The sequence below is a fragment of the Nyctereutes procyonoides genome, unplaced genomic scaffold (genome assembly GCF_905146905.1).
Source record: "Nyctereutes procyonoides isolate TBG_1078 unplaced genomic scaffold, NYPRO_anot_genome, whole genome shotgun sequence".
NCBI lineage: Eukaryota > Metazoa > Chordata > Mammalia > Carnivora > Canidae > Nyctereutes > Nyctereutes procyonoides.
Window position 1 is genome coordinate 34,289,742 of NW_026575052.1, and position 412,036 is coordinate 34,701,777.

Below are 412,036 nucleotides of genomic sequence, written 5' to 3' on the forward strand. Positions count from 1 at the left end.
TTAACTATAGTCACCATGCTGTACATTATATCCCCATGAATTCTTTATTTTATGACTGTAAGTTTGTACCTTTTGACCCTCTTTACTCATTTTGCCCACTCCACCCCCTCCCTGCCTCTGGTAACCAATCTGTTGCTTTGTATCTATGAGCTTGTTTTCTTGTTGCTTTTGGGTTACACATGTAGGTCACATCATATGACCTATGACTTTTTCTCTGACTTTTTCACTTAACATAATGCCCTCAAGGTCCATCCTTGTTGTCACAAAGGGCAAATTCCATTAATTTTTATAGATGAATAATATTCCATTGTATTTATATACCACCTTTATCCATTCATCCATTGATGGACACTTACATTGATTCCATATCTGGGCTATTGTCAATAATGCTGCAGTGAACATGAGGTTGCATATATCTTTGAGTTAGTGATTTCATTAGTTTGCTCCTTGTTGCTTTTACCAAGAATTCTATTTTTCAATTCTGTAAAACATCTTTTATTTGAAAGTGAGGTTGAGGGCACCCTGGGTGGCTCAGGGGTTTAGCACCGCCTTCAGCCCAGGGGATGATCCTGGAGTGCTGGGATCAAATCCCACATCAGGCTCCCTGCATGGAGACTGATTATCCCTCTGCCTCTCTCTGTGTGTCTCTCATGAATAAATAAATAAATCTTTAAAAAAAAAAAAAAACTAGAGAAGACAAAAATGGAAGACAGAACAAAGGCAATGAATAGAATATAGTAACAAATATGGTAGATATTAATCCAGATAATAATCATTTAATAATTATTTTAAATGTGAATAGATTAATACACCAATCCAGGCAAGACTGTCAAAGTGGTTAAAAAAAAAAAAGACTCAGACTATGTGTTTTCTGCAAGAAACCTATCTGAAATATAAAGACTCAGATCAAAAGTAAAGGGACAGAGAAAGATATATCATGTTAACATTAATCAAAAGATACCTGGAGTTAGCTATCTTAATTTTACACAAAGCAGACTTCAGAGCAAGGAAAATTCCCAGGGATTACAAGGAATATCACGTATTGATAAAGCTGCCAAGTCTCCAAAAAGACGCAATAATCTTTAATATGTATGCACTTAACTTTGTCACAGTACATAAGGCAAAAACTGATAGAAATGCAAGAAGAAATAGATGAATTCACAGTTACTGTTGGAGACTTCAACATTTTTTTATCAATAATTGAGAGATCCAGCAGGTAGAAAACCAGCAAGGATAGAGTTTAACTGAACAGCATCATCAATCAACTGGATCTATGACATTTATAGAATTCTAATCCTGCAAGAGCAAAACACATTCTTTTCATGTTCAGGTGGAACATTTACTAAGACCATGTTCTGGGTTACCAATAAAATTTTAAAATTATACTACAAATTATGCTTTCAAACTACAATGAAATTAAACTAAGTCAAAAATAGGAAAATACATGGAAAAATCCCAAAATATTTAGAGATTAAACAACATGTAAACACATGCATTGAAGATATCTCAAGAGAAACACTTAAATATTTTGTACTAATTGAAAATATAACTCCTCAAAATTTGTGAGATGCAACAAAAGCAGAGTTTAAAGAAATTTGTAGCATTAAATATATTAGAAAAGATGAAAGATCTAAAATCAATAATCTGAAGAGTTCACCTTAGGAAACTAGAAAAGGAACAGCAAATTAAGTCCAAATTAGGTGTGCCTGGCTGGCTCACTTGTGTAAAGAATGGGATTCTTGATCTCGAGGTTGTGAGTTGGAGCTCCATGTTGGGTATACAGATAACTTAATAAGTAAAATCCAAAGAAGAAGAAAAATGATAAAAATCAGAATAGAAGTAAAGGGAAATGAGAACAAAAAATCAATACAGAAAATCAATGAAACCAAAAGCTGGCTATTTGAAAATATCAATAAAACTGATAAATCTCTAGCCAAGCTAACCAAGAAAGAGGAGAGATGAGTATCAGAAATGAAAAGAGGGACACCTGGGTGGCTTAGAGTTTGAGTGACTGCCTTTGGCTCAGCTCGTGACCCTGGGGTCCTGGGATGGAGTCCCACATCAGGCTCCCCAAAGGGAGTTTGCTTCTCCTTCTGCCTATGTGTGCTTCTCTCTGTGTCTCTCATGAATAAGTAAAATCTTAAAAAAAAAAAAAAAGCCATCGGTACCCATCCCAGGAATATTAATAAGATAAATAGGGCAGCCCGGCTGGCTCAGTGGTTTAGTACCGCCTTTGGCCCAGGGTGTGATCCTGGAGACCCGGGATTGATTCCCACATTGGGTTCCCTTCATGGAGCCTGCTTCTGCCTGTGTCTGTGCCTCTCTCTCTCTCTCTGTCTTTCATGAGTAAATAAATAAAATCTTAAAAAAAAAAAAGATAAGTAAAGGTATATTATGAACAACCTCTTACCCACAAATTTTATGACTTAGATGAAATGGACCAATTCTGTGAAAATGTAATCTACCAAAATTCACACAAGGAGAACTAGCTAAACTGCATAAGGTTATATTTGTTAAGGAAATGGAATCAATAATAAACTTTCAAAATAGAAAGTATAAGACCTGGATGGTTTCATTGGTGAATTCTACCAAACATACAAAAAGGAAATGACGTCAGTTCTGTATAATCCATCCCAGAAAATTGAAGTGGAGAGAATAGTTCCTAACTCATTCTGTGAGGCCAGCATTGCTGTAACACCAAAACCAGACAGAGACATTACAAGAAAGGAAAGCTACAGACAGATACGTGTCATGAACATAGGTGAAAAATGAAACAATCAAATTCAACATTGTAGAACAAAGATCTATCCACCACTGCCAAGTAGCATTTTTTTCTAGGTATGGAAGACTGCTTCAACATTCAGATGTCATGAATTAATGTAATTCATTCATCAATTACATTAATTACATTACATAATTACATCACATAATTTGTGATTACATTCATTCATTAGTTACATTACATAATCACATTACATTAAATAATTAATTACATTAATTCATGACATCATTAGACTAAAGTGAAAAACCATATGATCATACCAATAGATTACAAAAAAGCCATTTTCCAACTCCCATTCATGATAAAAACTAAGCAAGCTAGGAGTAGAAACTGATTCTAAAGTTTATACAAAAAGGCAAATGATCAGCTTAGCTACCAAAATATTGAAGAACAAAGTTGGGATGACTGATACCAACTTTAAAATTTATTGTAAAGCTCCAGTAACCAAGACACTATGATGTTGGTGAAAGAGCAGACAAGTCAATGTAACAGAATGAAGAGCTCAGGAATAAGACCGGCATGGATAGGGTCAGCTGGTCTTTGTGTGACAAAGGAATAAAGATAATCTGGTAAAGCTGAGTCTTTTTCAACAAATCGTGCGGGAACATGGACATGCCAAAAATAAAAAAATAATTTAAAAAAACATAGACCCTGACATACCTTTAACAAAAATTAAATGTAAAATGCACAGCTATAAAACTTCTAGAACATAAAAGATAATCTAGTCTGAACTTGGGTTTTGTGATGCCTTTTTTATTTTTAGAGAGAGTGTGTGGCTGTGGGGAGGGGCAGAGAGAGAAGGAGAGGGAAACATAAGCAGACTCTGCTGAGTGAGGAGCCTAACACATGGCTGTATCTCACCACCCTGAGATTTGGACCCAAGCTGAAACCAAGAGTGAAACTCTTACCCAACTGTACCACCCAGGTGCCCCTTGTGATGACTTTTAAGATACAATACCAAAATTGTAATCCATGAAAGAAAAAACTAATAAATTTATTTTTATTAAAACTCAAAATTTCTGCTTTGTTGAAGACACTGTTAGAATGAAAAGATAAGCCAGAGACTGAGAGAAAATATTTGGAACATACATAATCTGTTAAAGATAACAGAAAATATACAAACAACTCTTAAAACTCAACAATAGACAACGGATACCTCAATTAAAAAGAGGACAAAAGGTCAAAACAGTTACCTCACAATAGAAAATCTAGAGATAGCAAATCAGATGAAAATATCTCCACATATGTCATGAGGAAAACGTAAATTAGACAGCAATAAGATACCACTACAAATTTACTAGAATGGCCCAAATCTGAAACACTGACAACCCCAAATGCTGGTGAAGATGTGGAACAAGAGGAACTCTTCCTTCAGTGCTGGTGGAAATGCAAAATTATACAGCCACTTTGGAAAACAGTTTGGCATTCCTTACGAATTTACTATACTACCAACCAATTATGCAATATTTACCCCAATGAATTGTCTACACAAAACTTGCACAGAAATGTTATAGCAAAGCACTTTTTCATAATGCCAAAAATTGGAAGCAATCCAGATGTTCTTCAAAAAGCAAATGTATAAACAAAATGCAGTACATTCATATGACAGAATATTACTCAGCCACGTTGTGAGTTGCCCCAACATACTTAGTTTCCGTGTGACCAGTTCCAGAAAGTGTTCAATATCAAACGATGAGTAATCCTGTAGTTTTGCAGTCAGCAAGAGCGTGCAGGGAACCGATCATGTCCTAAGGACTGCCCCTTCTAATACAGATAAGAGACCAAACATATTTATCATGACAATCAGAATCTCCTTAAAAAGCAAAATTTAACTGTAGTATATAGGAGACATACATAAAATAATTCAGAAAGGCTAAGCACTGGGGCATTTGGGTGGCTCTGTCAATTAAGTGTCTGCCTTTGGCTCAGGTTATGATCTCACAATCCTAAGATTGAGCATTGGGCTCCTTGCTTCTCTCCCTCTGCCCCTCCCCCTGCTTGTGCTCTCTCTGTCTTAAATAAATAGATAAATAAAATCTTTAAAAAAAAAAAAGGCTAAGCATAAAGGGATCAAAAATGTCTATATAGCATATAGGAGTTTTTGGTCCATTTTGAAATTGAGTTGTCTGTCATCTTACTGCATTTTGAGAGTTTTTGTGTATTCTGGAAATAAATCCTTTATCAGATCTATGATTTACAAGTCCTAGGCAGGCTCTTGGATAGGGAAAGCAGCAATGGTAGGCTGGTGAAATTTGAGTAGGGTCTACAATTTAGTTAATAGTATTGTACCATTGATAGTTTACTGGGCTCAATAATTTTAATATAGTTATATAAGTTGTTAACATTAGGGAACCCAGGTGAGAGATATATGGGAACTCTGTACTACTCCTGCAAATTTAACATTAAAAAGCTAAAAAAAAGAATAAAACTTAAAAGTGATAAGAGTTCCTACATTAGCATACTCTTTCATTTAACATGTGGCATTTGATAACATTTAAAAGAGAAAACAAGGAAAAATATGTAGAAAGACTTAACAATAAACATTAGTGGATCAGAAATTAGAAGAAAAGGAGTTGTGAGTGGAAATGATGCCATAGTCATATTTTCCTCTGGGTTTAGAAGCACTTAGTATGAGAATTTGGTTCTTTCCTTGGAAATGAATATTAAAATTTCTCTATATGAGAAGGAGGACTAGAATCAAGGTCTCTGAAGCTGAGGGCTTGTGAGTCTCTTCACAGCCAAAATTTTGTGAAAAGTGATCTAAAACAAAATCACTGAGGCTTATAACAAGCTATGAACCCAGCAAAGTGAAAGAGGCAAAGATAGAGCTTTTAGACCAGGAAGTAAATGGGGATATGTTAAATACCCATTGTTGCTTGGATGACTGTAATAGCTAGTCTCCAAGATCAGTGATCCTCCTCTGCTTGTATTCACCTCCACATGTATCTGTTAGTGACCAATAGAATATGACAAAGAGACAGTATACCTCTTTTATTTTAAAGATTTATTTATAACTTGTGAGAGAGAGAGTATGCGAGCAGGAGGGGCAAAGGGAGAAAGACTCCCAAGCAGATTTCATGCTGAGCACAGAGCCCGATTCTGGCTCAATCTCATGAGATCTCTGAGATTATGACCTGAAACCAAGAGTCAGACACTTACCGACTGTGCCATCCAGGCATTCCTGCATCTTCTATCTTGAATTCATTTGGATTGCTAAACTCTGGAAGAAGCTTGACTCCATGATAAGAGAATGCTCAGTTTGTGTTGAGACTCACAGGAGCAGAAACGAAGGTCTCCTGCCAACAAAGCACCACTCTGTTAGCTGTGTAAGTGAACCACTTTCAGCCTTCAGTTATCTGAACTAACCCTTGGCCATAACCTTGACTGCCACTTCATGAGAGATCCTGAGGGAGAATTATTCAGCTAAATTGTTTCTGAATTTCTGAAACACTGAAATGGTGAGAAAATAAATGTTTATTGTTTTAAGCCATTAACTTTTGGATTATTTTATTATATAGTAATAATTTTATCACGGAATGTTTAAACACCATAATAACTGGTTGTGGACTTGGGGCTGGAAGAGGCTAAGGCAATTTTGAAACACCAGGTAAAAAGGGTCAAATGGAAGGGGAGGAAATGAATAAAAATGGCAAACCATAAACATACGAGAATTCCTGGTAAAATGACCATGAAAAGCAAATGTTAAACTAGTGAAGGAATTTAACACAAAGATAGCCAAGGCAGCATATTTTGTTTTTTGCCCCTGTTCTTCCTACTTTCTAAGGGAACTAAATATTTGAGTAATCCACTCTTGTCTACACAGCCATGTATTTAGCTAAACCAAACATGGTTGTCTTAATCCCCTTCTTAGTGATTTATTTGGGAATACATTTGGTGCAATATTGACTTAATATATATGTCTTCTGAGAAACTTTTGGGATAGATTTCTTTTTTCTGATTAAAAAAATATACAGGAGGAGATGACTTCTTCTCTTCTGGTAGATGTTACTGGGTCTGCATGGAACATCTGGAACTGTTTAGCCATTTTGTAACCATAAGGAGAGCTGCCATGGACAAATCTGGCATATTTAGTATGGCAGAGTCACAAAAGAGAAAGAACAAATTCTGATAATGTTATTGAGCCAGTGAATTAGTTGACCCTAGAGGTGCTTTGCTAGGGAACATGATATATAAGATAATAAATTCTCCTCCTAGTTTAAGTAAATTGAGACAGATTTTTTTATGTTACTTGAAACTGAAGGTTCCCTAGCTGGTAGCAACATCCAACAAATGGAACATTCACTGTCAATGAAATTAATTTTATGGATTACCTGATGAAGACTTTTAAATGTATATTTTGAGGTTATTTGAAGAAATTATTTCATCTAAAAAGGGCTAGAAATTGTAACACAAAAATAGGAACAAATGAAAACATTTGCTTATGAGAAGGAATTAATTACAAGTCCCATATCTGATTAAATATGATAATTTAAGTACATTTCTACAAAGGAGATAAACTGAATCAAGTCAGAGATTGATTTAATAAATCAATAAAGAGAATTTGAACAATTCATCCAGAAAGATAAAAAAGATCAAGATTATGAAAAGAAATAAGAGGTATAGAAGACAAATTGAGGAATTCTACCAACATAGAAATTCTTAAAGAATTTGTGGAGAATGTTAAGTAATATTTGAATTGATAATGGGTGATAATTTTTCAGTATGTAGAACAATATAAATGCTCAGAAAAACATGTTCATGGAATACTGTGCAAGATAAATACACACACCATGAAATCGTTTAGTGAAACAGCAAGATACCAAGGAGAAATAGTTTTCAAAGATAGTAAAAGGAAAAGACAGGTTATGAAGATAGGAATAACAATCTTTATTTTATTTATTTATTTATTTATTTATTTATTTATTTATTTATTTAATTTTTTAAAACAATCTTATTTTTTTAAACAGATTTATTTTTTTAATTTTTATTTATTTATGATAGTCACAGAGAGAGAGAGAGAGAGAGGCAGAGACACAGGCAGAGGGAGAAGCAGGCTCCATGCACCGGGAGCCCGATATGGGAATCGATCCCGGGTCTCCAGGATCGCGCCCTGGGCCAAAGGCAGGCGCCAAACCGCTGCGCCACCCAGGGATCCCAACAATCTTATTTTTGATTAACAATAGATATTGTTGCTGAGGGGGAAAAAAGCCATCAGCCTAGACTTCCATAACCAGCTAAACTTATTCAAGAATGAAGACAAAACAAATTTTCTGACATAAAAACTAAAAGCCTTTTTTACTGTATACTGTCCCTAAAAGAACTGTTAGTGGACATACTTCAACAAGAAGAGAAGCTACCTTTGGAGAAGGATGGAAGATAAAAGAAGCACACAGATTTTAACATTAATTATGAAAGGAAGACATATAGGAAGAAAATGTTTCTAGAGAAGATGTTACAAGGATATCTACTTTGGAACATCTGGCTATTCAAATAAAAATATATAACCTGTATTTAAAAGAAAAATCCCTACAAGGTTTCCAAGTTTGTATGTTCTTGGTAGGAAAAAATAACAATTTTCCCACACCATTACTGTATACTATATGCACATAAGTTGTGATGTACCTTTAGGCATCAGAAGTTTGGAATAATCTTCTGGTAGGAAATTAATTTATGGGAAATACTCAAGGGTTTTTTGAAGACAGAGTTGGATTTCCCTCTTAACTTTTGTAAGTAAGCTCAGTTGGCTTATTAGGGTATAAAGTTCGTTTTGACTGGAGCATGATATGTATTCTTATTATCTAATGGCAACAAGGCAAAGGATTGTTTTTGCTTCAGGACAGTTGTATGTAATAAAGAAAATTTACAAAGAGCCCTAAACATAAAAGAGAAAAAAAGTTAAAATGGGCTATATTAGAATTAGGAATTTCTGTCTACAAAAAGCATACGTTCCTTTAAAGAGTTAGAAGGCATAGAATGTGGTAAGAACTCAAATCTGAAATATATAGAGTAATCCCCAAATCAATAGATGACATTTATCCCAGTTAAAAATTATATTGGTAAAAAGACTTAAGAGTCACTTCACAATAGAGAGTAAATATTTTTAGACTATTTTAACAATAAAGGAGAGAGAATCTTGGTCCATTTGGGCTGTTCTAACAAAAATACCACAAACTGGGTACTTATAAACAACAGAATTTTTTTAGTCACAGTTCTGGAGGCTGGAAATTTGATATCTGGGTACCAGCATGATCAGGTGAGGGTATTTTTTGTGGTTCATAGCCAGTGTCTTTTCACTATGTCCTGACAAGGTGAAAAGGCTGAGCGATCTCTATAAGGTCTCTTTTATAAGAACACTAATTCCATATATGAGGGTTCTATCCTCCTGACCTAACCATCTCCCAAATGTTCTACCTCCTAATACCATGATATTGGGCATTAGGATTTCAACATATGAATTTTGAGAGGGACACAAACATTCAGATCAGAGCAGAGAGTAATTCTGATTTCTAAGATGAAATAGACACACTTCTCAATATTTCTCCCACCAAAACTGCACATTATATGTAGAACTTTGCACATTAAATGTAGAGCACATGTTAAGAAAACTGAAAAGTGGACTGAAAAAGCCATACTGGCCAGAGACTTGGTGAATTGAAGTTCATTTACTACACAGAAAAGACAGACAAACGTTGAATTCTGTTTATGTTACATGAAGTTCATACTGCCTGTTAGACTCACCCAAGTAGACATTTAGATATGAGTCATTGGCATATAGGGGCGCCTGGGTGGCTCAGTTGGCATCTGATTGTTGATTTTGGCTCAGGTCATGACCTCAGAGTCCTGAGATTAAGCCCTGAGTTGGGCTCTGCACTCAGCAGGGAGTCTGCTTCTCTTCCTCTAACCATCCTTCCGTCATGCTCTCTCTGTCTAAAATAAATAAATAGATCTTTAAAAAAAAGTTATTGGCAAATAATTGGTCTTTAAAGTAAATTAATTATACATTAATCAAAGGAAAAATCAGTTGATAAAGAATAGAATGGGCATCAGGGCTGACTGAATCCTGGGCATTTTAACATTTGTAACAGCAGAGAAGGAGGAAGGACCATTGGGGTAGTAGGAAAACTAGAAGAGTACAGTGTCACAGAAATTGTGGGAAGAAAAGACATTTCCAAAAGTGAGTGGTGAATTAGATTGAATGTTGCCGGGAGTTCAAGGAAGAATCACAAAATTGACCACCAGACTGGCAACATGGATGTCAGAAAAATCCTTATTTAAACTTCACTAGGGGTTCTCTCTCAGTTGGAACACACAGTGCTGACAATATAGATCGATAAATTATGTAACTTACTGCATTTTCCCTTATCACACTTTAATCTTGTTTTCCAATTTGTGAATTTATTGAGAAAGGGAACCCCCTATTTTTATACTTCTTAGCTCTTTGCTTAATGCTAAAGAGTAGACAATTGTTATTAGCATATTGGGATTTTTGCTTTATCTTAGCGATATGCTTTGACTTCATCTTTTCCACCTTTTTGACTGTTAGATATTCTTTGTATAGAATGGTTTTAACCCTTGATTATACTCATCCTTTTCAATATATTTTTTTCTTTCTGCTATTAATCTCATACCCTAATAAAAAATTAAAGAAGAAAAGTAAAGAAGTAAAGGAATAAGTAGTTAAAACTGTTTTGCCACTGTGAAGTTTCTGAAATTGCCAGATTCATTGTAATAACAAATAACCGTAATCTTTCTTGCAGTACATGGGTGGCTTAGTCAGTTAAGCATCTCCTTCTCCTCAGATCATGATCTCAGAGTCCTGGGATCAAGCTCCATGTCAGGATCAGAGTCTGCTTCTCCCTCTCCCTCTGCCCACCCCCCTCCACTGTTTGTGTTCTCTCTCTCTCAAATAAATAAATAAAATCTTTTAAAAAAGAAGTAATCTTTCTTTCTTTTTATAAAACTGTAACTTATTCCCATAATACAGATTAAAATAATAGATATTCATGTACAGTCTATACCTTGAATTAGCAGATAGTAAGATTTTATAATTACAGTTGTTTTGTTTTTCAAAAATTTATGGATTTAGTTGATACTACTTTGTACTCCTCCTTAATCCTGTTCTTTTCTTTCACCCCAGGTAACCAGGATCTTCAAGAAACTGTAGGTTCTTCCTGTGAACGCTCTTGTAAGTTTGAGATAATATTATTTGCTGTGTTATTAAGTTTATATAAATTGTAGCATATTATGTACATCCTATTTCAGTTTGAACAACATACTCTATTGCAGTATTTCAACTTAATGTTACATAATTTATTCACGTTGACATTTGTACATTTGTAGACTTAGTCCAATTTAGTAATTACAAGCAAGCATGAAATCAGAATTCATCTCATTTTTTTCTGAAAATACAAGCAGTCTAATTTTAAGAACTGTTTTTTTTAATCTCTTGATTTTTAACTAAAAAAATTAAATTTATATCCACGTATGGATGAATGGATAAAGAAGTGGCATATATATATATATATATATATATGAATATATATGAATATTAGTCATAAAGAAGAATGAAATCTTGCCACTTGCAATGACATGGACAGAGCTATAATATATTATGCTAAATGAAATAAATCAGTCATTGAAAGACAAATACCATATGATCTCACTCATGTGCAATTTAAAAAAGAAAACAGATGAACATGGAGGAAAGGGGAAAAGAAAAACGAGAGGGAAACAAGCTATAAGAGGCTCTTAACTATAGAGAACAAATTGAGGGTTGATGGAGGGCAGTGGATGTGGGATGGGCTAGATGGGTGAATGGTATAAAGTAGGGCTCTTATTATGAACATTGGGTGTTGTATATAAGTGATGAATCACTGAATTCTACTCCAGAAACCAATATTGCACTGTATGTTAACTGCCTAAAATTTAATTTAAAAATAAAAATAAAATAATTAAATCTAATTTACATGCTAACACATTAAAAATGACAAATTAGAAGTCAATTCTTACCTCTAGAAGTTCCTCAGTTCTTATTCTTGGACTTTCAAACTCTTATGCCTTTGCCTCTTTTTTTTTTTTTCAGTCTCTGAAATACATACATACATGTGTGCATACATACGTCCAAATTCCTTCCTCTCCCAATTTTCCGTTTATTCCATCTTTGATTTCCTGAAAGGGCTCTGTGTACTTTGATTTACTAAGGCTTCTAAAAACTGCTAGCAATGCTTTTTCTTAGGTACAAGTAGGGGATTTGCTATCAACTCTACTCTGCCTATGATCTTCACTTCTTAGAGAAAGAAATGGAACGCTGGAGAGGAAAGTTTTTAAATAGTAAAGATTGGTCATTATAAAACTTTTAAAGAATTCTACTGCAACTTAAATTCAGTCAGGGATTAATTTAAATTTGTTTCAAGGGCAGCCCAGGTGACTCAGCGGGTTAGCGCTGCCTTCAGCCCAGGGCCTGATCCTGGAGGCCTGGGATCTAGTCCCACGTCGGGCTCCCTGCATGGAGCTTGCTTCTCCCTCCGCCTGTGTCTCTGCCTCTCTCTTTTTCTCTCTCTCATGAATAAATAAATAAAATCTTTTAAAAAATAATAAAATAAAAAAAATTGTTTCAAATAATTCAATTAGGAATTATGCATGGGTATTCACTAAAACATTTCCATACTAACGGAAGTGCTATCTATAGTAATATTACAAGATATTAATATGGCATTTATGTTGCAAGATAAAGGAGAAATAAGGGAGAAATGATAGGTTAGTTACATAGACAAGTTCACTTTATGAAAATTTGTTAGAATGAATATTTTTCATCAATTTATATATGTATGTATTTTTCTATATGAATATTCTACTGCAATAAGAATTGTCAAAAAGAGAGACATATATATGGACCCTGAATCCAATAAAAAGAGTTTTTCAGGCCTTTATTTGCATTTGAGGACATCTGCTATTTGCCGAAATTAAGGAATTATTAATGTTTTAAGAGTAATAGCAGTATAGTAGTGGTTATTTTTTTTCCTTATAGTTTACAAATACAGGCAAATATTTAATGGATGCAATGAAATGTTATCTGGGGTTAGTTTCAAGATAATCCAGTGAGGTGGAGCAAATAATGGGAAAAAATTGGTCACATACTGACACTTGTTAAAACTGGATTATATATAATTTGGGGGTTCATTATAACTATTTCTCTACTTATGTATCTGTTTGAATTTTCTGTAATGCAGTTAAATGTGCACACACATGCATACACATAAAAAGCTACATTCACACTTCATTTCTCATGCTAATAATGTTTCTCCCTTACTCATACCATTTTTTTCTACCACTCAGTCATTTGGAGGAGAAAAGGACATCTGTTGGAAATTTTCATTACTCTTTTTAGACACAGGATGGCACTGTTTGAATAAGTAATTAGCCACAGTCCACTTCTCATTGAATAAACTCTACAATGTGGATACTTCTTAGGGCAATTTGTCTTAGTTGAGAGTAAAAACTTTTGAGATAACTTGTAGAGATGATACTACTCACACCTTAACTTTAGTTTCCTGTGCTGGCTGTATCTATCTTATACCAGTTTTTTTTTTTTTTTAATTAATGCACAACTATTTAAAGGGTGGTTTCACACAAAAACAGCTTTGCTCTGTGCCCACTCTTTTTACTAATTTTTTTGTTTGCAATTATTGCTAGGATATTGGTCATCCATGTATTTTAATGCAAATCTATCTATCATCTATCTATCTATCTATAATCTATCTCTCAGTCATCTAATCATCTATCTCTCTCCATATGAATCCTTCTTCCTTAAAACTGTCAATGCCCACCCCAGGACGTATTTCTAACATTTTAAATGGCGTTGAGCCAAATACTACTGATTAAGGTCAAGATGAGGACTATGGACAAAAGCTTTCCCCTTCAACCGTCAGAAAAAGAATGGAAATAACTGTATTTTTGGACGTTCTCAGTCTGATTCATGCCTTCTTTTAGCCAACTATTCATGTATTCACCAGAAGAATTACACCTACTACCTCCGGTGTAGGAAGGGGGAAAAAAAAAGTCAAATGAGCAATAATGTTAGCAGAAGCTTGAAACTTAAGAGCCGGTATTCAAGAAAGGTCCTCCTCCCCACCCCCTTCCCTCCGGTCCAATTCCCCTTTCTGGTTCTGGCCATCGGAAATTGACTTGGCGTTAACTACCGACTGGAATTTCTAGGCGTCAATACCACCGCCCCCTGCACCCCCAGCCCAGCCTCGGAAACTCTTAAACCTCTCCCTTCCCTACACTCAACCATAGAGACAGATAAATGATGCAGCAGATTACACCGTTGAAAGGCAACATTTGTCCTGGGCTATTTTCACTTTTTTTTTTCCTGTTTCCGAATTGTGTGCCAGACTTTGTTTGCTTGCTTAGGACATGGAAAACATATTTGGGCATTTCCCCCACACTTTAAATGCCAGTGACTTTCTGCAAATGAAAGCGAAAGTGCTACGTTGTAGTGGTGTTTTATCCTTCAAAGTATGGACTGGCAGCTGGAGTGTCCGGAGGTGGGGGGGGGGTGGGGGGGTGGGATGGGGAAGCCTGAAGAACCAGTTTTGAGGTTTTTGTTTATCTTGAGATCACAGCAGGGTTCCTGTTGTGTTTTTTTCCCTCCTTTTTTTTGGGGGGGGGGGATGTCTGACTTTGGATTTATTTTCATTTGGACAGTCATTGAGGTTTCATTCAATGTACTGACTTAAAAAAAAAATACACTCCACTTGCAGCTTTCCCCGGTTGCACTTTAACACACCATCCAGTCTCACCCTCATCTGGAAATAATGCAAGCTTCTCTCTTCCCCGCTCCCGCCTCCCCCACCTTTTTTTTTTTTTCCCTCCTTTTAAAGCCCCACATAACCTGAAGTCGGTAATCAGATGGAAAATGTGCTGGTCTTAGTTTACTTTTAGTCTACTCTCCCTGTTGGTGGCAATTTTCGTTGTTGAGGTACAGTGAAAAAAACAGGCTGTTTTATGCACATGTAGCTACTGAGTCTTGCAACCCGCCACCGACCTCAGTTTGCTCTGAGTTTCCCCAAAGACACTTCATGTGCCACTTTTAATATTTCTGTTGTGTGGACTTCAAAAACAAAAACCCTTAGGACACTGGGGCATCTTAACAGTGACACGAATTCATCTCAAGTCATTCATCCTCTCCCTCCCCCTTCCTTTTTTTTTCCTTTTTCTTTTTTCCCCCCAAGAAACAACTAATCACAAACCAAGGCTAGAATTTCTAAAAAGAAGAGGAGGAGGAGGAGGAGGAGGAGGAGGAGGAGGAGGAGGAGGAGGAGGAAGAAGAGGAGGAAGAAGAAAAAAGAGGCGGAGTGGGGTAGGGGATGGAGTTGAGAAGGGCCAGAGTTTCTCTCATTCACAGGGTGGAAAAGTTGACATTGTCTAAGCCCTTCTGAATGGCTGGGAGTCGGTTACCCTGATTGTACCTCTCCCTCCCCTCCCCCTCCACGTGACGACCCAGGACACATGCGCACCCGACGCAGCCCGGCACATCTGCACACTGACGTCAGTGTGCTCTGCCTCCGAGGAAAAGCTGCCAAAATTTTCTCCTGCTGCAATTCAAGTTGGCTGGGGGCCGGTAGTGAGATCTAGGGCTACTTCAACAAAACTTTGCTGCCCTTCCTGCTCCTCTTGTCTTCTTTTCTCTTGATACCTTTTGATGCTCTTCACATGTTATTTGCATAGCAAAGGCACTAAGCTGTCCAGGAAGAGAGGGCACCACTTCCACCCCCAATAAGCCTTCTTTCCCCCCCCCCCTCACCTTCCCTTCCTTCCTTTCTTTTTTTCCTTTCCTTTTTTTTTTTTTTTTTTTTTTGGAGGGGGGGTGTTGAGAGAAAGAGAGAGAGAAAGGGTGTTTGCAAAGGCAGCATCTCAGGATGATAGCCTGGATGTGTTGATGGCATCTCTTTTATTGCCAAATCGGAAAGTCCGTTCTCTAAAGCCCGGTTTAGCCAGACTATAGGGTTTTATTCTGGCTGCAGAATAAGTAACTGACTGCTGTGGCTTTGCAAAGGGGGGCAGAAAAAAAGAGAGAGAGAGAGAGAGAGGAGAGAGAGTACGTGAGTCGTCCAGTGCAATCTCTATTGTTTGAAACTTACTTTTTATCAGAATTTGAAGATGAAAACGGTAAGGAAGACTTAACAATATTCAATGAAACCGTTTTTTTTTTTAAATTAAAACTTGTGCTTTGCTTGTCTTCCGAATAACGCGTAGAAAATTTTTTCTCTCTCTGTATGTGTGTGTATGTGTGTGCGTGTGCGTGTGTGTGTGTTTTTAATGGCAATGAGTGAGCTTGACTGAACTCATTTTACAGATAGAAATCTTTTTAACTCCAGACTAGTCGGGGGTTGGAGAAATCTGGGTCTTGCAAGTATTTTATGATGCAAAAAATACATGTTTATATGATACGAATAGACATGTTTTGTGAAATATGACTTGATTATGATTATTGTGGTCTTTTAACTAATCACCAAATAGTAATTGAGAAAGCAATAACGATGTGTATTTTAAACTGATTTCTAGTTTTCTTAAAGAAAAACCTGCATTTTATAGTTTCATGTCAGTGTCTTAAGTAGTCAGACAAGTGCATATTTTATGCCTGGGCTCAGAGGGCAGAATTAATGTGCTAGCTATAGCCCCGATGCTCTAGGATATGTTAAGCTTTTAATAGGCTAATCAAAGAGATGGAAGCGTGTGTTTTTGATTTACTTTTGGCCACTTGGGACGACGTGCTAGACTCATAACCCTCCGGAGCCTTGAATATCTGGGTATGTCTGTATATATGGTATATGGGATCAAAGTTCAGGGACCGGGGGGGGGGGGCAGTTGGAGTGCTAGAGGGGGTTTTGGAAAGCTGCCTTCTGATAATGTGTACTACAATTCCTGTCTTTGGTAATTTCTTTCCTTGTTGTACTAGAGGCAAAGAGAGTGAAAAAGCGCACTGAGAGGGAACAAGAGAGTGAGTTTCTTACTCTTGTTTTTATTTGAGCTGCCGGTGCAACGCGTTTGGGCCAAATGCCAACTGTCTGGGTCACACGCGTTTTATCCAAATAGATTTAGCGCTGCTGTCTGGAAATGGGCTGCTGAATGTTAACTTTAGGATCAACTCAACCAGGGCAGCTCAGACTGTTACCCTCTGTCTGGGTGAAGTAGGATTGGTGGGGGGGTCGGGGGGGGGTGCAGAATGGAGGAGGAAAGGGGAAACTGAACCATTGCTTGGAACTTTTAAAAAAGACACTGAAGTGTGATTTTTAACATATTCTTTTATATTCAAATTTCTTAGACTAATTTTATTTTCTTTCTTTCCTTTTTTAACTTCTGTTGATTAGCCCAAAATATAGGAATGACAGTTTTTTAAATTAACGACAGGGAAAGAAATGTAACATAAATTGGTGTAGTAGAAAAGAAATTGGGAAAATTAATTTTGGAAATAATTGTTTTCCTGTGTTTCACCAAAGTAGTAACTACAGTTCTGGTTTATATTAATTTCGTGCTTAAATGTGATCATTGGTGTTTTTGATTTTTGTAGAATAGCATATAGAGGCAAATAACTTGATTTCAAATAAGTCAAATTCATTCATCTGCCACAAATGGCAGCAAATGAAATCTATCTTGTGTTACTAATATTTTTGTGATGCTCAAGGGGAAAAACCTCTAACCTCAAGACCTGAAATATTTTAATACTTTTCATGTCTAGGCCAATATGTGTTAAGATTAATTTCTACTCTTGTCTACTCTTACCACTTCCTCTTCATTTCCTTAGCAACCACTAGTAGCTACTAGTGGTTTAGGATGGACCTCTATGCCAAATCCTACCCTGTGTGTGACTTTTATGAGAAAATAAAGAGAGTTAACATATTTAAGAAAGTAGCACCTTCTTGAGGGAAGAAGAAATGGCAGAAGAGGTGGAAAATTCTCTTGGTTCTACCCAAAGACAGTTAAGATTATCAACATTTTGTAATGGCTTCAGAAGAAAAAAGGTGCTTCTGCTTCTCAGGAAGTTATAATACCAAAAAAAAAAAAGAAGTTATATATTATATTATAGTTGCCATCTGGAAAAAATGGTTTGGGACTATATGCAATTTGGGGTTTGATTTTTGTAGAATGGTGTTTTTTACATTTTTTGCTTTTGGCTTATTTGCTCTTCTTGATAGGTAAGTTTTGAGTGTGTTTACACCTTTGGAAACTGATCTCACAAAGTTTATAAATGATCTGGAAACCTTTGTACTTATAGCTTAATAGTGTGTCCTTGGCACATAGTAGGTGATGCTAAATGTTAGTCGAGAGAGTAAATGGCAAATGAAATTTGAAGTTAATTTTCACATATAAAAGTTGAATATGTGAAGAGAGCATAGTATTGTTGCTTCCTCTGTGAAGACCACATCAGCCTTAAAATAACCAACCTGAGTTAAGATGAATGAAAGAAGTTGAGTAGGATATTATACATGTTCTTTAGCTCTCTAATAAGAGTTCATGAGAGGAAATTATTACTTTGGCTACAACCAGATCACTTGAGTAGGAAGTAAAGATGATAAAGGAAAAAGAAAAGTAAGTACCCTTCAACTAGGGAGACTACTGAGGCAGTAACTGTGGAGCAAGTTGTCTGATCTCATTTCCACTTGACTAGGGTAGCTTTGATCCAAGGAAGCAGGTAAATGATCCCTTAACTTTACTGGCCGGTACATGTGTATTAGGAAAAAAAGCATATGTGAAATCAAAGTAAAATGGAAGTTTTCAAATTTAAAATATTTGTTAGCCCAGTTATCATGACCTAAATTCTTTATTATTTGCTCTAAAAGACAATACAGTGTTACTGATTGATTCCTATCATTGTATTTAACTATTACACATTTGCGGGGGAAGGAGGAACACGGAACTATTTTTGAAGGAGGGCCTTTGAAAAGTGATGAGTAAGATAAGGAGGAGAAGGGGCCAATATTTCTTTAGTTATTAAAGTGAAGTGTGCTGACACTTTACATCATCTGTAATCTAATTTAATCTCTCGACAAGTCTTTGTAAGGTAGATAGTATTATTCTGATTTTATTGATGAGAAAACACCTCCAGAGAGGTTAAGTAACTTGGAGTCAAGCCAGAACTCAAAGCCTTTGTCCTTTCCACAACATAATAATACTTCGCCTATGCAATGTTAAGAGTTAATACATTATGATTTATGGACAATTATGTAATATTTTAATGTTAGTTTGAATTATGGAAACTACATTTGAAAAAGTCAGTGTTCATGCACATTTGTTTATAGTATCCAGATTAACCTCTCCAGCAGGTGTCCGAAAGTAGATTAACCATTGTAAATAGCAAAAAAACTACTTTTATTGTATAGGTTAACTAAGAGAGGTTGATATATTAGTTGTTGGTTTTAGTTGAGCTGAGCCAACTCATTTGCTTACTATTTAAGTTCCTTCTCTGGCACGAGAGGATTGAGAAAAAAGTAGGGAGTGAGGAAGGGTGTGAGAAAAGAGAAACTCAAATTTATTGAGTGCCCATGTGCCAGATACTGTAGCGAGTGGTGGAAACAAGACTGTAGCTTTGGTTTAACTTTAAAGCTCCTGCTCTTTCTATTATGCACCAATGCACTTTTTACTACAAGTCCTTAAATCAAATGTTAGTCTACTTCTAGCCAAGTAGTTACATATTACTTTTTCTCTCAATGCTACTGGCTTACTTAACTTGGGCGTTTACTGGACAGTGGTAATAATTGTAAGAATGGAGGTTACAAAACTGAAGAGCAGGACATTTCTTAAGGGGAAAATACTTGTTCCTTAAACCCAGACACCTTTAAGTTTGTCATTAGTTTCAGAGCCCAGGAAAATAGGAAAAAAGGATGAAAGTTTCATGCAAATCTATCAACACTAATAGAAAATGAACTCAAATGTGTTCATTATCTGTTCTTCTTTAGAGGAGGATTAAGGTATATGAAGGACCATTTAATGTCAGACATTATATTGCAAAACAGTCAAGTGTCTGAAGAGTGAATCTTGTTTATGAAGTGACAGTTTCACCTTAATATCTCATGGGAGGATGGGGAAGACTGTGTAAGTGTGGAGACTAAGTAGGCTAGGAATCAAGATAACTGGATTCTTTTCACTGTTATTGACTAATGGTGTGACTTCATCTCTTTATAGATTTTTGCCTGAGTAAGCAACTTCTTCCTAAATCATTGCAGAAATAGTTTTGAGATGAAACAATTGCTCCATATAAAGTTGCTTAAACTATGCACGTTAATTATTTTTTTAATTTTATTTTTAAAAAATATTTTACTTATTTATTCCTGAGAAACACAGAGAGAGGCAAAGACAAAGGCAGAGGGAGAAGCAGGCTCCCTAAAGGGAGCCCTATGTGGGACTCGATTCCGGACCCGGGGATCACGACTTGAGTCAAAGGCAGATGCTCAACCACTGAGCCACCCAGGCACCCCACATTAATTATTTTATACCCTTTATTATGGATGTATTATTTGACAGTGGTTATAGGGGACTGCTATTAAATATTTAAGTTAGAGTGCCTTAAATTGGAAGTATGATATGGTAGAAAGAATTTAGACGTTAGACCCAGATAGCCCTCTGGACTCTTGGCTCGGCTATTTTCCAGCTGTCTGGCCACGAGACTCAACTTCCTTATCTATAAATTGGGAGCTGTATTGTTATCAGTTCTTGAAAAAAAAAATCATCATGGACGTGGTGGCTTAAAACAACTCACATTCATTACATCAAAGTTGCGTGATTCAGGAAGCTGGGCATGGCTTGGCTTTGTCCTGTGCTTCAGTATCTTTCATGAGGCTGCAACCAAGATGCTGGCAAGGACTCAGGTCACCAAAGAATGCTCAACTGGAGAGTGATTTGCTTCCTTCATGTAGTAGTGGGCAGGGTCCGGTTTCTCACAGGCCATTAAGGGCCTTAGTTCCTTGCTAGTGGTTGTCTGGAGGCTGCTCTCAGTTGCTTGCCACGTGAGCCCTTCCGTATGACAGCTTGCTTCATCAAAGCTAACAAGGGAGAGAGTCTACTAGTAAGATAAAAGCCAGAATCTTTTATAATCAAATCATCCAGGTAACATTTTTCTCAACATTTTTTTTTTTTTTTGGTAACATTTCTCCAGTTACTCAAGGGAAGGGGATTACACAAAGGTGTGGCTATTAGGAGCAGGCTCATTGGGGCCATGTTAGAGGCAGTCCTGTAGAGGGGCAATGATATCTACTTTGTTATGAATACTAAAAGAAGTAACATATATTTAAAGTTCTCTTCATTTTTGGTCTCACCATAAACTACCTTTCTAGATATGACCCGTGAGTCTTCTCCATAGGACTCAAACTTACTATTATTACTAAAATGATTTTTTAAGAAAAGATTTTATTTATTCACGAGATACACAGAGAGAGAGAGAGAGATTGAGAGAGAGAGAGAGAGAGAGGCACAGACATAGGCAGAGGGAGAAGCAGGCTCCATGCAGGGAGCCTGACGTGGGACTGGATCCCTGGTCTTCAGGACCACACCCTGGGCTGAAGGTGGTGCTAAACCACTGACCGCTGAGCCACCCAGGGTGCCCAAAGATTTTATTTCTTTCTTTCTTTCTTTCTTTCTTTCTTTCTTTCTTTCTTTCTTTCTTTCTTTCTTTATTGAGAGCTCAGGAGTGAGAGGGAGAAGCAAACTCCCCACTGAACAAAGAGTCTGATGCAGGGCTTGCACCAGGGACCCTGGGATCACAATCTGAGCCAAAGGCAGACAATTAACCAGTTAATTAGCACCCCTTAAAATGACTTTCCTTTTTTTTTTTTCTTGCCATTTAGACTTTGTAGTATCTATTTATTTAATTTGCTAAGATTACCCCCATCAATTTGACTTGTGAAATTGTATTCATCTTCCAGGGCCTATCTCAACTGCCACTTTTTAAATTAGCTTTTCCTGACTTATTCTTCTCTGACTCAGAAGTCCTTTCCCTTATCTGATCTCCTCAATGCCTTTTTGTAATGTTATTATGTCAAATGTCAGTCTGCCTTGAATTTTTTTCTTTGTTGCTTAGATCGTGAACTCCCAAAGGGAAAGGATTGTGTTAATATTTTCTGTATCCTCATATTGTTATAACACCATTTTAAGAACATAGTAAGGCATATTTGTTGATTAATGAATTGGTTTTTGGAAGGAAGGAGGGTTTTTTTTTTTTTTAAGATTTTATTAATCTATGAAAGACACGGAGAAGCAGACACATAGGCAGAGGGAGAAGCAGACTCCCTGTGGGGAGCCCAGTGTGGGACTTGATCCCAGGACCCCAGAATCATAATCTGAGCCAAAGGCAGACGCTCAACCACTAAGCCACCCAGGTGCCCTGGATGGAAGGAGTTTTAAATGATGGTGGTTGTTTTATATGTTGCACTAACCAATATTTCTAGCATCATAGGAATGAAGTATTCCACATAAATTAATTTTCCAATTAACTATAAATATCCTTTTATATGCCTAAAATGATTTTCTTTAGTCGCTATTTATTTACTCATTTACTCATTTTTTTGACCAACAAATATGTAAATGTTTATCATATAATCCCATACATTAGGAATGTGGAATGAAAATCTTTCTAGTGCTTATTGTGTATTTCTCTGTATTAGTAGTAAGTTATCTTATTAAAAGTGACTTAATCTTTTATTCCTGACTCAGGCAGTATTTTGAATATCACATATTGAGCTGTAACACAGTCACATACACAGTAGACATTGTTTGAAACTACTTAAGGACCATTTGCCTCTACCCCAAACTGTGTTACTTTGGGGTTCTACAACTAATTTTTAGTTTTTCTTTCCTTTTTTTCACTTTTGTCCTGTTAGTGATGTAGTTTCTTGGTACCTTTGCTATTTTCTTCTTCTAAAGTGTACCGTGTGCTGGGAAACCGGGTAGTCACATATGCTAGCATTCTGTATGAAATGTAAATTCATGAACTATGTGTGAGGTTGTGACTCGAGAGGAAATCACATGAGATAGGACAGGAAATCTGTCGTGATACCTGAAATGAATTTTAAAAATGCTTTTCTTTTCAGAAAAATGAATTTCTTTTCTATTCAGTTACATTCTAGATAGTTGAAGTTGTCTCATATGTGTTGCTTTTTAAGTCATGTAAGACTCAGAGATAAAATCAAGGGGTTACAGTAAATATGGTTCAAATTTTTACAAGTTTTGTTTGTGCTGGTGTCTGAGTGTTCACAGACAGCTGCTAAATGTCACTGTATATTTGTAGATCTACTCTAAGAAAAAATGATAAGTGCCTCATAAAGAAACAAATTAATCTTGAATATGACTGTTCTAAAAAGCATGTTAAGGAATGGGATCATATGGTGTTTATCCCTTACATAAAATGAATTTTGATTGTGAAGTCCCTCTAACTTTTATTTTATTGAAAGGAGGTTAGTCACCATACCCATACATTGTTTTCTTCAAAGTTAAAAAAAAAATTTTTTTTTGTGATTCCACTTCATATTGCTACTTTGATTATTAAATAGCACTGGCATTATCCTACTTACCATTTAGGTTTCTAATTGTTTAGTCTTGTGAATATTTATTTAGATTATAAAGAAAAACAACAGTCTAATTTATATTAAATCACTTTGTAGTCTTTGTCTTTTGGCAAACATTCAGCAATACAATTCTGTACCTACAAGATATTTTCATTTAACATAAATTTTTTTGTTTTGTTTCTCTAGGTTAAAAAATGGCCATACTTTAGTAACTAACCAGCCAAATGTTTTGCTAATGAAAATTTTACCATCATTCTTTATTTCCTTTTGGATTGAGAAAATGAATCCAGATATAGAAGAAAGTACGAGATGTTGGACAAAAGTACCTGTTAAACAGTGGAACATCTAATAATTAATTTGCAAGAAATTTTAAAGACATAAAATTGTTATGCTTCGATTTTGGTATGGTATTGACTCTCTAGCACATAGGTAGCCCTCCAAAAAAATCATCCAGTTTTCTAAATTATGGAAATTTTGTGGAAGACGTTGACCTGGATTTTGAGCCTCATCATGGCTTCATCGGAATTTCATAGTGACCACAGGCTTTCATACAGTTCTCAAGGTAGGAGTCCTGCTTTTGAAAGTGACAAAAAATATTGCTATTAATTTGACAGGAAAAGATTCTGACTATTTAAGTCGGGTGAACATTTTCTATGGGATATGTAGTGATAGGAATGGAGACCTGCTACATCATTCAGTGTTAGTTTCATAAATCTTAAGTGCTCTAAGAAGTCTATCTTGTTATACTATTATTTAACATATAGTATATTTTAAAGGTGACTGGTCTTTCTTAGAAGTTGATATACCCAGGCCTCGTCTTTTGAATCTTAAACTTTAATAAGCTCATCTGTTGCTAAGGGTTACAGGCAAGGTCATGTTCAAAAGGAACCCAAAGGTTTATGCTATAAAAGAGCAAGAAGAAGCTAGACATATTCTGGTACAAGATCCTTCTAATATGGATCCTTAGTGAAAAAATGCTTTCTAAACTTAAGAATTCTGATATAAAAACTAGAATCTGAGTAAAAGAGTAAGAGTGGTAGAAAATTGGACTTTTTAAACTCTCATCCATGGGTTCCCTAATCTGAATCCATAAAATTGAACATTATATCATAAAAAGGTCTTAACAGAGGGCCCTGGAGTAAATGACATTTTGTTTTCCATGGGCATGTCTAACCCTTATAGATTTATTAAAATAACTTTTTGACTCCCCTCCCATGAATGTATAGTAACCAGTAATTTTTTGGTGTGGATGAACCAGATTTTTAGGGTTTTTATACATTGATATATATGTCTAGAAGTCCATATGTATATAGTGTGGCTCTCAAAGTATATTAATAAAGCCATAGCATTTAGTATGTACTCTTATTTAGTATTTATTTCACTGTCTTTTAATTTATTTCTATTTGGTTGTGCTCTCATGGGAGTTTATATTTGTGGGTGAATTCCATGTATAGACAGTGAGGCAATAGACAGACATTTGGTTTCCCTTAGTGGTAAACCTCGCTAAAGGAAGATGCGGTTAAGAAGGTAGATTGGAAATATTAAGTATACCTAAATGAAGAAAATATGTGTAATGATCGTCTAAATGTTTTGTCAGTCTAATGTTTTTCTTTTTTTTTAGTCTAATGTTTTTCTAACAGCTTTATTGAGATACAATAAACATACAATATAATTTACCTAAAGTGCACAATTCAGTGGTTTATAGTATATTCACAGAATTATGCAACCATCGCCACAATTTTAGAACATTTCAACACCCCAAAAGAAATCCCATGACCATTAAAAGTCACTCCCAAATTCTCTTCAAACCACTCTCCACCCCAGCCCTAAGCAACTAATTTACTTCTGTCTCTAGAGATTTTCCTATTCTGGATTATTTCCTACAAAAGGAATCATATAATATGTGGTCTTTGGGGACTGATTCCTTTCACTTAGTATAATGCTTTTAGAATGTTAGATAGTGAACTTTAATAATGAAGGCAGTTATTATGAAGTTTCATTCATGTCATACCAGTGTCAGTATTGTATGGAATAAAACTCCATTGTGTGAATATGCCACATTATGTTTATTCATTCATCAGCTGATGAACATTCAGGTTATTTCTCCATTTTGGCTACTATGAATAATGCTGCTATGAACGGTCATGTGCAAGTTTTTGTGTGGATATGTGTTTTCATTTCTGTCAGGTAAATACCTAGGAGTGGAATTGCTGGGTCAGATGGTAGTTCTTTGTTCAACCTTCTGAGCAACTGCCAGACTGTTTTCCAAACTGGCTCCTGCATTTTCCATTCCAACTGATGATTTAAAAAAATTTCTACAAGGCTGTAGAAATTTGACATTAACTCTTTTGGCTAACTTTCTCAAAATATTTTATCTGAGGTAAATTCTACTATTTTAAATATGTGTAATTTTCACTGCTTTTTATTTCAATATAAAATATTCATAATTCCTATAAGAACTTAGCTTTTAGACTCAATTAAGAAATAAATATAAAAAAAGAAAAATTATTTTCAAACTAATTTTAAATTTAAATGCAATTTTGAGGAATAATTGGAATTTAATTAATTAGATTTTATTTTATTTTTTTAATTAATTAGATTTTAAACTTCTTTTGTTTCGTACTTCACATATAATGATGCTGATATAGTTATTATTGTTTATGCTACTACTTCTTTGTTCTGTTAAATTTTCTTTTCTTCCATGTGTTTTTTCTGGATTCTCTGCCTTGTGATTACAAAGAGGAATTCCTGACTTATCTAGAACACTACCAGCTAACTATTCCAATAAGGGTTGATCAAAATGGAGCTTTTCTCAGCTTTACTGTGAAAAATGATAAACACTCCAGGAGAAGACGGAGTATGGACCCTATCGATCCACAGCAGGCAGTATCTAAGTTATTTTTTAAACTTTCAGCCTATGGCAAGCACTTTCACCTAAACTTGACTCTCAACACAGATTTTGTGTCCAAACATTTTACAGTAGAATACTGGGGGAAAGATGGACCCCAGTGGAAACATGATTTTTTAGACAACTGTCATTACACAGGATACTTGCAAGATCAACGTAGTACAACTAAAGTGGCTTTAAGCAACTGTATTGGGTTGGTAAGTAGATGTTATAATTTTTAGTTTCTGATGGGGAATTAAGTTCATAATGTAAATGTCTTTCCTAACATTAGTAATAGAGAGGTGGGTTAAGGAAGCTAACAGTCTAAATTTTTTTGTTATTCTTGCAGCCTTTGTTGTTGATAGTCCTTTGGTAATGTTTGCATTGACTTTGTAAAGAACAATTTTCATAACCCTATATTATTTGTAGAATAAATTGAATATATTTATTGCTAGTTTCTTTGTTAGGCTTTATATATAAAACAGATTTTGTTTGAATAAGAATTAATTATACAAGATAAATCTGTTTTGAATCTTCTCATATGTTAAAATGACACTTGCTATTAAATATGATAGAAAAATACTATTCCTAGTCATCAGCACTGCTGTCTACATTTGGCATTAATACTAATTATACCATTGATAGTTTTAACAGCATGGTGAAATGAACCATGAGATGAGGGGGAAAAAAGGAAAAAAAAACAACCCGAATTAATTCTGTTGTGAGACATGAGGGCAGAGAGTGATGGGGATTTGAAGGTGAGTTAGGACATGTAAGAGATAATGAAGGCCTGTGCAAGTTCTGTGGCACTGGCAATGTGCGGCAAAGAATGAATTTAAACCACATTTTGCTGAGAAAATTTAGAGGGTTTGTGTCTTACTAATTTTTTCTTACCCGGTATCTAAAAAGACACATAGTACATAATAGGTGTTTAATAGTATGTTTAAAAATTGAGATAGGATTGAACTGGGTGTGGGTACATGGAGAGGAAGTAATTGAAGATGGCTGAGGTTTCTCTTTTGAATGACAGGTATATGGATTTGACTAGGTAAGAAAGGGGATGCCACTGGAATGCTGGTTTGAAGACAAATATGATATAGTAAATGTGAGGAAACTAAAGAAATAAGGTTACATATGTTTATTTATTTATTTTTTTAAAGATTTTATTTATTTATTCATAGACACAGAGAGAAAGAGGCAGAGACACAGGCAGAGGGAGAAGCAGGCTCCATGCAGGGAGCCCAATGTGGGACTCGATTCGGGTCCCCAGGATCACACCCCAGGCTGCAAGCGGCACCAAACCGCTGCACCACCGGGGCTGCCCAGTTACATATATTTAGGTGACATTTGGGAAATATAGCTCTGAAATTTAGAAAAGAATTTAGTTCTGGAAGCAGGTAATTTGAGAGTCATCAAGTGACCATGAAATTGTGAAAGATGTTTGATGAGTCTAAAGAGAGGATAAGGTTGAAAATGGAGACTCTTGTAAGGGGATAGCAGAGTGTCACCCATCTATTCTTCATCCTTTATTAAGACTCTGTTTCTTGCTCTCTTTCCCTCTATTTGTTAATACCTTTCTGTTTTACTTTGCTTCCTATTGAAACTGCATGGTCCATGTTGACTAACTTTGATTACTTAAGATGTGGTCCATCAGATTTGTCCACCAAAGTTACTGTTTTCTCCTTGGCAACTAATAAGGAATTTGTGAGCAGATACTAGGAGACTGTGTTCCTGACATTACACTTCTGCCCACCAGACTTAGTAACTCCTGCCTTCATTCTTATTTTGTTATATGTTTCATTTTAATCAAATGTAATATGTAAACATGTTTTTTTGAAAAAAAAAAAAAAAAACCTCACTTTTCACCTCCCCACTCCCCAGATAGTTTTTAAGTAGGCTTCACACCCAATGTGGGGCTTGAACTCTCGACCTGAGATCGAGTCATATGCTCTACCAATTGGGCCAGCCAGGTGCCCCTCAAAGGCCCTTTTAACCAATTCTCTTTTTAATTGTTTTATATAAAAATAATTTCAATGTAAAGATAATTAGTGTTTTCTAATCATATTTTCTCACCTATTTCAATACTACAATCCTTGCCCCATTCAAAGGAAAAGACTTCCTAACATTAGTGTCGAAGTTAGTTGTTGAAAATAATGTCACATTTTAGTTTGCTTTCTATTTGGACCATGGCTTTCTTATCCAGGTTTTGTATTTTTGGAGTTTCTAATTATTGTTATTTTGTCTTATTGTGAGAAAAAATGAATTTTTTAAAAAAACAAATGATCAGTGTTAACCATTTCTTTTGTTTTATATCTATTGCTTGGAATATATTCCATTCCTCTTTGGAAGCGTTTTTTTTTTCTTGGAATCTACTGGTTAATTTCTTGAGCAATTGTAAATCTCTTATCTAAGGATTCTTTTTTCCAAACTAGTTCTATATCTTCTTTCTGAGTTTACATCCTATTTTTATTGGAGAACATCTTCAAGTAATTACCTCAGAAAATATGTCTGAGAAGTAAAATTTCTGAGTCCTTACCTATTTGAAGTACTTTATGTTGCCCTCATGTTTGGTTAATAATTTAGCTGGATGTGGCATTTGGTTTCAAAAATCATTTTTCGGGGATCCCTGGGTGGCGCAGCGGTTTGGCGCCTGCCTTTGGCCCAGGGCGCGATCCTGGAGACCCGGGATCGAGTCCCACGTCGGGCTCCCGGTGCATGGAGCCTGCTTCTCCCTCTGCCTGTGTCTCTGCCTCTCTCTCTCTGTGTGACTATCGTAAATAAATAAAAATCAAAAAAAATTAAAAAAAAAACAAAAACAAAAATCATTTTTCTTCAGAACCGTGGTTGGTGGAATTGGGAAAGGGAGATACAGGGTATCAAATTCATGAGTATGATTTTATATCTTAGGGAAAGATTTAAAGATCTTTAAAAAAATTAGCATTGATTCATTTTGGGTAGCAGATAGAAGTGTGCTTCTTGTTCTTTTTCTTTCCTAAGATTTTTTCTCAGTGAAAATGATATGATCTTCTCTTTATCCTTCCTATTTTAAGAATTTTATAATAATATGATAAGCTGTGGATCTTCTTTCCTTATCCTTACTTGGTTTTAAATGGATGCTTTCAATTTAAAGACACTCCTTCAGCTTAGAGAAATTAAAAAAAATTCCTTAATAATTTTCTCTTCCTGTTCCCCACTCTCTGCCTTTTTGTAATTGATTCTTCTCTTTTCTTTCTTTTTTCCTTTTTTTCTTTTTTTGTTCTAAGTTCTATGAGATTTCTCCAATTTTGCTTTATTTTCCTTCTTGGTTTAAAAATTAGTCATACTTCTAATTTTCAAGAGATTTTCCTTTTTGATTGTTCCTTTCTTTACATTTTGTTCTTATTTCTTATGTCCACAGTTATTTCCACAGTTGCCTTTTACATTTTCCCTTATTCATTCATCCAGTCACCAAATACTTATAAGTACCTATTATATATAGAATAGGCACCGATATAGGTGCTAGGAGTACAATAGTCAACAAAAGTGAAATCCCTGTCATCATAAAGCTTGCATTCTCACGAAGGGGGTACACAAATAAATAAAAATCACTGGCTTGGTTTCCTGGGGTGTGGGCTCAGCGTGTCCCACCTCCCCTCAGCCCAGCCTAGAGCATAGAGGTCTGCTTCCCCCTGCCATGGGAGAGGTTCTTGAGATGGGAGCCTTGCCCCCAGGACTGTCTTGGCCTCACATTAAAAAAAAAAAGAAAAATAAATATCACAGTATCTTGGATAATTATAAGTTCTAAGGTGGAAAAAATATTGAGTAAAGACATAAGGAAAATGAGGAAGGGAAGCTTGCATCTGAAGGATAGGATTTCCATGTGGAAATCTTCAAGTACAAAGATGTGATCTTTTTTTTAAAAGATTTTATTTATTTATTCATGACAGACACACAGAGAGAGGCAGAGACACAGGCAGAGGAGAAGCAGGATCCATGCAGGGAGCCCGATGTGGGACTTGATGTGTGGGACTCCATCCTAGGACCACAGGATCAAAGGCAGATGCTCAACCGCTGAGCCACCCACCCAGGCATCCCATAAAGATGTGATCTAAGAGTGTTTGGGGGATAGCAAAAAGACTGCCCTGGCTGGAACTCAGTGAAAGAGAGGAAGTGTGATGGAAGATGAGATTAGAGAACTGGGGGCCGGATGGTAGATTTTAGAGGATGCAGGATTAAATAAATGATGACTCCAAGCTTGAGGCCTGAGCAACTAGAAGAAGAAAGCAGCCATGAGTTGAGATGAAAAAGATTTAGGTATTAACTGCGATGGAAAGCTGGAGGAGGACCATTTGTGGGGAGGTATGTATCTTAGGTTCAGTTGGGCATATTAAATTTGACTGTTGTATAAGATACTGGGTATGCAAGCCTGAAATTCAGGAGAGAGAGATGAATTAAGGAATTATAAATTTGGAAGTCATCAATATATAGATGACATTTAAAGCCAGGAGATTATATGGAATTGCTCAGTGTGGGGGAATAGAGATAGGATAAAGAAGAGGTTTAAAAAAAGAGAGAGAGAGATTTAAGGAACTGAGCCTTTGGGCACTCCAGGAGGTTAGGGAAGTCAAAAAGATGTGGAGGAGACAGCAAAGAATAGTAGGGAAAGAAAGTTGAAGGAAAACCAGGTGAAGATCCTAGAAGCTAAGAGGAAGAAGTATTTATTTCAAGAGAAAAATGCTGCTGAATAAAAAAAAAAAAGAGCACTGAGAACTGACCATTGGATTTATCAATGAGGAGGTTGTTTGGTGACCTTGACAAAAACAGTGCTGAAGTCATGGTGGCATATAGAAAATAGGCAAAAACCTGATTGAAGTGGGTTTGAAAAGGAATGGGAGAAAAGAGTACGTAGTTAATTATTTTAAAGACTTTTGAAAAAGTAAATGGTCAGTTGCTACAGGCAGAGTGGGGTCAGAGGAGGTTTTGTTTTGTTTGCTAAAGATGGGAATGATCATATATAGAGAAGGAAAACTTCTCCAGTTCATCCATAAGAAGAAGGAGGTAAAATAGATTATATGGACATGAGATGCAGGTAGGCAGATATTTGTGTTGTAGGAGTTTGCAGGAGGTTGTACGATGTTTATTGGAATGGAAGATGGCAAGATGAGTTATTAGGGGATTAAGAGGAGACAAGAAAGAATGGAATATTTATGCAAAAGAGCAGGATACTGAATGTATTAGAGAAACATAGTATAATTGCTGTGAAACATTCAGGGCACTGTTGAGATCATGGTCATACGTTTAAAGTGAGACTAGTCAGCATCGCAATGTATTTTTCTCTGGCTAAATGAAGCTGCAAGGTTGCAAGTTCAGAGGAGCAAAACTGACTTGATCAGAGTTTTGGTTTAGACCAATAAATTCTGTGAAGGGAGAAAAGGGCAAGGGAATTGAAGGTGGAACTGAAGATGCATTAGGAGGGAAGTAAGAGTAAAGCCGTGAAGTGAGTAGAGGATAATGAAGAGGTAGTAGAATCACTGGGTCTTGGTGGGTATAAAAGAACTATTTCTGGAGCTGGGATACTAGAGGAACGGTCATGGAAGGATAAAAGGTTGGGATACTTGAAACTGAGATTTTGGCAGGGTTGTAAGTATTGAAAATACTGAACTCTAGGGTTTGACCATGGGTATGAATGCCTAAGATAAAGTGAACGATGAGATACTTGATGGAGAGCAGGTCCAAGGATTGAGAGGGCAGGGGCTGAAGAACCCATGTATGTCAGTAGTCCTTAGCCTTAACTAGTCCTACATCAACAGTCCATGAATGGAATTCAGAGGGTTTGTCAACTGGAAGGGGGGAAAATGACATCTTTATCTTTACTAATTACTTTTTTTTTTTAAGATTTCATTTATTTATTTATTTATTTTTTTTATATAGACATAGCTTTTTTATTCTTTTAATTTTTTATTATTATTTATTTATGATAGAGAGAGAGAGAGAGAGAGGCAGAGAGAGAAGCAGGCTCCATGCACCGGGAGCCTGACGTGGGACTCGATCCCGGGTCTCCAGGATCGCGCCCTGGGCCAAAGGCAGGCGCCAAACCGCTGCGCCACCCAGGGATCCCTAAGATTTCATTTATTTGAGACAGAGAGAAAGGGAGAAAAAGAGTGAGAGCACCAGAGCAGGGGGAGGGGCTAAAGGAGAAGGAGCGGGCCTGATCCTAGGATCCTGTGATCATGACCTGAGCTGAAGGAGATGTCCAGCCTGCTGAGCCACCCAGGCTTCCCAATATTTACTAATTCTTAACCGAAATTTAATATTTCCTTCAATTATGAATATAGACAAACCAATACAGTAATAACTGACCCCAATAGAAATTATAGATATTTTTGTATTATGTTACAGTCCTGCAGGTTCTTCAAAATATTATTTATGTTAATCACTATTATGAAATTGTGATAATTATTAGATCCACAGCCAATCTTCTTATTTAAAATATTAGAAAAAGCCATCTATCTGCATTCCTTATATTACCTTTAAAAAATACTTCGATAATGGCATTTCACTACAACTGGTTTTCTTTATAATCCTATATATTTTTCTGTACTTAAAATAATTATTCTGAGAAGTAATCCCCTGGCTTCATCCCCACTAGATTTCTTTTTTAAAATCTATATATTTTTAAAGATTTATTTATTTATTTATTCATGAGAGAGAGAGAGAGAGATTGAGGCAGAGACATAGGCAGAGGGAGAAGCAGGCTCCATGCAGGGAGCCTGACATGGGACTCGATCCTGGACTCCGGGATCACGCCCTGTGTCAAAGGCAGATGCTCAACCACTGAGCAACCCAAGTGTCCCCATCCCCACTAGATTTCTAAAGGGATCCAAGGCACACACAGATTTTAAGAACCGGTGACTTAAGATATTGAAATCAACAATTATTTCAGAAATAGTATTGCAGAGGGTGACAGTGATCCAGAAGCTAAAGTCTTCAAAGAATAAGGAAAGTGCCTGTGGATCAGTAGGTAACTGCAATAGCAAAGGGAGCCAGTGATGGCATAATGGCAGAGCTTTTGTGTTTTGTTTTGTTTTGTTTTGTTTTAGAGGAGGGAGTGAGTGAGAGTTGTTCAGAAATGGTAGTGAATCACAAGGACATTTACCCTACCTCCTGGTCCAATAGGAGGCATATCAGAGAGAAAGCAGAGGATCTACGATTCCAGAGGGTTGCATGGAAGAAAGAGTGTCATTTAGAGAGACTCAGGTATTTGAGTAAGAGGAAGTGAACATTCGCAAATGAGGCTGAGCATGAGTTTGAGAAGGGACAATGGAAGTGTTTTAAATGGCAAGAGGGGAGAAGTAGGAGATGGGATAAGAAAACATGATATGTACAACCATATGGGGAATAGAATCTGGGGAATGGGATCTTAGGCTTCTTGTAGGGAATGGCATGTCAGGGAGAAGGAGTGTGATGATGTTCATTCTGATGGCCTGAGGCAGACCATGTAGAGATGTGTGGGGATGCTGAAGGAAGTGAAATCAGAGCTCTTGCTAGCATGTGCACATTTCTAGGACATCCACTTAACTGGCCTCTAGCATCTTTCTAACAATTTCGTAGTCATTTCCCCCTTTCTTCCCTCTAGCTCCAGAAGCTCCCTGCTGTTTCTCAAATACTGTGTGTGTGCTCATACCCCATTGCCTTTGTTGCCATTCCCACTATCTAATCTGCTCTTTTCCAAGATAATCTGTTTGACTTACTCCTTCACTTTGTTCAGGTTTCTGTACAAATACCACTTTGCTAGAGAGGATGTCCCTGACCATCCTTAGCAGTTTATATAATTCTCTCACTTCTGATTGTTCTCTGTCCTCTTGCACTGCCTTTTTTTTTCCCTTAACATTGGACACTACCTGGTTATCATTTATCTAAAGAATGAGTCTCTTTTATCTAGCTCCTTCCACTAGAATATAAGCTCCATCCTAGAGCTAGAAGTTTGGTTTTCTCACTACTGTATCTCTATCACCTAGAACAGTACTTGCTGTGTGATAGGCACTCAGAACATTCTTGGTGAAAGAATAAGTAAAGTCAGAAACAATCCTCAAAAGGTAAGGGGCTTAAAATATAGTGCTAATAACCCAAGCTCCAAAGTCGATGGAACAACGAGTTGGTTACTTGGCTCAGTCTGTGTTTCTCATCTGCAAAGTGGAGCTGATAGTAGTAGTTACTTCAGAGAGCTATTAAGATTAAATGAGATACTGTGTATAAACATCTTACAGAGTACTGAACACATAAAGTCTCTGGATTTTTTTCCCCCCGAGTCCTTCCATACTTGGAATTAGAGATTTTTGTTTATTTACCAGGCTACTGACTCTGTTTTTCTCAGCAACCTGAACTTCTTGTCTGGGACCTTTCAACATCCTTCTGCCCACAGTTCAGCTTCATATGACTTTAGTCCTCTACCCTTTCTGGGCAGTACTCCTGACCCCACTTCTTCCAGTTCCCTCTTATCAAAACTTCTTATGCATGCCCTCTTTTCTGCTGGACCACGCTCAGTTTGCTATCATATTGTTAATCTTCCTGATAGGGTAATTCATGCTCAGGTATTAGGTTTTGATAATGGTATATTATGTTATTCCTGTGAGTATTTGCCTTTAGTTTAGGGACTAATATCCTTAAAATAAAGCAGATAATGGTGAAAATAATGCAAAGTGACTAAATCATGCTTTTTGTTTGTTTGTTTGTTTGTTTGTTTTTTGCATTCTTTAGCTGCTCATTTCACATAAGTGCCTGCCAACTTCATCTATCTTTCTTTCCAAGCATGTGGTACTTAACATGAATTTCCCCAAACAGAATCATAGAGATTTAGATTCAAACGGACCTTAGAGGTTATCCGGGCCAGAGATTTTCAGCTTTTTTCTTTTTAAATCAGGAAAACCCTTTTCTCAAATGAAATGTTATGTGGAAATATACTATACAGATTAATAAAAGCACAGCTGATTGTTGAGTCCAGGAATCTAAGCCTTATAGGTCTCCCTTTGTTGTCTGGGGCAATCCCCTAAGGGCACCTCCTTGGAACCCTTAGGGCTCCCCAGAGTGCTGTTTTAAAACCACTAATTTACACCAACCCTTTCATTTTTCCAGCTGAGGAAATACACTCAGAGAGTTTGTGTTTTATCCAGTGTTACGGGATAAATTAGTTGGATTAAGAGCAGTCCTCACATGTGTGTTACTTAAGAAAACACTAATAGACCAGTATGGAAGTTCTTATTTCTAAGGCAGATAACTTTTACTGTCTTATTTCTTTTAATCAACCAACTTTTATTTGGTATTCATACTACATATGAGACACTTTCTATGGTTATAACTGATACAAAGATTTATGAGACATAACCTTTTGCCTTAAAAAAGCTAATAGTATATAGTTGGGAAGATAAAACATGCAGTTGAAAAGTTAAACCAAATGAAAATATAGCTTCCAGGCTTGAGGTGTAGCAAAGAAGTGTGAAATTAATTAAAAATAAATGGTACCAGTAATAAGCTCTTTTGGATATCAGAGGAGGGCGAAGCTACTCCATTTGGGCTAAAGAAAACTTTAAAAAGGAACTGTGTTTGAGCTGAGTAACACTTGGCTAGGTAAATAAGTGTAAAGAATATATCATATGAATAAGAGCAGAGCTTTGTGTGAATTGCAGCTCTTTCATTTATCTCTACATAATGTTGGGGAAGTTTTTAACCTCTGGGCCTGTTACTTCAACTGCAGAATAGAGGTACATAGGATGTCTATCAATTAAGGTAATAGTAATAAACCTTATGTCAATTGTTTATCACAGTAGAAATTTATTTCTCCTTTTTGTTGGTGTCTATGCTGGACAGCAATATAAAGTCACTCAGGGTTCCAGATTACTTCTTTTTCAGCTTCTGCCTCCCCTCGGTAGTTTTTCTGAGAGAGTAGAGAATTTTCCTGGAGAAGGTTTTCAAGGGGTTGAGCTTAAAAGTGGTATATAGTATTCTGCTCATTTCCTATTGGCCAAAACTTAATTACAGAGCTATGCCTAAACACAGAGGATGAAGTTAAGCTGTGTGCACAATTTGGAAAGGAAAAAAGTCTTAGTGAACACATGGAGGTCTCTGCTACCTCAGAGAGTTTGGGGGAAGATCGGGGGAAATAATGTATGTGTCATGCTTAGTATAAGGCATGTATGGCATGTAGAAGGATTTAAACATCCTTTTTAAAAGTAGAGGTAAATTTATATAATGTTTTGTTGAGTACAGATAATCCACTAAATTTCTATTAACATATGTTTTAAGCTCTTTTTGGTGAGGTATCAACTTGGTCTTGATTCTCAGTAATGATAATTGATATTTAAAATTATTCTTCTTGGTAAATTCTTTGTTTCTTCTTCTTTTAGCATGGTGTTATTGCTACAGAAGATGAAGAATATTTTATTGAACCATTAAAGAATACCACAGAGGATTCCAAACATTTTAGTTATGAAAATGGCCATCCTCATGTTATTTACAAAAAGTCTACCCTCCAGCAACGGCATCTGTACGATCACTCTTATTGTGGGGTTTCAGGTGAGTGAGTGTGTGGCTTTTACAAAGTTTATATTATGTTGCCATTCTCTTTCTTCTGACACCTATGGAAAGGTTAATAATAAACATCATTAGGAATTTGAGTAATTAGAATGATAATACCCAGAGTGTCTCTTATCCAGTGCCTTATGATTTCACTCATATTTGGAATTTAAAAACCATATAGGGAAAAAAAGACATGAACAAAAGACCAGGCTTTTAAATACAGGGAACAAACTGGTAGTTGCCAGAGGGGAGGTAGGTGTGGGGCTGGGTAAAATAGGTAAAGGGGATTAAGAGCACACTTGTCTTGATGAACACTGGATAATGTATAGAATTTTTGAATCATTATGTTGTACATATGAAAATGATATATGTTAATTATACTTCAATTTAAAAAAAAAACTACCTACCTTTTCAGTAGAAAAAAAAAGATATCACTTATCAATAGTTTTAAGTCAATTTTGGAAGTTCTTTGAGAAGTCCTTAAAATATAAGTCTATGTAAAATTATTTTTTCTTTGAAAAGGGGGAAAACCCACCCTATTTTATCCAGGTAATAGTTATAATTTTCAAACACAAGTGTTCCATATTATAATTTTCATGCACAAGTGTTGCGTAGTACTTTATGCTGTTTGGTTAGCCTGATATTTTTATGCTAATGGAAAAACTTCAGACACTTAAATAAGATTTCAGTAATCTTAAGGTAGTATTCAAAGACAGTGATAGTCGGGCACTATAGAAATACATAACAGGGACAGGAAACCTAGACATTAGCAGTCAAAGAAGGCTTCATGGAAGAGTGACTTCTAAGTTGAGGCCTGAGGGAGAAAGAGAAGGGAGCTGTGCAGAAGTAGAGGGAACAGTTGGTAGAGTGTTCTATATAGAGGAAACAGCATTTATAAAAATTCTGAACCAAAAGAGAGATTGTCACATTGCAGTCATTGCCAGTTCCTATAACGAGATGTTAGAATGTGGGCTGGAGGGATGGGGTGGATTTCATGGTAGGTGAGGAGTGACAGAGATGAAAATGAAGTGACAAGGAAGGCCAAGACACAAAGGATTTGTAAATCACGTTAAGGAGTTTGATTATCCTAAGTGTGCTGGGAACCCATTGAAAGGCTTTAAGCAGGAATCACCTGATCAGATCTGGGTGTTAGAAGTATTACTCTGGCAGCCCTATGGAGACTGAGAGGAGAGCAAGACTAGAGGGAAGGGGTTAGGAGATTATTTATTGTAAAGATGAGAAAACTTACCGAATAGAGGATATAGCTTGGCATAGTAGAAAGAATATGGCCTTTTCTGTATCTTTGGACAAATGAACCGACCTCTTTGAGTACTTTTCTCAACACACATTAGTTGCTTAGTCAAACTGTAGCTATCATTATTATTGAGATGTCTGTTTCTGGTATTTAAAGAGCTATTTTAAAAACAAACAAAAAGATTAGGGGCACCTGGCTGGCTCAATCAGCAGAGCGTGCAACTCTTGATCTTGGGATTGTGGATTTGAGCCCCACATTTGATGTAGAGATTACTCAAAAATAAAATCTTTAAAGGGACACCTGAGTGGTTCAGTTGGTTAAGCATCTGCTTCTTGATTTTGACTCAGGTTGTGGTCTCAGGGTTGTGATATAGAGTCCCCCATTTGGACTAGGCACTCAGTGGGGAGTCTGCTTAAGTTCTCTCTCTCCTTCTCCCTTTGCCCCTCCCCTGCTTTCTCTCCAAAAAAAAAAAAAAAAAAAAAAACATAATAAATAAAATAAAATCTTAAAAAAATTTTAAATATTAGATTTGTTCTGTATAATTCTCATAGTTGGAGCCAGGGGAACTTTATTTCAGTATTTCAGCACATTTCAGCTTAATAGAAAAAAAAAGTTCACCAACAAGTAGTTTTATTTTTTATTTTTATTTTATTTTATTTTTTTAAAGGTTTTATTTATTTATTCATGACAGACGCAGAGAGACAGGCAGAGAGAGACATAGGCAGAGGGAGAAGTAGGCTCCATGCAGGGAGCCCGATGTGGGACTCGATCCCAGGTCGCCTGGACCACGTCCTGGGCCGAAGGCAGACACTAAACCGCTGAGCCATCCAGGGATCCCCCCCTACAAGTAATTTTAGGAAAAAAAATGGGATGGGTTCAAAGTAGATGTGTAAAAAATAGGACGGGTTATTTTATAAATTATGAATGCAACACTGTTTTGATTATATCCTTTTCTTCTGCTTCAAGTATAAGTGTTCTTTGGAGTTCTTTCTTCAACTGACTTCTTATTCTACATACTCCCTTGAGTAATCTCTGGGATGTCCTTGTTGATGAAGAGTAATTGGTACTAGAAAAAAAAACACTTAAAGTGAATTGGCTTAAGACATGAAATAAAATTTCATAGGAAACAATGAAAAATTTTGATGGGTTTTTGCATTGAGTAATGAAACTAAACATTATGGGAAATAGTTTAGTTTATCTTATGTTTAGCAAACTTTGTAAGTACAACTTATATATATATATATATTCTTGAAAAAGTAGGTTTTAAATATTTAGTTGTTTAAAAATAAATAAATAAATATTTAGTTGTTTATTGCAATATCAATTTTGCTAATATAAAATCATTTTTATCATATGATAAACATGACATTTTTATCATAACATGACATCCTTCACTCTTTGCTTGTAAAGCTCACTTTTTCCAAAAATACTTAAAGATTGCACTGTATTCTGAAAGATATCTCTTAACCCTTAGATATTCAAATTATCCTCTTTTGAAGTACCTATCTCATTATTCACTGGTCTTACTGAGGCAGATTGTTCTTTTGCAAAGGCTGAGGCATGAATCAAATAGTTCAGCAAATCTACTCTTACTGCCAATATAAAATTCTGTTCTTGTTGGGGAAGATGTTCTTCTACAAAGTCTGTTGGATTACTGTGCCATTAGCAAAAAATAAGGCAGATCAGTGAGACATTTTTGAATGGCTGAAAAATCTTGAGTGGATTCCTGTGATTATTTCCTCACCTTTAATCCATTCACTAGCCATTTCTGTTACTTTTAACACCAGTCCATTTAGTTCAGACCTTGTTATCTCTTGCCTGCACCACTGTAATGACTTTCTAACTGGAGTCTTCCTGTCTTCAGGTTTATTTTTCTGTCTTAAGTGGGCTGTCTCCTACATTTGGCTGTATTATACACCTTCAAATGCTTCACTGGCTGCCCAACAGTGGAAAATCAACAGTAGTTCCCTAGGTTCCATAGGAATATCACTAGAAAAGTATTTTGTGTTTAATAAGTTTGGGAAATGTCTGGTTAAGAACTTCTGATCTTAATTATGATACTATTTTGACAGCAAATTCAAGTGACACATGCATTTATAGGTATTAATTGCCGCTTAATCTGTTATTGAGAACTCAACTTTACATAAAAATATAAGAAAAACCCTTTTGAGAGTGAGCATATTTATCTCCTATTCAGACATAAATTTTTGCATCTTAATTAGATTGTTATCAATTTCAAAAAAGTTTTGTAAAAAAATTTAGATAACATGGGATAAAAAGAAAAAAAAGGAAGTGAAAGTTGCTCTTTTTACGACTACCCAGGGATAATTGAATGTTCTCATTGTCCATTGATGTAGATATCATTTTGTCTCTATACCTGAATTGCTTATTTATGTATTTATTAAATAAATATTCATTTAGCATGTATGTGTCAGGCTTATTCTAAGCATTGGGAATAGAGCAATAAATAAAACAAGAAAAGTATCTGCTCCCATGAAGCTTATATTTTAGTGAAGAGAGCTAATTAAAAAATCCAATCAAGCAAACAAATCAATACATGGCCAACTACCAAGAAGTAATAAGTGCTATTAGTGAAAAATAAAGCACATCAGTGAGGTAATTTTGAATGACTGTATATATTAAAAAATATTTTGAGATTGGTAAAAAATTTAGGATCTTATTTCACATGGCAAAGAGATCTGTGTATTTATTTGGTTTTGGGGAAAAGTTCTTTATTGTTTGTTTTTGGAGGAATGTTTTCTTTAACATTCTACACTCTATCCAAAATTAAATTGAGCATATGTAATGATTATCATTTGAATAACTACTAATCTTTGTTTTGAAACAAAACAAATCAATTGTGTATTCTATTTTAGACTAAAAAAAGATATTAGTTACAGATCATTAGGCATAACATTAAGCAGTCAATTGACAATTCTAGAACATAGATACTGTTTTGTAATGATCTAATCATGCTGGATTTATTTAATTTTTATTTTTTTTTTATTTTTTTTTGATTTATTTAATTTTTAAAATGAAATCAGATATCTTGATTACGTTTATTGTGTATTTTTTACATATATATCTATGTATATATGTATAAATATGTATATATCTCAGAACAAATTCTTTGCGTATAAGCCTCTTGCCATTTATGAATGTCCATCAAAGACATTATATATATTTATCTGATGGAGTAATAACCAAGCAAACTAACAATTTAAAAAGCTAAGAGTCTGAAATTTATGAAAATGATGAGAACAGCAGCTACCTTATATAGCGTGCTATCTATTGAGAAACACCATTGCTGTGTTTATTTTGTCCAGTCATGTCTTTTTACAGATACTTTAAATAAATATAAGAGGAAACTGATGAATGGATCAGAGAAGTGAAAATGATAAAAATAATGGAAATTATTTTTTTAAACCTTTTTTTTTTTAAAGATTTTATTTATTTATTCATGAGAGACACACAGAGAGAGGCAGAGACACAGGTAGAGAGAGAAGCAGGCTCCTCACAGGGAGCCCAACATGGGACCCAATTCCGGATCGGGAATCACACCCTGAGCCAAAAGCAGATGCTCAACCATTGAGCTACCCAGGCGTCCCAAAATAATGGAAATTAAATCCTATATTTAGACTTTTAGGCTGTCCATCCAGATGAAGGGAAAAACTAGGCATGATTTGAATACATGAATGATTTTATGATTTTGGAAGACTGAGCAAAAAAAAAATGGCATTATGTTAATGCAGAAAGGATTTTGACTGTTTCATAACAATATTACCACAAACTCAGTGGCTTAAGCAATATACTTTTATTACCTCACAGTTTCTGTGGACCAGAAATTATACATGAATGAGTTAATTGACTTAGCCTCAGCCAGGACTGAGTTCTCATCTGGAGCCTTGACTGGGGAAGAATCTCCCTTCCTATTCCTGTGGTTGTTGGCCGCATTTAGTTCCTTGGTATTTTAAGACTAAAGCTTTAGTTTGGAGTTAGTTGTCTGCCAGAGGCCATCTGCAGTTCCTTTCCATGTACAGTTCATCAACTTGGTTGCTTGCTTTCTTAAAGCTAGCAAAGGGAAAACTCTAGTAAGAAAAGCTACTATAATATTATGTAACATAATTATGTACTATATGTATATAATCATGTACATCCCTTTATCTTAGCTATATTCTCTTGATTAGAAGCAAGATACAGATCCCACCCACACTAAAGGGGAGGCAGTCACACAAAGTGTAAACATTAGGAGGTCATGGGGGCCACTTTAAGAGTCTGTCTGGAATAGGGGAATACTTACTGGCTGTCTAAAAAGTTATACTATTGAAATAAGAAGTAATGGGTCTCTGCCCCTCTCAACCTTTAGTAATAAAAATACTCATTTAATGTATATAAATTTCAAAAATAAGGGATGCCTGGATGGCTTAGTGGTTGAGCATCTGCCTTTGGCTCAGGGTTTGATCTTGGAGTACTGGATTGAGTCTCACATTGGGCTCCCTGCATGGAGTCTGCTTCTGCCTCTGCCTGTGTCTCTGCCTCTCTCCCTCTCTATGTCTCTCATGAATAAATAAATAAAATCTTTAAAAAACAAAAAAACAAAAAATATTTTATTGGTATTTGTTGTAGTCATTTCTATCTCTTCTTTCTTAAAATTTATAACTTTTACCAAAGTAATTTTCAAAAGGTAGAGACTAAAGTAATTAGAAAAATAATGGAAAATACTGCCAGTTTCTGTTAATTATATTATATAAATTAATCTGATTCTTCCTTAATAAATTTTTTAGTAAGTAGATGTTAGATTTCTTGTTCAACATACAGGACAGCCCGGGTGGCTCAGTGGTTTAGTGCCATCTTCAACCCAGGGCGTGATCCTGGAGTCCCGGGATTGAGTCCCACATCAGGTTCCTTGTGTGGAGCCTGCTTCTCCCTTTGCCTCTGTCTCTGCCTCTCTCTCTCTCTCTGTGTCTCTGATGAATAAATAAATAAAATCTTAAAAAAAAAAAGATTTCTTGTTCCAACATACAGATATGAAAGTGAGGTGTGAAAGGACCTATATCTGTTCAAGTTTATTAAAGATGAATATAAATGAGACAAGTGTTTACAAATGCCATAGTATTAAAAGATTTACTTAGAACTGAAAGACCAATTGGCTAGAAAACAAAAGATTAAGCTGCAATCCACAGTAAAATGTGGTTTAAAGGAAGTCATGCTCTATCATAAATTTTCAACTCTCGTAATGCCATTTACCTCTAGATTTTAGAAGAATACTTTGGGTACTCTTAGTATAAATAGTTATGTACTGCAAAACTAAATGAAAAACTTAATTCACAGCCTTTTAGAATTGAAATTTCTAGACTAGTAGAATTGCTTTAATTAAGATAGTTTAATAAAGGATCTTACTTTAAAATAATGCTCAGAGGAGTCTTAGGAATAGAATTTGTGGATGGTGAGTTCAAGCCCCATATTGGGCAATATAGCTTAATTTAAAAAGGAATAGATTTTTGCAGTACTGATATTCTTCATCAGAACTGTCTAGGGTGTTTAGAAAGTTAATGCTCTAGTTGTTTTTTAAAAAACTTTGCACATATTCTATATTTTAAAATATTATGACAATTTCTCACTGGAATAATATGAAATGATTACTTAAAAATATTTTCATTACATAATTCATTAGACTTATTTTTGGTTTTTATTAACAGCTGTATGCTATTAATGTTTAATTTGTTTCAGATAAAATGACTTTTTTGAAAACTTTAAATAATTTAATTTTCTCACTACTGCATTTCCTCATCCTCTCTCCTCATTTTGAAAATCTTAGTATCTTAGACAACTTACGAGAAGCATGTCTATATGAAAGATCTAAAAATAAGTAAGTTTAATTGGTGAACCTACCTGAACCTAGTTAATTATTTTTATTGTAGACCTCATAAGAAGTGGGAAACCTTCGTGGCTGAATGAAACATCTGCTTTTCCTTCTTCACTACCAATTAATGGCTCGCATATCCGCCACAGACAGAAGAGATCAGTAAGCATTGAGCGGTTTGTGGAGACACTGGTAGTGGCAGACAAAATGATGGTGGGCTACCATGGCCGCAAAGACATTGAACATTACATTTTGAGTGTGATGAATATTGTAAGTTTGATGCCTCTATATAATATTTTAATTTAATAATTTGTGGTTTTGACTAAGGTCATGGATTTTTAATGTGAATTATGGTTTTAGGAATTTGCTCATCTAAAATGAGAAATAATTGATATATTAATGCTTCAGTTCCATAGAAAATTAATTTAAAGGTGATTTTACTGTTCATTTTCAGATAATGGGTCGTATTAAATCTTGTTTAAAAGGTTTTCTTTAACTTGAAATATCAGCTCACCCTCTTAATTACTATGTTGTAGTTCAGTTTTAGGAGAAAATACTTCTTGAGGGAAATTTGTATAAAAATCTTTTATGGAGGCATCTTGAGGGTAGAATTCTAAGTGGCATGAGATAAAATAATAACTTTTTATATACAAAGCAGTTTGATTTATGAAAAATTGTTTTATCATTCTTTAAAAAAATATTGAACAATCACCCTATGATTTTTGTCTGACTTTGTGTCTTTTCTTATTTTCTGGAGGTCAGGTTGCCAAACTTTACCGTGATTCCAGCCTAGGAAACGTTGTGAATATTATAGTGGCCCGCTTAATTGTTCTTACAGAAGATCAGGTAAGAATGAGTTAGTTTAGAAATCTAAAACCCTTAGCAGACAGACTATAGAATTATGTATTATAAAATAAAATATTTTATTATTGCTCCTCTTAGGAAGTTCTGGTTGAATAGGATTTTCACTCCTAAGCATTTAATATTTTAAGCAAATTTTAAATAGTATATAAGAATATACCACATACGTCATGTTAAAGCTATATATGTATATTAGCTATATGTTTCAGAGTAAAGATGAGCATTTGCATGGCAGATCTATTAATAGTGGTTTTGGTTACTGAGAATCACATATATTCACATTATCATTAAAGCTGGAACTGGAAAGAATGTTCAATAGTACACTAAATTAACTCTAGGTCAGATATTACAGAGATAAAAATTGGCAAGAGATTATTCCTAGAAACCACTGTTTCTAATTATAGTCCCACTTTAGTCTTCAAAAGTTTTAACAACTGACCTTAGTAATTTGTTTGGAACATTTCTGGTATGCATGTTGTATTGCAGCCAAACTTGGAGATAAACCACCATGCAGACAAGTCCCTCGATAGCTTCTGTAAATGGCAGAAATCCATTCTCTCTCACCAAAGTGATGGAAACACCATTCCAGAAAATGGGATTGCCCACCACGATAATGCTGTTCTTATTACTAGGTATGGTTTGTTGCAAATATTTTACCTTTGATTGTTGTGTTTGATATTTTAACTATATTTGGTTCTAAGGCCTCATTCAGGTAATGAGTATATTGAAAGCAAAATGGTAATTTGTTAATCACCACTGAGAAAGAATATATTACACTATTATTGTGTTTGCATCAAATGAACCAAATAAGGAAAAAGAACAGATATGGAGTTGACTTAGAAATTTAATGAACATCTTTCCTTCTACTGATATCTATTCATAAGGTTTAATTGGAAGCACATATATGTTTTGTTAATTGAAAAAATATATAATAAAACAAAGATTAAAAAGTATGAGAAGATTATATTTTAAAAACAAAAGTGAGTCATCCCTCTCGGTTATAAAATATATTAATTATTCTTACCTCCAAATTGTTAAAAGTAAGGATATCAATAGTTACACAGTTTACTTAGACGAATGTTTATTTAATTAAAAATATTTTGATTAAGGTATAAATAAAAAGAAGCATATTTATTACATTATATATTGAATAGCTTGCTTCTCAGAGCAAAATTATTACTTGATGATACTGCAATGAATTTATATAATTCTTTCCAGTTTTGCATAACTATATTCAGATCCTTTTCATCCTTACTCTCCAACAAGAACTCTCTGAAACTGATACGATTATTATTTTTCCCATGTAAAGAATGAGGAAACTAGTTTAAAATACTTAAAAATCTCAAGCAAGTGAAAGTGCAAGGCTCAAACCCTGGTGATCCTGTATTCTATGACTGTACTCTGCTTGCTGTCTTGGTTTTTTTATACCGTAATTATGACTGGTTAGAAGCATGCTTACTTAAATCATTTTAAGATGAACTTGTCTAGTGACCTCTTATCAGTATTTAAAAATGAAAAAAAAAAACCCAATAATGAAAATGGAAGCATTATTCTATCTTGGTGAAATGGAATAGGCTTTGGTTTCTTGGTTATTTCTTTTAATTTGCAAGATAGTGTTTAACATGTATTTCACCTATGGTGTGCCCATCTACTCTACATTAAACTGTATGAAGGGAGTATAAAGTTATATGGCATCAGAATCTTGAGATCCTGGAAGATAATGTGAATTTAGCTTTTTAAAAAACATCGCTGTTAACTAAGTTGTAGGGTTAAAGTTTTTGAGTTTTTTTTTTTACAGTTATAATTACTTTAATTGACTTCATCTACCTGGCATTGTAAACTAGAAAATTTTGTTTATGACATGCTTGCTGAATAAAAACAACATTGTATGGGTTCTGTATTGTGTATGTGTTGACATGTCAGTCTGATAAATTCTGCAATTCCTCAGAGTCTTGTGGTCTGGAATGATTCCCAAATATATTTGAGGAGTTAAAAATATACTAAGGATTGTGCAAATATAGAAACCTTTGTATAAAAATATATATGGATATGATTAGTGTCAATGAAATTACTACAGGAAAATATCTGTTATATATGGTTAGCAAAATGATCACAGATAATTTACATTGGCTTCTGTGTTTGTATTTATAAAGTCCAACTCTCCCCAAAAAGGCAATGCCCAGTGGGCTCCTGGTGCTTTATATTTTTGTTATTGTATGTGCATTCAGTTTTTAGCTTTTGCATCAAATGACAGTAGCTATACCAAGAGTGCACATTTATAAGTATTTGCATAGTGAAATATATCTGGGCAGTTAGCCATCTTTTCTCAGCACTGGCTACGATATTCAACTGTCTTACGTGTTCCTCTGAACTGGCCTACATATTTTTCTGATCTTCTGCACAGTTCTCCCTTGTTTCTATAAGCTACTTTGTGTGCCTTTTTGATGCCTGAGGTTTGAACGTAAAATTTTATTTTTAGATGTATCTCCTAACAGTTAGACTAGCACTATAAATGATCTCAGAATTTAATAGGAGAGTACTTTGAAGAGTTCACATCTCATACCATTTTAGATTGGTTATGTAGTGGAGGTTAGAAAAGTATCTCTTTGTGGCAGCATATAGAGTGCTGTTCTGAATTCTTATAGTCTCAAAGTAACTTTTAGTTTATTTAAAAGTCTACTTATCTTTGAATTATTAAGGCCATGGAGTGAACATACTTATTATAAAAATAAAGGTATACAAAAATTAAAATATGCGTATATATAAACAGTTTTTAATATACTCTTTGGTCTTAAAACAGTATTTTTGATACCAGATAAAACAATAGACTTTTTTAAACCTTTTAAATTATTATTATTCATCTAAATGTAATGAATATCATCTCTAATATTGAAGGGTTTTTGTTGGATGGTTTACCATGTTTGATTCTTCCTTATATATTTTTGATTTGTGAAATTGAATATATCTTTAAGTAAAACTGCTATTTTTTGTAAAAATTCTAAGAATTTTATAGATGCTTTTATATTAGCATTTTTCATTACTTCATGTAACTTACTTAATATATCCAGGGTTATGATTTCACCATTTATAGGTAAGACCATGATTTATGTTTGCTTGAAATGTCAGCTCACTAGGGAGAATGTATAATGTGTTTACTGAGAATTCCAGAGAAAAATTGATGGATATGTTTATCTCTGCTAGGCCAAATTTTATCTCAGGGATTTAAATGTTTTAAGCAGAAAACCATTTGGATCTGTACTTAGGTAGTAATAGTTACTTTTCAAAAAAATAAGTATAAAAGCTCAAAATACTATCTTTTCTTAGTAAATAATATATATATTTTTTATATTGGCATAAATTTAAAGCAAATGATGCTCTACAAAACTATCAGATCACTGAGACTAGTCAGAAATAAATAAGCAAAATAAAAAATTTAAAATTTTAGGGGTGCCTCGCTGGCTCAGTTGGTTTGGTACCTGACTCTTGATTTCAGCTCAGGTCATGATCTCAGAGTTGTGAGACTGTGGGGCTCCCTGCTGAACAAGGAGCCTGCTTAAGATTCTCTGTCTTCCCTCTGCCCTGCCCGAATCACACTCTCCCTCTTTCCAAAAATAATAATAATAATAATAATTTAAAAAGTTTTAAAAATTCTGTTGTTTTATCTGGTATCAAAAATACTGTATTAAGACCAAAGAGTATATTAAAAACTATTTATATATACACATATTTTAATTTTTCTATACCTTTATTTTTATATGTATACATACATACACACACACACACACACACACACACACACACATATATATAATGAACATCTGTTATATACCAGTTAACTTTATCTAATCTTTTTGAAAAAAATGAAGTATACCTGACAAAGTTGTATATACTTTAAGCGTACAATGTGATAACTTAGTGTGCCTGGATGTTCATACATCTCTCCAGATAGAAATCTCAGCTATTATTTCCTTAAATAAGCTTTTTGCCCTATCTCTCTTCTCCTTCTTGGATTCCCATGATGCTAATATCATTTCATTTGATGATGTCCCATAATTCAGGTAGTCTTTCTTCACTGTTTTTTATTTTGTTTTGTTTTGTCTTTTTTCTTTTAGTAGGTAATATCAAATGACTTGTTTCCAAGTTCATGGTTTCTTTCTTGTGCTTGATATATCTGCTGTTGTTGCTCTCTATTGCATTTTTAAATTTCTTTCATTTCATTCTTTAGCTTCATAATTTGTTAGGTTCTTTTATGTAATTTTGATATATCTTTTGAATTTATTATTTTATTCATATATTCTTTTACTTATATCATTGAGTTGTGGATGTGTGTTCTTTGTAGCTTTCTGAACTTTTTAAGAACAAGTATTTTGAATTATTTGTCTGTTAATTTGTAGATTTCCATTCCTTTGCAGTCGTTTACTGGAAAAACATTGTATTCTTTTGATGGTGTCATGTTTCTTTGATTTTTTATCTTTCTATAGCTTTGTGTTGATGTCTGTGAATTTGATGGAACAGTCACCCCTTCCAGATTTTATGGAATGGTTTTGGTAGAGAAAAATCTTCTGTGGGTGGGCATAATGAAGCTGGCTGGGTTGAGTCTGATTTTTCTAGCTCTGGATAAGTTCCAGCAATGTAGTCTCTATTCACCTTTGTCAGCTGAGGTTAGCCTTAGTGAAGATTTCTGAGTTCTTTAATGTTTGAGACTGCATTTGTCTGCAGCAGCAATAAAGTCTGCTGGGAACTATCTGATCTCTTTTTCTTTCATGGAGGATGTCATAATGGAGGGGGTTTCTCTTGGAGCTTGTCCAGCTTGCAAGTACCCACATTAGTGTTGGTAGCACTGATGTCTGATGTGTAGGGACATTTGGTAACTTTTAAAAAATAATGGAATATGGCACTATATAACTAGGTCAAGAAATGATTACTGTTTTGAATTTGAAACTCAACAAACAATTTTAGAAGTTAAATTTGGACTGTATGTATACACTTAAAAAGTTACATATGTTACAAAACTGTCATATTATTCTTATTAAACTTAGTATCAAGAAATGAACTAATGGGTACTTAGGAATACATATCTACAATTTGGCAGATTTAAAAATTATTTATATTCCCATATGAAGTCAGAAAATATCCACCAAATTTAAAATCAAGACAATTTCTAAATTTATTTTTTGGCAAAAGCATTCAAGAAATCTTTTTAAAGTCTATAGGAATTCAGTAACATGGAATATACTTGCATAAGTTTTGAGCATTAACATGAACAGACTAATGTATAAATTTCCTGAGCTTCTCTCCTATCAACATCATGTTTAAAAATATGTATTTCAGATAGGAATTATAACCTAAAATCTTTTTGGTAACAGATTTATTGAGATATAATTCATAGACCATACTGTTTGCCCATTTAAATGTACAACTCGGGATCCCTGGGTGGCGCAGCGGTTTGGTGCCTGCCTTTGGCCCAGGGTGCGATCCTGGAGACCCGGGATCGAATCCAACATCGGGCTCCCGGTGCATGGAGCCTGCTTCTCCCCTCTGCCTGTGTCTCTGCGCCTCTCTCTCTCTCTTTCTGTGACTATCATAAATGAATAAAAAAAAATAAATGTACAACTCAGTGACTTTTAGTATATTTGCTGGGTTGTGCAACCATCATCATAATTAATTTTAGGACATTTTCATCATTCCTATAAGAAGTTATCCTTTATTCCCTTATCCTTCTTCCCATCTCAGCCCTAGACTGAAACAACTACTAATCTACTTTTAGTCTCTATAGCTTAGCCTATTCAAGACCTTTTGTACGAATGGATTCATAAAGTATGTAGTCTTTTGTGACTGGCTTTTACTTTGCATAATGTTTTCAAGGTTCAGCTACATTGTGGAACATACCAGGACTTTGTTCTCTTATTTGACTAAATTCTTGAAAATTCAAGATCCAGATCTTTTAAGAATGTCTCTATTAACAGGCTATTCTTTAATAATCATACTTCCTTTTCAGTTTGTCAGTAATTAAATGCATAGGACATATAAATACATCTCATAATACAGATGCAAAAATTGCACACCAAGACACATATTTTAGTCTTTAATTAAAATGAACATATTTATCCTCTTAAGGGATCATGACTATTTGCTTTGTTGCTGCTGGATTTTAAAGGGATTAGAATTTCCAAAGTCAACTAATATTTTCAGTTGGGAGATTGAAAATAGCTATAAAAAGTAGTCTCTTGCTAAAACTTGGCCTATAGTATGTGGATTGAAAGAAGTTTTCTTAATTTTTATAGGATGTATCTGTTGGAATTCTATATTACCTTCATGATTATATATTAAACAGATAGAAAAAGGAAATTAAATGTGGTACATTAACATTTATTTGATATTTATTTATGGGTTTCTTTTAATCCTCAAGGAAAGGCCAGATAAAGTTTTTATGAACTATCACTAAGCTTTTAAGAATATGCAAGTTTATCGGCAGCAGAGGAATCTTCAATTCAGTTTGCAGATAAATTGATTTTGGTATATGAACATTTTGAAACATTTAATATTCTCTTACTACTCTGGCTCTTTCATTCTTAGTTAACCAAACCACGTATACCCTTTTTTCTTTTCCAGTTTCTGTTCACTTCATCCCTAATTTGTTGATTCCTTACTCAAGTGTGTTTATCTAGATTCAGTTTCCATTCCAATCAAGGCTTATGACAGACTTATGCAACCTTTATACTCTGTGCAATCTGGGACATATTTAATATTGAGAGAGGGTACCATTGGCAGGTATGCCTAGACAATAGGCACAAAATAGAATCAGGTAAATCAGATCATGGTCATCCCAGGCATTACCTATTTTTGCTTCTTAAATTTTAACTAAAAATGGGAATAAGAAGATACTCTTCTCTCACTGCCTAAGGTTGACTAAATACATGCATTTTAATAAACTATCTTTGTACACACCTTGACTAAAAGTGAGGTTTATTTGTAATAGACATCATTAAATAAAGAAGGATCTATTCTAATAAACACTTACTTTAGGGAATAGTAAGTTTAGTATTTATATTGGTTTTATGGATGTATTTTTGCAATTGTTTATTAAATACCAAATTCTTAAGTGCTTTGCAGATGTTTAATCTTTTTTTTTCTTTAAGACTTTATTTATTCATGAGAGACACACAGAGAGAGGCAGAGACATAGGCAGAGGGAGAAGCAGGCTCTCTGTAGGGAGCCCGATGTGGGACTTGATCCCTGCCTGGCCCTGGGATCATGCTCTGAGCCAAAGGCAGATGCCCAACCGCTGAGCCACCCAGGTGCCCCGATGTTCAATCTTTTAAACATCATAATAACAGCGTGAGAGAAGTTCTGTTATTATCTCTATTTTATAGATGAGGGAAGTGAAATAACTGGTAAGATCACACATTAATTAAAAGACCCAAGATTTATACCAGATAATCCAACTGCAGGGTCCTTTTAGAGGAATTATAAGGGTGTTCGATAAAAAATAATGTGGAGATACTTTAATAATGTTGGTGTGTGTGACAGGCAGACTTCTTTAATGGCCCCCCATGATCTTTGCCTGCTGCTGTTTATGATTTTTTGTGTAATCTGTTCCTATTGAATTTGTGCTAGACCCAGTGAATTGATATATTCACGACTTGGATTCTGCCTACCTACAAAACGGTGTATTTCTTTAATTTTCCTCAGCAATGTTTTGTGATATTCACACTTTACTTTTTTGTTGTTATTGTAAATGGTATTTTTTAAATTTTATTTTATAGTCATTCATCACTAGTATATAAAAAGAGTTGATTTTTATCCTGCACTTTTGCTAAGTTTTTATCCTGCACTTTTGCTAAGTTCATTTATTAGTCTTAGTAGATTTTTAAAAGATTACAGTGGGTTTGTACAATGGATTGCAAAGTTAATCATGTTTTTGAGATCTTTTTTAAAAGATTTTATTTATTTATTCATGAGAGACGGGGGGGGGGGGGGCAGAGACACAGGCAGAGGGAGAAGCCGGCTCCATGCAAGGAGCCTGATGTAGGATTCGATCCTGGGTCTCCAGGATCACACCCCAGGCTGAAGGCAGGCACTCAACGGCTGAGCCACCCAGGGATCCCCGATGTTTTTGAGATTAAAGAGAGTTTTACTTCTTGTTTCATCCTGAATGACTTGTAATTCTTTTTCTTGCCATATTTTACTGGCTAGAACCCCTAACACAATGTAGAATGAAAGTGGGGATAGCAGACATCCTTGTCTTGTTCCTGATCTTGGTGGGAAAGAATACCATCTTTCCCATTAAGCGTGATGCTAGCTGTAGGTTTTTCATAGATGCCCTTTATCAGGCTGACACAGTTTTACTCTATTCCTAGTTTGCTCAGAGTTTTTATCAGAAATGGATATTGCATTTGTCACATGCTTTTTCTGAATTTATTGAGATGATCACATGGTTTATCTTTTTTTTTAGTGTATTAATACAGTGAATTGCATTGATTGGTTTACTTATTTTTTTAATATTTTATTTGTTTATTAGAGAGAGAGTGCATAAGCAGTGGGGAGGGACAGAGGGAGAAGCAGACTCCCAGCTGAGCAGGGATCTCCCTACCCCCCACACAACATGGGCCTCGACCCCAGTTTAAGGCAGATGCTCAACTGACTGAGCAGGCCAGGTACCCCTGCACTGATTGGTTTAGAATGTCATACCAATCTTGCATTCCTGAGATTGGCCATGATGTATTATCCTTTTGATGTATATTAAATATGATTTGCCAAAATTTTATTTTTTTGTATCCTTTTATTTTTTTTAATTTTATTTATTTCTTTAGAGAGAGTCAGAGATAGCATGAGTGGGGAGAGGGCAGTGGAGAGGACCAAGCAGACTGCTCACTGGAAGCCTGATGTGGGGCTTGATCCCAGGGCCCTGATATCATGACTTGAGCTAAAGTCGGATGCTTAACTGACCGAGCCACCCAGGATGCCCCTTTTTGCATCTATTTCTTATGAGAGTTATTATTCTGTATGTTTTTTTTTTTTTTAAGTTTTTAGTTTTTTATTCATGAGAGGCACAAAGAGGCAGAGACTTAGGCAGAGGGAGAAACAGGCTCCCTGCCTGATGCAGGACTCGATTCCAGGACCCCGGGATCAAGACTTGAGACAAAGGCAGATGCTCAACCACTGAGCCACCCAGGGGCCCCTGTTGTGTAGTTTTCTTATAATGTCTTGATCTGGTTTTGATATTAGAGTAATGCTGATCTCCAGAATGAATTAGAAAATATTTCTTCCTTTTCAATATCCTGGAAAAGTTCATATAGAATTAGTTTTATTTCTTTGCAAATGTTTTAGGTGGTGAACCAAGTGAAGCCATCTGGACCTGGTGTTTTCTTTGTTGGACAATTTTTAACTACCAATTCAAATAGATTAAGAGATAAAGGGCTATAAAGTTATTTTATTTATAGTTATGCTTTGATAGTTTGACTCTTACAAGAAATTTATTTCATCTAAGTTGTTCTCAAATTTGGATTTAGTGGTTTTCTCTATTGTTTTTCTCTTTTCTCTTTCTTTAATTTCTTTTTTTTTAAGATTTTATTTATTTATTCATGAGAGACACACACACAGAGAGAGAGAGAGAGAGAGAGAGAGAGAGAGGCAGAGACACAGGCAGAGGGAGAAGCAGGTTCCATGAAGGGAGCCTGACATGGGACTCGATCCCGAGTCCATGATTTTGACTGTCTCCAGTCCTTTGAGTTTAATTTTGCCCTTCTTTTTGTTGTTTCTTAAAGTGGAAACTGTGGTCATTGATTCATGACCTTTCTGCTTTTTCTGATATAATCATTTGGTATTATAAAATTTCCTTCTAAATGCAGTTTTATCACATCCCACAGATTTGTTTATTTTGTATTTTCAGTTCTATTCAGCTCAAAATACTTTATAGTTCCCCTTCATTTCTTTTTTCCCCATGTACTATTTAGAATTGTGTTATTTAGTTCCAAATATTTGCCCCCCTCCCCGAGATCATTCTTTTTTAAAAGATTTTATTTATTTATTCATGGGAGACACAGAGAGAGAGGCAGAGACATAGGCAGAGGGAGAAGCAGGCTCCCTGAGGGGAGCCCCATGTGGGACTATCCCAGGACCCCGGATCACAACCTGAGCTGAAGGCAGACGCTCAACCACTGAGCCACTCAGGCGTCCCCTGAGATCATTCTTTTATTTCTAAATTGCAGTTAGAAAATATATTTTGTATTACTCAAATGCTTTTCAACTTACTGAGAATTGTTTTGTGGCCCAGAATATGGTCTTTCTTGGTATATGTTTCAAGTGCACTTCAGGTGAAAAGAATATGTATTCACTATTATTGGGTGGAATATCCTAAAAATATCACATAGATTAATTTGGGGGTTCATAGTTTACAACTCTTTTATATCCTTAGTGATATAAACAATTTGGTTATGTGTTTTGAAATAGTTTTCTTCATGTTTAGATTACTGAGCTAATTATTTCTGATTTTATCAGTTTTGACATTTTTAGCCATTATTTCCTCAAATATATTTTTGGTTTTACTCACTTCCTTTCTTGGTGACTTTATTTGCCCTTCTATTTGCCTGCTTGAAATTGTTCCACAGCTTATTGATGTTGTGTTTATTATTTTAAACTCTCTCTTCTCTGTGTTTTTCATTTGGGTTAGTTTCTATTGCCATGTCTTCAAGCTTGTTAATCTTTTTTCCTCAATGTCTAATATTTTATATGTTTATATTTTCATTTCACACAGTATAAATTTTTTCATCTCTAGTAGTTTAATTTTTTTTGATCTTCCATATCTCTTTGGAGATATAAAAACTTGGGAAAATACAAAGCTTTGGAAAGTATAAAATCTATTTTAAAGATCTCATCTGCTAATTTTAGTATCTATGTCAGTTCTGAATCAGTTTCAGTTAACTAATATATTTCTTTATTATGTTTTATTTTCCTGGTTCTTTGCATACCTGGTAATTTTTGATTAGACATCAGACATTATGTTATTTTACCTTTTGGGTACTGGATTTATTTGTAATAAATATCCTGATTTCTGGAATGCCCTTTAGGTTCCTTGGAACCTGATTCTTTTGTGTCTTGCTTTTAAGATTTGTTATGCAGAACAGGAGCAATGCTTAGTGTTGGGCTAATTATTCCCCAATATTGTGGTAAGTCCCTTATGAACACTGCTTACAAGGCCTTGTGAATCTTAGGGTTTTCTAGTTGGCTGGATAGGAATAGTTTCTTTATCCCATGTTAAATGAGTGATGGGTTATGTCATCTCTAATCCTTCAGGGTAATTTTTTCTAGGGCTTTGGGTCTTTCCCTCACACCTATGTGCTGATTAGAATTGTCAAGAATTTCCTTCTGCAAATTTCTAAAATCTGGTCTTTGTATAACTTTATTTTCTCCTGTAGTTGGTCCTATAAATACTTGCTAGTATGGTCTCCCATATTTTCTGTTCTGTCTCTTCAACATTGAGTCCATTGGGCTCTCCTGGACTAGGGCCTAGAAATTTTCAAGGTGGTAAGGAGGGGTAATGTTAGGGCTTACTTTGATTGCTGTTTTTCGGGGATCACTGTCCTTCATTTCTGATGTCTAATATATTGCAAAAAGACTTATTTATTTATTTATTTATTTAGTTCATTTTTAAAATGGTTTCAGGCAAGAGGGTAAATTTGATCCCTATTATTCCATCTTGACTGGAAGTGGAAGTCCCAGGCAAACATTTTAAAACTGTGTACCCTCTGAAAGTATCTGGAGATATTCCTTTCCATTCCCCTTAAATACTTCAGTTTATATATTCTAAGAACCAAGGTATTCTCTTACATAACCATAGTACAGTTGTCAAAATCAAGGCATTTAACATTGATACAGTACTGTTATTTAACAATCTGCATTTCATATTCAAATATTTTCAATTGTCCTCATATTCTTTGTAAGTGTTTTCCCCCTCAGGCCAGTATCTAGTCTAGAATCATACATTGTACTTATTTCTCTTGTCTTTTTCAAGAGTCTCTTTTAATATGAAATAGTTCTCAATTTCTTTTATCTTGACTTTGGCATCTTTAAAGAGTACATGAGTTTTTCATGAAATGTATCTTAATTTGGATTTTTCTGATATTTCCTCAGAATTAAATTCAATTTGTACATAGTTTTCAGGAATGACACTGAAGTTTTGATTTTTTTTTTTAAGGTATAGCATATCAGGAAACACATGAAACTGATTTTTTCAAGTATTGGAGATGTTAATTTTGATCGTTTGGTTAAGTTGATGTCTGTTATGTTTCTTCTTTGTATTTTTCTTTTTAAAATTTATTTACTTAATAAATAAATCTCTTCACCAACCTGGAGTTCAGAGTCACAACCCTGAGGCCAGGGGTTGGATGCTCTACTGACTGAATCAGCCAGGTGCCCCTCCTTTGTATTTTTCTCTTTTTATCATTTTTAAGTAAGCTCTTCACCCTATGTGAGGTTCAACTCATGACCCCAAAACCAAGAGTCACATGCTCTACAGCTGAGCCAGCCAGGCACATCTATATTTTTCCCTTTTATAATTAATATGCAAGTTTTGAAGACTTACTTTGAGGCCTTCTAAATATCCTGTCTCTTATGAAACATTTACCCTCTAGTTTTGTCATCCATTGATGATGTTCTAACTCTCATTGCTTCTAAATTTGTTAATAGGCCTTCCATTTAAGGAGGAAATTTTTTCTTTCATTCTCTCTGCCTTTTTTTCCCTGCAAATAGAGACTCATATATCTCTGTATCTATCTATCTATCTATCTATCTATCTATCTATCTATCTATCTATCTATCATTTCCTTTCTGTGGCTTTCCGTTTTTGAGGATTTCACTCTGTTTTTTAAGCAACACTTCCATCTGTCTACAGCATTCTGTTCTTTCCTCCAGCCAGTAAGAATGCAACTTTCTATTTTCGTCACCCTGTCCATAATTTATTGATATATTCCCACATCCAAATGTACTTGTAAATTTTTAAAATTACTGATGAAGTGACTATAAGAATTTTAATAATGCATGTACTCCCATAAGGTCTAATCTGTTAAAACAAGAGCAACAAACTCACAGAATAAACTCAAAGTTTTTTCAGTTTTATTAATTCTGTAAAAATCTATTAAACTTAAATTAGTGTTAATTAAATGTTTAGTGATTTCATGTATCTTACCTCTCTTACTTCTATAATGTTTTCTTAATTGGCCAGGCTTATTTTCAGAAATGTTTGCATTAGAATCAAGCAATAATGAATTTTTTTGTAGTTAGAAGACATCAGGTAGAGTCTAGGAATTGAAAGAGTTCACATAAACCAATACATAAGTAAAAATATGAGACTCAAAGGCTGTGTTTTACATGGTAAATGTCATCTAGCAGGTGACTGCAGCTAATTAACTAGAGTAGTATATTAAGTAGAATGTTTTATGCCAACTATAAAAGGCCTTGATAACTAGATTTGCAATGAAGCCTTATTTTAATAACAGATGTATTTTTGAGTTTAGTATTAAAGCACATGTTTTAACTATAAGAGAAAGAGACTAAACGAATTATTTAAGATAAGCTGTTAGTAAAAATTGACAAGTAAAACCTCCAAGAGTACTTACTTAACATAAAAATAAGGAGTAACGGCATAATGAATTATATTAAGCAACAAGAAAAATAAGATCTTATATGTAATAATCATATATTGCCCCTCCCCTGTAACATGTTTACTGACATATAAGTTACATACCATAGGGTTCACCCACTTAATATGAAGAATTCATTTTTTTCTGAAGAATTCATTGTTGTTAGTATATTTACACAGTTATACAACTATCACCACTATCTTAGCATACTTCTGTATCCCAAAATGAAATCTGTTGTGATTAGAAGTCACCTTCCACTTCCCCTAGTCCTAGGAAACCTCTAACCTACTTGCTGTATAGATTTGCCTGTTTGGCATATTTCATATAAAATGGAATCAAAGCGGGTGCCTGAGTGGCTCAGTCAGGTAAGCGTCTGCCTTTGGCTCAGGTCATGACCCCAGGGTTCTGGGATTGAGTCTCACATCAGGCTCCTTGCTCAAGAAGGAGTCTGCTTCTCCCTCTGCCCTTCCTACCCTCCTGCCCCCACTGATGATCTCTCTCTCATTCTTTCTCTCAAATAAATAAATAAATAAATAAATAAATAAAATCTTTTTTAAAAAAAATAAATGGAGTCATACTGTAAGTGGCTTCTTTGACTCAGAATGTCCTCAAGGTTCATCAATGTTGTAACATGTATCAGTACTTTGTTCCCCTTTATTGCCAAATAGTATTTTATTTTATGGATATACCACATTTTATTTATCATTTCATCCTGATGGGCATTTGGGTTGTTTCCTCTTTTTTGGCTGTTACGAATAATGCTGGTGAACATTTGTGTACCAGTTTATACATGGATGTGTGTTTTAGTTTTCTCGAGTATATACCTCAGGTGGAATTGCTGAATCATATGGTAAGTCTGTATTAATCTTGAGGAACTGTCAGACTATTTTCCAAAGTGGCTGCACTATTTATATTCCCCCCAGCACTATATAAGTGTTCAAATTTCTCCATACCCTAGCCAACATTTTTTATTGTCTTTTTGATCACAGTATTTCTAGTGAGTGCGGTGACAGTATTTTTGTGATTTTGACCTGGATTTTCTTGAAGGCTATGTTGAGCACCATTTCATGTGCTTATTAGCTGTGTCTATCTCTTTTGAATAAATATATAATGTACTTTTTTTGGGCTTGATTGCATTTCTTGATTGCATTTATATAGAAAGTAAAGATGAACATTTAACTTTATGCAAAATCAGGTAGTCATTCTGAGGAGCGTTTATTCAAGTACTTCTTGAATAGATATTGTTGCATAATGGAAAGTGGGCTTTGGAGTCACACAGACCTTGAATCCACCCCTGACATTGCATCTGTTCGTTGGTGAGCTAGGGCTGAATACCAAAGCTCTTTGAACTTGTGGAATGGTGTGCTGTTAATGACATAATGTGTGTGGGTACTGGGTACAGTGCTAGGCACCTGGTAGGGAAGCATAATAATTATTTGGAACGGTTATTAACCAAATGTTAAGCACGTATCAGGTTTTGAGAAGGCAAAGTATGGTGGAATCATAGAAGCAGCACTGATTTTACATGGAGGAGAGTCTAAGTATAACTTTATTTAGGGACTTGAAGTTCTGTAGGAATTTGGATGAATGTTGGGTGCTTGTTCAAGAAAGAGACACTGCATGTGCAGTGATATGGAAAATATGAATGAGAAAATTGCTTCATTCATTCAACCTCTGTTTTTGAATTTATAAAAATATATCACTGTAAAGAAAAAAATGTTTTTGTGCTGTTAGCTGCTAGTTATTCAGTGGTGAATAAGTTAAAGAATGAGTTGGTCAGGTTTGAGGAAAAGAAGGGAAATATAATGATCAAAGTAATATTAGAGAAGTTGCAGGGGCCAGACCATTCTGTGTGCATGCTTATTGTGTACCATGGTACCACTTATTTAGTAACATGGTATAGAAATAACCATTTCCCCTATTCATGAGTATTTAAATAGATTTCTTTTGTTTGTTTTTTAGTTAGTAAAAACAATGGAATCCTCCTTGTACAAAGGTAAAGTATGTCCATATCATGTAATGCTAATCAAGAATATATGGACATGGGAAGTTCATCGAGAAATAAAGTAAATTGGGCAAAAAAAATTACAGAATAATGCATAAACTGTTACTTCTTTTGTGTTTAAAAAATCAACAAGATTAGTAAAAAAAAAAAAGGAAAATTAACTTTTGTTTTCTTTACATAAAGGATGACATTGGAAAAATTCAAGTGGAAAAGTGACATGATCAGATTTGAAAAATGTCCCTGGCAGAGGTGTAGAGGATGGATTGTGTGTGTGTGTGTGTGTGTGTGTGTGTGTGTAAGTGCTAATATATGCAAAGCAGTGGAAAATGGGTGGAAAAATTCAATGCCTCTTTTCTCTCCAGTTCAGAAAGGCTTCTTAGAACTATTTGAATTAGCATTTCACTTTCCTTTTTAACTTATCCCAAAGAACTGGATGCCAGACAAAAATCCGAGCCCCGAAGTTGGAAGATGAGGTGTCCTTGATGAGTGAAGTAAAAGGATAAAGGAGAAGAAAAGAGGTTTGAGAAATAAAGAAGGGACAGACTCATTGAGAGACACTTATTAGAAGTTATTCCTCTTTTTTGGTTAAATTTTCACACTGGATTATTTTGGGAGAATATTTACAAAATTGGCTATATCCTTCCTATCCCTGCTCCCTCCAAATTCATCAAAGACTTGCATCCGTACAAATGATAGCTTTCTCATTTCATGAATTCTGAGAACCTTAATAAATGGCCAATATTAAGGAAATGTTGACTGAAATAATTCTGAAAAAGCATTATAGAATAAGAAAAGGTGACATTTGAGTATTTTGCCCACTTTCCTCACAATCTTTTCTCAACTTACATTTATTTTTAGTAATCTCATTCATTTTCATGATTTTAAGTGCCATCTATGCAGTTAAGTACATCTATTTAGCTTTAAGTACCATTTATATGCAAAAAAGCATTTCCAGCCCTGACCCCTCCCCTAAACTCTGTATTTGTGCCTAATTGACATGTGCATGCACCTCAAACTTAAAATATCTAAAACTAAATTCCCAATCTTTCATTTAAACCTATTCTTTCTTTAGCTTTTTTTATTTCAAGTTTTCCCTACATGGCAAATATTAAAATATTAAAATGTTTTCCCCTTATACAAAGAGCAAAAAAGGTACTAGTTAGGAAGCTAATATCAAAAAATTAGTAACTTGACAGTGGGAAATTAATATATACTAGGTTCAGCTCTCCCCAAATTTTCAAGCATCTCCCCTGTCTCCTCATTTTTACATTGTTATTTTTTTATTTGCTGATCTCCCACACCTTCGGCCCTATCTCTTGTTAGTTTATATATGCCATGAGCTAAATTAGCAAAACATATATACTTAAAAACATTATTAAAAGAGAAGAAGTTAAAAAAAAAGAGAAGAAGTTGAATTATAGTTCTTGCAAAGGTAGGCGAAGTATTTATGGGATCGTTCATATCATTCCATTTCTCTGGAGTTCTGGGTTTAACTTTCAAAATGGGTTTTGGGGCCTGAAAGATATAATTAAAATGGTACAGTAACTTATCAAATGTTCTTTCAAAAAATAAATTGTTTCTCCATTTTACTGATGCTAAATGATATTGAGAAAGCATAGACTAAGATATTCACGTAGGGCTTAATAGGACTGCAGTGGAAAGGCTGGGAAATGGAATAGGAAAACTATTAAACATAGTTTTGAGGGGTATAAAAATTATTGTCTTCTTCAAAAAATACCATAAAGGTTGCATTTATACATTCACTGAGACATTCAAAAAGCATTTATTGAGCATTTACTCTGTATAAGTTATTGAGATCATGTAACAGTCAGTAAGATAGATAAATGTCTAAGATTTAGGCTTTCACTGTAGAGTAAAATAGATTATGAATAAGTAGACAAAGAAATACATAATTTTAATGTGTAGTATGTATTAGGATAGAGACAAAGAGACAAACAACATAAGGTGGGAGAAAAATCTTTATGATAAAATAACTTAAGACTTTAGAACTTTCAGGGCATCTGCCTGGCTCATTGGGTAGAGTATGCTTCTCTTGATCTTGGGATTATGAGTTCAAGCCTCACATTGGTCATAGAGATTACCTACGGAAAAAGACAACAGCAACGACATTAGAACTTTCAAAAGTTCTGAAGAATGAGGTGTCAGTCATAATAGAGAGAGAGAATGACAATGGCATGAGTTTATGCCAATAACAAATAAACCCTAGTAAGTAAGTAAGATGGGAAAGAATTTGGATTGTATGAGAATAATTGCTGCAAGTGCATACACATGTAATCTTTTTTCTCTTGTTTATTTTTGCCTTGTCTTTTGTTTTTAACCCCCCTGGGGATGGTTATTAAAAAATACTAATTGAGATCCTTATTTACATTGGATTTGACTTGTTGATGGAGAATTTCCCTTAAGGAGATTGAGTTTTGGCTGACTTTTTCCTGAGAAATCAAAATTGTCAGCATCTACAGGTCTTTTCTATGAGACCATTCAGTTTTTCCAGAAAATAACCCAGTAGTTAGTTTCTTGCCTAATTTCAAGTGTTCTGAAAGCAAGATAGGGAAGGAGGTGAACAGATTCCAAGGAAACATACTGTCATTGTTTAAACTATTAGGCTTTACTTTTGCCTTCCACTGGGTTTCATACTCTCAAAACTGAGCCTCTCTAGTTTCATTTCTTCAGATGTGTGGGGGAGGGCCTTTTCCAGGTTCACAGGAGCACCCAATTTTTCGTTTACGCACTTTGAACCAAACTGTTTTCAGCCTCATGTCTCACTTCTTTCAAAGATGGTTAGTTCTTAATTTTCCATTTTCTTTGAGCTAAGATAATTTTAATTTATTTAAATTAACTTTGTCTTCATTCAGAAATGTAGAAATAATGTTGATAACCATTACTGAAGTTAGCTTTTGTAGTGATAGTTGAAATTATCAACTGATTTTGATAATTTTGTGGACTAGACAAAACCTTGTTAAGTTTAAGACAAACTAGTAAGTGTAATTCTGTGACTTCATGGGAAGTCCCATGGTAATCCCTTAAATATTGAGTGACTGTTGTTAGAATACCTACTTGTTTAAAATACTACCTATAAAATCAGACATGATTGGAGTACATAGAGTGTAATAGTTTCTTATTTTGTTTATAAGCTCTTGATATTTCAAATAGAATTATTGTCTTTTTTTCCTGTCAAGTGTTTATACTAGTTTTCCATATTATTGACTTTTAAAAATGTTTCCAGTTTAATGATTTAATTTTAATGTTGTCCTATTACTTAGGGTTGGTTCATTCTTATTAATCATTCAGTATTATGATGGTAAATAATATTATGTATATAGTAAATTCATTTTTTTTAAAGATTATATTTGTTCATGAGAGCCACACACAGAGAGAGAGAGAGAGAGGCAGAGACACAGGCAGAGGGAGAAACAGGCTCCAAGCAGGAAGCCTGACGCAGGCTCAATCCCCGGTCTCCAGGATCACACCCTGGGCTGAAGGTGGTGGTAAACTGCTGAGCCACCCGGGCTCCCCAATTCATTTTTAATCTTATGTTCACTTTCTTTTTCTTTTTTCCCCATTGCCCTTATTTCTTCCAATGGCAGTTCCTCACATCCTATTGTTGTTTTTTTTTCTTTATTACCCTAGCTATGATCCTTAGGCTAGCTAGGAAAGCTTTGATTTCCTACTTTCTATAGATGCACAGTTCAGTAGAGATTGAGCATGCCCTTTGAACTTCTCACAGGTAAACTCCCTAGGAAGACATCAGGATTACAAAATACTTTATTGCATATCAGGGTCCTCAGGAAAATTAAAATAAGTTGTTTAATAGTTTTCAGAAAAAAAATAAGCATATTACCTACCCAACTTGACTGCAGCATATAAATTAAGGAATTATTTTTGGTGCTTAGCAGGCAAGTACTCCTTAAAGCCCTTTTAATGTACTCTGGCTTTCCTCCTTTGGTATGTAAGTAATTCTGCTTTCCAGAGAGTTATAGAAGAATAATGATTATATTTATGGGTCTAAATGTTCATAAGTGAAAGGTGACTAAAAATAATATTTTCTCAGTGTGTACTTAGTGAACCTTACTAGTAGAGAGGAAGCAAAACTAATTTCAAATCATGTTTTTGTTTTTCTTTTAGTTTTATTTATTTAGGTAATCTCTACACCAAATCTGGGGCTCGAACTCATGAGCCTGAGATCAAGAGTCCCATGTTCTTCTGACTGAGCCACCCAGGTGCCCCTCAAATTATGGTTTTGAAGTAAACCTATTATATTACTTCTCATTTTTCATAAATAATTTCTTTATTATTTTAATTGTGATTAGAATTTTGATTAGTTATGTTTTATTTTCAAAACATATCCCTTTTTCTGAAAGTATCATTCTATTTATTTATTTATTTATTTATTTATTTATTTGAAGATTTTATTTATTTATTTATGAGAGAGAGAGAGAGAGAGAGAGAGAGAGAGAGAGAAGCAGAGACACAGGCAGAAGAAGAAGCAGCCTCCCTGCCCAGAGCCCAGTGTGGAATCCGGGATCACACCCTGAGTCAAAGGCAGACACACTCAACTGCTGAGCCACCCAGGCAACCCTGGAAGTATAGTTTTAAATTAAAGAACAATTTTTTTCAAATATTTTTCTGAGTCATACTGATTTTGAGTTTTATCTGCATTCAACTGAATTTGGTTGTCTATCTACTCTTATTCTAAACTTTGAGTTTGTTCGCATACCAAATATATATTTGCACATCTGCCAACTTCTGCCTGCCACTGTTATTTTTATGCTTTTTGTATGCCTGTTATGTTTGCCACTTATTATAATCTGTCCCAGTTTGAGGTATCAGTGCATTTATAGAGGAAACCAAAACACTCTTGTCTTCTTTCCTTTGTATTGGGTTTTTTTGGTGACAATTTTACTTAGATACAATCCACAGACTATCCCATTCATCCATTTAAAGTAGACAATTTAGTGTTTTTTAGTATATTCAGGGAGTTCTGCAACCAGTGCCACAATGTATCAATTAAATTGTTTGCTCTTTTTTTTTTTTTTGCTATCTTTCTCCTGATGATGTGCACATTTATACTTTCTGAATGCTAAACCTGCATTTCCTTTCACCTAATGGATCTTTCAACCTTAATGTCCTGCCATCATTCTCACATTCTAAAGCTAAGAACTTTCTCATTTTTCCCATACCTTTTCCCATACCTGCAAATGCAAAAATCCTGCTCATTCTGAAAGGTGAAACTTGATATTGATGTCTCTGTTTCCCACTATCTAATTCTGCAGTATATTTATGCCATGTAGATGCATCCTAATTGGTCTCTCTGTATCTAGTCCAATTTAGCCATTATCATTTATATCTTCCTAAAATATCATTATCTTATTCTAAAGTAAAAAATAAATATATGAAAAAGTAAAGGCAAATTTACAATTGAGTTCAATTAGAGATTTAACATTAATCCACTTTTAGTTTTATTTTTTATTATTTTTTTGTTAAAGATTTTATTTATTTATTCATGAGAGAGACACACACACACACACAGAGAGAGAGAGAGAGGCAGAGACACAGGCAGAGGGAGAAGCAGGCTCCATGCAGGGAGCCTGACATGGGACTCGATCCCTGGTGTCCAGGATCACACTCTGGGCTGAAGGCAGCACTAAACCACTGAGCCACCTGGGCTGCCCTACTTTTAGTTTTAATAGGGCAATTGAACAGATTAAAAAAATGAATCTTAAATGTTAAAAACCAAAAATGGATTAAAATATTTTAAAAGTAAGAAAAAAGAGAATGTCAAAAATGGTCATGCAGACTTGAGAAAAAAATTTTTCTTTTCTGAAAAAAGAAAAACTATGATTTTTAAACAGTGAATGAGTTACTCAGTGAATGAGTTAAACTCAGTGAATGAGTTAAATGGCAGATTAATCAAAGATGAAGAGAGAATCAGAAACTTCTAGATATGAAAAAATTACCCAGACTATAGCACAGAACGACAATTAGTTTCCCTCAAGTAAAATTCTTAGAAGTCTCTTTGGAGAATGGCTACTGATAGTAAGTTATATTGTTGATCTAGAAATATTTTTATTTTGCCCTAGTTTTTCAAAGATAGTTTTACTGGATTCATAATAGTATATTGATAGTTACTTTCTCTTAACATTTTGAAAATAATATTTTATTCCCTTTTGGTTTCTATTGTTGCTGTTAATGTGTGAGGTCAGTGTGATTATCATTGTATGTGTGATCTATCTCTATAGCTGCTTTCCCATTCTTCTCTGTATCTTTTCTGTTATTTAACCTTCTTAGTATAGAATGTGCCTTTTGTATCTTGTGGATTCATATCTTTCATCAGTGCCGAAAGTTTCTCAGAATTAGATTTGCAAATGTATGTTCTCTTCAACTCTTTCTGTTCTCTCCTGGGTCTCTTTAGATGTATATCATGCCTTCTCATTTAGGTATGATATACATCATACATAAACTGCCCAAATTTAAAAGGGATTGAGACTCAGTTATAATTCAAATTAGGTCCTAGAAATAGATGTAGAGCCCATTGAACAAGAAAATGGTTTAGTTAAGAAGTCAGGTTAAATCAAAACAATGAAACAATTAATAAATTCATCATAATATAAGTTTTACCTTCTTTTCCCATAGCATTGACTTGAGATTTTCAGGTCTACATGAACTTTTTGTTCCTAAATAGGCCGATTTCAAATAAACACAAAAAAGATGTTCAATGTAACTAAATTTAGGGAAATACAAATTAAGATCATGATGAGATACCTATACATATTCATTAGAATGGCTGAAATTAAAGACAAACAACTGACAACACCAAGTGCTTGGAAGTCACTGGAACTCTCATATGTTGATGGTAGTTGAAAATGATATGGCCACTCTATAAAATAGTTTGGCAGTTTCTTATAAAGTTAAAAGGAAACTTACCAGTGACTCAGTCATGCTCTTGGGTGTTTATCCTAGGGAAATGAAACTTGTGTTCATACAAAAACCTGTACATGAATGTTTATAGAAGTTATAATCACTCCGAAGTAGAAACAACCTGAATATTCTTCAACAGGTGAATGTTATTCAGCAGTCCAAAGGAAGAAGCTATTGACTCATGGAGCAATTTGGATGAGTCTAAAAGACATTATGCTAGTCTCAAAGATTAATGTAATGTATGATTACATTTATATGACATTTTTGAAAAGATTAAAATATAATATGTAGATCAGTAGTTGCCAGGGGTTATGGTTAGGGGCATAGTGTGAGTATAAAGGAATAGCAAGAGGGAGGTTTTGTTTTTGGAGTGATGGGACTATTTGATTGTAGTGGGGGTTACGCATTTATACACGTGTTAAAATTCATAGAACTGTACACCAAAAGTTAATTTTAGTATATGGTAATTATTAAAATAAAAATGTTTAAGTGTCTTTTTTTTCTTTTTTTCCAAAATGACAATTGGCAACAACCAAAGAAATTTAAGCACATGCCCTTCTAAGCAATTCCATTTCTAGGACTATATATACTTATGGTGTCAATATGGTAGCTAATGACCACATGTGGTTACTGAGCATTTGAAAATTGGCTCACCTAAATAGGGTTGTAATTTAAGTGTAAAAAGCAATCTGGATTTCAAATAATTACTACAAATAAATAAGGTAGGATATCTCATTACTAATTTTTTACATTGGTTTACATGTTGAAATGATAATAATTTGGACATAACAATTTAAATACAGTATATTTAAAATTTTAAAAATAGGCCATTTTGTGCCTCATGGGTGTAGTATTAATGTTTATTTGATCCATTACCATGTTTCAAAATATACTGTCATAGATCATTTGTGGAAAGGTATCCTGAGAGCTTTAATCTGAAATGCAACTGTAGTGGAAATGCCCCCTCTTCTAGCTATGCTCATTTAGCCCTGGTAAATGTATAATCATTTACACATTATTCTAAGAGTTTTGATACAGTGAGATCAAAGACTTGTTTACTTTATACGCCCATATTCCAAGCATCCATTGATAATATGATAAACTAGTTTATAAATTCTTAATTTAAAAACAGTAATTTACTTCTTAAGTGAATAACATTAAGCACACTTATTCTTTATATATAAATTTGTTTTTCCAACCAAACTTCCCATTTAATTGTCTACTTCATGAGTTCTGCAGTAGATCTTTTGGAGAAAAGAGGGTTTCAGAAAAGCTTTGATTTATTCTTTTTTCATGATCTCTACTTCAAAGTGGAATTTTCCTTGCTTGATTACACTTACGGGAAGGGGTGGACATGCAGGGGGAAAATCAAAGTAAGCTATGCTTTAGAAAGAAAAGAAAAGAAAAAGGAATCTCAGCCTGGAAAACAAATTTGCCTCTTTAGTTTTATATTGTTTCAGCTAAATCCTGTGATGAGGTAATTCCTGGTGAACTTCTTATTACAAATGCTGCTCTTGTGTTGCTATCTTGGTATTTAGGAAAGAACAAATTAAAATGCAGAGTCAATACATGTTTGAGGAGTTAGGTAGATTTGTTCATTGTTGGTATTGCTTTTTAGATGTAAAATGTGGAAGGGTTCTGAATAAGGCTTTTATTTTTTTTAAGTGACAACTATTGAAGTTTAAAATAAATACTAAGTAAAATGGTATTCATAGTTTCACATTCTGTATTTTGTAATTAAAATTGGGCAGGAATTCAAAAAGACATAATTTCAAATACATTGTGTCTTATTTTTTATTCTTTGATAATTTAGATCCTAGTAGGAATTCGAGATTAGTTTTGTTAGAACAACAACAACAAAAACTCAAGAAGAAAATATTTTATCTATTTACAATAGATTTTATATAGGCTTTTGTTTTTGCTTGCTGTTGATTATCTGCTGAACAGTATAACCTTAAATTTAGGAAAAGGGCCTTACCTTTTAACTTTTGTTTGATTTTAAACCAGCAATATTAAAGTCTTGCCCTAGAAATAAAAATGTTATGTTCTCAACTGCTGAAAATGAAAACTACAATGAGGTGTAACTTGTGAAATCCTCTCCCTTGGGGCACCCAGATGGCTCATTTGTTTGAGCTTTCGACTCTTGGTTTCTGCTCAGTTCATGATCTCAGCGTCCTGAGATTGAGTCCTGCCTTGGGCTCCATGCTCATTAGGGAGTCTGCTTGAGATTCTCTTCCTCTCTCTCTCTCTCTCTCTCTCTTTCTCTCTCTCTTCCCTTCCCTCTCTTGAGCTCTCTCCTTCTCATAAGTAAATGAATAAATCTTTAAAATTCTTTCCCTCTTTTTAAGTAAGAGACCCTGAAAGTTGGGTTTAGAATGCTTTCCCTTTACAGAAAACAGTTTGATTTGTCTTTACCTTGATCTGATTAGTAGATCATTTAATATGGGTGTGAAATATGCATATAGGGATCATATTTATATATTCTGCTAATACAGAATATTTTTTCAAATTTAGTTATTTTTCCTATAGAAATGCTTAGAATCTTTTGATTTTTTTGTGTGCACACACACAAGAAATTTCTTGAAATTTACAGTCTTTCAAACTAATCCAGAGGTGGTATTGGGGTAAAATTATAAGGAATTGCCATTTATCTTATATTTCTGTAATATTTTATTGTTTTGTGTGTGCCAGGAGGAAATTATTTTGGGAAGAAACAAAAACAATCTAAAAGCTTTTTAAAATGTAGTGATTTTTATGTATCTTACACTGATGCTGTTTATTTCATTTTTATAGTAGCTTTTTCTATTCATTGGAGAGAAGTATGATCTATAAATGAGGCTTATTATGTTTCCTGTGTTGGTGCTGTAGCAAATTTTGCAACCTACTGTGTATTTCTTGCAATTTGCTCTGATTTCTCAGAAATCATTATAAAATGGTTTCATTGTTATGTAGAATTGACTAACCTATAAAAAGCAACCTGTAATTATTATATGATCTTTTTCATAGCTTTTATTTTCTACTTCTTTTCATTTATACATGCTCACATAATTGTAAGCTGCCACTGATTATTTCTGGAAAGATAACATGAATAGCAAGTGATTCACAGCTCTCCTATGAAAATCATACTCAAGTGATATGAAGTTTTTTAAAAGTGAGTGATAGGGGGATCCCTGGGTGGCACAGCGGTTTGGCGCCTGCCTTTGGCCCAGGGCGCAATCCTGGAGACCCGGGATCGAATCCCACATCGGGCTCCTGGTGCATGGAGCCTGCTTCTCCCTCTTCCTGTGTCTCTGCCTGCCTCTCTCTCTCTCTCTCTCTCTCTCTCTCTGTGACTATCATAAATAAATTTAAAAAAAAAAGTGAGTGATAACTTTAGGCACTGCTGTCCAAGCCAATATTGAGGAGTGAAATATAAAAATTTATATGCTGGGACATTCATATTGACATCATAGAATGATAAGTTTAGAGTCATCATTGCATTCACAATTGTAATATCAATTATTACTAGTGCTCACAAGTGTGTAATATTGATAATAATTTGCATTTAACCAAAGGATTGCCTTTATAAATTTTTTTTAAAGATTTTATTTATTTATTCATGAGAACACAGAGAGAGAGGCAGAGACACAGGCAGAGGGAGAAGCAAGCTCCAGACAGGGAGCCTCATGTGGGACTCAGTCCCAGGATTCCAGGATCATGCCCTGATCCGAAGGCAGATGCTCAACCACTGAGCCCCCCAGATGTCCCCTCCCTTTACAAAATTATCTTTGAAATTTAGTGATGACAAATGAAGTAAATATTTTTCCTTTCCATTATGTCAGCATTACCTCCCCAAAATTTAGAGAGATGTTTAGGGAGTGAAAAGTGAAAGGTTACTGTTGGGATATTCATTACAATTACGATTAAAGATAATATGGTCTAATTATCTTGCTAAAATCTTCAATGTTTCCTACATGTAGCTAGCTCTTCTTTAACACATGACTCTGAATTGAGAACATAAATTTGTCTAAGAATTTTAATTTTGGTAGATTTTACATTTTTATTTTATGTTTTCATTTTTTTGCTTCAAGTTTTTATTTAAATTCTAGTTAGTTAACATATAGGGTAATAAATCTTGGCTTTAAGAGTAGAATTTAATGATTTGTCACTTACATCCAACACCCAATACTTATCATAACAATTACCCTCCTTAATACCCATCATCCATTTACCTTATCCCCCACCCATCTATGTCCATCAACCTTCAGTTTGTTCACTATGGTTAAAAGTCTTTTATGGTTTGCTCCCTCTCTTTTTTTTCCCCCTTTCCCTATGTTCATCTTTTTTGTTTCTGAAGTTCCACATATGAGGGAAATCATAAGGTATTTTTCTTTCTCTGAGGACTTACTTCTCTTAGCATAATGCACTCTGGCTCCTTCCACGTTATTGTAAATGGCAAGATTTCATTCTTTTTAATGAATAATTTTCCAGATATCTATATATCTATATATGTATCACATATCTGTCTATCTATATCTTCTTTTTCCATTCATCAGTCAATGGACATTTGTGCTCTTTCCATAATTTGCCTATTGTTGGTAATGCTGCTATAATCATCAAGGTGCATGTGTCCCTTCAAATCAGAATTTTTGTATCCTTTTAGTAAATACTTAGTGCAATTGCTGAGTTGTAGGGTAGTTCTCTTTTTAACTTCTTGAAGAACCTTCATACTGTTTTCCAGGACAGCCACACCAGTTTGTATTCCCACCAACAGTAGAAGGTTTCCCTTTCCCTGCATCCTCCCTAACATTTTTTGTTTCCTGAGTTGTTAATCTTAGCCATTCTGACCCATGTGAAGTGGTATCTTGTGGTTTTGATTTGTATTTCCCTGATGCCGAGTGATGTTGAACATTTTTCCATGTGTCTGTTAGCCAACAAATCCACATTTTTTAAAATTGATGATTTTCTAATAAGGAATCAATAAAATAAAATGTAATAAATAACTTTGACTTATGGTTTTGGTAAAGCTTCAAAAATTATTGACAAAAGGGGCTCAGAAAATAAGATATGTAGTGGGTATCAGATTTAGAGGCTAAGAAAGACAAAGGACATTTGAGATAGAAATGAGGAGAAGGGGGATCCTGGAACATTTTTATGCCAAGAGTTCCTGGAAGTATCACCTTATCAAAGTTTAAAGTTTTGGGGGAATAAGGAATTCATCGAGGGAGGCAAGAAAGAGACCCTGAGAAATGTATGTGTAAGAATTTTATAAGAGGAGTGGTAAGGCTGACTTAGATGAATGGGAGGGATCTAGGAGATGATATTATGGTAGGGGGACCAGAAAGGATGAGATTACTTTGGAAAAAAATTGGTAGTGAGAAGAAACTGGGAATGAATTTCTAAAATACATTCATTTTATGTAATATAAACTGCTGACCACTGTCCAATATCTGATATTAAAATACAAAAGAAATACTTTTCCCAGATTTAACACTAGAACTCTCTTTCTTTCTCTCCTTCCTTCCTTCATTCCTTCCTTCTTTTCTCTTCTTTCTTTACATAATCTCTACACCTAACGTGGGACTCAAACTCACAACCTCAAGATCAAGAGTTCGATGCTCTACTGACTGAGCCAGCCAGGCACCCCAACACTAGATATTTCTTAATCATTATAAGCAATAGTAACAGGTATCTTTTGAGTTGCTGATTTTAACTTTGGTTAAAACATTCTTTGTATATTGGCTGAAGAGAAAAGATAGGTCAAATGAGGTTAAATCTAAAATGCCAAATTTAGATTGGGTGGCTGGGTGGCTCAGTTGGTTAGGCTTCCAACTCTTGATCTCAAGGTCATGAGTTCAAGCCCCATATTGGGCTCCACACTGGGCTCTATGCTGGTCATAAAGCCTATTTAAATTTTTTTTTAAATATAAAATGCATGTATTAAGACAGAATAGGATCATTACTTTTACTAGAAAATAAAGCACATGTTACCAAGTACTATACTGTAGTTGGATTTTATGCAAGTTTTACTTTAATACTCTTAATGAAGATTGGAGAACCTAAAGATAATTTTATTTTTACCCATTAGGTCACCCAATGTATTTGATTCTTACTTAGAGGGAGGTATTTGTTTGTTTTTTTTTAATTATAATAACCCATTGCTTTTTTCTTTCTGTAATTATACTTATTATTACTATCTTTAGTAGCATTCTTTTTGCTGTTTAAACAATATTCAAACTTTAGACTCGAATTCATTTCAGGTAAAAGATTGAATAGCCATTTCTTCAGAGAAGTTATACAAGTAGCCAATAAACATATGAAAAGATGGTCAGCATTATTAGTCATTAGGGAGAAGGAAATCAAACAAAATGAGATACACTCTACACCTACCCAAATGGCTATAATCAAAATGACAGAAAATTACAAGTGTTGCTAAAAATGGAGAGAGATTGGAACTCTCATACATTGCTGATATGAGTGTAAAATAGCACAACCATTTTGGAAAACCATTTGGCATTTTGTAAGAGTTAGGTGCAAAATTACCTTATGATTGAGCAATTCCTTTTATTGGTATATACCCAAAAGAAGTGAAAACATATGTCCACATGAAAACTTGTACAGTAATATTAATAACAGTATCACTTATAATAATAGCCAGAAAGGAGAAACAACCCAAAGTCCATTGTGATGAAACTAAAATGTGATATATCCATTCAGTGTAATACTATTCAATTCAGAAAAGAATGAAATGCTGATTCATGCAATAGTGTGGATGAATATGGAAACTTTATGCTGTGTGAAAAAGCCAAACACAGAAGGCTATACACTATCTGGTTCCATTTGTGTGAAATATTTAGAATAAGCAAAACCATAGAAACAATGTGGATTAGTGGTTGCCTATGACTGGGGACACCTAGGGAGTGACTCCTGATGTTTACAAGGTTTTTGTTTGAGATGATGAAAGTATTCTGTAATTAGATAGTGGTGATTGTGGCAACACTTTGTAAATATACTAAAACAACTAAATTGTACACTTCCAAAAGGTGAACTTTATTGTATATCAGTATTTTCAATGTTTTTATTTTATTTTTTTTTAAAGAAGTTACCTTTGAAGGCAACATGGGGGTTAAAGTTAGAAGGTAAACTAGAATCAGATGGTAAAGTTTTTACTGTTGGTTTATGTTAGTTCTTTATATATTCCGCATATAAGACTTTTAACAAATATATGAATTGCATGTATTTTTTCACCATTCTTTGGATTTTCACATTCTTGGTAAATGTTTTTTGAACCCCAAAGTTTAAAAATTTAATGAATTCTGATTTTTGTTTTTGGTTGCTTGTGTTTTTGGTTTCATATCTAAGAAACCATTTTTTAATACAAGATCACAGAAATCTGATCCCATGTTTCCTTCAAAAATTTTTATAGCTTTAGTTCTTACATTTAGGTTTTTAATCTATTTTGGGTTAATTTTTGTATATGATGTAAGAACAAAGGATACTTCTTTTTTTTTTTAAGATTTTATTTTTAAGTAATCTCTATACCAATGTGGAGCCCCAGTCCACATCCCTGAGCTTAAGTGTCACATGTTCCACCAACTGAGCCAGCCAGGCACCCCACAAAGGATACCTCTTGTCATTCCTGTCTAGAAAATGCATTTTTACAGTTTATGCTTTTAATTGAAAGTGTTCCTCAGGCACCTGGGTGGCTCAGTTGGTTAAGCATCTGACTCTTGATTTCTGCTCAGGTCCTGATCTTGGGGTTGTGGGATTGAGCCCTGCCTCAAGCTCCATGTTCATTGGGGAGTTTGCTTGGCATTCTCTTCCTCCCTCTGCCCCTACCCACCCGCCTCTCAAATAAATAATTAAATAATAAAAAAAAAGTGGAAGTCTTCCTGTACTTGTGCTAGTCTTTCCCTATTCTGAATTATCCCCAAATTCTGTCCTTTATTTTCTAGATGAATTGCCCAGAAATCCTTTTAAAACTTCTGTCTTTTATCCCACCCCAATTCCCCCCCTCAAACCGGCAATGATCTTATCTTCCATATGGCTTTATCTATATCCTTCTCATAGCACCTTTGTCACTTTCCCTCTAGTATTATAGTTATACATGTAAATGTATTGGCACTTCCTCCCTAAGGGCAAGTTCATAGTTTAATGAATTCCATAGTATAGCATTTAGTATTTATCTCTTGAATTCTGATAATAGACTCCTAGTATAGTGGAGGCAAAATGAAATTACAATTGTTTAGAGAAGGAATAAGATTAACCTAAAATACCAGTAGGATAGCCATCTTCAATGACTACTGAACTTGTAGAATGTGTATTTTTGTTGGTCATTTATTAATTTTATTATTGAAATGTTTAAGGAAAGTATATTTTTTATTGTAAAATGACTTTTACCTTATGGCATCAAGTTACAAATGTGGGTTTAGAACTGGAAGACATTAGATGAAAACATTCTTTGAGGATAAAGAATACTGCATTATAAAACTTAACTAGCCAATTAAGAATGATTAATAAAATTGCTTATATTTTAAGTCTTATTTTAAATAGCAATCTTTCTTTTACAAATGGATGTTTATAGATGATAGTGAAAAAAAAAAGGTTTACTTAAAAAATCCCTGCAGTGCTTGTTATTGGAAATGTTTCTGGAAAACCTGAGTAATACATTGCCCTACTGAAGAAAATTGCCTGGGAAAACTGTGACTGACAGTTTATGTTAAGGTTTGCAATCTTGCACAGGTATCATGCCAAGTTTTCATTTATTCACTTTTCTTGAAAGTGGAAAGAGACTTAGAAAAATATAGGCTTACCACAGAGTTCCTTTAGAGAAAGCATTGTTGTGTGAGAGGATGTCACACTGAGCCTGCCTATAGTTGTAGCCAGTGATTCTTTTAAGAAGATATGGAGGCCTGTTGCTAGGTCTTACAAGGTCAGTTTGAGAGGCTACAAATTGAGCAAAAAGTCAAGTTCTTTCTTTGTTGTTACAGAAAAGTAAAGACAGTTTCATGAACTTTGGTATTTGAGGTGTGAGTTAGGGTCATTTATTAGCAAACTGCTAAGCAATTTATAAAGATTTGTTAACACTAGATGCTCATAAAATTAAGCAGTGCAATAGAGATTATGGAGATACACATGATTTGGGACTTATAAATTAATATTAAATATTTTCAGGTGCAAACACTTTCAGAAAAACACTTTACCAGTATTAGTTTGAACTAAAATATGGTCTTCAGTGACTTGGTAGACCAAAGATTGAATGTGGATTAATTTATTGTTTAGAGGTCAAGAAACAGAGGAAAAATCAAGAAAGGAGACTGAGAAAAAGCAACCAGTAAGATAGAAGAACCAAGAGAGTATGGTATTCAGGAAGATAAGTGAAGAAAATGTTTCAAGGAGGAGAGCAATCGTCACCTGTATCAGATGCTCCTGATAGATTAGAATGAGCCTATTGGTAATCTTGAAAAAAGTGGCTTCAAGGAAGGGTGTGATGAAAGTCTAACTGGAATGAGTTTATGAAAAAAGGAAAGAAAGGAAAAGAAGTGGAGACGGTGGTTATACAAAAGTTCTTTTTTTTAAGTGAGTTTTGCTATAATCAAATGAGAGAAGTCAGGTATTAGCTAGAAGGGTCATGGAGACCATGGAGGTTTTGTTTTTGTTTTTGCTTTCTAGAATATAGAAATGTTCTAATATGTATACATTGCATGATAGGATAATCAAAGGTAAAAATTGATAGTATGGAAAAGAGTGTGGAAATCTACAGTATAATGTCCTTGAGAAGACTTCAAAAGATGGAATCCAAAACTAAATACGAAACAGTGTCCTTGGATAGGAAGGATCATGGAGAATTTACTCATCATAATAGGGAAAGGAGAGTATGTATATACATCAAAATATAGTTTGGCATATTTAGTGTGGGTGCATCTAGAAGTTTTCTTCTGGTGGCTTTTATTTCCTCTGTGAAATAGGAAACAATCAAATGAAAGTAAACAAGAAGGAGGAGATGTTGAAGATTTGAGAAGAGAGAACTGTGAACTAATCATTGAAAGTAAGACAGTGACTAGTGAAAGGTAATGGCATTGTTGGGAATTGCTAAGAGCTTACTTGAGGTTACTTTTTGTATTTAAAGTGAAAATCAGTGAACATACTAAGGTTTTTTTCTTCAGTCACATTCACCTGGTTGGGTACAGGTGTGGGATAGGTGGAGATTTCCTTAAAATTTGAGTTACTGCAAGTGAGTGCCCTGGAGGGAGAAAAGGGAAAAGGACATAAAGGGTATATACATGGAAAGGTTGATAATGCTTGACCATGGTATTTAATTACTCCCCTGGTAAAAGGGGAGTAATTATATGAAGATGATTAGGAACAGTGAAAAGTGGTAAGAAACTGAGAAGATGAAATATGGTCAGAGAGTAGAATGCTTGAAAATAGAAATAACAAGGTCTTGGTTATCACTCTGGCAGAGGCAGAATGAGGGCAAGACTACTGAAAATAAAGATGCTGTATAATGAGAGGCCAGGGCTAGGGCTTATGGTGGAAAGAAATTAAAAATTTGATGTGTTGGAAACATCTTCAAAATGAATTTGGTATTTTTTTAATGAGTGGAGATCACTTTTAGGAAGATCACGTGGGGAGCAAAAAGAGTTCTTATAAATTATGGGATTATATTAGGTGAGTGGTCCTAGGTTCATAGTATTGCAGTTCAATATTTTTAGCAGCCCCTCTTCAACTTGCAATTAACCCAAAGGGCAAAGCTTGTAGAAACTTGATCCATGATGAAGCTTGGACTTTGAAAGAATAAGACATTCATCTGCCTCGGTCTTTCTTTCTTTGGAAGTACTACATTCATTATTTAAGGCATCTCTTTATAAGTTTAATATTAGAAAGGCTGTTAGAAATTATGGGGCACCAGGATGGCTCAGTAGGTTGAGTGTCCAACTATTGGTTTTGACTCAGGTTATATCATGGATTGTGGGATGGAGCCCTGCATGGGCCTCTGTGCTTGTCATAGAGTCTGCTTGAGGATTCTCTCCCTTTGCGCATTCCCACTGCTGTAAAATAGATAAATACATCTTAAAAAACAAAAAAAAAAAAAGAAAGAAAAGGAAATTGCTTTGCCCAGTTTGTCATTTTATTGCCGAGGAACTAGAAACTATTTTATTCAGGTGTTAATTCAAGGGAGTCCAATCTTTTTTTTTTTTTAAGATTTTATTTATTTATTCATGGGTGGGGGGGAGGACAGAGACACTGGCAGAGGGAGAAGCAGGCTCCATGCAGGAAGCCTAATGTGGGACTCTATCCTGGGACTCCAGGATCACGCCCTGGGGCGAAGGTAGGCACCAAACGGCTGAGCCACCTAAGTATCCCCCAAGGTAGTCAAATCTAATGGAAATATTTAGATATCATGAAATTAAAAAGTATGTATGACGTTGCAGAACCAAAGTAGTCTTTTGAACTCTTACAAGGAGCTTCTGAAAAAGAAATCATCCTAATAATATCCCAGAGACAAATTATGTAATTACTGGGTAGTATACTCATCAAGTATATAAGAAAATACTGAACCCTCTCTTGAAAAGTGTGGCAGCATGGATAGCATAACCTATGCATATATATTTAATATATAATTCATATGTGAATGTGAATTTAATATTCAAGAAGAAAATGGTATAAATCTTGAGTGGACCTAGAGAGAAGAAAAATAAGTAGAAGAAAGCTGTCAGGGATTAAACAATAAAATGAAAGCAAAAAGAAAAGAAAACTGAAGTTAAATGTTAAGAATGATTATGGAGCATTACAAACAAATTCACACCAGTGTGGATTGAAGGTAGGCTGATACTTATTTAAAAATTTTACAATTTATAAATAAACATAATAACAATATAAATTACACAATGTTTCGCTATGAAATCTCTATTTTAGAGGAGATTGGAGAGTTAGAAAGGGCAGGAGAGGAAGAGGTTGGTAGCACAGATGAGACAGGTGAGGAGAGGAGGGACCAGGACATAAACTGGGTGGCTGTAGATAGGAAATGTCTGTTCCAATGAGACAGTATAGCTTTCTTTTTTATTTCATGATCAACCAAGACATTTTAAGCCCTGTAAGTTTTATCATAATGTTTCTTTTCCTGAACTTAGATGTATTACATAGATAAAGACTGTTACCTCATTCCAATTCTTGGTAAGAATTTTTATTTAAAAATTTGTATATATACATAAAAACAGGGTAATAGAAACTAGAGATGACACCATCTGGACTGTTTAATCATTTTTGAAAAAGAGAAGGGGGGAAGGGCAAAATGTTTTTAAAGTTCTAGTTTGGTTTCTTGAGATGACTAGTTTACTTTTATTATTTTTTGTCTCTATTCATTTTCCAAAGGGAAATAAATAATTGGCTTAAACTCTCTTGGCATATTACCTTAATTGTATTTATTTATTTTATAAGCAGTAAAGTGCCATTCTAGTGATTAAGCAAGTGCATTGAGCTGTATGGTAGGCTAATGTGACAAGTATGTGGCTCGAAGCCAGTAAAATACCTCTCTGTTCCCAACATACTTAGTTGTTTTCAGCTATACAGTTGTTATAATTATTGTGCCTGGTATACTGTTATGATTGTATCTATCGTAATAGTACAAGTAATTGCTTAACTATTAAAAACTAAGTTGTGTGGGGTTTTTTGGTATCATCAGTTTGGAAGAATTTTTGGTATATCTTTTCAATGTTGCAAAAGGATCAGGGATTTACAGTAGAACTACAGAAGCTTTAAAATATTAACAGCCCATTAAGTACAGGATATGGTTCATGAGGTTTAATGGGAAGTTGTTAAAAGGAGATGGAACTATTCCAATGATTGGGGAGGGGTGGCTAGTGGCAAAAAAAAACAGGGCAAAGAATTTAAAAAACTTGTTTTCCTATAAATATTCAGTGTTTGGGTACAATGCACAACAACAGTAACAAATCTCGTCTGTCCTGATCAGTATTTGGAGCTCAGTGAGAATTCTGTTTGGTCCATATGTTAACTTTCCTCTTTAGAGAATATCCAGCAATGTTGCGTTAAAAAAATTTCCTGTGGATTTGAGATGCTTGGCATTCATTAAATCAAACCTTTGGACTTTGAAATAGCACCTACTTTGTTTAACATTTAAAAAAATTACAGGGCTCCTGAGACTAGTCCAGGGAATAGCCTTTAGTGATTATCCAGAGAATAATAAAAAATGCAAGTTTTTCAGAGAAAGGTATTTTAAAAGCAAAAGAGTATAATGCTTTAAGAGTTAGTATTTAATATATACCTGAGTCTTCATTCCTTGAAGCGTGGCACACTTCATAGCGCACAGCATATGGTCAGTGACAATTGGAATCTAATATATCATGTGTATTTCATGCACATCTTGGGTCTTGGCTCCCAGGCTGGGGTGGTAAGCCTAGTCTTCTGCTGCTTGGATTAAGTGCCCCCTTCCCCGCCCCACAAACTCTTCAATCCCAGGCAATTCGTGTAATATTTTGAGTTTCCGTTTTCTCGTCTATGTCCTATTATTTATAAGATCAGATGATATCATGTACATGAAAGCACTTTGTAAATTGTGATCTACTTAGTAGATATAATCTTATTAGAAAGGTAAATCAGAAGCTAGGACTCTGGAACTTTGTAGACAAGCTCAGTTATCAGAATCCTAACTCTATCAATACTGCTGCTGTCTTGTTTCAGCAGACCAAAGTTAGCTTTGCCACAGGTGCTTCATGATACTTTTTGCTTTGGATTTCATGTTAAATCGATGTTACTGAATGAAACTTGGAGAAAATGGCGAGCGCCCTGTGGAAACTTGAGTGAGAATACAGTAAGTGCTCAGCATGACTTTCACACTTTTTAGTTCCTTACCTGACTTTCCTTTTCAGCCCAGTTGATATTATTCAGTACTCACTGTCTGAAATGCTGGTATGTTTCAGGTATCAGTTGCTGCATAACAACTCACCCCAAAATTTAGTGACTTAAAACAACAATCATTTGTATTGTCACAGACTCTCTGGGTCAAGAATTTGGGAGAGGCTCAGCTGAATAGTGCTGGCTTGGTCTCTATTGTGGTTGCAGCTAGACTGTGGCCAGAGCTGATAAAGGGGGCTGATTGGGCATCTTTCGCTCTTTATGTGGTTTCTGCATGTGGTTTAGTCTTTGGGCTTTCTTACAGCATGCTGGCCTTAGGGCAGCCAGCCTGCTCACATGGAAGTTCCAAAGCCAGCATCTTGAGAGAAAGAAAGAGAAGGTGTAATGCCTTTTATGACCTTGCCTCTCGGATCATAAGCTTGCTAAGATTCAAGAGGGAAAAACTTAGATCACACATCTTGATGAGAAGAATGTCAAAATCACAGGTGGATGGGAGATGATATTAGGATCCTCTTTGGGGAAAAAAATATAGTCTGCCATGTAAATGATGATTAATCCTGTCATTTAATACATAGCTCGCCCTGCCTGTTGACCTTACTTCTCTAGTGCCACAGTAAGGCTTGATTTATTCTCCGTTTTTCTTTTGTAACTACATAAGAACTATATATAACTGCTACATATGAACAAGGAAGAAATACAGCTAACTGAAATTAATTAGGACTACTCTTTTTATGCCTTCTTAAATATAAAGTCAGCCTCATTTTGGAAAGATTATTCAACACACATAAGGAAAAAAAAACACAAAACCTGTTTTCCTTGGAATCATACTTACTAAAAGATGTGTTATTAACTATTGGTTTGGAAAGCACATATTAAAAGAATGCATTGCCACTGACTTGCGTTAAACTCCAGAAACTCTTGTTTGGAAAACAATTTCTGTTCTGACATATGGTGAGCATGTTTAGTCTTACTTCTTATGGCACTTTTTTGTACACTTCCCTTATCAAATTTATCACATTTACTCTATATTATGGTTATATGCATGTAATCTTCCTAAAACATTGTCCTCCTTTTTTTTGGGTAGATTTACTGCTGATTCATCACTACCATGGGTGCTTGGTAAATATTTGTTTAGTGATTATACAGAGCACTTGATGTCCATTATTCTTTGAGAAAATACTCTATATGTTTGGGCAATTGACAGAATTGGCTTCTGGAATGGAGATGGGCATCCAGATATGTCACTCTTACTTTATGGCCAGTGACTAGTACCTATATGTAGTGATAGTTATTCAGTATTAAAGAGCATTAGTTATTGGTACATTTTTGGTTTCGAAACCCCTCCCAATAATTTACAGGTTAATTAATTAACTTACCACTCCTAAATGGGGCTCATTCCTTTATTTCTTTTTTTCTTTTTTACTCCCAGATTAAATGAGATGTAATTGACATGTAACATTGTGTAAGTTTAGGGTGTACCGTGTGGCAGTTTGATATATAAAATGTTATCAAGTAAGGCTAGTTAACACATCCATCATCTCGCTTTGTTACTTTTTTTGGTGGTGGTGGGTTAGAGAGAATTTTTAAGATCTATTTTCTTAGCAACTTTTGAGTTTACAATACAGTGTTGTTAACTATAGTTATCATGCTCTACATTAGATCCCAGAACTTTTTTGTCTTATACCTGGAAATTTGTACTCTTTGACAACTTTCATTTCCCTCCCTGAATTTTCCACCCTCGCTGCTCCTCCCCTGGCAACCACCAATCTACTCTCTGTTTCTATGTGTTTGGATTTTTTTTTAGGCTTCACATGTAAGTGAAATCATATAATATTTTATCTTTCTCTGTGTGACTTATTTCACTTACATAATGTCTTCAAATTTCATCCATGCTGTTGAAAATGGCAAGATTGCCTTCTTCTTAAATAATATTCCATTGTGCATATGGACATATATGATATTTTCTTTATCTATTCATTAGTCATTGGACACTTAGGTTGTTTCCATGTCTTAGCTATTGTAAGTAATGCTTTAATAAGCATAGAGTGCAGATAACTCTTTGATATAACGATTTCATTTCCTTCAGTTACATACTTTAGAAGTAGGATTACTGAATCATATAGTAGTTCTTTTTTTTTTTTAAGATTTTATTTATTTATTCATGAGAGACACAGAGAGAGAGAGAGGAGTGAGAGAGAGAGAGAGAGAGGCAGAGACACAAGCAGAGGGAGAAGCTGGCTCCATGCAAGGAGCCTGATGTGGGAATCGATCCTGGGTCTCCAGGATCACACCCTGGGCTGCAGGCAGCACTAAACCGCTGCGCCACGGGGGCTGCCCTCATATGGTAGTCCTATTTTTGCTTTTTTGAAGAACCTCCATACTATTTTCCACAATGGCTGCACCAATTTGAATTTCAACCAGCAGTGCATAAGAATTCCCTTTACTTGGGCAGCCGGGGTGGCTCAGCACCGCCTTCAACCCAGTGTGTGATACTGGAGAGGGGGGATCAAGTCCCACTTCGGGCTCCCTGCATGGAGCCTGCTTCTCTCTCTGCCTGTGTCTCTGCCTCTCTCTCTCTGTGTGTGTGTGTCTCTCATGAATAAATAAGTAAAATCTTAAAAAAGAGAGAGAATTCCCTTTTCTCTACATCTTTGCCAGCATTAGTTATCTCTTGTCTTTTTGATAATAGTCATTCTGATAGGTGTGAAGTGATATCTCATTGTGGGTTTGATTTTCATTTCCCTGATGATTAGTGACGGACATATTTTTGTATGCCTGTTGGCCATTTGGATGCCCTCTTTGGAAAAATATCTATTTAATTCTTCTGCCCACTTAAACAATTATTTTTTTTTTTTGGCTTTTGGGTTGTGTGATTTCCTTATATATTTTAGATACTACCTCTTATTAGATAAATGGTTTGCAAATATTTTTCCCATTCTGTGTGCTTTTTCATTTTGTTGATTTTTCTTTTGCTTTGTGGAAAACTTTAAGTTTGATATACTCCCACTGTTTATTTGGCTTTTGCTGCTCATACTTTTGCTGCTCATGCTTTTGGTGTCATATACAAGAAAAAAATATTGTTAAGACCAATATCAAGGAACTTCTCCCTTTTGTTTTCTTCTAGAAGTTTTATGGTTTCAGGATTTATTTATATCTTTATTTCATTTAAAGTTAAGTGGTATAAGATGAGGGTTTAATTGCATTCTTTTGCAATTGATATGAGAATATCAAGGTTTCCCAAACCATTTATTGAAGAGACTCTACTTTCCACCTTGAGTTTCAAGGTTCCCTTGTCAAATGTTAGTTGATGGTATACATGTGGGTTATTTTAACAAATTTAACTGATTCAAGAACATGGGCTATCTTTCCATTTATTTCTGTCTTCCTGAATTTCTTTTATAAATGTCTTGGAATTTTCAGACTATTGATTTTTCACCTCATTGACTAAATTTATTTCTATGTATTTTATTATTTTTGATATTGTTACAAATGAGATTGCTTTTTAATTACCATTTCAAAAAGCTCATTGTCTATTGAAGTGAAACTAATTTTTAAGTTTTGACTTTGTATCCTGTACTTCGAGTTTGTTTATATTATTTCTAACCATTTTTTGGTGATGTCCTTTGGATTTTCTATATACAAGATTATGTCATCTGTAAACAGAGATAATTTTACTTTTTCCATTTTGGTTTGGATGCTTCTTATTTCTTTTTCTTGCCTGATTGGTCTGGCTAGAGCTTATAGTGCTAAGTTGAGTAGGAATGGTGAGAGTGTAGAGGGCACTCTTTTCTCTTTCCTGATCTTAGAGGAAAAGTTTCATCTTTTCACTGTTGAATATAATCATGGGCATATCATATTAGTCACACGGGCCTTAATCATGTTAGGTTTGTTTCTTTTATAACTAGTTTGTTGAGAGATTTTACAATAAAATTTTATCAATAGTTTTTTCTTCATCTACTGAGACGGTCATGTGATTTTTATCTTTTATTCTATTAATATGATTTATCACATTTAGTAATTTATGTATGTTGAACCATCCTTGCATCCCAGAGATAAATCCTACCTGATCTGTTACATGATCCTTTTTATTTGTTGGAGGGTTTTGCTGTTGTTTGCAAACATTTTGTTGAGAGTGTTTGCATCAATATTTATCAGGGATAGTAAGAGTTTGAAATTACATTTTTCCTATAAGCTTTTTTTTTTTAAGATTTTATTATTTATTCATGAGAGACATGGGAGACCATAGAGAGAGAGAGGCAGAGAAATAGGCAGAGGCAGGCTCCCCATGGGGAGCTCAATGTGGAACTCTATCCTGGGACTCTGCAATCATAACCTGAGCCCAAGGCAGACGCTCAACCACTGAGCCACCCAGGTACCCTCCTGTAAACTTCTTTAAGCAATCTTGCAAAGTATCTATTATCCATTTTGGTTAGTGAATGTAATATTTTCAGACAAGACAGTAATAAAGAAGACATTCTTTTTATCTCACTACCTATTTGTGCTCTGAGAAGGAATAATTTGTTAAATACTCTTTTGGCCTTAATGTTTGAATTAATTTTCAGGATTGGCTTTAAATGAATGACTATAGCAATACATTTTGAAAATCAGGAAAAAACTTTCTGTTTTAAGCAGAAAAAAGAAAAACATAGCCAGTTTGTAATGGTTGAAAAATTTGGTAGGGGATATTTAGAGTACACTACTCACATCTTGAGATTCTGGGTAAGTTATGAAGAAATATGTAATATTTTAAAATTTCATGATGGTCATATCTTGGATAGCTCAAAATTACCTGCTAATTAAGATATTTAAACTTCTCGGGCAGCCTCGGTGGCGCAGTGGTTTAGCACCGCCTGCAGCCTGGGGTGTGATCCTGGAGACCCGGGATCAAGTCCCACATCAGGCTCCCTGCGTGGAGCCTGCTTCTCCCTCTGCCTGTGACTCTGCCTCTCTCTCTCTCTATGAATAAATAAAAAGTAAAATCTTAAAAAAAAAAAAAAACAAACTTCTAAGGATTTGGAAAGTCTTTAAAAATTTTAAATAACCAAGCAGTTTTTAATGTTAGCTTCTCTGATATGTTAGAACCTGCTAAGAGGGATCTTTAAATTCTAAGAATTAAAGATACTCTGACTTTGCAAAGAAAAGGAGAACCTAGAGCCTTCTCAGTGAAATGGCTGATTTCAAGAGTAGGTTAGGGCCAGTGCTCAAAATATTGATGATATCAAGTAACAAGGACCCAAGAATCTGATTGAATGGGTTCACACTGGCCACCTGGGACCAACTGAGTACCAAAATAAGTACAGTAATAAATTTTAAATAATTGAAAAAAATAGTAATTGATGAGTCCATAAGTAGGAAGGAAAGAGGCCCTTGTTTATAGTGGAAAGCTCTAAGGGCTAATTGGTAAATATAGGGGAGATCTACAGTTGGAAAATCATCATGATGAAGATTAAATCAGGCAAAAATCATGTTGGCTACTAAATCTAGTGGGCAGTTTTGATGGGGGCAGGATATTTGATTGACTTCAAGTGTCAGGCTACTTACCAAGTTGCAAGAGAGGAAACAATCCCAAAATTATGCAGTGGAGAAACCAGGTAACAGCTTGATGAGGTAATAAAAGTTTTATAGAATGAAAGACAGACAGACCTAGCATGTCTCCAGATGTGATATTCTGGTCATGAATACCTGAGTGCATCCTAACCACATCAGGTAAGTGCTAAATGGGGAATTTTTTATTAAGAGAAAGGAGGGAGGACTGTGTCCTCTAAAAATGTCAATATCATAAAAGATGAAGAAAGGCTGGAAATATTCACATTGAAAAATACTGAAGCGGCATGACAACTAGATAGACCTGACACTAGACTCTTTCCTAGAGGAGAAAAATATATATCTTATAAATGACATTATTAGTTCAGTTGACAAAATTAGAATATGGAGAGAGTAGATTAGATAAAAATATTATTGTATCCATCTAATGATACTCTCTGTGGTTATGTAAGAGAATATCCCTGAGTGGATTTCTTAGAAACTGCACACTAGGGGATCCCTGGGTGGCTCAGCGGTTTGGCGCCTGCCTTTGGCCCCAGGGTGCAATCCTGGAGTCCCGGGATCGAGTCCCACATCAGGCTCCTGGCAGGGAGCCTGCTTCTCCCTCTGCCTGTATCTCTGCCCCTCTCTCTCTTTCTATGTCTATTGTGAATAAATAAATAAAATCTTTAAAAAATAAAAAGAAAGAAACTGCACACTGAAATTGTGTATAGTGTATGTAACTTACTGTCAAATGATTCATAAAAAAAATCTGTGTGTAGAGAGCACGGGTGCAAATAATAAGCAATTAGGGTAAAATGTTAATAATAGGTGAATTTAGATGAAAAGTATTAAAGAGGTCTTTGTGCTATTTTTGTTTTTTCAATTTAAGTTTGAACATTTCGAATAAGAATTTTTAAAATATTTATTGATTTTTAAAAAGGTTTTATTTTTTATTCATGAGAGACATAGAGAGAGGCAGAGACATAGGCAGAGGGAGAAGCAGGCTTCTTGTGGGAAGCCTGATGTGGGATTCAACTCCATAACCCCAGGATCATGCCCTGAGCCAAAGGCATACACACTCAACCATTGAGCCACCCAGGTGCCTCAGAATTTTTATTTATTTATTTAAAATATTTTATTTATTTATTCATGAAAGACACACACAGAGAGAGAGAGAGAGGCAGAGACACAGGCAGAGGTTAGAAGCAGGCTCCATAGAGGGAGCCTGATGTGGGACTCAATCCCTTGTCTCCAGGATCAGGCCCTGGGCTGAAGGCAGCGCAAAACCACTGAGCCACTTGGGCTGCCCCAGAATTTTTTTTTTTTTTATTTAAAGGGAACTGAAGACACCTTTAATTCTAACATTTAGTGTTATAATTGTAAAATACAGCAAAATCAAAACTTCCCAAGACATAATTTCAGTATTTAATAAACTAGTAGGAGATAGACTACTGTGAAAAACTAGTAATTGATGAGTCCATAAAATAATTGATGAGTCCTTTAAAGACATGAAGGAGATTATTTGAGGAAGGCATCAAAGCGAATAAATAACATGGTATAATTATCTCTCATGTCTGTGATTCTTTTGCTCTGTGATTTTTGGCAATTGGTCTAACCACAGCTATGAGGAAAAGTTGTTGCAGGAAAGACAGAACAAAAGTAGCAATGAGTTTATTGATAATGTTCTAACTTACTGTTTCTATTTTTTAGGGATATTCAGGTGTCTAAATAAAAAGGACTCAAACTATTATTCTTAGTTTCACAGTATTTAGAATCAGAGAAGAAACAGCATACATATCTTCAGTGACTTGTGTGATTATGAATTTGTACTGTAACTCATGAACACAGCTGCCTGACCTCTGGTAGTATATTAACCATTCCATTCCTTTGTTTATGTCTTGCTTTGAAAGCTCTCTTTGCTTCTGTCCTGCAGCCCTGTAATTAGATTCATTAATCCTTTAAATCTACCCTAGTTTTCGTCAGCTTACTGAAGTCTCTTGCAGCCTACTCTATCAATGCCTTCCTTATTTATTTTCTCCTCTTGTCTTTGACCCAGTGATTGCTCCTCTTATGAACTACTCAGGAGGAATCCTGACCAATTCAGACAGTTTAAAAATGTTTGTGGGAATAAAAGGTACAGCATAGAGAATATAGTCAATGATATTGTAATAGCGTTTTATGGTGACAGATGGTAGCTACACTTGTGGTGAGTATAGCATAATGTATAGAGATGTAGAATCACTATGTTGTATACCTGAAACTAGTGTAACGTTGTATGTCAACTATTCTCAAATTTTAAAATTCTAAAAAAAGAGAAAGAATTGTGAAAACGGAAAAAATAAATGAATACAAATAAAAATGCTTGACTAAGCAAGTCACAGCACCATGTGTTCTCTCTCTGGAGTAGACCTGCTTTATGATGAAACCTGTCGTCTTTCTGTGATTTTGTTTATATTAATATGCTTCTATCAGATTCTTTATGGAAAGAGACAGGTTATAAGTAAATGAATAAAACTATGTTCAATGAATTCCTATTTCTACTTTCACAATTCTTGGAGAGCTCTAGGCTAGAAATCCTTTGTAATCTATTAGGCTCTAATTACTTTTTCTTCTAAGAAACTTTAGGATTCCAAGCATTGAGAGTTCTCTTGAACACCTTAAATCCTATTTCTTCACTATCAAAGGAATATATTTCTAGTGATAAAATTCCAAAAATGACCATTAAAAGTGACTTTTTTTCACTCAAATGACAAAAAGTAATTGCCAAATCTGCCAGTCCATATCCATTTATTAATTTCTGCTGAATAAAGCATGTAAAGTGAAAGCAGTCATTACCATCAGACTATCACTGCCTCACCCCCAGACTATTACTATGGACTGGAATAAACAAACCAATCTAGTCAAATGCCAGATATCTATGGGATAATAAATGTTAAGTGATAGGTACTAAATTTTACTAAGAGCTTTCTTGGGCTAGGCTTTGGGTATACAGTATCTCAGTTTCAAAAAGAGAAATGTGCCATCTCCTTTTAAAGAAAACAATATTAGGGATGCCTGGATGGCTCTGTTGGTTAAGCTTCTGCCTTTGGCTCAGGTCATGATCTCAGGATCCTGGGATCGAGCCCCCCCATGTGGGGCTCTCAGCAGGGTGTGTCTGCTTTTCCTTCTCTTTCTGCCCCCCACCCCTCATGTTCTCTTTCTCTCCCAAACAAATAAAATATTTTTAAAAAATTTAAAAAATTAAGAAAAAAATTGTCTCAGACCATCCAATATTAAATTATTTTTATTATCATTGTTATTTAAACATGTACAAATATAAAGTATAAATTCCTTATGCTTATAGACCCAACAGCTTCATAAAGCCAAAATAAATTATAAATTTAATAACAAGAAAAGTACAAAACCATTGAAAGTTACACCACCAGTAGTATGAAGGCAAAAACCATTATTAAAACTAAGTTGCTTTTTCAAAGTGAATGATATAGTTTTCCCTGAGTTCAGCACATCTCTACTACCCAGTGGTGACTTCTATCATTTTTCTCTAGTCAGACTGCTAGAAACCTTTATTTATATAGCTCATTTGGCCTTGACTTGGCACAAAACCATATTTTATATAAGTATTATTCTGTTGTTTCTTATTAGGTTATGACAATTAAAGTGGTACTATTTGGGGACATTATAATCCAGAACACAAATGCCAAGGCAGGCACTGATATTATATAGCATTAGTTTAAGTTGTTTGTTTACTCACTTTAGATGTTTACTTTTCCATACTTATGTTCCTCATTTTAGTTATTTTTATTTATTTTAAAGATTTTATTTATTTATTCATGAGAAACACAAAGAGAGAGGCAGAGAGAGAAGCAAGCTCCATGTAGGGAGCCCTATGTGGGACTTGAGAATCATGTCCTGGGCTGAAGGCAGGCGCTCAGCCTCTGAGCCACCTGAGCATCACCTATGTTCCTTATTTAAAAAAAAAAGATTGTCATCAAAGTGAAGATCTGAAACTAAAAAAAATTATCTGTAAACCCTTGACCAGAAGGGAGTATATGGACTCCTAGGATGAGAGACCCTGCCTTATCAGATTTAATCCTTATAACAACCTTAGTAGATTGACATTATTTTCACCATCTTACAGATAAGGAGACTGAGATTCAGAGAAATCAAATAAATTGCCATAAATCACATGGTAAGACAGTAGACTGAGGTGAACTTTTAGATGTGGCAGGTAACAGAAAGGTGGTAGTTGGAGAAGTGATAAGAGTTGTGTTGCATGTTACATTTAGTGTTACAGTCTTAAACTTGTACAAATTCTGTCACTTATTTTTTTCTTTGTTCTCAGACTTTAGATAGGTTTCCTAAGGCGGGAGAATGTTATGTCATTTAAGTTCACTGTTCCAATTCACTGAAAAGTTTTCTGTATATGGCATCATATGGTAATATGTACTTGTTTTTTGCTTGTTTTTATTTGTTTGGTTGGTTTTTGGATAAAAGATTAACCAACAGACTTTACCGTGGTAGTCCTTGAGTATAATCTGTATGAGGTGTATATCCACTCAGTTGTCAATGCTTTCTTCCTTCATTACCTTCTGAGAACATAAATGTTGCTACTGTAAAACTGCTGATGATTATCTGTTTGAAGAGTAGGAAACTTGTTCATGCAGTACAGTGCCCTGTTCCATCATTTGAATATCAGGTTGTCTTGACCTAACCATAAATCTGAGGCTTACTCTGATCATTCTGTTAACCAGTTGGATGTTTTAAACCCTTGATTTAAAAAGCACAATGTAACCATTTAAAAAGTATGGACTTATGTTCCTTTGCTGGATGGAGAATAAGAAAATTTTTAAAATGTGTTATTGATCCCTTAGTTAAAGTAGTTAATGACTGAGGAGTCACAGAATTAGGTAATTTATGAGGCACATTTTATTTTATTTTTATTTATTTATTTTTAAAGTTTTATTTTTATTTATTCATGAGAGACACAGAGAGAGGCAGAGACATAGGCAGAAGGAGATGCAGGCTCCCTGTGGGGATCTTGATGCCGGACTTGATCCCAGAGCCTCGGGATCATGCCCTGAGCCAAAGGCAGAAGCTCAACCACGGAGCCACCCAGGCATCCCTTATGAGGTACATTTTAGCTCTTATTTTGAATATACTTTAAATGAAGTGATTATGAATATTTTGAATTATGAATAGTTTTCTAGCTTTCACACTAATGGTGTAGGTTTTGTTTTTTAGCACTATTTTTATTAAAATAAATAGAGCACCTATGCTGAGATCAAGAAATGTTGATTATCAAACATACTGCCTTGTGTTTAGAACCAAAGAATGACAATACTGATGGAATTTCAAGTATCATGGAAGGCCAACATGAGATAACTTTGAAATTGTACAATTTCCAAATAACTAAAATATAACCAGGCTTGCATATTGTCGTTCCTTCTACAACAAATCCAATAAAATAATTGTTTCCCAGTGACCATTTTGTACTCAGGAGAAAAAAATTAACAGTTCATGTTTGCTAAGATGTTGATTAAAGAAGCTAATAGTGATTATTTAGGTATTGTGTTACAGGTCCTCATATCCCTTGTGTTTGATAATATAAATTTATAATAACATTATTGAACAGCATTTAGTCAATTAAACATTTATATACATATACATTTTGATCCATCAACTGTATTTCAAGAATGCCTTTTAAGGACATAATAGGTATATCATTAAAGATTTGTATATGAGGGTATTTGTTGCTGTATTATCTATAATAGAGGGAAATTGGATTTAAAAATCCAGTAAAGGAAGATGTTTAATTTAAAATTTTGAAATACATATGGAATAGAGTAGATGTACTCATTACTCAACTTTAACAAGAAACCTTTTGAAAAAAAGTAGGACATTTTCAGTGTCTGGAACGATGTAATAATATGTGCATTGAAATTCAACTAGAAAAACAACATCTAAAGATGTAGCTGAAAAACCGTTGGTATAATTCCTTTCAGAGCACTCATTACACTGGTAGAATTATAGCTTAATTAGTAAATTACAGAACTTGTATCTTAAAAATGTTCAAATATTAGGCTGGAGAAGTTCTGATAAAATGAACTAAAATGGTTACCATAAACAGCATCTCTTTCCTCTGGCCATAGAGTTCATCACTGCCCTATAATTCTTTGCATTTCCTCCATGTTCGGCCCAAACAAGTAATGGTAAATCGTAATGGCCATATTGAACCTTACATTTGAGCAGTTTATGCACTGAGGTATTTCACATACTACATTATTCCATTTGGTAATCTTGAAGTTTCTACAATCACTTCTCAGGTGTTACAAAATTGGCTGTATTTGCCTCGTTCAGTGTAAAATGATCAGTGATCTGATACAGTATCATGACCTAGCAAATAGGAAGAAAAAGCATCTTTGTGTCCTGATGCTTTTAAAATTTTTAAGGAGGGCAGCCCGGGTGGCTCAGCGGTTTAACGCCACCTTCAGTCCAGGGTGTGATCCTGGAGACCCGGGATCGAGTCCCACATCGGGCTCCCTGCATGGAGCCTGCTTCTCCCTCTGCCTGTGTCTCTGCCTCTCTCTCTCTCTCTGTATCTCTCATTAATAAATAAATTTTAAAAAATTTACAAGGAATCAATTAGTTTTGAGAAACTGTCAATCTTAATAAAGGATGACTCATAAAGTATAAATAACAATATAAGATAGAATAAAAATGTAAATAACAGTAAATATAATAAGAAAATGATAATAATAGTTAATTTTTGACTTAGTAATTCTATGAACCTGTTCTCTGCTAGGAACTTTATACATATTGACTCATTTAAACCTTCTGGCATTTTTGTAGCATACTGTTATTATCCTCACATGACTGTTGAGGAAATCAAGACTTGGGGAGACTTACCCAAAGTTATCCAAGCAGAAGATGGCAGAGCTGAGATTCAAGTTTGGGTCTTCTGCCTTCAGCCTGAAGTCATTGCCACCCCCAGTACTTATTGGTAGGCACTGGGTCAAAATTTTAAAATAAATTTTAGAATCATTTACAAATAATGTATCTGTGCATTCTGTACTCCTCAGATCTTGAATTCTAAGAGGGCAAGAAAAGACAGGCAATAAGCAGGTAAACAAATGCAGATTAGCTAATTGTCATGCATTCCGTGGAAAGAACTAGATACAATGAAAGAGAACAGCAGGGGACATACTTAGGTCGTATAGAAAGGTTTCTGTAAGGAACGACATTGAAGCAGATACCTTGAAGGATGAGAAGTCACTTGTGCAGGGCAAAGGCGAGGAATTATTCAATCCTAGCAATAGCCATGCCCTGAGGCAGGAGGAACACTGGTAGGTCTGAAGTCAAATGACACCTGGTAGGGAGGAATTTTATATAAAGGTATGAAATGTGGTTGGAGGTGAAGCAAGCATCAGGGCCCCTCTCTTAGAAGAATGTGGTGCTTGAACAAGGAACCCAGTGTTTTCATTTCGCACTAGATCCTGCAAATTGTGTAGTGAGTCCCATTTGTGAATTACAGGAAGGAAACTTGGTATTGTGATGAATATAATGGGATGTCCTTAAAGTGTTTTATGCAAGGATGCAACCTGATGTCTAAAATCAATATATAGAAATTAAAATTCATTGTGATAGTTATGACCCAAAATATAAGTGTCTAGTTTCAAATGAGTACAATCAGGGTTCAACTTGGTTAGGAGAGTATGTGCCTCAAATCAATCCCATAGGAGTGATATTAAGACTTTTTTATATGGCCAAGGCAGGTAACAATTAACACTTTTCCATAAGCATTTCTGTAGAAGTCTTAAACAGTGGAGCCAAAGCTGCTTCTTGAGAAAAAAAACTTAAACTCTGCCTGCAGAACTCTGGCTTACCATGTAGGTGAAGTGTTGTTATGGCTCTTTATAGTATTAGAAAATCCAGAAGTATGGATTTTTCCTTCAGTTAGAAACATGGAATATCTGTGCTCCTGGATCTTTCCAAAGACTCCAACCTTAAACTGTGTATCAAAAGACAGAAAGTCAAGCTGACATAAGTGATTTGTAAGGGATGTATCTAAGGGAGCTGCTAGTTACCTACTCTTCTTGGTATATAAAAGTGTATTCTTAGGAATGTGATATATTACCATATCTGAGTCATGTTAGTCTGATTCATTGTAGACATTCAATAAATGTTAGTTAATTTGAAAATGACTGTAAGTCCTCCCAGAACAGCCTTCATTTAGTGAGCCTTTATTCTGCATCTATAAAATTATTAGCAAAGGTATCATCTGTTACCCAAGGAAGTTTCTTATAATTTTTTTTAAAAAACTTTTCAAAATGAGGAGTTTCTGTTAGAAAAATTTATATCTTTCAAAGGATTCAAATGCTATCTTTTATCAGCAACAAAAATGATAGAATCCTTTATAACCATTTTGCTTTGACTACTTGGAAGCTTACAGATTTAGTCTGGTATACATTAATATTTGCCTTTCTAAACCTCCAAATAGGGCTAGCTTATTTGCTTCTTTTTTTTGGAAATTTATGAAAAGTATTCCATCTCACTAGAAGTTTTTTTAAAAAGAATACAGAAATAAAGCAAATACTGGGACTCCTAGGTGGCTCAGGGTATGATCCTGGAGTCGTGGGATCGAGTCTCGCATCGGGCTCCCCTTGAGGAGCCTGCTTCTCCCTCTACCTATGTCTCTCTTTCCCTGTATCCCTCATGAATAAATAAAATCTTAAAAAAGATTTTATTTTATTCTTTTAAAAAATTTTATTTATTTATTCATGAGAGACACACAGAGAGAAAGAGGTAGAGACAGAGGCAAAGGGAAAAGCAGGCTCCATGCAGGGAGCCCCACATGGGACTCGATCCCAGGCTTCCAGGATCATGACCTGGACTGAAGGTGGCGCTAAACCGCTGAGGTACCCGGGCTGCCCTCTTTAAAAGATTTTAAAAAATGAAGCAAATACTATACATACTGTGTAGTAGGGTCAGTTGTATACTGGTGAGACAACTCTGTAGAAAAAAAAGGCTCTGATTCATAGCAGTTTTAGATTTCATGGTGTAAACACTCCTCCAGTGACTTATTTCAAGCTACCAGCATGAAGTCACTGAACCTGGCATTGGGAAGAAATATATATTATTGGTTCTCATGAACCACTCAGAACTGATTCCAGCACACTGCAGAATAGCATAGTGCATATATTAGGAATTCAAAAGAGTAAATGTGAAAAATCCTCATGATCTTAAGTGAAAAGACAAGTATTGTATGATTTATAGATTTATTGTACACATGTCATAATTATGTATAATTATGTGTATAAACAGGCTTATGGATAAATACACTTATGTGTGATCCCATTTTTATTTTAAAGATACACACGTAACTGTATGTGTATGGGGAGTTATTGTAGGGAAAGAGAAGGGGGAGGGGAAGGGCACTACGATTCATCAGGTGTCTGGAAAATGAAAGTTTTATTAACAAAAAGAGTCCTTTCCACAAGAATTTAGAGAAGAAATAAAACTAGTTTGTTATTAGGTAAACATAGTACAGTATACGCATATAGCTAACCTGCGAGAGGCTACATAGTAGGACAAAATTTCACACAATTAAAAAAAATAAAAAAAAATAAAAAAATAAAAAAAATTTCACACAATTTAGATAGCAAAGAGGAGGAAAGAACAGTAATGTCTCTAATCACCTAGAGATGGTCTCTGTACATCTCATACGAGCCATGAGCTGATTCTGGTAGTACATAGTTACATACCTAGAGGTTATTTGGCCTGCAACCATGCATATATTTCACTGCTGTAAAAATGAGGATAAAGACAATCCCTAGAGAGATTTATCTGTATCCTAAAGGTTAGAATAAGGTTTAGATTCACTGTGTTTTAAAGGAAATACTCTATCAAATAGGGAGGAGAATATAGTCACTTTGCCTTTGATAAGTGAGGAAGATAATTTTTATCTACCCTTATGCAGGTTGAAATGAGAACTAAAAGGGATATCTATAGTGATTATTTGGTGAATTGTTTTTTTTTTAAATTCTTACCTGTATTTTCTAAATATTCCTAATAAACACATATATCTTATAATCAGGGGAAAATGTTTGAAAAACAGATATTGGGGACTTGACTTACTGTAAACAGTAAGATCGTATTATTGTATTCCTTTGATTTTTTTTTTAGTTTAAATTCCAGTTAACATACAGTGCAATATTGGTTTCAGGTGTGGAATTTAGTGATTCATCACTTACATATAATACCTAGTGCTCATCACAAGTGCCTTCCTTAATGCCCATCACCCATTTTACCCATCACCCCATCTACCTCCCCTCCAGCAACCCTGTTTGTTCTTTGTAGTTAAGAGTCTTTTTTTGGTTTGCCTCTCCCCCTTCATTTGTTTTGTTTCTTAAATTCCACATTGAGTGAAATCATACAGTATTTGTCTTTCTCTGACTTACTTCGCTTGATAGTACCCTCTAGCTCCATGCATTTTATTGCAAATGGCAAGATTTCATTCCTTTTTATGGCTGAGTAATATATTCCAGCGTGTGTGTGTGTGTGTGTGTGTGTGTGTGTGTGTGTGTACCGCATCTTCTCTATCCATTCATCAGTCAATGGACATTTGAGCTCTCTCCATAATTTGGCTATTGTTGATGATGCCGCTATAAACTTCGGGGTGCATATGTCCCTTCGAATCAGTATTTTTGTATCCTTTGGGTAAATACCTAGTAGTGCAATTGCTGAGCCGTAGGGTAGCTCTATTTTTAACTATTTGAGGAGACTTCATACTGTTTTCCAAAGTGGCTGCCCCAGTTTGCATTCCCACCATCAGTGTAAGAGGGTTCCCCTTCCTCAACATCCTCACCAACATCTGTTGTTTCCTGAGTTGTTCATTTTAGCCATTCTGACTGGTGTGAGGTGATATCTCATTGTACTTTTAATTTGTATTTCCCTGACAATGAGCTATTGAACATCCTTTCATGTGTCTGTTAGCCATCTGGATGTCTTCTTTGGAAAAGTGTCTATTCGTGTCTTCTGCCCATTTCTTAACTGGATTATTTGATTTTTGGGTGTTGGGTTTGATAAGTTCTTTATATATTTTAGATACTAATCCTTTATCAGAATGTCATTTTCAAATATCTTCTCCTATTTTGAAGGTTGCCTTTCAGTTTTGTTATGGTTTTCTTTGCTGTGCAGAAGCTTTTTATTCTTTTGAGATCCCTTTTTAAAATCTCTAGTTGTTTTATTGTTAATCATTATATGCACAAATTCATTGCTATGTGCTTCCTTCTTGTTCTGGAGAATAAACAAAGAAGGTAAATAACCTTGTTTTCAAAGAGCTTGTAATATATTTAGAGAGATAAGCTGAATTTATATGGAATAGCATGAATGATAGAAGCAAATGGTACATAACTGAGGACTACAGTGTATAATATGATGCTGTGATAGGTTGTTTTTTTTTTTTTTTAAGACTTAACTTATTTGAGAGAGAGAGCACGCAAGAGTGAGTGAGCACAAGTGGAGTGAGGAGCAGAGGGAGAAGCAGGCTCCCCTGCCCAGTAGGGAGCCCCACATGGATCATGATCCCAGGACTCCAGGATTATGACCTGAGCCAAAGGCAGACACTTAACCATCTGAGCCACCCATGTGCCCCATGCTCTGATAGTTAAGAGGAAAAGTAAATCAGTTTAAGAAAAGTTATTTGGAAGAGGTCGCTTTGAGATAAGCGTTCAAGTTTGCTTTTTTAAGTAAATGAAAATCCCCTCAGATGAGTGTAGCCATAAGCCTGTGACATTGCAAATGTTAGAGGTGAGAATGAACTTGGAGTTGCTTAAGGGGATTCTCATACCAGGGAGAAGGCCAGAAAACTGTAAATACAGAATGGGCTGCTTAAGTGGAGAGACCTTGGAAGTAGGGAGGCCAATTCAGAGGCAGTTGGAACAAATCAGACTTGAGGCACTAAATTGAATAAGTGCTATCCTGAAAGAAAGATTGATAAAACTGATGATTCTGAATATCAGGAGAAAAAAATGGAAAAAAATGAATATCAGGAAAAGGTAGAGAAGAATGAGTTAAAGATTGTCCTAGAGGTCTGGGAGTATAATGATAGTGCAGAAAAATTTGTGAAAGAAATTAATGCATTTCATATTTGATATGATAGTTCCACATCTAATTTGAGATGTCCATTTGTCAGAAGCTGTATAGGTTGGATTGAATCCCCCAAAGAAGTCCTAATCCCCAGCACCTCAGAGTGTGACCTAATTTGGAAATGGGGCAGTGCAAATGTAGTTAAGATGAGGTCATTATGGAGTACTGTAGGCCCTTAATCCAATATGATGGTAATTTCAAAGTTCTACCCTCCAGAAATGTGAGGCAATAAATTTTTATTGCATTAAGCCACCAAGTTTGTGGTACTTTGTTATGACAGCCACAAGAACCTAATAGAAATGCTGATACCGTTCTTTGAATTTTTTTTTTTAACTATCCCCGTCCCTCAACTTTCTCCTTTGGAAATATTTATAAAAATGAGATGAAAATAGGTATAAGGAGTCAAAAGTGGAAAGAGTAGTTCATTACATTTTTTCATATCTGTGTATTTATTAGTGTTTTTTATTCTCTTATTATCATCATTCTGAAATGATATTTTCATACAGGCCAAATAATCTCTTTAGATTGTGCAGTGTTAGCTCACTGGAATGTGTGCTCTGCATACACTTTTAGGGAATTAAAGATATTCATATAACTTTTCAGTTTATCTGGCAATCTGAAATTCCATTGCCTGCCTTTTGAAGAATATCAGATGTCAGAATGAAGCGGCAACTCAGCCATATGAATTAGGGATAATACTGAGATCTTAAAGTAAGCAAAGCAAGCATGGGTAACAGAGCATATGCTCAAATGCCTTGAAGACCTGCTATAATAAAAGGAAATTAAAAAGAGGGAGAGTGGTAAATGTTTGTCTCTGTCACTTGCTCCATAGAGATGCTGTATAAGAACTTGTATTAATGCTTTCGTTTCAGATGACAAATTCAGTATTTTAATTATTGAAATGACATCAAGGTTATATCTCATTTTAGACGCTGTTCTCTTTCAACTTAATCTGCTTTTCTGGCTTGCTTTCTGGTGTATTTATATATGTAAGTTTTTTGTGGGGAAATATCTTTTCTTTTTTAATTTCTAATTTAATTTCTTTTTTTTTCCGCCTTATAAGTTTTGGGGATCAATTAGGCCACCAAATATTTGATACAATTTGGAAAGTAAAACTGACTTAAGTGCTTGTGAACATATGATTTTTGGCACTTGTACTCCCCAAGCCCAAATTCTTATTCTAAGTGAAATATAGACTTTGCGGTTCACTGACCTTTGAATAGAAGTTCTTTTTTGGGCAGCCCCAGTGGCTCAGCGGTTTGGCACCGCCTTCAGCCCAGGGCATGATCCTGGAGACACCGGATCAAGTCCCATGTTGGGCTCCCTGTATGGAGCCTCCCTCCCTCTGCCTGTGTCTATCTCTCTCTATCTTTCTGTCTCTAATAAATAAAATCTTAAAAAAAAAGTTCCTTTTCTCAGAAGTGTGTACACTGTCCATTTGGTTCCCATGCAGAACATGTTCTTCCTTGAACATGTTGGTAAAGATAAAGAGCAGTCCTTATTTCCCTAAAAATTTAGTTCTATTATTAGCTGTGAAATTTGAGTGACTCTATACTTCTGCTGGTTCAGAGGATTTCTAGAATTGCTATCTTGTGGCAGAATTAATCACAGCAAAATAAAATGTGCCAATGTGGACAGTTTCAGGCCAAAAAAGGAGCAAGAGAGCTCAAATTTATGTAGCTTGCTAATAATATACCTAATTTATAGTACTTAATATCCTTAATCAGTTACTAATTTGACCCAAATGCCCAAAGATTTTAATATTCACTGTTAATAAGATGTCATAAGGCTATTTAAGTGGATGCTTAAAATTCTGATGTATTAGTCGTTTTCTATAAAATCTCAGTTGGCTGTAATTCCAGTTCACATTTGCCTTATTTAGATTCTAGTGTTTATTTTATTTTTTAAAAAATGAAGCAAAAAAGTGATTAATGGTTTAGCTGGTTAAGAACTTAAGGAAGGTTTTGCTTAGTGAAAAACAGTTTTTCTTTCTGAATTTCTGTATTTCATAGATTGGACCATATGAAATTATCATTTGTGTAGGTTAAATAGACAATTTCCTATAGTTTTTAACCTATTACTCAGTTTAGCATAATAGAGTCTATGGTCTACCCTGCCCGAGCCACCTCTATGTAAGACTATAACATATGGGTTATAAAATAACAATTTATCCCATTTCTACATCTTTTGGTATAATTATAATGGATTTGCAGATTTGAAAGGTAGCTCTTTTTTCCCCAAATATTTTAATTTTAAGTAATCTCTACACCCATGTGGGGCTGAAACTCAGAAACACTAGATCAAGGGTCACAGGCTCCATCAACTGAGCCAACCAGATGTTGGCTGAAAGTTTTTTTTTTTTTAATTTTTAATTTAATTAATTTATTTTTAAATTTTATTTTTTTAAAAAGATTTTATTTATTTATTTGAGAGAGAGAGCACAAATAGGGGAGGAGCAGAGGGAAGAGAAGCAGACTCCCTATCCCCATCCCCAGCAGGGAACCCATGACTCAGGACTCCATCCCAGGACCACAGGATGATGACCTGATGTAAGGCAGGTGCTTAACTGAGCCAACCAGGCACCCCTAATTTTTTTTTATTTTTAACTAGGCTCGGCGTAGAGCCCAACACGGGGCTCAGTCTCATGACCATGAGAACACGACCTAAGCTGAAACCAAGAGTGGGACGCTTAACTGACTACGCCACCCAGGTGTCCCAAGGTAGCTTATTTTTAAATCCAGTGCTTTCATTATCTTATAGCTTAAGGTCAATTCAGATTATGAAATGACTATACCATAGCTGATGACAGTAGTATTCTGTATGTATAAAAGTCACCTGGCTAGCTCAGTCTGAGGAGCATACAATTCGATCTCAGGGTCATGAGATCAAGCCCCACACTGGATGTGGAGATTACATAAATATATAAACTTGCAACAAAAAAAAAGTCACCTCTTACTCCTTAAGAAGATATTTCTTTAGTTATTAGAAACAAAACAAGGATAGAAAATCAAAGTGTTATTAGCTTCATTATGGAATTAGACTACTAAAATAAAACAACATTCTGGAAATACGATTTTGAATTAACTTTATTTGAACAGATACAAAACTGCTTTTTAAGGGGGACCTCTGGCTTTTCCTCTAAGGACTTGTACAGTTTGGAGTGCCTGGGTGGCTCAGTCAGTTAAGCGTCTGCCTTTGGCTCAGGTAATGATCTGCAGGTCCTGGGAGTGAGCTGTTCCCTCTCCCTCTGCCCCTCCCCTTGCGTGCTCTCTCTCTCTCTCAAATAAATAAATAAAATGAAAAATTACACAATCTTGCTAAACTCTCTTATTAAAAAACAAGAACTTTTGCAGTTTATCATTGCATAAGTGGGGGTTTTTCAACTAGATAAGGCTACATCAGACTTGAATTTTCATAACAAAACATCAACTTTTCCTAAAATTTATAATAGAAATTTTTGTTTTGGCTGCAACACAGGTAACCTGCACAAATGGCATGTCTTAGCAATACTTCTCTTGGACTTTTAGAATGGGCTATCAGAAAAGATATGTTAACCATTCATTCTTTTAGGATAGTCTTTATTTTATTTTATATCTAATTAGATTAGGGTCCATGGAGACCAGCAAAACTTGGCTTTACCAACTTCACAGCAATGTGAGGGATTCGGCACATGGGAGAAAAAAGGGGGGTGCTTGGAAGCGGCACCTTGTTCCCTCCCCTGGAGGCACAGAGTGGCTGACAGGGTGGTGGAGACTTGGTAAATGACTTTCTTGCTGGCACTTGCAGAGTGAGTAGATTCCAAGGGTCTGGAAAAGGGTAAGCCCCCACTCGTGTGTCCTTGGAATCCTTGCTACCTTCCTTGGCTGGACTGGGGTATGGGCACGAATATTGCTCTCTCCTTGCCTCCTTTCTGCTGCCCTTGGGGTTTGGATTCAGAATTTGTTCCTAGCATCCAAGACTTTGATAAGAAACTTATAGGGACTTAGGCTTACCTACAAATCTTGATAGAACATTTTTTTTAAATATCTTATTTATTCATGAGAGACACACACACACAGAGAGAGAGAGAGAGAGAGAGAGAGAGAGAGAGGCAGAGACACAGGCAGAGGGAGAAGCAGGCTCCATGCAGGGAGCCCAACGCGGGACTTGATCCTGGGTCTCCAGGATCACGCCCTGGGCCAAAGGTGGTGCTAAACCACTGAGCCACCCAGGCTGCCCATTGATAGAACATTTAAAGCTTTTTGATGACAAACTTCAAAACTGCAAAGATGAACAGAGAAAAAAAATTTTAACTCAAAGACACAACCAAATATCATGGTAGAATGAGTTAAACAACGCATTATATTGCTGTAGATCGCTAAAAGTACTATTAAGTTTGTAGATACAATACATCAGTCTAGTCTCCAGGAACCTGTGATCAACATAATGCCTACCCAGACTGTCTGACCTTCAGAACCTGCTCAGTTCTGGAAGTCAGAGCCACACTCATCTTCCCTACCGGTTGGACCTGTATTAGCTAACTTGGGACATTATCAGACTCCAACATCAAATAGGACCAGTAGGGACCCCTGGGTGGCTCAGCAGTAGAGCTTCTGCCTTTGGGTCAGGTCATGGTCCTGAGGTCCTGGGATCAAGTCCTGCATTGGGCCCCCTGCATAGAGCCTGCTTCTCCCTCTGCCTATGTCTTGCCTCTCTCTCTGTGTGTCTCTCATGAATAAATAAATAAATCTTTGAAATAAAGTAAAAAGATCTTTATGACTTTAAGGAAAAAAAAAAAAACAAATAGTACCAGCAGTGGGCACTACCATCTAGTAGCAGTTTGACTTCTCCAAGCCATGTCAACTTGTCTCCAAAGTAATACTGCTTTCAAAGACCCAGTTTATAGCTGTGTGTTTCCTTTCATTCTATCCCCAGCTCAATTTTCTTTCCTTCCTCCAATGCTTTTCTTCCTTCCTTTCATTTATTATTTTACTAAGAGTTGGTGAAAATGATTTAGTCCCTGACCTCTCTTAACACAGTCTAGTACAGGGAGACATGCAAAGAAAATGTTACTCAGAGTCCCTATGTAAATACTTGATGATAAATTCTGTACATAATTTAACGTTAGAAGAAATTTGTTTCTCTTAGCACACAGACATGCTTACTGCAACCAAATAATAAGTAAAATGGAAAACTAAAAATAAATAATTTCTTTACTGGTTTAAGTCATTATTTTTCTTATTTAGCGGGAAGTTTGGAGGTAGACAGTCCAAGGACAGGTGTAATGGCTTCTATATTTCTACTGTACTATGCTTATCATAATGCTCTCCTTCTCTTTCTTGTTACTTCAGACCCAATATGGCTACTAGAATCCAGGCATTACGTTTACTCTCCAGGCAGGAAGAAGAATAAAAAAAACTCATTTTTTTTTTTTTTTGGTTTCCTCCTGCTCCCTATAAAAGGGAAGTTCACAAAGAACTTGCTATGTCTCATTGTCTAGAATTGTATTGCATGCCTCAATATTTTAGTTTTCTAGTTACTATAGTAGAGGAAGGCAAGTGTAAGAGGCATTAAAGTAGATATTGAGTAACATTGAAACAACAAATGATAAATCATTCAAGACTAATAAATTCTTGACCAATTGACTTGACCTTTACATTATGAAACCAGTTGTCCTTTGAATGACATCAGGATCCAAAAGAAATCCAGGAGAAGATATTTGCAAATAACATTTCTGATAAAGGATTAAGTATCCAAAATCTACAAAGACCTTATCAAACTCAACACCCAAAAAACCAAATAACCCAGTTAAGAAATGGACACTTTTCCAAAAAAAGACATTCAGGTGGCTAATAGACATGTGAAAAGATGCTCAACATCACTCATCATCAGGGAAATACAAATCAAAAGTACAATGAGATATCATCTCACACCTGTCAAAATGACTACAATTAAAAGCACAAGAAACAAAAGGTGTTGGCGAGGATGTGGAAAAAGAGGAGTCCTCTTGCACTGTTGGTGGGAATGCAAACTGGGGCAGCCACTTGAGAACAGTATGGAGGTTCCTCAAAATGTTAAGAATAGAACAGCAATTGTACTTCCTTTTGTATTCTTTACCTAAAGGATACAAAAATACTGATTCAAAGGGATACATGCACCCTGAGGTTTATAGCAGCAGTAACAATAACCAGACTTTGGAGAGAGCCCAAATGTCCATCAACTGATGAATGGATAAAGAAGATGTGGAATGTATACACAACGGAATATTACTCAGCCATCAAAAAGAATGAAATCCTGACATCTGCAATGACATGGATGGAGCTAGAGTGTATTATGCTAAGCAGAATAAGTCAGTCAGAGAAAGACAATTACCATATGATCTCACTTTTATGTGGAATATTAAAATGGAAGCAGATGAATATATGGAAAGGGAGAAAGGAAAAAAAGGAGAGAGGGAAACAAGCAATAAGAGACTCTTAATGTTAGAGAACAAACTGGAAGGTTGATGGAGGAAGGTGGGTAGACGATGAGCTTAGGTGGGTGATGAGTATTAAGGAGGGCACTTGTTATGATGATTTCTGGGTGTTGTATGGAAATGATGAATCACTGAGTTCTACTCCAGAAACAACCAATACAACACTGTATGTTAATTTCCTAAAATTTACATTAAAAAAAGAGGAAAAAATAAAAAGAAAGTACAGATCAAACAAAAAACAAAAGAAATCAAGTGACTGGTGAAATGATAAGGTAAATAAGAAAAAGGAGTTTCTCCTTTTAAGCATAGAGAAACAAATTGATAACCATATTTTCTGATAACCATATTTTCTATACAAATGTGAAATTAGAAGAAGGAGGCAAACAGGCATATTAGAACCAACTCTAAAAAGTTAATGACTTTAAGTCTTTATTAAATATTTCCTTTCTGGGCACCTGGATCGCTCAGTCAGTTGAACATCCAACTCTTGGTTTCCAGTGAGATTATGATCTTGTTGTCATGAGATTGAGCCTCATGTTGGCTCTGCCCTCAGAGAAGAGTCTGCTTGAGATTCTCTCTCCTTCCTCTGCCACTCCTGCTCACGTGCCCCCTCTCTCTCTCTCTGCCTCTGAGATAAATAAATAAATCTTTAAAAATGACTCCTTTCAAAATAGCCCTCTAGACATTCTGAATTTCATGACCTTAATGAAGATAGGTGTTCATCTTTTGATTATTATTTTTTCATTTTAATAAAATTATATTTAAGTTTTTAAGATTGATTGATTGATTGATAGAGAGCACTCATGCACATGTAGGGGAAAGGCAAAGGGAGAGAAAGATTCTCCAGCAGACTGAGCTAGGAGCCTGCCTCATCTCATGACCATGACCTGAGCCAAAACCAAGAGTTGGACACTCAATTAACTGAGCCACCCAGGTGCCCTGGTTGTTTTTTTAAATAGAAATCCTGAAATGAACTAGGGGTGGTGGAAGGGGAGGAGGGCAGGGGATGGGGGTGAATGGGTGACGGGCACTGAGGGGGACACTTGACGGGATGAGCACTGGGTGTTATTCTGTATGTTGGTAAATTGAACACCAATAAAAATTAATTTATTAAAAAAATAAATAAAAAAATAAATAAAGATAAGAAAATTCAGGGGCTAAATAAATAAATAAATAAATAGAAATCCTGAATTGAGAAAGAGAATTTTGTGCAGTAGCATATAATATAGTATCATCTTAAATAGAATTTTATGTGACAGGTTTTATATTGAGTTTTGTTTGATTAATATATGTAATCCTGTTTGATTTATTTACAACAGTTGCAGGTTGGTAGGTTGATGGGTTGGTGCTCCAGGAAGCAGAATTAATATGTAGGATATTTGCTAGTGAGAACTTGTGGAATTTATTATACCTGTGGTGGAACAGAAGGAATCAGGATTGGGGCAAAGGAGCAATAGGGCTTTGATGCAGTCAGAACAAAAGCCTCAGCCAATCCCATTGGGAGGCTATTTGAGCTGTTCCAGGTACAGTAAGGAGGTAGGTCTTTGTATTCTTTCTTCCACCAGTCATTTGATGCCAGCTATCCCCAGGAGGGGGTGTGATCTTGGGCAAATTGATCTATACAACAGAGTAATTGTTGGAGAGGACTGACAGCACTTGGGGAATTAATTCTTCAGACCTTCAATTCACTGTTGTGACTATGAGTAAATCAGATTTAACTTCTAAATTTTAGTTTTACCTTACAGTTTTTAGAAATATTAGCTACAGTAAGTGCAATACCTACTGATAAATTTTCTCATTTAAGGATCTGGAGTTGGACAATTAAAGGTGACTTAATTCCAATTCAAGATAAGTGTTGTTACTGTCTCCATACAACATTATTATGGTATTATTATTTTTATTCCCTATGCTGTACTTTTCATTCCTGTGATTTATTTATTTTATAGCTGGATATTTGCACCTGTTTATTTCCTTTACCAATTTCACACATACTCCCAATCCCTTCTCCTCTGGCAACCATCAGTTTGTTCTCTCTACATGTGACCCTGTCTGTCTTTGTTTTTGTTCTTTTTTTTTTTTAGATTCCACATATAAGTGAGTCATATGGTATTTATCTTTCTAACTTATTTCAGTTAACATTGTACCCTGTAGGTCCATCCATGTTCTTCAAAATGGCAAGGTCCTATTCTTTTTTTATTACTAATATTTCATTGCATATATATGCCATATCTTCTTTATCCATTCATCTGTTGGTGGCTCCCATATTGTGGCTATTATAAATAATGCTGCAAAAAACATAGGGGCGTATATACCTTTTTGAATTAGTATTTTGTTTTGAGTAAATGCCCAGTAGTGGAATTACTGGATCATATGGTATATTTATTTTTAATTTAAGGAAACTCAGTAGTGTTTTTCACAATCGTTGCACCAATTTACATTCCTATCAGATGTTCCTGACGGTTACCTTTTCTCTACATCCTTGCCAACCCTTGCTATTTATCTTTTTGCTACTAGCCATTTTGATTGGTGTGAAGTGGTAATTTATTGTGGTTTTGATTTGCATTTCCCTGTGATTAGCCGTGGAAGACATCTCTTACAGGTCTGTTGGCCATCTGTATGTCCTCTTTGGAAAAAGGTCTATTCAGGTCATCTTCCCATTTTTAAATCAGATTATTTGTTGTTTGGGTATTGAATTGTATAAGTTGTTTATATATTTTGGATATTAACCTCTTATTGCATATTTTGTTTGCAAATATCTTTTCCTATTCAGTAGGTTGCTATTTTGTTTTGTCATTGGTTTCTTTTGCTGTGTAAAAGCTTTTCAGTTGGATGTAGTCCTAATAGTTTATTTTTTGCTTTTGTTTCCCTTGCCTGAGAAGTCCTATCCATAAATATGTTGGTAAGGATGATGTCTGAGAGATTACTATGTTTTCTTTTAGGAGTTTTATGGTTTGAGGTCTCTCATTTGATTCTTGAATCTCTTTCGAGTTTATTTTTGTGTTTGGTGTAAGACAGTGGTCCACTTTCATTCTTTTGCATATAGCTGTCCAGTTTTTCCAATACCATTTATTGAAGAGATTGTTTTTTTCCCTATTGCATATTCTTGCCTCGTCTGTCATTGGTTAATTGATCCTATAAACGTGAGTTTTTTTTCAGGGTGCTCTCTCCTGTTTTCATTGATCCTTGTGTCTATTTTGGTGCCAGTTCCATAATGTTTTGATTACTGTAGCTTTGTCATATATCTTGAAATCTGAGACTGTGATACTTCCAGCTTTGTTCTTTTTACAAGATTACTTTGGCTATTCATGGTCTTTTGTGGTTCCATACAAACTAGTATTATTTATTCTGGTTCTGCGAAAAATACTATTGGTGTTTTGATAAGAATTGCATTGAATCTGTAGATGGCTTTGTGTAGTATGGACATTTTAACAATATTAATTACTCCTATCTAAGAGCATGGTAATATCTTTCCATTTGTTTCTGTTTCTTCAGTTTCTTTCATCATTGTCTTAGAGTTTTCAGAGTATAGGTCTTTCAACTCCTAGGTTAAATTTGTTCCTAGGTATTTTCTTTTTCTTTTTTCTTTTTTTGGTGTAGTTATAAATGGGATTATTTTCTTAATTTCTCTTTCTGCTACTTCATTATTACTATGTAGAAAAGCACCCAATTTCTGTATATTTTTTATCCTGCAACTTTACTGAATTCATTTATTAGAGATTTTATTTATTTGAGAGAGAAAGATGAGGAGGAGGCAGAAGGAGAAGCAGACTCCTCACTGAGCAGGGAGCTTAATATGGGGCTCGATCCCAGGACCCTGGGATCATGACCTGAGCCAAAGGCAAACACTTAACTGACTGAACCACCCAGGGACCCCTGAATTCATTTGTTAGAACTAATGTCTCACTTCCATGATTATCTTTATAATATTTTGAAGGACTCTGATGTCACACATCATAATCCACTCCCTTGTCCCAACTCATTTATTAATTGGCCTTTATTTATGTATTTATGTATGTAGATATGTATTATGTATTTAGAGTAATCTCTACACCCAACATGGGGCTTGAACTCAAAACCCTGAGATCAAGAGTCACACCTTCCTCTGACTGAGCCAGCCAGGTGCCCCGTTAATTGGCCTGTATTAAAAGAATCTCTTCTCACTACCACTTCTTTTTTTTGGAATGGAAACTTAGAAAGGAGAGAATCTGTTTTGATTGTTTTCCATGCTTTTTGAATAGACTTTTATAATTTATTTTCTTTCCCCTCAAAGTTATCAGAAACAACAGCATTTATAGAATAGAGCAGCTCTACTACTGGACATGGTAGGGGGTCAGGGAGTGATTTCCCGCTGAGCAGGGAGCCCAATGTGGGGCTCAATCCCAGGACTCTAAGATCATGATCTGAGCGGAAGCTAGACACTTAACCAACTGAGCCAGCCAGGCATCCCTGAGCTAATTTTATATTAAAAAAAGATCCATCTGAGAAAAGACACCCTAAATAAAAATGGTCCTTTAAACAAATGAACCCTTAGAAATTCTGTTCCAAATAATTTATTTTTTTTCCAAATAATTTATTTAACATTGTGTTTAGTTAATATTGAGAAGACTTTCCCATCAAAAATTTACCTATTTGCAAAATAATATTTACATACTGGGTTTCAGCTTATAGAGCAGTTTGGCATATTTTCTGGTAATGATCATAAAAATCCTATGAAATGGTTAAAACAGTTATATTATTGTCCCTAATCTACAGACAAGTGATCTGAGACATGTAAGTAGCAAATGGTAGATTTCCTCACTCCTGTGAGTGGTCTTTCTACTATAGTATAGCATTTAACATGGATGATCAGTTTTTTTGGTTTCAGTAGAAGTTTAGAATTTTTCTCTGTCTCTGCCTTAAGCAAGGAAAAATCCCTTGTCAATAGGCAGGAATTGGTGTTGTAGGTTAGATATAAGAGATATGAGATCTTTATCAGGCTGGCAAGAACAGTAAATTGGTCAGGTGATCTGATCTGAGCAGCATATCTACAATAGGTAGACTATATCAAAATTAGTCCAGATTTCATAAGCAGGAACCTAACAAGGAAGCAAGGAAGCTTTACTGATGATGGCAATACCAGGGCTAAACTTCAAAACTGCAGGGAGCATACCCTCATTATATTCTCTATGAATGTTACCCTCTGGAATTGTGCAGTATGGCAGTACTTTAAGATATATTAAGAATACTAAAAGAGAGCAGTTACTCAGTGAAGAATCTCTGAAGACTGAGGCCTTTTATTCTGGCTAACTGTGATAATCAATAACTCATTTTCCCAGACAGAATCTTTTGGTCTTAAAAGGCTGAGGTCAACTCTCACAGCTGCAGTTTCTCCAGGGAAAAATTGTCCTTATACTTAGCCAAAAGCCTTTCACATCAATATTTGAAGAGCAGGAACCGTATCCTACAGTCAAATGGAGGCTATCTGTACCCCTTAACAAAGACAGAGAGGTTGGCTTCTTAGGTGAACTGTGTTTGGCAAGGTGACAGGAGTTTGGAACACCAGACTGCTTATCATGTCTTTATGTGATTTTTACACTTCAGTTTTTCTAAATTCAAAATAGACTAAAGGTAGCTCACAGTTGGCTCTGAAAATTTCCAGTTATGGCTTAGATCAAGTTGAAATATCCTGGGATGATTTTTAAATGATTCATAGGTACGAGCTTTTCACAATGTTAACATTTCTATTTGACACAGAAAATCATTCTTTTTGAAGTTGATGATTTATTTTGATTTGAAATTACAAATCCCAAAGATAATTTTCTTACCATGAACATTGTATTGTTTGGCAAGTGACTTTCCCTAAAGATTACTTAAAAGTCTCTTATCCTTAATTGAATATGTTACAGCATAGAAGTCTACTAAGAAATGCTTCCAAAAATTATTTGCATTTTGTGGATTATGTTTAACCCCCTTTTAGATTTGATGAAAGCAGTCAATAATATTAAAATAAGCTCAAATGCATTTTCAAGATGTTGAAACATTCATTGCCAAAGAGAAGAGTAAGTGTTGGTCTGAAATGAAATAAGAATAAACCTTACATTTTATACAAGAAAGTATCATTTTAGGGGAGAAAGATGAGGATTTTAAATATTCATATTAGTGCTAAAATTTTCTTTTACTTTGCTAATGCTAGCTTTAAAATTTGCCAAATAGCATTATTTGCAGTCTAGGCATAGGGCTATGTAATTTTCTAAGCATGCTAGAATTTGTCATGATGAGCACTGAGGAGTATATAGAATTGTTGAATCACCATATTATACAACTGAAACTAATATAACATTGTATGCTAACTATACTGGAACTAAAATTAAAAACTTAAAGAGTTTGGAGCTCTTGTTACAAACTGTTGGCCATAAATTAAACCATTTTAGTATCTTATATTGACTTAAATGTAGAAAAATATGCATACCAGCATTTGAAGCAGCTTATGTTTATATTAGTAACACACTATAGTATTCTCTATTTTTTTCTCCAAAAAAGATAGAGAATTAGGTATTTCATTTACATGAGAATTATAATATTTTTATCTGCGGTTTCATATGCATTCATAGAACTAGACTACAATTAGTGCCTAATATGAAAATTACTTTGAATATAATTTAATATATGATGAATCAGAAATTCTGGCAGGCTCCTGCTTTGACTTGGGTACGTCTTTATGAAATCCAGATTATACAATACCATGGAAAGATGCTGGTTGTTTTAATTTTACCTTTTGAATTTTGGTCAAACTGGAGTTTATTATATATTCCTTCTACATTCTTTGATGCTAAATTTACAGAGAAAAATTATTTTTATTCAGTGATGTTTAAAAGCTTCCTTTTTAAAAAACTTCTCTACTGAAATAGGATAGCTTTATTTGGTTTTAAAATCACATTCATAAGTCACTTCTCTCCTGGAGTGAAAATTGTAGACTTTCTATTTGTCTCTCTCCCCACTGAAGGCAAAAATCTCTTCTGAAGTCAATAAAAGGTTACCAGGAGAGAAGAGAAATTGTGATTGGAAGCACTGAGCCTAGTAATTCCTGCTGTTATGGCAACTGTCATCTGAAACATAGGGAATACTCTTCAAGCTCTATTTTTCATCATTGAATTAATATAATAAGTATTTATAGAATATGATTTTGAGCTGCATTTACTTTTCTAGATTTAATTTGTTTTTTAAAGAAACGGTCTCAAAATAGTACTTAGCCTTGTATAATTCTTTTGGATGCCAAATAATATTTATTGATAGAATTCTCTCCGGGTTAAAAAAAAACAACAAAATTAACTTGTTTTATTAATTGTGATTGGTTAATTTTTATTAAGTTCATTAAGTACTTTTCTGTTCATTTGGAATATTTCATCTGACTCTCCTGGCAATGCTGTTAAGAGCCAGTGTGGGAAAATTATGGCACAGTGAGCTGATTTGCTAACAAGATTATAATTAGTTACTGATGGCAGCAGAACTAGATCTCAGACATCCTGAGAGGCTAAATTCATGTTCTTTTCAGCCAACCACTGTCCCCTGTTGATGACTATGCAGCCTAAGTTTTAACGTTGGAAAAATGAACTCTTCCAAAAACCCATGAGAATGGTTCCTTCAGGTACATGAGCATTCCTTCATACAAAGCAGTTTCTTGTTTGAATGATAAATACAAAATTACTGTGGTAAAATAATTTTTACTCAAAAAAGATAGAGAATGGAAATAAGGTGATGCATTGGGTTAAGGCACTGATTTCTGGCCCAACTGACTTAGCTCTTTATCCTGGCATGAATTTGGTGGCACCTCCTAGTCCCTCATGGACTTTTTTCCACATCAGACAAAACCACTGAATGGTTTTGTGCAGTCTGGCAGGATTGTTAGTTGCAGTGGTGTAGAAACGGAAACAATTTGGGAGTTGTAGGTTGAAACTGAGGTGCCTGGTTCTATGAAGTGGTATTGGTACTGAACTTTGAGTACCAAACTTATGTATATATTTAAAACAACTTTTTTAAGGTGGATGGTAGTAGCTATTTGAGTGTCTTTGGAATACTGAGGCATTCAGCATAATTGTACATCTTACAAAGAGGAATTTTGGAGTAGAATGGGTTCTAAATTCACTGCAAATTTAGAATCCAAACAAAACTCATTTCATGTTTGTATAAACTATTTTAAGCCATCTTGTTCTTACTAATTTTTTTTTTCTCTAGCCTGTAGTCTTTGTTTCCAATTGAATCACTTTGAGATGGTCCCAAAGAGGTTGATGCCTCTCTGCTTGGTTGAATACATTATAATCTTTATCTGCAAATTATCACTGAGGATCCACAGGATTCCCTAAGTTCTTAGAAGAAAGAATGGTAGAAGAATTTCATGGTAGAAAGATGACATGATGACACTATGAATTAAATATGAATTAAATGATGAATTAAATAGAATTAAATGATGTCATCATGATGACATGATGACACTATGAATTAAAATATATAACCCAAGTTTATGACAAAGCAAAACTTCACTTTAGAGGGGCATTAGATCAGCATAAGTAAACAATTAAAAATATGAAATGTCTTATAAAAGAGATACAGCATTAAGGGTATTTTTTTGCAATTTTTATATATGAAATAGGTAAATTTGGAATTGTTTCAAGGTCATATTCTCTTCCTGCTTTGAACTCTTTAATTACGTTCACTGTCTTTCTTAGGTCTCTGGATAAAGGACTAGATCACAGCGCTTTGAAATGGTAAACACTCTCAGTGTGTGAATAAGGAAACTGGTTCTGAATTACAAATATAATATTGCCTTAAAATCTGCAGTTTCATTACTTTTTTTACAAAGCCATCTTGCCTAATTTCTGCTCAAGTAATTGTGACACATGGAGTAGTTTTGTACATAGTTGTGAATGCAGTAAATTCAATTAATTATGCTTTCATTATTTATTTAACACTCTTCCTTTACCTTCACCCCTACCACACCCCATAGCTAACTCTATGCCAAATCTAGTTAGTGAATCCTAATCTGCAGTAGGGGCTCTTTCATTAATAATCTTTAGCACTCTTAAAAAGTATGTGATATCTTCATTTACAATATAAAGTGAAGGGCCCTTGGGTAGCTCAGTCTGTTAAGTGTCTGCCTTAAATATTTGCCTTCATTCAGCTCAAGTCATAATCTCAGGGTCCTGGGATTGAGCTCCAAGTTATTAGGTTCCCTGATCAGCAGGGCAGTCTGCTTCTCCTTCTCTGCCCCTCCCCTATCTCATGTTCTCTGTCTCAAATCAATCAATAAAAGCTTAAAAAAATAAAAATAACAAAATAAAATATAAAGTAAAATTGTGATGCGTGGTTGGCTCAGCCAGTAGAGCATATGACTCTTGATCTTGGATTTGTAAGTTCAAGCCTCATGTTGGGTGAAAAGCTTACTTAAGGGGATCCCTGAGTGGCACAGCGGTTTAGCGCCTGCCTTTGGCCCAGGGCGCGGTCCTGGAGACCCGGGATCGAATCCCACATCGGGCTCCCGGTGCATGGAGCCTGCTTCTCCCTCTTCCTGTGTCTCTGCCTCTCTCTCTCTCTCTCTCTCTGTGCGACTATCATAAAAAAAAAAAAAAAAAGCTTACTTAAAAAAGTATAAAGCTAAATGAAAGTGAGTTCAGACATGGAAGGAAAGCAGATATAGAAAGCTGAACACCTTCAATGTTCATTCTCCAAAGCACACAATTTTAACATACTCTAAAACTTCAGGGAGCAGCTGCATCAATATTTGGTTGGAACTTAGAATCCCTAATAAATTCCAACTTCCCAGCAAGATAGAGGTTGAGCAAGTGATAAATATTATTATGGTGTCATTGCCTTGAATTAATTTGAAGAGAGGATCCTTGGAAGTGATAAAAATGCATATAAACAAAATATTTTAAATGCTAAACATGAAAGGTGCAAAATATTGTCCCTAGGAGAGGAACTGAAAAGCATGGGTCTTTAGGGCTAAGCAGTTGCTGCTCTCTGGGTCTGGGAGGTGAGGTCCTATTGTTTGGTTGTTTTCATACTGCATGCCGACCATTCTTATGGAATATGCTTTCCAAACAAACAAGGGGGAAAGAATAGCAGTCCTCGTTTGACATAATTTGTAGAGAGAGGTTCAATGACACATCACAACCAAGAACAGAATGCAATTCTATTTGCTGAGATCAGTGCTCTTTTGAGGATAGCTAGTTAGCAAGAGGTCAGCAGAGATCTTTTATTTTCAGGATAGAATATTTGGAACAGAGAGGGGGGAAGGGAAAATATGTGCAACAGAGAATATTTCAGTGGATTATTATTAGAAATGTGTGTCTTGTTCTCCATTTGTATGTCGGTTTGTGTAATTCCTTATATTTTCCTGGCAGTGAAGCTTGCAAAAATAATTATCATTTTAATGAATTGGAGGTATGACATAAATTGACAAAACTTTGAAGTGTGATTTTTTACAGTATATGTGCTGCTGAAGTGGGCACAAAATTGGGCGAATTTTTACTCATTTAAAATTAAGCTAAAAATAGGTCTATTAAAAGTAGGAGCCATGGTAATAAAAAACTCCTCTTAACATGAATGATTTCCTAGCTTCACGTTATTATGTAGATATGTGTGTTTGTGTTTGAGCTACAAGCTAGGAATGGACACATGAAATTAGGAGATGAAGGAAGCACTTTCTAAAATAAACAGAATTAAAATATATAACCCAAGTTTATGACAGCAATTATAGGTTCTAGCCATATTTTCTGAAATAATTTCCTATCTGAGAGTGTGTATTATTAGTTTTATTATACACATTCCTAGTCCTGTTATAATACTGACAGAAGCTCCAAAAATTTAATTAAAAATTGATACATAGGGATCCCTGGGTGGCGCAGCGGTTTGGCGCCTGCCTTTGGCCCAGGGCACGATTCTGGAGACCCCGGATCGAATCCCGCGTCGGGCTCCCGGTGCATGGAGCCTGCTTCTCCCTCTGCCTATGTCTCTGCCTCTCTCTCTCTCTCTCTCTCTCTCTTTCTGTGTGTGTGTGTGTGACTGTCATAAAATAAATAAAAATTTAAAAAAAAAATTGATACATAATGAAAACAGTATGTTGTCCATGTTTAGAGAAGGCGTTTGAATTCCCTTGTTTACTCTTTCTTTGTTTTACTAGTTCCCATTAGCAGAGTAAATCTAATTCTATTTGTCCAAGGTGGCTTTGTGTCTTATCTCTTAAGTGGTCACGATTTTGAAATCTAAGTGGCTAAGTGCATGACAGGCTAAGGTGGATTTAGGGAAGGTATTTGATTTGAGTGGGAAAGGCTATTTTTACATGGTCAAGTTTTTTTTCTTGGTTCGATAATGCCAAATGTGGGTGTCACAGTTCAAATTCCTTTTGCTGTAATGATGCCCCCGGTCAGAGGAGAATCATATCCTATGTACCATAGGAACTGAATAAGTTGATAATGGAATTTGAAACTCTGGGTTAAGGCAAAATTTTAACTATTTTGTTATTTGGAGGGTCATTTTGAATCTGACATTCTTGCTCTTTGTGCCTAAAAAAAGCCTCTACCTTGGATTATTTCCTTGTCTTTGTACATTTTTAGCATCATGTCTTTTAACTATTCATGCAGTGATTCATTTCATAGTATATTCATATTGATATTCACATCATTATGATGATTTTTTTAACAAAACATCCCCACATCACATTGCTACAGACCTCTGTATTGCAATAAATCCACAAGAGGGGCCATCAGGACTTTTTTCAAAAAGTTTTTTAGTTTTGGAAGTAATGTCAGTGGCAAGGAACAAGATGAATAAGTTAGGAGATATACTAGATTTGGCTAACAAACAGCAAGAGCACTTTGGGGATTTCAAATATGATTTATAACTAGTGTTCAGGAAACAAAAAGAATGGTGTTTTTTTGGAAGAGAGGTTGAGGATTCCATAAATTGGCAGATGGAGAAAATTTACCAGCCAAATAGGCCTTCATGCTTGCCACAAAATCTTTCCTGACGCTTCATTTATCTTAACTACATTAGGGCTAGTGAGTTTTTAGGTTGGCAATCTCCAAGGAAACCTTGTTGAAGATTTAGAATAAATTGCAAGGTAGTTCCTAGTTTGCTGTTAGCTACATTATAGTACTACAAATATCTTTCAGCATCTTTTTTTGTGAATTATATTAATTGAGAATCTACTCAAAGTAGGGTATAATTAATTACTTTATAATCTTTAAAGAGTTACTGTCATTTCTAAATTATGTAGTTTATTGATGTAAAATTTGGAATTTGTGATTGTTATAATAAAAAGATGAAAGAAAAAGAAATTACTAGTGTTATCAAACATAATTGCAAAAGACCAGTTTCCATTAACTAGTGAAAGAGACTAACCTCATCAATTAGTTTATACCTACTTATTCCTATTAACAAAAGCAACAATAATTGAAATAGCAATAACATTTATTAAGCACTTATTGTGCTAATATACATAGTATATATGGAATACCAAAGTTTATCCACAAAGCAACTAGGAGCTATAGTTATTATTTTTCCCCATTTTATAGATAAGGAAACAAGTTATACAAGTAGATATACATGTAAAATATGAAGCAATATATAGTTAATAATTTATGTATAGGTTGAGCTCAAAAAGAGAAATCAACAGAAGAATCAGCAGAAAATGCTTCCTGGATAAGGTGAATCTCGGTTATATCTTATGTGTATAGAAAGATGGTAGAAGAGATAAGGGGAAAGTAAATTAGAATACGTATGGAAGAAGCCATAAACATTGCATTTGAGACCAGTCCAAAAAGAACATTGAGTTTGTATTCCTTAGTCATAAATGGCATACAGAGTTTGTATTCCTTAATCAGAAGTGGCATACAGTCTCACAAATAGGAGTAAAATATTTTCAACAAAGTTTAGAATCTTTAGTTTCTAGTATATTGCACATGCTATGAAGAATTTTGGTAGAATGTCTAACATACATAAGAAATCTTATAAGTGCATTAATTGAATAAATATTTAGTGGCTAAATTTTTTCTATTAGGTTTTTCACACAGGGAAGTAAATTAACATTATTTAGTTACTTATTACTTTTAGAGTTTAATAATCTATGGAAAGAAAAGGTTTGCATACTCTTCTATCAAGAGGTTTTGGTTTTTTGGCACACATTTGTGCTGTAGTATCACTATTCTCTAAAATTCACATTACCCAAATTTGTTGTAGGGACAGTAATTCTCTTCTATTTTCCAAAGAAATAGAAACCTTGTTTGGCTTATTCATTGTGATATTTACAGAACCTAGTTCAGTGCTTAGCACAGGGGAGGTTCTCATTAATTATCTGTTGAATAAATGAATACACAAATATGAAGAATTTGTAACATCACAGTTTTTAATTTGTGGATATTTAAGTATCTTCAATTGTGAATCTTTGGAAACCATTGGAATATCACAGTCATTTTTTATTTAGAAGTTAAAGAATAGTGAGAGTTCATGTTTACCCAATGCTCCATAGTGATTCAGTACTGGAGACAAGAATTTTCAGATTTTCTGCCTTTCAAAAGTAAAAGTTTTCAGTGTGTCACTTGTAACAAATGATATGGGCACTGGACTGTTTTTCAAAATTGGTGAGTTAAAATCTCACCATGTGTCACAGCTTACTAGCCATATGGTCTTTGGTAGATTATTTGACTTCTGTAAATCTGAGTTTGCTCAATCATTGAATGAAAATAATACCTTTTCACTTTCTACACTGTGAAGGTTGTTGTGAAGTGTAAAGAGAAAATTCCTATGAGAACTATTAACACTTTGCACAAATAACATGTATTTCGAGTCATTTCTTTACTACTAACAGTGTTTCAGGCTAACAACATACCTTGTAGGTCACAACATATTAAGCTATTATTATAAAACTGATTATGGAATACAGGGATATACTTAGAAGGTAAGTTTCATTCAGTCATATGAAGATATAGGAAAGAATCCTATCATAGAAATAAGACTTGCATGTTTGGGGAAGTATGTAGGTTGGTGTGTGCAATTCATAGTGAGTGAGAGGAATGTAGTACTGAGAGGCAAGGATCAATCATTTGGAGCCATGTAGGCTATGATGAGTATGGATTTTTGTGAGTACAATATCCTCATTATACTTATTTGAAATACAGTATTCTTCAGTTGAAGATGACAGTGTTACTCTACTTTTTTAACTAGGAGAAGAGTCAAGAGATCTTAAGTTTCATTTATGAGGGGACTGTAAGAGAATGGCAATTATATATATGCCTGGAGGCTTCTCATGTATTTTTTAGGCTAAAAAAACCCATTAATGGCTCCCTATGATTATTGAATACTCTGTCATGTTAAAATTTATTTGTATTTTTGTCATCTAATCTATTCTAAATTTCTGTTGTTCATGGATTGTGTTTTAATCAACCTTGAATAGAAAAGGACTTTTTAAAATTGTTTTTTAATTCCAGTATAGTTAACATACAGTGTTATATTAATTTTGGGTATATGATATAGTGATTCAACAATTCTATACATGGTGCTCATCATGATAAGTATATAGAACAGGATTTTTGGTTAATTTTTCTAACACTAAAATAACATATTAATTATGGTAATAAGCAACAGTCTCTCAACCCACCCCTTCCCAGCTATTACTTCTGGGAGTTAGTGCTGTGTCTCTAAATAATACGATTTTATTACAACTTTTGATTTGTCAATTTTAGACATTCTCTTTTATTTGTTTCTCTTATGGATAACTTTAGTGATTTAAAGCACTGACTGTACACCCATCTTCCTAATACATTTAATCATTTTTAACCCTCTATTATTTACCATTTTAATTTAATTTAAAAATTTTTAAGGATAGATTTATTTATTTATTTATTTATTTATTTATTTATTTATTTATTCATGAGAAACACACAGAGAGAGAGGCAGAGACACAGTCAGAGGGAGAACCAAAGGGAGAAGCAGGCTCCACGCAGGGAGCCTGATGTGGGACTTGATCCTGGGACTCCAGGATTACACCCCGGGCCAAAGGCATGCGTTAAACTGGTGAGCCAGGGATCCCACCATTTAATTTTAAACAATAAAACTTTGTTTCTTGTTTTATCACTTATAAATGCCTTTTACTTCCATACATTGTAGGGGAGAGTGTTAAAGCTCACCAGATATTTTTACAAGTTTGGAATAGCTTTGTTCAAGACGGAACGTAGAATACCATGGTTACTTTTCTTCTTCATGGCAATTAGGTAGTGATCCTTGTCTTCTATGTCTTAAGTGCATTTTCTCTTGCAGCTCTTGAATTTTCTCTAAATAATTCATGTAATTCATGTCTGTGTGATAGCAAAAGATGACATGATGGATTTTACCTATCTATACTTCCATGTTAGTAAGGTTTTAAGATTTCTAGCTCCTATGCAGTAGAAACCAGGTAAATTTAATTTATTTTATTTTGTTTTATTTGGTGTAGCTCCACATGCAATAAGATCATTACAAAAGTGCCTTTTAAAAAATATTTATCAATAAACGTATTCAAATAACTCTTGTTCAGTTAATGACTACATAGCAAGGTAACACAAGTAGTTCTATTATGTTTTGATCCTCCAAGCTTTTCACAGTTTTCTATCAAAGAAACTTATCAATATATTTAAAGTTTTAAATTTTAAAATCTCGGGGCGCCTGGTGGCTCAGTTGTTAAGCATCTTGCCTTCTCCTTCGAATGTGATCTCAGGGTCCTAGGACCAAGCCTGGCGTCAGGCTCCCTGCTTAGTAAGGAGTCTGCTGGTCCCTCTCCTGCTGCCCCTCCCTCTGCCCATGCTCTCTGTCTCTCTCTCTCTCTCTCAAAGAAATAAATAAAATCTTAAAAAAAATTTTTTTTGAATTATCTGAGATTTTATGAAGTTATGAAGGCATTTTTTTTTTAACACCTTATACCCTCTGGTCTCTAAGGCAGTTAGTGTTGGGCTGGAAGCTGAGGGTGAGGGGACAAATGTAACAAGGTCTACACAAGCACAGTTGTTTTAGAAGTTGATGAATTCTGGCACTCAAGTTTTTTGGACACTTAAACCCCTCTTGTAGACATGTAATGTTTAGATGTTATAATATTCTTAATAAATTATTGGCAGTTGCAATTAGAGAGAAATGGGGTAAAAGGCATCAATGCCTTATATCTTTGTAGATAGCAGTGTTAGACTAAACTTAGCAAATTGCAATATTGAATAGAAACTAGAATAATGAAATATAATGGGGGATAAATATAAAGCATTATAGTTGGAGAGGAAAAATAGCGTAAAATCCAGAAGGATGGATAGCTGTGTTTAAGTAAAGTTGGAAACCTGCTTAGTAGTAAAGGAATAATAGGATTTGTATGACTTAACAATATAGTGTTGTGGTGAAAACAAACACAATACAAGATCACATAAATAAGAATTAAGAATGCAGGAACTTGGAAGTTATTTTCCCGTAGTACTTGCCACTGGTCAGGCCCTTATGAGAGCATTGTTTCTAGTTCTGGGCTCTACCACTAAGGAAGGACGTGGAGAACTTGGAGAAAGTTCAGAGGAGGACCACAAAGATGATTAAAGGGTTGAAAGAGAAACCTAAAAGAAAAATTTTTAAGTAGCAGGGATTATTATTATTCCAGAGAAGAGAAGATTTAGAGGTATTTAACTTATGCATAAGGATGGAGACCAGATGTTCTCAATCTTCACTGAAGGTCAAACAAAAAGAAATCAATTTAACCTGCAGCATGAAGGATTTGGATTAAATATGAGCTGAATTTTACATTTAGAAAGTTAGAATAAGTGACTGTGGGACATGTGATATTTTTTTGTGGCACTATGGATCCTTACTAACAACATCAAACTGCCCACAGGGCATTTGAATATTTATTGATCTAAATAACTCATTAGGTAAACTTGCATTTTTTCTTCTTCTTCTTTTTTTTTTTTTTCCTGACTGAGGAAAATCAACAGTTGAAGGAAAAATTCTTACTTTATGATCAACACTTATGGCAAATGTGTCTAGTTGACTTGACAGACCTAATGTAATTTGAATCATATTCAGTTCTTTTAATAAGACAGTGTAGTCTGGGGTTTCATTAAATCAGAAAGATAATCAGTATGATCTCTTTCCCTACTGTCTTGTTACTACACCAGGCATTAGAAGATAGATGACAGTTGTTGCTTATTCACTGGTTGTAAATATCAATGAAAAGGAGGAATGAGCATATTGAAGTTTTAAGTATAATTTTTTTTTAAGATTTTATTTATTTCTGAGAGAGACAGAGAGAGAAAGAGGCAGAGATATTGGCATAGGGAGAAGCAGGCTCTATGCAGGGACCCCCGGATCACGACCTGAGCCAAGGCAGACACTCAACCCAAAGACCTACAAAGTCCCAAAGTTTTAAGTATAATTTTATTTTAGATTTTTACTTTTATCTACATATGTACAAATGATAAAGTACTATGATGATGTTTTTTTCTAGGAATAACCCTTTCATATGCATTTTTAAAATGCAGTCTATACTGTTAAATAGTTTGCCTGACCATAAATAAAAATTATTTATCTTTGCAAGTTGACTACCAAAGTACTGTCTAAGAGAACTAGACTATTGGTTGCTTGTGGCTAGATTAAAAGACACATATATTCACAATAGATACATTTTTCTTTCTATTGAGCAATGTTTTGCATGTGTATTATGCTTTTCCTTTTTTTGCTTTAAATAGCTTCTTTGGTTTTGAGGTTTCTGAGGAAGAAGACAAAATAAGCTGTGTACTTTATTTTGAGGCAAGTTGCTGTTGTGGTCTACCATGTTCTGTAAAACTAAAAAGACGATGTAGTAAAAAATTTAGAAAAAGCTTTTAGATGTAGTAAAGTGTGTAACGTTATATGTATACACTGGCCTTGCACTGTAAATAGTATACAATGGACTGGTCAGTTTTTCAGTGTCTATAAAGCATTTCCATTATATGTTGATGTCAAATATTTTTTTAAGATTTTATTTTATTATTAAAAAAAAAAGATTTTATTTTATTTATTTAAGAGTGGGAGCAAGAGAGATCACAGAGTGAGAACAGAGAAGCAGACTTGCCATTGAGTGGAGAGCCTGATGTGGGTCTTGATCCCAAGAACCCTGAGATCATTACCTGAGCTGAAGGCAGACACTTAACTGACTGAGCCATCCAGGCGCCCCTGGTTTTTTCTTAATACTAGAAGAAGTTGTATTTTTTTTATGTTCATGTCATATATAATTTTTTTTCTCAGTACTAGATGAAGTTATATTTTTTTAGGGAGATAGTTTATCTTCTAAACAAAGAACAACTTATTTTATTTTTTAGAGAACCAACTATTTTTACTCAAAAATTTTATCCATTTCGTCTAGATGCTGTAGTGGTTGTAGATATTTTAGTATTAAAAATATATGGTGTGTTTCTTCATGCAGCTACAAAGGAATGTTGGGATTCTTGTTATTTATTCTCTAAAGAAGACAGTTATCTTTCAGGGTAGTATATATTAATTAGGTAAATTTAGTTTACTCTGGAACTTATTGATTTATCTATCCATTCTATATTATTTACAATATAAGACCAGCTAAGGCAAGTAACTTTTTCATTCTTTACTATATCTAGAATGATGTTCATAGGCAGGATTCCAAAAACGTAATATACCACTTTTGTGAATGTGCAAAAATATATATGTGTAATAATTTATTCATTGTAAATAAATATATCATGATTTAGTGACAAGACTGTCAAAGGGAGAAAGTTAATTAATCAAAAATGGAATAGTATTGAGATAGTAACGAGAAAAGGACCAGAGGACAAATATGATAATCTGTTGAATGATGACAAAGGAGTAAAAATCCTGTCTTGATAGGTTTTTATAATTTAGATATGAAAATCTCAATCTTGTTAGCTAGCTCAATATTTTGCAATGGTTTGGGGACAATTTTGCAAGAGTAAAAGGCATTCGTAGCTAATTATCTCTGTGCTTCCCATTAGAAGCTCCCTACTAGAATGAATGGAAAATTCATATTATGCTGTAAATAGCCACAGTGGCAGCCTCTGACTTATGATAGGAAATAGTAGCTAAAATTATCTATTTATTAGGCAGATAACCCCAGCACATCTTTGAGAGCTATTGTATAAGATTTTCACATAATAATAACAATAAATATGTCACTTCATCAATTAGTATACATATTGTTGATTTTAGGTTTTAGGCATTCAGAAATATTAGCAAGTAACTTTCTTGAGATAATTCATGTCATTAAACAATTAAATTCATGTGTATATTATCAAAGATATAACCTGTGAAATGAGGTACATAAACCAATTATCTATCTATCTATCTAGTTAGTTAATAAAGATTTTATTTCTTTGTTAGAGAGAGAGAAAGAGAGAGAGCTCACAAGTAGGGGGAGTGGCAGACAGAGAGAGGGGGAAGTAGGCTCCCCTTGGAGCAGGGAGCCCAATGTGGAATCAAGACCCAAGCTGAAGATGCTTAACCGACTAAGCCACCCAGATACCCAAATTATGTATTTATTTAAAGTGATGTTATGGGGGTGCCTGGCTGACTTGGTCTGTAGAGAATGCAACTCTTTACCATGGTGTTGTAAGTTCAAGCCCCACTTTGGGTGTAGAGCCTACTTAAAAAAAAATTAAAGTGATATTATGGGCTGAATGTTTGTGTTCCCCTAAAACTCATGTGTTGAAACCTTTATCCTCAATGTGATGTTATTAGGAGGTGAGCCTTTAGGAGCTAATTAGATTTAGATGAGGTCATGAGAGTAAGAGTCCACATGGTGAGATTAGGGTGCTTATAAGAAGAGGACAAGACCAGAGACCTTTCTTTCTCCAGCAGGTGAGGATATAGCAAGAAGGTGGTTGTCTGCAAGTTAGGAAGAGGGTTCTCACCAGGTACGACATCTGTCAGCATCTTGATCTTGGACCTCCCCACATCTGGAACTATGAGAAGTAAATGTTTGTTGTTTAAGATACCCAGTCTATGGTGTTTTGTTATAGCAGCCCAAGGTCACTAATTCAGCAATTGGTACTGAGAAGTGGGATTGCTGTAACAAATACCTAAAAATGTGTAACCTTCAATTAGGTAATGAGTAGAGGCTGAAAGAATTTTAGGGCATGTGCTAAAAGGAGCCAAGATTGCCATGAAGGGACTTTTAAAGGCAATTCTGGTGAGTTGGAAGGAAGAGGTGAAGAGGGTTATAAAGGAAGTTTCCACCTTCTAGAATACACAAATAATAATGAGCAGACTATTGGTAGAAATGTGGATAACAAAGGCCTTATCAGTGATGTCTGGGTCAGAAATGAGGTATATATTATTGGATGATGGTAAAAAGGTGATCCTTAATATCTAGCAGCAAAGAACTTATTTGAATTATGCTTATGTTCTAGTGTTTTGTGGAAGGTGGAACTTGTGGACAATGAATTTGGCTATTTAGCTGAGGAGATTTTTAAGCAGAGTATTGAAGGAGTAGATTTGTTCCTCCTAAATGCTTATAGTAAAATGCTAAAAGAGAAGTGAATTGAAGAAGGAATTGCTAAGCAAAAAGAAACTGGAACCTAAAGATTTGGAAAATTCTCAGCTGGACTATAATGCAAAAATTGAGGAAGCATGTTCAGAAGAAAACATTAAGGTATGGGCTTACCATTTGATAAGGAGGTTAGTGTAGCTGTGAACTATAGAGTAATCATCCATCTCAACATAACTGGCAATAAAGATGAGATTATACCAGGAAAAACACTGGAAGGAACAAAGGAAGGCTGGGAACATGTATTATCCTTCAAAAAAAAAAAAAAAAAAAAAGAGAGAGAGAAAAAGGACCCCAAAGACCAGAGATCACCTGGGCTGATACTCATACCATAGGCCCAGAATGCATAGCCCAGGTGGCAAGACTGCCTCCATCATGGTTCAAAAGTCAGGAGCACTGCCCTGCAGAGATGCATAGGAAGGCCATTCTAGAGAGTAGAGTGTGTAGGACCCTTACAGAGAGCCTTGTGAGAGCACTCTACTAAGATGAAGGGGTGGAGCCGTGGATGTGAAACCAGGAAAGCTGGTGCCACCCCCGTGGGTCCATAGAGTAGAGCTCAAGCCTTAATTATTCTCAAGTCTTAGTTTCATGGTATTTGCCGAGGTAGGTTTTGGGACTTTACTTGGAATCTTACTTGGGACCAATCACCTCTTTGTTTCTTCTGATTTCTCCCTTTTGGAATGGAAGCATCTATCCTATGACTATCCTACCGTTATGTTTTGGCAACACATAGCTTTTCCAATTTCACAGGTTCATAGCTGAAAAGGAGTTTTGCCTCAAAATGAATTGTGTCTAGAATCTCACCCATATCTGATTTAGAGGATATTTAGATGAGACTTTGGACTTTAGAGTTAATGTTGGAATTAGTTAAGACTCTGGGCCTGTTGAGATGAAATGAATGTTTTTGTTTGTTTCTTTTTTGTTTGTTTTTGTTTTTGTTTTTTTAATGGAAGAAAGACATGAATTTGGAGGGTGTGGTAAGGATAAGGTGTTATGAACTGAATGTTTTCCCTCTCACCAAATTCCAGTGTTAATGTCTTAACTCCCAATATGTTGGTATGTGGAGATGGGACCTTTCAGAGGCAATTGGGTTGAGATGAGGTTATGAGGGTGGGCCCCTCATGATGGAATTAGTGCCCTTATAAGAAGAGGCACTGGAGCTTTTTCTCTCTTCATAAGTAAGCACCAATGAAAGGCCATGTGAGCACCAAGGAGAGAGTCACTTTTTACAAGCTAGGAAACCGGATATCACTGGACATCAAAAGGGCTGACACCTTGATTTTTCCCAGCCTTCAGAACTATGAGAAATAAATGTCTGTCATTTAAACCATCTAGTCTACAGTATTCTGTAATAGCAGCCCAAACTAAGACAAATGGTCTTACAATCTTTTTCATTTATCATGAAGAATGTTATACATTCTTGCATGTATTGGTTTAAAATCATATTTTCTCTCCACTATTTTATTACAGTTGTCTTTATAACTGCAGTCAATGTTATAATGTTATAACTGCAGTCATCCAAAAGTAGTCAGTGCATGTAAGAAAAGCAGAGAAGTGATGTGTCACTATCACTCGGGCTTTGTTACTATTTCTAAGAGAACTAAATGAAACAGCACAGGACATAGGACATTTTGTTTGGAAATTAGTCTGTGACTTAGTGTTAAATAAATGAGTCTCAGAGTTTAGGTTTTGATTCATTCCATTTTCAAACCTAAATCATTGAAATGAATGCTTCTTTGCAATGAGTGTTTCTCTTACATAAGAATGGAATGTAGTTTTTGGAAAAGGTTTTAAGAACCCATCCAGGTATTTCATCATTATAAGGTAGCGCTATATTTTGCAGACCTTAGAATGGAACTTAACCATATGTTTTGGTCAATTTCTTTTGATAGCCATGCTTGGCCAAAAGTTATTAGGAAGTCAAAGAACTGAAACCAACCACAGCAGAAAAGTGTACCAGTGTTACAGTAACAGATACTCAGCCAACCTCTCTAGTGTCAGTCTTGCTCAATCAGTCCTCCTTTAGGAACATAGGGTAGAGGAATGACAACGTATGCGTTCAACTACTAATCCAAAAGTAGAACCTTGCTTTCTTTTAGGTACCTGGCTTTATAAAGACCCCCTAAGATCATGTTTCTTAGTTCTTTTTCATCTGCTCTGAGGCCTTTATTATTCTTTCATGAAAAGGAAATAAAACAAGTACCCGATGATTAGATGGTTATCTCTCCAAATTGAGAATCCATAGAGTGTTCTCTAGTCATATTTTGGCTTATCTGTCCCTTTTTAGAACTTCACCATAATTCTTAGCCTTACCTGTAGTTTAGACCAAAGGCCTAAGTTAAGGGGCTCCTGCTGTATCGTTTGTTGGTCAAGATTTAGTAAAGATTGATTTGTTTAAAGGGTGCTGAGCATAGGCAATCAGGAACTCCTTTTCTTTTCCTCAGCCCCTCATTTCTTCACTTTGTACAGCCACAAAGTGTCTTAAAAAGCACACCAGTTACACCTTTGTGGTAAAGCAAACTTGTTTTTCTTCATAGTTTTTCCTGAAGTGACTGAAGTTTGGAGGAAAATAAGGCAAAACCATAGCATGTCAGAGAAGAGTTGATAGGATATAGGGTTAATGTGATGCAAGGTAAAAATGAAAAATTCAGGAGAGTCTGGTTGCCACCCATGTGCACCCAGAAACTTAGGTCCTTTAGATTTATCATCCCCAATTTTGATATATATCTTGATTCAAATATAACTTGATTCTATATTATATAATTCATGGCTGAAACTGTGTACTATTTTTAATCCATGGCTGAAGTCTTCCTTCTGTTCATCATTATAATAATAGCCTAAAGGAGAGAAATCTTCTAAAAGTATGTATCATGGTGGATGTAGCCACATATAGATTATTTTTCTTATTCCCATATCACCTCTTCCCTCCATCAATCATGGGTTTTTATCATTTCAAACTTGACCGGAGCTAATGTGGTCAGGCAAAACCTTAGGGTTTGGTGACTGAGTGTTGTAATCAGTTATAATGAAGGGAAGTTTTAGATCAAATGCCACATACAAATACTTATTAAACAAACAAGGGGTTACAAAATAGTTCATACTCCTATTTTATAAGCTTGGATTGCATTTCAGCTCTGTTATTTAGGATGCCTTGATAGCACTTTGCATGAAAAGTGCACTCATATATAAAATATAAACATATTTTAGGGACAGACTTCTACTACCATTATATTTGTCATCTGGCACTATAATCCTTCAAAACAATGAGTGGACATGCAGCACAAATCTCAGATGCTTTACTAAGTGTACAACCTACAAAGTTTGCTGCATTCTCTGTATGTGTTCATGCAGACTGGGGGACTGTTTCTGAACCATTTTGACCAATCTACAGATTTGAAACATCACTAATTTTTTCTTCATTGAAAAATATCTTTATCAACATTTATTTAATATTCATGAAGCTTATTTTCAGTTATCTTTTGCACTGATCATTAGAGACAGGCATAGCTGAAACACCTTCTGATTAAATGTTGTACAAAAATGTATATAATAGAATAAAAATCATTCTTTTTTTTTTTAAGATTTATTTGTTCATTTGAGAGAGAGAGAGAGTGATAGAAGGGGCAGAGGAAGAAGGAAAGAGGGAATCTCAAGCAGACTCCTCGCTGAGTGAGGAGGAGCCTGATGCAGGGCTCGATTCTAGTTCCCTGAAATCATGACCTGAGCTGAAATCAAGAGTTGTATGCTTAGCTGACTGAACCACCTGGGTGAAACTAGCAGAGTAAAAATCATTATAATCTCCCTATTCTCTCATCTTTTCTTTAGATACCCACTGTTATCCTCCCAGATTTTTATCTGTATGCAAAAATCAATCTGTATACACACTTATATAAACATTAAAAAAAAGACTTTTCCTACTATGCAAACTATGTTTTAAGTTGTTTTTTTTTTTTTTCCTACAGAGGAACAATCTGGTTTGGTATTCAATTATCCAAGGCACTTAATGAGCTGTCCCCCCAAAAGGAACTCTCTAAACTCATTTCTCAATGTTTTATCCTCTGTATTCAATGTTTCAGCCTCTCTGGACTTCTCCTAGTTCCCTGCATATGCCATACTCTTTCCAGATTCTGTTCCTTTGATTATTCTGTTCTCTGACTATAATGCCTTTACTTTTCTATTTTTTTCTGGCTAAATATTTAAAATCTGTTTCAGATGTTATGGCCTATTGTGAATCTGTTTTTTAGGTTTCTATTGTGTATTTCCTCCTTCTTCTGTATTTTCATAGTAATTTGTATATAACTTGATTATGGCAAAAGCCATCATTATAATAACTATCAAATATGTAAGTCTGACTTTCTTTTACACTTATTTTATTTCATCATCTTTCCACATCATATTGTAAGTTATCTGCTTATGTGTCTTTTCCCATATAGACCACAGTTAACTTACCCAACTTTAGATTCTAGTATATGGCACTTTACCTGGACACATAATAGGTGCTTAGCAAATCCATGTATGAAAGAATGAAAGTGAAAAACGTTGGTTTTCAATACTTGGCACTAAAGGAAATACATAAATCATAATTACTCTTGGTGAATATAGAATAGAAAAGGATACAGTGTGAATTGAATGCAAAAGCCACAGGAAGTAGCATGTCTTTTTCCTATATAATATCTTACAGAGAATTCTACAGGTATTTTAGTGGGTTGGGAAAAGCTAAAGAGAATGCAAATACATGATCTTAGTCTATGATGCTTTAGCTTGCATTATTTGTTGACGACTTCAGACTTTATGTAGGTATTTTGGGTAGTCATGACAGAATTAAATGATATTCATCATGAGTGTAGCATAAAAGGTTTATGCAAAATGAGAGCATTGGGAGGAGATTAGAAAGGATGGCTATGAGGTGGAAATATAAGTTGTATTTGTCTGTGACCTTCAAAACTTTTGCTTAATTTACCTCTGAAATAGTTTGGAAAATTAACACACCATTTTGCACATTTTAAAGTTGCTATCAAAAATAATTTTTATTATGAGTTGAAGTGGCTACAGACACTGTAGTTGAAAACATATAATACATTGTATGTATGTTTTAGATCCATTTCTCAAAACTTTAGAGTTATCTGTTTCACTGAATCATGAAAAATGTTCACCATGTAATCTAATGGGCTAAATCAGCTCTCATTGCCAAACTACTTAGCCATGTCAGACTTACCGATCAATAACAAAACTGACTTCATTTTTTAGATCAGATAAACATGTTAACGCACTCTATGAAAATCATCTCACTTCTGAATTCTAATTGTGAGATAGCTATATAGATTGATTTGTAAGCAGTCAGAAAGACAGAGTCTTACCAGGACAAAATAAGTCATCCTCTTTAATTTTTCCTGCTGTGTTCATAAAGGATTGACCCCAGGATCAACACATTCTTGAATTATTTCTTTGCTACATTCTGGAGACTTTTACACCCAGGGAGCAATGTACCCTAACAATGTTAGGGGTGGGTGAGAAGTTTGGTTTCTTTTTTTGTAAAGTAGAAACAGGTTGATTGTGAAGGGCAAGAGAGGAAAGGAAAATTGGTGTAGCTTCCAGGTGCTTGCATTCATAGGCAGATCAGTTTTAGGAAGGGGCATATATCAAAGTTGAAGATTTGAATATAGATTCTGTGTAGACATTTATTTCTGCAATTACCCATGAAAACTCTCTGTTTACATTTTCTTGAAGACTCCTGATATGGGTTGTGCCTACATAACATTATAGACATTATACAAGTATGGTCACAAGATAAATTGATTGTGACACTGAAAATATACTTTCTGGTGCTTTGGTAAATATACCAAGTACTGTCTCTATCTCTTACACTCAAAAATGTACCAGTTATTGCAACCCCGTGGTTTACCAATTACAAGACAAGAAGAAGATGAGTATATATGAATGATCAGAAGAGAAAGCTATGTAAGAGGAGAAATCCCTTTCCCCAAATATAAAGTGTACAAGATGAAAGGTTTGAAACTCTTAAAAATAAGCGAAGGGAATCTCCAGGGATTTTAATGAGTTCAACAGTACAGTGGTATGCTGGATGTGATATTTATTTTTTGAAAATACATTTTGATCTGGTGAACAAGAATGGGATTAATTATTAATCCCTTTCCCTAGTAATGTGGACTAACCATTATTTATATACAGTAAAAAGACTTTTGCAACTTGGATATTCCTGTAGTTTATAAAATTTTATATTTTACCTGAAAAGCTTTTCATTTCTAGCATAAAACAGAGGCAAATAAAAATGGTCAGTCTTTTTAAGTTTATTTTTTATTTTAACTTTAGAAATTGAATATGTTTGGTTTTAAAGATTCGTTTATAAGAATATTATTAAAAATGCTTAAAATAAGTGTTCACATCAATATAGATTTAGCATTCTAACTGTAATATATTTTAAAATATGCAATATTACTTATGAACTTCATCTTTTGTGTTGAGTTGTAATGCAATATAGCATTAGAGTAAGTGCAGCCCACATTAGGTAAGCTTCTCTTGAGCTATTTGTTTAGCTGTTTGCAAATTCACATAAAAATATTTGTATTTTAACTATGTTAAATTTCTTATATACAAGTAGGAAAACTATGTGATACCAATTTTATTCCCATTGCTGTATTGTGCTAATATTTTTTAAAAATAAGAACCTGTGTTAGAGTTGAAGGAACTCCAGATACTGCTTATAGCTCAGAAGTATAAAACACAATCTGTGGCTATAATAAAAAAATATTCCAGGAGGTTCAAAGTGATTGGGAATAAAAAGCCACGCATTTGCTTTTTTGTAGAAGCAGTAGCAATCTGCAGACAAGCTATTCTAGCTTCAAAACAGTATGGTAGATGGTTTTATGGAACTCACAATTACAGAAATTCACTTTAACCTTTCTTTCTTACTGGCAGGTGTCCCATTGGCTTGCAGCCAGGGGCTGTGAGTGTAGTGCAGCCGGTGTGTCCCCCAGAGTGCTGAAAATGCCCACACTCCAGCTGGCTGCTCATAATTGCACTGATTGTGGTCTGACAACCCAGAGCTCTAAGAAAGAAATGTGATGAATATACAAAAATATTTTACAAATTTGATCAGATTACAAATTTCATCTCTCTTTTTTCTCCTCTATAGATATGATATCTGCACTTATAAAAATAAGCCCTGTGGAACATTGGGTAAGTTTTTTTATAAAGGGAGGATAGTTCAGATTGTCTTTTTTGGTCCAGTGGCTTTATTCTTTATCATTTATTTGATCATTTTCCTTTCTGGCACATCTGAAATCACTCCTATAAATTGTTAAACCTGACCCATGTGGGTATGTCACTTACTAGGAAATAAGTAGAATGATGATTAAAAACACCTTAGAAGATGATTCTAAATCTTTAAACAATCATGATGAATCATAAGTTACCAGTCTGTAATGTATTTTCCAAAAATACCAAGGAATTTGAGAAGCAAATGAAAGCATGCAGCATCTTCATCAAGCTAGGAAAGGAAAGGGGGGAAAATTGGGGTAATACTTAAAGGGGAGACATTGTGCTCTTAATGTATTTTGTTTGGTGCAATTTTGTGGAGCAAATATATCCCTATAAATTAAGATATTGGAAATTTCCAGTACTTGAGCAACAATAAAATTTTTTAAAATATTTTATTTATTTATTCATGAGAGACACAGAGAAAGAGGCAGAGACATAGGCAGAGGGAGAAGCAGCTCCCTGTGGGGAGCCTGATATGGGACTCGATCCCAGGACCTGGGATCACGATCTGAGCTGAAGGTAGATGTTCAACCACAGAGCCACCCAGGTATCCCAATAAAATAAAAATTTTTGTAAAATATTACAGCCAGCAGTAGAGAGAGAGGACAGGATTATCTTTCTTGTCTTCCTGAATATTTGTTTTTTTTAAGGGCATTTCTGTAGTATTCTAGAATTTAAAAAAATTACATTTTATTGCAGAGCATAACTTCATTCTGGTTAACTGAAAATACAAATGGGGGGAAATGAGAGCTTTCAAGTAAACTAAATTTTTAAGCAACTAGAGTTATTTTTAAGGAGTTTTTTTCTTGATAATTTTTTTATGTCATAGAGACTTTTTTACAGATAGAAAAGTTTAAGCAGGTGAAGGTGAATATTCTAGTTTCTCTGTGACAAGTCTCAATTTTCTTGTCTGTAAAGCAACAATTATGAAATCTGTTCCTATGCCCTTCATAAGAATTTGGGGAAGATCAGATTTGAGAACAGGTGGGAGAAAGTTGTCACTCACTTTCCTGGAGAATTCAGAAAGTTTTCTCTTCAGAGATTAAAATTTATTTATTTTTTTCTCCTTTTCCAGTCTTCTCCTATCCCATTTTCCTTAAGGCTGAATAAGAAATCCCAATTAGCCAATCATGAGTATTTAGGGTAGCGAAGTTTGCTAGTTAAAAAGCATAAAAAGAGCTCTCTTTGCTGAGAGATCTCACATGGAAAGATTAAGGTTTTTACAAGAGCATCATAATCCATTGGAAAGGACCCTAAAGTGAAAACTGTAAACTAACAACTGGCTTTGACAGTTTCAGTGCATTACCTTTTCCTTTTTATTTAGGTCTTTGTTCCTCAATTCTTATCTATGTAGGTAGGAGCAATAGCTGCCCTTGTGTGATAGGGATATTGTAAAAAGCACTTAAAGAAAAAAAATACAATGATGCTTAATAAAGAAGTACTATAAAAGTGCACTGATATTATTATTTATTGTAGAGATTTTGCTGTTTAACTTAACTTCTCTGTTATTGTTCAAATTCTGTAAGCATTTACTAAATGCTTGATCAAGTTTAGATACAATAGACACTAAGATTCAAAGGAGGTATGAGCTAGAGATTGTATTTTTCTAGTGTATATGTATATATGGTGGAAATACATACATATATATCTATACACATGCTGTTGCATTTTGAAGGTAGATTGTTTACACTGTGATATGTTCTTCATAAGGACATTAGTAACAACATTGCCTGTACTTACATTGTTATTTTTGCCAAAGTAGATTCTTCTACCCAACATCTCTTTTTTCTATGTATTCCAATTTTTATAGCTTATTAATTTCCAAAATCAATACATTAATACATTAGTACATGTCAGTGCATTTTTAAGTTCAACATAAATTATTTTTCAAGTTATAAACCATTATAAATTATCTTTTATACTATCTCATGGTGAAAAATGAATGACTGCATACATATACATGTGTTGAGTTTCATATGTGAAAAATATATTATCAGTACAGAATCAGTCAGGTTTTTCCTTTTGGGTGGTCATTTCGGCAACTTTCATGTTGGTTTTTATGCTAACACTTGCATATTCTCTTGCTTAGTACCTTTGATGACCAACTGTAACAAGGCTAAGTAAATTTGAGGGTGCAAACTGTGGCAATCAAACTGAGGAAATCTATCTGACCCAAATAGTAATCAAACCCCTATTAACACAATCACACGTAAGAACTTTGACAGCCTAAATTTTATTGGTGTACACAAAGTTGTAGGGGTTGTGAAAATAGATTAGCATCTAAACTATTTTATTTCAGTTAAGATTTAGTTCTGTATTTTTAACTAATAGTTATTTCCCAAATATTTTCTTTCTGAAGTTGTCCTTTTAGTAGAACAACTAAGTTAATTTTATATCAGATATAAAGGTAAATCTATGTTTGCAAATATACCTTGGGGAGTCATTGAGAATTCTCAGTTAAAAATACTGCCACATGGTATGCAGCAAGCAGTCACAATAACAACACACAAAAATTAACCTATGTAATAATACATTTCAGGAAATATGAGAAATGTTAATTTAACAATAATTTTTCTCGGTAATTGTTTTTAAACCAAATTTCATAAAGCTCAAAACAGAAACAGTATTCAAACAGTGTGGCTTTGTTCTTCCCATATCATGGATGATACTGAACTCAATAGATTAGCTGGATAATCTACTGCAGACTTTTTTGGTATTCTTTCACTCCCTATCTCTCTTTCTCTCCCTATCTCTCTTTCTCTCAGTAGAATTTGGAACTAACATTTATTAAATACTTTTGATTAACCAAAAAAATTAAGTCACCGTGCCCCAACTAGTCCCTCTTTATACTTCCTCTTCTTCAAGTCCCAAGACTTCTAAGTAGATGGAAGGGAACTATAAGAATAACACTAGTATTTATAATAACTCAGAGAGACAGAAATCAACCCCTTCCCCAGCTTCTGCTCCTTCCACATAAAACAGTAGGAAAAGCAAACAACCTATTAGCAAATCTAGTATTGACCTCAACTCTGTTCCAGTGTGGCTATTATGTTAATATTTTATATTTGAAGGTACAGAAAAACAATTTCTAGAGCTTTTTTGTCAGTCAAAATATTAATTGAATAGCTTTTACTGTTTCAAATTAGTGTAACTGGGAAATTGTACCTAGCATGGAACATTGCTTATTGCAGTCAATAAATATTCATTGAATTGGCTTCAAATCACTTTTTGTGGTTAGATAATTATTACTAGGGTAATGATAGTAGACTACTAACATATAAAATGTTTTTCCTACTTTTCCTTCAATTTCTTTTAAATAACATTCGTTCCTATATGTGTTAAGTATGATTTGGCATCTGTTTCCTTATAAGTTATACATGACATTTTTCACACAAAAATTCATTTTTCTAAGTACTCTTTTAAAGTTATGTACTAATTCACAGGGCGTGATATTCATTTGGAAGTAAATATGAAAGCTTTTACAAGCTAACATTCCCAAGGGAGGAATACCTTGAGAACATAACATTTCACTAGAATCAGTGAATTAACACTGTAGCTTTTGCTTTATTAGTAAAACTAATGTATTGAAGAGGGATGGGGGTGGGGATAACCACTGAATCTGCAAATGTCTTTCTTTCTATTAAAATACCTAAAGAAATTGTTGTATTACTATTAGGACTAATTTCAGAAGATTAAAAAATGCAAAACCTATTTTTAACAGTTCTCCTTTTTCTCTTTTGAATCATTCATTTTTGCTCTTATAAAAAATGTCATTAAAAAAACCATTTGGGATTCCCTTTTTTTGGTAACTAAAAAGTTGCTTGTATATTTTTATGAACCCACTAAACTTAAACAGATCTCTTTAGAAAAATAATGTGGATATATTTTGCTTTCTACAGCCTGAAGAATGTTAAAATAGAAATGCTTTCTTGAATTCCCTCTTCTGGCTCAAGTTACTAGGTGGTCCCAAGTTACCAGAAGTAAAATTTATAAATCTAACCCCTAGTCTAGACATTTTCCAGCACTGACTGCAGTTCAAAAAATATTAATGTCTAGCCGGCAAAGTGAAACTCCCCCCAGTGATTTTGCAAATGACTAGAAAGTTAACCTTTTGCCAACTGCTCTTTCTGTGCATGGAGGTTATTAAAAAGAATCCAGGCATTTATAAGTATGGGCTTTTTAAGACTGAAACACCTTGGCTTGACCCTTTGTGTCTCCTTCTGTTTATTCAGGCTTGGCCTCTGTGGCTGGAATGTGTGAGCCTGAAAGGAGCTGCAGCATTAATGAAGACATTGGCCTGGGTTCAGCTTTTACCATTGCACATGAGATTGGTCACAAGTGAGTGAGTTTAAGAAAATCAAAATAAATTTTAGAACTCCACTCTTTTGAGCAACTTATAACTACTGTGTGGAACGCCTGTGCTCAAACATATTTTACTGCCTTTTTGTCTGATTTCAGTAGAGAATGTTATCATTTGGGGGTATTGGGATAAATCATCTTAAGAACTGGAGACTTGTTAAATAATCTTTCTGATTCAATGACCCATATTTTTAGAGTGGTGAATGCACCACACTGAAGTTTTGTTATACAAATTTGAAATAATTTACCTTTAGCATGGTCTGCTCATCACCCAGCTCCTCTAAGTTACATTCTTTAAATGATCTTTCTTTTCCTCGAGTGACATTACTTATAAATTTAAAAATCATCATTGACACTACTACCATAAAATTTTCTTTGAGTTTTCACTCTTCATATAGCTGTGAGCATACCTTTTCCAGACATAAAGTTTGTGCAATCAGTGCTATGTAACGTGTTTTCAGGTGTAATATGTCATTGAAATTTTTAAAAAATAAAAAATTATGTTACGAAGAATAGCAGATATCATTCTCATCACTTTTTAGAAGGATCTGAAGTTTTTACTATTTGCTTTAAATAAATCAGTGCCAAAAACTATCCTATGGCTATCCCTGCACATACACACACATAGCAGTAATATCCTTACTTTCTTACTTTCAAGCAACAGGCAGCAGTAAATTTAAAGGCCTGCTCATGTGGAAGGAGAGAAATTTGAAAACTTTCAAAGTGTAGTCAAACATTTTAAACTAAAACAAGCAGCCTATTTGCAGGAACTCCTGACATTTGTATGATTTAAGTTTTACAGTCTGCTTTTTGGTAGAGAAATAGATGGGGAAAAAAGAACAAATAAAAATGAATGTTTGTTATACACTTGCCTCACTGGTCATTCCTGAGATAAATCTGTAGGTCAGCTTGTTTTGTTTTGTTTTTTTCCAAAGTGGAGATTGAAATGGAGTCAGTCTGTTGCATTATTTTGAAGATTGCAACTTAAATTTTACCACATTAGTGTTGATTTATGTATAAAGGCAAGTAACCTACAAGTTTAAACCTAACTTGATTCATACATGAGGGAAAGTCAGTACTGCACTTTTCAAGAAGGCCTAAAAATTTTGGTATTCTAGTTTTCATTGCAGAAAACAGCAAGAGAACAAAAGAGTAGAGCCCTCTTAACCAGTCAGTTTATCTTCTATGCACTTAAAAACCTGGCTCATTAATGACTGTCATAATCTTATGCAACCACACTGAATTTAATAGGTTCTGTTACATTCAATTAAATTGAAAGGTTAGGACAAGTACCATACAGCAGATGAATAATGTGTATGTGAGAGCACCATTACCTCATGGACTCGCAATACCTGAGGGGAGGGTTTATCTCTCTGTATCTTTTATTGAGATGAAGATTCTAACTGATTTACTCTCAGGCTTCCCAGATTATTTTTTATTGTTGGTGGCCTCTTGGGTAATTCCTTTTAATTCCTCCTAAGATGAATGGCTTGTGCCTTATATAGGCGATTGTGAAAGAGAAGTAAAATATGTATATACCTTTAAAGATTTATGTGCTTTGGAGTAATTTTATTTCACAGCTAATTCTTGTTTGATAATGTAGCTACTAAAAATGAAGTGGGGGGGAGCTACAAAATGCTTTATAATGAGAGCCAGAAGAAGTGCTTCCATTCAGAAATGTTATTTGACAAACTAAAAATCAGCTATCTTTCCATGTCCAATATTAATATGTTAGTATCCTCCATTCCCTTTTCCCCAGACAACAAGTCAGGGTAGGTTTAACTTATATTTTTCAATATATTGAATTATTATTTGCTTAGTTAGGGAAAATCTATTTCATGGATGAAGATCCCTTGTTTTTAAGATCTTAGGGCTTAGCTTTAAGAAACTTAGCAAGTCAACTCTGGCACAACTCATGGCATCTCTAAAATACAGTGTTCCCTATTCTTCCTAGGACAAAGCAACAGCCCTGGTAAATATATCAAGTATAGTTTCAGTTAAAGTGTATTGCAGTTTTATAACTTGTATCATTTAGTAGGATGGATGTTAAGTGATATGATGATATCTGCAGATTTATCACAGTGAAGAATATTTGAGTTTCTGAGACGTGCCCCCATTAAATCACTAGACTGTTGGAAGATTTTCTAGTATTCTTTACAGTGTGTAGAATATGGTTTTGCCCCCTCGTTATACTTGTATACTATTTTGAACAGCTATTAGGATAACTTTTTCCTTTTTTCTTTTGCTAGGCTTTAGCGCCCTTTTTTTTTCTCCCGTAACCCCGATGGGGATCAAATTAGCGACCGCTTTTATTTCTCCCTGTGCCTTTGTGCAAACAAGAAATTAACTTTCATGTAAAATAAAAGATTGAGGATTTATGATGTATTTAAATAGCACGTCTGGCTTTAATATAGCTATAAGCCAAAGACAAGTAATGAAACATTATAGAAAAGAATGCTCATTGAAAGTATTTTAAATTACTTATGTAATTGCTATAGGTTTCAGCAGTGGAAAAGTATGATGTTGAGAAAGGGTGGCAAGAATTCAACCAGACTTCTTGTATTTTGAGAAAACTATCTAATGTTTCCATACTGTACAAAAATAAATAATCTTAAGAGTCGTAAAAATATTCATAATTTTTAAGGATGCATGTTGAAGTATGCAGGACTGAAATGACAGGATGTTTGAGATTTGCTTTGAAAAGAAAATGGAAAAAAAGGAGAAAGATAAGGGAAGAATAGCAACATTTTGAATTTTATAATCCTGATAAATGTATGGATAGGAGTTCATTATGCTGCTGTCTCTATGTCTGATATTTCTTCACAAAAAAGAATAGGTCCTAAATAAATCTTTTATTTGACTCAGCTCATTTAACAATTAATCATGATTTAGTAAACTATAACTCTGATTTTGACAAAATTTATGGAAATGTTAAATGTTTTAGTGAAAGCTGCTGGTGTATATTGGTCTTGCTTTTGGAAATCAGTATCTCTGTTTGGTCTTACCAATAGGGATACAGAAGGTTGATTAGGATATTTTTTTTTTTAAGGAGATAATATGTGGCAGGCTTGAGGATAAAATTGTAAATTGTTAGGAAGCTCTTATTATTATTTTCTTCAATCTGAACTTCCTTTCTCCTGCTGCAAATACCTAGGTGTCTCTAAATGCTTGATCAGGGCTGTTGTACTTTCATAATAGAAAACTAATAATGAATACATAAGAGAATTTTAGTATTTGGAACTAATATTTAAGACTGTATTTGGGACTTTAATGCCTTTGTCTAGTTTTGGTATCAAAATATTGTTAATCTTATAAAATGAGTTAAGTATTCTATGTTCTAGAAAAGTTTACTTTCCCATGAATATGTTTTAAAATATCATTTAAGGATAATTTACATACAATAAGGATGCATACATTTTGTGTGTAGTTCAATGAATTATGGCAAATGTATATAACCGTTTAACCACCATCACATTCAAGATACCAACATTTTCATTACCAGAAGAAATCCCCTTGTTCCCTTTCATAGTCGATCTCCACTCTGTTCACCATTTTCCCCTGGGCCCAGACAGCTGCTACAGATCTATTTTCTATCACTGTAGGTTAGACTTATCTTTTCTATAGTTCCCTTTAAGTGGACCTATAGAGAGGAGACTCTTTGTGTCTATAGATTCTTTCCCTTAACACAATACTTTTGAGATTCACCCATGTTGTTATGTGCGTCAGTAGTTTTTTTGTTGTTTTGTTTTTTCCTGAATAGTATTTCTTATTAATAGCAGTAGCACTAGTTTGGGGCTATTATGATGACTAGAACTGTTGTGAACATCCATCCATGTACAAGTATTTGTTTGGACATATATTTTCATTTCTCTTGGGTGGTACTGTTGGTGGTATGGTATGTGTTAAGTTCACTTTACCATGAACTATTTTTCTAAGTTGCTATATACCATTTTGCATTCCCCACTAGCAATCTATGAGAATTCTGATTACTTCAAGATCCTTGTGAACAATTGTTTGTGTCTTTCCTATTTTCGCCATTATTATACATTTTAGTGGCATCTCATTTTAATTTTAATTAGTTAATCATCTATGTTGTGATGAATAATGATGAGCATCTTTTCATATGCTTGTCATTCATTGTCTTCTTTGAATGTCTATTCAAAATCTTTTCTCATTAAAAAAAAACTGAGGTATTTTTTCTTATTGCAAAAGTTGCAAAAGTTCTCAGTATAATCTGGGTATAAAAAGTCTTTGTCATATATACATAATGTGAATATTTTCTCCAAGTCTGTTGTTTGCCATTCATTTTTAGCGGTGTTTTGTAAAAAAAAAAAAATTTTTTTAATTTTGATGAAATGTAATTGAAAAATTTTCTTGTATGGTTTGTGGGGTTGTTTGTGTGTGTGTGTGTGTGTGTGTGCTAAAATGTCTTTGCCAACTTCAAAATTGTGAAAATTTTCTTCTACATTTTTGTCTAGAATTTTTATATTTTTAGATTTTATATTAAGATCTATGATCCATTTTGAGTTAAATTTTTTTGTATAGTGTGGGGTAAATGTTGAGGTTTTTGCCACCGATATCTAGTTATTTTAGCACAGTCTGTTTTTAAAAAATGTTGTAGTTTTCTTTTAATGTCTCTCTTTTTTTTAATCTTTATTTTTTTGGAGAGTGAAAGAAAGCATGAGGGAGGGAGAGGGCAGAGAGAGAGAGAGAGAGAGAGAGAGAGTCTAAATCAGGCTCCATACCCAGTGCAGCCCTCATGCAGGGCTTGATCTCACAACCCTGAGATCATAACCTGAGCCAAAATCAAGAATCACATGCTCAACTGACTGAGCCACCCAACCACCCCTAATGTATTTATTGACTTTTGGTATCAGAATATTGTCATGTAAATTGAATTAGGAACTCTTCTGTTTTCTGGAAGAGTTGGTATACATAAGGTTGATGGTATTTCTTCTTTAAACGTTTGATAGAATTCACCAATGAAGCCATCTGAGCCTGGAACTTTCTTTATGGGAAAATCATTGATTAATAATTTAGTTTTTAAATTAAATATAGGATAGCATGTTGTCTAAATCTTTTGAGGTTTTTTTGTTAATTATGTCTTTCGGTGTATTCATACTATTTCAACTAAATTGTCAAATTTATGATCATGATATTCTCTTATTGTCTTTTTAATGTCTGTCATATAAATAATGATTTTCTACTATTCATTCTTGGTATTTGTAATTTGTGTTTTCTCCTTTTTTCTTTTTTTCCAGCTTTATTGAGATATAATTGACGTATAACATTGTATAAGTTTAAGGTGTACAACGTGATGATTTGATATACATATATATTTGTGAAATGATTACCATGATAAGGTTAGTTAACACATCCATCACATCATATAATTACCTTTTTTTTGTGTGTGTGGTGAGAACATTCAAGATTCACTCTCTTAGCAACTTTCAAGTATACAATACAATATTGTTAACTATAGTCACAATACTCTACATAAGACCTTCAGAACTTATTGTATAACTGGAAGTTTGTAACTTTGAATATCTCCCCATTTCCTTCACACACTGGTCCCTGATAACCAGTGGTCTGCTCACTTTTTCTAGGAGTTGAGCTTTTTTAGATTACACACATCAGCAAAATAACACAGTGTTTGTCTTTGACTTATTTCACTTGTAATGCCCATTTGTCTTTACTTATTTCACTTGTAATGCCCACAAAGTTCATCCTCGTTGAAACAAATGGCAGGATTTTCTTCCTTTTTTATGACCAAACAATATTCAAGTGTGTGTGTGTGTGTGTGTGTGTGTGTGTGTGTGTGTGTGTTCGCATATCACATTTTCTTTATCCCTTTATCTGTTGATGGACACTTATGTTATTTCTAAATTGTGGCTATTGTGAATAATTCTCCAGTGACCATGGGGTGTGCAGATATCTACTTGAGATAGACATTTCATTTGCTTTGGCTGAGTACCCAGAAGTGGGATTTCTGGATCATATGATAGTTCTACTGTTATTTTTTGAGGAAACTCCATACTGTTTTCCATAGTGACTGTACCAATATACATTCCCAATAAGGGTTCCCTTTTCCCCTCATTCTTGCTGGCATTTGTAATCTATTGTCTTTTTATATTAGCCATATTGACAAGTGTGACAAATATCTCATTGTGCTTTTGATTTGCATTTTCCAGATTATTGGTGATGCTGAGAACTATTTTCTTCCAGGAATTTTATGGTTTCTGATCTTATACTTAAATCTTTAATTCATTTTTAATTAGTTCTTATGAGTTGTATAAAATAGAGGTCCAATTTCAATTTATTTTTTTTTGCAGTCCAGTTTTCCCATCACCATTAATTGAAGAGACTATCTTTTCCCCTTTGAATATTCTTGGCACTCTTTTAAATGTTAGTTGACTCTGTGTGTGTGTGTGTGTGTGTGTGTGTGTGTGTGTGTGTGTTTCTGGGCTTCCTATTCTGTTCCCTTGCCACCAGTTTTGTGATGCCACCAGCTGCGTTCTTTTTCAAGATTGCTTTGATAATCTTTGGGTCTTGAAACATTTCATACAAATTTTAGGATTCCTGTGAAAAATTTTATTGGAATTTTGATAGGAATAGTATTAAACCTATAGGTGGTTTTGGGTAGTTTGAACATTTTAACAATATTAACTCTTCCTATCCATTAACAAGAGGTATCTTCAAATTTATTTTTGTCTTCTTCAATTTCTTTTATCAATTTCTTATTGTCTTCAGTATACAATAGGTCTTTTACCTCTTTTATTAAATGTATTTCTCTTAATTATAGGAAAGTTGCTGGAGGGGAAGTGGGTGGAAGGGCGGGATGATTGGGTGATGGGCGTTAAGGAGGGCATGTGATGGAATGAGCACTGGGTGTTATACGCAACTGAAGAATTATTGAATACTACATCTGAAATTAGTAATTAGCCTGCTATATGTAGGCTAATTTAAATTTAAAAAAGAAAAAATGAATTTATTTATTTAAAAAAATTTTTAATTGAATTAATCTTTTTTTAAGTTAGCTGTACAGCAAATGTAGGGCTCAAACTCATGACCCCAAGGCCAAGAGTTGCACACTCTACTGACTCAGCCAGCCAGGTGCCCCTGATTAAATTTATTTCTAATGATTTCATAGTTTTTTATGCTACTGTATATGGTAGAGTTTTCTTCATTGTTTCAGATTGTTCAATGTTCTAGTGTATAGAAACACAACTGATTTTTGCATGTTGACTTTTCTGGTCTGCACTTTACTGAATTTAGTTCTAACAATTTTTTGATGGAGTCTTTTGAATTTTCTATATACAAGATCATGTCATCTATGAGCAGTGATAATTTTACTTCTTCCTTTCTGATTGGATGGCTTTTATTTCTTTTTGCTGTCTGATTGGTATGCTTGAATAGGAGAGGTCGGAGTATAGAAGATACTCTTGTCTTGTTCCTGATCTTAGAGGGAAAGCTTAAAATTTCACCATTGATAATAATGTAGCTGTGGGGCAGTCCCACATAAAATGGCTTTTATGATGTCAGGGTTTGTTCCTTCTATACACCCACATTGTTGAGAGTTTTTATAATGAAAGAATGTTGAGTTTTGTTAAATGCTTTTTCTTTATCTACTGAGATTTTCATATGATTTTTATTTTTCATTCTATTAATTTGCACTGATTTGCATGTCTTGAGCTATCCTGGCATCTCAGGGCTTAATCCTTTGTGATCTTGGTATGCAATCATTTTAATGTATTGTTAAGCTTGATTTTCAATTATTTTGTTGAAAAATTTTACATCTATATTCATCAGAGACATTGCCCTATAGTTTTCTTCTCTTGAATGTACTCTTGCTTTGCTATCAGGGTAATGCTGGTTCCTTGTAAAAGACTTTTGGAGTATTTGTTCCTTTTCAGTTTTTTGGAAGCGTTTAAGAAGGATTGGCATTAATTCTTTAAATGTTTGGTAAAATTCACCAGTGAATTTATCTGTCCCTGGGTTTTTCTTTTTTGGGAGGCTTTTAATTATTGATCAATCTCCTTACAGGTCTGTTCAGAATTTTTCCTTTTCTTCTATCTTATTTAATTTGTTCATGTATAATTGTTTGTAATTGTCCCTTATGATTTTTGTATTTCTATGATATTAATTGTAATGTCTTTTCTTTCATTTCTGGCTACCTTTAAGTGTTTTTTGTTTTTTACTTTAGTCTAAATTTTGTCAGTTTAGCTACTTTTCAAATAAGCACCTCATGATTTCATTGATCTTTTGTATTGCTTTTCTAGTCTCTTACTCATTTAGTTCTTCTCCGATCTTTGTTATTTTTTAGTATAAAATTTGGCCATATTTTTTCTTTCTTTTTTTTCTAGTTCCTTTAAGGCACAGAATTAGGTTGTTGACTTGAGATCTTTATTTTTTTTGTGATAAAAGCATTTATCACTATACTCTTCCTGTGATAAAAGCATTTATCACTATACTCTTCCCTTTTAGAATTGCTTTTGCTACTATCATAAGTTTTGGTATGTTGTTTTTCCATTAACATTTGTCTCAAAGTAGTTTTTTATTAGGCTATTGATTTCTTCTTTGACCCATTGATTGTTCAGCAGTGTGTTATTTAATTTCCATGTTTTTGTGAATTTTTCTGTTGATTTTTAAAAAGATTTTATTTATTTATTTGAGACACAGAGAAAGAGTGAGAGTGGCAGAGGGAGAGGGAGAAGCAGGCTCCCCACTCTGCAGGGAGCCCAATGCAGGGCTTGATCCCAGGACTTCTGGATTATGACCTGAGCCCAAGGCAGATGCTTAACGAGCTGAGCCACCCAGGTGCCTTTTTCCTGTTGATTTGTTGATTCTTGGTATCATAGTACTGTGGTCATAAGAGTCTTGAAAGGATTTCAATATGTAAAAAAAATTTTTAGGGGATACAGTTATTATAAATATATATAATCCATACTCATTTTAGCACATGTTTATCATTGTGCCAACTATAGAAATAAAAAATATCAACACCCACCAATCCCATCATAACTGAAATTGAAATTGTTCTATTTCATCGTGTTTATTTTTGTTAATGGATGTATGCACATGTACTATATATGTTATTATTTTTTATTAAGTTTTTTATTTTAATTCCAGTATAGTTAACATACAGTGTTTTATTAGTTTCAGGTGTACAATATAGTGATTCAGCAATTCTATACATTACTCGGTGCTCATCATGATAGGTATGCTCTTTAATCCCCACCACCTATTTCACCCATTATCCCACCAGCCTCCCCTTTGATAACCATCAGTTGTTCTCTATAGTTAAGAGTCTGTTTCTTGGTTTGTCTCTCTCTCTTTTTTTTCCCTTTGCTTGTTCATTTTGTTTTTTAAATTTCACATGAGTGAAATCATGTGATATTTGTCTTTCTCTGACCTACTTAGCATTACACTGTAGCTTCATTCATGTTGTTGCAAATGGAAAGATTTCATTCTTTTTTATGGGTAAATAATGGAATATTATTTATATATCACATCTTCTTTATCCATTCATCTGTCAGTGGACACTTGGGCTGCTTCCATAATATAATATTCTATTATAAATTCAAGTTTGTTATGACCTATTTTGTGATTTTTCCTGGTTAATGTTATGTAGGTGCTTGAGAAGAATGTGTATCCTGTTAATGTTGGATGGAAAGATCTGTATACTGCCTAAAGTGTAGTTCGAGTCAGATATTTCTTCATTTTCTACCTGAGTGATGTATTGTTGAAAGTGGAATATTAGAATACAAAATTATTATATTGTTGTTTATTTCTTGTCTTAGTTCTGTTTGTATTTGTTTTACATATTTAGGGAATCCAATTTTGGGTGTGTACATATTTATAATTTTTATATCTTTTTTATAAATTGACCTCATTATTATATATAACCTGCTTTGTCTCCTGTTACAGCTTTTGAGTTAAATTCTGTTTTGTCTGGTATAAACTTAGCTCTGTTCTCTTTTGGTTTACATTTGTAGGAATATCTTTTCCATCTGTTCACTTTGCACCTATTTTGTTTACTTAAAGCTGAGATGAGTCTCCTATAGGCAGTGAATAGTTCAATCTAATTTCTTTTAAGGAATTTATTTATTTATTCATGAGAGACACAGAGGGTGAGAGGCAGAGACACAGGCAGAGGGAGAAGTAGGCTCCATGCAGGGAGCTCAATCCCAGGACCCCAGGAACATGCCCTAAGCCAAAGGCAGACACTCGACTGCTGAGTCACCCAGGCATCCCTTATTTTTTTTTTAATCTCTTTAGCCACTCCAGGTTTTTTTATTAGAAAAATTAATCCATTTCCATTTAAAGTAATTATTGTTATGTAAGGACTTAGTAATGCCATCTTCTTGTTTGCTGACTCTTAATATAATTTCTTTCTTTCTTGCTGTCTTTGTGAACTGATAGTTTTCTGTGGTGGTTTGTTTTGATTCCTGTTTATTTGTCTTTTGTGTATCTACAGTAGGTTGTTGCTTTGTGATTACCATTACCTGTGCATAAAACATAGATATAATAGTCTGTTGTAAGACAACAGCAACTTAACTTTCATTACATACAAAAACTGTCCTTTAATAATTTCCCACCATATTTTACATTTTATGTCCCAATTTATATATTTTATATGGTATATCAATTAAAATTACTGTAGCTATAGTTCTTTTTATACTTATATTTATTCTTTAACCTTTATAACAGAGTTAACATACCATCATATTATAATATTGTAATATTCTAAAGTTGTCTATATTCTTTACCAGTGTGTTTTATATTTTTATAGTGTTCTCATGTTACTTATCATCATTCTGTCATTTTCAGTTTGAAGAACTCCCTTAAGCATTTCTTGAAAGGCAGGTCTAGTGATGATGAACTACTTCATCTTTTTTTGGCCTGGAAAGTTTTTATTACTCCTTCATTTCTGAAGGACAGCTTTGCCAGCTTGAGTGTTCTTGGCTGGCAGTTTTTTTCTTTCAGCACTTTAAATATATCCAGTCTTTCTTGGTCCCAAGGTTTCTCCTGAGAAATCGGATAATCTGTGGGGGTTCCCTTGTATGTGAGACATTTTTTTCTTACCATTTTTTTTAAGATTTGATTGATTGATTGATTGATTGATTGATTTAAGGGAAGAGAGTGAGTGTGAGCTTGGGAAGGAGCAGAGGGAAAGTCAGAGAACCAGCAACAGACTCCATGCCAAGCAGAACTTTGATGCAGGCCTCAGTACCACAACCCATAAGATCATGACCAGAGCCAAAATCACTAGTCATTGGCTCTACTGGTTGAGCCACCCAGGCACCCCCCCTTACTGCTTTTCAAGTCCCCCTCTTTGTCTTTGATTTTAGACAGTTTTATTTTTATTTTTATTTTTGTAGGTGTAGATATTTTTCATTTGAAACTATTTGGGCACTTATGAGTGTCATGACCTTTGATGTCTAATCTCTCTCCAGATTGCTGCCCTTTTCTCCCACTTGTCTCTTTTCTTTTTGGGACTCCAATAATGCTTAGATAGATTCTTTTAGTAGTATTTTGTTATTCACATCAGCTTTCTTCACTCTTTTTCATTCTTTTTTCTTTTTGCTTCTCTAATGGGATTCCAGTATACCTTTCTTTGAATTCACTGGTCCTTTCTTCTGCTTTGTTGAGTCTGCTTTTGAAGTTCTCTATTCAATTCTTGAGTTATTGTGTTCTTTAGCTCTAGGATTTCTGTGGTTTTTGTTTGTTTACTTTTTAATGATCTCTATTTGTTGTTGAATTTCTTATTTTGTTCACAAATTATTTTTCTAGTTCTAATTTCATTTAGTTATCTATTTGTGTTTTTCTACAATTCACTAAATTTCTTTAAAAGAATTATTCTGAGTTTTTTGTCATACAGTTCATAAACATCTATTTCTTTAGGGTTAGTTATTAGTGCTTATTAGTGTGCTTTGATTGTAGAAATTTACTTGATTCCTTGTGATCTATGTATCTTTGCATTGGTATCTGTGAGTTTGAGGAAGCCATTTCCTCTTCCAGTCTTTCACAGACAGCTGTGTTGTGGGGCTACTGATGTGCTTTCTTGCCCATGCTGGCTGCATGGCTGCCTAGAACCACTGTTCAGGCTTCCTGGTTGGTCAGTGCTGGAGGCTGTGCTCAGCAGTAGCCAGATCTGGTGCCTTGCTTACTTGTGTGGGTGGATCTCTAGAATGGGTCCATTGGCTGGGACAGACCACCTGGTAGAGACCCAAACCTAATAGAACTATTGATCAAGTTGCCTGGCCAGAATAGGCCACTGGCTCAGCTGTGCACTTGTCTTGAGCCTGACTGGTTGGGATCTCTGCTGAAGGGTCACTTGTATCTAGCAGGAATGTGAAGTGCTAATTGCTAATAAGCTTGTGTCCTTTCTCTCTCTGTTTTTGGATGGTTCTCCTAGTGATCCCAATGGCACAATGTTTAAGTGGTTCTCCTAGTGAATGTCTTGGAATGCTGGGGGAACTGGATGGCCATGTTGGGCTCTCTTTTTTCCACTGGAGAATCTGTAGGCTCAGGGGGACTTGGTGTAGGGTTGCATAGGCTTGGAAGAAGGATGGTGTAGTCAAAGCAAAACTGTTCCTCTTACCACTCTAATGTGGCTTTTCTTTTGTTGTTGTTGTTCATTATGGAGGTGTTTCTGTCTCACACTGAGTTCTGAGATCTTCACATAGGTGTCTTACCTAGGATTATTTGCTAGTTGCTTTTTCTGTTAAGGGGGCTAAAATCAGGAATTACCTATTTTGTCATCTTGCCAATGTCTCTTTTATTCTTGATCAATATAGCTTTAGGTTTTTAAGTGCTATTATTTTCTTTAAAATTTTTTTTTGATTTTATTGATTTTCTCTATTGTATGTTCATTTAAAAATTGTTCTGGTCTTTATTTTTTTCCCTTTCTTATGCTTACTTTAGGTTTAATTTCCTCTTTTTTTAAATCCTTTTATTTATTTATTTTTTAAAGATTTTATTTATTCATTCATGAAAAACAGAGAAACAGAGGTAGAGACGCAGGCAGAGGGAAAAGCAGGCTCCATGCAGGGAGCCCAACGTGGGACTTGATCTCTGGTCTCTAGGATCATGCCCTGGGCAGAAGGCAGTGCTAAACTGCTAAGCCACCCGGGCTGCCCTTATCCATTTATTTATTTATTTATTTATTTATTTGTTTGTTTATTTATTTATTTATATTTTTTTGCCCTTATCCTTTTAAAGTAGAAGCTTAGTTCATTGATTTTGCATCTCCCATCTTTCATAAGACCTAAAGCTATACATTTCTTTTGGGGGGGGCATCTTTTTTAGCAGCATATGACATTTCGTTATTGTATAATTTTATTTTCATTTAGTTAACACTGTATTTTTTTCTGTGGTTTCTTCTTAGATTGTGGTCAATTAATATATTCCATTACTTATATCCTTCTATGCTTTATGGTCCACCATATTTTCTATCATGGTGAATGTGTCTTGTACCTTTGAAAAGAAAAGTGTTATATAATGTTGTTGGGTAGAGTGGTCTAACATTTACAATTAGATCCATTTGTCTGATACTGTTGTTCAAGTCTCCTCTATTCTTACAGCTTTTCTTTATAGTTGATCTATCCATTTTAATAGAGAAGTTTGAAATCTCAATGTGTAGATTTGTCTATTTCTCTTTTCATTACTGTTTTACTTCATATATTTTAAAATTTTATAATTACATTCATTCACATTTAGAACATCTCTTCTTAATTAATTGATTCTTTACCATTATGAAATATCTTTTTATCCTTGTTAACATTACTTTTCTTAAATCTACTTTGTATTAGTAATATAGTGATTCTAGCTTTCATCTTATTGTTTGCATGGTTTATCTTTTTTTTAATCTTTTTACTATGAATTTACCTATTTCTTTATATTTAAGAGAATTTCTTTTTGGCAACTTGTAGTTGGGTTTTGCTCTTAAATTTGCTTTTAATTGAAAAGTAGAAATGTCTTCTTGTATTTTATTGTTCATTTATATTTAATGTAATTCGTGGGTTTTGGTCATTAATCTAGCTGCTTGTTTGTCTAGTTTTTCCTACCTGTTGTTTCATTTTTCTCTTTCAGTTAATTAAATAGTTTAAAATTTGTCACTGTATCTTCACTATTGGCTTATTAACTATACCTCCTTTATCTATCTTTTTTATCTATTGTGACACTGCATGAGTTCAGACTTTCACAGAGGAAAAAAAAAAGACTTTCACAGAGAAAAAGCATGCTATTGCAGTTGTGTAGATTAATAGTACTAATATTACTTTACAGGGTCATTGTCATGTTCCAGAAGTATATTAACTGCAGTGAATGCACACAATAAGTATTTTCCCCATTAGACAGATAAATTAAATGAGACAGCGATTAAATGGTTAAGCTTGGGTTGAAGGCAAACCCTCTGGCTCTGGAATGGCTTCTAAACATTCCTGATGTGCAGGTTAGAGATAATGAAGGCTGAAAATAGAATGGTAGCATTTGGATAGTTTAAAGATATATTGAAGAGATAAAATTAGCAGAGTTTGATGCTTGATTGAATAGGAGCGATGAGAGAGGTTAAATTAAGGATTACTCTCATCTTTAAGCCTTAGTGAATGAGACACCTCAGTACCACCTTCTGAAATAAAAATTGAATCAGTTTAATTGAAGGAGCAATGAGTTGTTTTTATGTTAGGTTAAGCCTGTAGGATGTCCGGGTAGAAATATACAGAGGGCAATTGGATGTAAAGTCTGACATTAATGAGATAGGTATGGTCTAAATATATAAATTTGGATTTCATCCATAAAGGTAAAAGTCCTAGAAAACTGGCATAAAGTGCAAAGAACTGCATAAATAATACCTAGTAATCATTTAAATTTTAAGCTTCAGTAGTGCTATTTAAATTGCTTTATGTCCCAAGTATTGTTTTTTATAAACTGTAATTAAATAATAGCTATCACTAAGGAATCAGATGCATAATAAAGCTAATTGAATCTAGATGTACTTAGATATGATACTTAAACCTTTGTAGTCTAAATCTTGAAAGATACAATTTTAAGACAAATAAATTATATTTAGCTTTTTCCACAGTGGTTAAACTTATGAAATTATAATAGTAAGAAGTATTTCAGGATGAAAATGTAAATATATTTAAGACGGTTAGGAATTCTCTACTCTTTTAACACCTGTCTCCTTGAGAGTAAGGACCATATTACTTACTCGTTTTTGCATCCCCAGTGTCTACTATATACTCAGTCTTTACTGGTGGAAAAACAGCTCTTTAAATACTAAATCCAAAAGGAATGAAAACCTCATAATTTATCTCTGCATACCTCATCTTTTGAATTAATATAATACTTAAATTTTTGGTATTTGTGTATGTTTACCTTTCATTGGTATCTTTTTTTACTGAAATATAATTCATACAATGTTACTTTAGTTTTAGAGGCACAACATAGTGATTTGACAAGCCTGTACATTATGCTATGCTCACCATAAGGGTAGCTACCATCTGTCACCATACAATACTATTACTATACCACTGATTATATTTCCTATGCTGTACTTTTGATCCTTGTGACTTATCCATTCCATTACTGGAAACCTTTATCTCCCTCCTTCTTTCACTCATTTTGTCCTTCCACTCACCTGCAACTCCCTCCACTCTCACCACCATTAGTTTGTTTTCTGTATTTAACATCATACTTAACTTTTGATGCTACTGTGAATATTTAATTCTGAACTAATATAGAAAATATCTTAACATGTATTATATTAATGTAATAAAACATATAATCATTTTTAAATAGTTGAGAAATTGGGATCCCTGGGTGGCGCAGCGGTTTGGCGCCTGCCTTTGGCCCAGGGCGCGATCCTGGAGACCCGCGATCGAGACCCACGTCGGGCTCCCGGTGCATGGAGCCTGCTTCTCCCTCTGCCTTTCTCTCTCTCTCTCTCTCTCTCTCTCTCTCTCTCTTTCTCTCTCTCTCTGTGACTATCATAAATAAAAAAATAAAATAAAATAAATAGTTGAGAAATTGATAAAGTAATTATTGAATTCTCTAATTTTTATAGTAATACTCCTTTTTGTATTGAGCATGAGAAATGTATATTATTTAAATGTACAATAAATTTTTAGGTGCCTAATTTAATTTTAAAATCAAATTTTGAACATAATCTTTGAGTGTATGCCTAGGTATGTGTGGAGTAGCCTACTATGTTATGCAATGTCTGCAGTCAGGGAAACACTCCATAATATTACTTTTTAACTCAGTACTTTCTAATATTTGAGTAGATTGTTTCAATTTTTTGTTTGATATTTGTGTTAAGCATTAAAACATAATATAATAATTCTTGTACTTACTCTACAAGTATGTAATACATATTTATGTATTTAATTTTAAATATAATATACATTCTCTTTATTGTGGTGGTTTGGAATGAAACCTAAAATATATCTAGTATGTCTGTATATGAAGAACAGTGTGAGGTTTCATTGAATCTAGAAATTAAATTGGGAAGAATTGACATCTTCAATATTCAATATCAATATTCAGTATCAACAATATTGTCTTTCATTCCATGAACACAGAGTATCTCTCTGTGATATATTTGGATCTTTGCTTTCTCTCATCAGATTTTGTGGTTTTCTATGTATGGATCCCTGTACATATTTTGTTAGATATGTAGTAGCTAGGGATTTATTTTTTGGTAGGGGACCATTCTAAATAGTATTGTATTTCAAACTTCCAATTACATTTGTTCTTTGCTAGGGATACCTGGATGACTCAGTTGGTTTGGCGTCTGACTCTTGATTTCAACTCAGGCCATGATTTCAGCTCAGGCCATGGTCTCATGGTCCTGAGACTGAGACCCATGTCATGCTCTGCACTTAGCATGGAGTCTACCTGAGAGTCTTTCTTTCCCTCTCCCTCTGGCCCTTCTCTCCCACTTGCTCGCTCTGTCTCAAAATAAATAAGTAAAATCTTTTTTTTTAAAAAAAGAGTTTACAATTGTTCTGTGATAGTATATTGAGAAGCAATTGACTTTTTACTCTCAACCCCACATTTTGTGACTTTGCTATACTATCAGATTTATTTATTGGCTTTTGTCTTACTGCACTAGCTAAGATTTCTAATATGATGCTGAATAGATATGGTGAGAGGACAAAGTTTCCTTGAAAGTTCTTAGTCTTAGGAGTGAAATTGTCCAGTTTCTCATCATTAAATGTGGTAAATAGAGAGTTATTTTGTAGATATTATTTATCAAGTTGAGAAAGTTGTCTTTTATTTTTTACTTGTTTGCAGAGTCTTTATCATGAATGGGAGTTGGAGTTTGTCAAATGATTTTTCATCAATTGATAGGATTATATGATTTTTTCTTTGACCTGGGGATATTGATACATGAGAGCTAGGTTCTTGTCTCATGGAGTCAAAGAATGAATCTTGCGGATAACAGAGAGTGAACAAAGCCATATAAGTTTATTAAGCAGAGATACGGAGAAAGCTCTCAGAAGTGAGAGGAGTCCTGGCAGGGTTGCCACTGAGGGCTTTTAATGACAGTCTTTTATTGAGAACCTAGAAAAGGAGCCCACAGCCTTGAGATTTTTATGCAGTCTTGGTTTGAGCAGGGACTATTGATAATATCTTAATGACATATTTCTTAGTGGTCTGGTGAGTTTCTGTGATTACTTAGTAGCCTTTAAAGGGAGATACTCCCTGACATTTTGGAGCTTGGGAGCCAGGTTTTTTATTTTTCTCTTATCATAAGTTTTCTATCTGTCTTATCTGTTTTCTTGGGATGGGTAGGAGCTGGACTCTGGACCTTTCAGTGTCCTTGGAGGTATGGGAACCCCACAGATTTCTGGAAGCCTGACTCTGGGCCTTTCCCTGCTGAGCACCATCTGTCCCTAACTCATTCCTACATCAGTATGATGGAATACACTGGTTGTTTTTTGAATATTAAATCAGCTTTGAATAACCTGAAATAAATTCCATGTGGTCACACTAGATAGTTCTTTTTATACATTGTTGGATTTGATTTGCTAATCTTTTGTTGATGACTGTTGAATGAGAAGTATTAGTCTTTATTTTCCTTTCTTGTAATATCTTGATTTTATTGTGGTATTAGGGTAATGCTGGCCACCCAGAACAAGTTAGGACATGTTCCCGTTGCTTCTATTTTCTGGAAAATATTGTGGAAAATTGCTATAATTTCTTCCTTAAATGTTTGTTGGAATTCACCAGTGAAATTGTCTGGGCTTGGTGTTTTCTATTTCGGAAGGTTATTAATTTTTTACTTAATTTCTTTATACACAGGCCTATTCAGATTATAAATTTCTCTTTGTGTGAGTTTTTGAAATTTGTGTCTTTCAACAAATTGGTCCACTTTGGTTATCAAATCTGTCAACATGAAATTGTTCATAATATTCCTTTATTATTTTTTTTTTGTCCAAAGGATCAGTAATGATGAGCCATCTTTCTGATAATGATAATCTATATCTTCTTCCTGTTTTAGTTGGTCAGCTAAGTTAGAAATGTACCAATTTTACTGATCTTTTTTAAAGAGTCAACTTTGGTTTTTCTTTGTTTTCCTATTTTCAATTTCATATCTAAGTTTTATTTCTTTTCTTCTACAAGTTTTACACTTAATTCTAAATTTTAGAATTAAGAATTCTTTTTTTTTTTAATTTTTATTTATTTATGATAGTCACAGAGAGAGAGAGAGAGGCAGAGACACAGGCAGAGGGAGAAGCAGGCTCCATGCACTGGGAGTCCGACGTGGGATTTGATCCTGGGTCTCCAGGATCGCGCCCTGGGCCAAAGGCAGGCGCTAAACCGCTGCGCCACCCAGGGATCCCTAGAATTAAGAATTCTTAAGTATAAGTTTTAGATTTATTTCTTTAGTTTTTCTAGGATGGAAGCATAGATGACTGATTTTTAGATCATTCTCCTAATATTTGCATACAGTAGTATAAATTTCCCTGTAAGCGTTGCTTTACTGCATCCCACAAATTCTTTTTTTTAAGATTTATTTATTTATTTACGATAGACAGAGAGAGAGAGGCAGAGACACAGGAGGAGGGAGAAGCAGGCTCCATGCCGGGAGCCTGATGTGGGACTCGATCCGGTGACTCCAGGATCGCGCCCTGGGCCAAAGGCAGGCGCCAAACCACTGAGCCACACAGGGATCCCTTTTTTTTTTTTTTAAGATTATATATTTTAAAAAAGATTTTATTTTATTTTATTTTAATTTATGATAGTCAGAGAGAGAGAGAGAGAGAGAGAGAGAGAGAGAGAGGCAGAGACATAGGCAGAGGGAGAAGCAGGTTCCATGCACCGGGAGCCCGACGTGGGATTTGATCCCGGGTCTCCAGGATCGTGCCCTGGGCCAAAGTCAGGCGCCAAACCGCTGCGCCACCCAGGGATCCCCATCCCACAAATTCTGATAAGGTATATTTTCATTTGCATTTAGTTCAAAATGTTTTAAAATTTCTCTTGAAATTTCCTTGACACATATGTTATTAATAGTAAATTTTGTATTTCCCCATGCATTTCTATCTGTTATTAGCTAAAATATTTGAGCACTCTGTTGTTAAATGCATACAGTAAGGATATTTCTCTTGGAGAATTGACTGCTTTATTTTTTAAGAAATGTCATTCTTTATTGCTGATAATTTTTTTTCTGAATTGTCTGAAATTAATATAACTACCCCAACTTTCTTTTGATTCATGTTATCATGCATGTCTTTTTCCACTCATCCCTTATTTTTAACTCAATGAGATCTTTATACTTATAGTTGATGAACATATAGTTCAGTCTTGTATTTTTATTCACTCTGATAATTTCTGTCTTTTGATGTGTTTAGACTGTTCATATTTAAAATGATTATTGATATACTCAAATTAATTTCTACTATGTTTATAAGTTTTCTATTTTTTGCACTTTGTTTCTTTTCCCTTTTTGTACATGTGCTAGTTTTAATTAAACATTTTATATGATTTATCCTATCTCTTCTCATAGCTTATCAATTATAGTTATTTTATTATTTTAAAGATTTTATTTATTTATTCATGAGAGACACACAGAGAGAGGTAAAGAGAGAAGCAGGCTCCCATCAGGGACCCTGGGATCACATCCTGAGTCAAAGGCAGAGGCTCAGCCACTGAGCCACCCACTCATCCCTCAATGATAGTTATTTTAAAAGATGTTAGTATTTGCCTTTCAGTAATAGTATAATATTTTTATATAAAACCTATTTAATAACATATACATATATATGTATTCAGTATATTAATAAATTTTTATGTCTGTTATAACTAGTCTTAAGTCCACCTTTAAATAATAGTATCTTGCCTCATATGTAGTATAGGTGCCTATAAGAGTACACTTTTGAAGAAAGGAGAATCCTCTTACACAGTTAGTGGGAATGCAAACTGGTACAACCACTCTGGAAAACAGTGTGGAGGTTCCTCAGAAAGTTTAAAATAGAGCTACCCTATGACCCAGGAATTGCACTACTAGGTATTTACCCCAAAGAGATAGATGTAGTGAAATGACAGGATACCTATACCCCATTGTTCCACAATAGGCAAACTGTGGAAGTTGCTAAGATGTCCTTTGACAGATAAATGGGCAAAGAAGATGTGGTGTAAATATATTTTATATATATATATATATATATAAATTGGAATATTACTTAGCCACCAGAAAGGATGAATACCTACCATTTACATTAATGTGGATGGAACTGGAGGTTATTATGATGAGTGAAATAAGTCAGTTGAAGAAAGATAATTATTATATTGTTTCACTCATATGTGGAATATAAGAAATAGTGAAAGGGACCATAAGGGAAAGAGGGGAACCTGAGTGGGGAAAAATTAGAGAGGGAGACAAACCATGAGAGACACTTGACTCTGGGAAACAGAGGGTTTCTGAAGGAAAGGTGGGTGGGTGGGTTGGGGTAACTGGGTGAATGGCATTAAAGAGAACACATGACATGATGAGCACTGGATGTTATGTTATATGTTGGCTAATTGAATTTAAATTTAAAAAATTAAAACAAACTAAATAAAATTAAAAAAAGAAAGAAAGCAGACTTTTAGGGGTGCCTAGTTGGCTCAGTCAGTAGAGCATGGGACTCTTGATCCTTGGGGTCATGAATTCAAGCTCCATGTCACGGGTAGAGTTTACTTAAAAACAAAACAAAATGAAAATCAACAGCATCCTTTTAATTCCTTACTTCTGCCTATTATGATGTTGCTGTTCTTCATTTCATTTAGCCTTTTAATATAATCACCAATATGTTTTCCTATTATTAGTTTTAACAGTTATCCTTTGTATTATTAAAAAAGATAGATTTTTGTTTGTTTTGTTTATTCCTTTTCTGATGTCTTTTTTTTTTAACGGAGATCCAATTTTCTGACTAATACAATTTTCTTTTTTTCCTGAAGAAATTCTTTTCATTTCTTGTAGTACAGATCTGATGATAATAATATATTTCCTCAGCTTTGGTTTGTTTGAAAAAATATTTCTCTTTCACTTTTTTTTAATATGTCATTTATTTATTTGAGAGAGAGAGAGGGAGGGAGCAAGCATGAATGGGGGGAGGGACAGATGGAGAGAGAGAATCTCAAGCAACCCCCCTGAGCATGGAATCCAACATGGGGCTCGGTCCCTACCCTGAGCTCATGACCTGAGCCAAAACCAGGAGTCTGACGCTCAACCGACTGAGCCACCCAAAGATTCCTTTTTTATTTTTGAAGAATAACTTTACTTGGTATAAAATTTACATGGTTGCTGATTAGAAATTGTTGTTATTCCTACCTTTATTCCTCTAGAGGTAAAGCAGTTCCCCACCCCCACCCTCAGCTTATTTTAAAATTGTCTGGTATCTTTTATCAGCTGTAGTTTGAATAGGTTATGCATATGTATAGATTTTTTTGATACTATCCTATTTGGCATTGAAACCTCCTGGATCTGTGGTTTATTGATTGTCATTAATTTTGGAAAATCCTTGGCCATTATTCTAATCCTTAGTTTGCTCTATTCTTTTTTTTTCTTTTTTTTTTTAAAGATTTTACTTATTTAAAAGAAAGAGAGAACACCAGCAGGGTGGAGGGGCACAGGGAGAAAGAGAAGCAGACTTCCTGCTGAGCAGGGAACCCAATGTGGGACTTGATTCCATGCCACTTGAATCATGACCTGAGCCAAAGGCAGACTCTTATCCAACCGAGCCACCCAGGCACCCAGTTTACTCTGTTCCTTATTTTACTTTAGATATTAAAATTGTATATATGTGACACCTTCAAATATCGTCCCAAAGTTTCTGGATGTTATGCTCTGTTTTTTGTGGGATTTTTTTAAATTCTTTTTTCTCTCTGCATTTTAGTTTGGGAAGGTTATGTTGACCTATCACCAAGCTCATTAATTCTTTCCTTGGTGACCAGTCGAAGGATGAGACCATCAAAGGCATTTGACATTTCTGTTATGGTGTTTTTGATTTCTGGCATTTCCTTTTTTATTCTTTCACAGAATTTTCATCTTTCAGCCTACAAGACCTATCTGCCCTTCTATATTGTCTACGTTTTCCACTAGAACCCCTAACATAATTAATCGTAATTACTTTAAATGCCCTGTTTGTTAATTACAAAGTTTGTATCATATCTGAACCTAGTTTTGCACTTAATCTTAGCCAAAAGGCCAAGAAGCGATTGAACCTAGTTTTGATGCTTGTTTTGTGTCTTTTAATTATGTTTCAGCATGCCCTGCCATTTTTTATTTAAAGCCAGACATGATGTATTGTGTAATAGGGACTGAGGTAAATAATCCTTTAAGGTAAAGTAATAGGCATTCTTTCAGTAATTGTTAATGAATGAATTAATGCTGGATGGTTGTATTGTACGGTCTAACTCTAACATGAAAATTGTGGTTCTTTGGAGGCTTTATATCCCTTGGAGAAGCAAGTGAACTTATATCTTTCTGGTATAGAAACATATTTAGTCAATGAAACATGACTGAAACATTTTACTTTGTCAGTTGATGAAGCTTCAAAGTTGTATGGTGCCATTGTTATTTACCCAAACTAGTAATACTATTCATGATAATATTATTTTGTTTCTCACTTATATTAGGTTGTGTGAATCCATTATAATATTTTGTATTTTTCAAATTAGAACATATTGCTACTGTTATTTAAATGGTACTAAATTATTGTCTTTTCATAAAAATTACATTTGGTCAGGCCATTAAGTGTATGGACACACATGTATACCATATATATTTTCATATATAGGCAGTCACATATGTAGATGTGTTCCCATAGTAGCTAAAACAATGATAATATTATAAAGACTTTATAAAGTTTAGAAAAGCTACTATAATATAGTCAAACAAATTATTTCAATAATTAAGCCTTTGCCATGATATACATTAAGGCAAAAAGTAGGTAAGACCAGTCAGAGTGGAGGCCTGGGTGGCTCAGCAGTTGAGCATCTGCCTTTGGCTCAGGTCATGATCCCGGGGTCCTGGGATCAGGTCCCACATTGGGCTCCCCACAGGGAGCCTGCTTCTCCCTCTGCCTGTGTCTCTGTGTCTCTCTCTGTGTCTCTCATGAATAAATAAATAAAATCTTAAAAAAAAAAAAAAAGACCTGTCAGAGTTACTACCTTAAGTATCTAGAGTTGCAGAAGTATATTTATGTTTGCATGTGTCATAGAAATAATAAACCTACTAAACAAAGTAGAATTCAGTTACAATCAACTTTAGAAACTTTGAGAAGACATTACCTTCATTTTTCTAGAAAAACAAAGAAGTGGATTTGCAGGCAGATCATAGTAATTTGTTGGTATGAATTTCAACTGCCATAAACCAATTCAGTTACATTTTGCCCATTTATAAGGAGGATTATAATGGCAAATGTTTCTTTGTTCCAATTACCTTCCCTATTTTTGCCGTGATTATTATACATATGCACATAAACATACATATACACCACACCCAAAATTTTGGTATATATTTAATAGCTTGTTTCCTCTGCTCCCTGGCATCTTTGTGATTAAATGAAAGAAAAAAGCATAAAGTAGTAGTAGAAAAGATTGTAAATGTATTACAGTGATTTTATTGCCTTTGGAAGCCTAACTTCCAACTCAGAAGTGTTTATACTAAATTATTCACATTATACTAAATGTGAGCATGGCTATATACAGGCATATAAAGAATCTAGGTCTTAGATTCTGCTAGGCACTTCCCTCATTAAATATTGTTCTAAATAAGTTCAGAATCTTGAGTTCACTTAGTTTAATAAATTGTATATAAAGTCCAAAATAGAATTGAGTTTCAAACTGTTTTAGAAAATTCATGAGCAAATTGTAACAACTATCCTATTGAGTAACTATTAAATCTAAAAATATTTGCCAGATGTGGGTATAGAAGTCTCTGAGTATATCCCTTAAATTTCATCTTTGCTTTATTGTAACAAGTGATTCATAGTCAAGATCAGTTATGAATAAGAACAGATTAAAGAGACCTCAAATGGAAAATACTTAGGAAGAAAGATGTCCCCTTATTCCCTTGTATTTTTCTGCCACAATGGGAGGGCTTAGTTTGGAGATTCTTTTAGTTGTCACAAGTTAGGCTATAGTTACCTCATCACTTTTTAAAGAGAAATTTAATCATATTAAGAATCATTAGAAAACTGGTTTTTAAATCTGTAATTGTGTAATGTGTTATCTATTTATTTTTTCCTTTAATGGTAGATTTTAAAAGTACATGCTCTATGTACTGGTGATCATTTAAAAAAATGCAAGATGGAGTTTAAAGTGTCATGATTATTTAACAGAAACAATGGTGTTGATTTATTGGCAACATGGTAGAATTAAGGTTGCTTAGATACAAAAATTGAATTAAGCATTTTAAGATCTTCCTTAGCCATATACAGATCTTCTGTTTGGTTTGAAACGTGTTATGATTTTAAAAGGATGTACAGACTAAATGCATGTTAATTTATTCTTGTAGTCTATGCTTACTCTTTTCTATTCTTGCAAATCTTCCAAAAAAAAAAAAAATAAAAATTTTGGTATACAAAATCAAGAGAAAGCTACTATTTTGTGGTTCAAATTATATTACTGTCAAAATATTTAGTCATGTAATATACGGTGTAATGATGTACAATGTAATCACAAATAAGTTACCACTTATATATCCTAAAAAATAAAAAGACACAAATCCTCTTCTTATATTTCACCATGCAAGTATATAAATATTTGCCATATATAAAGACATTTTGTTTTGTTAAATATAGTTTCAAAGGAGAAACTCATTTGCATAGAAAACTGTAATTTAGTGTAGAAAAATATTTGAGAAAAGCATATGTGTTGGGAGAGTGATGCATATGATACACTCTGAGTTACAGATGCTTTATTTAATGAATAACCTTTATTGCACAATCTCTCAGTCTCTATATAGCAGCTGCCTTGTCTCTGACTAGTTATGTCACTTATTTTGACCCACTCTCACTTTTTTTTATTTTATTGCTTATTATATGGTATTACATATTTTTGTTACATTACTGACCATCAAGGGAAGAATATCCAAATGATACTTCCCAAATTCTGTCTTTCATTATATACATTTGATCAATGGGGAGTCTCTCACTCTTGCACAATTTGTTTCCAAATACTTACTGAGTACTTAATATATTTGCCAACATAGAGTGTATTGTGGATACACTGATGATGAAAGCAAAGTTCCTGCCCTAATGGAACATGTCCTTTTTTTTTTTTTTTTAACTTTTTCTTTTCCTACTCTTGAATAACTTTCCAACTCTTGGATTAGTTACTTCATGAACGTCTTCTTCTAATTCATTCTCCTTCAAGCCAAAACAAAAGCAAAACTGCTGGGCTGGGGTTATATAGGCTGGGATTCAGGGTATATCTTTATAAAAGGAGATAAGAAAAACACAATTTTTAAATTTAGACATAATAGATTCCTAACCAGGGATCCCTGGGTGGCGCAGGGGTTTGGCGCCTGCCTTTGGCCCAGGGCGCGATCCTGGAGACCCGGGATCAAATCCCACGTCGGGCTCCCGGTGCATGGAGCCTGCTTCTCCCTCTGCCTGTGTCTCTGCCTCTCTCTCTGTGTGTGTGACTATCATAAATAAATAAAAATTTTTTAAAAAAAAGAATTCTTTAAAAAAAAAAATAGATTCCTAACCATTTATCTGTAGAACTTTTTGGTCATACTTACAAGTCCCTTTTAGAACCTCTTCAGTAGCTTTCACTTGTCTTTTTCTTTAATAAATGTACTTTTCATCCAGTACTATCAATTGTGTAGAAAAATTCAAAATATATCCCATTTTGTTTAATTGCCAGTTCCAGTAGTATTGTTATATACCACTTTTCATTTCAGAGACACAGGTTTAGTCTGTAAAATAGATTAAATAAGCTTATGTGAGCTATCCTGGACAAATAATAATTTATACCATTATTTCTGTAGTAAAAATTTCAAGGTTCATAAAATCAGCTTTTAAACTTTAGAACTAAGTCAATTTACAAAGCCAGTTTGGGTATCTTGTGTGACTGGTTTGAGAGGTGAATTTAATTGCCAAGTTATAGAACAAACTATTCTTCATATATTCAGACTCCTGTAATTAACTAAAGAGATATTTTCTTTTAAAATGTTTTACTTTGAAATGTTTTGTGTGTGTGTGTTATACATGTATACATCATTCAGATTTAACAAATATTAATATTGTCCCACATTTGTTTTGGGGACTTGTATTGTTATTTTCAAATATTCTGTGTGCCAATATCATGTTGCTTTAATTATCATAGGTTTGGTTTTTTTTTTTTTTTCAGGTTTTATTTTTTTATTTGACAGAGAGATAGAGAGAGCTAGAGAGCTCAAGTTGGGGGAACGGCAGAGGGGAGAGGGAGAAGCAGGCTTCCCGTTGAGCAAGGAAACCAACTTGAGGCTCCATCCCAGGACCCTGAGTTATGACCTAAACTGAAGCAGATGCTTATTCAACTGAGCCACCCAGGCACTCCAAATTATCACAGTTTTCTACAGATACTGAAGTTCTTTCTTCCATCTTCCAAATCATCTTGGCAAAAAAAAAAATCATCTTGGCTCTTTCTGACCCTATACTTTGCAATATTAATTTTGGAATTTTAGTGTTAGTTCCTATGAAAAATACCTAATAGGATTTTCATTAACTTTTTTTAAATGGCATTGATATGTTAATAAGCATTTTGCATGATTCTTGAGTGTTTTTCCATATACTGAATCAATACTTGTTCTTATATAGGGTAAAGTCCAGAACCTAGGTTGAGCTTCAGTGAAAGGGCAATCCAGGGATTGTTATGCCCCAGAGAAGAGAAATCCTGCTGGATAGGGCAGGTGGTGAAATTAGGCCTTTGCCCTCTCTCTGATGGGTGAGTTGCAGTTTTTAAGACCCTGTGTTATTTTAAGTTGTGTTTAAAAATACTGTTTGTTTATGAAAAAAAGAAATGGTTAGCAATCAGAGTTTCAAACTCATAATTTCATTTATTTTTCCTACAGAATTTAAAAGTTTTGGTCAAACAGGACAGAACAAGCCTAATGGCATCATCTTTTTCCTTTTAAGCCGTATTCCACAGCTGCTGTCTTCTCCATTCCTTTGGCTTTAACATTGTATTTTTGCTTGGAGCACAAAGCATAAGTGTCAGCAATTCTTAACAAAAGCACACAAAAGTATGAATAAAATGACACTCTAGGGCAGCCCCCGTGGCCCAGTGGTTTAACACTGCCGCCTTCAGCCCGGGATACGATCCTGGACACACCCGGGATCGAGTCCCATGTTGGGCTCCCTGCACGGAGCCTGCTTCTCCCTCTGCCTGTCTCTCTTTCTCTCTCTCTCTCTCTCTCTCTCTCTCTCATGAATAAATAAATAAAATCTTTTAACAAAATAACACTATAGTATAAAAAGTAACTTGAATAATGTAACTGGTTGTTCCTGTGCTGTAGACATGTAGGGCTTGCTCCCTCTCCCATTTGATTAGTTAGGTCTATTTTATTTTTTAAGGTTTTATTTTTAAGTAATTTCTCCACCCATTGTGGGGCTCAAACACACAACCCCGAGATCAAGAGTCACATGCTCTACTGACTGAGCCAGCCAGGCACCCCAGTTGGGTCTATTTAAAGCGAATTATTCTAACTAATTAATTTAGCACATTATATTCAATTCACATCATTAGGACTTTAGTAGTTTAGTCTCGCAGCAGTCCTTGGATGAAAATCAGTCAGGAAATTGTCAATATCATGAAAGTCTGCAGATAGCTGTGTGTATCCCAGAGTGTGGAGCATAAGAGAACCTAGGGTACCTACTCAGGACTTTAACACCCCAAAGCCAAATGGATCTCTGCTCAAAAAGAAATGGAATACTGGTCAGGATCTCAGAGTCTGGGGAGCAGGTGAAAGAAACAAGGGATTCATTTACTAAAACTTGGGTATAAGGTAGTGTCTTCTTCACTAGAAATAGGACCAGAGGCTAATGATTACAATTACTTTAAAAACTAGAGAACCAGATCAACGGTATGCCATGTTTTAATACTGCTTCACAAAGCTATGGTCTTTAAAATCTCCCTAACAGTGAACAAAATTGGTCCCAGAACCAATGAGCAGAGTTGAGGCTTCCTGTGAATTATGTAACTCCAGTTAGGTAATTACAAGAAAGAGGGGCAGAGAAAAGTAAAGTTCATCATAGTTGAGTATGGAATTCATGTCAGATTCTTTGGAACCCATGCTTTACAAGAGAATGTTTATTAGATCTGCATTTTAACCTTGTGAAACTACCCAGTTTATCCAAAATAAATCTCTGCTGATAGATTTTTCATCCATTTCACTAAGCCTCTAAGCCTTCATCACCAATCCTTAAAGTCTGATTACATGCTAAATACTGTGAATAAAATTAAATATAAAAAATACTTTCTGGAGGAGGGGCAAGATGGCGGAAGAGCAGGGTCCCCAAATCACCTGTCCCCACCAAATTACCTAGATAACCTTCAAACCATCCTGAAAATTTACGAATTCGGCCTGAGATGTAAAGAGAGACCAGCTGGAATGCTACAGTGAGAAGAGTCCGCGCTTCTATCAAGGTAGGAAGACGGGGAAAAAGAAATAAAGGAACAAAAGGCCTCCGAGGGGGAGGGGCCCCGCGAGGAGCCGGGCTGAGGCCGGGGCGAGTGTCCCCAGGACAGGAGAGCCCCGTCCCGGAGGAGCAGGAGCTGCACCAACCTTCCCGGGGGGGGCGGAAAGGGGCTCGCAGGGAGTTGGAGCAGGACCCAGGAGGGCGGGGATGCCCTCGGGCTCCCGGGGACACTAACAGACACCTGCGCCCCGGGGGAGTGCTCCGAGCTCCCTAAGGGCTGCAGCGCGCACTGCGGGACCGACCGGAGCAGCTCGGAGGGGCTCGGGAGCGGCTCCAGGGAGGGAGCTGCAGGGCGGGAGCGTGAATCCACCAGCGCAGGCCCCGGAGCACAGGGCGCCGGGACACAGCCCAGGATCCGGCCTCCCCCGGGACAGGCAGAGGCCGGGAGGGCCCAGGACAGCGAGGACGCTCCTGCCCCGAGCTGAGCAGATCAGCGGCCCCGCCCCGGAGCCTCCAGGCCCTGCGGACAGAGAGCCCCGTAGTTCCTGCGGAGGCTGAATCCAGGCTTCCAGAGTTGCCATAGCAACTGCGACTGTTCCTCCTGGGGCCTGGCGGGGTAAACAACCCCCGCTGAGCCCGGCAGCAGGCAGGGGCAGAGCAGCTCCCCCAAGTGCTAACACCTGAAAATCAGCACAGCAGGCCCCTCCCCCAGAAGACCAGCTAGAGGGACCAGTGATACTCCCCCGTGTTCCAATACAACTTGTTTTTGGCCACTCTGCACTGAGCAAAATGACTAGAAGGAAAACCTCACTTCAAAAGAAAGAATCAGAAACAGCCCTCTCTCCCACAGAGTTACAAAATCTGGATTACACTTCAATGTCAGAAAGCCAATTCAGAAGCACTATTCTACAGCTACTGGTGGCTCTAGAAAAAAGCATTAAGGCCTCACGAGACTTCATGACTGCAGAATTTAGATCCAATCAGGCAGAAATTAAAAATCAATTGAATGAGATGCAATCCAAACTAGAAGTCCTAAGGACGAGGGTTAACGAGGTGGAAGAACGAGTGAGTGACATAGAAGACAAGTTAATGGCAAAGAGGGAAACTGAGGAAAAAAGAGACAATCAATTAAGGGACCATGAAGACAGATTAAGGCAAATAAATGACACTCTAAGGAAGAAAAACCTACGTTTAATTGGGGTTCCCGAGGGCGCCGAAAGGGACAGAGGGCCAGAATATGTATTTGAACAAATCCTAGCTGAAAACTTTCCCAATCTGGGAAGGGAAACAGGCATTCAGATCCAGGAAATAGAGAGATCCCCCCCTAAAATCAATAAAAACCGTTCAACACCTCGACATCTAATAGTGAAGCTTGCAAATTCCAAAGATAAAGAGAAGATCCTTAAAGCAGCAAGAGACAAGAAGTCCCTGACTTTCATGGGGAGGAATATTAGGGTAACAGCAGACCTCTCCACAGAGACGTGGCAGGCCAGAAAGGGCTGGCAGGATATATTCAGGGTCCTAAATGAGAAGAACATGCAACCAAGAATACTTTACCCAGCAAGGCTCTCATTCAAAATGGAAGGAGAGATAAAGAGCTTCCAAGACAGGCAGGAACTGAAAGAATATGTGACCTCCAAACCAGCTCTGCAAGAAATTTTAAGGGGGACTCTTAAAACTCCCCTTTAAGAAGAAGTTCAAGTAACTCTGAACGTGAATGGGCTTAATGACCCCATCAAAAGGCGCAGAGTTTCAGACTGGATAAAAAAACAGGACCCATCTATTTGCTGTCTGCAAGAGACTCATTTTAGACAGAAGGACACCTACAACCTGAAAATAAAAGGTTGGAGAACCATTTACCATTCAAATGGTTCTCAAAATATACCCTAAAAACTATAGAACACTTCTGAAAGAAATTGAGGAAGACACAAAGAGATGGAAAAATATTCCATGCTCATGGATTGGCAGAATTAATATTGTGAAAATGTCAATGTTACCCAGGGCAATTTACACGTATAATGCAATCCCTATCAAAATACCATGGACTTTCTTCAGAGACTTAGAACAAATTATTTTAAGATTTGTGTGGAATCAGAAAAGACCCCAAACAGCCAGGGGAATTTTAAAAAAAGAAAACCATATCTGGGGGCATCACAATGCCAGATTTCAGGTTGTACTACAAAGCTGTGTTCATCAAGACAGTGTGGTACTGGCACAAAAACAGACATATAGATCAATGGAACAGAACAGAGAACCCAGAAGTGGACCCTGAACTTTATGCTCAACTAATATACGATAAAGGAGGAAAGACGATCCACTGGAAGAAAGACAGTCTCTTCAATAAATGATGCTGGGAAAATTGGACATCCACATGCAGAAGAATGAAACTGGACCACTCTCTTGCACCATACACAAAGATAAACTCAAAATAGATGAAAGATCTAAATGTGAGACAAGATTCCATCAAAATCCCAGAGGAGAACTCAGGCAACACCCTTTTTGAACTTGGCCACAGTAACCGGAGAAGGACAAACAGTGTATGTTCTCATTCATTTGGGGAATATGAATAATAGCGAAAGGCAATATAAGGGAAGGGAGAAGAAATGTGTGAGAAATATCAGAAAGGGAGACAGAACATAAAGACTTCTAACTCTGGGAAATGAACTAGGGGTGGTGGAGGGGGAGGAGGGTGGGGGTGAATGGGTGACGGGCACTGAGGGGTACACTTGACGGGATGAGCACTGGGTGTTATTCTGTATGTTGGTAAATTGAACACCAATAAAAATTAATAAAAAAAAATACTTTCTGTTTGTTGAAGTAACTAGTAAAAATGGATCCTGGTGTCAAGCCATACTTAGGCTTAAAGATTCATTATTAACAGTCACTTTGGAAGATAGTTTGGCAGTTTCTAACAAAACTAAATGTACTCCTATCATAGGATCCAACAATACCTAAAAATGTGCAAATCAAACTATTACAGCTTTTAGAACATATTACAGAAGTATATCCCCATGAACTTAGGTTAAAGAAGGATTTTTTAAAAATAAGACATAAAAGGAACACCTGGCTAGTGTAATCAGTTAAGTGCCTGACTCTTGGTTTCTCTTCACATCATGATCATATAAGCATGTTCAAGTATTAAATATACAAGTATTTGAACATTTTACAAAAGAAGAAATCCAAATGGTCAATATTCATATAAAAATGTGTTTAACCTAATTTATAATAAAGGAAATACAAAGTATACCCACCATGATTACCACAAATTTAAAAGTCTGATAATATCAACTATGGGGGAGATGTGGTACAACCAGGATTCTTATGCACCGCAGGTAAGAATCTATTTTGGTGTAACCATTTTGAAAAGATGTTTGATATTATCTAATAAAATTGAAATTTAACCTAAGTCATGACCCAACAATTTACTTTCCACATATATCCTAAAGCAGTGATTCTCAAACTGCGGTCCATTGATCTCTGGGATTTATGAAGCACTTTTGAATCAAACTATTTTCATAACACTAAGGCCTAATGTGCCTTTTATTTTTTTTTTCATTGAAGCTGTGTTGATGTTTACACTGATTGTACAAAATCGATGGTGAGTATAAGTACTGGCACCCCAGCATAATCAAGGCAACCATACCATTAAGTCATTATATTTGTTATTGCCATGTCACTTTTACTTAAGATTGTTCTTGATGCAAAAGAAATAATTATTAATGTAATATTAATAATTATTAATTTTATTAAAGCATATATATATCTTTTATAAAGTAATCTGTGTCACAGAGTGGGAATTATGTAAAGCATAAAGCACTCTGCTCCGTATCTTTGTCTGATGGTTGTCACAAAGAAAAGAACTTGAGCCATTGTTTGAGATGAACTAGCTGCTTTTTTCCTGGAACACAATTTTTATTTGAAAGAAGAAATGAGAAACTATGGGTAGTTGGCAGAAATTCTCTTTAAAAATAAACAAATGAGCTTATTATTCAAGGAAAACAACTTATACTGTTTATTACCAATGATAAAATTTGAACTTTTTATCAAAAATCAGAATTTGGGAAAAGTTATATTTGTCATTATAAATTTGACAGCTTCCTAATATTTAAAGACTTTTCGGGATCCCTGGGTGGTGCAGCAGTTTAGCGCCTGCCTTTGGCCCAGGGCCCGATCCTGGAGACCCAGGATCGAATCCCACGTCGGGCTCCCGGTGCATGGAGCCTGCTTCTCCCTCTGCCTATGTCTCTGCCTCTCTCTCTATCTCTGTGTGACTATCATAAATAAATTAAAAAAAAAAAAGACTTTTCTTTTTTTCTCTTTTTAAGACTTTTCTGATGAGATTGGGTGATATTAGTAAAACCAGATTCAAAAAGACCATTGGTATGGTTTCAGAATAAGTATTTCAACTAACCTTTAAAAAATTATTTGCCAAGTTTAAAAACTCCTACAATTATCTGAAAGGGTTATAAAAATACTCTTCCCCTTTCCCCCTACATATTAGCGTGAAGTCAGATTTTCATCATATATTTCAACCAAAACAAAATACCACAGAAGGTTGAATGAAGCAGCTGATATGAGAACCCAGCTATTTGTGAGTAACCCAGACACTAAAGAGACTAGCAAAAGGGGACACCTGGGTGGCTCAGCGGTTTAGCGCCTGCCTTCCGCCCAGGACGTGATCCTGGAGTTCCCAGGATTGAGTCCCACATCAGACTCCCTGCATGGAGTCTGTTTTTCTCTCTGCCTATGTCTCTCTCTCTTTCTCTCTCTGTCTCATGAATAAATAAATAAAGTCTTTTATAGAAAAAAAAGACTAGCAAAAGTATAATTAAACAACATTGCTGTTTTCACTGAAATTCTTCCATTGTTTACAATAAAATATTTTCTCATTTTTAATTTTTAAGATGGCAAATATCACTCCAAATGACATCATAAACAAAAGATTTTTGGGGTCTCCACTATTTTTTAGAATGTAAAAGATCCTCAGACCAATAGTTTAAAAACTGTTGTGAAGATTCTCTTCTATCCATGACTGGGAGATGTGTTCAAGAATGCTCATAGCAGCATTGTCTATAATAGCCCCGTAAGAGGAACCATCCTAAATTCATTACCACAGAATGGATAATTAAATAGCGTATTTGCAATGGAAACCTGTAAATGAAGATGAGTGATATACATGACATTCTCTTTAAAAATTGTTGAATGAAAGAAGCAAGTTATAAAAGGACATCTACGTGTGATTTCAGTTCTATAGATTTCAAAACCAGGGAAAATTAACATACGTCATTTAGAGTTGTCATAGAGAATGATTATCACAAAAGTCAGGATAATGGTTCTCTCTCTTAGGGGAGGAAGAAGAATATGAAGGTGAGGCAAACTTTTATTCTGAAACATTCTATTTCTTAGATTTAGGAAAGATAATGAGGATGTTTCTTTATAATTATCCTTTAAAATGTAAATATGTTTGATTGTCTCTTAAGTTTGCTGGATATGTTTCATATAGTACGCATGTGAGACTAAAACTCACAAAACAAAACAACAAATGAAAAATATCATTGGAAAACATGAAAAGAGAGTTAATTGGACTGGTTACAAATTTGATTTGTGTTGGATGCATTGCCTGTTATGGAACTCAAATAGTGTCAATAAGCCATTAAATTTTTATGTTATTTTTAAACTAAGCTGAGGTTTATCTTGTAGCAGTTTTTGTAAGAATGATTCATGAGACCTCTATTCCTTGAGTTTTTGTTCAAAATGATTTTTATACTCACTTTGGCTGAGTCATTACTCTGCGGTAAGCTGGTATTAAATGTCACCATGGTGAAACCTGAGGGTAATCTGATTGTTTTACCATTTTGGTAATTTGTTATTTTGCCCCAGTTGCCTAAAATATATCTTAATTTTGAAGCCCAATAAGTTAACTAAAACTGTGGCTCTGTGTGAACTCATTCCATGTCAGTTTTTCCCAGGACATCAAATAGTTTACTTTTGATTAGTTTTTAGCCATTTTTATTTCTCGAAAGTTTTCTTGCATTTTTTTATAATCACTTTTATTTCTGTTTTATTATTTTGTCTCTTTTCTGGGGGGACAACAATGATATATGATATGTTGGATTTCTTTACTTTGACCCTTTTAAACTCTGTCAGTTTTCATTTTGCTTGCTTTTTCACTCCTGTGAGAAATGCTTTTAGCAGTTGCCTATTTTTTTTTCTTTTTTTTGCTACTTCAGCATGGCCTTTTTCCTGTGATAGTTTTATTTTCCTTTCACTTATTTCCTCTCATAGTTCATGTTTTCAACCCCTGTCTTGTCATATCTTCCCTGATTGCTTGTATCTCTGCATTAAATACTTGTTTTTATTTAAAAAATGATAGCTTAAGTTTGTTTGAAATAATATGTGTCCAGTTTTTATCTTTCCTAAACCAACATTTTTTTTTCCTGCTAAATGTCTATTTGTGTTTTTCTGTTCTGATTACTTATTTATTCAATATACTTGTAGATACACTTCTTGTCCTTTGGACTCATGTCTTTGAACAAGTTAGATTTTTCTGGATGAACTATTTGTAAGTTTATGATGGGCAGGGACCAGAGCTATTGTCTCATTAGGAATTTATTAGTGATGTAGAGTGGTGCATGTGATTCAAGTTCTTTAACACTGTATTCCTTTATAAAACTTTTAGCAAGATAGAATCTCTCTTTTGCCTTTCCTTACTGACCGATTCCTTCCTACAGATATGATTTGTGTGACTCCAATACAAATAAGCCCAGCCCCTTCTTCTTCTGATGACTAGAACAAGGGTGTATATTCCAATAGTTTACATCCTTACTCCAGTCGTTCACAAGAAGGTATTGCTGGTTTTACCCCCTGGATTATTGAACATAACTTTAGAGAAATATGCCTGGCTTTTGTGCTGAGATCTTCAGTTATTGTTGTTTTCTGTATGTGTCTTGCTGCATTCATCTCTGATTTTTCTGAATTCAGTCATCCTTTCCCATTCATTATAATGTTGTGGTTTATGGTTTTAGTGGTTTTCTACATTTCATTAAGTGCAGAATTTTTGTTTCTTTCTCTTATTTTTCCTTACTGCCTTTGGGTGATATCTTAGAGAAAAAAGGTAGGAAACTTTTTCCTTAACAATGTCGAAATAAGATGCCTCCTTTAAAATTTTGAGATAGGAACAGAAACAATAAGACATGAGAAAAGAAATTTTTGGTTTTTTCTTGAATCCACTAGATTTAGATGAGATCTTCAACATTCAATTTATCTCCTAGGAAGAAGACAAAATGAAAAGCCTACTTTATTTTTGTAGAAACTGAGAATTTGGGCTTTAGTTAGTTTGTTTTAAATTTATACTAATTTGAAGTAATTTGCTTTTAGAATTACTTAGGTTTTCATAATTGAGTAGGTTATCCTAATCAACTACAATCTTCTCTCTCTTATTGGATTTGAGATTTAACTTTACCCTACTTATAAGCTAATAAATTGGCCTATAACTGTCAAATGGATGCTAGCAAAAGACATGAAATTCCTCAGAGACAAAGGATTTTATTACAGCAGCAGTAAACAACATAAGCATCAGCATATTTATTTGGTTTCTCTTGGCCCCTAATCCCACAGGGGCAACACAATATGGCCTAGGTGAATGCTTCATACACAGTGGGTTTGCATCACAACTGAGAAACATTGAGCTTGGGGAAATCTACCACTTTTAGAGCAAGTAGTAAGTAAAACCTGCTTTTTGTCCAGGGGGGAATGTTTCCTCATTTCTCAAAAATTATCCTGTGAAATGGACTGGTTAAAGCATAAGGTTTGCAGACTTGGAATACCCAGCAAAATGTGGAGAATCACAAGAAGCCCAGGGAGACTGTCTCCCAATGTCTCAATCTCTCTATCTCTCTGTGTCTAGCCTCTCTCTCTCAATGTATGTTCATAAAACCCTCCTCAAATGAGAATCTTTACCTTTATATAATATGAACTGTTTTATTAAATACATAAAACCAACCATGGAAGTGTTGTCTTGCTACTGCTGTTCACTTGTGAGGGTGGGTCCCATGTTCACCAAAGTCTCTTTTGTTCTTGTTCTTGTTTTTGTTCTCATTCTCTTTCTTTTTAAAAAAATATTATTTGTGAAACTCAAGAGGAGAGCATTGAGTTTATTTTATATTTGTTGATCTATTTCTATCTATCTATCATTTATCTATGTATCCTTAGTTCTTCGCACAGCATCATTATCAGTCCCACAAGGAGCGTTCTTACTTAACATATGTAAATATGTATTTGTTTCTGTAATCCCATTTCCCATTCCACTTTCTTTTCTTCCATAGATAGCTACTCTAATATATTTGATATGTATATTTGAATCCATATGTATCCTTGTAAAATATAACAGATTGTTTATATATGTATGCATCTGTTTTTTGTATACATAAACCACATCTTCTTTATCCATTCATCTTTCGATGGACGTCTGTTTTTTAATCTTTTAAGTTTGAAATGATTTCAAGCTTACAGAAAAATTGATAGAGTAGGAAGATTTCCCACGTGCTGTTTACTCAGATTCAAAATCATTAATATTTTACCATGTTTGCTTTATATCTCTCTTCCTGTATATGTACATGTATTATTTTTCTGAACTACCTGAGAATAAGTTGTAGACATGTGTCTTATCCCTAAATATTTCAGTCTTTTTCCTAAAAGAAAAGATAATGTCTTCTATAGCACAGTATAACTATTAAACTGGAAAATTTAACATTGATATAATATTATCAAATATGCAGTCCATATTCAATTTTCACCAATTGTCCTAGCAATGTCTTTTATAGCTTCCCCCTGCCTAATCCAGTTTGCATAGCATTTAGTTGTTTCCCTTTTGTCTTTAATCTGGACCAAGTTCTTGGCTTTTTTTGGTTATTTGAGTGTGTATGTAATTTTTGCTTATATATATATATATATATATATATATATATATATGATATAATACTATAGATATTTTCCCTTTTCTTAATTTTTTCCAGTGTTTTTAAGATCCACCCATATTTATAGGTAGACATTATTTTGTTTGCTGTTTCCAATTTCTGCTTAGTATCCCATGATACACATCTTCCAACATTTTTCATTCCCCAGTGACAGATACCTAGATTATCTTCAGCAACTCGCTATTATAAATAACTCTGTCATGAACATCCTCAGACATGTTCCCTTTGGGGATATTCCTGGGATGCATATTCAAGAATAGAATCCTTAGTTATAAAATATCTGCCTATTTAATTTGACAGAGTACTGCTGAATTGTTCTCCAGAATAGCTGCCTGGACCTCAGTACAACTATTGTACACTAAGCTCCCAGTTTCTCTACACCACTGTCAACACTTAGTTCTAGGTAACATTCTAAATTTTTGCCAGTATCATGGTTCTAGAGTGGGCTGTTACTTATTCTTTCTGATCATTAATGGGTTTCACTTCTTTTACCAACTCTTCCCTGAGATAGACTTTCCCCAGGAGGGAACCTATCTTTATTTTACCTTATTTTTTTTAATTTCAAGTTTTTATTCAGATTCTAGTTAGTTGACATAGACGGTAAAATTGGTTTCAGCTGTAGAATTTAGTAATTCATCACTTACGTCTGATGCTCATCACAAGTACCCTTCTTAATCCCCATCACCCTTCTAGCCCATCCCCTGTCCACCTCCCCCAGTCAATGCTCAAGTTTATTCTCTGTAGTTAAGTTTATGTTTTTTTTTCTCTCCCTCTTTCTCTTTTTTCCCCTTTCCCCTCTGTTCATCTGTTTTGTCTCTTAAATTCCATAAATGAGTGAAGTCATATGGCATTTTTCTTTCTTGACTGACTGATTAAGGAAACCTATCTTTAAATATTTATATGTGTGTGTGTTAACTACTCCAGCCTGATCAGCCTATTAGAGGGATCTTTTGAAGTTGATGTCGTGAATAGCAGTGGTAAACTCCCATCACCATAAGTGAACTCTTTAACATTGGTCAGGCCATTGCTGGAATTTCTTATATGTGAAATACAAGCTACAAAAGTATACATTCTCCTAGACAACTGAAATCTAAGTCCTTTAAGATAACTATCTGCATCTGACACCTAAAGATTGTTGGTAGAAATAGAACTTGTAATGTTTTCACCTTCATATACTTGAATTCATGAATTTTTTTAAAAAATATTCAAGTGTAGTTGACATACAATGTTACATTAGTTTCAGGTGTACAACATAGTAATTTGACAGGTTTTTACATTATGCAATGCTCACCACAAGCGTAGCTACCATCTGACACCATATAACGCTATTACAATATGACTGTTTTAGTATTCCCTATGCTGTGACTTTTGTTCCTATGATTTATTCATTCTGTAACTGGAAGCCTGTATTTCCCACTCTCTTCACTTGTTTTGCCCATATCCCTACCCCTCTGGCATCATTTTGTTCTGTATATTTATAGGTCTGATTCTGCTTTTGTCTATTCATTCGTTTTTTTCACATATGAGTGAAATCAAATGAGTTTTGTCTTTCTCAGTCTGAATTATTTCACTTAGGCTAATATCTTCTAGGTCCATCCGTGTTGTTATAAATTACACAATATTTATCTTTTAATTGCAAAGGATAAAATTTCTGAAGTACTGTAAATATTAGCATGCAAAAAAATAGAATTTTATATGCATCTTTTAAATATATCAGTTGAATCTAAATGCCATAGTATTTTGGTAACTTTCATTATACACTTAAAAATATGTATTAATAAAAGGCTCTTGTTTTATAGTCAAAATTCACATCATTTTTTCCCTCCTTTAACTCAATATATCCGCTCCTTCTTTCTCAACCAGAATACTATCCTGATGTATATTCTAAGATATATTTTTATACTTAAAAGTATTTTAATTATATCATATCACTATCACAAAAATGTATACATTGTGATTACATTTACAAAAATTCCTTTGATAATAAAGGAAAAAATTTTCCCTGGATTATATATTCATTACATTACAATCATTGTTAGTCAATTATTGATCAGCAAAACATATATGTATAGCATCAAAAATTTTTTTTAAAAACTCATCAACTGTTCATTTGATTATATCCTCTTCTAAACTTGATGAAAACTAGAAATTACATGCTATTCAGTCATTAAAATAATTCTCTTTTTCAACATTGATACGAAATGCTTCTAAGTATCTCTTGACACCCATGTTTTTAGACCACAAAGCAGTGAACTAATTAATGTAAAATTACAGATAGGTAAAGGATAAGTTTTTCTTTTATAAGGTGGGAGAAATAAGATATAAAATGGAGAAGCTTTGCTTTTTTTCTTAGAAGATAGTACATAAGGAAGCTGAAGATCTTGAAAATTATTTTCTTAAAGTCTTCTGTGTTTGCCTATACCCATCTTCATATGACTCAGGAATATGTAATAAGGCTGCTGCTAAAAGGAAATAATTTTTTAAAGCTATCATCATTTGAAAAGAATCATAGTAGTATTCACATGATAGCATCAGTCTTTGAGAGAAGTATACAATATTGTTTATTGAATTATAAATTTACATTAAGGAGCTTTTTATGTAACTCCATGGCTGATTGTTTTGACATAATTATATCTAATTCTGTAAACTCTACCATCATGTTCCTAGAAGATCATTCAAAGAGACTGATTCCAGTGTGTTGGGGTCAAACAAGAAAACTAAATACTGGTGTTCATGGAAGGTCATTTGGTGTTTTAATTTAAGGCTCTGGATATATACTCTTCTGTATTTCTCTTCCTTTGCTTATGTTAGTTCCTCCATGTGAATTACTAGTTTCTTTTCCTTGTCCCACATATGATATGACTTTATTATGACTCTTACTGTATTTATGAAAACCAATCCTTTCAGCTTCCTAAACACGTCTCAGATCTAATCCCACTTCTCTATCCAGTGCCCCATTCAGACCTACACCATTTGTCATTTGGTAATCATCTTCTATCTGCTTTCCATGCCTCCATTCTCTTCCCACTCCAGGGTCTCCACCATAGAATTATTATAATGACCTGTCTAAAATACAGATACAATTCTAACATTCTCCTTCTCTGAAATCTTAAGTTGCTCTTACCCACAAATCTTCAGTGTTTGTATCCTGCCAAAAGTATTAATATTTACTTTCACTTATTGTAATTCTCTGTTCTCAGCTACCTTTCCAATTTTTTCTCCAGCAATTATCTTCATCTATTTTATACTCTTGTCACGCAAAATTCTTATTTCTTTGAACACATATCATAGTACATTTATTAGATGTCTCTGTGGACACGTAACTTTATTTTTTCACAAATAGTCAGCATAAGCTTTTGGTTACCTGTGAAGAGAGACTAAAATTTATGATTTATAATCGATATTGTTTTTATATCACATTGATAATAGCACTAAGCATAGCTATAGGACACAGAGGCGGGGGGGATGGCAAAGACAAGCTTTGAACAATGAAGGGAAACCGACGTAAAGAAAAACTCTATAATCATAATCCTAAATGTATCAAGATTTTTCAAAAGGTGTTTTGAAAACACACACATACACATACAGACATAAATTGCATATGTATTTAATTCTCCTTTATAAGACAAATGATTTTTTCATTTGAGATTTAACCTAGAACTCAACGGACTATAACTATCTTTTAAATTCTATCATAGAATTGTTCTGTAGTCTCTTTAATCCTGTATTTCCTTAGAGGATCTTGATAGAAGATATATGTTGATAAGGCTAATAAATGATCAAATAAGGAAATAAAGGACATATTGGGGGTTCATTTGTTTTATTTTTTTTTATTTCTTTCTTTTATATTTCTTATGTTTCTTCCTTGTTAAAACAGTTTTGGTATGAACCATGATGGAATTGGAAATTCTTGTGGGACGAAAGGTCATGAAGCAGCAAAACTTATGGCAGCTCACATTACTGCAAATACCAATCCTTTTTCCTGGTCTGCCTGCAGTCGAGACTATATCACCAGCTTTCTAGAGTAAGTAATCTCTGGAGAGTGATGATGAATTGCTCCAGAAGTAAGCCATTGGTAGAAGCCTAATATGTAGTGCTTCGTACTGCATAATGAGTAACTTTTATAGGGTGATATTTCAGGCTGTTCCCAAAATATTTTAATATATCATTGTGGCAAATTTTTTCCTTCATACTCCAACAGAACTTGGTAGATTAGAGAAACTGGAGCAAGGCTATAAGTGGAGTTGATGATGTGAGTGTCAGAAACGTTCAATAAATGGGAAACAATGTCAGAAAGAATTTAGATTTACACAGTTTAATAGAGTATAGGCCGAACATTAATTCGGTGATTATCTATTTCATTTTGTTGTTGAAAAAGCTGAATTTTTCAGGAATGCTGAAGTATCTAATAGTAACAAACAACAACAACAAAAAACCAAACATCTAGGAAATGAAAATGAGAAAATGAAAATTTGTATTTGAAAATTTATTTTGTGACTCATCTTTTCTGCAGTTTGAGAACTTCTTTGCTGATCTTTTAATGTATATTTGAGAGTCTGGTTATTTAAGTGTGAAATAAATAAATTAGCTGAGGTGTAACTGTTTATGAAAGCAGATTTCCTTTCACATCTTACCTGCATAGGACTTTAGGATTGGACTTTAGAAGCTCATAGACTTACGTCTCACTTTCTAACTGTGTTACCATGGGCATGTTACTTAACCTTTCATAATCTTCAGTGACCTCCTCACTTGTTAAATGAATTAGGTAATAATACACACATCATGAGGTTGTTACATATATAATTATGTACAATGTTATAATGTATATGAAACAGTAGACATTCATTAAATGGTATATGTTATTTTAAATAATATAAAGGCTTTAAGCCTTATTGTTCTATCATTACTTTTAACTGTTTTGAGCCATTGTTTTCTTTGGGAGGAGAGATTAAATGCTCTGTGAAAAGTTGAATCATAGAAAAAGCACACGTGAACAACAAATTCTTTTTAAAAACTGTCTTTCTTCAAAATTCACATTTATATTACTGTGGTCTAAAACCTTAAAAATTCAGATAGGTTATGTAAGGTAATATTATTTATTAAAGTTTTGATTCATATCTGCTAATCGCTGAAACTTCTGAAAACTTAAAATTATGAATTTTTTAAAACCCCAAATGAGATTTTAAATTACCTAGCACAATGATTTCATCAGAGATCAAAAGATAAATGCTTAAAATTGGCTTTTTTGAATTAATTAATGTAATAATGAAATAGAAGGAATTGGGAATACATATTAGAAGGTAGTTTCTCTGAATAATTATGCTATAATCTAAAATTTTTAATGTTAGTAACAGGTAATTATAATACTATACTTGCCTAGTGCCTAAACTGGGTTGAAGGCTGTAAAGATAGACCACAGAGCATTTGTTTGACATCTTTTGGTAGTTTTTCACACAAAGCACTAGTATTATCATTTTCCAAGATGTTTTTAAGGAGATCATATTACCTAAATTTTAAGCATTGTTGAGGATCTGCTTTCCCCTGAAATCAAGCCAGATCTGGAATTTCTCCTTTGACTTGGCTCATGTTTTTATAATGGAATCTTAGTGTCTATCACCAGAAAGACAAACTGTATAACATGCTTAGTAATCCTGTGCATTTTTGAAGGCTTCTCTCCTGGTGTTTTTGTTTTGTTTTGTTTGTTTTTTTTGCAAGTACCAAGTTTCTTTCTCCCCTATCCTGTTTATTTTGTACAGCCTATTTGCTAGGACCATCTCTGTATACCTAACAAAGACCAGTTTTGATCTCTTGCCAGACCTTGCCTTGATGAAACTATATTAAGGCTGTTAAAATACTCTGAAAGGGAATCCCTAAATTACTAATAAAATACTATAAAGAAATCACCACAGATCTGGTGAGAGACGTAAAATTATTACTAGTTGCAATAAAGTGTTCCATTGAATTAATTAAAAGAATTAATCCACAAAGCATTATTTAAGCCTTATTGCCTCTTTGCATTTTGTATGTAAGCATGATTAGTGTTGACAGGGTTTTAAAAGGCTTATTTATCCTGTATTTTATAAAAATATTTCTGTTGTACATCCTCATGGAAATGCTCACAAAGTTAAATCCATTAGTAAAAAAATAGATATTAAAGACAAAGGGTAGAAATTTGGGGAAAGTTGTCTTTTTTTCCTTTTTTGATAATAAACTAAACAACTCTGATTATAATCTGACCAAGCAATAAGGTTTGGTTTTTTTGTTTTTTTTTTTTTTTAAACACAGGGCCCTTTAAAAAGGTCAGTTCACTGGAGCACAAAGACATAATAGTAACTTTCTTGAATTTCTTTGTTCCTTTTTATTAATGCAGTTGGCTTAATTGCTTTAACAGCTATGTGTGATATTTTTAAAAATCCAGTGATATTTTGATCAGGAATTGAGGTTACATTTATGTTTTATAGTTGGCTCAAAAAGACTCATAACATTTTATTTTAGTTTCTCTTCTCAAGAAAAAGAAATCTTGAAAGATGAATTGTTTAGGAACTGTAGCCCAGCCAACAAAATGCATACCTTTCTTTACTTAGTGACTGTATAGGCCCAAGATGATGGTGGATTTCAACAATGAGCTTTCTATGATTTATAGAGAATCACTATTCACTATGTTCAACTGAAAACAATTCCATGGCCTTTAAGTGCCAATAGAGTAAAAGTCTCTCATGTCTTTCTGAAACACTAGGTGCTACTGATCAATCAGGAGATGGTGTTTACCAACTCCCAATATTTTTTTTCAGATTTCTTAAACTCGGTGATTCAATAAGTGGTTCATGAATCGCCCAGAAGCCGTCCTGATTAAATAATAAAGAACCCATTTCCGTTAAAATGGACGTGTTATGCCAGCTTCTGATGTTTTCGACGACGGCTTTGCAGGTAGTGTCCTTCCTATCTGCCTGCGGGACTTATTTACTTATTTATTTAGAAAATAGAGAAAGATGAACCTGGTATTATGGCTCACACTCATTGATGACTATGGGCTAATTTACCAGGCAGTGGAAGGCAGCCAGTAGTTTAGGCCAGTTTTTCATACATTTTCCACCACTTAGTGGTAGTACAGAGTAATTTCATATAGTTTTCAAAAATTCCGGAGCCTTTGTGAATCAATTCTTGCTCTATTTAAATTAAAGTCTGTTAAATTGTTTGAACTGTCAGAGATCCATAGCAAAATTTCCTACAGCTCCAAATTAAATACAGACTAGCCATTTTCACAGAAAGGATGGAAGCTGAATAAAAGAAAGGCAATATTATGGTAGGTGAACTAGAAAGAAAGAGCTACAAGGAAAGTGATATAAGATGAACAGGATGACTAAGACACTCACGTTTCCTGTATACCAATTACCTTTGAAGGTCAGTATCAATAATCTTTAAATGGAAAACAATTTCATAGATGGGACCCTCTTTTTATATGGAGCCCAAGAAACAGCAAAACAGGTTTCTCCTCTTTCCATTTATCAGGCATATTTTGGGGACTTCACCTTAACCCATAAAAATCTTTGATTAAGTCATAATTACATATGGAGAAGAGCATAACCAAGTAAGTCATTTGTAGTACAGTGTTTGTTTGTTGGAAGCCTCAAATTCAGTTCTATTCAAGCATCCTAATCATATAGATGGCAAGAGAGAAAGGTCTTACTTTTAAGTAAGAAAGGTCTTACTTACAGTCAGACTTTTAGAAGGTAGTTATTATTTGTTTTGTGAAGATTGATAAAGCAGTTTACAATGACATAGTAGGTAAGACACTTGACTTGCCATGGATAATACAATCTAATTCATTTTTGTTTAAGTGTATGAGCACTATTTTGTGGTAAAAATAGGAGTTGGCATTAAATGTTAACTTTTTGTTGTTGTTGTTAAAAGACTGTTAAGATATATATAGGATTATATAGAAAAATTTATTTGTTAGATTGTCCCACTGTGTTGTAGGCTGAAGGTCTATATAGTATAATTGTTTAAGTAAAAAATAAATCTAAATTTGCAATTAGGAGAATGTGCTCACATGTTCTGGAAACAAAGCCAAGGGTACATATTTTATATAGGGATCTATAAATTTTAGCTGAAGACTCAACTCTGGCTCATGTTCCCATATCAAGGCTAATTTTCAAACTATGTAAATCAGAGTTCTCTAAATTAGAGGTAGACTACATAAAATATGATTTTGCTATCATGCTGCAAAGATTTCTGGAAATGTAAATGTACTTTGATTTACTAAGAATTTCATAATCTAGGAAAAAAGCATGTTCTCAAGCTAATACACATTCTTTTTTCTGTCTTGTCTTAGATGCATAAACAAAAGTAGGGTGTATTATTATCTTTTTGCTGTAGATATTAACAAAAATTGGGCTTTTAGTAGTGAAATGTATGTTGCTAGAGAAATTCTCAGAGTTCTAGTTTTTATGTATATGGTTTTGCTCAGGACCAATATATCAGTGCTTAATAACAATAAGTTATAATAGTATCTCATAGATGGAAAATGATAGTGCTTTTCATTTAATTTCTTTATTAACGAATGAGGTTTATGTTTTCTTAGTGGAAAAATTTACATATGACCAAAACACAGACCATCTGTGCTTAAAAGTGCCATATGATGAGAAAATTCAAGTAGATTTATACTACTCTTATTATTTTGATAAGAGTAGCATAAATAATACTAGATTTAGCATCATAAGAATTGTATGGTTATATCAACTAACTAGAACCCCAGATTTAATAACAGTTACTCCTAATCTCCATTTTGTTAAATAGACTCAATTACAAAATGTAAGAAAATAACTCATCTAATATTTTTGAGAAAGGAAAAAACATTTGTGCCTGGAGACCTGTACAAAAATGTTCATATCAGCATACTTGACAATTTTCAGAAATTAGGAATAATGTAAATGCTTATTAATAGAAGAATGGATAAATAATTATGCCATAGTCTTAAATGGAATATTAAAGAATGATATCAATGAACATAATATTGAACCAAAGTATAAAATCACAAATAAAAATCTACAGCATGACTCCTTTTATGTAGTTCAAAAATAGGCAGATTAATAATTGAGAGATGAATAATTACTAAGAAAATCATGGAAATAATTATTTTAAAAGTCAGAATGTTAGTTCTTCTAGAGAAAGTGAGGGGTGTAATTAGGGTTAAGCTCCTGGGGATTTTATAAGAGGAAAAAAAATACTTCCAGGGTTAAATATACATCTCTTTGATTCATATCCTCTACCTTCTATACTTATATCTGTGATATTTCATAATGGCAATTGATGACTCAGAAGCATGGTAATATCCAGAAATATTATTTTCTAAGAATTAATTAAAGCAATCATGATCAGGAGGTTTAACTTACTTGAAAGTATTAGGAAAATAGCAAATTTTAGTAACACTATGCAAAAAATATTTTTGTCACTTAGCCTCCAGTTAAGAATTAAAATATGAAAACTACCCCCCACCCCAAATAGTTTAACCCAGGTTTTATGGTATATATAGCAAATATGGTTAGTAAAAAAAAAATATACTACATTTTCTACCCAAAATGTAGGAACAATTGAAATCAATCTTGAAGATAATCCCTACCCTTGCTTTCCCAGAACCGATAAAAATAAGACACATGACATGCCATTAGTGGTTCGTATGATAGTATGGCCAAACCCATTTAAAAAAGCCTTTGTTGATGCCTTATTTCTAAATACACGTTCATTTTGATAAAGATCTATATGTTTTTGTTTATATTTTATTTTATACAGTATTTTATTCTTCTGCAAAAATATAAAGAAAAGAATAAGACTTGTCTAGATATTTAATTAGACTACATTAATACAAAGCAGTAAATACTTCTAAAAAACTGAAACAAAAATCCACTTATGGAGTAAACTTTATCAAAAGACTTTGTCCACAGGTGACCACAGCGCATGCCTTCTTTATTGTCTGGAGGCCTTTCCAATGGTTGTCTAATTTGGTATTTTTAAAAGAACATGAACCATGGTTAGAACACCATTAATACCTTGGAACAAGAACTTTAGACAAATGAATTATTCTTGCTTCCTCCTGGGTTGAGCCAAATTTCAGTTTGCTACCAAAAAAAATTTTTTCTGCAGGGTATCTATTCCCAAAGTCTTTTAGGGGGTCCGTATAGTATTTTCTCTAGGTTTTTAAGTTAATTTTCTATATCTACAAGTAATTATATATAATAATTTTTAATAGATTTTTGAGTTAGTGCTACTTAGGTGAACTTATTGTATAGTTGCTTTGTTATGCTATCGGCAAATATTTTTACCAATGGGACCCTGTACTTAAATCCTTCAGTAGTTAAACTTTTCCCATTAATTTATACTATTACTTGACTTGATTTTTTTTTACATATTTCAACCCTTTCATAAAGACTTTTGTAATTTTGTTGTAGATGGAACTGAAACTGATATTTTAGAAGAAAAATTATGGGCTTAAACTGCTAATTGATTTATTTCATGCATATTGCATTTTATCAAAATTGTCTTCTTTCAGTATACTTTTCACATTTGACTGCTTTATCATTAATCTTAATATAGAAATTTGAATATGCATATCTATATAGATTAAAGATATTTTACATAATAAAATAAAAGGAGCTTGCTATTTTAAAAATTCATCTAGAAATAATTTCTCTTATTGCAGTGCATGTCAATTTCTCAAAGTTCAATAAATAGGAAGTAAAAGCATTCTTTCATGAAAACTGGACAGCAGGGTGAAAATAAGTTGTTTTCTGTTAAATACCTTGAAGAGTGACAAGTGAAATGATTATAATAACCAATAATAAACCCATCTATATTAGTGCAACATTTATTATTTTTATCCAAATATTTTTATTGATGAAAAACCAATCAAGAGGGGCATAAAGGAAAGGAAAGGGTGCAAAGAAGACAGTGTTCTGCCCGTGGGTTTCTGAATCTACCACCTTGTGAGTCGTATGGTTCAATTTTTAAAAGGTACTAATTTGCTCCTGTGCAAATACACATTTTAATATAGCAAATTAACTTTTACATTTTAAGAAGTATGACAAAATAGTAAGTGAATATGAAACTTGTTATTATACATGGCTCTTTCTTAACTTATCTATAAATGAAAATTTGTACTGTCCTAAATAATAGTTGAGGAACTTCTACTTGTGAAATTATTTTCCTTTGGCAAAGTGGATGGAAAAGATTTGGAAAAAAAAACACAAGTGCTGGCACAATTGACAGGAATGTTGGAAAAAATTTTTAAATGTTGGCATAGGAATTCTTTAAAAATTCTAAGTTACTCACATGTGAAATGAAAGTAAAAAAGCATCTGTCCTATTTTATGCACACTGACTAAAAAAATGAACAATTATCTTTAACAAAGTATAAAGCTCTTTAAACTAAGGTATTCCGTCTGGATTTTGGCGATCTTTATGTTATTTGTTCCACTGAATTAAAATATTATGTTTGAGTGCGAGCATACTTTGAAAGCAGAAATTGCAGAGAGGAGAACATTCTCTTTTCCAACTCTGATGACCCTAGATGAAATATGAAATTTTTGAGAGACTAAACACTTCTAATATACTTGAGAGAACTTTGGATCTTGGCCTCATCTGTCATTCTGCCCATTTATTACTGAAATATTTCAAGAACCTTTGGACATGTCTTACTACAGCATCTATTGTTTTGCCCAAGTTAGAGGAGTATATAGATTAGGTCTTTAAGAATGACAACCATAGTGGCTGTTTGTTTTTGTTTTGCTTTGTTTTTTTTAATTTTCCACATTTTTTGTTTTTAATTCTACTACCAGATGTGGTTGTATTTTCATGGAAAACAAACAAGAAGCTTAGAGTAATATGAAATTCTATTTTGATTCCTTGAGAAATTAGTTTAAATTCAGTATTTTAAGGCCAACATGACATTTTGAGATTGTTGTCTGAGATGCTTTTATTGTGTCTTGGTGCTGGAAAAAACTACTGGGGCTCTTTTTCACATTTCAGTAAAGTTATTCTATTCTGCTATGTGAGTATTTGTTGGTAGAATGTATTGCTTTTCATGCATCAAGTTATTAAAACAAAGAGTTCGACACATGGTTTCATATTGTGATGGAAATAGTCCATAGTGTACCTAATTTCCTTTGATCCTTTATGTTGAACAGTTCAGGCCGTGGTACTTGCCTTGATAATGAGCCTCCCAAGCGTGACTTTCTTTATCCAGCTGTGGCCCCAGGTCAGGTGTATGATGCTGATGAGCAATGCCGTTTCCAATATGGAGCAACATCCCGCCAATGTAAATATGGGGTAAGAAGTCTTAATCCTTATGTTTAGACACTTACATGTGTTCTTTCATGACACAAATATTAAGTTAGATTTTAACTGAGTGTAGTTTACCACTGATAACATCATTAATTCAAGTATGGCCTTTGGCACACTGCTTTTTTTCTGATATAAATTGTTTATCTATTTCTAAATATTTGAGTAATCTTAGGTTTCAAACATCTTGTGAAGGATACAGGTAGAATTTTAATAATTTATGATTTATTTCTTTTTTAAGTCCTGAGCTTATGATGCCAACTTTAGTTTGTCTTTTGAAATGTTATGGTTTTGAAAACTTCCCCCTCCCAGCCTTTTTTGGTACTTTAATAATTGGGTTTAAGAGAATTTTCACATTGGCTAGGAGCCTTTATTTTAATTTATACTTTTTAGTACTGAGTCATTTCAAGTTGCTTCACTCACTGCCCACATTCTAACACAACAACTGAGTGGGGACAAGATGACATTAACCCAAATAGAAAAACAAGGAAAATTACTGTGGAAAAAAATGTAGGTTTCATAAATGACTCTTCATGTCTGCCTAAACAGTAGGCAGTGGATGGAGCAACCTGAAATGACTCAGTACTAGAAAGTATAAATTAAAATCAAATAAATAATATATCTAGAAATAATAAGTTTTATTGAGAAAAATATCAGTGTTTAGTATAGAGACATATTCATAGAAGGTACACAGTGTAAACATGCTGAATGAAAGAAGAGGATTTTTAAATGGCAAGTTGTAAGAAAAATTCAGGTTTAAAGCGTAAGTTTGGGCAGGGGGCAGGGGTGACTGGGTGATGGGCACTGAGCGGGGCACTTGATGGGATGAGCACTGGGTGTTATTCTATATGTTGGCAAATTGAACACCAATAAAAAATAAATTAAAAAAATAAAGCATAAGTTTAACAGCTTAGTTTCTATTTTTATGCAAATACTGTTTAAATCTCTTTTTAAAAATAATAACAAAAAAGGAATTAAGTTTTTTTTTTATTTTTAATTTTTTATTTATTTATGATAGTCACACAGAGAGAGAGAGAGAGGCAGAGACATAGGCAGAGGGAGAAGCAGGCTCCATGCACTGGGAGCCCGATGTGAGATTCGATCCCGGGTCTCCAGGATCGCGCCCTGGGCCAAAGGCAGGCGCCAAACCGCTGCACCACCCAGGGATCCCAGGAATTAAGTTTTAAGGTAGAAAATACTAAATAATATATACATTATTCTGTACTAATTATTCCCCTTGGGTTCAGTACAAAAGAAAATGATTTTTTAAAATATCCCTTGGTTGACAAGTATATTCTTATTCTTGGTGGGCTTTGACAGCATATTTTGTGCAACAGATTTAAAGATTTTGTGCAACTATCTAAATATCTAAAGCCTAGAATAAGACTTTGGTCTTTCTTGTCTCTCTGTACAGAGTCTCCTGTTATTATTTCTGTATGATTTTAGGTTTTTTGTTTCTTAGGTTGTTTTTTCCTACAGAAAATGTTGGTCAGATTTCAATCATGGTCTTTTTATATACTTGTAGTTTTAGTAGGTTAAAATCATGACCAAATGAGATTACAGATTTTCTATTATTCTTATCTATGATCTCATTTCTTTATTAAGAAGTGAAATAGTTTATCTAATTTTAGTTTTTTTATTGGAAATTGAGTTTTAACTGCACTTATGTATTTTTATATTAGATAATTTATATTATCAGTTTTGCAGGACCTGTGGATACATTTTTTTCTTTCTTCAATAATTAATAAAAATTTTCACCTAATCATCCTCTCTACCACTATATCTCATTTATTTTAAACTAGTGGATTTGAAGTGAAGATAAGTAATTGCAAAATTGTATATTTTCAGTTTATGTTCCTTATATTTAGCTTTTTTTTTAAAAAGATCTTATGTATTTATTTGAGAGAGAGAGCAAGAGCAGGGGGAGGGACAGAGGAAGAAGAACAAGCAGACTCCCTGCTGATCAGGCAGCCGGACACAGGGCTCAATCCCAGGATCCTGAGATCATGACCTGAGCCATAGTCAGACATTTAATCAGCTGAGCCACCCAGGTGCTCCCTTTTATATTATCTTTATGTGTTATGTTTATAAAAACTTTTATAATAGATATAAAATAAAATTTGGAAAACTTGAGGAAAGGCATTAGCATCTTACAATCCTATACGATTTTACATATTTTATCATTAATCCTTTCACTTTGATTTGTAGCAAAATGGTTTTCTTAGACTCATGTACTATATGAAAATGCTTATGCTACCTTTTCGTAATTTGATAATAATTGTAATTATCTATTAATAGTTTGTAGGTGGTGAAACTAAAATACAGAATGTGATTTACCTACCCCAGGGTAAAGACAAAAAAAAATTTAAGATTTTTTATTTATTTATTCATTTTATATATATATATATATATAGAGAGAGAGAGAGAGAGGGAGAGAGAGAGAGAGCGAGAGAGGCGCAGAGACACAGGCAGAGGGAGAAGCAAGCTCCATGCAGGGAGCCTGATGTGGGACTCGATCCCGGGTCTCCAGGATCATGCCCTGGGCTGAAGGCAACACTAAACCGCTGAGCCACCCGGGCTTCCCTAAAAACAAAAATTTAAAAGGTCTACTTTACTTCCATTTTCTATTAAGATAAAGATAACTTATATTCTATTTCAGGAGATACTTTTTATCAATGTTCATCAAATGTCTATTTCTAAATATCTTCTTAAAAACAAAATAAAACAAAACACCTCCCCATCTTATTCCAGTCTTTTTTGAGAGAGAGGGGATCTAGAGAGCTTTCCTAAACTTATTTTCAGGGTTATAAATTCTCAGGTGGTGAAACCCTGAGTGTTGGGTTTGAGTTTTATATTTTTTTATCGTATGTAAATAGTTAGGACCTTCAAGGCAAGGTATAAGTACAGATGAGCAGCATACAAAATAAGATCCTACTAGATCATCTAAAAAGTCTTCTAGCTGTATCATCAAATACTAAGGGTGCCTTTGATGTGTTGATTAAATTGCATTGCAAATAAAACAGTATCAGTTAGTCTTAAAAATGTGGGTTTTTTTGCCTATTTTGAGGAAAATTGCTCCCTGTAAAGTTCTATAGGATCTGTTGTCTCACTTTTCTTCCATTTCAGTTTGTCTCTTTCTTTAGCAGAAAGGAATTAGCGAAAGTAGATTAACAAGAACATTTTATAATAATAATAATCTTAAACTTTGGAGGGAACTCACTAATGAGCCCATATATTTTAAGGGATGTGGGTGATCTTTGCTCTCTAAAAAAAAGCACAGATTAATTCAAGCCTCAGTCTCAAACATAACTCCACATTTCTTTATTCTGTCACTGTAAATCATATCCTAAGCATTGTTTTCATATATATTTAATGGATCAGTATAGGTCAGCAATATCCAATACATAATTTACTGGTAATTGTCAATTGGTGTTGCCCTCATGACACTTTTTAACAGAAATAGAAGAAAAGAAAAAAAGAAGGGTGAAAATTCACAGAGAACCATTAAAGACCCTGAATAGCCAAAGTAATTTTGAGCAAGAAGACCAAAGCTGGCAGCATTATACTTCCTGATTTAAAAAGCTGCAGTAATCAAAATAGTATGATCCTGGCATAAAAATAAACATAATAGACCAATAGAACAGAAGAGAGACTAGACATAGAGCCATGCATATATGACCAATGGATCTTTGAAAGGCCCCTTGGTCAAATATACAATGGGGAAATGATAGTCCCTTCAATAAATGGTATTGGAAAATTGGACAGCCACAGGCAGAAGAATGAAGCTGGACCCTTATTGTACACCATACACAAAAATGAATTCAAAATGAATTAAGGACTTTAATGTAAGACTCAAAACCATAAAACTCCTGGAAAAAAACATAGGGAAAAACTTCTTGATTTTGGCAATGATGAAAAGGCAACTTATGGAATAGAAGAAAATACTGCAAATTGTGTATCTGATAAAGGATTTCTGTCCAAAATATATAAGGAACTCCTACAACTCAGTAGCAAAAAAAAAAAAAAAAAAAACGAAACAAAACAAAACAAAAAACCAAATAACCCAATTAAAAAATGGGCAAAGAACTAAATAGACATTTCTTAAAAGAAGACCTTTAGGGGATCCCTGGGTGGCTCAGTGGTTTAGCGCCTGCCTTTGGCCCAGGGCACGATCCTGGAGTCCCGGGATCGAGTCCCATGTCAGGCTCCCGGCATGGAGCCTGCTTCTCTCTCTGCCTGTGTCTCTGCCTCTCTCTCTCTTTCTCTCTCTCTATGTCTATCATGGATAAATAAATAAATCTTAAAAAAAAAAGAAGACCTATAAATGGCCCCTAGGTATGTTAAAAAGGTGCTCAACGTCACTAATCATCAGGAAAATGCAAATCATAACCATGATGAACTATTACTTCACACCTGTTAGGATATTTATAATAAAAATAAATAAATAAACGCAAATACAAAAGAAAACAAATATTGACAAAAATGTGGAGAAAGGGGAACACTTGTGCACTGATGGTGGAAATGTAAACTGGTACAGCCACTGTGGAAAACAGTGTGGAAGTTTCTCAAAAAAAAAAATGGAACTACCATATGATCCAGTAGTCCCACTTCTGGATGTACACCTAAAAGAACTAAAATCAGCATCTCAAAAAGATATATTCATGGTAGCTGAGCTGTGGAATCAGCATCTCAAAGAGATACATGTATTCTCAAATGCATTGCAACATAATTCACAATAGTTCAGACATGGAAGCAACTTAAATGTCCATTGACAACAAATGGATAAAGAAAATGTAAGAACGTACAATGGAATCCAGGCCTTCGGAGGTGGAGATCCTGACTTTTGTGACAACGAAGAATCTGCTAAGTGAAATAAGGCAAATAAGGAAGTACAAATACTAAATGATGCCACATATGTGCAGAATCTGAAATAGTCAAACATAGAAGCAGAGAGTAAAATGGTGGTTGCCAGGGGCTAGGGAAAATTAAAAATGAGGAGGTAATTTGTTGAAGGATACAAAGTTCAGTTATAAGATGAACAAGTATCTATATAAGTATCTATATAAGATGAATAGATATCTGGGGTACAGCATAGTACCTACAGTAATCAATAATCAATTGTATACTTAAAAATTTCCAAAGAGGGTAGAACTTATGTTAAGTTTTCTTATGACACATACACAAAATAATACAGAGGACGGGAGGAAGCCTTTGGAGGTGATGGATATGTTCAGGGCATGGTTTCATGGATGTATACTTATCTCCAAATTCCTCAAATTGTATGCATTAACTGTGTGAAGTTTTTTGTGTGTCAGTTATACCTTAATCAAGTGTTTGGAGAGAGAGAGAGCAAGAGAGAGAGAGAGAGAGAGGTAATTGCTCACCAACAGGTAGACTTAAGGCCCAGGATAACATGAGAGAAATTTTATAGATAAAATAGCTTTGTTTAACATATGGGAAGTTTTTATTATCTATGAAGTCTGTCACTGTCCACACAGACTTACAAATTAGCACATAAATGCCTAATAGTATGCTATACCTTGTTGTTGCTTACTTTAATGTAGAACTGAACAGTATTTTATCAATGAACCATGTATTCTGAATCCCAGAAGGGAACACATGATCTAATACAAGGTTTCACAATGAAACAAATATTTTAAGATTATTTATTTATTTATTCATGAGAGACAGAGAGAGAGAGAGAGAGACAGAGGAGAGAGAGAGAGAGGCAGAGACACAGGCAGAGGAAGAAGCAGGCTCCCTGGAGGGAGCCCGATGCGGAACTCGATCCCGGGTCTCCAGGATCAGGCCCTGGACTGAAGGTGGCGCTAAACCGCTGAGCCACCTGGGCTGCCCCAAAACAGAGTATTTTAAATAACATTCTGCTCATTACTATCCTATTATTATTATTATCATTATTACTATGACCTTGAATTATTGATAGATTTTGCTTGGGCATTGTTTCCAGTGAACAGCAGCCAACTTGTTCTTGTAAACTTAAGATGGCAAAAGGTACATCAAGCATGCAAAGTGTTTTACCTTTACCTGGCACATGGCAAATGTTCAGTAAGGATTTCCCTTTCTTCTATAAATTATGTCATCCATGATACCGTTCCTCTATAGTTGATATGCTGGTAGTGCTGTAGGAGAATATAAGTCATCTGTATTTGGGGAGTATTTGAAGATATTCTAAGCTCATTCACATCCTTCAGTCTCAGCTCTAATGCATTTTCTCTTCAGACAGACCTCTGTCCAGTCAATCTACAGACAAAGCCTTCTCCCAGTTTTTCTCTTTCACATTATGCTTGAAATAGCAGTCATTTCAAGCCATAATCATTCTATTGGATTACTCATAATTATTTAAATGTCATCTTCTAGGTAAGGCTTCCCCTAGCAATTTTATCTAAATCTGTGTGTGCACACGTGCACATACACATGCACAAGTGCACTTCCTGTCATTTTCCTTTCTTTATTTCTCTCCTTAACGTTTAATATTTTTAAACATACTATATATTTTGTTAATTCATCTTGTTTTTGTCTGCTTTTCCCACTAGATTTTTCCTGGGCACAGAGATTTTACCAATTTCATTTCCCTAACACATAGAACAGAGCCTGGCTCATGATAGGTGCTCAGTAAATATTTGTTGGAAGAGTGAACTGATCAATTATAATAGAACATAAGTTCCATAAGAGTAGGAATCCCACCTGCCTTATTCATGACTGTTTACATGATGCCTGCCTTATAATATGAGCTAAAAATATTTGCTGAATAAATGAGTGAGAATAATTATTTGGTGAAGAGATAGTGGGGAGAAGACCTCTGTGGCTTTTTTGTGTATTTGAAGAGCTGCCAGAGGCTAGTGTTGCTGTAGCTCTCAAAGCAAGTACCATATAAATGAGATAGAAAAAGAGGCTAGGAGTCAAATCTGTATGCACCTTAATAGGCTGTGTTAAAAATTCTAGGTTTTTATCTTAAGAGCAGTGGGTAATTATTGAAGGTGTTTCAATGAATGAGACCAAGAAGGATATTGATGTGCAGAAAATCACAGGATTTCTAAGACATATTGTGTCTTACTAAACAAATGTAATTCTGTGATCTAGGGAAACCATATTAGAAAGTCAAAGACTTAATATAAAATGGTCTATGTCCTCTTCCCTCTTCTTTTCTGTTCCTCTCCCTACACATTCTACACAGAGTACTTAAAGCAGCTCTATCACGCTTGATACTCCCTTGTAGGAATGCCCTTGCTTTTCATACTGGAAGGTACTACACCATAACTCTGAGATTAATATGAAAGTGTTTGTGTATAGAAATTCAATAATTTTGATGTGAAGTTTGCAGAATCATGGGTATTGTGGTGGATACAGAACATACAAAGAGAAAATATGACACAACTTTGGGAATTTTAAGCCTTCTCATTAGTTTTAAATCTTTCCAGGGGAAAGGTGTTTGGTCCATACACTGTATTTTAGTTATATTAAGGATTATTGAGAAAATAATCTAGAAGTGGTTAAGTATGCCTTTTTTGTTCTACACTTTAAATGATGGCAGATTTTTAGGATCTAATATTAGAAATGGAAGATCACAAAGAATATATATGTTTATATACAAAACTGGGTTTATTAATTTGTAGTAACAAAGTACAGTTGATATTCAGTCAACTCTCCTCAAGTGTACACATTTTCTCACCTCAGGAAATCTACTCAGTAGGCCAATTAATTATCAAAAGTTTATTTGGTAAGCATAGAATTAAGATATAGGATGGTATAAATTATTTTTATTAATATGTTAACTAATAACTATAATAAGAATACTATCAAGCTATATCTGCCTGAAATATAGCTATTTGTAGGCAAAGTAATCTGCTGAAGATAAGATAGTTGACTTGTCTAATCAGGGTATCCTCCTTCTGGAGAGTACTTAATAAAGTCTGACATATTTTGTCTCTCAGACTCAAGTTTTTAATGTTTTCATGCTTACTCCCTTTTGTTTATTATTTTATCACCACCAATTAGTTAAGATTCAAGTCATTATTGCTTTCTACTTGAGAATCATTCTAATAAAGAGACTTTATGAGTCTTTTTAGGGAATTGTTGGCTACCTACCAATTTTTTTTTAAGAGATGCAGATAGCTTGGGAAAGGGTGATAGTGAAATACTTAGAAGTACATATAAGGGAAGTTTAAAGAAATAGAGTTTGAGTAGCCTATAAAAAGGAGGCTAAATGTTGGCCTTAAAACTGTCTTCAGACTTTGGAACATTTATTATAGTTTGATAGCTGGTAACAAATTGTTCTCCTTCCCTAGCAAGAGCAAAAAAAACACAGTTGTCTTAATTTTTACAGCTGGGAGATTGTAGATGAGGCAGGAGGAAGAATTTCAAGTTATTAAATGTTGGAATGTTGCACTGAGAGTGATTGTAGAACCACTTTCCTTGCAGATTTTAAGGTGGTGTAAATATTCTACAGTGTGGTTTGATATGGAAATAATATTCATGGTATTATTTTAGCACTTCAATATTCTTTTGGAGTCCAAACACATATGCTTATTAGGCATATGTTTAATAAGAAATTGATTTTGTTTTTATTTTCCCTTAAATTTCAACCCAAAATTTTAGGTCCATAATTACTTGTATTCTTAAAGACCACTTGTTTTTGCTTTGGATTTGCTTCTTAGAGATATTTTTCAAAACTTTTTAATCATTTTTTTAACCTCTTCAAATTGATAATTATTTAACTTGCATTTCTAGATTAGTTCTTTGTTAAATATATGTGTGTGTGTATATATATATATTTGTATGCATATATATAACCAAAATATGTGTCTTTCTAGGATCTCTTATATTTAAATTATCCACACAACAGGATTAACCTATTTAAAGCTGAAATAAGGGTACATTATTCTCTTTCTTCAGATGGCTACTAAACACCTGGAGCCAGGCCACGGGGTCACCATATGTTGGTTTTCAATTTTCCTTTGTGTGATACCATGATAAGTAACCTTTCTAATCATTGATGCTCCTTTTTGACCTCTTCAGGCTCTGCTTTCCCCTTTGGCCGTCAGGATCCTTTATTGCAAACAGCTGTTGAGAGATGTTACTTACTGATAGGGTAATGAGGACAAAGAAAATGTTTCATATTCAGAACTAAAGACCCAAGATGGCATAGGATTTAGGGTTTCTCAAGGGCAGAAAATGTGTATATGTTTCTTCTATGATCCTTATATTTGTTTAAAATTTAAAAAAAAAATTATCTAGCAACAAAGAGGCCATTTTCTCTTTGTATACTGTTTTACTTTCTTATTGACAAAGTCATTATAAAATGGTTTGGTAATTTTATGATATCTCTTTCCCCATTGTGTAAACTGCTAATTTTAATTTTCACAGGTAAATTAAAGGGCTCTCCTTTGTATTTTTAGTATCTTTTAAGAGCTATAGTTATGAAAACACATAGTTATAAAAACATTAGAAAAGATAATTTAAATTTCTCTTATTATTTTGAAAGAGTTTTTGAGTGTAAAATAATCAGTTATTCTATTCTGATCAACAAAGACCTACTTCAGTATTTTACAAAATTGTTTTCTAAATATCAGCTACATTATTTTACTTTATAATAATTACTTTAAAACTACATCCTTTATATGTATTTTTATTATTATTTGTATTTGCTATTTTTTATTGTTGTTAATATTTGCAGTGTCATTCATTTGAAAATTCAAATAGACTAGAAGTCTGGGAGTTGGTATTAAAATTTTAAATAAGTAGCAGTATTTTAAAAGTCTTGTCTCTTGGAAGACCATGGAATACTTTTAAGGAGTATTGACACACTGACACACTGTAGAATGATGCCAGTGTTACGCATAAGTCTTATTTGTCCATATATGATTGTTTCCTATTGCATAATGATGTGATGCCCAGGTAAGCTTTCTCACAAAGAAAAGATCAATGGTATTATTGAAAGTCTCATAGAAAAAACCCTGCAAATCCAAAGAAGGGTGTTTATTAGACATAGTAGATCACTTAGTGACTCCATTCTCAAAAGCTTTAAATAATCTATTAAAATCATGAAGGCAAATGAAGAATCTATAATATATCCTTTGTGTTATTTTTAAAAAATGACTGATAAAGAAGCTATGCCTTGAATCCAATTTTTTAATTTTTATGAAAATGACCTCTATGGGAGGCAAATATCCTCAAAGACTTAGTCTCTAAGGAGAAAGCATCACAAGCTACAGGTTCAAGGCTACAAAGGATCAACTAGGGTGCTGGTATCAAATGCAAAGATTTGACAGTGCAAAGTTTTCTGGCTATAAAATTACCTAAGTTTTCATTGGTCTGCCCCAACCCTATTTTCCTCATAAATTGTGTTTTCTTCATAAGTAGTTTTACACAATGCAGGGGTTTTCACAGAATGCATTTATTACATTTCAACAGAAAGCTTGTGTGTATCAGAAAGCTTTTCTCAGAACGAGAAAAGGAAGGTAGGGTCATGGCAGAAACAGAGAGGAGTTGAAGTTCAAATGGCAAGCTGGTCAGGATCCCTGGGTGGCTCAGCGGTTTAGTGCCTGCCTTTGGCCCGGGGCATGATCCTGGCTGGAGTCCCGGGATCAGGTCCCATACTGGGCTCCCTACATGGAGCCTGCTTCTCCCTTTGCCTGTGTCTCTGCCTCCCTCTCTCTGTCTTTCATGAATAAATAAATAAAATATTTAAAAATAAAAAACAAACCCCAGAAAACAAATGGCAAGCTGGTAAGCTGAGGTTTTCTGCATTAGAATAGGGGACATCAGCCTGGGTATGAGGTAAGGGTCATTTCTACTGTGAAGGAATAGCTAAACGGAAATGACAATTAATGCTATCAATGCTAAGATAAGACAAATGCTAGCCTAGAATTCCATATTCAATTAAAATATTTTTAAAATGAGGGTAAAATAAATTTTAAAAATCGAAGAACAACAGTCCTTTGGGGCACTTGAGTGGCTCATTCGGTTAAATGTCCAGCTCTTGATTTTGGCTCAGCTCATGATCTTAGGTCGTGAGATTGAGCTCCACATCAGGCTCTGTGCTCACCAGGGAGTCTGCTTGAGATTTTCTGTCTCCCTCTCCTTCTGTCCCTTCCCCCTCCTCTATCTCTCTAAAATCAATCAATCAATCAATCAATCTTAAAAAAAAAATCCCAGAATCTCTTGCTAAATTCACTCTGGAAGGATCCATGTCAAGAAGAAAGAAATTGAATTCAGAAAATAGTGCTGGAACATAAGAAAGAGTTGATCAACGTATTGATATGTTTAAAAAAAAAACACTGATTATCAAGTTTTGGGCAGTGAGTGATTCAGAAGCTTTTACGTTTTTGTAGGCAGGAAAATTTCTCTCTGAAAATTAGCAAACCGATTCAGGGACACAAACTTTTAATTTTGCCAAGTAGAAACATTTTGTCAAGACTGCCATTAACACACACACACTCTGCCCTCAGGAACTGTACAGTCTTTTGTGACACCTAAAAAGTAAAAAAAGAACCATACAGTCTTTTGTGACACCTAAAAAGTAAAAAGTAATAAATAACAAGAGTCTGTTAAAATTAAAAATTTTAGTTTCATGAAAAAAATCTAACCACATTGATAACACTCTTCTAATTTTGTCGCCAAATATTAAAAACTCCATAGAGCAGTACCAATCTCTGTCTGATTGTACCCTACTTTCTCCCTGGTTTCTATAAATTCTTTGATAGTCTTATTTTTTCATAATATAATGCCTGGTGAATAGTAGACGCTCAAGAAGTATTCTTGAATGAATGGGAAATAATGTTTTGTTTTATCCAGGCAATCCTCCCAATTGGTTACAAGTTGAGCCCATGAAATGAGAGAGTCCATTTCCAATTTTCAGTGTCATGTAACAGAAATTTCCCTTAGTGAAGACTGTTGATGACTTCCCTCACCTTCCTTAAACTCTAGAGCAAGCACAGAAACCAAAATTTCTCCTAGAGAGTAGGGTTAGAGAAAGGAATCTCCCCAACACAGGCAATGGTTTATTAGTTCATAGAAGTTATAAAATAATCTTAATAAATCTTAACTTCTCCTGTAAAAAATTAGGAGTATCTGAAAGAGAACTATGTTTTTCTAGAGCTAAGCTGGCGGGTAGTCAAAAATCATCAATCTATCTCACTAACTATACTCTATGTTATTTATTTTATGTAGGAATATTAATCCATCTAATATGTTGGTGGTTATACAAATTCCCTAGGAGCCAAAAAATTTCAGAAGGCATTTAACTTGTTAGTGAAAAACTTGGGACCTAACTTAGGATGCTTATTTGGCAACTGATATACTTATGCATATACCTCTGTAAATATATCATCCATGTTCTAGGATCCAACAGTTTAAAGAAGGGTATTTTGGAATGTTTGGAAATGTTCTCCGGGAGCCTGAGTGGCCCACTCAGTTAAGCATTTGACTTTTGATTTGGGCTCAGGTTGTGATCTCTGAGTCATGGGATTGAACCCCACATGGGGCTTTGTGCTCAGGAGGATTCTGCTTGAGGTTCTTTCCTTCTCCCCTCCTCCCTCTCTACCCCTCCTCCCAACTCATGCATGCACTTTCTCTCTCTCTAAATTAAATAAATTAAAATCTTTTTTAAAAAGAAGAAAGTATTCTCAAGTTCTTTCAGGAAGTGTACCTCTTGCTATCTTAGTATAAAATAAGATTTTCTTAGTTTCTATCTTTTAAGTGAATTTTTTTTTATCTTGGGAAATCTTAATTGAGATGTCATGATCTTTATTATTCAAGCTGACATTCTAGATAAGAGATATATTTGAAAAATCTTCAGAGCCTTTTCTGAGACTAGTTTTACATCTTGGGAGTATTTCCTCTACATAAATTTACAGTCTCATGCTTCAAACAGTAATTTGTAGGAAGTTAATGCCCTAGCAAAATTCCAATCCCCAGGAGCCCACTAGGTAATAAAGTTCTCTTAGCAGTGGGAATCTACCTTTCAAAATGTGTTATTCTCTATAGGATAATAAGGCTCTATCAAGGGCTGTACTATGAATCTTGAGATTAAAGCTTTGAAAAAATATCTTGAGCATTTGCTGTTTTGGGTAGAGATTTTCAAGGCACTTTAGGAAAAAAGTTTTTGTAAGTTGACCTCATAGTAGTATGTTTTCCTAATAGATGCTTTGAACATTTTCCCGTTCAATGATAGAATTTTCATTTCACAGTGTATCTAAACTTCAGGCTTCTTTTACTTCTGTCTAAAGTTAAGACTTAGACCTAATAAAAATCATAAAAGATCAGTAGTAGAGTCCAGGATTATGGATTTTTTTTGTAATCTCTTAATACATTTTTTAAGCAATGCTTCTCTGTTTTAGCAAACACAGTTTTTCTTTGAATATGGCTGTTTTTGATGTATGGGATAGTATTTTAAGACCCTAAAATGTTAGTACTACTGTTTTTCTAATATCAAACTGAAATAATATATTTAGGAACATATATATTAAGAAACCATCTCCTATAGGAAAGGAACACTAAAATAGTTATTTATACTCATAAAACAGAAACTGAAACTTTGAAAGAAAGTAGAATTTGCAGTAAATTGAGTTGTAAGAACAGGAAAATTATGTTTATATTATGATCTACAAGTACATGTTGTTTTTCTTTTTTTTTTAATATTTTATTTATTTATTCTTGTGAGAGAGACAGAGAGAGAGAGACAGGCAGAGGGAGGAGCAGGCTCCAGGCAGGGAGCCCAACGTGGGACTAGATCCCCAGGCTCCAGGATCATGCCCTGGGCTGAAGGCGGTGCTAAACCGCTGAGCCACCTGGGCTGCCCCTTGTTTTTCTTTTATAATGTTTTAACTCTCTTCTAGCTCAATAATTCTCCAAATAGAATTTAAAGTAGATATCGAGTAGATTTATTCAGAAACATTTTAGAAGCCTAATAGAGGGGCACCTGGGTGGCTCAGTTGGTTAAGCATCTGCCTTTGGCTCAGGTCATGATCTTGGGATCCTGGGATCCAGCCCCAAGTGGGGCTCCCTGCTCAGTGGGGAGTCTGCTTCTCCCTCTCTTGGTGTCCCTCCAAGCTCACCCACTTATACGTGCACTTTCTCTCTCTCAAATAAATAATCTTAAAAAAAATTAATGGAAATTCTATGTCTCCTTTGTGCCTGGTGGAAGGGAGCATCGTAAAGAGGAGCCCAAAGAGATCTGCTCAGTGTTATACCCTGTAGGGCGTTTCCATTTGTAGAAACAGTGATCCAGTGAATTTAAAATGTTACTGCTTTATTTCTGAATTGTGTTTATATGACATACGTGTTTTATAATGATATTTTGAGAGTAAAAAGAGCAGTTGGGGAATAGAAGCAATAAAAGTGAATGTCATACATAAATTTATCTTCATACTCCAGATTAGTATATTTTTATTGCAAATATATATTTTGTACTACATGCTTCTAGTTTAACTTAAAAACTTGTATTATTGGTAATGATGCCAGTTGGTGATCATAAATAATAAGAAACTAAAAAATTTGAGTATTTTCTTCAAAGCAGGTTTTTTTTTTATTCCTGTTACTTAAAATACTTAGGGACATGTCAGACAGCTTATTTCAAAATTTGACAAATTAATATGGTATGAACAAGCTAAAGTATCTTTATATTGCCAATATTATAGTGTTTTAATTCTCCCATGCTAAAGTAGGATAATGAGAAATCATAGTAAAGAGGACAGGACAGCTCCAAACAACATCTGAAACATGTCTGTTTTGAAAATGACACATAAAGAGCAGCATTTGTTCAAAACCACATTGCCTTCCATGCAGGTGGGCTACACTGATGATCTGCAAAAAACATTGCTAGATTGTTCTTTAGGTGTATATGAATTTTAGAAATTAGTCACTGCCCATACCTGTGATCTCTTTTTTTTCTTTTTCTTTTTCTTTTTCTTTTCTTTTCTTTTATTATTATTTTTTTAAAAGATTTATTTATTTATTTATTCATTCATTCATGATAGACACAGAGATTGAGAGAGAGGCAGAGACACAGGAGGAGGGAGAAGCGGGCTCCATGCCGGGAGCCCGACGTGGGACTCGATCTGGGGACTCCAGGATTGTGCCCTGGGCGAAAGGCAGGCGCCAAACCGCTGAGCCACCCAGGGATCCCCTTTTTTTTCTTTTTAAAATGATCTTTGAATATTACAATACATCTAGGAATTCATCTACTTGGTAACACTTTATTAGTAATTGATAAGTTTGTACTATTGTATATTCTTAAGAGTAGTAAATTCATTTTCTACATATTCATTCGTTCTCTGTACTCTTCTATAGTAATGAAATTTCTTTTTTAAAAGACATTCTTTTTTAAAGATTTTATCTTTAAGCAATCTCTATACCCAACATGGGCCTTGAATTTACAACCTTGAGATCAAGAGTTGCATATTCTACTGCCTGAGCAAGCCAGAGGCACCAGTGTTTCAGTGAAATTTCTGCACAGTACTTTTCAAAGATCCTAGTGGGGGAACGCCTGGGTGGCTCAGCGGTTGAGCGGCTGCCTTTGGCTAAGGGCATGGTCCTGGAGACCGGGGATTGAGTCCCACATCAGGCTTCTTGCATGGAGCCTGCTTCTCCCTCTGCCTGTGTCTCTGCCTCTCTCTGTGTGTCTCTCATGAATAAATTAATAAAATCTTTTTAATAAAATAAAATAAAATAAAATAAAGATTCTAATAAAAACTAAGATATTCTTTATCCACTAAAATAAGAATTATAAAGAAAATTATTTAAGTGATTCTGCAAATGGGTAACACATCTTGCATAAGAATCGCCTTCCAAAATCTTCATCTCTTATGCTTTAACAGCAGGAAAACACCTGGGATGTCTTAGTAAAGTAATGCTGAGTGCACATAGGTATATTTTATGGAAGAAGTGGATGTGATTTTAGTCTCTACTTCTGATCAACTTGCTTTTTGCCTTCTTTCCTAGGAAGTGTGTAGAGAGCTCTGGTGTCTCAGCAAAAGCAACCGCTGTGTCACCAACAGTATTCCTGCAGCTGAAGGAACACTCTGTCAAACTGGGAATATTGAAAAGGGGGTAAGCTCAAATGATTTATTATCTATTTGACAAGTAGACTAAATTGATCCATTTCTGGTGTTGGTATTCAACTACTAGGAAATCATGCATGAGAAAATAGTAGATATCTAGCCTAATGAGTTAATTGGCACAGATGGACATCTGTGCATCTGCTATGTTTAGGAAATTACAGTGATGATTATTCTGGCTTGGTTACACCTTTCTGTGCATATATGTATATATTTGAACAGAAAATCCAACAATAATCTTGTCATATAATATAGTCTGTTTAGTCACATAAGTTTATGTTTCTTTGATAAATAATTCTCAGGAAAATTATGTGACCCACAAATATATTTTATAACTAGAGTCAAACTAGAGTTTATTTTAAAATTACAATATAAGAGAAAGGGCAAGTATTGGAGGAATAATCAGACAATTTACTGAGCATAGGAATTATAGCTAAATAATTTTAGTTTCATTGGTCTAGTTTTCAAAAAAATATCATTATTAAGAATTGTTCAAACAGATAAGAATAGTTTATACTATTTCTGAAATTCTTTAGGAATTGCTATAAATATGAATTCTAGAATTTATTTGCTGCCTACTAAATTTATAATAATAGCTACTACTGTCTTCTGTTCTCATTTCCATGTTAGTTGGGGTACTTTCAACAAAGATTACACTGAATTTCAGTTTGCAATCTGATGTTTAAATAAAAGAATGAAAGCTTTTGGGAAGCTGTCACAGTTTTATTAATCCTTGCTGACGGCTTCATTCAGGACCCGTGACCTAGTGCCATGTTGATGGCTTTTCCATGCTGAGTTTGGAAATGTTGGTAAATTGTGCTAAATGTATGAATTGATAGGGTCATTTTTAAAGGATTAGGGATCTTTTTTTGAGACTTTGTAAGTAGCCAATAAAAATACAGAGACCTTCACACACTACCAAAAATTCTTTCTTTTTTTTTTCACTGAAGTAATAGAAAATATTAGGAACTGCATCCTTGAAACAACAGTCTAGGTTTATTTTGGAGTCAGCAGTTCTTGTCAACGAGAAGTAGCAATTTACATCAATCTGTACTTAGAAGAAATACATAATAGTGAGGGAGAAAGTTACGGTGAGAATCCCTTTCTTCATTTGCTCCTGATTGATTATTATTCTTGTGATCTAGTCCATGGGCCACAGTTTCTTTTTGCCTAGAATAATACTATCGCTAAGCCTGATGACTCTTTATTTTACTTTATTTTTAAATCCCAAGCATAAAGAATTCATTCTTTTAAACACTATAAATTCTATAAATTATATATACAAATTATAAATTATAAAATCTATAAATTATATAATCTATAAATTATATATATTATAAATTATATAAATTATATAATCATTTCAAGTAAAGAAACCATTAGTAGTGGCTATCTATCTGAAAACATATAGATCAACCCCATTTATGTGTAGATACATATTTAATATCTTATCATTTGTGCTTAATAGTAGAATCCCCAAATGTTATATCTTACAGCTATTTGCACATGTGTAAGAGAAGTGATATTTTGGGGGGGAAATTACAGACAATTTTGAGGGATACCAAGAAAAAACTCTCAATAATATTAAAGCTAACAGTATTGAATTTAAATTTAGATAAACAGAGATATAATACTTTTACGCATACACACAAATAAGGACAGACAAGAGAATGTGAATAAAATGGGGCAAAAACATATTTGATTTCTAAAGATTCCCATTCTGTTTTTAGAGTTTATTTAAGTAATCTCTGCACTCAACATGTGGCTTCAACTCACAACCCTTAGATCAAGAGTGGCATGCTCTTCTGACTAAGCCAGCCAGACATCCCTAAAGATTCACTTTTTTTTTTTTTAAGATTTTATTTATATATTTGAGAGAGAAAGAGAGAGAGATATAGTGAGAAAAAGCACGAGCAGGGAGGAGCATGTGGGGCTCAGTCCTAGGACCCCAGGATCATGACCTGAGCTGAAGGTAGACACTTAACCAACTGACCCATCCGCACCCCAGAGATTCGCATTCTTTTTTTTTTTTAAGATTTTATTTATTTTTTCATGAGAATACACAGAGAGGAGAGAGAGAGGCAGAGACACAAGCAGAGGGAGAAGCAGGCTCCATGCAGAGAGCCTGACGTAGGACTTGATTTCAGGTCTCCAGGATCACGCCCTGGGCTGAAGGCGGTGCCAAACCACTGAGCCACCCGGGCTGCCCGAGATTCACATTCTTAATCTTAGTTAATGGTTGTCAACTTTTTGATCTCTAAATGCTTTCTTCAAACAAAGTCTACAGAATTCTGATATATATATTCGAAACAATGGATATACTCTTGCTAAAAGAACTCCTTGCCTACCTCCTCACCCTGTCCGTGGACCCTTGTCAGCTTCTGACATACCTCAACAGAACATCTTAGGTTCCAAGAAAGACTATTTAAGAACTTTGTAAGTGTAACTAAGTTTGTGTGCCAAGAGAGCATTCAACATCCACAACATCATAGTTTCATATAGTCAATATGTTAGATTTCACCATCCAAAATTAATCTACAGGGCTCCATGCTAGGTGTAGAACCTATTTTAAACAAACAAACAAACAAATAAATAAATAAAATTGATCTACAAAACAAATGTTAGCCATTCTTTCAGCGACGTGGAAGATCAACAGACAGCTTTAGGAAAGTCACTAACGAAACTTAAATGAGTGAATGAAAAGAACGAATATGTAGCAGACTAGTAGAAAAGAAAAGGGCAGAGTGCTATGAGAAGACCCTCAAACTATCTCTGTTATTAACAGTGAGTTTATGAAAAGGCTTTCAAAGTACCAGATCAACCTACAAGTTTAAGGGGAAAAAATACAAAGAACTAGAAATGGGACCTGAGCCATTCTTTACTTTTTATTTATTTTATACTAACTGAACTTGCCATGTTATTTATTTATGAATATTTATTGTCGATTTCAGTTATTTTTTTTTCCTTAAAAAGGAAACATGTTTTCAGTTGCCAAATGCAGATTTTCCTCTTAAGGCTATATCTGTTTGGAAATTAAAACAGAATTCAAGAAAAAAAAAAAGAAATTAAATTAGAACTCCAACCAAAATAGCCATGCGAAGAGTTAGTGACACAAAGTAGCAATTTTACTTGGTCTAGTCAACTTTGTGTGGCATTAAAATATAGTTGCCCATTACTAGTAACCATGATGATCATGATGATGACAATGAAAAATTTTAAAGTACTTACACTGTACAAGGCACATATTTGTTCTATTTAGTATTGGCAAAATTCCCATGAGGTAAGTACTGTTTTAACCCCATTTTACAGATGAGGAGAGTAAGACTTGAAAGCCTAAGACTGCAAAGCAATTTAAAAGCAGAGCTGAGACTCTAGGATAGGTCTTTCTAATTCCAAAGTTGAAACTTTTGCCCCTCTATACTGCCTCTGATTTTACTTTACCTTCAGATGGGAAATTCTGCAGAGAAAAAAGCAAATTTTTATTGTCACAGTCTCGGAACCTGAGATTGGGGGTGACAATGTATTGAACCCATTAATACTAAGTGAAATTTTCACATACCTACCTGTAATGATTTGTTATCTCAGGAATTACAGTCCGGAAGCACTGTGGGCATAACATTGAAGTAAGAATATACAATTGTGTTACAACTGGCAAAATAATGAATCTCTACTTTAAAATGAGAGAGGTCTATTTCTACATTTTGTAGAGATCTTGTGAGGATAGAACAAAATAATATCTCAGTAGAGCTTTTTGTGGGCTTCTTCAGAGGGAAGGTGCCAGTGTATGTTACTAGAGCATCATCATTCATTTCATTGTTATTTTCCAATCTTGGATGATGGGCAGAAAATTCTTCACCAGACTGTCTTAACTGGCACTAACGAACATCAAAGAGTATAAGCATAAGTTTGTGTGTCTCAGAAACATGAATGGAATACCCATGACTGGCATCTGATCTTAACTTTGAATTTCAAAACTACTGTCTTCAGAAGGAACAAGAAAAAAACCTACATCCTGTCTAGCCAGCAGGATAAAACCAAAACTGTTCATTGTGTTTTGAATAAATCCTTTAAAAAGAAAAAAAAAAGGTCAGGGGAGGGGAGAAATATTGCTCAAGTGATAGCATAGACATATCCAGAGGACTGGATCCACAATGATCTCGTCAAACTCTGGCTGCAAAAGATATGGGATTCCTGCCCGGGGGCGCAGTTCCACAAATGTTCCATGTAAGTATGGGAACTGTTCCATGCACATTTAGCAGATGGAGTAAGAAATATGGCCAAAAAATTAAAAACTGATCTTTGCGTGAGTCCTGGGGGGTCTGACATCGCTATTACAGCCATTGGATGTTTGCCTGAATAAGCCATTCAAGTATTGAATAAGAACCATATGGTCAGAATGGATGTACTCAGGGACAGTAGCATTAACCAAAGGAGGAAATTTGATGAGCCCAGACGGTGCGCTGGTACTGTGCATCCACAGGTCACACTCCTACAAATCAATCAATATAGCTTTCAGCCAAAAGAACTTTCCTTAGTCGTGGCATCAACAATAGCTCTTTGGACAGGAATCAGAGGGATGCCATACGTGATAAAATAATAAACAATGGTTTAGACTGTAAAAACTCTGATAGTAGTGTTGGCATTGTTACTGAACAGGACATTAAGGAAAATCAAAACTCAATCTTTGCAAGCTCTGATGGTGACCAAAATAGTTTCCAATACTTGGTTTATTGCCAAAATGCTGATTTAATGATTCTACAAGACCAGTTAGAGATATAGCCCAGAATTTAGGCCTATTCATACATAACACTGATTCCTAATAATCTTGGCATGGGAGAGACATAGAACTGTATTAGAATAGGATTATTATACACCCTTTGAAAGCACTAGATATGTAATAGGACATTTGCAGCCCTAACTCTTAATTCACTTAAGAGTAAAATATAATATGTTTTGACTGGGTCCCAAACTATAAACACAGGAAGTGAAAAAAGAATAGTCCTTTCAATTGCTCTAGAAATTTAAATAGTATGGGATGACAAGTTCTGATTTAGAATTTGGGCTGAAATAAGCTTTTGCATTCCTGCACCTGCACAGCAGAAAGATAAAGCTTTTAATAGTGCTGTGCTCCAACTCTCAGTTTTTCTGACTTGGGAAGAATGTTCCATATTGAATCACCAAAATCACTTCCCTCAAAATCTTAGGATTTCCTTAGAGGTCTCTCATTCCAGATGCTGGCTGGACCCAAAGTGCTGGCTATGGTACAAGATGTACCATAATCACATCCTAAAATGATTCTTACTAAAAAATATATATTATATATATTTAAAAATAATGTTTATACTCATGTTGAAATTTTGCTTCGTGGAATTCTGACAAATTCTCATTTAGATTGTTTGATTTGTAATATTATCTTGTTTGAACATAATTCCCTATGTAGATCATGAAATTGAGTGGTCTAATATCAAAGGATGTTGTTTATTAATGGGTAAGTGTTTCTTAAGAAAACTTTTAAAGCCTCACTGGAATGTATCATCTTTCTAGATAGTTTTAATAACATATTTATTTTATTTAGAAGGAATGTGAAAAACAAGAATGAGCAATATGAGATTTTATTTTTGAAATGTGATAGTTTCACTTCTATCACCTGTCCAAATCTGGTTTAGCTTATCTGAATTAGCAAAAAGAAGGCCAAATTTACCCAATTTATCTAGAAAATTTAGGCTGAAGTAACAAGACTGATACTTAGAATAGTCCTAAATCACTAGATTGGATATAACCTTTGAGGATAAAGATTAGAAACTGTCTCCATCTGAATATTTAACTTCTGCAGTTTAAGAAATTAAGTAAAATTCTGTGCCTGTAGAAATAGAGCTTTTATGGGTTCAGCAACTTCAGATGGAAAAAAAATAAGAAAAGTTGAAAATACAGCACTCAAAATTCTCAGCTTTATGTGCTTACAGGATTTATTTACCTCAAGTTGATTTATTTTGTGTAATCTAATTATATTACTTATGACTTACGTTAAAATCTTGGTGTATATTGATTCATGTAATCTAGAAAATTGTCTCAAATAACTTGATCCACATAAAGTTCCCTGGAGGTTCCTTAAAAGCATTTATTATTAAGTTAAATAAGTTTCTCCTCTAAAATCATGTACTACATCAAGATACTTACCTGCGCTGGAGCAGAGAAATAACAAGAATCCCAAAGATGTCCTTTACCGTAAGTATAAAGTAGAGGGAAACTAAACAAAGCTCAAAAGACTGTTTTGCCAGAGATCGATATCAACCAAGTCCTTTGGTAGATTTATAATTTTTTTGAAGGCATGTCTGCATAGACTAATTTTTAAAGTTGTCCTAATCCAAACCACATTGGATTTAAAAACTAAAGTTAGTACCCATCTTATAATTAGGGAATCTTAAAAAAAAAAATCACTTGCTTTGGACCATGGATATTGCTAGAATAAGAACTCAGTTTTATAAAACAGACTACATAGACTGAATTTACTTGTTGTCTAAGTTGTTAACTGGTTATTAAGCTAGACACTAGTCTCTTGTCAACTGCTAGATGACCGATACTTATAATACAATTTTGAGTTCTTCATTTTTTAGCCATTAATATTTGTTATTTAACTTTTCTCATACAATTGTCTATTACATTATAACTCCATGGAATAGGTATAATCCAATAGCAGGAATTTATGCAATAAAAGGTTCTAGCAAGCCACTTATGAAATACTACTGCAGTGTAGATGTTAATTGATGATGAGAACTGAGGAGCATCCTACACACTGAATACTGTGTTTGTTTTTTACCTTAAGAATAAGTTTTAAAAGGAAAGCAAGAGAACTTATGTAACTTCTCTCCCTGTACTGCATTTTGTGAGCATCCCAGAAACATATATAACAATATTATAAAATATTTTGGAACCTATGTCATTCAATATTCTTTTTTTTGTCATTCAATATTCTTATGGCCTTCACCATTTCTCTGTCCCCTGAAAAATGCAAAAAAAGGCTTATCTATAAATTATAAGAATACTCAAAGAAGTCTGAAATAACATGTAGCAGTACACTAAGAGTTTTTATCTCCAGTGCTATTTTGTATTTTATGAAGTAAATATAGTCCAGTATACTTTAACACTCTAATATACTTCAAATGCATAATCCTACTCCTACATTGTTTTTTTTCCCCAGTGATTTTTGTGTATTTTTGGGCAGATAATCCTTTTTCTGCCAGTAAGTGACTTTGGGCAAGTCAGCCTCCTTAAGCTTCCAGTTTCTTCCATGAAAAAATGAAGCACTTAGACCACATGAATTTCAAAGTCTCTCTGAGCTTTTAGATGCAGCTCTGTGATTGTATAAAATAAATGTAAAATCAAATTTTAATATTATTTTACATCAATAATGCTAAATTTCCAACTTGAAATGGTAAATTTTAAGATTTGGAATTTTTTTAAGTGTTGTCATTAATTGAAACTATGGGGAACAAAATCAGTAATTGCTGGTCAGTAATACATTGCTCAGTTATTCCCATAGGAAAATAAGTGCAGGCATACATATTATACACAGCTACTTGTAATAACAAAAGTGTGAAACTGGAGATTATTTGGCCCAAATTGTGACTTTTGTATAGGTGAAGTCCTAACACAATTGGTATATCAATATACAAATAGTGGTCTTCAAAATCAATTAAGTAAGCCATAAACTGTTAGCTAAAATATTCTCTCCCTCAAGTGTATTTTATTATCAGTAGCCCTGCTCCCAGGGTTGATACTGTTTTATCAGTTCAGCCAACTGTCTCTGGTTCACCACCTTGGACAGAAAGATTTTTTCCTTCATGGTAATTTTCATAAAACTAATTATCTTTCTCAGTGTCCTACATTAATATTTATTAGACTTGAAGTCAGAATGCTCTGCCTTGGACAGCCCAGGTGGCTCAGTGGTTTAGCGCTGCCTTCAGCCTGGGGCCCGATCCTGGAGACCTGGGATCGAGTCCCACGTTGGGTTCCCTGAGTGGAGCCTGCTTCTCCCTCTGCCTGTGTCTCTGCCTCTCTCTCTGTGTGTCTCTCATGAATAAATAAATAAAAGCTTAAAAAAAAAAAAAAGAATGTTCTGCCTTATAGGCAAATTTTTACTTTCTCTTGCCTAATTTTTTTTAAAAAACATTTTATTTATTTATTTGACAGCACACGTAGAGGGACCAGCTGAGCATGGAGCCTGATGTGAGACTCAATCCTAGGACCCTGAGATCATGACCTGAGCCCAAGGCAGATGGTTAACAGACTGAGCCACCCCAGTCCCCCTCTTGCCTAATTTTTTTTTGGACAAATGATAATCACCCAGTACTTCTCTTTTTTTTTTTTTTTTTAGATTTTTATTTATTTATTCATGAGAGAGAGAGAGAGAGAGAGAGAGAGAGAGAGAGAGAGAGAGAGAGAGGCAGAGACACAAGGCAGAGGAAGAAGCAGGCTCCATGCCCAGAGCCCGACTCGGGACTCGATCCCAGGACTCCAGGATCACACCCTGGGCCAAACGCAGACACTGAACCACTGAGCCACCCACGGATCCCCCCAGTACTTCTCTTAAAAATAAATAAAAATTCTTTTATCTTGTTACAAATACTGAAAATTGGCTGAATGCAACTACCATGGAAACAAAGATGAATTTGACTTTTTTTTCCACCAGTATCTCTATTTCTTTCCTTACTTGTAGTAACCAGAATAGAACACAGAATTCTGTAGTTTAAATAATGTACTCATTCGTTCAACAAATTTTTGTTGTTTTTTTACTACATGTTAGATACTGTTGTAGACATTCAACATTTCTAATAGAACATTCTGTGATGATGGAAATGTTCTTTATCTACTCTGTCCACCATAGTGGGCACTAACATCGTGTGGCTTTGGAGCTCTGGAAATGTAGCCATTGGGTTTGAAGAACTAAATTTCAAATTTTAATTAAATTTAAATAGCACATTATTGCTATATAATGCTATGTATTGATTATTAATATATTATATTATTAATATAATGTATTAAATTAAATATATATGTATTTTTAAAAATCAGTTTCATAGATAATAGAGGACAGTTTGGTGGTTGCCAGGGTTTGGAGAAATGGGCCAACTGTTTTTGGTTTTGTCTTTTTAGTTTAGATAATTTTTTAAAATAAAGGGTATTAAAAATTCTTACAAGAAATTATTTTTTTTTTATGATAGTCACATAGAATGAGAGAGAGGGAGGCAGAGACACAGGCAGAGGGAGAAGCAGGCTCCATGCACCGGGAGCCCGACGTGGGATTCGATCCCGGGTCTCCAGGATCGCGCCCTGGGCCAAAGGCAGGCGCTAAACCGCTGCGCCACCCAGGGATCCCTCTTACAAGAAATTTTTTTAAAAATGCTCAGGGCCATCGTCTATAGGAAGAGATGATAAATGTGCATCATTCACTGTGGAGAGAAACCTATCTTTCTAGGGGTGCTTTTTGATTGCTTTCCACATTCTGGAAGATTTGTGTGTTCTTCCAAGAATTCAGTATCTTTACCATCATCCAGGGCTGGCAGGAACTTAGCTTTCTCCAGGATTTTGGAAGGTTATAAATGCTGTCCACACTACATTTAGATCTCTGCAGTTGCATAAGCCTCATTCCTACATGTGAGCATTCCATATTAACAGTGATATTAGCTAATTTTGCTGAAGGCCTAATATGACACTACCATTGTTCTAATCACTTTATGTGCCCTGCTAGATAGAGGGATGGTGTTATTATTCCCATTTTATAGGTAAGAAAATGGAGATCCAGAGAATTTAAGCAATTTACCCAACAGTTACTAACATTTACAGAACTCTTTCCATGTATCAGATAACTTTCTACTCCCTATGTACTGTTCTTCACATTATCTTTATTTAATCTCACATGCTATAGGCTGTATTATTATTTAGCTTTTTATTTATGAGTTAAGGAGCAGACAGGTCAAATTACTTACTCAGCATCTCAGTTTCTATTCAGGTCTCAGTTCTCAACCATCATGCTATCCTGCTTCTCAGGATATATTTTGCTATAATAAGTTGATTATTTGTGCACTTAGATTTGTTGCTGAATTTTGCCCTTCAAAGCATAGATGAATTGCCTAAAATGAGTATGATGCTATGTTCATAATTCTTAAAATAAATAAATAGCCATATGTGCATCTCTTGGTGTTATATACTGATGAGAAGAGATAATTACTAAAGAAGTAATTTGAAAAATAAACAGGGTAATTTAAAATAATGGTAAGTGCTAAGAGGGAACTAACACAGGAGGATGTAATCTGTATTACATCTGGAGTTAGCAGTGGGAGCGTGGGAAGTAACAGGGAGTACCCTTTTCAGAATAAGGGTGGTCAAGAAAAGATCTCTGATAAAAGGATACTTGATTGAGACTGAATAATGAGAAAACAGTAACATAAGTAATTGAGAGAATAATATTCCCAGAAGGACCAGCAATTGCAAATGCCCCAAAGTGGGAACACACTTAGTGTACTGAGGAAAAGAAAGAAGTCCAGTGGTCTGGACCAATTTGTGCAAGAGAGAATAAGACTGGAGAAGGAGGCAGGGGTCAGATCACAAAGGCCACTGCTGACCAGAATTAAGGGAAGTAGGGAAGTAGTGTAATCATTTAAGCAAAAAAGTGACATGATGTGATAATATTTTTTTTTAAAGCACTCTGAATGTTTACTAAGGACTGGGTTTGATTATAGGTAGAAAAAAGTAGAAGCAGAGAGGCCAAGTAGAAGCTATTCCATTTGCCTGTTTCATCCGAGGTGGTAGCCATGAAAATAGTCAAAAGTGAAAGAATACTGGATATGTGGAAGTAGTGTAATAAACTGATTACTTTCTAAGCATCTAATGTCAGAATACCATTACATTTTAACATAAAGTTGAATTTTATGTAACAATCTGACATTGCTGCCAGTTATTCAACTCTAATAAATGTTTCTTATTGTTATTCATATACACGAATGACTTTCAGAGCATCAGGATGGTGTGTCAAAATTTGATAATTCAGAAAAATGCCCCCAATAAAGGCCTAGAAAGGCTTGGTTTAAAAAATAAATAAAAAGGCTTTCTTTCTTTCTTTTTTTTTTTTTTTACCATATTCTGTGAATAAGATTTATCATGTTAGAGTTATGAGCTGATTATGTGATGTCTGTGTCTCGATAAATTATTCCTGGCTTTCTACTTCCATGCAGTATGTGTGGTTTACTGCAGAGTAAAGCTGAAAGAATTCCAATACACATGTTCATGCAGGGACTATACACATGGCTAGTCAGTGTATGTAAGAGTTTTTTGTACCCTGTCCCTAGTATCTTGGCATTACTTTTATTATGTCTGCAGGACTCGTGTAGATGAAATGCCACAACACATTCTTTTACTATTGTAGCCTCAACCAGCCTTTTTTTTTTTTTTTAAGTAAAAGCAATTACCATCATAAAAATTCCTTACTGGGGAACTTTCCATATTGCGTTATCATTCCATGAGTCTAATAATAGTGGAATATAAAGAAAAAAATTTTAATGCTAAAATATCTAAAAAAGACTTTTGAGGTCTCTTTAATGAGAAACACTAGGATTCTGGAGGAAGAGAAATAAGAAAAAAGGAAGTAAAATCAAGTTTTTTTTCTAGACTCCTGGTACATATTAGAGGTTTATAAATCTTTGCCTAACTAAAGATAATTTGCAAATCACATGCACCTTCGCCATTGTCTAAACAGTTAAAGAACCCTCCGTCTGTTATCTGTTGGAGAATGCTAATGCCTATAATTGGTCATTGCCGGACCCTTATGTGTTTCTAACCTGATACCTCTATCTGCCTAAAAGCTAATTCTGTGTTTTCTGTGAAATCTTGCAGTGGTGTTATCAGGGAGATTGTGTTCCTTTTGGCACTTGGCCCCAGAGCATAGATGGGGGCTGGGGTCCCTGGTCACTATGGGGAGAGTGCAGCAGGACCTGCGGGGGAGGCGTCTCCTCATCCCTAAGACACTGTGACAGTCCAGCGTAAGTAGCTAAAGTAAGCCGAAGCCAACAAAAAGACACAGTTGGAAATGATTCAGAGCTGTGGTTTCACATGTTATCTGTAAAAACGTTTCACTAGTGAGCCAAGTGTTTGTCTTCTGAACAAGCAATAGGCACAGGAAAGTGGAAGAGCCTTGTTAGACTCTTTTTTTTCCTTCCCCCTCACTGTGTAACTAAAAATAAAAGAAAAAGAAAAAAAAAAAAAGCATTGTGTATCTATCCCAGGTGTAGCCAGACTTTTAATCTAGTAATAATCAGATAGATTTCCTCCTCCAAAAACTACTGAATTATGGATGAATCCAGGTCTGATCTTAGCTACATTACCATTATTCCCAGGAAACCTAAGGTCTTTTCACATGTCACATAAAATTATTACTGCTACATTAGTATTAAAAGGACCAATGAGAGCACTTCAAGGGTTGAAATGCCTTGATTCGCATCACAAATCACAATGAAAAGAATAGTGCCCATGTGTTAAAATAGTTTCCATTCACATGCCCCTATTAATCATCTTCCGGAGTTGCCACCACTTTTCTCCCCATGACTATTTTATGCAGGTCGGACTGTTCCTCTCCCACCACTCTTTTTCTCCGGTCAGAGCCCCCCTGGCAAAAGGCCAGCCCCATCAGTATTCTTTGGTAGCCTGTATTGCCTCGCCCTCCCACCAGTGCCCATTACAGGTGAACCGGCCCCCCAGCTGGACCTTCCTATTCGCCCCAAGACGAAACTGCTCCTTAGCTCCTGCATATCAAGTGCTCCCCCTTTTTGTCTAGAGCTCAGGTTGCAGCCCTTCTTTCTCAACTAATAGCGTTATCACTTCTGCTCCCCCCCCCCCTTCCTGGTGTAAAAGATAGTCAGCTTTAATTTTTTATTTTTCTCCTCTTAACTCAGGATCCCTCTTTGGTTCCCCTCTCTACACATCTCTTTTCATCTCTTTTAATTTTTTTTAGCTTGAAATTATTTCCCTTTGCACTCATTCTGTGTTTCCATGCTCCAGCTTTCTTTCCATTATTATCATTCTGCTAAACAGAGCTAGCTCACTGTCACCCACTCATAAACTAGTCATGCTACCACCATCCCCACGCCCTTGTTTTTGTCTGACCAAACCATTTCTCCCAAGCTGATTTAAACCAGGCCATTCCTTTTCCTTTTTAGAATCACTATTCACTGGCATTCAAAATATATTCAAAATATAACTAATTATTCCATTGACTACCAGTGGGCCAAAATTATAATTACACTTGACCTTTTTCAAGCAAGTACAGAATAATTACCTAAGTTCACCTGCAAGCTACTGTAAATTGGTAACCAAAACTATAAATCTCTGTGATAATAAGTAATATAAGAGAATGACTTGGAATTCTTTCAAAAAAAGAAGTTAGTTTTTTCCATTTAAAATAGCATGCCCAAATGATAACATATAGCTCAAGTATGTTAAATACTTGAATTTATGTAATCAAATATTGGACATCTTACTTTTTCATTGATTTGAGTGTATTACACAGTATTTATGTAATGCAAAGCCCTGATATTTAGATGTAATTTTTCAAACTTCACGTAATGAGATAGAAATTCATTTCTGTATTATTTAGTTTGAACTGAAGCTATTTCCAGAGAGTTATTTAGTATGCTTTCGTTACCAGTCTGGAAAAAAATAGTAAACTTACCATTTCCTACATGATAAACAGATAGCATCAGATTATGTGTTTTATTGAATACGATTCAAATGGTTTTTCATTATAAGTAAGTGATTTTTAAACTCATGGTGTTGAACTAAGCACATACTTAGTATGATAATTAGAAAATGAATTTATTTAATTGAATTTTCTTAAGAACATAAATCATGACAATTAAGTCTTATAAAGTTATCCATAGCAAACTGCCCTAGTTTTTATGTTCAACAACCATAATCATTATTGCTAACAATATTTTAATAACTAGAAAGATGTCAAATTTTGTATTTTCCTAAAATAAATGCTAATATGTTTTGGTCAAGCAATATATGTACTCTCTCTATATATATACTATATATTCACATGTTAAACAAAATGTGTTTTCAGACCTTCAGGAGGTGGAAAATATTGCCTTGGGGAAAGGAAACGGTATCGCTCCTGTAACACAGATGTAAGTAAAACCAAACTTTGCTTTGAAAAATTAGCTTACATTTCCCCTAGAGCAGGGAAATTTTTAAAACTCTAAGCTATTTGGTCATAAATCCATGTGTATGAAAGTCACATGAATTTTTTAAATTGTTAATAGTGAATGGAACAGGTCTCATGTCCAAAAATTCCATCAATAGAGGACAAGGGGAAGGTCCAGCACTAGGAGCAAATACAATCTCCCTTACAGGTAGCAAGAGAGAATCATAGATCCCTCAAAATGACTTGGCCCTCAACACTCACCCCTATGCTACCACTATCTTTCCTGAGATAATAAGATTTATCTTATCATGCCCATAAAATAGGATTATTTTGTTTTTGCCACTGTAAGAAGCCCCAGATTCCCACATCATTACTCATCTCTTGCCATCCAATCCCATGAAGTTTTACATATCACATCTTCTGTTTCGTATCTCTGCCCAGCTACTGAAACTTTTCTTCTGTGCCCTTAGGAATTGATGATCCATTGGCAGCAAAATCCCTTATATCATGATGTCTGTGAATTTTCCTTCTCTTTACTTTGTTGTTCTAATGGAAACTGGTTGTCCTCTAATGATACTTATAATAAACTTTAGCCCTCTAAAGGGCTCCCTTAGCTCTTGAGTGAGTGGAAGTGGATTGACTTTTCTTTATATCTTGTTACCTCTTTCAGACCATTCTTCCCTCCTACCTACAAAGTACACATTTCATTTCATGTCATCAGACTGTTAGACAGTATTCCTCACTGTCATGCTCTCCCACTGCATTCCTATCTTTATTCTTGGCTATTTCATAAATATATATTTTTCCAGTATCTTCTCCTCTGGATTTTTCTGTAAACATGAAAACATATGGTTATTTCTCCTATCTTAAAAACAAAACAAAACAAAACAAAAACATCTGCCAGTTCTTTTCCCATTTCTTTTCTTCATTTTGAAAAAAATTCCTTAAAAGAGTTATATTTACTTCCAGATCCAATTCCTCTTCTGATTTTTTCCTTAAATCATTCCTGTCAGATTTTTGCCTCTATCATTCTACTAAAAAATGCTCTTGTCAAGTCATGAATAATTTCCATATTGCTTAATCCAATAGTCAATTCTGAGTGTTCATCTTAGTTGATAGTCACTAGGCTTCCATAACACTACAACTTTTTGGTTGTTCTTTTCTAATGCTACTTGTTTTTTCTTATTCTCCTTTGCTGGGTCCAACTGTTTTCTTGTACTTCTTAGAGTGTCCAGGACCTAGTCGGCCATTTTTTGTGCACTACCAGTATTCATTTTTTTAAAAAAGATTTATTTATTCATGAGAGACACAGAGAGAAAGAGGCAGAGACAGAGGGAGAGAGAAAAGCAGGCTTCCCGCAGGGAGCCTGATGTGGGACTCAATCCTAGGACCCTAGGATCATGACCTGAGCCAAAGGCAGACACTCCATAACTGAGCCACCCAGGCACTCCTCACTATCAGTATTCATTTCCTTGGTGATCTCATCTAGTTTCATTGCTTTCAACAGCATTCATCTGTCATTTGACCCCCAAATTTATATTTTTAGCTCAGATTTCTTTCATGGATTCCTGACTCATATTTTACCATTGATTAGACTTAATAGACATCAAATATTTAACATGTCCAAATATTATCTCTAAAACATTTCATATACCTGTACCTCCAACCGTTTTTCCCATCTCATATGTCAACTCTATCTGCCTCAAGCCAAAAACTTTTGAGTCATTCTTGATTCCATTCTCTCACAGCTCATATCCAATCCCTCAGGAAATTCCATTGGCTTTCTCTTCGAGATATATCCTAGATCTGCCTACTTCTCACTGCCTCCACTGCTACTACTCTGTTTTTCACTGGATTACTCTGAAGAGCTTTTTCAGTGGATTTCCCATTCCTACTCTTGTTCCCTACAGTTCTCAATATATGAGGCAGAGTGCATCTGATTATATCCTTTACTCAAAACCTTTCAGTGGCTCCATTTTACTTTAATCCAAAGTCCTTAGAAAGGCCTGCAAAGACTACACAATCTAGCCCTCCATTAGTTTTCTGAACTTATCTCTTGTTATTTCTTCCTCAGTAACCCTGCTCTAGCCACACAGGTCTCCTTGTACATACCAGGCAGGGTCCCACCTTAGGGCTCTTGCATTGTCTGTTTCCTTTACCTTATATACTCTACTCCCAAAATATTTACATGGCTTACTCTCTTACCTCACCTTTATTCAACTGTCACCTTCTCAATGAGGCCTAGCCTGATACTGTGTTTAAAATTGTTACCTTTCCTACTCTCTACAACCCTAAGACTCCTAATCTTCCTTACCTTGCTCTATTTCCCACCATATCTACTTCTAATATCCTCTGTAGCTTATTGATTGTATTTATTTTTATGTTAAACTTGCATCTTGAAGTAATAACATGTAGCTTCAATTACAATGATCATTTCAAGCTACCAGTATTATTTATTCATTCACTCGACAAACAATTGAGTGCCTGCTATATATCAGACTGTTCTAGAGTGATAAAGACAATTTCTGGTCTCAAGGATCTTATAATTTCCTGGGAAATCAGTTAAGTGCAGAAAATCACCACTCAGAGTAATAAATGTATGACTTGATAGAATAAGTATGGGATGCTATAAAAGCACATAGAATGGGCACATAGCCTAATTAAGGATTTAGGGATTTCTTCCCATAAGAAGATAAAGATATGAAGGGCAAATAAGAGCTGACCAGAAGAGAAGAAAGTGGCAATGAGAGCATTCCAGGTAGAAGGAGAGTTAAGTGCAAGGCTTCTAAGTTAAACAGCCTGATCTATACCTGTAGGTAGTAAGACACCATGCAAAGACTTAGCCTCAGATTTATACTTTAGAGGAGAATGGATGAAGCTGAGACTACAACAGAAAGATAAACAGATCAGAAAGAATTTAAGGGTACTCATGGAAATGACCGAAGTGCTGAGCCATGCACTCTGCATTGGGATGACAGTGGAGTCTAAAGAGGGCTAAAAGAAGAAAATTAAGGGCCTAACTTAAAAAAAAAAAAAAAAAAAAAACCATAAAAAGTGAAGAACTGATGTAGTAGGAAAAGCAAGGTGAGACAGATAGAAGGGGTGAGTATCAGAGAATGGAATGTACTTGAATTTCATATATGACAAGTGAGACTTTTCTCAATGATGACAAAGCTGCAGTGTGGCCAATGGAATGCATGCCTAGCCTTGGGCAGACATGAAGGAGTTCAAGGATCATCAAGGCTGGGGAGTCTGGGGAGTCTTCTATGCAGTTGTTGAGGTCACTCAGGATGATGTTAAAACCTGGCGTATAGAGTGTAACTGTGAACCAGGTATCAGGTAATAAGTGAGAGAAAATGACCATGATAAGATTAGTAGGAATGATAAAGCCAGATAGTGATTTGGATGAATTGCGTGAATTTCAGAATAGAAGTATTACACAAGGGTAGAATAAATAAATAACTACTGTATGTCAGATGGTGTTAGATAGGAGTGAGAAAGCCAACCCCGTGTTTAAATTCACGTGTTTCTGTTGTTATATACTTAGAGGGGAGAGGCACATTTTTGGGCCTTAATAAAATAGGTCCTATAATACAAATAATATATGATAAATAAAAAGAAAAAAAGTAATAGACATATCACGCTTGTTGCTTTTTACCCATGAACTTTGTTTTAGTTGCTCAAAATGTAGAACTTGCTATATTGGTGGGTAGACATTTCTATTGCTAGCTTTGTCTTCTATTTCAGCTTTCAGCATGAAAAGTTAACATAACTATGTCATGGAAATACATTTTTTTTTCACAAATGTAGACTCCATTGTTCAGAATATGAGACAATTCAGTTATCACACTGAAACTTATTTTCATGCTAAGTTAATAAAATTGTCTGAGCATAAGTTTATAAGGTGGGGACTTTTATTTAAAAAAATTTTTTTTTACTTATTTATTTCAAGGAGAGAGAGGGAAAGGAAACTCCCCACTGAGGAGGGAGCCCAATGTGGGGCTTGATCCCCAGATCCTGGGATCATGACCTAAACCAATGATAGACACTTAACCAACTGAACCACCCAGGTGTGCCTAGTGGGGATTTAAAGCATAATCTAATATATGAAAATTTAAACTTTCAGAACACATAATGTAGCTGCACTGTACAAGAAGAACTTTCTTGATTGATGGAGATGTTCTATATATGCATTGTCCAGCTTGGTAGCCACTAGCCAAATTAGTTATTGAGCACTTGAAATATGGCTAATGTGGGGGCACCTGGGTGGCTCAGTCAGTTAAGTGTCTGACTCTTGATCTCACCTCAGGTCTCGATTTCAAGGTCATAAGTTCAGGCCCTGCATTGGGTTCCATGATGAGCATGGAGCCTACTTAATAAAAAATAAATAAATAAATAAATAAATAAATAAATAAATAAATAAATAAAATAAATAAATATGGCTATATAAATGAAAAGCAGCACTTTTAATTTTAATTAATTTAAATTTGAATAGCCACATGTTGTTCCTGGCAACCATATTGGACAGCACTGAGTTATACAGTCTAGCTGTGCAGTAGAAAAATAATAGTTATAAAGAAGACTGTAAATATTCTATATAAAATTCACAAAACAAATCCATATTAGATCATTTTGGAAACAAATGTAGAATATTTCCATTTTTTGGTGATGATAGAATAAGTCATTCTGACAGAACTCCTTTTAAAAATTATTGGGTAAGAATGTTTTAAAACATCACATTATAACCTGCAAGTAAGTGACAAGATAGGGAAATTCCTGAAGGTTACATTCTTTGAGAAAGGGGAATTCAAAAATGTAAGTGGAGCATCAGAGCACCTAAAGTACCTTTGCCCAGACAATATTCTAAAGAAGAGAAGAAATAAACTATTACTGTGTCTCTTTCCTACCTATACAGAAAGCTTTTCCTAAAGCTCCTCCCTTATTCTCTTGGCAGACTTCATTCATGTTTTATTGGCCTGGAGGCCACGTACCCACTTTAAACCAGTCATGGGCAAAAAGAATGGGATTACCATAATTGGTTTAGACTAATCCAGATTTGCCCCTAAAATGAGGTTAAGGTCACCTTTCCTGAGAGGTAGATTCCTGGGCAAGAATCACAATTCTGTTAGCAATAAAGTAGAGAGTTAATAGATCCTGGGTACGCCACACATGTCTGCTCAGAGCTCTTTTAGTTTCCATCTTTACTAGTAGAAGGAGCAGCAACAGAAGTAGTAGTGGTAATAGCTGCTGCTAACATTTATTGAGCATTTGCTATGTACCAGACCCATTAATTTAACCATATTTTCTTCCCATTCTGAGAGTTCTTCTCCTTCCAGGCAGTGAGTTGGCTTACTGAGATATTTTAAATGTTTATTCTTTCAACAAAAATCTAGAAAAGATATGCTAATTTGGAGTCTTGGTATAAGTTGTTCTATTACAACTTTGCCTCTGCAACATGAATTAGCTCGTAAGTGAACAAGTCATTTTGTGCCATACTTTTGCCACTAAGTGATACAGCGCTAAAGTCAAACTACACTGACACAGCTGAATAGTAGAGGAAAATTGTAGTGTATATGATAACCATTCATCCCACATTCTTGTTTTGGCTCAGTATGGCCACATGCTCTGTCATACAACTCCCTGTCATGCGTTTCTGCCTTTTGTCTCTATAACTCAACATCCAAAACCCTTTGTTATTAACTTATTTCACTTTTTTTTTCCTTTTTGGAAGATAAAGTCCTATGTTTATTCCAGTATTTCTTTGTTAGGAATTTGCCATGTATTTTTTAAACTGTGCTAGTATTTTATTAGAATTGTTATTGTTTTAGTTAATATCTCCTGTCTCTGATTTGTCTGCCTCTAACACTATTTTTCTCATATGCCTGTTATTTTTAGTGTGTGATTTTACAGAAAGAGGTTTTTCAATAACATATGTGTCATATTAAAGTAGAAACTCCTATATTTTAAGGATCTATTTTAAAAGTTTCTATTGGGACACCTGGGTGGCTCAGCAGTTGAGCTTCTGCCTTTGGCCCAGGGCGTGATCCTGGCTGGGATCTGGGATTGAGTCTCACGTCGGGCTCCTTACAAGGAGCCTGCTTCTCCCTCAGCCTATGTCTCTGTGTCTCTCATGAATAAATAAATAAACTCTTTAAAAAAATAAGTAAATAAAAGTTTCTATTAAATAGACTATAAGACAGAGAATTTAATGATAAATCATGAAGAGTGAATCGACTGTAGTTAAGATTGAGTCACGCAAGCAAAAAGACTTCAGTATGTTCCAGTAAACATAGAATGGGTGTTACTTTGGAAGCATTATAGGGCTATTGTATTTGTATTCTTTAAATTAACCTTGGAGCTTTTTTCTAAATGTACAAGGGTTTAAATGTTCTATTTTTTCTCATATTGCCTGGATGTCTCTTAGGTATGAGCTACCCTAATTTAAGGGGTTCCAGAGTATACTTATCTTCATCAGATCAGCCTCCAACGTTAGTGCATTTTAAAATCATTTAATACTATGAACATCATATTTAGTGACACTGTAAATGATATCTGAGAGAAATCTTTACAATTAGTTAAAATCATCTTGACAGTCAAAAACTAGGAAACAATTCATAAGCATTTTTTGCTTGTCATTTGTGATCCAAGAGCTTCTCTTGAGACCTAAAAAGAGGATAAAGGGTAAATTCAAATGGTCCTGGAAGAAGTTTCAAATCATTGCATGGAATGAGAGCATGTTAGGTGGTCAAATGGCAGGAACACTCATTTATGAATCTTTGAAGTTTGCTCTGTGCTACTTATGCTCAGAATGCACATTATAATAAAAAATAGAAAATCTGTGGGGTGCCTGGGAGGCTTAGTTGATTGAGTGCCCAACTCTTGATTTTGGCTCAGGTTATGATCTCAGGGTCTTGGGATGGAGCCTGAGTGGAACCTACTTAAGATTCTCTCTCTCCTTTTGCCTCTCCTCCCACCTCCCCGAACCCCTCCCCAAGCTTTCATGCGCTCTAGCACACAGGCATATGCATACTCTCTTTATCAAAAGAAAAAAAAGAAAATCTAGAAGATAGTAGTCTGATTTACATGTATTTGATAGCCTACTTGCATTCCAACCAATTCCTCATAGCCTATTAGTTTCTCATGTAGTATAGCAATCTTGAACTTCTCATTTCTGTGATTGGACAGCTAGTACTATAGTTTACCACTTAGTTCTCATGTTTTTACATATCATAATTATTTATCATTATTAGCCATTAATCTTTGTTTAGAGTTGAGTTAGCTTCATTAAAATCCTAAGTGAAAAATAGAATAAATTAGAAAATCCAAGGGAACAGAAAATAATATTAAATTGGGATCATTATCTTAAGTGTATATCATGAGATCCTTCTATATATTAAGATGGACCACACATTTTGCTCTAAGTTTCTTAGAGGCCTGAGTAAACAGGCAAACACTATGACTTCTTAGTTTTGCGGGGGGTTTTGTTAAAGATTTTATTTATTTATTCATGAGAAACACAGAGAAAGAAGCAGAGACACAGGCAGAGGGAGAAGCAGGCTCTCTGCAAGGAGCCCGATGTGGGACTTGATTCCAGGACCCCGGGATCACGCCCTAAGCCAAAGACAGGCACTCAACCACTGAGCCCCCCAGGCGTCCCTCACTTCTAAGTTTCATAATGTCTAGTAGCTTTGACAAAAGGAGATATATCACAAAGGAACACTTTACTACTTTGAAGCTTTGGTACTCCTACAGGGATCTCCACACTGATGAATCAGATTGAAACATGCAAGGCTGGGTAGCCCTGGTGGCGCAGCGGTTTAGCGCTGCCTGTAGCCCAGGGTGTGATCCTGGAGACCCTGGATCGAGTCCCACATCGGGCTCCCTACATGGAGCCTGCTTCTCCCTCTGCCTGTGTCTCTGCCTCTCTCTCGCTCTCTCTGAATGAATAAATAAATAAATCTTTAAAAAAAAAAAAAAAAGAAACATGCAAGGCTAACAGTACTCTTTTTGCTTAAGTTAGAGGAAAAATTAAAACTGAGAAACTTTGTAGGCCAAGTAGTCTTAAAAAGTGACTAGCCCCAAAACACGACAGCCACATTTTCTCCCTGATGCTCATTTGATTCCCACCATAGGCATTTGAAGAATAGAGGAATGGTACAAAGACAAGAACTCTCCAGTTGAAAGGGAATAGTGACCCCAGTTGCAAAGAAAAAAATCCCCAGAGTTAGAAGATGCAAGTTATAAAGAAAAGATTCTCAATCTTTAAAAATAAGTCAGAAAATTGTATCTAGCTGTAAAATTGGCCTGACCAGTCTCAACAGCAACCTAATCAGCCTAGAAGCCAAAGGTATTCGTACGTACGTTAGACTCGGAGGCTGATTGTCCGCATTAGGACGAGTTAGGCAGTTTCTTCCCTGAATCATCATCGGTCACTCTCAGAAGCCTTCAGAAGCAACTAGACAAGGACTCTTTGACGATCATATGATGGTCTCCAGGACAGGATAGCATATAAAGACAATAGCTATAGCAAGAACAAATTAAACTGGTTTTCATCTTGAAGCTACTGAGAAAACATGAGCTTTTTTTTTTTTTAATAGAATAGAATTGGATGAAGTTGGGTCTCACTGTTAAAGTAGGATCTACTTGGATAGATCCTACTAGATAGATTATTTGGAATCATAAACAAATCTAACAGATAATGGACATGGCCCTTGTGAGACTTTGAAAAACAGAATTTTATGGAAGTCATAATGCCTTAAAAAAGGATATTTCTACATTTCCAAAAAAGAATTTCCTGTTGTTACTTAGCTATTCTCCAAAACCAAAGGGAAAAAAAAAATCCTTGTTGTTTTCCTGTTCTCTGTTATTTGTGATTTTTGTGTGTCTACTTGTCAATGTGACTAGTGTGGGGTGACCTGAGTGGGTGGAGGCTGGCAGCGCTGGTTGGGAAAGAATTCACCCAAGGCAGAACAAGGGAGGTAGAGATTGATCAAATGCACCATAAGGGAGAGGCAGGCAAGATAGCAAAGCAGAGACTGTGTGTCCAGAGATAGGGGGCGGTGGGGCTGCGGTTACAGAGGGAAAAAGAGGGAGTGTGGGAATGTATGGGATTTTCCTATTTGGTACCTGTGTCCAGATGTAAGTAACCCATAGGTCAGCTAGGGCTTATGGCTATTTTGAGGTGGATTACCAGAATAGCTGTTTGTATTCAGCCTAGGGGTTGGGAGTGTGCCACTCTGCCTTACTCAGGCTTCCATTGTTCAAGTCCGTTGCCTAAAAGCAGCCTCTACAACTAGGGTAAGACTTCTGGTGAAATACCTAAGCTTCACTTAGGCTGGGATGGAAAGTCATATTGGCCTTCATCTTAAACATTGCACTTCCTCCTTTATCTTACACATGAAAACTATAAAAAATTATGGACTCAGAAGGGTTTCCAGGTCACCTGTGGTCTGTTCAAAAAGTGAAGCAAGCATAGTTATGTAGTACCGAGCTGTTTTCTCAATCAGCTTTTCTAGAGAGGCATACTATTCTGCAACTTTTTTCTTATTCAAGACCTTGCTTACAGTCATGAAGCGGTGATACTCCTTTGGTTTTGGAGAAGTGCAGCCTATATTTCAAGACAGGATTGTCACAGAGTCGTGGAAAAAGCATGGGTTTGGGATTCAATTGACTTAAGGTTGAAGGTTGACTGAAACACTTGTTGCCATTTGGTCTTGGGGAAATACCTAATCTCACTAAACTTCAGGGAACTCCTATACAGATATAAATATATCTAACTTGCAGAGGTGTTTGAGAATTAAAAGAAGTAACACATGTAGGGACATCCAGTGCTACTTCCTAACACTTAATCTTTATTTAATACAGCATAGCTATTAATATAGACATTTTTGTCTCCAAGTATATTACAAAGATTACCAAGTACTTTTCATTCATAACCTCATTGTATCTTCAAATCACTTTTATGTATTTTTTATTTTTTTAAAGATTTTATTTATTAATTCATGAGAGATAGAGACAAAGAAAGAGAGAGACAGAGAGATACAGAGAGGCAGAGACACAGGCAGAGGGAGAAGCAGGTTCCATGCAGGGAGCCTGACGTGGGACTGGATCCCCGGTCTCCAGGATCATTCCCTGGCCTCAAGCGGTGCTAAACTGCTGTGCCACCGGGGCTGCCCTCAAATCACTTTTATAAAGAGGAAGAACAGTGTTTTGTTTTGTTTTGTTTTGTTTTGTTTTTTTAAGTATTTTAAAATGAAGAACTAAAGCTGAGCAGCAGGCTAGTACCATGGAAGGGACTGAGTCAGGCCTTTGAGAATTTCTGAGTACAAATTTAGTATTCTTGTCACAGACGGAGCCCTTGGGAGGTGGGTAAAGTAAGCTTCTCTGAATGTGGTCACCTTTGACATTGTCTTGCTTCCGGTCTAACCTTACCCTGCAGCAGAACCAGATAGCTGAGAACATTCTGAAACTACAGACCTTGCCCCCAGGGAGAGGTGTGGGGTAAGTGATAACAAGGTACAGAGTTGATCCATTAACAGTGTTATATCCATGTCCCAAGTTATAATTAGAAAATAGGTATGTATCAAACACTGGGTTTTTTATGAATACTATATACAATATCTATTATATTCTTATAATAATGGCAAAAAAGTAACAGGAACAAGTGTCATTAATCTTTAGGTTAGTATAAATTTAATGGTGTACATCATGTTGGAAAAATAAGGACTAGCTTTTAAGCACAAAACAGAGCTTGCTTGTTTACTTTGTTTTTAAAAGGGATGTTTTACAAATTACGAAGTGAATATTTGTTGCCTAATATTTTCATAGACTTAGGGGAAAGGGTTATACTATGGACAGAGAGCACTTTAATTAAATTTGGGCTATACAGAAATAGATTTAAGTTTGAAAACTTGCATAGAAGATTATGGTATCAAATATGACAGCTAGATTCTATTTGGTCTGGATAATATAGGTTTATCAGGCTTTTGTTTCTTTTTCTTTAAAAGTAAGTATACAATGAAAATACAAAAAAAATCAGAAACCATTTTGGAAAGAAAACTTAAGAAGGTTGAATCAAAACTGGTTGAAATGATTCATTGGACACTACATTTAACTTTGGCGAGAAAAATCACATAATAATACCTGATAACTAGGAAATCAGGATTTTTGTTTGCAACTTAGAAGGTGTGGAAGCAAGGACTTTGTTAGCCCTGTGGCATTGTGTGATTTAGAAAGTGATGCCTGTCTGGGTGAGCAAAGAGAAATGTCCTTTCTTCACTTGCTAAGCAGATCAGGGGCTGGAATCTGAATTCCACTTATGCTCCTGAAACTAATAGGGTGTAGCCCACTAAGAGTATATTGCCATCCTGGAGAGGGAGAAGAAATTAAATTTAGGGAGTGTTGAAGTTTGGCCTAGTGTAATAGTGAAGAAACAAAAGTGCATTTAGTGTGGAAGCAAGAAAGGAAGAAGCAGCAGAAGATGAGAAGGGCAAAAGAGAAAAGAACTAGAATAAAATGCCAGTATTGCTCATTTTGCAATTTTCCCCGAGGCTGTAGGAAATCCTTGAATCCTGCCAGCCTGCCTATCTCCTTTAAGAAGGGAGGAATGGGAAAGGGGAAAAAGAATTTTCACGCTCAGCTCTCTTCTCACACTTTATTGCTCATAAGACATAATACAGTATTTACAGAATTTGCCTCATTTGCAAAACATTTTGGGATGTATTTCTCTTGAAGTTAAATGGCATTTTGGGTGTATTTTACAAATGAAAGAGAGAAGGCACAAAGAGCTTCTGCGACTTGCCAAGGTCACCCTATTCTTTGGGACAAAACCAGGATTAGAACCCCAGTATTAGAAATGCCACTACAAAGTTTGTCAGCGGAAGCTGAGATTTCTTTCTGTAGCAACTTTTATGCCCCAATGAATTATCCTTTTTTTTTTCTAGGTTTATGTACCAATAAAAAGTATTAAGTTTAGTCAAAAGGAGATGCTTTTAAATAATTGGTGTAATTGGAAGCATAAGATAGTCTGTGGAATGTGCTAAAATACGTATCTCTGTAAAAAAGAAAAGTGCTGATAAAGATGCTAGTGTTAATTTTTTTTTTTTTATTTCTTTGAAAATGCCAAGATTAAAAATGCTGAGACCTGCAGCTTTGCCCTCTGGATTTATGTGGGGTCCTGCTGGTTGCTTTTTAGAAGGAGAGGATGCTTGATTAGTGTTAACACTAGGAGGCTGAAAACCTGTCAGGCTTTACATAAAAAATTGGTTGCTTATGCCCACTGTTTTCTCTTAGAGTTTTTGCATGGTGTCAGCATTTATTACCTCTAAGCAATTTAAAAAGCATTACTCCTTAAACTCTCTACTATTCCCTAAAAAGCAAAACAAAAAATATACTTTATGCAATTTTTCCTTAAGATATTACTTTTTTCTTTGAACACTCTTATTCTTTGGAATGAGAATATAGAACTCCTACTGAGTTAATTTCTGATCAACACATATTCAGAGCATTCACAGAAGGAAACATTGAAATCAAGAAAACAGAACACCAGCTGATATATTCTAGAAACAGAAAGGCATGGGATCAAGACTTCTACAGTTTCCTTAAACCTTTCCATCCTCCATGTTATTCTAAGAACATTCTTAACACACTCCTGTTTGAGGGCCTCTATTTCCTATTTATTCTCCTCACGGATGTGTAAGTAACTCCTTCAATTTCTCTTTACACTCTGCTCAAGGGCTGCCTTATTAGAGAGAATTTCTCCAGCCATACTATTTTAAAACAACTTGCCTCCCACCTTACTATCTATCCCCTTTCCCTACTTTATTTTAATTCTTTCTCACCTCCAGCTAGAATGAGCTCCATGAAAGCAGGGACCTAATCTATTTTATTGCTTTATCTCCAGAGCTTACATCTTATGTGACACATAAGCAAATATATACATTTACTGAATAGAAGAAAGATACTAAGAACAGTTCTTGGTGTTATGATGTGCCCATAGGAAACCCATCAAGGTCTAGATGCCTTTCACTTAGGGATCAGATTGTTCAGTGTAGATCCAAAAGAAAGGAGCAAGACCCCTGGGTTCTAGAATTATAGGAAGACAGACTTGAGTTAAAAGTAAGGGGAGGGATGCCTGGATGGCGCAGTGGTTTAGCGCCTGCCTTTGGCTCAGGGCATGATTCTGGAGTCCCGATTCAAGTCCCACATTAGGCTCCCTGCATGGAGCCTGCTTCTCCCTCTGCCTGTGTCTCTGCCTCTCTCTCTCTCTCTCTGTGTGTGTGTGTGTGTGTGTGTCTCCCATGAATAAATAAATAAAATCTTAAAAAAAAAAAAAGGAGGAACCTGATAGTAATTGCAGCTGCCTGAAAAGTGTTTGATTTTTCTATAGATGCTTATATAGATCGCATGACCACTTAGGGGATAATTATAGAGGAAACTGAAGTCTCTTATGCAAATTAGATTACATCCTAACATTTCTTAGAAGTATATGATTCTGTATTGACTCAAAAGTTAATCACTGAGTTTGATTATTCTTCAACGTGCTGCTGGGCATGTGTATCTGTTATGTTAACATTCTAAATCAAGGGGTCGACAAATTGCACCTCCTGGGCCAAAGTTGTCCCCGGCACCTCTTTTTGTAAATAAACTTTCATTGGAACACAGACCTGATGGTTCATTTATGTATTGTCTGTGGCTTCTTTCACACTATACTGACACAGTTGAGGAATTGGAACAAAGACCATATGGCACACAAAGTCTGAAATATTTATTATATGGCCCTTTACAAAAAAAAAAAAAAGTTGGCTAATCTCTGCCCTTAACCAATAAGTTGCAAAAAAATAATACATAGAAATAAATCTCTATTTAGTTTCCTGAATACCTTGTCAACATCATCATTATTATTTTTGATTATCGTGTCAGTTAAGTTCCAACTGTAATAATACAAGCCTCTCTGAATATTTAAATAGAGGGAACTTCATGAAAAAAATTGGTTACACAAATGATGGAAGAGGCTGACAAGTGCATCCATAGATCAGCATCAGCAGGAGGATGCCACCACTCCTCTCAGGGAGACAAAGGAAGGAGGTAGTTTTATTAGAGTCTAGAGGCTAGAATTACACAGCAGAAGCTAGAGCCATTAGGATAGGGCCAGAGGGTGGAGGGATGGGGTAAGTGTGGTGCTATTACCTAAAGTTGGAGTCACAAAAAAGTTTCAGCTTCTGCCTATGATGCTGCTAAGGTGGGGAGAAAGAAAGAGAAAGACTCTGGCTTCTCCCAATAGTGCCTTCCATTGCCTGAGTCATTGTCAGAAGTCAGCAGGCACAGAAGCCTGGGAAATGGAGCTTGCAGAGGTTGTTCCCCTGAAATACAGAGCAGAGCAGGAGAAAGTGAGAATGAATCTAAGAATGCCTAGACCCACGACCAGAACAGCTGCTAAGAGTTATTCAGGACTCCCCTGTGCCAGCTACAGAGCTAAACAGTTCACAAGAGGAGGTGAATACTACTATTATCCCCCGTTTATAGATGAGGCTTGGAAAACTAAATTGCTAAAGGCCATGAATTAAATAAATGACCAAGTTAAAATTGAGTCCATGTTCTCATACTCCAAAATTATGCTTTTAGCCCTCTTGTTTTATGAATGAGGAAAAAGCAACTTGAAGGAGAAAAGAAACTTGCTGCTGAAATGACAGGAACTCAAGTTATTCCTATTAAGCTTTTATCCATATTAACAGAGCTAAAACTTTGTGCTGTCCCTGTAGCACTTAGACTTCAAAGGAAGTTTCCATTCAGCAGAGGGAGTGTCCTTACACCCAGTATACTCGGTAAAAGGAATTATTAATTACAACTACCTAAGGGTGTTGAAAGAGATTAAATAGATAATACATCTGCAATAGGCCTCTGAATAGTGTGCCACAGAGTGCGTACTTGCCAAATGCTTAGTAAACGCTAAGTAGCTGTTGTCATTGTTAATAATTTTATTATGCTGACCCTAGGAGTGGTTATCACAGGAAAGAGTATAGATTAGAAATTTTATGAAATGCTAATCCAAGTACTTTATTAAACAATAATAGCCTCCTGTCAGACTTTTTACTTTACCTGTATTTTGGAGATTCATTACAAGGTAGCCAAAAAATGGGATTTTGTCTTTAAGTGAATAGTCCTCACGATGCCTAGGTTGGTTAGTTCAGGGCTTTTTTTTATGTACCAGTGGTTTTCTACAAAATGTCATCTCTTCCTATGATGTCATAAGTTTCTTTCATCTAGGATGGCCTTTTTCCAACTATTCCCAACATATGACCTTCTTCCTTTACCCATGGCTTTACTTGGCTTCATTCTTAATAGTTTTAACCCCCTAGAATATTCTTTCTCAGCGAGCTCAATTCCTATAATGATTTATAATATTATAAAATAATTATTTATATTTGTATTAAAAATATATATAATATTTGTATTATAATTGTAGTTTACTTGAGATTTTCCTTCTCCACAAATATTTCCCTCATCAATCACGTGACACATGGATCTTTTACATTTATACGGCACTGATAGGCCACCTGTACCAAACTGTTGTATACTGAGACGGCACCACAGTTCTCCCATTTGTGTCTGGTTTCTCCAACTAGATTGAAAGCCATGCTTGGATGAATGTTTGGGTGGTTGTTGCTTTACAAATACTTAAATATTATTTGAAAACTTGTAGTCAGAGATCAAACTTCTTGTATTTTTTTTAATTGATGATATTTCCTTAAAAACTAGTCTCAATGCATGGCAAAGCCACTGACAACTTTAATCCTCGTGTGAGATTCCCTGAAAATGGTTAGAATGACTTTTTTTTTGATCCAAAGAAAAAGCACACCGTGAAACAAAACACCCTGGAAGCGTATCTTTCCAGCATGGTGTATGCTGTAGGTAACCTATGCTAAATAGTTTATTTTTCATTTTTTTAAAAGAAAAGTAAGGGTGATTTGACAAGCAGAATCATTAGGTTTGAAATTGTGGTGTCAAGTTTTAACATGCAGAAAATATTTTAAAATACAGGGCTCACAATAGAATGTAAAATATTTTCAGAATTTGAGGCTTTGGACTTGATGTGGTAGAGATTTGAACCAATATATAGGAAGTAATGATGAACATGCAACTATTTGCACATTGTAATCTATCATTTTTGTACATGCTTCAAAGGACCATTTACAACATACTGACCTTAGAAAACTACATAAAGTGAATGTAGAGATCCAAGGGAGGGTAGTAAAAAAGTCTTTGAATGATTTCTGAGAGTTTAGTCTACTCATCATTTATTCACAATTAAGAATTTTGTCTACTGACCTGCCTTGCTCTGCCATATATGTGTGGGATATTTTCTCCATCAATATATCAAAAGCAGTGATTGTTTGAGGTGTTACAACTGCAAAACTCTTAAAAGATAAGTCAAATTAGGTCATATTGCTCAAACTCCGTGAGATGTTATACTTTTAATTCTTTGTGAACTTAAAGATTGAATTAGGATGGCCTGTGGTATTTGGAATCTAGATCTAACTACATTGGCAAGGTTTTCCTTTATAAAAAAAAATTCAGGTAGAAGAAGCATTCCAAACTTTTAAAAACAAACAACCCTCTCTTCACCCTCTCAACATCTTCTCTCCTCCCCACCCAACACTTGCACATGTTTTGAACCAATTTAGTATTTTATTTTCTGTGATGTTTCATAGATTAAATGTAAATCTTAGTAAGTCCAAATTCCTTGAATTTGAAGGTGTTTAGACTTGAGGCCTAGCATTTGCCCAGTTCATTCCACATCTTAAAATATGGTTTTTGTCAAGACTAGACAGTAAACAGCCATAGTAGTAGGGATCCAAACCACAATTAATAGTGCTGAATGTTGTGTTACAAACCTGCCTCTTGATTTCTTAAAATAAAGAGCTGGGAGTAGCTGTGGCAACTGGACTTTAAATAATGTTACCAAAAGGAATTTTATGTTTTAGTTTCTTCATCTAGTTTATGTATGTTTATAAGGAGGTACCAAATGGATTGATTACAAAGTGGACTGTGACATGTATCTGAGTATAAAGTTTTAAGGAAACTGTCTAACACTTAATTTCGTTTAAATTACTTCAGTTGTTTGTTCTATGGCTAAGATTACAATTCAGACACATCAGTCTGAATACTGGTTGTAGAACAGTAAAGTAAATGCCAGAAATATAGCTACAGCATCAGTCAGTGAGCTAATGTGACAAGTTCAGGCAATTTTAATTTTAGGGACATTGTCCCTTAGTTTTGGTATTTTTCAACAATCATACCATTTATGATTTTATTTTATTTTAGCCATGTCCTTTGGGGGCCCGAGATTTTCGAGAGAAACAGTGTGCAGACTTTGACAATATGCCTTTCCGTGGAAAATATTATAACTGGAAACCCTATACTGGAGGTAATGTATAACCTTGCAGAGCATTTCATCATGCTTGAGAGCTTTGCAAATATAAAAAAAATATAAATACATACAAACACACACACATTCATACACATACTAGTAAAAATTAGTGTTTGTAAATCAAAGCAGGAAAAATGCTTACAGTACTATAAAGTTTCCCTGTAATAAAGTTTATGTTAGTAAAAATGATCAGAAATCATTTATAAAAACCTAATTCTATAATAACAAGGTATAAAAGTCCTAGAAAGGATGTAAATCCAAATAATGCTTTTGAGTTCTTGAGACTTCCTTGGGATATATGGGCACTACATTATAATCATTTATAATCATTGAATATTTAGAATTATCACCCTAAAAACAACTTATAACAATATAAATCAACTCAAAAAGTGGCCAGGAAAAGCTGTATTCTTTCTTGGTCAAAGGCCAAGGATCTTCCCATAGATCATTATTATTCATTTTTAGTATTGGGACACATTTTTACCCTTTAATTTGGGCATGTATCAGACACTAATTGTTCAGTAACCACAAGAAGTTTCCTTGTACTCCCAAAATACAAATTAAATTTTGTTAAAATTTTCTCTTGGAGATTTTAAAACACTTTCATTGTTTGTTTTTTATTCTAATATCTTACCTTGAAAGCTTTCCAACAGAGCAATATTAAAGGAATCTTACACTGGCAAGATTCTATCATTCATATTTTAATATATGTTATTACATTTGTAACTATCCATTAATTGATTTATTTTTTAGATGCATTTCAATGTAAATTGTAGTCATTGATATAGTTTCCTCTAAATACATCAATACGTATAATAGTAACCACAGTTCAATACTGGTTTTTTTGAGGTTAGATGATGTATAATGCATTGCACCATCTTAACTGTACTTTCCCTGAGTTTTGGCAAATGCATACGTGTGCAAAGCCCTATTAACATGTAGGACATTACCATCCTTCCAAAATTCTCATAGTCCTCATAGTCCTTCCCAGTCAATAGCTGTCTCAACCTATTTCTTCCAAGAGGCAACCACGGTTCTAATATTTTTTGCTTATCATAGATTAGTTTTGCCAGTTCCACTTCCTGTAAGTGAAATCATGTCATATTTGCTCTTTTGGGTCAACCTTCTTTAAGTCTAGTGTTTTTGAGATCCAGCCATGTTATTGCATGTATGAATAGCTTATTCCTTTTTATTGCCGAGCAGCATTCCATTATAATAACCAGTCTGTTTTCCCATTCTACTATTGATGGTGGGCCACCTGAGTTGTTTCTAGTTTTCAGCTGTTCTGAATAAGCTGCCGTGAACATTTTTGCACAAGATTTTTTGTAAGCGTATGTTTTCATTTCTCTTGGGTAAATACTTAGGAGTGGAATTGCTGGGCAATAGGGTAGGTGTGAGTTTAGTTTTAAAAGAAATTGCCAGATGTTTTTCTGAAATTATGTACCATATTATACTCCCACCAACAATATATGAAAGTTATGTTTGTTCCACATCCTCGCCAACATTTGGTGTTTGCAGTCTTCTGCTGGTAGGTGTATAATAATGTCTCAGTACAGTTTTAATTTGTGTTTTCTGATCATTGATTATGTTGAGCACATTTCTATGTGCTTATTGATGATTTATAAATCTTTTGTAAAGCGTTCAAATCCTTTGCCTATCTTTCCTTTGCCTATTTTTAATTGGTTATTTATCTTTTTATTCTTGAGTGGTAGTCATTTATCAGATAAATTTTATGAATATTGTCTCACATCTTTGGACTTTCTTGTTACTTTTTAAATGGCATTTTGGATGAGTATAAGATTATAATTTCTATGAATGCTAATTTTTCGGTTTTTTTCCCTTTTATAGTTATTGTATTCAGTGTCCTGTCTTAGAAATCTTTGCCTTTCTCAACCCAAGAAGATATTTTCTTATATTTTCTTCTAAAAGCTGTGTGGTATTGGTCTTTACATTTAGATATACAGTCTAAAAATAATTTGGGGTTACTGTGTGTGTTTCTAGTGTGAACTCTATTTTGTTTCACTATTTGTCAACAGCAGAAATGTACAATGAAATGTACACAATGCACAGTGAAATGAAATGGCAGCAATACTATGCTAGTACCACACTGACTGAATTATTGTGAATGCATAGTCTTGGACATAGGTGGCGTAAGTTCCTCCAACTTTGATCTATTTTTCAAGAGTTCTGTGGATATTCTAAGTGCTTTGCATTTCCATGTAAATTTTAGAATTGTTATTAATTTTTACAGAAAAACATGCTAGGCTTATGATTGCTATCATTTTAGAGCTATAGATCAATTAAAGGGAAAGTGATAAATCAATAACATATTAACATTGAATATTGAATTCAACAGTGAATTTATGAACATGGCATATAGATACCCATTTATTTATGTTTTCTTTAATTTCTCTCAGCTATGTTTTATAGTTTTAGGTGGTAGGTCTTGCACTTCTTTTGTTAAATATATTCCTGAGTAAGTTTTTTTAACTATTGTAAATAAAAGTTTAAAATATATCATTTCCAATTGCTTGCTCTAGTAGCTAAAGATAGATTTTTGTATCTTAACTTTGTATTCTGTGACCTTCCTAAATTTCCTTTGTTCCTTTAGAGCAACTATTAGTCCTAATAGTTGTTTTGTAGATTGCTTAGGATTTTCTTGGTAAATAGTCATGTTATCTGGAAGCAGAGACTCTTTGTATCAATCGTTATGCCTTTTAATTCACGTTCTTGCCTTAAAGCACTGGATTGGCCCTTCAATTCAATTTATACATGTAGTATTATATGTGCTTTTCTTTATTCTGTTGTTAATATGGGGAGTTGGATTTTATAATGTCAAGCCAACCATTTATTCTGAGGATAAACCCCATATGGTAATGATTTATTATCTTTTTATATGTTGATGGACTTAATTTCTAATATTTCATTAGGGATGGTTGTATCGTTTTTTTTTTTTTAAGGAATACTGATTTGCATTTTTTTTTCCTGTCATGTCTTTGACAAGTTTGAATATAAGAGTTACTATGGCATCTGGAAATAGAATCTCTGTATATTTTGAAAGAGTCTGTAAGATTGACATTATTCTTTAGATAGAATAGATTTCACTACTAAAACCTCTCAGGCTTGGTATTTGCTTTGGGAAAAAAAATTGTTACAAACTCAACTCCTTTAGTAGATATCAGGCTATTCAGATGTTTTAAAAAAATCTGAAGAAATTTATATTTATGTTACTCCCACGTCCCATTTCTTGACAGAAAATTGATTATAACATTTTTTTTAACTATCCTGTTTATTATCTGTAGGCTCTGTAGTGATGTATGCTCTTTCATTTCTGATATTGATAATCTGTGTTTACTCTCTTTATCTTGCTTGAGGTTTATTAATTTTATTAATCTTTTCAAAGAATCAACTTTTGACTTTAGCACTTTTCTCTTTTTTTCTCTTTTATTAATTTTTGCTCTTATATTTATAATTTTTAAATTTGGGGTTTATTTTGCTTTCCTATATTACCAAAACTTGATTTTTGAAGTTTCCCTTAGTTCAAAATCTTTTCTTATTTACATTGTGATTTCTTCTTTGACCCATGGTTTATATAGAAATATGTTATTTAAAAAAAAAGAATGTTGTTATTTTTATTTCCAAATATTTGATATTTTCTAGATTTTTTTGGTTATTGATTTATAATTTAATTCTACTATGATCAGAGAATACTCTGTATGATTTAAATTTTTTAAGTTAATTGAGATTTGTCTTATAGTACTGCTTATAGTTCATGTTGGTAATGTTCTATCTATACTTGTAAAGGATGTGTTTTCTGCAATTGTTAGATACAGCATTCTATCACATCAAGTTGTCTGATACTGTTGTTTAAAGCTTTCAAACTATTTCTGATGTTTTTCTGCTGTAGTTCTATCAGTTACTGAGAGAAGTATGAAAATCTCCAACTATTATATGGCTTTCCTTTCTTTTTTGTAAGTTTTTCTTCATGTATTTCAAATTGCCTTTATTAGGTACATATACAGTTAGGATTATTTTGTTTCACTGTAGGAGGAAGATAATTATAAGCTTAGTGAATTAACCTTAAATTCATAATAAGCTTTCACTAAGGGTAAGTGGTAATGATGTGACTTTACATTTAGAGAATCATTTTTTCTTGAAATAATAGCAGTACCTCTTCTGAAAACTCAGTGTAGCTGAGTGGGGTACCTGGGTAGATCAGTTGGGTGAGTGTCTAATTCCTTATCTCAGCTTAGGTATTGATCTCAGAGTCATGAGTTCAAGTCCTGTGTTGGGCTCCACACTGGATATAGAGCCTACTTAAACAAACAAACAAACAAACAAACAAAAAACAACTTCACTGTACCTGAGCAAGCTGAACACATCTTCAGTAATAAAAAAGGGAGAAATGTATTCTTATTATCATCACTTAGTGTAGTGGTCTAAAGAATACAGCCATAGGGACACCTGGGTGGCTCAGCGGTTGGCCATCTGCCTTTGATTCAGGGCGGGATCCCTGGATCCTAGGATCAAATCCCACATCAGGCTTCCCAAAGGGAGCCTGCTTCTCCCTCTGCCTGTGTCTCTGTGTCTCTCATGAATAAATAAATAAAATATTTTTTTTAAAAAAGGAATATAGCCATAGCATTTGTATGTCCTACATATCAAATACTACCTTACATAATTAAATAATGTTAAAATTGAGTTTAACAAAACTCATGTTCTCTTTTTAAAGCCTGATACAGGGATCCCTGCGTGGCGCAGCGGTTTGGCGCCTGCCTTTGGCCCAGGGCGCGATCCTGGAGACCCGGGATCGAATCCCACGTCGGGCTCCTGGTGCATGGAGCCTGCTTCTCCCTCTGCCTGTGTCTCTGCCTCTCTCTCTCTCTCTGTGTGACTATCATAAATAAATTAAAAAATAAAAAATAAAAAAAATAAAGCCTGACACATAAAAAGCTACATTAAATTCCTAAGCATTACAATAAAAAAGGGGTAGCAATAAAAAAAAATCCCAGTAAGGTTTTTGGAAATTTAGAGCAATTTTATTCATGAGAATATTATAAAAGTAAATATAAATACCTTGATTATCAGTTCAGGAAGAAACTATTCTATTTATTAATTGTTATATTTATGCTTGTTAGAGCAAAATGGATCATTGACTTAAGTCTAATAACATTTCAAATTATATAGTAGTTCAATAGCCTGCCTATATACATTGATAATGGAAGTAAACATGGACTTAGGCCAGTGGTTGTAAACTGGAAGTTCAGGAACCAGATTTTACTTATGTACATGTTTTAATATCCACAATGTTTTTGAAAACTTTGAATGAGTTTCCAAAAACGAGTTTTTATCTTCAAAATCGAGTCTTTCATCTTCTCATGAAAAAACAATATCTTACAATATTGGGCCATCTTCTTGCATTTATACAATAATCAACTATAACATAGATCTTCTTTAATGGAATGTTCTCTCTAATTTAGCATTGTCTCTATCACTCAGTTGGCCTGTCTCTTTTATTTCACATACCTTTGCTGAGCTTTCTACTTTCTACTGAGACTAAGCATATTATTTTATCTTCCTGCCTTATTTTCATTGTTAGAAATAGTCTTCATTATTTCAAACAGAAATTGTATCAGCATAATTAGAATAAAACCAAAATATTTTAAACTTCATCAAATGAAGTGTTTTAAGTCATAATTTCAATCAGTAGTTACATATTCATAAATAGCTTTCTCATGCAGTGTTTTGTATAAAATAAATTCATATGCATTGCCATTTTTCCAATATACTATGAGGTTAGGCAATTACTCTGCTTGTTTTTTCAAATTGCTACTATTTATGCCCATTTTTCACATCAACCTTAAAAAATACAAATTTCAGTGACAAAATGAAAATGATGGTTATTCTATTCACAAAAAAATTTAGGAATTCTTTGGACGCCTGGGTGGCTCAGTGGTTAAAGCATCTGCCTTCAGATCAGGGCTAGATCCTAGAGTCCAGGATGGAGTCCTCATTGGGCTCCGTGCAGGGAGCCTGCTTCTCCCACTGCCTATGTCTCTGCCTCTCTCTCTCTGCATTTCTCATGAATAAATACATAAAATCTTTTTTAAAAAATTTAGGAATTGTTTTAATTATTCATGTTTAATGCTATATGCAATATTTATCTTTTATTTAGTAACAAGAATTATTCCAATTTAATGTTATAATTAGTTTTTACCTTTGATTTGCTTATGTAATAAAGATTTATCTCTAAATGTGTGCTACAAAAATAAATAAATAAATAAATAAATAAATAAATAAATAAATAAATAATAAATGTGTGCTACAGCCACATTCATGGAATATGATATCTTTAAAGAGGCATAAATGTAGAAGTTTTTTTGTTTTGTTTTGTCTTTTACAACTTCCATATCCCTGCTTGAAATAGCAGAGTTTTTGTATCAGCTTCAGTTAACAAGTGACATATGTTGTAGAAATTCCCATTTGTTATATGCAATTATTGTGTCTAGCCTCCTCAAGATTTATTTTCTTAGTTTTTTAAAAAATGTTTTCATTTCATCCATTTTTTTCGACATTCAGGTACCTCCACTGCGATCCCTTAAACCTAAAATATATTGTTAAGTATATATTAGAATTACCTAAACACTTTAAACCTTAAAACTGTTTAATTCATCCTCTGTCAAGTTCCACAAGCAATGAAAATAAATATGAAATTTTAGCAAAGGAGGAAAGAAACCTACACATCTGGGTATATAGTAAGAGAATGATGTCTGTATGAATTGTAAATTTACTGTGGTTAATATGGAATCACTGTTTCTTAAAAGAACCACTCCATTTATTTCTTTTCTGCTGTATTTATCCAGGTGGGGTAAAACCTTGTGCATTAAACTGCTTGGCTGAAGGTTACAACTTCTACACTGAACGTGCCCCTGCGGTGATTGACGGGACTCAATGCAATGCAGACTCACTGGATATCTGTATCAATGGGGAATGCAAGGTTGCTCCAATTATGAATTTTACTTCTTTTTGGGGGGGCTTTTGAGACTTCTGTCGTTTTTCTCAAATAGTCACTCCTAATTAATACTAGGCTCAGAATAAAGAGAGCCACATTTTTGAGAAATTCAATTTCCAATTAGGAAATATATGTCATATACATATATTATGACAGTATACATAGTTAAACTTAGAATAGCCTGTTCATATTCAAACATGATGTAAATGTGGTTTATTTTGGTGCTATAATTATATATATAGTAATTGCTAGAGGTCTGAATATATTTTGAACTTTAATTTCTGTTATTTTCTTTCATTTATAAACAGATGACAAAGATGATAGGAAGAGAAAGGGAATAGGATTCAGCTCTTATTCATATGGCTACCATATGTTTTCATTAGAAGACTGATACATTTCATAGCATAATTTTTCCTCAAAGTGTGAAACAGCTATGTTTCTTCTACTTTGCCTCTTTTTGAAGCACAATGGTATTTATTATAGTTAGTCTTTACCTTATTAAACCATTCATTTTAGAAAATTAGCCAGACTAGTTGAGTTATAAGAGCAAATCCATGGTATTTTCCTAGACCTGTGTATAAATCTAATCATAATAAGAAAAGCCACAAAAATCACTGTTCTCATAATTTTTTTCCTCGTTTGTTTTCATTTTATATTAAAGAGAAGCACAAAACTGAATCTCAGAAACTTAGAAAGAAGAGATAAAAACGCTATCAGCTTTGTGTCATAATTTCTTGCAAAAGTTTCTATCCTTCACACTACTTGCTTCCCAGTGTATCTGATGAGGATATCTTGTGCATGCCTGTGATTTTTATGACAGTATTAAAGTTTTTTTTTGGATAGCAAAGACTAAAGTACAGGTTTTATTCAAAGATCACATGTCTGATATCAATGGCCAAAGGTCATTGTACAAATTCTAGTACCAAACTAAATACCAAAAATATATAAAAATCCACATTTCTATGATTAAATGCAAAACTGAAAGGTGGAATTTCAGCTTCCAGAATCCTATGCTTCCATCTCCTTGTTTTTATGCCAATTATATTCAGCCAGTGGAAACAGGTATTCATTTTTAAAGGCTTCCCCAGTTTTAAATTCCACAACTAATCCTTGATACTAAAAATTGGATATCCAAAAGAGCCAGTGATTTAGAAAGGTCAAACCATAATGCTCAGTCAAGACTCCTGCTGTTATAACCCTGTGTAGACAACATGCCATTTTTCTTAATTCTTGCATTTCTTGATTAAAGGTATAAGAAAGAGTTCATTGCCAACAACTTCTATTATTTTAAAATTTGGAGCATGGTATCTATAAATGAAGAAGAGATCTAGGTTAGAAATATAGACAGAATTTTTTTTCTTTAAACTTATATGTTGAGAAATGTTAGCTAAGAACTTAGTAGACAGTGAAGGAAAAATAAGAAAGAAAAGTATTTCCTGTTTTGATCTCCTTTCCTGGAAAAGCAAATAAATGAATATATTTATTTGGTTAGTTATGGTTCCAAGAATTCCTCTTCATGACATACTGAATATTCTTCTCTGTTTTCAGCATGTAGGTTGTGATAATATTTTGGGATCCGATGCTAGGGAAGATAGATGTAGAGTCTGTGGAGGGGATGGAAGCACGTGTGATGCCATTGAAGGGTTCTTCAATGATTCGTTGCCCAGAGGAGGTGAGTGTGTAGAGAGAACTCTTCCTCACACCTCTGACATCCTGGGAATAGCAAAACATTTGATTTCTTCCCTACCCCCTTCTCTCTACATTTTTTTATTTAGGCAATGTTTTTTTTTTCCCCCAAAATACCTTCAGCCTCTTAAGTATTAAATATAGATTCATGTAAGATTTTATGGAAATAATATTCCCTTTATATTTGACTTCATTTAGCCATGTTTTTCCTTCAGATCGGAATTCCCACAGAACATTGATGGGAGGACCATGTGTTGAAAAAAACAAAAAAAAAAAAAAAAACAAGCCATGAACATGTTGAGGCTTTGAAGACTATCTTGAGATATTTCAGAGAAAAAGAAAAATATTCTAGCTGTGTTCATGAACCCAAAAGGAAATTGGCCCATATTTCATAATTTGTAAAGTGCAAAGTGAACGAAAGATTTGAAGAACAAGGAAACTTATTACTGAATGGTTACTAAATACTCATTTTCTGACTAAGGCTGCACGTGCGGCTTATTACTGGTTGTCTTCTGTGTTCCAGGCTACATGGAAGTAGTACAGATACCAAGAGGCTCGGTTCATATTGAAGTCAGAGAAGTTGCCATGTCAAAGAACTATATTGGTAAGCAGCATATTTTGCTAGATTTTTAAAACTGCTGAGGAAAAGCAACACAGTATCCTGAAAGAAAAAGACATATTACTTGGGTAAAACATTTTCATGCTTAAATGAAGTAAGTTTCAAATTTTATAAGAGCTAAACAAAAAATTAGTAGTTTATAGCGTAATCTTCGCTGGGTTGGTTATTTGATTTTTAAAAATCAGTTTTTTGAGGTATTTATATATGATAAAATACATTTATTATAAGTGTACATTTCAAAGAATATTGACATATAATAAATATATAAATAATATATATTATTACTATAAACATGAAAATAGTAAACATACTATTACTTTAAATGTTACTATATGTAAATATATTTTTATATATTTATGCACATATACCACATATTTATATATTTGTATATATATATATATATATATATATATATATATATACATAAAACACCACAGCCAAGACACAGAACATTTCCATGACTTCACAGCATTCTCATATTGACCTTTGCAGTCAAATCCCCATAGCTTCAGCCTTAGGTAAACATTGATTTCTTTTCTAACATCATGTATTTTATTTTATTTGTTCTGGAATTTTACATGAATGGGATCATAAAGTCTTTACTCTTATGTCTGTTTTTTTTCCACCTAGGATGTTTTTGAGATTCATCCACATTTTTGAGTGATAAGTTGAATATATCTGGTTTATTCCTTTATATTGCCAAGTATTATTCCATTGTGAGGACATACTGTAATTTGTTTATCCACTCACTTGATGGATGCTTGGGGCATTTCCAGTGTTTGACTCTTATGAATATAGCTTCTTTGAATATTTATAGAGAAACATGATGTAGACATGTATTTTCATTTCTTCTGGATAAAAACTAAGGAGCAAAATTGCTGGGTCATATAATATGTACATGTTTAACTTTATAAGAAATTACTAACTTGTTTTCCGAAGTGGTTGTTATCATTTATAATCCCATAAGTGCTGTAGAAGAGTTTGGTTGCTCCATATTCTTGTCAATATTGTTGAGCTTTTAAATTTTACCCTTATAGGTGTCTTCTTTGTGAAGTGTCTCAACAAATATTTTGCCTACTTTACTTTTTTTTCTTTCAGTCAAATTATGAATTCTTTGTATATTCTAATTACAAGTCTTTGTTTAAATATACATTTTATGAATACTTTTTTCCAGTCAGTGGCTTGTTTATGCCTATTCTTAATGGGTCCTTTAATTTTCATGAAATCTAATTAATTAATTTGTTTATGGTTTATACTTTTGTGTCCTACCTTTGAAATTTTGCCCACCCCAAGATTGCAAATATTGTCTTCAATGTTTCTTAAAGAATTTATAGTTTTAGAGGGTACCTGGGTGGCTCAGTCAGCATTTGACACTTTGTTTTGGCTCAGGTCATGATCTGAGGATCATGAGATACAGCTCTGTGACTGGCTCCATGCTCAGCATATAGTCTACTTGAGATTCTTTTCCTCTCTCTCTCTCTTCCCCTGGGGATCTATTTCTGCTCCCTCCCATTGATATGTATGTGGGTTCTATCCTTATATCAGAACTACACTGAATTAATAGAGTTTTCTAATAGAATTCCAAAATAGGAAGCATTAGGTTCTCAAATTTGTTCTTTCTCAGAATAATTTTTGTGTATCTAGGTCTTTTACTTTTGTCTACACAGCTTAAAATCAACTTGACAATTTCTAGAAAAAGAGATCACATGGAATTGTGTAACATCAGCTTGGGAGAATTGATATCTTAAAGATATTATATTCTAGTACGTGAAAAGATTTACCTGTATATGTATTTAAGTCTTTATATTGTTCACGTACAGGTCTTCCACCTATTTTTTTCTTAAATCTACCACTAATTATTTCATGCTTTTTTATATTATTATAAATGGTATTGATACTTTAATATCATTTTTGAATGATTTGTTCTTGTATAACAATAATTGATTTCTTTTTGTATTGACCTCATGTCCTGTGATTCTTCCAATTTGTGAGAATGGAGTATCTTTCCATTTGTGTCATTTTCAGTTTCTTTCATCAATGTTTTATACTTTTTACAGTACATGTCTTTTACCTCCTTAATTAAGATTATTCATGGATTTTTTTATTCTTTTTGATGCAGTGGTAAATAGCATTGTTTTCTTAATTTCTCTTTCCGCTACTTTGTTATTACTGTTATAGAAATACTACCAATTCCTAGGCATTAATTGTTTTCTGCAACTTTACTAAATTCCTTTATACTTCTGATAGTTTTTTGATGGAGTCTTTAGGGTTTTATATGTATAGTAGCATCATGTCATCTGCAAATAATGACACTTTAACTTTTTCCTTACCAATTTGGATGCCTCATTTCTTTTTTCTTATCTGATCACTGTGGCTAGGATTTCTAGTACTATTGAATAAAAGTAGTGAGAGTGGACATCGTTGTCTGGTTCCTGATATTATAGGAAAAACTCTCAGTTTTTTATCATTGAGTATAATGTTAGCTGTTGGTTTTTCATGTATGGCCTTTATTAAATTGTTAAGGTATGTTCCCTCTAAACCTACTTTATTGAGAGTTTTTATTATTAATGAGTGTTGAATTTTGTCAAATGCCTTTTCTGTATCTATTGAGATCATATGATTGTTATCCTTCTTTCCTTTTCTTGATCATGCTAGTGAGGCATTTGTTAATTTTATTGATCTTTTCAAAGAAAAAGCTATTGGTTTAAATGATTTTTTTCCTGTTATTTCTCCATTTTTCATTACATTGATTCCCACTGTTCTCTGTTTGACTTTTTTTCTACTCCCTTTGTGTTTGTTATTTTTAGCTTCTCAATATAGATTAATTTAAAGGATATTTGTCTACTTTAAAATAAGCATTTTGCACTATAAATTTCCTGCTAAGTACTGCTTTAACTTCATCCCATATATTTTAATACATTGTATATTTCTTATCAGTTTAAAATATCTTCTTATTTACATTGTGACTCAAGGCTTAGAAGGTATTTAGTTTTTGAGTATTTGGGAATTTCCCAGATCTTTTTAAACTGATTTGTACTTTAATTCACTTATAAAGGGATGCCTGGGTGGCTCAGCAGTTGAGCACCTGCCTTCGGCCCAGGGTATGATCCTGGAGTCCCAGGATCGAGTCCCACATCTGGCTCCCTGTGGGGAGCCTGCTTCTCCCTCTGCCTGTGTCTCTGCCTCTCTCTCTCTCTCTCTCTCTCTCTCTCTCTCTGTCTCTCATGAATAAATAAATAAAATCTTTAAAAAAATTAATTCACTTATGAAGAGATGACATACTTTGTGTGATTTTCATTCTTTTACTAGGGTTTGTTTTATGGCCCAGCATATGGTCTATCTTAGTAAATGTTCCATGTGTACTTGAGAAAAATGTGTATTCTAATGTTATGGTGTTTAGCATTCCCTAAATGTCAATTAGTTTAAAGCAGCCAATAGTTGTGTTGAAGTCTTCTATATTCTTATTTTCTGCCTTCTTGTTTAAGCAATTATAGAATCATGTTGAAATCTCCAACTAGAGGGGCAGCCCAGGTGGCTCAGTGGTTTAACGCCACCTTCAGTCTAGGTCGTGATCCTGGAAACCCGGGATCAAGTCCCATGTTGGGCTTCCTGCATGAAGCCTGCTTCTCCCTCTCTCTGCCTGTGTCTCTGCCTCTCTCTTCACTGTGTCTCTCATGAATAAATAAATAAAATATTTTTTAAAAATAATAAATCTCCAACTAGAATTGTGAATTTGCTTGTTTCTCCCATTAATTTGTAAGGTTTTACTTCATTTATTCTGTAACTTTGTTATTAAGTGTGATGACATTTAAGATTGTTATATATTCTTGAAGTACCTGAGTGGCTCAGTTGGTTGAGCACCTGACTCTTTCTTGATTTTGGCTTAGATCATGATCTCAAGGTCATGATAGAGCCTCGAGTTGGGCTCTGTACGGGGCATGAAGTCTGCTTAAGATTCTCTCTCTCCCATTCCCTCTGCCCTTCTTCCTCTGTATGCTATCTCTAAAAAAATAATTTAGGGGATCCCTGGGTGGCTCACCAGTTTAGTGCCTGCCTTTGGCCCAGGGCGTGATGCTGGAGTCCTGGGATCGAGTCCCATGTCAGGCTCCCCACATGGAGCCTGCTTCTCCCTATGTCTGTGTCTCTGCCTCTCTCTCTCTCTCTCTCTCTCTCTCTCTCTCTCTCTCTGTGTCTCTCATAAATAAATAAATAAAATCTTTAAAAAATAATAATAATTTTTAAAAATTGTTATATCTTCTTGATATATTTAGCATTTTATTATTATCAAATGTTCCTTTTTATCCCTGATATTAATATTTGACCCAAAGTCTATTTTGTCTGGTAGTAATCTAGCCACCCAGATTTCTCCCAGATTAGTGTTTGCATGGCAAATCTTTTTTCATCTATACAGTTTTCACATGTATGCATTTCTGAATTTAAAATGTTTCTTGTCAGCCACATATGATTGATTTAGATTTTTTATTGTGTCTAACAATCTTTGCTTTTTAAATCGCAATCACCAGATGAGGTATGGGATGGTTGACCAACTTTCTGTAAAGGGCCACATAGTAAATATTTTCAGCTTTACAAGACATGCAGTCTGTCTGTCTCAAGTATTCACTTCTGCTATTGTAGTGTGAAAGCCAACATAGATAATGCATCAATGAATGAGTGTATTCTAATAAAGCTTTATTTAGAAAAAAAGTTAGTGGGCCATAGTATGACAACCCCTTGTCTAGATCATTTATATTTAATGTAATTATCAATATCATTCAATTTAAGTCTACCATCTTGCTATTTTTCTAATTGCTTTACATGTTTTTTTCCTTTTATCTTTCTTTTCTATCTTTTAGATTTATCAAATGTTTTATAGTATTCCATTTGATCTCTATCAATGGTTTATTTGTTATACTTTGTTTTATTTAGTGGTTGTGCTAGCATTTGCAAAATTCATCTTTAATTTATCAGAATACACCTTCAAATAATAGTACACTCTTTTTATATAAGACTACACCCTTGGGCAGCCCGGGTGGCTCAGCGGTTTAGCGCTGTCTTCAGCCCAAGGGCCTGATCCTAGAGACCTGGGATGGGGTCCCACGTTGGGCTCCCTGCATAGAGCCTGCTTCTCCCTCTGCCTGTATCTTTGCCTCTCTCTCTCTCCCTCTCTCTCCCTGTGTCTCTCATGAATAAATAAAATCTAAAAAAAAAAAAAAAAAAGACTATGCCCTTACAACAGATTATTTCCATTTTCTTCTTCTACCCATTGTCTTATTTTTTAAATACATTTTATTTCTCTGTATGTTATAAACTGCATAATACATTGTTATTGTTTTAGTTTTAAAGAGCCAATTATCTTTTTTAAAAATTTAAAAATAAGAAAAATTATTTTCTGTTTGCCTACTTCTTTACTATATTTGGCAATTTTCTTTCTTTGTATAGTTCTGAACTTCCATCTTCTAATTTCTGGTCACTATATTTGTTTTCCCTTAAAATCCTGGCATATATTATAATAGCTGTTTGAAAGTTATTTTTTGACAATTCCATAATTTCTGTCATTTTGGGATCTATTTCTTTTACTTGGCTTTTTTCTTGATTTGGGTCAGCTTTTCCTGTTTCTTTCCAGTTGTAGTAATTTTTTATTGGATGTTGTACATTGTGAATTTTTCTTTTTTTGAGAGTCTGGATTTTGTTTTCTTCCTTTAAAGAATGTTAAGTAATCTATAGATGAGCTTGATCTTTTGAGACTTGTTTTTGAGCTTTGTTTGGTAAGTGCATACTAGCCTTTATTCTTGAGCCTGCTCAACTCTAATTTTTAAAAGACATGATTCTCCTTGGATGTCTACTGAATGCCCTAGTGATTGAAACTCTGAATTCTTGCTCTGGACATTTGTCAGCTTATAGTTCTCTGGTAGGGTTTTTGTTGTTGTTGTTTTGTTTTTTGTTTTTGTGTATGTGTGTGTTATTGTTTTTGCCTTTATGGAATTTTATTCTATGCATACATAGATTGCTATTCAGCAACAGATTCCTTCTTTTTACTCTAGACATCTGGCCCTACAAATTCCATCCCTTGGCCTTCTCAATTTCTGATCTCTCACTTTTAACTCAGTGTGACAGGCAGGGTTTGCTTGGGTTCTTCCATTTTACACTGACAGAAAGTGCCTCTACCACTCACCTTATTTGTCTTCTTCCAGGTATCACAGTTCTGGGCAATGTCTAAGAACAGCTGATTCATGTTTTTGAGTTTTGCAGTTGTTTATAGTTGGAGGGCAAGTCAAGTACCAGTTATCTTAACATGAGAGAAGTGGAAATTCTATTTATTTGATGTTTGATCCTTTAAGACAGATTTAGACTCTTCAGATACTCCTAGCAAGACCTGGATGAGTTCTTATTCTCTTGCAAATATCCCCTTGACTTAAATCTTTTTAAAAATAAGACTACATCTAGAATGCTTCTTTAAATAGAACACTAGTATTATCAAGCTCTTACTTCCTTTATTTTAAGAAAACCTCTTAATTGGGGCACCTGGGTGGCTCAGTCAGTTGGGCATTACAACTCTTGGTTTCAGCTCAGGTTATGATCATATGGGCCATGGAATTTATCCCCTTGTGGGACTCTGTGCTGAGTGGAGAATCTGCTTGGGGGCTCTCTCCCTCTGCCCCCCATTCTCTCTCTCTCTCAAATGAATAAATATTTTTTAAAACCTCTTTATTTTTATGCCATAATTTTGGATTCTTTTCCATATTAACAAGACTAAAAAATAGGATTTCTAACATCAGATTTTTTGCCTTTAATAATGCTCTGTCCATAAAGCCACATCTTCCTCCCTTATTCAGTCTTTTTAAAATACTTTGTGTTTTTCTGAACTTACTAGTAATGGCATAAGAGAGTTAGGATCCATTCATGAAGTAGTTGAGAGAATGGGAAGTGAGAGCTAAAATTGAAGGAGAATTCAAAGCTGCTGGCAGTGGGTGTGAAAAGGGTTATTTTTACTTTTGTTTTTACTATTTTATATTATACAGTCTCTGATGTCCTTATATAGCTAAAGTAATTTTGATGTGTTAAATGAGACAAAACTACTGGGAGAGTTGAAAATAAAAACTTTAAGCTATAAGAAAAATTCAATTAACAAATTAAATAATTCTTAAAATTGGTTAACATACTCCTGAAAGATAAGTGAATTTTCACAACATATCTGGAGTCAAGAAAGTACAAGTAATTTGCCAGGCAGATAGACTTGAGGGAATGGAAATGGTCTATAATATTAAGGACAAGTAGTAGAGGTCCAGTGAGTCAGACTCCATGTGTCATGACCTCTTTAATCCTTTTGGGCTGCTTATTCATCTGGCCTGATAAAAGTTTTTTGTGTGTGTGTTTTTTAAGATTTTTAAAAATTTATTTACTTAGGAGAGAGAGAGAGTGCATATGTTGAGGGGGGAGGGCAGAGGGAGAGGTAGGGAGAGAAAGAGAGAAACAGTCTCTGTTGAGCATGGAGCCTGACGTGAAGCTTGATCTCACAACCCTGAGATCATGACCTGAGCTGAAATCAAGAGTCAGATGCTTAACCAACTAAGCCACCCAGGAATGGCTGGCCTGATAAAGGTTTTGAAGAAGCTACCATGCTAACAAAAAGTTACACTGACATTTTTGTCATTGTCAAATCATGATCATCGTTATCAAAATTATCATCTTATTTATTTATAGGAATTTATGTATAGTAGTATTAATAACCCTTTTTCCTATCACATATTTTTAAAACTTTTTAATTCATTATTTTCCTCTAGAGGTTTAAAAAATTATGCATACATATTTATTGAACTCATTCTTTATAGTTTCGGAGAGGTTTTTTGTTGTTGTTGTTGTTTTTGTCATGCTTAGAAAAGCTTTTCATACCCCAATTTTTTTTTTTTTTAAGTTCTCCCATATTGGGACACCTAGGTGGCTCAGCAGTTGAGTGTCTGCCTTTGGCTCAGGGTGTGATCCCGGGGTCCAGGATCAAGTCCTGCATTGGGCTCTTTACAAGGGGTGCCTGCTTCTCCCTCTGCCTGTGTCTCTGCCTCTCTCTCTGTGTCTCTCATGAATAAATAAAATCTTTAAGAAAAAGAAAGTTCTCCCATATTTTCTTTCTAGCATTTTATTATTTAATTATGTTTACATTTAAATATTTACCCATCTGACATTTATTCTTTCTTCTTTTAACTTTTTGTTGAGGTAAAATTCATATAACAGAATTTAACATTTAAAATTTTTTTTAATTTATTTATTTTGAGCACAGGGGGAGGAGCAAAGGGAGAGGGAGAAAGAATCTCAAGCAGGCTCTGGTGAGTGTGGATCCTGACTCAGGGTTTGATGTCAGGACCCTGAGATCGTGACCTGAGCTGAAATCGAGGGTCAGATGCTTAACCGACTGTGTCACCCAGTGCCCTGGGTTTATTCCTTAACTGTTTGGCCCCATTGTTCTATCTGTCTGTGTGCCAGTACCACAAGTTAACTTCACCTCATATTAGTTTAATTATCGTTTTAAGTTTTAAGACAAGAAAGTCTGCTCCCTACTCATACTCTCATCCCCAATTATTGCTTTTGTTATAATTTCCCTTTGTAGGGAATATGTTTATTTTTCCAGGTAAAACTTTCATTTCTGTTTATTAATATCATTATAAACACTTAATATCTTCTTGACATGCACATGGAAAATTACTATGTTAATTTGTACTTATGAAAATAGTCAAGAATCCTATCTCTAAATGGAAATGGCATGGATATTCATTGTACACTCCAGTGCAGTTAATAAGTGACATTGTGGTAAATGATGTTTCACATTTTTAGGTAGACTGTATTGTTTTTTTGCCTTTGGTTTTGTTTTGTTTTGTTTTTTTAGCTTTGAAATCTGAAGGGGATGATTACTATATTAATGGTGCCTGGACTATTGACTGGCCTCGGAAGTTTGATGTTGCTGGGACAGCTTTTCACTACAAGAGACCAACTGATGAACCAGAATCTTTGGAAGCTCTAGGACCCACCTCAGAAAATCTCATTGTCATGGTAAATGTGTCTGTACCACTTAATTTCTCCCGTTTTTGTAATCTGCCCTGCGAGGTACAGAGGAGCAGCCTTTATTCTCTCTGTTTTACAGGTAGTGAAATTAAGGTTAATAAAGGTAAAATGGCTTAGCCAAGGGTATCAGATATGTGTAAGGTTAAGGCCATATTGCTCCTTCCATTTGACCAATCTTTTCAATGCCTGCTTGAATAATATTTTTATAACTAAACAAGGCAGATGAGAGAAATGGCTCTAAATTACCCATGAAAATGGAAGGAGAAAATTCAGTATAAATGCATGTGTTCTAAAAGTTACCTTAAATTTCTTATAAGACTTACTTTATGACATTTTCTTCTTCAAAAGAAATAATAAATATCTGAATGAAGCCTCATTGTATTTTAATTATCTTCACCAGTTGTTTTCAATGGCAGGTTCTACTTCAGGAACAGAATTTGGGAATTAGGTATAAATTCAATGTTCCCATCACTCGGACCGGCAGTGGAGACAATGAAGTTGGGTTTACATGGAATCATCAGCCTTGGTCAGAATGCTCAGCTACTTGTGCTGGAGGTAAGACACCCACTAGGCAGCCCACCCAGAGGGCAGGATGGAAAGCAAAACATACTCTGAGCTATGCTTTGTGTTTGCTAAAGAAGCTAATTGGAAACATTTCTTGCAGGTTTGCTTCAAGCTGTAATTTAGCAAAAGAAACTTTGCTTTAATTATATTATATTCCGTTTGTTTTTAACCTCATGTAATTTGTACAGATTTGTTGGTAAAATACATCTTGGCACAATGAGTGTCTCTGCTGGTGCTTCTCCCAAGACTATCTTGAAGGTGGGCTGTTTGCTTTTCGTGAACACATTCTTGGTAAAGAACATCAAGAGTTTTAAATAAGAAAATGAGCAAGAATCAGACGGCACAGATGCAACTTCTTGTAATGGGGGATGAGAATGTATGTCTGTGTGCTTGCGTGTTTGTGTTTGTGCGCTTGTGTGTTTCCCACAAACCTATTCAAACTCCCTTCTTCAGCCATCACAGTTAAGGGGCTATATGCTGGGATACTACAATAATTCCTGGTGTCTGGGTCTCTGGGTTAATGGTGTATGCTGACCCCATTATAGTCCCTCAGAAAGGTAGCTGCTAGGCGGTGGTTGGTGATGTGTTGGTTGTCCCATGTGCGTTTTTCATGGGTGCCTTTTCCCCACAATTTACTCTATTCCTAATCCTCCTCCCTCTAGTGGCCACCAATGCAATTCTTTACCTCTGGCTGGGAGAGCAGGACAGTTGGCTTCCTTCAAAGCCAACACCCTTGCTGCTGCATGGACTGGTGAGTAGAAGTGCTGTGCAAGCAGCATCTTCCTTCTCTCTGGAGACTAAATGCATCGCCTCCACCGTACACCTTGGTCCCAATAGGCGAGGAAACAACCCTGTCCCTCAGGCCTAGGCTGGGCTAGAGTACCTCACCATTCCAAAAGCAAAGAGTGATGTTGAATAGTGATATTTAGAATGGGAGAAATAGAAATAAAGCATATCCCATTTTATCCCATTTTATCCCATTTCCAATGTATTACCTATTTTCCCTTTCTAAACTGCTCAGAAACATATGATCTGACATGGCCTTTACCCTATCTCGTCCTATACTCACTGAATTTCTAAACACTCTGATTCTTGAGGCTTGTATTGGAGGAATTATTTTTACAGAAATGATTATTATATAATATATTCAGTATTTTTAGACTCATACAGAAATAAATCATTGATAAGCTACAACTCCAACTTTAGTAGTAAACACTATATAAAACATCAAAAAAGCAAATTAATAATAATAATATCTTCTGTGTGAGGTGTCATGAAACATGGTTTTATATAATTTGAGGCATATTTTGAAAGATCTCTAATTCCCATCCGTTTTATATGTAAAATGGCTACTGATTTGTGACATAAAGTTTTTAAAACTATAAGGCATTACTATGTATTTTAATAAAATAAAGGATATTTGAAATTAATTGTTCAAGTGAATGCCATTGTATTATATCTTAGTGGCATTTATTCATATATCTTTCTTTGTTCCCAAAAATTCATTTTTATTCAAGCTATAAATTAGCTTATCCCTTTCACATACCAATAAAGAAGTCTTCATGATAACAGTACATACATAATTCAGGCCCTGAAGCATAAGGTGGGATAAAGTTATTAAGGAAGAGTCAAAATAAAGTTTAGGAAATCTAATGAGGGAAGTCTAAATGTTGAGGATGATTAGCTTGGAGAAGAGAGGGCTGAAGGAAAGTATATTAGTATCTTCAAGTCTGTGACAGAATGGTGAATGAGAAATTCTTAGTGCCTGTTCTTCTTTGTACTGAAAATTGCTATATTTGGGGATGGTTTAGACACAGTCTTGTCTGAGGCCAAGGAGGGATTAAGTGAATTCTCAATGTTCCTCCTAACCCTATGATTCTTTTGTTCAAAAAGGAGATAGTCCAACAAATAGGGTGGTTGTTAGGCCATGAGAACTGAATTTAGAAGAAAAGTTGTGATTGTATTAAAGATACATGAAAAACTTAAAGGAGTGTTATTCTTTTCCATAATGCTCACATTGGGAAATCATAATACAAAAATGATCTCTTGTGGTAGAGGGTAAAACAAAAAGAAAAACAAGGAGGGAAAAAAGCCTCTGGAAAGAGAATTTTCTGTTATTTGTACTTTTTTTCTCTGTTCTGGAGCTAGTGATCCCAGATATTTGAGGTGGTTCTAGAAACTAGAATTCTGCTCAGTTGTACGTGATTATGACAGCAGGCATGAGGCAGTCATGAGGCCATTGCCTTCTTTGGAAGAGAGATGTACAGTGCTTGGAAGTTGGCAGGGATAGTGTGAAGAGCTGCTATTCATCTTGCTTGGTAAGCGGTTCTCAAAGTGTGGCCAATAGACTGGCTGCATCAACATCACCTGAGAATTTAGTAAAAATGCTACTTTGGGGGCCCCATCTCAGACCTACTGAAAGAAACTCTGGGTAGACCTCAACATTCTGTTTTATATAGCTCTCCAGGTGATTGTGATGCTTACTCAAGTTTGAGTACTAGTGGTTTGGTTGACAGAGAAACTGAAACCTGGACACATAGAACCTATGCCTTCCTCACTGAAGTCTGTGCATCTCTCTAGACTCACTTTGCACCTCGAACTGTATCTGGAATATGCTAGGTACTAAATAAATATTTACAGATGAGGAAAAGGAATTAATTATTTTGACAGTCATTTATTTGTGCTTGTTTTTTCCAGTATAGGAAATAAGAGTTTAGAATTGTGCATTTTCTTAGGAAATGGGGCAGTTTTTTTTAAATTGGGATAAAGTAAGTTCTTTTTTTTTTTTTGAAAGGTGTTACCTATTTATTAATAAGAGACACACAGAGAGAGGCAGAAACACAAGCAGAGGGAGAAGGAGGCTCCTCGAGGGGAGCCTGATGTGAGACTCGATCCCAGGACCCTGAGATCACACCCTGAACCAAAGGCAGATGACGCTCAATCACTGAGCCACCCAGGCATCCTGGGATAAAGTCAGTTCTTAATTGGGATATTTCACTGTCATCTTTGTAGGGTGGTACTAGGTGTCTTGAAACACCAAAATTTTTTAAAAAGGAAAAAGAGAAAACAAGAAAGATCTCAAAAAACTTTGCGTTGCAATCTCACAAGACTCTTCAGTGAACTCACCTCTTACTGTCCTGCATATGTTTTATTAGTGGCAAATAAACTTTGAGTCTGCGAGCAATGTTGATAGCCTTCTCTTATGATATCTTTTAAGATAAGAAATTTTGAGATTGTTTTTCTGTTGCTTAGCAGACCCAATGACAAATTGCATGCTGCAGGAAATATTGCTGGTGATTCAGTCTAAGTTATGGTCTTTTCTCTGAGTAAGTGATGAAACACTTCCTTAGCCTGAATAAGAACATTGAGATGCTGTGGGGTATTGTCTTCAGGATAAATGTGATTTTTAAGATACAGTTGTGATTCTTCCTCTGAGAGACACTCAGGCCCAGTGAGTTAAAACTTAACTATTTTCTGAATCATTGTTAACTCCTACTAGAGTTTTGTTTCTTTATTCCTTATCCAGAGTGTTTTATACTCTGATTTATTTGATTCCCAAGTTTATATGCTACCATTGTGTTCATGATTAATGTGTTAATTGATAAATCTTGGCTGGGTAAAGAGAATTATATTATTTTTAATACAAAGCTTTTTTTTAAGTAGTATTACCCACTGTGTCTTTGCACTGCAACTTTTAAAGTTTCAAATAACAAATATTGTGTATTTTTCCTTTGATATTAGTCATACATACTCACTTTTTACTCACTTTGGCTGGATGTTTGGTCCTCAGACTTTACATCAGAATTACCTGGATGTCTTATTCAAATAATATTGCTAAGATCTGCCTCCAATTTTGGATTCAGGAGGTCTGGGATAGACCCCAAGAATCTGCACTTCTAAAAAATGTCCAGGTGATGCTGTGCTACTGGTTCAGGAGCCATACTTGGAAAAACATTGGGCTAGACACTTAGATTTCATAAAGTAAATGCCTATTAAAACAAAGTGGCAAATCATTTAGGTAGTAATCCATATTGCAGTTATAATCTACATTACAGCTAGTCTTTTTAATAATAAATGGCTCTACTGCTCAGCTATATAATAATAAACATGATGTTATAGTTTATAACACATTTTCTGGTACCCTTTTACATTTAATTGTCAGCAACAGTACCATGAGCTATTATCATTCCTATTTTGTAGATAAAACCCAAGTGAAGTAACTTGCCGAAATTAAGGCTTTTTTTTTTTTTTAAGATTTTATTTATTTATTCATGAGAGATGCAGAGACACAGGCAGAGGGAGAAGCAGGCTGCATGCAGGGAGCAGCCCGATGCAGCACTCGATCCCGGGACCCCGGGGTCACTCCCTGAGCCGAAGGCAAATGTTCAACCGCTGAGCCACCCAGGTGTCCCCGAAATTAAGACTTAGAAATTGAATATCTAGTGATTTTTATAAATGTAGCATTGTTTTAATAAAGATGGTCCTTTACCTTGGACAGTTTTTCCTCCAGGTGGCAACTTCCATAGAGCAGCATGATATATACCCACTAAAGAAAAAAAGAATCACCTGCACTAATTTGAAATTTTACTTTTTCAAATGCTTTACCTAAACCCAGTGGTTCTTAACTTTGGTTATCTTAACATTGGAATCACCTGGAGAACTTTGAAAAATTCTGATGATTGGGCCCATCCCCCAGAAGTTGTGATTAAAATTGTGAGGAGTGTGGCTTGGGTATCAGATTTTTAAAAACTCTTTAGGTAATTCTAATATGCAGCCAATGTAGAGAAGTCCTGCCATTGAGGCTGATGGAAAGTTTTATTTAGTATTCAAATAATTTACATTCAGATGCAAATGCCACTGGTAGCATTAACTCACATTTCTGTTATTAATTAGCTACTAGTTAAATGCAAAGATTAATGAGATTTATATATAAGTATTTGGGATGGGAAAGTAGAACAGGACATCAGCGGAAGAAATGAAAAATGTAGCAGAATGACAATTAATTTTATAATTTGGTTTAGTGTGGCCGTCAACCTTGGACATGCCTTCAGAAAGCTTTTTCAGTTTATTTACACACTCTCTTTACCTGGTGGATCATTTATAAGCATCTAATCAGTGCTCTTAAAACTGACTGAAACTGTGTTAGTTACTGTTTCTCAATCTTTTGACTAAGATCTAGTGAAATTGCGCTAAGCAGGTTTTCCAAAGTTCTCCCTCTAATTTCAGATTTCTGTGGTACTAGGCACTAGTTACAATGAATATAAACGGTTATATACTCAACCAACTTTAATTTAAACACTCAAGTCAGAGTCATATGGCTCCTGTTTTAACTCAACATTTGTGAAAACTTTTAACTTTTTTTCTCTTTGTGACATGGTTCTAGAGAAAGTCATCTATTGTTTTAGGAAATTTTGTTTCATTAGGGAATGAATCTTTGCAAAATGTAGCAGTATTCATGATAACTTCCTTCCCTACCTTTCTGGATATGCTCTCATTTCCCACCATTTAAACCATTTTGTTTCTACCCAAAGACCTCCCTTCACTTCTCTTATTTGTTGCCGCTCTTAGGCTTTAAGGCAAAGTTTTCAAAGCCAATTAGGCAGTTATTATACTGTTGCACTCAAGTTTGCACCTGTTCTGTTAAACAGAAAGTCTTAAGAATGCTTTATTTCTGATGCAAAGGAAAGTCAGACATACATAAATATTTTACAGGTATTCTTTTTAAATGTATGCTCTAAGTCTTTGACCTGCAATTGGCTCTATTGACACTTCTGATTATTTTTTCTAAGTATTTTTTTTCTTTAGGTTTTCTTTCTTTCTCTTTGTGTAGAATTACAAAAGTTGTATACCAAAAAACTCATTTTTGTCAGATTTCTGCTGACAAACATTGGCATCTCTTTGTTGAACATTGCTTGGCAACCCAGGAAGAAAAAGATGAGCTAAAACTATACTTTTATTGTAGAGGAGAAGGAAGAAGACAGGTTTATTTTTAGAGGCAATTCAATTTTGATTTTATTTGAAGATCAAAGTACAGATTTTTAATCTATATACTATGGGGTTATTCAGGAATGTTTCTGATCAATTGTTATTGACCACTTAAAATTTTATCATTACTTTTTACTTTATATTTATATAACCTAATTAATTTTTTGTATGTTTCATGATTATTTAGATGCTTATTTATTTTTATTTCTCTTCCCTGGATGTCATCTTAAGGTGTGTGTGTGTGTGTGTGTGTGTGTGTGTGTGTGTGAATAGCATATAAACTTAAAAGATATTCTGTGTGTCTCTTCTTTCTAGCTAGGACAGATTTTTTAAATTCACTTTTTTTAATGATTTCACCTGATTCATTGGGATTTTCAAGCATATTGGAGCTGGGTTTTTACTCTTTAGTATTTTTAGAATGTTTTATATGGTTTCCAGCTACTATTTTATAATAGACCTGATGTAGGCCCATATTTTTCAAACTGTACCAATGTGCCCCAGAATACTGAAGCAGACTCAACAAAAGACACAACAGAATATTGTACATTTTCGATGGAAACACAGTAACATTCGTCATATACCATACTGGTTATTACTAATTTCTTTGGACTTAACTACTTAATAAGTAAAACTCTTAGATATATATTTTTTTCTGCCTAGGAGGGCTGTGAAAAAATTACTGAGACATTAAGGGTGTCATGAACCAAGAAAGTTTGAGAACTCTTAATTTAAGGTAGAATGAGTATCAGTAAAGTAGGTAAAAATTAGTCATATCTCTTTCTTCCAATAGATGTTGAATGTCATTTCATAAAAGGAAGAAAAAGACATAAACTCCTTAATTGTGGTGATGCTTGGAACTTAAAATTAGAGCCTCTTCTATACTTCTAATTAAGGAACTAGGAATCTTGAATACTGTGTAAACTTTTCCTTTATATCTATATTAAGTTTTCCTTCTGATGTGTCCCAAATATGTTTCCTTCATCTATTAGTTCAGTTTAAGATTGATGGGTGATTAACGTGAAAAAAAAAAAAAAGAAAAAGAAAGAAAACCTTAAGTATTTAAAAGAGAACTGATAGCAAATTTGTCTTTGCAATTTACTACCTAACAAGTTTATGTAATAATCTACACTATTCCATTTATAAATGACATACTTCTAAAGTTATTTTAATGAATCAGTCCTTCAAATTGTGTTGGCCTCTTTAAAAAGTTGGTTATTTCTACATTGTTTCTATGGAAACACTGTATGTCCTTGTTATATATTTTACTTTCAAAAATGATACAACACAAGCATAATGTGCACTTAAAAGTACAATAATTCCATTACAACATAACAATTTTAAAATTGTCTTTTAAAAGTGATTATTAGAAAAAATATAATGCAATCTTTAGGCTAATACTAATACCTGACTGAAAGAAAACAGCTCTCATAGTACCAGATATGACAGGTAAATGCCTTACATTTTCATAAATGTCCTTTTAATTTATTCACTATTTCTAAGATACTTAACATTTTTTAAAAAGATTTTGTTTTTAAGTAAACTTTATACTCAATATGGGACTCAAATTCACAACCCCAGGATCCAGAGTCACACACTCTACCAACTGAGCCAGGCTGGCACCTCAAGATACCTAACATTTTTAACATCACTAATAATGGTCAATTCATAGTATTAGTGAACTAACAGAATGTGTTCAAACAAACGAGTGTTTTCAGAGTTGACTTTTATGGACATAATAATAATACCTAATATGTATTACAGCTTATAAAGGACGTATACACTGTAGCTTTGACTCAAACTCAGAGTGGAGTTTGCTCCAAAATGGAGCAGAGAGAAGAAAACAAAATCCAGCTGTTTTTCAAGATTCAAAATAGACTTAGTTGAAATTAAGTATGAAAGACATAAAAAGGTCAAATCTTATAACTAAGTTTGCTTCTCTTTGATTTAGGATTTATCATACAAAAGTTACTTTCAGAGTTCGGTAAAAGATAACAGATGGAAATTTTAGTTTGAATAATTAAAAGCACTTTCCTCATTATGATTTATTTACCTTTGAAGAAATACAGTTATGTAGTTAGTTTTTAAGAAGAATTCCCTATAAAAGATAATTTGTCTCAAGTTACACAATGTACTGTTGTTTGAAACTGAAAGTAATTTTACATTTGATTCCTATATACACTATATTAGACATAAGATAGATCACTGTGATATTTTTAATAATACAAGCCACTTGTAAGAAGTGACTTGAGCTTAGAAAAAAATAAAGATTTGCATTTACCTGTGTTTATTGTTCCCAAATTTGTCTTTGGTCTTTAAAATATAAAATACTTGTAGGACTAGACAAAGTCTATCATTGCATTGACCATGGCTTTCCCCAGTTCGCCTTCTCCCACCATCCCCTTCTTTTAGGTCATTTTCAATGTTGCGAAGTAAGAGTACCCTATAATATAAGGGTTTAGCTGTACCAGGCATCATAGCAGAACACCTATGAATATCACAGCTCCAGAAAGCCTTAGTGTCTATAGCTCTCAATTGCACCTGGCGGTTTGGTTCGCATACAGCATACCCTTGAGAGGAGTCACTTCTTAGAGCAAACTCATGCTCTTGGTTGGTTCACATCTTCTAGAGAATATGTTGACTTTTTATTTGTCTATAATAATTATTTCTATATTTATATTTTTACTTAAGCCTATGGCTTCACTTATATGATACACTCAAAGTTGTTTTTGGAATTCTCCTGTGTATTTTCAGTATTAAGCTTTCTAACGTCATATAAAAAGTCTTACATACATATAAAAGTTTGGTGTGGTAATCTGGTTTTTTACTGTTTACTCCTGAATATTGTGGCTTGTATTTTCTCTAATGTTGGCCTTATAGCTGAAGGCAAGAAGTCTCTGCTAACCCTAAACATTTCCCCTAGTGCTGTTTTCCTCCCTGTTTCATCTCATTTCTATTGCCTTAGACATTATATTCTTCCCTAACATGATCAGGGCCTGCATACATGTTCACTCACTGAAAAACTTGGGTAAGCGCATTCCTATTGTATTAATGATTTGTGTGTCACAGGTCAAGTTTCACTTAACAAATATTCTATCTAAATAGCATTTTTAACAGTCATAACATTATGTATCTTTACAAGGTGTCATGCATAAAATGCTTTCAGAAAAAAATTAAGCCTTTTTTAATAGCAAACATCATCATCCCAATTTCATAGGGCCCTCTAATACTACTATTCCCATTTTTTTTTACTTGAGGAAATAAGCTATACAACTTTTTAATGTTTCTTTTTAATGTTTCTTTGGTTCTAAGAAAGAAAGAGGTGCTGTATATAATTAGAAGAAAAGCTTTGGGGAGTGCCTAGGTGGCTTAGTCAGTTAAGCCTCTGACTTTGGCTGGGGTCATGATCTTGGGGTCTTGGGATGGAGCCCCAAGTCAGGCTCCCCATTCAGGGGGGAGTCTTCTCCCCCTCTCTCTCCCTTTACCCCTCCCCATGCTTGTGCTCGCTCTCTCTCTCTCTCTCTCTCAATCTTTAAAAAAAGAAGAAGAAGAAGTAAGATAGAAAATCTTCTCGGCACCTGGCTGGCTCAGTTGGTAAAGCATATGACTCTTGATCTCATGGTCATAAGTCTGAACCCCACATTGGGTGTAGAAATTACAGTCGTTAGGGGATCCCTGGGTGGGATTGGCAGTTGAGCACCTGCCTTCAGCCCAGGGCATGATCCTGGAGTCCTGGGATCAAGTCCCATGTCGGGCTCCCTGCACAGAGCCTGCTTCTCCCTCTGCCTGTGTCTTTGCCTCTTTCTCTGTGTGTCTCTCATGAATAAATAAAATCTTTAAAAAAGAAAGAAAGAAAGAAAGAAAGAAAGAAAGAAAGAAAGAAAGAAAGAAAGAAAGAAAGAAAATATAGTCTTTAAAGAAAAATAAAAGGAAACCTTCTTTATTGGTAATAAACCCATCACCATGTGTTGAAGAAACTCAAGATTTTCTTGTACTCTCAAAATCATTTCTCTAAAAATTTCAAATAAAATATCAAAAACAAGCTCCTATAGATCATGGAGATTTCTTTTTAGCATAATGTGAATTAATTCTTTATAGGAAACTTGTCTCTCACAAACTCCTATTCCTAGCTATGTTCTGCCTCTTGACACGTCTACCCCCCATCATGCGTATGTCTATTGGTAAGAATTCAAGCGCTGAAACAAGACTACAAAACTAAAGGAATCTAACAAATGTCTATTTTCCAGACTTATTATCCTGTAGAATATGGGGGGATGGTGGACATAAAAGGGGGAAAAAACTAAGCAACTGAATTGTGGAGAAAGAAGAGAGGAGACAACTTTCATTGAATTTTGAATGTGAAAGAAACATTAGAAATGATCAATTTAATTGTCTCGTTTTACCCAGGAGAGTGAAAACTTACCTGAGGCCATTTCCCTAAACTGCCTAGAACTTACAAAAAGGTATAATAACAAGATAAAGTGAAAAGGGATAGCATAGACCTTTGGTTATGAAAAGAGTGCTTAACATCAATAAAGATGAGGGAAAGAGGGCAGCACGGGTGGCTCAGCGGTTTAGCACCACCTTCAGCTCAGGGCATGATCCTGGAGACCCATGATCGAGTCTCACATTGGGCTCCCTGCCTGGAGCTTGCTTCTCCTCGTGCCTGTGTCTGTGCCTCTCTCTCTCTCTCTCTCTCTCTGTGTGTGTCTCTCATGAATAAATAAATAAAATCTTAAAAAAAAAAAAGATCAGGGAAAGAGAAATGAGAAAATAAAACAAAATAGACTGTAAAACTAAGATTATTAGACCTGAAAATGTATTATTTTATTATTTTATAAATATATTATTTTACTAATATAATTATATTAGTACTTGCCTTGCCCCCCCCCCCCATTTTAATGTAATCTTACTGAGGTCAAGACTATCTCACTTAGACATAGTAGGAATTAGGTGAGTTAAGTTAGACACTTTCCAAAGAAGAGATTCCTGTTAATGTCTAATGAGTGGTAGAAATTCCCTCCAGGGACGGGTGCCTGTGTGCCTCAGTCAGTTAGGTGTCTGACTCTTGGTTTCGTCTTGGGTCATGATCTCTGGGTAGTGAGATTGAGCCACGTGTGGGGCTCTGCTTGAGATTCTCTCTCTGTCTCTCCCCTGTCCATGCCACTGTCTCTCTCTCACTCTCTCTCAAATAAATAAAATCTTTAAAAAAGAAAGAAATGCCGGGATGAGCACTGGTTGTTATACCATATGTTGGCAAATTGAATTTAAAGAAAATATTTTAAAAATTAAAAGTGTCATAAAAAAGAAAAAATAAATAAAAAAGAAAGAAATGAAATTCCCTCTAGGAATAGTATGATATCAAATAAATGCAATATGCGTATGCCCCACCCTACTTTACTGTCACTAAACACAGTTGCTGAAAAACACACTATTTTAGAACTGCACTTTTTGTGTGTGTATATATAATCCTGTGTTTCCTTGGAACATCTAGTTTTGCTTAGGATGGAAGGGAAGACACTGGGAGAGACAGAGAAAGGAAGCCTTGAAAGATATAAACTAGCAGGAGGCAATTCAGGAGAAGATAGCATGTGGGTGGAGCTGATTTGGTACACTGGGTGCCAGTGGTTAGATCCAAGGCCGATGGACTTTACTCTGCCCTGCAGATGCTTGTGTCTGGCCAATAATCACACAGCACAATAGCCAGATTCCATCAGTGAGAAGCTGAGCAGAGAGACATTTTTTTTTCCTGGCACTTGTTGCTGTTTGGATGCTATCTATAGTGAAGATTTAGATTAAATTAATATTGCTGGCCATATGCTCTCTATATTACAGTTGTATAGAGTGTTATCTTGGTTGCTAGCTACTTTAGATGCTGTGGTTAAGCAAACTGTTGCCTTAGCCACCAACCACATTTGTAGTATAAGCTCTGACTTTCTGACTTTTTTCTCCCCCCTTCCTCTTCAGAAGACTGTTTCTTGAGCAGATATAGATATAGTGTGATATAGTGTGCTGTGCCACTAGGTTAAATTACCTAGATGTTGGCTAGCCTGTCAATCCCAAGGATACATTTATACCTCTCTTCTCATTATTGACTAACTCACATACTCACATATGGTTGTAGACTGCTCACTTACCAACTGAATGGTCTAATACTGGAATCCTGAGTCTTAAGAGTAGATTTGAAAAGACCTAGAAGGTCTTTCTCCTGACTTTATCCTCCCCCTTGTATGTCCTGATTTAACAGATATCACTCTTTCAAGTGAACATCAGGTGGTAATTTTTGTGCACTGAGTGCCCTCTCTCTACTTTTAAAATGATCAACTGTTCTGTGAAAGGCAATATATTGCCAAATACTGTTACAAATGAATTTGTACAATTACTTAATTCTCTGAAAGGAGAGAGAAGTGGGATATGAGAACACTGAACAGCCTTTAAGGGGAATAAAGAAGAGACTGAAAAGGAGAAGAAACTGAGAGGCACTATGATCTCTGGAGCCTTTGCTCAAGATTGGCCCTAGGCATGTAGCTGCTGAGCAGAGGATCCTGCAGTCTTCAGTTGAACCATCACCATCTCCTGTTGTAAGCGCAGTAGATGAAGGATTCCATCTGGACTAATTTGCAGCTCACTGTACTTCTTAATAATTTTCCTGGGGTATGTGCTCTTTCAAAATGTTAAAGCCATTTCCTGAAATACAGCTAGAGCAGTGATTCAAAGTTGAGTACTCCTTCCTCTCACTGGACAAGAGAACCTTTGGTAGGAAGACAGATCAGCTATAACTTTCTTTAAATTATTTTATTCTATTTATTTTTTAAAAGATTTTATTTATTTATTCACGAGAGACACAGAGAGAGAGGGAGAGACACAAGCAGAGGGAGAAGCAGGCTCTATGCAGGGAGCCCGATATGGGACTCGATCCCAGGACCCCTGGATCATGACCTGAGCTGAAGGCAGACACTCAATTGCTGAGCCAGCCAGGCATCCCAGCTATAACTTTTTTTAAGGCTGGCTTTTCTTTTCTTTTCTTTTCTTTTCTTTTCTTTCTTTCTTTCTTTCTTTCTTTCTTTCTTTCTGAAAGAGAACGAGGAAACACTAGCAGGGAGGGAGGCAGAGGTAGAGGGAAAGGGGAAGCAGATTCTGAAGCAAGGGATGCTGGATCTCATGAGCCTGAGGTCATGCCCGGAGCCAAAACCAAGAGCTGTCACTCAACCGACTGAGTCACCCAGGCTCCCTGATCATCTGTAACTTTTAACTATTGGCTGAAAATTAAATATTGAATATAAGATCTGATAAATTTAAACTTAAAGACTAAAATTAAGGGTTATGTTTCCATATTAAGAACCATCCTATTTGATTTTTTGATAAGCAGATTAAAAAATCTCTAAACAGGTTCCATTTTAGAGAGTTTTAAGTAAATATATATTTGTAATGACATCTTGGTACTTAAATTTTGTAATATGAAATCATTAATTTTTTTAACCGTGGAAAAGAAATTATATTAAATTTAAAAAAACAGGTATAGGATTTGCATGCCAATAACTTTAGACATTTAAGAATAAAATATAATTAGTACAGTTTTTTTGTTTGTTTTTTTAAGATTTTATTTATTCATAAGAGACAGAGAGAGAGGCAGAGGCATAGACAGAGGGAGAAGCAGGCTGCATGCAGGGAGGCTGATGTGGGACTCGATCCCGGGACTCCGGGATCACGCCCTGAGCTAAAGGCAGACGCTCAACCGCTGAGCCACCCAGACATCCCAAGTACAGTTTTAAATTTGAACAATTAAATTCTGCAGAACATCTGCATATCTCCGGGGGACATGGACGCTAAGTCACTAGAATTTTGGTTTTGATTAGGCATCTTTGACTGGCCATGTGGACATTTTATGTTTTTGGTTATAGACTGTAAGTCTTTAGATTTGAAAGCATAGTGATTTTTTGTAACTGGATATAATTATTCCCAACAGGCTTTGAATCAACTTCTTAGCAATGTTTTACAGATTACTTTACAAGATTTATTTTGTTTTACGGATTACTTTAAAAGAAGCTATATATAAAAGGCTTAATCATATAAAAAGATTCTAAATTCAATCATTTTTTCTTTTTGACTTAGTTTAGATTATTTCTACTTGATCTGTATTTTCTACTTTCTAAAGCTAAAAGTTGTATTTTCCTTAGTCCCAAAGTATGTTTCAAAATCCATCCTAATTTAGGTGCATTAGTTTAGAGTTATCCTGTTGCTACTGATTTAAAAAGAAAAAGAAAATCTGTGAATCTTCCAAGTGTGGGGGTAAAAGTTGGAAGGGGATTTTTATGCTGTTGGAGGAAGACAGTTCAGCATTGTCTGAAGATTTGGAATAGATTACTGGTATAGTCAGTTTTTGAGTGTGAAATACCATACTGTCTAATAGAACATTTTAGAAGAAAATTAATAAAAGATGAATGCAAGGAAAAATGCATCTTCATGAAATATAGAGTATTTTCAGCTGTTTATTTGAAGACTTTAATTTTTACTTCGTAAAGAATAGTTTTCTAAAGTTATGGAACTGAAGTGACCCCAAAATGTCCTAATTCCTAGTTTTTAAGAAGTCTGGAAGGCTTGACAAAATTAAGTCAATTTGTAATCCTTAGCACTTAGTTCAGTATCTCTTAAGAAATATGGTTCCTTATACTTAGTAACTATTCTCTATTGAATGAATGAATGGATGGATGGATGGATGAATGAATGAATGACTTGTCAACCACATTTCAGTGGCATGTTCAGCTTGTGTACTATGTAATTTTAAACAAATTCCTGGAGCCCACCAAAAAGCAAAATAGCCTTAAAAATAAAGATCCAGAACAAAGATACGAGATTGTGGATATTTTTTATTTTGTTCTTTGTGATTTTGCTTACTTTCCAAATTTTCAACAATAAATGTTATGTAGTTAAGTTTTTCAAGATACATACATGGTTAGAATTTATCTTAAGATCAAATACAAATCTCACCTCTAATAACTAATATCTCACCTGTGATTCAAATTGCAGAGGCCTCACTTTTACATTAAAGGCTACTTTTAAAAACTAATGTGATTATAACAAAACAACATTTCCAGGGTTAATGTAGAGGAAGTAGAATTTTCTCTTAACTTGTAGAAACTGAACTGATGTTTCTGACACCGATGCAAAGTAACATCAGTTCTATGTTGTAGTGCTGAAATGTTTATTCTTTCCTGAGAAACAGCCAAAATATTAAATTGAATGACAACACTCTCATTGCAAATGTAATCAGATTTTTTTTATTATTAAGTATAATTATCAAAGTCGGGTAAAGTTGTTTAAGTCCTCCATGTAAATGGGTGATTTGAGATTCCCTCTCCAAGTATAATCATATTTGAATGACTTTTAAGAAATGACCATGGTAACTTACAAAAATAATCCCCTGCTCTTCCCGATAGGAACAACATATTGAATTGGGAGGATGACTATTCTGAGCCACTATGGCAAATGGTAGCTGAATCCTCTGACTAATGGTAGAGATTTTTTTGTCTAGGTGGGTCACATGGACTTAGTTATCTGTCCACTGGAATGACACAATGGGGAGATAGCTGATGAATATTGTGGAACATCTGTGGATGGATCACAGCTATGCCTAAAGTGAATCATTCTTCCCTCAAAAATCTAACGCTTAATAGTTAAAAAATTCCAAACTGTTGTCACATAAACTGAGATTTGACCTATTCTAGGGATTAGGAGGGAATGAATACAACACATATTCTAAGATAGTTTGCCAGTAAACTGTTGCCTATGTGTTAGACCCACATAGGAAATGTGGAAAACCTAAAAATTTATTGAAAGAAATTAGGAAGAGTCTTGGGTCACTGCCAATAATAAAATATACCTTCTTCAGCTGCTTGCCACCATCATGGAGGCTACTAGACTTAATTTTCCCAATCAGGGTCATAGATTTCCCTACCTTGCTTAGCTAAGGGTATGTATCGCATGATGTTGAGGCATCCGCACATACAGAATTTCCATGACTCTTATAAGCACCCTGGGGGAAGCATTTGGTGTATGGCTTTTAAGGTGACAGTTTCTTTCACTGAAAGGTCCTATTGCACATTGATTTCCCTAATTTGAGATTAAAGTCTTTTCTATGGGGTGCTATTAAGAGCAGCTGGGAAGAAAAAAAAAAGCAAAACCATGGGTTTGTGTGGGGCTAGCTAGGTGTAAAGCTGTGGTTTCCTGGATACTGCTAATGCTGTTTTTATAACTCTTTACGGGTAATTTAACTTACCTGGTTATAGGGATGGGATTGGGGAGAAAGAGGATAGTTTACGTTTTTATATCCAATTTCAAAAGTAACCTGCTACCTCTATATAATCTGAAACTTATATCATTGTTTTTAGTTTTACCTTTTTCTCTGATATCTTGGTATACCTAGCTTTGCTTTGCTTCTTTAGATTTTTTGACACTAAAGAAAAAATGAGACTGCTTAAAGCCTACTCACCAGGGATGTTTACAAATAAGAGTATGTTTGTGTGTGTCTTTGTATTTTGTGCAATGTGAGCAAGTTGTGGTGGATATCTTTGCCAATAAATAATAAACATACATGTAGAATTTTACAAATTTTATAATGGGAATATTTTTAGCTGTGGCAAATAGGTCACATAGACTAATTTTTAAGATTGAGATAATAATTTTCTAAGCCATTATTTCAAGGAATATATATATATAACTGTTTGACAATGGTGTAATTAACAGGGGGCCAACTCTGTTAAAGCAAACAGACTAATGCAGTCTAAAAGAGGCCTACTGCAATCTTTAAGTTCTAGTCTTTGTGGGCTTTTAGAGAAATAAATCTACAAATGGAAGAACAAAAATGAAATGTGTGAATGTGATGTGTTGCTAACAAAGACATTTAAACTGATGGATTTGTCCTACAAAATATCAAAAAGTGAATTTGTCCCTACTGTTTTTATTTTTAAACAGATATACAATCATTGTTTTGCATTGAAATGTATTTTCATACATTTTATCTGACAATATTTTAGGAAAATGAAGTTTGGTTTTGTTTTTTGTTTTTGTTTTTTGTTTTTTAAGGTAAGCATGAAGAAGAATTTACAAATGGGAATGCTAATTGCTTAAAATTACCAATAGTTTCTTTTCTGAACTTAAAAACAGTTATGTTTCTAAATATGAGAACAATAATTTTGCCTAAAATTGCAGTATAATGACCAGGACTTCTCTCCTTTTTAGAGAAGCAGTCAAGTGTTTCTGGAACAGATAAAACAGCAGCGATCCGTGAGGTTGATTCCCCAGAGGAAAGCTATGCATACCTAACTTAGTGGAAAGTAAACTACTCTTCAGTTAACAATGTCCTCCTTTTCTCAAGGTGTCCAAAGACAGGAGGTGGTCTGTAAAAGATTGGATGACAACTCTATTGTCCAGAACAATTACTGTGACCCTGACAGTAAGCCACCTGAAAATCAAAGAGCCTGCAACACTGAGCCCTGCCCACCTGAGTAAGTAAGAGTAAGAAGTGAGAATTGTTTTCTTTCAGTGCAAAGAGAAAAACATGAGCTATTCATATTTCAAACCATATTCATATCTTATGAAAAGAGGATAAAGCGTATCTGAGGGTATAATTTTGATGTCCCTTTCACTGAGCAAAGATTCCTATTTATCTATAGGTTTCAGGTAATGAAATCCTTTAAAACAGGAACTTCGATAGACTGATCCTGGCAAAGTGCTGGAAATTATCATATTTCATCAATTCTAAAGCATATACCTTCTCACATTTTATTAGCATCTTGGAAATTGAGATTCATCTTGCAATTCATAGTGTGTTACTTACAGTAATAATCAGCATTGTTTTTATCTTTTTAAATGGTATATAAAATAATGGTATCTTTTTTTTTTAATGGTGTCTAAGTTCAAATTAACACAGTAGATCAATGTGGAGTCCTATCTTTTCCAGATATTTATCCTTTTTTTTTTTTAAGATTTTATTTATTTATTCATGATAGTCACACAGAGAGAGAGAGGCAGAGACACAGGCAGGGGGAGAAGCAGGCTCCATGCAGGGAGCCCGACGTGGGATTTGATCCCGGGTCTCCAGGATCGTGCCCTGGGCCAAAGGCAGGCGCTAAACCGCTGCGCCACCCAGGGATCCCCCAGATATTTATCCTAAAGGCCTAAAGACTCTTAATATGTTTTAGAAATATTCTGTAATGGGATATCAGTGCTTTAATTTGCTGACCCAGTTTTAAGTTGTGTCATCCTAAGTCATCCTATCTTCTGGGTTTGGGGCACAGGCACAGAGGTGGACTTCAGCCTCATTCTGCCAATTAATGTAGCAGTTACAGCTCACTGTAAAGGGAGGCACAAGCTAACAGCCCATCCATCTTAATGATGACTTTTGAAAAATTTAAATTTACCAATATGGACCTGCTTTCAGTGAGTCACACTTTATAATCTGTAAGAACAGAAAGGTTTCTGGACAGGGACGCCTGGATGGCTCAAGTGGTTGACCATCTGCCCTTGGCTCAGGTCATGATCCTGGAGACCCAGGATCCAGTCCCGTGTTGGGCTCCCCACATGGAGCCTGCTTCTCCCTCTGCCTGTGTCTCTGCTTTTCTCTTGTCTCTCATGAATAAATAAATAAACTCTAAAAAAAAAAAAAAAAAAAGGAAAGGTTTCTGGACTGAACAAAAGGCATGATTAGGGGAGCCTGGCAGTCTCAGTTAGTAGAGCATGCAACTCTTGATCTCAGGGTCATGAGTTCAAGCCCCATGTTGAGTATAAAGATTACTTAAAAAATTTTTTTTTTAAAAAGGCAATGATTACATGAGAAAAGACAAGATGCTGAAGACAGAGATACTGAGTTGATCATAAAAATATTGATCTTTGTAGGGATTTTACCTGTTTGACAATGGCAAGATAGAACATGTGCAAATGGCATTTCATCCTTGTTTGAGATATCAGGGTAACCATTATCCTCCTGGCTAGCTAATTATCCCAACTTGAAAATGATAAGGAAAATATCAAATGAATTTATATATATTTCAAGCTCCTTAGAACTGGAGAGGAAAGCTCTACAATGCAGTAACGACAGAGAAGTTACAATAAGGGATTCAGGTCCCTAATGTGGTTAAAGCAAGATGTATTCCTTAATCTGTTTCAGTACAGTAATGCCTTAGGAACTTTCATTTTCCAAAGTCAGTGTCTGCCCAAATATTTGAATCTTAAAGGAAGATATTTACTGCTAGTCTTTTGAAACAGTGGCAGTGACTACCAAACAAGGAGTGCAAGGAATCTAGAGTGAAAGAAATTTTTATTCTAGGACTTTTATTTTTTTAAGGTTTTATTTATTTATTTGTGAGAGAGAAGGCGAGAGAAAGAGAGAGAGAGCACGCACAAGTGGGGGTGGGGTAGAGGGAAAATGAGACAAGCAGACTCCCCTCTGAGCAGGGAGCTCAATGTGGGGCTCAATCCCAGGACCCCAGGATCATGACCTGAGCCAAAGGCAGATGCCTAACTGACTGAGCCACCCAGGTGCCCTATTCTAAGACTTAAATTTTCATGTTTCTTCTTTTCAAAATGTGATCATGATATAATTTCTTAAAATGCAGACATGCATTTAAGAAAAAGTATAGAAATATGGCCTATGATCTATAGAAATATGACCTATGATGTATATTACAAAAACACTTGATTTTTAAGAAATTTTTCTCCTTTCTGCCAATTATTTTTATAAATTTAACTCAAAAGAGGTGAGAAAACTGCTAAAAAATCATGGGCTAAATTTTGTTCCTTCCCATGTTTCCAATAAGTTTCAACATTATTTTCATGTAATTGTACATCTCAACCTATCAAGTTAATTTCTTGACACTCAGGATTTTAAGTATTATGTTTGGCATGTGATCAGCCATTAAAGACCTCTGAGTGGTCCTGGTCACACCTGTTCTATTTTGGCTTCAACTTTTTTTATTTGTTTCACCTTAAATGCTATTCAAAAGTCCTTTGAGATTTCAGTGGCTCATCATTCCATCCCATGTATTATGAGCTTGGATATTACATTGGAGTTGTTTTGTATATTTATGTGTATGTATTAAACTATATATAGTTTAAGGATAATTGACATTTGAATTAAAATTAAGTTTCCTATCTCCTTTCCTTTTGTAACTGAAATAAAAAGTTATTTATCAACTTTTTTTTAAGTTTGGAAGTATGAGGATGGAATTTGAAAAAGAGGGATAAAGAGAATATGAAAAAGAAAATTTAGGCTGACTTTTCTTTTTCATAAAGAGCTAAAGATAGATATTTAAAATATTTCTATTTATTAGTCCATTTTTTTCTTAATTCCTTTTTAATTTCTTTTTTTATTCCTTTGAATTCAAACTATGAAAAAGAAAATATCACTCGTTTTGTATCATAAAATTCTCAGTAGACATTGGTATTCTAGAGATAAAGATCATTGAAAGACTACTGAATTCAAAAATACTTCAAATGACTGTAGAAGAAAGGAAAGGAGATAGGTTTTTTTTAGATGATGATATGATAATCATATTTGGTTTTTGTAATACATATTTAAGCATAAAGTTTTAAAAACACAGATATGTAAAAATAAGAAAATAAAAAGACCTGTAATACTCAAAATACCACTGTTAATATTTTGAAGTGTATATCTCCAGTCTTTTTTCTATGTTTACATAGACATGTATATATAACAAAATGGCATTATACTATTATCTGATGCTTTGTAGTTAGTCCTTAAGATATTTTGAACATTAAGTATCTTCTACAGCATTTAGTAGATATGTCCTTGTTTAATTAATTAGTTTTCCACTGTTGAACAATTCTGGCTGTGTCTTAGCTTTTGATCTCTTAAAATACCACAGCATTAAAAATTTTTGCTGCTAAACATTTGCTTTCTATAACTATGCTTTTATGGTAAATACATGGGAATAGAATTCCTTGTTCAAACAGAAATATATTTTAGTCTGTGAAACATTATCATATTGTTCTCCAGAAATAATGTACAGATGTACATTCCCACTAAGAGTGTATTAGAATGTCATTTCCCTGAGCTGCACAACACTGGATATTATTATTATTATTATTAATTATTATTATTATTATTATTTTAGAGAGAAACTGAGTGAGCAGAGGTAGGGGAAAGGGGCAGAGGGAGAGGAAGAGAGATTCTTAAGCAGACTCCATGCCCAGTGCAAACCTGAATGAAGTGGGGCTCCATCTCACAACCCTGAGATCATGACCTGAGCTGAAATCAAAAGTTGGGTACTTAATCAACTAAGCCAACCAGGCACCCCTGCATAGTATTATTTTAGAAACAATCTTTGATTATTTTATTGGGGGAAAAAGGCTTGATACTTAATTGTTGTTTTATGTTGAATTTTTAGATTGCACATGAGGTGAAACTGAAAAATTACGTTCGCTGCCCATTTGTATTACCTCTTTTTGTTTTTTCCCTGCATGGCCTAACCTATGCCATTTTTCTACCGGAATATTTGTCATTTTGTTACTGATTTCTATGAACTTTTAATGTACTAAGGATATTAATTCTTTTACCTCTATTTCAGATATTTTTTCCTAGTTTGTCATATGATTTCTGTATTATCTTTGGTGTTATCTATTTTTACTTACAGAAACTTTAATATATTACATAGAAAAACTATCAAACTTTTATTTCTTTTTTAGGTATAATGTTTCGGAAGGCCTTATCCACTCTAAGATTATACTTTCAAAGTTTCTTTCAAAGTTCCTTCTCTTTTTTTTTAATGTAAACTGTAATCTATTTGAAATATATTTGCCTACTTTGAGGAAAGGATCTATATTTATTTTCAAATTCCCAGTACCATTATTAAAATTCCTAATGGTATTTTTAAAATCCATAATTATCCTTTTAAATGATGAAATACTTCCAATATCTTTTAGTCATATTGGAGACTTTATAAAGAGGGTTTGGAAAAATAGATAAAATTTATCTTTGTGTTTATAAAGAAGGTGAAGGGACTAAGAAGAATAGATGAAAGAGGCATTGGTAGAGAAATATTAATAGTGTTTATTTGGAAGACCTTGAAAGGCAGAGGAAGCCTTGCTGGGAAAAATTAGTTTTCATAGCAGCAACTCTTTTGTGAGAAACAGTATAGTAGTCAAGATGGTGGTGACTAGAGACAGGAAAAAAACAAGAATTCCAGAGGCATTGAGTGAAAATGGTGGGATTCCTGACAAAGGCTTAAATAATTGGAAAAAGGAAAAGGGAGGGGTTGATATTAAAGACCATGACTGATAGGCAATTAGTGCCCCACCATGAGAAAAGGAAGTAATGCTGAGTTGGAATCCAAAGAGAATGAGCAAGAGTTCAGTTTTGACCATGCTATCTTTCTATAGAAAGAATGTTTCTATATATGGCTTCATGTGAAGAATTGTTAGATAGTGAATATTATTCCTGTATGATGCTGTGGTTTTTAAAGTTGTGAAAATCAGAGGGGTGAAAACAATAGAGTATTACACATTGTGATAATACTGTGACCGCAAGCTAAGAAACATTTTTTAAGCAACTGCAATGTGAAAGGCATTGTGCTTTGGGAGAAATGGCTCCCTTGCCTAAGGACAATCTAATTGGTAAATACATATAAAAGTAACTATAGTTTAGGCCAAATATGTTAAGTACAATAAGAGAGTTATGAACAAAAGTGCTAAAGGATGCTTGGACTGGGGAGAAATTTTTATTCGAGAGTTAGGTTAGGTTTTATTTAATGGTATCTTTTATGATACAATGTTTAACACTTAAATTGAGTCACTGTACCTCAGCCAAGGACAACTATAATCTGTTATTTTAAGTTTGGAGGAAGTTTCATCAGAGTCCTCTGTAAAACTCCAAAATTTAAGACATGAGAACAATCATAGAAATCATTAGTCCAACTCCCATCATGATGAGAGTACACTAATCTCTGGTGATGTCTTCTCATTGTACCACACATCACTAACATCGTAAGTGACAAATGTTCAGTGGCACCTGAATACTCCCAATACTTAATACTTGTTTGTTTCATTGCCATAATTTCAGAGATGTTTATTATATTCATTTTTTTCAATTTAGAAAAATCTCAACTGTGGACATTGTCTAAAGCATAGAGGCTTATGCTTAATATTAGTTTTACTTTCCAAGTAGCCAAGGAATGAGCAGATTTTCTTTTTTTTTTTTTTTACCAACTTAATATTTAGCAATTTTTTCTAAAACTTATTTTAAAATCTAACAAAGTTCTAGTATCTTAGTAATTAAGAGGTTATGTATTTGAATCTTTCTTTGAGTTAAGATGTCATTGTGAGGGGCGCCTGGATGGCCCCTCAGTGGTCATTAAGCATTTGCCTTTGGCTCAGGTCATGAGTCCCAGGATCAAGCCCCAAGTTGGACTCCAGGCTCAGCAGGGAGTCTACTTCTTCCTCTGCTCCTCCCTCCCTGCTCATGTTCCCTCTAGCTCATTCTCTCTCTCTCTCTCTCTCTCTCAAATAAATAAATAAATCTTTTTTAAAAAATATGTTATTTTGAGATTATGAAGTTTTTTTTTAAATTTTGCTTTGTTGTGTTTATAAGAGTTGATAATTAGATGTTTGACACTAGGATGAAGCTGGGAAACCTCTCTACCTCTCTCTTTTAAGTCAAACACCTCATACCAGTTTATTTCCATATGTTCTGCCATTTCCCTTTAACTTGAAAAGCAAAAATAATATTCTGGTTTTATGATTGGTTCTTTCTTCAAACATATTCTGGTTAACCTAGGTTTGTGGAAAATATCTCTTGTGTCTCTCTTGTACCCTCCCCCCAATAAGTATTATTTTTCCTATTAATGTGCAGACACTATAGGTCAAGATTAACACAGTTTGCACCACACCACTCTTATTTCAGACCCTCAAACATGGATCCCACTAGTTGTTAATGTGTAATGGATATGGAGACACTTGTGAGGATGAAGATAATTTGAGCTCAACAAGAAGCATTCCCAGTATTGTTCAGATTATAACAATTCAGCCATTGATATTAACAGATAGAATTTTTATGTTCATATTTTTACCACTAAATCCAGAGGAGGAATAAAGGAGAAGTAGGGAGAAGGTCATCAGAGAGTCAAATACAATGGGAAGAGTGAAGGTGAAGGAAACTGTCTTGTCTCACATTGGACAGGGGAATAGGAAAAATAAGATGAGTAGATGCAGTGGCAAAATTGCAAAACTATTTAAATAACTAGGGTGTGATTTAATCCTTTAGAGAGACATGGGAAGGGATGATTTGGTGAGCAATAAAGATGCAACAGGGACTGAAATCAGAGTTAAGTCAGAAGGGAGATTGGGAGGGTGGTTAATACTTTTACTTTCATACATTCCAAATTAAATGCTAGACTGATCCATCTAGCCTAAGAGATGGTTGGCAATAAGAGAGAGGACAAAGAATAAAAAGCGGAGGTGGTCCTGACCTCGTGCAACAAAGAACAGCAGCACCTCCTGAATCACTGCTGCTACTCCGGGCACCTGTGTTTAATTTGAAGGCCTCCATCCCTCTTACATTATGAGACCTAATGAGATCATGGCTGGAGGTGGTATGACTGGACTTTTTGTGGCTGAGTTGTACACATTTCTGTTTTATCCCCTAATCTTGGTGATGAAATCACTGTTGCGAATTGAATCAGAGTTTCACTATGGCTGGCATGCAAGTTATTATTCTCAGTACACATTTTCTTCTTTACCAAAAATGGTACTAACAACTTGGGATCATGTTCATCTGTAGAAAACAAAATGGAAAGAATATGAAAATCACTTTAAATCTCCTCTGGAAAATGACTTAGAAAAAAATCAGATTCTCAGGATTAAATTGTCATTCTTTAAGTAAATTTTAGGTTGAAAATTTTTAGGTTTTGGAAAGATGTATTTTAAGATGGGGAAACTGATTAATTACAATATTTCTAAATGCTGATTTCCCTCTATAACTAATATAAGACAATACAAATAATAATGAACAAAGGCCATTGTTGCATTTTTGGCTAACTACCAGCTCAAATACAGAAACTAGTATTCTGACTTCATTAAGATATTATCTTCCACAGGCAAAACTGGCACAATTTACTAAACTCACAGAAATTGTGAGAAATATGTTCTTAAGTGTTCATACTCTTCTGTCTGGATAGTCTCTTACCTGAGTATGAGCATATCCGTTGAGATTAGTTGCATAATTTATAATTGCGGATTGAAGAAAATCACTTGTGACCTCATGCTTATGACCTAGTTCCTACTATTCAGCAAAATTAAAAGTGAAATTTAGTGGAGATAGTAACTGCGGGGGATCTAGTACTAATTTCAACATTGCTCTTTTCATGATTTTGGAGAACCATTTCCCTAACACTAATCTTACTTCTTTTATAAAACAAACTGCAATGTTTTGAATATACCTGGCATTCAGCATGTATTTATCAAATTAAATGCAATAATATATCAGTCAGGACTCTGGTTGGAAATAATACAACTTCAGCTACTTTCTGTACAGATGAGGATTTGTTGGTTTACTTAACAAAGCTGAGGGAAGGGCAACAGTGGATCTAGTTTCAGGAATGGCTAGCATCCAGGACTCAAGCACCATCAGGGCTCTCTAGCTCTTCTGCATTCTTTCACATCAGCTAATTCCACTTGACAGGGCACATGGCCACCAGCAGCTCTTACATCTTTATGCACTTCTATGACAAGAAGAGAAAGGCCCCCTTTTGCTCTAGTGGAAATATAAAAATTTTAAAGTCAAATTCTCATTGGCCTGATTTGTATCTTGATTCATACCTTTTGGCCAAATAATGTGCCTAAGAGAGTGAGTTCTGCAGAAGTTTTACATGGACACACATATACTCCCCCTGAAATTACATATAGATGAAAGTTCATTGATGGCTGTGGGGAAAAAGAGTGGTTCACCTACAAATGTGAAACGTGTGCATTTTGTTATTTCAGCTCCTTCCCACATTAGCTGCTTAGAAGCTGTTTCCAGGGGTGGAGAATCAAAATAAGGGATCTCCATGTTTTCACAGAGCTGGCTTAGGCTCTGCTCTTGATGCAGGGTTTTAAAGACTCCTATACCTTCAGGATGGATACCTGGGCTTTCTCTGCTCCATAAGCATAATAAACACCTTCTATCTTCTGCAGAGCCTGACATTCATTTCTGAAAATAAAAAAATAATTCCCTAGCTCCTTTAATGTGGTTTTAGCACAAAATCCTTGATTGTAGGAGAACCTGCCTCAGTGTGATAACAAATAAAGCTACTGTTTCTTCTTTACTGTATGTCAGATACAATGTTAGAAGCTTTCAGTGATGTGCTAAATGAAGCAAGCTAGTGCTGGCTCCTGAAATCCTGTCATTAGCATATCTTCTCTTGATATGTTCAACATGGCAAGGATGTAGGCTGAAATGGGTGATAGGTATTCACACCACAGAATTGGCAAATGCAACAAATCAAGACCTCTGCCCTCCCATAAAGAGCCAGTTGTCGAACATTCAACCAGTGCATGACTGGGAGCTTCAGGTTTATTACCTGACTTAATCCTCATGACAGCCTCGTGTTTTATATTGTTATCTTCTTTTTAAAATTTCATTTAGGAAAGGAGAAATATCAGTGCAGTTAAAAACATAGAGTGCATTACTTGTTTGGACCTGATTCTGTTTGCTCCAAAGCCCACGCACTCCACTTGGAAGGCAGCTGACATTGTGTTATCTTTTCCGTTAGCGGCCCTTCCATTTGTCATTTATCACATTGACCAACACTGAAATGTCAGCTCTTTAAGGGAAAGGATGTAGTCTATTGAAAAAAGTGCTTTCACACAGCCGAAAATTTCTGGCTACCCTGAGGAAATGTTTTTCTGTGTTTCTCCCACTTCTTGCTATAGGTGGTTCATTGGGGATTGGTTGGAGTGTAGCAAGACTTGTGATGGTGGAATGCGCACAAGGGCAGTGCTCTGCATCAGGAAGATTGGACCTTCTGAGGAGGAGACCCTGGACTACAGTGGTTGTTTAACACACCGGCCTATTGAAAAAGAGCCCTGCAACAACCAGTCATGTCCACCTCAGTGGGTGGCCTTGGACTGGTCAGAAGTAAGGAAATCTGACGCTGTATGTTTTAAGATGTCTTAACTATCAATCCCAAAGCATTTAATATTAAGGACACCTAAGCATGTGAGCACCTTAGAACTCAACAAGTAAGGACTATATAATGGTAAATTTGGTCCTGTCATGCTTTATTGCTGCTTGTCAGGAGGCAAGGTTTTTTGGGGTTAGGGAAATCAATGAGAAACTCAGCATCAATTTGTTAAAAATAAACCTAAAGTAAATTTGAAAGAATATTATTATAATGAGGACTCACATAAGTGGTTCTTCTCTTTCTTTGCTATTCTTGAGCAGCAACATAAGCTCAGAATTAGTGATATATCTTTTTTCCCAAGTAATGTAGCCTAACTACATAATTCATGCACAGCAACATTTATCAAATTTTAATCACTTATTATATATCTAAATATGTTTTAATGGTTTCTGTTGCATCTGGGAAAGAAACACGGATTAAAGGGTTATAATATGCCAAAAAGTCAAATTCAGATTTTATCATTACTCCTGCTTGTATGATCAGTGAAGGAGACCTAAGATAATGTTTTTTTGGCATAAATGTGTATAAAAGAGCCTGAAACAATACAGAGGACTCATAAAAATGGTCTTATGAGAAATGAGGTTAAGGGGTAGAGTTTAATTCTTGACCCCTCATTCTGCATGAGACATATAAACACCATACCATTCTCCACATTTCCCAAAGAAGAGTTTAATTCTTCTGTAGCGTTGGTTAATATTAAAAAGAATGAGTACCTGGCTATATAACTAAAGGTCATTCTTCCAATTTAGCAAAACAGGATGCATTTCCTGCTGGAAACGTTGTGGTACTTGCTTTGGGTATTTCCTGTAGACCTCCTAAGCTTGTAAAACAAAACAAAACAAAAGCCCCAACAAATAAACAAAAAGAAAACATACATTGATCTGTAGGAACCCTGGATGTAACTTTTCCCCCTACAAATCTTACTCCAGGAGTGGCCTTATTTTGCTAGAGGCATGGGCCTAAAAGAGACCTGTGTTTAAGATGGTACATGGAAATGGAGATTCTGACCAGTTGTGGTTATCTATGGAATCTGTGGTGGGAATTGGGAGTGTTCTCCCAAGTTTCCTGGCCATACTCCAGCTTCAGTAATTACATCTGCCCACCTAACTTTTGTGTTTCAATCAAATAGTAGACATATTCTTGGTATTATTCACTGAGTAGTTATGGAAAACAGTATGAAATCTTCTGTTCCCTAAAAGTGGGTGGATTAACTTCTAAATTGATTTGGGAGATAAAAATCTACTGATAAGGAATAGGCTTTCTACAGAGTTGCACATATGTTCATAATTATTTTACCTGAAATTCAGTCCCCAAGACCCTCATAGAAGTTCATAAATAGTTATTGAATGTTGACAAATTTGTTATTGGAAAATCATAATGGGAGACCTGACTATTGGCTTCAACAGTCTGAGGGTTTCAGGTCAAGTCCCTAAGAATAATTCAGTGCTAACTAAACACACTGGAATGGGCACTATGAATAATACAAAGTAATCCTATAAGCTTGGGAAAATAAATATCCATGAAACAACTAGAGAATAATATAGGACAGTGTTTAATAAAATGGTGAATTATGAGATATAAATGTATAAGTGATATAGAAATTTAGAGCTAAAAGAAGGTCAAAATAGCCTGGGATAGGATCAAAAATCTTTTTACTTGATGGGAGTTAAACTGAATGTTGAAATATGGAATATGAAATAGGAAGAGAATAGAGAAACTAGAGAAGATATTCCTGGTGATAGGATAATTATTTCTTCAGTTACTTACTCAGAGAATATTCCTGAAACACCTGAACAAAAACTCAAAGATCTTGTGGTGAAAGTAGGGTGGAGAAGAGGGTTTGTTTTAAAGAATAAATGGAAAATAAGATTGAGTAAAATAGTAATTCATAAGAATGATTGAATACAGAACTTTATACATTCATCTTTCTACCAAAAGTAGAATAAAATCATTAAGTTCATAAGTAGAAACAAGAAGATATTTCTGCCAACCATAAAAACACTAAACTCACATGCACAGATTTATTTCACATTGATCTTTTGATCTACATTTTTCTATAGCGTTACATTTTTATTTTAACATAAAACAAATATGATCACCTTCAGAAATGGCATATGTATATTTATTGTATGGTTCCATTTAACATTTTAAGGTTTTCTTCTGAAATCAACCTCATATAGGTTATAAATACCCTGCTTTTCAAATTTTGATTCCTTTTTGTTTTGAGAGAGTGCGTGGGTGCCCATGTGAGAGCAGGGGGGCAGGAAGAGGGAGAGGGAGGGAGAGAATCAGAAGTAGGTTCCATGCCTAGTACAGAGTCCTATGTGAGTCTCCATCTCAGGACCCTGAGATCATGACCTGGGCTGAAATCAAGAGTCAGATGCTTAACCAACTGAACCACCCAGGAGCCCCTAGAATTTTGATTCTTATCTATCCACTCTTAGAGGTTACTTGCTCGAACAGCATGAAAGGCTCTTGGGCACTCCTGGAGGCTGCCTGAAGAAATATGAATAAATTAGGTGGGCTTTAAATAACATTTCTGCTACCTTCTTTAAGATAGCTTAGGTCCAGGTCATAAGATCAAGCCCCACATGAGATCAGCCCTGCAAGGGCTCTGTGCTGAGCATGAAGTGTACTTAAAATTCTCTGTCTCCCTCTCCCTCTGCTCCTCCTCCCACCCACCCAACACCCCCAGCAGCTCTCGTGCATACACTCTCTCTCTAAGAGGAAGGAAGGAAGGAAGGAAGGAAGGAAGGAAGGAAGGAAGGAGAGAAGAAAGAAAGAAAGAAAGAAAGAAAGAAAGAAAGAAAGAAAGAAAGAAAGAAGAAAAATTCAGAAAAAAAGATAGCTAAGACAAAGCTTAGGAGAAGGAACTAGAGCTGAGGGTGTGGCACGCACATGTTGGGACTACCACTTCCAGTAAGCATTGCTGGCTGCTGTTGTTTCTCCATGACAAGCCAAGAAAAATGTTCAGGGGCAAGCATAGGTCAAGAAATGCTCCTCTTATCATCTCAAAGATCTAGTTGATCAATACCTGTACCATCATCTTCATTTTTTGGGTCTCTCTCAGGAAAAAAGAGCTAAATTTTATTCCTTACAGTCTTTCCTGTTTATTCTCCAAGGGAGCGGTCCACTCACACTTCCATTTTCTTACTTTGCTAGGAAGCCCACTTCTTCCCTTGCTGGGTTAAAAATAAATGAAAGTAAATACATTAAGTGAAATAAATGTCTGAGTAGCTATGGAGACCAAAGTGAGAACAAGGAGCCTGTTCTACCTTGAGGAATGGAATACCTCCCACTAATGAAAAGAGGAGGTCCTAGCAGCAGAGCAGGGAATGTTCCATCTTTTTTAGTGACCTGCTACAAACATTGCACACAATATTCTTTTGACACGCCCTGGAAACTTCCCTCTTTTTTCTGCCCCTTCCCCACTTCCAACTATCAGCTATCTGAGCTCTGCTCATCACAAGGGTGAGGTTCAACTGGTGAAAACATTTTGCAGCAGGAGGAATGTACCCTTTGACCTTTTCCTTTTCTTTGCCGGCTGCTCCAATATAAAATTTCCATTGTTCCAAAGCCAGGAACCGCTTTTTCGCTTTTTCATTTTCCTCATCAGTGAAACCCACCCGGTGTTTATGGCAAAAGAAAAAAAAAAAAAAGCCAAATTACCTTGGTGGAAAACGGCTCTTCAGCAACCTTTTGTGAAACTAATGAAGCCACGGCTTTCCCATTTCCTATAATCTAGCTTCACTCTTGGGATCACCCATGCTATGTTGGACTTAAATGGCTTTCTCTTTTTGCCCTCTCTTGGCAAATAACCCTTAAAAGTATTGCTGCATACTGTGGATGGGCTCCAGCAATCCTAAGCCATTCTTTTGATGTATTGGAATAGTTTCTTTTGACTCCCACAGAGTAGCCATTGAAAAAAAGGTCTGTTTCTTGTACTTATTCTTGGAGAAGGGGATGACGGCTGGCATCATACTCAATTGATTTTATAGGACTTACATTTAGGTAGCATTACTTAAGAAGGAATGAATGGGGCTGGGGGATGTTGGAAAGGGTGGGAAGCTACCTACAGGGACTATGCTTTGTTTTTAGAGACAGTTGTGACATCAATCACCTTACCTATTCCTAGGTTCTGCTCTGGTGCTATAACGAATTGAATTAAAACTACCTCTCCAGAGAGAATTCCATCTAACCCCAAAACGTTAACATTTCTACCCCATTGCAAGTGAGAGTCAAATTGTTTTCCCTGGTGTGGTTTCAAATACTTTTCTCTGCAAAATATGTTTTTGCTTTTTAATCATTGATCATTAAAGGTAAAGCAAAAATGCATCTCTCATAAAACTTACCTCCTATATCCCACTGAGACGAAAACAAAAAGCAAATGGTCTGGTCAGATTTTAGATATATTGTGAAATTTCGATTATATGAATAAATAGGAAAAATAGGTATTTACCTGCAATAAAGAAAAATAGAAATAATTTTACTAAAGAATGAATTGTCCACTGAGATCGTATCTTTCACCCAGCTACCTTTAATGTATTGTGAGAGTGAATGGAATGAGCTTTGATGTTTATAACTATGCTTTCATCTAAAAAATTGAACTTCTATTACTAGTGAATTTTAGGGGGTGGTAAAAAAATATGTAAAAATCTACCCTTTTACATGAGCAGAGACCAATGATTATTTCTGAAGCATGCTCTGAATTATTATAACTATTATTAATTATATAATAATTATAATTATTATAATTAATATCTATTAATCATATACATAATCATGGCTACATCTTGCCTTCCTAAAATGTCTTTTTTTTTTAGATAGTTAAATAAAACTGAAGCTGTCAGATGGATAAAGAAACATATTTATCAGAAGGCTTGAGAGAGGGAAAGATGACATGTAGGCTATATAAAGTAGAAGGAAGAAGAAAAGTGTAAACAAGCTGAGGAACATCTCTGTTTGAACATCTCTGACCTAAGGTCAAAATAATTTTCTGGATAGAGTTCTCCTGGAATGAATCCGGCTTAAGTGGCATCCCTATGCCTTTACTGTTTTTTGTTTTTTTAATAAGCAATTTCTAAATATTTAATTTTTAAATCACTGTTAAGAAGTACAATATTTCCAGAAAGCAGAGAGTTGAGACTTTTGCCACAGGCATCCATTATTTGTGGCTAGATCTGCAGGGGTCAGGGCTGGCATATTTACCGAATCCGAAACTGGCAGAAATGTAGTTTTCAGTCATTCATTATTTTGAGAATCCAGTTGATTATCTCTGCTTCTACTGCAATGGGCTGGAATATCCTTGGCTTATTTCATGGAGTCGGGCTGTCATTTTCTAAAATTATTTTTTTGCCTCAGTAGAAGTTGTTGTTGTATGCCCAGTTTTGTGGATGATTGCACGTTGTCCCACAGAGGGTTTGTGTCTCTGTACATTGACCTTTCAGAGCTTGGTTCTGGTAGAAACTTGCCATCTGGATTTATCTGTAAATCTTTCTCAATGCTTCAGTTCCTCACCTGTAGAGTGGGTGTGAAAATAGTACTTCCCAAGGTTTTGGTGAGAATCAGGTAAACTATGACACCCAAAGTACCTAGAATACTTTCTGGTGCTTATTAATAAATATTAGTGCAAATGGTCATTAGTGCTTAATAGATATTCTCTTTTTTTCTTCTCCCTATTAATACCAGTGTTACTGGTTTTGGTGTAGTTTTGGTTTCCTGGGGACTTCTAGACACAAATGAATGAATTGTCTATCATTGCATTATCTGCCTCCCCTAATCATAATTAGGACTTTGGCATAGGTAGGCTCCTTGCAAAGACTGCTAGATATGACTACATTCCTCAAATAATAGCAGAAGCTTCTTGCTACTGGAAAAAGATATTCAAATAAGCAAGGGGCACATGCCCCCAACTTTAATGTACATACATATGCTTTTAAAATGTAAAGGGAGAGGGGAGTGGCGTAACTGTGTTTATTAGTAAATGTTCCCACTATGGAGAACTAATCATAGCTTGAAATACTAAAATTGAATTTCCTATCTATCCTATGTGCTTCTGCCTATCTCTGGAAAGTCAGAAGTACTCTTCTTTTTGTACTTTATCTCAATGTATTTTTTAAATAATTAGTTAATACTTCTCATGTGTTCTCCTGACTTTGTTTCTGCTGATGCTGAGAGCTACGATGCAGATCCAAAGGCCTAGGATTTTGGTCCTGCTCCACCACTTGCTATCTGTTTAACTTTAGGTTGCTTAAGCTTTCCTGATCTGGGATCACCTGGGTGGTTCAGTGGTTGAGCATCTGCCTTCAGCCTGGGGCATGGTCCTGGAGATCCAGGACCAAGTCCCACATCAGGCTCCCTCCATGGAGCCTGCTTCTCCCTCTGCCTGGTCTCTGCCTCTCTCTGTGTGTCTCTCATGAATAAATACGTAAAATCTTCAAAAAAACAAAAAACAACAAACAAACCTTTCCAGATCTGTAGTTGTTCTTAAAAGCTTGTATAAAGATAACGTATCTGAAAGTGTTTTGTGAACTGTTAAGCTCTAATGAAATGTAAGGGAGTAGTGTTATTATCAATGATCACGTTAAGCCTTAAGAAAGTGACAGAAATCCTCTCAGGCTTTGGCTTCTAACACTGGTGGATGGTAGAGACTTGGTGTGAACCTAGGAGGACTAGGCATGAGTAGGTTATGCTTGAGAGACTGGAATCAGGGCTTTACTCATTGTACAGAACACATGATGGCAGAACATGATTGCATGTCTTGGTTTCTTGAAATTTGGGATTGCTGTGACAGTTAAATGAGATAATTAGTGCAGAGTCCATAGTGTAATGCCTAACATCCAGGAAACAGTGTTAGCATTAGGTCTGCCTTTTAATAGCTGCATGACTTTCTACCAACCACTTACTCTAAGACTGTTTCCTCATTGTAAAACTAGAATAATAATTGCCATCTCACAGGATTTTTGTGAAGACCATGTAAAGTATAGCAGATAGCATGACATTTGGCATATACTATGTTTATTAAATGGCAGCTGCTCTTATTATCATTATTTTTAGTAGTGGTTAACTAGTGGAAATGGCAGCAGTGTTGGCATTGTGTGTGGTACTGGGCTAGCCCTGGAAAACACTGCACATTACTAAGGAGAGATGAATCTGAAGCGGTAAGGGTAGCCTTCCTATCAGGGTATAGTAAGAGTATTTAGAGTTTGAATTTTTATCTTGAAGACGATAGCAAGCCATTGAAGGATTTTTCTTTTTTTAATCACAAGAGAATGTAATTGGATTTGTGCTTTGGAGAGTGAAGTAAAGGTAAGAGCAAGAAACAGGAGGCCTGTTAGAAAACCAGCTCAATATTACATGAAGGAAATGACACTTGTCTGAAGTAAGGATAGGATAGCAGTGATGGAGACAGAAATCGACAGATGTGAGAGAGATGCAGGGGCTCCACACTCAGCAGGAGGTCTGCTTAGGGTTCCCTCTCTCCCTCTGCCCCTCCCCCTTGCTTTCTCTCACTCTCTCCAAAATAAATAAATAAATAAATTTTTAAAAAATAAAAAACTATGAGTTCCTGGAAGATAGAGACCATTCTGAATCATTTTCATGTCCCCGTCTCCTCAGTCTAGTGTAGCTCCTGTAGTAGATCTGGAGAATTTTTTTTCTTTCTTTTTTTTGTTTTTTTTTGTTTTTTGTTGTTTTTTTTTTTTTTTAATTTTTTATTTATTTATGATAGTCACACAGAGAGAGAGGCAGAGACACAGGCAGAGGGAGAAGCAGGCTCCATGCACCGGGAGCCCGACGTGGGATTCGATCCCAGGTCTCCAGGATCACGCCCTGGGCCAAAGGCAGGCGCCAAACCGCTGCGCCACCCAGGGATCCTGTTTTTTTTTTTTTGAATGAAAGGTATAGAAACAGGTTTTCAAAATGCTATGGGTAAGGTCATCACTTGACTGAGAGGAAGAACCGATTTTAAGGAAGCGTTCAGATGTACAGGGGAGAAAGTTGGAGACTTTTGTCAGTCACCGTGTTTAATGGGTGACTCTAGAAAGAGAACATTCCAATTAACCCAGAGAAGAGGTAAATAATAGACATTGTGACATAAGAAGAAACAACTTTTCCTCAGTATGAAGAGCAGACTGGTCCAACTAAAGAATAGTCAAATTCATTTATGTTTAGGGAAATTCCTTATAGACAGGGAAAAGTCCAAAGATTTTCTGCGCAATAAACCTTCACCAATGGCCATGTATTCTTAGTTACCACACTCTAAGAATACACACCTCAGTCAACCCCTAGCTTGCTTCACAAAGACGAGTTCTCATGGTCTACTAATAGCATAGGGATTCTTTTCAGAAGACTACACCCAGCAAGTAGGAAACCAAGGATTCCACATTCCAAAAATTAGCAGAATCTTATTGCAGCTGAATGTGGCCAAGCATAGGGAGGAATCGAGGAATAAACCTACCCACAATAAAAGAAGAAAATAAGTTGGCCAAGAAAAGCAAACTTTGGATTTAGCTCTTCAAGTCCTTAGGGAAAAAGATAAAAGTACTTCTGCTTAAAAACTTAGGGAATTTATCATATCTGAAAGACTTTGCCCAGAATTTAGTGTATATGCATATTCTGTACCCAAACATACATTTACTTCAAGAAAGACTTTCCTCAAATTTTCTTCTATCTTTAGACTGCCGTTATTCATTAGTATTTGTTTCATTTCCAGTGCACTCCCAAATGTGGTCCAGGGTTCAAGCATCGGATTGTTCTGTGCAAAAGCAGTGACCTCTCTAAAACATTTCCAGCTGCACAGTGTCCAGAAGAGAGCAAACCCCCTGTCCGGATCCGCTGCAGTTTGGGCCGCTGCCCTCCTCCTCGCTGGGTGACTGGAGACTGGGGCCAGGTAATGCAGTTGGACGGGGGCGGGCTCATCCCGAAGCAGCACCTTGAGACCCTTGAGATTCCTAACTGGGTCATTATGAGGGCTCTGGAGATGTGTAACACCGCCAAGATTAGGTATGAGATTCAAGTGTGGAAGAATGCACAAGCCACAGCTGCCACACATAGACCCGCGGTAGCTGTGTCACTGCCACACCCACCACTTCTTACTTCAGCCTATTCCTCGCATCTTACCATTTTAACTTAAAATGGAAAGAGGAATGGTCTATATGGCCAGATATTTGCTGAGCAAGCCAACAAAACTTTGGATTCTACTCCCAACGCTCTCAACTACTTCAAGAATAAATCAGTTAACACCGGTGTCTTAACTTACCTACTTGCAAAGTAGCTCCTCTTAACTTCACAGAAGTATGGGGGTTAGCTTGATAACGTGAATGACAATCTTTGCAATATTATCAATATTTTTCAGTGGGTTTATCTGATGGACATCATTAATTGGGAAACCAGTATTATAGGACTTTCCATATGTATTTTTATTAAATGCGTTTTATGTTCTAATTCCCATTTTTCTTTCATTGTTCTCATTTACTTTTAAATTGTCTTCTCTTGCAAAAGGCCACCTTAAATCCTTTTAAAGCAAATTGGTATATTTGAATAAAAGGAAAATTCAGTATTATCCTTTTGAAATGTCAAAAAGGAAATCTATTAGGTTACATTAAAAAATAATGCTCCAGAAAGTAAAGTAAATTTCTAGACAGTTAATGCCAACTTGTAGCTAGTTGTTTTTTAATATCTGAGACCCAAATAAATCATGGCACATAACTATACCAGTATGACTTTGTGTGTGCTATGGACCAGACCTGCCATAATTTCTTAAAAATGGCATTTCATAGAAATAGTTATCAAAATTCTGGCCAAACTTCAGTATTTCTAGAGTATAGCAGCATTTACAGACCTCTTTCATTACATTTGGGAGAGCACAAAGATTTTCAGTCTCCGTTAAGGCAAGTAAATATATCAGCTCTGTGCTCAGCCAGCCCTATGGGTAAACAAAAAAATATATGATCATAAAATAACAAACATTTGCATTTGTATAACAAATAATTAATACTGTGCATTTATATAATAGTATTTAATTTATAAAATACTTGAATGGAATATACATGATAAGGTTAGGCATTGTAAGCAATTATGTGTGTCACTGTGGAAGTGTAACAGTTTTATAATATGGAATTGATATGCTATTAAAGATTCAGTACAGACAGGCTCTCATAATTTTCATCTAAACCAGGCAGGCATTTCCTTCCTTACATATTCTTCATTACAATGCACTGTTATATAAAGGTCAGTTGAAAGGTTTTGCATGTTAGTGATTTCACCAAATTTGCAGGAATCAATTTCAAATTCTTTTAAATATTGTCAAGTCCTTTTCTTCTCATCTATATTTTAAATTCATTTTATTAAAATTAAAATTAACTGATAAAAATATTTGTTCAAGGATGCTTTAATATATTTTTATGGTCCCTTTGTCATTCTGTATTTAAATTTTTTTTAATAAAGGGCCTATGAATATCCTTGCAAGTCCTATAAGTGCTCTGAGAGTTTTGACAGACAAATTCAATAGGGCCTCAGTTTGTTTACGTTGTGAGCATCACCATCACCTGTCTTGCACTGGCACTGGCTAGCTCATCTCCTTGATCCCGAATCTCACAGGCTTTGCTGGTATTCTGGGTTGCAGGCCCAAAGAGTAGACCCAGCTTCATTCTTCAGCCTGGACAGCTGATTAGTCACTGGTGAACCTAAGTCACTCTGAGAGTAACTTCAATTGTGAAGTAACTGAATCCCTGAGTAGATGAAAAAGGAGAGGGAGACATGCTACTTGGCTCTCACATTTGTGTGACTGACAATACCTTAGAAAACGCAGAGCACTTATCTAAGCTCTTTTTTTTTTAATTGGTCACCATCACCAGCCTGTGCAGCAGTCACTGCTGTTGTGCAGAACTCATATTTTGATCAGATTCATAACACTCCAGTAGACCATCAGATTGTTTGCCCACAAGCCTATAATAAATAGATAGGAAACGTGATGTCCCAGCCCTAGCATCTCTAATTATTCTACTTCTCTGAGGGAACTGTTAGAAAAATAGCCCAGGAAATCTCCTATTTCCTGGGAACTATATTGCTTCCATTTGCTAGGGTAATTACATGATCTGTGAATTTCCAAACCGTCCTAGAGGAAATTTCCCAAGATGAACTTCATTGGACTTTAAAAGCTAACATATATAGTATTTGAAAAAGATATAATATCTTTTTACCTCCTAAAAATTGTGGAGATTAGTGTTTTCTTTCTTTCTGTGTCTTTGGGTTTAGTGTTCTGCTCAGTGCGGCCTTGGCCAGCAGATGAGGACGGTGCAGTGTCTCTCCTACACTGGGCAGGCATCTGGTGACTGTCCAGAAACTGTTCGGCCTCCATCGATGCAGCAGTGTGAAAGCAAATGTGACAGTACCCCCATTTCCAATACTGAAGGTGAGTTTCCTGTGGAGAAAGGGCCTGTGGTCCCTAGTGACTCACCTGTACTGGTTCCCAGGGTTTGAAAATCCCCATAAAGCCACTCTTGTAGTGTAGTGTGTATAGAGCATGTGAAAACTGCATGTGTACTGGAGATATGATAAGGAAGCCTACATTTTTCCCTGACTCTGACACTAACTATATGACCTTGTTAAGTCACTTAACCTTTCTGGAACTAAGTTTGCTTATCTATACAATGAGAGATTGGAGTGGGTAACCTCTAAGGTCATATCCGACGTAGCATTCTATGTTTGACTTGTGCCAGAATATAGAGATGATTTCTAACGAACCACATTTTGAAGTGAAAACTTCTGTTTCTCTTTGGATGTAGCAATGGATCTCTACCATCATGAAGATTAAAGTTCGTGCTTGTTGTTGTATGTATAATGAAAGCATATGTTTGAAAGTATTTGCATTTCAAATGCTAATTTCCTCATTGTAGAAAAGAAGAAAAAGATAATTATGTAGCTGTTTAGAGAGGAGAACAAAGGTCTTTGGGGTCTGAAATTTCTCTTTCTGATGTATTGGGTAATCTGTTTATTAACAGCAGATGCCAGCCCAAATCCTGAATTTTCTTATATCTTATTTCAATAAATATACTTTGCTTATTCAGCTAGGCATTCATTTAAAATTTCAAAATGCTACTATGTAAGAGGCACTGTAACAGAAATCATAGGAAGTATGGAGACAAATATGGCACAGTCAGAAAATTCAGACTGCCTTGTCATGTGAAAATAGAGGCATGCTCAAATATAGCGCAAGACTATCTTGAAGCTACTAATTTAAATTATGTAAGAAACCCAGTTGCAGGGCTCTGCTTAAAACTAAAGTAGAGAACTATCCTGAACATAATTTGTTAATATTTTTCAAGTGGAAATTATGTGCTCACACACCTATTAAGAAGAGATGTATTCCTTTTGACCAAATGTATCCAGTTTAAAGGATTTTTTAAATTTTTTAAAAATAGACCTTTTTATTTTAAATATTTATTTATTTGACAGAGAGAGAGAAAGAGAGCAAAGAGGGGGATGCAGAGGGAGAGGGAGAAGCAGGCTCCCCACTGAGCATGGAGCCCGCCATGGGGCTCCGTCCTAGGACCCTGGGTTCATGACCGGAGCTGAAGGCAGATGCTTAACTGACTGAGCCACCAGGCACGCCTTAAAGGATTTTTTTAAGAAATTACATCCACTATTTTTAAATGTTTCCTTAGGAATTTTATTTTAGGAAGAGTAATCATCTTGTATGACAACATGCCGAGAACTTGCATCTTTGCAAATGTACTGGTTTTTATATCTGAGCCTCAACCAACATCCTTATTATATAATTTACTCTTTCAGATAAAAACAGTCTTAATCTACACCAATTCAAAATCGTAATTTTAATTTGCAAAATCTCTAGCTCTGATGCCGTCTACTTTTTGTCCCTTTAATAAGGGACATTCTAGAAATCTAACTTTTCTTCTCTTGAGAAGGACTCAAAAAATCCACGACAAACCAAAGTATTTTTCTTTTTTTTTTCCAAAGTATTTTTCATAGCAAAACAATCTCTTTTAAGTGATCTAAATAAAAATATCTCTCTTATATAAGACTGCAGCAAACAGCTCTACCCATCATAAATTATTAGCAATCAATCACATGGGTTTGGAGGTCCATTTTTCTTTCTGAGTTGAAATATAAAAGGTTGAGGTAGAAAAGAGGATATAACTATCATTATATTACTCTGTGTAATTTTGGTAGGCCCTTTAAATTATAATCCACCTTATACATTTCATATACAAAAATATCTGTATATGTGTGTATGCGCACGTGCACATGTGTGTTTAATTATGACAAGAACCTTCCAAGATTTGATATTACTGATGAGGAAACTGAGGCACAGAGAGCAATAGTGACTTGCCCAAATTATGAGACTAGAAAGTAGTAGACTCAGGACTTGAACCCAGATTTGGCAAGGCCCAAAGACATGTCAGTTTCAACCACATTTTTATGCTATTCTTAATTTGCTTTTTAAGTAGGGTATTTTAACATGAAAACAGAGCTTCTGGTTATAAAGTAGCAACACTTCATCATGAATCATCAATCATCCTGAATCAGTAGATTCAGGCTCAGTCATTGCTGAAAGAACTGGCTTTTTAACATGCCCACAGCAATATATATGTTGAAATTATGTTTATAGCTTCATTTTGGGCATTTTGGTAATTTCTCCAAAAGCTTTTCTGTCGTGGGGTTAATTATTATACATAAGCTTCACAGCTGGAGATGCAAAGTTTTCAGAGTGGGCAAAATATCATTTGCAACTGAATTTCCTCCTGTTTTAAAGAAATTCTTTTAAATGGATAGATGTTAATATGAGGTTTCTTGAATTATTTGGAGAAACACCTCATGGTCATTTAATCTGCCTGGCCAAATCACTTTTTATTAATATTAATTTGAAGTAAGCAGTTAAGACAGTATTTTTAGCCTTCTTAGTAAAGGAGGAAACTTTTAGGAAATTATTAATCCTGCAAAATATGACTAACCTTAGAACTATTATTCCCTAAAGCTGCTGAGTCATTGAAAAGAAAGACGATCGCTCTTAAACGAAATTAAATTTAAAGTGGGTATGTCTGTCATAACTTGTTTTTTTTCTCTTTGGCTTCCCAGTGGCATATATTGAATACATTTAAATACCTATCTGTTCATTTCATCAGGAGCTAATTATTGAATGCTTGCTGTGGCCAGCCTCGGCCATTCATTATGGCAAATTCAAGTGCATTTATAAGTTCATAGTCTTACAGGGAAGATACTTAAGAAAAAAAAAAAGGAACATAGAAGTTGTTATGTGGAGCAGTTGACATAGTGCTAAGAGAATTCAAATGGAAGACCAGTGACTTTAACCTTTTAGATCAAGGCGAGCTTCATAGGCTATGTGGTCTATGAACCAGCTGTAATGTGTACTTGGAAAAATAACCCTGTGTGTACCCTGGGAAAAGAGGATGAAACAGTTGAATTAAATCATAAATTGTCATTCTTAGAGATATGAAATGAGCAGATAACATGGATTTGAAAAGAGAAGAGGTTCTTGCATGAAATTAATATGAGTAATCTAATATGGCTTCTGGAAATCAGATCAGGGAGAGAAGAACTGCCTGTTAACAAGGGAGAGTTGGGAGGGAAGTTTGGTAGTAGGGAAAGGAGTAGACTCTGGTTACTGAAGGAGAGTAGAAAAGGACCCCTTATTCCCCAGCAGAATCAGGTTCTCTTGACTGTTAGTGGGAGCCTACTGAGAAACTGGTTCAGCCCTACCCAAAGACAGAGCAGGACCAAGGGAGATCCCTTGGGATCTAAAATAGTGTTTTTCAGAGAGGGTCTCTAAGGGTGAAATGGACAGAATCTTGAGAATTGTTTTAACAACACAGTGTTAATGGGAATTGATTCCCATTCTAACATTTTATTATTAAAATAATAAAAAGTTTCAAACGTAACAGCAAAGTTGAAAGGTTTATACAATGAATACCCACCCTCTGGAGTCCAACATTAACATTTTCCTGAGCTTGATTTGTCACATATATATCTCTGTCCATGCCTCAAGGTAATGGTTTTTAAATAATGTGCTCCATTCACTCAAACATTATTATTTACCTAGCAAACATACTGACTGTGTGCCAGGCATTGAGACTATGAAAGGAATGTGACAAAGGTTCTTGTCCTCAAAGGGAGCACACTTTAGTGGGGGTGGCAACAGATAATTCTCACATATAAGCAGTACTCTAACAGGATAGAAAGAAGTTACCATGAGTACACAGAGGAGGGAGCAATCAGCAGAAACATCGTGGAGAAGGCAAGCTTGAGTGGGGCAAACAATTTGTCAAGAAGACAGGGAGATACTAAGCATTCCTGATAGAAGATGAGTATGTGCAGTCATGGGGACATGGAGGTAGTTCAGTATGGGTGCAGTGGGTTGGCAGATTAGCAGGCAGTGGAGATGTGGCTACAAAGAGAGACATAGGGACTTGGTTGGAGAGTCCTGCATGCACTGGAAGACAGGACTCTATCTACAAGTTTTAGAGAACAAGTGAAGGAAACTGGGGAGTGACATGCTTGGCATGGCAAGAGTGGGAAGGGGCAGAGAGAGGTCAACCTTGTATGGAAGAAGAGTCTAGGCTTGAGACGATGAAGTCTTGAACTAAGGCAGATATAGTAGAAATCAGAAGGAGAATAATGAGTTGGAAGAAATAATAAAATGGAAAGAATAAAAAGAACCCAATGAATGATCAGACATGGGGATGAGAGATTTGGAGGTATCCACTATGACTCCCATTTAGATTTTGGTTCCTGGATGTTATAAATCATGATAAGGAATTCAGGAATCTATAAGGAAGTTAAGCACATTCATCTCCAAAAGCCATAATAAAATAATGGAATTTGAGTAATATTTTTAAAAATAAAAATAAAATAAACAATGGAAAGAGATGGAAGAAATGGAGGGAGGTTAAGACAGCAAAGAATAACGAGAATGAAACTAAGAAGTGGAGCATCAAGATGTTAAAAATAAATAGTAAGAGGGAACTAGAAGGAAGAAGGGAAATATAATTTGCCATGTTCAACATCTGCTTTAGTTTTTAATTCTTGAAAGCCTTCAGTGAAGAGTTAAAGCATTGTAGGCTTGATTTTGACAGACTGCCACGATGAAGGTAACACTGCGTTGCTGCCGGGAGTGAATTACAGACACACTGGGTATCACTGCATCTGAAGTACTACTCAGAGTAATTTTTTAAAATACATCTGGCAGCTAGGGCTAGTCTACTCAAGCTTACCTGAAATTTTATCCCAAATGCCATTTTATTCATCTTTATGCAGTTTCAGGTTCCCTTGTAGTTTATATGGTGAGTCTTTTCAGCCTCTCAGTAGCACAAGGCACTTTGTCATCTAGTATTTATTGCTGCCAGGTAATCATTCATGGTGTGCCATGAGCTGGCAACCAACCCAAGAAAGGTGTGGTCAGTGAACATTGGTTTACCAGCCTACACTCTCTAACAGTGGCTTTGGTGGGTCTCAGTCTCCCTCAAATGAACAACTCAGAGAAAGCCTTAACAGCTCCAGAAATTTCATAAGACCCCCAGAACAAAAGAGCTACTGGATTTGAGGTTTAAAGTGGTATCTGAGGAGTTAAAACCAGTGAAAGAAATAATAAAGGTCAGTTGAAGACTTTGATTTCAAGGAAGTGAGGAAGAGTATTTTTTTTTTCCTTTGCCATTTTAAAAAGCTTAGCACTCTGGATCACATTCCTGGCTTCGGGGTTTACGGGGAACCCTGGGATTTGTTTTGGGATCATACCACCTTGAGGATGAATGTGGGTGGCATCCCGGGAATAAGACTGGGTAGAGAAACAGAAAACAAAGTGAATGACTTAATCCATGGTAAGATGAAATTGGAATCAAGTTTTATAGTTGATATCATCTTGTTTTGAGGATGAAAAGTTGGTGGACTGTTCCCATTGCAATGAATGATGTCAAGTTTCCAAGTGAAACTTGTTAGTGCACCCTTTTCCAGTCTGACTATCTGACATATCAAAGGCTCAATTACAGTTTTGTTTTGTTTTTCAGAAAAAATACTTTCACATCCCTCACCCCCAACTCCTGCACCACACATTCACATACACAGCCTTTGCCATCTCATGTCTCACTAGGCTCTGCATCTCCTTGGGCAGTTTGACAGAGGCACAGCTGGTTGTACTTTTGTAATCCAAAAGATAGACTCTAAGATGCTTAAATCATAACTCTGTACTTACTGTGTTCTGCCTCTGAATCTCATGAAGAGTTTACAGGCACACAGGGTGTGCATTCACCAAAGAAAGATGCTGAATGGTCATGAAAGGATATGTACCCTAGGCCACTCCAGTGATAGCCAGGCTTTGTAGCATTTTATGAAATAAGTGCAAGGACACTACATTTCAGGAGTTGCTCTTGTACCCCTTAGACCAAGTGAAGCCTTCAAAGTCACAATGAATCTGAATCCAGTTGCATCCTAAATTCATAAGCCTCTGTTCAGTGTGAGTATTTTGAAATCATGTCTTTTAGGTCAGAGATTTGAAAGATTAATGTAAAGCACCTGGGAGTTAAAAAAAAAAAAAAAGGCTGGCACATCAATGATAAGTAGATTCATGTGTTGCCTATGAAACAGGTTGTCTTATTTTATCATTCAACTCTACCAGAACCCAGATTACCAGTGAGACCTACTGTGGCATACCTGACAGGTTACTTAAGATTCTAATAATGGGTTTAGTTCATACAGTGAGGCCTAGAGGTTGGCTTTCAGCCCTTGATATATTCCCAAGTGTCCCTAAGAAGAACTTGAGAATACTCCATAAATTGTTCTTCCCACCAGAAATATCTGGCCTTGGGCAAAGTGAAATTTTATTTTCAGGGAAATGTGTGATGTAAAAAAGGAAAGACTAATTAGGTCCAGAAAATATTTCTTAGAAACCACACAGTAAGGACCTCTTACCCTTCCAACAGCCTCACAAAAGAAAAGGTAGAATGAGTGTCTTGTCTTTTCCTCCCAGGACAGTACTCAGCTGGCACATGATGATGGCAGAAGAGGAAATCCAGCTCCTTCATCTTAAAATCCTTGACTGTGCCAGCTTAGATTCCACTTACCTCAAAAGCAGTAGATATAAGTGTATCTGCATGAAGAAAATATGACAGTGAAGACCATACTTTCCAAATAGATTAATTGCAGATTCGTAATGATATTACAAAAAGGTTCTACTCAAAGGATTCCTTTTAATAGGTCTCTTAGTATAATAGTTTATTTTTAGATTATATATTGCTTAGGTATAGAGAAGCTATACTGGTTATTAGATGTTTGGAGATTAGCTAGAAATCAGTGCCCACTGAAAATCATTCAGAAACTAAAACAGAACATTTATTATTGTTTTGATTTCAATGGAAAACTGTTTAATTTATGCATAGCTTTTCCAGAATGGTTTTATCACAAATGTAAGCTGTACTGTGTATTGATTCAAGGGTAAGAAGGTCATTTCATATATTTTTTTAAATTTTTATTTAAGTTCCAGTTAGTCAGCATACAGTATATTAGTCTCATATAGAATTGAGTGATTCATCACTTACATTATTTCATATTTTTAGTGGCTTTGACAATAATATGACATTATTTCATATTTTAATGGCTTTGACTGAGACAGGCTAGTGATTAAGTTTTATAATTAAGGCCTCTCAACTACATCAGCAGAATGTCATGAGTCAATTCAAGAGCTTGCAGCAAGTCAGTCCTCTCTAGGTAAGCTAGAAAAGTGGCAGATGGGCTGAAAGCCCTGGTATAATTTAATACTGCTCCTAATATATTTAAGATTTACATTCAGCTTTTGGTAATAGTGGGGCTTTAAAACTTCTTGGTGTGTCTCAAATTGCCTTTCACTTTTGTCATTTTACAGACTTGGAGGAGGTTAAAGCTAAGGAAGAGTATTCAGGCTATTTCAAATACCTATGACCTAGAACCTTCCTTTAAAAAAAAAAAAAAAAACCCTACTCATTCTCCAGGCACCTAACTAGCTTAGTCTGTGGAGTGTGCAGCTCTTGGTGTTGGAGTTGTGAGTTTGAGCCCTCTGTTGTGTGTAGTTTATTTATTTTTTTAATTCCCCTTTTCTAAGATGGCGAAGCAAATTTTCTGATGATGATGCCACAAGGATTGACTCATAACTTTTGGTATCAGCCAAGAATACAGAAGTCTTGACAGGCAGAAACCTTTTTGTTGTTTCATGCCAAGAATGCTGCCAAAACTGAGGGGTCCTCGCCCTGGCTCTTAGACTGAGCAGCTGTGTGATGAGCCTAGTTTCCCCAACCTTTGTGAGCTTCAGTTTTGCCATCTATATAAATCTGATGTTTTATATAATAAAAGGATTAAATATTGGGGATCCCCGGGTGGCTCAGCGGTTTAGCGCCTGCCTTTGGCCTGGGATGTGATCCTGGGATCCTGGGATCGAGTCCCATGTCGGGCTCCTTGCATGGAGCCTGCTTCTCCCTCTGCCTGTGTCTCTGCCTCTCTCTGTGTGTCTCTCATGAATAAATAAATAAAATCTTTAAAAAAAGGATTAAATATATAAAACCATCTATGTAAAGCATCAGCTTTACATACATCACAGGATTAAATACATGAATATGTAAAACCACCAGGCAGTTCCTGGCACACAGAAGGCGCTTAATCAATGATTTATAATGGCATTGTTACTGGATTAAGTTCTTGTGGTGTTAAAAGACTGAGAGAATGAAAGACTGGCTATGGTTGACCTTATCTGGTAAATAGATTTCCATCAATCCAAAGATTGGTTCTCCCTGTCTGGGCAGTCTCTAGAAGGCAAAACCAAGAAGTAGGAAGGGAGTCTTCCTTGGTAACCCTCCTTTGTTGGAGCCCCCACACTCCATCAAGGCTCCATGTCCTCTGGCAGCCCCAGTGTCTCCATAGCTCATCAAAGCCTATTGTCCCAGTCTTAGCATCCCCAGCCCTGGCTCGTCCCCCATGTCTCCCCATCCCACCCCATTATGATGTACCTGCTTTCTGTTTAATATCTATTCGTTTAATTTGTTTAATATCTATCTGTTCATTTGTTTACGTGGCCAACATTTAACCCTTCCTGAGAGCCTAGGTACATTTTGACAGGGATCCCAGAGACATGACACATGATGATCTCACAGGCAGAAGTGTTGGTGGTAATAATAATAATAATAATGAGATCTAACAGACTGAGAATAGACTGAGTGATTCCTCTGTGCTGCACTTTGTAAGCACTATCCCATGTGCGTCACTCACCACATCCTGTGGGCAGGTCTTATCATGGGTCTCTACTTCACAGATGAAGAAACTGAGGCTTAGAGAAGTGAAGGAACATGACCCAGAACAGTCAAAGGCAGTAAGGAAGCAGCTCTGGAATTCACCCCGAGGCCCAGCTCACTCTAGGCCACCCCTAACACTGTGTTACACTGCTGGGCCAGGCAGGTCTTGGGTGCTCCTAAGGAGCGCCTACCTCTCTAAGTTTGATTCTGCTCCCAGGACCCAAAGGGTTTCAGTTTTATTGAAATCAACTTAGTTGACGACTAACTTGAGAGGGGTATTGGAAAGTTCAGAGAGGGACACCCTGGCAGCCGACCTCCAGCCTCCCCCGAGGCTAGACACTGCTCCTGGCCAAAGGACCCACCGTGCCCTGGGCCTCTGCATGCCCAGAAGAGTCCTCTCATTTCCAGCACCCACCTAAGAAGCTGAATCCCAAGTTACTTATATTGTAATAGACCTTGAAATCTGATTCCATGACAGACAATAACTGATGAATAAAAATGTTCTTAAGTTGTTCCTCTCTCCAATTACCCCACCATCCACCCATTCAGGCTAGGTCTACAAGAAAAATCTGAATTTTCCTGTATTTTGCTCATCTCAGAATTTTCCTGGACCAGCAGGAACTCTTCCAAAAATGGAGTAATGAATCTCACAATAAAATTGAACCCCAGAAAATACTGACTTGTGTCAACAGGACAGCATTTTCTCAGGAGTAAATCTAAATATTGTGTCCTCATCGAGAAAGTCAGAGCACTACTTACTGTCATCAGGTGGTAAGAAATAATAACTGATAGTGGTAATTTGACGTCTTACACTTAACCAGTGCTGATAAACCTTGTATGCACTGCTCAAGGTGGCATCCTAGGATGTCCATGTTATGTGTGGAGGTGAGAACTCATGATCCCCATTTACAGTTCAGGCACAGAGAGACTGTTTGTTCAATAAAAGAGAAAACTAGGATTAAACCAGGGCAGCCTGGCTTCCAATTTTATTTCCCTGTACTATTAAAGCAACCAGTCTTCCTCTACCTATCAACTATGTCATCTTTATATTTTTTTGCTAAAATTTATTTTGTGCTCGACGTGATCCCATCAAGCCCTGCTGCTGACTCTGAGAGGAGTAGTCTGATGGCAGGCTGTCGCATTAGGATGATGATTTGGAATTAAAGACAAGTGATACTGTGTCGGCTTGTCCCATCATTTTAATAACTGCATTACCTTGACAAGATGCCCCTCTTGGTAACACCGATAAAACTTTTCTTCTTCCCCACAAAAGTATCCTTAGTTTAAACCCATCTTGGTTACTTTTTACTGATCATGACAGAGAGGAAATGCCACCTCCAAATTAAAATAAATGGAGATCTTTGCATCTCAAATGCATACTTGATTCACAAATATCATCTGATTTCCTTTTTTTTTTTTTTTTTAAGTGCAAAGCTTAAAGAAATTTTTCTTGTCTCTCCACCCTTCTTTTCAGCCAAAACTTGAATTTATGGAGAATCCTAGTGTGGAAAGATTCTATTCAGATTCCTTCCCAACTATTATTCTCTTTAAGTCAAATCGTTTGAGTAGTAAGGGAGTTCAATGGTGGCAGTTTATGTTTGCAGAAGACTGAGGGCTCCCGTTTAAAATTTAACTCTTTCACTGAAAGAGCCTGGAATATGAAATCAATAAAGTTGTCACCTTACTTTGCAATAATAATGGAAAACTTTCCCATTCCTTCGCACGTAATTTCTTGAGCTTGTCAATGCCTTGTATACCATGCATATGATGTCTTAGAACTTCAGTGGATTTCTGAAGCCAGCAAAAAACATGCAGATAAGCAAGCAAGTAAGCAAGCAACAACAAAACTGTCCTGTTACACTGAACTTCACCCAGTGTTCCGCCTGATTCTAATTACCTTCAGCAATTTACCCAGGATGCTTCAGTATAACCACCTGGAAAAATGAGGGTGGAACTCTGATTCTGGGAGGCATGTGGAAATTTAATTACGAGGTTTGCAAAGTATTTTAAAATCCCCCAGATAAAAGTGACCAGAGGACTAGAGACGAATGTCATTATTAGAAGTAGTAGGGTTACGTGGGAGTGAGAAAGGTACCGAGGATCAAAGACCGGTGTCCCTTTCTCTACACTGGCCCCTTAGCCCCCATCTTCTGCAACCAGCCTCAAGGAGAGATGGAGAAAGAATCATTTATTCACCTTCTGGCTGCAAGAACTGCAGACCTCAACTGTGGCAGTTCTAGCACTGAGGAGAAAACACACATAGGAAAAAAGAAGGCCATGTCTCACTTCCAAATTAAAAAAAGACATTTCTACATGTTTCCATAACCCACAGACTGCTGCCATTTGAGGCCAACCCCTCAAAGTTTTCCTCTTTGTCTAGCGTAGTTGCTGAAATCTAGGCCACTGTCAGCAATCCTTTTCATTCACCCAGGCCCATCCCTACGCCTCACAGATGCAGAGATTCTCCTGAGACATGTGTATTTTGGTATCAAACAATGCAACTCATGTTTGATTTTGGATAACCTTGCACTGCTGAATAAAATAACCCTTGAGAAAGAAGCAATAAAAGCACTGTAAGAAAAATGACTCATGTTTCCAAGCTGTCTAAAGTGATCACTTATCCCAACAAATGGTAATTCTTTCAAGACACAGTGGGCATGCACCATACTTATAAAAGTCTGGGAGAAAAGCCTTGCAATCATTTTTTTTTAAATTGTGTTAAAATCTATCAAAAGAATGTTTCTGGTAGGCTGTACCAGACAGGGTATGCTTAAAAACAAAAACAAAAACCACATGGATGTGGAAGCCAAGGTGGATTGGTGCAAGGGGGTCCTTGCTGAACATGCAGTCTCATTGGCTTATTTATGCACTTGTTTATGTGCCTCTAATTGTTTTCCATTTTCTGCCCCCATTCGATAGAGTGCAAAGATGTGAACAAAGTGGCTTATTGCCCACTGGTGCTGAAGTTCAAGTTCTGTAGTCGAGCATACTTCAGACAGATGTGTTGTAAGACCTGCCAAGGACACTGACCCATGGAAAGCCAGAGAGAGCGCCTTGTCATTTCATCGTGGAAATGCGTCCATCAAAGAGAGCCACCCAGAGGAAGAGGATTGATGTCCTTGCAAATGCATTACCCTGTGGAAAACGTAACCACTGGTCAGCCCTAGCTGACAGGATTTCAATATTATTTTAACTTCTGTGAAGTGGGATTTATTGATCCAAAGTGCTGGACACGGTATTAAGGAGGGAATGCCAGATTGGAGAGATCCAAACAACACAGGGAAACTTGCTTACTGTGGAACGTTTGTGTTCTTTCGAGTAAATCCAATAGCCTGTTTACCTCCTTGGACCATTAAGATAATTTTTATTATGGACTTAGCAATGACACTGAATCCATTTGTATTTAAAACTGTTTAAAATGTAGCTGTTATGACTTGGTCAACTATGGAAGTAAAGAAGATTCAGAAATCTTAAGTCATAGCTTAAAAATATTTACTATACTCTATCTCACTACAACAGCACCACAATTTAAATTCTAAAACGGGCTTTTAACTGTAATTTAAGGAGCAATTATAAATCAAAAGTAATGAACGTTTGTATTATTTTTCTTCATTCCACGTAATTTCCTTAGGAATAATCCCCCTGTTCTGAACACTGCTGTGAGCCATATATAAACTATATTAAACTGAACAACAATGAAGGACTGAGTGTAAGGCAGTGCATCAGTTACTGCAGCTGTGCAAGTCTATAAATCCTGTGCTAAAAGACTGTGGCCAACTTGCCATCGTGCAAGTGAAGCTGAGATTTCCATTAAAACTTTAAGAGAAAAACATTTCAATTTCATGCAGAAGCCAGACCAGGGGGTACAGTAGAGACTGAAGAGCCAGGCCTTTTGCTGCCATCACACAAGACGCCTCAGTTCTTCCTCGAGTCACCCCAACTCAATCGTGTTTACATCCTCACCGGCCACAGAGCAGCTTCCGCCCCGCTGGATTGTTGCACGCGTGTTGAGCTTACTGAAACGATGCCGTGCAAAAGATAGACTGGCTCATTAACAACCAGGCAGACCCTTTTGCTGACCATTGTGATGGGTTCCAGATGTCCCTTCTTTGATATAGCAGAAGGGCATTTATTTATATGAGAGCAAGTGTGTGTGTGTGCGGGAGCTTTTGAGTGCGTGGGTTAAATGAGTGTGCTTGCACATAAATGTGCTATTTCTGTGAGTTTTAAAAGTAAGCAAGGGGTAACAACCAAAGAAGAAAAACTCATGAAGCCTAAAGACCATAAAGCATAATTCTAATAGTCACTCAACCAACTATTTTGTATTTTTTACGGATACTCTGAATGGATTAAATGTGAAACCCAAGTTTCTTGGGCAAGTCAAATTCTAGACTCCAATCCAGAATCCTAAATTAAATTGATTAGCTCATACTTTCCTTCTCCTCAAGCTTCATATCATGCTCATCAAGAGATTCAACAGTGGGATTAAAAGAGAGAAAAAAAGAGGGTGCTTGTTTATATTTTGTACTTGAACCCTTGTAGCTTGCAGCAGGTTCTTGATGAATGTGCTCGTGTCCTACAGGTGTGTACACCATGCTGCACCAACACCTCAGGCTCCAACCAAATGGGCGACTTTGTAAAGATACTACTTTCAGCGAAAAGAGTATGTTTGACTTAAAACCCATCACCGTGTGCTCAGAATACACATCAGGTGTATCACCTACACTGTGACCTAAGGTAGATGATTAGTTTCTTTCAGAAAGGAAAAGAGACTCACAGACTTGAAAAACCAACCTAAACTTCAGGTTTGCTATGGACAGTCAGCTTGGGATGTTGTTCTGCACACTCAGTCGTGGTCATCACTATGTTTTCACCTGCTTTCTCTTTCAATACATTAGCTCGTGTCCCTGAGCTTGCCAGAGAAAGCTACTGACAACACACAAAAATCGCCAGGGCCCCTATGTATACTGCCCTCAGAAGGCCAGCCAGGTACCATCTAGTCCGTGAAGGGGAGGCAGCCCGTGAGCCATGCGGCCCCGGCACTGAATTCACTTGGCCCCTTACAAAGAGCAGTTAACTTGGTGCTAATGCGTCCTGGTAAAATAAATAGAAGACGAGTGGTTTCTGTGGCATTTTAGGCATAGGTGTCCTGTCAGGATCTGTTTTTCTCTAACATAACTATCAGCTCATGTTTTTATTCCAAGAAGATTTCTTACACTATTCAGTCCGTTCTTCACCCCACCTGAAAACTAATGTTGTGAGGGCCGTTGCCCTGGGCCCCCTTGACTGACACTAGAAGAAGGGACAGCTAGTGTTCCCGCAGGAGTAGGCACCAGACCTGAGGCCAGGAGCAGCAGAGAGCTTCCAGGCACTGCATTGGAGAACTCTGCTAAAGGGGACCAAGCACAGAATGTAACAGGACTAAACCTGAGTGGGGGAAACAAATCATATTCTGCAGCACATCACAGAACCGCTGCTAACTCTGTAGTCAACCACTGGGCTACATGATGCTCTCTTCCTAAATAATAGCAATAGGATTGTCAGTGGAGGCTGAGCCACCATGGCAGGCCCTCCAAAAGTAGCGTGCTATGTGGACTTAGGGAGCCCCAAGGAAACTGATACCCCATGGCTGAGAGCAGTACCTGCCACTGGCATAAAGCCTTGCCAAAAAAGGAAAGGTGAATATACCCAACTGATTAAAGCCCTTGAGATCTAAGTGACTCCCCCAAACAGTCCATTTCATTAGGAATTTTATTGGAGTGAATGTCACATAGGTATCCTTAATAATACAGAATGAAATTACCTTTGTATTATTGTGATTAGTTGTTGCTTATTATTTTATACTCAGTATTAATGTGGTACACTGTTACTTTTTTTTTTGCTTTTGTAAATTATATTCTAATTTATTGCCATGTTTCCTAACACTTGTCCTACATTCATTCTCCTGCTTGTAATGAAAATGAAAAAGTCATTGTAACACTTGATGGAGTGAAATTCCACACCAGGCACAGATTTTTTTTTAACATAGATAATTTAGTAAAAATAAAAATTCAGCTTGTAAGAATGTCTCAGATGAAAGTTGTCTATTCCCTGAAAAGCTGGTGTTAAACTTGTAGTATGGGGAAATCTATCTTTTGGAATATCACACTACATTATCCAAATTATCTGGGAAGCATCCAGGATTGAGATAATTCATTGCATCCTTATTACCCTCCCCTGAGATTGCATCTATTTGTATTTTAATACTCTTAAATACAAGGGCTTTGGGTATTTCTGGTGGAGCTCTAGCCCCAGATGCCACTAGTCAGCTATTCTAACCCCAGAAAGGAAGTCCAGATTGACCCATGACTCTTTTGCCCCCTTCTTTTGCATTTCATATGAATTCTTTAGCATTAGAAGAGGATGCAAGATATTTCATTGTGGAAAAGGTACTGAACAAAAGTTCATACTTGGAAGGATTTTTCTACTCGGATTCAGCAGGGAGCACAGAAACATGGTGGACATAGTTCGGCCACTGCAGAGCTGGGGTGTACTAGCAACATGCAAAAGTAACTCCACAATTTTTGAAACTCAGCAAAATTAAGATGAGGGTGACCCTCCTGCATGCTTTGCTACTTGAGTATGCTCATAATGACAATTTATCAATGCCCTAAGAAGATGTGGAATGCCCAAGCAGGTTGTGCTTCAGTCTGCTTACCTCCATATCCACCCACACACATAGCATTTTCTGCTACAAGAAATGAGGTGCAGTGAGTAGATGGTCCTGGAGAGTATTTCCCCAGGGTCACTCTAGGAGCCAGAAGTGGCTGGAATATTATGAAGACTCTGAGGCCAACTGTATCAACTTCCCACTGCATTTGCAAAGGGTAGTAGTTCTGCTAGGGGTTGGGGAGGAGACAATAACAAGAACTAAGTTTTGCTTTAGCTTAGGTTCCTCAGAGGCTAGCCTATCTTTCCATTGACAGTGGTTTTTAAGCTTCCAGTTAACTGTTTTCTCTCTCTGAAATATCTAAAGGGTACTTTCCTACTTAACAGTGCAGACCCCAAGGACAGTCTACCCTCTGTGGAGATTCTTCTGCTCTCTAGAGAGCACTAGGATCAGCCTTAAGCTTTTATGCTCCAAAAGGTCAGATGACATGTTTCCCCCCGGGTGAATTAGGAAGAAAGTTGGGTATTGATCTTTGTAACAAAAATGTGTGAATTTGTGTGACTAGGATAAGATTCATTTCTTTTAAAAGATGAGGGGGGGAAATGCAAGTTAGGGAGAAAAAAAAAGTCACAAGTCCAGGAGGACTGGAAAATTCTAAATAAGTGGTTGCAAGAAAGAGAAAAGATCAGTCCCTGAAAAAAAAAAAAAAAGTGACAGATAAGCTGCATTTGGAATTTTGTCTCATATCACCAGAAAGTGTGGAATAAACTGACATCTGTTTTCAAATAGAACAGCTGTTCACAATGGTTTTGTGCCTCAGACTTGAAAACCTCAAGCTATAACTTAAAAAGAAAATGGTCTTTTCTCCCATCTTTTCCTCAGGAGGTTATTTCTAGCATTTATTGTCCTTCGTTTCATCCACAGATGGTATCTGAGGCCCAAAATCGAACGGCAGTTTGAGGGTGTCTCCACTCTTGGGGGCAACCAAGGTTATGCTTGTGTTGTCTCTCGGTTGCTGGCTCCTGTTAGCCCACTGAAAGCCTTGAGCCACACAGGTGATGAAAGATCATTTTCAGGGTAATAACACTTGATGTCCAAACCCCAGGAATTAGGGAGCCTGATTAGTCCTGTTCACCTCAGGGCATGGAACGTCATGCCCGACCAGTCTAGATTTCATCGCTCCAGACTTTAAATTTTTTTTTCTTTAAATTCCAACCAGAGATCTCTTCTTGGACCTTGGCTTGGACACCTTACCTTAGAGATGTTTCACATACGAGAGGGGAAGTTATCCCACCAGCTGCAAGCCTCACTGAAGTCAGACTGCCTTCTTCAGGTCATTGGCTCCACCGTGGTGGCTTCCACTAGCTCAAGGCCAGTGTGATTCTTGAAAGAGGCTGGTCTGTGCCCCCAGCAAGGGCTTTTGTGGATAGCAGGCCACCTTATGGGCCCACAGGGCAGTAACTGTGAGAAGAGGCCCCTGAAATCCTAAGCAAAGGTATCAGCAGGAAGTTCTAGTCCAGGGTGGCCTCTGTGTCTAAAGAGTAGCATCAGCCACGGTCATTCATTTATATAACCAATATTTGCTGAGCACCTGTTGCACACAGGCTCTATGCCAGGCACTTAACACGTGTTTTCTCATTGAATGGGTTACAACAAAACTACGAGGACGACACTGTCCATCGCTAGGTAGACAAATTCCAAAACTGGGGCTCAGAGAGGTTGCGTAAGTTGCCAGGGGTTGCAGAAAGAGTTAAGGGAGTGTAACCTCTTTGGCACATGGAAAGAAGCTGCCCGGTCTGCATCTGGGACCGGGAAATTTGGAAGGATGCTCCTCTACCAGAGAGAAGGTGACTCACCAGGCCAGTGGAAATGGGTTCTGCTTTCCTGGGAAGCAGCGGGCCTAAGGCCCTGGGCAGGGCTCGGGGTCAGGGAAGGGTGAACTTTGGGCTCCTGTCTCCATAGGTGGTGGTGTTCACTAAGAAAATTCCTATGTCTGGTGACAAAATTATACACGGGGACCCAAAGTGGTTTCCAAGCATGTAGTTAGAGATCGTGGGAAGAGGAGGAAAGTAAAGGGCAGAGATATTCAAGGATGGATGGTGTCTGCAATGGCCGTTAGCAGCCAAGTACAAGAGAAGGCTCTTACCTCCCCTGAAATGTCCTGTTTTGAATCACAGAGCCTGTTCCGGTCTGACAGCCCCCCACACCATTTCCAGACATGCCAGATGGCCTCACTGACCTATTTCAACACAACTGGAGCAGAATGATTCCTGTGTTGGCTTCGGGTAAGTTTCAAGAAAGGTGGGTTTCTCTGTTACAGTGAGAGCGAGACCATCAGGTTGCTGCCAGCAAGCACATTCTTTGACCTTCTGTGGTGGGTCCACAGAGTAGAACCAGGTGTTCTTTCAGCCCATGCCAGAATGTACTGGCCGCCCAACTGGCCACCTGCCTCCACCCCACCGACCGGGCTTTGGCTGGCCCTCTACCAAACAGCTGTGCCGGGAGCCACAGGTGGCCGCCCACGCTTGTGCCCAGGCCAGCAGCTGCATTGGCCTGACTCAGCCTGGTGAGATGGACCTCGTGTGCCTCTGCCCCTCTGCCCCAACTCCTTCCCAGCCAGGGGCCGCGGGGAAGGAAAACTAAACCTTAACTACACTAAGAAATGATTTTGTGGTCGAAAGACAATCAAAAAATTTCCTGTTCTCTTCTCCATCATCGATTTGGGTATTTTATTTCTTAATGATTCAGATGAAGAGACATTTAGTTCCTGTGTTAGGGGGTATCTTATCATAAATATAAGAACTGCCTGGTGCTATGTATCTATAAATATAAAAACAAAGCAGGAATACAACTCACCTTCCAAAAAAAAAAAATGTGTCTGGGAAATCATCCTAGGTGTCTAGATAATAACTACACACAAGAGTATTATTTGATATACTAAAAAAACACCCACAGAAGTGGTTAAAATAGGAGTCTGAATTAAAGTGGGTAGCAGGGACGCCTGGGTGGCTCAGCGATTGAGCATCTGCCTTCTGCTCAGGTCGTGATCCCAGGGTCCTGGGATCGAGTCCCACATCGGGCTCCCAAGGGGACCTGCTTATCCCTTTGCCTGTGTCTCTGCCTTTCCCTCTCTGTGTCTCTCATGAATAAATAAATAAAATCTTTAAAAAGTAAATGAGTAAAGTGGATAGCAAGACAAAAGATGTTATCTCAGCCAAACTCATTGCCATAAGAAATAAAATGTTTTAAACTGTAGAACAGAAAAAAGCAAAACTGAGAAATTAGTTTATTTTGAGATTAAAAGGAGAAAGTTCTGAAACAAGATAATAACTTGGAGCCACATTTAGTTTTGAAGATTTTCTGAATGTAGGCTGGGCTAGGAAGATGTTATTACCTACTATGCTTAGGGTTCACCTTCCCACCAATGTGGCAAACTCTCCCCGGAGGGAAATAGTGGGAGACACACTGTTCTATTTCTCAACTGGAGAAACTACATGTACCAACCATCTCTTATCTCTTATGTCTGGCTTTTTTTTTTTAAGTTTATTTATTCATTTTTAAGTAATCTCTACACTCAACATGGGGCGTGAACCCCAGCTCAAGAGTTGCAAGCTTTTTCAACTGAGCCAGCCAGGTGCCCCTGACTTTTTAAATCGATACATTAGGACTTAACACTCCAGTTGAGTGTTGTCCCCTTCAGAGTAATCACCAGAGATCACCCTGTACTCATTGGGAGAGTAAAATCATCATTCAAGACAGTTTTTAAATTGTTTGTTTGGATTATCTCCCAGGGTAGAATCGATTTGAATTTTGCAAAAGCCCCAAACCAAGTCTGGTGAGTAATCTTCGTATAGTCATCTTGGCTGCAGATACCTTCTGCGCCTTACAAATTGACCCCAGGGATACCACAAAAGGAACTCCAAATATGCTTGGGGTGAGTGACTACTTTAAAAGATTTCACTCATTTGTATACCAAAGTGCTGGTGCTTTGTCTAAAAAACTATTGGCATTGCTTTATAATCCGACTTAAAAATAACATAACATTTCACTGAATGTTTTACTACTGCAGATGCTAATATTATCTGGAAAACTGGGCCACCTAAAAGACATGTTATCTGCTAGGGAGCAGAAAGATCTCTTGACCTCCCAGGTTGAGTAACCCTTCGATTGAGGAAACCAAACCACTTCTCAGACCTGGAAGTTAGCGAACAGCTGTCCTTAGAGGATTCTCCTTCCTGGAGTCTCTGGAGCAAATAACCAAAAACAAAACAAAACAAAAAAACTGTCCTTCCAGAGGGCTAATTAACCCAGGTCTGTCAGCAACATTAATGAAGCTGTGGCTGAGTGTGTTAAGACTTGGAGCTGTGCTTCTTCATCACTGAGTCAGCAGCCGTGCAGATGTGCCCTGATTTAGACCATTCTACACGTGTTGAATTTATGTAGCTTGAAGCATTTCCCATTTGCTTAAATGATAATTCTGAGATGAGCCTGTCCTCTAACTAGCTGTGTTGGGCTAACAACCCAGTTTTGAGTGTCTTCCTCATTGGCCTGTCTTCCTCCCGGAGTTATCAAGGAAGTTGTTAATGATGTGTAAACAGATACTATCTTAAGGAATTCTGAGTTTGTCCTTTGAAGACGATAATTACTCTCTATCTCACTTTGAAGTGTGAATTTTCACCATGGGCTTTTTATAAATCAGATACTCATCTATATCAAGACATAAATCAAAATTTTTTTCACAACATTTTTGTTGGAACATGCCTCAAAATCCGTGATTTTTACATACACACACACCCCCATCTCCCAAGAACCAAATCATTTCAGATTCATGCCCTCTCTCCCTAAACAACTTGAAAAAAACCTCCTTGGGTGGCCAGGAATTTTTGTTTCTCAAAATTAAGAATGACAGCCATGGTCAGGGACACGGTTGGAGTCCATTGTCACTATGCATCAAGAAAACTTCACTTTAAACATGTTTACATTTTCACCCCAAATAGTTTAACCAGATTGATCTTTTTCATCAATGTCATAATAATTCCATTGTCAATAATTAACTAGGAAAAAAACCCTGATAAGACAGGCAGAGGGGGTCTCTTCAGGGAGTTCTAACGAGAAGAGGAATGAGCGATCATGTATTTATTTAATGCAATGTCCTCTGTAAGAGCAAGGGGTGCTGAGGAGTGAAAAGTGTTTCTTAGACTGTTGAAAATATGTGATACAATATCCTTTGGTTTAGGCAAGAAATTACCAACTTTTGATTGTTTTTTTTATTCACATTGGAAAATTTCAAACCTATGCAAAAGTTAGACTAGTGTAGTGATGGCTCCTTCCCTTAGCTTCCACAATTATCAACATGCCCAGTCTTGTTTCCATCTACTCTTCTCTACGGTGGCTTCATTGAAGCAGACACCACCACGTCATTTCATCTTTAAATACTTTGGAATCTATCTCTAAAAGATGGAGACTCTTTAAAAAAAACAACTAAGCACTGTTAACAAGATATTTATATTTTCATCATAAAATTATTGAATTGGCTCAATACTGTCATCAGATTGTACACCCCACCTCACGTGCACCTTAGGGAGTCTATTCCAGGCGGTATTATAGGTGCATTCTGTCCCTTATCTTGTCATCATCATTATTGATTTTCTAGAGGAGGAAACAGGGGCCGGGAGAGATTGAGGGATTTCTTTTCTGGCAAGTTGAGCCTCGCAGGCTTGCAGAAGACCAGGATTTATGAGAAAACAGTTCTTCCACCACCAGTGCCTGTACTGTTTCTCTGTTGCAAATCACATTTGGGAAGAGGAACATCCAGGTCTTTGCTTGTCGGTCCCAGAAGAGTGTTATAAAAAACAAGTAACTCATGGAGAAAACAAATCCTCCTCTGGCCCCTCTGACCATGGCTGGTTTGAGCCTTAGTCGCCTAAGACAGCATTCCGTGGTGTAACTGCCTTGTTGCTGCAGATGACTTCAGCCGTAATTTTTTTTCTTTTTTCCTTTTTTTTTTTTTTTTTTTTTTTTTTACAATCAGCACGTCAAAAGCTACTCTGGTTAATGAAACTTCTCTCAGACTTCCCCTTCAGTCTCCAACTCCATTGCAAAATTTCCAGCTGTAACCATTAGTAATTAATTGTAACCAGGCTCAACCATGGAATAAAGTGTGTAATTAAAAGTTATTTTCAGGGCAGCCCCGGTGGCCCAGCGGTTTAGCACTGCCTTCAGTGCAGGGCCTGATCCTGGAGACCTGGGATCGAGTCCCACGTTGGGCTCCCTGCATGGAGCCTGCTTCTCCCTCTGCCTGTCTCTGCCTCTCTCTCTCTCTCTCTCTCTCTCTGTGGGTCTCTCATGAATAAATAAAAAAATCTTTAAAAAAAGTTATTTTCACAGGGAAGTATAGTGATGTTAACAAACACATTTCTGACAATTGATTTTTTTTTTAAATGGGGTGGTGTAGAGAGAGAGAGCAATAAAACAAATATAGCAGATGTTAACAAATGGTAAATATAGGTGATGGATAGATACATGGTAAGAAAAAGAGTTCATCCCTATAGAAAGTGTGTGTGTGTGTTTATGTGCATGCATATGTCAGTGTATGTGGGGAGGTAGCGTGCTTGGGGGGTGTATGGAGAGAGAGAGAGAGGGAGCAATAGTGTAAACACTAAAGTTGGGACGCCTGGGTGGCTCAATGGTTGAGCATCTGCTTTTGGATCGGGGCGTGATCCTGGGGTCCTGGGATCGAGTCCCACGTCTGGCTCCCTGCATGGAGCCTGCTTCTCCCTCTGACTGTGTCTCTGCCTTTCTCTGTGTCTCTCCTGTATAAATAAATAAAATCTTAAAAAAATAAAATAAAAATAAGAGTTAAAGCTTAGTGCACTACTCTTTTCTTTCCTTTTTCTTCTTTCTAAGCAGGAAACCAAGTGAAGTACAACAGTTGGATTCACAAGTCCTACATGTAAAGAGGGGCCAGAAAGGAAAGCAACTGGGCTAAAAACCAATTCTGAGTCCTAGTCCAAGAATGAGTTTTTCTCAAGTCAAAGCAGTGGTTCCCAGATTTTCAGATTTCATGGACCAGTAAAATTTCAAAACTACTTTGGAGACTGATGTAGAGTTGGTAGCGTTTCACTTTGCCAAGTAAGGATATTTAAAAAAAAAAAAAAATCTATCAGTTACTATTCCCATAAAAGGTACCTTTCTAGAAGAAAGTACATTTTAACTGCAAAAAAGTGAATGCATTTCATTTCACTTTAGCAGAAGTCACTACGTTGTCCTTATTTTTGTATTTAATGTTTTCAAATAAACTTTTCAGTTGCAAGTAGACAAAACTAAACAGGTGATTGAAACACCAAAGGCAGGACCATTCCTAGGTGAAGCCCACTGTGCCACTAAGGCCTGGAGAACCCAAGGGGCTCCTCTCCCACCTTTTTCCTCTGCCTGTCTCTAGCCTGTCAGGGGGCTCCCTTCATCTGTAAGACAGCAACAGCAGTTCCAGGGGCACACACAGAAGAGCCAGCAGCCATCCAAGAGGAGAGGCTGGTGTGTCAGCATCAAGGAGGAAGTTCAGAGTGTTCAGAGACCCCGCACATTTGCACCCCCCCCCCGCCACCTCCCCCACTGCCCCCCACCCTCCCTGGACACAGTGGCCAGAACTGAACTAGTCCATATGCTAGCAACAACTCCTAGAAACTGCCTCTTCCACAAGGGACAGGGGTCAGCTGTTTGTTGGACCAAGGGACTATGTTAGGTTTCTGAAGGCATCATCTGAGGCTAGCACGCCTGAGTGTGAAGCCCATTATTTGAGAGCAAATCGCTTAAAGCTTCCCTTGCTGAGGCCTGCAGAGCCTGTTGAGCATCTCTCTAACAGTCTAAGAAACGCTTTATTTACTTCCATCCAAGTTTAGAGGAGAGATCTGTGTAAATAATGCTCAAAGTCTTCCTGCATTGCAAGGGAGCCTGAAGAAGCCTGGCCAAGTGATATCATAGCTCTGTTGAGAAAAGCGTGAATAATCTCCCATCATTTTACCCCCAATTGCATATGGACAATTACTCATCTTTATTAACTGCCTTCTTGAATTATTCATGAAAGCAAAGGTATTCAAACCCACAGAACTGGCCTTGCCATATAAAGGAAATTGTAACAGCTCCTAGTGAGACTTGTTAGTATAATTATGGGGAGCTTTTTCATATGTCAGACAAGCTATGAAAAATGTGATCAGCCCACAGACAATTTTAAAACACGCTGTTAGCCTGAAGTTGCAGTCGCTTTCATGATATGTACCACCCCTGAAACTGTGTAGAAGATAAATTGCAATGTAAGCAAAAATTGAAGATGAAAAGATTTCTAGGATGAGATGAGAGAATGAAGCAATAAGACAGAAGTTCTCTTCCCCCCACCTAACAAAATAAAGCAAACAAAAACAAAAAAGAAGAATTAAAACAACAACAACAAACCCTACTAGCAGCAAACACTCTAGAGTCGTGGAATAATTTTCTGCCCTCAATATTGAAGAATAAGTACCTGAAGAAAAGTCTGGTACTGCCCCAAAATCTTGATACAAATTCCAGCTTTGCCCCCACCCATCCTAAATAGTATGTAGAAAAGAAGGTGAGTCAACAAGATCCTGAAATTCTCATTAATACTTTCAACCATCAGAAAAAGCAAGCTGACAGACTGAATAGGTGGTTCCTGGGAAAACAGGGAAATTCAAGAAGTCCCTGCCTACCGGGACCACACGCAGGTTTGAGAAAGGCCACAATCTATGAAAAAACAACGGGCATGCCTCAGAAAGTCAGTGTAGACTTCCCATATGTTTCAGGAATTCCACATTTGGGTATATTACCCACAGGAATTGGAAACAGAGACTCCAAGGCTTCCAGTGGCAGGGTCTGGTCTGGGGAAGGGGAGGCAGGTGTCATGTCCAGCCTCGAAGGTGGCAAGAAGCAGCCCTTGAGACTTAATCAAGATAAAAAGCTTCTGCATAGCAAAAGAAACAGTCAACAAAACTAAAAGACAACCTACAGAATGGGAGAAGATATTTGCAAATGACGTATCAGATAAAGGGCTAGTTTCCAAGATCTATAAAGAACTTATTAAACTTAACAGCAAAGAAACAAACAATCCAATCATAAAATGGGCAAAAGATATGAACAGACATTTCACCAAAGAAGCCATACACATGGCCACAAGCCCATGAGAAAATGCTCCGCATCACTTGCCATCAGGGAAATACAAATCAAAACCACAATGAGATCCCACCTCACCCCAGTGAGAATGGGGAAAATTAACAAGACAAGAAACAACAAATGTTGGAGAGGATGTGGAGAAAGGGGAACCCTCTTGCACTGTTGGTGGGAATGTGAACTGGTGCAGCTACTCTGGAAAACTGTGTGGAGATTCCTCAAAGAGTTAAAAATAGAGCTGCCCTATGACCTGGCAATTGCACTGCTGGGGATTTACCCCACTGGATGTTATATGATGGCAAATTGAACTCCAATAAAAAATTTTACAAATTAAAAAAAAAAAGAAGCAGCCCTTGAAGCAGCCCAAGAAGCAGGCTAAGATGGATGAGGAAGATAAGGCATTGAAGCAGAAACAGAAGGAAGAGCAAAAGAAACTCTAAAAGTGAAGGCCATAGGGGAGGACCCTACCACCACCCCTACCCCCAGCCCCACTCAGGTGGAATTAAGAAATCCAGCAAAAAGGAAGCTGCTCCTGGTGCCCGAGGCTATGGTGATCCTTAATTCCATTCCTGTTTGAACATCTGGATTCCCTGTCATAGCACCTGTTGCCACCTATAGCTAGAATGAAGTGCGGTCTTAGATCCTGTTGTACATTTAAGAATAAACTTCTTTTTAAAAAAATCATTAAAACAACAACAACAAAACAGAGAGTCTTTCCAAGGGACACATATTACACCTACGTTCAGAGCAGCATTATTCACAATAGTCAAAAGGTGAGAGCAACCTAAGTGTCCGTCAACAGATAAACAGAATGTGGTTCATCATACGATGGAATATTACTTGGCCTTAAAAAGGAAGGGAATTCAGACATGTGCTACAACATAGATGACACTTGAGGACGTTATGCTAGGTGAAATAAGCTAGTCACACAAAAAAAGCGAGTATTGTATGATTCCACTTATGCGAGGTACCTAGAGTGATCAAGTTCATAGAAACAGAGAGTAGAAGGTGGTCGCCAGGGGCTTAGGGGAGAGGGAGTAAAAAAGTTTGTCTTAATGGGCAGAGAGTTGCAGTTGGAGAGAATGAAGAAGTTCTGGAGATGGATGATGGTGATACCCGTACAACAATGAACGCGCTTATGCTACTAAACTGTGAGCGTGAAAATGGTTCAGTTGTAGATTATATGCTGTGTATATTGGACCGCAACTTTAAGAAGAAAGAAAATCCACAAGGTCTTGCCATCTTCTGAAGCACTGTTCAGATATCTGGAAACGATCCTCAGGCCACAGGGTAGGGATGCACTAGCTGGATAAGTGACTTGCTGTGGTGGAATGTACTGTTGTTCCCAGATGCTCCCCTCCTTCCCCATCTTTGCCCTTTGCCACGTGACTGGAAGTGCTCCCTGCTATGGAACAGAGTCTGCTTCCCTGCCTATTGACTCTGGGCTTGGCCATATGACTCACCGTATTTAGCAAATGGAATTTGAACGAATGTGATGTACTTGATATCCTGGCCCTTGGTGGTTGGCTCTTTCCTTTGTTCCTTTAAGATTTTATTTATTTATTTATTTATTTATTTATTTATTTATTTATTTATTATTTTTTTTTTTTTTATTTATGAGAAAGAGAGAGAGAGAGAAAGCACAAGCAAGAGGACAGGGGAGAGGGAGAGTGAGAAGCAGGCTCCCCACTGAGCAGGGAGCCCAACACAGGGCTTGATCTCTGGACCCAGAGATCATGACCTGAGCCGAAGGCAGGTATTTAAATGACTGAGCCACCCAGGTGCCCTGGCTGAGTTCCATCTTGGATGGTCATCTGAGTGCACGGAAAGGACACATCCACACCAAGAACAGGGAAATGTTGACATGTTAGCACATGTCGTGTGTAGCAATGGAATGATCCTCTTTCCTCGCATTTTCGTGTCTCCATAACCACCTCTTCCATATGCCCCCCCCCAATAAGGGGAAATGCTGCCCGAATATGTTGCCTTAGATAGAATGTTCTTTTCTGCCACATGCCTAGCTTCCCAGTCTTATGAGCCAAGTTGTAGCTGAGAGTGACTATTCTGAGATTGTATTGTGAAATCTTTCCTCCTCCAAATTTATCTAGAGAAATGAAAAGAGCCCATCCTTACGAGCTCATGGGAAGATTCTGGAGCTCTTGCCAGAGCACCAAGAGGAAAATCCACTGCTTCAAAAGACAGGGGTGTCCAAACCTGCAGTGGCAGGAGCGTGAATCACTGTAGCCCAATCCCTCAACTTTCCTCCTTAGCTCGTATAAATATACTCCTCGTTGTTCTTGGTTTTCTTTTCTATTTTAAAATTCAGAATTTTTATTCTTCTACTTGAGATGTCTAAGTTGCTAAATCTGGGGGCAGATGCTCTCTTTCTTGATGTAAGTCTACAGGAATTCTTGCCTCTTCCCTTAGTGTCTGCCCAAAATAGGTACAGTTCTGAGAGCTGCTGCTGCCCACAAAGTGCAGGCTGCTGTCCCCTGGTCTGCCAAGCAGACAGAGGGAAAGAGAGAGGGTTTGTTTGTTTTTTGTTTCTTTTTTTTTTTTTTTTTTTTGCAAAAAAGGCCTGTGGCAGAAGCCTGGATATACACACATGCCAGACAGAAAATAGCCCAAGATGATGATCTCAACTTATTCTTGATTGCTAATTTCTAGTTGCTGTACTGAACACAGAGTTAGAAACATTGTGTGCTCGGAGGGTTTGCAGTCAAAACTGCCAATGGTATGCCCTGTGCATGAGGCTGGTCAATAAATATTATTTGATGAGCCGGCAGCCTGTTAGGAGGGCGGAACACACTGGCTCTCTGAATAGTTCAAGTACTCAGTCCAAGAGGATTCAGCCAGAAGTTGAGAAGTAGTAACAAAATGATGAATAATCATGCCTATTTATGAGCAAGGAGGGTTTTTTTTTTAATACCACAGGGCCCAGGAACTTTTGAACACAGTTCCCAGTCCTGCCCAGTGGCTCAGGAAGTTTGAGGGACAGAATCATCCCCATTTTTGAGGAGGAGAAGTTGAGTTATGAAGACATGAGTCAGCTTTTCCATGGTCATATGGTACAAATGGTCCCAGAGTTAGGTTTCCTGACTTCCAGCCAAGGAAGGCATTTTTCAGACCTCTGGCCTCCTTCACAGGACTCTTCTGATACAAGTGTCACCTGCCAAACATCCCAAAAAGGCCCAACATGGCTTTGGCTTTGTTTCCAAGTTGGCCAACAGTTGGCGATGTGAAATGGAGACCTTCTCCCAAAGGGGCAGGAGAACAGCAGAACGGGAGTGAGTGCAGCTCAGGTCAGTGTCCTGTGCTGGAGGGAAGCAGACAGTCACCAGACATCTCTGCTGTCCCTGATGCGTGGCCCTCCACAGGTGACAAACAGGAAAGACTTGCCTCCGAGGGATCAGATGGCCATCTGAAGCACTGGTTAGCACAGTTGGCACAGTCTCCACACATGACTGGCTCAGCTCAGCCTCATCTCTGAAAATTAGCATATGGCTCAAAAAACCCTGTAAGTGCCCACAGGCACTGCTGTCTCCATTCTGCTACTCTGGGCAGAGTGAAGTTGAGTATCAGCAGAAGGAACAATCAATACCCTGAATTATCCGGAAAAAAAATGAAATGCAAGCCAACTAGTTTAACCAAAGAAGCAAGATACTGGGTTTTTTTTTCCCTTAAAAAGAACAAAAACAAATTTAAAAAGCAATTCACCAAAGAAGACAAAATACAAAATTGCCAGGAATTGCCAGTCGGTAGAGATTTGGCATTTGAGGGTGGTGGACCAGCTGTCCAAGATGACAGGATTGTTGTTGATGGGTCTGGGCCTCCAGGGAGGTGGACTTTGGATGGTGTTGCCATGGCCCGCTCACACTTGTTTACATCTGTTCCTTGGAATACTAAAACAGCATTGTAGTCCATGGCCTATGCCTGAAAAACCTAGCTGCTGTCCCCTTGGAAATACAGAGGGCCCCATCTTAAAAAAATCTTTGAAACACGGTCAGCCAGAGGGCACAAGTGACACTGAGGCAGAAAAAGCACTATGGTCAGAAGAGGTGTTTCCTGCCTCTGTGTCTATCAACTCTCTGACACCTCTGGCCACAGTTTCCTTAGATAAAATGGAGCTCATGCTTACCTACTCTACATGTTGGTGTGAGGCTCAAATGACATCCCGTAAAATGCACTGTCTGGAGGTTGTTTTATCCCAGGGCTGTTGCCTCGGCTTGTGGTAAATCTCAAGGCGGTCCTATATCAGCATCTCCATCACACATAGGGGTTGTCCTGCCACCTCCCCTCAGTTCTTGGAGTGTGTATGTGCTGCTCTTTGGATATTCCTGTGGGTGGATCATCATTCCTGTTGGATGATTGTCAACCAGCAACCGTAATACTCCAATGTATGTCCTTCTTCCTGGAGCTTATTTGCTACAATCCAATGTTGGCTCTACTTCAGGCAAAGGTACTGAAGATTCTGGCAAAGCTTAGAGTATCTCCTAAACTTGCCCCCCAAGAATACAGTCCTACAGAAGATCATTTGACAAATCCTGAGACTCAGCAGCATTCTCTCCAGATCGAAGGGGGAACTGAGAAGCCAGGACTGAAACTGGAAAGGCAACACTTCACTAAAAACGAAAAGCTTGAAATGATCGCAGTGAACCTATGAAGACAAAAGCCACACCTAAATCATGACTTGCACTTAGATTGTGGAGGAATAGAGTTCCTCGGGGTGTCTGTTCAGCCCCCTCTTCTTGAAAAGAGCTTCTCCATCCATCAAGTGAGAGCCTCACAGACCTATCTGGGTCATGTGGCCCTACTTACTTGGTGTTAGCTCATCTGGTGGACCCTTGGCCAGGATGGGCCAATGAAACTCCATGGGAATGTGGAGCTGGGATTCAAGGATGCAGCCAGGGTCTGAGTGTGGCTGGACCGGAAGGACATACACACTTGCTCTGTGGAGCAGACACCTTCCGTCATGTGCACAGAGGCACAGAGAAGGCTGACCTCAATAGAGAGGAGAAAAAGCAGATAGAGTCAGCCAGAGATGTGAGCCCATCAGGCTCCAAGGAGGTAGTAGCTGCCTTGGCTCCTGACAGTGCCCCAGGCTTTGATTCTAGTCCCCTCCTCCCCTGTTATTCCATGAGATGCTTCTGAATCCTTATACCATCTTCCTTTTCTTACTTACACTAGACTGAGTTTGTTTGTTGTTGTTGTGAGTTCATTTATATTATCTGCAATTCTTATAACCTTAAAGGACTCAAGAAACCTGCAGGTCAAGTGAAGGCATTTAGGCTTTATCCCATGAGCCATGAGGACCCTGAACAGCCAGTAAAACCAGGAGCTCCTCAAACCATCACTTAAAGAAAGTGTTGAAAGGTGTCTGATGCAACATCTTGCAGTTAACAACCACCACTCAATAAATGGTTCTTGAAGTACACGAATTTAAGTTGTGTACTTCAAAAAAAGTCTTGTACAGTGTAGGATACTACACTGCAGTTCAGCAAAGGAGACAAAGATGGTGAGATAGCCTTCACTCCTCTTCAAGACAATCTGATGACCTGGTGTTTAGCAGGTGACACCTGGGAACCTCCATCTCTTTCAGAATATGTCTCTATGTTCTGACCCCCAGTAGTGTTTAGATGGTACAAGAAAGGCAATATTTATGGAGATTTCTTTTACAGATGGTAGTCACAGGTGATGGATATTTACAAGAAAAGATGTTTCCCAAATACATATACATATTATGCAAATACTGGGTGGGGGATAAACATTTCCATTCCAAGGATGCGGTACTTCTCAACTCTTCTCTCAATATGCTATTCAGGTAGCCCCCACTTTTCAAAAGTTTGCCTTATGCCACTTCACTATTGCAAAAGACCTGCATTAGTACCTGTTTTCACTAACTGAAAGAAATCTGGAGAGGATTTCTTTGCTTTTACAAAAAAAGGCGAAAAGACAAAAATCACGTCCCGGTTTTGTTTTGCAGCAAGCCTCTACAGAGGCGCCCAAGCAGTGGGAGTGGAGCCACCGAGCTTCCTCTGGGAACTACCCTCAGCTCCTCAGCATCAAGCCACATGGCTCCAAACTTGAGTCTGTGAGTATGTGTGCTTTCTCTCAATTTATTTTGTGCATTTGTTAGCAAGACACGTCCGAAGGTATCAGAAAAGCATACGAGGGATCATTTTTGGGGGTCTGGGAACTCTCAAAAAATTTTCCATATAAATTAATGGTAGTGACTCCTCCGCTTTGTGTCATGTTGGTTTATGAAGGTTTTTAGAGGAGGATCCTACTTTCAGGTAGTGGGGGAAACCTGTATTGGAGACTGTGCTAGGGACAAGAGAGAACTGGATGGAGACAAACCAGAGAATGAACACACAAATCCCTGTATGAGAGGACTTAATATTAAAGAATGAGGTCTTTGACCGAGTATATTTGGCAATGGAGATGAATTCTTAGTCTTTATACCTATCTTTAAATATCTTAAAAGATTTTCAGGTTGGAGAGAAAATAGACTTGTCATGGGCTATTCCAGAGAAGGAATCTACAGGCACCTTTTTCATCCAAAATAGCAACACTGCCCCAATATTATACAGCTGGAACGTTCTTTCTACCTCTTCCTTTGACAGCTACCGTGCCTAGCCTCATAGTGGGCCAGTCAGGGAATCTGTGCCTTAGTTTTTCCCATTGTTTGGTATGTGAGTGACCCAAGGGTTCTCCTTCCCATTGGTATCTTAGTATGTTCAAGGCTTTGATAACAACATGCCACAGACTGAGTGGCTTACAAAACAACAGAAATTTATTTCTCACAGTTCTAGAGGCTGGAAGGTCGAGATCAAGGTGTCAGGATGTCCACGTTCTGGTGAGGGCTCTCCTCCTGGTTCATAGCTGGAGGCTTCTAGCTGTCATCTCACATGGTGGAGGGGTCAAGGGAGATTTATAACAATAATCCAATTCATGAGGGTTGCAATCTCCCAAAGGCCTCACCTCCCAATACCATCAGCCTCGGGCATGAGGGAAGGGGAGATATAGAGAGGGGTGGTTAGAATTCCAACATAGGAATTTCGGGGGGCACACAGATATTCAGACCATAGCGATTCAGTTCACGTTGCAAGCAACTGAACAAGTACTGCCCAGGACCCGTAAGAGCTGCCCGACAAGAAGCTGTCTCTCAGCACCAGGTCCTAGCATGGGGCTTGTCCACAGAGAGCCAACAAGCATCTTTAAGGGGAACATTGGAGGAAGTGAAAAATCAAGATGTCTTCTGCATTAGCTATGATCCCTTCAGCTTCTTGACCACTAAATAATAGTAATATTTTTCCTTCACAAATTACTCATTGAGGAAGAGAAAATAATGCATAGTACATGCCACAGAGGAAGAAAAAAAAAGACAGCAAAACATTGTAAATAAATTAATACTGGACTCAATTACAATGCAAATGTCCTACCCAGCTCGTCTTTTTTAACCTCTAGGTCTCCTTCTAGAATACAGGTTCCTTGAGGATAGGGTCCATGTGTTCTGTGTTTTGTTTTGTTTCATTTCTGTATCCCAGGACCTGACAAAATTTTTCTTTTTTTGTAAAGATTTTATTTATATATTCATGAGAGACACAGAGGCAGAGACACAGGCAGAGGGAGAAGCAGGCTCCATGCAGGGAGCCCGACGTGGGACTCAATCCTGGGTCTCCAGAATCACACCCTGGGCTGAAGGCAGACGCTCAACTGCTGAGCCACCCAGCGGGTGTCCCCAAACATTTTTCAAAGATCTGAAATTTAGGTGCATCTTTGTTTTTAACAGTTTCCAACACTCCAAGGAAATGACCTACTTGAATTCAGAGATGTACGTAAGCTGTAAGTGTACTCTGTCAGCTTGGGCTGCTGTAACAAAATGCCATAGACTAAGTGGCTTAAACAACAGATGTGTACTTCTCACAGTTCTGGAAGCTGGGGAGGCCACAATCAAAGTGCTGGCAGTTTCAGTTCCTGGTAAGAGCCCTCTTCTTGGTTTTGTATAGATGGCCCACCTTCTCACTGTGTTCCCAGGGCCTGGAGAGAGCAAGCAAGCTCTGGTCTCTCTTCCTCTTCTACTAAGGGCACTAATCCTATCATGGGGCCCCACCGGCATCACATCATCTAAAACTAAAGGATTCTACTACCATGTACCACACACTGGGGGTTAGGGCTTTAATATATGAATTTTGTGGGAACACAAACAACCGGTCCATAATAGACACTTATTGGGAAAAGAAACTCTCCCCAGACTCCCCGAGGGTCCACTCTTCCTCTTGGAGGAAGGCTGTGGGCTGGGTAGAGCTCTAATTTCCCACTTCCCCGAAGGCAGAAGAGGGCAGCCTGCCACATGGGGGTGTTTGAAGCAGGCTCTCGCATATCACCAGGATGAGACTGGCCTTCCTGGCAGGCTGTCCCGCTGCTGTGAGATTATATTCATGTTACAGTTCTTACCTCAGCCCTAGACTCAACAAGACATGGAAACTTCCCTCTAGAAGTCAGCCCTGGTTAAATTAGCCCCACCAAACCCTAAACAGAAAGCACCATGACTCTGCAAGCTGAATGACCTCAAGCTGACCCAGTGCAGCAGAAAGTGTTAGAATGTTTAAGCAAGACTTCTTGAGGCTTTGGCAGCCATTATTGTTGCTCTCTGACCCCAATTGGCTTTCCTCAAGGTCTCTCAGATCACCGTCAGACAAGGGCCTTAGACCTCCCTTCCCTAAACAATTGTCAGTCACCATCCAATGGCAGCCATCGGACGCCAGGATTACCAAACTTGTGGAAGCAGTGGGGAAATTGCAGCACTTGCAATCATTTTTACATAGAGGCCTTTCCAGGGTGAGGGGGACCAGACCGCACTGTGATCTCCATTCCTGGAGACAGAGAGAGAGAGAGAGAGAGAGAAACTTAAAAATCATTTAATTATGATATTCGGGCTTAATATTAACAAGCTCAAAAGTTTTCCAACACCCTTCCCCAAAGCCTCACGGCCTCCAAATGACTTCAGCTGCTCCGAGACAGTCCACTGTGTGTCTGGGGCATCAATTTGATTTACAGAGCATTTCAAAATATTTATATATTTTTTAGGGTTTCCATCACAGCCTCAGCCAGTAACCTGCTGTGTTTGAAAATGTCTGGGCAGTAATTGTCATTGTTTGCAACAGCTATTTTGGACTCCACTGAGCACCGTGGCATTTTGTAGAATCTAGGAATGCAATTACCAAAGTTGTATACATAATCCAAGTGACCTCTTGGCTTCAGAAGCTCAACCCCTAGGAAAAAAAGGATAACAACAGCAAAACGTTTGTTTAATTTTTCTTCTGTAGTTGGTCAGTGGTAGGTGGATTATATTATGGCCAATTTGGCAAAAAGATGATTAGTGTAACAATTCCTTATAAGTACAAAACAATGTTGAATTCAACATACAAGAAAGAATATGACTGGGATGATGGGCTCCTCTGACCCACTTTCCTTACCTAAGTGTTTGTAGAGGAAATTGGATACTGAGGGGATGTCTGGGTCCTGCAGTGATTCATCCTTCATGATGCAAGAGATTGTTTTTTTTTTACCAATTAGAAGAGGGCACTCTTATGTCATTTAAAAAACAAGTTGCTCACAGTCAAAGAGTTTATGTAAAGGGAAAAAAATGTATTCAATAAGAAAGAGACCGTTTTGGAGTCAGTAAATAGGAGTTGCCCTGTGTGTCTTTAGGGATTGAGGTTTTTTGGATCTTATCAGCTTCTGACAGGCTCAGGTTACTCCCAAATTATTTTCTCCTCTCCCGGTGTTTGTGTTCCCGGGGTGTGTGTGTGTGTGTGTGTGTGTGTGTGTGTTTGGCTTTCAGATACTATCAGGAAACTGCGCTTCTAAAGCCCTCCCGCAGTGTGAGGCAGACTTGTCAGACCTAAGAACAGATAAACATAACCTCTCGACTTCCAAGTGGATCAGTGGTTTGGGTAATTCCTGCTAGAGCTACAGGATTCCTAAGAAACAGTCTTGAAACTTCCAAGCTTCCCCTAAGGAAAAACCCAAACAATTTGTCCGATGGAAATGCCCAAGAGCATTTTGCTCAGCACCTTGCAGGTTGCACAACAGCTCCCCGCTCCTGTCTGTCTGTAAGCATGTCTGGTGTCTGTAAGCATGTCTGGTGCCATGTCTGGTGCCTATGGATCTGAACCTGGTGAGTCTCAAGCCTGGGTCACAGCTTGTCCTCAGATTTGGTGCTCTCCTTGCTGTCCGCAGCCTCTCCCCTTCTTGACAGTGGTGGTGGCTTTCCAGCTTGTTTTGAGTCTGTCAAAAGGCCACTGGAAGACTCAACTAAAACTGGACCTAAACAGATCCTCTAAAGGCCTTGGAGGGCCTGAACCTCCCTGAAGTGACTTGAGGGACAGAAATGGGATCCAGGTAACCTTAGGTTCTCTCGCCGTTTGGTCTAGTTTTTATTGATTCCACTTCTTTACCAACCCCTTCACTTCATCAGCTGTTTCCTCATTCCTGTGAGGAATTATGGACAGACACCACCCCCCCCACACACACACACCAAAACAACATGTATGTTCAGAAGTAGTGTCCAAAACCCCAGGCCAGGCTCCTCACACGTCTGTGAGGTGAGCAAACGCATTGCTCTAGGAGCACACACGGCTGCCTCTGAAGAAAAGCACTGCCAGCCAGTCTCCGTGGGGGAAGAGCTGCTTCAAGACAGGCTAATCATTCCCAGTCGAGCTGGGTGCTGCAGGACAGTGTGTACACAGCTGTCGGCCATGGTTACGGGGAAGTCGGGCGGCCCTCAGAGGCCAGGGAGGGGTCCTGAGTCCAGACTCGGGCGGTACTCAGATAATGGTCCTAATCATTATATCTCAAGTGGCTGCCACCTGAAGAGGTGACCTCATGCACAGTATCTGGATAAATCATCCAGAAAGCTCTAGCAGGAAGTTGTCCTCAAGGAGGATCTTCAGTTTTTCTTTTTTCTCTCTTCAGATTATGCACATGCCCAAGATAAAATATCTTAGCGGCTACTGTTTACATAAATTATATGGCTCTCAAATGCCAATTCTGTATCCAGACAAGCAAATCTTTCAGCCAAGGGAGCTTTTATAACATAAGCTTTACTAGGTACTTCCTCCCTCTTTCATGTATACTCAGTTACCCTGGTTTGTCTTTTATTACTGTAAGCATGGCTTTTGACTAAAGGAAATGAAGGCATTGACATTTTTGTTCATTCATTCATTCATCTTAAAAGGAGACTGATGCTTTTGTGATGTAAAGATGTTCCCTGGGAAGTAATGACAGCCTCTGCTGAACTAGCGGATTTAACAACAAATACATTATTCTTGCAGAATTTTTCCTTGTGCCAGGAAAGCTAAGTGATTTGAGCTTCATGGGGGAAAGCCGTTCCATCTATGTGAATTCAGGGCAGTGGAAAGGGCTTCAGATTGTCCCATATTCATTCCAACTGTCGAATGCCTCGCACTGTGAGCTTGCAAATTAACCCTTGACTACGCCTTTAGCTATGTTCAAGTCTGGATACCAGAATAGGGAGGCTACAAATTTATCACCCATCATTTATGCCCGAGTCTGAGGAGGGCAGATGTTGACAGAAGGGAATCACCGGATATTAGAGTCCAAAGAGTCTCTAGAGAATATCAAACCCAACCTTCCAGTCCTACTTTTGACTTTCTAAGTGGTCCTTGAACAGTACCAGTCAGTCTATGGCATGGGTCTGTGGGAAGGTTTTTCTTTGGAATGCTATATCATAAAGCAATATTGGTCCTAATTCTGGTGTTTGGGGCAAAATATAAGATACTCTCATTTTTACCTAAAGTCTTTCAAATACTTGAGGATAACCATCACGTGTCCACTCAGCGTTCTGTTCTCTAGGTTCTGGTCTGGTCTTTCACCCTCTCTTCTTATGGTATGATTTCCAGATCTCTCATGTCCTCACTGCCATCTGCTCAACATACTCCAGTGGATCGGTGTTTTTAAAATGTGGTGCCCAAGGGACACCTGGGTGGCCTAGTGGTTGAGCATCTGCCTTTGGCTCAGGGTGTGATTCCGTGGCCCGAGGATAGAGTCCTGCATCGAGCTCCCTGCAAGGAGCCTGCGTCTCCCTCTGCCTGTGTCTCTGTTTCTCTGTGTGTCTCTCATGAATAAATAAGTAAAATCTTAAAAATCTGGGTGACTCAGTCAGTTAAGTGGCCGACTCTTGATTTTGTCCTGATCTCAGTTTCCTGGGATCAAGCCCCGAGTTGGGTTCCATCCTCAATTGGGAATCTGCTTAGGATTCTCTTTCTCTATCTGCCTCTTCCCCTCCCCTCTTCTTATGGCCTCTAGCTCTCAAATAAATAAATCTTTAAAAAAATTAAAAATTAAAAAAAAATTAAAAATTAATTAATTAATTAATTAAACATTTTAAATTTTTAAAAAAATGTGGTGCTTAGAACTGAAGACAATATTCCAAGTATTCTGTGGATCATGTTCTACTCCCCCAACAATGCAGTTCTCTTCTGAGAGCCCACCCTGATATTAAGCTCAAGTCCAACTTTCTTCTTCGTGAAGTGGTATCAAGCCACGTTCCCCCCTGCCATCCTGTGCTCATTTTTAATATAAAATTTATATTTATCCATATTGAATTTCTCCTTCATGCTTCCTGTCTTGGTTGTATCTTGATTCTGGCATCTTTTGTGCTTACTATTCCACTTAATTTTGTGTCATTCTCAAACGTGACAAACAGCTCTCCTATGAATGCTTACCAAAATCACAGATAACAATATTGAACAAGATACGGACAAGCCTGAGGTTTGTGGCATGCCACTGAGGACCTCGCTCCAGATGGAAACAGATCCAGTAAATGGAACTTTTGCATTCTGTTCTTCTTCTTTTTCTTTTTTTACAGCTTTTATGAGGTATTTTTGTTTGTTTGTTTTTAAGTAGGATCTGTGCTAAACATGGGGTTTGAACTCATGACCCTGAGATCAAGAGTTGCATGTTCTACAAACTGAGCCAGCCAGGCATCTCTGCATTCTGTTCTTCTCCACTTTCTACCATGATTAAATCTTTATGTCTGACAATTAGCACAATTCCTGGCACAGTGTAACTTAACTGTTCGTTGAATGAATGCCATTGTATTTCTCCACGCAGTACACAAGAATACATGTCTTTATATACGCTTTATATATGTCTTGCTAAATGGAATATAAATCCTGTCTGCACTGTCTTCTCTAATGGATTAGTATAGTATCCCATGTAAAAGGAAGTGAATTTGTTTAGAATAACTAATTTAGGGTCGCATTTTTTTCCCAGCCAGGACCTCGACCTTGGCATAGCATACCACAGTTGGAAGCTCAACCTCATTTGGAGTTTGGCTACTCTGGTGATTAAAACCTGGTCCTCTGTTTTCTCTGCTATCCTCCAGGAGCTGAGAGCCTTTTTGTGTGATACCTGGAAGCCCTCTGCTTTCACATGTCATTTTCCTTTTTTTTTTTTAAATTTTTAAAGATTTTATTTATTCATGAGATAGAGAGAGAGGCAGACACATAGGCAGAGGAAGAAGCAGGCTCCTCACAGGGAGCCCGATACAGGACTCCATCCTAGGACCCCAGGATCACGCACTGGGCCAAAGGCAGATGCTCAACCGCTGAGCCACCCAGGCATCCCCACATGTCATTTTCAATTGCCTGTTATATGCTCTCAGCCTTTTATTATCTTTTTCTAAATGACCATGGAACTTAGCAACAGCCACTCAATTTCATTGGCTATAAAGTTACTATTTGCCTCATTTACTTCAAAATCCATATACTTTGCTCCAGGTCTTACAGACCCTTCCACTGGTATCACATTCCAAGGCACCAAAACTGGAGGTTTCAACAATTGGACCTCTACATTGTACCATGGGGTGTTTGTGCACCAACTACCAGCAACTAGACAACGAATGACCCAGCTTCTAAATAGATCTTACCATCTATGCCACCAGACCGTTCCTGGTACCAATTTCTCCAGGGAGCCAACTGAGACAGAATTCATCATGGAGGATGTTTATTAGGGAGTGCCGTCATAATCTCCACTTGAGGAAAGTTGGGAAGGAAGGAAGATGGGGAGGAGGGAGAGGTCAAGTTGGAGCTAAAACAGAGTTCTCCCACACTGGGCAAAAATAGCTAGGCCTTTATGACCCTCTATCAGTCATTGGATGAGGTCTCCCCTAAAAGGGCAAGCCCTTGGGTCAAGTGGCTCTCTGCAGCTAAGGCAATCTCGGAAGAGTCTATCAACCAAAGTCTGTCTACTGGCAGCACTCCTAACAGCTGGGACAAAGTCTTCCTTGTCACCATAGTTGTCAATATCAAGATTCTGCAATTAGGAAAGATTCTTTTATTAATTATTTCTTAAGAACTTCTCATGCTTATTAAATGTTAATTAATGCCCCCAAAATTGATTCAGATCCCAATCAAAATTGCAGGAGACTTTTTCTGCAGAGAAAAGATAGCATTTATAGAAAGTTAATTTAAAAAAATTTAAAGGTGGGATGCCTGGGTTGCTCAGTGGTTAAGCACCTGCCTTCGGCCCAGGGTATGATCCTGGAATCCCAGGATTGAGTCCCACATCTGGCTCCCTGCGGGGAGCCTGCTTCTCCCTCTGCCTGTGTCTCTGCCCCCCCCCCCCGTCTAGATCTTTCATGAATAAATAAATAAAGTCTTTAAAAAATTTTTAAAGGTAACTACTAAAAGAATAATAAAAGGAATGTAACTTCCAAACAAGTAGAAAGGAAAAGTGAAAAAAATTAAAAACAAACAAACCCTGGATCAACACAAAAGAAGGTAGGAAAAGGGATGACACAAAATTAGATGGCAAAAATAAGTTTAAAAATATTCCAATATATGTAAATATTTAATTATTAAAAGACAGCGATGTTTGGATTGGATTATAAAAGCAAAATCTAGTTATTTATGTTTTCAAAAAATGACTTAAAGCATAAGTACACAGAAATTAAACATTATGTAAAAATAAAAAATATTTAAAAATAAGATATTTAAATAAATTTAAAGAAGGAGGTGCGCTATCTGCCCCCCTGAAAACTGTAAAACATTGCTGAAGGAAATTAAAGAAGACCAAAATAAATGGATTATAAGATTTAGTATAGCTAAGATGGCAATACTACCCAATGGATCTACAGATTCACTGCAATTCATATAAAAATTCCTACTGCCTTTTGGCATAGATAGGCAGGCTAAACCTAAAATTCATATGAAATTACAGGGAAACTCAAATAGCCAAAACAATTGAAGAAAAGAAAAAGAATGAAGTTGAAGACTTATACTTCCCAATTTCAAAACCTACCACAAAGCTACTGTAATCAAAACAGTGTGCTACTGGCATGAGCATAGATGATATATAGATGAAAAGAACAAAAATGGGATTCTAGCAATAAATTCATAGTCAATTGATTTTTGGCAAGGGTAGAAAGACCATTCAATGAGAAAATAGTAGTGTCTTTAACAAATGATGGTGAGATAAATAGATCGATACCGTATGCAAAAGAATATAGTTGGACCCTTACCTCACACTCTGTACAAAAATTAACTGAAATTTTGTCAAAGATCTAACCATAAAGATTAAAACTCCTCATGACCTTGGATTTGGCAATAGATTTTTAGGTGTGACACCAAAACACAAGGAGAAAATAGGAAAATAAATATATTGGACTTCATTGAAATGAAAATCTTTTGGTTTTTTTTTTTTAAAGATTTATTTATTTATTTATGATAGAGAGAGAGAGAGAGAGAGGCAGAGACATAGGCAGAGGGAGAAGCAGGCTCCATGCCGAGAGCCCGATGTGGGACTGGATCCCGGGACTCCAGGATCACGCCCTGGGCCAAAGGCAGGCGCTAAACCGCTGAGCCACCCAGGGATCCCCTGAAATGAAAATCTTTTGTGCATCAAAGGATCCTATCAAGAAAGTAAAAAGGCAACCCACAGAATGGGAAAAAAATTTTTTTTTTTTGGAAAAAAAAAAATTTACAAATCATATAGCTGATAAAAGTTCAGTATCCAGAATATATAAAGATCTCTTACAATTCAACAACAAAAATACAAATAACCCAATTAAAATATGGGCAAAGGACTGAATAGACCTTTCTCCAAAGAAGATATACAAATAAATAGTCAATCAGCACACAAAAAGATCTTCAACATCCTTAATCATTGAGTCATTAAGGAAGCACACACACATGATACCATATCACATTTACTAGGATGAATATAATAATAATCCTTAAGTAGAAAAATAAGTGTGGTGAAAATGTGAAGAAATTGGAACCTTCATGTGCTGCTAGTAGGAATGTAAAATGGCATAGCTGCTGTGGAAAATAGCGGTTCCTCAAAGTTAAACAGAATTACTGTATGACCCAGCAGTTCTACTCATAGACATATACTCCCAAATTTAAAAAACGATGTTCAAACAAAAACTTTTGCACAGGCGTTCATAGTAGCATTTTTCTTTTTTTTTAAAATTTTTATTTATTTATGATAGTCACAGAGAGAGAGAGAGAGAGAGAGAGAGGCAGAGACACAGGCAGAGGGAGAAGCAGGCTCCATGCACCGGGAGCCCGACGTGGGATTCGATCCCGGGTCTCCAGGATCGCGCCCTGGGCCAAAGGCAGGCGCCAAACCGCTGCGCCACCCAGGGATCCCTAGCATTTTTCATAATATCCAAAAGGTGGAAACAATTCAAGTGTCCATCAACAAATAAATGGATAAACAAAATGCGGTATATCCATACAATGGAATATCGTTCAGCCACAAAAAAAAGAATAAAGTGCTGACACAGGCTACAATATGGATGAACCTCGAAAAGATTATTCCAAGTGAAAGAAGGTGGCAACAAAGACTAATACTTTATTACCACATATCTATGACATGCTCAGAAGAGGCAAATCCTTAGAGACAGTAAGCAGATTAATGACCACTAGGAGCTGGGAGGATGATAGAACAGGGTATGACTATTACCAGGTACAGAGTTTCTTTTGGGGGTGATGCAAATGTTCTGGAATTCGATAATGGTGATGGTTACACAACATTGTAAATGCACTAAAGCCACTGAACTGTACACTTTAAGATGGTGTACAATTTCCCCAAATTGGGGGGAAAAGAACCCTAAAAGCCACATTCAAGAAGGAAATTAAAAGTTTAGACTAAAAGATGAGAATGACGGGGATCCCTGGGTGGCTCAGAGGTTTAGCACCTGCCTTCAGCCCAGGGCGTGATCCTGGAGTCCCAGGATGGAGTCCCATGTCGGGCTCCCTGCATGGAGCCTGCTTCTCCCTTTGCCTGTGTCTCTGCCCCACCCCCCTCTGTGTCTCTCATGAATAAATAAAATTTTTAAAAAATTAAAAAATAAAATAAGAGAATGACATTTTTATTCTCAACAATAGGTCACGATTGATTGTTAAGCTCACCTTGTAAAGTTAAAAGATTTTGCTGCAAACATTGGGGTTGACTTACACAGGTATAGAAAGGGTGTATTCTAAAACTTCTTGTAACAGTCTTATTTAATTGTGCTATTCTCAAAAAAAATAAAGGTTTATTTTATATAAAACAAAAAATGGGCTAGACAAATAAATAAGTATACTTAACAATTTAAATAGTGGGTGATTCCACTTGCCTACAGGCAGGGCCTCATGAGCCTTGGAAAGGAATTTGGACTTTTATCTCAGGACTGTCTCAATAAGGCTCAAGTTCTAGAAAAGTCACAATGGGTGCCCTGGGAAAATGACACAGTAGGGAATGAGTGTATTTGCAGAAATCAATTAGAAACCTTTTAGTGGCTTAGGTGAGTCTGATAGTGGTACGTACAGACTTAACAGAAAACATAACCAACTTATATTAATCAGAACTCTTTCAAAGAGACAGAAAATGACCTCAAAGAAGCTCTGTTAAAAGTGGGGAACTGTTGGCTCCGGGAACAAAATCATGGGAAAGCAAGGGAGCTGCTGGCTCTGTGATGACCGGACGAGGGGATGGAATGCTGCTGTCTCTCTCTATTTTTGTCCTCATCTCTGCTTATCTCTGCAAGTTAGCTGTTCCCTCTTGTAGGCCTGGAAGGTCTACAGGTCAACATGACCTGTTGGTGGCTCTGAAACCATGTCTTTACAGGTCCGATGGAAGGAGACCTGCTGTCTTTGATTTGGAATCGATTCAGAAGGTAGTGTCCCAGGAAAAGCTGCCATTGGCCAGCCTCACACCATGTGGTTATACCTGGATTCCTCTCTGTATCCGGGTGAGAGGTATTTTGATCATCTAAGGGACATGACCGTGCCAGTGACCAAGCAAGTAAGGTCTCTAACTAACTCTAACTAGGTGAGCAGAGGGAAGAGGCCAACAGTCCTGAGCAGACACAAAGGCGCTGTGGAGTGAATGGAATTTGGTGATTGATTGGTCGTGGAGGGAGGACAGGAATGAGCCAAATGTGACACTTCGATTTCCAGCTGCAGTGACTGGGAGGATGCTGGGGCCGTGCCTTCACAGGAAAGAGAAGAGTGGAAGCAGGTGTGGCAATGTGTGACAGTGAGTTCACATTTGTACCCGGAGAGTGTTAAGGAGCGATGGGAAATCCAGCCTGAGATGCCCAATAATAGGCCAGATTCCTGGAAGAAACAGCTGAGCTGGATGGAGATGTGGGGATCATCAGCACTGGGGGCCTCCCTGAAGCGCCAGGACCCGAGGGCACCTTCCAGAGAGAACGGAGAGTGAGAAAAGGGTGGCTGAGGAGACCCTGGAGAGCACCACCACCTGAAGGAAGAACTGAAACAACTAAGAAGGAACAGGAAGGAGGAGGAAACCAGGAGAATCCTACGGTGTCAATTCTGGTTCACAGTGGTTGGAAGAGCTGTCAAGGCAGGCCCAGAAAGCTGGTGGCGGACTCAGAGAGAAGACTCGAAGAAACCCAGAACCTCTCTAACAAGAGAAGAACCTTTCAGCTAACAAAGCAAGTAGTGTGTTAAAAAAAATAATAAAAAATAAAAATAAAAAAAGCAAGCAGTGTGTGACAGGGGCCAGGAGGAGTTCGGGGGGGGGGGGGGAGGAAGAGAGGAAGGAGGTCCATTGGGGTCACCAGAGGAAGCAGAATTATTTTTTTTTTAAGGATCTAAGTTGTTGGGGTGTTTTTTTGTTGTTGTTGTTGCTGTTGTTTTTTTTGTTTTTTTTTTTTAAGAATTTATTCATTTAAATACAGAAAGAAAGAGACACAGAGACTTAGGCAGAGGGAGAAGCAGGCCCCATGCAGGGAGCCCGATGCAGAACTCGATCCCAGAACTCCGGGGTCGAAAGCAGATGCTCAACCACTGAGCCCCCCTGGGTGTCCTAAGGAAGCAGAATTTAAGCAAATACCCCCAAATGGGTAAGACTTGAATAGCCGGACAGTGGGAAGAGGGGGAAGATTTCCTGAACAAAGGAAGAATATACAGGAACATTCAGGAGACTTGCTTACGTTGAGGACTGATAAAGAGGTAATTTCAGGGAAACGAGCTTAGGCCAGATCAAGGGGGCTTTGAATGCCAAGCTAAAACCTCCGATAATAAGCCTAAGTTAGAAGAGAGCCTTCAAAGATTTGAGATACTCCCTTAAAGAAACTGTCCTGTTGTTCCATCCTGTGGGGTTTTGTTTTTGTTTGTTCTTTCAAGGCGTCCCTGCTGGGCCAACCCCTGTCCTATAACCCTCTTCCATCATGTTGGATCTGTCTCTTGTTTTAGAGAACCTTAGCCGTGGCTCTGACACTGCTGGAGCGTCAGAGCTGATCTGGGACTGTTCAGAAGCTTTCTCCAGTAGGTAGTGAAGTTTTCTTTTCTTCCATCCTATTAGTTCTAGTTACATCTCTCCGGGACCATGTGAAACAATCCCACGTTCTCCTCGTGTTTATGTTCTGAGGATGCTTATAGGGTTTCCACATTCCCTCTGCTTTGAGCTTAGCCAAGGTATACATGTTTAATTCTTTTAATCTCTCCCCCTAAGTCACTCCCTCTGGCCTCTTAATCATCCTAATTGCTCTTCTCTGAATGGCAGCCAAGTCAGTATGTGCATCCTCCTTGAGAGCGCACGGGGAACACAACATGCCTCGTGTGGTCTCCCCAGGCCCATCGATCACCGCCCTCCTGGGGCTGGACACGAGGGACTGCACCCCGCCGGCTCTACCCCTCCCGCAGTGCAGCCAGCCCCCTCCAGCAGGTCAGCCCTCCGTCTCCAAGTGGCCTTCTCCGAAGCCTGGAGCCTGCGACTGCCACATGCTCTCCCCCAAGCTCCTGTCCCAGCAGGTCCCGCTGCAGAAGATGGCCTGGGACCAGGCCTGAGTATGTGTGGAAAATTGCAGCTAAGCTTGCAAAAGCAAATCTTGGAAGGGGGCAGCCTGTGGAGCGCCCAGAACGAGAGGATGCTGCGGCCTGCCACCAGCTCTCTGGCCTGCAAGGCTGGGAGCCTTCGAGAAGGTGCAACGTGCAGGCTGCTTCCCTGTTTCCAATTATCCTTTTTATCTCTGCTCTGGCCCCTCTGCTTACCTCAGTGTTTTCATAGCTCTCAGCCGTTCCTGTTCAGCTTTGGGAGGATAAACGTGAAACCAAACAAATTATAAATATCCTGTTTCTAGATGTGTTATCGCCCTGTGAATAGAAAGCCCCAGAAGCCCAAGTCTCTTGAAAGCTCTAGTTCTTTTCTTTTTTCTTTAAAGCTTGGGGGGAGGATGGGGGCGGGGCGGGGGATCCTCTGCCACTCTAAGGAGGTGGTGGCAGAGGTTAAACCGCCTCTGAGACACCGAATGTTTGGATTTCGGGGAAGGTGGACATGGAAGCCCACCTGAGGCCTCCTGTGGGGTCTCGGAGGAGATAAACCCCAAGATGGATCCCTGGGGGCCCCTCCCTCCCGCTGCAAGCACCCCGGGCAGCAGTCGCGGAGCAGGGTGCGGGGCCCCTAGGGCCACCCTGCAGCTCCCAGCTCCCCCGCCCCCCGCACCGGGCTTCGCGGACCCCCGCAGCGTGGGAGGCTGAAGGCCTCAGTCACTCCACTCGTGGGCACCGCGGGCACCTGAAGCTACATGAAAAGAATGCTTGTTATTTGGGGTTGGGGTGGTGGGGAGGGGAGAGGGAGAGAGAGGAGAGTCATGAGGGACAGAGGGGAGGAAGAAGCAAGAGGGGGGCACCTGTAGGAAGAGGACGGCGTGGGCAAGAATCTGGTTGCTCCCACCTTCTTGTGCCATCGGACAGGGCTCTGTCCTCAGAGGTGGGCCAGGTTCAGGGGGGACTAGCCTTCCATGCCCTCCAGGTGGGCCAGGTTATAGGAGGGACTAACCCTCCGTGCCCTCCCGGTGGGCCAGGTTGTAGGGGGGGACTAGCCCTCTGTGCCCTCCCGGTGGGCCAGGTTATAGGGGGGGACTAGCCCTCCGTGCCCTCCCGGTGGGCCAGGTTATAGGGGGGGACTAGCCCTCTGTGCCCTCCCGGTGGGCCAGGTTATGGGGGGGACTAGCCCTCCGTGCTCTCCCAGTGGGCCAGGTTGTAGGGGGGGACTAGCCTCTGTGCCCTCCAGGTGGCTCAGAGTCTCTGTTTGTGCCCTGGCTTGAGCATGCCCTAGACAAGAAGACCTTGAGAGCTTCTTTGTAGGATATCGAGGGCCTCCATCGTATATGGCCACGGACTCTTCCAAGGCTGGGGTACTGACTCCGTCCAGCTGCCAGGTCTGGTAAGGACTCCTAGTTCAAGTGAGGAGGAGATACACAGGAAATCGTTTTGACGCTAAGGTACTTCCCACTCAATTGTTCATTTGTTTTGCTAAATCCGGTAACTGACTCCGTGTGTATTTATGGTTCTTCTAATTCAATCCCTGTCCAGACAGCAACTCTTTGAAGTAGGAAAAGGGCTCGGCCACACTATGCCAGCCACCGGGCACGATTTCCAGCCTCCCCTCTGTCCCCTCTCCTTGGTGCAAGTTGAGCTTTGGGCCAAACTAGGAGGTGTTTTCCGGTGGTGGGGAGAGCCGCAAGGGGGGCAGCCCCCCGGGGGGCTGTAGTTGAGGTCACCTAAGAAAGCAATTGGAATTTCCAGCTTGAGATGACACTGCTACTCAGAGCTGTGCTCTCCTTTATTGGAGGCACTTACGAGATGTGCCTTGAACAGAAGAGTTAAATAGTAATTGTCTCTTGTAAACGGCGACTCTTAACTGGGGTTTACATTTGGGATTAATAGTAAACTCCCCGGGCCTTACTGACAGAAGAATGTAGTTGCCCGAATAAACAATATTTTGATCAGGACTGAGCACCAATCCTCAGAGCATCATAGCCTCTTCCTAGCAAGGAGCATTTCCCAACTCTGAAGTAATTTGTAATGTGCTGGGCAAACTTTTTTTTTTTTTTAAATGGACATCTTAGATACCATAAAAGGGAAAACATTTCTCTCTTTTTAAGTAATAAATACTGTTTGTAGGAGAATTCCTTCAGTTTGCATTTCTGGAGTATTTCCTGATAGCGTGAGGCCTACAGGGCCTGAGTGTGCCCACCACCTAGAGGAAGGAAGAGTGTAATGGAAGCGTGTAGGTCTGGGGTTCACTGTCCTCCAAATGTTACACATTCCTCTTGGTACGGAAAACCCAGAATGCCTCCCGGGTATGGGGCTGGCTCTTCAGCCACGGGGTGGAGGGCCCCTCAGATGGGCAATTGTGTTAGTTGCCCAGCAGTGGCCATTGGTCCTTCGGCCTCCCCCAGTGAAAGGGGAGGCCTACCCGAGGAATCCCGACTTTCCAGCTGCTTTCCTCTCCTTCCCATCCTGACCCCAACGTCACAGGCTGGATTTCAGCAAGATACAGCCTCCCCACCAGGAAAGACAGCACTTTGACCAGGAATATGAATGTGCTGAGAAGCACCGAAAACATGTTGTTCTACAGGGAGGTCTGTCTTGGAAAGGGCCCGGCTCTGGGTCTACTCCAGAACTGCTGCTCTCTCTGCCCCCTCGTGCAGGTGTGTGCGACTCATCCAGCACACAAGTCCTCCCTCCCCACTTCCCCACTTCCAGGTGATGCTGTGAGCAGCTTTGGGGGGGATCCTGCCTTCCTGGGGCCCATGACTGTATGACTGTTTCTCGCCCTGGGTGTCATGTGCTTAAGGTCGGGGAAAGCGAAAACGTGGATTCCTTTCCAGTTTGTTCCTTCCACAAATATTTGTTGATCTCCCATTGTGTCCACAATCACTTTTCACCAAGCTGTCAAGAGGGTCAGGCTTGTGGATGAATGTGGGGTGCTGAGTGACTGTGGGGAGTCCTGTGGGGTAGAGGATGGCAAGGAGAGAGAACGGACGCACTGGAGTTTAGCAACAGTAAAGCCGCTTTATGCCCAATGTCTAGCCCCATGTCTAGCATAAAGCTGATGCTCAGAAAGCATTTGTTGAATCTGTTTGACCATGAAATATTCAGGGTGATTCACTTTTTCTTATTATCCCTGAACTAACTCCTTTTCATTTCATTAAATATCTCTTGTCATTCTGTCCTTAGTAACAATGTGTGCTCAGGAAAGTGACTTTTTTCCCTTGGGTAGTTAAAAACCTTGGAACATATCAGTCTCATTTTCTGATCTTTGATTGGGCTGGCTGGTTGTAGGGGACAGGATGAGTGGACAGGTCTGTTTCCTTCCTGAAGAAATCTTTCTTGTGGGTTTCTTTGTCGAGGTGCCGTATCTCACTGAAATTCAGCATATGACATTTGGGGACAGGTGGGAAGGAGAGGAAAGCCGTTAACTAGAAGATGAGTATTGCTTGGGAGCCCTGCTTATTCTTATTTTTTGAAGATTTTATTTATTTATTCATGAGAGACACAGAGAGAGGCAGAGACACAGGCAGAGGGAGAAGCAGGCTCCCTGCAGGGAGCCCGATGTGGGACTCGATCCCAGGACCCCAGGGTCACACCCTGAGCTGAAGGCAGACACCCAACCGCTGAGCCATCCAGGCACCCCCTGGAGCCCTGCTTATTCGTGAGCCGTATGTCTCCATCCCATGGCAACATGCAGGTGGGTTAGGTCTGTGTGAGTGAAGTGGATGGGCCTCTTCTCAGCCTTTGGCTAGGCGTGAGAACATATCCAGAGGACCCCCCCACCCCCCATCAAATCCACATGTCTGGCTCAAGCTGCGTGAAATTTTTATAGACAAGTTTGTCCAGGAGTTGACATGAGAAACAATGCTACTGACTATTAAATATTTTTAAATAATCAGATGTTTATTGGTTTTAGCCTGCAAACACCTTCCACCGGCTGGATGCGGTGGGAGGCTGAGAGGAAGGGGAAGGCCCTGTCTCTACCTGTTGGGAGCCAGTAGTGTCATTGTAGATTCAAAGGTAACACTCAACCATCAAGTGCTATCAGAAGACCAGGATTACAGAGGAGACAACAAAAGACATGGGGCTCAGGAGCCAGAAAGAGTTTGGAAGGCGAAAAGGGATGATGGGAGTAAATAGTAAGGTGCCAGGCACTGTGCGAAACAGACTCGAGAGGACTGTTTCTGTAACCTTCCCTACCGCTCTGTGGTGGTTGTGCTGCTGTCCTGCCCATCTTCCCAGAAAGCTGAGCCTTGTGACACTCAACTCGCCCTAGGTCACTTGGGAAATTACAAAGCTGAGATGAGAACATCTGTACAGAAGGCCAGGAGAGTTGATGAAAATTGGAGTTTAGTGGGGGGAACACAGCATTTTCTCCCCCTTCACCCCCACCTCCCTCTTTAAAGCGAGGATGATAATTCCTACCTTTCAAGATTGTTCGGGATAAATGACAGTGTTTGCCCATGTTCAGAGCAAGCCCGGTGCTCAGTGGGAATTTCAGACCACGTTAGGGGAAAGGGGGGTTGCGGACAGACATCCCAGAGAGGGAACCAGAATGTGACTGATGGGATCAGTGGGAAAGGGGATCTGGTTTTGTTTTGTTTTTGTTTTTGTTTTTTAAGATTATTTATTCATGAGAGACACAGACAGAGAGAGGCAGAGACAGGCAGAGACAGAAGCAGGCTCCATGCAGGGAACCTGATGTGGGACTCGATCCCGGATCCCGGGATCACGACCTGAGCCAAAGGCAAGGGCCCAACTGCTGAGCCACCCAGGCATCCCGGGGATCTGGTTTATAGGGGACCTCAAAACTGAAAAGAGAGGGTGACAGTTGATGTGACATTACATATGTCACTGAAAGTGATCGTTCTTTTCTGATTTTAAAAGTAGTATATACTCACAAATGGTTTTGGGGGGAAAAAAACGGGGAAGTAGATGAAATAAAATAATTCTACCACCTGTACGTAACCACGTATAATCTTTTTTTGTATTAGCTTTGATCCTAACTTTATGAAATGTGTTATAAAATACAACATTATGACCTTTATGAAATACAGCATTCGTAAATGTGTAATATACATCTATTCCTAATGTTCTTTATGATTATACTGTGAAATAAGCTCTGCCTTTTTCATGCTTTTTGAGGACATTTTCCTCATCAGTAGATAATATTTTTAAGAGTATTTAAAGTGAGAGAATATTAATATAGTAGGAGCAGCATAATATGTTTAACAATTTCTCTATTATTGACTATATAGATTGTTCCCAATCTTTCACTGCTAAAAATAGCACTGGGATAAATATCCTTATTTGCATTTTAAAGAATTATTTCTTTAGGCTGAACTCCTAGAAATAGAGACAGTAGATCAAAGAGTGTAAGTGTTTTCAAGGCTCTTGATTTCATTTGCCAAATGGCTTTCCAGAAAGGTCGAATCAATTGCTGTTCCCAATGAGAATGCCCATTTTAGGAAGCTCTTGCCAACAGCGAGGTTTTTTTTTTACTAATAATTTTGTATAAAAAATAGTGTCTTGTTTTAATTTGTATTTCTTAGATTATAAGTGAGGTGGGACAGTTTTTCCAGTTTATTGGCCATTTATATTTCTTCTTTTGTGAACTTTTCTCTTTGTTTTCTTGACCATTATTCTGGACAGCACTGTCAAATAGAGACCTAACATGAGCCTTGCACATAGGTTTTTCTAAAAGTACAAACCTGAATGTGATGGGGAGCAAGAAGTGGGAAAGAAGTAACAATGTCTTTGCCTTCTCTCAGGCTTCAGTTTTTCAATTTTAAGTGACAAAAATACACGTCATCTTTCATAGAATTTCTCAATTCAGTTTCAAAGATTTTGTACTTAGTAGAACTTCCTCCCAGATTTTAGAACTAGATTGACTGGCAGCCTTGGGTTTTAGTTTTTCTCCGCCCACGCATATATTAGCTCATGGGAAAGGTTATATTAGAAATTATTAATCAAAGACCACATGTTTTACTCTGTGTGAATAATTTTGACCGGCAGCTGAGATCATGAGAGCTGTGTTTTAGGAGGATGTCTAACTTGACAAAACCATGTTTTGGAAGAGTTTGAGCTTGGAGGCTGTAGACAGCCTGGGAGGTAGTTGCAACATGCAGCCTGAGGTTCAAGACTGAGAGAGTCTTGATGGGGTAGGGGCACCAGGAATGGAGCAGGACATGTCTATCTACAAAACAATTCCTGTGAAAGGAAACTTTGGGTCTTTTTTTTTTTTTTTTTAAACAAAAAGGACATGGCCAATGAAGAGAGGGAGAGGAGAGCTAGCTTTAATTTTTTTTTTTTTTTTTTTTGCATTTTGGTGGATTAAAAAAAATGATACTCTGCAAAGAAAGGTGAGGGTTGGAAACCTCATTTATAGAAAAATGTTATTTTCATCTGAGATACGTTGAGTTGGAGGGAAAAAGCTGTCGATTTGTGGCCATGATCCTGGGACCCTGGGATTGAGTGCCACATCGAGCTCCTCAGCAGGAAGCCTACTTCTCCTTCTGCCTCTCTCTGTGCATCTCTCATGAATAAATAAATAAAATCTTTAATAAAAAAAAAAAACCTGAAAGGGTTGATTTAGTGGGGCCAGGTGAAGCTGAAGGGGTAAAACCATAAGGGCTGTATCGATTCAGTTTTGTATCTTTCTTCACTAGGAGCCCAATGCATACCTGGCAAGAGTAACATAAGTCTTTGCTTTGATTTTGTGATGACTTTTAATAGTGTGACTTTGAGCAAGTTGCTTAGGCCTCTAAGTTTCAGCTTCCTCACCTATGAAATGAAGACTGTCTTACGTATCTTTTTGCCAGAACTGAAGCACCCTCCAGAGTGAATATTTAATAGTAGTTCCCCACTCCTGCGAATCAGGCAATGTGCTAGGTACTTAAGATATTGACGTTTATTATGACAAGGTCCCTGCCCACAAGAGCTCCTATTCTGCTGGGGGAGAACAGAGTGGTAAACAGGAATTAGAGTACAAAGAAGGGCGACGATGAAGGTCCACACAAGGTGCATCTCTGCTTGGGTAGGGCTGAGGAGTTGCAGAAGAAATCAAGGAAGGATTCTCAGAGGACAGTAGATCTGCCCCCATTAGAGGGACGAATTCAAATATTGAGATGAAGGCAGGGAAGTCATTTCTAACCGATCGAGGAGCATGAACAATGGTGTAGAGATGTGGAAATTTTCGGCCAGCCTGGAGGAAGGCCTGGTAGCGTGTCTAGGAACCCTTCACAGTGATCTGACCCTTCTGTTGCCCTGGGACTTGATCTAGCAGTTGACTCCTCCCTTTCCAGTAGTTTCATCATCTCTCTACCTACGCCGCTTCTTTTTGGTCAAAACCTATAAACCCGGGTCTCTTCAGAACTGAGATAATTTTCCTTGTTTGTCTTTTTCTCCATCTACTGCCCTTTTCTCTCCTTCCCTCCCTTTGGCTCTTGGCCTCCATCTCCTCCCTTCTTAGCTCATTACTCAGTCTACCGTGTCCTGGCTTCCTGTCCGTTCCTCTGCTCAACTGTTCTTACCACAGGTTGCCAGTGGCTAGCAGTGGCCAGAGCCTGTAGCCCCTTTTTCCATTCCTTCTTATTCACCTCTGTCTCATTTAGCCCATTGCCACTTCCCCCTGAATCTTCCATCTCCCTGCCCTTTCAGATCCTCTTTAGTCTTCTCTCACCTTTGCAGTCCTTTCCTGCTGCCCAATCCTAAAGTTTAATGTTTCCTCTCTTTTCTGACCTCCTTTTTTCACAGTCAACACCTCTTTCTGAGTAATGTCATTCACTCTTGAGGTTTCAGTTTACCACCACCACTCCCCTGCCCCCATTATTCTAGCAACTCCCAAACCCTTATCTGTGGCCCGTGTCTCTTCCCTGGGGTTCCAACTCACATTTCCCATCTCCTATGGAGGACTCCATTTTTTTGTCCCTCAGGTACCTCGAAAGTGAGTATATCCCCAATCAAACTTAACCATCTTTTCCAACGACCCTATTTCCTGCATAACCTTTGTATATTTCCTTTATATCCGTGCTCGTCTCATTGTCCAAAATTGAAACCTGAGAGTGGTCCTTATTTCCTCTTCCTTTCTCCTCTATATCCAATCTTTCAACAAATCCTTTTTTTTTTTCTACTTTCTACATATCTCATGAGTTTGTTCTCTCCTCATTGTTGTCAGAGGTCCTAATCACATTCAACTGATCAGCTTTATTTGTTTTTTTGGATCAGCTTTCTCATTAGTGTCCTTTCTTTCCTTTTACTCCACTCAAATTCGTCCTTAAATATATTTTAGAGTGTTCATTTTAAACTACATTAATTCCAACATGAGTGATGCAAATCATCCCACCTTCCTGCTTGAAATTGTTTGTCTCTGTTACCTAAAACAGTAGTTCCTAGTCCTTCTTCCATTGAGCCTTTTTAATGTCGAAACCCCTGGTGGATGCCCACATGATAGCTGTACTCCGAGCGCCTGTGAATTGAGAAATTACATAAACCAAAAGCTACTTCAAATTCAGCAACAAGTTTATTTTGTTATTAATACATATAGCATTGGCATACATTGACCAATAATATATATTCAGAAACATAGGACATCTTCCATCCGAAGGCCATGAATTGTGGATTCTTGGACTCTTCGCAATAACTACTTCCTACTGTCAAGAACCACTGCCTTAAAGATAACATCCAAATTAATGAAAAGGATACATAAGATACTTTAAACTCTTTTTTTTTTCTTTTTGTGTGAGAGAGAGAGTGCAAGCGAGTGTGGCAGGGTAGAGGGGAGAAGGGCAGAGGGAGAGGGAGAGAGAGAATCTTAAGCAGGCTCCATGCTCAGTTAAGAGCTGGATGCGGGTCTCGATCTCATGACCCTGAGATCATGACCTGACCCAAAATCAAGACCCACCCCATAAAGTGATGTTTACTGTCTCATCTCCAGTCACTTTGCTCTCCTTGCCTTCTTCTCACGCCACATTGGCCACATAAGCTGCTCGTCTTCCTCCCATCCCTCAACTCATCACTTTTTCAGGAATGCCCACCCTTCCTTTCCTTTGGTTGGAACACCTTCACCTTATCCTTCAAGACCTGAGAAAAATGTCAGGAGAAGCTTTTTTTAGTTTCCTCTTACAGTTATTTGGTCCTCAGTGCAACTCCTAACACTTCGTGTGTCATCTCTAGTGAAGCACTGATTATATATTATACTGAGATGACTTTTACATTTGTCTCTCTCACTGGACTCTGGGCTCCCAGTTGGCAGACTCTGGGTCTTATTTTTGTATCCTGGGCCCCCAGAATAGCGCCTGGCACCTAGAAGTACTATGGTCTGTGGCAGAGGTTGGTGGATTCATAGAGTGCCTGTTAGAATGTCTTTGGCAGCCTTAGAGCAGCATCCCCGAAAAAAGAAAAGCAAAATAGCCCAGCTATTTCCTTGTAATTACCACTCTGTGCAGGCCCAGATCATGATCAATCTTAGCCTTAGCCATAAACCTGTAGAAAGCTCCAGCTGCAAAAACCTATAGCTGTCACCCAGTATGAGTCCTTCACATTACAGACCAGGAAATCAGCATGGATCCTTTCCTCTTCCAGGTTCAGCAACACTCTTTTCAGCTTTCTCCACATTCTGGTCCTTGATTCCTTTTCTATGGATCTCGACTCGTCTACACTCTTCCTACATTGTTGGAATAAGTTGCTCATTTACAAAAGGTACGAAATTTGTTTTATTCCCTAATGTACGAATGCCTGCAATCCATAGATAATGTATGTTTTTTAAATGATTTAGACCTTGGGACGGCTGGGTGGCTCAGCAGTTAAGCTTCTGCCTTTGGCCCAGGGGGTGATCCTGGAGTCCAGGGGTCGAGTCCCACGTCGGGCTCCCTGCATGGAGCCTGCTTCTCCCTCTGCCTGTGTCTCTGCCTCTCTCTCTGTGTGTGTGTCTCTCATGAATAAATAAATAAAATCTTAAAAAAAAAGATTTAGATCTTTCCATCTTCTTCCTGGCCAACTGCTTCAGCAGGAACAGCACCAGCAGATGTGAATTCAAACTTCATCTACGTCTCTTGCCCAGACTCTGAGGGAAGTGAATGGGCAGCAAAGTTGCCAAAGGCAAGCGGCCAGGGGAAGGGCAGCAACCTGGACATTCAATGTCTGGAAAAATGAAAATCCCTGGGGCCCACGCTCATTTCAGAGATTATAACCTGCCTGGTTTTTATAACCTCTAAGCATTGGGCCTTAAATGCCAAGTGGCAGTTAGGAGATGGGTATTTTTGTGGCGACGTGGTTGGATTTTGCAGGGGGAATGATTTGTATGGAATCATGAAGTAAGTAGCTTGAAGGAGAATATGGAGAAAATTTGTCTTGGGCAAGATACTGAGCCACTAAAGTATCTTCAGGACGCTGCGTGTAACATGGAAAAAAATCAGACTTTGTCCTGTTGCATCCAACTGACTACATGGTCACTTTGAGAACAATAAAGTGGCCGTTATTCTTGAAGAAGTATGTAGAAGAAAACTTAGCAAGAGGAAGTTCCAACTTAGGACTTCTGGAAAGCTTGCCCAAGGTCTAGAATACATCACTGCCTCTCTATGGGGGGAAAAGCCTGGGCATCTCTCTGAATTTAGATAAGGTATTACTTTAGCCATTAAAAATGAAAATCCTCCTACATCTAGTAGCCTGTGGATATGTAAGCATCCTTACCAATATGTCTTCCATCTTTTGGCAAGTAAAAGTGACCTGAAGGCCTCTATTTATACTTCATACAAATTCCTAACTCTAGGGATAGAAATTGTCAGGCTCCCAAATTCGAGTCTGGAGAAGTTAGAATCCTCATTGTTTACAAAGCTTGTCCATCCAATGAAGCTGGTGTTAATTAACTCTGGCATCTCTAAGTTCATTTTGCATATTCAAAGGTGGCTCTGAAGTCTGGGTCTTTTTTTTTTTTTTTTAGATTTTATTCATTTATTCATGGGAGACACACACAGGGAGAGGCAGAGACACAGGCAGAGGGAGAAGTAGGCTCCATGCAGGGAGCTGATGCGGAACCGATCCCAGGACCCCAGGATCACCACCCAGGCGCCCCAAAGGCCGGGTGTTAGATAACAAGTGCACAGACGCACCACTGAGCAGAATGCAGGCCTCACATATTTTTCCTTGTGTTGCTTCTGTTACCAGTCAAACTTACAGATGTGAGACCAGAGCATTTCTGACAGTCCCACAAAAAGATGCTGTTCATTTATTTTGGCAGTGGGTAGTACTATTCTAAGAAGGCAAGTCCTGCATAGCCGAGCTCACCATGATAGCTCAAAATCTCTCCTTCCTTAGCATTCGCAGGGCCTTGGGTTATGGCATCGGAAGGAAATGGAACAGATAGAAGGGTAACATGTTAAATGTTATGTTAACATGTTAACATGGGGAAACAGCAATTAAAGTGCCACGACTTGTAAAACCCCTTATGTGCAGTATGATGTTTTCAGTTAGCAAATGAACATAATTTAAAGAGCAATTTGCTCGTCATCGTTGATTCCTACCGTATTGGTCAGTTTTAGCTTTTTGTAGACAAATTTCAACTTGTGCAGATCCATAGTAGTAGTTCATGGATATATTTAAATCTAAAACAAGAGGTTTACAAGATATTTTAGAAATTTTAGTGAGCATATTCCAAGTTACATTAAGTTGTACAAATACCCTATGTAAATAGAATATTCTGGACATAAAGCAAGCCAGCAATGCAATATATCTGAGAAGTTTGTCTTTTTTTTTTTCCCACCCGATACTTTTCTGGGCAATTCGATTGCAAACTCCTAGTGAGGGTTTTCTGAGGCCTGCAGGGAAATGCCCAAGTATACAGCTCAGGAGCAGACTGACCTGCTAGGACAAGAATGGCTTTGTCTGGGCTCATGTGACAAAAAAAATTCACACAGTCTCTAATGATAGACATACCTTTTTCCTTTTGATTATTGGCAGGACACCAGCAGGGTGAGTGCTAAGCAGAGTTGGGCGGTGAGAAGGAAAGGAGGAGATAACAGAGCAGTTTTTCCTCTTTTTCCCAACAGTATACACTGTGTATTTATTTACTCCATAAGTCACCAGGCAAATAACCAGCTATCCTGCTTCTCGAAAAAAAATTCTACTAGCATCCGGAGCCCATAGCTAAACATCACATATTATTATCTTTGCATATATGCTAGAGTCTAATGAGTCTAATTCCTTTATGGTGCAATGTGAGTACATAGTTGTATCTGTATCTTAATTAATGGCCATAGAGATTTGGGTTTAGAATTGAGAGCCGTTTTCTTTTCTTTCTTTCTTTCTTTCTTTCTTTTTTTCTTTCTTTCTTTCTTTCTTTCTTTTTCTTTCTTTCTTTCTTTTTTTTTTTAATTCTTCCTTTTCAGATTATTCCTTTTTTCCTACTCTCCTTTTGACCAGACACTCCTAAAAGAGTCTGTACCTTGAACAGACTGGGCATTGTGGGGAATACATGCTGCAGTTCTGTAGAAACCATGTCCATGAGTCAGAAGGCAAACAGCAGGCCTGTTGTATTGATTCTATGATGTGGATTATTAATATAACACCTGACATGTGTGAGCTGGCCCAGACCTGCTCCCCACAAGAATTGCTGGGCTGAGTGCTGTGAGGGCTGGAGCTAATTGGAAGTATAACCCAGGACTGTTTGAGGAAGGCGAAGTCGTGCCATTCCAGAGCCAGGCCTTTCCCTTCTGTTTCTCAGTAGGGATGCTGTTTTCTTAATAGTGCCCATGGCTTTATTGCAGCCAGTGGAAGACAAGAGGCCATTTGCTTCCTGCACATCAATCACTGTGGCCCTGAGATCTCAGGGTATGTTCACCAGAAGGCGGGCTACACAAGCCTTGCTCCAAAATTCTTGGAGAGCACTCAAAGAAGTCAGCTAACTGCAAGAGTCCAATTAATCAGTCTCTGTGGTGGAAAGAGGTGTGAAGAAAAACCCAAATGTCTTCAAATGATTAAGCAAAACAGACTGCTTATCTGTCATTGCCTATGGTATCATGGGTCTGCCATAAGCCAGAGGCCAGCAAACTACAGCCTCCAGCCTGATTTTGTACAGCTCACAAACTAAGAATGATTTTGATGTTTTTAAACAGTTGTTCAAAACAAAACCATAAAAAAAAAACCCAAAACCTAAAAGCAGAGGATGTGGGATAGAGACTGTATGTGGTCCATGAAACCTGAAATATTTACTATCTGGCCTTTTGCGGAAATAATTTCTAGGCCACAAAGGTGTGATAATGAAAAGGTTTGCATTCCAGGCTGTCCCATCACTCGGCTCCCCTTCACTGGCCGTCTGTGCTGTCGGTTGGCCCAGGCAGGGACTTTAGCTGACTTAAGGGACCCTGAGCCCCATGTGCGGTTCTGAGATTCCTGCACCACTTTCAGGGGGACCTTACCAGGGCCGCCATGCCCAGTGCTCAGTAGGTAATTGGGTGGAGAACCACGGGTTTACAAAACGGTAGGTTGAACATGGATTGAAACCGTCCCCTCTAACCTCCCAGCCCATGGTAGGGCTTCCAGAGCAGCCCAGCCTCCCAGCGAGCCAACGGATTTATCAGATCGTTTGAGCCATTGATACTGGGTGTTTCTCTCCCAATAACCGTTCTTTGAGACCTGGCCCACCGCCAGCATTTTGGGAAGATAAGATTCTAAGTTAATTCCTAAAGTTTCTGGTTAGGTAGAGACTGCCTTTCAATCCAGGTTCTTTGATCTGAATCCCAGGAGGGTCAGGAGTGTTTCTCCAGCTACGGCTCTGTCTGAATATTGCCAGCGAGGTCTGCTGACGTGCCTCTCGGTTGATTATCAGGAGTGGGTGTGGGAAGGGGAAACTTCCTTTGTCTTGTATCCTTCATCTTTCAACTTGCTTTCTCTTTGGGCCAAACATTCTCTTCCTGAAGGAACATAGAAGGAATAGAAGTTCAACTCAGTCATGGCATTTTGAGATCTGCCTACCTCCTTATGTCATCTCCCATCTGCACCTGTCTTTTAACCATGTTGTTACAGGCATGTTGTTCCTTAGCAGATTGTTTCACACACACTCATATGTCTTCACCCATGTGGGTGCCATCCACCACCTGACATGCCCTCCCTGCCCTTTCCCCAGGGCACTTCACTAATATCTAATCATCTTTCAACTTGAAGGTCAGGGGTCATGTAAGGATTGAATTGCATCCCCCCAAAAGATGCTGAAGTCCTAACCACCAGTACCTGTGAATGTGACCTTATTTGGAAACAAGAGTTTTTGTAGCCAGTCAACTTAAGATGGAATCAGTAGGGCAGGCCCTATCCAAAAATGACTGGTACCTTCTAAAAACCGGTAAATTTGGATACAGACGGACTTGCATAGAGGGAAGAGCATGTGAAGATGCTGGGCGAATGCCACCTATAAGCCAAGGAATGACAGGCTATCAGAAGCAAGGAGAGAGGCCTGAAACCAATTCTCCTTCAGAGCCCTTGGAAACAAACCCTTGATCTTGAACTTTCAACCTCCAGAACTCTGAAAGAATAACTTTCTGTTGGTTAAGCCACACAGAGTGTTACTTTGTGCAGGCAGCCCTAGCAAACAAATACAGGTCACTCTTATGGTGGAGCCTTTCTTGATCGACCTGAGGTCAAAACGGACTTCTGTGTGTCGCAGCTAATAAGCTAGATGCATCCCATCACGCCAGCAGCCATACACAATGAGGCAGGGCATTCAAACTACAGTGCCCATGTGAATCAGCTGGGAATCTTGTTAAAAGGTAGATTCTGATTTCCTAGGCCTGGGTTGGGGCCTGGGATGCTGAATTTCTAACAAGCTCCCAGGTGGTACCGATGCTGCTGGTCCACAGGCCCTACACTGAGAGCCAAGGCTTGAGGACGCTTATTTACGTGTTTGTCCATGATGCTGTACCGTGCCTGAGGGCAATGTCAGTGTCTCTGAATATCTAGCACTTGGGCAGCCCAGGTGGCTCAGCAGTTTAGCGCCACTTTCAGCCCAGGGTGTGATCCTGGAGACCCAGGATTGAGTCCTACGTCGGGCTCCCTGCATGGGGCCTGCTTCTCCCCCTGCCCGTGTCTCTGCCTCTCTCTGTGTGTCTCTCATGAATAAATAAAATCTTAAAAAAAAAATATCTAGCACTTGATGCAGTGCTGGGAATATGACAGGCACATAATAAATGTTGGTTGAGTGGTTGATGAACGGATGAACAAATGAATTTATGTTATTAGAACCATGCTTTGATATTGAAAGATTCATGGTCATTCCCAAGATATGGTGGACACACACTAACTGTACTGCCGAATGTCTCCTAGCTCTCCCACCCTTCACCAGTTTTACCCATTTAAACCCCAGAGAGAAAAGCAGCTCCTATCACACATGAGGGAAAACATTCTGGAAGGCTACAGTGATGGTAGAGAGGTGTACTGCTAATTTTTCAACTGTATTTAAGTCAACTCTTTAACACCAATGGGCAAAAGTCACCCCTTTCCTCCATCCATCCTCCACTTCTCCTCCTTGTGTAACTGCCCAGAAGCTGGTCACCGAGAGCCGGAGGTCATGTACAGAGCCATGTACATGACCAAGCTCCTGATAAGAATCTGGTACCGTACCCTTACAAGAGCTCACTGATGTAGCCCTATTTACAGGTAGAAATTGAGGCTTGGGGCACCTGAGTTGCTCCATGGTTGAGGGTCTGCCTTTGGCTCAGGATGTGACTCTGGGGTCCTGGGATCGAGTCCCGCATCAGGCTCCCCTCAGGGAGCCACCTTCTCTCTCTGCCTGTGTCTCTGCCTCTTTCTCTGTCTCTCATGAATAAATAAATAAAACATTTTTTAAAAAAAAAAAGAAGAAAAAAGAGAAGAAAAGAAAATTGAGGCTTGAAGAAGTAGTTTGTCCAAAACAATCAAACTAGTGGGTGACAGAAGCAGGAGGTAGATTCAACTCCAAAATCTATGTCTTTTCCATCGCACTGTGGAAGAGAGAGCTGATGTTCTCACTGGCTGCCCGGTTACACTATCTCTGCGGCCTTCTCTCCTCCCTGTAGAAAATGCAAAGCAGTGGCTATCTCTCCAGCTCAGAGGTGATTGCTCAGCTGCTTTCTAAGCTATTCCAATGATGTCTCATTCTGGCATCTTCAAGGAACATGATATTTCTTCCTGTCCGTGATTTTTTCCTTTCAATCTAAAAAATCGTCCTAATGATTTTGGATAGAATGGTTCTCACCTACAGTACACTGGCTTTGCCTTCCCAAAAAGGTATATCTTTTCTTAATGCCTCAGGGCTCTTGTTAAGGGTTGTCATTCCTAACACTGTGCTGAAATGTATTCATATTTTCAGGTATCACTAAAAATATTAAGCTGTTTACCTCTACATTAAGTGGTGTCAGACTCAATTTTTTTAAAACATTTTATTTTAAATAAGCTCTATACCTAACATGGGGCTCACACAACCCTAAGATCAAGAGTTGCATGCTTGACTGTCTGAGCCAGCCATACACCCTAGACTGAATATTTTTTCTATTCCTCCCTAATCTAAAGACTCAGTTATTTCTGCTGCCGTCTGTCAATCTGCTTCTATCATCTTATTTCTCATTTGTTAAGTCAATTCTCAAGGATGAGGATTGATGTGCAAGCTTGTTAGAAATATATGCAAAGTAAAAGTGAGTAGGCCCTGAATTGAACATCTAAGAGGAAGTTTTCCTTCTGAGTTAGAGATTCATTGCCTTTAAACAGATGTTTTTGTTCTCCCAGAGGTTTCTGTGAATTTTCTGGTTCCAAACTGTATATTTTCAAGTTAAGGTCATTTCAAAAAAAATATCTATTAAGTTACAATGGTGCTGTACAATATATTAGTTTTAGACTTCCTCTTGCCTATAAACCAGCTAATAACAGTAGAATCTTCCTAACCTGGAACAACCCAAAAGAAGAAGACATTCTGAATTAATTTTTTAAGATCTCATTTAAAGATTTAAAAAAAAATTATGTGGATCTCTTGCTTTCTGAATCAAAAAGTGACACACATCTGCTAAAGAAAATGCTGGATGTATTCTGTTGAATAGACTACAGTATTTGTTTTGCTTTAAATAGTATGTCCAAATACTTTATTGTCTTAAGTAATTTAAACTTAATGCTATAATCTTTCACAGTAAAATCATTTCTAAATACTAAAAAAATAAACTCTGGTCTCAACCAGGTTGGATTATTGCAAATTCCTCATTAATAGGGTCTAACTTTGCTACATATGTATTTCTCTCTCTATCTCTCTCTCTCTCTCTCTCTCTCTCTCTCTCTCTCTCTCCCTTTCTCTTTTCCCTTCTCTCAACTACTGAAGAGTAGTCTCAATGACCTTTTGACATTTCACAATTAAGGTTTTCTGTACCTTTGGGAAGCAATTGTAAAACTGAAAGGTGGGGCACCTGGGTGACTCAGTGGTTGAGTGTCCCCTCTCTCCCTCTGCTTCTCCCTCTGCCTGTGTCTCTGCCTCTCTGTCTCTCATGAATAAATAAATCTTTAAAAATAAAACTGAAAGGCAATTTTATTTATGCCTACTTATCAAAATATATGCTAAAGCTTCTTATTTTGCAAAATGAGAAAAGAACCAAAGAAAAACAAAGATAAAGAGGAGAAAAGAGGTAATTGGTCAAAATTAAATGTGATATATGTAAAGCAGGCTTGGGGGCCAGTGGACAGACCCTGCCCTGATTCATTGGGATGTCTGGGTGGGAAGGCACAGCCCCTGGAGGCAGCCTACTCCTTCTTGTTACCTACAGACCAATGACCCTTATGTTCATCTGAATAATCAGCATTTGAAACGTCAATGTGATTTATCTAAGAAGAAATCAGTACCAGCAAATTAGTTCTTTTAAACATACAAACAAACCATAAGTGTTATTTTTAGCCCAGGTTTTTGTTTCAAATAGCTCTGAATAAAGAGATGCCCTACAAACCAACAGTGTATTCATCTCAGATAATGCAACAAGTTTCAGTTCTAACAGGATTTCCTGGTTTAACAGAGGCTTTCCCTAACAAAATCTTTGTAGTCTAGAGGAAACAAGGAAATTATGCTTTCAATGTCTTCTTTTCTTACTTTGTATTCTTTTGCCATAAAAGCACAGGGACATTTTTTTTTCTTTAGAAAGTTTTTATGATTAATGAAATGGCCAAACATGTTGGAGGTTAAAGGTAAACATACAAGGCAAAACATGCTGTTTAAAGAAATTTATAGCTTATCAGCCAGAACCACATTTGTTGGTGAAAAGCCTTCATAAAATAATTATGAATCTAAAGAGTTAACTTTGGTTTCTGTTGATCATGCAGAAAAATTAAGGGCCATTTTTCAGGCAATAATTAAAGTGCTAAGTACCAACTAAAAAAGTGCTAAGGTACTAACTAAAAAAAAAAAAAAGACGAATAAAGAAAGGACATTTTTGTAAGATCTATGTTCACACCATCTAAAGAAATTCTGAAAGAAACAGAACCACCTGGGTGCCAATGACCTACTTTCCTAAATTTCAGTTGTTTTTAACCACTATTTTACCAACCTTATTTTTTCTTATTTTGATTTAGGGGGAAAAAAGGCTGCTAGTGCTTCAAAGACTAGGAAAATATCAATAATCTTCAGGCTTTCCTCTCAAACACGTCAAAACGCTTTAAATGTCTATTCGTCCCCCAGTCAGTGAGCCGGTCTTCTTTTTATGCTCCGGAAGATTCTAGACTGCTCCCCAGCTGTGAGGGGAGAAATGCAAGTTGTATTTGTCTATACCTACAATTCCTGCATCTTCCCAAATTGGAAATGTCTAATTCAGAAACCAACAGGGAAAAAAAGAGCAAGATCAAGATGTCCGTGAGATTCTCCATAGTTTGTGAGAACTGCATGATGATTTCCTTCTAACCAGAAAGGATTTTTCAGAAAGACACTTTTTATTTTTCAAACTCTCATCTCTATATATTGTTGGAGCTCAGGTTTGTGTGCAACTTAACTTGTATTGAATTACCAAGCTCCTCCTTATCTTTGAAACTGCTCCTCCGAGAAGCCTAGATCCTTTTTTTGCAGCAGTATGGATAGATTTGAACAGAAGTTTTAATTAAAAAGCCAGGATAAGTGGGGGCACCTGAGTGGCTCAGTTGGTTAATTGTCCAGCTCTTGATTTCAGCACAGGGGCCCTGGGAGAGAGCCCTGTTTTGGGCTCTGTGCTCAGCACAGTATCTGATTGTCCGTCTCCCTCTACTCCTCCCTCTCTGCTCACTCTCTCTCTCTGACAAATAAATAATAAATAAAATCTTAAAAAAAAAAAAAAAAACAGGATAAGAAAAAGCCAGTATTATCAGAGTCCATTTTGCAGGTGGGCAATGAGAACCGTATGTTAGAGACAAGAATTACTGATGGTTCTAAAATCCAGCTGCGAGAGTGCTCCTCTCCGGTTAGTTACTCATGTCACTCATATGTTTACTTTTGATGTGCTCCGTATCTGTGATGTTGTAAAATTAGTGTAAGGTTCATTGATGCTGTATGCTTGGGTTATGTGTTTGTCCAACCATTAAAGAAATAAAATAAACCTTCTGAACATGTGCTGAGCTCTTTCTCAGTGTTGTGTTTTATTATGAGAAATGAATTTTAAATGCTTTTTGGCCAAGATAAAATATGTTTGGCTTCATTCAATACCATGCCAGACATTTTTTTTCTTAAGTTTGCAAAGCTTTGGTGGACTTCCGCTTCTTGGAATCCAGGGTCTCGTGTGTGTGTGTGTGTGTGTGTGTGTGTGTGTAGTGGTGTTATTAAGTAAATGCTGAGATTTTTAAGTGAATTTGATTATTTTATTTTTATTTATTTAAAGTAATCTCTACACCCATTGTGGGGCTCGAACTCACAACCCCAAGATCAAGAGTCACTTGCCTCTCTGAGCCAGCCAGGTGCCCCTGATTCTTTGTTTTAAACAATCTTAACTTCCCTCTCAAAATTGTGTTTATGGGCGAGAAGCTCCTGGTCTCAGCGTTTCAACGGTCCAACTTTCTGATTACTCCTGCTACATTCCCAGAAAACCCCAAAGTCTTTCCTCAAGAGAGCCCCCCCCCCCCAGCCAATTCTGTCCTTACTGGTCTTTTTTTCATCAGTGAGGCAACAAACATTTCACACGGTGCCAAAGGGGACAGCCTCTTCCTTCCATACTCAAGTACCTCACCCATGTTCACTGTAGAAATGGATGTCTTGCTCCGAGAATCCTGTTCGTTCCAGTTGGGTGTTCTGTTAGTTCTTTGTGGTGAGGGAAAAGCATTTCAACAATCCCTACCTTCTGCTGGAAAATACGTCTCACCCTGGTCTGTTATCTTCTTTTTGTGTAGAGTGAGGTAAAGAAATGATTTATCCTCTCAACTTGCATGCTCTGCATTGTCTCGCTGACTTCCCTTCCAGGCTCTCCGCGGGATTTGAGAATTTATGTTTCCTTGCTTTTGTTTGCTGATTGTATAAAGGATTTTTATCTTCATGTTTCAAGTGAAATCTCACCAGCTAGGATTTCCTTTCTTTAGGTAACACTTTGTCCTCTCAGCTTTTTTTTTTTTTCTAACTTTTTCTTGAGTTTGTTCACACTCCATTTCATTCTTGTTTCTTTTTTTTTCATGTATACTTTAAGAAGGCATTGCTTTTCAACACTATTGTCTTTCCTCTCTCTCTTTCTGTATCTATTTCTTTGAAATGGCAAATTATTGGATCTCTCTCTCTCTCACTATTATTTAAAATGACCTAAAAGGTGAAGGGCAATATCCGTCCCAAATGGCTCCTTTTTTTGTTTGTTTCTAAAAGCCACCAATCAGAATTTACACTTACTCTGAATAGCTCTTCTCAAATTAGAATCACCTAGTGTCATTCACCTAGTGTCATTTGTCCTTAGGGTATAAGTTTAGCTCTGTTCAGGTGAAATAGAATATACACAGAGGGAACAAAAGAATAAAGACCATCATTCTCTGGGCTCCCCTATACCTAATCACTAGCAGACAAAGACTTAGCAACAAATGCTTCAGGCCTAAGACTTAAGTTCTTCACACAGGGGTGTGTTTGAAAAATGCATATTAATTTCTGCAAGAACAAAGAGAATTGATGAATTTCATAGAAAACGAGAAATAACACTGCACGTTTAATTTAATTTGAATAAAGTAATACAGAAGCTGCATTTTAGATTTCCTAAGTAGCCATTGACGGCTCACATGTTTTAAGAGCAATGTTCAAAAAAATAAAAAATAAAAATAAAAACAATGTTCAATAATAAAATTCCAAGTCACCGAAATAGGAAATAGGGCCTTCGGAGACACTGGAAGCAAATTCGGCTTGTATTTCATTAATTCAATCACTTTTTTTTTTAATTAAAAAAAATTTTTTTAAGATTTGATTTATTAATGAGACACACACACACACACACACAGAGAGAGAGAGAGAGAGAGAGAGAGAGAGAGAGGCAGAGACACAGGCAGAGGGAGGAACAGGCTCAATGCAGGGAGCCTGATGTGGGACCCGACCCCCGGGGCCTCCAGGATCACACCCTGGGCCAAAGGCAGGCAATAAACCACTGAGCCACCCAGGGATCCCCTCAATCACTTTTTTAGAAGTTATTCTTCTAAGTAACCCAATTTTTTAAGATGTAAGCAGCTAGTGGTAGCATTAGTCTGATCCAGGTTTATTCTAGATATAAAGTAAAAGAAGTCCTAGGTAATCTGGTTTAAGGTGGCCCTGGAAAAGCCTGGCTCTTAACATTTCACATGTTAGCCAAAGCCGCAAATGGGAATCAAACTAAATCATCTGCATTTTAAAATATTAACTCTACCTCCTTGGATCATCAGCAGCAGCAGCTGGAGAAAAATGCATTGTCCCAGGACACCGAGGACACCTTCTTAGGAAGTGACTCCCGTGTGCAGTAGGGAGAACAGGCCACAGCGGGATGGCTACAGAGGGCGTTTTCAGCTCAGCAAAGGTGTATCTGACTTCCTCTGTCCCCTGTTGTAGAATTCCTAGCTTCCGTGATTGCATCCAGGTTTGTTTGTTTGTTTTTTAATATGTATACGGTTGAGGTCTTTTATCTTCATCAAAGTGTGCCTCTATGAAAAAGTGTGCAAGAGGATTTTCAGGGCGGTGAAACTACTCTGCATGAAACTGGAACAGCCAAGTCGTGTCCTGCGTTTGTCCACCTGCATAGAGTGTATGATGCCAAGAGTGACCTGTGATGTAAACCATGGTCTTTGGGTGATTATGGTGTGTCAGTGGACGTTCATCAAGTGTAACAAATGTGCAACCCTTGGGGGGATGGGGGATGTTGATAATGGATGAGGGTGGGTGAGGGGTGGATAGGGTGTGTATGGGAAATCTGTACCTTATGCTCAATTTTGTCGTAAGGCTAAAACTCCTCAAAAAAAAAAACAAAAAAAAAAAAGAAAAGAAAAGGAAAAAGAAATCTAGGGACGCCTGGGTGACTCAGCAGTTTGGTGCTTGCCTTTGTCCCAGGACGTGATCCTGGAGACCTGAGATTGAATCCCAGGTCGGGCTCTCTGCAGGGAGCCTGCTTCTCCCTCTGCCTGTGTCTTGGCCTCTCTCTCTCTCTCTCTCTCTCTCTCTCTCTCTCTGTCTTTCATGAATAAATAAAGTCTTAAAAATAATCTATTTAAAAAAAAAAACGTGCTCAGCAGAGACCTCCGCACCTTCCCTGCCTCCTCCCTCTAGGCATTCCAGTTCAGCTTTTCAAATGCTCTGGAATGACCAGGAAAGCCTCGAGGCACGTCCTGTATCTAATATGACCGTAGACTCTATCAGCTACCAAAGGCACTTCTAGGAGGGAAGGGACCACCATTAACAATGACATAGGGCCAACAGGCACCTATCTTACCTGGGACTATCCCACCTGGGACTATCCCACCTGGGACTATCCCAGTGGAATATAGGGAGTAGATCATATATCACTCTACCCAATATTCCACTGTAGGGCAGCATTATTTAGACTATGACACTAATGTAGCAACATAACAAGTTTGAAAACTAGGGGGGAAAACATAAAGGCACAATCCCGAACAACCACTCAGTAGGTTTTGGATTCCTTTCCAATGTTTCCCATATTTCTTTTTCACAACCGTGATCCTAACATGTCTGTGATTTTGTGCTTTGTATTTTTCTTTTAATGTTGGGTCATAAACACTTTTTCATGTTGCCAGTTTTCAAAATTATTTTAACCTAGATCTTGGTATTCCAAGGAGATGTATTTACCATGTATTTAGTTATGTCTTGCCATATGATTTTTTTAGCTGCGTATAAAGTAAGCCCTTGCTACTCTGGGTGGCCTCCGGGCTGATGGCAGGGGTCTGACCTGTGAGCTTCTCAGAAAAGCAGACTTGCAAATCCCACCCCGGGCCCTACTGAATCCGCCTTTTAAGGAGGTCTCCGAGCTTGAGAAGCACTGAGATAATCTCGTCATAAATAATGCTGTTGTGAACATCTTCATGCACATGTGTGTTTTGTTTGTGGATGGTTTAGTTATGTTCAGTTTTCAGAAGTGAGATTATGAGCTCAAAAGACTTGTGGATTTTTATGTTTGCCAGAATTGCTGGAAGGTTCTTTAAGAGCCTGAGGGGTGGCTGTAACTGAGTGCCATAATCTGAAGATGGGTCCAGTCCATGCCCTCTGTCAGCTGGGGACTTACAGTTGACCTATTGGAACCCTCTGATGTTAAAAGTCCTACTATTTAAAGAACAAGCCTCCTGTTACCTTCTGGAGGCAAAGCCAGAGAGAAAAAATAGCTTTCTGTTCCATCTCTCTGCCCCTCAGACTCACAGAGCTTCTTGCAGTGCCCATCAGATTGCAAGGCTGACAACTCCTAAATATTCCAGATACAGGCCAGAAACCTCTTAAATTTCATGTCTAGGGAATTCATTCCTGACTCTCTCTGAGTCATGAAGAAAAAGAAATGCTTCTTTCGGGGGCTTTTAGGTTCACCTTCCAAGCCACAGTAACTCTAGCTTTGTTCTGGCATCTGTAACCCAAAGGATCATGGTGCCGCTTCCCTGATGGCTCCTTAAATCTTTTTTCTTCCCCAGGAGCTACAGATACTTTCTTTTATAGATAATCTCATCCCCTTAGGGGTCTGCAGTTCCAGTGCTGATGCCATCCTCATTGGGTTCCAGCATGTGATCCAGACTTTCTCTGCTCCCCACCACTTTCGTATCTGACCTGCTTTTCTACTTCAACATCTCCAGTTTTTTAGTTGGCCTCTGGGCTGCTGTTTTTCTTGGGACAATGTCACATTCTGGGGCTTATGATACACTTTCCTGATAGTGATATTGTCCAGATCCTTAGTTTGTTTCTTCGTGTTCTTAAGCCTGCCCGTCAAAGCTGCCACACTTCGGGCCTGCTTATCTGTGTCAATGTCTGGGACTGTGTCTGGCAACTTCATCCCGCTGGTTTCACGTTCGTTTAAGGATGGTCACAAATTGACATCTGGATCTGTCTTAAGATTACTGGAATATTATCAGTATCCACCCTGGGCGAGTTAGCTAGATCACTAACATGCCTTTACTATTTCTTCTGGAGACATTTCCTCAATCAAGTTACTCTCCCTTTTCCATCAATGACAAAGTTTAACGGAAGCATGCTTTCCACCAATTACTCTTCTTCTTCTTCTTTTTTTTTTTTTTAAGATTTTATTTATTTATACAGGAGAGACACAGAGAGAAAGAGAGGCAGAGACACAGGCAGAAGAAGAAGCTGGCTCCCTGTGGGGAGCCCGTTGTGGGACTCGATCCCAGGACCCCAGGATCACGCCCTGAGCCAAAGGCAGATGCTCTACCACTAAGCCATCCAGGCATCCCGCAATTACACTTCTTTATGGAGTGCAACTTGTTTGTGTAAGAGAGAGAAAGAGTGTGAGTCTGACTTCCACCCATAGTTTATTTTGCTCTGAGATAGGCCATCATTGTCTTTGAGATGGCTGTCATCTAGTTCCTTCCTGTACTAGAAACCATTCTCGGGTCACCTGGGTGGCTCAGGTTGAGCATCTGCCTTTGGCTCAGGGCTTGATCCTGGGGTCCAGGGATCGAGTCCCACATCAGGCTCCCTGCATGGAGCCTGCTTCTCTCTCTGTCTGTGTCTCTCATGAATAAATAAATAAAATCTTAAAAAAGAAAGAAACCATTCTTGAGCAGTAGAATCTCTGCTTCCACTTGGAGTTTGAGCTGGCTGGTTATGCTGTGACCAACAGAATACAAGGAGAAGTGAGGCTAGGTTATCAGAATTTTTTTTTTTTTTTTTTTTTTTTTGTCATCAGAAATCTTACAGCTTCTGCGTAGCTCTCTTGGAATGCTCACTCTGGGGGAATCCAGCCACAGTGATAGAAGATATCTGACTACCCCGGGACTACCTTGCCGTGAGGAAACCCAAGGTAGCCATACAGAGAAGCCATATGACTGATAAACCCACAGCCATCCCCACCTACATGTCAGATCTGTGACATCTGACAATACAATTCTTTTAGAAGACTCCAAACTCTGCCTTCATTCAACAGAATGAATGTGAGGGACTCCAAGAGAGAACCACCCAACTGAGCCTTTAAAACCCCCAGAACCATGAAATAAAATATTAAATAGTTGTAAACCATTAAGTTTTGAGGGAGGTTTACTATACAGCAGTAGGTAAGCAGAATACCAAATATCTATTTTGGGTAAGGAAACCTCTCAGATCCAAGGTAGTAAAACAACTGCATCAGTGATTATGCCACAGGGTTTGACGTTCTGTTTCAACTTGTCTTTACAAAACTATGGCTTGCTAAATTACTCTGGAAAGAGTAAAGCATCATGGTTACTTTAAGTTGTAATCTAGGGATCCCTGGGTGGCGCAGCGGTTTGGCGCCTGCCTTTGGCCCAGGGCGCGATCCTGGAGACCCAGGATCGAATCCCACATCGGGCTCCCGGTGCATGGAGCCTGCTTCTCCCTCTGCCTATGTCTCTGCGCCTCTCTCTCTCTCTGTGACTATCATAAATAAATAAAAATTTTAAAAAAATTAAAAAAAAGTTGTAATCTAGATGTGGCTTGGATGGGGCTGTCTCTAGAGCTGGGTGATGAAAGACCTCAATTCAGTGCCGATGGGCTAGCTTTGTTGTAGGACTTTATTCATGGAGAGGCTGACATTATCAACTACAGTTAGTTAATAGGTCATAGTCATAGAAAGTTCGAGGAAGAGGCCTATAGAGGGAAATGGCCTAGTCCAGACACCTACTTTTTTTTTTTTTTCTAGATCAGATAAACAGAGGTGCACAGAGCTAAAGGGTCTTGCCCAGATCCACATCTGGCTAGTGTCAATGCCAGGACAAGAATTCAGGTCTCCTGGCCCAGGTGCAGCTCCTTTCACCATATCAGTCTGCCGTAGTATCTTGTATAGTAACCACCGTATCTTGGTTACTAAAGATACTCTGAGGAAATCAGTGTGCCCTATGTTTTTATCTTCTCTTCCACGTATTGTATATGTCCTAGCTGCTGTTGATCTGTACAATGGGGCTAATACCCACCTTAGGTGGTTTTTTGTGAAGGTTAAATGGGATAGCTTATGGAAATTACCGGGCACTTACTGTGTACTCAATAAATGCTGAGGATCGTCTTCAAGAGCCTAATAAAACAAATTCTTTGGAATAACCATCTCAGGGGCCTTTACATTGAAAGAACTCTCCCCACAAACAATACCGTAGGTATGAGAAATTCATCACCGGGCAGGACTGCAGAAGGCCATTCAGCATCCGCCCAAGTTCTAACCCAGACAAGTAGACATTTCAACGACCTGTGAGAAAAGAGAGAGTGGGATGTGGATAATTAGCACGAGCGCTTGGAATAACTCACCATCCTGCAAAGGGAAGCAGAGGGGCTGAGTCAGCTCTGGACACAAGAATAGGAAGAGAGCAGGCCTGAATGTCTGGAGTTCTTTCTGTCAACTTTTTATAAAAATAAGTACCTCTAGCTGTCTGTCTGCTGAGGAGACATCCATCACCCGGTCTGCGAAAGTAGCTTTCTGTAGGCCCCGTCTCCCCAGACTTCTGTTGTGGTTACTTGTCTCCCTGTGGTTATCCTCACGTCTGCTTCTCTGTCTCCCTTGTATCATATGTGCTGTGTGTGTAAAACTCTTTATGTGGAGTCTGGGAATGGTTTTTAAGACCTGCAGAGCTCTAAGCCAGAGCCTCCACCTTGAGTACCTGCTGCTGCCATTTCTCATCAGCGGGGCCATGTGCACGTGTCGGGAGCAGCCCCGCGACAGGTAGGGCCCTGCCGTGTAGAGACGCAGATGGGGAGGAAGGTTGCTGTGGTGCCGAACACCTGCCCTGGGGATCCCTGGGTGGCGCAGTGGTTTGGCGCCTGCCTTTGGCCCAGGGCGCGATCCTGGAGACCCGGGATTGAATCCCACATCAGGCTCCCGGTGCATGGAGCCTGCTTCCCGGTGCATGGAGCCTGCTTCTCCCTCTCCCTCTGCCTATGTCTCTGCCTCTCTCTCTCTCTCTCTGTGACTATCATAAATAAATAAAATTTTTTTAAAAAAAAAAGAACACCTGCCCTGTCTGGGGCCCAAGGAAAAGGTGTTCTTCCATAAGGCACACAGACCCAGCCCGGGCTGTGGACACCCCAGACGAGGGATGCACCCTGTAATTATCTTAATGATTTCAGGTGATGAGCAGGGAAAAGTCCTTTTACCTGGCCTTTGCTCCCTGCAAAGGTGAGGTGAGCTGGTTGTTTCCGAGCTGGTGGCAGATGCCTCTGGAGTTAGACTGGCGGCTTCCAGTTCCAGGTCTGCTGCTGGTTGGTTGGCTTTATGGTCTCTGGGGAACTGTGTGAGTTCTTCGAGCAACAATTTCCTCACCTGAAAAATGGGGATGCTAATAAGGCCTGGTTTATTTTATTTTTTTTAATTTATTTATGATAGTCATACAGAGAGAGACAGAGAGGCAGAGACATAGGCAGAGGGAGAAGCAGGCTCCATGCACCGGGAGCCCGACATGGGATTCGATCCCGGGTCTCCAGGATCGCGCCCTGGGCCAAAGGCAGGCGCCAAACCGCTGCGCCACCCAGGGATCCCTAAGGCCTGGTTTACAAGCAGGTTGTAAAGAAGGTCACGTGGAAGTCGCGTAAGAAGAGCACCTGTCGCTGCCCTGGAATATTGCAGATGCTCCGTAAATTATAGACCCTGATGATGACTTTCTAAGTAAAGGGAGGGGGAATCCCTGGGTGGCTCAGCGGTTTAGCACCTGCCTTTGGCCCAGGGCGCAATCCTGGAGTCCCGGGATCGAATCCCCCATCAGGCTCCTGGCATGAAGCCTGCTTCTCATTCCTCCTGTGTCTCTGCCTCCCTCATGAATAAATAAATAAATCTTAAAAAAAAAAAAAAAGTAAAGGGGGGAAATACTGTAGAGTGAAGAAAATTAGCCTACTTGTTTGGGCTAAATCTTCAACCCAGCACTTTGTCACTTGCCTTTCCTGAACCTATGAAGTGAGGGATCCTTTTGTCTCGCTCCTTCACAGATTTGGTGAATCTTAACGCTAGGTCTATCTAGCTGGACCCCCTTTGCTCCATAACCTCGAGATGTCTAGCTCCAGAAGAGGCGAGGGCCCGCAAAATTTTAGTCTGGACTCGGGATTGGTCTGAATCTGTTTTTAAGACAAAAATCAGTGATTTTAAATTTTTGATGTGGAATTGAGCTCCTCCTCGAGAGGACACATTATAAACATCTGCTACTATTATTTGTCCTTTAAAAATGTTAATGTTCTGTATAAACAGCAAAAAAGAACTTCTAGTCCTAAGTGTTTTATTCAGTTATGTAATAAGCGTAACAGCCAATTGTGTTTATAGACTCAACTAATAAGAAGAAAAAAGAGAGACGACCATTTATGGAGTGCTTGCTACATGCCCGGAGTGTCACAGCCTTCCCCTGAACATTGTTGCGTTCCCATTTTACAGAGGAGAAATCCAAGGCTCCGAGAGGGTAGGTCTCTACTAAAGTCCCTGTCTGGTGATTGGTGGAATTGGCGTTTGGACGCGGATCTCTGATTCCAAAGCCCCTGCTCTACCCAGCCCATGTTAATGCCTCCAGACCCAGCTCCATTTGCTTGGCTTTAATGAGGACCTGATAGATACGCAATCTCACAGTTTTCTTGGGCTATTGAGATGCCGTGAACATGCTCTTGTCTTTGGAGTGATCCTACGGCTGCTATTCTAGGTGAGGATGCTAGGAACTCTCTGTGCACATGTCAGTTATTTCCAGATGCCGAGTGTGAAACTTTTAATCAAGTGTTTCAGAGGAAGGCCACATCTGGAAACAGTTATCCAGATGTTATAAACCACTTTGGCCAGCGGTTGCCAGACTGCTGTCCAGGTGATGAGTATAGGACGCCCCCCCACCCCCTCCATATGTGGACAATGTTCCGGAGGGATGGAGAGCTGGGATATTTGTAACTATTGTGCCACATTCTTCCCTGGAAGGGACATCAGGGACCAGTGTCTCCCAAAGCAAGGGTTTCCTGATGGTTCAAAGGAATCTCTAATGTCCAGATTTTTTTTTTAAAGATTTTATTTATTTATTCATGAGAGACACACAGAGAGAGACAGAGATACAGGCAGAGGGAGAAGCAGGCTCCACGCAAGGAGCCCGATGCAGGACTCCATCCTGGGACTCCAGGTTCATGCCCTGAGCCGAAGAGGGACGCTCAACCACTGATCCACCCAGGCATCCCAAATATCCAGATTTTTTTTAAAAACTAGAATCACCATCTGCAAATGGCTTGGCTCCCTACCGTTCACACAGCTCTGTTATAAAGACAAAAATGACACAGGTAGCTGAGTTCTATTGACTTTAGGATTTGTTCCATATCACACAACCTTTCGGTTTTGATCCCAGTGTTCGTTCGTTGCTGCTATTCATTGCCAACTGAACTTTGCCTACTAAAAGGAAGCAAGGTGGCAACATGCAAAAATGGTAAAAGGCACAAATGTGGAAGTTAAACTGTCTGCATTCACATTTGTTGCTTTCTACCTGAGTGACCTGGGAGGAGTTATCCTTAATCTATCTAGGCCTCAGTCTTCTCTCCTGGAAAATGATAATACAAGGGGTAATGCCCAACTTCATTGGGTTGTGGTGAGGATCTGAGGGGATGGTTGTATGTAGAGCACTTAGCGCGGTGCGAGGACTCAGCGAACATCATTATTCTCGTGGTGGTGGCCGTTGGTGACCATTTATTCTAAGAAAATTTGATGTCTTCTGCTAGCTGGGAGGTGAACGGCTGATGTTGGGGTCGCTTGTGTTGAAATGCAAACAACTGTCTAGTGATCTGGTCCAGAGAAGGGAAAGGATGCCTGGGAGGGGCCGAGATTAGCCGATGCTATTTACATTCACACTAGCAGACTCCATTTGTAATGGGGCCCAACCATCCTGATTCAAAACCAGCCTCTCCACAGGAATTTCACACATGCAAATGAGGATTTTGATGGTCCTTGTAAAATAACCTCTAGTTTAGTCTGCACAGCTCTGCCATTTGAGAGCCAAAGTCCTCAAGATGGGCCAAATTGACTACACAATTGCTCTAGTCTGATCCCGGCTTCAGGAACCACAGGGGCAACTGTTTTCAACCTTCCAGTCTGGGAGGATGCTCTCAGCATTACTGCTGAGTGAGTGAGCCTTGTGGTTATTTCGGAACAGAGGAAGCCAAACAACACTTAGTCCTAGGAAACAAAAGTGAACCCCCATTAGCTCCTACTGTTTAATGATATGTTCAAGCAAAAATGTCCATTTGACCTTTATGAATGAGAATCCTGTGCCTATGAAGTCAGTAGGACCCTTACAAGCTGTACCCATTTACCAATTTTCCTTGAGACATTTCAACATTTTGGATTTCCTTTTATATGCCTGTATTACTCACTTACCTCTTAAAAAGGTTTTTTTTTTTTTTAAATTTTTATTTTTTCCAGGAGAGTGAAATAGTTGAACTCTTGGAAATATTTAAGCACAGTTTTGCTTTGTTTTATCTGATACATCTGGATTATTTTAGTTTCAGGCAAGGATCCATTAGCATCAAACAAAACAAAACTGTATTGTCTTTAAACTATATTTTTGACTAAAATTTCCACTTTAAAGCAAATTATGTTTACATAGCTTGATACAGAAGAAAATCATCTTTACCCTGGCTTCTTGGATGATCCCCTTGAATTTACTTTTTTCTCCTTCTACCTCAAATGTGGGCGGACCTGCCCTGGGTCTTCTTCCCTAGTCTCCTGACCAGAGTTCTTAGTCATCTCCTTTGCTTTACCTGTCACCTCTATTCAGGTGCCATCCAAACAGTGTGCTAAGGAAATAAGAGAATGATGTCTGCTTCGAATGTGTTGAGCTTGGGGAGCCCACAGAACATTCGGATAGGAAAGTCTCGCAGAAACAGGCAGAGGCACTTTCAAGCTAAAACTTTATTCAACTTTCTCTTGCCTATAATCATGCCTTGAGAAAGCTCCTGTTTTAATAAATCATGGCTCATATCTGTTTGCCAGAGAAGCTGACGAAGCAGGTTTGTTTTTCTTACTTTTTTTTCCCCCTAGCCTGTGGGGTCTCCCATTTCATGCTTCTGTTTATCCAAGTTTTATTTACAATATCCTAATAAATCTCTGTGCTGTAGGATCATGTGGACATGAGGATGGTTTCAGGGGTTACCCATGAGTGCTATAATGTTAGGAACCATATGGCAATGCTTTCCTGTAGAGGACGAGGGGATCTCCCTGTGTGAGACTGAAGTCAGGTTTCTTACTCTTGACTTAGGGAAAGTGCTTCAGACAGAAGACCACATGGAGTCTTGTGCAGGCCCTGTCCAAACCACCCCTGGCCTAGGAGCTGCACAAAATGCCCATGCTATTCCTCCCTTGCTTGGATGATGACAGGTGGGGTGCAAATTACTTCTCTAATAAAAGTTCAAGTAAAAACTATTGTCCAAAGGTCCCTAAGTCTTTCTGGCCTGTAGATATTAATGAAGTCACACCAGTGCACTTCCTTGGCAACCTTCTTAAATCCTGCTCACATCACTTTCGGGAGCCCTCAGGACTGTCCTGCGTGGATTAATATTTTGATATCTTTTCTTCTGAACATATATTTGGTATATATTGTTTTGTAGTCTCTCTTCTCATTTAGCGTGCTGTAAACTTATGGGTTAGATGTTTTTCTATAATGTGATTTTTTTATGGTTATATGGTATTCCATCATATGGCTAATTGTTTTAACCACTCTTTTTTATTTTTATTTTTTATTTTTATTTTTTTTCACTCTTTTTTTTTTTAAGATTTTTATTTATTTATTCATGAGAGAGGCAGAGACACAGGCAGAGGGAGAAGCAGGCTCCATGCAGGGAGCCCGATGTGGGACTTGATCCCAGGACCGCAGGATCACACCCTGAGTCAAAGACAGGTGCCCAACCACTGAGCCACCCAGGCGTCCCTGTTTTAACCACTCTTTTATTGTTGGATATTTACTACCAATAGTAAGTGTTCTGTGGTGAATATCTTTACACACGTTTCTAATTACTGTCCTGAAATAATTCCTGGGCATGGAATTACTAGACCAAATGCTCATCAGAAAGGATTAATGCTGGTATTATTAATAAATAATGATATCTCAAGTATTACTAAACTTTGGGCCAATGGAAGGTAATTCCTCTGGAAAGAGCACTTGAAATATAGCCGTATAGCCTATTAAACCAAACGACACTTCCAGCCTTTAAAAAAAATGCATTTAAAAAAAAATGCTTTTTAAGGACCCAGAATCATCCTGTATTTATCAATACAGAGCAATTCTTTTGAATTTTTGAAACCCCCTTATAGTTGGCACTTGTTTCCTAAAATTAATTAATTAATTGATTAATTTAAAGATTTAATTTATTCATTCATGAGAGAGACAGAGAGAGAGAGCAAGAGAGAGGCAGAGACATAGGCAGAGGGAGAAGCAGGCTCCATGCAGGGACCCCAATGCGGGACTCGATCCCAGGACCCTGGGATCATACCCTGGGCCGAAGGCAGACACTCAACCCCTGAGCCACCCAGAGAGCCCCGTTTCCTAAAATTTAAATTAGATATGGTGTTTTTATGTAGGAGTCGTAGTATCTATTTAAAGTAGTATCTATTAAATGTATACATTTAAATATAAATTTAAACACATAAATTCTTTATTTTTTTTTTAATGTATAAATTCTTTATTAGTGATATCTATCTTCAACAAGTTATGCAGGCCTGAACAGGTATTTTAAACTTTATGTGAAACCTCAGCCTCCCGAAGTTTAATTTTCTACCACGGAGATTTCAAAGTTCCAATAGTCCATAAGGGATTAAGTGGAAGGTATAGCTTGTATCCTTAACTAGACTTTAAGAGAAGGGAGTTGTCACCGATAGAGTTTGGCCAACTGTCTTATTAAAGATACCACCAAGAACAGAGCTTGGAAGCAAAGGTAGCCCAGACGCCCCTGGCAGCCCCATCATTCTGTACTTTAATAACTCATTGGCAACAGGATGAAGTAGTTTATGTTCCAGACTTTGCCTCCTGGTATCTAGATTTTTATAGGTGTTTTGACTGAGGTGTAGAGGAGGCATTTCTTGGCCACTGATTTCTATTCCAGATTGTGGGATGTGAATAATTTGGTAAATTAACATCAATGGCTTAGACTGTTCTTTGTTACCAAAGGCCCCTGGGCTGCCTGTTCCACTGGATGGTCACATTAATTTGCAACCACACGAGGATGGCTGCTGGGCACACACGCCCAAGTTAAATTTCCTTTTGCAGGTTTTCCCCCTCTTTTGGATATTCAGGTAGCCACTGAAGTCTGAGGCAGCTCTCTCTTGTGCATTCATAATTCTGACTAAACCAAGGGTTTCCAAAACTAATATCAGGGAGGAAAGATCCAAACCTGAGGTGCTTTTGTGGCTTTTTTTTTTTTCCTGGGGCCAGCTTTCGGCCATGTTTCCAATGATCAGTCTGTATGCCTAGTTATACACTAAATGCATAAACTGTGTGTGCTACAAATGATGTTTTTCTAGCCTGTCCGTATAGCCTATTAAACCAGAGTTGGCAGTTTTCCATCCCTTAGGAGAAGCATTTGGCATAAATAATATTGTCATTTGGGAAGGCTAGACATGGTCTGAAGAAGTGACCTTGTATAAATATTGTCTGAGGTATGACTGAGGCTAAATTATATGACAGGGAGCTAGTATAGTCTGGGCTCTGGGCCCTCCTGGTAATGAAGTCGCTTCTTGTAGTAATGGAACTATTTGAATTGAAAATGTAATCAAATATATCAGATGCTGTTAAAAACACAGGAACCAGCCCATTTGTGTACCTCTAGAGTCCAAAGGATGGCAAAGTGGTCCTGGAATTTCTTTGTCATTCCAATGGCTTTGTCTTTTCAAGAGACAAACTGTCCTAGAAAGTGCCTTTTCTCTTCACCACAGAACTGCACACACACCCCCTCCCTCCCAGTGTTGAGACGGCTGAACAGGCCAGGCAACTGTTGATCCTCCACCCACGTCTGGGATGAGCAGTGGGCACAGAGCTGGCTTTTTGTGGGTAAACTGGTGTATCATCAGTAGCACAATACAACCCCCCACAGCCAGTTTATTTCCATTCTCCTCCCACCATCCTTGTTTAGAATTTTACTTCCTCTTTCCTGGCTGACGTTACTCAAATAGCCTACTAAGTATACAGGACTCCTGCCCTTCACCTTTCTCTTCCTTTTAACTGATTCACCAGAAAAGCATGACTTTATTTTCATCAATTCATTGATCTATTCATTTATTCCTTCGACAAATATTTGTTGAATGTCAACTGTGTGTCAACCATTTAGCTCTCTGCTATAATAAGATTTACAGTCCAATGGGGCAGGCAGATATTAGACAAATAATCCCAGGATCCAATAGACAATTATAAACTGGTGTGAACATTCTGTGGGAATGAAGCATGATTCTTTGATACTATAAAACAAAAAAAACTCTCTCTGGATGGAGGTGCAGGGGAGGCTTCTCTGAGGAAATGATAATTAAGTTGCAATGTGACTATGTATAGGTGTGGGGTTTAGCTGGGCAAAGGAGTAAGCTGGAGAGTAGGGACAGAATGGGCTGGGTAGAGTGTTTCCCAAAAAAAGGAGCTGGCCATGGCAGGGAGCAGAATTGTGCCATCTGAGGAATGGAGAGAAGGCCACTGTCACCGGCATATGGAGAATTAGGGCCACACCAGGTGGGCTATGTAAGGCATATTAAGAATTATGGTCTATGTCTACCGGCTGTGGGAAGCCATGAAAGAATGTGTAAGCAGGCTGTGATTGGATCAGATTTGCATTGAGAAAAGACCACTTGGGCCCCAGTGGGGAGGATTGATTGGCAGTGGCCAAAAGGGTCAGGAAGATAATAGTGGACCCAGGTATTAGTAGTGGGGTGAGAAATAGGTTTGAACATTGTTTATGTGGGGAGAAAAAGACACAGTGTGTGATGATGGGTTGGACATGAGGGAGAGGATGACTGAGAGACTCCGATTCGTGCAGCTGGATTGGTTGAGCAGCCATTTACCAAATGGGAGATTACTGGAAGAGAGGACTGAAATCTTGAGCTGGGACCTCGAATTAGAACCAAACTTGACGATTTTTCAAGGAATAGTAAGGAGGAGGGCAGGAGGAGATGAAAACACAGAGATCCCAGACTGGATCATGGAGAGCCTTATAGCCCACTGGAAAAGGATTTAGCTTTTAACTGAGTTGGGAAGCTACTGGGGGGCTTTGATCAGAGGAATTACATGATCTGACGTGACACTTTTGAGAGATTACTGTGGCTGCTCTATGGAGAAAACATAAGGCCAACCTCAAGGAGATCGTTTGGGTAAAAATTACAATAATCCAAGTGCAAGATGGTGGTATAAATGATGCCTTACATCAGAAGTGGTAGCTGAGAAGTGATAAGAAGTAGTAGAACCTGGATAGGTTTTTAATGTAGTACCAGCAGCATTTTCTGATGGTTTGAATGTAGTGAGAAAGAAAGGGTGAAAGATGACACAAAGATTTTTGGCTTAAGCTATCGGAAAGATGGATTGCCATTCACCAGAGCTGTAGAAGATGGATGGAAATTCAGGGATTTGGTTTTGAATATTACATGTGAGACCCTTATTAGATATCCAAGTGGAAAGATTAAGGAGGCTGTTGTACATATGGCCTAAACTTCAAAGAACATATATAGCATAAAAACATAAATTTGATGGGATCCCTGGGTGGCGCAGCGGTTTGGCGCCTGCCTTTGGCCCAGGGCGCGATCCTGGAGACCCGGGATCGAGTCCCACATTCGGGCTCTCGGTGCATGGAGCCTGCTTCTCCCTCTGCCTGTGTCTCTGTCTCTCTCTCTCTCTCTCTCTCTGTGACTATCATAAATCAATAAAAATTAAAAAAAAAAAAAAACATAAATTTGAAAAAAAAATAAATAAATTTGGTTATATTTGAGGTATAGATAGATGATACTCAAACTCATAAGAAAGAATGAGTTTGCCAGAGGAGAAAGGATAATTAGAGAAGAATTGAAAATGTTTTAGAAGCTAAGCATAAAGGAGAAAATCTAGTTGGTGATCAAGGTTGATATCACTGGTAATAAGACCTACTGACATCATGTACCCCTTGCTGTGATGCACTGGGAAGGCTGTAACATCACTTCTGTGGTATTTTTGCCAAAAAAAAAAAAAAAAAAGCATAACCATCTAACCATGAGAAAACATCAGACATCCAAATTGGGAGACAGTCTACGAAATAATTGGCACTTTTCAAAAGGCCAAGGTCATGAAAGATCATGAATTTCTGGAAACTCACAGATTAAAGAAACTAAACAGGTATGACAAGAAAATACAATGTGAGATCCCAGATTGGATCCTGGAACAGAAAAAGGATGTTAGTGGGAAAACTGCTCAAATTCAAATAAAGACCGTAGTTCAGTTAATAATATTGTAACAATGGTATTTTCCTGGTTTGGATCCTTGTACTATGGTCATATAAAATGTAAACACTAAGGGAAACTGGCTTAAAGAAATGGGGGAAGTTTCTGTCTTATTTTTTTGCAGCTACTTGTCTCTGAGTCTAAAATTATTCCAAAAGAAAAAGTTTTAAAAATTAGGTTCATGGCTTTTAGGCATGCACCCCCCAAGGATGTGGCTGCCCTCGCCTCTAGTCTTTCTAGCTTGGCATAGACATGCTGGAGACGTAGGCAGGACCACCCATTGGGGCCTTTAGAGTGTGTTAAGGATTTTGAACTTTCCTCTAAAAGTCGGTGCAGGATTAAGCATGGAAGAAGATGGGAAACTAGACATGTTTGTTTTAGGCAAAAAAGAGACAAGAAAACAGAATAAATACTGGGTTAGGCCCAGATTCAGGCAAACACCCAGTTACTCTCAATTATTCATCCTGTTCTCCAAACAGAATTGACCATGAGTTAGTTCATGACTCACAAGGGTGTTAGCACATTGTAACGTCTGGCTGGGAAGATTGCTCAAATCCCAAAGGATTATCCTTGCGGAGCCTTGCAAGCGTCCTGTTTTCTCCTGGCACTCCCACAGTTCAGGCATAACTGTAGAGGGGATTTTAAGCTTGTAAGCCTGAAAGGTAAATCGTGTGTGCGTTGCTTCTCATCCTCCCTGTCCAGAATGATTCTAGAACAAAGGCTGCAGCTGGATTGAGATACCAACCTACAGTGAATGAGGAAATGATCATTAGGAATGAGGCAAGAGACTCCTCCTGCACCCGCCTTCTCAGCCAACCCCACTGGGGGAGAGGGCTGCGGTGAGGTGGGGTGGGAAGTATTAAAGATTCCATCATATCAAGGTTCCCAAGAGTGTTGTGGACCAGTTGGAGATGGTGACTGAGAAGTGCTAATTAGAACATTATATATTAAATATTAGCTTTGGGGAGAATTGTAAAAGTGGTTCATAGAGGAGACAGAGGTTTTCGGAAGCTGGGGAGGCGCTGCCTTGGCCCCCCAAAAAAAGGGTGAACCATTGAGACAGATGTGCTCTTTAATCTGCCCACTGTCCTATGGGGAATGGGCGAAAATCAGGAGAATCCCTGGAGAATCGGGTAAGGTCACCTGTGCACCCTCCTTACCACCAAGCTCCCTCATTGCCTGGCCTGGCAGGAAAGTACACGTCAGCACTAACGGCTAGGTCTGTTCTCAGAGACTCTGAAATCATGCAGTCTGGTACCCTAAGACGTAGATCCTACAAAATGCTACAATTAGTGGTAGCTGTCAATTCCTGAATACTTACTACGTGCTAGGCCCTTATAGAGTTGTTCCTAATCCTTTTAGCAACTCTTTGAAGTAGTCATTATCATCCCCACATCACAGGGGATCTTAACTGGTGAGGAAATTGAGGCTTAGCTTGTCTGAGGTCCTACAACCAGTGAGGGGCTGAGCTAGGATTTGAACCCAGGCCCAGCTTCCCACAGAATCCCCCATGCTCTCCACTAAACTTAACGATGTTGAACGAACCCATGGAGTCAGAAGTCATCCCCGCGAGGGCAGTAGTGACTCTGGAAGGGCCGTTACTGGCACTGACCCAGTGTTATAGGCCTGTACCAGAGTGCAGGGTTTCAGGAAGTTTCCCCAGGGCTGTGGAATGGGCAGCCCATGACTCCTCTGGCCGCATTCGGGGGAGGCCACCTGAAGGCCCTGCTGCTGCAGTTTACCAGCCCTGGGGGGGTGTGAAGAGCGAGGGGGAAGGGCATGAAGAATCATGATCAGCACACCTGGGCTCCTCATGTTGGAAACTCCTGAGGATGTCTGTCAACGTTGGCCTGAAGCTACATTTCTGGCTTACGTTTGGGTGGCTTACCAAGCCTCAAAGGTGGAAAGAACAAATCACGCTGAGCGTTTGACAGTGAGCGAAGTCCAGGGTTCTATCTGGCCCTTTGCCACAGACTCGACACGTGATGAGGAGCAGAGAAGCTCCCACCTTACCATCAAAGTCTGTCATGTGCCCTAGCTGTCCCACAGAGGAAAAGGTAGCCAGGCCTCAATCCCACTTTCTGGAAGGAACCCCTTTGATGCAGAATGACGGAGAAGTCCAGGCCCACAAAAGTCGTCCTGTACACCAAGCTACCACACTGATACAATAGGTTGGCCATGAACCCTCCCTTTCCCCGAAGCTCGAGCAACAGGGCAAGAGCATTTCGGGGTGTTAGGAACATTTTAACAAGTCGGTGTTTTGCAGAAAAGGTAAAGGAGGAAGAAAAAAAAAGTCACCTTCTCCTTATGGGTATTGAGGAGACAGTAAAGCATGAACTCTGTAGCACCATTGATCCCATCACACACCTGCCTTTTCCTTATTCTGTCTCCCACTTTTGCTTTTCTCAGCCTCTGCTCCAGCTCTGTCACCGCCTTGCTGGTCTGCTCTTACGTGTTTCCTTGCTGCCCAACACCATGGTGGCTCCTGCGTGTCCTTCACGACTCAGCCCAGTGGTTCCCCCTGGGGACGCCTCCCCTGTCTCCCTGGGCTGCTGCCAGCTGTAGCCTAGACCTCTCTACATGCATGTCCCACTGGCTTCTACTGACCTGACCTGACCTCCACCTCCACCTGGCTTCCTTAGCACTTGGCCTCCACCAACCATCTTGGATTCTTCTCTCTCTGCCTCCTTTATTCATTCACCCAGTAAGTCCTTGTCCATTCGTTTGGAGAACAAGATTAAACCCTTCCTAGACATTAGGTAGTGTCAAAAGCACCCTACGTGTGTTAACTTATTTAAGCCTCACAACCCTAAGGTGGACCCTGTGGTACTATTGCTTTACAGGTGAGGAAGTGGGGGCAGAAGAGGATAAGCAATTAAGCCTAAAGTCACACAGCTCTGAGCGATGGAGCCACAAGTAGAACTCCAAAGCCCTCATTTCCTAAATATGTCTCGGTCCCCTCAGGCCACCATAATCTCCGTTCCCCCTGCAGTCTAGCTCCTCAAGGCAGCCAGAATGATTTTTTTGTGAGTAAACTCTCCTTAAATCCTTCTGGCTTCTTATTTCCCTCCAGACAGGGTCCAAATTTCTTAAAGCAACAGAGAAGACACTCCCCATGTGCCTCTGCCCACCTTCCAGCCTTGCTCCATGAGGCTCCTCACCTCTACCCCCTGGCCTGGACACCCTCCAGGTGTCCTGCCAGGACTTCCTGCGTGTGCAGCCCTGTGGCCTACTCTTCTCTCTGCCTGGCCAATTTCTCTTCGCCCTCGCATCTCAGCTTAGATGTCACTTCTTTCAGCAAGTTCTCCCTGGACCCCTGACCCTGTCGTCCCACCACGCCATCCAGTGCTTAGCCCTTTGCAACAACTATTGAGATGTTCACAAGGCCTGCTCCATTCCTCCGACTCCTCCGTTAGCGAGCTGTAAGCTCTGAGTGCAGATCCTGGCTCTTGTTCTCAGTGAATCCATCACCTTTCCCTACACCTTCCCACTTTTATACCACACAAAATTGCCAGATTTGTGAGCGAAGGTGGTAGTAAAGGGCAGATGACATGGAAGAGGGGAGCACAAAGGGAAGTTGCCACTCTTCCCTTGACACAATACCAACTTCCACTCCCCAGGGGGACACTACGCCTTTCTGGAACTTTTTGCACGACAGCCTGGCTTTAAATCCTTTGTCCTGCACTTATCTACCAACCTGTGGGCGGCGTGAGAGTTCAGGCTACCTGTAGTTCCTTCCAGGTGTCATCACTACTCACTGGCTTTTGGACTTGGATGCCACGCTACAAAGCCTCACTTTACTCATCTGGAAAAGACCACCTGGGTTTCAGTTTTTGGCAATATAACAAATTAGATGCACTGACTAACCCTTCCAACAGAAGCAACTAAAATGAAAGAGGAGGAGGAAGAAAAGTGTTTTTTATACCACATTATTAAAGTGTCTTAAAAATAAAGAATCTGGGGATCCCTGGGTGGCTCAGTGGTTTAGCGCCTGCCTTTGGCCCAGGGCGCGATCCTGGAGTCCCGGGATCGAGTCCCATGTCGGGCTCCCGGCATGGAGCCTGCTTCTCCCTCCTCCTGTCTCTGCCCCTCTCTCTCTCTCTCTATGTCTATCATAAATAAATAAATACATCTTTTTTTAAAAAAAAAAGAACCACTAAGAAAGAAAGAAAGAAAGAAAGAGAAAGAAAGAAAGAAAGAAAGAAAGAAAGAAAGAAAGAAAGAAAGAAAGAAAAGAATCTGTGAATCCCTGGGATCCCTGGGTGGCTTAGCGGTTAAAGTGTCTGCCTTCTGCCCAGGGCATGATCCTGGGGCCCCGGGATCGAGTCCTGCGTCGGGCTCCCTGCATGGAGCCTGCTTCTCCCTCTGCCTGTGTCTCTGCCCCCCCCTCTCTCTCTCTTCCCCCCGCCTCCGTGTGTGTGTGTGTGTGTGTCTCATGAATAAATAAAATCTTTTAAAAATCTGTGAATACCAAAAGTGAGATGAGAGCAGGAACCCAGAAGTAATTCAGGAACAAAATATTCACTCCGATTTTCACTCTGAGGTTTTTGCCTAGGCCAGGAAACTTGAACTTCTCTCTCTCTTTTTTTTTTTATGATAGTCACAGAGAGAGAGAGAGAGGCAGAGACACAGGCAGAGGGAGAAGCAGGCTCCATGCACCGGGAGCCCGACATGGGATTCGATCCCGGGTCTCCAGGATCGCGCCCTGGGCCAAAGGCAGGCGCCAAACCACTGCGCCACCCAGGGGTCCCTTGAACTTCTCTTTTGATGGACGTGCAGGACTTGAGAGGTAGGAGATAAAGCCTTGAGCTTGCCCCAAGTGGAGATTGAATCAGATGCCCTAGCATAAACTGGGATCCCAAAGGCATGAACCGGGGAGAAAAAAAAACCCTGCTACACAAAAGGCAAGAGCAAGGATGGACAAGCAATATAACATTTGCTTATATTGACCTAGTCCCTGGGTGGAGGGACAAAACAAGTCCTCCCCCCAAGATTATATAACCAGAACTGAGCCCTCGGAAGGATTTATCAATCTGAATTCATGCCACCAGTGTGGTCGAAAAATGTTGCCTGAAGCAGCAATTTAAAGTAGTACCAGAATAGTGCCCCCAGGAGACAGGCAGCAGTAATTTGAATCTTCTTGAAAGGAACTCAGCTTCAACTCAAGCCTTTAACATTTTCTCCAGATAAAGTTACAAGGAAAATGAACAACTCATGATAAAATAAAACTCAAAAAGCGTCCTAGGAAAACAGTACACTGTGAATGAAAACAAAAAAGAAAGAAAAGAGAGCACGAAGGAAAATTGCCATTACGAAAATATTTAATAGGTGAAAAGAAGACATTCTGAACAACTTTATACCAATTAATTTGAAAACTTAGATGAAATGGGTTGAATCCTAGAAAAATAAAAAACTCGGAAAAACTGACTCAAAAAGTAGAAAATCTGTAAAAACAAAAATAAACAAAAAAAATCCCAGAAAGTCTGAATAGTCCTACATTAGCTACATTAGCATTTTTTTTTTTTTTTGGAATTGTCCTACCTTAATTTTAAAAAGATATAATTAGTAATTCAAAAGCTTTCCACACACTCAAAACAAAGAGCCACCAGACTCAAATGACTCAGAAAAGTATTTGATAAATTTTAGCATCTACTCATGATTAAAGAAAGAACACTGGAGATAAAAAGGGGTCGTACCTAACCTGGAAAACCGTATCCACAAAAATTTCTACAGAAAACATTTAATTTCAAAGGAAATATTGAAAATGTTTTTATCTTTTTAAGTTTAATCTCCCTAATATGGGACTCAAACTCATATCCCCAGGTCAAGAGTCACATGCTCTTCCCACTGAGCCATCCAAGCACCCCGAACATGAAAATGTTCTATTACAGATTCCTCCCCACCCAAAAGAAGGTCCATTAGACATGCAGTATTTTACTGGAGAATCCTAATCAATGTAGTGACTAGAAAATTAGAAAAGATTAGAAAGGAAAAAAATAAATAACATTGTTTGCATAGCTAGTGCTTGAAAATTTAAATGAGAAGAAAGGCTCTGAACACTCCAAAGGATCTATGGATTGAGGATGAATAAGTGAGTTTGCAGAAAGACTGGACACACAAGCAATATATGAATAGTCAATCACATCATCAGTGCTCAGTAAAAAAAAGTATTTTAAAGAAAATAATCATTTATGAAAACACCAAAATATAAGTAGGAACAAATCTAAGAAGAAAATGTGAAACTGCTTTGTAAATAAAATTATAGAACTATATTGAGAAGTTAAAGAAGACCTAATAAATGGAGCCCTATTGCTGATTTTTCAACAGGAAGCTTCAATAGCTTTAGTACTGTTAAGTATAGAGATTCAGTAGACTTCTAGTCAGTATTCTCCAGAGATTGTCCTGGACCCTGACAAATTACTACTAGAATTTTTTTAAAAGATTTTATTTATTTATTCATGAGAGACTCAGAGAGGGAGAGGCAGAGACACGGGCAGAGGGAAAAAGCAGGCTCCATGCAGGGAGCCCGACGTGGGACTCGATCCTGGCCCTCCGGGGTCACACCGTGAGCCAAAGGCAGACTATCAACCGCTGAGCCACCCAGGTGTCCCTTTACTAGAATTTTTATGAAAAAGCAGGAGTCCTAGAATAGCCAATACTCTTGGGAAGACAAAGAGAAGCTGGGGGATTGGCCAGACCAGATATCAAGACCTAATAAAGCTATAGGAATTAAGTCCATGTGATCTTGATGCAGAGACTGACAAAGGACCAACAGAACAGAATAGAGGAATCCAAACAAACTTGTACATATGGAAACTTGAATTAAGACAAAGTAGCCATTGGAGTGCCTGGGTGGCTCAGTCGGTTAAGACTAAGTAGCCATTGCTGTCGCATGGAAAGAAAGAAATGGTGTCAGGACATTTGGTTATTCATGTGCAAAAACCTGAAGTTCAGTCTCAATTTACACCAGATACAAACAGCAAGCTCAAGTGGAGTAAAGACTTAAATACCAAAGGCAAAGGTATAAGCTTTTAGAGGACAAATTAGAAGAATATCTTTAGGACACTCTAAGAGTAAAGATGGATTTCTTTAAGCAAAATACAAAAACATAGACCATAAAGTAAATATAGAAAAATTCAGTTCTGTTAAAGGTCTGTCATCAAAAGACATCTTAATTAAGGGGCCCCTGGATGGCTCTGTTGGTTAAGTGTCTGCCTTTGGTGCAGGTCATGATCCCGGGGTCCAGGGATCGAGTCCCTGCTCAGCAAGGAGCCTGCTTCTCCCTTTCCTTCTGCTTGCTGTTCCACTTGCTTGTTCTTTCTCTGTCATAATAACTAAATAACATCTTTTTTTAAAAGACATCATATAGAGAATAAAAAGAAAAGTCATAAAGATGAAGAAGATATTTCAACACATAAAATCAATAATCAAAAAGCCTAGTACCCAGGGTATTTCAAAAATTAATTCCAAATGGGCAAAAACCTTAATTCTGATAAATCCAGATGTTGGCCAATCTGTAAAGAGCCCTTTCATTCACTATTAGCAGCAATGTAAGTTGGTACAAGCATCTCAAAAGCACTTTGGCATTCCCTAGCAAAGTTATAACGTGCTTATTCTAAACCCATCTGTTGTATTTCTGAGTAGCTGAGGAATATTCTGCCTGCATGCCCTGAAAGACATGCCGAAGAATGTATTAGCAGCATCGTTCTCGGTAGCTCCAATTGATAACACCCCAAATATCCATAGAGTAGAATAGATGGTAGTTTTCCATTCAACGGAAAGTTACACAGCAGAGAAAAATGATCGAGCTACTTTCATATGTGTCAATCTTTAAAAACGTAATGAGAATTGAAAGAGATAAGACTATGACAGGCAGTACGATTCCATTTATAGATAGAACAGAATTGGCAAAACTAAATGTTGCGCTCTAAGAGATGCATGCATAGTTGGTAAGCTCTAAAGAAAAGCAGGGCTGTGATTAAAACACAGTTCAGATGCTGGGGGTTTTTTTGCAAGGAAGAGAGGGTGGTATCGTTGGTGAGAAGCCCGCAGATACCTCTAAGATACTGGTAATATTCTGTTTCTTATCCGGGACAGTGGTGACACATCCTCTCATTTAAAAAAAAAATTACGTATGAAGTTTATTCATTTTAAAAATAGGTGTATTCTGCGGTTAATCGAAAACTCCAGTTTCTGCTGCTGTGGCAAAGATTGGATGACACGAGGTGTACAAAGTGCCAGGCATCTAAGAAGTGCTCAATATGATATGTGTCTAAATTTAAAAAATAGGATCAAATAACTCTTGCCTGAGGCTTGGAGGGGGTGAGACAGGGAGGCACAGAGGAGTGGGCTGTGGATAGCAGGACAGATTTCTATGGGCCCCAAGTAAGGATGCAGAGACTTGGACGTTGGCTGGAGCTCATCCAGTCCTTGAAGAATCTGCCAAGTGAAGCAGGCAGACACATTCCAGAAGATGGCATGTTTACAACTTCTTGGCCCACACCATTGCCATAAAAGCAGCCTGCCCAAATCCTTTCTTGTTATCCACAAATGAGCCCCAGGATATTATACCTTTCCTGGGAGGAAATATTGTTTTCTAAGAGGAGATGAGCCTCGTTCACTCTGGCTCCTCTCCCCTCAACAGCCATGCAGAGATTTAGCAGGGGATGATGTGGCCATCAGACAGGGCTTATCCACCACACCTCTCCTTCCCCATGGGTGGAGGGTCTCAAACACACTGGCTGGAGGCCAGGTCTCCCTTTGGTGGGGGGGAGGGGGCTCAAGGTCTTTTAACAAACCTTAACTGAGCATCTGTTAAATGCAAGACAGTTTGACCAACACATGGTGTTATGGGTTGAACCGTGATCACCCAAAATATGTTGAAGTCCTAACTCCCAGTGCCTGTAAATGTGGCCTTCTGGAAATAGGGTCTTTGCGGATGATCAGGTTAAGATGAGGTCATTAGGCTGGGCCCTAGTCCGAAGTGACAGTCTCCTTATGAAAGGGAAATATGGACGCAGGCACATGGGAAGATTAGCATTCCCCTGCCACGAGCAAAGGAACCTACCAGAAGCTGGGAGAGAGGCCCGGAACTGCCCACACCTTGGACTTCCGCCTCCAGAACTATGAGCTCCCCAATTTGTGATATTTTATTTTGGCAACCCCGGGAAACTAATACAAGAGGGTGGAAATAGAAAGGAGGGAGATAGGACTTCCTGCCCTCCAGGAGCTTGCTGTCTCCAAGGGCAGTCGTATTTCAAGCAGAAGGAAATAAATAACAGAACAGAAAGGCAAGGAAGGTGTTCTGGCCGTGTGTAAGCTAGAGAGGGAGGGGTTCTAACTGTACAGTACACAGTTTCACACTTATGTTGACTTATCCTTTCTTCCGCATGCTCACTCATTTACTCATGGGGGCTGTGGAATATATTGAAGAAGACTCCAGGCTTTGAAGTAAAATAAAAGTTCATATTTCAGGTCAGTTGGTTCCTAGTTGTGTGATACGAGGAAAGTTTCCCTCATTTATAAGATGAGGGTAATCATGCTACCTGACGGTGCCTGACGCATTGTGAGGCTCCATAAACGGAGACAACCCGCAGGAGTGGCAGCGTCACTCTCCACCCAACCTAAGTTTACTGTATCTGCTATGAGGCAGACTCTGTGTGAAGGATATAAAAATAAGGCAACAGTTCCCGCCTTCGCGGAGATCACAGTCTAGCCCCCTCCTGGCTTGGGCATAGATGTAAAGCAAACAGCACCCTAGTAGAATAAATCCTGATAGGCATCAAGGGAGTGTCTGCCCTGAATGAGGGGATCAGGGTAAAGGCAGACAAGGGGTGGTGCTTGAGATGCATTTTGAGGGATGAGTAAGAGTTTGTTGGGGAAGGGCCATCCCAAGGAGTCGGAAGACGTGTGTACAAAGCAACAGAAGCAGGAGAGAATAGGTGACATTTGGAGAAGAGCAGTTCGGTGCAGCTGAGACATAGGATCCTACGTAAGGAGAGAATCTTGGGAGGATGGAGCAGGGCCACGTTGTAAAAAGTTCTATATGCCAACCTGAGGAGTATGGACTTCATCTATGGGCAATGAGAGCTTCTTTTTTTTTTTCAGTAGGCTTGAATTCAAGACCCTGAATCAAGCAAGACCTGAGCTGAGATCAGCAGTCAGATGCCTGACTGACTGAGCCACCCAGGCACCTGGGCAGTGAGAGATATTGAAGGACTTTTCATTCTTAATAATGGACGGTAACCAAGGGAGCGGCGCTGCAAGGCTCGCTTTTAGATGTGTCGTTGTGGTATTAGTGTGGGGTGAGAAAAGAGGCAGGGGAGCCTGTTAGGAGGTTATCACATTAGTCAAGACCATGAGCTCTGAAGCCTGGGGCTGAGTCAGTGGTGGTGGGGTAGACTTGGGGAAATAGAAGACAGTGTGAGCTGACATCTGCGATGCCGTCCAGCTGCCCAGCATTTCTCAAACATCCTCCCTGTGGTTGGGGAATTTCCCAACTTAGTGTCCATCCTCAAAGAACAAGCCAGAAACCCACTCTCCCAGCGTTTCTATCAGATGGGGCACAGGCATATAATCTGGGCTCTGCCCGTCAGGACTTTGTTTTTGGGAAAGAGGGTTGTGAAGAGTCCGTTCTGATGAGGTTAGTGGTGGGCCGCTGTGGGCCGCAGTCCCTCTTCCCCCAGGGTCTGCCTGCAATGCACAGTGGGCCAGCAGTAGCAGCAGCAGGGTTCCTACAAGCCAGCCAGGTTCACAGGCCCTCCTAAACCAGCTCGAGTGGCTTCCGGTGTTTGTAACTAAGAACACAATCAGATGCAAGTAGGAATGACAGGACTTGGTGATAGATTGGGGGTGAGAGAGAGAGCATTAAATCTACCGTGATGCCTAGATCTCTGCCTTGGGTACCTAAGTGAGTGGTAGTGCTGTTAATTAACCTTGGGAATGAGGAGGGAAGGGCAGCTTGGCGAAGAGAACAAGGAGTAATAATAATAATGAGCTCAGTTTCCAACATGCTGGGTGGGAGTTCCCTTTGGGACAGATGGGCCATAGACAGATATGTGGGATATATGGACCTGGGTATCAGCAAGGAAGTCTAAATATGAATTTTAGGCTTGTTGAAATATATTTATTCATTAAATTAATTGAACACTTGAAATGTTCCGGTCACTGAGGAAACAACTATAAATAAAATAAGATCCCTGCTCTCATGAAATTTATCATTTAATAGGATAAAACATAAGTAAACAAATATGAGCCGTGGTTTTGGGGTGATATGTACTACAAAAAAGAGTGATGGTCGGAGATGGGGTTGGGATAGCTCTTATTTTAGAAGTGTGTCCGGGGATGTTGTCTCTGTGGAGAAGACATTTGAACAGAATTAGGAGTGGGCTCTAAAAAGGTTGGGGACAAGGGAAAAGCAATCTAGGCAAAGGGAATAGCAAATGCAAAGGGATAATAAGCTTAGAGCATTTAAGGAACAGCAAAAAGGCCAATGTGGCTAGAGTTTAATGAGCAAGAGGAGAGTGGTAGCAGATGACCTGGCAGAGATAGGGACCAGGTCATGGAGTGTCTACACTGTTGACCATGATGAGGAATTTTTATTTCATTCTGTTTGATTGGAAGCCATGAGAAGGTTCCAAGCAAGGAGAGAAATGATGTGATTTATGCTTTTAAAGATCACTGCTTCCACGTGGAGTAGCATCTTTGAGGGAGCAAGAGTAGAAGAAAATAGACCAGCTGGGAGGCTAGCGCAGTAATCCAGGCAGGAGATGGTGGTGGCTCAGATGCACGAGGTGATGGGGATGGCGGGTCCTGAGAAATGGCTAAATGCTGGGTATCCAGAGAAAAGACAACCAAGAGGACTTGCCAGTGGGATTGCTGTGGATGTTAGGGAGGGAGAGGTGTTGGATGACTGCCATGTGCTTGGCCGGCCGATGGACCTAGGTAACTGGTGGTATGCTTTAATGGGGTGGGTGAGCGCTGGTTGGGGAGCGGCGGTAGAAACAAAATAGTTTGGGTCTGGATGTAAGTTGGAGATGTCTATTAGATACCAAAGTGGAAAAGCTGGAGCAAGACTGATCAATTTGGAAGTCATTGTCTCAGAGACATGATTTAGCCATGTCCCTCCCCTCCCCCATAAATCTGTTCTCAAATCCCCCCTGCAGCCTTGGGGGGAAGCTTCCTGTCACGGGTGACTTATGAAAGGAGTCTTTATCTGGCACAAGTCTTTCCCCAGGAGGTCTGTGTTGGCCTACCACAAGTAAAATCTAGAAAATAGAAAAAGCAGAAAACCAAGGCAAGACATTATAAAGAGAAGGACACTGTACTGCATCGCATTATGAGGTTAAAAATTGCAAGTTGAGTATATCAAATATGTACCCTACATGTTTTAGGATTTAAACTTCTGTAAGGCAGCAGTTGTTCTGTATTGTGTCTTCTTGGGAGGCGGTTTAGAGACCTGGTTAAAATCACCAGCCTTAGAATCCCACTTCTTGCGTCCACCTTAGAAATATGTAATTTTGGTCTAGTTATTAAATATCTCAGCACCTCAGTCTCCTCATATGTGAAGTGGAGGTTGTAGTAAAACTACCATTTTAGGACTATTGTAGAGATTAAAAGACTGACTGAGTGTGACTAAAGCCCTAAGGAGGGTGCCCGTTTTGAATGAACTCAATAACCATTGGCTGTTAGTACCTATTATGTGTTCTACAGGAACATAGACATATTGCGGACTCCACCCAGGAAAGGCTTAAGCAGAGGCTGGAATATTCCCATAAAAATGTAGGAGAAACACCATATTGGGAGAAGGATAGTTTCTGGGCCTCCAACCTTCTAATTTTGGGTTCTTTTTTCATGATGTAAATTCTGTGCTGCCTGGGAGCATGGTGTATTGACTGAGCGTATGATAAACTGAGACTGGTGAACAGGGACTTCTTGGTTTCCTTTTGATGCCAACTTTTTTTCTTAAGATGCTTACACTTATCCCAGATGCCAGATGATGGGTCTGCTTTCCCTGCCTCTGTTACTCTCCTATGGATTCTTGATTCTTTAGGCAAGAGTCTGCTAGCCAGCTGCCCATAAGGATTAATCTTGCCTCAATCCTTCTGGGTAGTATTCACATTTTAGCGGAGGCCACCGTGACAAGTTTGCAAAGGTGAGTAGTGATGGGCACAGCAAGTGAGGTAGACCATTGCAAACCCCACACTGGACACTGTAGTATTTGGGGTAGGGATGTAGGGATTTGGACAGTTGCAGGTCCCTGTGGCCCATGCTGCTGGAGCCCTTGGGAAAGTTATTCTAGAAGGAACTAGACATATTTAAAATCTAAGCTCTTGGAAAGAGGAAGTTTGTGTACCCACTGGTTGTTACCATGCTTGGATATAGCACTGGACTCTACTTTCTCTGGAAGGAATGGATGAGATCTTTAAGTCCGGGGCACCTGGATGGCTCAGTGGTTGAGCATCTGCCTTTGGCTCAGATCACAATCCTGGGGACCCAGGATCGAGTCCCACATTGGGCTCCCTGCAGGGAGCCCGCTTCTCCCTCTGCCTGTGTCTCTGCCTCTCTCTGTGTGTCTTTCATGAATAAATCAATACAATCTTTAAAAAAAGATCTTTAAGTCTGAGCATAAAGATAGTAAAACTCCTTTGCAGCTGTGTCTAAGTGTCGCGCTGCTATTCTGGGGTACGTACCATATCCCTGCACTTGTTTCAGAAAATCTAGGTCAATGTATGTGCTTTGCATTTAACACACACACACACACACACACACACACACACACACACACACAGGAGCCTAACCATACAGTCTCAACTCCAGGTGGCAGTCTCAACTCCTTTTTTCTCTGCTTTTCTTTACTTTTTTCTTTCTTTCATTCTTTCTTGAATTAAATCTGTTCAGTATCTTTAATAATTCTATCACTTCTAAGTCCCTCCACAAAGGGCATTACAGTTCTCCAGTTTATTGCAGACATCTCTCTAAAAAAAGAGCCATCCTTAGTGCTGAAGCTCTAACACAAATGTTTAGTTCCTGGCACTACACTCTAAAGCAAAATGAGTAACATCTTATTTGAGTAAAACGAATTATAATATCTCACTGGGGAATATACCCAGCACATTTTTTTCTATATATATATATCTATCTACATCCAATGGTAGTCATTTATGGGCTAATTTAAAAACAAATGCAGATTTCAAAAAAAAATTAATGAAAGCCACGTTTTGCCCAGGAATAGTATTGCATATATGCCCTATAGCAGATACTAGGCGGCCAAACTTCAATGGCAAGACTCTAAGCTGTGAGTTTGGTATTGGCCACCTTTTCTCGCTGCCTTGGAGAATCCGGCGGCGAGTGATGTTGAGAAACCACCTTGTTGCCACCCTTTCTCTTCCTTATGGGCGACTCCACTGTAACAGAATATTCATATCCTGAAAGTGCAAGACGGAGCAAAAAGCCTCCCACCAATCCTCTGGATGTCACAACGTTCTGTTTGATAAATTCTGTTGCTTCTTCGATTATATTGTAGATTCCTTATTCGCTCGTTTCTTGATCTGTCCTTTTGCCTTGTTTCCTTCTTTTTTTCAGCTGTCTTCCAGTCAGTCTGCACGTAGCCTCTGAAGGGAAGGAAAGCCACCACGACTGCAGGTGTGCAAGTTTTCCAACTTTCTGGAACAAAAATCCCTCACACCAGCCAGTCCCTCCACCCTTTGCAATCCGGCGGGGCTACTGAGTATTCTTCTACCGTGGGTCTGGGACTGTGGCCAAGCATGTGATTCCACTACTGGTTTCTCCTTGCAGACGCAGTTGAATCCAACACTTCAGAAGACTCGTCTTTGCTTTCCTACACTTGGGGAGGGGGTTCCTTCCGGTTCTGGGTTGCCATGATACCACTGACCCAGGTGGCTCCTTTCAGGTGTAACTGCACCAAACCTCACTCTCTCCCCTGCCCCTCCCTCACAGAGGCTGTGAGGAGTGTGGTCCTTGTCTAGGTATTTAATGGAGGAGGGTCTCATGAGGAGAAATGTCAACACTGTCCCTGGGTCTTTGTGTAACCAAATAAAGCAAATGTAGTGCATGATTCCTGGTTAGGTCCTGGATTTAAAAAAAAAAGAAAGAGAAAGAAGAAAGAAAGAAAGAAAGAAAGAAAGAAAGAAAGAAAGAAAGAAAGAAAGAAAGAAAGAAAAACTGTCAAAGATATTTAGGGATAATTGAAGACCGTTGAATATGGATTGAATATTGATTAGCTCCACACTATGCAAGATGTGGACCACTGACCACACCAGCAGCATCACCTGGGAGCTTGTAAGAAATGCAGCTTCAAGCCCCGCTCTATGGTCTACATGTGCCTTGAAGGTTGAGAGGCATGTGTGTGAGTGCATGTGCTCATCCCAAAGTAGAAGAATCTGGAGGTATGTCTGTAACTCTGAGTGAAGGAGATGCTTTCAAAGGAACAGACCCCTAGACTCCTACAAGGCATGCTGGAGCCATTAGAGTCTTCTCCTAGGTGGGATAGACCAGGCATGGAGGGGTCTATGCACTGAGAAAAGGGGGAATGATGGAATTAGATCAACCCCACAGGGAGACTCCCAAAGGTGGCTGGGGATTCACTGCACTAATGGACAAGAAGTCAATAAGGTTAGGAGTTGGGGTGTGTCCTCTTAACTTGATGGGGATTTTTTTTTCCCTTTGTTGGATGACACAGCTTAAAATTCCTTCCTTCGTGTGTTGTAATTCCCTCTGGTTTTCCCCAACCCTAAGGTTGGACAACACCCCTACAACGTTGTGTGTCGGTGACCGAGGAGAAGCCCCTGTGGTCACAGCCCTCCATGGAGGCCTTTGCAGGAGTAGCAGCATCACTGGCAGGGGTCAGGGGTTGCTGGGGTCCAGGCTGCATTTTCCAGCAGGGTCGGTGAGCCCCTGCCACTCCTGTGTCTCATTCTTTAAGTGTCTCCGTCTCCTCACAGGGCCGGAGCCTTGTGGTCAGGAGCACTTCTCTCTGAGCCCTTCTCTCTGATTGCCAAATCACAGAAGGGGCAGCGTGAGGATGAGCCTCCCCCAAGTCCCCTATTTGATTCATGCTGGGGCATTTATTTAAAAAGAGAGAGAGAGAGAGAGAGAGACCAGCATGAACTGAAAAGAACTGAGAAACTACATCCTCTCATTCTTGTTTCCAAATTCCACTCAGGTTTGGAACTTATTTGAACAATTTTCATCCTGAAACATGAAAAGGTGGAGGAATCCAGCCTCTTTCTGCTCACAGTAGACAAAGATAAGCATCTCTCCACAAAGGTACGAGATTATGTTACCCTTCTGGAATCCTGGTAGCCAATTCCAGTTGTTTTTGAAGCACAATGCTACCCATGAGGCCTAAACCAAAAGAACCAGACATTCCAGATTGACTCAAATAATTCCATTTTTTAAATGTAATGTTCTGGCACCTTTATGATTTCCATATTTGTTCCAGTTTTCATCACACCCTGTGATACTGAATGGCAAGATCAGGAACAGAATTCTTCTTTGAATAACTCAGCTGCCTTCCTACCTTGTGGCTGTCAGGTATAGGACACAGTGTGTCAGGAATGCAAGGAAAACACAATTGCCATTCAAGAAGTTAATTCTCTCTCAACACATATAAAGAGGGGAAAAGTTGTTTTGTGGTTTATTTATTGTGGGGAGGGGAAGTTTTCTTAAAAAAACAAGCCAAACAAACAAAAAAAAAAAACAAAAACAAAAAAAACAAAACCCCACACCACCCAAAGGAAGGAAATTCTCAATGGAAACCATGGATCTTTGATGAACTTTTTACTTCTGCATAATTTGAGATTTATTAAGAGCCAAACTAAAACCTATTTTGTTTTTCATTGTGTCTTATAAGCAGAGGAAAAAATGACATTAGTCACTATGTATTGAGCCATATGACTCTCAAATACATAGTAACTTGGCTTTGCATGCAAGTCACATTGCTTCTAGAAACCCCACGATAGGAAGGTTAAATCCTTTTCATTTTCTTTGGCACTATCTGGAAACATTCACAGCTCAGAGCTGGGATGTCCATCCTATAGTTTATGCAGCGTTGCTGTGTTGTCTCGGACTCTACAGAACAAGAGTTTACAACCGAACTGGAAAAACAGCTCTCCTGCGCTACATCTAGTCTAGTCTAGTCTATGTAGGCCAGACTTTATCAGTTTTTGGTACTCCATGTGATAATCACCGCTTGCCAAACACGCTTGTCTGAATTATTCCATAAAACATGCTTGATAAATGGACTTATCAAGACCACTAGGTCTTGAAGAACTTAAATTAGTCCCAGATGACTCCCTTTTCAGTTAAAAGATAAATTTAAATAAAATGTGAATGTAAACATATTTTCGACTCAGAGTTCTGTTTTAACCACTGAAGCACATTCTGGCACTAAGCACTGTATCTATTTTTGACGTTTTATGGGTTTTGCGTTTGTTGGAGACAAGATCTCAGGTGGCCGCATCTATTTTTTATATTTATGACTCTTTTGTATTTGCTGGAAACAAACAAGTTTCAATTTTCTATCTGTAAAATGAAATAATAACAGATGCTTCGCAAGGATCTGAGGATGAGTACATAAGATAGTAGACATAAGGTGTTTGTCACAATGCTGGGCCCATAGTGAGTGTTGAGTAAATGTCACAACTTAATTCCCTTAGCTTGTGGAAGACATACACAACACTTGAATATATTTGGTGATGCAAATATATTCATTTCTATCGGTTTTCAATTTAATGTGTTTTTCTCTCATTGTAAAATAATGGGTTTGGGGGCAACTGGGAGGCTCAGTAGGTTAGGCGGCTGCCTTTGGCTCAGGTCATGACCCCGAGGTTCTGGGAACAGCCCTGCATCGGCTTCCCTGCTCAGCGGGGAGCCTGCTTCTCCCTCTCCCTCTGCCCATACTCCCGCCACCCCACCCCAGCTGCTCATGCTCTCTCTCAAATAAATGAACAAATAAACATTCTTAAAAAAAAAAATAGTGGGTCTAAAAGTATTTGATTTATTTATTTGACAAAGAGAGAGCAGGAACAGGGGGAGGAGGAGAAGGAGAGGGAGAAGTGGCTCCCTGCTGAACAGGGAGCCCAGTGTGGGGCTTGATCCCAGGACCCTGAGATCATGACCCAAGCCCAAGGCAGACACTCAACTACCTGAGCCACGCAGGCACCCCAGAGCTTTTTTTTTTTTTTTTTTTGCACATTAGTTGTTTTAAAATTTTAAGGCTCTTACTGATCTGCTAATAAAGCCTTCTGCGTTTCCAGTGCTACTTCACCACGTTTTTCATGCTTCTAACTCACCATTTGGACAGAGCCAAGCTGGTCCTGTTATCCCCTCCACAGTTTCTTTTCCAGTTCTATAATTGATATATAACACGGTGTAAATTTAAGGTATATTGTCATGTATTGACTCATACATTTTTTAAAAAAATTATTTATTTATTCATGAGAAACACAGAGAGAAAGGCAGAGACCAAGACAGAGGGAGAAGCAGGTTCCATGCAGGGAGCCCGATGTGGGACTTGATCCCAGGATCGCGGGATCATGCCCTGAGCCGAAGGCAGATGCTCCACCACTGAGCCACCCAGGTGTGCCTTGAATCACCCATTTATACATTGCAAAATGCTTACCATCATAGGATTAAGTACCGCCTCCATCACATCACATAATTACTATTTTTTTTCTTTTTTTGTAGTAAGAACATTTAAGATTTACCCTCTTAGGAACTTTCAAGTTTATAATACAGTATTACTAACTGTAACCACCGTGCTATCCATGAGCTCCCCCAGAATGTATTCATTTTCTAATGAATATGAAACTGGAAGTTTGTACTCTTTGGCCAACATCTCCCTATTGCTTACCTCCCACCCCCGGCCTCTGGTAACCACCATTCTACTCTCTGTTTCTAGGAATTCTGCTTTTTACTTTTTTCTTAGCCTTTTACTTTTAATTTTTTAAAGTAAGCTCTATGCACAACATGAGGCTTGAACTCATGCCCCTGAGATCAAGAGTCAGATGCTCAACCTACTGAGCCAGCCAGGCGCCCGAATTCAACATTTTAGATTCCATATATAAGTGAGATCATACAGCATTTATCTTTCTCTGACTTATTTCACTCAGCATAATGCCTTCAAAGTCCATCCATGTTGCCAAAAATAGCAAGATGTTCTTTCTTGTGGCTGAATAATTTTTCACCATATATATGAATAATATTATTCTTAGCAATATTTATAACTAATATTTGTATATGTGTGCGTGTGTGTGTCACATCTTATCAGTTCCTCCACTGATGGCCCTTCATGGGCATTTAGGTTGTTTCCATACCATGGCTATTGACTCCACAGTTTCTTCTATTATTTTTTTTCCCTGTCTAGAAAGCTTCTTCCGGTTCCCTTTATTATGATCCTGCTTTTCCTTTAAGGTCTGATTCACCCATTTTTTTTCCTCTTGCAAAGTCATTTTTGATTCCCTTAGTCTAAAAGTAGTATCTCCCTTACAGTCATTCTAATGACATTGAAAAGGTTTTTTTTTTTTTAAACTTAAGTTTAAAATAGGATTAGATTTACAGAAAAGTTGCAAAGATTGTACAGAGGATTCCTATATACCCCTTAGCTCACATTCCCTAAGGTTCCCATCTTACATTACTATGGTAATGCCACAAGGATTCAGCCCTTTTAACTTACGCTGCAGCAGACTCAACTGTGAGCTCCTTGAAGCCAGGCTCTGTGGCCACTGATTTAGTGAGTTCTGTAATGTGTGTAAAGTTTGTGTTACCGTTGTGTACTGAGTAGGCATTAAGCAGTATTTGTTCGGTGAATAATTGCCTTCATTGCCTGAACTGCCTACTTCAATGGAAGCCCTCAGTTTGTTTTTGCTTATTGTAAGCCAGCTTTGTGTTGAAGCAGGACTTACATGCGGAAAACCGTGATCACAAATATAGAGCTCAAGCTGAATTTTCCCAAAGTGGACACACTCATGTAACTATCGCTGAGATCTTCCAACAGAACATTTCCTGCATATTTTCTTTCCCCGGAAGCCCCCCAGCACAGCCCTCTAGCCTTCCATTATGACTTCTTCTATTGCCCTCCGTTTTAGTGTAACAGCGGGTCACGGTGTCATGGTTCGTGATGATAACGTAACTTTCTTTTATATTGTTATCATATCCATGCAAAGTGGCTTGGATCTATCTATTACAAAATTCACGGCTTGATTAAAGGAAGTACCATGAGGCAAATTTTCCAACTGCCAAACAATGTCCATTGTCCTTGTAGTTTATAGAGTTTCTTCATCAAGGCCCAGCTTAGAGTTGGGTGTACCCACTTTGGGCTGAAAGACAATCCCAGCCTGAAAACATCAGTCAGGCCACTGTAGGAAGTCGGATATAAACCATTTTGGTTTCTGTTCCCTTAGAAACACATGGAACAAAATAAAGTTTGCCAAATGGAAATATACAAAAACCACTGGGGAAATAAATGTTATTTTTAAGCTTCCAAGAGGCTATCACAAATAATTGGGAGGAGAGTGGAAAGAATTCAAAAAGCAGGTGACCTTTGAACAGGCAGAGCACAGCAAGGCTAGCAAGTGCCTGGAGAATGTTGGGACTCATGGAAAGAGATGCTGGGACACCCGGCCGGGCAGGACGGACCTCAGTGGACGTGATGAGAATGGAGCCGGCCTCTCCTCGTTCTACGAGAGAGCTGGACAGCAGAAAGAGAAACATCCTCCAGGAATGAGAGCTGTGAGAACCCCTGGGTACTAAAAAAAGGAGCTGACTTGGAGATCTGGGAGCTGGTCGTCTGTTGTTGGCAGCCAGGTCTGGGGCATCACCCTTAGGACACTGGCTTTCTTCTACTCTCAGAGCAAAGAGCACCCTGTGGAGACACAGTGGTGACCCGTCCCCCAGGTGGAGACCATAGAGGCAGGACAAGTGGGTTAGAAGGAGATTGGCGGCGCTGTCAGGACAGACAGCTGCCCTGCCAAGGGGACAGGGAGGAGGGCAGGCATCTCTTCTGGGCTCAGAGGGAAAAGAAAGCCACCGCGGCCTGTCTCTGTCCTTCTGAACTCACATCACTGCTTCCCTGCCAGTTCTCAGACGGGTCAAGACTTGACAGCTACTTTGCAAAGTATATGCCAGTGACACAAATGGCCTGCTTTTGTGGTGTGTATTTAAAACAAGACAGAAAGCGTTGCCAGTTGGTCAGGCTAGCTTTCCACACAGATAGCATTGGCTCGACTAGAGACAGTTTGTGCCACGTTTTCTCTCATAAAGGAAAAGCCTCCACAGACTGAGCAAAGAGAAAGATGCAGAGGGAGATGCCAAGAGCTGGCCGTTCCTGGGTTACAGCCTTCCCTTGGGTTACAGACAATCACAATTCCAAGCACACCAGGGACCTGTTGTATTTTTGTATTCACATAACTACTAGCGTCGCATGCCCTTTACGAAGCCGACTAACCAACAATCGTATGTGGAAGACCTTCTGGAAAAAAGGCCCTGGGAGCTTGAACGTAGTCTCTAACCAGCAGCCTTTCTCCCACACACCCCCTTTTTAAAAATTTTATTTATTTATTCATGAGAGACAGAGAGAGAGAGAGAGAGAGAGAGAGAGAGAGAGAGAGAGAGAGGCAGAGACACAGGCAGAAGGAGAAGCAGGCTCCATGCAGGGAGCCAGATGTGGGACTTGATCCTGGGTCTCCAGGATCAAGCCCTGGGTTGAATGCGGCACTAAACCGCTGGGCCCCGCCCCGGGCTGCCCACCCTCTCTTTCTACCACCACAACTTTCAGTCAAGGTGACTTGCAGGAGGTTAATAGAAGTAGGTATCTGGGGCATCTGGGTGGCTCAGCGGTTGAGCATCTGCCTCCAGCCCAGGGTGTGATCCCTGAGTCCTGGGATCGAGTTCTGCATCAGGCTCCCTGCATGGAGCCTGCTTCTCCCTCTGCCTGTGTCTCTGCCTCTCTCTCTCTCTCTCTCTGTCTGTCTTTCATGAATAAATAAATAAAATCTTAAAAAGCAAAAGAAGTAGGCATATGCAGGAGCTCACAGAGAGGCACTGGGTGGCTCATTGGCTTCGTTTTTCCTAGGCATCTGGGATCCTACGAAAACACGTCAATCTTTTTCTAGAGGGGCAGGTCACAGCAAGGCAGAAAGGGCACTAAGCAGTGTCACTCTTCCTTAAGCCAGTTCTTTCTCTGCATTTCTTTGATGTTTTTTTTTTTTTATAAGAGAATGAAACAAGGAGACTTTTCCTATATAATGTATACATACCTATACACATACATTTCCTATGTAATACATACCCGCTAAGAGCTTGTGCCTAACAATTAAACCTGAATGTTCAACACCCGTGTTCTAAAAATAATCAGGTACTCATCTTCATGGAGAGTTCACAGGAAGGACCAGCTTACTGTTTTTCCTTGGTCTCTCTGCCTCGAGGGAGAGATGCACCCTCCTCTGCACTCACCTCCACCTCCATCGGGAAGCCTGTGACCTCCCACTTCACAGGCACAGAAGCTCATCCTACTGTTCGGCCCCATCAGCCCTCTATGCTGACTCTACCATCAGTAGTGTGCAAAAGAGTGGAGATTTCCAAGTTTCTATCCTTCCCGAACATACCCTGGGTGAAATTCTTAGGTGGGACTTGTGAGCTCCACCGACCAACCAACAAGCCCCAAACCCGGGGGCCGGTGCCCACCTGCCGGTACAAATGAGAGCCCTATTAGGTGTCTCTACATTGAAATTATATTTAATTAACTGATGCTACACCCACTTTCTGAGCTTCAAAGCGATGCCTGCTCAAAGTACGGAATAGGTTTCTGCTGCGGTATTAAGTGCAAAAAAAAAAAAAGGTAGGATGCAAAATAATGTATTTATAATGTGAATGGAGCTCGGCAATGCTTGAAACTGAAAAATCTGTTGCAGAAGAAAGAAGAAGAAAAAGGGGGAGAAGGAGGAAAAGGAGAAGGAAGAGGAGGAGGAGGAGGAGGCAGGGAAGAGGCAGCGGCCAAGGGCGGCCGCGCAGGGTCCCCGCCGACCCGGGCTCCCCGAGCTCGCGCCTGCCCCGCAGCCTGAGCCCCACACGCGCGGCCCCGCGAGGACCGGCCGCGCGCCCCGACCCAGCGGCGGGAGGAGCGCGTGTCCGGGGAGCTCGGCCGCCGCGCATGCGCCTCGGGTCCCGCCGGGCCGCGGGAGGCGATCCGGCGCAGGCGCAGTCCGGCCCCCCCGGCCGCGGGGCGCCACCTGCTCGGCGTGGCCCAGCCTCGCGCCCGCGGCCGCTCCCTCCCCCTCCGCGCGGCGGCCCCACGCCCCGCCCCGAGCTCGGGCCTCCCGCGGGCTGGCGGACGGCGTGGTGCGAGCGGCCGCGGGGACCGGGCCCGCAGGGGAGGAGGGGGGCGCCCGAGGGGACAGTGCGGGGTCAGGGGGCGCAGCCCCAGCGGCCCGTCCGCCACCTGCTGAGCAGAGCCCGGCGGGGGCGAGGGGGGGCCGGACCTGGAGGGGATGAGGGGGTTGGGGGGAGCCCCCGAGGGGGGGAGGGGGGGAGGGGGAGGAGCCCCGGATGGGGGAGGGAGAGGGAGCCCCGGCGGGGGTAGGAGCGAGAAGGGGGATGAGGGGGGAAGGAGGAGGAGCCCCGGAGCCAGAGGGGGCTGGGGGGGAGCCCCGGAGCCGGAGGGGGTGGGGGCGGAGGGAGCCCTGGAAGGGGTGGGGGGGAGGAGCCCCGGACCCAGACCGGGGGGGGGGGGGGGGGGGGCGACCAGCAGGAGCCCCGGGCCCTGCGCGGCTGGCATCGCCCAGAAGTAGCCCCGACCCAGGTGCCCTATGGGGATGGGTTTTAACCGCATCAGGGCTTCTCACAGGCTCTTCTCCTCTTTTTTTTTTACTTTCTCTTAACAAAACAGAGGTCTCATTAGGGTCGTTTCATGAGCTTCCCCAGGATGCTCTGCATCACGTTCGATTGCCTTGGCAAGGCGAAGGGACTTGTTTTTTTCCTGAATCTTCGGTCACCATTGGCGTCTCAGGCCTTTAAATCCTTCGAAGTCACGTCCACGCTCCGCCCTAGCGGCTACCGACTCCCCGACCGCGGTGCTCCCTTGCTCATTTATATTTCTTTGGCTCGAGTATGGCGTCCTCTCGGCATCCTCTCTGTCTCTCGGGCCCAGGGGGCTGGGCCGTGGGGGCAAGGTTCCCAAGCCTTAATCAGCAGCTTGAGTTCCTGTGACCTGTTTTGGGGTTGATAGTAACCAGAGTCAACAGCCAACGCGGTTTAGGAGAAACAGCGGCAGGTTTCTGGAGTTCAGAAGAGAGAACCCAGTTCCAAGACATGGGAAGAAGAGAGAAGGATGTTGGGTAGTTGGTAAAGTCAGAGCTTCTCAGTCTGGGGTTATCACCAGAACCACCCAGGCAACTTAAAAATACAGGCTTCCAGGGTCGGGATTGGGGCAGACATGGGTGTTTTTCAAAGACTTGAGGGGTTCCGACCTCAGCAGAGGCAGGGCTCGGGCTGTTGTGCATCAAGAGCAATACTGTGTGTCGGGGGCTGGAGTTGCTGATCATGAGGCTCTGGAGATACGTTTGGCCCAGTTTGCCAGAATTATACTTAGTGTTAGATGTGACCTGAAGATTTGGGATTCAGCTGAAGGGATCTGGGAGGAGGACAGACCAAAGTACCCACCTCCTGAGTGACTAGGAAGCAAAGGTTGCAGGTCCCTAAACCCCGAGTAAGGGTGGTGGGCTCGGGTCAAGGAACCATCAGTGGAGAGCGATGGTAACAGGAGGATCCAGGGGAGCTGCACAGCCCTGCTGAGCACCCCCTGACCTGATTCCCGGCTCCCGCCATAGGCAGGAACTGTGAGTTCAAGCTTAGAGCCGCCTAAAAGTCACAATTAGACAAGGGTTCTAAGCTAGGTAAGCTTTGACTGAAGGAGGTAATATTAGTAATAATTGGTAACACAAATGCTATTGTGGTTTATTGGGCTCTGTGCTAAACACTTTACAAGAACGAGCTGATTTAATCCTCTCACCACCATCTTTTGAGGTAAACCAGGTGTCCAGTTTACAGATGAGGAAACCAAAGCTCCGAGCATTAAAAAAAAAAAAAAAAGCTCCGAGCGTTTAGGTGAATCGTCTTAAGTCCCAACTGGTTGGTGGCAGAGACAGAACTTGAACATAAGTCTGTTTGCGGAATGTGAGTTCTTTTGATGTGAGACTTCCCATTTCAGAGGCCTCTTTAGTCCCAGAGTGGAGTTGAGTGCAAGTCAAAGAGTGAAGTGATGGTCAGAGAAGCTCAGGAATGAATGATGAATAAATGCTAAAATATGCAAAGAGCAGTTAATTTGAAAACTCACATCTTATATAATTGGGGTCATTTTTTCTTTTTAAAAAATGTATTAAATTTAGAGAGAAAGAGAGACAAAGATGGTATGCACGCAATCAGAGGGAGGGGCAGAGGGAAAGAGCATGCCAAGCAGACTCCTTGTTGAGAAGGGAGCCTGGCACAGGGTTCCGTCTCAGAACCCTGAGATCATGACCTGAGCCCAAATCAAGAATTGGATGCTCAACCAACCGAGCCACCCGGGGCTCCGCAGTGTTGTTTTTTCAATTTGTATTCATAGTCTGAGATCTTAATGGGTCTGTGACACCTTAATATTAACCTGAGGATTAGGTAAGGCACATAATAAACCAAATCAGTGGGCCTAGAGGATAGTTAGGTTCTAAATCTTATTTTAATAAACAACTGTTCATACCTTTCCAGAATCATTAAAAAAAAAAAAACAAAACTGGGATCCCTGGGTGGCGCAGCGGTTTGGCGCCTGCCTTTGGCCCAGGGCGCAATCCTGGAGACCCGGGATCGAATCCCACGTCGGGCTCCCGGTGCATGGAGCCTGCTTCTCCCTCTGCCTATGTCTCTGCCTCTCTCTCTCTCTCTCTCTCTCTGACTATCATAAATAAATAAATAAATTTTAAAAAATTGGTATAATTTTGTTAATAGAGCTTTCACATGTTAGCAGTGTCTCTAAAGTGGTCACCAACCGGGTTCGAGAAGGAGATTGGCAATGACTTGGAAACTATGTCGCCCTTGTAACATGGGCTTGAGAGTCCAGTGAAGGAAGAGTAAAGGAAATGACAAAGCACCCTTTGGAGGATGATGACAGAAATCTACGTAGGAAAATAATCACACCTTGGGGATCTTGGAGGGTCTGCAAGCACTACTGATTACTCACCAGTTGTAAACTCTCCCAGCATTAATCCATCTTGGCAGTGGGAAGGACATTACCACATGACTGCATTGCCTGCTGGCTTCTTACAAACTCCTGGCTGGAAAAGAAAATGAGTGAATATTCACTCTGGAAGATGGAATTGTTTCCTGTGTAGAGTCTACCTCATGGAGGTCCTTCAGGCAAGTAAACCAGGTTTTAAATTTTTTTTTTCTGCTGACCACGTTCCAACAAATTCTGAAGCATCTAATTCCTATCTTGGAAGAGTTTCCCATAAGGTTCAACCAGACTCCTGTCAGGCCAGTGGCCACTAAGGTGACTGTTTTTTTTTTTTTTTTTTTTTTTCACTATTGTAATTTTAGACTTGGTTGGAAGTGTCAAACCTTGCCCCCATCTTATTGGCTGAGAAAAGGAACAAACATCTACTTGGTTCTTGAAGGTGCTTTAACATTTTCAGGTCAATGTACCTGAGATGGTTGGAGGAAAAGTGCACTTGTAGAAAAACAAAACATTTTTCTTCCTATTGGTGGGATATGTTTTATTCACAAATAATGAGGATAATGTGGGATACAAGGCAAACGGAATGGGCATTCAGATGCTGGAAGACTTCTTTGGCCACCATGGGTTTTGAAATGGCTGCCTCTTTCTGGACTTGCCAGGGAAAGAAGCCAGTAAGTTCAAGAGACGTTGTCTTAGATATTTAAAGGTGGGAGAAGGAGAGAGAAGAGGGGAGAGAGGAGTATGTTTTCCATGCTAGCATATTACTAACCCCTGTTAGCAGAGAGGAGGTTTTCTTTGAAGAGAGGCACTAAATGCTTTTCCCACATTCTGCATACGGAGAGTGTTCAGCCAGGAGCTGGAAGCAGGTCATGGGCCATATTAGAAGGTCATCCAGGAACACGATCTTCCCCTAGCCTGGTAGGTCATGATGGTCTCAGTCTTAAGCATGGGACTCTCCCTAGCCTGTGGAGAGACACCTTAGCTACCCATACAGCTTACAGGGCTGTGATGAATGTCTTTGTTCCTCATCCTACTGGATGGTTATTGAATCGTAGGCTTGGTGAAGAACCGTTGTGAACTTCAGCGTGCTGCAGAAGGGTGGAGGCCAGGGGCAGAGGGCTGTGGTCCTCTGCCAGAAGTCTCCTTGGTTGCTGTGGAGTCTGAACTTCCAGATCCTTTTCCTGGACAAGCCATGGGCTTCTAAATGTGCGATAGAACATCTCATGGCCCAAGTCACGGGTTATTGTCTTGTTACTGCATCTAGAGGCCTGTGCTCCAAGTTTTGCAGGAAGATAAGTATTTCCTGGAATATTTGAGAATATTCCTGGAATATATGGGAAACAGTGAAGTGGAGCAGATTAAGTTGTATGGAAGCCCTTTGAGCTTCCACCCGCAAAAATGCCTTAGCTCCAAAGGACATTATATCTCAGGGAAGGAATATTGCCCAGATTCCTCAGAACAGAGCCCACCAAAAAACAGAAGCAGAACAGGAATTGCTAGTAGGAAAGGGACAAAGAGAAATCAGGATTGAGAGTAGGAGGAGAGAATCCCAAGAAGGTAGATTTGAATTTGGCAAGAAGAGTATCAGGGGTGCTCTTTGGGAGAGCAGTTCACTGGGGTGTCATGTCAGTAGGACTCGCAGGACATTTGGGCTGGCTGGCAAATGGAGAAGCCGGAGAGTGAGGGGGGGACAGAAGGAAGAGCTGTCTCTGGGGTTGTGCCCTTGATCACTGCACAAGGGTACCGCCACTAAGGGGACGTGATTCACATCACCCGCAACATAGATTTGATAGTTAGTCTCCATTTTTCTTGCAGATGCGACGAAGTGTCTTGTTCCAACAAAATCAATATATCATCACAATTTTCTGACACACGGAAGTCACGTGTCTTGGGGAATGAGTGCCTTTTTCTAATTCACACAAAGGCACCATATGAGCTAGAAATGACCCTGAGGAATAAAAGTACATACTCAAAAGGCATCTCAATGCTATCAATCAGCTATAGAATCGTTGACATAATTAAAGAGAATATATATATTTTTTACCGTTCTCAATACTGTGGAGGTGTTGAAGGTCAATATTTTTATGTGAGTGATAAGAATAAAATGAATATTTCTCTTTTAACCTGTATCAGAATGCATGTACTTATTATGTACTTTCTGTGTTTTTGAAAATTTGTGAAGGTTTTCTTTGGCAATCCTATCTTGTCCTAACCCTTTCCCACTTGGGCATGAGATCATTTTCTGTGGTTGCCTGATGAAATTTGAAAGTGGCAGGAGAATGGATAAGTGGAAAAGAATCACTCCTCAGGTCAAAACCACTTGGCTTACTTGTTGTATCCTCCATGTGTTTCAAAAGCATCGTTTGAAGCACATAAAAAGTAAATTTGACTTTCAGTTGTGACCCCTTAGGTAAGTAATGAGGGCCTCTCACGAAATTCTCCCGATTTTTCTTCCCTGGAAGAAGATTGAAGAGAATGAATCGATTTTAAGGCAAATGCAACTGTAGTATCAGAAAAAAAAAAAAAACAAACAACAACAACAACAAAAAAAAAACCACCCAAAAAACACTGATGTTTCTCGTACTGTAGTATAGTCGTTGCTGCCAAAAAAGCGGCACCTAAGAGCTGATATGTAGAGAACACTCTAATCTTGATGTTATGATGGAGGACGTTTCACTGATTAGCCTTTTGAATAACTAGTTACCTATCAACTAATTTCAAGGTATTTCTTATAAAATGATGGCTGTGGGAAGGTTAGGTTTAAATACCTGGATAAATCACCCATTGTTTCAGTGACCTCAACTGTTCCCCAACTCCCCCTTCTATGTGATAAATAAGTGACTCACTTAACCTTGGAGCACTAGAAAGATTTACCAAGATCATTTGTTACATTTCCCCATCATGTAAACATTGTGTTCAGGAAGGGCTGTAGTGGGAAGTGAATTGAAGACAGACAAGCTGTCCTACTTGCTTTCGAGGCTGCTCGGGTTGGTTGCATAGATGTTCTTGACTTGATGTTGTTTTTGTGGAAAATTCTGCACATCAAAGAACACAGTGAATTTACCTACGAGCTTGTTACATAAAGGAATAACGAAGGGATATGACTCTTAAGTTGAGAAAAGAAAATTAAATCTGTTTTTTAAGTATTTTAGATTCATGTGTCCAGTAGATGTTTTACATTCTCTAGCTTTCTGCTTTAGGGCAGTACAATTTTTGGAAAACAGGCATCATAATTAGTTGGGAAGGCTTGTTAAAAAAAACAAACCAAACCAAACCAAACCAAAACAAAACACCAATAGCTTCTTGGGCTTCTACCTCAGATCAATGGTCGTGTCATTTCTGAGGCCTGGGAAGCTGATTTTGACAAGTTTCCTGACCCCTCTGCCTCCTCCAGGGTGATTTTGAAACACAATGATATATTTATGATCTTACGTTCTGTTTTATTCCTCTGGTTGAAGGGGGTGGGGAGAGAGAGAGAGAGAGATCGGTTCTCAGTTTTATACCAAACCATGAACAAAGCGAGATGAACATCTGTGGAAGTTTCTTTTCTCTGTTGAACAGGGACGTTGGAGAAAACCTGGGTGTGTTCATAAAGGGCACACAACGGCTGTGTAGGCTGATAGGCCCGGGGCTGTAAATATTTGAAACTGCAAATTTGTAAAACCATGAATTGCATGGATATTTAGAATATTTTTTTAATACACATGAGCACGTTATTATACAACTAGCATAGTTTGAATCTAACAGATTGGAATTTGTGTCTCCTTATAAAGATAAACTTGATTCTTATCAAATAAGATCCTTGGAATTTTTGAAACTCTGCAGAACATCTACACCAAGCGTTGAACATTCCAAGGTTTCATAAATTAAGGACTTCAAAAAATCTATTGTAACTCCTCGGATTCAGCCATTAGTTTGTGCCTTCTAACAGGCTTTCCTAACGTCAGTGTACTGTGTAGGCTCTGATGATCTCACGTCATCTAATTTGCTCCTACCCGTATGCATCTTAAGTTTACGTTACATGCTGGATAAGAGCAACTGCCATTCAAATACCATCCTTTTAGACTTTTCACTGAAACCGTGTCTACCTGTCACGCTGAATCCATAAAAATCTCAATCCTTTTATGAATTTGGACATGAAAGAAGATCAGTGTCGGTGGCTCATGAACGATGAAGGACCCCGAGTATGAGAGACGTGTTTGTGGTTCAAGTTCCCTCTGCCTGTGGGCCTGGCTGTGGCCTCTGAATCAGAGGTTGAAGGGAGGAGTCTCTTGGGGATCCCCTCTTGCTTTCCTACTGTGGTGAGGCTGAAGGCAGCTGCTTTCCCAGGCCTCAGCACTTCCAACCTGAGGGTGATGTGCGGTTTCACTCCCTTGTCTAGCCATCATGACTTCCTGTTCTTTTTCTGTAATGTTTTTCAGATCTGCTCCTTCCTGTAGCTTTCCCAAGCCTCCTTCTGGTCCAGGCTCTAATTACCTCACACACACCTGCACTCTCCTAACATCCTCTTTCCTGTCTGCAACTTTTCCTCTCACTAATTTATTTATTTATTATTTATTTATTTATTTATTTATTTTTTATTTCTCAGAGTTGTTAGAATCCTCTTCCTGAAGCATCCTTTCCATCACATTCCTCCTCCAGCAGCTCCCAGTTGCATCAAATCTAAGCTCCAGGTCCTCTGCTCCTAAGCCCCCTCTCATTGCCGGAGCCATTATCTCCTTTACAGCTGGACTCCACTCCAGCCAAGCAAACGTCCTGACACCATGTCTATACGATGCTGTAACATCTGGTTAATCCAGTCAACTCTGTCAAATCTTCAGTTAATCATCTGGATGTTTTGTCTACAAGATGCCAAACATCTGGATTGACTGAAGAAATTCACTATATCGATAGAGATTTTTTTTTTTAAACTGAATTGACCAGATGTTTTGGCATTATGCAGACACATTGCTGTCTCCTACATTTATCTTAATAGCTTGTCTGCGCAGTGTCCTCTCCACCTGAAGCACGACCTGTCTTCTCAATGCCATGTTCTCCCTTCCTTCCGAATTATGGTCAAAATTGCCTCTGCCACGAAGCAGTTCTAGTTTAATGCCACCAAACTAAAATCTTGATTCATGCTAGTATTTTTACACATGAGATTCATGTCACAGGAGATCACTGTGCTCTGTATTTTATTTTTGGGTGTGGTCTTCCCCCTTTGCTTCACTAGATTATGAACTCTATAGGTACGCGTAAGGTGTGCCATCAAACAATCTGCTGTGTAATGAGAGGCACGGTATCCTAGTGATCGAGGGCAAAACTCTGGGAGCCAGCTTTGTTTTGAGTTCTAGCTCGCCTGCTACCGTGTGACCCAGACAAATTATTGAACTTCTCTAAGCCTCGGATCTCCTCCTCATTTACAAAATGGAAATAATAATAGAGCCTGCTCAATTAGAGTTGTTTATAAAGATTGAAAGAGTTACTACAGATAAATGCCTTCAACAGGGTTTGGCATAAACTATCCATTAAATTTTTGCTCTTATTGTTAATAAGCTTTGTAAGAACTCCGTTTTCTTGTCTATCCTTTCTTTTGACTGTGACGAAAGGCAGCTGTTATTGTTCCCATGTGAGAGCAAAGAAAACAGATATTAGAAGGTTCTATTATTTGCCCATTAAACCAGTTGCAGGTCTGAAACCTTATAGCCTTACTTTCTGCACTTACATGTTGGCCCTCAGTTCTTTCTAGTCTCGGGAATTAGATTATTGCTTTCTATAAAAAACAGGTACTCAGGGAATATGGGTAGAAATGTGTTTCCCTACAGAGCAGTGGTTCCCCAAAACTGGTCTGTGAGCCAATGCCCATTGGTGGAAAAGTATCTTTCTTTCTTTCTTTTTTATTTATTTATTTATTTATTTATTTATTTATTTATTTATTTATTATAGTCACAGAGAGAGAGAGGGGGGCAGAGACACAGGCAGAGGGAGAAGCAGGCTCCATGCACCGGGAGCCCGACGTGGGATTCGATCCCGGGTCTCCAGGATCACGCCCTGGGCCAAAGGCAGGCGCCAAACCGCTGCGCCACCCAGGGATCCCGGTGACAAAGTATCTTATGTTAAAATGAGAAAAAGACAATGTAGTAAGGTTTTCCTAAAGCTGAATTTATTCAAATGTTAGAGCTGTGCCTGAACTGAGGTTGAATCCTTCCTTCAATTTTAGTGTAAAAGTGTTCTAACTCTGTGAAATGATAGTGATATTAAATTATAAAATGTGGAATAACAGGATATTAGATACTATTTGCTTATTATTTTTAAAGATTTTAATTTTTTATTCATGAGAGACACAGAGAGGCAGAGACATAGGCAGAGGGAGAAGCAGGCTCCCTGTGGGGAGCCCGATGCGGAACTCAATCCCAAACTCGATCCCAGGACCTCAGGATCATGACCTGAGCCGAAGGCAGATGCTCAACCACTGAGCCACCCGGGTGTCTTATACTTTTTAAAAAGTACTGGTTGATTTATTCATTCAATAGGTATTTATTGAGTGTCTACTATTTGTTAGACATGGTTCTGGGCACTGGAACAATAGTAAAGTAAACTGACAACAATTCTCGCACTCATGAGAGAATTGGGGGTAGGACCACGCTCTGGGCCGAAGGCAGATGCGCCTACCACTGAGCCACCCAGGCATCCCACCATGAGAGACTCTTAATCATAGTAAACAAACTGAGGGTTTCTGGAGAGGAGGGGAGTACAGGGATAGGGAACCTGGGTGATGGATGTTAAGGAGGGCAGGGGGTGTAATGAGCCCCGGGTGTTGTATAAGACAGATGAATCACTGACCTCTCCCTCTGGAACCAATGATACACTCTATCTTAATTAATTGAATTGAAATTTAAAAAAAGAAAAAAAAAGATTGAAAAAAAAAGAGAAAGCTCTCTAAGGCTCAGTTTCCTCATCTGTGAAATGATAACAAGGGCCCCTGCTGATAGGGTTGTTTGTAAGAGTTAAATACATTAATGAGACAAAATGCTTAGGTGTTTCTAGTATTACTGTATATAACGGGAGGTGGAGATTTAGAAAGATGAGCACCTGGGGAAGAGGTGGGTTGCAGTTTTAAAGTAGAGCTGTTGCTGTCGGCCTCACTGAACGAGCGTCCATTTAAGCAGACTTGACGGGGCTGAGGGAGTTCGCCATTGGGACACCCTGAGGAGAGTGTTTCAGGCAGAGGGCTCAGTCAGTCTTGTAGCTATTGTGAATGTGTGGGCTTTTAATCCCACTTCTGGGGGAAGTTCTGGGGGAACTTCTGAAGGATTTTGAACACAGGAGTGTAACTATGTGACTTCTGGTTATTTATTATTTATTTATTTATTTATTTATTTATTTATTTATTTATTTATGACTTCTGTTTTAAGAAGTTTCCCTTGGCTGCTATGTTAATAATAAATTAAAGCAAAACAAGTGTGAAGCAGGGAGACTCGCTATAGTGCTCTTATTGTGGTCCACGTACAAATTGACGGTCCCTTGACAGGGTGGTCACAGTGGGAAGTGGTAAATAATGGTGCACTTCTGCATATAGTTTGAAGGTACAGCCAACAGAATATCATAACAGAATGATGTGGGGTGTGATGTAAAGACAGGAGTCCAAATATCTAGCCTGAACACCTGGAATGATGGCGTCGCCAACGCAGAGATGGGCCACAGTGTGGATGAAGCAGGACTGGTGAAGGCAGGACTAGGAAGTGCAGAGGAGAGTTTAGTTTTGGACATACCATTGATGGGACATAAAGTCCATACAATGAAATGTGAAATTTCACTCTGAAATGGACTTGGGCCTCAATACTATCATGTATAACTTGTCTAAGTTAATTAAAAAATCACTTGTTGAATTCTTTAGTTGCTTGCAAGATAGTATCCATTCTTAATCAGTCTACTCATTTACAGTAATAATATAACTTTAGGACAGAGATAAAATGATCCTATTCCTCTTACCCTAAATAGAATATCTCCTCAAAACTGACGATTTATTTATTTATTTATTTATTTATTTATTTATTATTTTTAAAGATTTTATTTATTTCTTCATGAGAGACACAGAGAGGCAGAGACACAGGCAGAGGGAGATGCAGGCTCCATGCAGGGAGCCCTATCCCAGGACTCCAGGATCACGCCCTGGGCCAAAGGCAGGCGCTAAACTGCTGAGTCATCCAGGGATCCCAAAAAATTACAAATTAAAGAACAATTTGTACACATCCAAAAATGAGTAAACTCACAAATGTTTACTCTCACTCATAACTGTTGAGAACTAACCATAAAATATATTCTACTTTAGTCATTTATTTTCTATACAAGATACCCTTCATTTCAAATATATTGTTATTAAAACATTTGAATAGGATAGTGAAGCTCCAACTAGGCTAACTCTAGAAAATAAATGGGAAAGTCACTTAAGAGTTTCCTGCTCTGAAAACTATTTTTTTTAATTTTTTATTTATTTATGATAGAGAGAGAGAGAGAGAGGCAAAGACATAGGCAGAGGGAGAAGCAGGCTCCATGCACCGGGAGCCCGATGTGGGACTCGATCCTGGGTCTCCAGGATCGCGCCCTGGGCCAAAGGCAGGCGCCAAACCGCTGCGCCACCCAGGGATCCCTGAAAGCTATTTTAATTATTATTTTTTTAAACTATTTTAACTATTAAAACAGAACTTCAACAGGTATCATTTTTGGCATCATGAAGATGAGAGACTATAATTTTCTAAAAGACTCAGAATACCTTGTGACTGGTGCTGAGAAGAAAGCCCCTAGAATTTTTTTTTTTTTCTGAACAAGTAACATGAATTAATACCATGATCTAACCTTAAAGGAATAATTCCCAGCAGATGTGGAGAGAGACCAGACTCCTGTCTGCATTTTAATTAGAAGCCAGTCTTCTTTTCTCTCCAGGTAGGATTTCTCTATTCCTAACCCAAAATAACCTTTAAAAAAATCAAATGAATTGGTATGTTATCACTTATAGGGAATAACTCAAAGAACTATAATTACATTTCTTTTCTTCCTCCCTCCTTTTTTTTTTTTTTGCGAGATGTAGTTGCTTCTTGAGTTGGACATATGACTGAGGCAAAAATGACAGGCAGAGGGAAAAATAAATGTGAGCCAAGTGGCTTTGGAAAACTTTGTTGAAAGAGAATCTAAAGATACACACTAGTCATCAAAACATAGGATGCAGATGTTACTAGAACTTAGAACTTGACCAAATTTTGTGAAATACATAAAAAAGAAATACACATGAAGATTGTGATCTTGGAAAAAGTTTAAAAGCTTTTGTGAGTTCTTTAGTGCCTGTGCAAGAGTTATTATATGAGCTTTTAGCTCGCAGTGAAAACAGAATGGGAAAAATCACCAGTTGTATATTGGGGTTTCCTTTGGTGGCTTGAAGTCAGCCATGGTATTTACACCATGGAAATCTGCAAATGCTACAAATCAGGGCTTTTTAAAAATTTTTTCTTTCCATTTTTTTTTAGGGAGCCAGTTTACCAGCACACCACTGAAAATAACTGCACAGGGATTAACGAAACCCTTAGCACCTGTAACAAAGATATTCCTTGTATGGTTTTGGTGAGGGGGGCTTGGGGGAATAAATGAGTATTCTTTCTGTAAACAGGGACTTCTAATACCCACCTTTGTAAGATGTGGTGTTTAATTCTTTCTTTTGCAATTAAAATCTCATCAAATTCTTATTTGAGAAGATTTCTCTACAATATGGCATCTGTTTCACTTCTTTTCATTAAGAAGTAAAAGAAGATAAACTATGTATGTGTGGCAGGAAAGCTTCCTGCTTTCTAGTAAGTAGAAGTAGTATCACCTGATAAACTGTATAAAGTCACTGGGATGGAGTCAAAGCCATAGAGAAGCTACCAGACTTTTTTTTTTTTTTTTTTTTTTTTTTTTTGTGAATGACAGTGTTAAAGAATGTAACCCCTCTCAACTTCTCTACACCCCGTACATACAAATTGCTCATACTGATACAACCCTCAATCGTGACTCACTTCACACCTCTATTTTTTTTTTTTTCTTTCTTGTTATCACCAAGATTAAACAGCATGTTTGGGCAGTAGTCTGCATTCATCTAACCTTTTCCATCCAGGCCACAGTGATACAACAGAACAGGTTTATGTACCTCACACGTCAGATCCTATCAAGAAACTTGGTAGTGACAGTTTGATAAGGACACCATAGCTTATTGAACTTGTTCTAAAAACAACAGCAGCAAACCACTCATCTCACACGTTTTAGTGACCTTGTTCTATGGTGTCCCCATTTTTAACTGCAGGAGGTGTATTGCTGTGTGGCTTCAGAGCATATAACAAAGCTGAGGCATGTGACAAGGTGTGTTTTGATATTACGCCACTAAAAATGCTGCATTTACTTCAATAACCTATTGAGAAAGGAGAGGTCTAGGGTTGGTGTTAATGTCCACCTTGCCAACCGATGTAATCAAAGTGAAAAAATGGCTAGTCAGAAAATGAGAAAAAAATTGCCAGGAGTTGCTTTTCTCTTTGATCTTCAGAAGGTCCAGGCTTGTGATAGTACCATGAACTGTTTCAGGGTAACATCCCTACAGCAAGACACAGCAAGAAAAGTAAACTCAAATAAATATAAAATTAGAGTGAACTATAAAGCTCAATTTTCTTACATGGTTTTTGTTTTTTTT

General features: G+C 37.3%; 1 protein-coding gene and 1 non-coding gene across 4 annotated transcripts; both read left to right on the top strand.

The window, feature by feature from the left end:
* The first annotated feature begins 15,648 nt into the window (after positions 1-15,648).
* ADAMTS6 (ADAM metallopeptidase with thrombospondin type 1 motif 6) lies at positions 15,649-308,067 on the top strand. 3 transcript variants are annotated; one of them, XM_055332438.1, is made up of 25 exons: positions 15,649-15,952; positions 23,527-23,902; positions 26,081-26,445; positions 36,607-36,775; positions 43,955-44,166; positions 44,659-44,742; positions 45,244-45,389; positions 133,018-133,061; positions 137,375-137,480; positions 179,477-179,623; positions 187,778-187,919; positions 203,892-203,999; positions 215,897-216,042; positions 218,121-218,184; positions 235,524-235,626; positions 242,493-242,626; positions 244,190-244,313; positions 244,851-244,931; positions 253,822-253,985; positions 254,414-254,552; positions 271,918-272,047; positions 281,466-281,670; positions 290,430-290,606; positions 292,973-293,129; positions 304,921-308,067. In XM_055332438.1, the coding sequence occupies exons 2-25, from the start codon at positions 23,806-23,808 to the stop codon at positions 305,028-305,030; spliced, it is 3,354 nt and encodes a 1,117-aa protein (XP_055188413.1). In that variant the 5' UTR covers positions 15,649-15,952; positions 23,527-23,805; the 3' UTR covers positions 305,031-308,067. The 3 variants fall into 3 exon arrangements, with proteins under 3 accessions (XP_055188413.1, XP_055188415.1, XP_055188414.1); XM_055332439.1 differs by lacking the exon at positions 15,649-15,952 and adding an exon at positions 16,187-16,593; XM_055332440.1 differs by lacking the exons at positions 133,018-133,061; positions 137,375-137,480.
* LOC129514330 (small Cajal body-specific RNA 21) lies at positions 29,816-29,958 on the top strand. Its single transcript, XR_008665401.1, has one exon. It is a non-coding gene; the product is annotated as a small Cajal body-specific RNA 21 (non-coding RNA).
* Positions 308,068-412,036: the final 103,969 nt, after the last annotated feature.

Coding starts and splice junctions, on each gene's coding strand:
- ADAMTS6 (XM_055332438.1), top strand. CDS start 23,806: ATGGAAATTTTGTGGAAGACGTTGACCTGGATTTTGAGCCTCATCATG. Junction 244,314..244,850: donor TGATTCGTTGCCCAGAGGAG/GTGAGTGTGTAG, acceptor TCTGTGTTCCAG/GCTACATGGAAGTAGTACAG. Junction 293,130..304,920: donor CCCCATTTCCAATACTGAAG/GTGAGTTTCCTG, acceptor CCCATTCGATAG/AGTGCAAAGATGTGAACAAA.